The sequence below is a fragment of the Schistocerca americana genome, chromosome 5, assembly GCF_021461395.2.
Source record: "Schistocerca americana isolate TAMUIC-IGC-003095 chromosome 5, iqSchAmer2.1, whole genome shotgun sequence".
NCBI lineage: Eukaryota > Metazoa > Arthropoda > Insecta > Orthoptera > Acrididae > Schistocerca > Schistocerca americana.
The window spans coordinates 482,629,279-483,205,994 of NC_060123.1; the positions used below are offsets into that span (position 1 = coordinate 482,629,279).

The window sequence follows — 576,716 nt, forward strand, 5'->3', positions numbered from 1 at the left end:
TATTAAACTATGTAAAAATATTAAAATTAAGACTAGAAACGTATATGAGAAGCTATGCTTGGACATTTGTTTTTATTTCTAATATTTGTTGTATTTTTTCCCTAAGTTTGGGAAAAAAATCGCTTTGCCAGAAAGCTACAGACCAATTTCACTTTTCAGCGTTTGCTTCAAGAGTCTTGAAAGAATAGCTTATGCGTATGTAACATCCTTTCTAAACAATACCATACCAGTAGAGCAAGCTGGTTTTACGCCGGAAAGAAGCTGTTGCGATCAGGTCCTTTCACGCAGAACTGCATTGAGAAAGAATTCCAACAACTCAAAAATCAGCCGCGTTTTTTGATTTAGATTCAACCTTTGATATAGGTTGGAGAGAAGGACTGCTATTGAAGGTGCTCCAACTTATTTCTTGTAAATCCTTTTTTCATCTACTCAACGAAACATTCAGCGACAGACTTTTACAAGTACTCTTCAGTAGGAAGTCAAGTATTTTCAATAGCCTACAAAATGACCTACCACAAGGATCTATACTAGCTTCTCCAATGGTCAATATATACACATCTCATACCACCAACAACACCTCGCAAATTCTTGTCTGTGGACGATACTGCATCGGTAATCGATGTTCGAGCTTTGCCCAAACTGAGGGTGTACTGACAAAAAAACCTTGACACAATTAATGAATATTTGAAAAAAAAATGGAGTCTGCAGCCAGTGACGCCAATTGTCTGAGGATGACACGGCGGTCGATCGGTGCCGTTGGGCCTTCCGAGGCCGGTTCGGCCGCAGTTAAAAAAATGGGGCATTCAGCCGACACCAAATAAAACTGGAGTTACATTATAGGACACCTTAACAACAAAGAAGCTCAGAGAACTATTGTCGTTCACTATGATGGAGTCACACTGAAACGTAATTCACAGCCTACGAACCGCGGTGTCGATATTATCACCAAAAATAAAAACTAGAACTAATCTGTTTTAGAAGGTGGCCAATACGTCGTGGGCTGCTACTGCCGATATTTTAAAAATTAGCACAATAGCTCTCGTACACTAAACCGCAGAATACTGTGCTCCGGTGTAGTTCAATAAATACCATACCGACCCTGTCTATACACATCTAAACCAGGCAGCATGAACCGTAGCAGGAACTATTAGAACAACTCCGCTCCAGTGGCTACCAATACTGAATAATTTCCAACCTCCCAAAACTAGATATCTGGAGCACTCAAATCATAATCAATAAGTTGCAAAAGTGTCATGTCAACCCATCCCTTCCCAGTCATGCTGATGCAGATTTCCTTAAACGACAGCAATCGAGACTGAAGTCAAGACATCCACCTGTACTAGTCGCCAACGAACTCTATGATTTCAGCTTCAGTGATCACTGGACATAACTTTGAAAAGAACAGAGAGTCAAGAACTCCCACCTCGTGACAGATCCAACTTCGGAGGTACTAGGATGCTCTCTTACCAGAAGACAGCGTTGCAACAGCAACAGGATTCGCACAAATCATGATATCTGCAACGAACCTGACCACGGAAGCAGTGGAATGTCCTGCCCACAACGACCTGCAATTGTGATAAAGATGTGCAGTGGCCAAAATAGATATATGTTCGTTTAGTTTCAGTTTTTAATAGTTTCTGATGTGTTCTACATACTTTAGGATCTCCTCGTTATGAACCTATTGGAACGAAAAGCACATACTCCGAGGGGAGAAAAGCCATGGGAGACCTGATATCGTGTCGGACCTCCTTTTGATCGGCGTAGTGCAGCTACCCGACGTGCCATGGAAGTCATTGGAAGCCCCCTACAATACACCGAGTCACGCTGCCTCTATAGCCGTCCATAATTGCGTAAGTGTTGCCGGTGTAGGATTTTGTGAACGAACTGACATCGCGATTGTCTCCCATAAATGCTCGATGGGATTCATGTCCGGCAATCTGGGTGGCCAAATCAATCGTTCGAACTGTCCACCATGTGGTTCATACCATTCGCGAACAACGGTGACCCGGTGACATCGCTCGTTGTCCTGCACAAAAATTCCATCGGTGTTCGGGACAAGTGCTTGAAAATGATCGACGGTCGAAATTATCTAATAACAGAGACAATAAATAGAACAGAATGAAGAATGCTCCTATCATGGCACAAAAAGACGAATATGCCGTGGGCAGAGTTTGGGATATAAAAGAAGGGAACTAGCATTCCAACTTGTTTGACAGCTTCAAAGACATTTAAATCAAAACATCTTGATGTATTCGCGCTTTTTAACTCGTTAGTATTACTACCCACGTCATGTAACATTATGCATCGTGTCAAGTAAAGTAATATGATACATGATGTTATGTCATATAACATGACACAAGCCATGAGTTTGCCACGCCACATAATATGACACAACGTGTCATTAAAGTTTAGGATGCACACATCCTCACTCTGGGATACTTCCTATTATAGATCCATCCTCGCTCTCAGATATTTCCGATTGTAGATGCGTCCTACTCTCTAGAGGCACATGAATTTACGTCTATTTGTTCTAACACCCTGCAACATACATGTAACAGGGCGTGGGTCGAAAAGAGCTCAATGCGCTGAGCAAGTAGGGTTAACTCGTAAAAAAGTGCGAATAAGTCAAGACGTTTTGATTTTAATGTTTTTGAAGCTGCCAGATAAGTCAACAAGCTAGTTGGCTGGCTCTGAGCACTATGGGACTTAACATCTGTGGTCATCAGTCCCCTAGAACTTAGAACTACTTAAACCTATCTAACCTAATGACATCACACACATCCATGCCCGAGGCAGGATTCGAACCTGCGAGCGTAGCAGTCGCGCGGTTCCGGACTGCGCGCCTAGAACCGCTAGACCACCGCGGCCGGCAACAAGCTAGTTCCTTTCTTTTGCATCCTTAACTTTTCCCAGGACATATTGGCCTTTTTTTGTGCTGCGATAGGAGCATTTTTCATTCTGGTCCTCAGAGTTTTACTCTACCATTATTTTGACATTAGACCGCCATAGCTTGGCAACCGATGTAGATTTTTATTTACTCGGGCGACGACTGATCCGGTATAGGTTTTGTACTGTCTTTCGAACCATGTTGCTTCTAACGCGGCAGCAGATGAAGCTTTCACAAAACAACAGAATGATAATTGATTTCTTGTATTTGTCTACCTTTCTCAAAATTTGTATTGATTCACACAATTTTTAAATACAGAAATGGTAGGCGAAAAAAACCGCACAAAAAAGTATTCTTTGCACGTAAAATCCGAAAGAACCTAGACTTCTGAAGGCGATTTTTCAATTTTATCGTAAGTATGAATTTTTTATTTATTTGATTCACTTTAAACCGTTTCTGTGCATACAACTCACGCAAGAATGAATTTTACGTGCTGTATGTAGGTCGACTTTAAACCATCGTATCTCGACAACGGAGAAAGATTATCGGATAAAAAAATTCTTTCTCACTTCAATTGATTTTTCCATCTTTGTGAAAAGTTTGAAGCGATTTGAACAAGGCATACAAATGATACGCTTCAAAAACTTCCCAGAAGGGCGTTAAACCGTCGTATGTTGACAAAGGATAAAGATTATTGGACAACAAATTCCGTTTTCACTTTATCCATTTATCTATCTTACTGCAAAGTTTGAAACGATTCGTGTAAGTTTAAAATATACAGGTGGTGCACTTCAAAAAGTCCCCCAAAAAATGTGTTTTTTGCACGTAAAAATCGAAACGAAGCAAGATTTTTCAAAATCGTCAAAATTTATCTTAGACTAAAATCCGGTACGCCGGTGAGTCGAATTTGACCCTCAGTCTCACCGCAGTGCGGAGTTACTTAAGGGAGACTTTTTTGCACGTAAGATCGGAATGGTGTATATGCAAATGGTATCACTAGCTGAGAATTAATTTCAGCCCAATTAACATCCGTTGCAAAACGAATTAATCGATTAGCACGTCCTGACTGGGCAAAAGCCCGGTTCGTTGTTCAAACCTTGCTCAATATATTGTAACATGCATACACTGTGGCAGATGTTCGAATAGATATACAAATGGCCGATGGTCCAGGATAAACCAAAAACTTTGTACCACATGTTCCTAGCTCAAATGGGAAGCGAGCACCAAGACCTACCCCCCTCGATCGCCCCCTCCTTCCAGAAAAGTGGTACGTCTTTTCAGATATGTTTGTCCCAGCGCTTCCGTGCTGTAACGATTACAGCCTGCTTAGACCACGTTTTCGTTCTCAAATATATTTAGGCTGTGGACGCCCACAAGGAAAAAACGATAAAAGTATTGCTTGATAGGGATGTTACAGTTATCCACACATTTTAATTGATTAGCCCCTCTGTGCTGGAGACGAGGAAGTAATTTAATCTGTGATGCGTTGGATGACCGTGCCTGAAGTTAAAAGCATGTATCAATGAGTAAAGTTTCTCTCTCTCTCTCTCTCTCTCTCTGTCTCTCTCCGCAAGCGCTCGCGCAGGTGTGTGTGTTAGTGTGTGTGTGTGTGTGTGTGTGTGTGTGTGTGTGTGTGAGTGCGTGCACGGTAGTGTGTACTGTATTTCTGGGCTTTTTGAACGATCACTAATCAGTAACCCATCTGGTGTCTGTTGAATTTATGACGAAAATTTGGGAGGGGGAGGGGGGGGGGGGGGGGGGGGGAAGGTGGTGTAGACCGCAGTTATAAATACGTCTACCAATAAAATATTAAATTCCGTCACTGAAATTTACTTTGACAGCACCTGTTCTGATGGCAGTCATTTGCGCCCATGCATACACTAAATAAAGACGTGTTCTTAAAATTTTAATTATTTTGTCCGGCCGCTGCCTCGTCCAATTACATATCCTAACGTGTGGTAATATTTTAAATACCGGGTGATCAAAAAGTAAGTATAAATTTGAAAACTGAATAAATCACGGAATAATGTAGATAAAGAGGTACAAATTGACACACATGCTTGGAATGACATGGGGTTTTATTAGAACCAAAAAAATACAAACGTTCACAAAATGTCCGACAGATGGTGCTTCATCTGATCATAATAGCAATAATTAGCATAACAAAGTAAGACAAAGCAAAGATGATGTTCTTTACAGGAAATGCTCGATATGTCCACCATCATTCCTCACCAGTAGCTGTAGTCGAGGAATAATGTTGTGAACAACACTGTAAAGCATGTCCGGAGTTATGGTGAGGCATTGGCGTCGGATGTTGTCTTTCAGCGTCCCTAGAGATGTCGGTCGATCACGATACACTTGCCACTTCAGGTAACTCCAAAGCCAATAATCGCACGGACTGAGGTCTGGGGACCTGGGAGGCCAAGCATGACGAAAGTGGCGGCTGAACACACGATCATCACCAAACAACGCGCGCGAGAGATCTTTCACGCGTCTAGCAATAAGGGGTGTCTTTTTTTTGTTGTAATAAAACCCCATGTCATTCCAAGTATGTGTGTCAATTTTTACCTCTCTATCTACATTATTCCATGGTTTTTTAAGTTTTCAAATTTATACTGACTTTTGGATCACCTGGTATTATACTTCGGGTTTATACTCCCGGAAGCCAAGTTCACCAAGGTTCTGTAGACGTAACTGCATCGAAATAATTCTCGAAATGTCTGGAGATTCGATTTCTAGTGAATCATAAATGACAATCTTTCAAATTCAAAGGGCTATGAGCAATATGGGACTTCTGAGGTCATCAGTCCCATACAACTTAGAACTACTTAAACCTAACTAACCTAAGAACATCACACACATCCATGCCAGAGGCAGGATTCGAATCTGCGACCGTAGAAGTCACGTGGATCCCTACAGAAGCGCCTAGAACCGCTTGGACACCGCAGCCGGCCGGACAATCTTTCGTTAAGCTTTTAAAGTCCTGACGACCTCTCTGGGAATAATCTCATAAGTGCTGATGATTTTTCAATACAACATAATAGAAAGTTTCCATCGGTTATTGTTGTTTTCACAAACAATGTAAAACACATAATCCCTCGTGTATATGATTTTAGCTTTTTCGAGCAATTGTGAGCCAAATGTGTTTTGGTCACACAGAAAACATTGTTTTTGTAGAGTACGTCGACAAAACGGATTAACGTTGCAGATAAACCAGTTATTGTTTCCATTATTCGAAAGCTGTTCTGTAACTACTCGTATTTAGAGGGCGTAGCTTTTCCTGTTGTCATTTAACATTCCACCGACATCGAGGTTATCAGACGCAAAGCGTTGGCCGTTTTGGACAAGGATGGGGGAAGCAAATTGTTGTTGTTTTGAAACATGCCAGATGCTTATAAGAGTGTGCCGGAGCGGGAATGGAACCAGAAACCTTTCTTTCCGCAGACAATGTTCTTACTGACTGAGCAATCCAGGTACGTCAAGACCCGCTCTCGTAATTTAAATTCTGTCAGTTTCTCCCCCCCCCCCCCCCCCCTACTTTCTGAACTTCATAGAAGCTGCTATGTATCCAAGCTGTTATATATGCAAGGATATTTAAGAGAAAGGCTTTGTTGAAATGTGTACACAACCTTCCCATTCCGAGGAATGGACCGCAGATTATTCAGGAATTGGAGGCCAGTCTCCGTGGTTCTGAAACTCCTGACGTAGCGCTTGTATTGTAGGTAAGGCACTCTGTGTATGATACACAGTACACGGGGTGTAAGAAAACCAAACTGACAAACAAGAACAAATTGAGGATGGGAACTCACATCTGGGAACATTATCCAACAAAGGCCCAGGGTGTCGACGCCATAAGGGAAAACACCCTCCGTTAGGCAATCCCTTCGGCGTAAATGCCAGTTTCAGTGAAAGCGGAATTTGCCGCAATGGACGAACATCTACATCTACATCTACATCTACATCTACATCTACATCTATACTCCATAAGCCACCTTACGGTATGAGATGGGGGATAGTTCGTGCACCACTGTTTTAAAGAGGTGATTTGTTTGCAGGAAAAACGATTGCTGGTAAGTCTCCTTGTGAGCTCATGGTCTTTTCGCGAGATATACTTTGGAGGCAGCAATGTATTGTATTGTATTGTATTGTATGTATGTATGTATTAAACCAGGGACCTAGAAACGACGGAGAGGCTTCGTCCCGCCACAGTCCTCAGTTGTTCGCAGCCCGACAAGAGGCCACAGCAGTCCACCCACCCCACCGCCGCCCGACACCGAACCCAGGGTTATTGTGCGGTTCGACTCCTAGTGGACTCGCCGCAGAAACGTCTCATACCAGACGAGTGTAACACCAAATGTTTGCGTGGTAGAATAATTATGGTGTTCGCGGACGTGGAAACAGTGTTTGCGCAGCAATCAAATGGTTCAAATGGCTCTAAGCACTATGGGACTTAACATCTGAGGTCATCAGTCCCCTAGACTTAGAACTAAATGGTTCAAATGGCTCTGAGCACTATGGGACTTAACATCTATGGTCATCAGTCCCCTAGAACTTAGAACTACTTAAACCTAACTAACCTAAGGACATCACACACAGCCATGCCCGAGGCAGGATTCGAACCTGCGACCGTAGCAGCAGCACGGTTCCGGACTGAAGCGCCTAGAACCGCTCGGCCACAGCGGCCGGCGCGCAGCAATCGCCGACATAGTGTAACTGAGGCGGAATAAGGGGAACCAGCCCGCATTCGCAGAGGTTGATGGAAAACCGCCTAAAAACCATACACAGGCTGCCTGTACAACAGACCTGGACACTAATCAGACGGGGGGATTCGTGCTGGGGACCGGCACGCCTTCCCGCTCGGGAAGCAGCGCGTTAGACCGCGCGGCTAGCTGGGCGGGCAAGCAATGTTTGGGTTGACTCTCCTAGTGACGTACTAGGTGTAGACGTATGGAACCGGAATTTGGTTGCAATAATTACACGTCTGTTGTTTGAAACTGATAAATAATATTTCATTCAAGATAATCTCCATTGCTTTTTATACATTTCTCCCACCTCTCCGGCAGGTTATGAATGCCACGCCAAAAAAACAGTTCTACTTTTGAAGCGAACCAGTCAGCGAGCCATTTTCGAACATTTTCATACGAACTGAAGCGTTGTTCAGCGAAAGTGTGTCCCATTGTTGCAAATAGATGGTTATCAGACAGAGCCAAATCTGGAGAATAAGCCGAATGCCCCAGTATTTCCCAACTGAACGCCTCGATCGTTTCCCTGACCACTTTTGCTGTGTGTGATGGGGCGTTACCATGGAGCAATATGACTTTGTGTTGCCTTTTTCCACATTCCGGTCGTCTTTCACTTAATGCTCGATTTAAATCGATAATTTGCTATTGGTAGCGATCAGTGTTAACGGTTTCACCAGGTTTTAGCAGCCCATAATAAATGACACCCTTCTGATCCCACCAAACACACAGCATTCTTTCCAAAACGATTTTATCTTCCAGTGGATGTCGATGGTTTGCCTGGATTCACCCATGGTTTACGACGCTTAGGATTCTCAAAACATATCCGTTTTTCATCACCCGGAGAAAAGGTTCAAATGGTTCAAATAGCTTTGAGCACTGTGCGCCTTAACTGCCGAGGTCATCAGTCCCCTAGAACTTAGAACTACTTAAATCTAACTAACCTGCCCGAGGCAGGATTCGAACCTGCGACCGTAGCGGTCGCGCAGTTCCCGACTGTAGCACCTAGAACCGCTCGGCCACAACGGCCGACTGGAGAAAAGGCTCCAGAATGAGATTTTCACTCTACAGCGGAGTGTGCGCTGATATGAAACTTCCTGGCAGATTAAAACTGTGTGTCGGGCCGAGACTCGAACTCGGGACCTTTGCTTTTCGCGGGCAAGTGCTCTACCAACTGAGCCACCCAAGCACGACTCACGGCCCCTCCTCACAGCCCTACTTCTGCCAAGGCTTTCTATTGCATCTGGCGAGCAGCATTTTCCAAGTGGTCTTTTATTCAGTTCATGTGGAAACCATTTTCTCACTTTCTGCTCCTTTCCCATAGCTTTCAACCGAAGGGAAACGGCTTTCTGCTTCCCATTCAATTGTTCCGAGAACTCCTGTTGAGTTTGAGTATCGTCTTCGTCCACTAAGGCCTGCAATTCGTTATCTTCGAACGTTTTCGGTGGTTTCCGGCGCTCGTCGTTTCTCACGTCAAAATCACCACTTTTGAATTTTTTGAACCATTTGAAACACTGTGTTTTACAAAGAGCATGTTCGCCGAAAGCTCCGACAAGTATTCGATGCGATTCTGCATCAGTTTTCTTCAAATGATAACAGACAACCAATCTGTCTGCAAATCGTAGTTCGTAGGCACAAAACTCGACATGTTTACGGGTTTGAAACAAATACCGATGTGTGAAACTTCGGTTACTATGTGTCGACATTTGTCGTCAGATGTTATAGGAAACAGATGGCGCTGCAGACGCGGGACCACCGGCCCTACACTAACGGCTAACACCATCTATAGGGAAATTCCGGTTTCATACTTCTGCACCTGCTACGCTCTCGGAACTTTAACAGTAAACCACACTACAATGCACAACGCCCCTCTTGCAGCATTTGCGGTGGAGTTGGCCAAGCACCTACGTGATTCTTTCACGATTACAAAACGAACCTGTAACGAAACCCGCTGCTCTTCTGTGCATCTCCTCTATTCCCCCTATCAATACTGTCTGGTACGCATCGCAGACTGAGGAGCAATATTCAAGTACTGATCGAACGAGGGTTTTGTAAGCTACCTCCTTTGTGGATGGACTATATTTCCTGACGATTCTTCCAATGACGCTCAGTGTGGTATCTGCCTTATTTACGGTTAGTTTATGTGTTCGATCCACTTCAAATCTCTCAATGCGCACGCTCCTGCATATCTTGTGGATGTTACTGCTTCTAGCGCTTGTTCTGCAATCGTGGAAATCATACAGTAAAGGGTATGCACGTCTCTCAGAACAGCACAGTAGACGGTGGTAAGCACGGTGACGGGAGAGACACTGCAGTCCTTTAGCGATCTAACTGACATTTGCTCCCGAAAGGAAGCATTTTCCACTATGACGTCGACGCATTGTAGCATCGTTAAATGACGTTTCCAGACGAGACCCTCTTCAACGCAACCCGCCCGGACTGCCCGGATAGCCGAGTATGTTAACGTGCCACTTTCAGGATTCGGGGAGGCGAGTCTGCCCTGAATCGTATCTGCCTCGTGGATTAACATCAACGGTTGGTGAACCGCCCAGCCTGGATATGATTTTTAGGCGGTTTATCACATCCAATTTGGTAAATATTGGGCAGGTAGCCATGTCCCGGCTCAGATACACGTGACGCGAACATTTAGAAAACGTTCTCACACTTGAACATGGCCGGCCGAAGTGGCCGAGCGGTTCTAGGCGCTCCAGTCTGGAACCGAGCAACCGCTACGGTCGCAGGTTCGAATCCTGCCTCGGGTATGGATGTGTGTGATGTCCTTAGGTTAGTTAGGTTTAAGTAGTTCTAAGTTATAGGGGACTGATGACCTCCGATGGTAAGTCCCATAGTGCTCAGAGCCATTTGAACCATTTTGGAACTTGAACATGAGCCTTACTCTAAGCGCAGACAGATTGGGTACACAAATTCCGTGCCGAGGAGATTGGTGTCGTTACTAAGTGCATCTGGCCACCGACTGCCACTAACATTCCCAAAACCCATTTAAGTACAACGACACCATAGAGAAACGGGAAAACACAAGGAAGTAAAGGAAGATGTAGAAAATTAAGAAATAGAAGAAAAAGCAGATCTAGAAAACACTCTCTTCAAGCTGTTGTAGTTCATGGGAATCACTTTCTTGCACTCTGTACGTAGAGTGAAGCAGAATACCACCGGACGTATTCGGAAGTTGTTCAGGTGTAAATTTGGAAATTTGTGGTAAGTTCCTTATGAGACCAAACTGCTGAGGTCATCAGTCTAGGCTTACATACTACTTAATCTAACTTTAACGAACTTACGCTAATGACAACACACATACCAGTGCCCGAGGGAGGACTCAAACCTCCGACGGGGGAAGCCGCGGGAACCGTGGTAAGGCGCAATGTTCAGGTGTGTTTTCAGAGTATCTTGGTGCTATGGAGCAGTGGTATCCGGTATATCGTTACAGTGTAGTTACATTTCGTTCGATTTATTACCACAAATGTCAGTCCCGATAGCTGAATGGTCAGCGTGACGGACTGCCGTCCTCAGAGGTCCGGGTTCGATTCCCGGTTGTGTCGGGGATTTTCCTCGCTCAGGGACTGTGTTGTCTTCATCATCATTTCATCCCCATCCGGCGCGCAGGTCGCCCAATATGGCGTCGAATGTAATAAGACCTGCACCAAGGCGGCCGGACCTGCCCCGTAACGGGGCCTCCCGGTCAATGACGCCAAACACTCATTTCCATTACCATTACCACAAATTATGTTCGTATCTGTGTTACAATGAAAATATCTGCACAGCGGTGAAAAGGCCGACGGTATGCGGTGTGTGTCTCGTTAAAGAGCAAACTCGTTCAGCTGACGAATGGTACCTGCTGTTGACAACAGAATGCCCATATTACCCTTCGCCGTCAAATTCGCATTCAGCAGTGCTCAGTTGTGTCTCTGGATTTCCTTTCCGGCAGTGTTAATTGTACATTAACAGTGATCCACAACAATATGGATAGATTTACTGATAAGCACCTCGTCTCTTGGTTCACTGAAAGCAATGGAAGAGCGGCACGATGATGCTATGATGGGCTGTCCCTGCAGTGATGGTAACCACTTCACAGCACTTTTGCACGTGCACAACTGCGCCTCCGAGAAACTGGATCCTTTCGCATTATGGTTACTGTAATTATAGGCTTCTTCGTTTTTGAGGGTATTATCACAGAATAAAGGTAGTTGAGTAACAAGAAATCATAACTGCATTATTACTCTGTAATGGTCCGTCGTGACCATGATTCCCTTACAGCAAAAGAAAATATCCATGAATATCCTACGAAACTGTCAGTAAAGTTCAGTTGCAGCCTTGAAAGCTGTCAGTCAGATTGTACCTTTCAATTGTAATTTGCTGCTCTACAATTCAGTTGTTTTCGCGTGCTAGTTAACATGGGGTAACTGTAAAGATAAAAGCCTATCCGTAGCACTGATTTCACCAAGTTAGGTATCTTTGGAGTTAGTCTGTGAGGCATCCAGGCAGTCATCTCCGATCCTTGAACAATAAGTGTCTCCCCCAAGCCTGAAGTGAATGCTGTCATTCGATTTCCTCATTCTGGTGATTCCCCTTGATTTCATGCAGCATACGGAATATGACAGGAAAGTGCGGCAATGGTGCAGGATTGCTGAAGAAGGACTACAGAAGTTCATGATGCGGGCTGTCAGGGAAGGAAGCAAGTGTCAGCCGATGATATTGTTCAGCGATTGGATCAGAGAATATCATCTACGAATGGCATTTGAGAACAAGTGAAGAGGAATGCTGTCATGAGGCATCGTCCTTCATGATGACATTCCTCAATCGCACACTGTAGGTGCAACAAAGAGTCTGGCCCAACACAACGACAAATGTCCAAGTCGGAATAGTGACTTGTAGAGAAGTCACAATTAATAAAATATTCCGGACTACTATACCGTGGTCGAACTGTTCACTTTAAAACCCGACATTTCGTCCCCATCTGCGAAGGACATTTTCAAGGGGGATCGAAACTTTGTTGTGTGTCCGGTTGGCACCCTTGCTCGCGGCTGTCTACAACCAACTTTCGCTTCAAATGGTTCAAATGGCTATGAGCACTATGCGACTTAACTTCTGAGGTCATCAGTCGCCTAGAACTTAGAACTAATTAAACCTAACTAACCTAAGGACATCACACACATCCATGCCCGAGGAGGGATTCAAACCTGCGACCGTAGCGGTCGCTCGGCTCCAGACTGTAGCTCCTAGAACCGCACGGCCACTCCGGCCGGCCATTTTTCGCTTCCGGGAGCTCCCGCACAGTGGTATGACGTCACATGTTTTGAATATGTGAGCGCAACGGACCGTCGTCGACTGCCGTCGTCCGCTGTTACTATCATCCCATGGTACACATCTTCTATAGTACCGGAATTCAAATTTCATTCAATTTCACGCCCTAGCTGGAACATTACACTGTGTGTAACTAAAACGGATAAATATCAATTTTTGAACACTCAGTATACACCGAGGTGATAAAAGTCAGACAGCCGCTGTGGCCGGCGGTTCTAGGCGCTCCAGTCTGGAACAGCGTGACCTCTGCGGTCGCAGGTTCGAATCCTGCCTCGGGCATGGATGTGTGTGATGTCCTTAGGTTGGTTAGGTTTAAGTAGTTCTAAGTTCTAGGGGACTGATGACCTCAGATGTTAAGTCCCATAGTGCTCAGAGTCATTTGAGCCATTTGACAAAAGTCATACCATACCTGATAATTTTGTGTCGGAATTCCTTTTGTCCGGCGTAGTATACCAGCTCGACATGGCATGGTCTCAACAAGTCATTTGAAATCCCCTGCAGAAATATTGAGCCTTGCACAAAAAATGTTCAAATGTGTGTGAAATCTTATGGGACTTAACCGCTAAGGTCATCAGCCACTAAGCTTACACACTACTTAACCTAAATTATCCTAAGGACAAACACACACACCCATGCCCGAGGAAGGACTCGAACCTCTGCCGGGACCAGCCGCACAGTCCATGACTGCTGCGCCTGAGACCGCTCGGCTAATCCCGCGCGGCTGAGCGTTGCTGTCTCTTTAGCTCTATAGCGAAAGTGTTGCCGATGCAGGATTTTGTTCACCTCTCGATTATAGTCCATAAATATTCCATGGGTTTCAAGTCAGGTGATCTGGGCAGCAAAATCACTCCGTAGAATTGTCCAGAATGTTCTTCAAACCAATCGCAAACAACTGTGGCCTGATGACATGGCATATGTCATCCATAGAAATTCAATCGTTGTTTAGGAACATGACGTTCATGAAAGGGTGCAAACGGTCTCCAAGCAGTCGAACATCCAGAGGACCCACTCTGTTCCATGGAAGGATAGCCTATGCCATTAAGGAGGCGCCACTTGCTTGCACAGTACCTTGTTAAGAAATTGGGTTCATGGCTTCTTGAGGCTGCACTACATGCGAACTCTACTATCAGCTCTTACCAACTGAAATCGTAACTCATCTGACCAGCTCACGATTTTACCGTAACCTAAAGGGTGAAAAGTATTTAAACCGACAAACTCTGGAAGGTTGTAGGGGACATCAAAACAAATATTTTTCCCTAATGTCATTTTTTCGTATGAGGATTATTTAAACCGGTGGAGGCCGAATTACGCTTTTCAGTTGTAGGCAACTGCTGTCCACCAGTGTAGTAGTGAATTGTCTCTGTTTACTAATGGAGCGATACACCTGGAGTGAGTACACTGATATGGTTCGTGCGTACTACGTAGCGCACCACAACGGACGAGCTGCACAGCGGGTTTATCAACAAGAATATCCTAATCGTCGTATCCCTCATCATACGACCTTTGCTGCTGTGTTACAACGTCTGCGTGAGACCGGCTAATTTAGCAGATTACCTGGACAGGTACGCCGTCGCACGGTAAGAACGCTGCAATTTGAGGAAGCTGTCTTGCAGCATGTGGAGCGGAATCCTTCAATCAGCACTCGTGCAATTGCACGTACCATGGCGACGAATCAGACGAATGTAAGAACAGTCCTTCGAGAGCAGTTGTTACGTCCATTTCACTTACAGCTTGTCTACAACCTGGAACCAGTTGATTATCCACCCAGAGCACAGTTTTCGCAGTGGTATTTGGAACAGTGTGAAATGCATCCTACATTTCCATCCTCTGTGTTGTTTACCGATGAAACAACGTTCAGGCGTGATGGAGTCTTCAACATGCACAATTCGCATATTTGCAGTGAGGATAACCCACATGTCACAGTTACTAGCGCTCAAAAGTGCGGTTCTTCTTTAATGTGTGGGTCGGTGTTGTTGAGGGCTGTTTAATTGGGCCGTATCTTCTACGTAGGCCAGTAAATGGCAGGCAGTATTACAATTTGCTCGCCAGAGCCTTGCCAGAATTGCTGGAAGACGTTGTGCTCCCTACAAGACAACGCATGTGGTTCCAACATGACGGGGCGCCGGCACATTTCAGTCGTCGTGTGCGTCGATTCCTGGACCGACGGTTCCCAGATACGTGGATTAGCAGAGGTGGTCCTGTACCAGAGCCTGCTCGATCCTCACGTATGTGCACTCTGGACTTTTTTGTGTGGGGAGAGATGCGCAACCTTGTTTACGCAACTCCTGTTGCATCAGAAGAGGATCTGGTAGCCCGGACAGTAGCAGCAGCAGGAACAATTCAGGATACTCCTGGAGTTTTGGCCGTGTCAGACAGAACATGATCCGACGGTGTAACCTTTGTTTACGTGTCAATGGAGGGATTTTTGAAAATCTACTGTAATTGAAATTGTGTTGTCTCTTGGTCATAAAAAATGGAAAAGTGTTTATTGGTTTAATTAATTTGCCATCAGAGAAATCTTCCTCTACCGGTTTAAAAACTCCGCATAGGAACAAAAGACATTAGGGAAAAATATTTGTTTTGATGTCCCCTACAACCTCCCCGAGTTTGCCGGTTTAAAAACTTTTCACCCAGTATATCATCACGAGCGCAGGAGAGGTGTTGCAGCGATTTAGTGCTGTTAGCAAAGGCACTCGCGTTGGTCGTCTGCTGCCATTGCCCATTAACGCAAACTTTCGCCGCACTGTCGTAGCGGATATGGCCACCGTACGTCCTACATTCATTTCTGCGGTTATTTCACGCTGTGTTGCCTGTCTGTTACCACTGACAAATATACGCAAACGCCCACTGCTTTATCCGTGGTGAGAATAAATGCCTGAAATTTGCTGCTTTCGGCATGCTCTTGACACTATGGATCTCGCAGTACTGAATTCCCTAACGATTTCCGATATGGAATGTCCCATGCGTCTAGCTCCAACTAACATTCCGAGCTGAAAGTCAGTTAATTCACATTGTGCGGCCACAAATACGTCGGACAGCTTTCCACATGAATCACCTGAGTACAGTTGACAGCTCCGGCAATGCACTGCCCTTTCACACCTCGTGTACGCAATACTACCGCCATCTGTATATGAAAACAGCGCTATCCAGTCACCTTCGTCATCTCAGTGTATAAGTAAAATGGCTAAAAAAATTTTCCTGATACTGAGTGTTTATTGAAAGGGGAGGTGGATAATATGGTATTTGGTAATAGAAATGCCGTATGGCTAGGGCCTCCCGTCGGGTAGACCGGTCGCCCGGTGCAAGTCTTTCGAGTTGACGCCACTTCGGTGACTTGCGTGTCGATGGGGATGAAGTGATGCTGATAAGGAGAACACAATGATGGCATTGAAACCGAGGATGACACACGTGTAGCTGAAATACTAAACACCTTTTTCCAAAGCTGTTTCACAGAGGAAGACCGTACTGCAGTTCCTTCTCTAAATCCTCGCACAGCCGAAAAAATGGCTGACATCGATATAAGTGTCCAAGGAATAGAAAAGCAACTGGAATCACTCAACAGAGGAAAGTCCACTGGACCTGACGGGATACCAATTCGATTCTACACAGAGTACGCGAAAGAGCTTGCCCCCTTCTAACAGCAGCGTACCGCAAGTCTCTAGAGGAACGGAAGGTTCCATATGATTGGAAAAGAGCACAGGTAGTCCCAGTCTTCAAGAAGGGTCGTCGAGCAGATGCGCAAAACTATAGACCTATATCTCTGACATCAATCTGTTGTAGAATTTTAGAACATGTTTTTTGCTCGCGTATCATTTCATTTCTGGAAACTCAGAATCTACTCTGTAGGAATCAACATGGATTCCGGAAACAGCGATCGTGTGAGACCCAACTCGCTTTATTTGTTCATGAGACCCAGAAAATATTAGATACAGGCTCCCAGGTTGATGGCATTTTCCTTGACTTCCGGAAGGCGTTCGATACAGTTCCGCACTGTCACCTGATAAACAAAGTAAGAGCCTGCCGACCAGCTGTGTGGCTGGATTGAAGAGTTTTTAGCAAACAGAACACAGCATGTTGTTCTCAATGAAGAGACGTCTACAGACGTTAAAGTAACCTCTGGCGTACCACAGGGGAGTGTTATGGGACCATTGCTTTTCACAATATATATAAATGACCTAGTAGATAGTGTCAGAAGTTCCATGCGGCTTTTCGCGGATGATGCTGTAGTACACAGAGAAGTTGCAGCATTAGAAATTTGCAGCGAAATGCAGGAAGATCTGCAGCGGATAGGCACTTGGTGCAGGGAGTGGCAACTGACCCTTAACATAGACAAATGTAATGTATTGCGAATACATAGAAAGAAGGATCGTTTATCGTATGATTATATGATAGCGGAACAAACACTGGTAGCAGTTACTTCTGTAAAATATCTGGGAGTATGTGTGCGGAACGATTTGAAATGGAATTATCATATAAAATTAATTGATGGTAAGGCAGGTGCCAGGTTGAGATTCATTGGGAGAGTCCTTAGAAAATGTAGTCCATCAACAAAGGAGGTGGCTTACAAAACACTCGTTCGACCTATACTTGAGTATTGCTCATCAGTGTGGAATCCGTACCAGGTCGGGTTGACAGAGGAGATAGAGAAGATCCAAAGAAGAGCGGTGCGTTTCGTCACAGGGTTATTTGGTAAGCGTGATAGCGTTACGGAGATGTTTAGCAAACTCAAGTGAGAGACTCTGCAAGAGAGGCGCTCTGCATCGTGGTGTAGCTCGCTGTTCAGGTTTCGAGAGGGTGCGTTTCTGGATGAGGTGTCGAATATATTGCTTCCCCCTACTTATACCTCCCGAGGAGATCACGAATGTAAAATTAGAGAGATTAGAGCGCGCACGGAGGCTTTCCGGCAGTCGTTCTTCCCGCGAACCATACGCGACTGGAACAGGAAAGGGATGTAATGACAGTGGCACGTAAAGTGCCCTCCGCCCCACACCGCTGGGTGGCTTGCGGCGTATAGATGTAGATGTAGATGTCCCTGAGCGGAGAAAATCTCCGACCCAGCCGGGAATCGAACCCGGGTCGTTAGGCATGACATTCCGTCGCGCTGACCACTCAACTGCCAGGGGCTGAGACGATTTTTGGTTATGATATCAGTACTTGGCACACTAAAAAGTGGTTTTCGTTAGTAAACTGTTTTGAGCGTCGTGCTGTGTAATTGAGAGATGCTCGAAGGAAAGGCGTGACGCCACAGAAGAACAGAGAGGTGCACGCGAGTGAGTAGCGGGCTGGTGACAGGAGCGTGCAGTACCTGGCAGCTCGCAGATGAAGGAGGCGACGGCGGGTCCGCCGCAGGGCAGGCTGTGCCAGCGGAAGTCGGCGGCCGGGTCGGTGGCGGCGCACTGCGGGCCGTCGCCGCGCGACGCCTGCTCCAGCCACGAGCCGCCGCCCGCCGCGCTCGCCGACGGGTCCACCGCGCTGTAGTTCCTGCACACACCACATGGCGCCTAGCACTCAGAAATGGTTCAAATAGCTCTCAGCACTATGGAACGTAACTTCTGAGGTCATCTGTCCCCTAGAACTTAGAACTACACTACTGGCCACTAAAATTGCTACACCACAAAGTTGACGTACTACAGACACGAAATTTAACCGACAGGAAGAAAACGCAGTGATATGCAAATGATTAGCTTTTCAGAGCATTCACACAAGACTGGCGCCGGTGGCGACACCTACAACGTGCTGACATGACCCAAGTTTCCAGTCGATTTCTCATACACGAACAGCCGTTGACCGGCGTTGCCTGGTGAAACGTTGTTGTGACGCCTCGTGTAAGGAGGAGAAATGCGTACCATCACGTTTCCGACTTTGATAAAGGTCGGATTGTAGCCTATCGCGATTGCGGTTTGTCGTATCGCGACATTGCTGCTCGCGTTGGTCGACATCAAATGACTGTTAGCAGAATATGGAATCGGTGGATTCAGCAGGGTAATACGGAACGCCGTGCTGGGTCCCAACGGCCTCGTATCACTAGCAGTCCAGATGACATCCATCTTATCCGCATGGCTGTTCAGTCATGTCTCGATCCCTGAGACAACAGATGGGGACGTTTGCAAGATAACAACCATTTGTACGAACACTTCGACGACGTTTGCAGCAGCATGGACTATCAGCTCGGAGACCATGGCTGCGGCTACCCTTGACGCTGCATCACGGACAGGAGCGCATGCGATGGTGTACTCAACGACGAACCTGGGTGCACGAATGGCAAAACATCATTTTTTCGGATGAATCCTGCTTCTGTTTACTGCATCATGATGGTCGCATCCGTGTTTGGCGCCATCGTGATGAACGCATGTTGGAAGCGTGTATTCGTCATCTCCATACTGGCGTATCACCCGGCGTCATGGTATGGGGTGCCATTGGTTACACGTCTCGGTCACCTCTCGTTTTTATTGCGGCACTTTGAACAGTGGACGTTACATTTCAAATGTGTTATGACCCGTGGCTCTACCCTTCATTCGATCCCTGCGAAACCCTACATTTCAGCAGGATAATGCACGACCGCATGTTGCAGGTCCTGGACGGGCCTTTCTGGATACAGAAAATGTTAGACTGCTGCCCTGGCCAGCACATTCTCAAGATCTCTCACCAATTGAAAACGTCTGGTCAATGGTGGCCGAGCAACTGGCTCGTCACAATACGCCAGTCACAACTCTTGATGAACTGTGGTATCGTGTTGAAGCTGCATGGGCAGCTGCACCTGTACACGCCATCCAAGCACTGTTTGACTCAATGCCCAGGCGTATGAAGTCCGTTATTACTGCCAAAGTATTGTACTTAAACCTAACTAACCTAACGACATTACACATCCATGCTCGAGGCAGGCTTCGAACCTGAAAGAGTAGCGGTCGCGCGGTTCCCGACTGTAGCGCGTAGAACCGCTCGGCCACTCTGGCCGGCCGCTTTACAGTGTCTGCTCTGCTGCATCTGCGTTAATACGAGACTATTCCACACACATCTATGGTCAAAAATACAGGGTGAGGCAGCTACTGGCCATTAAAGCTGCAAAAACATAAACGATCGAATATGCAAATGATTAGCATCTGAGAGCAACAGCACAAACAATGTTGGAGTAACGCCATCTACATTCACTATACAGGATATCTCTCCTAAGAATAATCAGGTGCATTTTCTCTGGTCTTCCGGCAGACTTTTGTATTTCGCTTTTGTAATGTATAGGTCGAATCGTACCAAACAAATACTGCTCGTAGTATGTACTGAAGAGCCAGAGAAACTGGTACACCTGCCTAATAACGTGTAGGACCCACGCGAGCACGCAGAAGTGCCGCAGCGCGACGTGACAAGGACTCGACTAATCCCAGAATGAGATTTTCGCTCTGCAGCGTAGTGTGCGCTGATATGAAACTTCCTGGCAGATTAAAACTGTGTGCCCGACCGAGACTCGAACTTGGGGCCTTTGCCTTTTCCGGATAAGTGCTCTACCATCTGAGCTACCCAAGCACGACTCACGCCCCGTCCTCACAGCTATACTTCCGCCAGTACCTCGTCTCCTACCTTTCAAACTTTACGGAAGCCCCCCTACGAACCTTGCAGAACTAGCTCTCCTGAAAGAAAGGATACTGCGGAGACGTGGCTTAGACACAGCCTGGAGGATGTTTCCAGAATGAGATGTTCACTCTGCAGCGGAGTGTGCACTGATATGAAACTTCCTGGCAGATTAAAACTATATGCCCGACCGAGACTCGAACTCGGGACCTTTGCCTTTCGCGGGCAAGTGCTCTACCATCTGAGCTACCCAAGCACGACTCACGCCCCGTCCTCACTGCTTTACTTCCGCCAGTACCTCGTCTCCTACCTTCCAAACTTTACAGAAGCTCAGATGGTAGAGCACTTGCCCGCAAATGGCAAAGGTCCCGAGTTCGAGTCTCGGTCGGCACACAGTTTTAATCTGCCAGGAAGTTTCATATCAGCGCACACTCCACTGCAGAGTGAAAATCTCATTCCGGAAACATCCCCCAGGCTGTGTCTAAGCCATGTCTCCGCAATATCCTTTCTTTCAGGAGTGCTAGTTCTGCATGGTACGAAGAAGAGCTTCTGTAAAGTTTGGAAGGTAGGAGAGGAGATACTGGCAAAAGTAAAGCTGTGAGGACGGGGCGTGAGTCGTGCTTGGGTAGCTCAGATGTTAGAGCACTTGCCCTGGAAAGGCAAAGGTCTCGAGTTCGAGTCTCGGTCCGGCACACAATTTCAATCTGCCAGGAAGTTTCGACTCGACTAATGTCTGAAATATTGCTGGAGGCAAATGACACCGTGAATCCTGCAGGGCAGTTCATAAATCGGTGAGAGTACGGGAGGGTGAAGATTTCTTTTGAACAGAAAATTGCAAGGCATCCCTTATATGCTTAATAACGTCCATAGTCAGGGAGTTTGGTGGCCAGTGTTGTGTTTAAACGCAGAAGAGTGTTCCTGGAGCCACTCTGTAGCAATTCTGGACGTGTAGGGTATCCTGCTGGAATTGCCCAAGTCAGTCGGAATGCACAATGTACATGAATGGATGCAGGTGATCAGACAGGGATGCTTACGTACGTGTCATCTGTCACAGTCGGATTTTTGACGTATCAGGGTCCCATAACACTCCATCTGCACACGCCCCACACCACTACAGAGCCTCCACCAGCTTGAAAAATCCCTTGCCGACATGCAGGGTCCATGGATTCAAGAGGTTGTCTCTATACCCGTACGTATCCATCCGATCGATACAATCTGAAACGAGACTCGTCCGACCAGCCAACATCTTTCTAGTCAACAGCCCAATGTCGGTGTTGACGGGTCCAAGCGAGACGTAAAGCTTTGTGTCGTGCCATCATAAAGGGTACACGGGTGGGCTTTCCACTCCGAAAGCCCATATCGATTATGTTTCGTTGAGTGGTTCGCACGTTGACACTCTTATTGATGGCCCAGAATTGAAATCTGCAGCAAATTGGGGGGGGGGGGGGGGGTTGCACTTCTGTCACGTTGAACGATTCTCTTCAGTCGTCGATGGACCCGTTCTTGCGGGATGTTATTCCGGCCGCAGCGATGTCAGAGATTTGAGGTTTCACTGGATTCCTGATATTTTCGGTGCACTCGTGCAATGGTAGTACCGGAAAATCCCAACTTCATTGCTACCTCGGAGATGCTGTGTCCCATCGCTCGAGTGCCGAGTATAACACCATGTTCAATCTCACTTAAATCTTGATAACGTGCCATTGTAGCAGCAGTAACCGATCTAACAACTGTACCAGACACTTGTTGTCTTCTATAAGCGTTGCCAACCGCAGTGCCGTATTCTGCCTGTTTACATATCTCTGTATTTGAATACGCATGCCTATACCAGTTTCTTTGGCGCTTCACTGTATATTTTATATGATACCCAGTTTCAACGGAAAACGCTACTTTTTTGCCGTCACAGAAAAAAGATTTTTGAAGCGGAGCTTTACTTGCGTTTTCCATAGAGTGCGCCGGCCGAAGTGGCCGTGCGGTTAAAGGCGCTGCAGTCTGGAACCGCAGGACCGCTACGGTCGCAGGTTCGAATCCTGCCTCGGGCATGGATGTTTGTGATGTCCTTAGGTTAGTTAGGTTTAACTAGTTCTAAGTTCTAGGGGACTAATGACCTCAGCAGTTGAGTCCCATAGTGCTCAGAGCCATTTGAACCATTTGAACCATAGAGTGCTCTGAAATTAGTCTAGTACGACATTCATTTTAGTAACATGTGTTAAGAGTGATAGTAAAAAACGAAGAATAAAGGCCCGGTAACAGATGTCCAGGTATGTCAGAACCGAGCGTCTGGACGAGTGAGGTCTGCGATCCGGCCCGTTCCTCTAGGAACCACACATAAGTGATGCTCGTCCGCTTTTCTATTGTTCCTTGTAGTGGCTCGGAAGTGATGATCCATGTTTCTGTTTTTGAAAGTTGTAAATATGTTCGCTAATTTCGGTAATTAGGTCTTGCAACACTTGCTTTAGAGGAAAAAGAAGCAAGGCAAAAAAAGAGTAAATTTGTGGATCCACCGTGTCTGGAAAACAAGACCAGTACACGCAGAGTTTCGAACATTATTTCCTTATCTCATGAGTGATGATACAAAGTCATATTTTAATATGACACAGCACATATTCTGTCAATTGGAGAATATCAATTTCAGCCAAAGAATGCCTGGCTGTTTTTCCACGGTAGCTTCAAAAGAGAGTAAACAGAAGGTAAACAAGAAGTAAGTTACGAGGAACTTACGAACTTCTTCTATTAGTCTTTCCACATCCATTTTTGGTACACAAAACAGTCTTAGACGTTGCACAGCATACAAAGCAATCTATCGTCACGTCGTCCGTCACGTGAAAAATTGAACGAATTCCACCAAGCACGCTATCGGCTCGCCGACGTTCTGCGAGCATGGCCAGGTAAAGTCTTGACCGCTACATTTGTTTTAATGGTATACTTCGTTCTCCGGGTGACGGCCAATACTGGTACGAGTCTTTGGCACTGGAACGGCTCGGAGATGTGTGAGCGGACCTCCAGCAGCGAATGAGCAACGTAGCTGCATGGCGGCAGCAGTGCGGTGCAAGGCGGCACATGAGACTGGGCAAGTGGCGCAGTGATGGATGCTGGACTACAGGTTATTCTTCGTGTTTTGCTGTCATTCTTAATAAATATAGGCAAAACGAATATCGCACTAGACTAATTTGGGACCGGACTATAGAATGGACAAGTAAAATTAAGTTTCAAATATCATTTTGTTGGAAACGCTTTCCTTTAACACTGGGCATCGCTAGGAAACGTGATGAGCAAGATGTATTTGGGCTGATTCCAGCTAAACATTGCAAAAACTAAACTGCAAATATCTGCCGAAACACCATATAAAATGCGCCTGATGCTTCTTACCAGGAAAGTACTTAGGCTCGAACAAACAGATCTGTATGAACGTTTGGTTACAGGACCATTATGTACCTCTGAATGTCCTGGTGGGTGTCGTTTTTCTGCAAAAATCTGCAGTCATGCTCTAGATATCACTGTAGATGTAATTGTAGACGCCATACGCAATGCAGCAATCTTAACTATAAGTGTAAATGCGGAATGTCAATAAAATGCTCCGAGCAATACGAATGACTGCAAACCACACGGTGAAGAACTGCAAGTTGATCGCATGGCTTATTTGCACATTCTATAATATCGGTGTTGAACGCCACGTCAATGACACTTTTGAAGTTGTTCACTGGTTCACCAATATCGAAGCCAGCGTTCTGCCACGCGTAACGAAGCATTGGTCAGTGTACTCCCGCAGATAACTGATTGTAAATGACACAATGCATATTCATGGTAAAGAATCTGTCGTGCAGTTTCGGCTGCATATTACTGGAACGTCGTTTAATGAAGTCTGTTATTCTCTTGTCATATATTTTATATTGTCTGAAGAAATACACATCCAGAGGTTGTGCATATTTTGTAGTTTTAGGCAGAATGATTTTTAAATCTACATGTTTTCCGCCAGATGCTTCCAGTAGTACTCATTCATCCTTATGTCCAGACCAGGAGTCACAAAGTACTAATGACTTTCTCGACAAATGTGGATTCAAAACTGACAGAAAAAACGTCTTCAGATGTTGTTTCGTCATCTTCCCACTCACACTTGCATCGACGACGACATTTGGAGGGCACCGCGTTTCTATTTCCCTTGACACGCGGGGTCCAAACTTTCCACTGGATTCTTGGAAGCAAATATAGAGTTTGTCTGCCAATCGTCAGTCCATTGATATAGCAACATCGATCGTGTAACTATGTGTTGCACAGTTAACTGGTTGCAACATCGCGACAGTGTATCTCTCCCCTTTCATGGATGATGTTTTGACACAAGAAAGTTCATAGTTGAACTGACTCTGCTCACAGTTCCATACAGAACTAATATCGATGTTTTCTCTCGTGATATGCTCACTGACGTCAGCAACAAACGTTTGAGCTCTTTCAATCAGCTCTTCTTCGTCATCCTTATCTTTTCGTGCTTGGAGCATAGTGATACGGCGTGATGTTATCCTAAACTCCTTTTTCAAATTAGTAATAAATCCTAGTGAAGGTGTAAAGTTTGTACATCCGAGATTTCTGGCTACGTCCAATGCGCAATGTTGTAAATGCCAATAACGAACGGCGGAACCGTATTCTCGCGCTTCATCGAATTTCGCCATTACACGCTCCTTGATGGTCTTGAACAGCAGTATACGATTTACTTTGAAAACTGCATTTCCTTCTCTTTTCTTTGCCACGTAATCCAGTATGTTTATAACTGCTTTTAGACTTGAGTCTAAGGTATCTTTTCAGAAGCTTGTCGTATGTGTCGAAACCTCTTACGTAATAATCATCGTACATGTTCTCCAGTGTGTTGTCATCAAACGCCGTGATGATGCTTGCAACTTTAACCTTCTTCTTGGGAGACGGTTGGTATTCACTGTCACTGCTTCCATCGCTCCTTCCCGCACTTGCCGTAGCACTACCGTTTGCAATGAGTTGTTCGTCATTATCATCCCTATCATCGTCATTATGTGTTAGTGTTACAACAGTATCTGTTTCTAACTTATACTCATATTTCTGCACTATAATAGATACCAGAAAACATGCGAATGATTCGTCTTCTACACCAATACCATCTTCACGAAGAAGGGTTCTTCGTAACTTCATCTCAACGAATAGCAATACATTATCAGGATTGATTAGCAATCGCCGAGCCATCTGACGCTTCAATACACAAATAATGTCACAAAACACAACTTGAGAGGCACACTGCACCGTCCCTATTGGTCCCGACAGGCGTACCGGCAGGTCAGTGTGCAATGCGGCATGGCATACGCAGAGGCCTCTAACGGACGACTGCAGAGTTTTGCAGATGCGGGAGTATCACTAGTCCAATAATAGACCTTTACATTATTTCTCACACAATTTTGGTGTATTTGTGTTTGTTCGAACCCAAGTACTTTCCTGGTTAGTAGAGACAGCCAGTACAGTACACTGCGCATCACCTTTAAAGGGTTAGTTTTAGGAACCCCGTAAGCGTCTCCCATTGCATCGCACAAGTCTGAAATTTGGTACCTAAAATTGTCATTGTAGTGATTGAAAAGGGTGGCGCCCTGCAACGTCACCATCGGGCTCGGTGACGCTTCAAACGGCGTGTCGAGATATACGAACAAAAGGTAGAGCTCAGACGTTCATGTGAGGTTTAGGGTGGGCTAATGAGATCACATTGGCACCAAATTTCCATAATTCAGCGCAATGCCACCATGGACCTCTCACACGATGGGAAGGTCGTCACATCCATTTCATCCTTTACCCACATTAAATCCTTCCTTTTGACGCCTTTCAGATCAGAATCGCGACTCCTCGCGTTGAAGTCACTCGGTTTTCTTGTGAATGATACGAAAAGGCCTCAGCAGGTGGCATAAAGGGCGTTAGTGAAACCATCCCTTCCCTTGAGGCGCTGGTTCCCACGCATGTCGTGGTCGAAAACGACAGTTAGATATGCGATGAGCACCAGAAAGATATCCGCGACAACGCTTGACACTGCTGACATCCCCCAGACGATTCTTCCTTTCTCTAACGACGTCTTGGGGCTGCAACCCCATTGAACGTGATCTGACTCCTTGGGGTTTAGTGAAACCACAATTTTTGCTCTAGTATACGGGCTGGAACCAATAGCGACCGTTCAAAACTATTCGACGAAACTTGAACCTGATCTGAAGGTTTCAAAAAAGGGTTTCAAAAAAGTACCCCTTTAATTATGTTGCACAGTTTAGAAAGTTTACGTGGTGAATGTCTTACTCAGAAATCGTATTTGAAGGTTCGTTTCTTGTGAGAGAATCGTGTTACACGGCGCGATATTGCTACTCGCTTTGGCCGAGTCCCCACGACTGTTCCTATAGCCTTCGACAGCAGCCGTTACAGTTATGATGCGTTAAGCCTGATGGCTATGCCCTGTCATCCAGGTCTCTGTGATGTCTTTCAAGAAGATAACTCTTTCAAGAACATAACGCAAGACCGAAAGTTGACCGTGCTATCCTGACCTAGCTCGATACAGACAGAAAACTGTCCAAGGCTGTCACAATTTGAAAATATGTGACCATAGGTTGTCTCAAGAGTGGCACGACACCACTTGCCAGCAACTACTACCGATTATCTCTGTCATAAAACAGCGTAGAATAAAGTACCCATATTTTTCGTCCAAGCTGAGTTCGACTCAATGTGCAGTCGGATCAGAGCCATCGTCGCTATCAGGTATTTAGTGTCTCTGTACTACATTTTGTATCCCCATATACAACCATATCACCTACAAATTTAACCAACATTCTTCCTGTCGTGCTACGGTCCCACAATAAGTGAAATTTCATTATTTCCTGTCCCTGCCGACGTTGCAATTTTAATAGCCGACAGAGTATATCGAGAACGAGTAAATGCAGAGCTCCCTCAAAGAAAGTTGTACTCGTACGTCACATTTTTGGCAACGTGGAATAAAGAGGTACATCGCGTGAGACAAGCCACCATAGCAACACATGTATTTCTTCCGTTTACAAGTTGGGCTATTTGTAGCTATAAAGTTGATCATCCTGGAAGAACGTTTTATATCAATGGAAATGGCGCACATGCTGATGTGTTTCGCTCCAAAGGGTATTATATCGTTAAATAAAAGCTAGAAAGGTAGAAAGGAATGTAGATCCATTAAACTGGAAGCAGAACGTCGAGAAAAGAAGTTTGAACAGTGAATTTTTTTTTTACAGCTGATCACGACGTGCCTGAAAAACCTACATCAACAGTGGTACATGTACACGTAAAAATTGTACACTAGAATAATTTGCTTGGTATGGCCGTTGTTATGGGAAAAAAACTGGACCATAATACTTTTGTACAACTACTTTGTTTTGGTATGATATTTTAGAGCAGTAGAGTATAAGTTTATTGTTTCAGGGCATAGCTTTCTACCTTTTGACCGTACATTTGCATTAACCGAGAAAAAAGAAGAGTAACGGATGTCGTGATTACCTGTGAACGGTAGTATGTAATATCAAAGGTTGTTTAAGTACGCCTTTCATTACAAAGGAAATGAGGCAGAATTTTTTTGTTGCTATGAATGTTCTTGGAGTAATCACGAAGTCTGACCGAAATTTGAAAATTACATGTTACACGGTTGAATATCAACGCAGATGATCCAAATGCATTATATCTGTGTCTTGGTCATAATGTCATTCACCCATGAATATGCAATTCTCTGCTAAAAACGAAAGAGAAAATCAACCCTTAAGTTAACACCCTTACACCCGTGCAAAGCCTGTACAATTTCCTCAATACGTTGTTAGTATCAGTCGTGGTCAGAAAAGTGTTCTGTTTAGTTGTGAGCGCATTATGTCGGAGCTAAGTGAATTCTATCATTGGAAAATTACGGTGCTCTTATGGAGGGTGTATCCTTTGTTGAATAAAGAGCATCTTCCTCTATCGGCCGGGATGTCAGGGTCTTGATGGATGTATGTGAATAATTTGATGTACAATGCAGGGAGCTTTATGTGAACTTACCTTCTGACTGAGTAGCTCAATTTATTTTTCCTGTGTTTAATTTTCTGCTTTGTTATTGTTTCTCGTCCTATATAGAACCAGTTTTCAGGTTTGGAATTTCATTAAATAAATACATTGTGTTATTTCAGCATATGAGATAACATATTCTGTTAATATGCTCCATTATTTTTGCAGTTGTAACAGAACATCAGTATTGTTTGATATACGACGTTATTTCAAACTGTACTTTTGGAGGATATGCAAACGTTCTTACATAGAAAACTACGTAAAAATTAAGATACAACTTTCTAAAGTTGTAAAACGTGATAATTACACGTTGCTGTCCTATAATATATTATACCACTTGATCAGACGTAATAAAATGTATAAATAAATAGTACCAAATGAAAACAACAGTTATTTTTGCTTCTTGAAAAATCATTAAATTGTGATACACAACCTTCTTTGAGGGAGATGTTCAAATATATTTAGCAGCGGCTTTCGCTGAGCCATAGTGGACACTGTAGCGAATTTCCTGACGTTCCAAGTAATTCATAACGTTTATGGCTGCTGTACTATGAGACCTACGTTTTTCAAAATAGGCCTGTATTTTTTCTCTGGCATTAGAAAGAGCATTCGAAGACGTATTTAACGTTACAGCACATATGGAACATGACCAAATTGTAATAAGATAGCGATCCCACAAACCGCTGTCACTCTATCAAGAGAAGAGGTCCTACACATGTGTATCCTACAGTACCAAATATAAGCAAACGCGCAGCTCAGGTACTGTTCGTCACTTTATTATGACTATCGTATCAAGTGCTCAAAACGTTGACCTTGAGCATCGATACACGCTAAAAAGTGACTCCAGACAGCTGAACAAGACAAACAGAAACAGCACATTACAGATAAATTTTTCGACTATTGACAATATATACTTTCAGGACAAAACGAAAGAAAGAGTCCACGTGGTGTAACGCTTAATTTACTTTACCATCCCCCTACAGACCCGAATAAATTTGTAGGATTTTCAGGTCTATAATCTACTAAATTAAATTGGTAATTTGAGTGAGTTATTAACATAAGTATATTTCTCTAATGGTAGTGTTACGGTTGATATGCTACACTTCCAGAGACAAAAATTTTATCAAACATCAAAATGTGGAACATAAGAAAATAAAAGAGTATAAAAAACGTCATTGTTCAAACGCCAAGAGCTGCTGTGACGTTTTTCAAATATTTACAAACGGGGGCCACCACCTTCACGCAGCACAAAACAAGAAAATAATGAAATATTTAGAATAGAGCGTATTTCAGGAGGAATAGTAAATATTTTAGGAGGCTGTAGTATAGACTAATTCGAATGAACCATTCCGTGAAACACATGTCCAGTTTTTGTTGGATACGGATATACAGCTGTTAGACTGTAACCCAAAGAAATACTCATTGCTATCAAACAAAGATGAATGATTAGCTTAATGTTGATTTTCATTTATTCCACGTCCGACTTCAATCAACTTTCGAACTGTGTTGACAACACCACATGTAACTATTTTGAGATCATTTTCTTGTTCTTTTACTAGGGCTATCACTAATGTGAGCGATCAGTTCGTGTTTACGTTTTCTTTGTGGACTTTGCCTTTAAACCACCCTCACGAACAAAAATCTAAAGTTTTCTTGGAACGTTGGTGACCAAGAAACGTGGCCATTTCTGCCTACCCATCCGAGCCATCATCCAAATCTAACATTCCCCGGAACATGGATCGACAGGAATGGTCACGTTTCCTGGTCATCAATGGCCCCGGACCTTACCCCTTTAGCCGGCCGTTGTGGCCGAGCGGCTCTAGGCGCTTCAGTACGGAATCGAGCTGCTGCTACGGTCACAGGTTCGAATCCTGCCTCGGTCATGGATGTGTGTGATGTTCTTAGGTTAGTTAGGTTTAAGTAGTTCTAAGTCTAGGGGACTGATGACCTCAGATGTTAAGTCCCATAGTACTCAGAGCCATTTGATCCTTACCCCTTTACATTATTGCGTATGGTGATGACTGAAAGAGGGAGTCTGTCAAGAAAGTGTAAACACAAGAGACGAACTGATCGTCTGGCTTATGAATAGTGTTGCTCCAAGAAACAACGTCAAGATGATCTCTGAAGAACTACATGTGGTGTTGTCAAGAGAAATCCAAAATGCACTGAAGTCGGAGGTGAGATTTATGAAAGACATCTGTGAACACAATCACATTTGTCTTTGCTTGACACCTTTTGTGATTATTTGCTTGAGTTACATTCTAACAGCTGTATCTCTGTAACCACAAAAAATTGGACAAACTTTGTATGGAACGTTTAGTTCGGATAAATCTGTAATACCACCTGCTAAAATATTTAATATTCCTCCTGAAATACCTTGTATACTAAGCGACAACAAACACCCTAAGTATCTGAATTTTCAGGATACATCTTCTACATTTTTCGGGTCAACAACTCATTGACGATTTCGAAAGACATTTGGGCAAGATAAAGTGTTTTGCTTCATACGTGACTTACTTAGAATTTTCGTGTAATATTAAGCATTCGTTAGGAACTTATGGATGATGCTGGTACTCACGGCCAGAGGAAAGGCTCGTTGGGTCCGTTCCTCTTGAGGCCGATCCATACGTTGTTGGTGACATCCAGTTCTCGCAGGTAGGCTCGCGTGGCGTCGAACTGAGCGCTCGTCTCCACTGTGGACACAACACAAATGCCCGGTGTAAGTTACACCCCAAACACAGTTAAGATATACTGGACAGGCGCTATAAAAAATTGTTTCTCAATTTTAATGCACAACATGACCATCGTTCGTATACTTTCAGGTTTCATCACGAATAGCTCTTTGCAGGCCGGCCGCGGTGGTCTCGCGGTTCTAGGCGCGCAGTCCGGAACCGTGCGACTGCTACGGTCGCAGGTTCGAATCCTGCCTCGGGCATGGATGTGTGTGATGTCCTTAGGTTAGTTAGGTTTAAGTAGTTCTAAGTTCTAGGGGACTGATGACCACAGCAGTTGAGTCCCATAGTGCTCAGAGCCATTTGAACCATTTAGCTCTTTGCACGTGAGTAGTTCGGCTTAAGCCCAGCACTCCCGCTACTACTGTGAGAGTAATTTGTCTCTTTCCGCTCATCAGTCTCCAACAGAAAAGGAAGCGAACAAACGATAGTGCCACCTGAAGCACAGATCTCTACCGTCTGTAACTGCGGCTCATTAACACACAAAATAAAAAAAAGAGTAAGTGGATCTGTTAAATACGGTTCGGCGTTATGGGCCGAGTTATTCAGTGCGGAATATTCCAGTCCAGGGCTACTTTCAAGATACTGCCAAGATTCACTCTGTATTCCGATAAGATACTATTTTCACGACAGATACTTCGACAGTAATATGAAGCCTAATTAGGTCCCCACCCCTGTGACCCAATCCAAAGCATGCACATAAAATTACGTAGCTTTACACTCTTAAATTTCACTCACCGCAGTTTGTTACTCAGATTACCGCGAAAACACGGCGGAACTTCGTTCAACGCCAGTCAATATCATTTTAAAACATGCCAGCGTTGGTTTTGAAACCTCCTGGCAGATTAAAACTGCGTGTCTCTCTTGTGCTTTCCAATCTTCTCAGCTGTGCAAGGACTCCTGCAAGGAACTACGAACAGGGAAGTGCCTTAGCCACAGGCCTGGGATACTGCCCGAATTAAAAGTGTGAAGATGATTTCTATGTCACGCCTGAAAAGATCGATTGGCAAGAGCATTGTCGATGACAGACTCGGTACTCAATTCGAGTCTCGGTTCGGCGAGGAAGCATGCTCTTTTGCGTACTGAAATACTAACTCTAGAAAGTGTGGCGTAGCGGTATGGATTGATGCTTAGGCAACGACAAAATTTGTTTCGGCGTCTGTGATGCTCTGCCGAACGCGTTCCCATGGTGTCGTTCTGTGCTCGGTTGCTGTTACAGGCCCATATAGGCTTACGCGTTCGCTTTGTAGATCGCCTAAATTAGACACTAACCTACAAATTAATACAGCCAGTTACCATACACCAGTCGATATACAATTTTATACAGCCTTTCAAAATAACAGTAGTCAACTGTTTTAAGTGTCTCAGATCCATATTTGAAGTAATTTAGGAAATGTTTAAAATTACCGAAAAACTAAAATTTATGACTTCTGTAAATACATCAGATGATAGTTTAAAATTAATAATTAATAAGTAATTGACGGTATTAACTATGCCATGGTCTCAACTTCCAAAAAAATAATTATTTTTTCAGTCTGTTTTATAATATTATCTTAGTATATTATGCGTAACAGAGAATGCGGAAGTGAATGCGGTGTGTAGATAAAAATCACTGTAAGTTTGAATAACTAAGTGTGAGTGGGCATGGCAGTCTGATGGTGTAGCCTGTATGTGCGCCACTTACGTGCCAGTAAAGCAGCCAGTATTTCGGCACTGAAGAAAGATAATTTTGCTATTAAATTTACTTATAAATCCCATGTATTTTTTCAAACAGTTTATTATTTGATGAAAAGGCAGTTAGTTCAGTAACAGCTCTGAGTGATTCATGTTAGCCCATGTTTATGAAGAACTCACTTAGGTGAGAACTTTCTACGTCAGTAGGAAGGCAGAACATAAACCGCATCGCAGCAAAAGGAGGGCGAAACGTCCTTCTATGGTGAACTAAAAAATAGCCGCAGCACATATTCACTCTTCACTTCTATTAATAGTGCGTTCCAAATGGATGTCAACGAACAGAACTGAAAGTAATTGGCTCATCTGACGAATCAGAGCCATGGACTTTTTCACAGTAACTGCTGCGGGAGACTTTACTTCCTACGTAGAACAACATTTTGTCTGCAATTTCAGTTACGTTTGTAACTACAAAGTATATTATGCTTAGTTAGATGCTCAGTGGCTGAGTACAAGTCTTCAATGTGAAAACTCCAGATTTGTATCCCAATTCTGACTTGGCATTTGTTTCTGTCATTTTTAGCAATGACAGACCTTTGATCATACATGCAGACTTTCTCAGAGGAATCACAAAAAGAAGCCTCTAAGACACATGTTAAGGAACGCATGAGCAATATTGTCGTCTGGGCAATAAGGATAAATCGGCAGCAGCGTATTATCCACAGGGATGTGCAGAGAGGCCATAAACATTCAAAAGCACAAAAACTACTTTAACAGGAAAGTAGAAGAATTGGAACTAGACAAGTTGTGCGCCTTAGTGCTACATAAAGCAAACAGCGTCAACAATTCCACACTACAAGTTCCATAACACACATCGATGTGATCGTAGGAGGCGATCTGATAAAGCTACAAACTGACCGTTGCGTGGATATGTGTAAACAGTTAGGTTGGGTTGATGTGGAGGAGGAGACCAAACATCGAGGTCATCGGTCTCATCGGATTAGTGGAGGATGGGGAAGGAAGGAAGCCGTGCCCTTTCAAAGGAACCATCACGGCATTTGCCTGAAGCGATTTAGGGAAATCACGGAAAACCTAAATCAGGATGTCCGGACGCGGGATTGAAACTTCGTCCTCCCGAATGCGAGTCCAGTGTAAACAGTTAGGCTCGCTGCTTTTGTTCGAGATTATAACTGCTTATAATTCGTTATAGCGTCTGGTAAAGTCTCTAGCATTGGAAGACGAAACGTTAGGCAGAGAAATATGCCTTGTACCACGGCCAGTGAAATAAAATTCACGAAGGACATAATGATAGGCCAGTTTCTAAATTTGACAATGATTTACTGATGTGAAAGTTGCACCGTGATGCGGAGCCCACATTCAACTGGGTAAGTCAGCTCTAGGGTCGTAAAAACTTTCAGAATGAAACAGTTACAGTTTCTTTATGTCAAAACGGTCAGACGTACAGATGTCGCGCAGAGTATTTTGTCACATGCACAGAAACGCATTCTTTTTCAGCACTGGCTGAGTCCACCCCTTTGTTTTTAATGGGTGGCCTCTTGTCACCCTGTTAGTTTGCTGTCACCTCCTGAGCTTGCGCTTTGTCAGCTAAAAGCGGCCGTCTCAGTTGATTGTGCACTAATTCCCTTAGTCGGTACTCTAGTAAGAGGTCACTGACTTGTCGAGTTGTTGGCCGTGCTGGCGTAACCTTTTAATGCGATCGTTTGCTGACTCGATTGCTGTAGCTTAGAAGTTCTGCTTGTGAGAAGGCTTCAACTGTTCAACACCAGCTGCCCTACGCATGATGACGGCTCTGCCATTGTTCCCTCCCATTGCATGCCGTCTGCGCTGGTACAGACTGAACTATTTTTTTGCACTCTAGCAGTAGTTTTGAAAAAAATACACAAGCAAAAATGTGTTTATCCAGTGTGGAAATGACGACTATTTATGGATCCCTCCAATTTCAATTACAGAAAGTGTTTATTTTTAATACAACTAACCAGACAAGATAACTTTCCTCTTGTTGCTTAGGAAACATATATTGCATTATTCTTATCTTACACTCCTGGAAATGGAAAAAAGAACACATTGACACCGGTGTGTCAGACCCACCATACTGGCTCCGGACACTGCGAGAGGGCTGTACAAGCAATGATCACACGCACGGCACAGCGGACACACCAGGAACCGCGGTGTTGGCCGTCGAATGGCGCTAGCTGCGCAGCATTTGTGCACCGCCGCCGTCAGTGTCAGCCAGTTTGCCGTGGCATACGGAGCTCCATCGCAGTCTTTAACACTGGTAGCATGCCGCGACAGCGTGGACGTGAACCGTATGTGCAGTTGACGCACTTTGAGCGAGGGTGTATAGTGGGCATGCGGGAGGCCGGGTGGACGTACCGCCGAATTGCTCAACACGTGGGGCGTGAGGTCTCCACAGTACATCGATGTTGTCGCCAGTGGTCGGCGGAAGGTGCACGTGCCCGTCGACCTGGGACCGAACCGCAGCGACGCACGGATGCACGCCAAGACCGTAGGATCCTACGCAGTGCCGTAGGGGACCGCACCGCCACATCCCAGCAAATTAGGGACACTGTTGCTCCTGGGGTATCGGCGAGGACCATTCGCAACCGTCTCCATGAAGCTGGGCTACGGTCCCGCACACCGTTAGGCCGTCTTCCGCTCACGCCCCAACATCGTGCAGCCCGCCTCCAGTGGTGTCACGACAGGCGTGAATGGAGGGACGAATGGAGACGTGTCGTCTTCAGCGATGAGAGTCGCTTCTGCCTTGATGCCAATGATTGTCGTATGCGTGTTTGGCGCCGTGCAGGTGAGCGCCACAATCAGGACTGCATACGACCGAGGCACACAGGGCCAACACCCGGCATCATGGTGTGGGGAGCGATCTCCTACACTGGCCGTACACCACTGGTGATCGTCGAGGGGACACTGAATAGTGCACGGTACATCCAAACCGTCATCGAACCCATCGTTCTACCATTCCTAGACCGGCAAGGGAACTTGCTGTTCCAATAGGACAATGCGCGTCCGCATGTATCCCGTGCCATCCAACGTGCTCTAGAAGGTGTAAGTCAACTACCCTGGCCAGCAAGATCTCCGGATCTGTCCCCCATTGAGCATGTTTGGGATTGGATGAAGCGTCGTCTCACGCGGTCTGCACGTCCAATACGAACGCTAGTCCAACTGAGGCGCCAGGTGGAAATGGCATGGCAAGCCGTTCCACAGGACTACATCCAGCATCTCTACGATCGTCTCCATGGGAGAATAGCAGCCTGCATTGCTGCGAAAGGTGGATATACACTGTACTAGTGCCGACATTGTGCATGCTCTGTTGCCTGTGTCTATGTGCCTGTGGTTCTGTCAGTGTGATCATGTGATGTATCTGACCCCAGGAATGTGTCAATAAAGTTTCCCCTTCCTGGGACAATGAATTCACGGTGTTCTTATTTCAATTTCCAGGAGTGTATTTCGCTGTGTCGTACGTCAAAACAAACAATATTCCTGTATTTAATTGCGACCTACAAATGTTTCCATGCACTTCTAAGAGTTTCATCCTCTTTGAAAGGAAAATTCATTTATATCCTACTAATCACAATGCTAGTTGTGAATTTGAATGTACTGTACCCATAGAATCAAAGACGAAATTAAAAAAAAATCTTCTTCGTTGCGGTTCTAATCCATGTGAAACACACGCAAATACGACAATTTCTGGAGACTTTTGCATCCAAATGTCTCAAACAGAAGACAGTTAGCTCAGTCCACCTATCTGAACTTTGAGTGCTCCGATTAGGAGCATGTAAGACTCCGAGTGAAACGCCACGAGGGCTCCGGGACCAGAAAATCCTCTCCGTGAACAGCACTTTTGCTAGAGACCTAGCGGCGTGTTATAGTTTCCCCTGTGGAAGGACTTCCTTAGGCTAAAGGGCTTGCTTCGTTCGGTGGTGGAGGCAAACATCCTTCCTCACCTGGAACAGCTTATAGACTAGACCAGACCAGTGATTCATCTGTCCTGCTCAGAACAGTTTATAGACCACACCGTGATTCATCTGTCCTGTTCATCATACGGCGCATGGCTCCAGCATGATGATGTGTAAAACGGTCAATCCCCTTGACTGCTACAGCCGATTTCCTTCTCGCGCAGTCGTACGCGAGCTTAGTGGTACTGTAACAAAGTTAAGTTACAGCGAACAGTTACGAACCCTTACCAAATACATTTACAGATGATCCGTTTGCTTAGTATACATTTACAGATAACCCTATTGCTTAGCAACATCAGTAGAGTTTACGTGCTACTGTATGATAAATTAAACTTAACTCCTACAAAAAAATCAGCAATACGAAATAGGGAGTAATGAAAGAAAAACTACCCTAAAACGTTTTTCAGGGCAGCAGACAAATCATTAGAAATATCAGTCCGAAACGAGCTCAACGTCGGAAAATATTGCTTCAGGAAAGAGAAAAAAATAGCCTGTAGAAAGTTAGACAAGATCGCCTCGCCAGCTAGGTCACACTCAGATGATACAGTTGCTGAAAGGTTCAAAGAAAACGAGTATCATCTAAAATGAATACCCCACTAATGTCACTATAGTTTGTGGTGACTCCAATCGACCATCGATATGATGGAAAATAGATTTGCAAAGCCGATGGTAGGCATAAAATATCGTCCGAAATTGTATTAAATGCTTTCTCCGAAAATTATTTTCAGCAATTAGTTCAGAAGCCCACTGGAAGTGTAAATGGTTGCGAAAACATGTATAACCTTGTAACACGTATGAGCGAACAGGAAGCGACGTGGCAGATACAGAGACTAGTGACAACAAGGTAGTTGTAGCGAGACTGGATGCCGTGACATCCAAACTCACCCAAAATAAACGCAAAATACATCTATTTAAAAAAGCAGATAAAAAATCGTTTGACACCTCCACGGACAACCTCCAGACGTGGTTTAAATTCAAAGAAATATTATCTACGGCAGTTACGAAATTAAAGTAAAATAAACTAATAAGAAACAGAACTGATCCCCCATGATACACGAAACAGATCAGAACAGTGTCGCTTCTGCAGCTCGTGGTTTGGTGGTTAGCGACGCTGCCTCTGGATCACGAGGTCCCGATTCGATTCCCGGCAGGGTCGCAGATTTTCTCCGCCCGGAGACTTATAGTTTGTGTTCTCCTCATCATTTCATAATTGTCCAGGAAAATGGCGAGACTGGGAAGTGGAAGTATTGGATATTTGTATACGCGCTGATAATCATGTCGCTGAGCGCACCACAAACCAAAATCATCATAATCATCATTAGAACATTGTTGCAGAAGTAACGAAAAACGCATGCCAAATTTAAAAGAACGCAAAATCCCTAAGATTAGAAAAGTATTACAGGAGCAGGAACTTCAATGCAAGATGCTTTTAATAGTTTCCACAGCGAAATTCAGTCTCGAAATCTGGCAGAAATCCAGAGATATTCTCGTCGTATTTAAAGAACACGAATGGCAAGACACAGTCGGTACTTTCACTGCACGATAGCGATGTCAGTGTTACTGATGACAGTGTTATTAAAGTGCAGTTGATAAAAACGGTTTTCCAAAATTCCTTCACCGAAAACGACAAGCAAATATTCCAGAATTCGTATCAATAACAGCTACCAACATGAATAACTTAGAAATAGCTGTCTTCGGAGTAGCGAAGTAGCTTATAAATAACGTGATAAAGGCAAGTCTTCCGGTCCAGATCGTATAACAGTTACCGTAGAAGCTCGATTAACAGTCACCTTTGGGACCAGACGTGGTCGGAACCCTAAAAAGGTCAGATAATCAGAGGAGAATGAAACAAGTCACTTACAGAGCTCAAAAGGATGTGCTACATCAAAATTAAGTAAAAGAATTGCGTTTCTAATAAATAGGAAGGAAAACAGTAATTTTTAGGCACTGAAAATCTATTTTAAGTAGTGTATAAAGCGTTTTTGTTTCAGTTTCGTAAACGACTTCGTGGCTGAATCACGCCACTTATTTGCCCAAAATATGTCCACAGCAAGAGCGGTTGGCTGTTGTTCCAAACATTTGAGGGCAGTCTCGAATGCATCCATTGCTGAGGAGTGGTTAATTTTCTTATCTTCTTACTTTTCTTCATTACCTGATTTCTCTTGCTCAACATTGTAAGCTACAGTTGCAAAACAAGATAGATGATCTGACTGTCTTCAATTTCTTTATTGGTTCTGATAACCGTTCCTCTACATCAGTAGGCTGGCTATCATTCTAAAGAGTTTGCAAATCAGTGACTACATTTGCAGTAGCTGTATATTAGTTTCTGGAAGTTATGGTTTTTGGTTTAGGCTAGGACAAACCTTCTTCCATGTATTTTGTAGAGTTCTATTCTTGAGTTCTTCCTAAGATTGAGCAACTGTGTAAGTGGCATCTTTTTTGTTGAGGCGTTTCATTGCTTCAATAGGATCACAACTCTTTGTTCGGCGAATTGCAGACGGATGGTTGGACACATACTTGTATAATCTGATGAGTCGATTAATCAAAGGCCGCATAATCGAGGTTCTACTGTAGATTCCTGATAAACTGATATAATAGCTCCATACTTAGCAATCATATACGATCTCTCGCTGGACGAAAGATATGTGCCTAAAGACTGGAAAGTTGCACGTCTCAGTACTTAAGACAGTAAACAGGAGTAATAGAAGTAATACATATCACTGACCTCGATTTGCAGTAGGATACTGGAACACATACGGTGTTCGAACATTGTAAAGTACCTCGAAGGAAATGATGAAATGATCTACTAGCAAATAAAACGGATCCAGAAAATATCGTTCACATGCAACAAAAATTGTTTATTCTCATGAAGTAATGAATGCTATCGACAGGATATCGCAACGGTAGAAACGCCACAGATCGTTGTAATTGATGGAAAGCCATCGAGTAAAGCAGAACTGAATCTGGCGTTCCACAATGAAATGTTACAGGCAGTTTGCAATTTCTAATCTACATAAATGATTTAGGAGACAGTCTGAGCAGCTATCTTGCGGATAATGCTGTCTTTTACCGTCTATTAAAGTTATCAGAAGTTTAGTATCCATTACCGTCCGGTGTAACTGGTGAGCTGTATTACTGCTCAAGTTACGTGCTAGAGAAACCACAGCTGCTCAAAGGAGATAGGAAGCTAGGGATCTCTGCTGATGTAGAACCTTGTGGTAGGTATATAATTTTAATTTCAACTAAAGAACAAATTTCAATATTACAGAATTACAGAATCAGAATAACAATATAAAAATTTAATTCGTACCTTTGTCTCTTAAGAACATATACTACTGACCTCAACCGTCTGCCTTTTCTTTTCTTTTCTTTTTTTAAAAAAAGATACAAATGGAATTACCAAAGATCAAGTCTTTAAATTTCGGACGCTTGTCCTTCACCAAACTTAGAAAAACTATGTGATTAGATCACGAATTAATATAACGAATGGCTCAAATGGCTCTGAGCACAATGGGACTTAACTTCTAAGGTCATCAGTCCCCTAGAACTTAGAACTACTTAAACCTAACTAACCTAAGGATATCACACACATCCATGCCCGAGGCAGGATTCGAACCTGCGACCGTAGCGGCCGCGTGGCTCCAGACTGTAGCGCCTAGAACCGCTCGGACACTCCGGCCGGCCTTAATATAACAAACAGTATTTTAAAGATAATAATTAGATCTGATTGCAAAAGGATCATAGACAGTCACCGCCATAAGCACACTATCAAGTTCATTGGTTACGTAATCAAAATTTACACAACACTAATTATTCACCTTGAGTTATTTATGAAAAGATCTCGTCCGTTCCGGCGGACAGGCCGGATATTTTAGTAAAGGATGGAACCGCGGCTTATACACGGTGGTACTAAGAACAAACGAGTAGAAAGCAACCGGCAAGCAATTTCGAAGATGATCAGGCTGCAAGCCAGGGCACAAAAAACGCCAAACACACACACGATCTCAGCCTGCCCGCCAAGGCGACAAACCTCACCTGCCCCAAATACCAGACCATTTATGCAACAGCAAATAATATACGCGGCAGACAAATTCAACTTGTGATTCGCCTTTTTCAAGAGCATGCAAGGCGTACCAACTACGTGACTATCTATAATATAACTGAAAACTCAACTGAGACATTTACCGAATAAAGGAACAATTAAAATAACACTGACTTAACAAAAGCTCTACCCGTCATATTAAAAGAAAGTCTAAAACCAAAACTGGGCGAAGAGCACACTAATTAACATACTACATCAAATTAACACTGCAAGGAACATTTAAAACAAGCAGTAAAACACTATTCCCTTTTGCATTTGACGAAATAATTAGACTCCGTTCCGTGGAAACAACACTTCGAAGCCTTAGACTTCGTAAGTTCCGTATAAACACTCTCTTATTCAAAACCATCCTTAACTGATCTCCGGAAGATACTACATGCCACCATAAGTTTCACAAATCTTCACAGGTTAACAGCAGAATATGAATCGTATGTAACTTCATGCTTCCAGTTACGCGAAGAGATGTCCAGCATGATACTGCGGACTCGCCATCGTTTCGCACGCAAACACGTCGACTAATGAGCACCGTACACCCGGCGCGCGGCATAACGGCAAGGACGGCGGGGTCCAGGCACAGCGGATCGAGACGAGGGCCTGCCTTCAAACCATGTTGCCTCGTTGAGCGCCGATCGGAGAGGGACCCCGGCCACACGCCAAGCCGGAAAACCAAAGGCGGAACAGAGATACGAGACCAGACGAGTGTCGATACCAGCAACGCCAGTTGAACATAACTAGCGCCAGTCGCCACGGCTAAACTGGCATTAGTGGGAAAGATACTTTGCAATAACAACTGTGTATCAGCATGAGTAAAACTACATACAGCTTCTGAGAATCAATGACCACACAACCTGATAACAGAAATGTCTATCCTCGACAGTGCCTAACTGGTGCACACTAGGACGAAATCCATAAACATTGGTGTTGTGAGGAGCGCGGAGGATAAGCAATGACACGGTCCCACGAGACGATGATCTCTTGTGCTGTCACATGCAGGTACTGCGAAGCGGTACCCTCGGGAGCTGCTGACAGAAATGCAGCGTCGTACCGGACTCACGGCGAGGGCGAGATGACACCTTAGCGGGCAGGGGCAGGTGTTTGGTTCGTGTCGGAGATCCGTAGTGGCTTTTGGTCGGTCGGAGCCCGGACTGCAACTGGTACTCAATTCGTCGCTGCTGGAACTTCAGTAAATTCCTCCGAAGGTGATGGAGTTCACAGCAGGGAGCGTTTTCCCTCCCATGCCAGTGAAGAACGTGGTCTTCTGATTTTGATTGTCTTCTGTTGTTTCCAGCTGTTTGGTTTCGTCTATATAGGCTGCTTGCACATGAGATGTGGCCAGTTTGTAGTAACGATACACTGAAGCTTTCGGTCCAGTGTCCGTATCTTCATGTTCCTGGATTGTCGTGTTTTCGAATAAAAGGTACGGGAAATCGTTCGGAAACAGTCTTGCAGGAGTGGGACTTGCGCGATATCGTGGAGTGTGTGACATTACAGCCTTTATCACTGCGATTTTTAACATGTAAAAGTTTTTTTTCCTGTATTTGCGTCAGTATGTGCGAACTTCTAACATATACCAATGAATGTTGTAACCAGATATCTTTGCCGCGCTCCTGAAAAGCTATCACGATAGCTATAAACTGTTATACGCTGTTATCGATCAGTAAAAAAAACCGATGCACCTATGTTTCAAAATAACAATTGCCAGTTTTTACTTCTGCAGGGAGCCGCGTCGCTGTCTAGCTCTTCTGTGAATGTGTTGCGAGTCGGATGCAAAAGTATTGTGCTCCATACTGACATAATCATTTTATTGTAAAGTTAAGAGTTTAAGTGATTAAAAATATATGTAGCCACAAACAAGCGAGAATGTATATCGTAAAAAATTCGCTCCACCGCCACAATGGGTGGCCATGTTAATGTAAGTTTCCGTTTCATATTATAATACTTGATGCCTTGAAGTTTATTTAATTTCAAAGAAAATCTCTCAACCTTATTTTCATTAATTATACTTGTGATAATCCTTCCTGTTTAAAAGATTTATGCAGCTTATGATCCAGCGTGTGTTCTGTCGGAACAGGAGGCTGTCGTGACGACATCGCTATAGTATTTATTCCAAGTTCCTTCAGTTTCGTTTATATGTTCGTACAAATCCAATCAGTTGGTCCCTTAGGTTTCTTTCATGTAACTTCCGTCTGTTTTCTCCGCGCGATCTTCCTCCGAAAAAAAAAAAAAAATTCTGTTCATTTTTTTTAGTAATTTTCGATATCGCGAAGGAGAAAAGACAGCCGCCTCCTTTTCCGAACGGAACACCACGACTTTTCTAACGTCGGAGAGTACCGCACGAATTTTCCACTAAAAGGTAATAGAGTTTCTTAAAGCTGGATCAATTACACATGTTGCTGCTGTTCTCCGACAAATCTGGTGTGATTAATAGTAATTTATTCTGTCACGACAAAAAGAACCAATTTTCTTTTTACCAAAGCAACAAAGCTTTCAATTAAATTACTAAAAAATCATACCAGAAGTGGTCCTAATGGAAAGTCTCTTGGTAGTCGGCGGACCAGGTGAAGAGCGCGATTATGTAGAGATCGGAGCTTCTTCCTGCGTTCTTTGACTGTCTTCCCCCAGACGGCGGTGTATTCAAGGACAGGGCAGGGGAAGCCTTATACAGGCGACATCGAGACGTCGAGGAAGAGTGGAAGTCAGATTTAGCAGGGGTAGAGCTTGCAAAAGCGAATTCGATGCTCGCATTTCACTTCCTGGATTTGCTGGCTCCAGATCCAGAGTGAAGCCGAAATAGCGCACCGTCGGCCTCCAGCGGATAGAGCTGCCGCCGACTTTGAGAGGTATCAGATTTTATGGAATGGCACGAAGTGTGACCATCAGCAACTGCGTCTTCGCGCCGTTGAACTCGAGGCCCACTTCACGGCCCACTCGGTAAGAGTCTCAGTAACGAGATGCAGTCGACGTCGGAGGGTGTTGGTGTTCACGCTCCTGCTGTACAGCGTCTATCGTCAGCTCAGAGAGCTAGCTGGACGCGGTCAATCTTCGGCTTGTCTGGTGTATAAAGCACGCACACGAGCGGTCCTGAAACCGAGCCCTGTGGCACACCTGCTCGGATACGACGAACTGTACGCAGTCCAGACTCTGCTCTCCATGGAAGGTACTTCAGTGTAGGTATGAGCATACGAAGCAAACTCTACTCGAGTAATCTGAACGGGAAGCCGGTGTGTGAGACGCTATCAGACACTCGAGAGACATTCAGGAACACCCCACCGAAGTACTCAGGGCGTTCCATCGCACCGAAGGCCTCTTCAACAAGCTGCAGAAGTTAATGTTCCGGCAAGTGGACTTGGTGGAACCCGAACTGCTCCTCAGGTAAAAGACCTTCTGTGAGAACGTCCTTGTAGTCGCTTGAGGTTGACTCAGTCGAAAACCTTAGTGAGCCCCGGTGGTAACACTGTGTAAAACGAACATCCTCCCCGTCTTCGCGATGGCCACTGTCTCGACGTGTTTCCATGTCAGTGGGAAAAGATCGCTTGAAAATCACCGCCAAGCATCGGTGGCTTCAGGAAGCATCCACCTCATGATGGCGTTGGTTGTATCGTCTGGGCCAGTCGCTTGCCTGGGGTTGAACCACTCAGGATCAGTGAAACTTCGTCAGCTGATGTGCCATGTACCTCTCAAGGTAGCGTGGAAGTCAGTCTGCCACCAGTGCATCGCAGGCAGCGTCCACTGTATCCTCTACTGGCGTCCTCGAGAAAATCAGGTTTTGCGTTACGTTCGCAGTCCAATTTCCATCGTTGAGCGGAAAGGCGCGCTGGGTGCAGCGGAGTAAGCAATTGGTCCTTCACGAGCCTGAAGCGTCGTCGACTGGAGTGTGGAGATCACACACTACCAATTTTGATGTGTTCCAATAGGCACCTTGATGCCCTGTCGGAGACGATTCATCTGCCTATTATTGGCAGGAAGTCACGTATGCTGTCATTTCCAGTACACCAAGTTATTCTCAGTGATCTGCGACAGAATGTCCAATGGCATCTGACCGTGAGTTGTCACGACTTACGCATGGTAGGGATGGCGCAGCTTCTCAGACTGCCGTGAACGTGGCGCTGGTAAAGTGTAGGACAGCTTCAGTGATGTCCGTTTCTGATGGAGTAGGAGAGGTGGCAAGTGTTTCCGCCATGGCGTCGCGAAAGTGGTTCCAGTGGACTCCCAAGAGCAAAATACCGCGCGTGACAGCTGCAGTGGACCCAGATCTATGTTGTAGACAACAGGAACATGGTCAGGGGAGATAGCATTCCACATAGAAGCGGTGATCTGTTGCGAGATGTCCTTAACGACTAAGATGTCAGTGACGTCTGGCGGTATACGGCTGGTGGGAAAGATGGTAGGATTATAAGGTCCTACCACGATGGCTTCATGGCGTTCTGATGCTTGCAGGAAGTGACTGTCGTCGGTAGTAGTGATTCTGGAATGCCAGATGACGTGTTCTGAATTGAAATCGCCCGAAATGAAGATTCTTTCCCACTTAGACTGAGCAGGGTGTCAAGGTCTGTAGGATCCAGGGGGTGAGACAGCGGCTTGTAGATTGCATGAATGTGATGGAGCCCACTGATGTACGCACGACGATGCAAGTGGCATCCAGTTTGACCAGCTGGTGTAGCTGTAATTGGTTATGGCAAATTCTGTTGCAGACATAAACAGCGGTACCACCATCTGCCGTCAGCCTATCTGTCCTGAAACAAGAGAAGTTTGGTACTTTGTGGTCGACTCCAGGTTTAAAGTGCGTTTCGCTTATCAAGTAGATGTCGGTGGTTTCATCGCGGAGGAATTGGCGTAGTTCGTCAGCTTGTGTTTTGGCGCCATTTGAGGTCCACGTGGTGACTGCCAATCCTTTAGCGCTATCCATTATAAGACTATGAAGGTTTGCTACTGGTAACTGCTTCAAGGCACTATTCGGTGCAGCGGGGAGTTGCTGCGAGAACAACACAATCAGCTCATCTACACTGGTCACGAGTGCACAGAGCTGCGTTATGAGGACGCTCAGGTCAGGCTGGGAGGCAGCTGGTGCAACGACGGCGCTGCTACAAGGCGCAGGGACCACCTCTGTGGGCCAGCTCTTGTATCAAGCTCCATCTGTGCTCTCTTCTTTTACTCTCCAGTCTTGCGTCGCGTTGAAGGGAGGAATATCAGAATATGGTAATTCTTAAGGCGCCTCCTACCGTACTGGAGCAGTGGCAGTAGACTCCGAAGTAAGCGTTGCTGGCTGATTTCTTCGTCCGTTGTGGAGCAGCTGGTTGTCCACGTTGGCGGGAAATGGAGCGTTTCCAAACCTCGCAGTATCTGTAGCTTGCAAAATAGCTGCCGCCACGGAGGGCGCATGCTGGGGTGTCCTTTGAGAGGGTAGTCTCGTCTGGTGTTATTTCCGGCACACTTCACGCATTCGTCCAGTATCGAGCAGTGCCGAGTAAAGTGTCTGAGGCCTTGACAGCGGAACAATTGGACTATTGCTCGCTTGGCTCGTAAATCTTCCGTCTGTACCATGACTTCAACAAGGCGTGTGAGCTGGTAAAGTTTCCAGTTTTTCAGTGTTTGTGACTACGATCAGGAAAAGCACATATCTCGCGTGATCGAGGCTGCTTCATCTTCACGACAGTGCGCACGTGGAACCCCACGTCAAGGAGGTCTTCTTGGATGTCTTCATTCTCCATGCTTCAGGACGCGGTGGGGATTGGAGACGTGCTTACAGAAAGGGATCTGCCTATCAGACGTCTCCTGGGTGACTCGCCCGTAGTCATCGGCCGATCGAAGCGTGATCTTGTAAGCTCCCTGCCGCCCACCTCTACAGCTTCTGAAAAGATGTTCGAGTTGACTCTAAGGTTCCTTGAACTGTAGTACAACCGACGGAAGAGAAGGATCCCTCTTGGGCGCAATCCCAGCCTGCGGTAAAGATCGAGCGAAAGCACTGGAGACGTCGGCTAGCAGCGACATGGATATCTGAATTCTGCACCTAGGTCTTCGCGGTTTGACGAAACCCTCAGTGCCGGGAGCGGGCGTCTGCTTCGCCTTCTTCTGTAACGTGAACTTCTGCCACCAATCGGTGCGTGGTTCTGTGGACTGCATGTCTTCTGGGTCCTGAGTGGCGCTGCGATCGCATCCTGAATGATGTCCGTTTCGGTAGTCGTAGCTTGATTCGTGGGCGATCGGAGTGGACGCCGAAAGGCGATCTGCTACACCCTCCGTTCCTTCAAGGCACCGGTCATCATTCATTTGCATCACAATGCGGAATCGATTGATGACGTTGAGTCGACTTAACTGACTCTACCGGTTGTGCTAACAGAATGTCGCGGGACGAGTCCGACGGAAGACTGTATGCGCGGTGTCAAATGGACACTTGACAGAGCGGACGAAAATAAGGGTCAGCGGCTGCTGCATTGTGTACCGCGAGTTGCTCGCCATGTAGTGAGTAACGCAGCTTACGTGCAAAGACGCTATGATGGCTGCAGAAGGCTTGATGATAAACAACTTAGCGGCTCTTCTACTGACACATCCTCTGAGCTTATACGGAGGCGGGACGTGGCCTGCGAAGCGTATTCGTATGTGTGGTGGCCGAGTATGCAGGGGCGTAGCCCTGCATCCACCGCAAGTAGATCAAAACCTATTGCGAAATGGGGTAACTGCCTTGCCGCAGCGGATACACCGGTTCCCGTCAGATCACCGAAGTTAAGCGCTGTCGGGTGTGGCCGGCACTTGGATGGGTGATCATCCGGGCCACCATGCGCTGTTGCCGTTTTTCGAGGTGCACTCAGCCTCGTGATGCCAATTGAGGAGCTACTCGACCGAACAGTAGCGGCTCCGGTCACAGAAAACCATCGTAACGACCGGGAGAGCGGTGTGCTGACCACACGCCCCTGCTATCCGCATCCTCAGTTGAGGATGACACGGCTGTCGGATGGTCACGATGGGCCACTTGTCGCCTGAAGACGGAGTGCTATTGCGAAATGAGTTAGACAAAATATCTGTATGAGGCCAAAACTGGCAATGGACCCTACATAATAAAAAATGTTAGGTCATCCACGTGAGTAACAACTTAAATAGGAAAGATTTCAAAGATAATATTGTGCGGAAAGTAAACCAAACACCACGTTTTATTGGCAGGACACTCAGAAGATGCAACAAATACATCAGAATGCCTACACTACGCTTGTTCCTCCTCTGCTAGAGTATTACTGTGCGAGAATAGACATTGAAAAAGTTCAAAGAATAGGGAGAGAGAGTCACGGATATGCCACGCAAGTTTGGGTTACAATCATTATAAAAAAAAGGCTTTTTCGCTGCGGCGCAATCTTTTCATGAAATTTTAATCTCTAATATTCTCCTCCGAATGCGACATTATTTTGTCGACGCCCTTACAATACAGTAGAAATGACTGTAATAAAATAAGAGAAATCAAGGTCGCACGAGAAGATTCGATTGTTCGTTTTTTCAGTGCACTGTTCGAGAGAGGAACGGTAGAGAAATAGTGTGAAAACTGTTCAATGAAATCTCTGCCACCCACTTAAATGTGAATTGCTGAGTAGGTGAAATCGCAGATCATTATCAAAAAAGAACGGTGTCTTTAAACCTTCTCCTTTACCCTTAAACATTTTCTGTAGTGTATCAGTTACAACTTCCATGCCAACCAGCGAGTGTGCAGTTATGTCAGTGGTTTCTGAATGAGTGTATCGTCAATTTTTCATTTCTTCAGATGATACCAGTCTCATCCTTTGTAGGACTGTAACCTCACAGAACACACGTCATTATTTAACAGAAAACCCTTATCAGCACGACGAAGAGCCTTTGCTTACTGCTGTGAGCAGTATATAGTACCTGGTTTGAGGGTAATTTTGATATCATCCATCCTGTAGAATCATGAATCATGAGAATTACGAAGAGTTTGTTTGGTTACTCACAGACATCTGTCTACAGACACTACGGCCCAATATACTTTTACTTGTAAGAGGCTAATAGTTTCGTCTTAATGATAAAAAAAACAACAGAATTTTATAGACGTTGTCAAGACACGTGGAGCGATATCATGGTAAAGAGACGAAGTTGTATCATGAGTCCGAATAATGGCCATTTAACACTCCACGCCTGATTTTCTTGTGTTTCATCTCTTTGAATTTGCCTACTGTATGTGTCGTAGTCTCTTCTATAATTTTTATCGCTCCCTCGACCCCCGCAAACTGACTAATCATTGCTCCCTTAGGACGTGTCTTATCAAAATATCTGTTGATCAATTTGAGCCTTAGAGCTCTTTTCCCCCTATTTTCCGATCTATGCATCTAATCTTCAGCACTCTTCATGTAACACTACAAATTTCATACGTTTGCTACCCTTGTCTGTACTACTTATCGCCCACGTCGAACTTAACACAAAACGCTATATTGTCTCTTTCCGATACCATGACCTTTCCATTAGTTATACGATAAACCCATCTAACCTGCAGCATTCCTCACGTGACACGACACATTTCAGAGGCATCTCTTCTCTGTTTATCTTGTAACGAACACACAATACCCATTAAAGCCTGTACTATGGTAAGTGAACGGAATTCACCTTATGAGAAAGGATTTTCTTACAGATATCGACCGCGTGTACCTGAATGGTGGCAAATCAGACTTCCACACACTCTGTAATAACAATGATCCGTCAAGCAAGTTCGAAATGCAATTACACGTCAGGATGGACCAAAAGCAACACTGAAGATGCTACCAATTTGATAGGTCGCCAGCCTAATTAGGCATTAACTGAGTTTCTTCCCTGTACAAGTTGGTATATATTCATGCAAACAAGTAGTAACACTGCATAATATAGTAGAATTTTAGAACCAGAAAATCTATTGAACTGATAGTTTCACGTTCTGTACTGATATGGAAAACCCATGAATACGTAACACTACACTACAATGTATACTACAAAACTTTATACTGTCTATTAATCTGATTAAAATCGGGCATAGGTTACCCTAGAAATAGCACTTTCGAGCCACACACAAAGTGTCAGTTTTGATAAAGATAAAACACTGACAAATTTTGGCTTTATATTGACTTTAAATTTTGCTGGTCAAACCAAATGAGAACACTTCAGAATTCAAATGAATAAAAGGGGGGAGGGGGTTCCTGAAACTGTTATGATCACTGTATTAAAAAAATTGATTACTGAATTTATTATGCGTTCAAGATTTCCAGTATATAAGTTACTACTCTTTTCATCTTATTTACTGCTCATTTAAATACCTTTATATCTGTCTTTAAATAATTAAACTTCATTACTATATCAATATTAAAGTTATCTTTCAAGTTCGTTAGACCTTAGTTATTCATTTACTGGTTCATTAACAAAACAGTTCTTTAAACACCATTCTAACACAGCTAGGTCTGCAAGTAATTATTATTAACACAAAATTTAATTTTTCATTTCAGGACACTCGGATTGCACGACATTTGGAAAGGACCCTGTCTAGGTTAGTTGTGAGGATAATTAAATGATGGGAAAGTTCTGGTAAAATTTAGGTTATTATTGAACAGTTCACTCTATGGTCCATACGAATACAGTATTAAAAGTTTCAACCTGCATGTATCGATGCGGCGGTTGGCGGGCGGCGAAATGGCGAGGCACAGAGCACATAAACAACCACAGCTATGGCTCTTGATGTATCGGCACTTTATTTCATCTTAGCGTCGCAATACTTCTCCATTTAGTGCCTATGGAATTTTGCCATGCTGTGTGGGGGTTGGAACAGCATACCCGAGGCTCAGTGAAACTACGTCTTCCAGGAGAGCCTCCTCGCTCCAGAAGGTGTTGCTCAGACCAATGCCAAACTCCAACTACTACTGCTGAGCCCGTTATGCCGTGCAGTGCCCGCATGCATTTTCCCGCGCTCGCCTGCCATCCACCTTTTACTGCTCCCTTACAGACAGGGTATTCACCCGAGGTTTTCCATTCTACATATCCTAACACATTGCCTACGTATGGACCAGACGCACAGTTACAATTTTAAACATCTTACAACAGTCTCCCCCCCCCCCCCCCCCGCCCCCCATGAACCATGGACCTTGCCGTTGGTGGGGAGACTTGCGTGCCTCAGCGATACAGATAGCCGTACCATAGGTGCAACCACAACGGAGGGGTATCTGTTGAGAGGTCAGACAAACGCGTGTTTCCTGAAGAAGGGCAGCAGCCTTTTCAGTAATTGCAGGGGCAACATTTTGTATGATTGACTGATCTGGCCTTGTAACACTAACCAAAACAGCCTCGCTGTGCTGTGCGAATGGTTGAAAGCAAGGGGAAACTACAGCCGTTATTTTTCCCGAGGGCATGCAGCTTTACTGTATGGTTAATGATAATGGCGTCCTCTTGGGTAAAATATTCCGGAGGTAAAATAGTCCTCCATTCGGATCTCCGGGCGGGGACTACTCAAGAGGACGTCGTTATCAGGAGAAAGAAAACTGGCGTTCTACGGATCGGAGCGTGGAATGTCAGATCCCTTAATCGGGCAGGTAGGTTAGAAAATTTAAAAAGGGAAATGGATAGGTTAAATTTAGATATAGTGGGAATTAGTGAAGTTCGGTGGCAGGAGGAACAAGACTTTTGGTCAGGCGAATGCAGGGTTATAAATACAAAGTCAAATAGGGGTAATGCAGGAGTAGGTTTACTAAAGAATAAAAAAATAGGAATGAGGGTAAGCTACTTCAAACAGCATAGTGAACGCACTATTGTGGCTAAGATAGACACGAAGCCCATGCCTACTACAGTAGTACAAGTTTATATGCCAACTAGCTCTGCAGATGACGAAGAAATTGAAGAAATGTATGACGAAATAAAAGAAATTATTCAGATAGTGAAGAGAGCCGAAAATTTAATAGTCATGGGTGACTGGAATTCAGTAGTGGGAAAAGGGAGAGAAGGAAACGTAGTAGGTGAATATGGATTGGGGCTAAGAAATGAAAGAGGAAGCCGTCTGGTAGAATTTTGCGCAGAGCACAACTTAATCATCGCTAACACTTGGTTCAAGAATCATAAAAGAAGGTTGTATACATGGAAGAAGCCTGGAGATACTAACAGATTTCAGATAGATTATATAATGGTAAGACAGAGATTTAGGAACCAGGTTTTAAATTGTAAGACATTTCCAGGGGCAGATGTGGACTCTGACCACAATCTATTGGTTATGAATTGTAGATTAAAACTGAAGAAACTGCAAAAAGGTGGGAATTTAAGGAGATGGGACCTGTATAAACCGACTAAACCAGAGGTTGTACAGAGTTTCAGGGAGAGCGTAAGGGAACAAATGGCAGGAATGAGGGAAACAAATACAGTAGAAGAAGAATGGGTAGCTTTGAGGGATGAAGTAGTGAAGGCAGCAGAGGATAAAGTAGGTAAAAAGACGAGGGCTAGTAGAAATCCTTGGGTAACAGAAGAAATATTGAATTTAATTGATGAAAGGAGAAAATATAAAAATGCACTAAATGAAGCAGGCAAAAAGAAATACAAACGTCTCAAAAATGAGATCGACAGGAAGTGCAAAATGGCTAAGCAGGGATGGCTAGAGGATAAATGTAAGGATGTAGAGGCTTATCTCACTAGGGGTAAGATAGATACTGCCTACAGGAAAATTAAAGAGACCTTTGGAGATGAGAGAACCACTTGTATGAATATTAAGAGCTCAGATGGAAACCCAGTTCTAAGCAAAGAAGGGAAAGCAGAAAGGTGGAAGGAGTATATAGAGGGTCTATACAAGGGCGATGTACTTGAGGACAATATTATGGAAATGGAAGAGGATGTAGAGGAAGATGAAATGGAAGATATGATACTGCGTGAAGAGTTTGACAGAACACTGAAAGACCTAAGTCGAAACAAGGCCCCGGGAGTAGACAACATTCGATTAGAACTACTGACGGCCTTGGGAGAGCCAGTCCTGACAAAACTCTACCATCTGGTGAGGAAGATGTATGAGACAGGCGAAATACCCTCAGAGTTCAAGAAGAATATAATAATTCCAATCCCAAAGAAAGCAGGTGTTGACAGATGTGAAAATTACCGAACTATCAGTTTAATAAGTCACGGCTGCAAAATACTAACGCGAATTCTTTACAGACGAATGGAAAAACTAGTAGAAACCGACCTAGGGGAAGATCAGTTTGGATTCCGTAGAAATATTGGAACACGTGAGGCAATACTGACCCTACGACTTATCTTAGAAAATAGATTAAGGAAAGGCAAACCTACGTTTCTAGCATTTGTAGACTTAGAGAAAGCTTTTGACAATGTTGACTGGAATACTCTCTCTCAAATTCTGAAGGTGGCAGGGGTAAAATACAGGGTGCGAAGGGCTATTTACAATTTGTATAGAAACCAAATGCCAAATATGAGTTGAGGGGCATGAAAGGGAATCAGTGGTTGGGAAGGGAGTGAGACAGGGTTGTAGCCTCTCCCCGAAGTTATTCAATTTGTATATTGAGCAAGCAGTGAAGGAAACAAAAGAAAAATTCGGAGTAGGTATTAAAATCCACAGAGAAGGAATAAAAACTTTGAGGTTCGCCGATGACATTGTAATTCTGTCAGAGACAGCAAAGGACTTGGAAGAGCAGTTGAACGGAATGGACAGTGTCTTGAAAGGAGGATATAAGATGAACATCAACAAAAGCAAAACGAGGATAATGGAATGTAGTCGAATTAAGTCGGGTGATGCTGAGGGAATTAGATTAGGAAATGAGACACTTGAAGAAGAAAAATTTGTTAACATCGAGTATAGATTTGAATGTCAGGAAGTCGTTTCTGACAGTATTTGTATGGAGTGTAGCCATGTATGGAAGTGAAACATGGACGATAAATAGTTTAGACAAGAAGAGAATAGAAGCTTTCGAAATGTGGTGCTATAGAAGAATGCTGAAGATTAGATGGTTACATCACATAACTAATGAGGAGGTATTGATTAGAATTGGGGAGAAGGAGTTTGTGGCACAACTTGACTAGAAGAAGGGATCGGTTGGTAGGACACGTTCTGTGGCATCAAGGGATCACCAATTTAGTATTGGAGGACAGTGTAGAGGGTAAAAATCGTAGAGGGAGACCAAGAGATGAATACACCAAGCAGATTCAGAAGGATGTAGGTTGCAGTAGGTACTGGTAGATGAAGAAGCTTGCACGGGATAGAGTAGCATGGAGAGCTGCATCAAACCAGTCTCAGGACTGAAGACCACAACAACAACAGTCTCAACATTTGTTACATTTCATTTCTATTACAATATTGCTTGACATTTGACATAAACATTAATATCCACATTGAAACATGTTTACAGTTTTCTTAACACAATGGCATGAACCAAGAAAGAAATGAAATCAGAACATTAATTACGCAAGTTTATCGAAAAATCAGATGGAAAAAAAATTTACTTATATGTACAATAGTACAGCGTCGTTGTTGTTACACATTCCCCTGCTTCCAGTAAATTTCACTAAGTGCAAATTTGATGGGAACATTAAACTTTATATTTATACAGGGGTTCTGAATCTTTGTGTGAATGTACCATCATAAAATTTTGTATCACTAAACTTCCTTTCACTCACATTGTAGAGGTCTATACTTTTTAATATATCGAGAACATTTATCTATCGTTTACTTAAGTGCCTTTGGCACAGTCCAACCTCCTATCCCAACATGATTTAGGTAGCAAATTACCCATTATTATTAAATTTCTCAGATAAATAAATTCAAAATGTGGAGCACAAATACTTAACTACAAAGCATATACAAATACCTAAATACACCATAAAACAATTTGTTGCAGCTTGCATTGAATGGCAGTCATTTCCTTATTTACCAATAAACATACAATACTATTTAGAAAAATCACTGCATATATTTGCTGCCTATTATTCAGATTTGGGCAGTCCATTTTGCATAATTTTATCACATCACCTATAACACACTTGCAATTCTCCTTGGACTATTTATCTGCCCTCTTTGGTGTTTGGCAGTCCTTTATATCACTACTCACGTACTGCCCACTTTGATTGTTGGCAGTCCCATCTTTTATCTGGCTTGCAGCATTTGCTTTTTCTTTTCAGCCTTGTTTTCCATACACCTTTATGTTTATAGTACATTTGGTAATCTGAAACTTACGTAAGTACATTAGCACACTGACATTAGTATACATACATTTACAAAGATTTGTTACATTTAGAATAAAATAGTTTCATCGTAAGATACAGCACATTTACTGCAGATTGCTTTCTGAGTGTACTTAGGTCACTCACTCCTAGGAACATACAGTTTCAGGTCCACAACGTTTCTCACACCTAAAGGTCTCTTGGATTTAGGGTAGATCAGGTAGTAAGCATTATTGTGTGGAATGTTCTGTATTATATACGGTCCATTATACATATATTTAAATTTGGAAATTTCATGGTTCAGTTCACTAGATTTTTCGTGGGCTTTTAAAAGAATATAATCCCCAATTTTAAATTTTGAAACTTTCAGGTTTTTATCATGTCTTTTAGATCTAGATTCAGCTTTTTTCTTTGCCCTTTTTCTGACTAATTCTTCCTTTTGACTCAACCCCAAGCTTGTACCAGGTGGAAACTAATTTTTCCTCAGTTAAACTTTTACTTCTGCTGCCTAACAAAATTTCTTCCGGTGGGAACCCGGTAGATTCATGATGTAAGGTGTTCATGACATTCTCAAAGTCCGATATAAACCTGCCCCAGGCTCTATGGTTATGACTCTTCCTGTTTTTTCCACAACGAACCTTGGTCGACTGTTACATTGTCCCAAGATACGTTCCTGACCTGTGAAACATTTATATCTGGTGGCTTTCTCGGTTTCTGGAGTTCAAAGTCTTTGCTTACTTGAACTCTTTGCAAAATAGACCCTGAGTCGTCAGGTGGCTCTTTCTTTCTTTCTTCGTCATCAGTAGGTACAACATCACAAGTAGCTGTATTCCCATTATTTTCACTAGTACAGAAATACTCGTCATCTGAACTATTGTCAGAATCTGAACATTCTGGATCGCTTTCAGGTTGTAACATAAAAGCTTTTCTGAGACAGGCACTAAGTTCTTCCTCTGCATTTTCGTTAGGCTTTAATTTTAACTCAATATCCTCTTCTGGCAAAACGACCTCATCATCAGCTTTACTCACATCCACTGTTACTTCATCTTTATTGTAATGCTCATGGACTTCAGTTACTCTTAGGTAATTAGCTGCCCCTTCTCCACTGTGCCTTTCGGTAACAGCTTGTACCGTTGGCGGATCATTAGCAGAAGTTACTTCCTCGTCAATGCTTAGGATTTCATCCTCCAATTCCTTCCTATCTTTAACCATCGTCCTATTGGCAGCACGCGTACTTTGCGCGGCGCTATTTACTCTCTCATCTTTAAATTAGGGCCACGTCACCTTATCGATGTCCCTACTATCTCCTTTTTCACTAATTAACCTCATTGCCTCATATTCCTTCTTAAAATCCTCTCACTCACGTTGCTTGAGGCCCTTGTAGAGTTCGTCGATCTGCACACGCCAATCAGTTACTTCTGCTAATTCATTCTCGCCATTTACTTCATTGCTAACACTGCTAACCACACCTCTCTGTGTATCCACTGTTCCTCTACTATTTCCTTCGCCACGGAATTACCCCTCGTAATGTATTCACCAGCTCTTACGGCAATGTTTGTACCCAATTTTGCCACCTTGCTAGCGGCTTCTCTCTGAACAGCTGTTCTGCTAGGCTGGGCCGTTGCCTTTTGATGCTCCACTCGCCTGTTAACATGTAGCGCAGTTCGCGGCGAAGATGAGTCATCTGTGTACGCACCTGACGCTTGCTTCGCCACAACACGCTGCGTAGTTCCACGCCTGTCCCTAATGTGTCTCATAACTTCACTGTCAGTCCAGTAATATTTCTTAAATCGGGGCCGGTATGTCCTGTCCGCTTCCGTTCGGCCCGCAACGTTCGCGGAAATCAGTTTCCCATGTCGTAGTTATTTTGCGCGGTGTACCCTCTACCGCGACCTGGATAACTCCCTCTTCCTCTTCCTCTGCCTCTACCTCTCTGTATCATGTTGACGCAAAAACCATCGCCGTCATTCCTCTCGTCATTATTACGATTATTCCTGTTACTAAAATTCTGATAATTTGCACGACTTTCGCGCCAGTGGTCTTCGTCTTCGACCCTTTTGAGAAAAGCTTGGAAGCTACGATGATTGCTTCCCACATATCTCTTCGAATCTTCTGGAAGCTTTTTATATAGCTCCCATACGATTTCAGAATCGGATCGCCTCCCTCTTAAATGTGTCAACTTTCGGTACCAATATTCCCAGAAATCTTTCAAAGAATCCATGCCCCTGTTATCATGAAGTTTGGCCATGATAAACTCGCGCCACAAACGATCCTGTTTTTGTTCGGACCGGTATTCTTCTGTAAACTTTTGTTTAAACTGTTCAAACGTCATTAGTTCGGTATTCAAGTTAATTCCCCAGCGTTTAGCGTCACCTGCTAAGGCGCTAATTACTACGTTTATCTTTTCCTGACCAGACAAGTGTTTAGGAAACATCCTCTCGCAATTTTTGATGAAATCCAACGGATGCCATCCATTATGTTTTTTGCCAGGATAGAAGCATTCCTCACCTTCCAATAGCTTTATAAGTGGCGTGCCATTACAGACCCCGCCATGCCTATCGTTGATTTTACTCTCGAGATTGAACATTTTGCCTTGAATTTTCGATGTATTTTGTTCACACTTTTGTACACATCCGGTAACTTTTTCGTCTAAATTTCTTTCAGTATCTAAAACTGCTTTTTTTAACTGTGAGATTCCATGTTGGCATTCGTTTACGATCTCAGTTTTAAGACCGAAAACTTTTTCGTCTACTTTTGTTTCAACTAGAAGCTCCACTTTCTCTTGGATGTTGAGAATTTCAACATCAAACCTACTGTTAATGTCGTCAATTTCCCCCTGCATATTATTCATATTTTTATTAATTGTGTCAATTTCAGACTTCATAGTATTTACTGCAGAAATTAAATTACCCACTTTTTGTTCTACCTGTTCTATTTGTTTATTAATTTTAATTCCTTGTTCTTCGACCTGTGATTTAAACTGACCAACTTGTGTTTTAAGCTGATCATTCTGTGTTCTGAGCTGATTACTTTGTGTTTTAAGCTGCTCGTCAATGTGTGTTTTAAGCTGATCATTCTGTGTTTCGAGCTGCTCACTCTGCCCTGAAATTTGTTTGGTTAATTGTTCAAATAAGTCGTTCATGCTTAAAATTTTCACACTATTTTGTTCTATGGAATCGGTGTATTCCGATCCTATTTCAAAATTTTCTTTCAGTTCTTTCTTTATCTGTGGTGAGTCAAACATGTCAGTGGATTCGTTCATGTACCCACTATCATCTACAAAGTCATCCTCTACTTCCTGTTTTATTCCTTGCTCATTCGAGGCGATCTCGACATTTCAATCTGTTCGTTAACATGTTCGTGGTATTGTATGTACGCCAATTGTCTACCACTAACGCCATCTGTTATCTGGACGCGTAAACTCCTGTCATTTCCAGCCGCATCTTCCATTACGCTCGGCCCATCTACTGTGTTTACGTTCTTGTCCATACCGAACGCAAATTACACCCCACTACCGCACTTGACGTTCACTGCTATTTACTTTACTGAATAATATTGCAATTCGTGCCACTGAACATCCACTGTTCGGTATTCACATTAATTTGTGACCGACAACAACTGGATGTTCTGTCACGGTCGCCACTTGTAACGTGCGCGTGGGACACACAATACTCATTAAAGCCTGTACTATGGTAAGTGAGCGGAATTCACCTTATGAGAAAGGATTTTCTTACAGATATCGACCGCGTGTACCTGAATGGTGGCAAATCAGACTTCCACACACTCTGTAATAACAATGATCCGTCAAGCAAGTTCGAAATGCAATTACACGTCAGGATAGACCAAAAGCAACACTGAAGATGCTACCAATTTGATAATAATACGGTCGCCAGCCTAATTAGGCGTTAACTGAGTTTCTTCCCTGTACAAGTTGGTATATATTCATGCAAACAAGTAGTAACACTGCATAATATAGTAGAATTTTAGAACCAGAAAATCTATTGAACTGATAGTTTCACGTTCTGTACTGATATGGAAAACCCACGAATACATAACACTACACTACAATGTACACTACAAAACTTTATACTGTCTATTAATCTGATTAAAATCGGGCATAGGTTACCCTAGAAATAGCACTTTCGAGCCACACACAAAATGTCAGTTTTGATAAAGATAAAACACTGATAAATTTTGGCTTTTATATTGACTTTAAATTTTGCTGGTCAAACCAAATGAGAACACTTCAGAATTCAAATAAATGAAAGGGGGGAGGGGGGTTCCTGAAACTGTTATGATCACTGTATTAAAAAAAATTGATTACTGAATTTATTATGCGTTCAAGATTTCCAGTATATAAGTTACTACTCTTTTCATCTTATTTACTGCTCATTTAAATACCTTTATTTCTGTCTCTAAATAATCAAACTTCATTACTATATCAATATTAAAGTTATCTTTCAAGTTCATTAGACCTTCGTTATTCATTTACTGGTTCATTAACAAAACAGTTCTTTAAACACCATTCTAACATAGCTAGGTCTGCAAGTAATTATTATTAACACAAAATTTAATTTTTCATTTCAGGACACTCGGATTGCACAACATTTGGAAAGGACCCTGTCTAGGTTAGTTGTGAGGATAATTAAATGATGGGAAAGTTCTGGTAAAATTTAGGTTATTATTGAACAGTTCACTCTATGGTCCATACGAATACAGTATTAAAAGTTTCAACCTGCATGTATCGATGCGGCGGTTGGCGGGCGGCGAAATGGCGAGGCACAGAGCACATATACAACCATAGCTATGGGTCTTGATGTATCGGCACTTTATTTCTTCTTAGCGTCGCAATACTTTTCCATTTAGTGCCTATGGAATTTTGCCATGCTGTGTGGGGGTTGGAACAGCATACCCGAGGCTCAGTGAAACTACGTCTTCAAGGAGAGCCTCCTCGCTCCAGAAGGTGTTGCTCAGACCAATGCCAAACTCCAACTACTACTGCTGAGCCCGTTATGCCGTGCAGTGCCCGCATGCATTTTCCCGCGCTTGCCTGCCATCCACCTTTTACTGCTCCCTTACAGACAGGGTATTCACCCGAGGTTTTGCATTCTACATATCCCAACACATTGCCTACCTATGGACCAGATGCACAGTTACAATTTTAAACATCTTACAACAGTCTCAACATTTGTTACATTTCAATTTATTTACAATATTGCTTGACATTTAACATAAACATTAATATTCACATTGAAACTTGTTTACAGTTTTCTTAACACAATGGCATGAATCAAAAAAGAAATGAAATCAGAACATTAATTACACAAGTTTATCGAAAAATCAGATGGAAAAAAAAATTACTTATATGTACAATAGTACAGCGTCGTTGTTGTTAGAATCTGTATTGCTCATCGTTCATATTTCACTGCCATACAAGGCTGTACCCCAGACAAACATTTTCAGAGAAGACTTCCTGACAATGACATTAAGATTTCTCTTTTTCAGAAAGTTTTTCTCGCTGCTGCAAGTCCGCAATTCATATCTATTTTCTATTGAGGTCGCCATTTATTTTGCTTATATTTATTACGATCATCTTATAACTTCTTTCAAGACACTCTCCTTTTCATTAAACTGATATTCAAAGTCATTTGCATTCTCTTTAATCTTTTTATTTCTTCTCCAATCACTTTAATTCCTTTTCCAAACATCTCCCTGGTTTCGTTAACTACTTGTTCTATATTCGGCCAGAATACTATGGGGGATAGCCTTCAGCCCTGTCTTACGTGTTTTTCATCTACTTCCTCCATTTCATGTCCTACGACTTGTATAACTACAATTTCTGCCCGAGTTGTAGATGACCTTTGCTGCGTATGTTTTATACCTGATAAACTCTGGAATCTAAAAGAGTGTATGCGAATCAACATTGTCTAAATCTATTTTATAAAGCTAAAAATAGTATAAACAGAGTTTGTTTCAATTTAACCTACCTTATAAGGTAAGCCTTAAGGTTAATATTGCCTCACATCTGTCCGGAAGCCGATCTGCTCGTTCTACAGATTGACCTCTGCCGGTCCCTCCACTCTTCTGTAGAGAATTGGAATTAATGCTCTACAACTGCGATTTACGAAACTTGTCTGTTGCATGGAGTGAGGGAATTCGCTTGTTAGTAAGTGCCTTATTTGAAATTGGGATTATAACGTTCTTCTCGAAGGCCGAGATTATTTCGCTTGTCTGATATAACCTGCATACAAGATAGAAAAATGTTTTCTTGGTTGGTTTCTAAATCTAATTTACATCTACATGTATATATCTATACTCTGCAAACCACCGTGAAGTGCATGGCAAGGGTACGTCCCATTGTACTAGCGATTAGGGTTTCTTACCGTTCCATTCACGTATGGAAAGTGGGAAGACTGATTGATAACATGCTTCCATTGTAAGGCGCACCCAGGAGCAGATATAACTCAGATCAGAATGCAATAGTGATGAAGAATAGGCTGAAGTTAGCCAGGATGAATCAATATGCAAAGAAGTGGGATACGGAAGTACCAAGCAATGGAGAGATAAGCTTGAGTAGTAATGGACATCTCTAAAAAGAGCAACCAAGGAAGCTGGAAAGAAAAACATACGTACGAAGAAGTTAACTGCTAAGAAACCATGGGTATCAGAAAAAAATACTTCAGCTGATCGATGAATGAAGAAAGTACAAAAATGTTCAGCTAAATTCAGGAATACACAAATACAAGTCACTGAGGAATGAAATGCAAAGGAGGTTCAGGGAATCTAAAACTATATGGCTGCATGAAAAATGCAAAGAAATCGAAAAAGAAATCATTATCGGAAGTACTATTTGGAACGGGTCTCACACACATGAGCAATATTCTAGAATGCGTCGCACGACTGACTCGTAAGCAGTTTCCTTTACAGGCTGATTGAATTTCTCTACTATTCTACAAATAAACCGAAGCCTACCACCTACTTCACTCACAACTGAGCGTATGTGTTCATTTCATTTCATGTCCCTGCAAAGTGTTACACACACTCAATTGTACATTTTATATTTCTGAACATTTAAAGCATGTTGCCAATTTCTCCACTACTTTGACATCTTATTAAGATCTGACTGAATATTTATGCAGCTTCTTTCAGGTAGTACTCCATTATAGATTTCTGCATCATCTGCAAAAAGCCTGATATTACTATTAATATTGTCTCCAAGGTCATTAATATACAACATGAACAGTAAAGGTCCCAACTCACTTCCCTGGGGCACACCCGAAGTTACTTCTACATCTGTTCCAAGATAACAAGCTACATCCTCCCTACTAAAAAGTTCTCAGTCCAGTCACGAATTTCACTTTATACTCCATGTGATCATAATTTTGACAGAAAGTGTAGGTGTGGTACTGACTTATATACTTTTCGGAAATCAAGAAGTACTGCATCTACCTGACTGCCATGATCCAAAGCTTTCAATATGTCATGTGAGAAAAGTGTGAGTTGGGTTACACATGATCATTGTTTACGGAACCCATGGTGATTGGCATGGAGGAGGTTATTCTGTTCTCCCAATGGTCATAATAAATCTGGGTGGCTTGTTATGACTTGAGTCATTCAGTGCTCAGCCAAGTTATTTTATCGCAGTATCGAGTCATCCACATCCATCCAAAACATCTCCTTTTTTCACAATACTTTCTTAGGGCATTTTTCGTTTATATAACTGTTCTATAAATCATTTCAAACTTTCATCCTTCTTTGCTTAGCAGTCGCTTTCGATGTGAAGTCTGTATGTAGATACAGCACAGCTTTTATTCTCAAAAGATTTGTTTAAATTTCCTACAAGGGGAATTTTTCTATACTAGATTCATGCAGACTTCTACAATTATACAATTCTGCTGTAGTCATTCCTGCCTTACTACTTTCCAGTGTCATGTTCACATTTTAGAAGTCTGTTTCCTTTTAACTTGTTAATTGACTTTACCTTCTAATTTTTTTTGCCTTACGTCAGTTGTATTTAGTATTTCATGCGCTACCCAAGAATTTCTGTTGAGTCTTGTCCTTTTGTCCAGTTTTTCAACGGTTGTTTTCACTTTTAGTATGGCGAAAGAAATAAAGAGTGACAACGAAAAAAACTCGACCTCAGTGCTAGAGTCCGGCTCTGTGTCGGGCTGACTATGTTTCTCGCGAAGGTGAAGGAATTCCCATACCGCGCCTTTGCGATGATTACAGGGAACGCCCCTTACGTGGTCCAACGTAGGCATCCCGCTGCGCACCTGCCATCCATACCTACACAAATACGGCGACGTTGAGATAGTGAGCACTTATACACTACAGACCATTAAAATTGCTACACCACGATGATGACGAGCTACAGACGCGAAATTTAACCGACAGGAAGACGATGCTGAGATATGCAAATGACTAGCTTTTCTGAGCATTCACACAAGGTTGGCGCCGGTGGCGACACCTACAACGTGCTGACATGAGGAAAGTTTCCAACCGATTTCTCATACACAAACAGCAGTTGACCGGCGTTGCCTGGTGAAACGTTGTTGTGATGCCTCGTGTAAGGGGGGGAAATGCGAACCATCAAGTTTCCGACTTAGATAAAGGTCGGATTGTAGCCCATCGCGATTGCGGTTTATCGTATCGCGACATTGCTGCTCGCGTTGGTCGAAATCCAATGACTGTTAGCAGAATACGGAATCGGTGGGTTCAGGAGGGTAATACGGTACGCCGTGCTGGATCCCAACGGCCTCGCATCACTAGCAGTCGAGATGACAGCCATCTTATCCGCATGGCTGTAACGGATCGTGCAGCCACGTCTCATTTCCTGAGTCAACAGATGGGCACGTTTGCAAGACAACAACCATCTGCACGAACAGTTCGACGACGTTTGCAGCAGCATGGACTATGAGCTCGGAGACCATGGCTGCGGTTACCCTTGACGCTGCATCACAGACAGGAGCGTTGCTATGGTGTACTCAACGACGAACCTGGGTGCACGAGTGGCAAAACATCATTTTTTCGGATGAATCCAGGTTCTGTTTACAGCATCATGATGGTCGCATCCGTGTTTGGTGACATCGCGGTGAACGCACATTGGAAGCGGGTATACGTCATCGCCATACTGGCGTATCACCCGGCGTGATGGTATGGCGTGCCATTGGTTACACGTCTCGGTCACCTCTTGTTCGCATTGACGGCACTTTGAACAGTGGATGTTACATTTCAGATGTGTTACGACCCGTGGCTCTACCCTTCATTCGATCCCTGCGAAACCCTACATTTCAGCAGGATAATGCACGAACGCATGTTGCAGGTCCTGTACGGGCCTTTCTGGATACAGAAAATGTTCGACTGCTGTCCTGGCGAGCACATTCTCCAGATCTTTCACCAATTGAAAACGTCTGGTCAATGGTGGCCGAGCAACTGGCTCATCAGAATACGCCAGTCACTACTCTTGATGAACTGTTGTATAGTTTTGAAGCTGCATGGGCAGCTGTACCTGTACAGGCCATCCAAGCTCTGTTTGACTCAATGCCCAGGCGTATCAAGGCCATTATTATGGCCAGAGGTGGTTGTTCTGGGTACTGATTTCTCAGGATCTATGTGCCTAAAATGTAATCACATGTGAGTTCTAGTATAATATATTTTTCCAATGAATACCCGTTTATCATCTGCATTTCTTCTTGGTGTAGCAATTTTAATGGCCAGTAGTGTATGTTACTAAACGATTGACCCGGTTCATGGCTCGTGGTGCACAGTGATAGTTGCAGGTTACCTATCCGACGGCTTCCAGGGGCATCAAAAATTTAATTTTCAACATTTCATATAATTATTGACCGAATTTAAAAATTTAAAATGCTGTCACAGTCTACTCATTAAAAGGTATAATCTTATGTTACAGGCGTAACACGAGACTGGTATTACAGTCAAAAACTGTGTTTGCCTTGAAGAAGCGTAGCTCATGGCGCCCAAATACCCGGACTGTGTTCATCCAGTATTTGAGAAGGAGGGTACTTAGCGACTTTCAGTATACTAAACACGTAATTTCAAACATTTAAGAAACTTTTTTCCGCTGACGCCTCCCTCCCAGTGATGGAGGGAGAAAATTGTATCGCTTACTACATTTTATCTTTTCAGGTAGTCAAATTTCAAATCAGGCATAACGTTTTAATGTTTTACTTCTTTACTACTATCTGTATTCGCAACGCATTTTGCAGACGATGTACACGTATAACACTGAACGTTCCCTGAATGTACCTGCAAAATTATATCATTCAGGAGATACATCATAAACATTGAGACGCGTGAAAAACTGGAAGTTGCTTACAACGGAACACGAACTACCCAGATTGTATTTATATAGTGTTTGATAAAGAGAGTACTTAGTGGCTTCCAACAAAGTTAGACAAAATTTGAAAGCTCCTCTGAAATTTTTCTCGCTTAATTGGTTAAAATCAAATGTTTAACACATTAACTGATTTATAAAGTGAGAAGACGTTTGAAACTGTTTAATACATGAGAGATCGATTATTTAAATAATCAGGGTTTACTGGTTGTCAGGTAATTTTAATGTTCGGGAAACCACAGATAAAATAGTTGTACATGATTGATTGACAATTCATACAATAAACAGTTGTTTAAATACATGTGTTAAAACTATTAAAATATAAAACTGAATGAAAAGTCCAATATTCCGCTGTAACTGAATTTGTTTTAGTCGATTAGAGACCCACACTACTGGTTTCACAACTTTTAAGGTTTTAAAATGCCCTAGAGTAACAGCTGGCGTGGCTAGGAAAAGTTCTCAGCCCTCCTCAATTGATAAAAACCACCATCAATTATGAATATCATGTCTGTGTTAAAATCAAGGGCTGTCAACACATAGGTAGCACAATTCCTTACTTCATCTACCTCGTGATCGTCAGTTATGATATCAAGTTTCTGCCTGTTCTCATTTCTGCTACTTCTCATTAATTGCGTCTTTCTTCGATTTACTCTCAGTCCACACTCTCTACTCATTAGACTGTTTATTCCATACAACAGGTCCTGTGATTCCCCTTCACTTTCACTGAGGATAGCAATGTCATAAGCGAATCCCAACATTAATAGCCTTTCACCTTGAACCTTAATCCGACTTTTGAATCTTTCTTGTATTTCCGTCATTGCCTCTTCGACGTACATATTGAACAGCAGGGGCGAAAGCCTACATCCCTGTCTTACACCCCTTTTAATCAGTGAACTTTGTCCATGGTCTTCCACTCTTATTGTCCCCTCTTCGTCCTTGTACATATTGTGTATATTTACCGCATTTCCCTGTAGCTTACCTCTATTTTTCTGAGGATTTGAAATGTCTTGCACCATTTTACATTGTAGAACTGTTTTTCCAGTTCGACGGATCCTATGGAAATGTGTTGTTTTTTTCTTCAGTCTTGCTTCAATTATCAACCACAACATCAAAATTGACTCTCTGGTGTCTTTACCTTCCTGAAGTTAAACTGATCGTCATCTAACATATTCACAATTTTCTTTTCCATTCTTCTGTATATTAGTCTTGTTAGCGACTTGGCTGCATGAGCTTTTAACGTAATTGCGCGATAATTCTCGCACTTGTCGGCTCTTGCAACGTTGGGAATTGTGTGGATGATGTTGTTCCGAAAGTTTGATGTGTGGACGATGTTCTTCCGAAAGCTTGATGGCATATCGCCAGTCTGATTCATTCCACACACCAACGTGAGTGATCGTTTTCTGCCACTTTCCTCAATGATTTCACGATATTGCGATGGAACTTTATCCATTCCATCTATCTAATTTGATTTTAAGTCTTCCAGAGCTCTTCTAAATTCTGATTCTAATACTGGATCTCCCTATCACTTCCCTGTCGATTCCTGTTTCTTTGTCCATCACGTCATCGGTTAAGTCATCATAGAGGTCCTCAATGTAGTCCTTCCACCTATCCGATCTCTCTTCTACAATTAGAAAGAGGAAAAGTCGCGGCTCGTCAGACCATACTAGAAGCCTCTAGTCATCTACTCTCTAGCTCCTATCATGCCCACTGAAAAGGATCAGCCTTATGTGCCGTACTGAGCAATGTCCTTCAGCGAGGTACCCGACTCCAGACGTCCATAGCATGAAGTTCCCTTAAAAATTAAATGAAACAACAAGTTTACTGTTACCAGTCACTTTTTATCTCCACGACACGTTTCAAAGGTTTAAACCTCCAGGTGTATTTACATTTGTTAGTATGTTATATATTTATATTTTATTATTTATATTTTATTATATATTTGTTTACAAAATATGACAGTATACATGTGATGTGTTACGGCACTGAAAGGAACCTGTGACCATTGGGGACAGTTCCACAAGTTCTTCCAAAAAATCGTAATACAACACACACACACACACACACACACACACACACACACACACACACACACACACACGTCATACTAACAAATGTAAATCCACCTGATGATGGAGGTTTGAACCTTTGAAACGTTTCGTGGAATTCAATAAACGGTGACTGGTAACAGTAAACTTGTTGCTTCATTTAATGTCAATAACAGTCACGATAAAGCCTAACATAAAATGTTCGCATTCCCTGCAAAATATTCCCTCGGAAGCTGGTTGAGATGGGCCTATATTCATTGACAGCAGCAATTCTTGCTTCTCTAAATCTTTAAAGTCAAATGCGGAATGGTTTTCTTTGATAATGGCACGACCTGCTTTCCTCTCACATTATCCCTCAAATCCGAACCAGTGCTCCGTAGAAATGACTTCGTTGTTGACGGTACGTAAAATCTTAAAAGATCCTTCATAAAAAGTTCGTTTCACTAAAATAATGGCGGTTACATCGGTGTGTTTACTACGTTTATTACTTTGATACAGATATAGTAAGAGTCTTCCGCAGGCGCGGAGGAGTGGACCACATTATTTTACATGCCTGCGTCTCCACAGCTCGAGCACAAAGTTGGTGTCTTTGTCGATGAAGAAAGTCGCCGCCGGCATCTTCTGCATCTGAAAGCGATATAGAAGAAAAACGCGTACAAAAGCCGGTAGATAACACGCGCTTTCCATCCCAAACAGCGCTCGCAAACAGATAAGTAAGAAACAAAAAAAGGCCCACCACTGTTTTCTCATTACACGGAGGTCCGACATCAAAAGGAAACGCATTTTAGGAAAAAACGTGTAAGCAAGTGCGTCTTTCGAGCGAGTGGCAAGCCACCAATGCTCCTGGACGCAGTAAATGGTGATTTAAAACTCAGAAAAGCGGGAACATTCAACATATTTCCGGGCAATGGTACACATTTCAGGAATGGGTAGTATGAACTCTTCGCAGTTAAAATGTACGTAAACATTCCTTTACAGTAGAAGTTGAGTTATTGATATCTGAAATGCACAAAGAAACTCCAAAATAATTGATGGTATCTACATATATACTCCGTAGGCCCCTATCCTTGTGTGACGGAGTGTTCTCTGTGAACGTAACTCTGTGAATCTAATTTTATTTTCACACCCTTTTCGGAGAATATATGTACAAGGAAGCATCATGTTGATTTACTCTTCTAGGAACTTACGCTCTCTGAATTCTACTTGTAAACAACGTTGTGGTACACAACACCTCTCTTGTGGCGTCCGCCATTGCAGTCGTAAGAGCATTTTCGAGATACTTTCGCGCTTACTTAAACAACCTGTGACGAAACGCGCTTCTCTCCTTTGGATCTTCTCCATTTCCTTTATCACTCATACCTGGTAAAGCACCAATACTCACATATCGAACGTACATAAAGAAAATACAATGAATTTATCGAAATTTAGAACAGTTACAGTTTCAAAAGTCCTTCTGCCGACCTCAATAAAATCTATAACTCTCTTTAGAGTATACGTATAACACTAGTAAGTATGTGTTGATGTACTTCTACCAGAAAAGACGGATGATTAAGATATAATAACACGTCGGCAAAGGGATGATGAGAGACGGAACACAGGCTGCAACAGGACAAGGCTAGACAAGGGAAAGTGGCCTTGTACATTTTAAAAGCAGCCATCGCAGCATTCGCCTTTCTCGATTTAGCAAAACCACGTAAGTCTGTAAGGCCTGACGCGGATTTCAGTCCTGTTCCTCCCGAACGAGACTAGGTGCAGTACTTTTTTGAGGAATTTCCGTCAATAGAGATAGAACGACTATAATGTTATAGCGATATTAAAGACAGCAATTTCAGGAAAGAAGAGATTATAGGAATTGCTTTTGTCCTTAGTAGCCAAAATTTTACTATGGCCTAGATGTTTTGGTTTCAAATTTATGGCTGGCCGCTGTGACCGAGTGGTACTAGGCGCTTCAGTCCGAAACCGAGCAACTGCTACGGCCGCAGGTTCGAATCCTGCCTCGGGTACGGATGTGTGTGATGTCCTTAAGTTCGTTAGGTTTAAGTAGTTCTAAGTTCTATATGACTGATGACCTCAGATGTTAAGTTCCATAGTGCTCAGAGCCATTTGAACCATTTCAAATTTATGACTACTCAATTTCTGTAGTGCATCCGCGGGTTACTCGTTACAGGCAAAGTCCGCTTTGTTGGAAGGTTGAAGTTCTTGTCTTTATCCGCATTCGCGCTCAGATACGGAATGAAGCAGCAGTCAGATACTTCGTGAAGATGTTTGTCACATGAAGGGTATTTAACGAAACCTTGATATAATTCGGAATTGATATTCATTATGAAAACCAGTGTGACAGCCAAACGCACGGATACATTCTCGTTTTAGTTGTGGCACACAAGCAAACAGTCTTCGAACATCATCTTGATTTCTTGCTGTTCCTGAAACACCTGCTGTGTCCATTCGTTAAGAAAGCTAACATGAGGCTGGTATCCCATACATATTCTAAGGACGACAAATCACGGAACAGTACATTTCTCAAGGAATATGTGGGTGAAGTGCGATGTGCGGTCTTGCATTATTTTTCTGGAATATGCCACTTGACCTCCAAATAGTTGGGATAAATTTTTAGCAGAGGTACGAGAAGCTTTCAATAATTAATGCATGATATTTTTTCCTGAAAGCAGGTTGATTTTATTCGGGATTCCAGTACACCAAATTATTACCCACTCTTTTGGCTACAAAACTATTTTTTAACGTAATCTCCATTCAATGCGACGGCCTTACACCGCCTCACTGTGAAGGCCTGTCTGCCCGCACGGTACCACTCTACCGGTCGACGTCGGAGACAACGTCTTGCTGCATCAATAACTTCCCTGACTTTCACGTAGTGCTTTCCACGGAGTGCATCCTTCTTAGGCCAAGCAGATGGAATGCGGAAGGTGCAAGATCCTGGCTGTAGAGTGGATGAGGCGGAAGAGACCAATGAAGTTTTGTGAGGTCGTCTCGGGTGCGCAGTCTTGTGTGAGGCCTTGCATTGTCATGGAGCAGGAGAAGTTCGTTTGCATTTCTGTGGGTACGAACACGCTCAAGCCGTTTCTTCAGTTTCCTGACGGCAGTACAGTACATTGCAGGGTTTTTCGTTGCGCTCTGAGGGAGGACGTCAAACAGAATAACCTCTTCAGAGTAACAGAAGACCGTCACCATGACTTTATTGGCTGAAGGTGCGCCTTTGAATCTTTTTTTGGAAGAGTGATGATGTGGCGCCACTCAACAAAAATTGTCACTATCAGCCTCGTAACGCGCAAACAGTTCCGCACAGATGGTTCTTCTTTGCCCTTTACGGTCTTCTGTTAGACGGTGAGGAATCCAGCAGGCAAACACCTTTGTGTGCCCCAACTGGTGGACGAGTGTATCAGCACTACCAACAGAGACGTACAGTTGTTCAACGAGGTGTTTGGTGGTGTTCCATCGATCACCTCGAATGAGAGTGTCCGCTCGTTCCAGTACTGCAGGAGTCACAGCTGTGTGCGGAGATCGACAGGTTTGCGTGACCTTGCCAACGACTCACCGTGCTTATGTTCACTGCCAGATCTCCGGAGACATTCTGCAAACGTCTATGAATATCTGCGACGCTCTAGTTTCTCGCCAAAAGAAACTCAATGACAACTCTCTGTTGGGAACGCACCTTCGTTACAGAGGCCATTTTGGAGGCTACGTATATCGCTGCCACCTATCGGAACTTCTTGAAACTATAGGAGCTAAGGCAGGAATGTTCCACGATGTCCCACAAAAAATTCCGCACTTTATCAAACGAAACTGGCCGAGAAAAAAAAAATATTGCATTACTCATTGAACGCCTCTCGCAAAAAAAATTAGTAGATGGCAGACAAGACTTCGATTTCAAATGATTAAGAAACTTATCTGAGAAATATGTAGCACAAATATACGTAATACGTCAGGAGCAATAGACAGGATCTGTGCTAAGGTCCAAAGGCAAGTAGTCATTATGAAAATATAACTGATTACGTAACTACACATGTAATTACCGTACCACAAATGGAAGATAAAATTAATGAACAAAAGTGCTAGAAAAGTCTAGCATCTAATAGGATTAATGGAGTCGATTAAACACGATGGATTATTGCTTAAGCTCAGAACTTTACGTCTGGTCAATACCTGTTGGCTAAACACTGACTTGGATTACAGAAAAAGTCTTGTCACTGTTAAAAAACGGGGATCGCACCAAAACTTCAAATTATAGTGTTATCAGCATATTAAACATCGGCTACGAAGTATATGCAGATGTATTAAGTAACAGTTTAAAGGTTTTTACAGAGATGTTATTTATAGAAGAACAACGCGACTTCATAAGAAGAAAGTCATGTAGCGATAAATAATCAGAAAAAGAAGAGAATCTAATTTACCAACCTATATGCGTTTCGTAGATTTTAAAAAGCATTTGATATGGTGGAGAAAGGGAACATGTTGTGTCACCGCCAGACACCACACTTGCTAGGTGGTAGCCTTTAAATCGGCCGCGGTCCGTTAGTATACGTCGGACCCGCGTGTCGCCACTATCAGTGATTGCAGACCGAGCGCCGCCACACGGCAGGTCTAGGGAGACTTCCTAGCACTCGCCCGAGTTGTACAGCCGACTTTGCTAGCGGTGGTTCACTGACAAATTACGCTCTCATTTGCCGAGACGATAGTTAGCATAGCCTTCAGCTACGTCATTTGCTACGACCTAGCAAGGCACCATTATCATTTGCTATTTATCTTGTGATGCATGTACCGTCAGACCGATGTTCACCAATTATGAATTAGAGTTAAGTATTCCAGAAGCTACGTACCCTTTTTGGTAGTCTCAATTCCTTGTCATTTTCCAGACCTCATGCCAGCCTGCGTGAGCTTAAACGCGTGCCTTTCGGCTTCCGCGCATAGTGGATTGGCTGTCTTGCCAGTCCACAACAGAACTTACGGGAAAATATGGCAAAACGTGGATACACAAATCAGTCAATAAACTAAGAGTACATCAAGAGTCTGTGCAATGGAACTTACATTATACTTGACGTCTCAAATTATAGAAACGAAAAGATTATAACAAACCGAGGTGTGACGTACGCATGTGCTTTAACGTCTACCCTTGGTAATATTCATACAGCCAATACCATCATAGAATGGAAAGAAAGAGCGCCAGAAGAGACCCATATAAAGAAAGGCAAATGCAGTGAACTAACATTCTATTGTTAGCTGACAACTTTCTATTCGTTAATGGCGAATTCTGAAACTACGAAAATCACTCACGTTTTAAAATTAATAGGAAAAGATTATAATTCCAAGAAGAGATTAAATAAAAGTAAGACAATGGCATTCCATGGCAAATGCCGAGTACGAAAAAAAAATTATAATTGAAGCCACTAGACCTCGAGCTGCGGACGTGCCACATCGAAATGCTGCGCTACGCCGACCAAAAGGAGGTCAGCCATGATATTAGGAGGCCGGCCGGTGTGGCCGAGCGCTTCTAGGCGCTTCGGTCTGCCACCGCGCGACAGCTACGGTCGCAGGTTCGAATCCTGCCTCGGGCTTGGATGTATGTGATGTCCTTAGGTTAGTTAGGTTTAAGTAGTTCTGAGTTCTAGGGGACTGATGACCTCAGATGTTAAGTCCCATAGTGCTCAGAGCCATTAACCATGATATTAGGAGGTATCCCATGACTTTCGTGACTTCAGTGCATGTCCTTCTATTTTGTCATTTACTGCAGCATAATCAGTTCTTTGTGCAATCTTCCCTGCTCGTATAATTTTCATTTCAGGCTCCTGAACATTGCTAGAATCTTCTCTCTTCGTAGCTTAAGTTTCGCTGCCATACAGTAGAACAATAAAGCCACGATATTCAAGAATTTCATTTTTGTCTCTTCGTGTGATGTGTTCTGCTAATAGTGTCCCATATACACCGGTATATCTGTCATTTAATATCTACGTCCCGATCTTCGTTAAAAGTAACATAGCTTCCTAGGTAGTTAAAGTGCTGAACTCGTTCTAGTTCACTGTAAGTATCCGGACACCCCCAAAAACATACGTTTTTCATATTAGGTGCACTGTGCTGCCACCTAACGTCAGGTACTCCATATCAGTGACCTCAGTAGTCATTAGACATCGCGAGAGAGCAGAATGGGACGCTCCGCGGAACTCACGGACCTCGAACGTGGTCAGGTGATTGGTTGTCACTTGTGCATACGTCTGTACGCGAGATTCCACACTCCTAAACACCACTAGGTTCACTGTTACCGATGTGATGGTGAAGTGGAAACGTGAAGGGATACGTACAGCACAAAAGCGTACAAGCCGACCTCTTCTGTTGACTGACAGAGACCGCCGACAGTTGAAGAGCGTCGTAATGTGTAACAGGCAGACATCCATCCAGACCGTCACGCAGGAATTCCAAACTGCAGTAGGATCCAATGCAAGTATTATGACAGTGAGGCGGGAGGTGAGAAAACTTGGATTTCATGGTCGAGCGGCTGCTCTTCCCCACACATCACGCCGATAAATGCCAAACGACGCCTCGCTTGGTGTATAGAGCGTAAACATTGGATGATTGAACAGTGGATAAATGTTGTGTGGGGTGACGAATCACGGTTTATAATGTGCAGCTCCGATGGCAGAGTGTGGGTATGGCGAATGCCCGGTGAACTTCATCTGCCAGCGTGTGTAGTGCCAACAATAAAATTCGGAGGCGGCGGTGTTATGATGTGGTCGTGTTTTTCATGAAGGATCCTTGCACCCCTTGTTGTTTTCTGTGGAACTATCACAGCATAGGCCTACATTGATGTTTTAAGCACCTTCTTGCTTCCCACTGTTGAAGAGCAATTCGGGGATGACGATTGCGTCTTTCAGCTCGATCGAGCACCATAATCCGCGGTCTGTGGCGGAGTGGTTGCACGACAATAACATCCCTGTAATGGACTGGCCTGCAGAGAGTCCTGACCTGAATCCTACAGAACACCTTTGGGATGTTTTGGAACGCCGACTTCGTGCCAGGCTTCACCGACCAACATCGATACCTCTCCGCAAGCAGCAATCCGTGAAGTGTGGCCTGCTATTCCCCAAGAAACCTTCCAGCACCTGCTTAAGAGTATGCCTGCGAGAGTGGAAGCTGTCATCAAGGCTAAGGGTGAGTTCAAATGGTTCAAATGGCTCTAAGCACAATGGGACTTAACATCTGAGGTCACCAGTCCTCTAGACTTAGACCTACTTAAACCTAACGACATCACACACATCCATGCCCTAGGCAGCATTCGAACCTGCGACCGTAGCAGCAGCGCGGTTCCGGACTGAAGCGCCTAGAACCGCTCGGCCACAACGGCCGGCGCTAAGGATGGGCCAACATCAAATTGAATTCCAGCATTACCGATAGTGGGCGCCACAAACTTGTAAGATATTTTCAGCCAGGTGTCCGGGTGCTTTTGATCACATGGTGTAGCTCTTAAGGCGTGCATTTTAGAGCCCATGTTTATTAGACATTTCATTATTATTTTGGTCCATACTGCCAACTCTGAAAGCTGCGTACCATTCAGTCTTAGAAACAACAAACAGTACGGATACATGTATTCCACTGTCAAAGGTATCAGGACAAATTACGCTCATAGCTTTCGACTCTGTCGTTTCCACACTAGGGTCCCTTACCTCAAAAGGATACATTTACTCTTCTCTATCATCCTTGGAAATCTGTAATATCATCACAGAATCACCCTGCGTATGCTGTGCAACGTGGACGAAATAATAAACGAATCGAATTCAAATGGAAAAATGTAACTTACGTCATCCAGTGCCTGGAAGTGTGGGCCAAGACCAAAATGGCGTAATGTCTATAATGGGGCAACATCCAGTATTAGAGAAAAATGGTTCAAATGGCTCTAGGCACTATCGGACTTAACAGCTGAGGTCATCAGTCCCCTAGACTTAGAACTACTTAAACCTAACTAACCTAATGACATCACACACATCCTAGGCAGGATTCGAACCTGCGACCGTAGCAGCAGCGCGATTCCGAACTGAAGCGCCTAGAACCGCTCGGTCACAGAGGCCGGCCCAGTATTAGAGAGTAATTACCACAAGAGCAAAGGAACTATTGGAATCAACATTAATGTTATTATATTTTTGAAATTTAGGTGCAAAAACTAGTGGACGTGACAAACTCGAGATGTCATACTAAATAGAAAGTTTTAGTTTGTGTTGACGGATGTACGTGTGCTGACAGGCGATGCCATACGGACTCACCGCATGCCTTAGTCAACAGTCCGGCTTTCTGGCCGCTAGTCGCGCTGCTGTCTTATGGATAACAGAAGCGAGCATGTCTGTCGCAACTATATGTAGCGGGTGAGAACAGATAAATACACTGAGAAGCCGTAACATTGCATCCATTCTCCACCGAGAGATTTAATGCCGCCAGATGGCTTTATGGTACTTGAGTCCGTAAGGAAACTGCGTAAGTGCAGCAAAGACGAGCGGGGAGCCGCTGTAGCGAAAATAGGAGCCGCAGATGAGGAAATGCAGTGACATAAGCGACATTGACAAAGTGCAGATTGTTGTGGCCCAAGCCCGAGAAAGAGCATCTCGGAAAAGGCTAAACTGGTCGGCTGTTCACTTGTTTCTGTCGTTGCCATCCACGACAAGACTTGAAAGACGGTGAACCCACGGATGTATCCACTTCATCAAAGAAAGTGTAAGTAGGAGGCTTTCCCCGGGCTGTAAAGCAGTGTAACGGCGTTATGTGCCAGATATGACGACAGAGTACAGTGCTGGTACAGGTACAAGCCTTATGCAGCGCACTCTTCGGCACACGTTCTTCAACGTGAGGCCCCGCAGCAAACGCTCTACGTGTTCCCATGTTGACCCGACGAACACGGAATCATCGAGATTGGACGGCAGACCAATGGGAAAGTTTCGCTTGGTCGAATATTACACCATGTGGGTGTTCGCGTGCGAATATGCCGTCATGCTGGCGAACGGATGCTCGAGACATGCTCTGCGACGCGGAAGCCAGCGAGTTGAGACTATATTATTCAGTAGTGGACATTCACCTGGGTTTCAATAGGATCTAAGGTAGCAATAGAAGACACCACGAGAGCTGTAGGCTACGTGAACACGACTGTGGACTACCCGCATTTTTTCATACTTGATATCTTCCCAAAAGGCGTTGGCGTCTTCCAGTAGGATAACTGTCAGTCTCACAAGGCCAGAATTGTGCTGCAGTCGTTTGAGGAACTTCATAGTCAACCCACGTTGCTGTATTGGCTATCAAATTCGCCTGATGTGAACATGATGGAAGATATCTTGGACGCTACTGGGCGCCAGCTATACACCCATTAATCACAAGCCCGTAATTTAGGAGATTTGCGTGACCTGTGACGCATCTGATAATATACAGGGTGGTCCATTGATAGTGACCGGGCCAAATATCTCACGAAATAAGCGTCAATGGAAAAAACTACAGAGAACGAAACTCGTCTAGCTTGAAGGGGGAAACCAGATGGCGCTATGGTTGGCCCGCTAGATGGCGCTGCCATAGGTCAAGCGGATATCAACTGCGTTTTTTTTAAATAGGAACCCCCATTTTTATTACATATTCGTGTAGTACGTAAAGAAATATGAATGTTTTAGTTGGACCACTTTTTTCGCTTTGTGACAGATGGCGCTGTAATAGCCACAAACGTATACGTACGTGGTATCACGTAACATTCCTCCAGTGCGGGCGGTATTTGCTTCGTGATACATTACTCGTGTTAAAATGGACCGTTTACCAATTGCGGAAAAGGTCGATCTCGTGTTGATGTATGGCTATTGTGATCAAAATGCCAAACGGGCGTGTGCTATGTATACTGCTCGGGATCCTGGACGACATCATCCTAGTGTCCGGACCGTTCGTCGGATAGTTACGTTATTTAAGGAAACAGGAAGTGTTCAGCCGCATCTGAAACGTCAACCACGACCTGAAACAAATGATTATGACCAAGTAGGTGTTTTAGCTGCTGTCGCGGCTAATCCGCACATCAGTAGCACACAAATGTCGCGAGAATCGGGAATCTCAAAAATGTTGGTGTTGAGAATGCTACATCTACATCGATTGAACTCGCACCATACTTCTATGCACCAGGAATTGCATGGCGACGACTTTGAACGTCGTGTACAGTTCTGCCACTGGGCACAAGAGAAATTACGGGACGACAGATTTTCTGCACGCGTTCTATTTAGCGACGAAGCGTCATTTACCAACAGCGGTAACGTAAACCGGCATAATATGCACTATTGGGCAACGGAAAATCCACGATGGTTGCGACAAGTGGAACATCAGCGACCTTGGCGGGTTAATGTATGGTGCGGCATTATCGGAGGAAGGATAATTGGCCCCCATTTTTCGATGGCATTGTAAATGATGCATTTTATGCTGATTTCTTACGTAGTTTTCTACCGATGTTACTACAAGATGTTTCACTGCATGACAGAATGGCGATGTAATTCCAATATGATGGATGTCCGGCACATAGCTCGCGTGCAGTTGAAGCGGTATTGAATAGCATATTTCATGACAGGTGGGTTGGTCGTCGAAGCACCATACCATGGCCAGCACGTTCACCGGAACTGACGTCCCCGGATTTCTTTCTGTGGGGAAAGTTGAAGGATATTTGCTATCGTGATCCACCGACAACGTCTGACAACATGCGTCAGCGCATTGTCAATGCATGTGCGAACATTACGGAAGGCGAACTACTCGCTGTTGAGAGGAATGTCGTTTCACGTATTGCCAAATGCATTGAGGTTGACGGACATAGTTTTGAGCATTTATTGCATTAATGTGGTATTTACAGATAATCACGCTGTAACAGCATGCATTCTCAGAAACGATAAGTTCACAAAGGTACATGTATCACATTGGAACAACCGAAATAAAATGTTCAAACGTACCGACGTTCTGTATTTGAAGTAAAAAACCTACCTGTTACCATTTATTCGTCTAAAATTGTGAGCCATATGTTTGTGACTATTACAGCGCCATCTATCACAAAGCGAAAAAAGTGGTCCAACTAAAACATTCAGCCGGCCGCGGTGGTCTCGCGGTTCTAGGCGCGCAGTCCGGAACCGTGCGACTGCTACGGTCGCAGGTTCGAATCCTGCCTTGGGCATGGATGTGTGTGATGTCCTTAGGTTAGTTAGGTTTAAGTAGTTCTAAGTTCTAGGGGACTGATGACCACAGCAGTTGAGTCCCATAGTGCTCAGAGCCATTTGAACCATTTTTAAAACATTCATATTTCTTTACGAACTACACGAATATGTAATAAAATGGGCGTTTCTATTTAAAAAACAAAACGCAGTTGATATCCGTTTGACCTATGGCAGCGTCATCTAGCGGGCCAACCATAGCGCTATCTAGTTTCCCCCTTCAAGCTAGACAAGTTTCGTTCTTTGTAGTTTTTTCGTTTAATGCTTATTTCGTGAGATATTTGGCCCTGTCACTATCAATGGACCACCCTGTATAGCTCCGGAAACCTACCAAGGACTTGTACAACCCATGCGACGAAGAATTGTTGCTGTATTATGTTCCAAAAGTGGAGCACGTCCTATTAAGCACTCAGTCGTAATGTTATGCCTCATCAGTGTAGATCTCCTCTGCAATCCGATTTTCTGGACGAAAAATACGGAGTAGAGTGTAGGTGAGTGTTGTTTGCCGGGCGAGAGTCGGTACGGGCCGCGTCACCTGTCCGTGGCTGAGTTCGCCGTGCCGCCCGGAGCGGTGCAGCGGGCAGCGGGCCGTATTGATGCGGCCAGCATAGCCGGAGGCGGCCTGCAATTGCGCGCCGGCCGCGCGGCAACCAGTGGCTCGCCACGTGCACAGCCTCTCTGCCACAACGCCAGTAACGCTGGCACGGCCTGTGGCCACGCCCCTAATTCTATTGTCCTTCCCACCCTACATCATCTGCGCCACTCTATTACTTAGTGATTCCAGACAACGTGCTGCAAACGGCTTGTAGTAATGGCGATTCCAGTTATTGTACGGTTCACCACGGTAACAAAACTGGGTAGTTACAGCTCAGTGTGCAGTTTCATCGGACACGCACCACGCAGCCAAAAGAGTGCGGACACGCCACTGAATGAACCCTACGTGTTAGCAGGCTACGCGTCCAACGATATGTAATTGCAGAGGCAATGGCTCTGAAACGTTGACCTACAATTGGATTAGTCATTACAGAACGAGCTTTATTCCAAAATTGTCAAAAATGAGATCTCACTCTAGAAATAGTTCTGTTACATATTTGCACATTTCTGTATAGAATGCGTTTCATTCGAGCCATATTAATGGACACAGTGGCCACATCGTTTCATATTTCACTCCTGGAATAAACCTTTTCTATAATCACGTTCCTAGTGTTACTTTCTTCAACCACAGTTTCTCAGAATGGAGGGAATGTCTACTACAAGCAGCTGTGAGTTTTCAGGAGTAAGAAAAAGAAAAAAAGGGTCGAAGAATATTAATAAATGTATGTGTAATGTCATCAAACATGCTCTAGTAAAAGAGTATGAATGCACAATTTATTCTGGAAAAGTTGTAAGCACCAAGAAACTCCGGTAGTCTTTCAAGTATATGTTATAGCCTAACTTCTGTTACTTCAGAAGATGTGGTTTTATCACTCTGAAAAATTTCATAAAGTGAAAAAGTTGTTTCCACCAGCGGTGGTCGTCCATAATTGGTTAGTTTTTTAGTTTTGACATCCGCACAGCGTACGGCGCGGACTTCGCGGTGAGATCCTCTGAATGGGAAGCGGTTTTGGTGGGGAGGGGGGGGGGGGGGGGGGAGGGGCCTTAGAACTAAAGTGCGCGCTCTTTCCCCGGCCAGGTGTGTTGATGGTTCCGAACTTTCCGATCGCCGACGTTACTTTCGCGCATAGTTATTCGCTAGCCCTTGGGCTTTCTCTCGGTCTGTTATTATGTCTTTGCTTGTACGCTGTTGACCACTCTTGGCTTTCAAGTTTTGGACTGCTCTCAGTTTGTCTTTTCGGATTCGTGTTCGGTTTCTGTCATCGCCCAGCCGATCTTTCGGCCATTTGCCGTTTTCTCAGAAACAGACTCTTGACACTCTCGCACCTGGGTTGTGTGTTACTAAAGAATACGTGTTAATGAACATACCTGAACCACATTCGTGTTGCAGATGACATTGTACTAACTAAACTGAGATTTTTGAGACTTAGATTCTGACACGTCTTAAGAGTCAAGGTTATAGTCGATGTACGATCCCAACTTTAACGAGAAAACCACTAAAAACTGAAAATTGTGCTCAGTGAACTATGTAAAGTCACCTGTTTGGAGTTAGCAGGAGAGATAGAAAAACAAATACATGGATTAAGAAAGATATTGGAGTGTAAGACATAATTATGAGTAATATAAAAGACAGTCAGATATAATGAGGTGCTATACGCCAGAGAGACACTGATGTTACACACAAAGGCTGACCTTGAGAAAATTCTCACCCAGGAAAGCAAAATCATTAGGAAAATAATTGGACCAAAACTCACGGACGAAGAATATAGGCATCATTCCAGTGACAGTACAGAGAAGTTCTCCAACACAGCAGCGGACATTAGAAAGAGGCGACTAAAATTTTATGGACACATCAGCAGACTCCCACAGACAAGACTCACCAACAGAATTCTCAGGTACATCCAGGGAATCAAGAGCACTACTTGACACAAGTCAAAATTGATCTGGAAAGAGCTCAGAAAGATTCAGCGGACGTCTTGGACAAAGGCGTCTATAGACACAAGGTATACAAGTGGGAAATGATAGAGAAAACAGCACCGGAAGCCCAAAGGCCAAAGTGGACTGAAGAAAGGAAGAAAGCCTTTAGTGCACGAATGAAGGAGTACTGGAAGAAGAGGAAGAGCAAGTAGTCATGAATGTTTCGTGTGGTCTGATAAAAGGCCTGTAACACGTGTAATAATAATAATAATAATAATAATAAAGGAACAGGGCCGATGAGCCATATAGGTAGGCAGGCAAGGTAGATGGACCAAGCAAGTTGATTGTTAGGTTCTAAGACAACGATACGTCAGTCAGATAATGTCAACTACTTTCTGGCCCATTAGCGAGCTCTCACTTTCCAAAAATGGCTACATTGCGAACACCTTGAGAGGTGGCATGCCACCATTTCACTTTAACAACAGTGTCAGTCAGATTTACTGCAATATTTTAGGTCATGATCTTGGTGCTCCCCAGTACTACGGTTGCTGTGTGTGGTTTACGGCTTTTTTTACATGGGGAAATTGTGGGCAGAAAGTTCTTATAACAGCTTGTGTAACCTGTAGACAACTTGTACCAGAGCGGCCATTGCCAGATAATGTCAACTACTTGATGGCCCAGTAGCGAGTTCTCACTTTTCAAAAAATGGGTACACTGTGCACACGTGGAAGTGATGGAGAACAGGGGGCCATAAAAGCAGAGTGCAGCGACCTGGCCATGTGAGTGATTCTGGAAAGTAGTGCTCAGTGGATTTTAACCTGCAGAGGGACTTCTGGTCGAAGCTCTCTCCTCCTTTCCCTTATGGTTGGACAGAAGGGCACCGCGTCACAAAACATTGTGCCTGGGCCAGGTGACGGTCTGTCATGAAGGCCGCCGGATGGCCGAAAGTGGGTCGAGGAAGCCATTTGAGAGAGACTGCTGTAAAGTGAATTTTTCTGCAAATGGTGGGAAGGTCATAAAGCTGGGACGATATGGACGGCGTGGTTGGTGTACGTGCTTAGTGGAGGCAGGACTGTAACCCCCTCCTGTCGCCAGGAAGTCGCCTTGTTCTTTTAGCGAGCGGCAAAAACATATATTTCATGGGCATGGCTGTCTGGGAAGCTTAACAGCCTTCTTTCAGAAAGTGGAAATTTCTGGCCCAGAAAGATTAGATCACTGTGTACATGAGGGACTGTGGTCCCGTCTAAGTAGATGTTTTCTGCCAAAACACGGCCATGCTTACCGCGAGAACGACGCCTTCCTAGTCTAAAAATCTTCTTTTTTCAGGCAAGAGAGATCTGCAATCGCTGATTAGCTCCTCTCAGGATATGCAAAATAGAGGGGGGGAAGAATTATGGCAAGAGCAGTCGGACAATGATGAAACAGGGCGAAGAACATATGAGTTGCTGCCAAACATCAAAGACCGCTTAAAGTTTACATTCTTTAAACCAACCAGAGGACTGCTGCACTTTCTTACTGGACATGGACCCTACCGACATACCTATGCCGGATCGGGAAGCTGTCTATACCGACGTGTGACTGTAGTGCTGTGTAGGGCACTCCAGACCATGTGGTGTATGAGTGCCCCCTCTTCCACGATGTTGGAGGTCAACTCAGACAACAACTTCCACTCATGACACGCACCATCTGATCAGGCAAGAGGACACTTTTCACATCTTGAACAGACTTTCAGATGAAATATGTAGTAAAGTTCTTAAAGAATTCTTAAGGAACAGTTGACAATGATAAATACCCCCATTAGACTCCGTGCACCTGTCCTGTTCCGCCGGGGAGTGGACTTCGTTCAACTGAATCTGAGCACTATGGGACTTAACTTCTGAGGTCATCAGTCCCCTAGAACTTAGAACTACTTAAACCTAAGTAACCTAAGGACATCACACACATCCATGCCCGAGGCAGGATTGGAACCTGCCACTGTAGCGGTCGCGCGGTTCCAGACTGTAGCCCCTAGAACCACTCGGCCACACCGGCCGGCGAGTGGACTTGGGCAGCCCCTTCACGACTGGGATCCGCCATGTCTCGGATTAGGGGAGAGGGTGTACATTTCCCACCGATCGTGACACACACCGATAATGGCAGTAATATAAGAAATAGGTTAGTTGTAGGATAAGATAGGAAAACTCAACAGAATAGCACTGCAGCGATTCTAATGTCTTTGGCCAGCCCAGAGACAGAGGCACGCAAGTTGGGGTCAGCTCCGTGGGCAAGGCCAACAACATAGGTTTGTAACATGCTGGCACACCTGTAACGCTGCAGGTAGTGTAGATTAGTTTAAGTATAGACAAAGTTGCATATAAATAACACAAAAAACATCTGTAGAGAATTAGTCACAATCAACTAGCAACTAAGAAACGCGTAGAATAGAGTAACAGTAAATCAGAAATGTCTGTAATGGTGAAATAATAGTACCAACATACCTCTAGTATTAGCAATTTAAGCAGCAGTAATTGTAATATGACTGTAAATTTAGGACCCACTAATGTAGTTAGGTAGTGGGTTGATATGTATCATTGTAGTTATCTTTTGAATAAAGACTTTAAAAAAAAGTAGAGGCTTGCTCCCCCCAGTGCGAGAAACCCGGTGTTGTGTCTGGATTGGATTCCAGGCCAACAGTACAGTCAAGAGGAGAGATTGAATGAGTAGAGGATAGTTTGATTGGTTTTTGCAATGTGGGGGCGATTTCGTATTTGCTAATTCGGCTCCCGTACCGAGACTTGGTGGAAAATGGTTGCGATTCTGTGGCTTCTTCGTCTTCTGGTCCTCCCCTCGTGTAGAACTTTAGGTTTCTTCCTAGTGTTGAGAGATGGCCGGGTTGGCCAAGCGGTTCTAGGCGCTTCAGTCTGGAAGCGCGCGACCACTACGGTTGCAGGTTCGAATCCTGCCTCGGGCATGGATGTGTGTGATGTCCTTAGGTTAGGTTTAAGTAGTTCTAAGTTCTAGGGGACTGATGACCTTAGAAGTTAAGTCCCATAGTGCTCAAAGCCATTTGAACCTAGTGTTGAGACTTGTGGGCTGCATCTTGTGATGGACTAAGAACCTGTGGCAGTTTCCAACTGTAACGACATTGGAACTACATATCATCTCGGACGTATCGTGTGTCACGGTGGTAAACTTATTCGTCCTGAGTCGGCCGTCTGACGTTCGACAATTCCAGCAGGCACTGTCATGTATGTGAGTCAAATTAGTTTGGCCAGACCAGTGCACCTCACACTGAAATCTGCCGGCACTTCAGGGCTCTGATAGGGAAGTTTCCCGCGCTGTGATAATCAGAACGCCAGACCGCGTAGTTCGCATGTTTTCGTGGACGCGTCGGAACATTACAGCTGCTGCAGCGACTACCGCTCGCCAAACAGCGCGCCGTTTTCTTCTGCCGCCTGAATCAAGGAGAAAGGGTAAAGCATTGCTGAACCGGCTTAGACTTGTTAAATGATATTCACAGCTCCCTGTTCTCAAGTGAACCATGGTTTGTGGTCAGCTAATTGTAGTTTATTCCATTTCAATAGAGTTGGTCCTCTCAATAGATTCATGTAAACAAAGTCAAATTGCGTTGTAAAAGGGATTAATTCAGCAGAGAATTTGTGTAGCTTCCACCCAAAGGTATGCTCTGCCTATCAAACACCATTCCTTAACTGATTTGTGTTTGTCATTTTTCAGTAACATTTAACAGCTGGTTCATCAGAAAGTTGTAGTTACTAAAGATTTAATAACACTTGTCATTATTTTGTAAACTGAAATACGCCTCTGTTCTCATTCACGCTCCCTCTACTATTCACTATTTTATTTTATTGTGGAGGTATATGGTTACACCAACAATTTAGGATTCAGTCTTATGAAATGAGTTCTGAAAGTGATTATAGGCACAGGACAACAAAAGTACCATGAGTAAATCCACTGCTTCGTATACAAAAATCACGGGTGTAACAAACAATTTGAAGGTTATTGCCAAGATAATATTTTTCTCTATGTAAACATAATAACATTTAGCTTCTGAACTCCTCCCGCACAGGCCATGAAGGCCCAAAGGTACTGACTGGCCGCCGTGTCATCCTCAGCCGACAGGCGTCACTGGATGCGGAAATGGAGGGTCATGTGGTCAGCACACCACTCTCCGGCCGTAGGTCAGTTTCCGAGACCGGAGCCGCTACTTCTCAATCAAGTAGCTCCTCAGTTTGCCTCACCCATCCAAGTGCCTAGCCCGGCCCGATAGCGCTTAACTTCAGTGATCTGACGGGAACCGGTGTTACCACTGCGGCAAGGCCGTTGGAAACGTCTATGAGGTTTCCTATTAGCATTTTTTCCTTCAATTGACCTATTTCCAGACCTGTTTGTTGATTGTTTACCATCAGTTGTGTGGCGTCAAGGCCGGCCGAAGTGGCCGTGCGGTTCTAGGCGCTGCAGTCTGGAACCGCGGGACCACTACGGTCGCAGGTTCGAATCCTGCCTCGGGCATGGATGTGTGTGATGTCCTTAGGTTTAACTAGTTCTAAGTTTTAGGGGACTAATGACCTCAGAAGTTGAGTCCCATAGTGCTCAGAGCCATTTGTGTGGCGTCAAGCTATCACTGAAAGCGCCTGAAAGACAGCGTGTGCCAATTAAATTCATGACCAAATACACGGCACCCAGCGTAGGCCTCGATCGTTTGCATCACTACATAACTGATGCCCAAAGTGGAACGAAATAAAATTGCGTCACCATAAGCCTCGAAAGAAAGTTGATGCCACACAAGGGACCAATAAAGCAAATCACAAAAAGCTGATTACGTTAAGATTACCTGCACAGAATAATATTATGTCTTTGTTATTAAGAATAAGTGTGGAATGAATGAAAAGTTAAGAGTCAAAGTCAGTCCTCTACAGTGAGCCCTGGAACAATAGAAGAATGCAGCATTGTAGTCCTGGATAAGGTTCTAGTGGAAATGGTTTGCCGTCCCGTTCTTCTAACATTTTGCGGCGTGTCAAGAGTTTATTTGTATCGTCTAGATGGCTGTGATGAACGTATAGTGTAGTGCGGTATTTGTATTGTTGTGGATGAGTGTGGACTGAAGGGAAGAAAGCGTGTGAAATGTGCTGCCGGAACATGCTTACTCCTCATGAAGAGTACGACGCGGCAGCTAAGATTAACGTTTTCATCCATCGGACGATCACCATCAACAGCAAGTGACGCATACATTCAGCTAGTAAGACATAGTAAAGATGTTTGTGTTTTATCCCATGGTCCGACTGTCAGTAATTTTACAGCACTACCTCCGTCCTCCTCCAGGAATAGTTGTGATAAAAATTTCTTCCATCATAGGGATTCCCACAGACTATCCTCTGCGTTAATTACCCATCGTGGTTACATCGGTAGTTGTGCAAGGAAAGGAGGTGAGATTTTATGATCGAACATAGTTTTTTTTCAGAGACACCGAAGGACGCGTTAAAGTATTTTGAAATGTTTTAGACACTCGCTTGCCACACCAAACTGTTAGCTTATTTTGTATCGCAAGACGAAACGTTACGCAGAGAAATTATGCCGTAGACCACCGTCTAATGCCTATAAAACGAATATCAAAAACGTTGTTTTGCATCCGTCCACTCCCTGTTTCTCAATAGAACTATCTTTTTAGATAGCGGAAGTAAAGCCAATAAAGCATTTCTTCTGTAAAGTGATGCAATAAGAACGTAATATTGAAAAGGGAAACACTTCCTAATACTCCGCAAAATTTTGCAGGACATTAGGAAGTGTCTTCCGTTTTAATATTATTATTATGTTCTGCCAAGCATAGAGGAGAATTAAAAAAAATGGTTCAAATGGATCTGAGCACTATGGGACTCAACTTCTGAGGTCATTAGTCCCCTAGAACTTAGAACTAGTTAAACCTAACTAACCTAAGGACATCACACACATCCATGCCCGAGGCAGGATTCGAGCCTGCGACCGTAGCGGTCTCGCGGTTCCAGACTGCAGCGCCTAGAACCGCATGGCCACTTGACGCGGCGAGGAGAATTCAGTCCATGTTAATAAGAAGATAGTTTAAAATATATATAAATATACATCTCAAGGGGCTGTTGTAATGAAAAGATATTGTTCTTACAGCCATGGAGTATTTTTTGTGGCTCCATACCTCCGTCGGTAGAAACTGAACCATTATAGGCTTATTTTGTTCCACGTCTGTCTATTTGTCTGTCATACTGTTGAAAACTCCTTTACTCAGGGATGGACAGACATGTCAACTTGAAATTTAAGCCACATAGTAAGGTCTACTGTCCCTTTGCAGCGTAAAAAGCTTTTAAATCAATACAATCAAAAGATACGATCATTTATGTCACATATTTTGATACTTGCAAATTCACCGATAAAAAATATTTGCCTTTTAAATAAAAACCGCCTTTTCTTGGTGCATTGTAATTCATTCCTCCCAGACGCGTTTCTTCTTTTAGAGTGGGATCTAGAACGATACTGTTTTGTATACATATACACACTCTTTTGCTCTCTTTCTCTCTCTCTCTCTCTCTCTCTCTCTCTCTGTCTCTCTCATGTACACACACACACACACACACACACACACACACAGAGAGATATATATATATATATATATATAAACATCATCAATAGACATTATTTTCCAGCATGTACTGCGTTAAACTGGCAACATGCAAGTAAACAAACCAAACAGCATGAGGCACTTAGTATACTCGCAATATTTACGTCAATAAAAGCGCTGTTTTCCAACAAATTTTTGTAACTAGTGGCGGAAGAGTAACAGTGCACCACAAAAATAAGGGTAAACAAGATGAACAGTGTGAAGGAAAAAGTTCGCAGTATAAAAATGTGCATATGTTTCGTAAATGAAGTGGTAGTGCGACCTCCAGACCAGATGAGATGAAACGCAGATGCCAACCAAAAACGCTAAGACCTGTAAGTAATTACTTATTTACATAAAAACGCGACATGAACTGTTTCTAATCTAAAAATAACACATATATTATATATTATATTATATATTATATTTCTAGATCTCACTGATGGCGCCTTGGAGTAAAAGAAGGCGAAACGCGTCTAGAAGAAAAAAATTAAAGTGCACGAAGAAACAGGGATTTTATTTGCAAAACAAATATTTCTCTGCTTGCTGCGAAGAATGGCCACGCAAACAAACTTGTTTGGCACTCATCAAAACTTATAGTGCTCTTCCCTTTGGGATAGAATCATACACTCATAAAACTGTTTTTTTGTAATTAAATCACACAAAAATATTTCTGTTGACATCTATTAATCGACTTCAAACTTAAAACACTCTCGAAAGTGTTGGAATTCCCTGGACCAATATCTTTCCGGTATCGATATCGATAACAGTCAATACTCGTCGAGATTCTAGATTCCTGGGATGGATGAACTATCTACTTACATAATAAAGTTTGTACGGAAACACCCAGAGCGCGAATTCTACTCGCACCTGTTCATTTTTTTTCAGTCCGTAACAAAACTGAATTGTGGAGTAGCGAACGTATGTCACTAAGGATAAGGAAGTGCATTTTTATGGTGAAACTAAGTAGTACATTTTTGCCTTATGTTACCCTCGATTTAAACTACAAAATAATGTGGAATATATGTATTTAACTTCAAACATATACTTCGATATTGTATTTCTGCCACGAAGTAATTGAATAGTACTCGGGGAGAAGTACCATCAGCAAACGAAAGGAAGGATATGTTGGCGATGCCTCTTAGTTGGACAACGGATGAAAGCCCTTTGGAACAGCAACTGCCTTTTACGAAGTGATCGGCATAGGCTTAAATATCGGGTTGTGACATTTTGAACTGTGATACATTCTGTTAACAATCTGCACTATGCGTGTGACAACACTGCAAAACACTTTAAGTGAACTACGGAGGTGCCACATTAATTCTGAAAGAAGACTAAAAAAGATTTGTAGCTGTGGAACGTGGAAAATGTATCATTGTATGACTTTTTTACGCACGATCGATATGCTAAACAGTAAAGACTGTGCATTTTTATCAGTGGACGGTGTGATAACACGAGATTTAGTTTACATCACCACATTCTGAGTTGCGAAGTTAATTCTCACTGGTGGAACAAGGTAAGTAAAAACTGTGCCTAAAATTAAATCTTCAATTTGTATTCGTGTGGAGAGACACACACACACACAGACACACACACACACACACACACACACACACATACACACACACACACACACACAGGAGGTGACAAAAGCCATGGGATACCTTCTAATTTTGTGTCGGATTTCCTTTTTCCCGGCGTAGTGAAGCAACTCGATGTGGCATGGTAACAATAAGTCGCTGGAAGTCCCCTGTAGAAACACTGACCTGTGCTGCCTCTATTGCCGTCCATAAATGCGAAAATATTTCCGGTGCAGGATTTTGTGCACGAATTGACCTTTCGATTATGTCCCACACATGTTCGATGGGATTCATGTCGGGCCATCTGGGTGGACAAATCATTCGCTCGAACTGTCCAAAATGTTCTTCAAACCCATCACAATCAGTTGTGGCTCGGTGACATGGCGCATTGTCATACATAAAAATTCCATCGTTGTTTGGGAAAAAGTAATCCAACATACAGAGGACGCAGTCCATTCCACTCAAACATAGCCCAGACCATTACGGAGCCATCACCAGCTTGCACAGTGCCCTGTTGACAACTTGGGTCCATGCCTTCGTCGAATCTGTGCTCCACTCGTACCCTACCATCAGCTCTTATCAACTGACATCGGGACTCACCTCAGCAGGCCACAGTTTTCCAGTCGTCTAGGGTCCAATCGATATGGTGACGCCCGCATCTCGTGGTCGTGCGGTAGCGTTCTCGCTTCCCACGCCCGGGTTCCCGGGTTCGATTCCCGGCGGGGTCAGGGATTTTCTCTGCCTCGTGATGGCTGGGTATTGTGTGATGTCCTTAGGTTAGTTAGGTTTAAGTACTTCTGAGTTCTAGGGGACTGATGACCTTAGATGTTAAGTCCCATAGTGCTCAGAGCCATTTGAACCATTTGATATGGTGACGAGCCCAGAAGAGGGGCTGCAGGCGATGTCGTGCTGTTAGCAAAGGCGCCGCACTGTCCTAACGAATATGTACGTCGTACGTCCCACGCTGATTTCTGCAGTTATTTCGAGCAGTCTTTGTTGTCTGTTAGCGCTGACAACTCTACGCATGGGCAGCCATAAAGTTTTAGTTATCAACCCACAAAAATAAAGTTAGGTAATTAATGTTTTATTTCTTTTCAGGTACATATTTGCATTCCCGATACACCTTGAAATCCTTGCGTCACAGTATTGCAGCACGCCACTACAAGTGAGAGAAAATTGGCACATCTCAGTACTGTGGGACAATGCATTTCTTTCCTTCGAAGGGGAACAATTCTGGAATAATCCATGCTGCCTTGTAGAAGTCCACGGCAAGATAAGCTAATAGTGATGGGGTTGTACCTGTTCTGTGACAAAGGGTCCTTTGTTCTCCATAAGTTAACAAACCAGCCACTTCGCCTAGCCTAATTTATGATCCTTATGTAGACAAGCAGACCAATTTTGCCCTTATCTGGTACTTATGTAAGTCAAATGTATTATCTTAATTATTATTTTGCTACCCAGCTTATCTTAATAAGTATAATTTGTGACTGAAAATGGCCGCGTTCGCCCCTTCCACTTTCCCTATGTCAACTGGCTTGCAGGAAATCACAAAAAAGTGAAAATCAGTCATAAATCACTTTTCAGTTTCTTCCACGATACTTTGAATATGACAAAGATGATTGCACGCTCATACTAATTTAATAAGCCCTCCGAACTGAAGCAGGAAGTAAAAATGTTGGAGCTGTGGAAGACGAATCCACATTACTTCTTTAGTTACCTAGTCACAATGAGCGAGTGCTGGGTATATTACTATGACCAAGGCAAAGAAAGAAAAAGCAAAGAAAGAAAGCAAGTAGTGGGATACATGTGAATACACCAAAACCCAAACATCATGTGTATTTTGGGAATACAGTGTTTTGATGCTAACTATGCTCGTAAGTGGTAAGTCATTGCAAGGGCTTATTACCGGAGTATCCTGACGAGATTATGGGATGCTGTTGAGATGAGGAGTGGCGGGAATTTATCTAGGGGATGATACGAGAGCAGTCACGTTCCCTCAACAGTCATTTAGGAGACAGTGTTGGTAGCCCCTCGGTTCATCTGCGTGATCAGCTGCTCAGCAGTTGCACGCCCATTTGCCTGTACACATCTCCGCAGCCGTCGATCAGCCGTGTCAACTACGGCCCGTGGTGCGCCACAGTCGCCTCGGCGCCGATTTTGGATACCGCCATTTGCCTTGCACAGTATACCAGGACTTGAACTACGGCGGCACGTGAACGGTTTACAAGCTTAGTCGTTTCGAAAATCCTTCCACGCTTGGCCAGAAAGCCAATGATCATGCTCTTTTGGACGTCAGATAAATCTCTCCGTTTCCACATTACGACATCGACTGCACTGTTTTCTGCATCCCCCCTCCATCCCCCCCTCCAGCGGCACGCTTTATGTACCCTCCAGTGCTGTTGCTGCCACCTACTGTCTGAGAGTGGTTATTGCACACTGAGGCCGAATTTTAGCACCAGCAGATTCCCCCTCGAAAATAATCAACTTTGGATTCTACACATTTTTCCGTGTGAAGCTTATTTTTCGAGTTATTCTGGTTTGTCAACTTAAAATTTACACCCTGTATATTTTAAACAGAATCTGTGACATGCTCCAGCCCTGTCTAACTCCTTCCGATGTTTGGAAAGTCTCACTCAAATTTCTCCCTGATTTAACGTACGATTCTCTGAATTAGGGATATCTGTTATGCTTCTGCACCGATATACTCCATTGCTTCCCATAGTGAGTTGGTGGATACAAAAGCATACGCTTTCTCTAAATCCACAAATATTAAGTGAACTTCCTGACCCTTAGAATAAGCCTTCCCACTTATTTGCCAAAGGCTAAAAATATGATCCATACAAGGCCGTCCCACTGTAAAACCTGCTTGTACCTCTTGCATCTTTATCTCAGTCTCATTCTCCTGCCTGTTTATCAGTGAAACATTAAAAAGTCTGCTGATAGATGCCATAACAGTAATTCCCCTATAATTATTTGGGTGCTTCCTGTCTCCCTTTTCATAGATAGTAGATATGTATAACAAATACTTCTCTCTTGGTATTTCCTCTCCCTCCACCAGTACTGCTTCTGTTGTAGGCTTCTAACACGTGGCCTCTTCTTCATTCTACCAGAAGCTCTTCAAAGTGATTTTTCCACTATCCAATAGGTTGTATTGTGGGTGCAGGATTTCTAGTCATTTTCTTCTTTCTTATTAAACTCCATGCCTCTGCCGATCTCCTGTATCCATGCGAATGCTCTGTTTCCCCACATACTCTTTCCCAGAGCTCTCCCTTACGCTTTCCTGTTAATTGCTTGCCCTCCTTTTGTATATCTTGTACCTATCCCAATCCTCTTCATTCACAAAGCTTAACAAGATGTCATGTAGTTTCTTCTTTTCCTCAACCACTCCTCGGGAAGCAGTGAAGCAGATGTGGAATGCAGGATCCAGCAGGCAAGAAGAGCACTTTAAATGCTAAATGGAGTTCTGTAGAGTCGGGCAATATGAAAAGAAATAAAGAAGAGGATTCTGAAAACAGTAGTGGAAAGTATACTAACGTACGGTGCAGAAGGATGGACCATGGGGGAGCGGCAGAGAAGCAGAGTACGGGCTGTAGAGATGAATGGAATAAGGATACAGCCAGGATATCCAGAGCTGAGCGGAGAAGAAATTAAGAAATTAGGGAGATGATGAATAATGAACACCAATCGTGCAAAGAATTGAGAACAGAGCTCTTCAGTGATATGACCATGTGCGACGAATGGTGCAAGTATGCTGGCCAAAAGCAATTCTGGAATGGTCGCCGCCAGGAAAGAGGAAGCATGGACAGCCGAGGTGAACATGGAGAGCTGAAGTTATTACAATGACGAGGTAGAGATCTGAAAGAGGAAGACTACCCTGATCGTGAAAGTTCGCGAACGGGAATACAGGGCAGCTGCTGAAGAGTAGAGAAGCCCTTAAAAGCAAAAGTAAGTTTATTACACTACTGGCCATTAAAATTGCTACACCACGAAGATGACGTGCTACAGACGCGAAATTTAACCGACAGGAAGAAGATGCTGTGATATGCAAATGATTAGCTATTCAGAGCATTCACATAAGGTTGGCGCCGGTGGCGACACCTACAACGTGCTGACATGAAGAAAGTTGCCAACCGGTTTCTCATACACAAACAGGAGTTGACCGGCGTTGCCTGGTGAAACATTGTTGTGAAGCCTCGTGCAAGGAGGAGAAATGCGTACCATCACGTTTCCGACATTGATAAAGGTCGGATTGCAGCCTATCGCGATTGCGGTTCATCGTATCGCGACATTGTTGCTCGCGTTGGTCGAGATCCAATGACTGTTAGAAGAATATAGAATTGGTGGGTTCAGGAGGGTAATAGGGAACGCCGTGCTGGATCCCAACGGTCTCGTATCACTAGCAGTCGAGATGACAGGCATCTTATCCGCATGGCTGTAACGGATAGGGCAGCCACGTCTCGATCCCTGAGTCAACAGATGGGGACGTTTGCAAGACAACAACCATCTGTACGAACAGTTCGACGACGTTTGCACCAGCATGGACTATCAGCTCGGAGATCACGGCTGCGGTTACCCTCGACGCTGTGTCACAGACAGGAGCGCCTGCGATGGTGTACTCAACGACGAACCTGGATGCACGAACGGCAAAACATCATTTTTTCGGATGAATCCATGTTCTCTTTACAGCATCATGATGGTCGCATCCGTGTTTGGCGACATCACGGCGAACGCACATTGGAAGCGTTATTCGTCATCCCCATACTGGCGTATTACCCGGCGTGATGGTATGGGGTGCCATTGGTTACACGTCGCCGTCACCTCTTCTTCGCGTTGACGGCACTTTGAACAGTGGACGTTACATTTCAGATGTGTTACGACCCGTGGCTCTACCCTTCATTCGATCCCTGTGAAACCCTACATTTCAGCAGGATAATGCACGACCGCATGTTGCAGGTCCTGTACGGGCCTTTCTAAATACAGAAAATGTTCGACTGCTGCCCTGGCCAGCACATTCTCCAGATCTTTCACCAATTGAAAACGTCTGGTCAATGGTGGCCGAGCAACTGGCTCATCAGAATACGCCAGTCACTACTCTTGATGAACTGTGGTATAGTTTTGAAGCTGCATGGGGCGCTGTACCTGAACAGGCCATCCAAGCTCTGTTTGACTCAATGCCCAGGCGTATCAAGGCCGTTATTACGACCAGAGGTGGTTGTTCTGGGTACTGATTTCTCAGGATCTATGCACCCAAATTGCATGAAAATGTAATCACATGTCAGTTCCAATATAATATATTTGTCCAATGAATGCCCGTTTATCATCTGCATTTCTTGTTGGTGTAGCAATTTTAATGGCCAGTAGTACTGTTGTTATGAAAGGTACCTGTGACGAGGTTAGCGTGGTGGAACTGGCAGACTGCGTCCGCCTCGAACCAGGTGATGCGGTCCCGGAAGTAGCGGTAGAAGACTGGGTAGCCCTCCTGCGGCAGGAACCACGCGTTGGAGATGTTCACCTGCACAGCCAAACACACGAACACATCAGCAGCTGATCAAAGAAAACACCGTTCTCTCAGTCAGATGTCACAAGTAGGAAGTAAGCACTGTACTTCCTTGCTGTAAGTAAGAGGAAAAAGGTTGACTTGGACAAATCATTGCCGTTGAAGGACTTACATTTACACAAAACTTCTCAAAAAGTTTTTCACATCCTAATGATTTATATAGTTTTCTCTACCCGAAACCTTTTAATTCTCTTTTGACGATAGGAAATCACTACATACAGTAAAATCGTAATGGAGATAAAATTTAACCTGCAGCAAAGAGCAGCACGCTGTTTCGCGAATCGTGAGCAAGGTAGTGCGGCTGTCCATACTGTCATTATGCCTCGAAGCATAATTTCAAACTTAGGCAGTGCACACAACATCACTTTATGGCCAGAAGACCAGTCAGCGCCGGAACTTGCCCGCCGCATTGCCGTACACCTCAGCGACATTCAAACATTCAGTCACTACCGTCAGGCATAAAACTTGAAAATTTTGACTCGTAGTGGCCGCTAAGGTGATGACCGCTGCCAAAAAGTTTTGGCTCATAGTTACCCTGAGGAAAATGCGGCAGGATTGCACGTTGTCTTTTTGGACGCAACTGGGAGGGTTGCTTCATTTCAGAGAGTATCTAACCGTCAGCAAACAATCAATTTGGGTTCTAACAGTCCATTACGAACATCAGCACAAAACCCATAGCACTGTGGTCAGAGAAAGTAACAGAAGACCTGGAATAGAACCTCGATCAATAGCTTCTCTCTGAACCGCGCGACCGCTACGGTCGCAGGTTTGAATCCTGCCTCGGGCATGGATGTGTGTGATGTCCTTAGGTTAGTTAGGTTTAAGTAGTTCTAAGTCTAGGGGACTGATGACCTCAGATGTTAAGTCCCATTATGCTTAGAGCCATTTGAACCATTTGAATGGCTTCTCTTCACCGACGAGAGCTGTATTTATATGAAACTGATATCATCTAAGGATCATGAATGCCTCTTCTTCTTTTTCTTCTTCTTCCGTTTCAAGGAATAGCTGTTGCCCAGTTCCGAAACCAAGGCACTTTAACAAAACAGTTGTCTCCATCTCTTCATTGACCGTCCAATATGTCTTCGAGTTTGGTTGCAATGTAATGCTTCCCACGGCATTAGCTCACCTGACATCCTTTGCCATGGTCATACAACTTTTTTTGGTTGTGCCTAATGCCTTCTGTCACTGTTGTTTTAACATCTAGTTGTTATCTTATATCTTCATTCCGCAAACTGCCTCTTAGCGTTTGTCCAAGAAGTGACCTCAGAAACTTTTCTTCATCTGCTTCAAGCCTTCGTTCGTGTCATTATCTTAGTATCCAGTTTTCACTACAATACGTAAGAACAGGCTTAACAGCCACGTTGTGGATTCTTGGTAGCATTACATTTCTGTAGAGTTTGAACAACGTCTGAATTGGTTTTGTATATCGATATCTCTGTCCCGAGATATCCAAACAAATTTACCTGTTCTCTTATTTTACTGTTTATCACTACTTTTTCTGCTTGTGTGTTTACCTTCTATCGCCATTTATTTGTTTTATTTATGGATACAATCATTTTATAAGTTTGCAAAACATTATTCAATTTGAACATATTTTCTTGTGAAGCTTTCTCCGTCTGCGAGGAGAACTTGGTCGTCGGAAAATAAAATAGTGTTAGTAAATTTGTTCCAGTCCACCTTTGTTGCCTAGTGGTCAGGGAGACAGAGTATTATGCGAAGTTACTTTAAATCCGTCTTGATATGAATAATAAAAAATTTGCAATCAAGACGGATTTAAAGTAACATTATAAAATCACTGATTGCTGTTATCCCATAAGACACTATGTCTGTTTTTGGAAAATATTATGCGAAGGACCCGAGTTCGATTCTCGGTACTGATAGGGAGGTCTCCTTGGTGGGAGCACTGGACCGTGGCGAATTAGCCTCGTAATGTCATCTGAGGAGCTATCTGACAGAGAGGTGGCAGCTCCAAGGTGTAAATGTCAACAACGGCCGGGTGAGCGGTGTACCGACCCCATGTACACTATCCGCAACAGATGATGAACGGCTGAGGACGACGTGGTGGCCGGGCGACAATCGCGTGGTGTTCAGGTCTTGATCACAGAATTTCCTCTTTTTCCTTGACTTTGTTCCTTCCGAAGTCCATCTTCTTAGGGTTTTTACAACTCCATCCTACTATATCCTTAGTGATATATATACTGACGTGTCAAACGTCATGGGATAGCTATATGCACATATACAGATGGACCGAGCGAGGTGGCGTATTGGTTAGCGCACTGGACTCGCGTTCGGGAGGACGACGGTTCAATCCCGCGTCCGGCCATCCTGATTTAGGTTTTCCGCGATTTCCCTAAATCGCTCCAGGCGAATGCCGGGATGGTTCCTTTGAAAAGGCACGGCCGACTTCCTACCCTGTCCTTCCCTAATCCAATGAGAGCGATGACCTCGCAGTTTGGTCTCTTCCCCCAAAACAACCCAACCCACCCCTATACAGATGGAGATACGATGGCGTACAAAAAAAAAAAAAAAAAGGCAGTGCATTGGCTGAGTTATCGTTTGTACTCAGATGCTTCATGTGGAAAGATTTCCGATGTGATTGTGACTGCACTACGGGAATTAACAGACTTTAATCGCGGAAAGCTGGTTGGGACTACACGCATGGACCATTCCATTTCGAGAATCTTACGGGAATTCAATATTCCGAGATACACAGTGACAAGACTGTGCCGAGAATACAAAATTTCAGTTATTACCTCTCGCCACTAACAACGCAGTGGCCGACGGCCTTCAATTAACAACTGAGAGCAGTGGCGATTCCGTAGAATTGTCAGTGCTAAAAGACAAGCAATACTGATTGAGATAACCACAGAAATCAATGTGGGTATCCGTTAGGACTGTGCGGCGAAATCTGGCGTTAATGGGCTGTGGCAGCAGACGACCAACGCGAGTGTCTTTGCTAATAGCACGACATCGCCTACAGCGCCTCCTCTGGACACGTGACCATACCGGTTCTACCGTAGACGACTGGAAAAGCGTACCCCTGTCAGATGAGACCCGATTTGATGATAGGATTCGTGTGTGGCGCAGGCTCTACGAAGCCATGGTACCAAGTTGTCAACAAGTTACTGTGCAAGTTGGTGGTGCCTCAATAAGGCTGTGGACTGTGTTTATATGGAAAGGATTGTGTCCTCTGGTCAAACTGAACCGATAATTGACCATTTGCAGCCATTCATGGACGTCATGTTCCAAAACAACAACAGAATTTTTATAGATGACAACGTGTCATGTCGCCGGACCACAACTGTTCTCGATCGGTTTGAAGAACAAATGGTTCAAATGGCTCTGAGCACTATGCGACTTAACTTCTGAGGTCATCAGTCGCCTAGAACTTAGAACTAATTAAACCTAACTAACCTAAGGACATCACACACATCCATGCCTGAGGCAGGATTCGAACCTGCGACCGTAGTGGTCGCTCGGCTCCAGACTGTATCGCCTAGAACCGCACGGCCACTCCGACCGGCGTTTGAAGAACATTCTGGACAATTCGAGCGAGTTATGTGGCCACCCAGATTGCCCGACATGAATCCCATCGAACGTTTATGGGACATAAATATAAGGTAGATGTTCAACAGCGCCCTGTAGTAGACACTGCAAGAGAGGCGTTGCATATCATACAGAGGTTTACCGTTGAAATTCCGAATCCATACGCACCAAGGAGAGTCGTGCAACATATTACTTCCTCTGGCATATATTTCATGAAATCACTACGATGAGAAAATCAGAGAAATTAGAGCTCGTACGGAGGTTTATAGACAGTCGTTCTCATTCACCATTTTAGAAAGGAACAGGGATGATAGTGAGTGATAGTGGTATCAGAACGATCGTCTACCAGATATCGTAATGTGGCTTGCGGTGTACCGATCGAGATGTAGATGTAAACACGATGGTCACATGTGAACACTACGACTGCAAATTGAAATTTATTTCAGAATTAGCTGAGTACCCGGTGTTACCGGGTGCGTACTTGTTCCAGCTCTATTAGTCTACCTCCTCCTTCCCTCTCTCTCTCTCTCTCTCTCTCTCTCTCTCTCTCTCTCTCTCTGTTTGTCTCCTCCGCCCCCTCTCTCTTCTCCTCCCCCTGTCTCTGTCCATATCCTCCACCCCAACTCTCTGCCCATTTGCTACTCCTCAGTCTCTCTGTCCATCTGCTCCTCCCCCTTTAAGTCCATCTTCTCCTGCCCCGTCAATCTCCGTCCCATCTCCTCTACCTCTCCCTTTCTCTTTCCTTCTCATTCTCCTTTCTCTCTCAGTCCATCTACTTATCCCCCTCTCTCTGTCTGTCTCGTCTTCCCTTTGTTCGTCCATTTCTTCCTCCCCATGTCTCTGTCCATCCCCCCCCCCCCCCCCCCCGCCTCCTGTCTCAGTCCATCTCCTGCTGCATCCTGTCTCATTCTCAAACATTGGATGAATTCGTGCACCTTGGGCTACAGTTCTTTTTCACACGAACCACCACACCTTTTTTAGGAAGGTCGTTCTTACCCACACACCAATCTTTTTCAGACTGTAAGCGATGTGTGTGCCAAGTTAAACTGAAATGGGACCAGTGGTTTTGGAAGCGGTATGAAACATACATTTTTATGATACGTGTGTATGCCGAGCACCTTTCCTGGTACCGATTGAGCTGCTAATGGGAGAGCAGCAAAGACAAAACCTAAGCCTGACAAGGAAACAGAATACTTGTAAGAAGTGAATAACTTCTTCCTTTCTTTCTGTCGATTCGCAAAGCTGGTCGCCTACAAAATATTCGCCCCACCGATTCTGTAGCGTTTTTCGCCAGTATGGGATATTTACGAAGTTGGTTTACCGAAGGAGGAAATGCACAGAACAGCAACGTAATTCGTCACATATTTGTTTACTCAATTTAGAGCGAATTGGGATTACACAGACGTCTACCAATACTCGTTAGTACCGTGTACTATTCACTATTGCGATATGGAAAGGGGGGTGGGATGGAATATTATTAATACTGAATGTTGGTTGGTCGTCAGTTCCTCAGTCAAAAGATAGATCATCTGGAGCTATTGACGTCAGTCATAAATTTGAGTGAATTATGGTAGTATGTAGGAGTAGTAAAATCGGTGGAAAACAGGAAGGAATAACGCCAAACCGTGATGGTCTCTTTGACAGGAAGGAGCTTATTAGAGAGAGCAGTGGTATCCCAAATGACGTTAAATTTTTGAGTGAGGAGAAACTTATTTGCACCAGCAAATCCTCAAAACAAATGTCGGAAGAGCTCAAAATGCACTGTTTAGTGTTTACAGATGTTTTACCAAATTCTTACAGACAAAGCCTTACAGACAATCGCTCACATCCTGGTGGAATGCCCCCTCGTTCTGGTTCTGGACTCCAAGCTCAGTCTTCCGAATTCCTTGCCTCTAAGACTGGCGGCCGACATGCGGGCAGTTGATCTGGTTCTTCTTTTTTTCCGAGGAAATGGTTTTTATTCTCGGATATAACGTTTTAAACTACTTTTAGGGTTAGGACAGGGCGGAAGACCCTCGATAATACCTCCCCTGGCCGCTGCCTCAGTCATCCCCCTTTTTGTTTTAATTGCTTTTAGATGCTCTTAGCCTTTTCTTCTGACTTACGCAGTTTTACATTTTAGGCATAGCACTCTGATGGGGGTAAACCTGAAGTATTCCTTATCCTTCATGCTAGTTGATTACGAGAGAACAGTCGAACAGGTTTCTATCCTTTTTCCGAGATACTGGGAGCTGTTTCCAGATTTAATAAAATGACCTGATTATTTCTCTCGCCTCATTTTGCTATTGTTGGTTCAACTGAAGCTCATTACGTTTTTAGCCTTCTCACTTTTTCTATTACGAATATCCTAGCTAGAAGCCATTCTTCATTTACACCTACATGACTGCTCTCTACTAATCTTTTGATGTTCCGTCCTACTAACGTATTCATTCATTCTCTGAACAAGTATTCAAATAGTACGTTGTCTAACTCCTCCTATAAACTCAAATGAGTCTATTTCTCTCTTTAGCCCGCATCTCGTGGTCGTGCGGTAGCGTTCTCGCTTCCCACGCCCGGGTTCCCGGGTTCGATTCCCGGCGGGGTCAGGGATTTTCTCTGCCTCGTGATGGCTGGGTGTTGTGTGCTGTCCTTAGGTTAGTTAGGTTTAAGTAGTTCTTAGTTCTAGGGGACTGATGACCATCGATGTTAAGTCCCATAGTGCTCAGAGCCATTTTTTTTTCTATCTTTAATTTTGTATCTGCAAATTTTCTAGTGAAAACTGGCTTATTTTCAGTTAGTAATTTTGGAAAAATTTTATTCCTTGCAAAATTTTTTCAAGAGTCCTCAATAAAGTCAGCCTGTTTCATGAGCTTTACCAAGCACTGAAACTATTTTACGGTTGGACTGGACACTATCTACATCACGCTTTTACATTAGACCAACCAGTTTTTTAAAATTAATTGTTGTGTTTCTTCATACTAATTTTTAGTATGACAACAAAAAGCTGTGTCACAAAATCTTTTTTTAAAAGAAATTAACACTCAGTTTTTAAAGGAATGCAATTTTAGCGATTTTAGTGATGTACTAGTTTAGTTAATAATTATATTCAATTAAAAATGATATTTCCGTAACAGTAATTGCAGTAGCTGCCCTATATCGTAGCTTTTATGACAAGCTATTTGGCTCTTCTACTTTTTGCGAAGGAACCCCGTGGATCCGAAGAGAAATTGTATCACCACTTCTGCACATTAAGATGGGTAAAATAAAACTGTTTGAGGAAAGCTTTACCTATCGATGGAAATGATCCAAGTATCTGTGTCAATAGTTTCCTCACCAATCAGAAGTGAATGTCAAAGACGTTGTATTTATTGGTCTTCACACTCGAAAAATGTTATTCGAGTCCAACTATGAATCAAGAATACCTCTGAGTGGGAGACAAGGATATTGTTCAAGGAGATGTTACTAAGTTCTTGGCCAACAAGAAAGAACTACATTATATTCCTAATGTAGGCAACATGCTGGAAAGGTTCAAGTACTAAGGCTGTTTGATGACGTTCAAGACTCACATTTAGGTGAGTCGCTTTAGTTTTTTCTTAGAAATTTCGTTTATGTGACAAAGGAATAAGCGGAAGATCAAAGTAATTGGAGTGCGGTATCAGGGCCGCTGGAAAACCAATATGATGGGAGATTATTCTTCATTACTTAACTGAGACTTCCAACACGTAATTAATCATACAAATAGCTACACTAAGCGCCTTAAGACGAGGACAGGAAAGAAAAATAAGGCAATGGATAAGTAACTCCTATGTCATAAATAAGTTTGTACTTCAATAAAGCCTTTATTCACATAGAAAAATTAAACTACTTTTCACTTCATTTATATGTGTTTTGCTAATTTTCTTGTTTATAATTAAGTGACATCTTGAGAAAATCGTAAGAAGAAAATACTGAGGTCTGATATGGAATAGGTGCAAAAAATCTATTAAATAATAAAATGTTTAAGAATTTTTTCGCCGTCACATATAATTAACAGACATGTAATTTGAGCTGGTGACGTTGTATTGATCGAGTTTATTGAGAAGCCTTTATACAGGGTGGTCCATTGATAGTGTCCGGGCCAAATATCTCACGAAATAAGCATCAAACGAAAAAACTACAAGCAACGAAACTTGTCTAGCTTGAAGGGGAAACCAGATGGCGCTATGGTTGGCCCGCTAGATGGCGCTGCCATAGGTCAAACGGATATCAACTGCGTTTTTTTAAGTAGCAACCCCCATTTTTTAAATTACATATTCGTGTAGTACGCAAAGAAATATGAATGTTTTAGTTGGACCACTTTTTTCGCTTTGTGATAGATGGCGCTGTAATAGTCACAAACGTATAAGTATTTTCCTAGGTAATTTTCTACCGATGTTACTACAAGATGTTTCACTGCATGACAGAATGGCGATATACTTCCAATATGATGAATGTCCGGCACATAGCTCGCGTGAGGTTGAAGCGGTATTGAATAGCATATTTCATGACAGGTGGATTGGTCGTCGAAGTACCATACCATGGCCCGCACGTTCACCGGATCTGACGTCTCCTAATTTCTTTCTGTGGGGAAAGTTGAAGGATATTTGCTATCGTGATCCACCGACAACGCCTGATAACATGTGTCACCGTATTGTCAATGCATGTGCGAACATTACGGAAGGCGAACTGCTTGCTGTTGAGAGGAATGTCGTTACACGTACTGCCAAATGCATTGAGGTTGACGGACATAATTTTGAGCATTTATTGCATTAATGTGGTATTTACAGATAATCACGCTGTAACAGCATGCATTCTCAGAAACGATAAGTTCACAAAGGTACATGTATCACATTGGAACAACCGAAATAAAATGTTCAAACGTACCGACGTTCTGTATTTGAATTTAAAAAATCTATCTGTTACCAATTGTTCGTCTAAAATTGTGAGCCATATGTTTGTGACTATTACAGCGCCATCTGTCACAAAACGAAAAAAGTGGTCCAAGTAAAACATTCATATTTCTTTACGTACTACACGAATATGTAATAAAAATGGGGCTTCCTATTTGAAAAATCGCAGTTGATATCCGTTTGACCTATGGCAGCGTCATATAGCGGGCCAACAATAGCGCCATCTGGTTTCCCCCTTCAAGCTAGACAAGTTTCGTTCTTTGTAGTTTTTTCGTTTGACACTTATTTCGTGAGATATTTGGCCCGGTCACGATCAATGGACCACCGTGTATTAGTTATGGCGACTTGGTGTGCTCAGACGTATCGGAGCGCAGTAAGTCAGTTGTGTATGACAGCGTGTGCTATGCATGAGCAATTTATAGATTACACTGCATCCACAGGTGGTAATTGACAGTGGACGAGCACGTTACTGCGCGATCAATCAAGTTCCATATTCCAAGATGGATGTACGTGATAGTTAGCAGGACTGGCTCATGGGAACTGAATGTTTTATTAGCAGAAATGAAGTTCTGTGTAATGCGTTGTCAAGAGAAAGGTTGCGTGATGGAGCGTTGTCCCGTCTAATTATTGCAGTTTGTGTTGAACTCGTGAAGAAGAGAACCATTACAGTTGAATAGTTACTCTTCGTGAATTTTGCAGCCCAACAAAAGATGTCAGCTGTACAATGAAGCCTATGCAAGCTGTATTAAAACAACACTGACAACAGCTAGTATGCTATTTAGTAGAAAATTGATTTGGTGAGATAGTAATGTCCAAAATAGATGGTAAAGTCCTACAAAAAGAAAAACAGCAGTCACTGTTGATAATACAAAATGCATTGTATCATCCTTTCTCCATACAGGAACAGGAATAGTAACTGTTATAACTATTAAGCAGTGCAGTGGCTTACAGAATATACAGTATGTGCAGCTGTAAATATTCCGAAGTCCGCCACGTTATGACGCAGTCATTTGGAAGCAGGGATGTTTGTCCCAGTTCTCTTCCATTCAGCAGTATTGTCCGCCTCTGTAAACACCGATTGTCTATGAACGCTTTGTTATTTCTCCGAGTAGCAAAGATTTCTAGGCTTCCTCACTAATTATAAAAATATAACTGTCGAGAGGTCACGGTTTTAGGTAGTTGGTTTCCTGCAACTGTAGATTTGTCTGTTGCATTCCTTGGAAAGCATTCTCTAGCACTGTAGTATCTTCCACTCAGTAAAGGCTATCGCTCTTACAGGATTTCCACTCGCAATCGTCGCTCGGTTTACAAGAACTGAAGGGCTCTGGGAACCGCAGGCCCCTTTGGGGCACTGCAACAGCTGCGGGAGTTGGGGGCATTTATTACCTCTTCCTGCTGTGTGTGTGTGTGTGCAAGGGAGTTGGGGGCATTTATTACCTCTTCCTACTGTGTGTGTGTGTGTGTGTGTGTGTGCACAAGGAAGGGGACGAAGAAGAAATAAGAGAATAAGAGTAGAGGTGTGAACAACGGTAGAACGAGGAGGAGGAAGAGAGGTAACTAGCGACTGTGTTTGTTGCCGTGAAAATTCCGCAGGAAGCAGACGAAAGAGTCCTCTTAGCCTACCTGATAAAATGGTTCAAATGGCTCTGAGCACTATGGGACTTAATATCTGACGTCATCAATCCCCTAGAACTTAGAACTATTTAAACTTAACTAACCAAAGGACATCACACAAATCCATGGCCAAGGCAGGATTCGAACCTGCGACCGTACGATCGCGCGGTTCCAGACGGAAGTGCATAGAACCGCTCGGCCACAGCGGCCGGCGCCTACCTGATAGCGGAACCGATTATTTTTCCCATGCAGTTGGCACACAAGTTTCTTTCCTCATATTTGCGAGTTGTTTTCAGCTAATGCTGCTTCTCGTCTCTCAACCTCCATGATTTACACTCTTCCTATTCACCTTCTATAAGCCTACTAGAGTCCATTGATTCCTTGATAGCCGGCCGGTGTGGCCGTGCGGTTAAAGGCGCTTCAGTCTGGAACCGCGTGACCGCTACGGTCGCGGGTTCGAATCCTGCCTCGGGCATGGATGTGTGTGATGTCCTTAGGTTAGTTAGGTTTAATTAGTTCTAAGTTCTAGGCGACTGATGACCTCAGAAGTTAAGTCGCATAGTGCTCAGAGCCATTTGAACCATTTGAACCATTCCTTGATATCTATCGGCCATCTTCTATGCGGTCGACGTCGTTTCTTTTTCTCTTTTGTTGCCATCTGTTACCACATTCGCTCTAAATGCACATACCGCAGTAAAGTCTTTCTCTCAGTACCTTGCATTATGTTCCCTTCTACTTCCATCATTTTTCTGATTACTTCAATTCTGAATCTTAAGACTCCGACTTTTCTAAATAAACCGTGCAAAGGAATTAGACACTTTTTTAAAACCCTGTCATTTTCCCACATTACAACATGGGAATTTGAAATCTGAAAAGGGCCCGTAACCTCCGCATACAATGGTTCGAAAGCATGGCACCTTGTGACGTCACCATCGGGCTTGGCGATGCTTCCTTCAGTTATGTGTTGGAATGCGAAAAAAAAGCTACAGCTCAGTAGTTCATGTGAGGTGTTAGGTGGCCTAATGAGGTCAAATTGGCAGAAAATTTCACCAAAATTCTTCCCAACGCCACTATGGATGTGTCACGAGGTAGGAAGATCGTCACACTCTCTCTCACCCGCACCCCCTCGCCCAACGTCTCTGCGATGGAGGTCAGAACCGTGGCACACGGCGTTCAAAAAAACTCGGTTTTCTTAGACACGAGAAGATCTCAGGAGGTGGAATAAAAACCGTCTATGAAACCATAACTTCCCTTGAAGCATTCATTTAGACCAGAGGTTACCAAACTTTTGTTTGTCACGCCCCCCTTCTGCCGAAAAGAAAACTTCCGTGCCCCCCCCCCCCCTAAAAAAATAGAGATTTTTATTAATTATCAAGAAACTATTGAAAAATTTGTGATGGTGACGTCATGTAACATGGTGGGCTGTTAATGTATCGAGTCGCAGTTATTACTTCATCAGTCTAGTCTAGTGATTATAGGCCACTGCTAAAGTAAAGAAAGTCCTTGGTAAACAAGGAAAAATATTTGCGACCTTTGCAGATTAGTGGATGCGGGCCATTATTTTAAATTGAGTGTAGCTTATTACTTTCACTCTTTATCAAAAATAGTCACGGTGTTAACGAACATCACTGATTTGTACGCCTATAGCGCTCCCCATTGTCATTGCGCATAGGTTGGCATTTATGTCAACGACGACAGTTACTAAACGGCGACAAACGCCCAGTTCTCAGAACCGGACAAAAAAAATTATTTTTACGAAATAATTTTGCAGACTACAGAGAACTTTAAAAAATATGAATAAAACAGCTTCCTTACCTTGATTACATTCCATTGCTGCACACCATTTCTTCACCAGTATACGATTTTAGGACTAATTTTCGCTTGCCATATCTAGGATAAACTTTCGCTTTGTCTTCATCCAGAAGAAATACTATTGTTGGTTGAAATAACATACCACACGTAACATCAGAATCCACGAGGATCACACGCAGTATTTATATTTAAATCAGATTCACTATGTTTATTTTATATTGTTTCTTCGAAATAGTTTTTTTTATAATTTTACAGTATTACCTACATGAAAGGATAGTTAGGAGAAAAATAACAAGTTCTCTTATGATGTGACGTATTTATTATAAAAATATTATTTCCACACACATATGGCAAGAAACAAACAAATAAATCAATGTGAAGGATAAGCTTGCATATTTTTTACAAGATTTTGAATTCTTGGCTGAATAGTAGAAACTGCGCAACGTAAATCATTGGCAATACCGAGTTTGCTTCTAAGCTTATTTTTTATCGCCACTACCAGTGAAAATGCTCTTTCGCACAAATAAGTGCTTGAAAATGGTAAATACAGTGTCAGTGCTTGTTCTGCTGTGCTGGGACACGCCGTGAGATATTTCACCCGAAATAAAGGCTTAGCCATCTTCTCAAAGTCATACTTCGCTGCAGAATCATTTTTAATTTCCAAGACTTCCTCTTGTAGTCTGTCTGGTAACACATCCACGTCAACGTGAAATGGATCCGTCGCTAACCTATAACAAATTTTATTATCACTACTGTTAGGGAAGTATCGTTCGAATTCATCAATGAGGTGCTGCAAATGGTTCGATATTTTACTCTTAGTATCAGTATCCTTAAAATCGTTGTGAAATCGGGCATCTTCCAGGATTCCAGACAATCTGGGAAAGCAGGAATAACTGCAGACTAAAATTTTACGTTTCCATAGTTGCAACTTATCAGTAAATGCTTTGATGGCATCCCGATGAAAAACTATGTTTGACTCTCCACTTTGTAATTTCAAATTTAATGTGTTTAAAGATTCGAAAATATCTGACAGATAAGCCAATGCAACGTGAACACCGGGCTTTCTAAATTCCACATACAATTCAGTTTGTTTGTTATTTTCCAAAAACTGCATCACTTCGTCTCGAAGTTCAAATAATCTTCCTAGCATATTTCCTTTTGAGAGCCAGCGTACTTCTGTATGAAATAAAAGTGTTTTATACTCTGCTCCCAAGTCTTCACAAAGAGCCGTATATAACCTGGAATTTAACGCACTCTTTTTAATATGATTAACGATTTTGATGCACATTTTGAAGACATCATTGAGTTCCTTTGGAAGTATCTTAGCTGCCAATGCTTGACGGTGTATTACGCAGTGGATAGCAGTATCACTAGGGTTTTTTTTCTGACCATCTGCACGAATCCTGAGCGACATCCAAGCATTGATGGGGCGCCGTCTGTGCATACGCCTATCAGTTTCTGCCATGATAACTCATTTTTACAAAAGAATTCAGAGATGGCTGCCATTATATGAATTGCTTTTGAAGTTGACTTTAACTCTGTAGAAAACAGCAACTCTTCTTTAAATGCTTCATTTTCTATATAGCGAATGAAAGCTAGCAGTTGGCAACAATTCGCAACGTCGGTACTCTCGTCTAACTGCATTGCGAAAAACTGCGATTGTTTGACGGCCGTAACTAATTGATTTTGTATGTCTTCAGCCGACGTTTCACAGTATTGTCAGAAAGCGGTATTTGTGAAAGTTTTTGTTTGCTTTCTGACCCAAGAAAAATATCAGCAGCTTTCAACAAACAGGGTTTGACTAGTGTCTCTCCGATAATATGACTTTTCTTGGTCCTTGAAATAAGTAGCGATAACTCATACGAGGCTTCCAGTACCTTTTCTGATGTCTGAGCGAAGGATCTAGCAGTGACCAACTTCATCCGTTTCAAATTATCACATTTTGCAGCAAAAAATTCCTTCGGCTTCTCTTTCAATGCACCATGCTTTGCCCACTAATGGCGTTCCAGACGAGAAGGTCTCATTGAATCATTGCTCAATACCTCATAGCAAATAACACATTGCGGCTGGTCAACACAATTTTTTTGTATAGAAGTAAAACCTATTTGATATGATCATCATTATGTTTACGTTTTTTCACGACACTCATGGTGAAGTAAAAAGAAAACAAGAAGTTAACAGTATAATTTCGCACTGACACTGATTTTACTGAGGCACAACTGTGAAAGATTCAACGCGATTTCAGCAAAATCCAATACATCAGATGTGTCAACAACTGCAAGCAGCCAACTGAAATAAACGAAAGCTACTGTCGTCTGTCGGCACCTCAGATGACTGCCTGTGAGGAGTGGGGCGAAGAACGGGGAAGCCCAGCCGCAGCGCAGGTAGTCAGTGCACTGTCTGTCTGCGACCTGGTGGACGAGTAGGGCTCTTGCAGGGAGAAACGGGCTTTTCCCGGATTAGGGCGGAAACAGCCCACAGGCACCCTAAGAATTTGCTACCTGTTCTGCGGTGCTGTTCTGAGCAGTGCAGCCTGGGGTTTTATGCGAAAATCGTTTTCGTGCCCCTATCTTTCGTTACTTATAAACGAAACGTTATAAGTTTTGAGATAACATCAATGAATTGGTTGTCAAATTTCACAGTAATTAAGTAAGGTCATGGATACACATCACACATCGCTGGAAACTGTGCACAGTGCCAAGCAGTTATCTCTGTACTCGTCGCAGCAAAGAACGTACACCAATTTCAAACGAAATTATGCCGTATTTCAAAAAGGCAGAAGAAAAATAACTGTTTTGTCAGATAAGTAATCCGAATTACAGAGCTGTAGTACTGACCGTTCCAAAAAAAAAAAAAAAAAAAAAAAAAAAGCCTCACTAATGGACTTCATTGTCTACCTAACTGGGTTATGTTTAATTATTAACACTCACGACGAAGTTTCCAGAACGGCGTGAAGTACTCTGCTCAGAACGAACACTTGTACTAGTTTCGCATTCACGTCGTGTACATTTTTCTGGTGACAAAGGGCATAACCCTGGCGTCCAAATTACGGACCCGCCACTTCATTTGAAGCGTATACAGTCTGTTAAAGTCACTGTAATCGCATCACATGGGGATCCTCAGGTTGACAGGGTAATAAAACGGCATTTTTGCAGTTACGCAGTATAAGTGATTATTACTCTGATGACCATAGCCTACTACAGTTAAAAGTTATAAGATGATTGCGTCAGTTTATGTGTACAAATGTACGGAATAGTTAACACCTGACTTTTCTGTTTTCCAATTGTCAGAAGTAAGTTGTTTACAAATCTGCTATATTAGAATTAACGCATATCGCGTTCGTAATTTTGAGAGTTTCTGTGTGTGACATTCTAAACGTGATCTTCAAAAGCTGTATGTTCTAGGATAGGTTAGTGAGATAGGATTGCGGGAAGTGGGACGCCAAACGATTGCATTTAGGACCATAATCTATCATTAATACCTGCACATTCATTTTTGTTAAAATATCGATATTAAAAAGAAATATTAGGTTTATACCGCTAACTCCACCCGCGCCCCCCTTGCAACATCATCACGCCCCCCCAGGGGGGCGCGCCCACCAGTTTGGGAACCTCTGATTTAGACACATTTCGTGGTCGAAAACAACAGTTTGCAGTGCGATATGCAACAATACGACTTTCTTGACAACCTCTGACACAGCCGACGCCCCATGATAATTCACCCCTTCTCTAAGGACACCGTGGGACTGCAACCCCCCTGAGCGTTGCGCGAACCGATGTTTGCTCTGGTGTACAGTGTAAAACCATTTTTAAAACCACTGTACGAAATTCGAACGTGATCCAAAGCAGCAAAGAGTGTTTAGAAGAGCAGATGGCTGCCTTCTATGACGAGGGGGGGGGGGGGGGGGGGGAGGAGGAGGTTAGTGTTTAATGTCCCGTCGACAACGAGGTCATTAGAGACGGAGCGCAAGCTCGAGTTAGGGAAGGGTGGGGAACGAAATCGGCCGTGCCCTTTCAAAGGAACCATCCCGGCATTTGCCTGAAACGATTTAGGGAAATCACGGAAAACCTAAATCAGGATGGCTGGAGACGGGATTGAACCGTCGTCCTCCCGAATGCGAGTCCAGTGTGCTAACCACTGCGCCACCTCGCTCGGTCTTCTATGACGAGGGTATTGAAAAATTGATACAACATTACGACAGATTTCTAAGTCGGAGAGACGACTATGTAGAAAAGTAGGTGGAATGTATAGTAAATTGTTGTAAATTATCCCTTTTTTTTCACTGTGATTTCCACTTCGCGACCGATAGGACCTTACATTCCGGTTAGCCCTCGTAGTTTATGTCAGTTGAAGCTCACATAAACTGTTCAGTGGCTGCGGTTTCAGCTGACTATCAATAGCCCATAAACACTTGACAGTCGATGACTGCGTGAAGCATGCTACAATTTCATGGGGTTCCCAATAACACTTCGCCTCCAAAAATCCATTTGCAGGGACAGTCGTTGACCTTTTTGTCTGTTCCTTACATTCTAAAAGTCTGACCCACTTATTCATGTTGTTTTGGTTTGTATATAATCTTTTTAGTTTTGTTTGTAATGTTATTATTCCAAGAGATTGAGTTTAATGTTTATAAAAATGTTTCCCTTGTCCAATCTGATTTTTAAATTCTTCTACACTGTTTCCGTTCCAACGTATTGCTAAACCTAGGTGTTTAATAGAAGAAAAATTTTTATTATTAGAATTCCCAGAATATTAATCATGCTGTTCGCCTCAACCCATTATCATATAACTTTTTTGTGTTTATTTTTAAATCTCACTTTCATATTCTTCGTAAAGCGTTCTCAGCACATGGAGTCGTCACTGTCCTTGACAGTTATCACCTGTTCGTCACGTTGAATTCATCACGTAGTGTCAGATGTATTCTAAGTACAAAGTTCAAGATCACGGAAGATACAACGTGTAGGAAAAAGAAATACTAAAAATATCATCTTTAGTAAAATTCAGACTTAGCATTTCTCAGAAAAATCTTCTGCGAGAAAATATTGCCAGTGAACTGAGACTGAAACCAAAGAAAGCCTAAGAAATGCGGGGTCTCCCAGGAGGAATGATCAAGCCAGTGATATGAAAGGAAAGATAGTTAGAAGCAAAAAAGCACACCTTAAGAGCTATGAATACCTCTTAATTTTCGGTACTGTGAAACAAATGTCTTATAATGCTTTGCTTTCAACATTTTAGGAGGAGGTACTTTGGATTAAAACAAGAAAAAAAATTCTAGTAAACATGCGCTCTGAAATGCGTATGTTAAGAGCCCTCTGTGTGCTTCACTTTTTATTGTTAGGCAGTGTAATTTATTTGAAGTTCAGAGCAATATAATCGACGTATGTCATATGTACACTACAAACATTGTAGTCTCATGGCAACATTCCAATCAGCATAGAACGAAAAATGTTTGTATTTGTTGTGTGGCAACATCTGGAGGACGTTTTCGAGTTACTGGATACACGAGTGTCGCTATTTCCGCTGCGCACGGAGGCTGTTGAAATGGCGATCGTTAGGCCGAATGAGGCGGAGCCATTGAATAATTGCACCCTTCGCCGCGGGCCCCTTTTTATTGCGTTCATAGCCGCTGCGTGCTCTTTTTCATTTGTTGTCATAAACAACGTTCGTTACGATTTTAATTGGTTTCTTTTCATCGTGGGAAACGTCTGCCATCGGTACATTCCTGTCGCAGTAGAAAAAAAGTATTGCCCGCACACACACACACTCACATTCACACACGCTCACGCGCGCGCCCGCATCACTAACTTCGCCGACAGATTAAAACCGAAAGCCGAGAGGTTGTCAATCCAATGGTGTGCCATACGCCATTGCCACCAACCCTCCTGTGCGACATGTGTTGTTTTATTATCTTTCATTAACACATTTTTGCAAGGAAAACTAGACTCATAGCACAAAACGAGCAATATTAGCGATAACTTGCAACCACGCATGGATATGTAATTGCATCTCTGGCGAATGTGAATTGTACACTAAAGTCATCAGGGACGGAAGCCATCCTCCACACATGATAGTGGGAATGATAGAAGCAAGAACACTGCTAAAATCTGAATAACCTACTTTATTACCTACTCGTGGCACCAAGCGAGGTGGCGCAGTGGTTAGCACACTGGACTCGATTTCGGAAGGACGACGGTTCAAACCGGCGTCCGGACATCCTGATTCTGGTTTTTCGTGATTTCCCTAAGTCGCCTCAGCCAAATACCGGGATGGTTCCTTTGAAAGGGCAAGGCCGATTTCCTTCTCCATCTTTCCCTAATCCGAGCTTGTGCTGCGTCTCTAATGACCTCGTTGTTGACGGGACGTTAAACACTCATTTCTTCCTCCCCTACCCATGCCTGTGCTTAAATCTGTGTGTGTGCATTCCTGTGGGACCAAACTGCTGAGGTCATCGGTCCCTAGACTTACACACTGCTTAAACGAACTTATGCTAAGAATAAGACACACACCCGTAACCGAGGGAGGACTCGAACCTCCGGCGGGAGGGGCCACGCAATCAGTGACGCGACGCCTCTAATAACCGCGCGACCACTCCGCGCGGGCTCTGCTTACGTATGAGTAGTTTTGATAGGATGAGTAATGGTGAGTAGGTAAGCTACTGTACGTGCAATAACATCAGCTGCCCACAAGTGTCTGCCTGTTTAGGTAAGTACAGCTTGCGTTGTGCGTTCCGCTCTGCCCATTCCCAAACTGTCCCAATGCAGGATGCATCGACATTCGCTGCCGAGCAGAGCGTACAGAGGGGAACGGGCAGGAGAGCATATCTATGCATCATGCTACTGAAGTAGTGAGGAAGCATGAATTAAACACGTTGGAGATTATATAACCATTTTATTAATTACTTTGAAGCGTATCGCATAGAAAATATCAACTAATAACAGCATTTTCACAAGTATGATAAACTTCAGTCGTCAAACGAGTAAATATCTTTTTCAAAGAATAAGTATTTTTCCCTAATTTGCGTAGTATTCAAATGGTTCAAATGGCTCTGTGCACTATGAGGTCATCAGTCCCCTAGAACTCAGAACTACTTGAACCTAATTAACCTAAGGACATCACACACATCCATGCACGAGGCAGGATTCGAACCTGCGACTGTAGCGGTGGCGCGGTTCCAGGCTGTAGCGTCTCGAACCGCTCGGCCACACCGGCCGGCTGCGTATTATTCAACAAATTAATAAGTATCTTGGTATCTTGTACTACACGCTTTCCAAATCAGTCTTTGTTCTTCCTCCGGTTCCAAGGTATCTTCTTACAAAATTTCATCAAGATCGGTCCACCGGGTTAGTAGTAACAAATTTCAGTGTCATGCATGATGCAGCAGTTTTTCACGCATCTCACTGTTTATGACGTCGTATACACTGAAGCTCAAAAGAAACTCGTATAGGCATGTGTAGTCAAATACAGAGATACTTAATCAGGCAGAATATGGCGCTCCGGTCGGCAATGCCGCTATAAGACAAAAAGTGTCTGGCACAGTCGTTAGATCGGTTACTGCTGCTACAATGGCAGGTTATCAAGATTTAACTGAGTTTGATCGTCGTTTTATAGTCGGCGCACGAGGGATGGGACACAGTATCTCTGAGGTAGCAGTTGTGGGGATTTTACCGTACGACAATATCAGGAATTCGGTAAAACGTCAAATCTCCGACATCGCTGCGGCCTGAAAGATATCCTGCAAGAACGGGACCTACGACGACTGAAGAGAACCGTTCAACGGGACAGAAGAGCAACCCTTCCTCAAGCTGCTGGAGGTTTTCAATGCTGGTCCATCAACAAGTGTCAGCGTGCAAACCATTCAATAAAATATCATCGATATGGGCTTTCGGAGACGAAGGCCCGATCGTTTACCCTTGATGACTGCACAACACAATGCTATACTCCTCGTCTAGGCCCGTCAGCCCCGACATTGAATTGTTGATGATTGGAAATATGTTGCTTGGTCGGACGAGTCTCGTTTTAAGTTGTATCGAGCGGATGTACGTGTACGGGTATGGAGACAACCTCATGAACCCACGGATCCTGCATGTCAGCAGGGGACTGTTCAAGCTGGTGAAGGCTCTGTAATGATGTGGGGCGTGTGCAGTTGGAGTGATACGGGGCCCCTGATTCGTTTAGATACGACTCTGAGAGGTGGCACATACGTAAGCATCCTGTCTGATCACCTGCGCCCATTCATGTCCATTGTGCATTCCGAAGGACGTGGGCAATTCCAGCGGGACAATGCGACACCCCACACATCCAGAACTGCTACAGAGTGGTCTCAGGGACACTCTTCTGAGTGTAAACACTTCCGCTGGCCACCAAATTCCCCAGACATGAAAATTATTCAGCATATATTGTATGCCTTGCAACATGCTGTTCAGAAGAGATCTCCACTCCCTCTTACGGATTTATGCAGGATTCATGGTGTCAGTTCCCTCCAGCAGTACCTCAGACATTAGCCGAGTCCATGCCACGTTGTGTTGTGGCATTTCTGCGTGCTCGCGAGGGCCTTACACGATATTAGGCAGGTGTACCAGTTTCTCTGACTCTTCAGTATATATCGGAGTGTGTGTCGTACAATCGTATAATTCTGCAGACATATTGAGTGGTATATGTGAACACTGTATGAAAAATGTATCTGGAATACAGTTAGTAGTAAAGACGTAATAAATAAAAACGTCATGCCTGATGCGAAAATGTACAGCGAAAATACAGTAAGCATAAACTTCTCTCCTTTCATAATTTTGTGGCGGGTGTCAGCGAGAAAAAGTTTGGTGACGGTTTGAAATTATGCCTAAAGTTTTTTGCAAGTCACTAGGCGATGTCGTTCTCAAATACTGAATGATTTAAGTGTGGGTATTTGTACGTCGTAGCCTACACTTAATTTTCTTCTCCGCCTCCATCACTTTGGCAGGCAGGTGGTTCTTAGTCCCTACAGCGATTATTTCCAGACACTGAGTGATATGTGCATCAAGTTTAGTAGAAACTGGTCCGATGGTTTCAGAGGAGATATGGACATACTTATGTACATGTTTAAATGATAACCAAAGCTATACTTAAGATACCAGCGAAAACCCCAAGAATATTCGTCTTCTTACTTTGGAGGTTAGCGTCGTCAAAGACAAACAGCCAGACACGACTGTTGTACAGATTTATTACTAATACAGATATGTTTCTGGTTCCGCTTCCATACCAACTGAGGCTTTTAATGATCTTTCCACAATTAGTGACGTTAACGATGCACAAGAGCTGGAGAAAGCAGTTGCAAACCATACTGCATCGATGTCTTCGGCTATGTTCGTAACACACCAGTTTGACATAGGTTACTTTCTCAGTTCAGTAGCTAGGCTGGTCATGTCGTTGAAAAAGCCGAGCGTTTGGCCACTCAGTTATAGGCCATGACCGCTTGCCTCCTACTAGACAAGATCATCGTTCAGACGAGCAGACATCAGTGCAAACTCACTCCTCTCCACGATCCAAGTACTTGTTGCACAAACGGTTAGCTATCTGGCTTTCAAGATAGGATATTCCATGGAGGTATTAGCAGAAACGCGGTGGTTGAAACAAATGGACGAGAGAAGAAATAATGTGAAGTTACTAAGAACTCCTGTGTCGGCCGGATTGATGCTGGAAGGAAAAGCGATACATCTCTTTGAAACCCCTGTACAACCGATGTTCTGACGTTCAAAATACTTGCCACAGATAACCTCACGTGTCATAGTACCAGTTAATGTATTGGACAGAGAGAGTCACTGTCACCATAGCGAATGGAATAGTTTGGCGTGTCATGTGACTTGGACGTTATCTGATCACGGGTTGCGAAAGAAACATGGTCGTTTCTCTACTACAGAAAATAATGTGACCTTTCTGGAAGTTTGCAGACGCCCTTGCTTCCGACGCCGTCTGTGATACAGGTTGGAGAGCTGCCTTTCTATTTTTGTTGAGCAAACTGGTTGAGACGGTGTCAGATAGGGTTGTAGTGTGAAAGGTTCACATGCTCATAGTGGACGTGGGGGAGGTGGGATCTGTTCAGGTAATCGTGAACACCAGAAGATCCTGAAGAATATCTCAAACGATCGGAACGACAGTCGTGCATAAGAAATTGAAGGGGAGCATGATGCAGCATAACAGTCCAGAAGACTGTTACTTCAGTTTCAGGACGCATGGTATGAACTCCTTTGATCACAGACAGCTCGTGGGTGTCTGACACATGGAACACTCCAAGATCATGCTGTCACTGGGCTTACATTGAGAGGTGGTATGAGCCCCCTCTCATATTTCTATCTTACGATTCTCCGGTGAAAAGTTGCTATTCCTTCACACGCGGACTTCCCACGCAGCGTCTCTCGTCACCCGGGTGGTCCGGTGACAGGCGGGCTCTGCTAAGCCGATGGGTGTGAGGAAGTCGAGTGAATGCTTTGCAGACGCCGACATTGTCAAGAGACACGCCCGCCGGGGCCCGAAGTAGCGGCTGGGCTAGAGGTTCCGTTACTTCGCAGAAACTTAGCGAAAACACTTTCTGGCGGGCTACCAGCGAGGCGTGGGAATGACTTGTGTACCCAGGCAGTTGTGGCGGGAAAATTCCCGCGCTTTCTGCAAAATAGTAACTGTGATTGGCTTGCTCAGGGCATAGCTCCGTGACGCAGCAAAAATCAGCGCAGAAATTGGCTCCAAGAATCTCCATTGGTGGAATGGTAGTGCTCCGGCAATGGAGTGGAATTTTCCGCCGGTTTTCGAGTTGCTGATTGGAACGTTTAACCACGGCCACTGTCGTGGGGGCGGGAATGTTCTGTGTTCGGCATGTACGGGTGCTCTGGGGTAGTCGGCTCTCGCCTTTCGGTCGAGGACGTCGAAGCAACCAGCCCTCGCCTCCGGTACGCCAGATCGTGTTCTGGCAGATAAGAAGACAGTTTGGTAATGTATGTCCGCAGCACCGGCAGATAGGGATTTTCCTAGGTGAAATCAGAGCTCAGCAGAGCGCGCCTGTTCGTCTTTTTTCTAACTTTGTTGTGTCTTGAATAGCAGCAATTAATGTTGGGTTAGCTGTGTGTCCCTCTTAGGATTTGAGTGGCAAGGATTTGGCTCCACATACCACTTCGTCATAAACCTCACAATCTAGTTTAGGGACAACTTCACCTTCACAGCGTTTGTTTGAGTATTCAATTTGAGCCAATTTGATGTATTATAAATGTTGCATGTGTTGTTGTTTATTATTTTGTGCTTAGTCTTAATAAATCATATTGTTATTTTGGACAGAACTTTCATTCTGTTAATCGGTAGAGCAACCCATCATTTCTCACTACGTTAAATGAAACCTTCCTTTATTTAACTTATTTATCAAATTAAATTATTGCAGGTGCCAAACTCTTTTCTACTCCACTTGCAGGGTAGATTACAGTCAGTTCGCGTATATTTTTTTTATCCTCGTGCAACAGCAAAAGTCGGAGTTAGAATAGGGGGGGCTTAGAGCATCATTTCCATATGTAGATTCTAGAATTTAGTGTTAAATACACTGCTAGCCCCGGCGCCTCGCAACATGTGTCACTGTATAAAGAGTATACCACTTATTCCTCACTTCAGGAAAAGCGACCGTCATCAGTCATTTGCTATGGGCAACAATGTGTTGCAGACAGGAGTCGTCGTCGGTTATCACAAATTCTATCAATCACAGACGGGCACATAAGAACCCAAGAAGAACCAGTGGTTGTCATTGTAAAGATAAATGATACATTCTAATCCGACACCAAGTGGTGTGCGGTGGGCGAATGCAGCAACCTACTCTCTGACAACCAGCACCAACCTACCAGGGACGAAGAGTTTGGTGAGACATCTGTTTAGTGGTAAACTTCGAAAGAATGGGGCTCTTAGTAATTTCTGTCCGTCTACGATAATTTACAGAAGTCTAAGAGGGAAATCCACATGACCAATTCACGTGCTGAACATTTACCAGCAAAGCATCATGCTGTTTGAGCTAGTTAATAATCAGTTTTCTGTTACAGAAAGTACTTTGATCTGTCTGGAAGGCTGCAGAATGCTCCCCGCCGTCATGCATGTTGGAGAGCTGCCTTTCCACTTCTGTTCAGAAACTGCTTGCGGCAATGTCACGTAGGGCAATAATGTGAACGGCTAAAGTGTTCAGAATGGGACATGGGGTAGATCAGACATTGTTGGACACATTTTGTCTGGTCCACTTACTGTGACCTGTCTGGCTTGTAAGGTACTACCGTCAGTCTAACACTCAGCTTTAAGTGAACTCACAAATCTCTCCGCCTACACGGTTAGTGCTACAATAAGGCGGCAACAGAAGGAAACATCTGGAATCATAGGATGCATCCAGTTTGCGGATAACTGGAAGAGGACTGTGGTTGCAGTTGTAAGTAGAATGGCTATTGATTGATAAGAAGCTTTGCCAGAGTTGGCATAATGGTATTATGTGGGTTACGAATGACTTGCAGCTCAAGAGAGGACATCAGCCCACTTATTCCTTGCGGAGCTTCCAAGACTATAATTAGAGTTATCTTTGTTGCCCCAATACTAATTAAAGAAAGTTCGGAAATTACTCGGAAACAAATAGATTTTTTACAGTTGCCGCTATGCTGCACCGATATATCTGTAAGAAAATGCAGGTACAGCACAATTACAAGAGGTCTGCCTCACTACCTGTGAGGGTGCTCTATGCTTCTTCATACACACGCACGCACGCACACACACACACGCACACACACACACACACACACGCACACACACACACACACACACACACACACACACACACACACACACCTTTCAAAGTGTTTGAATAAATATTCGTTTCAAGTCTAAATTCAGTGGTCTGCCGATATAAGGGATCCTTTACAATGTATGATTTCTGGCTATGAGCTGAAAGCATACACACTATATGATTTTTGCACACGCTCTGGATGAATCGATTGTCTCATTTTTTAATGTTCAAATATCTAGTGATGCAAAATTCATTTCTGTTGCTCCAACATTCAGTAACTTCATGTGTATGCAAAAGTATTTCACCAAACTTTTGTGGTCAGGCCGCAAGTCCAATTTGTTTTCTGTGGCATAAATAGTTATAAATTACGTCATAGCTTAATAATTTAGGGTTTTATTTAAATGCTCAAGACAGCAGTTAATTTTTATCACGCAATACAAAACTTCAAAATCAGCTTCATTGTATTTTGCGATAATCGATTTCAGGGCTTCCAGCCTCACCTTCATGTGTACGAGGGTTGACCAGAAAGTAATGCACCGCATTTTTTTTCTCAGTCGAAAACAATGCTACGAATGCGAAACGTTACGTATGTATCTTTTGAAGTATCCTGAGTGAGCACGCCAAGTTTCCGTTACTGTCGACAGATAGCGTAGCTGCAGGACAGTTTCAAAATGGCGTCTTTAGGTAATGTACGTTACGAGCAACGTGCCGTCATTAAATTTCTTACTGCAGACAAAGAAACTGTGGGAAATATTCACAAACGCTTGTGCAAAGTCTATGGAGCATCCGCTGTAGACAGAAGTCCAGTTAGTCGCTCGGCACGGAGGATGAGGTCATCAGAAGGCGGTTCGGCAGAACTCCACGATTTGCAGCGGTCGGTGAGACCATCCACGGCTGTCACACATTACATCCCTGACCTAGCCCCTTCGGACTTCCACTTATTTGCGCCATTAAAGGATGCCATTATGGAAGACATTTTGAGGACGATGAGGAGGTGACTGACAAAGTGAAGCGCTAGCTCCGCTACTAGGACAAGGACCGATAGCGACAGGGCATACACGCCCTTGTTTCGCGCTGGAGGAGGGCCATAGAACGGGGTTGAAATTAAGTGGAAAAAATAGGGTGTGTAGATAAAACATCATTCTTTCGTGTGTGTAATTCTCATTATGTTCAATAAAGAATTGTTGAAGAAAAAAATACGGTGCATTACTTTTTGGGCAACCCTCGTATTTGAAACAGATACGTCACCATCACCAATCACGAAGCGATACACTGCAATCAACTACTGAGGGTACATCTTTGTGAATGGTGCTTTGAATTCCTGGTACAACAACACAAGCTTTTATAGGGCAATTGACACCCTCAAAACATAGTCCTACAACGTCTATGCCACAGTTCGATTTGATTGTTTCAGAGACATCTGGTGACCGGGGCGAAAGCCTCGAAATCGATAATCCCAGGGGTATGTTGTTCCTCGACCACAACGCTCCAAATCATCCAGCACACATAAGATATAGTTACACAAACTACTTCTTTGGGTTGTCAAATGTTTTCTATCCATCCCCTACCCTCGTCCCCCTCCCACTTTTCTCATTGTCCTGACGTGACATCCTCTTTACTCATATGATAACACCAAGGCATTTTGCAGAACGACAGAAAGGTGATTTTTGAGGTGCTACTCTTCCTGAACAGTCAAAAAGCAGACTTCTGAAGAAAAGGCCTTCGCCAAGACATTCATCCTTGGGAAAAATAAAGTGCCTGATAAAAGAAATGAAGCAGCCAGAAGGCGAGCAGGAGGATAATGAAACGTCACGGGTTAAAAGGATATGGTCTGTAACAAAATAGAACCAAACTCACAAACAACTTGACAGAATGAGCCTACTTACAGGGTGTCCAGAAAAGGGCTCCATGATTTCAAAATTAAATATCTCGAAAACAAAGATCGATAGAGGAATGGAGTAAACGGTATGTTTATTGTGAAAGCTGTAAGAAGTTTATACAGCAGTTTGAAATAATAGTTACAAAAGCTGCTAACAGATGGCGCTGTGCGCCGTACAGCTCATATCAGCATACATAAGTGAAATAATCGTACGAAAACAATCTTTGCAAACAATCACATCACAATGTTTTCAAAATGTTCACCATTGTCACTACAGAGGTGGTGCAAACGAAGAATGAAATTCGCCATCACATTTCGTAGTGTCTGAACCGAAATGGATTCACATGCCACAGAGATCGCCGATTCAAGCTCGTCTAGCGTGGCGGGATGCTTCGGGTAGACCATGTCTTTCACTGTGCCCCACAAAAAAAGGCACAGGGAGTCAAATCCGGCGAATATTGAGGCCAATCCATGCCTGCACCAGTAAATTTGGGATATTCCAAAGCAATGACTCGATTCCCGAAGTATTCCTCAAGAAAGCGAAACACTTGTTCGGTCCGATGTGGTCGGGCTCCATCTTGCATAAACCATTCAGTACTTGGTCGATCCTCTAACGCTTTCTGTGTGGCGACAAATTGTTCCAAAATTGCAACGTAACGTGCACCAGTGACCGTTTCTCGAATGAAAAAAGGGACAATAGTGCCTCTGCTGCATACTGCAGCCCACACGGTAACTTTAGGAGAATACAGGGGTTTCGCTTCACACCAATATGGCTTTTCGGAACCCCAAAATCGCCAGTTCTGCTTATTCACGTATCCATTCAGGTGGAAGTGTGCTTCATCTGTAAACCAGATGCAGCCAACATCAAATCCTTCACTATCAATCATTGTATCTGATTAGCAAAGGCAACCCTTTGTTGCACAGCTCGTACGGATATGGCCTGGTGCGTTTGAATTTTGAATGGAAACATGTGTAGGCTCTTTCTCAGTATTTTCTGCGTGCTGGAACGCTTCAAACCAGTCTCAGATGCAATTCTACGGACGGATGACATTGGATTTCACTGAATAATTCCAGAAACTGTGGCGATATTTTCAGGCGTAACTGCGGTTTGCTTGCGACCAACATGCCCCACTAGATCATCAGTTACACTGCCTGTTCGTTGAAATTTTGCGAAGAGCGTACGAATGGGTCCTTTTGGAACATTAAATCGTGCTTGAAAATTTCGCCTTGTTGCCGTAGGACTCTCTTCTAACCTGTGGTACTCTAGCACCAGAAAAACGCGTTGTTCAGTGGAGTACATGGTTTTAATCTCTTCCTTCGGTACGCTAACCTCCTTTCACGTTTCAATAGTGGAGCTGATCGCTCTGGGCTTCGGATCACTATTTATACTAGGCATTACGTATGGCGATTACAGTGCCATCTGTTAACAGCTTTTGTAACTATTATTTCAAACTGCTGTATAAACTTCTTACAGCTTTTACAATAAACATACCGTTTACTGCATTCCTCTATCGATCTTTGTTTTCAAGATATTTAATTTTGAAATCAGGGAGTCCTTTTCTGGACACCCTGTATCAGTATTATGCTGCGCCCCTCTGGTCTGGATGCACTCACTAGTTAGGTTGTAAAGGGGTCATAAAGCCGTTGTATCTCTCCTGAGGTAAGCTGACCGCTCAACTGACATTGTGGATATGGGCACTGGAAAAGAGTCGACGTCTGAGCTGGTCCCACACATGTCCCTCTGGAGATGGATCTAGCGATCTTATGGCTATGGGAGTACCACAACGTCACACAGACTGTTGGTAGAGACACATGTCATACATGGACGAGCATAGTCCTGTTAAAAAATGGCACGACGGTACTATCGCACGACAGGTAACACCTGAGGATGCAGCTCGTCCGCGATGTACCACTGTGCCGCTGGAGTACCCCCAACGACTAATGGCCATGACCAGAAGTCTTATCCAACAGCTCCATAGGCCATGACGCTTTGCCTCTCTAGAACTTCGTAATAAATTAACCTCTCACTAATCGGCGCAATACTCGTCGACGACCGCGATCGGAGGTAGTACAGAAGCATCCAATATGACGCGACTTATCAAGAGTCCATGCGTCTCAGTTACGGCACGACTCCAAATGCAGCCGTTGGGGTTGTGGTGTTGAGGGAACCCTGAGCGTGGGACGCTAATTCCCCAGTCTGGTTGCGGCAAGTCATCGACCAGTGATGGGGGATGCTGCAGGATGTTGCCGGAAGTCCAGTACTTGTTCTCAGATGGCAGGATTGTTGCATATACGCCAATCCTTTCTTGGAGTGATCAGGAATGGTCGATCGGAATTTTACCGACGCGTGTGCTGCCGTCACATTTTCATGCAGTCCAACTCTGGGCCACTGTTACATCCGAATATCCTACGAGTCTGGATGTTACACGATTCGACTATACAGGCAAATGGAGACCCATAACGAGGCCCGTTTAAAACTGTTAGGGTCCGATAACGTTGTCTCACTCAAGTACATGGAATTTCTGTGTCCTTAACTGTGATAAATGAACATCTGACTGTTCACGCCCCACGCGGACACGTTCACAGGGTGAACGTTAATAAAACCGACAAACTACAGGGTCGGGTTCCTGACTGGAAATGGAGGAAAAAAGGTCCTATGAACATGTGTCCAGAAATGCATCACTGACACAGTAGAAGGGGCTGACGAGTGACAGTTCCTCTGATTACTTGCCGTGTGTTACTTGTGTGTCGCAGGCTATGTGAGTGACCCGACGTGCTGTAGGGAGCAGAATGGTCCAGTGCTTATGTTGGGAACAAGCCGAGATGATGTTTTTGTGCGGCCAACCTGATGGAAACGGTCGACAGGCAGCACAGCTATACCAAAACAAGTACCCTCACAGACATCAACCACATCACACAGCACTTCAGCTCTTTTGGGTGTTTGTGTGGTCATGGGTCCTTTCAGGCAGACGAATGTGCAGGGAGGCGGCGGACTGTGGGTACACCAGATTTGGATGACCGGATTCTACAGGATATTGAGACAAACCCTAGTACAAGCTCCAGGCAAATGGTCTGCCAACACGGTGTAAGCCAAAGTGCGATTATGTGTATCCTGAATGACAACCGCTACCATCCCTATCACCTACAATCACACAGAGGCCACTCTGAACATCTGTTATGACGTGGCTGTGATGCAGCTCCGTACTGTGTTCAGGTTCAAATGGTTGAAATGGCTCTGAGCACTATGGGATTTAACATCTGAGGTCATCAGTCCCCTGGACTTAGAACTACTTAAACCTAACTAACCTAAGGACATCACACACATCGATGCCCGAGGCAGGATTAGAACTGTGTTCCGGGATGATACGCTGTCGTTGCACGCACACCTTCCATTTCCGGACACTTGTACATAGGATTTTTTTCCTCCATTTCCATTCAGGAATCTGTCGCTGCAGTTCGTCTGATTTGTTAGGGCTCATCTTGTATACCCCGACAGACCTGGTAACAACACGAAACACGATCGCCGCTTATGCATTCTCGTGGTCGTTTTACCTGACACAGAGAATGGAAACTGTAGTCATTGACATAACCGGCGATGGTGTGTACCAAACATCAGACCATGTCTTCTGGGTGCTTCACTTCTTTTATCAGGCCTTGTATGTTACACTCAAGGGTGAACATGCGAAGAAGAACTCAGAGCAAGTTTCCTGATCGCAACATGAGTACTCCTCTTAAGAGCCGGCCGTAATGGCCGAGCAGTTCTAGGCGCTTCAGTCTGGAGCCGCGTGACCGCTACGGTCGCAGGTTCGAATCCTGCTTCGGGCATGGGTGTGTGTGATGTCCTTAGGTTAGTTAGGTTTTAGTAGTTCTAAGTTCTAGGGGACTGATGACCTCAGAGTTAAGTTCCATAGTGCTCAGAGCCATTTGAACCTCTTAAGAACGCGGGTGCTGGCTGCACAATCTAGTAGTAGAATACGAACGTCTACATCTTCACGGTTACTCTGCAATCCACAATTCAGCACGTAGCAGAGAGTTCATCGAACCACCTTCAAGATACTGTATTTCTCTACGCTTTCACTCTCTAACGGCTCGTGAGAAAAACGAGGACTTAAATCTTTTTGTGCTACCTCTGACCAACTGCTATACCCCAAAATACCTGGGAGTAAAGCTAGACCGTTCCCTCACCTTCAAAGTCCACTGCAAGGACGCAAAAATTAGAGTATCATCTAGGAACAACATCATTCGGAAACTGACAGGTAACAATTGGGGCGCACAACCAGATGTTCTTCGCACATCTGCATTGTCCTTACGCTTCTCCGCTGCTGAATATGCAGCACCCATGTGGCAGAACTCCAACCATGCCAAACAAGTGGACGTTGCCCTTAATGAAACAGGACGCACTGTCACTGGCTGCTTGCGGGAAACTCCAGTTAATAAAATATACATCTCATGGGCATAACATCTCCACATAAGAACAGCATCAGAAAAAGAGAAGCGGAAACAGGGGACAGATCCAAGACACCCCTTGTTCGGATGTGAATACCAACATCCAAGATTAAGATCAAGACTTTCCTCCGTTCAACAAACGGTTCAAATGGCTCTGAGCACTATGGGACTTAACTTCTAAGGTCATCAGTCCCCTAGAACTTAGAACTACTTAAACCTAACTAACCTAAGGACATCACACACATACATGCCCGAGGCACGATTCGAACCTGCGACCGTAGCGGTTGCGCGGTACCAGACTGTAGCGCCTAGTACCGCTCCGCCACCACGGCCGGCTCCGTTCAACAGAACCACATTTAACGTCACCTGCAAATCGTCAAATACAGCTTTGGCGTAACTCAGAGAGGTACTGGAACAACCCTAAATAAGAGCTTGCTAAAGGACGTCACGTCTCATGTAAAACATGGAAGGCCCTCCGCAGGCTGAGAACTGGTGTATCCCGATGCAAGGTCAATTTGAAGAAATGGGGTTTCTCTCTAGGAGATGAACTATGCGAATGTGGCGAACAGGAAGATCATCAACACCTGCTCAACTGTAGAAACCTCCCAGCCCCATGCCCGATGGACGATCTGGTTTTCGCCAATGATACAGCAGTTCAAACGGCGGAATTTTGGATATCATATGGAATTTAATCATGTACTTATATTGTTTGTAAATTGCTGTCTGTCGGCTATATATGTATGTTATGTTTTGGACACGAGTAAATAAAAAAATCATGATGATCAGTTCTTGCTATGTACGTGGGAGTCAACTGAATATTTTCGCATTCGGAGGAGAAAGTCGGTGATTGAAATTTCACGAGGACATTCTCTCGCAACGAAAATTGCCTTTGTTTTAATGACTGCCATCCTAATTCACGCGTCATGTCCGTTGCACTCTCCCTCCCCTAGTTCGCGATAATACAAAAAGAGCTGCCCCTATTTAAACTTTTTTGTTGTCCTCCGTCAGTCCCATCTGACGCGGATCCCACACCGCACAATAATACTGCAGAAGAGGCGGACAAGTCTCTTTAGTCGACCTGTTGTATTTTCTAGGCAACGGCGTTGCCGTATTGGATACACCGATTCCCGTGGGATCACCAAAGTTAAGCACTGTCGGGCGTGGCCGGCACTTGGATGGGTAACCACCCAGCCGCCATGTGCTGTTGCCATTTTTCGGGGTGCACTCAGCCTCGTGATGCCAATTGAGGAGCTCCTCCACCGAATAGTAGCGGCTCCGGTCAAAGAAAACCATCATAACGACCGGGAGAGCGGTGTGCTGACCACACGCGCCTCCTATTCGTATCCTCAACTGAGGATGACACGGCGGTCGGATGGTCCCGATGGGCCACTTGTGGCCTGAAGACGGAGTGCTGTATTTTCTAAGTGTTTTACCAATAAATCGTAGTCTTTTGTGTGCTTCACCAACAACATAATCTATGTGATCGTTCCAATTGAAGTTATTCGCAATTTTAACCGCTAAGTATTTAACTGAATTTACAGCCTTTAGATTTGTGTGACTTATTGAGTAGCCGAAATTTAGCGAATTTCTTCTAGTACGCATGTGGGTGATTTCACACTTTTCATTATTTAGAGTCGATTGCCAATTTTTTCACCATGCAAATACCTTGTCTATATTATTTTTCAGTTGGTTTTGGTCATCTGATGACTTTACAGCCGGCCGCTGTGGACGAGCGGTTCTAGGCGCTTCCGTCTGGAACCGCGCGACCGCAACGGTCGCAGGTTCGAATCCTGCCTCGGGCATGGATGTGTGTGATGTCCTTAGGTTAGTTAGGTTTAAGTAGTTCTAAGTTCTAGGGGACTGATGACCTTTGGCCGGTATTACACTATCAAATTTCTTTGTCAAAGATATTTGATGCTGTAATAGGGAACTTTGTCAAATGTTATCCAATATTTGATCAAATCTAGGGCCTCGCTGTAAATTTGATCAAAGAAGTCGCTTGTCTTCTGTTCACTGCAATGTGACATGTTACCACATGGAGCGCTAACATCGCTGCATTCTGTCGTCTGTAGTGTTTTTATAAACATTGCGGGTAAATACAATTGGTGTGTGCAGACAACTACAAAATTAATAGAGATGTATGAAGCTGATGAGGCGCTTTACAACGTGAGGCACGCTGAATACAAAAATAGATTACGAAGATTGAAGACCTGACCTCACCTAACCTAACCTAACCCTTTCCTGTAGCAAGGAATCGGAGTGTTACAGTGAGCCTGTCTTCTGCAGCTGTACCAGTTGTTAAGTGAATATTGTGCTTTGTGATATGAGGATACACTTCATTGAGCACATACAGAAATGTATGCTCAACCATTCTTAAGTAATTGGTGTACAACTTGACGTCCTCCACTATAAGCTCACGTAGCTGGTTTTGTTGAATGCTTTTATCGCGTCGTCGTAAAACCTACGGCTTCACCCAGGTGTGTTTCCTTTTTTTTCCCCGCTTCTCTTCCGCATATGCACACAGTGCAATTGTGGTACATGCAACTGCTGCGGTTAATAACGAGTTGTTGTCAGCCATCTTGAACTTTGACGAAAAATATGACAGTGTAATACCCCTTCTAGCACTACGTCAAAGATCTTTGTCAAATATATTTGACGGAATATTTGATCATATCTTTGATCAAATCTTTGACAAAGAAATTTGATAGTGTAATACTGGCCTTAGATGTTAAGTCTCATAGTGCTCAGAGCCATTTGAACCATTTGATGACTTTACGAAACGGTAAACATAAGAATCAGCCCTCCAAATTGAATGGCAGGGAAGAAGTAGGGAAATGAAGTGCGCCTATTTTTAGATATATGGCGTGGCTGGGATTTCGAAAGGTCGTGCTGATGCCTTTCGCCAGTAGGCGCTGAACAGACTGTGCAGGGCGCGTGTGCATGACGCCACCGTACGGTAATTAGCGTAAACGGTGATCTGTTGAGCCGAGAATCATCATACAAATTGGAGAGGAGCAGTTTCCGCTATTGAGGAAGCGACCAGCCGTGACATAAATCTGAGCTGTGTCCCGCGTAAGCCACGTGAGCCGGCCGTGCATCACAGACAACACTGGGTGTGTAGCCCGGTCGCGCGGCCTCCGCGGTGCGAACCCTCGCCCGGCCCTGCGACCTTTAATTAAGGCGCACACTGTGTGTGGGTGTGTGCGGGTGTGGGTGTGGGTGTGCCCGTTAGCGGCCCGGCGGCGGCCCTTCATCCGCGCGCCCTGCTGGTGTACCGCAGGGATCATTATGTGCGCCACGCAAACAGCGCCCTAAATTATTTCGGACCGGGGAGAGGGAGCCGAGCAGGCATTCGCGGCGCAGCCCTCGACCTTATTCGCTGAGCGTCATTAAGGAGCGACCGTCGAGGCTTCTCCACTCCACTGTGAACTCTCCAGCGCTCTCTTCCCGTTCGTCCTGACACAAAGAGAAAAAAAAAAAAAATATGCGAGGGAAAAAAAAGACAGAGACCAGTGAAGTCGCAAAGCGGGCTGCGTCGCTAGTGGGGCTGAGCTTTGCAGAGGATGACAAAAAGCCCATGCGGGCGTGCGCTTCCTTTCTGTCTGCCATTCACGCGTGTCACATTCCCGTTCGACTCTCTGCCCACAGGATTAATTCGTCAGTCAGCCGCAGAAAGCAACGTTCTGAAAACCTATGGCTGGAGTGTTAAAATTACTGCTTTCCAGTGCATAAGTCTCTTTTCAAACGGGGAGTGTGGTACAATTTGTGCGCCCCACATTGCGTTCCCAGAGCACAGTTGTAGGATGTCTTTTTTGTTCGTTTCGTCTACTATTCTTCCTCCTTCTGTGTGTCTTCAGTGGCAGCACCACAAGCACAAAGCTGTTACGACATCGCATATACTACTGACGTGTATGCACTTCACAAAAGAACTGCATCCGTCGCTTTGAAGACGACAGCCTTTTTAAAGCCACCTTACATCCTTACGAAAGCTAGCAGTGTCGTACAACCATTTTCCTCTTGATGACTTGCTTTGTAGGATATTACCGGCTACAGCTGCAGCGGGAGCTAAAAACTTTGCCATGTGACGTCAGCTCTGAATGAGATATTCCTTCTTCGTGCTCAACGCAGTTAACTTTGTCGAAGGCATATCCCTCCCATATACAGTGATTCACAAAATTATTTGGACAAACATGATGCACAGGGTGTCCGAAAAGTCTTTCCCTGATTACATAAATTGATAACTCAGGCTAGAAGTAAGGTTAAAATATGAAATTGGTGTCTAATTTTTTACAAACTATCAAAGTTTTTTCACACATCAGTAAACTTCCACATGAGCACCCTTGGTAGCACTTAGCACATCTAGGCGACATTCAGTTTCCGTCCACTCATTACCCAACATCACTGGAGGGATCGATTCAACGACTGTGGTTATCCGTTGCCGCAGGGTTTCAAGATCTGGTACACGTGTTCGGTAGACCTCGTCCTTGACATGACCCCGTAAAAAGAAGTCTAATGGGGCTATGTCAGGAGAGCGTGGAGGCCAAACCGTTGGCCCATCACGACCAATCCATCGCCCAGGAAAGGTCATATCGAGATAGGCACGGACGTCCAAACCCCAATGAGGCGGTGCACCGTCTTGCTGAAACAAGACATCGGGGTGATACTGAAGCAGCTGAGGAACAGCATACAGTTGCAACATGTCCAGATACACTGCAGATGTGATGGTAGCCTCAGCGAAGAAGAATGGCCCGATAATTCGATCGTGTAATAGCGCGCCCCAAACATTCACTTTTGGACTGCCTCTGGTGCACTCCATGACCTCGCCAGGGGGTTGTGAACCCCAAATGCGCACATTATGGCGATTAACTACCCCACTGACAAAAAAGATCGCTTCGTCGGAAAAGGCAATTCGTCTGTGATAACCATCATCGTCCTCAATACGTGAAAGCATTTCGACCTCAAAGTCATATCGACGTGTAGTGTCATTGGGCAACAATGGAAGTGGAAGTTTACTGATGTGTGAAAAAAACTTTGATAGTTTGTAAACAATTAGACACCAGTTTCATATTTGTATCTTACTTCTAGCCTGAGTTATCAATTTATGTAATCAGGGAAAGACTTTTCGGACACCCTGTATTATTTCCTTCGTTTTAGTGATTTCAGCAATAATAAAGCACTGGTAAGGAAAGTACAAACTAAATGTCACTCGTAAAGAACACTGCAAATATAAACAGAAGAGTTGACATACACAAAATCAGAAACAAAACCGATATTGCACAAAATTTTCGGACACCGTTCTTTCTGCTTGCAATCCAATAGTTCAGTATCTGGCTTGCATTCCCTTCTTCTTAATGAGTTGTCTGAGGCGTGTTGGAATGCTCTCCATTGACTGCCGGGTGTACTCGAGAGATATTTTCTGCTACTCTTCTTGTAGTCAGTTTTTCGGCTGTTCTCTAAATGTGATTGCTGTTTTCCTTATTTCTTTATCAAGTTTATCCCAAAGATTATCAGTCACATTCAAGTCTGCGACTGAGGGGGTGGATGAAACACCTTTCGACAATTAAACAATAACCACATTCTTATATTCCAGTTATTATGTTTAGGGTCGTTATCTTGGTAAAACTTAAAATGCTCCCCAATCCCCATCTCTTCGGTGCTCTTTTGCAAATTGTCTAAGGTACTGAAACTTGTCCTTTCTACCCTTAATGAAAACCAGTTAACCAATTCAAAAAATGGCTCTGAGCACTATGGGACTTAACATCTGAGGTCATCAGTCCCCTACAACTTAGAACTAATTAAACCTAACTAATCTAAGGACATCACACACATCCATGCCCGAGGCAGGATTCTAACCTGCGACCGTACCGGTTGCGCAGTTCCAACTGGAGCGTCTAGAACCGCTCGGCCAGATCGGCCGGCAATTCACCAATGCCATTCGCTGACAAGCAGCCACACACTTACATGACCACCGTCATACTTCACAGTTGCTTTGATACTTTTCTCTTAAAGATCAGTATTAGGTCGCCGCCAAACCTTTATCCTCCCATTTTACTCTCGTCAGAAAATATAACGTCATTTAAAAGGAGTTTTAAGCTGAGATTTACAACGGGGCCTCGGGAACGTGATGTCCATCGCGTTGCTGAGGTCACCGGAGCAATGTGGAAAAAAAGTAATGACAATGGACAAACTCTATATTGGTTTTCACGCGGTCAGTGTCAGGGATTATCTCGTGGTACCTAGTTATCATAACTGTGGTGACCTGGACCACATTCTCAAGCACTGCACCAGCGGGTCGGCTTGCTCCAAGTGCGGTGAGAAAAGTCACACACGCAAAGACTGCAAGGCAGCAGGAGTGTGTATCCCATGCAAGAAACGAGGTAAAAGATCATGTGGAGTCACTGATCTAAACTGCCCTACTTACAGGATGCTTGAACAAAGGCTCATTGGTCCTGGCGGAGTTTTGAGTCCTCCCTCGGGCACGGGTGTGTGTGTGTGTGTGTGTGTGTGTGTGTATGTCTGTGTGTGTGTGTGTGTTTGTCCTTAGGATAATTTATGTTAAGTAGTGTGTAAGCTTAGGGACTGACGACCTTAGCAGTTAAGTCCCATAAGATTACACACATATTTGAACATTTTTTGAAAGGCTCAGTTCCAGAATAGATTATGGCTGAAAACAGAAATGGGAACAGGATGCCAAAGCGAAAATCCCCTAGCAAAAGGTGGAGGGATGCTATGAGAGCAAGCAAGTTCTGAGAATTATTTAGGTCGCTCTCGGGCATCCATAAAATTGAAATAGTTGACATCGGGATACAGACGGAGCTTCCCACGCTGGTTGTAGCTCCCTCCTCCCAAACTCGGGGATTTAGGCCGATAAAATACCTAGAGCGGTTAGGCATCCTATGGTAGTGGCCCCACCTGTGGCCATGCAAAAAAATGAACTGCGCAGAGCAGAACAATATCCAGTTGAAGAAAATACATTAACAAGCACCAGTGTGCTCCCACCTACACAAGACGCCACTCCTGTCAGACTACCGCCTGCCGGCCCTCTTACAGTGTACCCGAACACAGAACACGCCATGCAATTGACAAGGTTGCAGCAACCAGCTACCCTGACCACTGTGTTGAGGCATGAGGTCCGGTAGGACATAAACATGGCAGAAAGGTCACCTTCTCGTTGATGGAGGCTGTAGACAGAATACAGCTCAAGTCGATGAATCTCCCCACCGACTTCGGAGCCCTGCGGGATCTGGTCAAGAAAGTTTTTGAAAGACGAGGCGAAAAATTCGATCTTGATTAAATCCATACACAATCAGTCTTGGTGAATGGATGCATCGCTTTCGATTGGAGAAAGCACTGGCCAGATGATCGCATACATACTTCCGGTATTGTCAAAAATAACTATTGGTCAATTAAAACACTCGTGATGCTGGAGCTGCGCAAGGTGGTGGAGGAGAAGAGACTAGAAGATGTGCTCTGCCTGCAAGAGCCGTACTCCCAAGCTGGGAAAATAGCTTTTGCAGCCGCAACATGGCAAATTGTCAGCAGCGGGGACGATCCGAGAGCGGTAATAATAATTACAAACAAATTATTGCGGGTAACAATTCTCTTGCAGTACACAAACAGTCACTACAATGTCGTGGAAATGCGATCTCCCGCAGGAGTATTAACTCTCGTAAATATGTACTACTTCCAGTACGGAGATAATATTGAGCGACACTTGGACCACCTTACAAGTGTATCACGTCGTTGCGGGGACGAAAAGTGATTGTAACTGCCGATATTAATGCAAAATCTCCCCTGCGGAACCGTGTCCGAAGAGACGCAAATGGAGGAAAAGCAGAAGAGTCGATTATGGCCTTGCAACTCGTGGTGGCCAACAAGCCTGGCAAGCCTCCCACCTACACAGCGGGAGTGGTACAAGGCACAAATGTTGACGTGATGCTAACCACACCAAACGCCGTCGGCATTATAAGAAATTGGAAGGTTGAAGACAATGCCAACAGAAGTGATTACAATCTTATCACTTTCACAGTAGGCGACAGAGAGTGTCACTTGACCATGGGGTTGGAGGTTCAGATGAACAGGGAACACCTAGCGAGGGAGTGCGACAAGCTGCGTTACCAGCAGGTGACCCACACCAGGTAATTTACAATGTTTACAGATGAGCTACAGACATAGGACATAGACGTGAACAAGTATGCCGAAGAGCTGGTGAGTGCGATTACCTGACTGGGCGGTCGGCAACTAACGCAATCGCCCTGGCGGCCGAGGAATGAGACTCAGCACCGTACAAGTACATAGATGACATCATCGTGGACATCAGTGGCGCCTTCGACCACCTGTGATGGCATTCGCTCTTCTCCTGTTTACGGGAGAAAGAGTGTCCAGGGCCGCTCTAAGGTTGACTGAGGAGCTGTTTCGAGGAACGGGAGGTCTGGCTATCACCCCAAGCGGGAAAGTTGGAAAAATAATAACAAAGGGATGCCCGCAGGTTTCTGTGTTAGGCCCCCTGTTCTGGGACATCCACATGGAGCCATTATTGGATAGCCTACAACAGAGTGAAGAGGTGCTAGAGTTGTTAGCCTACGCAGATGACCTCCTCCTGTTGGTTGGCGGCCATAGCCGCGAAGATATTGAGCGTAAGATAGAAAGGGCTATGGAAAAACTACAACTATGGTGCCGAAATACAAGAATTACAATTCCACCAAATAAGTCAACATATCTTTTACTAAATGTAAAACTTTTAAGTAAACCTACAGTGAGAATTGTGGGCTCTCCAGTTCTTCGGCTACGTGGGGCGCAATGCTTGGGCGTGATCACTGATGAAAGGTGAAACTTTGCAAGACACATCGAAACCGTAACCCAAAGAACCCTACAAGTGCTCAATAACCTCATTTCCATTGTTCATAAAAGATTCCATCTTCCCCCTCATCTAATAAAATTATACCATAAAAACATATTAACATCAATAGTAGGTTACGGCTCGGTAGGCGCACAGGCTCACAAGGGTGGTGCCCACCATGACAGTGAGACGGGAGCAGAGGAAGATTTTATTAAGATCAGTGGGGGCCTATAGGACATCTCTAGGTGGGGCCCTGTTAGTAATAATGGGGCTCTGTCCTCTTGACGTCAAAATCAGAGAGCAAGCAGGTTCTGGGCCAAGAAAGGGGACATTGGGAAAACAGAGGACATTCTGGGCGTTCGGGTTGGGAATAAGAGTGCGATTAGGAGAAGAGGCGAAGAGATGGGGAAGGAGTCATGAGAAGCTGATGACACTGGCCGAAGAATATTCCAACTTTTACCAGACGTTATAGAACGGTTAGGTATGTAATACTTTGAGCCAACTCTGGGACTATTCCATTTTCTCACTGGTCGTGGGCCCTATCCGACTTATCACTGTCGGTTTGGGAGGAGGTAGACGCCTGCGTGTGACGGTGGCACACCGGCGGGTACTCCCGACCATGTGGTCTACGAGCACCCTCTTTACAACGATGTAGCAGCCGCGTTACGACATCAATTACCGAACAACGACACGTATATACTGCTGAGACGAGAAGATACATTTCGAATATTAAACACCCTAGCAAACGAGGTATCACGAAAAGTACTATCGGAATATCTGAGGGACAATCGTGAGCAGTAACAAATAACCAAATTTGTCCCAGTACCCTGATCCCGTACCGCCTGTGCGTTGGAATCCGCCACACGCAGGAATAGGGGGAGCGCGGTGCAGCAATACCGAACTAGACAAGCAATGGAGTTGACGTAGGATAGAATCGTAGTACGTAGGACTTGGAACTAGGAAACAACAAACAGGACCTGCAGCGATATTCAAGTGATCCTCGGTCTGCCTAGTGTCAGGGGCACGCTCATCGGAATTAGCCCGGTGGGCAAGGCCGTGCAGTAGGTTTATAAATTTCACTGACACACGTGCGACGCTGCAGGCAGTGTAGAGGTTTAGCCATTAAGTACACTATTAGAATAAGTAGAGTAATAATAATAGCAAATTAATTGACCATTGAACACTACTGTAGCTCACCTGTAAACAATATAAGTTAGCTGCTAATAATATTGTAACATTTAAGGACCCACTAATTATGTGAGGTAGTGGGTTGTGTATGTATAATATAAACATCAAGAATAAAGAATTTTTTTAAAAAAGCAGCATTCTCTTTCTTTGATTTATTTTACTTATGAAGGGCTTCCGTCTTGCAACACGGCCGTGGAAGTTATATCTTCCGAGCACCCTCTGTGCTATTTCTGGATGCATCTCCTTTCCGATGTCTCTGGCAATCTCAGTAGTTTTCAAACACTTAATTTGGGATGCTTTCTCGTTTTTATGATGATGTAGCACGCTTCTCACCCAGAAAACGTCCTTGGATGTCCCTTATGCGGTAGACTGTCAATTCTGTGTTCCTCCCGGAATCTTATGATTATATCGGAAACTGTACTTTTCATCACTTGTAACATTACAGCAACTTTGCGACAATTTTTGCCTTTAGCACTGTGAAAAATTACTAGCTACTGCTGTTCGAATGTGCTCTCTCTTCCTCTGCTGCCAATCGTTACTTCAGCTGTACACAGCACACTATATCGCTGAATGTCTACGTTCACACTGTCCGTGCCCCCTCTCCACACGACCTCTGCAGGACAACCGAACGAGTGCGAATAGCTTTGTTGGCGCACGTTAACGGCATTCGGAGGTTCCAGGGTCACTTGTTCTCGCCTGTTTCGTAAACGTAAAAATCTTATCGTGGTATCGACTCTGTTGAATAGGGATATTTAGATGTAGTTTGCGTGTACACTGTTTTCTTCGCACCAGAGGGCCTGTTGTGTCGCAAAGGCTATTTATTAATGAGTGTCCGCATTATTTTGTAAGTCACTGTAGATTTACACAAACGTCTACATGAAAGGATTTAAAGATTCGAAAGCCGGCCGCTGTGACCGAGCGGTTCTAGGCGCTTCATTCCGGAACCGCGCTGCTGCTGCGGTCGCAGGTTCGAATCCTGCCTTGGGCATGGATGTGTGTGATGTCCTTGGGTTAGTTAGGTTTAAGTAGTTCTAAGTCTAGGGGACTGATGACCTCAGATGTTAAGTCGGATAGCACTTAGAGCCATTTGAACCATCTGAAAGATTCGAACTATACAAAACGCTCGACTGTTGACAGTTCTACATACGCAGAAAGAGTTTTCAGTCAATAACAAATTTTCACCTTGCATGTTAATGAACGAGATCAAATGGTTCAAATGGCTCTGAGCACTATGGGACTTAACATCTATGGTCATCAGTCCCCTAGAACTTAGAACTACTTAACCCTAATTAACCTAAGGACATCACACACATCAATGCCCGAGGCAGGATTCGAACCTGCGACCGTAGCTGTCACGCGGTTCCAGACTGAAGCGCTTAGAACCGCACGGCCACACCGGCCGGCAATGAACGAGATCCTCACAGGGACGATGGCACTTGCATAAAGAGTTTGTTGGTTACATATGGCCCATTCATGTTAATGTGACCACCTGTCAGATGTCTGAATAACCATCTTCAGCAGCGCGGCCGTGCAGGAAGACAGCCAGTGAGGTTCTGGAAGGTACCAACAGGGATGTGGAGCCATGCCGACTCCAGTGCTGTGGTCAGCTGCGGCAGGATATCCGGTTGAGGATCCATCGTGCGAAAAGCCCAACAGAGGTGGTCCCACAGATTCTCGGATGGATAAGATAAACTCATCGTGGCGCTCTTCGAACCACGCACGTACGCTGCGAGCTGTGGGACTCGTAGATGTGATCGTGCCGAGGAAAAAACCAAACTGCCTATAGGGGTGGACATAGTCCCCAAGGATATGTGCATACTTTTGTTGATCCAGTGTGCCTTCCAGAATGTTGAGAACACCCAGGGAATGCCGGAATGCCACGAAAACATACCGCAGACCATAAAGCTACCTCCTCCGGCCTGGAGCGTTCTGGTCGTACATGCCACCGGCAATCTGTCGGATGGAGCATAGAACGTGCTACATCTGAAAAGGCAACTTGTCGCCACTCAGTGGACGTGCAGTTGCGCTATCGGCGTGCAAATTCCAGCCTGCTTCACCGTGAACAGCAGTCAGTATGGGTGAATGAAACAAGCGCCTGCTGCGGAGGCCCATACGCAGCAACGTTGCCTGAACGGTCATTGAGGAGACACCGTTGATAGTGCCTTCGTTCATCTGGGAGGTCAGGGCTCAATAGTTGCACGTCTAATCGCCAGTACACATCAACGCAGCCGTCGTTCACGCCTGTTATCTATGGGCCGTGGTGAGCCACAGTTGCCTCGGCGCCGATTTGGATACCGCCATTTTGCCATGCACGGTATACGAGGACTTGAACTACGGCGGCAGGTGAACAGTTTACAAACTTAGCTGCTTCGAAATCCTTCCAACCTTGGCCCGAAAGCCAATGATAACGCCTTTATGGCATTCAGGTAAATCGCTCCGTTTCGGTTTTACGACAAGGACTGCACCGTTTTCGCACCCGCCAGACACGCTTTATATGCCAGAATATTTTCGCTCTGCAGCGGAGTGTGCGCTGATATGAAACTTACTGGCAGATTAAAACTGTGTGCCGGACCGAGACTCGAACTCGGGCCTTTGCCTTTCGCGGGCAAGTGCTCTACCATCTGAGCTACCCAAGCACGACTCGCGCCCCGTCCTCACAGCTTTACTTCTGCCAGTACCTCGTCTCGTACCTTCCAAACTTTACAGAAGTTCTTCTGCGACCCATGCTGAGGTACTAGCAGAAGTAAAGCTGTGAAGACGGGCCAAGAGTCGTGCTTGGGTAGCTCAGATGGTAGAGCACTTGCCCGCGAAAGGCAAAGGTTCCGAGTTCGAGTCTCGGTCCGGCACACAGTTATAATCTGTCAGGAAGTTTCACCCTTTATATGCTCTGCAAGGCACATGCTGCCACGTGTCGTCTGTGTCTGGTTATTACATGTTGACGTCGAGCGTAGAAGGTGGTCACATTAAAATGACTTGGGCGGGTAGTGTGTCTGGGCGTGTAGCGTCTGGTTGGTATCCCGCCGCTGTCCGGGCCGCCTCCAGATAGTTCTTCGGTCTGCAACTGGAATGTCATTGATTAGATTAGAATTGTCCCGCGTCGAACTGAACCCCGCAGACCAGTGAAGACGTCATACGGTCCGACAACGAGGACTGTGGGTTGGTATGCCATTCCTTTTCATAGCAGAACCCCTTTGATTGTCACCCGCGTCACGCTTACAGCACGGCGGTACGTCGACGACATTCTACGCCCCGTTTTGTTGCCCCTCGTTGCAAACCATCCTGGACTTATATTTCTGAAAGATAATGATCGCCCGTACCTGCGAGAGTTTCTACTCCTACCTTCGTGCTTACAAAACCCTACCTAGGCCAGAAAGGTCGGCGGATGTCTCGCCAGTTGACGATGTTTCTATCATTGTGCACAGAGCCCTCCAACCAGCTCGGGGTTTTGACGATTGGAGGCGCCAACTGAACAGAATTTGGCACGAAATCCCTCAGGAACAGATCCAACAACTCTCCCAATTAATGCCAACCCGAATAACTGCTTGTACGAATATGTTGTTGTTGTTGTTGTTGTCTTCAGTCGCCGGCCGAAGTGGCCGTGCGGTTAAAGGCGCTGCAGTCTGGAACCGCAAGACCGCTACGGTCGCAGGTTCGAATCCTGCCTCAGGCATGGATGTTTGTGATGTCCTTAGGTTAGTTAGGTTTAACTAGTTCTAAGTTCTAGGGGACTGATGACCTCAGCAGTTGAGTCCCATAGTGCTCAGAGCCATTTGAACCATTTTTTGTCTTCAGTCCTGAGACTGGTTTGATGCAGCACTCCATGCTACTCTATGCTGTGCAAGCTTCTTCATCTCCCAGTTCTTACTGCAGCCTACATCCTTCTGAGTCTGCTTAGTGTATTCATCTCTTGGTCTCCCTCTATGATTTTCACCCTCCACGCTGCCCTGCAATACTAAATTTGTGATCCCTTGATGCCTTAGAACATGACCTACCAACCGATCTCTTCTTCTAGTCAAGTCGTGCCACAAACTCCTCTTCTCCCCAATTCTATTCAATACCTCCTCATTAGTTATGTGATCTACCCATCTAATCTTCAGCATTCTTCTGTAGCACGACATTTCGAAAGCTTCTATTCTCTTTTTGTGTAAACTATTTATCGTGCACGTTTCACTTCCATACATGGCTACACTCCATACAAATACTTTCAGAAACGACTTCCTGACACTTAAATCTAAACTCGATGTTAACAAATTTCTCTTCTTCAGAAACGCTTTCCTTGCCATTGACAGTCTGCATTTTACATCCTCTCTACTTCGACCATCATCAGTTATTTTGCTCCCCAAATAGCAAAACTCCTTAACTACTTTAAGTGTCTCATTTCCTAATCTAATTCCCTCAGCATCAGCCGACTTAATTCGACTACATTCCATTATCCTCGTTTTGCTTTTGTTGATGTTCATCTGCTCTTCCAAGTCCTTTGCTGTCTCTGACAGAATTACAATGTCATCGGCTAACCTCAAAGTTTATATTTCTTCTCCATGGATTTTAATACCTACTCCGAATTTTTCTTTTGTTTCCTTTACTGCTTGCTCAGTGTACCGATTGAACAACATCGGGAAGAGGCTACAACCCTGTCACACTCCCTTCCCAACCACTGCTTCCCTTTCTTGCCCCTCGACTCTTATAACTGCCATCTGGTTTCTGTACAAATTGTTAATAGCCATTCGCTCCCTGTATTTTACCCCTGCCACCTTTAGAATTTGAAAGAAAGTGTTCCAGTCAACATTGTCAAAAGCTTTCTCTAAGTCTACAAATGCTAGAAACGTAGGTTTGCCTTTCCTTAATCTTTCTTCTAAGATAAGTCGTAAGGTCAGTATTGCCTCACGTGTTCCAACGTTTCTTCGGAATCCAAACTGATCTTCCCCGAGGTCGGCTTCTACCAGTTTTTCCATTCAGGGCCAGAGGTGGATCAACACGTTATTAACCTGTTCAATTTCTGAAGTTCTTTCTCTTGAATAAACCATCAATTTTTTTTCTGAAATTGTAGTAATTTGTTTTCCCGTACATGGACATCACATCTACAGATTTCCGTCCCATTCGAATAATTCTTTCGTGGGGCAACGTTTTCTTGTTTTAGAGCATATTTTGCTTACAATTTTTTTCCTAAATTCGAGATCATGAAGAGGTAAGAGTCAGTACTTTCTCGTTAATGACAATGCTTGCAGCGCCACAGACGCTTCCTCTACGAGAGATATTTTGTATCTGAGTAGCTCCGTAAGAATACGTTGTAACGCGGCAGTTCAGGTACCAGGAGCGGGACTGTCTGCGTCGAAGACCGACTGCGGGAAGCTACCCTCACTGCATCGAGCCGGACGGCGACCCGTGTCTTGAAAGATCAATCAGTTATCGTCTAAATACGAAGTTTTAAACCTACATACGAGGAAAAATAGTCAACTGCTTGAAAGGTATCATGCACTTTCCATCCGATCCTTTGTGATGTTAGTACAGATGCAATACCAAATGCATGTAGACATCGGACAACAATGATATTACTTCATCTGAGAGACGACAGAGCAACAACTATGATTCGAGGAACAAAGTAGTATAATCGCGTGCCCCCCACCCCTCCCCACACCCTCACCCCCCTTCACTTCATAAAATATCTAAGAGAGACCACAATATCTCACTCAAATAGAGAAAGAAATAAATAAATTTGACAGAGGCACTCCTGTGCTAAGCGTGAATTGATGAAATTGGACGTAATCCGATAGCAGAGTTACGTTCGGGAGTGAGAAGAGCGGGTGGTCGCACTGTGAGCGCCAGTAGCCACCACAGCTGATTTGTCCTTCAGCGTTAGCCAACATGGCCTTTTATTTCGGCTCTGCGGCACAGCTGTAAGGAAGGAGTAATTACAGCCGATATACTCTCTGAGGTCATGCAGCACTAATGTTTAACTTATTTTAGGTAGCATCATCTTGGGTCCAATAGCCTTCCATTCGGATCACTGGAAGGATACGACTCAGGAGGACGTCGTCAGAAAATAGCAGAGGGCAAGCCTTTGAAAACCTTTGTTACAGAGTAGTGCTGAGGGTTAGATACTTCAACTAATGGAGAGCTACTGAATCGAATGGGGAGAAAAGAGCTTCATCGAAGAACTTCACTAAAAGAAGATACAGGGTGATAGGACACACCCTGAATGATTCAAGAATAACCGGGTAACGGAATAACATAAGGGGGATAATAATTTCAGAGGGACGCCGAGGTTTCAATATGGCAAGCAGGTTGAAAACGAGTAGTATTTAGACAATGGAGAAATGAACTGCAATCGATCGCGAAATCTGTCGTTTTATCATAGCAGATCTAGATTTCTAGTACTATATAGTCATCTTCAGTACTTGTAACAATAAGTGACGTTAGTCCAAAGCGTCACGTAATAAACAATATGGCTTGTTTAGAGCATACAGGAGTCTAACATGAAGTCACTGGGGTCGGCATGGTTCCACCTTCCAGAACCTCCTCCTGGTGGTCATATCAATGCGACAAAAGTTTTTGAACATTAGTGATTTCGAGGAAAAAATGCAGATTGGAGCCAGAAATGTCAGAAATACTCATAAATCAAATTTGGAATAATCTTTTATTGAAACTAAATATAAGCAGTCAAATTTTACTCTCCTCAAAGTGGCCTCCTTTGGGTTTAATCACTGCTCTGAATACGCGAGGCATTGCTGCTACCAGCTTCATCAGGGTTTTCTCCGTGATAAGCCACCATTCCGCTTGTAGTCTGGTTCAGAGATGATGAATGTTGGTGATTTAACTGCTCTAGCCAAGTGATCCCAAAGCAGTTCAGCAGGATTACAGTCGGGGGATTGGGGTGGTCAGATCATGATTTTCCTTTTACTTTCTAAATTTGCCAAATAGGCATTGCACAGTTTTGAAATGTGTTTATGGTCGTTATCTTGCTGTAGGACTAATCCATTGCCAATCAAATGTCTTCCACATGGCTTTGCATGATACTACAGAATGCGGTGACAATCCTCTTTCTTAATTTTTTTCGTTTATTAGTACTAGATCACCAGTCTAAACGCCTCCAAAACATCCCCAGACCATGAAGGAATACCTTCTATACTTTAATGTAACATTCGTTCACCTGGCAACCGGGAACAAACTTGCGTCTCTTTGTACCAAAGACATCAAATTTGAATTCGTCAGTAAAAACTACCTTCTCCCATTAATTTATTGCCCAACTTTCATGTCGTCTTGCCCAGTGTAGCCCCTACTGCCTATTAATAGCCGTCAGTAATGGTTTCTTAGACACCACACGCCTTTTAAGGTTCACTGCCTGAAGACGTCTTTTCACAGTACTTACATTCACTGGATTTTCCCTATTATGGTTGAGTTCTGCTGCTAAAACTGGCGCTGTTTTTAAGGAATCACGTTTACTTGTAACTAGTATATATTTGTCATCACTTTTTGATGTGACTTTTGGCCTACCCTTCCGAGTTCGGTCCATGTTCTGGCCAGTATCCGCATGCATCTCCAAGGTGTGATGGACACATCCGAAGGAACTATGTTTTGAACGTGATATTTGTCTCATAGGAAGACCGGTTGCACATAAAGACACTATTTCAGAACGTTATTCTGTTGAAAGTTCCTTTCTTCGTCCCATTATCGATGTTTACACTGTTTGATATCTCGAGCCTCTTTCTTACTTGTAACCGTGTTTACAGATTTGTTGACGTCCTATGAACGCCGTCTAGTGAGGAAACATTATATTATGCCACCACAATACAAAATTAGCGGTATGCAATGCTTGGAACCTGAACAGCATAATAATGGAAAGTTATGTTTTGAGCGATTTCATTTTTAAAAATATGGAACACTACACTTAAACGTTGTATTGAGCATGAAACTGGGGAAACAATACAGCTAATTCATATTTACGTAAAATGTCTAGTTTTTTTAATCTTACTTTCAGGGCATTCGAATACTTTTGAACGATAGGATGTATATATCTGTGTGTGCGTGTGTGTGTGTGTGTGTGTGTGTGTGTGTGTGTGTGTGTGTATAAATATGTCCGTATATAGATATGTTTGTATGTATATACTACAAAATAGGGCGCAAGGATGGAGTGTATTCTCTAAATGGTGATTAATTATTAAAATAAATTTACAGCAGTCTTCGAGAAAGTTACAGAAATGACTAATAAGCTGCACAGTTCGCTACTAGCCCATAAACGAACGTTGCTACGACTAAAAGTCACGGTCGCAGTAACATAAAAATGACGTTGCTCCTTGGTGGTGGTAAGATCCTACGGGACCAAACTGCTGAGGTCATCACTTCCTCTGCTTACACACTACTTAGTCTAACTTACGCTACGGACAACACACACACCCATGCCCGAGGGAGGAGGACTCGAACCTCCGACGGGGAAGGGCGGGGGTGGGGGGTGGGGGGGGGGGGCGAAATGTGGCAAGGCGTCTCAGACCGCGCAGTGTTACTCTTTACCCTGTTTTTGTTTGACGGAATATATACATTTCCCCGTGGTGGGATAATGAAACATCCAGTTATCTTGTTTGCATAGAACGAACGGTTATGTCTTTCGTCCGAACACTAAACTACAACATCGAACTTTTTCCAGGCATAACTCTTTCTGTTATGGAGCGCATATGTAGCTGTATACACTGCATCACATAATTCTCGCCTTCCCTCCACAGCATCATGAAGCTCAGTTTAGTTAGAGACAATCTGATCACAACAATCAGTTGTATAGCCCTGTCAGTGCTACATTATAAAAGCGAGATCGTGCACTCATCTTTCGCACTAAATCACGACTTCCCTTTACATTCCTGCACACTTTAGTAGAGAGAATGAGTCGACGAGCGCCGCCATTCGCAGACTTGTCATACTCATGGAATTGCAGTGGTAAGGGACGTAACGGAGGCGCCTTGATTATAAGGTATGTAGCCCTCAAATTTAGACAAGTAATTTCTGCGTTCCTTATCTCTACGTACTGACAGCTAAATGTGGGTAGTGTTGTGTTCTTCAGAAGATACGATACACAGCCTGACAAGGAGAGCACGCCACATGGCAAGACCTGCCTCCAAGGAGGTGAAAAAAAAAAAAAAAACCAGACACACACAGGGCGTGAACGCTAAATATACTACATTATGATTCCGCCTTATGTCACTGGCATTCTACGGATCGGAGCGTGGAATGTCAGATCCCTTAATCGGGCAGGTAGGTTAGAAAATTTAAAAAGGGAAATGGATAGGTTAAAGTTAGATATAGTGAAGTTCGGTGGCAGGAGGAGCAAGACTTTTGGTCAGGTGATTACAGGGTTATAAATACAAAATCAAATAGGGGTAATGCAGGAGTAGGTTTAATAATGAATAAAAAAATAGGAGTGCGGGTTAGCTACTACAAACAGCACAGTGAACGCATTATTGTGGCCAAGATAGACACAAAGCCCATGCCTACTACAGTAGTACAAGTTTATATGCCAACTAGCTCTGCAGATGATGAAGAAATTGATGAAATGTATGACGAGATAAAAGAAATTATTCAGGTAGTGAAGGGAGACGAAAATTTAATAGTCATGGGTGACTGGAATTCGTCAGTAGGAAAAGGGAGAGAAGGAAACATAGTAGGTGAATATGGATTGTGGGGAAGAAATGAAAGAGGAAGCCGCCTTGTAGAATTTTGCACAGAGCATAACTTAATCATAGCTAACACTTGGTTCAAGAATCATAAAAGAAGGTTGTATACCTGGAAGAATCCTGGAGATACTAATAGGTATCAGATAGATTATATAATGGTAAGACACAGATTTAGGAACCAGGTTTTAAATTGTAAGACATTTCCAGGGGCAGATGTGGATTCAGACCACAATCTATTGGTTATGAACTGCAGATTGAAACTGAAGAAACTGCAAAAAGGTGGGAATTTAAGGAGATGGGACCTGGATAAACTGAAAGAACCAGAGGTTGTAGAGAGTTTCAGGGAGAGCATAAGGGAACAATTGACAGCAATGGGGGAAAGAAATACAGTAGAAGGAGAATGGGTAGCTCTGAGGGATGAAGTAGTGAAGGCAGCAGAGGATCAAGTAGGTAAAAAGACGAGGGCTAATAGAAATCCTTGGGTAACAGAAGAAATATTGAATTTAATTGATGAAAGGAGAAAATATAAAAATGCAGTAAATGAAGCAGGCAAAAGGGAATACAAACGTCTCAAAAATGAGATCGACAGAAAGTGCAAAATGGCTAAGCAGGGATGGCTAGAGGACAAATGTAAGGATGTAGAGGCTTGTCTCACTAGGGGTAAGATAGATTCTGCCTACAGGAAAATTAAAGAGACCTTTGGAGAGAAGAGAACCACTTGTATGAATATTAAGAGCTCAGATGGCAACCCAGTTCTAAGCAAAGAAGGGAAGGCGGAAAGGTGGAAGGAGTATATAGAGGGTTTATACAAGGGCGATGTACTTGAGGACAGTATTATGGGAATGGAAGAGGATGTAGATGAAGATGAAATGGGCGATAAGATACTGCGTGAAGAGTTTGACAGAGCACTGAAAGACCTGAGTCGAAACAAGGCCCCGGGAGTAGACAACATTCCATTAGAACTACTGATGGCCTTGGGAGACCCAGTCATGACAAAACTCTATCATCTGGTGAGCAAGATGTATGAGACAGGCGAAATACCCACAGACTTCAAGAAGAATACAATAATTCCAATATCAAAGAAAGCAGGTGTTGACAGATGTGAAAATTACCGAACTATCAGTTTAATAAGTCACAGCTGCAAAATACTAACGCGAATTCTTTACAGACGAATGGAAAAACTGGTAGAAGCGGACCTCGGGGAAGATCAGTTTGGATTCCGTAGAAATGTTGGAACACGTGAGGCAATACTAACCTTACGACTTATCTTAGAAGAAAGATTAAGAAAAGGAAAACCTACGTTTCTAGCATTTGTAGACTTAGAGAAAGCTTTTGACAACGTTAACTGGAATACTCTCTTTCAAATTCTGAAGGTGGCAGGGGTAAAATACAGGGAGCGAAAGGCTATTTACAATTTGTACAGAAACCAGATGGCAGTTATAAGAGTCGAGGGGCATGAAAGGGAAGCAGTGGTTGGGAAGGGAGTGAGACAGGGTTGTAGCCTCTCCCCGATGTTATTCAATCTGTATATTGAGCAAGCAGTAAAGGAAACAAAATAAAAATTCGGAGTAGGTATTAAAATTCATGCCGGCCGCGGTGGTCTAGCGGTTCTAGGCGCTCAGTCCGGAACCGCGCGACTGCTACGGTCGCAAGTTCGAATCCTGCCTCGGGCATGGATGTGTGTGATGTCCTTAGGTTAGTTGGGTTTAAGTAGTTCTAAGTTCTAGGGGACTGGTGACCACAGCTGTTAAGTCCCATAGTGCTCAGAGCCATTAAAATTCATGGAGAAGAAGTAAAAACTTTGAGGTTCGCCGATGACATTGGAATTCTGTCAGAGACAGCAAAGGACTTGGAAGAGCAGTTGAACGGAATGGACAGTGTCTTGAAAGGAGGATATAAGATGAACATCAACAAAAGCAAAACGAGGATAATGGAATGTAGTCAAATTAAATCGGGTGATGCTGAGGGGATTAGATTAGGAAATGAGACACTTAAAGCGGTAAAGGTGTTTTGCTATTTAGGGAGTAAAATAACTGATGATGGTCGAAGTAGAGAGGATATAAAATGTAGACTGGCAATGGCAAGGAAATCGTTTCTGAAGAAGAGAAATTTGTTAACATCGAGTATAGATTTAAGTGTCAGGAAGTCGTTTCTGAAAGTATTTGTATGGAGTGTAGCCATGTATGGAAGTGAAACATGGACGATAACCAGTTTGGACAAGCAGAGAATAGAAGCTTTCGAAATGTGGTGCTACAGAAGAATGCTGAAGATAAGGTGGGTAGATCACGTAACTAATGAGAAGTTATTGAACAGGATTGGGGAGAAGAGAAGTTTGTGGCACAACTTGACTAGAAGAAGGGATCGGTTGGTAGGACATGTTTTGAGGCATCAAGGGATCACAAATTTAGCATTGGAGGGCAGTGTGGAGGGTAAAAATCGTAGAGGGAGACCAAGAGATCAGTACACTAAGGAGATTCAGAAGGATGTAGGTTGCAGTAGGTACTGGGAGATGAAGAAGCTTGCACAGGATAGAGTAGCATGGAGAGCTGCATCAAACCAGTCTCAGGACTGAAGACCACAACAACAACAACAATTATGTCACCGAAATATACTGACGAAAAAATCGCAACACCAAAAGTAATTAATGTACAGTAATGAAATTTTGGGAATACATTTGTGCAGATAACATGTTTAAGTGAGTTACATTGTAAGGTCACAGGTTAATGTAAGCGCGGGATAAGCCATAGCAAATGTGAAATGCTGGTACATTTATAACCGGTGTAACCGCCAGAATGTTGAATATTGTGGTCCACTGGTGCCGGATGTCAGTTTGTGGCCAATTGGTCAATACCGGGTTGGTTAATACTGTTTGTGGACGACGCTGAAGTTGTCGTCCAATGATGTCCCTATATGTGCCCGATCGGAAACAGATCTGCTGATCACGCAGGCGAAGGCAACCTGTCGACACTCTGTAGAGCATGTTAGGTTACGACATCGGTATGTGTGCGAGAGTTATCCTGTTGGAAAACACCCTCGGAATGCTGTTCATGCACGGGACAAGAGATCGCGTCGCCAGATTGTCGTGGCCCATTGTGTCTAGCACACAGACTGGTTGGCTGCAAGCCCTCAACTGGCCTGTTTCTAACCAACACACAATCATCACTGCCACCGAGGCAGAACCAGCTTTCATCAGAAAACGCAGCAGACCTCCACCCTGCCTTCTAATGAGTTCTCGCTTCACACCACTGCAGTCGTAGTCGGTCAGTGGGATGCACACTACAGGGCGTCTGGCTCAGAGCTGTCCTTGAAGTAACCGACTAATAACAATTCGCTGTGTCACTGTGGTGCCAGCTGCTGCTCAAACGGCTGTTGCAGAAGCAGCACGATGCGCCAGAACCGTACGCCAAGCATAATGATCTTCCCTTTCGGTAGTGCCACGTGGCCGTCCGGAGCCCGGTCTTCTCGCGACAGTACATTCCCGTGACCACGGCTGCTGGCAGTCATGCCCATTGGCTAAATTGCTTCAAAATCGTTCTGCAGTATCGTGAAAGGAACATGCATCTCTCGTAGCCCTATTACACGACCTCTTTGAAACTCAGTGAGGTGTTGACATTGGCGTCCATGTCGCCTTAAACCCATTCTTGACTATCATCAACCCGGTCGCTGTGGCCGAGCGGTTCTAGGTGCTTCAGTCCGGAACCGCGCTGCTGCTACGGTCGCATGTTCGAATCCTGCCTCGGCCATGGATGTGTGTGGTGTCTTTAGGTTAGTTAGGTTTAAGTAGTTCTAAGTTCTAGGGGACTGATGACCTCAGATGATACGTCCAATAGTGCTTAGAGCCATTTGAACCATTTGACTAACATCAACAATCTGAAAGGTAACTAATGCTCACGACCGTTACAGCGTGTATTTAAAGCAAACCTGATTTGTATCCTCATAGTGGCGCCACTAGCGTCACTGTTATGAGATTGGCGCAATTTTGAACAGACGTCATGTTTCAGATGTTGTAACACGCCTACGAACTTTCATTGATGTCACACAACTCTTTCTTGGTGTTGCTATTTTTTTCCGTCAGTGTATTTGGGGTTGGATCCTACCCAGAGCGCAAGCTACACAGACTACGTAATGCTTCCATTTTACGTCACCGAAATATTTCCCAGATGGAGATCCATCCATCAGACGTGGATACAGGCAGATTCACGGCTCTACTCAGCCAGTTAGTTGGACAGGATCAACATAGTGCCTCAAGACTGCATCAGGACCTTTTCTAGTCGCCGCCAAGAAGAGCACAAGATTAGGAGCCCAACATTCTAGTAATTCTGTTACTCATTCTTCTCTGAATTCAGGACTAGAGATGTGTCCAAAGATTGACTAGTTCAAGTTCACATTTAACTACATTGCCACGTATGATTTTCACACTCAAGTTACGTAATGTGTATTTTCGTTCAATATATTATTGTAAATTGTTACAAGCCTGTGTTGCCTTCAGTTTTGCCGTAGTTAGCCTAAACCTGTTTGACTAACCTGTATAGTCACAGCGCGCAAGCAAGCCACGTCAGTAGCAGCAACTTCTTTCGATGGTAGACGGTTCTCTTTCTAGAATGAGATTTTCACTCTGCAGCGGAGTGTGGGCTGATATGAAACTTCCTGACAGATCAAAACTGTGTGCCGGACCGAGACTCGAACTCGGGAGCTTTGCCTTCCGTGGGAATGTGCTCTACCAACTGAGCTACCCAAGCGCGACTCACGCCCCGTCCTCATAGCTTGAGTTCTGCCAGTACCTCGTCTCCTACCTTCCAGACTTCACAGAAGCTCTTCTGCGAAGAGGTCCTGAGTTCGAGTCTCAGTCCGACACACAGTTTTAATCTGCCAGGAAATTTCGGTTCTATTTCTGTCACATTTACGTTTGACGCCAGACAGACAACAAATCCAGAGTGCTGTTCTTCCGTAGCAATTGTTGTAATGTTCTACTGCGAATAAAGTTTTTGTTCACACATAATAGGCTGTAAAACATGCGCTTCCCGGTTACCGTTTCATAGAAGAGTGAAATACGAGACGTCATAGCCGCCAGATAAGCAGTGTCGGACATCGTGATATTGTATATAGTTGGAACTTCAGGAGGTCTAAAAATTATTCCACCCTGCAGGCACGACTTTATAATCTAACCCAGTCGACCGTTTCACGTCGTTAACTGCACATAAAATTTTACGGGAACATCTTCCTATGGTCTTTTAGTACTATGACGGCTCTTGTAAAGTTTATAGCAAATTGTCCCAGGCGAGCCGTAGTCTTGTGCAGTACGTCTCGCGGCCTGCTGTTGTGAGCACATTGAGCCGTTACAGGTTGCGGTTGCGAGTTAAGACGTGGCTATTCACGTGAGGACAACTTCTCTGCTTCTCAGTGGCTGATCACAGCATGTTCTTATGTGATAGCATAACTTCTGCGGGCCGCTGACTGATCGAAAGCTATGAGAAAGACACTCCACTGCGTCCGCCGAAGTGAGCGTTCGTGAGTGCGAGATCGCGGTTAGCTGTAGTATTTTGAGGAGAAGTGTGTTCCCTGCTTAGAATGGCTATTATTTACCATTATTGTTGATTTAGTGATATTTAAGTGTGATCTAGGTTACAATAATTAAAGAGTTTAAGTTCGTGACTTAGGGATCATTCACTCATCTGAAATGTAGTGTAATATTTCGTGATTGTATTTTGAACAATTTTGAGGCAAGAATTACGACGCTGAATAGATTCATGTCATTCCTTAATAGAATATAGGTGCTCTTTATTGGAAAGAAGACCCGCATTTTTCTCATAACAGTTTCAGTGCCAAATCATAAATAGAAAACTACGATCGTGTGTGATCTTCTGCGAGAACGTCATCAACTATAGAAGACGAAGTCTGAGCGTGCCTGTCGTTGTATATACGCTGAATGCCTCACGTGAACTGTCCGGTTGCTACCACCAACCACTTGCACGGCTTTTATAGTAGGGGCGTTGCACACTATTGAAGTCTAGAAAATAAAGTCGTATCTTACATATCGAGTTTGCAACCAATATTGCGATTGCTACGATACGTAGTCTGCACATCGGGCGAAAGAGAAACACGCTGTTAACACCGTTGCGTCTTGCACGGGAAGGATACACCCAGAGGGTCACCGAATTTACTCATTTTTCTCACAACTACTGAATATACTTATACATAACTGATGCTCCTCTATTATGAAGCTCTTCTTAAGCGTTTTCGAGAGATGGAGATCTAGCGTTTTACGAGCATGTTGAATGCCTTACAAGAGCGGTGGCAAAACATCCGCTACAGGACGTATGTTTGTTAGCGTAGCTGGGGTTTTTATTAGCACATAAGTACGACTCTTTCCTATATTCACCAATTAAAACAGTATAGTTTCCTCTGCTTCTCTGTGGAGACATTTGTGCGAACTGAAAGGCGTATAGACGCTGTGTTCCAGTCGAGCGCTTCCTTAGCATGGATGCGTATACCGTCAAGTCTTGTCTTCCGAACTGTGACGTCAGACGCCGTCAAGGTTCCTTATTGGCCACCGAAGGTAGCATTTAGAGAACCCTACGAGGAAAATAGCGCCGGAACTATAATGCGTGCCTGAAGGGCCGTAGCCTAGCAGTCGACAGAGCCTGCTTCGGAGACGTTGCGTGAAGCAGCAAGTATGATTACGGCGAATTTCAGTCCGTGGGAGGTGGGCTTTAGTAAAACCAGTTAATCCGGGGTGAATCACGTTTTTACTTTTTTTCCCAAATATTTTACCAAACACTTGTATTGCCCACGTTTCTTCAGAACGAAAACAACAACAACAGTAATAATAATAATAATAATAATAATAATAATAATGATTATTATTATTATTTTGGGGCATTAGTGGCGAGTTATAATCAATGTATGGTGAGGAATTATGATGGAATGATCATTTATCTATTATATTGTTGTTGCTGTGGTCTTCAGTCCTGAGACGGGTTAGATGCAGCACTCCATGCTACTCTATCCTGTGCAAGCTTCTTCATCTCCCAGTACCTACTGCGACCTACATCCTTCTGAATCTGTTTAGCGTATTCATCTCTTGGTCTCCCTCTACGATTTTTACCCTCCATGCTGCCCTCCAATACTAAATTGGTGATCCCTTGATGCTTCAGAACATGTCCTACCAACCGATCCCTTCTTCTAGTCAAGCTGTGCCACAAATTTCTCTTCTCCCCAATTCTATTCAATACCTCCTCATTAGTTATGTGATCTACCCATCTAATCTTCAGCATTCTTCTGTAGCACGACATTTCGAAAGCTTCTATTCTCTTTTTGTGTAAACTATTTATCGTGCACGTTTCACTTCCATACATGGCTACACTCCATACAAATACTTTCAGAAATGACTTCCTGACACTTAAATCTAAACTCGATGTTAACAAATTTCTCTTCTTCAGAAACGCTTTCCTTGCCATAGCCAGTCTACATTTTATATCTCCTCTACTCCGACCATCCTCAGTTATTTTGCTCCCCAAATAGCAAAACTCACTCCTGGCAATGAGTGAAGCTCGAAGCTACCACCGGAAAACTAACGTAAAAGAATAAATCGCAGCTTTGGTTGAATACTTCTATATAAATGCGTTGCATACAGTTTATTGAAACTGTGGAATATCATATTTAAAAAAAACAGATACATAAATACTAATTTCTCAAGATTCCTTATTATACCACGCCACGAATGTACCACAATGATTAAGAATGTTGGCTTTCTTCAGGCTTGCCCACACAGTATTAGTGTCAAGCAGACGGTTGACGAGTGTGAAACGTTGCTCCAGTTCGAATTTACATCAGCTTGACAAACTTGTATTACATACAACCACACAGGGTGAAATTCGTAAAACACGAGGACATGCTAACACACAAGGCAAACCTCATGGTATGCACATTTAAGTAATGTGGATGACATACATTACATGATGTATGCTATACATATATGCTACTTTTGGTTTCAAAGTAAGCACTTGAAACTGGCGCATCGCCGAAATCGGACGATGGTGTGAAATAACTGTCATCGCAATACAGGCAATGTGGAAAGTGGAATATCATTTTGAGAAAACTTATGATCATTATTGTTGTTACTACCCAAAGAAACATGATAAATTGTAGTGACAATAGTGCCTGCTAGAAAATTAGGAAAAAATAATGACGGGATTCGAATATACTACGTAAGACTTTTAGTCTGCCACCTTAGCCTGTTCCGCTGAAGCCTCTGCTTTTCGGCAGGCCTTCCCATACGGAAGTCAACGTCTTAACTTTGAGCAGCGATTTATGTAAAACTCTATTCAAGTGCATAGTACTCGGACAGAGTCCGTTACAGCTGAGTGTGTACTACAGTCGTGCAAAATGTGAGCAATATCGGTGGCCAGTTCGGTCCAAGATTCGCTTGAGGGCATTCTACGCCTTATTTAATTTGAAGCATTAAGATCATCTAAGTCTGTTTTGATAGAATAGCTTTCTGGCGATGCAGGAACTCGATGATGCACGCTGCCATTAACAAAACACAAATATTATGGAAATCAAGCACACAGTTCGAAAACCGTTGAGATATATTAGTGATTGCCTTTACGCTTTTTGCTTCCATTTTTGTATACAACGTTTATACGGTACTGTCGTTTTACGAACGCTATCTACTTATTTCCCAATTCTACAGATATATTGACACGCATGAAACATTTCAAAAATGACAGAGCACAAATAAACCTTCTAATATTTCCTTAGGATTTCGCTTTTCTAGTGGCGAGGACACAAAGTCTCTAATCATATCAGCACGGTCATTTGGTGGCTTTAATTAATATGGTAGACTGTCTTAATACAGTTCCTGCGATTTGGATTATTTTACCCCGCGGTAAATCTACTCTGCAAATTATACGTCAGTGCAATATAGATTATCAATCAAGGAAGATATTATTTTGTTTCACACATCGTGGACTCCGCGTGCTGAGCAACGAGGACTCGTATGATGATATCTCACTCACGTCGTTAATCTTTCAGAACTATTCCGTCTTTACGCATTCCCTTTGTAAACGCGCGGCTATCGTTAACAGTTGGAAATAAATCTATAATGGGGTTTCACCTTTGCAGAACCACAATGATTTGAATACTTGATGAAACGTTTGGACGGTAGCCGGATATTGTTTTAGTTTTTCCACTAACATTTCAGACTCGGGCATGGATGCGTGTGATGTCCTTAGGTTGGTTAGGTTTAAGTATTTCTAAGTTCTAGGGGACTGATGACCTCAGATATTAAGTTCCATAGTGCTCAGAGCCATTTCAACCATTTGAACTAACATTTCAACTGTATATCTCGCAGCCGTCTTCCGAACATGTCGAACGGTAGTTGGAATGAAATTAATTCATACCTATGACCGCATATACAACTAAATAAATAAGATTAAGATTAATCTCCCTGAGTAACACTTTATTTTGAAAATACAGTGCTATGTATAAACATACAACTTTCATCACCTGGGAAAATCCAAAGCCACAATACTTAATGAAATATTTCACTCTGCAGTTACCAGAAAAAATTAACAGAGAACGATAAAAAAGTTCGAAGAACGGAGGATCGTTCTGAATGATTACAAAATAAGTGGGAGTTTGTCACGGATATGAAAAGCGAGTTTGGATAGAAATTAAAACAAAAAAGAAAATGTGAAAAGTATTAAACTAAAACTATTTTGTACAATTGTAACCCTCGACAGACAGAACGAAGTCGGGTAGTTTAGAAAGAACTCAACAGTTTCGAAAGGTTCTCTATGCAATTTAGACACTATTAACTAAACCATTAATATAGTCGCTTAGCATCTTTAGCTCTGAAACGTGAAACCAAATTATAGTGCTGTTTCTGGGGGCTGTCAGCGAGTGGATCAACATGACGTTCTGCATTACCGGCCGTAGGTATCGCCCACAGCGCACTGCAACGTAATTTGCAGGATAAATATGTCGCAGTCGAAGATAATCCTAAACGCATACTCCATTTTGGTGGACTAATGACGAGAAATTAATGACATGGATGATGTGCGATTGACATCCGACGCAAGATAGCGCGCGTTTACTTCGTGAGTAGTGTTTCATGTTGACAGCTCTCAAACCATTTCCTGTCGTCGACGCTAATACCAGAACAAATCGACGCTAATCTGTTGCAGCCAATTCTGGAATGGAATCGCGGGTAATGGAACACATGTGCGTTCTATCCGCTGTTGCTGCCAACGCAAATAACGCTTGCGGTTCATCTGCAGCCTCAGTGGAACCGGCTGGAATATCGTGATATGCAAATAGGACTACATCATTGGTTGCCAATTATTAAACATTTTTTGTCTTGTACGTTACCTGTGTTTTTGTTACCGTTATTTGGACAATAGTTCTTATAGGCTATATAAATATATAATGCAGGCACGTTTATTATCTTCTGTGAATTGAAGTACGCATTCAATTGGTACTTTTCTGACGCAAAACATTTAAAATGAGGACTTACTGGGTATTATTTACAGTTAATTTGTATTATCGGTCTTCTGCTTTGATGCGACCCGCCTCTAATTCCTCTTCTGAGCCGCTTCCACATCTCAGGACAGCACGTGCTCCCAAGGTCCCAACATCCTCAGTTATATCGCTCTCCCTTACAGGTTTTACCCTCCACAGCTCCCTAAAGTACACTACTGGCCATTAAAATTGCTACTCCAAGAAGAAATGCAGATGATAAACGGGTATTCATTGGACAAATATATTATACTAGAACTGACTTGTGATTACATTTTCACGCAATTTGGGTGCATAGATCCTGAGAAATCAGTACCCAGAACAACCACCTCTGGCCGTAATAACGGCCATGATACGCCTGGGCATTGAGTCAAACAGAGCTTGGATGGCGTGTACTGGTACAGCTGCCCATGCAACTTCAACACGATACCACAGTTCATCAAGAGTAGTGACTGGCGTGTTGTGATGAGCCTGTTGCTCGGTCACCATTGACCAGACGTTTTCAGTTGGTCAGAGATCTGGAGAATGTGCTGACCAGGGCAGCAGTCGAACATTTTCTGTATCCCGAAAGGCCTGTACGGGACCAGTAACATGCGGTCGTGCATTATCCTGCTGAAATGTAGGGTTTCGCAGGGATCGAATGAAGGGTAGAGCCACGGGTCGTAACACATCTGAACTGTAACATCCACTGTTCAAAGTGCCGTCAATGCAAACAAGAGGTGACCGAGACGTGTAACCAATGGCACCCCATACCATCACGCCAGGTGATACGCCAGTATGGCGATGACGAATACACGCTTCCAATGTGCGTTCACCACGATGTCACCAAACACGGATGCGACCATTATGATGCTGTAAACAGAACCTGGATTCATACGAAAAAATGCCGTTTTGCCATTCGTGCACCCAAGTTCGTCGTTGAGTACACCTGTCTGTGATGCAGCGTCAAGGGTAACCGCAGCCATGGTCTCCGAGCTGATAGTCCATGCTGCTATAAACGTCGTCGAACTGATCGTGCAGATGGTTGTTGTCTTGCAAATGTCCCCATCTGTTGACTCAGGGATCGATCCGTTACAGCCATGCGGATAAGATGCCTGTCATCTCGACTGCTAGTGATACGAGGCCGTTGGGATCCAGCCCGGCGTTCCGTATTACCCTCCTGGACCCACCGATTCCATATTCTGCTAACAATCATTGGATCTCGACCAACGCGAGCAATAAGAGCAGTAATGCCGCGATACGATAAACCGCAATCGCGATGGGCTACAATCCGATCTTTATCAAAGTCGGAAACGTGATGGTATGCATTTCTCCTCCTTACACGAGGCATTACAACAACGTTTCACCAGGCAACGCCGGTCAACTGCTATTTGTGTATGAGAATTCGGTTGGAAACTTTCCTGAAGTCAGTACGTTGTAGGTGTCGCCACCAGCGCTATCCTTGTGTGAATGCTCTGAAAAGCTAATCATTTGCATATCACAGCATCTTCTACCTGTCGGTTAAATTTCGCGTCTGTAGCACATCACCTTCGTGGTGTAGCAATTTTAATGGCCGGTAGTGTACTACGGAAGTTATTCCCGGAAGTCTTAACACAAGTCCGATAATACTGAGCCTTATTCTTCCTTATACTTTGCACATGCTCATCTCCCCACCAGTCCTGCGGGAAATCCTATCATTTCTTATATTCACCTAATTTTCCATATTCTTCTACAGCACCACAGCTAATCGGCTTCGACTTTCTTTTCCGATTTTCCCACACAATTAACGCAGTGTCCGGTAGTACATTCTAAGACGTTTTTTCGAAATCTGTACCTCTACGTTTGTAATATTTTTTTAATATCAAATGCGGCAGATAATACTCTGTGTTGTGCGATAAATTGTGAGGGGCCTTCCAATTGTATTTCCACATGGAGTGTTAGAACTATGTTTTCTTTTAAGTCTAAGTCGGTAGTGAAGTCATGTGTTTCAAACATAAAAAAGCAGCTCCATGGCTCAGCTAAAAACCTAGAATACCTAGTGAACAACGGTTTAAAACATTGTTCGTTTATTGACAGGTTACAGATACTGAAATATCAATGCCATTCATAATATTCTGATTGTGGATTATATCTCCTAAGTCCACAGACATAGAAAGCCTGACGTGTGGTGCGACCAACACTCTTCTTATTGCGTACCGGCAACTTGACAGACAGCAACAATTTCAAACACTTTTGAGTATGAGCACTGAAATAATTTCCTTAAATTTCGATTATAATTTTAATTACACACATTTAAAGATTGTAGATTTTACTAAAAATCGAAGGATCGCAATTACTAACTAAAATTGGAACCATCACACAGGAAATATTGAGAAGTGGACCGAATACTGCGTTTTATTTACAAAACACTTAGAAGATGCAACAAATCTACTTAGGGCTCTCCCTACACTATGCTTCTCCATCTTCTTCTTGAATATTGCTGGATGATATGGGGTCCTTCTCAGATACAATTGACGGAGGACATCGAGAAAGTTCAAAGAATAACATCCGTTGCGGGGAGATTTCGACGAAATTATTATCACCAACTTTCTCCTCCGAATGACAATATCTTTTGTTACTCCAACCTACGTTGGGAGAAGAGACTATGGTAATACAAGAAGAGACATCAGTGCTTGCATGGAAAGATTTAGACGTTTATTGTTGCTTATTCGAAAGTGGAGTGATAGAGAGATAAAGTGGTTCTACGAAAACTTTGCCAAACAATTAAGAGTCAATAAAGGAATAATCATGTAGATGTAGTAGATGTAGATGTCATACGGGATCATAATTTAACGTAATGGTATGAGTGCACTACAAGATCAACTCCGATTCGCATAGCCGGCAAACGGACAGCAGCGACCGTTTTTATGACTGTTAATACTGGTGGCATAGCTCTGTTTTCGAAGTCTCCAAGCCAATGTCTTGAACTTCAGTCGCCTGGACACAGCTGTGTGTTCTTTGACTGCTCTGGGAGATGGTTCACTGGAACTACAACATATGAAATATTAGTTCACTTCACCACGCGAATGAATAAAAAGATTTACTTAACTTGATACAATCCTTTGCTTGAGGGTGCTTGATATTTTACAACTGTCACTGACTACGACAGGATCACTTAATGAACTTATCAACAAACTCTTCTCTTGAAGAACTATGTTCAACATTTACAAAAGTACATTTCCATCCGAGACTTAAATAACTCTTTAGTCCTACTCAACAATGTTGACTTCTTCATCTAAAGTCGTTAACTGGGAGAGCGCTTCCATGCTCGGGTCTATATTGACCTTTGTGGGAGGATGCTGCTGTGCTGAGAGAGGGAGCATGTCTTCTTCAGCCTCTCCCATTCGTCATTGCAAATTGCAACGAGATATTGCTAATGTCTGTGGTATCGATGTAAGTTGCTGAATGTGGTGGGGCACCGCGACCTTTGAACGATAGCGCAAAGACAACGTAAGACCTCATTTTGCCCATGCTACCTCGATGCAGAGGATGTTCAATCTTCAATCGGGCCAGTACTTCCTCCAGGTCTTTCACCCGCTGAAAACATCTAAAACATCTAATCTTTGGTCACCAAGAGATTGATATGCCACCACTCCCCAACCACTATGATTGGCAAAGAGCAGAGTACAATGAGGTACACGTATCTGTTATAACAGGTAGATTCGACACTACGTCCAACCATGTTATGGCCGTAGTTGCTGCCGGAGTACTATTTTTCGCAATCTGTGTACTCCCAAATTGTTGTTGTTGTTGTGGTCTTCAGTCCTGAGACTGGTTTGATGCGGATCTCCATGCTACTCTATCATGTGCAAGCTTCTTCATCTCCCAGTACCTACTGCAATCTACATCCTTCTGAATCTGTTTAGTGTACTCATCCCTTGGCCTCCCTCTACGACTCTTACCCTCCACGCTCCCCTCCAATACTAAAATACTAAATTGGTGATCCCTTGATGCCTCAGAATATGCCCTACCAACCAATCCCTTCTTCTAGTCAAGTTGTGCCACAAATTTCTCTTCTCTCCAATTCTATTCAATACCTCCTCATTAGTTATGTGATCTACCCATCTAATCTTCAGCATTCTTCTGTAGCACCACATTTCGAAAGCTTCTATTCTCTTCTTGTCTAAACTATTTATCGTCCAAATTTCTCTTCTTCAGAAACGCTTTCCTTGCCATTGCCAGTCCACATTATATATCCTCTCTACTTCGACCATCATCAGTTATTTTGCTCCCCAAATAGCAAAACTCCTTTAATACTTTAAGTGCCTCATTTCCTAATCTAATTCTGGCAGCATCACCCATTTCAATTCGACTACTTTCAATTATCCTCGTTTTGCTTTTGTTGATGTTCATCTTATATCCTCCTTTCAAGACACTGTCCATTCCGTTCAACTGCTCTTCCAAGTCCTTTGCGTCAGAGACAGAATTACAATGTCATCGGTGAACCTCAAAGTTTTTATTTCTTCTCCATAGATTTTAATACCTACTCCGTACTTTTCTTTTGTTTCCTTTACTGCTTGCTCAATATACAGATTGAATAACATCGGGGATAGGCTACAACCCTGTCTCACTCCCTTCCCAACCACTGCTTCCCTTTCATGTCTCTCGACTTTTATAACTGCCATCTGGTTTCCGTACAAATTGCAAATAGCCTTTTGCTCCCTGTATTTTACCCCTGCCACCTTCAGAATTTGAAATCACCTAAGCCTATATAGGCACAATAAGTAAAATTTCGTTATTTGCTACATATTCTACTGTTGTAGTTATAATGACCTATAGTGTAGTTACAAAATGTCTCTCGAAAGCTGCACTTGACGAGAAATGGTAGTGCTTCAGAATCTATAACAAGTGAAACCATTTTTGACAGAAAGGAAGCTTTTTTGTGAAGAGTTCTGTAAATATTTTATCCCATGGACGCAACACTGCGGTCCAAAATTTCACAAGATTATACTGCTGAGTTTTACAGTACCAGAATATCATTGTGGCACTGGTTACATTAGCAGTGAAGCTACCAGATTCCCTACAGTTTTTGTTAAATGGTGAGAGTGGTGCAACATTCCAGTTAAACGTTTTTATTTAAATTTGTTTCTAAAACTGTCGTGTGTGTTCATGTAAATGGAATTCCCTCATTCAAAAATGAAGTGTGAATGAATTTAAAGTCGATATATAAGGAAGAGACTATTACTCTGGAGCAGGATGTGTGCTGTTATGGAACTGCCTCACAGATAAAAAATGTGTTATGAACAGGGACTCGAACCTACACTTTGCTTTTCGCGGGCAGTGCCCTTGCCGCCCTCTGAGTTTTACTTCTGTTAGGACCCCTCTGTAACTTCGCAAACTCAAAGTTCACTATCGTATCTTTCAGGAATTGTTCTCCTGGAAGAAAAGATATTGCGGAAAAATGACTTAGTCACAACGTACAGGATTGTTTCCTGAATGAACCAGTCAATTCATTGTATCTTTTCGTGAAGGAGCGGCAGTCATGCAGGGGATGGTGGAGAACCGCAGCATTTGGTAAGTAGGACAGAAGCGCGGACAGAAGTAAAGTTACGAGAAGGGCTCGCGAGTTGTATTTGTATAGTTCAACTGGTAAGAGCATTAGCCGCAAATGGGAGTGCTTCAGGTCCGAGTCCAGGTCCGGTACACGGTTTTAATCTGTCAGGAAGTTTCAAGATTCTGTATGTGTTGGTTTTCACCACTTGTTCAGGTGATTATAATGTGAGTACGATAATAAATGGAAAAACCATTTGATTTAATAATTTGATATTATTGTTCTTTCACTAGCATATAAACTTTAATATTACTTTGATGCTGAATGCGACCAATACTCAAAAAGCTCGTGAGTAATCCCGTCTTAAATTTCTATTGGAAGTTAATGAATTTCTCTTTTACAGAAACTCTTTCCTTGCCACTGACATTCTGTATTTTATATCCTCTATACATCGGCCACCGCAAGCTATTTTGCTGCCCAAATAGTAATACTCATCTATTACTTCCAGTGTTTCATTTCCAACTCCCTCATCATAGCGTCCTTTGATTTACTACGTTACAAAACCCTTATTCTATTTCTGTCGAAAGTAATTTTAGAATTAAACTGATTTTCCAAGTCCTTTGCCGTTTCTGACATAATTACAGTATCATTTGCAAACAGTGAAATTTAGTTCCCTTTCCAAACACCTGTTTCGTTTCTTCTACTTCTTGCTCATTGTATAGATTGAGTAATATCGGGGACAGGCTACAATCCTTTCTCATTGTCTTCTGTACCACTGGTTGCCTTTCATGCCCTTTGACTCTCATAACTGCAGTCTGGTTCTTGCACAATTTGCAAATAACCTTTCGCTGTATGTATTATATTCCTGTTACCGGTCAACATTAGCAAAAGCTTTCTCTAAACCTTCAGTCAACCTCCTAAGATAAGCACTGTCTCTCGTAAGAGAGCACGAAGCGGTAAAAAAGATGTTCTTACTTCCCAAATCTGAACGATGTCAGAGTGGAGTGACACGTAGCGTGACGTCTGTGCTCCGTAAGCCACCATTGGATTTGTGGCGGAGAGTAGTTTGTCTACCAGTGTGAGTTTCCCCATGTCCTGTTCCAGTCCTGAATGGTCCACAAGATGAACATTTAACGGTAACCTTGAGGGTGAACTCGAATCTTTCTAATCTTCACGGCCTTTCCGCGAGATGTATGTAGGAGGAAGCAATATACTGGTTGACTCTTCCAGGAACTTACGCTCCTATTTTAACAGTAAAACACACAGTGAAGCAAAACACGTCTATTGCAGCGTCTCCTACTGTAGTTGGCTGAGCATCTCCGTGACACTTTCGGATTTTCTCAATGGACCTGTAACGAATCTCTGTCAATCCTATCTGGTATGGAGCCCAGACTGTCAAGCATTTTTTATGTATTGGTCGAACAAGGGTTTTATTAGCTGCCTCATTTGTGGGAGGATTCCTCCAGTGACACTCGGTCTAGTATCCGTTTTACATGCGATTTGTTTTATGTGGTCGATCCACATTAAACTGCTCCTTACGTGATCTCCTAGATATTTAATGCATTTGATTGCTTTCAAATATTGATCTGCTATCTTGTAAATGTAAAATAATAGGTCTTTGTATGTATTTATGAGCAATATGTTACATCTGTTTATGGTGAAGATCAGGCGCCAATCCTTGCACTAAGCATCGATCCTATTGAGGGTCATCCTGCATTTCGCTACGAGTTTCTAGTGTTACGACTTTAGCATCATGGAACTACCATCGCCATTCACTCAGTAATTTATGTGTACGGTGATTCCGAGAAGATGATGTTACAATCTTTATGGGATGATGGAGAAGCGTAAATGTGCCACATTCAGGGTTCGGAAACGACCGAAAGCTATAAGCCCTTGAAACCTTTGAAAGTCCGAAAGTGAACATCTTCTTGTACAAGCTCATCGCTTTCCATATTTTTTTGCGGGAGGCAGTATTTAACAAAGGTAGAACACAAATGTCGAGTGAACGTAGGCCCTAAGAGCACACTTCAAGAACTATGAGCACTTTGCTATTGTGAAACACATCTTATCTTCTGAACAAGTGTTCATAGCTCTTAAGATGTGCATTTTACTAGGTATTTTTTCTTGCTCTGTTGCATAACATCTCCTCCCAAAATATGGAAAGCAAAGAGCATCTAGCAGAAGTGGTCCGCTGTCAGATGTCTGGGAACAATTTTCACTTACAACTTTGGACTCGGTCGTTTCGGACCAGGATCCCTTACCTCAAAGTGATACATTTACGTCCTCCATCATCCCTAAAAGTCTGTTACATCATCTCGGAATCAGCCCGTGTACTGTGAAAAATAATGGCCTTGTAAAACTCCCTCGAAGTACACCTTAAGCTACTTTTACGTCTGATAATTTCTCTGTGTTAAGAATGACACGATGTGTTCTGCTTGCTAGAAACCTTCAATCACATATTTGTCTAATATTCCGTACGCTCGTATTCCGTTCACTAAGGAGCAGAATAGAACGCTTTCCGGAAGTCAAAGGACGTAGCACCAACGTATCCAACGATATTTTAACTGGGCACCTGCCAGTTATTTTCACGCCAGTCATCGAAGACTGACGAAGACTATCTTCGTTCCACAATATACAGGGTGAAAAGTATTTAAACTGAAAAATTCTGGGAGGTTGTAGGGGACATCAAAAACCAATATTTTTCCCTAATGTCAATTTTTCCTATGAGAAGTATTTAAACCGATAGAGGAAGATTTCTCTGGTGGCATATTAATTAAACCAACAAACACTTCTCCATTTTTTATGATCAAGAGACAACACATTAACACAACCCAATTTCAATTACAGTAGATTTCCAAAAATGCCTCCATTGACACCCAAAAAAAAGTTACACCGTCGGATCATGTTCTGTCTGACACGGGCAAAAACCCCAGGATTATCCTGCATTGTTCCTGCTGCTACTGCTGCTATCCGGGCAACCAGATCCTCTTCTGATGCAACAGGAGTTGCGTAAACAAGGTTGCGCAGAGCTCCCCACACAAAAAAGCCCAGGGGGGACATATCTAGGGATCGAGAAGGCCATGGTACAGGAGCACCTTTGCCAATCCACGTTTCTGGGAACCATCGGTTCAGGAATCGACGCACATGACGACTGAAATGTGCTGGCGCCCCGTCATGTTGGAACCACATGCGTTGTCTTGTAGGGAGCTGTACGTCTTCCAGCAATCCTGGCAATGCTCTGGCAAGAAAATTGTAATAGTGCCTGCCATTTAATGGCCTAGGTAGCAGATAACGGCCCAATTAAACAGTCCCCAACAACACCGACCCACATATTAACGAAGAACCGCACTTGATAAGCGCTAGTATTTGTGGCCCGTGGGTTATCCTCATTCCAGACATGCCAATTGTGCAAGTTGAAGACTCCATCACGCCCGAACGTTGCTTCATCGGTAAACAACACAAAGGATAGAAATGTAGGATGTATTTCACACTGTTCCAGGTATCACTGCGAAAAATTTGTGCTCTGGGTGGATAATCAACTGGTTCCAGGTTGTGGACACACTGTAAGTGCAATGGACGTAACAATTGCTCTCGAAGGACTGTTCTTACATTCGTCTGATTCGTCCCCATGTTACATGAAATAGCACGAGTGCTGATTGAAGGATCTCGCTCCACATGCTGCAAGACAGCTTCCTGAAATTGCAGCGTTCTTACCGTGCGACGGCGTCCTTGTCCAGGTAATTTGCTAAATGACCCGGTCTCACACAGACGTTGGTACACAGCAGCAGAGATCAGTGTACTCACTCCAGGTGTATCGCTCCATTAGTAAACAGAGACAATGCACTATTACACTGGTGGACAACAGTTGCCTAGAATTGAAGAGCGTAATACGCCCTCTAACAACTGAAGATCGTAATACGGCCTCTAACAACTGAAGAGCGTAATACGGCCTCCACCGGTTTAAATAATCCTCGTAGGAAAAAAATGACATTAGGGAAAAATATTTGTTTTGATGTCCCCTACAACCTCCCAGAGTTTGTCGGTTTAAATACTTTTCATCCTGTATAGCGCGCTGTGAGTATTCCGCACCCTGTCTGTAACAAGGTTGAACAGTAGAACTCAGCTGCCCTCTGCATTAGCGCTTGGCATGACCATTGACGCGCTCTGTCGTCTTCGATTAGAACAAATCGTGGAGATGATGGGTTTCCATGGTCTGTCCAACTGGTAGCCTCTATCACAATTCATCAGTTATTCCGCCAGGTGCATTTCCACGGATTATTTAATAATGGAGTGCCAAAAAGGTATTTCTGTAGTCAGAAGTACAGTTCTATCATGCTGCGTTGAATGTCAAGTTCAATTACAATGTTTGGCAATAGTGGATTTGCCTGGTTATAAAGGCGAATGTGGAGAAAAATTGATATTCCACAAGTGGAGAGCACGCTGGCAAAAGTTTTAGCTTTTCTTGGTTTTGTAGGCAACTTTCGTTTAAAACAGCAAGAATCCTCTGTAAATTTCGGGTGATTTTGATATTTTCCGTCCACCATCTAAGATTAGAGGCCTTCTGTGTCCGCGAAGGACGACTAGTAATTGCGGAAGACGGGAATTTATAAAGTACACAGTCAGTGTGGTATGGCTTACATTGGACGGACCACAAGCACTATAAAGGAATGCAGTCCTGAACATTAACGCTGTAAGCCCGAAATTTGTATGAACTTTCAGTTCTCCGGAAAAAAAAAAATCGGATGAGCGAGCTGTGTTTCACAGAAGCGTTGTGACATTTACATTAAGGACAAAATGTTACGGAAAGGTGTATCTTGAGGAAATAATTTACGTCGGAATAAACGGCGATCTGTTTCTCGACAAGAGAGATTTACTACCGAAGCCAGCGATGTTGTGAGATAGCACCTGTCCCGTGTATCGACCGGCAGAGTCGCTGGCGGCGGCGGCCGCGTCTGGGAAATAAGAAGCGAGTCCGGGCCGGGGCTGGCAAAGCGGATTTCCGAGCGGGCCGACCTTAGCCGCCGCCCCGTGTTCTCGTATTTCCGATCGCGTCTCCCTCCCCAGGGACCGGCGCATCCGCCTGTCACTTAGGCTGCCCTGCGGGTCACCTCCCAGCCGCGGCGCCGCCGCCGCTGCGTATGCTCCCAGCCGTGCTTATGGAACGCAGTGAGCACAGGCGCATAGGTAGCCCTACTGCGGTGAGACTTCAACTTCTACTTAACAAGGCAACAGGCTCTGACGGAATTCCAGATATTGCACTGAATATTAGCTCCTTCCCTAATTTCATCGCTATACCAATACTTTCTGCTCGATTCTTTGCAACTTTTACTCATGAATTTGGAGTAAAATGGAATAACAAGCAGGTTCCTGAAAGGGAAGATCATGCATAAATGTTGTTTTCGCACTGAAACGGACAGTACAAAGAAGACGAGAATTTAATCTGGAAACTCAAGTAACATTTGTGGATTATGAAACAGTATTCGAAAGAATTCAGAGGTAAGCTAAGCGCAATAATGAAACAAAGGAGAATCGCTAAGCGTCTGATACAAGTCGCAAATGGCCTATGTATGAACGCCAGAATCAGAACTGACACGGGTAGAGACAACTCTTGTTATAAGAACAAATCAAGCGGTAAAGTAAGAGTACACATTGCCAGCAACATTATTCAGTATCTGGATAGATGAAGTGAAAAAGATATAGAAACTTTCAGGCATAAATAATGGGAGGAGTAAAGATATTAACCCTATGTTATCCGCAGATGATCAAGTTATTGTCACAAAAGAGCAAAGATGAACCACAAATAGTATCACATAAACTAAATGAGATAATATACAAGGCGCTGCAGTCATTGTGCGGCTGGTCCCGGCGGAGGTTAGAGTCCTCCCTCGGGCATGCGTGTGTGTGTTTGTCTTTAGGATAATTTAGGTTAAGTAGTGTGTAAGCTTAAGGACTGATGACCTTAGCAGCTAAGTCCCATAAGATTTCACACACATTTGAACTTTTTTTTTGAGATAATATATATAGCTGAGGTGAGGACGGCAAATGATCTCTCCAGTGCGTATGCAGACTCGAACTGTTATGGGGATCGGTGAAATGCCACGAGTAATGAGGGGACCCATATTCATAGTATGTGGTTAATATGAGAATTTGGGTCTAACGGGAGACGTGCTAGGGTAGTCCATGCAGATGCAATGACCACTTTGACCGGATGGCGCAGTATTCAGCGCATCTACCTAGTAAGCAAAAGAACTGGGTTCGACTCCCAGTTCGACACAAATTTTGAACTTTCCCCATTGATTTAAATCAACGGCCGCTCGCAGTCAATTTCTGTAATTCTTTGCGTCTAAATGAGATTCGTCAAAGCTATAATTTGACAACATCTGTAAATAAAACTAAAACCATGGCTTTTTCAGGTAATGACCCAGTACCAACAAAAATAGTCCTCAACAAAAATAGTCCTCAACAAAAATAGTCCTCAACAAAAATAGTCCTCAACAACAAGCCCATATAACAAGGAGCCCTATTTAGTTATTTAGGATGTGACATTTAATATGATCTAGATATGGATATACAGAAAAAACTATACTTACCAGTGTACGTGTGGTGCAATAAGGAGAACACTTACGAGTAAAATAAGGAGAGGGACGCAACTGAAGTCTTGTAAAGTTATGTCACTGGAAGACCAAGAATAAACTTTTATTGGAACTAGAAGCATCAGAAATGAAGTTTGTAAGATCTGTGAAAGGCTGCACTAGGGGGAAAAAATTAGAAACGAAGTAATAAGGGAAAAAATAAGGCTGCAACCAGTAACCCAAAAGGCAATCCGATACAAAGAAAAATGGAGAGAACACGTACTTCGTGTGCTGCCGCAAAGACTTCCTAAACTGGCAATGTATTAGAAGCTGTAGAGCAAGATAAGTGCGGAAAGACCGAGGAAGAAATGCTGAGACCGGAACAGGACCGAGGCCTAACTTTGGAGTTTCAGAACAGGAAAACTTTTACCCATATAGCTACTCTGTAGCACATATCTACAGCTACGTCTACATCAGCATGCTTACTTTGCAATGCTTGGCAGAATGTTCATAGAACATTTTCGGGCCATTTCTCGATCGTTCCATTCTCCGGTAGTACTTGAGAACAATGAACACATAAATTTTCCCGTGTGAGCTCTGATTAGTCTTCTGTTATCACAAAAGTCGTTTCTCCCTATGTAGGTGGGATTTTGGCATTTGGAGGAGAATCTTGATAATTGAAATTTCGTCAAAATATTACACTGCCACGAAAAACGCTCTTGTTTTAGTGAATGCCACCCTAATTCGCTTATCATATCAGCGATACTCCGTATTTCCTGATAATACAACAGGGGCTGTCGTTCTTTGAACTTTCTCATTGTCCTCCATCAATCGTATCTGATAAGGATCCCATTACGCGGAGCAGTACTCCAGAAGACGGACAAGCATAGTGTAGGCAGTCTATTTAGTAGATCTGTCGCATCTTGTAAGTGTTATACTGATAAAACGCCAACTTCTTTCACCTTCCCCACAACATTTTCTATGTGACGGTTTCATTTTAAGTTTTTCGTAATTGTAGTCCCTAGGTATTTAGTTGAGTATATAACATTTGTGAGATTTGTCGCGTAATCGAACTTTAACTGAGTCGTTTTAGTACTCGTTTGGAGAAAATCATAATTTTATTGTTTACGGTCAGTTGCCACTTTCTGCAGATATTTTGTCTAAATTACTTGTAATTCAGTTTAATTTTTGACGACTTTATTCGCTGTTAACTACGACACCATCGGCAAACAATATGTGAACGCTACTCCTAAATGGTTTATATAGAAAGAGAAAAGCAGAGAGCTTTTAACACTCATTTTGGAAATACATGATTGGTTGACAATTCATACAGTACAGCAGGTATTTAAACACAGCTGTTAAAACTATTAAAATATGAAACTGAATGAAAAGTCCAATAGTCCGATGTAGCTGTATTTATTAAGTCGTTTCGAGACCCACACAACCGGTTTCGCATATTTCAAGTTGCATCTTCTGGTGTGTATAAGTGCTATGTCAGATGGCTCATGGAGTTGTTACAGAATGCGCAGAGTAACAGCTTTCGTGGTAAGACGAAGAGCTCACCCCTTCTAAATTGATAAAAACCAGTCTGTGTTAAAATCATGGACTGTCATCACTTTACCGATTAAAATATGTTCCTGTGAGTCAATGTCAAGCAACAGGTGATGCCTGTCTGAAATGTTATCCAGAAAAGTATTGGGTCCGAAATCCTATAAGCTTGGGCAACCCCAGATGTCGAATGATCTTAGTGATGATTTATTAAATTTTTATTATTTCAGTCAGAACTCATTTCCAACAATTTAAACAACTGAACGCACGAGCAACAACAGGCCAACAAGTTGACGAGTGGTGTGTGTGTGACAGCGACAGAGTGAGGGTACAAAACATTCCCGGCGCTTCGCCAACGTTGGCGAGGTTTAGTTCGTAGTTCGTTCTACTGGGATGTCCCGTTTCCACGATTTTTGTGTTGTTGTATAAACCAGTTTAAATGGAATCAAGAGGGAGATTGGAACCTAAGAAAAGTATAACTTCATAGTATTTTGATAAAGTGCAGGAAACGGTATATTACTATTGGCGTCATCATAACACATTTCTGAGAAAACAAAAACAAAAAGGGTTGGGGCCGTCGCCTCTCTCGAACCTGCTCCAGCTGACAAATAAAAATGAAATGAGCGTTTGTTTGCCAACACCTGTGCTTGTTCTATGGGCTAATTCATTAGAGTAACGGGAAGACATGAAAGTTTCATTCCTCCAGTTGGATAAACTAGCCGCCGAGTGCCTAACAATTCCAGTGATATCAGGGATAATGCCAAGTTTCAATGACGCCCTTTATGCCACCTCCTGAGGTCTTTTCGCCTCGATTCTGAGTGGCGGCGCGTCTGAAATTTTTTCCTCTCCCATCCGTAAAAAAAAAACTGCGCTACATCAACGGTGGGTATGGCGGTTCTGATCTCCACTGCAGAGGCGTCATGAGAACGGTAACAGGGGGAGTGTCATAATCAACTCATTAAGAGGCATAATCTACCTGAAATTCTCAACACAGTAAGACAAGTATTACAGTAATTAAGAGAGTGTAAGTCTTTAGGCACTCCAACTCACTGCAAGCAAATGCCCAGATTGAATTCATCTAGTATTTTAGAATGAGAACTTTTGGTGACTTGCTACAAACTTTACACATAATTTCAAATCTTCACGAAACTTTTATATCGCTGATACCACTCTTAAAACGATGAAAGGAAATATGTTTCTCGCTTACTACATTTTCGATGTCCATACAGCAAAACTACCACATCAGGCATGACCTTTTAACTTACTTATTCTCTACTACTAACTCTATTTGGAACACATTTTGCAGACAGTGTCCACTCCCCTCAGGGATTCACACCTAGTGATACGTGGCTGGCGACCACGGGGCCCCGAGCTGAGTCCTGTCATTGCTTCCACTTACTTATGCCAGGCTCCTCACTTTTATCTTTCCTATTTGGCCACCCTCGGCCAACTCTTGTTCTTTTCCGACCCTGACGCTATTAGGTTTCGAGGGCTAGGGGTCTTTCATTTTCCAACCTATACTTCTCATGCAGTGTCTGACCCGGAGCGGGCGGCTGCAAAAGGCGTCTGTATCCCATGTTAGGGGCGGCCTCCAGAACTGCGGAAGGCAACGGAATACCACCGCAGATTATCTTCCCTGCATAATGCAGTCTCCATTTTATGCACAAAAAATGGCTTCCTCTCATGTTAAATCAGTGTCCGGAGGTAAAATAGCCCCCATTCGGATCTCGGGGGGGGGGGGGGGGGGGACAACTTGAAAGGAGGCCAAAAAATCAAAACGAGAATTGGTGCCTGGAATGTCAGAACTCTGTTACAAGCAGGAAAATCTTAAAAGTGAGATGGAAAAGAATCATATGGACCTCGTAGGAGTTGCTGAGGTAAGATGGAATGGACATGGAGTGTTGCAGTCAGATGAATATGTATTCTACTATTCAGGAGGAGAAGTAAAAGGAATTAATGGAGTAGGAATGATTATGACAAAGGAATTGGTTAAATGTGTGGAATATGTAGACTATGCAAATGACCGGGTTATTGGTGTAAGGCTGAAAGGAGCGCAAAAAGATTTACTGATTGTCCAGGTGTGTATGCCAACTTCAGAACATGATGACCAAATTGTAGAGGAAACGTACAATATAATAGAGAGAATAATGGACGAAAATAAAAAAATGCTGCAAAATAGTAATGGGAGACTGGAACGCCATTGTGGGAGAAGTGAAAGAGGGAAACATAGTAGGCAGTCATGGTCTTGGAAAGAGAAATGACAGAGGTGAATGGTTAATTGACTTCTGCAGGGAAAGGCAGCTGATAGCGGCAAACACATGGTTCAAGAACCATAAGAGGAGGCTCTACACTTGGAAATCACCAGGGGATAAATATAGAAACTAAATCGATTTTATACTGGTAGAAGAAAGATACAGGAATGGAACCAAGAAGGTGCACACATTACCAGGTGCAGATATTAATAGTGACCACAACTTACTTATGGCAGAAATAGAAATAAGAACGAAAAAACTGAAAAAGGCGACAATGGTGAAAAAGTGGGATCTAGAGAAGATAAGGTCCAACAAAGAACAAATTACAGAAATGCTGTCTCGGGACTTTCTAAACACATTACGAGACAAAGAAGCACCTGATAATGCCAACGAGTACTGGAATATGCTGAAAGAAGGAATCATTAAAGCAGGACAGCAAAATATAGGATATGTAAAAGGGAAAAGGTCAAAAAAACCATGTGTCACACAAGAAATGATTTCCAAGATGGAGGAGAGAAGAAAATTGAAAAACAAGAACACTGAAGATGCAAGAAATATATACCGAAGGTTAAATAACGAACTGCGTAGAGAAACAGAGCAGGCTAGGAAAAAATGGCTACAAGAGGAATGTGATGAAATTGAAGGACTGGACAGGAAGGGAAGATACGACTTACTATACAACAGAGTAAAGACTATGACATGGGAACAAAACAGAGCAGGAAGTGTGAAACACGTATGTGTTCAGTGTATTCAGTACAGCGACGGCGAGGCATGACAGAATATCTGACCAGAGAGTTATTTATCGTTGCTAGTCTGCGCTTAACCGCGCGAGTGGGCAGTTCCGAGTTGGAAGCAGTTGTTGTACGTAGCGAATCGCGAGAGAATGTAGTTCAGTTGCGAGTTGTACTCAGTCTGTACAGTTGTGTGTGAGGAGTCGGCGGGCGTCGACATGGGTCTCTGGTCACGATTCAGGACGAGGTATATTGTTAAATAAGGTAATGAAGCAGCATTGCGCTCAGCTAATAATATATGATAATTGTAATTAATTTGTTCAAGAAATGCCCCAATAATAATTTTTTTATAAAGTAAATGTTCTAAAGAAAAGCAATCATTTCCATTTAAAGAATTTTTCCTGTACATTTCCTCCAAGAATCAGAATTAAATATACGCCAGCATTGCACGGAGCTGTGCCGAAAAACAAGAGCAGATATTGAGGGAGTTTCCTGATGTAAGAATTTTGTTTTGTTTTGTTTTTTTTTTGTTCAGATTTAATAATTGCACAGGGCCGAGGGTCAGCGCAGCTGCCCTTATAAAATTTATCAGGTTCATTTTAGTATTAATTTTGTGGGGACTTAACATTTTTGCATATTTTTATTATCATTGAGTTTTATTACTGTGGGAAGCTAACATTTCGCACTATTTGCAATTTAATTCCATTCTTTTCACTTTCGTATTTTTACGGGGAGGTTACACTTAGCACAATTTCCATTTTTCATTATTTTTCATTTAACAAAATATCATTACTGGAGAGGTTACACTTGGCGACATCCGGTCCAGGATTGTATTTCTTTGAGAATCTTCTGAAAAGTAGCCAGATATCTGCTCTTATTTACTAAAATATAATTAGCATTTGGTGCAACGCTTTTACTAATTTTGTGACTTTCTTTCCTCAGATCATCGGTAATTCGTTGCTCTCTGTTGTATTTTTGTTTGTTGCTTTTTGCATTGTGCTTATTTCATTTGTGAATAATTGTGATTAGTGTAAAAATGCCGCGAAGGACTATTAATAGTGCATAGCGAGGTATTATGAATGAAATAACCTAATTAAATAACTTCACCGATAGTACTTGCGACACGCAATATAATGATGACAATTCACCGTTTACTGACAATCATCCTAATGATGAACAAGCGAACTCAATTGTGTCCTCTGTTAATCTGACGACAATTGATGACGCGGGGCGCTCTGTTGCAATGAGTGCTGCCCAGCTTAACACACCCGGTTTGCAGGATTTAAGTAATGAACAGACAAATTTGTCTAATGAAAATGAACAGTATACTCAAAGTAGGACAGATTTATTTAATTCCGAAATAGTGATTGACAGTGTACATCCGACTGGCAAACCTTTTTGTGAATCACAGAATAACCAAATGGTTACACAAAACGTGACAATTGCAGGTACGTCATCAAACGGCACAGAGAATAGAGTAGGTAATGTTACTGTGGATCAAATTATAGCATTGTCACAACAAATCATAAAAAAACAAGACGACTTTCACAAACAACTTAGTGAACTAATTAATGAAAGTTTCGACAACTATTCCAAACAACTTAATGAAAGTTTAGACAACAATTTCAAACAGTCGAATGATATGCTAGATAACCATTACAAACAACTTAATGAACTAATTGATGAAAGTTTGAAACTGACGAACGAAAAACACGACAACCTTAACGAACAGAACAAACAAGTTAGTGAACAGATTACAACTGTTACCGTGCAGCGTCACGACACGAAAGAACAATTACGTGAGGATACTAAGGCTTGTGCTAATAACAGTAATGAAGAAGTTGGAACTGTTGCACAAGAATTAAGTAGTACACGTGTAGGCACAACAGAATCACGTAGAGACGAAATTAATGCAGTCACTGAACAATGTCCTAAAAACGCAACACAGATACGCGACGAGTTTAATTTAAAGTCACCAGAACTTTCACACACTGTGGATACGGAAGTCGATAAGAAATGTGAACAACAGAAAGCAGAATGACGAACGTATTAAAGTAACAGAAATGAAAAATGTTTCACTCAATAACACAGCACAGCATACGCGCCATTCAGAGCATTTCTCACACTCGTACAGCCAGTGTAACTTAAGCAATTTACAGAGACTACGCGACTTAAAATCTGAAAAGCTACGCTACTTGAAATCCGAAATGACACAGACAAACAGATTCTCACACAAACCTGAACGTGTTCTCAAATTCAGTGACGAAAACGTAGATTACGAGCAATTTTTATCCGTAAGAAAATCTAAGGAACTTTATAATGACAGAGGACAGGTACACGCTTTGAACTGGATACGACAATTTATTTTTGTACTTTCAACAGCATTACCTGTAATGCAGAAACTAGAATTAGCATGGATTCAGCAATTTGCTTCTGAATTTTTACCGCCATTGCCTGTAACGCAAAAGCTAAAATTTATTTGTAGCGCGTAATTGACCTCAGGGGATTCATTACGCTTTAATGAATATGTGCCGTAGCGTGCATAGGGCCCCGAGCTGTAGTAGTGCTGTTTCATCTTTAGTTTTCTGCACTGCTGCCTTCTCTTCTACTATCCTTTAGATCTATCAAAATAGCTCTGTAACTATTGCTCTACGTAGTATTAAGAATGACTAATGAATACCCGATAAGACAAATTTTTACCGAAAGTGACAATTAGGCACTCCAGAACTACTAGCGTAATTTTAATAACTGACAAAATTTTGATCATCAGTATGTACAAAATTTTCAGCAGTCGCAACCACATTTTGGTAACAATAAATGTTTTTCACCACAACAGCATGAAAGTCAGCCGCTTAGCATACGTAACCAACAATGCAGTCTACAAGATCAACCAAGCTTTAATGTTTCGCCGCGTGCACGTATAGTCCCTGGTACAGCAAATAGTAACGCACGGCAGCAAAGAAATAACTACGTACAGAAAACACAATATTTCAGTTCTTATCGCAATGCGACGTATAGAAATGACTATCACGATAGACGTAAAATTAATGAGCACAATTATCAGCGTACGTATAATAACAGTCGGTCTTACCAACAGATAATTATCCACAAGAACATATTCTCATGAATGAACCCGACAGTAGGTATCATCCAGAGGGTAATACGTCTGGAAGAAATAATAGAACAGTTCAAATAGTAGAAATGCCACAACATCATCCAGAAAATAATAACACGTCAGATAGAATCTGACTAGATACTGTACAGGTCGCATCTTCCAGTAACACAAACACTACTTTTGACACGCAGAATGTTGTTCACGAAAATGTAATTATTTTTGACGACATCAGAGACACTCTTTTGCAAGAAAGACCAATTGTTCAGAAAACCATTTCACACCCTGTCATCAAAATTAAAATTGGTTCATCGAAATTTTCAGCAGTAATCGATTCCGGATCACCTATGTCAGTAATAAATGAAGAAACTTTTAATGAGTGTAACAAAGAGAATGCCTATCCTACATTACCATTAGGCAAAACGAAAGTGAAAGGAGCAGTGTCGAGTAAAGGAGTAGATGTTAAATTACAGACACATTTATCATTTTGTATTGCAAGACACACATTTCACTCAAATTTTTGGATTGTTCCTTTATTGACAACAGACGTTATTCTAGGTACGAATTTTCTGGTACAACACGACGCAGTTATTGATTTTCAAAATTCCTATTTAATGTTGAAGGATGAAAATGTACAACTAGCTTTAGAATTTCAGCACTCTTTATCTGCGGAAGAACAAACAATTAATTGTACAGAGATCATTTCCGTATCACGTAACGCCGGCCTGTGTGGCCGTGCGGTTAAAGGCGCTTCAGTCTGGAACTGCGTGACCGCTACGGTGGCAGTTTCGAATCCTGCCTCGGGCGTGGTTTAATTAGTTCTAAGTTCTAGGCGACTGATGACCTCAGAAGTTAAGTCGCATAGTGCTCAGAGCCATTTGAACCATTTGAACCGTATCACGTAACATAGACTGTAATTCCACATTGTTCACAGATACGCACGTACATAACTATAATACTCCAGACGAAGCCGACTATGACGTAATACAGACGATTTCAGATAAAGTTAAATAAAGCAGTGCAAGTACAGACGACGAACGCACGCAACTACACAAAATTCTTTTACAGCAAGCTCCAGTTTATCGACAACAGATACACACATACTCTCATTCCAGGATGTAATTAACTCAATACCGAATGAATCCACTATGCTATCTCCGTCTGTTATACTGAAAAATGTTGAACCACCTAACAAAATTAAAGAATTAGTAAACTTCCCTACATCTCGTCGACTACGACACCATGAAATAATTGACATTGCGCTGAATAACATCAGACGTGCCGCAGAGCGCCGGAGAAGACAACAAAAACAGGTTTGTATACGCCGTGACTTTCACATTGGACAGAAGATATTAGTACGTACACACTATTTATCCAGCAGAATAAAAGGTAAGTGCAGTAAATTTGAACTTATGTACGCAGGTCCATATCGGATTCGCAGCATTCCTCACCCCAATGTAGTACACGTCGAAACTATGAGAACCAGAAAAAGTAAAGGCAACCACCATGTTTCCAATATTAAACCCTTTATTGAATGAAGACACTTTATGATTTAACATGCTATGATGCCACTACTAATTTTTATGATCACTTGTGCAATTATATTCACATGACTAATTACTGATGATTATCATATTTTTTCTTGGCAAGTGCCCAGCAAGGTAAGGTTAGCAGGTCGCTTTTCTTGTCGTTACACATCAGACCGTGTATATTTTTCCAGATGAATTTACACACTTATGACTATTTCTGCAATTATATTTATGTGACTACTTATTGATGATTATCATATTTTTCTTGGCAAGTACTCAGCAAGATAAGGTTAGCAGGTCGCTCTTCTTGTCGTTACATATCAGACTGTGCACATTTTTTTTTCAGAGAAACTTATGTATCTTATGAATAATTATGCAATTTTATCTAGTGACATATTAATTTTATTAAATTCTCTCTCCATTAAAGTCTTTAATTCTCGCCTCTACCAACTACACAACATACAAGGTGAACTTAAAGAAGGTTACAATTCTTGTCATCATTTTTTTAAATGTATGTACGATTGTTTTCATATGCACTGTGAAATAATTAAGATATAACACACACCAGTTGACTTTGACATTTTTGCCCTATGATATCTCAAGATCGTGACTGTTTTACATTTTTTGCTGCTGCATTGTGATATTCTGTGTACATATTTGCATTTGAACACTGTCTATTTTTTTCTCTTTTTTTCATATTACGTTTTCTGTCATGGTATGCTGTATGCTTAATTATGTTATCATAAACCAGTCATTATTTAGTGAGTATATGACGTAAATGCAAGACATTAATCTTTGTTCATCAATTTCAGAAAGAAATGATGCGTAAAAGAAATAAATTAAACAGAAATGGGAATTTCATCTTCGGAATGAACGAAAGAAGATGCAAACCTCGTGATGAAGAGTAACTGGATCAGGATTGACAAGCATTAACAAGAATATACTGTACACATCGTAGAATAGCAGTCTTAACTAATTTTTTCTTTCAGAATACAAGGCGATTGATGCAGGCTGTCAGACAGAACTGCACATCTTAGTTTTAGTGATGAAATATGCTAGAGATAAGGAATAGTTATGTAATGAGTAATGAAGTGATCTTTTTTGTAGATGATAATGAATGCTCATGAATAATGATGAAGAATATGCTACTATGGATAATGAAGTTTTTCTTTACAGGTAATGATAATAATGGAGTTATGATAATGAAGTGATGGATAATGAAGTTTTTTTCTTTACAGATGAGGATATTGTTGAAGTTATGTATTTATGCTATGTAGTTATTTAAGTATTTGTTGCAGTTTGCTTTGACAGCAGGTGTTATATTGCATAGTATAATGACGGAAGGTTTTGGAAAGGACAGCTATGGAACACATTTTTATACACATTTCACTATCTTACTTTTCAGCATAAAATGCATTTCTTCTTTCAGCTTAATAATCCATTTTTATATATTTTCGCAGGAGAAATTATTTATGAGATTAATGTGCTATAAGCAGTTGTTCATTAAATCTATATCATTTATGAATGTGATTACATATACTCTACTTGTTTCATAATCTTGCAACAGCGGACTCATGACGAATGACGTTACACATTTTCATTTACAGCAACAACCTAGATGCAATTTTTTTTCTTGCTTTCCCCTATAATTACCCAAAGCAATGCATTGCTATAAAAAAAAATGTATTACCGGTCCCAAACAATGATACCAGTTTAAGAGAGTTCTGAGTAATGCTGATCAGCTATGAATAATATGTCACTTGAATAATGAATGCTACTGATAACGGTATTTAAATGACCAAGATTAATAATGCTTTGTAACTAAGAAATGAATGCTACTAATTATGCTTTGTAACAAGGAAATGAATGCTACTGATTATGCTTTGTAACTGGGAAATGAACGCTACTGATTACGGTATTGAAATGACCAATGACAATATTGTCTGTAAATCAATTAATGAACATTTTTCTGTAACACTACATACATGGTACAGAAATGTTCAATAACTGGGCTATGAATGCCGCAAACTACTAATGTAATTCCCAATAAAGACTAGCATGTGACTTAATGTCCTTCACTTTCTGACCTGACTACCTTGCCCAATATCCATTTGTCCAGTATATCCTCTTGATCATGGAGCACTATATTTGGTTTTTGCACTAATTCTACGTTGGTGTGCCTTGTAAGAGCGTGGTGTTGACACGACATGCTGTCCACCACCGTGAGCGATGGAAACGTTATTATGGTCCCACTGTTTGGTGTACCTGATGTACTGCCAAAATTATAACATGGAATATTACTACGACATTTCAGTGTCTTGGGTACGCTGATTAATACTCCTGGGAAAAGAACTTCAGATTGTCGCACTTGGTGTTGTACAGGGTGATTCAAAAAGAATACCACAACGTTAGGAATTTAAAACTCTGCAACGACAAAAGGCAGAGCTAAGCACTATCTGTCGGCGAATTAAGGGAGCTATAAAGTTTCATTTAGTTGTACATTTGTTCTCTTGAGGCGCTGTTGACTAGGCGTCAGCGTCAGTTGATGCTAAGATGGCGACCGCTCAACAGAAAGCTTTTTGGGTTATTGAGTAAGGCAGAAGTGAATCGACGACAGTTGTTCAGCGTGCATTTCGAACGAAGTATGGTGTTAAACCTCCTGATAGGTGGTGTATTAAACGTTGGTATAAACAGTTTACAGAGAATGGGTGTTTGTGCAAAGGGAAAACTTCTGGACGGCCGAGAACGAGTGATGAAAATGTAACACGCATCCAGCAAGCATTTGTTCGCAGCCCAGGAAAATCGACTCGCAGAGCTAGCAGAGAGCTGCAAATTCCACAATCAACTGTATGGAGAGTCCTACGAAAAAGGTTAGTTATGAAACCTGAACGTCAACTACCCGAGGCGATGGATCGGCCGCCAGGCAGCCCGTGACAGAGCACTTCATCACTGGCCTCCAAGAAGCCCTGATCTTACCCTCTGCGATTTTTTCTTATGGGGGTATGTTAAGGATATGGTGTTTCGGCCACCTCTCCCAGCCACCATTGATGATTTGAAACGAGAAATAACAGCAGCTATCCAAACTGTTACGCCTGATATGCTACAGAGAGTGTGGAACGAGTTGGAGTATCGGGTTGTTATTGCTCGTGTGTCTGGAGGGGGCCATATTGAACATCTCTGAACTTGTTATTGAGTGAAAAAAAACTTTTTAAATACTCTTTGTAATGATGTATAACAGAAGGTTATATTATGTTTCTTTCATTAAATACACATTTTTAAAGTCGTGGTATTCTTTTTGAATCACCCTGTACTTCTGTGGAAAGATATGGACTTTCAGTGCAGCTGCGTGCAACCTAAAGTGCTACAACCATGATGCAATCCTTCCTTTTCCTATCCTAATTCTTGTAACATAATGAAAATCATTATTTGCTAACATGATTTATATTCATGGCGTATACATTTTTTTTCTCGATTTGCTGATATATTCTGCATTTCAGTGCGTGCGCACTTTTGTAATTTTTCTAACATGATTTCTACTTATTGTATATACATTTGTGATTTGCTGATTTTTCTAACATGATTTCTACTCATTGTATGTGCATTTATGCGCTTTCGTCATTTGTTAGTATGATTTGTACTCAGTCTGTATACATTTTGTGATTTCCTGATATGTTCAATACTTCAGTGCGTATGTGCTTATGTCATTTGTTACTCATTGTATATACATTTTGTCATTTGTTGATATATTCTGTACTACTGTGCGTGTGCACTTTTGCCATTTGTGAACATGTTTTGTACTCATTGTACATATTTTGTCTTTGTCTGATATGTCCTGTACTCAGTGCATGTGCACTATATTTACTATATCGGTATATATTCTGTAATTCTAAAGTTAATTAATTGTGAAAAAATTTGTTGCTCATGGCAAGTCCAAATGACTCACCATCGCTGCCAAATTTTTGCCCCCCCCCCAGTGGAGGGTTATGAAACACGTATGTGTTCAGTGTATTCAGTACAGCGATGGCGAGGCATGACAGAATATCTGACCAGAGAGTTATTTATCGTTGCTAGTCTGCGCTTAACCGCGCGAGTGGGCAGTTCCGAGTTGGAAGCAGTTGTTGTACGTAGCGAGTCGCGAGAGCATGTAGTTCAGTTGCGAGTTGTACTCAGTCTGTACAGTTGTGTGTGAGGAGTCGGCGGGCGTCGACATGGGTCTCTGGTCACGATTCAGGCCGAGGTATATTGTTAAATAAGGCAATGAAGCAGCATTGCGCTCAGCTAATAATGTATGTTAATTGTAATTAATTTTTTCAAGAAATGCCCCAATAATAATTTTTTTATAAAGTAAATCTTCTAAAGAAAAGCAATCATTTCCATTTAAAGAATTTTTCCCATGCATTTCCTCCAAGAATCAGAATTAAATATACGCCAGCATTGCACGGAGCTGTGCCGAAAAACAAGAGCAGATATTGAGGGAGTTTACTGATGTAAGAATTTTGTTTTTTTTTTTCTTCAGATTTAATAATTGCACAGGGCCGAGGGTCAGCGCAGCTGCCCTTATAAAATTTATCAGGTTCATTTTCGCGTTAATTTTGTGGGGACTTAACATTTTTGCATAATTTTATTATCATTGAGTTTTATTACTGTGGGAAGCTAACATTTCGCACTATTCGCAATTCTATTCAATTCTTTTCATTTAACAAAATATCATTACTGGGGAGGTTACAAGTGCTACTATGGAAATTTTGAGTAAAGACGAAGAGGTAGTGTACAAAGATCGTGACGATGTCCTCCAGAGATGGGAAGAATATATAAAAGAGCTGTATGACACAAATAGCAAACCAGAAACTCTCGAACTTGAATCACACAACAGTGTAAGTGATGAAGAGAAAGGAGCGACCATCATAATGGAAGAAGTAAAGTCTGCCATTGCTGCAATGAAAAATGGTAAAGCAGTAGGTACAGATACAATAACGGGAGAAATACTAAAATGCTTGAACCACAATGGAATAAGAGAAATATTGAGGTTATGTAATAAAATATATGACAGTGGTGAATGGCCTGAGGACTTTTTGACAACAGTAATGATTCCATTACCGAAAAAACAAGGAACCAAGAAATGCAGCGAGCACAGGACAATCAGCCTCATTTCACATGCAGCGAAAGTGATGTTAAGAATAATTAATAAAAGACTTGAAAAAGTAATAGAGGAGAATCTCGGCGAGGAGCAGTTTGGCTTTAGACGGAATACGGGCACCAGAGATGCAATAGGGCTCCTACGAATCTTGGGAGAAAGGTTTATTGAAAAAGGAAGAGACCTATATTTGTGCTTCATCGATTTAGAAAAGGCATTTGACAATGTGGTTTGGGACAAGCTGGTGACTGTTATGAGGGAGAAGAGAGTGGACTGGAAAACCAGAAGACTTATAAACTCATTATACCTTAATCAAAAAGTTTCAGTTAAAGTGAGAGGAGAAAGTACAAACTGGATCAGACTAGGGAAAGGAGTAAACAAGGATGCTGTTTATCACCTACTCTTTTCAACCTGTACTTGGAAAATATGATTGACCAATGCTCATTAGATGACAAAGGAGAAGAAATTGGAGGAAGAAGAGTAGGGTGCTTGAGATTTGCTGATGACATGGTCCTTCTAGCCACAGGGGAAAAAGAATTACAGGATTTGGTGGACACCATTGCAACTAACGGAAAAAATATGGAATGAAAATTAACACAGATAAAACAAAAGTATTGGCAATAGGAGGAAATAAGTAATATAAAAATTGTGCTGAATGGAGAAACACTAGAACAGGTGCAAAATTTTAAGTATCTTGGAAGCAGGATAGACACCGACTGGAAGTGCACCACAGAAATTAAAACAAGGATAGCAATGCCAAAAGAGGCGTTTTATAAGAAAAGGAGAATCTTCTGCAGCGGTCTGGACAGAGAACTCAGAAAGAGACTCATAAAATGTCTTGTATGGAGTGTTCTTCTATATGGCGCTGAAACATGGACTATGAGGAAAAAAGACAGAGAAAGGCTGGAGGCTTTTGAGATCTGGACATGGCGGAAGATGGAAAGAATAAGTTGGATGGACAGAGTAAAAAATGAAGAGGTACTGAGAAGAGTGGGAGAGAAAAGACAGTTACTAGATGTAATAAAGAGAAGAAAAAGAAATTGGATTGGGCATATATTAAGAAAGAATGACGGATTGATAAAAACAGTTTTAGAAGGTTATGTAGAAGGGAAAAGGAAGCGAGGAAGGAAGAGATTCCAGATACTGGATGACATGATGGATGGTACAACATACAGCAGCCTTAAGAAGGAAGCAATGGATCGCAGGAAATGGAGAGGCAAATGACCTGCTAATATAGCAGATAACTGATGATGATGTCCACATATAGCACTGAATGTACCTGTAATATTATGTCATTTTACGACACATGGTTCAGGAAACGCCTGAAAAACTAGGTATTGCGCAAAACGGAGCGCAGGTTACCAGTGATACATTTATCTAATGTTCGATAGTGAGAGCACTTCCCGACTTCCAACAAACTTTAAACATAATTTTTCTAGCTGACCTGCTTAACATGAAGTATTAAACACATTGACTAATTTGTAACGAAATCAGAAGTTTGAAGCTGTTTTATAAATGGGAGTTTAGTTCTTTAAAGAATCTGGTTTTACTGGTATTGAACTAAATGTTGCCAACATCAAGAAGAACAGGTAGGAGTTTGGCTGCCGAATTCTCTTCTGTATCCAGTTACTTTAATAGATGGTGCCCCACTTATCTGCTGGGTAGAACATCCATTTTCTCTTAACCCTGACTACATGCGCGAATTCTTCAGGCGAACTATCTGGATTTGAATCTGTATAAGCTCTATAAGCAAGTGTTTTAAGCACAAAACAGTTTACGACGGATGATAACAACTTGACGACCGCCAATAGAAAACTGTTTGAGTGAGCTTGCAGTAAACTGAATGCCCAGGAAGGTATAATTCTTCCAACTGACCAAAACATCTAAACTTCCATAGTGAATCGAATGTTTTAATGGATGGAGTTCAGATGATGTAAAATACAAGGGATATTCGGAAAGTAAGTTCCGATCAGTCAAGAAATGGAAACCACTGCGAAAATCTAATAAAGCTTTGCGCACACGTGTTCGACAGTGTCTGTAGTATGCCTGTCGGTTACATCACTTCACTCTTTTCAGTTCCGATCGCATGGTGAGCACATAAATATGAGCAGAAAATAGTGTCTCCCGCCACGTATGGGGTCCTGGTGAGATATTTCGCCTGATGTTATGCAGCCCGCATTACAGAACTGTCACACGGTTCCTACTTTGTGACAATTCTCGGTTGCAGTCTGCAGGGGCAATGAAAATGCTCCTGCATCGTTTTCGATGGGAAGTGTTTTATCACCCACTCTACAGCGCGTAATTGGCTCCCTCTGTGTTTCATCTCTGCTCACATTAACTACTGGCTACGAAGACGACATTCTCGCACAGACTACGAGCTATAGATGAACGTAGAGAATTGGCGGGAAGCACAAGTGGCTACCTTCTATGACGAGGGTATTGGAAAGTTGGAACAACTCTACGACAAATGTCTATGTCGGAGTGGTGACAATGAAGAGCAGTGGCTGGAAGCAGTAGCTAACTGTTGCAGATAAAATATTTCTGATTTTCAAAGTGGTTTCCATTTCGCGATCAGTCGGAACTTACTTTCCCAATAGCCCTAGTAATATTATCTTTTCTAATAGGCCACATTATGAAAGTATCTTGCACATACCTCCAAATACCTCATTTAAGGGATGCTGATTCCAGCGCTGTCTCCTTAAAGTTCCCCACAAAATAACTGGCCACCAGCAAAGAAAGAGTTCTACCCAGCACGACCCGTTAGTCTGCTCAAAAATTATCGGTTCAGAATAAAATATTTCGAAGGAAGAACATACCGAAACAAAGTAGTGGTGTCCACCTGGAATTTATTGCCAATTGCTGTCAATGACTGCGGCAGAGACCTTTGTAAAAATTGATCTACGTTAAAGCTGAGTAAACCAACTGTCCAAATTGGTAGAAACCATTCACTGCAGCCGGCCGGTGTGGCCGTGCGGTTCTAGGCGCTTCAGTCTGGAACCACGTGACCGCTACGGTCGCAGGTTCGAATCCTGCCTTGGCCATGGATGTGTGTGATGTTCTTAGGTTAGTTAGGTTTAAGTAGTCCTAATTTCTAGGGGACTGATGACCACAGATGTTAAGACCCATAGTGCTCAGAGCCATTTGAACCATTTTTGAACCATTCACTGTAGCCATTTATGAAGATAATCATGTAGGTAATAGTTAGAGGAATGCTACCAGTGAATGAATGTATAGACTGTATGTAATCTCGTATTAGCAATTTGTTAGTCATTTCTGTGATAATTTGCGAAATACTATGAACAGCGAAAAAGTAAAAAAAAAAAAACAGCTTACACCTTTTTAAGGTAGTTCATTTTACGACAGTGCATTTTTTCAGTGAACGGTTTCCATACGTGATGTGCGAATTTTAAAATTCTAGAAGATATATGTCTATAGATGCCACGCATTGGAATCAAAATGTTTCACAGCCCACTCGTACTTTTCATCTAGTTAATAAAACTCGTTTTGTTCAGGAGCACGGTCCTGATGAAGGTTATTTCCCTTTATTTTACAGGCTCTCGTCTTGCGTATTTAGACATCCATTTGGTGGATAAGCTTTGCATAGCATTCACCAGTTTTTGTTTTACTTTATGTGAGGTAATCAACAGTAGGAACCCCTTTTTCATCCCTAGAAACGCAAGCTATAATCTTTCTAGAGGAAATTAAATCGACTTCACCTTTTTTGGTATAAAACCACCGAATTCGCGATCCAAACATTACCAAGAAATTCGTTTTAACATTTGATTTTTTATAAAGATAAAGAAAGTGCGCCATGTCTTTTACAAAGACACTCAAAAATCTGCATGTAAACTGTACCGTACCTGTTCTTTGTCTGCATATGGAACTGTGCGAAATGAGGATGAGATAAACAAGCTGCGGGAATAGAATGCAAATACGTTACAATTAACTAATTAGTTCGTGGACAAACCGTTGGATGTCAGTATCCAACGGGCACAATATTTCGCCAAGCGACTACGATGCCATTATCAAGTGCGCTGATCGTCGCTGGGGCGTCGCATCGTAGAAATTGGCCTGAAACTGAAGCAGAGCGCATTTACTCTGATTTAATTTTCTGTATTTTCTGTAACACACTTGATGGGTATGCGTGTGTGCTTCCTCTAACTGACTGTTAGCCTCTGTTATCATCTATAAGACACTCCTACAGATAATCGCCGTGATCTAAATTTTTAGAGATCAATAATTCGTTAATAATGGATGACAAGGAAAAGCAACTGCCCCCATTAGCCCAGGGCTCCAGCATGCCCATAAAGGATATGCTATATTGAATTTACGATAAGTTGTATCCTCGGTGTGTACTATCTTTTCCACGTGCACAGGCAGTATCTTTAGTAAATGTATTTTCGCGCCAACTGACTTAGCTCCACATGTTGTCAGTGCACCTGAACTTGTATGTGTGATAGATTATTAGAACAATGGTAACATCGACAGTGCAGTATATATTTAACAACATATTACGATGTAATAAGTGTCGTACTCATCGGATCTTGTGGGACTCTCACAATCAAAAGGCTGCATTTTGAGGACGATATGTACTCATGTCTGAGAGTTTTATATTCTGACAGAATGAAGTAATGTACATTTATCTCCAATTTTTATAATTGAGCTACTCTCTTAATGAAATATTTGCTTAATTATATATATACTCCCTGTGCTTCACTTTTGTATTTTTGTGTTTAGGTAACTTTGCAGTATTACTTGAAAATGGCCATAAGGCCGAAATTGCAATAGTAACAACAAATATTTTATACAGTCAACGGCGACTATGACGTCTTTTAAGATATATTGAATAACTCGCTTCGACAGTTTCGATGCAGGGATTCAGCGATGCGTGAGAGACAAACAGATGCTTTCGTTCTGTATTCAGATCTTAATCTTTATTCTGTATAAGTTTTCCAATAAGCAAAGAAGAGGGCTACTCAAGGCTGATAGAAATTCTTTATTGCGTAGGACTTAACGAGATTAATTCTTCAAAGAGTTAGCGTTCAACTGTACCCTCAGAGGAAAAGAAGAACGGGAATCAATATGTTGATTGCATCGTCATTTCAGAGAGACGGAGCTAAGTTTTGAAGCATTCTCATTATCGATTATGGTGGCGCTCATGAAAGAGAATGGATGAATTCCCAAGCTGTCTACAGCAGTGAGGCATCGTATACGAATGTAATTTCGATCGGGGAAATATCGAGACTCACCGAGGCTATTTCTTTGACACTGACTCATTGCATCCATTTTAACCTGTTTAGTAACTATTTTTACAGAATCAGATAGTGATTTTCTATTGAAATGAAATAATTTTTTTAAGCTTCTAGACTCTTACATTTTACAAATTTTTTCTGCTGTAAATTTTTGATAACCTTTGCCATATACTATAGCTTTTATCTGACCCAACAATTTTTCCAGTTTACTTAACGACGCCGTATTCCTGGATGCTATAACAGCTCTCCCCTTTCCGTAGCGAATTTTCCTCGCCTACTTTTTATGAATGTGTAACCCTGGTGAGCACATCATTTTTAAGATTCTTTTATAAGTCCACAGCTCAAATTCTCCCAATTTCTCCTTTTTATGCGCATCACCGTCCATATTTCACTTGCGTACATTTTTACAGTTCAGACGTACTCTTCCCCAGCTGTATAGTAAGAGTGTAAAGCAGTAAAACCACACCTAAAGTACTGGCTCGATTTCAGTCAAACTTGGTACACATATCACTTTGGAAGGAAACGCTGTGGTTGTAAGAACCATCTATCTCTCAAAGGGGTTGCGATGAGTGTGAAAAAGAAGTGTGACGTTACAAGTACAAATACTCAAATTACATTCATCGAGTGTTTGAGAATGAACAAAACATCCATCTGAATAGGGACAGTTACGGACAGCGTGTTACATCCACCCGTAAAACTCTGAACGTTTATAACTCCACGGCAAAAACTGATAAAATCTTATTTAAATTGATGTTTAGACATTTTAAATACATCAGATACATGATAGAAAAAAGATATTCTATCTAAAAATTGTAGCTCATTGCTTTAAATCTCTGGAAAATAGCTAAATGAACTGTGTTCATAATTCCTTATTAAGAGTAACGTTTCTTTCGTTTATCTATCTAAATAAATAGTCTTCTCACTTAATATTTTTGCAAGTTAGAGAGAAAAACAACTTGTCTAAAACACCGAGTATATCACGAGCCGCATATGTAATAAAGTATTTTATTTTAGCAAAAAAAATTTGCATTTAATTTCATCCAAGTCACCCTTAATACTGTTTTGCAATATACCTACATATTGAGAAGGGTCATTGTAATACAATATATGTCACGATAATAAAATGAGTTCTTTTACTCTCTGTGGTGATTATATATGACAACACTGTGTGCGAAACCCGGATCCCTGTCTTTCGCGGAAACTGCACAGTCAGTTACGTCATCATAGCACCGTTAAAAGAGGCATGAAAGCGTTTAGTTGCCTCAGACTTCTACTCTTCATTTCCATACCACCTGAAGCGAGCAAGGTAGAGTATTTGGCAGCGCACTCCCGAGAAACTTGGGATGGAGTCCGGCACGCACCTTCAACTTACCACATACATCAGACAGCTAATATATATATACATATATTAATTTATATTATGTTAAGTCGGCGCCTGTGTACAATTTTCTTAGAACCATCTACAACTCGACGATGTGAACCTAGAAGTATGTGCTTGTGAACGGTTACTGCAGAACACTTCCATGGTAATTGTAACCGCTTCAGGCGGTGTGGAAAGGAAGAGTAGAAGTCTGTGGCAACTAAACGCTTTCAGACCTCTTTCAACGGTGCTATGATGACGTAACTGACTGTGCAGTTTCCGCGAAAGACAGGGATCCGGGTTTGGCACACAGTGTTGTCATATATAATCACCACAGAGAGTAAAAGAACTCATTTTATTATCGTGACATATACTGTATTACAATGACCCTTCTTAATATGTACGTATATTGAAAAACAGTATTAAGGGTAACTTTGATGAAATTAAATGCAAAATCTAGGAAACTTTTAGCTATTTATAAGAAATATAGATGTATTTTTTAGCTATCTGTGAGACAAGGAACACTTAGTAGTTTGTGGGAATTTTAATATCGATTTTTAAACGATATAAAGAGGAAAAATGAACTGAAATCATTATTTGGGTCTTTCAATTTAATTTCAGTAGTCATTTTTCCAACTCATATGCAGCAAGATATTAGCATACTGATTAGAACATTTTCATAGGCAGTGCTCAGGTGGAAACCATTAATTTTTACTCAGTTATTAATGGATTATTCGATCATCCAATAAATGGAAATGAACAATATAGCACCTTACAGCTCTGAGGCATGTCGTTACAAATCAGTGAGGCTTGTCAATGAGAGGAGGATAGCATATTTTGCGAGTAGGTTTAGAGAGGTGGTATGGCACGAGATATATATAGAAAGTGATGCCATAGTAGACATGTGTGAACCCAGAAAGTCCGAGTGTTCTGAAACGGGAGACAGGATAGGCAGTCACTGTACTCCATACCATAACAATTAAACTAAATGATCATGTTGTGACTGATGATTCACAAGTTGAGAGTATTTTTAAAGATCAGATTCTGAATGTAGCAGCAATAATAAAAATAGGTGGTTCAGTTGAAGAAGCAAGAGAATATATTAAAAATGTCTTTCGACAAAACTTTGCGCAATGGAACTGTTCTAACGTAGTAGGTAATATCCTTAGTGATATACATATTTAATCCAACAGTGGCACAGGGAATTTTTGCAGACAAACTAAAATATGCAAAAGTTAAAGCTCTTCATAAGAAAGTTGACAAGAAAGACTTGAATAATTATCGTCCAGTTTCCCTACTCACATCTTTTTCAAAACATTCGAAAAAGTAATGTACTAAAGAGTAGTTTCACATTTAAATGGAAACGATTTACTTGGTTTATTACAGTTTGGATTCCAGCAGAGCTGCTCCAGAAGAGCTGTTCAACTGTGAATGCTGTTCATACATACACTCATTAAATATTACAAGTATTAATTAGTAAAATATAGCCAGTTACCGTTTTTGTGATCTTTTCAAGGATCATATTACGCACAGAAAAAATTAAGTTCAATGGAACTGATGGTTTTACACACAACTGGTATGAATCACACTTTACAAACAGAATGCAGAAAGTTGTGCTGAATAACTCAGCGTTGGAAGGGTAGCAAATTTTAGTGACTAGGGAGAAATCACAAAGGAAATCCCACAGTGTTCAATTATGGTCCCACTTCTATTCCTTATCTGTGTAAATGATCTTCCACTTAAAGTCTAACAAGCAAAACTGATAATTTTTGTAAACGATACTAGTGTTGCAATGAATTCTATTACAGGGAAAGCCACAGAAGATATTGTAACTGATGTTTGTGAAAGAATTATGAAGCGGTTCTCTGTAAATGGACTCTTCCTAAATTTTGAGTAAACACGTATTCAGGTCTGTATAACAAATAGTCATACAAACAACTAATTTAGCATATGATCACGAGTCAGCAGATAGGGTAGAATGCTTCAAAATTTTGGGCAAACGTGTTGATGAAAACTTGAAGTGGAAGAGCCAAATTACTGAGATTCTCAAAGAGTTAAGTTCAGCTTGTTTTGCTCTTCATACAATAGCTAGTGCTGGAGACAAACGAATCAACCTCCTGACATATTTTACATATTTTCGCTCAATAATGTCTTATGAAATAATTTTCTGGGTTAGTCCCCACCGAAAAAGAAAATATTGATTGCACAAAACCGAATAGTAAAAATGGTATATGATGTTCACCTGTGGTCGTCATGTGGGTACGGCTTCAATGAATTAGGCACGCATTTTAACTTCATCATCACAATAAACATATCGCTAACGAAATTCGTCATAAATAATCCATCACAATTTGAAAAGAAGAGTGACGGTCATATCTACACCACCAGAGGGAGAAAATGACTTTAACATACATTATTAAATCTGTCAGTGGCTCAGAAAGAAGTTCATTACACAGAAAATAAATTTTTTTGATCGTTTGCCCAATAACATAAAATGAGTGACACGTCGCAAAGCCAGATTTAAAGTAAACGTAAAATCATTTCTCCTAGACAACTGGTAGCCTGAAAAAAGAAAAAAGCTAAGTATATTTGCGTAATTAGGACTAATTTATTGAGGTATTCGCTACTGTTAAAACTAATCATGTACCAGGTGGGACAATAAAGTAATGAGACTGATGTGAAAAAAAATGTTGCTTACCGTTTTAGCAAGTTTAGTGTTGTCTCCTTAAAAGAAGTTCTGACTGCACACACTTTTTCCAGCCCTTCTGCCATTGATGGTAACATTTCTGGAACCCATATTCTACAATATCCTCCAAGACCCTCGTCACAGCTTTTTGGACATCTTGTGTTGTTTGAAAATGGTGTCCCTTGACCGCCGTTTTGACTCTTGGAAATAGAAAAAAGTCGCACGGAGCAATATCTGGTGAATAAGGTGGTTGTGGTAGTACTGAAATCTGTTTTGCTGTACTGACAGAGCAGTATGCAATTTTGGCACGGACACGAAGAACTCTTTTACGAAGTCTTTCTAAAATTTCTTTGTAGTAATATTGGTCAACTCTTTGTCCAGGAGGCACCCACTCTTTATGAACGATTCCCTTGGAACAAAGAAGCACATAAGCATGCATTTCACTTTTAACATTGATATGCCAGCTTTTTTTGGTCTTGGTGATCCCTTTGAGCACCATTGCGAACTTTGGCGTTTCGTCTCTGGATCGTACTGAAAAAACCAACGTTAATTACCAGTGATAACACGGCTCAACAATTCTGGATTGATTTCCGTTTGCTCTAACAGATCGGCTGCCACATTTTTCAGTGTTTCTCGCTGTTGTGGTGTGAGGTTTTTGGGACCATTTTTGCACAAGTCTTTCGCATACCAAGATCTTGAGTTATTATTAGACGAACCGTTTCTCGATTGAAGTTCAGTTCTTCTGCAATCAATTTCATGGATAATTTTCGATCAGATCGTACGCGTTCACGCAACCTGGCCAAGCTGACATCCGTCCGTGACGTTGATGGTCGTCCACTGCAGTCTTCATCTTCAACATTCGTTCTGCCTTCACTAAATATTTTATACCAACGAAAAACATGATCTCTTGACATAACCTCCTCTCCAAAAGCGTTCTGAAGCTTACCCTAAGTTGTCATCGCGTTTTCACCCAATTTAATGCAAAAAGAAATGGCATACTGTCGCGCAATATTATGCGGTTCCATTTCCGTGACGAGAGAAACAAACACGTGTTAACTTATTACAGCACAACTCACGACTGAGCAGTTGCATCGATGTTCCACTTGGACTAGAAGCAGCTTATAAACGAAGGTCAAAGATATTGTGCCTATGCAAGCCTGCAGGGTTGCCACATCTTGCAAAGAAAACCGGTCTCATTACTTTATTGTCGTACCTCGTATACACGACCGAGCGAGGTGGCGCAGTGGTTAGCAACTGGACTCGCATCAGTGGTTAGCAACTGGACTCGCATTCGGGAGGGCGACGGTTCAATCCCGTCTCCGGCCATCCTGATTTAGGTTTTCCGTGATTTCCCTAAATCGTTTCAGGCAAATGCCGGGATGGTTCCTTTGAAAGGGCACGGCCGATTTCCTTCCCAATCCTTCCCTAACCCGAGCTTGCGCTCCGTCTCTAATGACCTCGTTGTCGACGGGACGTTAAACACTGACCACCACCACCACCTCGTATACACGCCGTGTGAACTAACTCATTCTATATCGCTTCAGTAACAGAATCGTTTAAATGATCTATGGAAAAGGTAACTAATGAAGCCATGAACTTTCGGAACAAATATCATCCACACAATCGCAGAGGTAGTGAGGGCAAGTAGCTGCGAAAGCTATTGCACAGTTAACTTAACGGTGCATGCATCCATTTTGAGAATAATAAACAAAAGAATGGAACATCGTTTCAGTAACAGAATCGTTTAAATGATCTATGGAACAGGTAACTAATGAAGCCATGAACTTTCGAAACAAATATCATCCACACAATCGCAGAGGTAGTGAGGGCAAGTAGCTGCGAATGCTATTGCACAGTTAACTTAACGGTGCATGCATCCATTTTGAGAATAATAAAAGAATGGAAAAGAAAATCGAAGACCTATTAGATAACATTCAGGTTGACATTTGGAAAGGTAAAGTAGCCGAGGTCACAAACTCCGGCCTGTACGCTGGCGCTCCATCTGGAGGTAAGCCGGCTGGAATCCTGGCGCTGGAAAAATTTTCGCTGCCAAGGCCGGCAAAGAAAGGAGAGATTGAGAGATTGGGGGGGGGGGGGGGGGAAAGTTGCTTATCACCAGCCTACTGCCCCTGGATAGCGAGACGAGTATTTGAAATGAATTAACTTTGACATCTGCAATGCTATACGCTTATCTCTTGAAAGATATTCGCTATCCTGTGAATTTAGTGTCTTCTTATACAGAGGAGGGCACCGCTTCTTGAAGTTAATTACATCTTAACGCCTACCATAGTAACCATGAACTTCCCACGGAGTCTTGGCTTTACTACTATGTCAGATTTTTGTTTTGGAAGATAAATTCTGTCGTGCTTTGCAAAAGAATCTTCACAACATGAAATCATGCTCATTGGGGAGAAAAGAATGTCTTGTCAGAGGAAAGAAGTGCTGGATTTTATCAAAATGCTCTGTTTCTACAAGAGTCATCAAAAACCTTACTTCGGTCACCACAGCTATCACTAAAGAGCTACAGATCCTTCACATCCTTCGGAATGCAATTATCTATGTAATGGAGAACAAAAGAAGCTACTTCATTTGGTCCTTTGTTGCCCTGGTTTTCATAATAGATTTTGATTTTGCTCTTGAAATTATTAAATCTCTCTAACAAAATGTCTGATGAAATATATTTAAAAAAAAATATTTTCTTACAGTTGTATTTTTCATCTTTTTTCTGGAATTGTTTTTTCTGCGTGTTTTATGTACTCACTTTCTTGAAGATGAGCTCTTTTAATTACCTCACTCTGGTATTCATCTTCATTCCTCACACCGCTCTTTCGTTTTGTGGAGTTTTTCATTATTACAGAACTTTAAAATGAAACTCCAATCAACATGCACTTTGCAATCACATAAGATAACCAAGAATGTTCTGTTCTGTCTGAAAGACAACCAACTCTTCAACAACGACAAATTATTACTAGAACAAAACAGATCACACAGCACTGCCAACAGAATTAATAGCGCTGCCACGTTAATAATAAAAACGCCAGTATTCTAGGAGTTACGTCGTTTCGAAAACTAACGCAAATTTACCAGACACAAAAACATTCACAGTTAGTTGGAAATTACGTCGTTTCTATACATAACGCTGCGGCTACGGTTAAAGAAGTCCTTAACATACATAGCTAATTTTTCATAAAATGTGGAGTTACGTGGTTTCTAAAATGACCGATTCATACTTACAAGACCCAAGAGAGAATCGGATTAAAAATGATGTAAAAAAGGGATGCAATCTTCAGCCAGTACTGTTAAATCTATACATTTACGAAGCAGTGACGCAAATGATGTATAGGTTCCAGAATAGGTTTAAGTTTCATAGTGAAAGTATAACAATGGTAAGATTGACATATGATATTACTATCCTCAGTGAGAGCGAAAAGTAATACAGGATCTGCTGAATGGAACGAACAGTCTGATGACAATAGAATATGGATTGAGAACATACTGAAGAAAAATGAAAGTAATGAAGAGTAGCAAAAAAGAGATTAGTGATAAAATTAACATATAAACTAGGGACTAGGAAGCAGAGGAGGTTAAAGGTTTCTGACGACTTGGAAGCAAAATTAACATATGACGGCTGCAGCAAAGAAGACATTAAAAGTTGTCCAGCACAGGCAAAGAGAGCATTCCTGTGCAAAAAAAGTCTACTAGCACCAAACATCGGTCTTAATGTGAGGAAAAAAATTCTGAGAATGTACTTTTGAAGCGCTGCGCTGTAAGTTAGTGAATCATGGGTTGTGGGAAAACCGGAAAAGAAGAGACTTTAAGCTTTTTAAATGTGGTACTATTGAAATTTTTGTGGTTGGATAAGATATAGAGGTTCTCCGTAGAACAGGCGAAGATAGAAACATGGAAAAAGCTGACAAGAGGGAGAGACACGGTGATAGAACATGTATGAAGACATCAAGGAATAACTTCGATTGTGCTGGAGGGAACTGTAGAGGTAAAAACTCTGGTGGAAGACAGAAATTTTGAAGACATCCAACAAATAATTGAGAACATAAAGTACAAGTGCTTCTCTGAGATGAAGAGGTTGGTACAAGAGAAGAATTTGTGGCGAATCAAACCAGTCAGAAGACTACTAATTCTAAAAAGAAAACTACACCTCACTTACCGTTCCAAACAATTAGTGCCATTTATGAAACTTCCTGGCAGATTAAAACTGTGTGCCGGGCCGAGACTCGAACTCGGGAACTTTGCCTTTCGCGGGAAAGTGCTCTACCAACTGAGCTACCCAAGCACGACTCACGCCCCCTCCTCACAGCTTCACTTACGCCAGTACCTCGTCTCCTACTTTCCGAACTTCACGGAAGCTCTTCTGTCAGGAAGTTTCATATCAGCGCACACTCCGCTGAAGAGTGAAAATCTCATTCTGGAAACATCCCCGAGGCCGTGGCTAAGCCATGTCTCCGTCATATCCTTTCTTCCAGGAGTGCTAGTTCTGCAAGGTTCGCAGGAGAGCTTCTGTGATGTTTGGAAAGTAGGAGACGAGGTACTGGCGGAAGTGAAACTGTGAGGACGGTGCGTGAGTCGTGCTTGGGTAGCTCAGTTGGTAGAGCACTTGCCCGCGAAAGGCAAAGGTCCCGATTTCGAGTCTCGGTCCGGCACACAGTTTTAATCTGCCAGGAAGTCTCATATCAGCGCACACTCCGCTGGAGAGTGAAAATCTCATTCTGGAGTCTCATTTATGTTTTCTTCTAGTTTTTTCAGAAGGAACAACTGAATGTTTTACTTTCAAGAATAGCACCATCAAGAAAGTGGTTATGATTGAGGGAGGACCATAGCTTACGCTACCACATCGATGTACTTCGACTGAACTGAATTCACTAAATTTAAATCAATGAAACCAGTGTCGGAAGCTTGTGGGCTGTGGTTAGCAGTGCTGCCTCTCGATCTCTGGGCCCCGGGTTCGATCCCTGACTGGGTCCGTCATTTTTTTCCACTCGTGACTGGGTGTACTTGTGTTGTCCTCATCATCATCTCATCACCATCGACGAACAAGTCACCGAAGTGTCATCAAACAAAACGATTTGCAGCAGGCGGTCGAATCCCGCGCAAGGGGGACTCCCGGCCAAAAACGCACTTTTGATTTCATTGGAATCAATGAGGATTTTCAGGGAAATGCAAAGATGCGATATATGATTGAAAGCATGCAATTCTTAGATTTTGCTGCTTTTAATTCAGATGACGCGCCAGATGTACTAACCAACAGGTTTACCACAGCAGAGTGGCCGTGACTGTGAATTTGTGGAGTGCGATATCGACAAGCCGAGTGGTTTGTCGATTCCACCAGTTCTGAGCGCACCAGGAGCCAACGTCCGTGCCGAGCTGAAGCCTGTGCCCACAGCGAATTCTGCGGGAGGCATCACGAATTAATGGAATAAATGACAGTGTCTGGAGCCCTGGAGGAGGCGCCATCAAATATCCAGCAGCGGCGGCAGAAGGCAGTGTGTGGGCGCGTAACGAGAGGTGCCGACAATGGCACCGGCTCGGGCCCAGGTCGATACACCGAGCGGAGCCGTGCTGAACTGGGCTCAGGTGAACCCGAGCCACCTGCTCGCTGCGCAGCGTCGCAGAAAATCCCGTCTCGTAAGAGTCTACGTAACTCTGAGTCGCGCCTATTGTGCGCCATCAGTCTTTTGTTGGCTGCGGGTTTGGAAGGTGCTCACATACTATGAGTAATTACGATACTGGCCATTAAAATTGCTACACCACGAAGATGACGTGCTACAAACGCGAAATTTAACCGACAGGAAGAAGATGCTGTGATATGCAAATGATTAGCTTTTCAGAGCATTCACACAAGGTTGGCTCCGGTGGCGACTCCTACAACGTGCTGACATGAGGAAAGTTTTCAGCCGATTTCTCATACACAAACAGCAGTAGACCGGCGTTGTCTGGTGAAACGTTGTTGTGATGCCTCGTGTAAGGAGGAGAAATGCGTACCGTCACGTTTCCAACTTTGATAAAGGTGGGATTGTAGTGTATCGCGATTCTGGTTTATCGTATCGCGACATTGCTGCTCGCGTTGGTCGAGATACAATAACTGTTAGCAGAATATGGAATCGGTGGGTTCAGGAGGGTAATACGGAACGCCGTGCTGGATCCCAACGGCCTCGTATCACTAGCAGTCGAGATGACAGGCATTTTACCCACCTGGCTGTAACGGATCGTGCAGCCATGTCTCGATCCCTGAGTCAACAGATGGGGACGTTTTCAAGACAACAACCATCTGCACGAACAGTTCGAAGACGTTTGCAGCAGCATGTACTATCAGCTCGGAGACCATGGCTGCAGTTACCCTTGACGCTGCATCACTGACAGGAGCGCCTGCGATGGTGTACTCAACGACGATCCTGGGTGCACGAATGGCAAAGCGTCATTTTTTCGGATGAATCAAGGTTCTGTTTACAGCATCATGATGGTCGTATCTGTGTTTGGCGACATCGCGGTGAACGCACAATGGAAGCGTGCATTCGTCATCGCCATACTGGCGTATCACCCGGCGTGATTGTATGGGGTGCCATTGGTTACACGTCTCGGTCGCCTCTTGTTCGCATTGACGGCGCTTTAAACAGTGGACGTTACATTTCAGATGCGTTACAACCCGTGGCTCTATCCTTCATTCGATCCCTGCGAAGGCCTACATTTCAGCACGATAATGAACGACCGCATGTTGCAGGTCCAGTACGGGCCTTTCCGAATACAGAAAATGTTCGACTGCTGCCCTGGCCAGCACATTCTCCAGACCTCTCACCAATCGAAAACGTCTGGTCAATGGTGGGCGAGCAACTGGCTCGTCACAATACACCAGTCACTACTCTTGATGAACTGTGGTATCGTGTTGAAGCTGCATGGGCAGCTGTACCTGTACACGCCATCCAAGCTCTGTTTCACTCAATGCCCAGGCGTATCAAGGCCTTTATTACGGCCAGAGGTGGATGTTCTGGGTACTGATTTCTCAGGATCTATGCACCCAAATTGCGTGAAAATGTAATCACATGTCAGTTCTAGTATAATATATTTGTCCAATGAATACCCGTTTATCATCTGCATTTCTTCTTGGTGAAGCAATTTTAATGGGCAGTAGTGAATGTCTGAAGTAACACCTCGAAAAAATAGTACTGCGGCCATGAACGTTGGTGTTAGACGATGCTGCTGTTTCACCTCCCTTTCCTTTCCATTTAATAGGACGACATCTAATTTTTGGTGTTTGCCAGTAATCATTGCTCCGTGGTCATCAATGTCGACGTACACTCGTTTCCTAGCTTTGCCCTTATGTGATGGACGATGTCTTTGGAGTTTTTTCTCCAACCAACGACCTTGGGGGGGGGGGGGGGGGCAGGGGTTACTGGCGCACTCACATGTGGAACAGAGTTCTCGGCAACGAGGCTATTGGTATATGAGTGGTGAGCAGTACGGGCTTCGTCCGCAAGTGAAGATAACAAGCTGTTTGGCAGGATCAGTGGTGTTAGCGGAGCCGTAATGGTAAACACGACGGAATGGCGGCTACCATGCATGCCTAGTGGCATATCAGGGGTATATTACTGTAAACTGCTGCGTGTCGGGCCTGTTGATCCGAAAAAAGCGGCAATAAGACTGGCTTCGTAATTCTGTTGCCACTAAATAAAATAAGGAGCTACTGTCGGTTTTGGAGCTAGTGATCTGAGTTGCCGTTTGCGAATTCTCAGAAGCATTTCAAGTTTCCGGAAGATTTTTTCTGGTGGCTCGTTGCAGCACGCTGGTGTGAGGTAAGTTGACTGCTTCACCCTCGTCCCGCGACTACGCCTTCCCCAGGGCCTGTTGGTTATTCGGTATTATTTTTTATGAGGGTTAATCACGGAGTGAGTGAATTACTACGTTATGTCTTCGTGGGCGAACTTAATTTCTTAATGAGAGTTTATTTACGGGTTCTTTCGTTCACCAATTTGAGTTAGGAAATCCTTGTGATTAGTATTAATATACAAACTAAATACGACTTTTATTAACTGTATCAGAAGGTTGTCCCTTATCTGAAAGAATTTGTGGATGATGATATATCTTTCTTATAAGGCGTTTGTATAGGAAGTTGATTGTCAGGCTTAGTTCAAATATAACTGATGCTTGATTTAAATCATGTGAGGTACCTTACAACATTTTCTTATGTTCAGTAAATAGATTGGATTCGAATTCTTTCATTTATGGCCCGATTGATCCTTCTTACTCCTATCTTGGGTTAAGTAGTAATAAAAGCTTCTGGTCTAGTTCAAAATGGTTCAAATGGCTCTAAGCACTATGGGACTTAATATCTGAGGTCATCAGTCCCATAGACTTAGAACTACTTAAACCTAATTAACCTAAGGACATCACGCACATCCATGCCCGAGGCAGCATTCGAACCTGCGACAGTAGCGGCAGCGCGGTTCCGGACTGAGGCGCCTAGAACCGCTCGGCCACAGCGGCCGGCTCTGGTCTGGTATTTGTGTTTTCCAGATGGTTCAAATGGCTCTTAGCACAATGGCACTTAACATCTGAGGTCATCAGTCCCCTAGACTTAGAACTAATTAAACCTAACTAACCTAAGGACATCACACACATCCATCCCGAGGCAGGATTCGAACCTGGGACCGTAGCAGCAGCGCGGTTCCGGACTGAAGCGCCTAGAACCGTTCAGCCACAGCGGCCGGCTATTTGTGTTTGATTGAGTGGAAGTGGCTAAGAGAAGCAACGAATTACCTAAGCACGATATGTATATATATGGCTGTTTTCAACTCACAAATGGGTTTGGGGTTATTGCTGTACACCTTATCTTTAATATAGCCCCGCAAAAAGGAATGACGTATGTTCAGATCCGGAGGACATGGCAGCCAATCAAGTCCCATGCAAGTGGCCTCTGGCTATCCCAGAGCCAAAATGCGGTTCCCAAAGTGCTCCTCCACGACATCACTCTTCTACTTCCGCGGGGTCGAGCTCCGTCTTGCATTAACCACATCTTGTCGGGATCAGGATCACTGTGGATAATGAGGATGAAATCATCTTCCAAAACCTTCACGTACCGTTCGGCAGTCACGGTGTCATCAAGGAATATCGCACCGATAATTCCGTGACTGGACATTGCACACCGTGCAGTCATCTGTTGAGGGTGAAGAGACTTCTCGAAATGAGAATTCTCATCCCTCAAATGTTACAGTTTTGCTTATTGACGAACCCATCCAAATGAAAGTGGGCTTCATCGCTGAACCAAACCATATTCACATCGAAGCCCTGTTAGTCAATTCTGTGGGCAATAGTGCTGGCGAAACACAACCACTGTTGCATGACCCTGGAGCTTAATGGCTGATGGGTTTGAACTTTGTGTTGGAAGAGATGCAGGTCTTCAACAACAATTTGTCGCAGTGTCTCCCAGTTGATTTCCACCTTCTGTGCAGCTCGTCTGATCGATTTTCTGCTGCTCAATTGAAACACGTGTCTTCTCGATTTAGGGGAAAGTACCGGTGAAATTTCACCCTGGTCAAAATAAATAAATAAATAAATAAATAAAATGCAAGGGGCTGAAAATTTATTTCATAAGGTATCTTGACGTACTGAATTCAATGGATAAACCCTATCTGCTGAACATTTTTTTCATCATTTTTACTTTTTAGATTGTTGAGAAAAATCAGTATTTTTTCAAACCCATACGTGGAGTTGTTGGTTATCACGGACTGTATTTACAAAAATGTTTTGAACCAAAAAATTTTAAAATTGACGAAGTAGCAGCATTTTCCCGTTTCGATCTCTTTGATTTTTTCAAAGAAATTGTATAGTTACCATTTAACACTATATACGTACGAAAAATGTAAACCGATTTTAAAAATTCTGTATTCATAGTGCATGACAAGAATTTAGCGTAAAATAGAATTACTACGACCTTGTACAATGTTTGGCCCAGTGTGAAGGACAAATAAATAAAAGATGACCTGATACGTTTGAAAATTGCGTTCTTTATTTTCAACTTACATATTTCATCACAAATTCCTGTCTCCGCACGAGCGGATCGTCGGCCACAGGTATAGCTGCATTCGCGGAATAAAAGTGGGTCTTCTCTGTGTGACAGGCGTCATACTGTTGCCAATCGCCGGGGTCCGCGTCGCTTTAGAGTTAGTAGACTGCAGGGACAGTGACCGCTAGAGTGTATGCATGTATCGTGGTATGAATAAAGTTATGTAAAGTAACTAAATAGTGAAGCTTCCTGGCAGATTAAAACTGTGTGCCGGACCGAGACTCGAATTCAGGACCTTTGCCTTCCGCGGGCAAGTGCTCTACCAACTGAGCTACCCAAGCACGACTCACGCCCCGTCCTCACAGCTTTACTTCTGCCAGTCCCTCGTCCCCTACCTTCCAAACTTTACAGAAGCTCTCCTGCGAACCTTGCAGATATAGCACTCCTGAAAGAAAGGATATTGCGGAGACATGGCAAAGGTCCCGAGTTCGAGTCTCGGTCGGGCACATAGTTTTAATCTGCCAGGAAGTTTCATATCAACGCACACTCCGCTGCAGAGTGAAAGTCTCATTGTGGAAACCTCCCCTAGGCTGTGGCTAGGCCATGTCCCCGCAATATCCTTTCTTTCAGGAGTGCTATATCTGCAAGGTTCGCAGGAGAGCTTCTGTAATGTTTGGAAGGTAGGGGACGAGGGACTGGCAGAAGTAAAGCTGTGAGGACGGGGCGTGAGTCGTGCTTGGGTAGCTTAGTTGCTAGAGCCCGAGGAAGGCAAAGGTCCCAAGTACGAGTCTCGGTCCGGCACACAGTTTTAATCTGCCAGGAAGTTTCATATCAGCGCACACTCCGCTGCAGAGTGAAAATCTCATTCTGGTAACTAAATAGTGTTCGAATGTTGATCTCCTGCTTGCCCTAAGAACCTCACACCCCTCCGCCACACATTCTTGACCATACCTCATTATAAATATTTACTTCCCAGTTCACAACTGAGTCCGCCGCGAACGTAAACCCGCAAGTCTGCAAATTGAGAAAAAATTACTGTTACACGTATTTATTTACTTTCATTTCTGATGAACATATACACGATTAAAGATGTATGTACAGTTTATGCATATACACAGACATATTCACATAAAATTAAATTTTCATTTAAATTTCTGCCCTGTACATATCTATCTAGTGATAGAAAAGTATATATCGAACTTTTTGAAAAAAATATCAAGGTGGCCACAATAAAAAGAGCTATTCGTCCGTTAATATTAAACGTTTTTGGATCACCGTTTTTTGTGAATACATTCCGTTATAAGCAACAGTTTCATGTGTGGATTGGTATAAATAATGATTTTTTTCAAAATTCAAAAATTCGGAAGTGACGAAAAAAATTTTGTTTAGCAAACTGGATTTACCCATTGAATTCAGCGTGATAAGATATGTTATGAATCAGATTTTCAGCCCCCTGCGATTTTTTTACAACTTGGTTGAAATTGTACCAGTACCTCCCCTTAGGAAGGGGAAAATCAAGACTGGCTCAGGCGTGAATTGAGGATTGTGTTAGGGAGGGCATTCGACTTAGATAGTCCACGCTGCTCTGTCAACCAGAATGCCAGGGTAGTGTAGTGGATAGCATGTCTGCCTAGTAAGCAGGAGATAAGGTTCAAGTCCAGGTATTGGCACAAATTTGAATTCATTGCTTCAGCTTCTATCGTTATCGAGGATGTCGCATGGTTAATTTAAGGGATGGCCGGATGCTCTTACTGTCGCCACCTCTTTGCCCCTCCAGACAGAGTATGTGTAACCCATATGTCTGTATTCCTGTGGAAGTGACGGAATGTTTTCTAAATGTTTCACAGTGGTGTAAGTAAAACCCACAACAAGACTGACGTCAAACCAATCCTCATCGTTAATCCATCGGGCGGATTCGATACGACTCTGGCGTACCCCTCCGTCCCAGAAGCGGCGTTTCTACACTCATGGCTATCCAGGCGGGGGACCAGGTAGCGGCATAGCAGATTTTATATTCACCAGCAACTGCTAAACAAAATAAAAACCATATTCCACATTATATTGACGAGGGGTTCCTGTACACCTCAAAAAGCTATGAACGCTTCCTGATTTTTTACAGTTCCTTTCATTACTAATGTAAGTGCAAAACCAGAACTGATTCTCTCGCTCCTTTATCTTTTTCTGAGAAGCTTAATTCCATTGAGGAATAGTTTTTGTCAAACGAGTGACTACAAAACGAAAACGTTAAAAAGAAGGTGAGATCTTCTATGGGGTAGCGTGGTGCGGTTAAGAATTGAAAAAAGCTCACTTGATTTATGAACATTGTCAATGGATGTCGCCCACCCAAATTCACAAGGACAAGGAATATATCACGCACTAGGCTGTACAGGTGCCACATGCCTCCAGAGGTATACCTCTTTACTTCTACTACTACCAACTCTGCAGAAGAATTTGAGAAAGATGATTTATAGGGCGTCATCCCTGATGAGCGTACCATTCTACCAACTCCCACATTCTAGCAAAACACGAATGGTACTATGCACTGTATAATTACTATGTGCAAAGGCGCTGAGGTATGAGGTCTTGCGTTATCTCGCTCCATAATGTTTCCATCTACATCTACATTTATACTACGCAAGCCACCCAACGGTGTATGGCGGAGGGCACTTTACGTGCCACTGTCATTACCTCCGTTTCCTGTTCCAGTCGCGTATGGTTCGCGGGAAAAACGACTACCGGAAAGCCTCCGTGCGCGCTAGAATCTCTCTACTTTTACATTCGTGATCTCCTCGGGAGGTATAAGTAGGGGGAAGCAATATATTCGAGACCTCGTGCAGGAAACGTCGGCAGACAATAGAATTGCATGGACATTTTGGATGAGATTACACGACCAGTTCACGAACACTAGACTCGTTGCACAGTGGAAACTAATAATTGCTCACAATACAACCTCATATAGTGCCTACGTTGCTTACAATATTACCAGTAATGTTACACTGATCAGCTGTGAGAGAAGTTGAAGTCCGTATATGAAATTCCCTATGACTGAAGCCTTCAACGACGCTACTGGCATATTGATCGTGAAAGGCGACCTGTTAAAAGGGTATCGTATTTTAATCTAACGTCATTCACTTGCCATTCAGTGGTTCTCTGGGACGTCGATCGTACTCGTACTGTCCTTAATGACCGCAGAATTGATGAGTGTGTAGAAGTTGAGTGAAGTGCAGCGCGTAATCTAATCGGCTATCTACATGAGCTGAAGTTCTACTGGAGAGTGGGTTGTAATAGCTTTGCTAACGTGATGTACGCCAATAATTAGTGTTGTAGCATGCTATAACATTTTGTTAGTCCGTTTTATAACTCACCTGACGTTTTGTCGAACCCGGTGTCAGTGTAACGCATTAGCTCATGCGTTCTCCAGACAACACTGAGCTGGTTCACTGTAAGATTCTCTTTCAAACGCATCGGTATGTGTATATCCTGAAGCTCATATGCTGACTTCACGCGTGAATGGATAACATTCGCACTACCTCTGGTGCAATATTTTGTCGAGCCTCCTGTTGGTGCAATTGCTTTAACACATGATCCAGTTATTAGATGCTATGATACAAGATTATTACATGTCTCTTTTCATGCAATGGGTACATTTCCCTATTGCGCCGTTGCTAGGCGAATCTTTTTTGTGTCCCGTAATTATCGTCAACACATACAAATGTGCCAGAAAAACAAGTTTCGCCTGAACTTTTTCCTCGGCGATAATCTATTTTTCGCGAACTCCTTTAGTTCTTCGTTATGGCAGTCATTCTTTTAAACCTGTCAGCATTCCAGATCTTCTTCTTCTTCTTCTTCTTCTTCTTCTTCTTCTTCTTCTTCTTTATCCTTCTTTGTCTTTGAGCAATAGTTGTTCTTTGGATTTCTGACCTAGATGGCTTTCCTCTATTTGAAATATTTCAGGAACATTCTTGTTTCCTTTATTGTTCCAAACACTTCACCATTCTTACTTTTTCTACACATTTACTTGTCTCCATTCTTCATAGACCGTTTTAAAGCTCCTTGTTTTTTCTCAATGTCCAAATTTCCGAGTCATATGTAGCTACTCTTAAAATAAAGCATTTTGCAAATTTCTCCCTCAGATAAATTCCTTTCCTTATTTTCAGCTTCTTATTCCTCCAGTACAGCTTCCATCTGCAGCTACCTAAGCAAGTGCAGGAGTTTATTTATTAAAAAAAAAGGTTCAAATGGCTCTGAGCACTATGGGACTTAACTTCTGAGGTCATCAGTCCCCTAGAAATTAGAACTACTTAAACCTAACTAACCTAAGGACATCACACACATCCATGTCGAGGCAGAATTCGAACCTGCGACCTTATGTATTCATTTTCTTTCTTTTCAGTGTTTTATTTACCTCGCTATATGTCTTTACAACTTTCATTACTTTCGTTTTCCGCAGACTAATACATATTCTAAATTTGTCGCCGGTTTTTGTTGTAGATTCTAACACTTTCTAAATATTTTAAGGAAATCTTGCCTCCATATTCCTGTACCTTATATTATTTTTATGAGAAATGGTAGTCACTGTACGGCACCATCTTATAAAATCAGAATTTTGCGTAGTCTGTTATGAGTGCCCATTGCCTTTATTTTCCTGAGATCTGCTATGGCATTCTTAACTTCTCCTTTTGTAATATCTGGACTAGTTACAATGACATTTCTCTAGTCTTTCTAATTCAGTGCACTCATCCATGTAATTTACTGGCGAATAGAACTGCAGTCCCAGGAAGTATTAGCCGGCCGCGGTGGCCGAGCGGTTTTAGGCGCTTCAGTCCGGAACCGCACGACTGCTACGATCGCAGTTTCGAATCCTTCCTCGGGCCTGGGTGTGTGTGATGTCCTTAGGGTGTGTGTGATGTCCTAGTTAGGTTTAAGTCATTCTAAGTTCTAGGGGACTAATGACCTCAGATGTTAAGTCCCATAGTGCTCAGAGCCACTTGAACCATTTGAACCAAGAGGTATTGCAAATAACAAAATTTTATTTATTGTGGCTATATTCGTACAGTATGTAGTTCCAAAACAGAATTAATCAGAATGATGCAAAATTACTACAAAATTGCTGAGAAAACAGGATTACATGTTAATGAAGGAAAGACAGAATACCTGCCCATAAGTAAGAAAACCAGAAAAGATGCACCTTTGACTGTAGATGGATTCAATTTCAAGACTGTTGACAACTTCAAGCACCTAGGAAGTCTTTTTAGTAATAACAACAGAGCGGATATAGAAATAGATGCCCTTTTAGCAGCAGGAAACAAGACAGTTTTTAGTTTCATCAAAATTCTAAGAAAAAGATCTCTTAGCAGTAATTTCAAAATCCGCTTATATTAATCGACCATTATACCTGTGATGTTATATGGATGTGAAACACTAATATTTAGAAAGAAAAATGAAGAAAAACTATTAGTATTCGAAAGAAAAGTACTAAGGAAAATTTTTGGACCAGTATTCGACGAAAATAACATGGAATGGAGAATAAGAAGAAATGAAGAATTAAGAGGGCTGTAGAAATACCGCAACATCGTTGAAGTGCTCAAGAGAAGAAGGTTGAATTGGGCAAGCCATATAGCAAGAATGACAAATACCTAGAATGGCATTCAGCAGAACAATAGACGGAACGAGAGGAAGAATGGTTCAAATAGCTCTGAGCGCTATGGGACTTAACATCTGACATCATCAGTCCCCTAGAACTTAGAAATACTTAAACCTAACTAACCTAACTAACATCACACACATCCATGCCCAAGGCAGGATTCGAACCTGCGACCATAGCGGTCGTGCGGTTCCAGACTGAAGCGCCTAGAACCGCTCGGCCACACCGGCCGGCCGAGAGGAAGAGGAAGACCCAGAATCAGATGGCGGGATAACATTCGGGAGGACACAAGTAGGATGAACAGCAACAGCAACTGGACAAACAGCGCATTGGGCAGACAGAAGTGGAAGAGGGTCACAGAGCAGGCCTATGGTCGATAAGGCCCTTGCTACATGTAAAGTAAAGTAAAGTAAATACTCGTACAGTATAGTAAGAAGAACATATGATTGAATTTGTAGATAATTTGCAGGTGTACAGGGTGCGAATTTTTGTTTTCGTAATATCCCCTTTGAAAATCAGTTATCGGAATTTTTAAGCTGGTTTTCGCGAGATACACAGCGCATATCTGTGAGTGGTTGCCACTTAAGGTTCTTCAGGAATCGCGAATACTCTGCCATTAGCAGAAACATTTGTCCATTTTCACCGCCCTCATTTGTATACGCGCGATGACCTTTGATGCGCGACCTAATATGTATTTCAAATGTATATGGGCCCACATACGTGTTTTGAAAGTGATCTACTTGCAGATTGTTTGCCGGTATCCTAACAATATATGCAAACCAATCATTTATTTGAAGTGCAACAGGGCTTATGTGGTCGTTCCTCATCACACAATGCATCTACCACTTCTAGAACAGAACGTGTGTACGATTGTTGTTTCAGATGGAGGAAGTCTGCTGCACACCTATTATGGTGCCCGAAAAGAAAGTCACAATCATTGATTTCAATATTCAGAATGTGCTATACTGTGACAGCAATAACAGTGGGTCATCACTGGAATCAGTCAACTCGTACCGTGTGTGCTAGTTTGTAGGGATACGAAATGGAATGATCACATCGGCCTGTCGTGGCTGTACAAGTAGGACACTATGAAAATGCAGTTAGTCTACGAAGAAGGTTGGTTACGAAAGACTCGTACATCCCATCCTAGAATACTGTTAAAGTGTATGGAACCCATACCAAATAGGATTAACTGGGAATATTGAAAGTATACTGAGAAGGGTAGCATGAGGGGTTGCGAGTTGGTTTGACCGGAGGTGAGCCTCACGGAGAGACTAAAGAGACTGAAGCGGTAGACATCTGAAGATACGTGCCAACTATCCCTATGAATGCCTACTTACAAAGTTTCAGGAAACAATATTGTGTGAGGAATTTAAGAATATACCTACTATAGTCTGTCTTAAGCTGAAGCCCGAGCAGATCTTGTGGTGGGGATAGTTGTATTTTGTGGAAGAACGCCACAATTGCCGTGCAGTAGAATAATTATTCCTCAAGGCTGTCCTTTCGATGTAACTATTTGAGTAGCATGGTATCATGTACGCCAATAATACTGTAAATACCGTGTAAGTAACGTTACAGGCAGAACAACACTGCAGTGTCTCCCTTCCGTTGAAAAATGATTGTTTGTTTATTTATTTACACGTCAAGTTCCGTAGGACCAGATTGAGGAACAAATCTCCAAGGCGCTGGAACGTGTCAATACATGAAATTACAACATAAAAGTATTAACAGATAAAAATAAAATGTTTATGAACCCGAAAAAAGTAAAGCCATAAGTTTAAGTAAACGCAGTCAACAATAAAACAATCAGCTTAAATTTTCAAGGAACTCCTCGGCAGAATAGAAGCAGTGACCCATGAGGAAACTCATCAGCTTCGATTTGAAAGCGCATGGATTACTGCTAATATTTTTGAATTCTTGTGGTAGCTTATTGAAAATGGATGCAGCAGTGTACTGCACACCTTTCTGCACAAGGAAGTTCGATCCAAATGCAGGTTTGATATCTGCCGAGTATTAACGGAGTGAAAGCTGCTTATACTTGGGAATAACATAATATTGTTAACAAGAAATGACAGTAAGGAATGTATATGTATTGAGAGGCCAATGTCAAAATACTCAGACTCGTGAACAGGGGTCGACAAGTAGTTCGTGAACTTACGCCAGTTATTGCCCGAACCGCCCGTTTCTGAGCCAAAATATCCTTTTAGATCGGGAAGAATTACCCCAAAATAAAATACCATACGACATAAATGAATGAAAATAAGCAAAGTAGACTATTTTTCGTGTCGAACAATCACTTACTTCAGATACCGTCCGAATAGTAAAAATGGCAGCATTAGGTCTTTGAACAAGATCCTGAACGTGGGCCTCCCACGACAGTTTACTATCTATCTGAACACCTAGAAATTTGAACTGTTCAGTTTCACTAATCATGTGCCCATTCTGCGAAATCAAAATGTCAGTATTTGTTGAACTGTGTATTACAAACTGTAAAAATTGAATCTTAGTGTGATTTAGCGTTAGTTTATTTTCTACAAGACATGAACTTATGTCATGAACAGCACTATTTGAAACCGAGCCAATGTTGCACACATCCTTTACTACCAAGCTAGTGTCATCAGCAAACATAAAATATTTTAGAGTTACCCGTAATACTAGAGGGAGTATCATTTATGTAAATTTGGTACCCAAAACACTGCAAAGCCCGCTTAAGTCTCAACATAATACATATATTGTCAACATCGGAAAAATACAACCCACGCTCGTAAAACTAAAATTTCATTGGGATCAGTTTCTTCTGACATATGCATCTAATTAACGAAACTGATGTAGTGGTAGACAACAGTTACAGAAATACTCGAGATAAGAATAAAGCGAGGGTTGAGGAAAAGCGGATTTCGACGTCTCAGTACAGAGTTTCTACAAGTTTCGTGCTCGCGCTAAATACAACTTATGTTCTCTATTCGTGTACCTCTTTAGCCCCAAAACCTGAAGGTAAATATTCACAGGTCATACCGGTGGGCCAATGTCTCTAGCTGGAGATAATACTGACCCCATGTTTGAAAGCACTCTCTCGCGGACTCTGGCGTAGCCACCACTCCAGATTTTCTGAAATAAAGACACGGTCACCACAGGCTCATGAATGCTTGCCCACGACAGAATTTTTCGTGTGCCACAGTCGAGGCTGACTGCGAATCCCAGTAGTCGTCTCCTCGTCGCCGTATACAGTTTCCAGAGGTAAACCGATAAGATACGGGGACATCGCGCACTATTCCAGTTTGTCTCAACTGCGTCTCCCACATGCATTAATGTTCTTCACAGGCTTATACACTCATGCTCATAAATTAAGGATAATTGCAGAATGTGGTGCCACACAACGTGGCACTACACAAAACTGGCACTAACAGCATAGGCACATAGGGAACACGCACGACACAGATCTGTAAGTCCACGGTATTGGTGATAAGTTGAGAAAACCGTCCCGAAACACATGTGCTACAAAACGCCACTGTTTCCTGCGCATGTACCTCGACATCAATATGGAATATGATCACCATGTACAAGTACACAGGCCGCACAACGGGTTGGCATACTCTGAATCAGGTGGTCGAGCAGCTGCTGGGGTGTAGCCTCCCATTCTAGTACCAGTGCCTGTCGGAGCTCCTGAGTGTCCTAGGGGTTTGAAGACGTGCTGCGATAGTCGACCGAGAGCATCCCAGACGTGCTCGAAGGGGTTTATGTCTGGAGAACAGGCAGGCCGCTCCATTCGCATGATATCTTCTGTTTCAAGGTACTCCTCCATGATGGCAGCTCAGTGAGGCCGTGCGTTATCATCCACCAGGAGGAAGGTGAGACCCACTGCATCCTGAAAAGGCGGACATACTGGTGCAAAATGAAGTCCCGATACACCTGACCTGTTACAGTTCCTCTGTCAAAGACATGCAGGGGTGTACGTGCACCAATCATAATCCCACCGCACACCATCAAACCACGACCTCCATACAGGTCCCTTTCAAGGACATTAAGGGGTTGGTATCTGGTTCCTGGTTCACGCCAGATGAAAACCCGGCGAGAATCACTGTTCAGCCTATACCTGGACTCGTACGTGAACATAACCTGGGACCACTGTTCCAGTGACCATGTACTGTGTTCTTGACACCAGGCTTTACGGGTTCTGCTGTGACCAGAGGTCAGTGGAATGCACCTTGCAGGCCTCCGGGCGAATAAACCGTGTCTGTTCAGTCGTCTGTAGACTGTGTGTCTGGAGACAACTGTTCCAGTGACTGCGGTAAGGTCCCGAGCAAGGCTACCTGCAGTACTCCGTGGCCGTCTGCGGGCACTGATGGTGAGATATCGGTCTTCTTGTGGTGTTGTATACTGTGGACGTCCCGTACTGTAGCGCCTGGACACGTTTCCTCTCTACTGGAATCGTTGCCATAATCTTTGTGGCACACGGAGGACCCGTGCTACGACCTGCTGTGTTTGACCAGCCTCCAGTCGCCCTAGTATTCTACCCTTCATAATGTCATCAATATGATTCCCGGCGGGGTCAGGGATTTTCTCTGCCTCGTGATGACTGGGTGTTGTGTGATGTCCTTAGATCAGTTAGATTTAAGTAGTTCTGAGTTCTAGGGGACTGATGACCATAGATGTTAAGTCCCATAGTGCTCAGAGCCATTTGAACCATTTTTTGTCATCAATATGTGCTCTTTGAGCCATTTTCAACACGCAGTCACCATTAGCACGTCTGAAAACGTAAGCACACTTACTCACTGCACCGTACTCTGACATGCACCAACACACCTCTGCGTATGTGGACTGCTGCCAGCGCCACCGTGCTACGACCGCAGGTCAAATGTACCGCATGGTCATACCCCGAGGTGATTTAAACCCGCAAACCGCCAACCAGAGTGTTGTTTCACCATGTATCAGCATTATCCTTAATTTATGAGCATGAGCGTAGATATACTCTCGCAAAATTGTTCTAACAGTTACTACGCAGACAGTTCAAAACATTCATATCACTGCTGATACATCATGGAGAAAGGAAACCTAATAAGTCAATACACAGTGCAAGATACTGGATACATCTTTCCTAGGATCTTCGATAAAATCCCCGACGAAGAATCCGAATGAAGATTTTCCGTTATTTGCTTATCCCCAATTCAGGCGAATCCAGGTGTGCCTTATTCTCTAAAGTTAGCCTCGATATTTTCCTGGCTTGCATATTTTCTTGTGCTGTTGTAGATATTTAAATCATATTTAGAGATGTTATTCTAGGAGAGAGAAATTAACATTTATTGTCAACGTACATCAGGTACATTCTCTTTCTGCTATTTCACGGCCTCAAAACATTTATGCATCCGAGCAATAACAGTTTCTTGCAATTCCCTTCACGTAGCTAATTATTTGTGTTAGTGCTTACTGTCTGTAATAGAAACTGTTTTACTAACATATTTTTAGAAGATGATGCCCCATCGGTCATAACTATTTTAAGAACGTCATGATTTATCATCGAGAGTTGCCGAGAAAACTTCTTTACTGTACAACCGTTTTCAATTCCCTTCACGTAGCTAATTATTTGTGTTAGTGCTTACTGTCTATAATAGACTCTGTTTGACTAACATATTTTCAGAAGATGATGCCCCATCGCTCATAATTATTTTAAAAACGTCATGATTTACCATCGAGAGCTGCCGAGAAAATATCTTTACTGAACAACTGTTTTCGGCCCACGGACCACCATCACGTAAGTAAAAGCATTTACAACCCCATACTAATTGATATAAAATCAGTGGCGTCAGATAACAGAACCCATGACGTTCTTAACTTTTTCAATGTTACAGAATGGTAGCCGTGTTTGTCATCCTATAGGTTATTTTAAACCAGAATTATATATCACAGCTGTGATAATATTATGAAATATTAAAATAAGAGGGAAGGACCAATCGTACGACACTCTATCCCGTCCAGCTATGTTCAAATGGTCTAGAGATTTATCCTGAAGAGTCACATTCTCGCTTGGTTCCTTGAAACATAAGAAAAGTGACACATTTGACAAACAATATCGCGATTTTTACTTAGGTTCAAAGGCTTTGAGTTTCTGAGAAATCTGATGGCATGTCACCAATATCTAAACATATTTTAGTTTACGCGTTTGCTGGAATGGTAGTTTTACTTTACATGGGAGATTGTATGTTAGTTTGTAAGAAACACAACTGCCTGTTGTTTTCTGAAATGTAGTTTTGTTTGTTTAACCCAAAGGTACTTCAATTTTTATTTATAGAACATATTCAGAGGGTAGTCTGAAGTATTACACGTTTATTTATCAATCGAAACTACAGATTACTGTAATCTGTAACATTTATTATTTATACTTTCCACTGTACATTTCGACGGATTATTCCTCCATCGTCGGCTGTATTTGTGTCAATTAATAAGAAGTAATTCCATCAGATGCTGGGGGGTTGGAAATCTAATTTTTTGAAGTTAGTACACTGCCTCTATTTGACTGTATGTTTTTTTATTATTTCCATTATAACAATTCGTCTTTGAGACATTCGTCTCTCCTTGTTTTGTGCGCATGTTTGTTAACATTAATGCAGCGCCGGAGGCAAAGATGTATCTGTCGTGTACCATGTTAAATGTTACTGCCATGAATGATTTTTTCTCATATTTTACGACGAGATGTCTGGTTTATATATGCAGGTACGAATTATAATATTTTGAGGAAGGCTTTACACAGATACGTCCGACACTTACTGATATATTTTCCGGTCACACTTCATGCTGGCTCAAAAACCGAAATCGCACTAGAGGAAATAATGAAAGACACGAAGTCAAATTCCGGTGATATTATCATTTAAAAACTTTCTTAAGAATGCGCTTCCCCGCAGAGGAATGTTCACTGACCTAAACTGATGCATTAAACTTTTCTTTATCCTGAAAATTCTGAACTTTTATACAGCATCCAACATAAGAATGTTCGACATCGTTTGCTAATCCAATGGTCCAGTACTTAAGTTCATTGATTTAGTTGACTAAGACGGCTAACAGCCTTGTGTAAAGCTGAACAACTGCTCATGTTCTGGCGACTTGCGTGGCACATGTCCGAACTGTACATGCGTCGGCACTTGCGACGAGTACGGGTGTGATGAGTTGCGTTTGTGGTGTTGTTACTGTTGATGGTGAGATACCTAAATGTGTGAACTAAAAGTTTGCAAACATAACAAACAGCGCAATGATTCTGAAAGCAACGAACAATGAACACGACATGTGTCTAAATAAGGAAGCAAATTTTTTATTCCAAAAAACAGCACCCCTTTTGAGACCAATGTAAAATACAATTTTCAAATACTATTTAATATAAGTTTCAACTTACTTTTCTCAAAAATTTACGTAAGTGCTGCTTAATGTTTAAAGATACTATTTATATAAGGAATAAAAAGTATTGACAGGAGTATACTGGGGAACACTCGTATGTCGCGTTCCCCCTTCCTGAGCCAGGGGTCCCGGGTTCGATTCCCGGCGGGGTCAGGGATTTTCACCTGCTTCTAGATGACTGAGTATTTGTGCTGTCCTCATCATTTCATCATAATTCCTGAAAGTGGCGAGATTGGACTGAACAAAGGTTGGAAATTTGTACGGGCGCCAGTTGAGCGCCCCGCAAACAAAACATCATCATAACACTTGTATGTAGCACCAGAATAATATAAGAATATTAATAAATTACAATGAAACTAGTGTACTATAAACAGCGTATGTCTCTGGTAGGCTCGATAATGCGGATCGCTGACAGTGCGCGACCACAGTGCCAAAGATACTGTACTGCTTTGCTGGAGTAAGAGAGGGCTGGGCGCTCAGTTGTAGGCAGCTGTCTGTAAGGGAAAGAAGATGGAGTAGGCAATTTTGTGGTGTGCTGTGTGAAACCACCAAGAGTTAGATTAATGGAGGTATGTCAATATTGTTGAACATAGAAGCAGAAGTCTTTAGGCAAATAACGTAAAGATGTTCAATAATTATGATAATTTGTAGTTGTTGAGTAACCCCAGAATGTACGTAAACGGTTTTGATCAAAAGGCTGGTTAGATATTTCATTTTTGTAATGCTTTCAAGATTTGTTAAAAGAGCTATGTGTAGTTTGATGATTTGCATTTATGTTGGATTAATGATGTTAGATAATACTTGCTATTTAAATCTCACTGTTTGTGAATCAGTTGTGTGTAATGTAACTTCATCTGTCAGATGTTTTTGAAAAGCCAAAATTAACTTGCAGTATAATTTTGCTAAAAAAACTGAGTGTTAGTAATTCACCATAATCAGTACCACCTTCCAGTCCAGGTCGTATAGTTTTAAAAAAGTTGAATTTTCTTAATTGTTCTCTTTTATCAGCCAAATGAATTTCACGTGCATTTCAAGTATTATGGCCAGCATTGCACACTGCTGTTATTAGCATATTCATTTTTTTTATTTTTTTTTTGAGAAATCAGAGTATATCGTGTTACTCCCTTGCTGCTCTAAACGTAAGACAGTTTAATTTATTTGTTATGTGCACAGGGACTAAACTTATTAGTGTTGAACAGGGCCTTAGGACTCAGTTCTTAAGGGGTTGAGTGTACTTAGCAGTGACTTTATTTCATTATTGGTTTTGGGAGATGCATTGCCCAATCGTGTAAAGTTTTTGCTGTAAGTAACACAGGGTAAGTACACTACTTGCAGTTACAACAAGCTACACGATAATTCGAGTTCTGTATCCATTCCACAGATCAGACATTCATTTAACGTAATAGTAAAGTTTGTTGTTTCAAATTTTATCTAAAGAACGTTACAATATGACGCATTTAAACAATAAATATACATTTAAACAAGAAAAAGATAATTTGTTAATCATAAATGTACATACAGTGTTACTGTTCATTAATCCAAATTTTCTGTTCCACAAGATTTTTCGTACACTATAATATCATTGCATACACATCTAGCCGAAAGAATACGAAGCATACTAACAAGTATTTCATTTAGATAGATTAACTTCAATTACTTCGGCCACAACATCACATTATATGGTACCAGAAATAAAAAATGTGGCTCAGTTATGGGCGTGACGTCTAACAAGAACGTATCGATGAGTGTATGAGGAGCAACAGAATTGTGTGCCAAGGAGCATCAATCAGTTTCGGAGATTTTCTTAAGGGGGGATGTTGATGAAATTGACCAAAAATGTCAATTTTCGATTTATTTTTGTATTTGTTAGTACAAGTCATGGAAAATAAGTTCCCAAAGTTTCAATGTTGAAATCGCATCCGAAGTGCCTGAAAATTAATTAGAAGTGTGATGCGGCCTCTCTGCCACGCCCACGTTTTGAAGCAACACTTCAATACCAGCTCAGTGAACAATGATTCTGTGTATTACTTTCAACCAAACGTGTGCGGGATATATCTAGAAGGCAGTGATACATACTCTTTGGTTTTATAGATCATCTTTGGCCGAATCTGCACTTCTCAAAAAGTGTGTTCATGCTAAAGCCCAAAATCCAAATGAGTCTCTAAATTCACTCATGTGGAAAAGATGCCCCAAAAACACATTTGAATCTGGTACAGTTATCAGAATTGCAACTTATGATGTAGTTATTGTGTTTAATGATGGGAACGTCGGGAGGATGAAGGTATTAGAAAGAATGGGCTTCAAGATAGGAAATTTGACTCAAGACATCCTCAGAAAACTAGATTAACTGCGAGTCTCAGCAGCTGAAAAGTCGGTTGTAGACCTGGTAAAGGAAAGAAGACAGACAACAAGAAACCAGAAGAGACGCCTTGAAGGGAAAGACGACCCAGAATACAAATGTGGTGCCTTCTGAGGAAGTGACATAAGGAAAAAAGTTAGGTTGAACTTTAAATTGCGTTTCCTGAAAAGTTTGTTTTTTAAAGTTTATGTACGTTTCCCTCTGATTCTATGAAAGCTAAAATTATGAAATTTTGTACACATATTTCTGTAAACCTAATAAACGTTGCCTCAAGAGCAAATTTTGAAATTCTGATTGCAAGCTGAGATATGGACCAAAGTGCTTGGAATTTTGCATGAATTTAAAATTGCATTTGTGGAATTATAATTAAAAAATTATGAAAATTCTCCTATTTGACCTACTCCAAAAATATCATGAGAGAAGCTTACAACATGTAAAGAGACGAAACAGAGAAATTTTTGTAGAAATCTCTCGAATACTTTCTGAAAAAAAGGAACATACATTATCTTTTGAAAATAAAACTTCAAATTTCATTCAAAAAAAGTTGAATATATATAATCAAATGATTTTATATATAAATGTGTTACTTTCATGTAAAGCGTGGTACAAAATTTCATTGCCATATCTCCAAAACTGTGGATTTGGTGCATTTTTGAAATAATGTGTGTTTTTCATCAACGTCCCCCTTAAGCAGATAGACTAATTTTCCTCAGAGGAAACTACATGTGGAGAGACTAGAGTAAGGAACAGGAAGAAGTATTTGCTCCGGAAGAAGACTGAGAGGAAGTAGAAAACGAAGAAACAGAAGAAGGAGAAAGATAAGATTGCTGACGGAAGCTTAAACCAGAAGGAAAAGAACATTGTCAGTAATGACAGGGAGCCGTGTGGCGACGTGAGCGCGATCGATAAGGGCGACACAAGGCGCTGGACGTATCGCGTTGCTACATCTGAGAGCCTGCTTCCTCTCCTGCCCCATTGGGTTATTGACCGACCGAGTATTGCGTGTTTCATGGAGGCCTGAATAAATCGAGGGGACGCTTGCTCCTGGACAGCCAAACAGCTACTGGTACAACTTCAGCCTCGGAACGCGCCGACAAGTTCTCCTTCCACATACGGCGAACTTTCTGCGACTGGTGGAACAAATCGCTCGCGTAGGGTAAAGCGACGGCCAAAGGAGCCAGCTGTTACATATGTAAAAACGCCACTTTTGTTCGCAGTGCAGTCGACACCACTTTGATAGTCACACATAGAATACAAAGAGACAAAGCAGGAGGGACCTGCAAACAACACGGCTGTCGGGAAACTCCGGGAGAAGAGTTAACTGAATGGAAATGAGTTTGGACTGTATTCTGGCAGCTGCTTTGCATGCAACGCAGTTATTATTTCTCTGCAGTGCTGATAGTTTTACAGCATTCTGGTCTGCGGCTTTTCAAATGAAAATGGAATAATTCTTCTGTCCGTTTTGTTATCTTGTTGATTTAATGCCCAATGGGAGATTCGAGACGTAAAAGAGAATCTTCTAACCACAGAAACCTTTACGATTCTATTGAAAAATGCAAAATCGCTTACCAGGATTGGGATCAAAGAATGGAACAACGCGCCGCTCTTTCGTTAAGGCTTCAAAGCGGGAGATTCGCGATTGTCCTCCTCTAAACCTTGAATTATGTGGCGGACCACATCGCTGACTTCTATTTTCAATTTTTGTTCATGCGTTATTTCTAATCTTGAAGAAAGAAAAATCTACATTAGTAGCATTTGTAGATTTAGAGAAACCTTTTCATAATGTTGACTGGAATACTCTCTTCCAAATTCTGAAGGTTGAAGGTCAAATGACCTTCTTTCCAAAAGTTTTTAAAATAAAAAAAAACCGCTTGTACTTTTTAGCTTATAAGTGTTATAATGTACTGTATTTAGATGTTAACGGAAATAATAGTCATTAAAAATTAAATTTGATGAATATTATCATAAAATAAGAACTCTCATTTTCGTTGTTGAGAATACAATGATCGTCGTCTTGCTTGGGTCGCTTTTGTCCTCGGGTTGTTTATTCTTCAGTGAAAACACTATTCTTTAACGGTTCTTTCCAATTTGCTGTACATTTGTCTGATCATAAAAGTAAAACACAACATACAGCTCTAGAGATGGATCGGCAAGACTCTCCAGGAAAGAGAAGATAAGGAACACCGAAATAATAAGGAGAATGGAAATAAAAGAAAAAATATATGACGTAATGGATAGGAAGAAATTACAGTGGTACGGGCATGTACGATGAATGGAGGAAGCCAGAATACCAAACTTGATACTGGAGTGGGAACCGGAGGGGAGAAGAAGAGGGCGACCTATGACCACCTGGCTCCAAAGTGTACAGCACACAATGAGGAGAATGGGCGCAGAGGAAGAGGACACACAAGATCGAAACACCTGGAGGAATAGTTTGAAAATATAGTTTAAGAACGTTCATTCTTTGTATAGTAATTTCTGAGTAAATTATTATGTTGGAGATAAGCCTCTGTCATGAGGAAAAGCTCAAAATAAAAATAAATAAATAAATAAATTGCCATTTTTTATTAAATTAAATTGGGAAAAATAACCAAATCCATGGGGCGTTTGTTATTAATGATGCGGAAAAAATTAATAAAACTACATTTCTTGTAGCTACGAAACGTTTTGATTGTAGCTTTTTGTGAAGTGAGGTCTATAAGATGACCAGTTTTCGTAATGTTATACTTTCACACTGTAATTCGCAAAACTGTTATTATATCAAAAAACAAATTTGGAAAAGAACATAATATCGTAAATACTTCTGGGTATAGCGTTCTTACATTGATCAGGCAGAACTATGACCACCGCTCTATTATCGATATAAACCTGTCCAGACGACAGTAGCGTCACTTGGCGAGAAATGAGTGCTAGTCAGACACACACATGATGCATGTAGTATCAGTAAGCGTGCTGTCCGTATGTAGAATGGGGAAGGCGCGCGATCTGCCTGATACTGACGGAGGAAAGATTGTGATGCCCCAGAGGCTCGGCACGAGCTTTTCTGACACTGCACGACTTACCGAACTTTCGAGGTGTGGCGAAACCGAGGTGAAAACGCGTCTAGGCATCGTGGGGTTGGGCGGCCACACCCTGTTACAGACGTCGGAAGTCATAGGCTGGGCAGACTGGTAAAATAGAACAGGAGGCGGGACTATGGTGGAACTAACATCAGACTTTAATACTGTGTGAGGGAATGGTTAGAAGAACCCAGTGGCGAGCTCCAGTTGATGTGCTGGCCCCAAACACGCCACATCTGAACCTGATCGAACACCTCCGGAATGTGACTGAACATGGTATTCAGAGTTCATCGCCCCTCTTCTCGGAATTTACGGGAATTAGATGACTTGTGTGTGCAGATGTGGTGCCAACTCCCTCCAGCCATGGCCTCATTGCTTCCTTGCCACGACGCGTTGCCACTGTTATCCGTGCCAAATCTGGACGTACCAGCTATTAGGAAGGTGGTCATAATCTTTGGCTAATCAGTGTATATAAAAATCATTAACCCCGTACTTAGAAGTCCAAAATGTGAATAAACGTTACCCCTCCCCGCCCCCGTCCCCCCCCCCCACAAAAAAGAGAGAAGAGAGAGAGAGGGAGAGAGAGAGAGAGAGAGAGAGAGAGAGAGAGAGCGGAGGAATCGTAGTTTTCGATAAACGCAAGATGGTACCGTAAGGTTCGGTTGACCTAAAGCCACTATATCTTGGTTTGGAATAAAGTTACGGAGAGTGCATGGTTATTTACAGTCTTTGCAAAAACCAGACTGCAGTTGCAAGAGTCAATGGACACGAAACTGAGATAGTGGTTGAGTCGGGATTGGGTCAAATTCAAAGCATATCACCCATACTTTGCAGTCTGTTCGTCAAACAAGCCATAAAATAAAACCTAATAATATTGTAAAGGCCGTTAAAGAGCACGGAGAAGAAATAATAAAAAATGCAAGCTTTACCGATGACAACGTAGTTACGTCAGAGGTGGCAAAGGACTCTAAAGATAGCTGAATGGAATGGATATTGCGTTGAAAGGCAGTTATAAGACGAATATGAAGAAAGATGTAACAGGAATAATGGAACGTGGTACAATAAACCTTGTTTCGCAGGTTCCAGTAGCTGAAACGATGTTATAAACAAAGAAATGTATTAAGTAATTTACACGGCGATGCTATGGGAGTTGGATTAGGAAATGGGACACTATGAGGGATACGAGTTTTGGTATTTTGTCGGCAAAATAACTGACGATTATACACTTAAAGAGGGCGTAAAAAGTGGAAACTCAATAGTAAGAAAAGCGTTCATGAAAAAGAAATAATTGTTACCATCGAATATAAATTTCAGTGGTAGGAAGTCCTTTACGAATGGATTTGTTTGGAGCGTAGCCTTATGCGGAAGTGAAAGTGGGCGATAGAAAGTACAGACAATGAGGCAATTGAAGGTTTTGAAATATGATGCTACAGAAGAAACTTGGCGTTTAACCCGGATAACTGTTAGGGAGGTACTGAATCGAATTAGAGAGAAAAGATGATTCTGATCCAGCTTGAAATTAGGAATGAGTCGGTTCAGAGGCATAAAAATTAACTTGGTAATGGAGGGTAAAAAATATTACAGAGAGACCAAGGCTTCGCGTTAGTTGCACAGTTTCAAGGGGATCCAGATTGCGATAGTCAGAGATGAAGAAATTTGCACAGGATAGGTTAGTGTGGAGAGCTGCACCAAAATAGTCATCGGACAGCAGACGACAATAGCTAAAATGTATAATTTTTCTAATTATCATGAACGTTTTTTTGCTGTAGAGCTGTTATCTTTTCTCTTGGCACAAAGGTATATTCACACGGAACTGTCAGCTGAAATACCCCTAGAGAGAGATACAGCCGCCTAATTGAAAGGGTTCATATTCTTTGTGCACGATGGTACCTTTTCGTTCGCGAAGTGTGATGCTCCTGTAGGCTGTTAAGTGTATTTGTGATTGTGATACGTACGTGCGTTGTTTTGGTGTCACGTTGGTGATGGCAGTGTGTGTGTGTGTGAGAGAGAGAGAGAGAGAGGTGAGGGGGATGTGGGAGCTCGGTCCTGGCATGAAGCCTACTCGATTAGCAAAAAGCGCCTTTTGAGCAGAGCTTAACGTCCGCATCCCATTGATGGATCACCATTAACAGCTTCCCACGTCCTCACTTCATCAGACACTACACGAAGGCTTGGAATTCAAGCCAGGAAACTGGTTCAATGTTCAGCGATTAGGAACTTTATGCCACTACCCCTCCTTCTTTAGCCTCCAAAATGCTGGTAATGAATATTTTGATTTTCGTCACCGCAATTCGAGCTCGCTATCTCCGAGTCGAGCGCAATCGCTCAAGCGCGCGTCAGCGATATCGGCTACGAAAGAGGGTAGATTCCGAGTTTTAAAAGCACTATGCTGGTTCATTCGATGCTGCGAATAGCACAAGGGATCCTGGTCTGTATCAGTGACGGGTAGACTACCCAGGGCTTTTCCAAACAGTTGATGGCGAAATCTCACACTGAAGGTAATTTCTGTGTTAGCTGTTGATAACATCTCCCCATCCCTCTTCCGCCCCCTCTTTGTGAGTAAAAATTTCAATATATTACCTTCTACTTCACATATTGTTCCGAAAAATGTCATTAATGTCGAAAACAGGAAAAAGGAGATGAGTGCAGCTGATTATTTGGTGACGATAGGAGGGATCCAAAATTTTTTGAGGACCATGTTTGCAATTTGCACGCTATGTGTTGGTCATTCAGGGCGTATGTTTCAGTTTGGGAATACACATTCAGTTTTATTTTGCAAAGGGAAACTACAGTTCTGAAGGATGATTCCGTGCTGATTTTACATACTTTTAGGTATGACGGAGAACGGTAACTGTATCAGTTCGAGGTAAGGGATCCTGGTCTGTATCATCCTGACACCACTGACAGTGGAAAACATGTTCCGGTACTGTTGTTACTAACATTGTCGGGTATGCAGCTTTCCGAAATGGCACCATGCACCAAAACATGAAAAAAGAGTCTAGGAAGTATACGCTGCAAACTGCAACCCTAAGAGCTATGGGCACTTCCTTATCTTCGATACTGTTAAACAAGTCTCTCCTATTACAAGATCTTTAGTATTTATATTTTTGGAGAAGTTGTATGGACTAAAACAAAAAAAATTCCAATGAATATGCGCTCTAAAATGCGTACCTTAAGATTTATGGGCAATCGTTCAGTAAAAGATGTGTGGTTGACAGTAGTGGAGACGAACGAATGCTCATAGCTCTTAAGGTAGGCATTCTAGAGCACATATTCACTGGACATTATTTCTTGTTTTGGTTCATACTATGTCCTTCAAAAATATGGAAGCCAAAGAGCTTGCAGTAGAAGAGACGTGTTTCACAGTATCGAAGATGAACAAGTGCCCACAGCTCATAAGGTAAGCAAGCATTTTAGAGCCCATATTTACTGGTATTTTTTTTTCTCATTTGGTCCATAGTATCACCTCTGAAAGCTGGCTACCATACAGTCTTGGCAACAACAGTACAGGTACATACATTCTACTGTCAGAGTTGTCAGAGCGATTTTCGCTTATAACTTTCGACTCCATAGTTTCCAGGCCGGAATTACCCTTTTCCATCATCCCTGAACTTGTGTATCATCATCACGGAATCACCATGCATTTCTTGGACAGAAAAGTCAAATTTCTCCAAAATATGTAATTTATTATTGATCACTTTCTCTGGAATACATTGCATTAGCAACAAGTAAATTTATGACATCACTTCGTTTTGCATACGCTAGCATCTACTTCCTAAGAGAAACATCCAAAGGTAGGAAAGAAGTTTCATTTGTGCGTTTTCAGTTTTCAGGGAGCGTAATGGAGTTTTGACATATGGTTTGTAGCTATACACAGAGCGCTGACCACATGCCACTCCATATCCGCATCCAATGACGTCTGTCGGCTGAGGATGACACAGCGGTCGGTCGGTACCGGTGGGCTTTCCAAGGCCCGTGAGGACGGAGAGAGAGAGAGAGAGAGAGAGAGAGAGAGAGAGAGAGAGAGAGAGAGAGAGAAGAGGGAGAGAGAGGGAGAGAGAGGGAGAGAGAGTTGTGCACCCATTTATCTAAGTTTACTGTTATTTTTTGTCGGTATCTTAGTGTCCATGGCTATGCTAATATTACATTGGTATGGCTATACACTTACGTCTCTCAATTTTATTTCTGCGAGTGCATAGCCTCGCGGCGGCATGAATTCAAGATCTCCTACAAAGAAGGTTGTGTATCGCCTTTTTGGCAAAGTTGAGTTTTCACTGCTGGCACATGACATGAGACATAGCAACACATGTCTCTGCTTACAAGTTGAACTGTTTGTAGCTGTAAAGCTGAGCATCCTGGAACAACATTGTATCAATAAAAATTGCTGATCATAGAAAGGAATATAGATCCATCAAATTTGAAGGAGAACGTCAAGAAAAGTAGGAGGAACAGTGGAAAACCTTATAATTCTATAGCTGGTAAAGACCTGCCTGAAACAAAGTACTGGGTGATTATAATTAAAATTAAACTTTGAAACCACTGTAGAGATAACACCACTGGTCATAATAACGTCAAATTGCAACGGAATATTATCGGAGAGGGGGGAAACGTACGGCAGAAGAAAAATAAATAGTTACAAAATTCAGCAATAGATGGTGCTGTAAGCATCATAATTTAATTGTGGTCGACTACAAATGACAAATGAATCACACAACAATGCCTAAGGTTTACGTCTGACGTTAAACAAATGTACTACTCAGTGTGCATGGGTGTACAGGTGTGATAGTTATGTAAACCCATCCACCACGGCAAGGTCACATCACATCTGATGGGAAAAATCGGTTTTCAATTGTCCTGAGACCAAAATCCGCATGAAAAGCATCACTCACACCGGTTTTTAATTGGCATGAGGCCAAAGACTGCATGTTCAGTATGCTGTCCACCGTTTTCTGCAACAAGCTGAAATCGAGAAACAGCATGTTCCACAACTGATCGAAGTGTTTTCGGGGTCACGTTTAGAATGTGCTACGCAATGTGTGCCTTCAGCGCAGCTAATTTTGCAAGCGGAACACAACATCTTTCAGATAGACCCACAGTCAGAAGTCACATGGATTAAGATCAGGTGATCACTAGGACCGTGCTGTAGAGAAATGGCGGCTCATATTTCTAGCATTTTCGAAATGGTGCTTCAGCAGCTGCTTAACTGGATTTGCAATGTGCGGAGGTGCGGCATCTTGCCCATATTCGACAATTCTGTGTATTGACACAACTTGTCAGATGGAAGTGGGCTTCGTCTGTCCACAAAATCTTCCATGGCCAATCATTATCCACTTCCATGCGAGCAAGAAATCCTAAAGCAAAGGTCTCTCTTGCTGGCAGGTCAACAGGAAGCAACTCGGGCGCATGGGTAATTTTAACGGATAGCAAAGAAGGATGTTTCGTGAGATTTTACGCACCGTACTCACGGGTATGTCCAATGTTCGGGCAATTCTTCGTACACTACACTTCTGTACACCACCACTCGTCTCCTCCTGCATTGCTGTGGCCAGTGCTTCCACTGATGTCGAATGAATTCGTTTCCTCCCCTTACCAGGTTGCACAACAGGAGAACCCGTCTTTTCGAATTTCTTAATCATTTTCTCCAGACCCACGGCAGTCATCGGACCAACGTCTTTTCTCAAACCCTTCAGTTCCCGGAACTTCTACAGAGCGACGTGTCCACAGTCATCATTCTTGTAATACAGCTTTACAAGCAGAGTGCGATCCTGCATTGAGACAGTCATGGAAGACTTGAAAGGAGGAAAAGCCGTGCACCCGGCGTGTTTATACCAACTTCAATGGGTCGTGCGCGTGACAGGTGTACTCATTTACGTATTCTGACCCATACAGCACCATCTATTGATCAATTTTCACACTATTTTTTTTCTTCTGCCATCCGTTTTCCCCCTTCTCCGATAATATTCAGTTACAATTTCTGACCAGTGGTGTTATTTCTACAGCGTTTCGAAAGTTTAACTTTAATTATAATCACCCTGTATATCAAAAATGTCGCGTTTAAGAAAGTTCTATCTCATTGTAAAGTAAAAATATAAATAAAAAAAAAAACTGTACAGTGATACTTTTGTACAACTACTTTGTTTTGACAGGATATTTACAACAATGGAGCGTAGATTTATTGTTTCAGGGCATTTCTGTCTGCCTTTTGACTGTTCTTTTGCACTAACTGGGGAAAAGGAAGACTAATGGATGTTATGATTCTCTATGAATGGAAATAAGTAATATCTGAGGCTTGTTTAGTTATGCCTTTCATTACAAAGGAAATGAGGCAGAATGATTTTTTTGCTGTCAGTGTTATTAAAGTAATAATGAAGTCCGACACATACTTGAAAATTACTAATCGCACGGTTTAATATCAATTCAGGTGATCCAAATGCGTTGTAGTCATAAAATCATTCAAGCTTGGGAATGTCATTCTCTGCTAAAAGCTAAAGAGAGAATCAACCTCAAGTTAACATACCTATAGCTGTGCCATGCTTTGACAAAATCCTCAGTATGTCAATAATGTAAACATTTCGATTCGTTTTGTACGAAAAGAACTGCTACTGTGGGTCATTTATGTGAAACTCTTGGTGCGCCAAAAACCTCGTGTTTCTGCTATTTTTGTGACTGGTTTCCTCTGAACGGTTGCAAAATACCGAATGTATAAGCAAAAGTTATGTGAATCAAATGCAATTACGCAGCATCGTTATATTATGATAAACAAATTTACCTTTATTGTAATGATATAATGGCACAGTGGAATAAATATTAACTGTGTTATTTGATAATGAAACAAACGTTGTAATTTGTTAATATTGGAAATTTCTTACACATGACATATATACAATTAACTTATCAAATTAAAATGCTAACGTTTTTCCTAAAAAGGGGAGAGAAACCTGAGTCCGTGCATTCTGAGCGTGATGCGTTCACAACTCCCCGAGACGGTCGGCTTCCAAAACGGTTGTAGACATTAGGACGTATGCATCACAAGAAATTTCTACGTCGTTGTTCTGGTAAACAATAAAGAGTTGAGCCTGAAGTTAAGGTACTATGGTCTCGCTCATTTTTCCTCAGTGACAAGACTCATAACTAGCGACCTCATATTTAAGCAAGATCTGTAAAGGCTATAGCTGATACGGATATACGAACCACTCAACGTCTACTGAAATCCAATGTTGCAGTTATTTTTGCATACTGATAAAGGTGGCAACAGTGGTTCTGTTCTAAATGTTTTCTGAACATAAATTTCATTTTGAGCGAATCGACTAGGGCTCCAGCTATACAGGTTGTTTTAGGAAAAGTACTAAATATATTAGGAGGTGATAGTACAGACAAATTAGAATGAAAGGTTCCACGGCTACAGAGATAAAACTGTTAGAATGTAACCCAGACAAAAACTCACACAAGATGTTAAGCTACGGCATATGATTAACTTCAGAGTTTATTACCTGTAAATCTACTGAGGTCGCCTTTTGTGAGGGCAGTGCTAGTACGATCAGTTCGTCTCCTGTGTTCGTTTTTCTTTGTGGACTTCGCCTTTCAAACTACACACAGGAAAAATATTAAAGGGGTGTGGTCCGAGGAAACGTGACAATATCAGATGAGATATGACTGCTTCACTCTCACACAGATGAGTGAAAACACTACTAAACACTCTTCAATCAGGTGCCCTGGTACCCTGCGGTTGGGAGACTGTCCGCATTATTCTCTACAAGCAACAGAAGCTCCGTTTCCATTACAAAATCCATACACAAAAATGTCATATGCTTAAACGATACAGTAACAAATGACAATCACAGCTGAAAAGAATTATTACGTGATGTGAAACACAGCTTTACAAAATGATCTTCAAAATGTACTACAACTTCCTACACCAGGGATGAACAGACTGGCCAGCGGGCCACATGCGGCGCCATTGATTTGATAATCGGAATACAAAGTTGTCTCACGTCACGTTATTTTTGAACTTGCTGCCTTACGTAGTCACAGTGAGGGATCTGCGGCCCGCGGTACGAGCAAAGCTGTACACCGCTGTCCTAAGCTATTTGCTATCCCTCCTGAAACACCCTGCCTGTAGGACGTTGTTGTTGTTGTTGTTGTTGTTGTTGATGTTGTTGTTTCTGTTGTTGCGGTATTCAGTCCGAAGAATGGGTTGAAGCAGTTCTCCTTTTTAGTCTATCCTGTGCAATCTTTGCATAACTATCGCAGCCTAATTAAATGCACTTGTAACTGAGGCGCAAGCAAAAGTTAGTGGGACGTCTTCTATTCCCTTCTCGTACGTGAACAAAAATCTTCATGGATTTAATAACAAACGTACTCAGCTATATAACAAATATGCCTCCCGAAAAACCGGAAAAGTAAGAAGGAAACCTGCACCTTGGCTAACTGAAGTTCATAAATCAAGACGTTGCACGCCTGAACATCATATTGCTTACAAGCAGAAGCGAAATAGTCAGTCAAGCTGTGAGAAATGCAGAACTCAGACATGCCCACACACTAACCGACAACATAAACAGACCACCTGCCCTATGGAAAAAATCTGTATGATCGTGGTGTGGGCGAAGTAAAGCTGAACCAGATCCAGTTGTCTTGCCCGACGAACTGAAGCGGTATTTCGCTTTACCTACAACAACAGCTGAACCGCAAACGAAATAGAGCTAACTGACTACTCCATGGTGTAAACGATAGACTGTAGTTACGAATAATTCTTTCTAAAGCATGTTACTTGCAATATCGTCAAAAAAGGCATCACGCGTATCAGACCAGCATCTACTCGACACGGTGGCATCACAGTCCAAATGATGCTTACTATTGACTCACTACTCTCCACTATAACATATATTCTTCATATACTCCTTAACCACAAGTGTTTTTCCTGAGGGCTAGAAACATGGACTACTTAAGCCACTACTTAAGCCACTACTTAAGCCACAGCACCCTCTGATTACTGACCCATTTACATTCTTCCTGCACTATACAACGCCTCGGAATCTACAAAATGTAACTGGTGTAAGTGAAGATATTTTTCTTGGTGACTAAGGACAGCGTACTGAACAACATTACATCAGTATTTACTTTATTTGCAGATTAATAATTATAGCTATTAGGAGTAGTGTGTTTTAAGGTTTGTTAGTACTTCCAAGTACTTGTGTCAAGAGCAAGCCATTAATGTTAATGGTGCAGCTACAACCCTGCAGAAAACATGAGGTCATAAAGTTTGTAACATTCCTGTGGGAAGACTGTTCAACCCAGAGAAAAAAACAATCAACACATTAATGTGTGTCCATATTAAGGTAACACATATAAAAATATCTGATCTTATATTCGTTACAGCTTGTCCGAGATCGGCTAACTACTTCCAATTACAAAGAAAGTACTACACGAATACCACTCATGTTTCCGTAAATATCGCAGCACAACATCTTCCTTAATAAAGATAACAGATGACTTGTAGCTTGCCATAGATAGCGGTAGTTCATCTTAGACTTCAGCAAAGCCTTTGATACTGTTTACTTCGACATTTTACTTGCAGAACTTAGCAGCCTAAATTTCTCACCAAGTGTAGTGCAATGGTTCCACTTATACCTGACGTCTCGCCAGCAGTTCGTCGTATTCGGCAAAATAAACTCACAAAAGGCATCACGCATATCAGATCAGCGCCTACTCGACACGGTGGCATCACAGTCCAGATGATGCTTATTATTGACTCACTACTCTCCACTATAACATATATTCTTCAACTACTCTTTAACCACAGGGCTCGATTTTAGGTCATACACTCTTTCCACTGTATATCAAGATGTGTCATCAGTTTTGCACTACTGCAAATACCACATGTACGCTGATGACCTCCAATTTTATTTAAGCGAAAAACCAATAAACGTGAAGTCGGCAATCATGAATCGCAATACTGACCTGTGTGCAATGTCAAAATGGGCGCAGGATATACGTTAAAGCTCAACCCACCCAAAATCTAAGCGCCACTGGTTAGTCATTCTAAACTCATTAATCCGAAATACCGGGAATACCTACCAGCTTTATCCTTAAATGGAACAAATGGCAACCCCCCCCCCCCTCCCAACCAGGGAAGAGTTTGCTAGGAGTAATAACGTATGAAAATCTAAATTGGACTGAGAAAATAACTCCAATGTGCAAGGAGGCATCAGCATCTCTCCATGCCCTACAAAAATATAAAAAGTTCATCCCCATTGGCCTAAAACTGAATCTTGCACAAATACTTATACTTTCAGTTATTAATTACGGCGATGTTATCCTCCTACGTCTTTTTCAGGAAAATTCACGGCGGTGGTAACTGGTTATGAATTCGTGATTTCGTTATTTCAGTGATGTTCAACTCATAGTATGCACCGGTATACTGGCTGCGTGCAGACAAGCGCAGAGGTTTCCGTACCCTTCGTCTTCTCTACTGTCTTATCAACGTAGACTATCCGTCATATCTCTCCTAGAACTTATACTCTTGTCTGAATAGCATGACAGAAATATTCGTTCGTACCACAGCAAACTCGTTTCTGTCCCTCTCGTCGTTCAATCACTCTCTCGAAGTCCTTCTCAGTTGCAGGACACCGACTCTGGGATAACATACCGCATTACATTACAGAACTGAATAACATCTCATGCTTCAGAAGACATATTTTCTAAAGCAACAGTAATGATTATCATTGTCCCTCTACGCACTCGTTACCCACGTGCATCCTTTCCATCTATTTTGTACACCTATAAATTCTTTTTATATCTGCCACTTTTGTTATTATTATTAGTGGCAGCAGCAGAAATAGTAGAACTACTAATGTTATTAACTCTATTAGTTCATAGTCAGTATTATTTACTCACATTGTCGCTATAGACTGTCAGATCATTTTAATATTAATTGTCATATTAAAATTATTGTTTCTTAGGTAAGTTTGATGTAAAGAAGATACTGTATGTGTGAGACACTGGTCCGATGTAAGATAGAGCTTGATGGCCTAATCAGATCAAGTTAAATAAATAGCTAAGTAAAATAAAAATAAATATAGCTGAACCTGCTTGCAGTATTTAAGCCTTTCTCTCTGTCTACAATCTTTACCTCCCACACTTCCTTCCAATATCAAAATGACATTCCTTGTTTTTGATGCCTCTGGATGCGTCCTGTCTATGTGTCCCTCCTTTTAGTCAAGTTGTGCCATTAATTTCCTTTTTTCCCCAGTTCTGTTCAGTTCCTCCTCGTTTATTATTCTATCTGTCCATCTAAACTTTAGCATTCTTCTGCTGCAACGTTTTAGAACTTCTCATCGGCCACGTTTCACTTCCATACAGAGTTACACACTCCAGACAAATATCTTCGAAAATTAGTCGTAACACTTCAGTTTATATTAAGTATAAACAAATTCCTTTTCCTCAGAAATGATTTTCTTGCTATATCCATTCTATTTTACATTCTCTCTACTTCACACATCATCAGTTATTTTGCTGCACAAATAGCAGAACTCATCTAGTACTTCTAGTGTCTCATTTCCTAAACTAATTTCCTCAGCATCGCATGCTGTACTTCGACTTGATTCTATTGCCCTTGTTTCACTTTTCTTGTTGTTCGTCTTATAACTTCTTTTCAAGACACTATCCATTATGTTCAACTGCTCGTCCTTTTCAGTACGGTATCTAACAGAATTACATTGTCATCGGCAAACCTTAAAATGATCTTTTTCTTCTCTCAGAATAATAATTCCCTTTACAAAGTTCGGGTTGGTTTCCTTCAGAGCTTGCTCAACGTACGGATTTAATAACACTGGAGATTTGCAACAACCCTGTCTCTACCTTTTCAACTACGGCTTCCTTTTCATAGGTTTTCTCAGACGTAAACAGCTGAAAGTATACGATAACAAAAGCATAAACTTTCCCGTAAGCCCACTGCGAAATAGTTGCGAATGTGTAGTTACGAGGCACCACTCACTCCAATATCAAATGTTGTGCTACCTACCACAAAATATTTAACATGTAAACTTATCGATTAGATCTTCATTTAATTGGGCTCAATATTCATCCACGATCTGTGTTGGAGAATGTAATATCTGCGTAATGAGCCACAGGCATATTCTGCTGCGGATGTAAGAACTCAGCCGTGGCAATATAATCCAAGATGGGTGTTCGAGCTGGGCCAGGCACATGACATGAGTCGTCTGGATTTTTCCGTGTGGAGGTGACTCAAAAGTGAAACGAATAGCAAATGGTTGGTAATACTGAAGAACTGGAGTAGCGACTTGTACAGACTTGTGAATATTTACTAGATGTTACCGAAGTCTGTGAAGTTACTACAAGTGGATGCAGTACTACATCGAATTTCCTATATATATGAGCTACGACCACTTGTTCAGAAGAAGAGATGTATTTCACGGTAGTGAAGACGAACAAGTGCTCATAGCTGTTAAGATACACCCTCTAGAGCCGATGTTTATTGGGATTTTGTTTCTCGTTTTGGTTCATACTACCACCTCTCAAAATATGGAAAGGAAAGAGCTTGTTGTAGAAGAGATTTGATTCACAGTATCGAAGATGAAGCAGAGCTCATAGGTCTTAAGACCTTAGAGTCTATGTTTACTAAAGTTTTTTTTCTTCGAATAATCGCTCCTTTCATATCCCTGAATACTGACCAGTTCTCCCGGGATACCCTGTATGTAGATGCTTTACCTTGTATCCATAGTGTTTCAGAGCCTTTACTGGCGCTCATGTTTATACACAGAAATTCTGAGAAAACTAGGGATAAGCTATAGGGAAAAGACAGGTAACATATAACATGTACGAAAACCAAGATGGAAAAATAAGACTGGAAGACCAAGAACGAAATGCTCGGATTAAAAAGGGTGTGAGACAGGGATCTAGTCCTTCGCCCTACAGTTCAATCTAAACACTAGCAAAGCAACGACGGAAATAAAAGAAGTGCTCAAGAGCGAGATTTAAATTCAAAGTGAAAAAATATCAAAGATAAGATTTGCTGATGACACTGCTACCCTCAGTGAAAGTGAAGAAGAATTAAAAGATCTGTTGAATGGAGTGAACAATCTAATGAGTGCAATATGAAAATTGGAAGTAAATCGAAGAAAGACGAAAGCGATGAGAAGTAGCAGGAGTGACAACAGCGAGAAACTTAACATCAGAATTGGTAATCACGAAGCAAACATGGTTAAGGAATTCTGTTACTACGGGAGCAAAATAACCCATGATGGACGGAGCAAGGAGGACATAAAAAACAGACTTGCACTGGCAAAGAGAGCATTCCTGACCAAGAGAAGTCTACCGGTATCAAACATAGGCCCTAATTTGAGGAAGAAATTTCTGAGAATGTAATTGGCGGACTCGTAGGGCAAGAAATGAGGTTCTGCAGAGAGTCGGTGAGGAAACTAATATATCGTAAACACTGACAAAAAGAAGGGTCACGGTGATAGGACGTATGTTAAGACATCGGGGAATGACTTCTGTGGTATTAGAGAGAGCTATAGAGAGTAAAAATGGTACGGGAAGACAGAGATTAGAATACGCCCAGCAAATAGTTAAGGAGACAGTTTGCAAGTGTTAATCAGATTAAAAGGTTGGCACGGGAGGGTAATTTGTGTCAGAAGACTGACTACTCAAACAAAAACTGACCAAAATAGTAAAGAATAATAGCTACCGAAGACTGCTGACAATTATTTGAAAATCTTATTAGATCTTTCACTAAAAAATTGGTACAAGCTAATAACATAATTTCGCGGCAGTTGAGAAAATTAAGATTCGACTACCGAAATCAGTATGTTCCTGATGAATTTAAGCTCTAGCTTATGGTTATCTGTAAACTAGTCGTCTCATTTTTAAGTATCTTACAGAGTTAACTAAGATCATGGGCAGCTCATTTCAAACGCCCCGTCTTTTTCGGGCACGTCACAACACACCCGCACCCGAAACGACATGTGGCTGCCAACTTAAGATCGCAGACTCACTCCCCGCTGTCCCTGTAGAAAGATACAGGTTGCCATCTCCCACTATTCGGTTGCTGTATTGGGACTGGATCCCGGCATAGAGAAGGACTGGCTGCTTATGTCACTCCTCCAGGACTTAATCTGATTTGACGAATCTGATTTGATTCACTTTCATTTTACGTCATTTGCTTCATTTTTCGCATTTAGTTTCATCTCATGTTAACTCAGTCTCGGGACATGTACTTTCTGCGGACATAATGTCATGTTAACGTAGTGTTGGACAGCAGTCTGAGGAGTACATAGAAGCGATCGTAGGTACTAAATCAGAATAGTCTGCCATTCACCTCACTCTTGGTCCACTGGACGCTGCTCTCGAGTTTGCACGCCAAGCTTTCACTACCACAGAATCTCGAGGAGGTAATATGACCCCCCGGTTTTTGTGTGTGTTTGTGCGTCTGTGCAAACTTTAGGCAACGACTGAAAACTACTTCACCCCTATATCTGAAGTAAGCTTTTTTCGACACATTCAAGTGCTCCGCCTACATACTTATTATTCCACACTTCATCACTACTCAGTGTTGATGTCCACTGTAACGTAATTGGTAAATATTCAACTTAATTCACAAATAACCTACGGTAGCGAAGTGAGACGTAGTACCTGACCTGTTTTCTTCCAACACTTTATAAACTGGACAGAAATTAAACAATTGAATCAAAAGCAACAAATCGTTAGCTGTCATTATATGATGGTACTGGCGTGGTTTCCCCTGTCTATTGTATCCATATGTAACATCGATTTTGCGGAAGCAAGTAACTTAAACGCGCCAACAGCACGGTCTCCTGCTGATTCGGTTTGCAAAGCCATTGTACAAAACCCAGCATTGATTGATAGGATCAAATTGATAACCCCCTATCTCTAGTACTAAAAATCAGTTCAAGTGGGTTCAAGCAAGTTCTCTCGCTCTCTCAAGAGAGGTATCCACAAAGCAGTACTGGTAATTACACAGAGTACAGACTTCTTTACAAATTTTCGGTTTGAAAATTGATGTCAATTTGTTTGTGCTAAAATACTCAATGCACTACGTAATAGGTTTGCCAATTACTACGATTTATCGAAGTTCTTTTTATCATAGATGAATGTAGGTTCAAGAATAACTGTTCGGTATATGTCTCCACAAATTTTTATTTACGTTGGAGCCGAATGGAGTAACCCACTGAGATAATGCAGTATTTAAAACACTCAATTCGCTTTCTGGAGTAGCAGGGTCTGAATCACCCTCCGGCCATTCAAATTTAGGGGTTGGGTGGTTTCCCCAATTCAACTAAGTCAAATGCCTGCATAGCTTCTTTGATTGGCCGATTTCCTTCCTTATCCTTATCCTGCCCGAGACACAGCTCAGTTTCGAATGATCTCGTTGTCATCGGTATGTTGAACCTTATTCTTCCTTTCTTCGTTTTTCGAATTGGCTTTCTCCATATGCGCTGTGTCATTGTTGGCAAACAGTCTTTAAGCGCTAGGTACACTCCATTCTCTGTTAAACCGTGAACAGAAGTTTGTCTGAATAAGATAATGATAATGTATTGTCTTCCAGACAAAGTTCTATTACCAGGCACGCATTAAATCAGTCACATGTTCTTCATTATTAGTTTTACTTACTCTGCTTCAGCGTGGAATTGTTTTTCAGAAACGACCCTACGATATACGATGTCCGCAGAGGACACATAGAAGGTCGTCTGGCATTGACAACACTATAAGTACGTTCAATAACGACACACATAATGCATTACGACAAAATATTGTTCCATGCTTGGGGCGCAACGGCAAACAAATATTTGGACTGGCCTTCACAAATAGCAGGCGACAGATTGCAGAATTCTATTACTGAAACAAAGAGCATTCGTTATATTTTCAGCAAACAAGCCATTAAACATGAACGACCGAGTCCCGATGTGAGTGTGAATTATTTGTTTGCAGCACTCTGAGTTTCAATGAAAACGACACGCACGACTGCATATCGCTGCGACAACAAGCTGTATGAATTATTCATTACAATTATCGATTGGTGCAGTGCATTAATATCTAAGCTACATTTGTCGGAAACCCAGCCGTATTGTCAGTTGCTAGAAAATACAGATGTTGTCGTGAAACAGCTGTTCAGAACCGTGTCCGTGAGAGGAATTTGTAGGGTGAGGCAACGAAATAAACGGGTCTCATATTTAGCAAACTATTTTCTGTAGGGTCTCATTTTGCACTTCCACACACCACTGGGGTGAATTGTGTTATAACACCCAAACTTACACGCTGGTACTCATATTTAAGTTAGACTTGAAATAAGAGTGGAGTTTACGCTGTTAATATCAATATTTGGGTAAAAAGAAATTTGCGGACTAAACTCTCAAGTTGTGCCTTTTTATTAGTCATTCTCTGACTAAAATCTGTGGAAATTCAATTATTTCCCCCACTAACAGAGCTAACAGACCTTTCGTGGTATCCCACTATTATAGAAATCTGCGAATTGCCGCTATAAAAGGTTCTCAGACTCAATAACGGATCACGGGGTCCCGGGTTCGATTCCCGACCGGATTGGGGGCCGAGGAGTGGGTGTTTGTGTTGTCCTCATCATTTCATCATCAACATCATTCGTGATAGTGGATAGATAGGATTGTGAAAAAACTTGCCTGTGTAAAAATTGGGAATTTGTACGGGTGCTGATGACCGCGCACTGAGCGCCCTGCAAAGCAAACATAATCATCGTCATCAGACTCAATAACATCTTCTTCATCACTCCGGAAACGTTATTCATGAAATGTCTTATTTTTCAGTCGATAACATGGACATTTTTGTTGATTAATATGAAGTATAAATAAGATTTCGTAACTTAGGCTCGAAGTAAGCACTCGAATGTTTTATTGGACCTACTCCCCCAATCCCCCAACATGTCATAAAACCTCTAATTTTTACTTATATATATATATATATATATATATACATATATAATCCTTGGTACTATATCGTCTCTACCGTCCAACTGACCATCACTTAGTTGAACTTAGTTGAATTTTACCGTTGTTAATCTGTTTCTAAGGCGTGTGTGCTTCTAAAAGCGCAGACGTAACTATTTTTCGTATTTTTTTCGACTTGTGCGATACAAAAACTGCAACATCGTTCATTAGTCTTTTAGCGAAGTCACAAACTTTTCTACTGTAAGTAACATCACAAAAATTCATTTATTGCTCAAACAGCGTTATTAATAGTATATCGAAATTAGTTCTAGTATAATTGTTTTTGTAATTATATTAAATTTCACAGTAGTTGTACAGCACGAGGGTTCCGCGAAATGTTATCAACAACGGGCCGCAATGTTCAGCATTTCTATATTCACCATTGACGAACATGGAAGACCGTTTAATACGTTTAGTGATTACCCATAAAAGTATCAGATTTAATGATTTATTTCGTTAAGTAAACGCAAAGAATAATGATTAAGGTTTAATGTCTCGTGAAATGGACAGACGTTTCTGAGAATCTGTGAGAAAACCGGAAAAGGTGAGAATCGAATCGTTTGAAATATAGTGCTATAGAAGGTTGTTAAAAATTAGATGGGCTGAAAAGGAATGAGATGAAGTAGGAAGAAGGGACATTATGATAGGACATGTGTTAAGACGTCAGCGAATAACTAGAGGGAGCTGTAGATGATAAAAGGTGCAGGGGGAGACAGAGATTAGAATACATACAAACAAATAATTGAGGACGTAGGATAAAAGCGCTAGTGTGAGAAGAAGCTGTTGTCCGGTACAAGAGAGGACTTCGTCAAGGGCCGTATCAAACCAGTTAGTACAGAAATGATGAAAAAAAATTGATAAGAGGTCTAAAAAATGGACAACATCATTGTGTTGTTAACACTACCAGTTAGGAGTAATTTTACAGGTAGGAAACGCACTCAGGACTACTCGAGCAGTTCGCCATGTAAAATCTTTCGCTCAGATCCATGATTGACTTCGACTTATGTTTGGGTGTTTCTGCGCCTCTTAGGTAACATCAAAGTTACCATCTGACCAGCGAAAGCTGGTTTATTTCTCAGAGAAGACTGTCAGCTTGTGGAGTATCTGTCAGTTCCGTGTAATGTCACTGAAGGAATTAGTTTTCCTTTTTCAACGTGGTATACAGCCAAGTAATCTCTGAGCACAAGGACAGTATTATCATAAATTTGAGTCACCGATTTCCCTTTCAAACGCAATGATTAATCACAGAAAGAACTCTTATTTATACGCAACTTAAATGCTACCATGGGATTAAAGTGGATCCTCATGCATAAAAAATGAACGGCGTCATTTCACTTTTATGACATGCAATTACGTTCGCATATTCATACTGACACTAGCCAATGATACGAACTTGACACAGGGCCCTCTTAAACCTTAGTCAACATCAGACAGAAAATCACATTACTTTCCTGATGTATGTAGAAAATTGATTTGCGTACATTTCGGGAAATAAAGAGTCGTATACATGAACCATGGACCTTGCCGTTGGTGGGGAGGCTTGCGTGCCTCAGCGATACAGATGGCCGTACCGTAGGTGCAACCACAACGGAGGGGTATCTGTTGAGAGGCCAGACAAACTTGTGGTTCCTGAAGAGGGGCAGCAGCCTTTTCGGTAGTTGCAGGGGCATCAATCTGGATGATTGACTGATCTGGCCTTATAACACTAACCAAAACGGCCTTGCTGTGCTGGTAATGCGAACGGCTGAAAGCAAGGGGAAACTACAGCCGTAATTTTTCCCGAGGGCATGCAGCTATATTGTATGATTTAATGATGATGGCGTCCTCTTGGGTAAAATATTCCGGAGGTAAAATAGTCCTCCATTCGGATCTCCGGGCGGGGACTACTCAAGAGGACGTCGTTATCAGGAGAAAGAAAACTGGCGCTCTACGGATCGGAGCGTGGAATTCAGATCCCTTAATAGGGCAGGTAGGTTAGAAAATTTAAAAAGGGAAATGGATAGGTTAAAGTTAGATATAGTGGGAATTAGTGAAGTTCGGTGGCAGGAGCAACAAGACTTTTGGTCAGGTGAATACAGGGTTATAAATACAAATTCAAATAGGGGTATGCAGGAGTAGGTTTAATAATGAATAAAAAAATAGGAGTGCGGGTAAGCTACTAAAAACAGAATAGTGAACGCATTATTGTGGCCAAGATAGACACTGTAATGTCTCTTGCAGCGGTCTCTCCGCGATATTTTCTGAAATTTTATAAATTATATAACTCAGTAAATATCTCGAAATATCTCTTCTTATCTTACCGATTCCTAAACTTTAATATACGATGATTATCAATGCAAAGTAGTTTCAAGCCCTATTATTCCTTGGAGCGTCCATTTACTCCATGGAATAGCTTCTCTGCTATCTATGTTTTCTCTTATGAAAAGAATGATGGAGATCTTGCCGATTAGCCGTGAAAGAACGAAGATGTAGATGTATGTATTGTTGAGCTAGTCGCCATCTTGATGAGATTCTGTATGAGAAGGAATTTAATACATGAACTAAACTAAAGTAAGCGTGTTCGCGTAGTATTTAACTGATTATTATTGACAGTGTCTGCTTACTACGCTGTGTTGCACGGGATCAGTGGGGAACGTCTGATTTACGCTGGACGAACCTGCCGTTTTGTATGCTCAAGATATCCACTTTATGACTTTCAATAAATAGGCTAACACGGTCTTACCAGCAGATCTCCGGTCTTCCCCATGTGATCACCGAAAGATAATAATTATTACAAATGTTTTCAGGAGATCGACTGACAATTTTTGTCGCACCGAGATTTCGAAATTGCTTCACTGCCTTATGGAATTTAAATTAAGCTCAATTTAATCAGGACAGAGTAGTATTGAACTGTGTGAATGTGATAAGCCTGCTTTGTGAATGAAAATTCCCTTAATATACGCATGCTTTTTTACTATCCTGATCAGTGAAGCTAAAGCAGGCCGGTGTGAGAGAGGCTTTTAAATTTCAGATCCCAACAAAAATATTAAAACACGAAGCCCATGCCTACTACAGTAGTACAAGTTTATATGCCAACTAGCTCTGCAGATGATGAAGAAATTGATGAAATGTATGATGAGATAGAAGAAATTATTCAGGTAGTGAAGGGAGAAGAAAATTTAATAGTCATGGGTGACTGGAATTGGAGAGTAGGAAAAGGGAGAGAAGGAAACATAGTAGATGAATATGGATTGGGGGTAAGAAATGAAAGAGGAAGCCGTCTGGTAGAATTTTGCACAGAGTATAACTTAATCATAGCTAACACTTGGTTCAAGAATCATGAAAGAAGATTGTATACATGGAAGAAGCCTGGAGATACTAGAAGATATCAGATAGATTATATAGTGGTAAGACAGAGATTTAGGAACCAGGTTTTAAATTGTAAGACATTTCCAGGGGCAGATGTGGGCTCTTACCACAATCTATTGGTTATGAACTGCAGATTAAAACTGAAGAAACTGCAAAAAGGTGGGAACTTAAGGAGATGAGACCTGGATAAACTGAAAGAACCAGAGGTTGTACAAAGTTTCAGGGAGAGCATAAGGGAACAATTGACAGGAATGGGGGAATGAAATACAGTAGAAGAAGAATGGGTAGCTCTGAGGGGTGAAGTAGTGAAGGCAGCAGAGGATCAAGTAGGTAAAAAGATGAGGGCTAGTAGAAATCTTTGGGTAACAGAAGAAATATTGAATTTAATTGATGAAAGGAGAAAATATAAAAATGCAGTAAATGAAGCAGGCAAAAAGGAATACAAACGTCTCAAAAATGAGATCGACAGGAAGTGCAAAATGGCTAAGCAGGGATGGCTAGAGGACAAATGTAAGGATGTAGAGACTTATCTCACTAGGGGTAAGATAGATATTGCTACAGGAAAATTAAAGAGACCTTTGGAGAAAAGAGAGCCACTTGTATGAATATCAAGAGTTCAGATGGAAACCCAGTTCTAAGCAAAGAAGGGAAAGCAGAAAGGTGGAAGGTGTATATAGAGGGTCTATACAAGGGCGCTGTACTTAAGGACAATATTATGGAAATGGAAGAGGACGTAGATGAAGATGAAATGGGAGATACTATACTGCGTGAAGAGTTTGACAGAGCTCTGAAAGACCTGAGTCGAAACAAGGCTCCGGGAGTAGACAACATAACATTAGAACTACAGACGGCCTTGGGAGAGCCAGTCCTGACAAAACTCTACCATCTGGTGAGCAAGATGTATGAGACAGACGAAATACCCTCAGACTTCAAGAAGAATATAATAATTTTAATCCCAAAGAAAGCGGGTGTTGACAGATGTGAAAATTACCGAACTATTATTTTAATAAATCACAGCTGCAAAATACTAACGCGAATTCTTTACAGACGAATGGAAAAACTGGTAGAAGCCGACCTCTGGGAAGATCGGTTTGGATTCCGTAGAAATGTTGGAAAACGTGAGGCAATACTGACCTTATGACTTATCTTAGAAGAAAGTTTAAGGAAAGGCAAACCTACGTTTCTAGCATTTGTAGACTTAGAGAAAGCTTTTGACAATGTTGACTGGAATACTCTCTTTCAAATTCTAAAGGTGGCAAGGGTAAAATACAGGGAGCGAAAGGCTATTTACAATTTTTACAGTACCTAGATGGCAGTTATAAGAGTCGAGGGGCGTGAAAGGGAAGCAGTGGTTGGGAAGGGAGTGAGCCAGGGTTGCAGCCTCTCCCCGGTGTTATTCAATCTGTATATTGAGCAAGCAGTAAAGGAAACAAATGAAAAATTCGGAGTAGGTATTAAAATCCATGGAGAAGAAATAAAAACTTTGAGGTTCGCCGATGATATTGTAATTCTGTCAGAGACAGCAAAGGACTTGGAAGAGCAGTTGAACGGAATGGGCAGTGTCTTGAAAGGAGGATATAAGATGAACATCAACAAAAGCAAAACGAGGATAATGGAATGTAGTCGAATTAAGTCGGGTGATGCTGAGGGAATTAGATTAGGAAATGAGACACTTAAAGTAGTGAAGGAGTTTTGCTAATTGGGGAGGAAAATAACTGATGATGGTCGAAGTAGAGAGGATATAAAATGTAGACTGGCAATGGCAAGGAAAGCGTTTCTGTAGAAGAGAAATTTGTTAACATCGAGTATAGTTTTGTGTCAGGAAGTCGTTTCTGAAAGTATTTGTATGGAGTGTATCCATGTATGGAAGTGAAACATGAACGATAAAAAGTTTGGACAGCAAGAGAATAGAAGCTCTCGAAATGTGGTGCTACAGAAGAATGCTGCAGATTAAATGGGTAGATCACATAACTAATGAGGAGATATTGAATAGAATTGAGAAGAAGAGGAGTTTGTGGCACAACATGACAAGAAGTAGGGATCGGTTGGTAGGACATATTCTGAGGCATTAAGGGATCACAAATTTAGCATTGTAGGGCAGCGTGGAGGGTAAAAATCGTAGAGGGAGACCAAGAGATGACTACACCAAGCAGATTCAGAAGGATGTAGGTAGCAGTAAGTACTGGGAGATGAACAAGCTTGCACAGGATAGAGTAGAATGGAGAGCTGCATCAAACCAGTCTCAGGACTGAAGACTGAAGGCCACAACAACAACAATACATACTTACCGCTGTCTCAGTTTGCAAACGATTAGATTACTTTTATCGTATTATGGTGTCGAGGAAAGAGGACAAAGCCGTTGACAGCGCTGTGAGAGGTAGATTTACAGCTAACAATATGTGGAAAAGTCCAGCAAATGAGTCAGGACCACGCAGTACAGATTACCATGTGACACTATTATGACACTGTTATGACAGTCCGCTAATTCCGTATTTGCGACAGTTAACTGCGTATTTGTGACTAAAAAATGTTGTTGTCCGGTAAAAGACTGATTTGATCCTCACGTACTGCCAGCTGAGTTCACTCAACCTGAAGAATAATACATTTTATCCTCAGCCGAAAAACAGCCCTGCCCCTATTAACAGGATAGCATGAAACGCGTAAGGGCACCCACAAATAGATAATTAAGTTTTAAAAATTGTTGTAATCAGGGAATAGCAAGGGGAGGTAATGTCAGTTGTTAGTGTCTTTACGTCTCAAATTTAAGTAACATTGTGGACAAGGAGTTAAATAGTAAAAGTCCAATGTGGTTATGTCTCTCAGTTACTTCGAACACACTAGTCTAGTGGACCCTGAGGATTTTTCTAAACACCATATTCATCTAGAGGTGACTTTCTCAATGAAGCTCAATTTCTGTGTGCCTATTTGCCTGAGCAATAATGTCTCGAACTGAACCTTATGCGAGGAACAATTTCATTAATAGTTATAACTAAATTAGCCTCTGCCTGGAAGACTAATTTATAATTACCTTAATGAATAATCAATTTCGGGATGAAAAACCCCATTTTCAGATGCACCTAACATCTAACCGATGTTAGGTATTTCTTTCGGCATCGCAGCTGACTGTCGTTACGTGTAGGACCCGCGTCCCCAACTTCACAAAAAATAACACCTCAGCGGAGAATTAGGAATTAAAAACCATCCTTTCAGCTGAAAGATAGTTTATTTATGGTTGCAAGTCATAATATGACTGCGTTCCCACCATCCTCTACGACGGAAAATCAAGAGAAACAGTTTCTTGTTGTCGACTATTTGTATCGTAGTTCAAATATTCTTTGAGAATTATGTCTTGGACAAGACACAATTTACTGTTATGCACTATTCCCGTATGTGCTTGAGTGATGTTACACCTTCATCAGTGTGAGTCTCTTCATTTTACTGTAAAACATAAGTAATGTAATGCAAGTTGGTTGAGATTATGGTTGTGAGATGTACAAAACTCTTTCTACAAAAACATTTGGTTCTTCACGTTGTGGCTGCTTTCTGTAGAATAAGAAAATACTACCTTTACTGCAAAACATAGACGGCAGCTGTTGGGGGAGTATTGTACTTAGAGGGTGGTTTACCTAGGAACACATGACGTTTATGCGTCGATACATCAGTCTGGTGACTGATTTTACATAAACAGTTTCCGCCATTTTCTACATTTTTGCTTTTTTTAGAAATGAGGATGAGTTTTGTGCAGCATTTGTAAATATTTCGCTTTCTACACATTTCAGTGCTGTATAACATATTCAAAATATTTCGAAGATATTGTTAGTTCTTCAGCTACAGAATTTTGTGGTGAGTAAAATGTTACATATTTTTAGAACTGTTTATGTAACATGTGGATGGTTAAGTCATACTTTGCCGGTCGTGCATCATCGTGTACCTTCAAGCACAAGGGATTTTACCGTAGAACATACACTGGTCAACCAGAACATTATGACCACCAATCTAACAGCGGGTATGTCCAGCTTTGATACATATAACAGTGGTAGGTCACTGGAGGGAGTTAGGACTACATCTGAAACACAAGTCACCTAATTCCTGTAAATTATGGGAAGGGGGTCGATAAACTCTGAACACCATTTTCAGTCACATCCCGGATGTGTTCGATTGGGTTCAGACCTGGCGAGCTGAGGGGCCAGCACTTCAATTGGAATTCGCCGCTGTGTTCCACCACTCCATTACATTCCGGCCTTGTGACATGGCGCATTATCTCGCTGAAAAATGCCAACAGTCAGGAAACGTGAACGTTATGAAGGGGTGTACGTAGCCTGCAACCAGCGTACAATACTCCATGGCCGTCATGGTGTCTTGCACGAACTCTACTGGACCAATGGATACCCATGTGTATGTTCCCCAGAGCATAATAGAGCCGCCGCCAGCTTGTCTCCGTCCTGCAGTACAGGTGTCAAGGAGCTGTTGTCCTGGAAGACGATGGATTCGCGCCCTCACATCGGCATGATGAAGAAGGTATTGGGATTCATCAGACTATGCCACCCTCTGCCACTGAGCCAACGTCCAATGCCGATGGTAACGTGCCCATTTCAGACGTAGTTGCCAACGTCGTGGTGTTAACATTGCAAAAGCCTGGATCGCCCACTTTGGAGGCCCAACGTTAGGAGTATTAGATGCGCTGTGCATTCGGACACACATGTACTTTTCCCAGCATTAACTCTTGATGTCAGTTCCGCCACAGTTCGTCGCCTGCCCTGTTTTACTAGCCTTCTAGCCTGCCTAGCCTAGGACGTCCGACATCTGTAGTGAGGTGTGGCCGCCAAATCCCACGACCTCTGGATGTGGTTTCACCATGGTTGCGATACGTGTTGAAGACACTCACCACAGCACTCCTCGAACACCTGACAAGTCATGCAGTTTCCGAAATGCTCCTTCCAAGATTCCAGACCATTAGTCAGCCCTAGGTCAAACTCAGATCGATTGCAAGCCTTCCCCAGTCTGAACACGGACAGCATGTCCACTCATACAACATGCACCGTGCGTGTGTCTGACTAGCAGTCATTCCTCGCCAGGTTACGCTGTTATCGCCTTACTGTTTTATATTGATAGTGAGTTAGTAATGTTCTGGCTGATCAGTGTATGATACTTGCAGATCAGCTGAGTTCCTTTAATGTCTTAATAATTTTGCTTGTTTGGAAATGGAAATTGGTTTTAGTTACCAAAAGCTTTTGTTTCAAAACATATTTAACTTGCGACTGGTTTTTGATAATGCTTCCGCTTACTTTGATTTCACTTACTAATTATTGGCCAACTGCAGGTGTCCCTCTGGGCTCCGTCCTCTCCCCCCTCCTTTATCTTCTGTACACTGCCAATATGCCCAAGCCACCCCCTCCTGTCCACATCCTCCCATATGCTGATGACACCGCCTTCCTGGCTCTCTGTCCTACAACTTCAATGGTCCCAGCTCACCCTCGAAACCCACCTTGGCCAGTTCACCACTTGGTGTAAGCAGTGCTTCCTTCACATGAATCCCTCTGAAACCCAGGCAATAATCATATGCCACACCACCCGCTCCTTTGTCGCCATGATTTCTACCTCACCATTTATGATTCTCCCATCCAGCTCACCCTCACCCTGAGATACTTTGGCCTCACCCTTGACCGTTACCTCACCTGGACCCCTCATCTCCTGACCATCCAGCAGAAAGCCCATTCCGGCCTCTGCCTCCTGAAACTGCTGCCTGGCTGAACATGGGGATGCATCCTTCCACCATCCTCCACATCTACAAATATCTGCCACATTCTCTGTTATGCCAGTGTTGCCTGGATCTCCACCTCCCTGCCCCCACTTTTATAAGGCTCTCCAAATCCTCAAATACCATATGCTCTGCCTTGCCTTCTGTATCTGCCTTCCTTCCCCCACACACCTCCTGTATGACCTCATCCCCTTCCCCAACCTCCTCCTTTTCCTCCAACATCTCTGCATCCTATACACTGTCCACAGGCTTGATCCCCTCCACCCCCTGGTTTCCTCCTTCCTCTCCACCCCCTGTCCGTTGTCGCACCTCTATCACTGTATCCCTCCCTGTCTCCATTTCCACAGCCTCCATCTCCTTCATCTGGGCAATTTGCAGCATCTCCCCCTCCCGGATGTTGCACTTTGTCATGACATCTATCCTTCCTACCAATTATAGCCTGGTCTTGTTCCTCCCCCTCCCCGGACCCCCCTTTCCTCTCCCTTCCTTCTCCCAGAGCAGACATTCCTACTTCCACCTGAGTCCCTGCACCCCCTCCTTGGGTGTTTTCCTCTCCCGTCCCTTCCCTCCCCAGCCCTCCTTCGGCGCGCCCCCACCTCATTCCCTTTCTCTCCGCTCCCTCTCGCCTCCTTTTGCCTTCTCCCTGCCCCCTCCCCCTCCCAGGTTTTTATTCATTATCAAGTGTGCTGTGTTTGTGTTGTGTTTGCTGCTGTTATACGGTGTCATCAAGTGATGTGGTTTTAATTGTATGCCTGACCTGCATATAGTCCATGTTTGTTCATGTGTGTTATATACTGTGGCCGACTCTTAACTTGTTTTTGCCTCCAGTGATTTTTAAGCGCACTACATATTGCCAGCTGTGTTCTTTTTAACTTTATGTCAACTTTTTAAACTGTACCTCGGTGCATGTCCCCATATTAGTATGTATTTTACCTCCCATCATCGCCATTTCCAGTATTTTTTATGTCCCCCTTTTTGTGTAACAATCCCCCTTTCTGTATTTTATAAAGCCGTTTGGCTGAAGAGAGGTGGACTGTGCCACTGCCAGTCCCCCCCTTCCTGTGTGGGGCAGGAGAATGAAATTACAATAAAGAAAAAAATACTAAGTATTGGTGTGCAGCAGAGGAATAACATAACAGATAGACGATTAATTACGATAATGCTGGCATGATTTTCTCGACTGCAACGCTTTTAAAACGGAATTATTTAAAACGGAATAAGGAAATATATTAAACTTCTATTACAAGACTGGAGAGATAGTTTTGTGACTGTAAAATTTGTATTTTCAATAAATGGGTAACATTGTCTGCAGCTCGTGGTCGTGCGGTAGCATTCTCGCTTCCCACGCCCGGGTTCCCGGGTTTGATTCCCAACGGGGTCAGGGATTTTCTCTGCCTCGTGATGACTGGGTGTTGTGTGATGTCCTTAGGTTAGTTAGGCTTAAGTAGTTCTAAGTTCTAGGGGACTGATGACCATAGATGTTAAGTCCCATAGTGCTCAGCGCCATTTGAACCATTTTTTTGTAACATCACTGGAACACGTTTGAAAGCTAGTGTACAACAACAAATTGTGTTTTTTTCAAGGTGCAATTTTCAAAATAAAGTTTAAAACTGCAAAAGTCTGTAATTTGCGAATGGTGGTAGAAAAAGAAGTCCGATTCCGATTTGTTTCCCCGGCGATTATGTATAGTCAACTTCACTGATGAGCCAAAACATTATGACCACTGCCCACCAAGAGATGTAATGTCGCACGTTTGCGCTTCGGCCACGTGACGCGCTGAGAAAACGATATAAGCGGAGCAGAGAAGAATGCGGAATTATTCTAGGGACGATACGGGCCGAAAATAGATAAATCCACTGACATAAATGAGATTGACGAAGATCAGATTCTTGCAACTTGGTGATAGGGAACGGCGAAACTGCTCGGTTGTTCGTTGGCCAATGTTGTGAGCATCTATAGACCGTGGTTGAAGGACGGCGATACCACGAAAATACACTCCTGGAAATTGAAATAAGAACACCGTGAATTCATTGTCCCAGGAAGGGGAAACTTTATTGACACATTCCTGGGGTCAGATACATCACATGATCACACTGACAGAACCACAGGCACATAGACACAGGCAACAGAGCATGCACAATGTCGGCACTAGTACAGTGTATATCCACCTTTCGCAGCAATGCAGGCTGCTATTCTCCCATGGAGACGATCGTAGAGATGCTGGATGTAGTCCTGTGGAACGGCTTGCCATGCCATTTCAACCTGGCGCCTCAGTTGGACCAGCGTTCGTGCTGGACGTGCAGACCGCGTGAGACGACGCTTCATCCAGTCCCAAACACGCTCAATGGGGGACAGATCCGGAGATCTTGCTGGCCAGGGTAGTTGACTTACACCTTCTAGAGCACGTTGGGTGGCACGGGATACATGCGGACGTGCATTGTCCTGTTGGAACAGCAAGTTCCCTTGCCGGTCTAGGAATGGTAGAACGATGGGTTCGATGACGGTTTGGATGTACCGTGCACTATTCAGTGTCCCCTCGATGATCACCAGTGGTGTACGGCCAGTGTAGGAGATCGCTCCCCACACCATGATGCCGGGTGTTGGCCCTGGCCCGCATCTCGTGGTCGTGCGGTAGCGTTCTCGCTTCCCACGCCCGGGTTCCCGGGTTCGATTCCCGGCGGGGTCAGGGATTTTCTCTGCCTCGTGATGGCTGGGTGTTGTGTGCTGTCCTTAGGTTAGTTAGGTTTAAGTAGTTCTAAGTTCTAGGGGACTTATGACCACAGCAGTTGAGTCCCATAGTGCTCAGAGCCATTTGAACCATTTTTTGTTGGCCCTGTGTGCCTCGGTCGTATGCAGTCCTGATTGTGGCGCTCACCTGCACGGCGCCAAACACGCATACGACCATCATTGGCACCAAGGCAGAAGCGAATCTCATCGCTGAAGACGACACGTCTCCATTCGTCCCTCCATTCACGCCTGTCGCGACACCACTGGAGGCGGGCTGCACGATGTTGGGGCGTGAGCGGAAGACGGCCTAACGGTGCGCGGGACCGTAGCCCAGGTTCATGGAGACGGTTGCGAATGGTCCTCGCCGATACCCCAGGAGCAACAGTGTCCCTAATTTGCTGGGAAGTGGCGGTGCGGTCCCCTACGGCACTGCGTAGGATCCTACGGTCTTGGCGTGCATCCGTGCGTCGCTGCGGTCCGGTCCCAGGTCGACGGGCACGTGCACCTTCCGCCGACCACTGGCGACAACATCGATGTACTGTGGAGACCTCACGCCCCACGTGTTGAGCAATTCGGCGGTACGTCCACCCGGCCTCCCGCATGCCCACTATACGCCCTCGCTCAAAGTCCGTCAACTGCACATACGGTTCACGTCCACGCTGTCGCGGCATGCTACCAGTGTTGAAGACTGCGATGGAGCTCCGTATGCCACGGCAAACTGGCCGACACTGACGGCGGCGGTGCACAAATGCTGCGCAGCTAGCGCCATTCGACGGCCAACACCGCGGTTCCTGATGTGTCCGCTGTGCCGTGCGTGTGATCATTGCTTGTACAGCCCTCTCGCAGTGTGCGGAGCAAGTATGGTGGGTCTGACACACCGGTGTCAATGTGTTCTTTTTTCCATTTCCAGGAGTGTATGTCCACGCCTCATCGCAGAATGTGGAGGTCGGAGATTTGCCTACTCTGTACAGGAAGGCAAGCGGCGATCTGTTGTCTATCTGACGAAGGAGTACAATTCCGGTGCAAGAACAAGTGTTCTGGAGAACACCGTTCAGTGCACTTTGCTGAACACGCGCCTCCGTAGCAGGCGACCCCTACGTGTTCGCATATTGACCAAACGACATCGTCAATTACGGTTGCAGTGGACACGGAACTGGACTGTGGATCAATAGGAATGTGGCACTTGGTCGGATTAATCACGTTTCTTGTTACACCACGTCGATGATCGTATTGGTGTACGTCATCTGGGGAAACGGATGTTCGAACATGCACCGCGGCATGAGCAAAGTCCGGTGGGTTTGTAGTAATCGCAGGTACCATGACAGCTGTGGACAATGTGAAGACGATTGCGTACTGCCTGCACGCTTTATGCTTGATGTCTGTCCTGGCGATGATGGAACATTCCGTCAGGATAACTTCTCATGTACGCGCCTATGATAGTGCTACAGTAGTTTGAGGGCTACGACAGTGAACTCATGGTGGTGTTCAACACGCTATAAGAAGGTGGTCGTAATGCTTTGTCTCATCAGTGTATATTTTCAAAACACAAGACGCTGATGATTATGCTGAGGAGGAGGAAAGGTAATAAAATAACATGAAGAATGAACATAGTGTCAGCTGCTACACTAAGATTCCTAGTAATCGGCCATCGCCAATTACAAATAAGTGAATTCGTCTTAGGGCGAATGGATGATTTCATCAATTTTTTTCTGATCTAACGCCCGCCAAACAAGATCATTGCAGATTAACCATGAAGTGAACTGGATAAACCACTGACCAAAATATAATCTAGAGAATTACGCCAGCACGCAATAATGGAGGTCAAGCGACGGGGCGTAGTGGTTAGCACACTGGACTCGCATTCTGGAGGACGACGGTTGAAATCCGCGTCTGGCCTTCCAGATTCAGGTTTTCAACAATTTCCCTAAGTCGCTGAATGCAAATGCTGGAATAGTTCGTTCGAAAGGGCACAGGTGATTTCCTTCTCCAGCCTTTAAATATTACGAGGTTGTGTTCCGTTTTTGACATAGTAGTTGACGAGACGTTAACCCCGAACCTTCCTTCCTTCCACCAATAGAGGATCAACAAGTCATGTAAAATGTAAATTTTGCGAGTAATTTTGAAGGAGATTCCTCACAAATCAAAACCATAGTTTATTATACTCCGTACGCCGAAAAAGAACCTTGACAGCTGGCAGCGCTTTCGCCAGCACGAGGCTCGAAAGGTTACCATAAAGATTTGCTGGAAGTCTCAGTCGGTTAGCCGCGCGGGGTAGCAGCGCGGTCTGGGCGTCTTATCACGGTCCGCGCGGCTCCCGCCGTCGGAGGTTCGAGTCCTCCCTAGGGCATGGGTGTGTGTCTCGTCCTTAGAGTAAGTTAGTTTAAGTCAGATTAAATAATGGGTAAGCTTAGCAGTTTGGTCCAATCAGACCTTACCACAAATTTCCAGTTTTTTCTGAGTAGGTTGAAACTGTGGCAACACTGCCTTAGAAACGGAAACGAATCCTCGTTAGGTCGTTGATCGTGGTAGGCGTGTGACGCACTCTCGCCACCGACGTTAACTGTGACGGGTGTCTCCCCGTCGTACTACCTATGGTGGGCCACGTGTTTTTGCAGCAGAAGTTCGATCTGTCGAGTGAGCAAGCACCCCAGACCCGTATCCGGGAGGGCAGTTGACAATTCAGATTCAGATTTACTGTGGTTTCCCTAATTAGTGTAAGGCAAATGTCAGGTTGATTGCTTTCAAAAGGACACTTCCGAATCGCTTCGTCATCTCTTCCTGATCACGAGCTTAGGCACCGATTCTTTAACTAAAGACTAAACGTCCTTCTTTCGTCAGGAGCAACAGCCTGTCGTGACTGCTAGTAAGTTCGCCTGTTATAACCAGCAGTCGGGTTGTGACGTCACGGAATGTGCATGTAGTAATTACTTGAATATTCGAGATGGCGTCACGCAAGTGGAGTCACTCGCGAGCTGTTCACAGTACTTACGAAATGTTGTTGTTGTTGTGGTCTTCATTCCAAAGACTGATTTGATGCAGCTCTCCATGCGACTCTATCCTGTGCACACCCCTTCATCTCCGAATAACTACTACAACCTACATCCTTCTGAATCTGTCTACTGTATCCATCTCTTGCTCTTCCTCTACGATTTTTACCCATGCCCCCCCCCCCCCCCCCCCCCGCTTTCCTCCCGTACCAAATTGGGATCCGCCCTTGATGCCTCAGAAAGTGTCTTACCAACCGAACCCTTCTTCTAGTCAGTAGTCAGGTTGTACCACAAATCTCTTCTCCCCAATTCTGTTCAGAACATCCTCATTAGTTACGTGATCTACCCATCTAATTTTCAGCATTCTTCTGTAGCACCACATTTCGACAGCTTATATTCTCTTCCGGTCTAAACTGTTTATCTCGCATGTTTCACTTCCATACATGGCTACACTTCTTACAAATACTTTCAGAAAGGACTTCCTGACACTTAAATCTATAATGGGATTAACAAGTTTCTCTTCTTCAGAAACGCTTTCCTTGCCATAGCCACTCTACATTTTATATCCTCTCTACTTCGACCTTCATCAGTTAATTTGCTCTCCAAACAGCATAACTCATGTACTACTTTAAGTGTCTCATTTCCTAATCTAGTCCCTGATTTTATTAGACTACATTCCATTATCCTCATTTTGCTTTTGTTGACGTTCATCTTATATCATCCTTACAAGACACTGTCCATTCCCTTCAACTTCTCCTCCAGGTCCTTTTGCAGTTTCTGACAGAACTACAATGTCGTCAGCAAACCTGAAAGTTATTATTTCTTCTCCTCGGATTTTAATTTCTACTCCAAATTTTCTTTTGTTTCCTTTACTGCTACAGTATACTGCTACAATATACAGATTGAATAACATCGACGATAGGCTACAACCCTGTCTCACTCCCTTCTCAACCACTGCTTCCCTTTCGTGCTCCTCGGCTCTTATAACTGCAATATGGCGTCTGTACAAATTGTAAATACTTTTTCGCTCCCTGTAGCTTTCAGAATTTGAAAGAGAGTTTTCCAGCCAACATTGTCAAAAGCTTTCTCTAAGTCTACAAATGCTAGAAACGTAGGTTTGCCTTTCCTTTACCTATCTTCCAAGATAAATCGTAGAATCAGTATTGCTTCGCTTGTTCCTTCATTTCTACGGAATCCAAACTGATCTTCCCCGAGGTCGGCTTCTACCAGTTTTTTCATTCGCCTGTAAAGGATTACGAAATAGCGGGTCTCTAATTCACGTCTGACCATCGAAATGTAGTTTTTCCGCGGTCACTCTAAATGACGTAGCCAGTTGCCGAGATGGTTCCTTTCAAAAAGTTTATGAGCAACTCGATCGCCCAATACTCGCCCAACATGAACATACGCACCTTTTGTAAATGTAGTATCAAAATCATATGCTAATATTTTCCTTCAGTATTATTACAGTTTTTATTTTCTGTGATTAATCTTTGCAATTGAGCAGATGGTAAGACATCGCTGAGATATTTTCATGCTTCTTTTGGTTTTCAATACATTCGGATTTTTAACTTATCTCTGTGCTCTTCCTGGCTGTGGCATTAATTTGAGTAGGACGTATTACCGACTGCTCTGGCTAACTGCACGTATTACATGAATATTACTGCTTTGACGCTCAGAAGTCGTGGTGTTCAACGAAACATTTCATGTAAAACTAGAAGGATACATTAAAAGAACGAGCTAAAGTCCAACGTTAGAGTTATTCATTTGTAACGTATAGTAAACTTATCTCATTGCTAAATGATCAGATCGTTCTGAAAGAGTTCCTTTTGTGTGTTAGCGACAGCTACATAAGTCCATTTTCTAAAATGAAGAAACCGCGCAACATTTGCTTAGTCAACAATGTTTGGTTGTATTCACGACCGGTTTCGGAAGACTTAAATTCCCATCATCTGGTATCTAGAGTCTAGATTGTTAAAAAAACAAGGGAAGATTCATTTACAGTTTGTGACGTTCGCCTGCTTTATTTCTTCGTTGATAGTCCTCCGTGTCGACGTACTGCATTGTTATACTGGCTGAAAAACAGGGGGAGGAAGTTCAACACTGACTATTGTAAATGATGTAGCCGACAGTTGCACAGTTGCATTTCACAGTTCTTTACTTTCACTGTTCACAGCATCTCAATATTACACAGTTATATGGCACGTTCAGTAATGGTAAATGATAAGCCTCGTTAATACCTTGCAAGAAAACATCAGAATACTGCTACAATAGTTTGCTGTTGAACATCTATGAGCAGTAAATACCTAACCACACAGTTAACAGTTCTTTCAGAATAATAAGGTACGTTTGACACAATTTTTCCAGTAAATTAAACAGACACTTTCATTGTTTTAACACACGGCCAATTGGTGTTGCACTAATTCCACTGTTAAGTTAAGGCATTATTGTTACTCTAAATGATACAGACTTTCCGTCTGAAAATCAGCGGTAGATTGACTGTCTCGGGACCAATCGGCCCATTATATATCCCAACAATAATAGGTACTGAAACTATATATTGTTCGATATTTAAGTTACAGAAATTTCAATTAAAACATAACTCATTCAGTTAACTGAATACATCGAAAAAGTCCTTCTTCTTACAATTTCTTCTACCACATAGGCTAGGCCGAATTATTTGTTTAAGTAACGAAATTAACATATATACTTATACAAACTCTACTTTTAACAAACCTTGTAATTATTTTGGCTTTGCTAGTATTTTCCGAATAGAGCCAAATAAATACTTTGTAATTAGTACAGACATTATATTTGTTTAGCCGGCCGAAGTGGCCGAGCGGTTCTAGGCGCTACAGTCTGGAACCGCGAGACCGCTACGGTCGCAGGTTCGAATCCTGCCTCAGGCATGGATGTGTGTGATGTCCTTAGGTTAGTTAGGTTTAAGTAGTTCTAAGTTCTAGGAGACTGATGACCAGACCACAGCAGTTAAGTCCCATAGTGCTCAGAGCCATTTGAACCATATTTGTTTATAAGTCAACAATAGAATCTAAGTCAAGAAACAATTACCGATTTCATCTTATATCGAAAGTTATTAACTAGGAATGGTCAAAATAAATTAGGAAATTAATTAAATACACAAAACTAAGCACAAAATTAGACCTGGTACTACATTCCTTAAGGCTGAGGGCCAACCTTTCTCTTTTGTGGAAATGCAGATTATACTCATCTATGTTAGTGGTAATTAGGCAAAATGAAAATGAAATGAATTAAGGAGGCAGACGGCAAAACATGAGAGGAAGTAAAAAAAATCCCAGCTTGCTTCGTCACAGGTTCTTAAGATTACCAACATCCCACTAGGTACCCACATGGCTACCTTTGACCTCAGCAATATACTTACTAACATATTTACAGACGAAATATATGGCACCGTCTTTGAAAACCTCAGCAGATTTGGCGACAGGCCATAGGACGAAATGAAGGAGGATTTTTTTTAACTTTTGCTAAACTTTAATATTTTAAATTTGGTGACCAAGTGTACAGGCAGCAACAGTGTCATTTCGAGTATGATTTTTTAAAATAAATGTCAGGAGAAGGCCGCTAAGGTGGTACGCTGGAAGCGTTATGTTGAACATATTTTCGTTCCATATGGAGGCAATAAATTCAAGCAGTAGGTTAAGAAACCATGAAGTTTTCAAAAGAGATCCTTTCTCCTATGCCGGAGTGTAACGTACTGAGTGCGATACAAGCCTGTTGTGTAGGAGCAGATACATTAGCCAGGCAGAAAGGAATTTTTATACGAGATTTAAAGAACATTTCATTGATAGCCAGTAGCCAGTATCAGATGCAGTAGGTAAGCGATAACTCTACTGTCACACACACTGCAGAGAAAGATCGGAAACTGAATATCCTGGAAAAAATCGAAATCTTAAGAAGTCTTCATTCCCATCCTCCCGATAAATTAAAGAAAGCGCTGACCTGTGCCAGGAAAATATTTTAGTTAATTATGACCCTTATTCAGGCAGGTTATGGTGTGCCTATAGCGTACTATTCTTCCTGGTTTTTTTAATGTACAGAATCTCTTTCCTTTGATGGTACCGTCTCTTTTCTGCTGTACTTCCCGCGTTTCCAGTTCAAACAGCTCACCAATCCCGTATCTGTTTCACACCGCGCCTGCGCTATGGGTCTTATGTGGCCTCCGCACTCATGGCTAGTGTTTACTACTGCATAGTTTTCCTGTTTGTGTTTCCGGTCACGGAGAACGGCGGACGGCTTTTATGGAACTTATGGAAGTAATTCCACGCAATATGTGATTCCTCTTCCCCTTTTTATTGCGTTTTACGTGTTTCAATATTTTGCTGACTTTTGATGCCGGGTCGTGATGCTGTTTTTTTTTTACTTTTTATAGGTCCCTGTTATCCTTTTGACACGGAAATTTTAGTTCCGTGACAACAGCAGTTTGAGGAAGACCTCAGATGGTTTAGCGATTTTATTTGTAAGGTAATTCCTGTTCTCTCTTTTAATTTGTATTAATTAATCTTAAAAAATGATCTGCAAAGTTCCTTAAGTGACATTTTAGGCTTGAGGATCCCCTACCAGTATCGTACAACACAATACTTTCGTTGTTACAGTTTACGCCAGATGATGGAAGCTTAAGTATCCCGAAGCCGGTCGTGTGTACAATAAAAGTTTGTTCACTAAGCAACTATTGTGCGGTTTCTTTATTTTACAGAATCAGTTCGTTCTGCACAAGTTATTTCATTAAGTAGTGATGTGCAGTCTAAATCACTACACAACTGTGAGAATAATCTGGTAACGTATACGGCTGGAAGTTTACTCACCCGCAGACTGCGTTGTTGGATACTTAAACGTGCTTGAAACATTACACCGTCTTTAATTATTCATTACTCTACTCTTCAACATAGCTGCTTTAAGTATACCTGGAGTAGACCGACCTCCTATAAACTGCTTAAAATTCAATATTTTTCTAAAGACGTTTAACAGCAGATACTTCACAACAACAGTTTTTGTAACTTCGCTATTTTTCTTTAATTGGGGATGCTACGTAAAGGAACCTGAAACCGAACCAGTCTTTCTTCTTTTAACTGGAAGGGTCACTATTTCCACTGCAATGTAAACAGATCGACGTATTTCTGCACAGCCTTATAGCATCAAACATCCGTTCCTTTTCTTCCCTCCCCAATAATCAAGAAATTTTAATACATGGCTGCATGAGACAAAATTTTCATAAAAACCAAATAGAGTTTTAAGACAATTTGTCAGAATATTTTGTGTGATCGCAGATTTATCTATTTAGTATGAGAATCGTTTTAGACACAGTGTTACTGCTGTAACACGAGGTGTATTATACACACATCAAAAAAAGTTTTGCATCACCCTAATTGCCAGAACTCCTGAAGACAGACGTTGACTGTGGATATTGTATCACAGACACAGCCCCTTTGACTGTTCAGAGGTGTCACTAAACGCGCCCAGAGATACAAAAAACCATGCATGAGCAGCGCCTATTAGACGCAGGGGGTCCGACAGCGAATCAGTTCGTCATTCCACCAGGAAGGAGGTACACGGCTCGTGTTGTGTGTGTTCAACTATGCCCAGACGGTCAATACCGAGAATCGATCGCGTTCACATTGCTACTTTGTGCCAGGAAGGGCTCTCAACAAGGGAAGTGTCCAGGCATCTCGGAGTGAACCAAAGCGATGTTGTTAGAACATGGAGGAGATACTGAGAGACAGGAACTCTCGATAACACGCCTCGCTCAGGGCGCCCAAGGGCTACTACTGCAGTGGATGACCGCTACCTGCTGATTATGGCTCGGAAGAACCCTGTCAGCAACTCCACCATGTTGAATAATGCTTCTCGTGCAGCCACAGGACGTCGTGTTACGACTCAAACTGTGCGCACGTCCACCTTTGCAACCACGACACCATGCAGCGCGGTACAGATGGGCCCAACAACATGCCGAATGGATTACTCAGGATTGGCATCATGATCTCTTCACTGATGAGTGTCGCATATGCCTTCAACCAGACAATCGTCGGAGACGTGTTTGGAGGCAACCCGGTCAGGCTGAACGACTCATACACACTGTCCAGCGAGTGCTGCGAGATGGAGATTTCCTGTTGTTTTGTGATGGCATTATGTGGAAGGCGCCGGAAGGGCTGTACGATACCTGAATGCTGTTCTCCGACTGATAGTGCAACCATATCGGCAGCATATTGGCGAGGCATAGACGACAATTCGCACCCCCATCGTACACATCTTGTGAAGGACTTCGTTCAGGATAACGACATCGCTCGACTAGAGTGGCCAGCATGTTCTGCAGACATGAGCCCTATCGAACATGCCGGGGATAGATTGATAAGGGCTGTTTATGGACGACGTGACCCACCAACCACTCTGAGGGATCTACGCCGAATCGCCGTTGAGGAGTGGTACGATCTGGACCAACAGTGCCTTGATGAACTCGTGGATGGTATGCCACGACTAATAGAGGCATGCGTCATTGCAAGAGGATGTGCTACTTTGTATTGGAGGTACCGGTGTGTACAGCAATCTGGACCACCACCTCTGAAGGTCTCGCTGTATGGTGGTACAACATGAAATGTGTGGTTTTCATGAACAATAAAAAGGGCGGAAATGATGTTTATGTTGATCCCTATTCCAATCTCCTGTGAAGGTTCCGGAACTCTCGGAACCGAGGTGATGCAAAACATTTTTTGATGTGGGTCATTCCAGGAACCTTGCAACAAAAACTATGTTTGCATCTCGCAGTATCTCATTAATGTTCTAAGCTGCTCGGAAAATAGTTCTAATCCATTTCCTGAAGACGATGCTGCCTAATTTTCTAATTGTAGCTCACGTAAAGGGCCTTGTAAACAAATCGCTTTGGAAAAGTTCCGCATACTTCAGTTGTTTGGAGAGAGTTATCTTAATGTCTCTAGTGAATCGAAAAAATCATTTTCAGAATAATAAAAATTATTTTGACAATAATGCTCCTAGGCAGCTCCTTAATCGCAGAACATTGAATCGCATTTCACCTGAACTGCGCTATTTTTCTAATGGCGGTAAGTTTAATATTTTGTTTTGAAAGCAGCACGTTGGGTGCATCATTAGGTTTATGCCGAAAGACTTTGTTACAAGTACGATGGGCATTCGAGAGTTAAAAGCCGTATGTTCACATTTAAATATTGGCAGCACACAATGAAAGGGCACGAAATTAGAGGCATGCATTGACTGATTGTGAAGTCATATAAGTCACTGTTTTGATTCGGTAGCTATTTGAGTGAGGATGAAAACAAACTACAATAGCTTCAAACCTCGTTGCTGCCACTAGTTGCGAATTTTGAGCTGCAACTCCTCAGGAGTTGTACCTAGTTTACAGTAATGAGTAAAAGAATGACATGACAGTGGTTCCGAGACTTCAAAAGTGAGCGTAGAAATGTGCGTAATAAAGAGAGGAGTGTCAGGCCCAGTATCCAGACCGACGAAACTATGCAACGCGTCGACCAAAAGCTGCGAGCTGGTCTACGACTGACGATTGGTGTTCTGTCCGGTGAATTTCCTCACGGTGAATGTCATCCGCGTCGCCCGTCTGCATACTGCTGCCCGTACTGAAGATAAGATTCAGCATTTCCGTTGGGAAACTTTCGACCACCCATTCCAAAGACACAACTCCGCAGTAAACTACTATTGCTTGACAACGGTCTGAACATTTCGAACGTTACAAGAAATTCCGAGATGTGAACGGCGATAATACGAAAAGTGAAACAGGTTACTAGAAAAATAGAACTGCCAAGAAAATCCTTTTCCAGTGATATAAACCGTTGGACATAAAAAGTGAAGCCCCCAAAAGTAATGGTCGGTTGGCTATGTAGCTTCGTACATGACCACACCATCGGTATGTGTGTAAGTGAATAGATTTATAATTCTATGCGACAGATAGAACGGTAACCAGAGTGCAATAGTCTTGTTCGTGTTAAGTGTTGTTAACAGGCGCGCATGGGTACAAACACTATGTGATCAAAAGTATCCGGACACCCACAAAAACATACGTTTTTCATATTAGGTGCATTGTGCTGCCTTCTACTGCCAGGGAGTCCATATAAGCGACCTCAGTAGTCATTAGACTTCGTGAGAGAGCACAATGGGGCGCTCTGCGGAACTCACGGACTTCATACGTGGTCAGACGATTGGGTGTCATACGACTGTACGCGAGATTTCCTCATTCCTAAACATCCACAGGTCCACTATTCCGATGCGATAGTCAAGTGCAAACGTCAAGGGACACATGCAGCACAAAAGCGTACAGGCCGACCTCGTCTGTTGACTGACAAGAGACCGCCGACAGTTGAAGAGGGTCGTAAGGTGTAATAGACAGACATCTATCTAGTCTATCACACAGGAATTCCAAACTGTATCAGGATCCACTGCAAGTACTATGACAGTTAGGCAGGAGGTGAGAGAACTTTGATTTCATGGTCGAGCGGCTGCTCATAAGCCACACACCTCGCCGGTAAATGCCAAACGACACCTCGTTTGGTTAAGGAAAGTAAACATTGAACGACTGAACAGTGGAAAAAGTTGTGTGGAGTGACGAATCAAGGTGCACAATGTGGCGATCCTATGGCAGGGTGTGGGTATGGAAAATGCCCGGTAAACGTCATCTGCCAGCGTGTGTAGTTCCAACAGTAAAATTCGGAGGTGGTGGTGTTATGGTGTGGTTGTATTTTTCATGTAGGGAGTTGTACTCCTTGTTGTTTTGCGTGGCACTATCACAGCACAGGCCTACAGTGGTGTTTTAAGCACTTTCTTGCTTCCCCTGTTGAAGAGCAATTCGGGGATGGTGACTGCAACTTTCAACATGATCGAGCACCTATTCATAATGCACGGCATGTGACGGAGTGGTTACCCGACAGTAACATCCCTGTAGTGGGCTGGTGTGCACAGCGTCCTGACCTGAATCCTATAGAACACCTCTGGGATGTTTTGGAGCGCCGACGTCGTGCCAGGCCTCACCGACCGACATCGATACCTCTCCTCGGTGCAGCACTCCATGAAGAATGGGCTGCCATTCCCCAAGAAACTTTCCAGCACCTGATTGAACGTATGCCTGCGAGAGTGGAAGCTGTCATCAAGGCTAAGGTTTGGCGAACACCATATTATTAACGATGGGGGGCGCCACGAACTTGTAAATCATTTTCAGGCGGGTGTCTGGATACTTTTGATCACATAGTGTAAGGAGCCTCAAACAGCGTCAAGTGTTGACTTGTCACTGTGAAGGACACATGTGAGTCAGCATTATCGATCGCCATGTGACTAATTGTGCAATGGGCCTCGTTATAAGTCTCCATTTTTGCGGTTCTTATAATCGTGCGCTCTGCAGATCTATTGGGAATTCTGATATGATAGTGGTCCAATGTTGGACTGTGTTGGAACCTGAAGACAAGCATATTCGTTGTCCATGTTCCAGTCGATCACGTCTGACCATCACATGGGAGGATCACCGTATTGGCACTAAGTACGTCATAACCCCGTCACATCTGCAGCTACATTGAAAAACAAGCTATGGACTCCTTGCCACCTTCTACGTCATACCGTACCATTGTCCGAAGAACTAACAGCAGCCGGAATAGGAAATTACCGTCCCAGGCGTAAGCTGCTGTTAACACAACATAAATGCCCGCGTTTGAAGTGGTGCAGTGACCAAGAATCACAGCCTGCAAAAGAATGGCATCGCATTGAGTTCAGCTATGAATCACTATTCTGCACTACCCTGGATGGCCATCGCCAGCGAGAGTGGGGGTGATCTGAAAGAGGTCCCATCCCTCCAGTGTCTTGGACAGAACAGCAGCGCATGGTTCGCATGTGTTTCCTTTAATGCTACAGCATCGTTGTTTCATTTTCAACAAGATAATCCTCGCAACACACTGCATGTGTCCCTATGAACAGCGTGCGTGATTTTGAGGTATTGTATTGTATGTTAACCGGGGACCTAGAAACGACGGAGAGGCTCCGTCCCCGCCGCAGCCGCATTAGTCCACAACTCCACAACCCCACGACGACTACCGCAGTCCACTTCACCCCTCCGCCGCCCCACACGAAACCCAGGGTTACTGTGCGGTTCGGCCCCCGGTGGACCCCCCGGGGAACGTCTCACACCAGCCGAGTGTAACCCCTATGTTTGCGTGGTAGAGTAATGATGGTGTACGCGTTCGAGGAGAACTTGTTTGCGCAGCAATCGCCGACATAGTGTAACTGAGGCGGAATTCGCCGAGGCAGATGGAAAACCGCCTAAAAACCATCCACAGACTGGTCGGTTCACCGGACCTTGACACGAATCCGCCCGGCGGATTCGTGCTGGGGACCAGGCGCTCCCTGCCCGGAAAGCCGTGCTTTAGACCGCACGGCCAACCGGGCGGGCTGATTTTGTGGTACTCGAGTAGCCAGCAAATCCTCAGATCTTTCCCGAATACTACATGTGTTGGACTAGCTCGGACGTCAAATTCATCGCAGTGCCAGTATCGAGGACCTTTGCAATGGTTGTGATCCAGCTTGCCTCAGTAGAGGATACAACGTCTTCCTTAACGAATCAGTGAATGGATGGAAGTAAGATGGTGAGATCACTTATCCTCTCAACAAAAGTTTCATTTCGCATCTTCCTCCCTTCTGCGTCCCTCACTTCTTTTGCCTATCAGCGTAGTATATTTTTTACAACCACAAAACTATTACATTCCGAATATGCGTCCTAAAATAAAAAAAATTCATTTTTTGTGGGTTTAAATTTACTCGTATGAGACGAGTCACAACATTTTGCGGCAATGCCTCAGCTGGAGCATGCCGGGTGTGACGACCATTAGCCACTGCTGCGCGTGCATTCCTAGGAGAGGTAGGTACATGGTGCGCTGTTGTTACGCGCTGTTTCTTTTACGGGTAATGGCCCCCGGGCTGGCAGCTACTCGGCCCAGATTAAAGCCGTGCCTGCAGCGTGCCTCGCCTTGATGGGCCATCACAAAGCCCACCTGCACAGCCACTCACACAGATTGCTCGCCACGGGCCGGAGAGCTGCCACGTGGATTCATCAGCCTTCGTACATTGGAGAAATGCGACACTATTTAAGGCGTCGTTTGACCGTGCGTACTTTCGTAGAATTATTAGATTCGGAGGGGACTGATCCCGCAACTGAATGTTCAATTAATGAAACAGCGCTCCATCATTTGAAAGAGCACAACGTCCACTCGAAAATGGTCTAATGTGCAGACCGAAACAATCTCGTTAGCAAGTGGAGGACCAATTCGTTAAATGGCCTTTTCTCGAACAATATCCTGTCAGTCATGGATGAAGGGCAACAGAAGGATCCTACATTACAACACTCATGTTCAGCAAAACAGATCACGTTGAAAGACTAGAGAGCCGGCCGCGGTGGTCTCGCGGTTCTAGGCGCGCAGTCCGGAACCGCGCGACTGCTACGGTCACAGGTTCGAATCCTGCCTAGGGCATGGATGTGTGTGATGTCCTTAGGTTAGTTAGGTTTAAGTAGTTCTAAGTTCTAGGGGTCTCATGACCACAGCTGTTAAGTCCCATAGTGCTCAGAGCCATTTGAACCATTTTTTGAACGACTAGAGACAGGACGTTCATATTCACAGTACGTGTACATTAGTATGTTCTGCAGAAGTGATTAGCATTTCAGTCACCTCGGTTCAGCATGTGTCCTGTTGCCTAGTAGGGGAAATACGCGCCATGGGTCCTGATAACTTGTTCCATGCGTGATGGCATCGACGCGTAAAAGACGCGAATGGCGTTCTATGCTGTAGTATAGCCATCCATACTGATTCGCCTGCTTCCAAAGTTCATCTATGGCGGTTGGCACTGGGTCACAGTGCTGCACCCGTCGTTTCACCATATCCCACACATTTTCGATTGGCTACAAGTCTGGTGATCTGGTGGGCCAGTACAAAAGGATGGCAGCCGCTGACACCAAAAAGGCACGTGTTGGTGCAGCAACACGTGGTCGTGCATTGTCTTGCGGAAAAATGGCGTCTGTAGTGTCCTGCAGGAAGGATATGGCTACGGGTCACAGGATGTCATTCACGTATGTCACACTGGTTACAGTTCCCTGAACAAGCACCAACTGTGATTTGTGGTTGTGCCCAATGGCAACCCATACCATATGGCCTTGAGTTGGCGCCGTATGTGTTGTGCGAAAGCAGTCACTGTGATGCCACCCCCTCTGTCTGCTGTGAACCAAAATGCGGCCTTCATTTTCAAACAAACAGGACCTGGTTCGTCCGAAAATACTATTTGATCACATTCCTATTCCCATTGACATCGTTCCATACACCATTGCCGTCTAGCATGTTTCTGCTCATTCGGCAAAGGTAGGCGGAGAAGTGGACGCCGCCCACGTAACCCATGCCGTAATAAAAGGCGATGGGCTGTCACCGCTGACACACTGTCCTGCAATGCCATTCGCATGAGGTTTCGATCTTCTCGGGAAGGGGGGGTGGGGGGTGGGAGGGTGCGGGTGCGACCTCGCCCATCTCGTCGTGTTCTACGACCTTACGTGAAACATTCGACCAACACAGTTGCGCAGCCGACACGCTTCGTTCCACACGAGCAGCAATATCCTGGATGGATGCATCACAGTCTCTCATCCCAACAATGCCCTCTCTTTCAGACTTCCTGATTTGACGGTACGGTTCGCGCTTACGTCTGCGAGACATCCTGCACGTCTGCTCAAGTCACAAATATCCATTACCTTCGATTTTTAGCGACAACGAGACCCGCAGGCACATTTTACCGGTGGGTGGTGTTGCGCCGCGATATCGATGTTGATCTTGAAACCGCTGGCCGACATGGTTCAAAATGCTAATCATTTCTGCAGAACACAATAATGTACATGTCCTGTGAATAGGAGCGTACGGAATGGGTTCCCAGATATGTGAGTAGCTGGAAGACTTCGTAAGTAGCAGAACTGTCCTCGATGGCGAGTGTTCATCAGAGACAAGAGTATCGTCATGAGTGCCTCACAGAAGTGTGATAGGACCGTTCTCATTTTCTATATACGTCATTGGTGTGACGGACAGCCAGCCGTTGTGGCCGGGCGGTTCTAGGCGCTTCAGTCCGGAACGGCGTTGCTGCTACGGTCGCAGGTTCAGAATCCTGCCTCGGGCATGGATGTTTGTGATGTCCTTAGGTTAGTTAGGTTTAAGTACTTCTAAGTCTAGGGGACTGGTGACCTAAGATGTTAAGTCCCATAGTGCTCAGAGCCACTTGAACCATCTAACGGACATGTTGAGCAACAGTCTGCGGGTTTGCTGATGACGCTGTGGTGTACGGGAAGGTTTAATCGTTTAGTGACTGTATGAGGATACAAAATGACGTAGACAAAATTTCTGCTTTGTGTTTGAATGGCAGCTACCTCTAAGAGTTGAAAAATGTAAGTTAATGCAGATGAATAAGAAAAACAACTCCACAACGTTCGAATAAAACGTTAGTAGTGTAGTGCGTGACACGTCACGTCGATTAAATATCTAGACATAATGTTGCAAAGCAATATGAAATGGAACGAGCACGTAAGGCCGTAGTAGAGAAGGCGAATAGTAGTCTTCGGTTTATTGGGAGAATTTTAGCAAAGAATGGTTCACCTATCGAACGCACAAAACACTAGTGCGATCCATTCTTCACTACCGCTCGACTATTTGGGATCCCAACCAGGTCGGATTAAAAGAAGACATCGAAGTAATTCAGAGGTGGGCTGCTAGATTTGTTATCGGTAGGATCGATCAAAGCTGCTTCGTGCAAAGATGCTTCGTGGACTCAAATGGGAACCACTGGAGGGAAGGCTACATACTTTTCGCGAACCGAAACATTATTAAGAAGATTTTAAAGAACCAACATTTGAAGCTGACTGCAGAGCGATTCTATGCCATCAACGTACATTTTGCGGAAGGAATACATTGATGAGATAAGAAAAATTAAAGGTCGAACGGAGGCATATATATTTACGTTTTCCCCTCTCTCTATTTGCGAGTGGAACAAGACATGAATAGTAGCGGTACGAGGTACTCTCGGCCTTGCGCCGTATAATGGCTTGTGGAATATCCATTTAGAGGTAGAATTGGACATTCACTGCTGGATAAAGTACTCCTAGAAACTTTGACGATCTTACTGTAATGCACATACATGCTCTTTCTGTAATGTTTCAAAAGCCAACTACACATCTCCTATTACGTCATTTCTTCCGTCATCGTTATCTCTAGGAACCTGACATAGAGTTTTCTCGGTCCATCAACCATTGTTTCATCGGCCTACACGTTCTGCGCACATCCATTTCATTTACATTGCCTGTACACTGAATGGTCAAAGTCTGAAGATCGGCAGCTGAAGTCTATGGAAGGCGCTGGTCTGCGAGTAGTTCTGAAGCCCGTCTTTCAAACCGGCGTCGTCCTGACTTCCAGTCGATGGTCGGTCGCCCCTTATGACTCTGTGAAGGCGACGTGACGTCTGTTGGTCAGACACTCGTGGTCGTACTTTGCGCCATCGACGGCGGGTGGCGGCAGAGTCTCTGTCGTACTGAAGATTCCCGCAGACAAAGTTGATCTCAGTAACCCGAACTCGTGCTTAATTTCCAGGTTTCTGCGATTTGCGTGTCTTACAGCGATTTTCATTTCACGTTTGTAGTCGATTAACCTGTGACTTGTCTGTAACAGACTCCTGAGACATCTTATCAAAAATTGCCCCATACACTGCTTCTAGCTGCAGAAATGGAGTTCAAACATGGCATATCTTCAAATTGAACAGCCCTTTCCGGAAATTTGAAGACCCGAGTGCTGACGGAGCTACCTACCTGTTTTCATGTAGCTCCAGACAAATTATCGTCATTATGTACATGTAGGCAGTCTAACAAATAAACCACATCGCACTCGGATTTTGGAACTTTTTTTTTATGTTTGTGGTACGTGAATTCCAGATCTCAAATATTAATATACCAGAGTTTATCGATGCAAATCTCAAAAATTTTTGAGAAAATCAACTTCGAAGATCTCCGAGCGTAGTTAATACCTAAATGTTAGGCCGTCTTTTCATCAGGCAGCGTGGCTCTGCGGTAGAACTCTCGTGTGCAACGTGCAGGGCCGGGGATTACCCTGACTACTTCAAAATTTTTAAACAAATGAATTTTTAAGAAAATTTCCGAGAAGCGTAAAATACATAAAAACGAAAAAAAGATTTGTAATGTATTTTTTATCGAACCATCTTTATTAACAATCTTTTATAAAAGGCGGATAACTAAGACCTGAAGAGCTCGTAACAAAAATAACCTTTGTCTGTTTTTCTCTTTCCCGCGTTTTCAGCGCAGTCTTGTAGCCACAACTAAGGCTCACGATTCTTTCTAATCAGATATGGCAGAAACGACCTTTCTCCTGAGTTGTTGAAGCTAGAAAATGTGATCGTTCTAGAAAACCAGCCTTTGTCAAAATAATTTCTGTCAAAAGCAGCCTTTGTCATTTGACAAGGACTATTTCTGTATGAAAGAATACGACAATGCAACCTCAATGTTCACTGTAGCCTTTGTAGAACTTATTGGATTATTTCAGTCTGCTGTTTGGCAAGTGACGGATCAGTGTCTGAGGTTCTGTAATAAATTCGGAAGACAGTGTTCAGGAGCCTAAAAGCCAGAAACGTCAAGAAAGAATAGAGAATGTAATCAAGAAGAAGAAGCCGTTGGGCGAGGAATACATGGATTATGTCGGCAAAAGTCTTTCTGCCAAATGGTATAACGAATTGACCTCTTTATTGTTCCATTACTTGAAAAGTAGGCAACACATGAAGAGAGAATTAGTTTTGATTTCAGAGGGAAGCGCTCGTCAGAATAAATTTTTTGTCATGCTGCGTTTTCTGTATATGCCTGAAAATGTTCAACGGAATAACTTTACATCTTTTCCATGCAAGGTGGTTCTTTTTTGCCCAATGGTCAAGATTTCTCCCTAATTTCACGCAAGAAATAGTATCAGGTCAGTGAAGTAGGTAAGGTTATGGGACGCAGTCATTACTTCTTCTCGAAAACATCCAACACCTCTCCGCATTTGCAAAGTAAACCAGTAAATGATATTCAACATGAAAGAACCTGCTGACCACTAACTCAAACCATCTGAAAGAAAATGTTAAGCTGAGAGAGCAAAGGATGTATAGAATTGAGGCGCGCACGCGCGATATTTTTGTGCGGTACAGTTATGCAGAACCTTGGGGTACGGTTGCACTTCGGAACAACGGAAAGTTCTACATGAGTTTACTTACCGTCAGATTTACAGCAACGTATTGAAGATTAAGAAGTCGAAAATTCAACACATGAAAGTGCTTCTTGCAAGTTTGACGAGTAACAGATAAAACTTTTTCAAAACACTGTCTGCCTGTGGAGAGGAAGAAGATGGGTCGAAATTAGAAATGATTGAATCTGACGAAAGTAGCGGTGAAGACCAGTGAACGTTTATTTGATCAATTCTGTGTATCTTTAATGTAACTTAACCTTTTGGTCTGTAAAAAATTAATATATTATGAGGTTTATGAAATGTAATTAGCGCACTTATCGACTCATTTCTTCATACTCTCACCTACAATTTCTAGCAAAAACAGCTATGCCCGTGACAACTGTAATTTGAAAAAAAAAAAAAAAAACTTACTAGCTACATTGAAAGGTAAATTAGTTCAGCTTCATAAAAATGATTTAGACATTTCCAAGGAGCCAGAGAAATCTTTTGACAGTGTGGACTAGAATACTCTGAATAGAAGCATTTGAAATGTGATGCTACAGAAGAACGCTGAAGATTTGATGAGTAGATCATGTAAATAATGAGGAGGTACTGAATAGAATTGGGGAGAAGAGAGATTAGTGGTACAACCTGACTAGAAGAAGGGATTGGTTGGTAGGACACATTATGAGGCATCAAGGGATCATCAGTTTAGTATTGGAAGAAAGCAAGGAGGGTAAAAGTCGTAGAGGGAGACACTAAACAGATTCAGAAGGATGTAGGTTGCAGTAGTTATTCGGAGATGGAAAATGGGAAGGAGCTTTTGGTGCCATTGGCCGGGAGGCCCCGTTACGGGGCAGGTCCGGCCGCCTTGGTGCAGGTCTTATTACATTCGACGCCACATTGGGCGACCTGCGCGCCGGGTGGGGATGAAATGATGAAGACAACACAACACCCAGTCCCTGAGGGGAGAAAATCCCCGACCCAGCCGATAATCGAACCCGGGCCCGTGAGGACAGCAGTCCGTCACGCTGACCATTTTTTTTTTACCTCATTTTGGTCTATATTGTTCGTTGACTTTGTTCGTGGCGGGCGTCCGTTGGCACTTGTTCAGGTGTTCGTTGATCCGTTCACTCAGTTTTTTTTTTTATTACAGAGGCCAGCTAAACCCTCTGACCGAACACGCTGAGCTACCGTGCCGGCACCATTCAGCTATCTGGGCGGACATTCAGAGACGAAGAGGCTTTAACAGGACAGGGTAGCATGGAGAGCTGTATCAAACCAGCCTTTGGACTGAAGACCACAACAACATGTAATTAGAAATAAGAAATGGTGTACTTTCATAAAAGTGACAATTTTATTTGTGTTAATTAGTGTGTGTTTGATGAATTTTCTATTTATGTGAAGTAGGCATGCGAAATGAATAAAAAAAGTCTGAAATGAGACTCAAACAAATGACCCACCGATTACCACTCACGAGCGCTGCTGACTTTTTCCATATTTACGTTTTTTACGCTATACGAAAATATCGTGGAACATGGAGCTTAGACCAAATTCTGCGGCCAGGAACCGAAATCCAAGACTCCACAAGGCAGGCACGCATTCTATCACACAGCCTTGCTTCCTTTTAATAAACAGCCTTACATAAGGATATTAAAGCATTTGGAATACTTCAAAGTACGCTTTTCCGAGAATTTTTGGTGGTTGCGTGGAATGGCTTAGAGTGTTAGATATTTCAGTTCTGATCGTCACGGACCAAAATAGAGGGTGTAACATAAATTTTCGGCACAAATTGCTGCACACATTCCTCTTTCGTAGACCAAGAAATTATATTATTTGAAAATGAGCCAGGAAACGCTTTGTTTCCATGTTACATCTCATTTTCTCCAACTCATTAATCATGGGAAACATACAGAAACAGAACAATGCGTACCAAGTGGAACTCTTTCTCATATGATATATTCAGTGTTCCCTCCGTGGGATCGACACATACATCACCCCGCAGTCGTAGTGAAACACAGATGCGCTGGCGTAGTATCCCTGGAGTATTACATATGGTTTCGCAGCCTTCCATAATACGGACACGGAGACTATGAACGTCTTGGACTGGGGTTCCATACAAAAGAGCTTTCAAATGTCCCCACAAATAAAAGAGTCCTGTGGGTTTAGCTCCGGAGAGCATGGAGGCCAGGCAGGTGGTCCATGTCTATCTATCCATCTGTCACCGCATGTGTTATTTAGAAACCGACTGACATCAACACCAAGATGAGGAGGTGCTCCATTGTGGATGAAGTACATGTTTTGTTGCGCAGCTAAAGGCACATCTGCTAACAGATCAAGTAGAACATTCTCTATGAAATTATGATAACTTTGTCCGTTGAGCCTGAACGGAAGAAAGTGAGACCCTACAACCAGTCACTAACGATGCCGGCCCAACGCTGCAGAAAATCTTTGTTGATGACTTGCTTCAATAGTTGTGTGAGGATTGACGTTTGTCCATACATGCAGATTGTGAAAATTCACAGTCTTATCTCGCTGAAACGAGGCCTCGTCTGTGAACAGCACCTTTTCACTAAAATTAGAGTTGACACTTTGTTGAATAAACCATTCACAGAAGAGTACTCGCACATCTAAATCTCCGGTACAAGCGTTGAGCGCGAACACCGTTGCCGTCAGATAATCCATACATCAGACTGGCACCTGCCATCTCTGCATTTGTGCGTTGCCATTGTACGAGCCATGTCTGTGATGAACTCAAGGTAGTAACCAGTGTGCTTTTAACGATCGTACTGAAAACTGAAACATTTAATGTTGCCCGTAAACAAGCAATGACATACGTCGCATGACAACAGGGACATGTAAAACAAAACACTGGCGGTGCACAACGTAACCAAACGTCACCAAGAATGCATGTCCCCATGATGTGTTTCCCATGATTAATGAGTTGGAGAAAATGCGGTGTAACATAGAAACAAAGCGTTTGCAGACCCGTGTTCATAACACAATTTTTTCGTCTGCGTGTGAGGAATGCGACCTGCAGTTTGTGCCGTACATTTTTTTTTCAGCCAGTGATGTGTATAAAAAATATACCGTAAATTTTTGTTACACCCGTAAAAAACCGATTGCTGTCTGGTCTCCTTATAAGATTAATTACGATTTTTTCTTCAAAATGTTGTATACTTCAAGTAAAATTGATTCTGTCCTGCTCGTCGCATTGAAGTGTGTTAGATGGCTCTGCACATTCAGCCAAACGAGATAAAGTTCTGTGTTTTATCTTTAGTGCGGCGTAGACGAGAGATCGTCTGCAGTTATACTCGTAGAGGTACAAGAAAGAAAGAAAATGAAGCAGGACTTCGCAACCTGTATTCACATGGTAAAGCCTTCATTAAGGGAAAGACTGACTTTGAACACCGCAGTGCTGCACTAAACATGGTCCAACTGGAGGTTCTTGTGAACTTTGAACTGACTGAGCCAACCAAATATAATGGTACCTGCAACTTGAAGCCGACTGTAAAAAACTGTGCAACTGAACATTTTTCACATGTGAAAATCGTTGACAGAGGTGAAAGAAACTGTAGGCTGCAGAGAAATTCCTTAGAGCGACTAAAAGATTGAACCCTTAATCTATGGATTTTTTTAGTCTCTTACCGACCAAGTTAACGAAGTCTGAGACCATATCGGTTAGGACTGCGCGTTTCTCGTGGATACAACATTTCAGGTTTAGCTGTCCCGTGTACAGCATGCCTTCTTGGCCTATCACGGTGCAGCGTGATGTCCCTTGCGTGCGACTCTGTCACCCTTGTTAGTCACACGCGCAGGAGCTTGTCCGCGATCTCTTTGGATATTGACGCACTATACTTACTGAAGTTTGATGTTGCTCTCTCCAGATGTGTTGAGAAATTCTATCGCTACACTTTGGAATAGTAGAGAGTCACGACGAGCATCGCTGGTGGCTTACCTGAAACAAAAGGAAACATAATTTAGGTAAAGGAAAATTTGTTTGCCTACTAGTCACGAAATCCGCTTAGCACAATAAGTGATGACTGGTGTTCTGTTCCCTACGAGACATTGTCTACTATTGGCCATTAAACCTGCAACATGTAAGGTTTCTAGCTTACTTTTGGAATTCAATGAAAGTGATCGGAGCTCTCTTTTTATTCAGTGTGTCATACTTCATGTCTGTACACTGGATGTTTTTCAAAGAAATGCCTTCAATAGGCGATAGGTTACGCCACAAAGGTTATGACTACAAGCAATGTGATCTCTGGTTGCCAGTACGCAGTAAGCATTTTAAGCACGCTAATGAGAGAGTCGGGTGATGACATGCTACTGAGCGGATGGAAGCAGCTAGCATAACACGGAGACGACAATGCAGAGGATGTTGCATTTTGGAAATATGATTTTGCAAAGGCTGCGGTGAGAAGTGTGAAGATATTCAGGTAATGTTGTCGTACATTGCTTATCCGTGTGTAATTTATCATGAGTTCGAGAAAGGTAAATATTTAGCACTATTTTTTTCTTTTCTTTTTTTTAAACATAGGAATCATATAGCCAGCCCTTTGCAAATGACTGTTCGGCACATTGCAACCGGTTGGCTGTATGATTCCTGTGTTAAAACTTTTATACGGTTGCTGAGAAACAGCCATGTTTAAAATTGCACTATTTTTTCTTTATTGATTCGGGTTGGTTAGTTCCACTGTAGAGACGTGATTAATCAAAGTTATCTGCTCACATAGCTTAGACTCAGAGTTACAGATTTGCCATTTCAATAACTAATTTAATTTAATGGTAGTCATATTTTTTATAATAACTGATTTTTGTTTAGATGGTTATAATTGTTACGGGTCGAGTTTCGGAATATATTTTTTGAATTCCGGTCTCTTTTGAGCCATTCAGTAAGTCTAGTTTCTTCCACAGTCTGCTCGCGAAAATTTTATCTTGTAACTGTGCGCCGCCGAATTGCACTCAAAGTAAAGCATGAAGTGCTCGGCATTGCTGGTTTACTGCGGCGCTGTATTTCAGTATTCACCACTGTCAAGCAGCACTGAGTTTCCGTTTCCACAAGGTAAGTCATGAAAATTTGTTAGGGCCAGTTTAACATCAATTAGAACACAATAAAATGGTTCGCAGTCAAGCTTTCCATTTCAAAATTACAGTCAGGTTCATTCCAGCAAAATTTAGTTAAGATCTCATTTACTTTGTCAATCAATCCTATTCGTTCAATGCAGAGTTGCTCATGTACGTGTATGTGTTATTTGGCGTTCGGGAGTTAACCTAGTCAGTCTGCGTACATAAAATTACATAGGATTTTGATAAAAACATTTTGGACATTTATTCTATCGAAACTGAATTTATAATTTTATGTAGAATTTTTATTCTCTTAGTGTTGTGTTTTGGAGCTGCAAGTCACGTAATGTGACGTGAAGCTTCGTAGAACTGTGTACTGCATTGCACGATACACAATTTTACCGAACAGTTTCTTTAATATACAGACTTATTTTCGGTAAAAATAAATTGCAGTTCAGTGGACTGCTTTCTGATTTACGTAAGCACACCTTTTGCATTGTTGGGATTCACATTACAAGACAGACATACACAAAAATTAATAACAAAACCAGGTCTCACACAGACACACACACACACACACACACACACACACACACACACACACACATACACACACGCAAAGCACGAAGGTTAGAAAAGAATAAAATATTAGTAACTGGGCGAATAGCTTACGGCAGAAGTGGACTCATTAGAATTTTTCCCATAGTTAGTTCCCAGTGCCGCTCCAAGCTTGTCGTACAAGATTAGTCCGGAAAGCATCGTTGCACTTCCAGGAATACATAATTAAATTTCTATGTGATGTGAAGGGAACTGGTACGAAATTTAGCACATATAACTACCACCACTGGTTGCAAGAACGGTTCTAGTACGGCTGGACATCTAAATCTACATCTACATAACGTTTAGGGGACCTCGAAACCAAGCTCAGAGCCAGCCTTAACAAATGAAAAAATGTAAAGGATCCTGTAAACAAGCAAACGCCCTCATCTAGCAACGGATTTGCCAACTAGCCCATACACTTACAAACAAAGTTTGACAAATTAACCTCACTACTTTGAAGCAGACGATGTTCGTGTTCGTGAGTATTTTGACGATGGTGAGAATGATCAAAAATGCACACAAAGCATTTCTGGCATTGAATTTGACGTGGAAACATATAGCCCACATCGTCTGTTGAAGAACCGGAGATCTTCGATGGTTTTTTATATAATCGCGCTCCCGTTTGTATAGTAAGCGTAGAATATTGATCGTTTTTCATAACCGCACCCCCCTTAATACATGACTGGGAAAGATATGACACCTCAACCGTTTTGGCAACTGCCAGTGCTACTTTGTTTTTGTAGTTGATTGTAAGAGGGTTGCCCAGAAAGTAATGCACTGCATGTTTTTTCTTCAACAATTCCTTATTGAACATAATGAGAATTACACACACACGAGAGAATGGTGTTTTATCTACACATCTTATTTTTCCATGTAATCTCCATCCCATTCTAAGGCCTTCCTCCAGCATGAAACAAGGGCATGTACGCCCTGCCGGTACCAAACCTTGTCCTGGTGACAGAGCCAGTGCTTCACTGTCTGGATCGCCGGCCGGTGTGGCCGTGCGTTTCTAGGCGCTTCAGTCTGGAACCGCGTGACCGCTACGGTCGCAGGTTCGAATCCTGCCTCGGGCATGGATGTGTGTGATGTCCTTAGGTTAGTTAGGTTTAAACAGTTCTACGTTCTAGGGGACTGATAACCACAGATGTTAAGTCCCATAGTGCTCAGAGCCATTTGAACCATTTTGAAGCCACTGTCTGGATCACTTCCTCATTGTCCTCAAAATGTCTTCCACGAATGGCATCCTTCAGTGGCCTAAACATCAGCTCGCTGCAACATGTCAGGTGCGACAGCCGTGAATGGTCTCCCCGACCGCTGCAAATCGTTGAGCTCCGCCGAACCGCCTTCTGATGACCTCACCCTCCTTGCCCAAAAACTAACTGTACTTCTGTCGACAACAGATCCTCCACAGACTTTGCACAAGCGTTTGTGAATATTCCCCACCGTTTCTTTCTCTGCAGCGAGAAATTCATTGACGACATGTTGCCTGTAAAGTGCATCTTGTATAGACGCCATTTTGAAACTGTCCTGCAGCAACGCTATCTGGGGGAAGTGAGGGAAACTTGGCGCGTTCACTCAGGAGACTTCAGATAATACATACGTAACATTTCGATTTGAAGCATTGTAACTGGCTGTGAAAAAAAACGCGGTGCATTACTTTCTGGGCAACCCTCGTATTTTCCACATATGTGGAAACTCACAATACAGTGGGATAAATGGTAATAATACGATCTTTTACTAAACACATGCGGCGAAACATCGAAAGAAACAACTCCCGCCATCTTGTCAAACATTCTATCAATCAAAATTTCTAACAAACATGTCAGACACGATTGGTTGGTTTGGTTGGTTTTGGGGAAGGAGACCAAACAGCGAGGTCATCGGTCTCATCGGATTAGGGAAGGACGGGGAAGGAAGTCGGCCGTGCCCTTTGAAAGGAACCATCCCGGCATTTGCCTCGAGCGATTTAGGGAAATCACGGAAAACCTAAATCAGGATGGCCGGACGCGGGATTGAACCGTCGTCTTCCCGAATGCGAGTCCAGTGTCGTCAGACACGATCTACGCTTGATAAACACGTCGAACAGCACCGAACATGGACGAATGTTTGGCAAATATAGTAAAGTTTGACAAACTGTTTGATCGTGTACGCGGGCTTTAAGACTTGTCAAACTTCTGGCTATGGAAGCCAGAGATATTCTGTGCGTAACTCCGCCCCGTACTTCCATGTCAAGATCTGCGCCCATATGGAGATGACTAACGCAACCTGGCAACATTCGTTCTCCTCAGACCCTCCACACATGGATAATAGTATTTGCAGTGTCTGTATTATACGATGTACTGTTCAATGACCTTGAAACGCAGTGACATATGGAAATTTTGGTCGGTCCTGGAGGCGTGCTCGGGTAGTCTAAGCGATTAAGGTGACTGCTCGGGATGAGTGAGAAATCGGTGTTAAGAGTCCCGGTGCAGCACAAATTTTCATTGTCATTAATCCTTTGTGCAGCTGAAGTCTAATCGTATTAGTTGTAGCTGTTTAGCAATTAAGTCCATCGTGATACTATATGCAGAAGTAGGACTTGGCTGAAAGGAAGACGAGTTGCCACTCCTGTGTCCAATGTTGTTATTGCAGCCACCACCGTGGGCCCACCTCCCACTGCTTCCATCACAAAGAAGCTGCAACAGTGGCCGCCATGCTGACAGTCCCTGGTGCTCCACACATTATTGCACTGTGTGTGTGTGTGTGTGTGTGTGTGTGTGTGTGTGTGTGTGTCGTTACCTGTCTTGCTGCAAACTCGCTCATTACAAGATTCGAAATAGGATAAGTGGCTGTACGATCTGGCAAGACCGAGCGAATAGTATGTCTGTCGTTTCTGGCGCTGGTGGCAGGAGGTCGACAAAATTCTGCACAGTTTTAAATACGGCTCACCTGAAGCCATCGAGCCTTATTTCACGTGACAGTCGTTAGACCATGACCAACGCGAGCAGCGATATTGCGGTTCGATAGTCCGTGATCCTGCCATGTGGAATATCGACACACTCTGATACATCAGTTTTTTACACAAGGTATAACACAGTCCTTTGCACCAGACGGCCGAACAACCTCAGATGGGACTCTCTAGATTATAGTCACACACAAAAAAAAATATTGTTAGAAATTCTTAGAAACATAAAAGAACTTTTAACATTTGTGGATGATTTAGATTACTGAAGAAACAAGCAGTCTTGGTTGCAGTGTGCACATTACAACCAAGACTAGTTGTTTCTTCGTATCACATATACTGGTTGCTGTACCAACCCCTTCATAAATGATTTAGATTAGTTGTAAAACAGTATAGAGGTAGCAGAAAACAGGAAAACATTACAAAAGGACGGACCAAAAATCATCAATAGAGGCAAAAAGACAGAGATATTGACAAACAACAAAATCGTATATTCCAAAATTCAGCAGAAAAAAATTTAAAAACAACAGATCAAATTAAAGTACCTAGGAGAAATAATCGTGTCTATTGCTGGGAAAAGGAACCTATGAGGTCAAGATTACGAAGGACGAACTTCATACTACACAAAATATGTTTACAGTTACAGAAATAACTTCTACAAACGAAAAAATTCATCATCACAAAAATTTATTATGGTCAGAATGCAGGTGTGCACCATAAACTCTAATTTTAGGATCAATAATAGAACCTGAAGAAATCAGGAACTGGGAAAGGAATATTGTTTGGAATATATCACATAACAAAGAGGGAAGATAACAAAAAGTAACATAGAAGTATACAAACTTATAAAAGAGGCTACGATGTAACTAAGGAAAGAAGATATGTACTATGGGAACATATAGAGAATGAGTCCCAGCAGATTGATAAGAAACTTGTGCTATATTTTCCAAATTAAAAGGGAAACCCAGTTGGCTTAGGAAAACACATGATGGGGGTTAAGAAGAAACTTACTTAAGGAAACAGAAATCTGGCCAGAACAACACACAAAAAGAAAATTAACAGATGAGGAGATTTCCAAGATATAAGAAGGGAAGAAAATGAACAGCAGAAGGAAGAAAGGAAATCTGAACTGCTGAATCGTTGGAGGAAGCATAAAGCCGACTTATCGACTTAACATGGACTGTACGTGGCCTGAAACGAAACGAGAAAAAGAACACTAACAGCATAATTAAGAATTTGTCAGAATTATGAGAAATAATAATAAATATAGCGTGGTGTAGGATTTTATTGACTAAGAAATCACCATAGTATGCACAAAATAATATGCCCTTGTAACGGAAAATTTCCGAAAATGTTCACAATAAAAAAAATGTGACCTAACAAGATTAAAATTGGAGAAGAGAAATTTTTGTTGCAGAATAAATTGAAAAGAAGCTTACGGTAATAAACAATTTATTTAAGACTAAAATGAAGATGAGAAGCAAGCTAAACTATGGAATTTGGTCTCGTAGAATGCTTTTTATTAACATTATCAGAATGTATCTGATCTATGATTTTCTTGTTTTACATCTTCATTTTTACTTCAATTTATGACCTCTGAGTTGCATTATGCAATTCATACCTTGTGTAAATTTCCAAATTAAGGGATTTCCCACTTTATGCCAACAATGCCTTTTACATCAAAGAATTTCTTTCTTCTCCAACTGACACAAGCGGAGTGCATTTAAAATGGGCAATATCTCTTGAATCTAAATCTAAATGATCACAAGGGAACTTTTCACCCAGCAAAATCATTGAAATGGAACACATTGTGTGATACCCTTCTTTTATTTCTAACTCCTTTTCCATTTTCTTTGACAGTTCTTTTCCCAGTTTACCGCAAACAGTTTCTCATTCTTTCACATTTTTTCTTTTGTTCTATCGGCTTCACAAGTGGTATTTCCGAATGCTCTAAAGCAGTTATGACATTAAAAATAAATCCAAAATTTGGTTTTATGTATGAGAATAGATGTAATTTCAACACTACACATTAATTATTGGGCTACTCCAATGACAGCCGGTTCACTGCTATCGAATAGATCAATGATCCTTTTGACAACGTTGAAGTTTTGGCACCAATAATTGCAGGCATAAACACAGGGCTCCCATCTTGTTAAATTGGGATACGGTGATGAGCAAATGTCTGGAGCTAACAACTTAAATACCTCGAAATGTGAAGGACCTTTCAAAAATTTGTCAACATCAGTGAATTTACAACGAATCTCTTCTGCAGCTCTGTGTAACACATGAACCGAACATATCACAGGCACTATTTTACAGTTTAATTTTTGTAGTGAATTGGCATGTAAGTTGCAGCATCGGTTACGAAGAGTATTACACTATCACGCTTGACGCCTTCAGGCATATGGCACCCTTAGTTTTATTGAACAATTAACTAATGGCGGAAATATACTTTCTATTAGAAACTTTATGCCAGAATCATCTTCTTCCAGTGATCCCACAATAACATTTGCAATATATCCTCCCACTGAGTCAGCTGTTTCATGAATTGATACCCACATTTTTTTTTTATTTGCAACCTCTTGTCTGATTTATTGCGTTGTTTCTTCGTAGCTTCATCTGACGTAGTCCTTACTTAATGTGAAGGATCAGGCAGAGATTTGCTTGGGTAATTTTATATAAATTCGAACAATTTTGGATGGCTCAATTTGCTTAAGGGAATGTCAGCACGAAGGAAATCTGTGGGCTCCTGCAGTATGGGTGACCATACAAAGTATATAAGCACGCGTAAAAGTTTCAAACTTGGTTTTCTCGGAAACGGTTAAGAGTTGCGTCTTCCTTTTTACACGTGTGTTGCACACCTTATCAATATGAATTAAATAGGTGAGGGAAAGTTCCTATGGTACCCTTGTAAGCTGTAATGAGACCAATTTAATAGTTTTTACTTCTGTTTTGACTAGTTGTTTACATGTTTTAAGTTGTTATATTCGTAGAGAATAAGGTTTTGGGAGCACTGGGACTGAGAGAAAGAATAGTATCCTCCGAAACTGCCCACTTCCAAAGAAGACAAAAGAAAAATTGTCTCTAGATGTGAAAATGGCATGAAACCTCCGTTGTTTCTGCAGCATCAAATGCAACTGGTGTAAACCTAGTAACTAATGTTTAAAGACATTCTCGCCGGCCGCGGTGGCCTTGCGGTTCTAGGCACTGCAGTCCGGAACCGCGAGACTGCTACGGTCTCAGGTTCGAATCCTGCCTCGGGCATGGATGTGTGTGATGTCCTTAGGTTAGATAGGTTTAAGTAGTTCTAAGTTCTAGGGTACTGATGACCTCAGATGTTGAGTCCCATAGTGCTCAGAGCCATTTGAACCATTAAAAGACATTTCAGTGGTCGAGGAAACACATCGAGGGCCCTCGACCTTCTTTTCTGATAGAATACAACACGCACGTACATAACACTGATCGAATGGTTCAAAATGTGAATCAGTAAAGGATAAATATCCATAACATGTGCTGGTACTGGGCTCCTTTCGGTTGGTTATTGAATATCACTGTTCTCAAAACCTGGATACTCTGCCACAAAAGTGTAAATGCAATCTTTCAAGCAAATATTGAAAGAGAAAATGTGCAGGTGTTCTTGAGGACGTATGACACCATTGAACGGACATGGACGAACCCTGCACTCCAATACTGCAGCAGATGAGCTCCATATTGAAGGAATGAACCATCTGATTGTGAAAATGCAGCATCTCTAAGAAAGATGATGTGTTGGAATAAACTATATGATTTCAGTCCAAGAAATGTAGTGTGGGGTTGTGTGTTGAATGTTTTGCTGCTTATCATACCAAGTAATTTTTTTATTTTTGTTTATGATTTGTAATTTGTACTCGTGTTTAACACAGATCATTCAATACATAAATGTGCATCTTTTTCATGGAAATCTATGTTTCGCTCTCATTAGATCTTAGCTTACATGTATGGTACGATACATGTTAAATCTAGAAAGGTGAAAATCTCTTTTTCGTTTTCAGTGCTTCTCTTTCGGTGTAAGGAACATGTACTAGTGATAACAGTAAAGAAAATTAACAATAAAATAATTCGGGCACTAATGATCCAAATTAAGAGGCCCTCCAGTTAGTGACTTAAAATTAAATGGAAGACAAAAAGGCTGCGAATAGCGCCACGGACGGGTTTTGCCAGCCGGTGTTCCTCTGCTCGCTAATTGCTTCCGAGGACAAAGGTTTTGCGGTATTACAGCAAGAGGTTGCCGACCCAAGTTCGCCAGAGAAACACGTCTTCTCTCGGCAGAGTGACGCCAGGCGCTAGTACAAAGCGCAGCGACAAAGTCTCCCGGAGGCGACTGGATCGAAGAGTAATAGGCCAGTAACTCGAGGAGCAAACAAAGGCGTCACCGCGACGGCGACGGCTGCAGAGAGGCGACTGGCAATATCGATTGTTGCAAGATGAGAAGCGCGGGAGCAAAGACGTCCGGTGTGCTGTTGACGGTTGAGGCGCGCATGCGTGTAAGCGCTCGCCTCCTTTGACGTCACAGGGCGGGAGCGTTCCATTACGCGCGCAAACACAAACACGGCGGACAGCACCCGCGTCAGGATTACGCCGCCGGCGGAACTGCCTGGCCGTCTTTTGTGACGCCGGAAGTGCTTGGCGCAGGACGCGGCTTTCCGGACACAGCTTGCTGTCTCCCCGAGATTTTTCTTGGAATGCCTCCTTGCTTCTTAGAACCGTCTTTGTCCTCCACCTCCGTACAGTCTTTGTGCCATCCCTCTCACAGAACTACGTCGCACCACGTTTTGCGTGCTGAGCACTAATCTTGATAAAAGCAGAAACGTAAATTTTCGGAATTATGCATAACCTAGCTAGCGAGTTTGTGAAAATTAATTTCATACCAAGAAACGACAATCTAAGTTAAATGATGATTTATAAGTTACAGTATGAATACATGTATCAGGTGGTTATAATTAAAATGCAGCTACTGACTGAGGTCCATTGTGGGTTGTAACTGTCATATGGCAGATAAATTTGGTTGATATGCTAAAGCGTTGATGCGGAACCGATTTTGTATGGAAATAATTAGTTCCAGTTTAGGCCACTAGGTGCAAATCTGGCGCTGTGCAGCATCTCGTTGACTTCTCCGGAGCTCACATTGAACAAACAGTGTAGAGCCACGCAGGATGTGGTGGCCAATGCGCAGTGATCAATTTTCGTCCAAGGCGGTGGCCGAGTTCTTTCGTTCGTTCAAAAGCTAAGGCCGATAGTGTCTGCAATCTCTCGGCCAGTCGGCGACGACAGAATCGAGGAGCACACGTTGCCACCTTTCTCAAACGATTTTATAGAAACATATTTCATAAACGATTTGAGATATCGAAATGAGATTTTGTGAAATGATAGCACTTAAAGAGGAGAGTATTTTGTCACCTGTTTATTATGCAAAAATTCATTAACTACTGTATTCTTCCACTAACTACAGACTTTTAGATGAAAGAATGTTAGTCAGGTGGCATTATGTAAACTCCGCTGTGTTTTGACAAAAGAAACGAATTTTAACATGGCAACAAGAGAACTCTGTGGGTTTTACGCAAAAGTCTCCTCTCATGACGCTTTTCTGTAAGTTACAAATAATTAACGAGCCAGGCAAAAATAAATTGCTGTATTTTCGGCGGAGCTCTTTTTAGATGCTAACCAAAGCATAGGTGACATGTCTTTTTGAATGGTCACCATGCAAGTGTGGGTGTGGATGGTCTCTAATTAATATTTACAAAAAATGTGAGCTTTAGTTTAGAATGGCTCTTTTCCTCCAGCACTTGGCATTTCCTCTACAGCACCTGCTAAACCACCACCAAAACCACTCTCCCCGTGCATGCCCTGCCAACTGCACATCTACTAGCCATGGTATTTTGGGCGGACTCTCAGCAGTGGTGAATAATAAAATCACTTTCTCAATTGTCTCTCCTTTTCTGCCCAAGTCCCATTCATGTCAGATTTGCACCTGGTAGCCAAAATTGGAACTAATATTTTTTCAGTGTAAATCTGTTCTGCATTAACACTTTGGCATACGTACCAAGTTTTGCTAGCATACGATAATTACAGCCCACACTGGACGTTTGTGAGTAGCTGCACTTCGGTAATGACTACCTGGTAGTTCTGATAACAGTGGATTATAATAATATTAAAGCGCAATGTGTTAGTTTGTTCCACTCGTCAGACATACGAGTATAACATACAGAGCCATTACTATAGATGTGAATGATGTCTTCCACAATTTACTTCTCTGTTTGCTTCGTCGTCCACCATTCTAACTGATTTACTTAAACCCTATAACGCAGTACATATCTGTTCTGCTCAGTTAATTTCTAATATTAATTCTGATGTTGTTTAGCTTCGTCTGACTTTGTACATGATCAGTAAACATGGCTGACTGCCAGGCAGAGGACCCAGGTTCGATTCCCGGTACTGCCAGGGACCTTTTGGTTGGTAGGAGGACTGGAATGGGGTGCACTCAGCCTCGTGATCTGATTGAGGAGCTGCTTCACCGAGTAGTAGCAGTTACAGGCTACAAAAACTGACATTGACCGGGAGAGCGTTGTGGTGATTCCATGCTCTCCATGAGGTATCTGATGACGCCATTGGCAGGGGATAACACGGCGGAGGGTAGGTACCGATGGGCCTGTTTAACTTTGCACATGAAGCAAATAGCGGGTGAGTCATAAATGTGAAAAATGTTCCAAGGACTGCATGCTTCTATGAGCAAGTAAAAAAAAAACCGCTGCGTTTATATCCCCCCTGAACTTAACATCACGAAATCAAGGAGAAAAGTTAGCATTCAGCGAGCCGCTGAAGGACTTGAGGATCTGGACATTTTATTCTTTCAGAGGTGTATTAGATGACACACTGAAGTCCTAATTTACAATAGACAGTCCTGGAAAAAGCGTGAGAAACAACTCATCTCGCCGTAGACCTCGACAAACACTCATTGTTGACAGATGTAGGCCATACAATCTTATGCCACGTGATGTTTGTGCAGTGAACAGGAACATCAACCAATGGCTATGGCAAGAATGCTGTTTACTAAGCGGGCAAGTTTTGCAGTCATGGTTGCTAACACAAAGGAAAGATTACCCACTTACTGGATGCCAGCAGGCTACGGCTCAAAATTGGGCGAAAAATATCCACAATAGTATAGATGAAAAAGTACTGCATTAAGTAGTTTAAATGAAGTAGATATAGTTTTAAATAGTTATATAATAAGGTTATTTGTGTGTTTAAATTGCTGTAATCCACAAGTTCGGTTTCTCCTGGGGTTAGGGAAACGCCCCTAGATGGGGAAAAGCCCGTTAGCGGAAGTGCCAGAGGTAGAAGGTGCTGGAGTTAGAATATTGAAGCATTTGTTTGCACATTGACAGGCATAGAAACCGGCCATCATATAGTGCACACAGATTAAGATGGTCAGTAGATGCACAGTCTGTAGGGCATGCATGGAGACAGCAGTAGTGGAGGGGTTTGTGGGCAGGCGCTATAGGGGAAGTGCCGAGCACTGGAGGGGAAGTACCGGTCTAAACTGAAGCCTATGCTGAGATTTTTTATAACGAAGGGAGCACATTCCCACCCACACTTGACTGGTGACCATTCAAAACGATCTATCATCTCTGCTTTGGTTAATATCTAAAAAGAATTACGCTGAAAATGCAACAAAAGCAGCGATTTATTTCCGCCTGCCTTGTTAACCAATTGTAACTTTCAGAAAAGCGTCATGAATGGCGAATTTCGAGTAAAACCTACATTTCTCTTGTTGCCACGTTAAGATTTGCTTCATTTGCCAAAACAAGGAGGAGTTTACACAATGTCAACTGACTAACATGAAGCACAGATGCAATTGCGAGAAAAGTCTGAAACCGTGCATTATTAACTTTGTTAAGTGAGGAACTGAGGAAAAGTAAGGTCAACAGGTTAGGCAAAAGCACAATCTAAGTACAAGAATAAACGTGTAATGCCTTCACATCTGCTGATCTCTTTTTCAGCAGGTATCGATGGCCCTGTAGTTGATGGAACAACCCAACAAAGTTTTCCATAATAACCGTTCGGCAAAATACTGACCACTTTACGTGCTGTCATTTGTCAAAGTGTCATTTCGATATCTCAGACAATTTATGAAACATGAGGAATATTGTGGATATTTCATTCTGGCTTTATCACTTTCTGCGATCGCAAATGTGTGTGTGGCATTAGATAAATTTTCTCCAGTTATGTGACAGATAGACATATCCATCCAAGGCTTAAGAAAATTCAGGATCTTAGCTAGATTTCATACACAGCAACATTTTGTACAATTTGCGGCAAACGCAAAATCATAGCGGCCCCCATTTATCATTGCAACCTTTTTCGACTTTAGCGTAGTGTCTTACTTGCATCACACTAACTATGACCATTAGCGAATGATGGGCATGTCATCATGAAGCTGACATGAAAATCTATAAGCATTTCAAAAAGGAATTTTTTTACTGTATAGTTTCCGTATAATCTTTTCAGAAAGTCCACCCCCCAGTAGCTGAATGATCAGCGCAATAGAATGTCAATCCCAAGGGCCCGGGTTCGATTCCCGGCTGGGGCGGGGATTTTCTCCGCTCAGGGACTGGGAGTTGTGTTGTCCTAATCATCATCATTTCATCCCGCAAGTCGCCGAAGTGGCGTCAAATCGAAAGACTTTCACCAGGCGAACGGTCTACCCGACGGGAGGCCACAGCCACACGACGTTTTAGTTTCAGAAATATTGCAGGGCGTGAGACTCGAATCTGTCACCGGAGAGCATCGCTGACTGGCCAAAAGCAGGCACAAACAATGTTGGTCTCCCCTTCTGAACAAACGAGTGAAGTCGCCCTGCGCTTGGGACAATACTAAATGGTCGCTGTGCATCAGCTACTATATTCCTGCGTGAACTCTTAAGTCACTGCAGCAATTCAGCCTCTTGACAATGTATGCAATCCCGTATGAATCAGTATTTATGGAAAAATAGAAGCTAGATGTAAATATTGCAAGCCTATCATTATGCACTGGCGTTGCGACTGCACCACCATCTCAATGAATCTCAAGGTTATCCATAATCTATTTAACACATGGTTACGTCACAATCTATGACAAGAAAGAAACAGAGGCATTCACAGATAGAGGTTGAAAGGTGTAGTGCTGAGCTACACCTTCCACATCAGTGAGCACGATGTGGTCCGTAGAAGTATCTATATTCTGCAGAAGACCAATAAGTTAAAAGACCTGCTGTGAAACGTAAGAAAGAGTTTACTTGCAAACCTATACACGCAGAAGCAACCATTCTGGGCCCACGGTACAAGGGAGGAAAGTCAAGCAATGGACTAAGTAACAACACTAAGTATTCTGCATAATCTAAATTTCGGAATTGTTGCAGCAAATCTAATGGCGAGGACTGGCCACTAAGCACCCCAAATGTGTGCTTTGACACCTAGGATTTAAAATGTACCACCAACAATGAAGAACAGTGTCGCTAAGAGTATACGTTTGGCGCATATTAGGTTATGCATTTCTGAGTACGAAACATCGAATTATTCCAAAACTTAGGAGATTTTTATGTATCTACAATATCGAGGGACTTGACTGTACATAGTGCTCTTACTTCCGCTCGCCCATGGAAACAATACAGTGAGAGCGAACTGTTCATAATATCTACCACATCTCACAAACTGTTCAGGACAATAAAACGAGCTATTGCAGATGATGACATGGAAACAGGAGAAACACGCAAAACTTTCTTATCTACCGCGATATAATGCAACAATGTAATGTTTTATGGACCATCAATAGCTTGTCAACTGAGAATTTGTGTGGGATGGCCACAACGTGAGTGAAAAAATTACACATTTATTTCTTAGAGAGTGACAATGAACGTTTTCATAACTAACCTTCCTGTTTGTACTCAGGTGCTTGTTTAATAATACAATTTGCTTCCGTGTTTCGTTGTAATTGCAGCTGTATCGTTTCATCATGATATAGGTATGAGTGCACATCACATAGAAAATAAAAATGTTAATAACTGAATTCGTGTAATTTTGTTAGTGATCGGGACGCAGTCATTTACCTGACTGATTATTTATTTGACTAGGGTACTGTACGGTTTCCTGTAACCTTCTGGGAATAATATCTTCGTCGATATGTAATCGAAGAACAGCGAATGTCTTAACGACACTGAAGAGCCAAAGAAGCTTGTACATCTGCCTAACATCGTGTGCGGCACCCGTGAGCACGCAGAAGTGCCGCAACATACGTGGCACGGACTCGACTAATGTCGGAATCCGTGCTGAAGGGAACTGACACCACCAGTTCTGCAGGGCTGTCCATAAATCTAGGCGCCGGTGATCGCTTCTGAACAGCACGCTGCAAGGAATCCCAGATGTGCTCAATAATGTTCATGTCGAGGGAGTTTGGTAGCCATCGGAAGTGTTTAAACTCACAGAGTGGCTCCAGGGAGCCGCTCTGTAGGAATTATGGACGTGTGGGTTGTCGCATTGTCCTGCTGGAATTGCCCAAGGCCGTCGGAATGCACAATGGACATGAATAGATGCCGGTGATCAGACAGGATGCTTATGTACGTATCTAGACCTATCAGGGATTCCATATCACTCCAACTGCACACGCCCCACACTGTTACAGAACCTCCACCAGCTTGAACAGTCCCCTGCTGGCATGCACGGTTCATGGATTCATACCCGTACACGTCCATCTGCTCGATAATATTTGAAACGAGACTCGTCCGGCCAGGCAACATGTTTCCAGTCATCAATATTCCAATGTCAGTGTTGACGGGCCCAGGCGAGGCGTAAAGTTTTTTTATCGTGCTGTAATCAAGGGTACACGAGTGGGCCTTCGGCTCCGAAAGCCCATATTGATGACGTCTCGTTGAATGGTTCTCACTCTGACAGTTGCTGATGGCCCAGCATTGAAGTCTGCAGCAATTTGCGGAAGGGTTGTATTTTTGTCACGTTGAAAGAACCTCTTCAGTCGTTTTTGGTCCCGTTCTTGCAGGATCTTTCCCCCCCCCCCCCCCCCCCCCCCCCCCCCAGGTATGTCGGAGATGTGATTTTTTACCGGATTGCTGATATTCACGGTACACTCGTGAAATGATCGTGCCTGAAAATCCTCACTTCATCGCTACCTCGGAGATGCTCTATCCCATCGTTCTTGTGCCGACTACAACACCACATTCAAACTCACTTAACTCTTGATAACCTGCCATTATAGCGGCAGTAACCGATCTAAGAACTTCGCCAGACACTTGTTGTCTTGTAAAGGCGTTGCCTATCGTAGCGCCGTGTTGTGCCTGTTTACAAATCTCTGTATTTGAATACGCATGACTATACCAGTTGCTTTGGCGCTTCAGTGCACAATGTTCATTAAAAAATGGACATGGCCATTACGACTGAACTTTTAATTCAGTAATCGAGGTATGAAATAGTAATTGGACTTTTTACGAACGATAATCTCACGAAAAATGTTTTGTACTTTTAGAGTTCCACAAATGATAGCAGAAAATTATCATAATTTTAAATATTGTGGTGCAGACACGTTCATTATTAGTGTAACATAGCAATAATAAGTAAATTGTTATATATATTCAGGGTGACTAAGCAGCCCCTATTGATGTCGTTTTATGCAATCCCTTCAAAAATTAAGCGCACGATTTCCATATTCTCTCGCTCGCTGATCGCGAACTATTGGTCATACAGAAAAAATGACCGGACCTATCTACAGGAAATTTAATATAGTTAAACTTTTTAATGCGATACGTTTTCGCTAGAGGCTGTAGCTTTCGAATTATTCAAGAAAAATCTACAAGTAATTGACCTTTAAATACACCCCCAATCCTACACTCAGCCCTCACCAGTCAGGATTTCTGGTACATTGTTCACGGCACTCTCTCCTTTTTTTTTTTTTGGTCATCAGTCTACTGACTGGTTTGATGCGGCCCGCCGCGAATTCCCTTCCTGTGCTAACCTCTTCATCTCAGAATAGCACTTGTAACCTACGTCCTCAATTACACTCCTGGAAATGGAAAAAAGAACACATTGACACCGGTGTGTCAGACCCACCATACTTGCTCCGGACACTGCGAGAGGGCTGTACAAGCAATGATCACACGCACGGCACAGCGGACACACCAGGAACCGCGGTGTTGGCCGTCGAATGGCGCTAGCTGCCCAGCATTTGTGCACCGCCGCCGTCAGTGTCAGCCAGTTTGCCGTGGCATACGGAGCTCCATCGCACTCTTTAACACTGGTAGCATGCCGCGACAGCGTGGACGTGAACCGTATGTGCAGTTGACGGACTTTGAGCGAGGGCGTATAGTGGGCATGCGGGAGGCCGGGTGGACGTACCGCCGAATTGCTCAACACGTGGGGCGTGAGGTCTCCACAGTACATCGATGTTGTCGCCAATGGTCGGCGGAAGGTGCACGTGCCCGTCGACCTGGGACCGGACCGCAGCGACGCACGGATGCACGCCAAGACCGTAGGATCCTACGCAGTGCCGTAGGGGACCGCACCGCCACTTCCCAGCAAATTAGGGACACTGTTGCTCCTGGGGTATCGGCGAGGACCATTCGCAACCGTCTCCATGAAGCTGGGCTACGGTCCCGCACACCGTTAGGCCGTCTTCCGCTCACGCCCCAACATCGTGCAGCCCGCCTCCAGTGGTGTCGCGACAGGCGTGAATGGAGGGACGAATGGAGACGTGTCGTCTTCAGCGATGAGAGTCGCTTCTGCCTTGGTGCCAATGATGGTCGTATGCGTGTTTGGCGCCGTGCAGGTGAGCGCCACAATCAGGACTGCATACGACCGAGGCACACAGGGCCAACACCCGGCATCATGGCGTGGGGAGCGATCTCCTACACTGGCCGTACACCACTGGTGATCGTCGAGGGGACACTGAATAGTGCACGGTACATCCAAACCGTCATCGAACCCATCGTTCTACCATTCCTAGACCGGCAAGGGAACTTGCTGTTCCAACAGGACAATGCACGTCCGCATGTATCCCGTGCCACCCAACGTGCTCTAGAAGGTGTAAGTCAACTACCCTGGCCAGCAAGACCTCCGGATCTGTCCCCCATTGAGCATGTTTGGGACTGAATGAAGCATCGTCTCACGCGGTCTGCACGTCCAGCACGAACGCTGGTCCAACTGAGGCGCCAGGTGGAAATCGCATGGCAAGCCGTTCCACAGGACTACATCCAGCATCTCTACGATCGTCTCCATGGGAGAATAGCAGCCTGCATTGCTGCGAAAGGTGGATATACACTGTACTAGTGCCGACATTGTGCATGCTCTGTTGCCTGTGTCTATGTGCCTGTGGTTCTGTCAGTGTGATCATGTGATGTATCTGACCCCAGGAATGTGTCAATAAAGTTTCCCCTTCCTGGGACAATGAATTCACGGTGTTCTTATTTCAATTTCCAGGAGTGTATTTGCTTCACGTATTCCAATCTCTGTCTACCTCTACAGTTTTTGCCCTCTACAGCTCCCTCTAGTACCATGGAAGTCATTCCCTCATGTCTTAGCAGATGTCCTATCATCCTGTCCCTTCTCCTTATCAGTGTTTTCCACATATTCCTTTCCTCTCCAATTCTGCGTAGAACCTCCTCATTCCTTACCTTATCAGTCCACCTAATTTTCAACATTCGTCTATAGCACCACATCTCAAATGCTTCGATTCTCTTCTGTTCCGGTTTTCCCACAGTCCATGTTTCACTACCATACAATGCTGTACTCCAGACGTACATCCTCAGAAATTTCTTCCTCAAATTAAGGCCGGTATTTGATATTAGTAGACTTCGCTTGGCCAGAAATGCCTTTTTTGCCATAGCGAGTCTGCTTTTGATGTCCTCCTTGCTCCGTCCGTCATTGGTTATTTTACTGCCTAGGTAGCAGAATTCCTTAACTTCATTGACTTCGTGACCATCAATCCTGATTTTAAGTTTTTCGCTGTTCTCATTTCTACTACTTCTCATTACCTTCGTCTTACTCCGATTTACTCTCAAACCATACTGTGTACTCATTAGACTGTTCATTCCGTTCAGAAGATCATTTAATTCTTCTTCATTTTCACTCAGGATAGCAATGTCATCAGCGAATAGTATCATTGATATCCTTTCACCTTGTATTTTAATTCCACTCCTGAACCTTTCTTCTATTTCCATCATTGCTTCCTCGATGTACAGATTGAAGAGTAGGGGCGAAAGGCTACAGCCTTGTCTTACACCCTTCTTAATACGAGCACTTCGTTCATGATCGTCCACTCTTATTACTCCCTCTTGGTTGTTGTACATATTGTATATAACCCGTCTCTCCCTATAGCTTACCCCTACTTTTTTCAGAATTTCGAACAGCTTGCACCATTTTATATTGTCGAACGCTTTTTCCAGGTCGACAAATCCTATGAAAGTGTATAAAGGTTTGCAACTGCACGAATTATTTCCCACATTCGAGTTTCTTTGATCTTGATTGACTGGCCTTATTATGCCACTGGTATTAGTCGAGCGCCTACAAATTGTAACAGTGACGTTTGTGTAAATTTTACCTAACAAATTTGTGGAACTTAACAGCATAAAATAAACAATGATATTGTTGTATTCATTAGGCATAAAGACTACGAAACTACTGTGCTTTTAAGAGTTAAGTTTGGGCCGAATTGTCAACGTAACTAGTTTTAGGGTAACATTTACAAAAGTAGTTTTTCTTTCAGCACCGTTACAGGTTCGTTTAAATTAATGTTAACGAAATAATCGACTATGCTAGTGGCGTAATAGCCCAGCCGATAAAGGCCAAAAAAGGTCGAACATCGGGAATTGTTCTTGCAGTCGGAAATTTGTGTAAAGTAGTAGGAGGGATAGTTACGAACAACATACTAAAAAACCAGATTAGTGAAAGATGAGTGTGCGGTGGAGGTCAGTTTGAAGGTCACTTGTGAACGTTGTTTTTGAATAACTCGAAAACCTTGGCCCCCAGCGAAAACGTATCACAGACAAAATTTAACTGCATAAAATTTCCTACAAACAAGTTTTGTTCACTTTTTCTGTAGGATTACCAATTAGCGTGTAGTGAGCGAGAGAACACGATAATTTCGCACCTGATTTTTGAGGACCAGATATGGAATTGTGGACTGAATAAAACCACATCGGTAGGGACAGGTGTACAAATTTTGTCACTGTCAGTAAAAGAATTATGTCATACCTTCTTCATACCTAACGTTTATAGCACGTCATCCTGACTACTTAAATGTATATAAAATATTAAGTTGTACACCGACGTGACGAAATTAATGGGGTAGCGATATGCACATGCAGGACAACAATTATCGAACAAAAATCAACTACTGAACGGTTTGCGTTAGGGCATTCAAAGTGCACGGTTGGCCGCGGGGCATGATGGGAATTAGCATGCACATGTGAACGCCCCTTGTTGCTGTCGGTATTTTCCACGTGGAAGTATCACGGTACAGTGTGCCTGAGCGTATAAAACTTGTGAAGGTATGCGAGCAATAACAGCCCAACTGAGGATCAAAGAAAGTTTGCGACCGCGTTCAAGCTGAAGACAACCGGTCCAAGTGTGCTCACAATCAAGAATTTGATTCGCAAGACTGAGAGAATTGGTAATGTTCGTGACGACAGTGTTGACAATGGCGGTCGTCCAAAGAGAGTGAAAACGCCTGAAAACATCAAGAAGACGTGCGCTGCATTTCAAACCAACCCCAGGAAATCGATCAGACGAGTTGCACAACCGGAGGGAATCACCCGGGAGACACTGCGACAAATTGTTGTTGAATACCTTCATCTCTTTCCATATGAAATTCAAACCTATGAGCCATTAAGCCCCAGGGCCATGGAACGATTGTGTTTCGCCAGCACCATTGTCCACACAATTGACGAACAGAATTTTTATGTGAATATAGTTTGGCATAGCGACAAAGCCCATTTTCATTGGGGTGGGTTCGTCAATAAGCAAATCCGGCGCATTGGGGAGACTGAGAATCCGCATTTCGAGATCGAGAAGTCCATCCTCAACGGGTGACTGTGTGCTGTGCAGTGCCCAGTCAGGGAATAATCGATGCGATATTCGTTGATGGCGCAATGACTACCGCACGGTTTGTGAAGATGTTGGAAGATGATTTCATCGCCATTATCCAAAGTGACCCTGATTTAGACAAGATGTGGTTCATGCAAGACGGAGCTCGACCCCATCAAAGCAGTAGAGTGTTTGATGCTTTGGAGGAGCACTTTGGGGACCGCATTCGAGCTAACTCTGGGGCACACAGAGGCCACTGACATGAGCCTCGACTGACCGCCATACTCTCCGGATCTGAACACATGTGACTCCTTTTTATGGGACTGTACTCGATGTTCCGACAGTTCAGCGGGTCATGCAGAATTTCGCTATTCATCTGCGCCACATCATCGCCAAGGATGGCAGGCATATCGGTCGTGTCATAACCTAAACCCGACGTTTACGTGTTGAACACGCCTTAGTTTGTAACTAATTTAAGTTTTTTTTCATATAGTTCAATAATTGTCGCCCTGTATGAAGGTGGCGGTTGTACCGTGTACAAAAGGTTAAAAGGGCAGTGCATTGGCAAAGCTGTCATTTGTACTTCTGGTGATTCATGTGAAAGGGTTTCCAAAATGATTATGGCCGCAAGACGGGAATTAACAGACTTTGAACGCTAGACGCATGAGACATTCCATTACGGAAATCGTTAGTGAATTCAATATTCCGAGAGCCACAGTGTTAATATTATGCCGAGAATACCAAACTTTAGGCATTACTTCTCACCATGGACAACGCAGTGGTCGATGGCTTTCACTTAACGACCGACAGCAGCGGCGTTTGTGTAGAGATGTCAGTGCTAACAGACAAGCAACACAGTGTGTAGTAATCGCAGAAACCAATGTGGGACGTACGACGAGCGTATCCGTTAGGAAATTGCTAACAAATTTGACATTAATGCGCTGTGGTAGCAGACAACTAATGTGAGTGCCTTTCCTGACAGCACGACACCGCTTGCAATGCCTCTCCTGGGCACGTGACCATATCGTTTGGATCCTAAGCAACTGGAAAACCGTTTCTTTCTCAGATGAGTCCAGATTTCAATTGATAAGATCTGATGGTAGGGTTCGAGTGTGGCGCAGACCCCACGAAGGCATGGGCCCAAGCTGTTAACAAGGCACTGTGCAAGCTGGTGGTGGGTTGGGTTCATTTGGGGGAAGAGATCAAACTGCGAGGTCATCGGTCTCATCGGATTAGGGAAGGATGGAGAAGGAAGTCGGCCATGCCCAGTCAAAGGAACCATCCCGGCATTTGCCTGAAGCGATTTAGGGAAATCACTGCTGGTGGTGGCTCCATAATAGTGTCGGCCGTTTTTGTATGGATTTGACTGGGTCCTCTGGTTCAGCTGAACCGATCATTAACTGGAAGTGGTTATGTTTGGCTGCTTGGAGACCATTTGTACCCGTTCATGGACTTGATGTTCCCAAATGACGATGGAATTTCTACGAATGACAATACGCCATGTCACTACGCTACAAATGTTCACGATTGGTTTGAAGAACATTCTGGAGAATTCGAGCGAATGATTTGGCGACCCAGATTGCCCGATATGTATCCGGTCGAACATTTTTGGGACATAATCGAAAAGTGAGTTGATGCACAGAATCCTGCAGTGGCAACACTTCCGCAATTATGGACGGTTACAGAGGCAACATGGCCCAATATTTCTGCAGAGGAATTCCAATGACTTGCTGAGTCCATCCCTCGTCGAGTTGCCGCACTACGCCGGGCTAAACAATGTTCAAATGTGTGTGAAATCATATGGGATTTAACTGCTAAGGTCACCAGTCCCTAAGCTTACACACTACTTAACCTAAATTATCCTAAGGACAAACACACACACTCATGCCCGAAGGAGGGCTCGAACCTCCGCCGGGATCAGCCGCATAGTCCATGACTGCAGCGCCCCAGACCGCTCGGCTAATCCCGCGCGGCACGCCGGGCAAAAGGAGATCCGATACGATCTTAGGAGGTATCTCAAGACTTCTGTCACCTCTGGATAGAATCTTGATTGAAAAGAATCTATGATCACTGGAGATGCTAACACTTATATTTCTGTTCATCCACACAACCTAAGATCTCCACAGCGCTTTGAGACTCGTACTAAATCAGTATTTTGATTTGTTATATTTTGTTTGGACTCAGTAAATTCTAGATGCCATCTATGCTTTCTTCAATGTGAACAACCCGTGAGGGCGTGTGTGTTGTAACACGACAGGAAAAGCAACCTGTTACCATTGGACGTATTTTTACTTTTATACTTGTGTTTTCTTTCATCCTTTCATTCTCAATCAGATACCTCTACAAAAGTACGAGCTACGTACTAAAATTGTGTTTTCTGTATCTACATCTATGTGATTACTCTGCTATTCACAAGAAAGTGCCTGGCAGAGGGTTCAATGAACCACCTTCAAGCTGTCTCGCTACCGTTCCACTCTCGATCGGCACGCGGGAAAATCGAGAACTTAAATTTTTCTGTGCGAGCCCTGATTTCTCTTATTTTATCACGATGATCATTTCTCCCTATGTAGGTGGGTGCCAACAGAATGTTTTAGCAATTGGAGGAGAAAACTGGTGATTGAAATTTCATGAGAAGATCCCGTCGCAACGAAAAACGCCATTGCTTTAATGATTGCCAAACCAATTCACGCAGCATGTCTGTGAGACTATCCCCCCTATTTCGTGATAATACAAAACGAGCTGCCCTTCTTTGTACTTTTTAGCTGTCATCCGTCAGTCCCACCTGATGCGGATCCCACACCGCACAGTAATACTCCAGAATATGGCGGACAAGCGTGTTGTAACAGTCTCTTTAGTACACCTTTTGCACATTCTAAGTGTTCTGCCAATGAGTCGGAGTCTTTGGCTTATTATCTATGTGATCGTTCCAATTTAGGTTATTTGTAATTGTAATCCCTAAGCATTTAGTTGAATTTACAGCCTTCAGATTTGTGTGTCTTATCGCGTAATCGAAATTTAGCTGATTTCTTTTTAGTACTCATGTCAATAACTTCACACTTTTCTTTATTCAGGATCAATTGCCACTTTTCGCACCGTACAGATATGTTATCTAAATCATTTTGCAATTCGTTTTGATCATCTGATGACTTTACTAGACGGTCAATTACAGCATCATCTGCAAACTAAGACGGCTACTCAGATTGTTTCCTATGTCGTTAATATAGGTCAGGAACAATAGAGGCGCTATAACAGTTCCTTGGGGAACGCCGGATATCACTTCTGTTTTACTCGATGACTTTTCTTCTATTACTACAAACTGTGACCTTTCTAACAGGAAATCACGAATCCAGTCGCACAACTGAGGCGATACTCCGTAGGGACACAGTTTGGTTAGAAGACGCTTGTGAGGAACGGTGTCGAAAGCCTTCTGGAAATATAAAAATATGGAATCAATATGACATCCCTTGTCGAGAGCACTTATTACTTCATGAATATAAAGAGCTCGTTGTGTTTCACAAGAACGATATTTTCTGAAACCGTGCTATGTGTCAATAAATCGTTTTCTTCGAGGTACTTCATAATGTTCGAATACAGTATATGTTCCAAAACCCTACTGAAAATCGACGTTAGTGATATAGGCCTATAATTCAGCGGATTATTCCTACTTCTCTTTTCGGGTATTGGTGTGACTTGAGCAATTTTCCAGTCTTTAGGTACGGATCTTTCTGTGAGCGAGTGGTTGTTTGTAATTTCTAGATAGGGAGCTATTTTATCAGCATACTCTGAGAGGAACCAGACTGGTATTCAATCTGGACCGGAGGCCTTACCTTTATTTATTGATTTAGGCAGCTTCGTTACTCTGAAGGTATCTACTTCTATGTTTCTCATCTTGGCAGTTGTTCTTGATTGGAATTCAGGAATATTTACGTCGTCTTCTTTGGTGAAGGAGTTTCGGAAAACCGTGTTTAATAACTCTGCTTTAGCGGCACTGTCATCAGTGACTTCACCTTTGTTATCGCGCAGCTTTGTTTTTGTCGTCTTCTACTAAACATTGCGACATGTTGCTCCAGAGTAGTAACACAACACACATATTTCATATTAATTCACATAAATTCACTTGAAGATGGAGGTTAAAACTCTAAAAAGCGTCGTGCAAATAAATACGTTCAAAAAGAAATTATTCTTCCAGGAAAACCGCATGGTCGAGTCAACCGAAGCGGTCCTCTTGTGAAAAGAAACGGCACCTCAGACAATGATTCCCGGTTATCCGGATGTATGGCAGGCAATAGTCCAGTTGGCATCCCACTGCTGTCCAGGGGGCCTCCAAACACGTCTTCACCGGTCATCAGGGCTCCGTTCGAAGCTGGACTCACCACTGAAGACATTTCTCCTCCGGTCAATATTTCAGGCCGAAGACGTGTCTGGAGATGCCCCTGACGTCGATGGGACACCAGCCTGACTGTTGCTCCAACAGCCAGAAACAATGGTCTGGTATGCCATTTCATTTCATAGGAGGTACGTTATACGTGGCTGTTATACGTGGCACCCTTACAGCACATCGGTACGTCAACGATATTCTACGCCCTGTTTTGTTGCCCGTCATTCTGCGCTTACATTTCAGCAAGATAATGCTGAACCATGGACCTTGCCGTTGGTGGGGAGGCTTGCGTGCCTCAGCGATACAGATGGCCGTACCGTAGGTGTAACCACAACGGAGGGGTATCTGTTGAGAGGACAGACAAATGTGTGGTTCCTGAAGAGGGGCAGCAGCCTTTTCAGTAGTTGCAGGGGCAACAGTCTGGATGATTGACTGATCTGGCCTTGTAACATTAACCAAAACGGCTTTGCTGTGCTAGTACTGCTAACGGCTGAAAGCAAGGGGAAACTACAGCCGTAATTTTTCCCGAGGACATGCAGCTTTACTGTATGATTAAATGATGATGGCGTCCTCTTGGGTAAAATATTCCGGAGGTAAAATAGTCCCCCATTCGGATCTCCGGGCGGGGACTACTCAAGATGACGTCGTTATCAGGAGAAAGAAAACTGGCGTTCTACGGATCGGAGCGTGGAATGTCAGATCCTTTAATCGGGCAGGTAGGTTAGAAAATTTAAAAAGGGAAATGGATAGGTTAAAGTTAGATATAGTGGGAATTAGTGAAGTTCGGTGGCAGGAGGAACAAGACTTTTGGTCAGGTGATTACAGGGTTATAAATACAAAATGAAATAGGGGTAATGCAGGAGTAGGTTTAATAATGAATAAAAAAATAGGAGTGCGGGTAAGCTACTACAAACAGCATAGTGAACGCATTATTGCGGCCAAGAAAGACACAAAGCCAATGCCTACTACAGTAGTACAAGTTTATATGCCAACTAGCTCTGCAGATGATGAAGAAATAGATGAAATGTATGACGAGATAAAAGAAATTATACAGGTAGTGAAGGGAGACGAAAATTTAATAGTCATGGGTGACTGGAATTCGTCAGTAGGAAAAGGGAGAGATGGAAACATAGTAGGTGAATATGGATTGGGGGGAAGAAATGAAAGAGGAAGCCGCCTTGTAGAATTTTCCACAGAGCATAACTTAATTATAGCTAACACTTGGTTCGAGAATCATAAAAGAAGGTTGTATACCTGGAAGTATCCTGGAGATACTAAAAGGTATCAGATAGATTATATAATGGTAAGACAGAGATTTAGGAACCAGGTTTTAAATTGTAAGACATTTCCAGGGGCAGATGTGGGTTCTGACCACAATCTATTGGTTATGAACTGCAGATTGAAACTGAAGAAACTGCAAAACGGTGGGAATTTAAGGAGATGGGACCTGGATAAACTGAAAGAACCAGAGGTTGTAGAGAGTTTCAGGGAGAGGATAAGGGAACAATTGACAGGAATGGGGGAAAGAAATACAGTAGAAGAAGAATGGGTAGCTCTGAGGGATGAAGTAGTGAAGGCAGCAGAGGATCAAGTAGGTAAAAAGACGAGGGCTAATAGAACTCCTTGGGTAACAGAAGAAATATTGAATTTAATTGATGAAAGGAGAAAATATAAAAATGCAGTAAATGAAGCAGGCAAAAAGGAATACAAACGTCTCAAAAATGAGATCGACAGGAAGTGCAAAATGGCTAAGCAGGGATGGCTAGAGGACAAATGTAAGGATGTAGAGGCTTGTCTCACTAGGGGTAAGATAGATACTGCCTACAGGAAAATTAAAGAGACCTTTGGAGAGAAGAGAACCACTTGTATGAATATCAAGAGGTCAGATGGCAACCCAGTTCCAAGCAAAGAAGGGAAGGCAGAAAGGTGGAAGGAGTATATAGAGGGTTTATACAAGGGCGATGTACTTGAGGACAATATTATGGAAATGGAAGAGGATGTAGATGAAGACGAAATGGGAGATAAGATACTGCGTGAAGAGTTTGACAGAGCACTGAAAGACCTGAGTCGAAACAAGGCCCCGGGAATAGACAACATTCCGTTAGAACTACTGATGGCCTTGGGAGAGCCAGTCATGACAAAACTCTACCATCTGGTTAGCAAGATGTATGAGACAGGCGAAATACCCTCAGACTTCAAGAAGAATATAATAATTCCAATCCCAAAGAAAGCAGGTGTTGACAGATGTGAAAATTACCGAACTATCAGTTTAATAAGTCACAGCTGCAAAATACTAACGCGAATTCTTTACAGACGAATGGAAAAACTGGTAGAAGCGGACCTCGGGGAAGATCAGTTTGGATTCCGTAGAAATGTTGGAACACGTGAGGCAATACTAACCTTATGACTTATCTTAGAAGAAAGATTAAGAAAAGGCAAACCTACGTTTCTAGCATTTGTAGGCTTAGAGAAAGCTTTTGACAATGTTAACTGGAATACTCTCTTTCAAATTCTGAAGGTGGCAGGGGTAAAATACAGGGAGCGAAAGGTTATTTACAATTTGTACAGAAACCAGATGGCAGTTATAAGAGTCGAGGGGCATGAAAGGGAAGCAGTGGTTGGGAAGGGAGTGAGACAGGGTTGTAGCCTCTCCCCGATGTTATTCAACAGTTCTGCAGGTTCGCGATGGAACGACCCACTAGTTCAGCAGAAAAATGTCGAAGACGGGGTAGTTCGGAGTTCGAAGAGCAAATAAATTAACCAGAAATCCAGAAATTTATCCTAGCTGAATCTAGAGCTAAGAAAATAGGCTATCATAAATATAAATAGCTGGATTTTACAGTCTAACTTTTTATGAGGGAAGGAGGTGACGAGCAGAAGCTGCACAGCGGAACTTGATAGACGGAGGAATCTCGGTCACGTTCGTGGCCGTCGCCTCTGTCGCATTAAGTCCTCCGGGCCAGTCGCCGCCCTGTGTGTGTGTGTATGTGTGTGTGTGTGTGTGTGCGCGCTGTTGTTAGCGCTGATCGCGTTACGGGGCTCAACTTTTCCCATGAATACTGAGTGGCCCCGTGCATCTCTGCCTCCCCAGGGGACCCGGGGCTGTCAACACGTCCGCCGGCGATCACGTCGCGGCTCGCTGGCGGCGCCTCGCTACCCGAGACAGTCTCTGCCGTCTCCTCTCCCTCTCCCTCTCCTCCCTCGTTCTATCGAACCGCTAAACTACTCCTCCCTACCCCTACTACCACCCCTAGTGCTCTCAGTTCCCTTTCTCCATTTTAGTAGATGTTAAAAAAGTTTTTTTTAATAAAATGTCAAATGTTTTTGAAATGATTTATCTAAAAGAAAGAAAACAGATTAGAGAAACATTGGACGTACCTTTGATCGATGCTCGAAATCATTTCAGAATTTGAGGTGCATCAAATCTTTATCTAATCTGTTTCGTTTATTAGTTTTAGACAAGTCATTTCACAAAGAGTTGGAACATATTTTTTATTTTTGGGTTTTGTTCTGAGTGCTGGTAATACCGGGTGATCAAAAAGTCAGTATAAATTTGAAAACTTATTAAACTACTTAATAATGTAGATATAGAAGTAAAAATTGACACACATGCTTGGAATGACATGGGGTTTTATTAGAACAAAAAAGAAAAAACAAAGTTCACAAAATGTCAGACAGATGGCGCTGGACAGCAAAACATCCGTGACTGCGCATGACAGTCGTGTATAAAAGAAGTTGTAATGAGAGAGAGAATCAGATGCGCCAGCAGTCGCAGCATGTTGACGTTATCTGAAAAGGCGCGTTCAGTGAAGCTGTATTATCAGAATGGGGAATGTGCTAGTTCAGCGTTACGATCCTATCGCCATAGGTAGGGGATTCGAGCGGGTATAGGTCCGTTGACAAATGCAGCTATGGCAAGAATGATTTCGAAGTTCGAAGCCACGGGTTGTTTAGACGATAGACCACGTAGTGGCCGACCGAGCACAAGGCGTAATGCTGCTGAGACAGTTCAGGAAGAAATGGAGACTGTAGAGGGTTCGTCTATGCACGGGGAAGTCAGCGCTCGTGCAGTCGCACGTCGCACAGGCATTTCATACACTACTGTTTGGTTGGCAATGAGGCGTACCCTACGATGCTATTCGTACAAAATCCATCGGCGTCATGAACTGTTACCTGGCGATTTAGTGAAGCGGAGGGCATTTGCGGTGTGGGCTTTTCAAAAGATGGCAGAAGATGACGATTGATTGAGCAACGTGTTGTGGACCGACGAAGCTCATTTCACGCTCCGAGGGTCTGTCAACGCTCACAACTGCCGAATTTGGGCTATCGAAAATCCTAGAACTGTCGTGGATACTCCATTGCAAGACGAGAAAGTCACGGTATGGGTTGGATTTACCAAATCTACCGTTATCGGGCCTTTTTTCTTCGAGGAAATGCGAGATTCTGGTTTTGTAACTGCTACCGTGACGGGTGAGAGGTACGCCGATATGTTACAGAATCGCATCATCCCCAGCCTGACTGATAAACACCTGTTGGATCGTACGATGTTTATGCAGGATGGCGCTCCACCCCATATTGCTAGACGCGTGAAAGATCTCCTGCGCGCGTCGTTTGGTGATGATCGTGTGCTCAGCCGCCACTTTCGTCATGCTTGGCCTCCCAGGTCCCCAGACCTCAGTCCGTGCGATTATTGGCTTTGGGGTTACCAGAAGTCGCAAGTGTATCGTGATCGACCGACATCTCTAGGGATGCTGAAAGACAACATCCGACGCCAATGCCTCACCATAACTCCGGACATGCTTTACAGTGCTGTTCACAACATTATTCCTCGACTACAGCTATTGTTGAGGAATGATGGTGGACATATTGAGCATTTCCTGTAAAGAACATCATCTTTGCTTCGTCTTACTTTGTTATGCTAATTATTGCTATTCTGATCAGATGAAGCGCCATCCGTCGGACATTCTTTGAACTTTTGTATTTTTTTTGGTTTTAATAAAACCCCATGTCATTCCAAGCATGTGTCTCAATTTGTACCTCTCTATCTACATTATTCCGTGATTTATTCAGTTTTCAAATTTATACTGACTTTTTGATCACCCGGTATAATACACCGAAGCGACAAAGAAACTGGTATAGGCATGCGTATTCAAATACAGAGATTTGTAAATAGGTAGAATACGACGCTGCGATCGGCAACGCCTACACAAGACAACAAGTGTCTGGCGCAGTTGTTTCATCCGTTACAGCTGCTACAATGGCAGGTTATCAAGATTTAAGTGAGTTTGAACGTGTTGTTATAGTCAGCGCAAGAGCAATTGGACAGAGCATCTCTGAGGTAGCGATGAAGTGGGGATTTTCCCGTACGACCATTTTACGAGAGTACCGTGAATATCAGGAATCAAATGTCCGACACCACCACGGTCGGATAAAGATCCTGCAAGAACAGGACCAACAACGACTGAAGAGAATCGTTCACCATGACAGAAGTGCAATTCTGCCCTGAATTGCTGCAGATTTCAATGCTGGGCCGTAAAGAAGTGTCAGCGAGCGAACCATTCAACGCAACATCATCGATATGGGCTTTCGGAGCCGAAGGCCCACTCATGTACCCTTGATGACTGCACGACACAAAACTTTACGCTTCACCTGGGCCCGCAACATCGACATTGGACTATTGATGACTGGAAACTTGTTGCCCGGTAGGACGAGTCTCGTTACAAATTGTATCGAGCGGATGGACGTGTACGGGTATGGAGACAACCTCACTGAGCCAGGAACCCTGCATGTCAGCAGGAAACTGTTAAAGCTGGTGGAGGTTCTCTAATGTTGTGGATATTGTGCAGTTCGAGTAATATGGGACTCTTATACGTCTAGATACGACTCTGACAGGTAACACGTATGTGAACATCCTATCTGATCACCTGCATCCATTCATATCCATTGTGCATTCAGACGGACTTGGGCATTTGCAGCGGGACAATGCGTCGCCCCACACGTCCAGAATTGTTACAGTGTGGCTCCAGGAACACTCTTCTAATTTCAGACACTTCCGTTGGCCACCAAACTCCCTCGACATGAACATCTGGGATGCCTTGCAACGTGCTGTTCAGAATCGGTCTCCCCCGCTTTGTACTCTTACAGATTTATGGATAGCCCTAGAGGATTGATGGTGTCAATTCCCTCGAGCACTATTTCAGACATTAGTCGAGTCCATGTCACGTCGTGTTCTGGTACTTCTGCGTGCTCGCGGGGCCCTACACGATATTAGGCAGGTGTTCGAGTTTCCTTGGCTCTTCAGTGTATTTTAGCGGAAAACCGCGGCGTTGCCCAGGTATTTATTAATAGCTATGCGTCCACGACCGTACCACAAAGCGTCTGACCTAGTGCTTAATGTTTGTGACGTCATACCGTTTAAGCTGTGTGTCGTAAATTGACGTAATTGTGTAGGTATATTAAGCGGCATGTGTTGATACCGTCTAAAAAGTGTGTTGGGCACGTAGAAACCCAGTGGTTTCTGCGCCCTAAATCAAAACAAAACAAAGAAAGTGTGTTGCGAATGGAGTTCGTAGCAAAAAAGTAACAAATTTAAACGTCGTGCAGGATGCGGGAGTTTTTCAAGCATCTTACTTTTTATGACATCATATCTCCTGAATTGTCAGTCGTACAATAATGTAAGAGCTGTAGGTACATTCAGCGGCGTATGTGGATACCATCTGCGAAATGTGTTGCGAATAGAATTAGTAGCAAAGAAGTAATGAATTAAAAAGTCACGCTTCATGCGGCAGTTTTTCAAGCATCTCATTGCTTGTGACATTACATCTCCTGAACTACGTGTCGTACAATTATATAATTTTGCAGTTATATTCAATGCTATATGTGCATACTGTCTTCAAAATGTTTGGCGATTACAGTTAACAGTAAAGAAGCGGTAAATCACAACGTCATGCCTCGTGCGGTACTTTTAAAGCATGAACAGCGGAACAATACTATTTTTTGGGGTTGTGAACAAGAATAAATTTCGTAAAGGTTTGGAATCAAATACTGGGTGAATACAGTCTAGGATAACACAGCGTGGGCTACGCTTGTTTCTTATCCCCACTCCCACCTCTTTGATACGTAGGTATTTCTCACCTGCACGGCAATTCTTGTCTGGAACTAAGATGTATGTGCACCAAGTTTGACTGATATAGGTCCATTGGTTTAGGAGGAGGTGTGGAACGTACATACATACATATACACATACATCCATTTTATAATGTGTAAGGATTTAAATGCCGGTCGGTATTCTACTGTGTTATTATTAAGAGTATACAGCCAGGTATACAATGCGTCGCAGGAGAAATGGTCAAAATTCAGGGTTATGACAGGAACTGTAAGTTGAAGCAAAAAAATTTCATATGGACTTATGCTCTATTCGGAATGATTTCTGAGGTAGAGCACGTTTAATGTAGATTGCTATTTATTTTCCGTATTATTCGATACACTGTCATGTTTATATACGTATGTATGTACAACTGTTAGTAAACATTACAACATGCGTTTTACGAAGTAACAATTAAAAAGTAAGTATTTTAACACATTCAGGTCTTAGGATTGTCGTACGCGTCATATTACACCTTTGTACAGTTCACAGTAAAGATTCCAAAATCCCGCCATTAACGTCAGTGCATTTGTGTACCCTTGGAAGGACATGTTGTGTTGACTGGCTGAGTGCCTCTGCATTTTCCGCGATGGGATGAAGCAGTTCATCTCGCGTATTCACCTGTCGTTTGTACGCCCCAACCGCATAAAGGAAAATGTAATGGCGTCTGGGGATATTGGTGGCCAGTTGACTGTACTACCATGACCAGTCCAGCGATTAGGTTGAATTCGGTTGAGGTGTTCCCGCACACGTCTGGTAAAATACGGAGGGACTCCATCATACTTGAGGTATGGAGCAGTCTGCGTGGCCAAGGGAACGTCCTCATGGCGTTCAAAAAACGAATTTTCCAAAACATGCAAATAATTCTATCCCGTTGATCTACACCAACGTAACTTTTTATACAGAAAACAGCTAAGCCTTTAAAAGATGAACTTTTCGTCACTTTTTTTACCTGTTCGTGAAGTATTTCAATTTTCTATCAAAACCCTAATTAAGTTTTTCTTAATTACCCTGATTACTTTCAAGCATTAAAGGTTTTTAGCACAATTACACTTCACGTTGGTCAATTTGAGACGCCGTTTTCCCATTCTTCGTTGGAATATGTAATTTCGGAACATAAATCCATTGCATGTTTTTCCTTTTAATGACTAGATATTTGACGAAATCTTCTCGGGTGATCAGCCGAGTGGTGGCATCGTCTTGTCGCATCGTTTCGGTGAATTTCGTACCCATCATCTTCAAGTGAAGTCTCAGGGTTCTGACACTTCGCATGAAGATGATGGGTACGGAACTGATCGAAACGTTACGACAAGAGGACCCCCACCATTCACTTGATCAGTCGAGAAGATTTCATCATTGTAATACGCTGAGAAAGCCCTGCAATCACATTTATCACTTGGTATTTGTTAACTACCCTGATTACTTTCATGCAGTTAACTATTTTTTGCGTAGCTAGACCTCACGCTGGTCAGTTTCATACCCCATCAGTCCATTTCCCACTCTCCGTTTGGCAATGAAAATACAGTCAAAAATCCATTGTATAATCCGTACAGAGCCTTGTTTTCGCTCCGCTCATACATTACACCAAATCTTAAATTGCCCGGAAACAGGATCCTCTCCGAACGCGGGAACGTCTGCGACTAATTGTATAAGATGTTTAAGGAGGAATAGTAGATATTTTAGGAAGTGGTAGTATTGACTAATTCGAGTAAATCATTGCGTATAACGTGTGTGTAATTTTTTACTGGTTGCAGAGATACAACTGTCAGAACGTAACCTAAACAAAAACTGATAGAAGGTGTTAAGGAGAGGGAAATTATTATGTTCGAAGTTGATTTGCATAAATTCCATCTCCGGCTTAAATAAATTTTTCGAATTCTCATAATAACACCATATGCAACTCTTCTGAAGTCGTCTTGGAGTTGTTTTATGCGGGTTGCGCTATCTGTAGTTCGAACAATCTGATCGCCTCGTACGTTTATTGTTTCTTTGTAGATTTTGCCTTTCAACCATCCCCACAGGCAAAAATTTAGGGGAGATAAGCCCCAGGAACTAAAATGACCAAGAAACTGACAGTGTCTGTCGATCCGTCATCCGGGGAAATTTGTTGGTAGATGAAGTGTCACCCAACGACCAGAATGTGAAGGTGCCCCGTCGTTCTGTAAGAACACACCGATTCTTGCAGCAAAACGAACCTTTACCAATACTGTTGGAGTGTCGTTTTCAAGAGCGTGGAGTGTGCGGCGCTAGCTACCTAGGTTGCCGATAGCCACCTAGGTTGGCCAAACTTCCTCCCGACTGTGTTTGCAACCTTTCTAGCTAGGAGTGGTTTGTGTGGCCGAGCGCGCGGCCCCCAAAGTGAAACGAGCACATGGAGAGTGGTGGCTATCGCTGGCCGTCGGGTATTGTCCATCGCGATGAATTGGCAGTCTGTTTTCATATAGTGCCCGTGCGAAGAGAAGGTTAGCTGCCGTACGCCGCATGGTGATAGATAGACGAGAAAATTGTGGGTGAAAATATATCGCACGCGATATACCGGTTGGGTTTAAATAAACTTTCCCTATTTAACACGTTATTGCGATCACCGAAGTTAGGCGCTGTCGGGCGTGGTCGGCACTTGGATGGGTGACTATCCAGGCCACCATTCGCTGTTGCCATTTTTCGTGATGCCAATTGAGGAGCTACTCGACCGAATAGTAGCGGCTTTGGTCAAGAATACCATCATAACGACGGGGAGAGCGGTGTGCTGACCCCACGCCCCTCCTAACCGCATCCTGCACTGAGGATGACACGGCGGTCAGATGGTCCCGGTAGGCCACTCGTGGCCTGAAGACGGAGTGCTTTATTTAACACGTTATAACACGGAAACCAATTACCGTACGAGTACCAAACTTGGTAGCGTTAATGTCAGGAGTATGGGATGCATGGTTTCCATGCGTCACAGGGCCACAGTCTAGTTCAAACTATGGCCATCAGGTGCCGCGATCAGTCGTCGTGATTAATAGTCTCACACACCTGACCAGTCGCAGTGCACTTGTCGACTTGTGGACATGAGCTTAGACAAAAGGAGCACGGCATTATTGGTGAAGCTCTGTTATCAAAACAACAGTAATGCTGCAGCTGCACTTCGAGAATATCGTCGGCTGAAAGGATTACGAAAATGTCCTCTTTCTCCACCTACTGTGCGGAGCATGATGAAGAAGTTCGAATCACCTGGAGAACTGGGCGTCGCTCCGGAAGGAGGCCAACGACCGGTTGCACCACAGGTTGCTATGGCAGACAACGCAGCCCCCAGTTCCCGATCGTCAGGCAGTGCGCGTGCTGTGTGACAACAGTCGAACTTCCCGTGGTCCCAAACGGTATCCGCACAAGATCCACATCGAACAGCAGCTTGCACCACAGGACGGCCTACGGCGTGTTGACTTCGCTCTCCACTTTCTCGTAAGGATTGAAGTTGACGAGGGCTGGCCCTAAAAATGTTGTTCAAATGGCTCTGAGCACTATGGGACTTAACATCTGAGGTCATCAGTCCCTAGAACTTAGAACTACTTTAACCTAACTAGCCTAAGGGCGTCACACACATCCATGCCCGAGGCAGGATTCGAACCTGCGACCATAGCGGTAGCGCGGCTCCAGACTGTAGCGTCTAGAACCGCTCGGCCACCCCGGCCGACAGGGCTGGCCCTGGACAATCCTATGTACAGACGAACTTCATTTTTTATGAGGTGTGAGGTGAACACACAGATATGCCGTCACCGTATGGTGTGGCATTACGGCTACTTTCATCATTGGTCCATCCTATTTTGATCAGTTTGGCGCTCAACGACCAAAGACGTGCAAATGTGGCTCGCCAGCGTTACTGCGATATGCTTCGCCAGCAAGTCAGAGCGCCCTGCAAGACAGAGATGCATTGAACTCAACAGTTTTCGTGCAAGATGACGCCCCATCGCACATCGCTCGGAATTTCACCTGCTTTTCCGAAACACATTTGAAAACTATCGAATTATCAGCCGATCGTTTCCAAATGATTCGCCGGCACGATCGCCTGATCTCACTCTCCGTGATTTCTGGTTGTAGAGCTACCTGAAGGACAGAGGTTACCAGGGAAACATTCACACATGTGCTGATTTGAAGCGCGGCATATCGAGAGAGGTAGCTAGCATACCTACGGACATACTTCGTTCTGCTGGGCAGAATGCAATGCTGCGCTTTCAGACTCTTCTGGACACTGATGGGCGCCATATTGAGCCCCTTTTGTAGCAGTAATGGTATGATGTACTGTAGCAGCGCATTAAAAGTGTTTCAATTGAATTAATTGTGCATTATTTCTTTTCCCCATGTCCTTGACATTAATGCTACCAAGTTTGGTACTCGTACAGTAATTAGTTTCTGTGTTATAACGAAATAAATAGGAAAAGTTTAATTACAATCACCCGATATCCCGCCGGACAGGATATCCGGCGTCGTTATTGCATCTGGATTGTGCAGTGTTATTTAGGTGCTGTGAACGGGTCCGACGTTGCCACGATTGCTGTCTGTCGTTCACCTACAGTGCGGCGCTAATTGATAACTGTTTTGAGCTTTCATATAATACAAATTCGGCGTGTTTACACTGGTTCTGTGGCCTCAGTTCGAAGACAGAGTGTGCTCCTTTGATTAATATGATCCTGGCTTGTTAACCTCTCTATTATGGTGATGCTGCATTTTGAAGCCGTGCTGACTAACTTAGTTTTGAGGGTCGTTATTTGTTCTTGGAAGGGCCTGTTCCAGCATGTTGTGTTTTGCTTGTGTCCTAACACCGGCCTCTTTTGGGTGCGGTCTGAGATGTTGTTATATTCTGTATTTTGAAGGGACCTCTAGGGTGAATGCCAAAAGACTGGATGTGAAGGCGCGCCGCCTGGAATACAAATTGACTGACAAATAAGGGAAGCAACCACTTCTTATAGCCTCTGATATTTGTTGATATGTGCTGAAGTACTGGTTGTGGCCTCCTTATTAAAAATTGCCTGTTGATCATTGTCTGAATACGTGTTAGTCTAAAACTGCAGGCCAGGATTAATTGCTTTACACATCGTACTGCTCTAGTTAAAAGTAATAATTGCCACATTTGCTTTTAAGAAAAAGTTGAAAGTTTTCTGGATATCACGATCTTTCTTTCTCCTAAAAAATCTATGTCATTGCGCAGAGTGAGAGAGAGAGAGAGAGAGAGAGAATGTTTAGAGTGAGGTTATTTATTTTTTTGAAATTTGATAAAACTGCCGACTGGCCAATATTAAGTCTTCTAACTGAAGCGGATTTGAGAACTGTCAAGATTAAATACACTCCTGGAAATTGAAATAAGAACACCGTGAATTCATTGTCCCAGGAAGGGGAAACTTTATTGACACATTCCTGGGGTCAGATACATCACATGTTCACACTGACAGAACCACAGGCACATAGACACAGGCAACAGAGCATGCACAATGTCGGCACTAGTACAGTGTATATCCACCTTTCGCAGCAATGCAGGCTGCTATTCTCCCATGGAGACGATCGTAGAGATGCTGGATGTAGTCCTGTGGAACGGCTTGCCATGCCATTTCCACCTGGCGCCTCAGTTGGACCAGCGTTCGTGCTGGACGTGCAGACCGCGTGAGACGACGCTTCATCCAGTCCCAAACATGCTCAATGGGGGACAGATCCGGAGATCTTGCTGGCCAGGGTAGTTGACTTACACCTTCTAGAGCACGTTGGGTGGCACGGGATACATGCGGACGTGCATTGTCCTGTTGGAACAGCAAGTTCCCTTGCCGGTCTAGGAATGGTAGAACGATGGGTTCGATGACGGTTTGGATGTACCGTGCACTATTCAGTGTCCCCTCGACGATCATCAGTGGTGTACGGCCAGTGTAGGACATCGCTCCCCACACCATGATGCCGGGTGTTGGCCCTGTGTGCCTCGGTCGTATGCAGTCCTGATTGTGGCGCTCACCTGCACGGCGCCAAACACGCATACGACCATCATTGGCACCAAGGCAGAAGCGACTCTCATCGCTGAAGACGACACGTCTCCATTCGTCCCTCCATTCACGCCTGTCGCGACACCACTGGAGGCGGGCTGCACGATGTTGGGGCGTGAGCGGAAGACGGCCTAACGGTGTGCGGGACCGTAGCCCAGCTTCATGGAGACGGTTGCGAATGGTCCTCGCCGATACCCCAGGAGCAACAGTGTCCCTAATTTGCTGGGAAACGGCGGTGCGGTCCCCTACGGCACTGCGTAGGATCCTACGGTCTTGGCGTGCATCCGTGCGTCGCTGCGGTCCGGTCCCAGGTCGACGGGCACGTGCACCTTCCGCCGACCACTGGCGACAACATCGATGTACTGTGGAGACCTCACGCCCCACGTGTTGAGCAATTCGGCGGTACGTCCACCCGGCCTCCCGCATGCCCACTATACGCCCTCGCTCAAAGTCCGTCAACTGCACATACGGTTCACGTCCACGCTGTCGCGGCATGCTACCAGTGTTAAAGACTGCGATGGAGCTCCGTATGCCACGGCAAACTGGCTGACACTGACGGCGGCGGTGCACAAATGCTGCGCAGCTAGCGCCATTCGACGGCCAACACCGCGGTTCCTGGTGTGTCCGCTGTGCCGTGCGTGTGATCATTGCTTGTACAGCCCTCTCGCAGTGCCCGGAGCAAGTATGGTGGGTCTGACACACCGGTGTCAATGTGTTCTTTTTTCCATTTCCAGGAGTGTAACTTGAAGGTAAGACCTCGCTCATGGGGTAGCTTGTCTTTCTTTTTGACTTCTCAGTTTTCTTAAAGATAATCTCAGTGGTCACTCATTTTTGTACTGTTTAAGATATTTCCAAGTGTAGTACCCACTTCTTACGTCAGCCCAATGCGTGAGATTAGAGTCACGTGTTTCTTAAGTTGAAATTTGTTTGGCTGTTGGGCTGATTTGTGCTGTCGGTCATTGTTTTCTGCAAAATGATTGGTTTGCTATCTGTATGATCATGTTTCGAAACGTGTTGTTGTGTGAACCATGTTGTTATATGAAATGGCGTGTATTAAAAGTGAAGTGTCTAAATGTTACTGATCTCAATCAACCACTCCACCCTTATCTACCCTATCGTCGTGTACGAAGAGTCTTGATGACGGGACCTGTAAGGCTATGTGGTAACACAGCAGCCCCAATCAACTGATTGTCTACCATACCACACTACACATTTACTGAGAAGCGTTCTAGAACGTGTAGTAGACACTGGAGTACCGGGAAAATACAGTCAGTCGACAATGAAACTACTTACGGAAACACTCGTGGAACCCATCCTAGAATATTGATCAACTGTTTATGCCCAAACCAAATGTATCTAAAGAGAAAATTGAATGCGTACAAAGAAGGTCACCACGAAGTGTCACTGGCTTTTTAGATTCACGAAAGACCGTCACTGAAATACTAAAATCCCAAACAGGCTGACACTTTAACGTAGACATCGACTAGCCCGCTAAAGCCTACTTGCAAAGTTCCAAGGACCAATATTATATGAGAAGCTAGGCACGTTCTGCTTCTTCCTACGTATCACATCCGTAGGAGCTGTGTGGAAAACATTAAATTAATTACAGCGCGCTCAGAGACATTTAAGCCGTTATTCTTCCCGAGCTCAATACGTGAACCGGAAGAAATCGTAAAATGTAGGATAATGTGCCATGTACTTCAGATATTTGTGAAGTGAGGATATGCATGAATCACCTTCGACATTTCATAATCTCACTCAAGACTAATTTTCGTTTGTTTTCTATAGATAACATGACCAGCAATACTTTCTTTAATACAGAACAACAATTGTAAAGTTTTCGTATGTTTTCTGCTATTGTAAATAATTCAACTTTACTACACTGCGACAAACAGGAATGACCGTAGTGCGCGAGTAGTGAATAAAATCCTTGACTCTGTATGTTTAGTTTTATCTGTTGTTCACTTGCTAGTCAGTCAATTGTGCAGCATTGGGACATTCTCATTTGAGACATAGTAGCGAGCAGTCGAGTTGTTAGAAAAGGAGATTTGATATAAGTGAAGCTGGAAGAAATTATCTGGAATACTCTGTTATAGAGATGAAAACTTATCTGTACACATACATGATTGTTTCTTTCGATGGAGAAGACAAGATAAATAATGTATGCGCATGAATGAAATGTTTGTTTGACAGAGCTATTAATTGAAGGGAATCTTTGTCCCTTAGATTGGCTAACTAGTAACATTTAGGTTTAGTGTTAATTTGAGCTCTTTCTTCTCGTTAAGTCACAAATAACCATCTGGTTGAAATAAGTGTAAATTTCATGCTGAGAGAATTTTGTAATTGTTATAGTCCTCTTGTTCAGTCTCTTGGTCAATAATCAGAATCTGATTTCTCAAGAACGATTTTCTTTAAAGTAATACCCACCTCCACGATTCACAATAAAGTTTTGAGTGTTTCGTCGTGTGTGAATTGCACCACATGAAGTCACAGATTGTTTCTAATCAGCAAAAAGGAAGAAATTAGTTATGAGTGGTTTATTTTCCTCTAGCTGCTGCATCTGCTGATTTGCATTTGCTTTTCAGAACGTCAGTACTCCGTACACAAAAATAGCAAAATAGCATACTGAGCAAGAGCTAAGTCACTTTTATGTCAAGGCAGATTTCACCTTGCATTCCTTAAAAAAAAATAATTAAAAAACCCATTGCGTAGTCGAGATTGTCAGGCGCCGTGCTAGCAAGTATATTAGATTCCAGTAAACAACGCTGGTAATTTCAAACAACAATTTTCTTCTGAGTAGGTCAGTAATTTGTTTTTGTGGATATTCTGAGTCAAACATTACACTTCACATTTCGCAACGTTCATACTGTACTTCGGTTCTGAGTTTTAGTTATACAATTTTCATTGAGCACACAATTACTTTCTTTTGGAACTTAATCGAATTTATCTTCTTTATTTCAAATTTTACATTCCAAGACGTTTAAAGTATTATTTCACGACACTGTTCACATACGCAACACAAGGCCAACCAATAGTTAATTTTACTCATCAATTCAACACGATATCTAAAGTACCCGTTACGTAAGGGGAAAGTTTTTGATATAGATGTATTTAGTTTCCTCGCATACAATCAATTTTTACAGAAGGCTTACACAGTTTCCCTTCTCCACCCTTGCCCAGCAGAGCCAGTGGCCTGTCCCTAATAACCTCAATGTCAGGTCACTGAACTATGGCCGCCTTTCACCCGAAATGAACGATCCAACGGTTCCTCCCTTTGCTGGCAAAATAAAAATGTCGAAAACTTTTTTCATTATCGGCTTTCTTACTCCATATTTCAGTATCGAGTGCCCGAGGATTTAGCGACCTCATTCACGGAGACAGGTAACTGCCCTAGGATACGATAAAAGAAGAATTATTGGCTTTTATGCTGCGGAAATTTTCAAGCCTGTCCCGACACACCCCTTTAATCTCGCCGTAAATCCTATATTATGAGGCTTGGAGTAGTTGACTGCCATATTGCTTTTATAGCAGCTAAGCAAAGATGTTTAAGTTTTTTGTGATAGTTTCATACAACATTGCATCACTTGTCACCATTTCCTCTTTAGTAAATCAAAGTGTTTTCAACCTTCTCATCGTTTTTTAACGAAGTAAATAAATTTTACCTATTAGTCTGCGATAATATTTGTACTCTTTATTCCATTTTCAGTTCAGATCCCACTTTTATGTAACTCCAGTTACAGTACATCTTCCTGCATACAAACATCATCAGACACAAGTTGAAAACAATGTTTAAGGCGTGGTTTCAGGGCAAGACAGTATTACCCGTCTCACAATCTACTTATCCGCTTCCATGTCAGAATAATTTATAAAACGGGTAATACCCAAAATCGGGCTACGTCTGCCATACTTGGTTGTTCACTTACGACACAGTAAAAAGTATTTTGGATCGATCTTGGTTATTCTGCCGTGTAGCATCGTCCAGACTTCACATTTCGAACATTGTGGCAAGCTGACTTGTTGTCATCGTCAGGTTGGGGAAAAAACAAATAGTTTGCTGAAATGTCTCAAATGTTGTAAAATCTAGACAGTGCAAATCCGCAGAACACCAGAGAACTGTTCAAAATCATTATCTACATTTATATCTGTCCTCTGCGAATCGCTGTGAAGTTCGTGGGAGAGGGAAATTTCTATTATACGATATATGAGGCACTGAGAGCACAAGCGGACTAACCCACACGTTTTGTGAATTTGAGGTATTGACATGTTGTGATAACAGTATACGAGTATTATGCAATGCATGTTGATCTGTTTGTTTATCTGAAGGTTTGTCTAATGTAGCAACGTAAACATTGCTGTTGCACTCAACCGCCGATAGATACCGTTGAGAGCAGGAGTGGACTATGCGTCATAGTCCATTTGTGCTCTATGCTCTCCGTCCACTGCCATTGCGCGTGACGCCGGCGAACGAAAGACTTGTGTATTTAGTGTGGAACAACGTATTGGACCAGTGACCACGTGGACGTGTATTTCAGTTGATCAGCATGGCAGCCCCTGCGAAAAGCGTGGAGGAGCAATTGGAAGGTTAGTTTGTATTGTGTTCCATTCCTTTTTTGCGGATAACATTGTCGATTGTACACTAACGCGTTCATATGCAAACACGTCTAGATGTACCGTATCTCGAATGGTGACTTTGTTCAGAAAATGCAGGTTGTTTTCCATACGAAAACAGAATGACATACAAACAATACTTTATGTATTGCTATTTTGTGTAATCAAGTAACGATCACTTGTAATGTTATGTGTACAACAATGTTTTACCGCCCGCCGAGTTGTGTTGAGCAATTGCTTCGCCTGTGGATACCAATGCACACGTTGACCATTACTGTAGTGTAGTTAATATTACATTGAGGGATGGATATTGTTATTACAGAGATGTTTGCGTCCGATGGGGAAGTGCCGGGAGACGCGAGAGCGAGCACGGCTGCAGCAACAACTGTTCCAGAGGACGTGCCAGAGACGAACGACGATGCCGTGGTACGGAGCCGAGGAAAGAAGCGCCTTAGAAACGAAGATAAATGGCTTCGTAACGTTAGGAAAGAACGGAGAGCTCTAGGTCAAGAGTATGTAAACCGTAAGGGTAACCTTGTACCTCGAAAGGAATTGCGGAAAATCAGCGAGTGTACGTGCCGGTATGAGTGCCACAAACACATCAACGAAGAACAGCAGGAACAAGTGTTCAATGAGTTTTATAATTTAGGCAGCCACGATCTGCAGTCGGCTTTCCTGTTTACCATGATTAAAGTCGTTGATAAAGCACGGTCTTACGTAGGTCAGCAACATTCACGTAGGGAGAAGACGAGATTGTATTACTTGCTCAATTCAAATGGGTCTGAAACGAGGGTGTGCAAAAGATTCTTTCAGAATACTTTAGCCGTATCTGCTGGAAGAATCGATAGGGTACTCAAGAATAAAGGGGAAAAAGCCACCCCTCCTCGTGATGGTAGAGGTAAAGGTGAACCTGGTAATAAAACACCTCGCCACAAAGTTGATGTAGTAAAATGTTTCATAGAAAAATTCCCGGCGTATGAAAGCCATTATGCGTATCATAAAAATAACGGTAGAAAGTATTTAGGACCAGATTTAAATTTATCAGTCATGTATTCACTGTACTGTGCAGAGGAGCAAATGCCCGTTTCTCATTTTATTTTCCGCAAAATTTTTTACGAAAACTTCAATTTGTCATTTCATCCACCAGTGTCCGACTCTTGTCGAACATGTGATGCTTTGCAGGTAAAAATAACAGCTGCCGATAATGATAAGGAGAGGACGGAGTTAATTGCAGAACGTGAATTCCATCAGCAAAAAGCTGAGTATGCACGGGCAGGTTTACATAGTGATACATTGCTTAGCAAATCAGATGGTAACGTTACAGTGATAACATTTGATTTGATGAAAACTTTGCCTACACCGATCATCTCAACTGGAGTTTGCTATTACAAACGTCAGTTGTGGACATATTGCTTTGGCATCCACAATATGCACAATGATGATGTATACATGTTTCTGTGGCATGAATCCATTGCGTCGAGAGGGCCACAAGAAATTGGTTCTTGTTTGCTGTACTTCATACGCAATTTTGTCAGGACTGAAAAACTAATTATGTACTCTGATCAGTGCGGAGGCCAGAATAGAAACATAAAGGTTGCTGTACTGTGCCAATACATTGTCAACAGCTCAGAGTTCTCTGTGAAGGAAATAGACCATAAATTTTTAGTTAGCGGACACTCGTACCTGCCCTGTGATCAGGATTTTGGCTTAGTTCAGAAACGAAAAAAGTATTTTCCTAATATTTACCGTCCTAAACACTGGAATGATGTGGTAGTGAGTGCCAGAAAAAGGAATCCATTCAAGGTAATTAATATGAATGCGGAATGTTTCTTTTCAACAAAACAACTCGAAAGAAACATCACGAATCGAAAAATGTCTTCTGGCAATTGTAAAGTACAATGGTTGAACATACAGTGGCTGCGGTATGAAGCAACCAACAGATTCAAAATATTGTATAAATACTCGAACCAAAACCAAGAGCCATTTCAGGAAATTGATGTGGCCAAACGAACATCCACATGCATCAGCAATCTCGAACTGCTTTATCCTAATGGAAATGTAATTACAGAGGCAAAAAAGAAGGATCTGCTAAGTTTGCTTCCGTATGTACCTCCACTTCATCATGATTTCTACAAAACTTTACAAACGTCATCAAATGCTGTAGAAACATTGCCTGTGGATGATTTTGAAATGTAACACAATGCGTAACATTACAGAAACCAATGTAAAATGGTACATGTAATGTGTACAATGTATACTAGTAATGAATACTATTGTCACATGCATCAGCGTACTAACGGACCTGTCATTGAGAATGTTCAACTACTTGGAGCGAAAATGGACTAAGCCACAACAAAACTGCTAATATTCTACTATATAGTACTTTTGTAATTTATCTATGTCAAAATATTGTTCAATAAAACCACAGTTACATCATATGCATGTTACAAGGCTGCAATGTATCACAAACATACATTATTTGTGGGCCCGTATTATGAGACCTGTTTCCTCCATATTGACTTCTCCGGGGTTAGTCCGCTTGTGCTCTCAGTGCCTCATATGAAAGTTTCTTTCCATTCTGTTCAGAGATGGATGGTTAGAAGAACATTTGTTCGCCTCTGTACGACCTGGTATTTGTGAAATGTTATATGCACGATGTCTACGGTATTGATGCATAAGTGTATGGAGGATGTTCATGGTTACTATCGTGAAAGCTCTGAATTTACAACGTTTTGTGTGGAATCTCCATTGCAGACAAATGCAGTATTACAGCGTCCGGCAATTACCAATATTTGTGTATTTATATAGAATTAACAAGATTAGGACATGAACTTGCAACTGTGGCTCGATAGAAACACTTGAACATGCTTTATTGGAATGTAATCAATATACTGAATTTAGACAGGTAGTGGACCAAAGATTAGTCAGTGCATAGGGCACAAAATGGCTCTGAGCACTATGGGACTTAACAGCTATGGTCATCAGTCCCCTAGAACTTAGAACTACTTAAACCTAACTAACCTAAGGACAGCACACAACACCCAGCCATCACGAGGCAGAGAAAATCCCTGACCCCGCCGGGAATCGAACCCGGGAACCCGGGCGTGGGAAGCGAGAACGCTACCGCACGACCACGAGATGCGGGCATAGGGCACAGTTCATAATGAAAGGTAGCTGCTGTTTGATATTCTAGCGAATAAGACAGTCAAAGTTAAGCTACGTGAATTCTAAAATACAAATTGACTCGAGAAAGAACGTGAAGTCACTAGCAGTCAAAACAGATGAAATAGTAATTATAGACCATCAGGCCCTAACGATCACTATAGATGGAGAAACATCACTAGCAGTTAAGATAAGAAACAGTTCATGGCGTAGCCTCCCCAAATATACAAGTAGTCAAGGGTGTACAGGAGTTCAGTAACAACTATGAATAGGAGACAATTTTGTTGGTGAGGCAGAGCTTCCGTTACCGTGTTCTCCCGGGAAATCCCAGAAGAAATGGCTCCTGATTAGTGGGTGTGAGGCGTTGGATGTTGGTACAGTGCCACTGTGACACTGTGACACTAGGAAAACCTTTCTGATGGCACAGCGGCCATCTCACGCTCAGAGAAAGAACACAATCTTGAGTCAGATAGGCTACCATCGGGAGCGTATAGAGCCACCAATGTGATACTAGGAAATCTTCCTGGTGACACCATGATCGTCTCACACCCAGCGAAAGAGAATAACCTCAAATCAGAAAGATTACTTGTGGACTCGATAATGTAACAGTGGACAGAGTAATCCATTAGCTATCGGACTTCACTAATTTAGCGTGCAGTTGTAGACAGCAGTTATACTTTGTTTCTCTTGGGTGGTTAAGTACAGATTCTGAATGCCAGAGCGCAAGTTAGTCCAGGAATACCAGGTCATGATTCGTACCTAAAATGACACTTTAGTTTTAAGGGGTTGGGTTCTTAGAACGGTTATTACAACTGCAGCATGTCTATTCAATATCGAATAATGTCTGTATGAATGTATGCTTTAATTTTGTACAATCATACTTTGGTTTATACTACCAGCATTAGGTAATAATATCGCAGGATCAGTCCGTTAGGAGCACTAAATAAAAGCCGCGCGGGATTAGCCCCCCCAAACGCCGCTTTTGTATTGCATCATGGCAATCTTTATTTGGCAGGGTGTTTAGGACCCCCTGCAATTTCACGTGAGTCTCCTCCACTCTAGCAAATCTTCGACCATTAAACTTGGTTTTTCATCTTTCAGAAGAGGAAGAAGTCACACAGAGCAAATTATGCTGAGTACGAGGAATTGTTACAACTGCCATTTTGTTTTTAGTTAAAAAGTTCTTGAATAATTATAGCCACACGCTGTCGCGCATAAACAGGGAGTGCCCAGTCTTATGTACGCTACTTACCTGGACGTTTTATGCTCATGTCCTCCCTCAGAAAATGTCTCAGAATATCGCAGTAAACTCCTTATCGACCGCCCAACCAGGGATGAGAACTCATTGTCTCTAGTCGTCGTATTCAAGGCGAGAGAATTCTGCAAATGTGTTATAAAAGGATATAAAGCTTTTTTTCTCCGTTTCAGTTACGCCTATTTTACGGCATGATTAATCTACACCATACAAAATGCGCAGCAACCACGGAAAATGAATGACAATTTTTTTAAAGTCGAGCTCTTTATATTTTGAATCAAGAATTTTCTTTGGTTGATGTGAAAAATGGGTCTTCCATTTGGACGACTGCTACTTAGTTTCAGGGCCATAGCCGTAACAACAACAATCGTCAACAGTGACAACACAGCAGATGTTTAAATTTGTTGCAGACTTCCACACGATGGTGCTGTGATTGTCGTGAAGCCGTCGTGGCACAAACTTCAACGCAACTCTTGCTATGATCAATTCTGCTTACAGAAGACGTGCGCGTGTACCATAACGTATTCCCAAAGTTTTGCAGAGGTCTTGGAGTTCCACGTAAAATCTTGCAAAATCAGGTCCCTCACTCTCTGAACATTATCTAGCATGATGCCAGCCGACTGCCGAACGCCACGGTCATCATCAATCGACATTCGAACATTTTTGTGGCGTCTATACTAGACGTCAGTCTGTGGCCGACCAAAAGTGTGGACTCCAAAAGCTTTCTTCAACATTTATTACTTCTAAACTGAAGTGTAATATTGGCAATGATCAGTCTGGGGCACTTCCCACACACCTAGCATCCAAGGCGCTTGCTAAGTGTCACGACGTCAATTCATCGTTTAAAATGTCTACAAAATACGACAGCAATGCAAGAAAGTCCAATATTTAAGTCAAGTACCACGATATTATTTTCCACATTCGAGTACACAAACACATCCGACAAATTGCTACCTGAATTTTTGCTGTGGAGTCTCATGTGTCTCGATGCTGTTTTCGCGCATAAACACATGTTGCTTAATGATAACATGCTAAGCAGACGGTTGATATTACAAGTTAGGCGTAAACGACTGATGTCACAGAACTAATCAGACCAGACTTATGGCTACAGAAAATATTTGTTGGGTAAAATACTAGGCAAATACATAATACATTTTGAATTACTGGAAGAATGCAGTTAAGTAGATCTACCATGCATGTAAGTTACAATACACTCTCAGATTACATCTGAATTGTTGTATGACGGTTGTCAAGCGTCGCATTGCGATCTCCATGTCTGAAATATGTAAAGGGTATTGTCATTTCAATGTGAGGGCATGTTACAGAATGTACTGTCATCATTTTGTGTTTTTCACGTACGTTTAATGAAAATAAAGATAATGCACAAAAATATAATCGATGGTACTGATAGGCAATTATTGTTTTTTTTTACTACAAATGGTTGGGCAAAGTCGAGGTTAAGTACAAAATGTATTGCTGTAGTCTTCACCAATAAGAAGTATATTACAAAGGCTCTCTAAAACGTTTACAGACTGTATTTTCTAAAATCAACTATTGCATAATACCAACATCTAATAAAAATATCACACGCACACGCACAAGTACTATTTTGGAAACGAGGGAAGGAAGAGGATGTCTTTACTATGATGTGGCACATAAACTGCACAACTTCTCTTATGATTACACACAGAACGATCAAAGACTGTGACAGGGATATAACAGCTCCAAGAAGATGATACAGCAGAATTTTTCGTAAAGATATTTATCACCAAGAAACTCATGTATGTTGATTTTCGTAATACACAATCATACTTACAAATCTCGAAGATTCAAACATTGCAACAAACTAAAATTGTAAGATTTAGAACGCAAAACGCACATTGTATACACTACAGAACTTCAAATTAAATATTTTCACATCTAAGTTGTATCTATTACTTATTAAAATATATGCAAGATTTTCTGTACAACATATTAAAATACACAGAGCTCACTTATTGAAACTACTTAAATAAGTTACAGATTGGTAGAAGGGCATAGTTAAATCACTGTACCATGCATTCTGTTCATATAAATATGTAAAAATTGATTGCAACACATACACGCTGGCACTGCTACGGGCCTAACGTACAGCCTAAAGTGCAATGTGAAATAGCAAAGTAAACAATGACAACTTTTTAGGGTGGAAAAAAGCAGTTCATCCATAAATCTTGGAATGACAGCAGTAAGATCAGAAGGCGAACGCTATTTGTTGATACGTAAAACTATTGTTCAAAAGAACCTCTGGAAATGTGGACCTGTTGAAACATGTTTCTTCCCCTAGTATCTTTATTATCTTATCCAGTCTTGGTTCAATTCGGAAGGACCCAGATCAATGGAGCAAGTTCGTCATTATTTATCTAGGTAAGACTAATGTTCCCATATGCCACTTATGATTGATTTTTTCGCTTCTGTTACCAGGAAGAGCTACAGAACTGTAATGTAACTCGTATAGTTATTCTTTTGGAACCAACTAATGTGATAACAATGACCAACACCTAACGGTTATTCTAATAGTGGAATAGAATGTGGACCATGTATGAAAGAAGAAATTTCAGTTACACAATCTGAGAGGTGAATGCTGTAAGCTCCGGTAGGCCCTTAGTGTGTGCATTGTCACCACATGGTTTCGATACAAAAATGATATAATTACTGGAGCCAGCGTACTTAACTATCACATTTTCATCGAGCATGGAGGAGAAGGTGGAATACACTGGTTTAACATGTTTGTTCCTGTAGACATTGAAGGCTATGAGATGCTGTTGGAAATTATACCTTCTCAGTTCCTACCAAAAGTTCTCAAACAGTGGTGTGAAAATTACTTTCAGAAACACGCTGTATAATAGAGCTTCGTTTATTCTTTAAACGCAAACCATTTTTTTTTCCAAATGCTTTCCGGACTGAAACTTCAGTTTGAAACAAGCGAAACAACGAATGTTTCCAAACATATGGGATACACTACATTACTAATGCAAATGGACTTGATAATAACTTTATAGTTAAGCTCATTTAATTTCGAACAAATACCGTCCAGAAATTTTTTCGTAGTATCAAATCTTTATCTGTCTCTATTATATTTCTTCACAAATAAAGATTGGATACTACAAAAAAATTTCTGGACGCTATTTGTTCGAAATTAAATAAGCTTAACTATAAAGATATTATCAAGTCCATTTGCATTAGTAATCTAGTGTATCCCATATGTTTGGAAACATTCGTTATTTATTTATTCGTTATTTATTTATTTATTCTTTATTTGTCTCTATTATATTTCTTCACCTGCCCCCATGAACCAAGGACCTTGCCGTTCGTGGGGAGGTTTACGTGCCTCTGCGATACAGATGGCCGTACCGTAGGTGCAACCACAACGGAGGGGTATCTGCTGAGGGGCCAGACAAACGTGTGGTTCCTGAAGAGGGGCAGCAGCCTTTTCAGTAGTTGCAGGGGCAACAGTCTGGATGATTGACTGATCTGGCCTTGCAACACTAACCAAAACGGCCTTGCTGTGCTGGTACTGCGAACGGCTGAAAGCAAGGGGAAACTACAGCCGTAATTTTTCCCGAGGGCATGCAGCTTTACTGTATGGTTAAATGATGATGACGTCCTCTTGGGTAAAATATTTCGGAGGTAAAATAGTCCCCCATTCGTATCTCCGGGCGGGGACTACTCAAGAGGACGTCGTTATCAGGAGAAAGAAAACTGGCGTTTTACGGATCGGAGCGTGGAATGTCAGATCCCTTAATCGGGCAGGTAGGTTAGAAAATTTAAAAAGGGAAATGGATAGGTTGAAGTTAGATATAGTGGGAATTAGTGAAGTTCGGTGGCAGGAGGAACAAGACTTTTGGTCAGGTGAATACAGGGTTATAAATACAAAATGAAATAAGGGTAATGCAGGAGTAGGTTTAATAATGACTAAAAAAATAGGAGTGCGGGTAAGCTACTACCAACAGCATAGTGAACGCATTATTGTGGCCAAGATAGAAAGGAAGCCCATGCCTGCTACAGTAGTACAAGTTTATATGCCAACTAGCTCTGCAGATGAAGAAATTGATGAAATGTATGATGAGATAAAAGAAATTATTCAGGTAGTGAAGGGAGACGAAAATTTAATAGTCATGGGTGACTGGAAATCGTCAGTAGGAAAAGGGAGAGATGGAAACATAGTAGGTGAATATGGATTGGGGGGAAGAAATGAAAGAGGAAGCCACCTTGTAGAATTTTCCACAGAGCATAACTTAATCATAGCTAACACTTGGTTCAAGAATCATAAAAGAATGTTGTATACCTGGAAGAATGCTGGAGATACTAAAAGGTATCAGATAGATTATATAATGGTAAGACAGAGATTTAGGAACCAGGTTTTAAATTGTAAGACATTCCCAGGGGCAGATGTGGACTGTGACCACAATCCATTGGTTATGAAATGTAGATTAAAACTGAAGAATCTGCAAAAAGGTGGGAATTTAAGGAGATGGGACCTGGATAAACTGACTAAAGCAGAGGATGTACAGAGTTTCAGGGAGAGCATCAGGCAACAATTGACAGGAATGGGGGAAAGAAATACAGTAGAAGAGGAATGGGTAGCTCTGAGGGATGAAGTAGTGAAGGCAGCAGAGGATCAAGTAGGTAAAAAGACGAGGGCTAGTAGAAATCCTTGGGTAACAGAAGAAATATTGAATTTAATTGGTGAAAGGAGAAAATATAAAAATGCAGTAAATGGAGTAGGCAAAAAGGAAAACAAACGTCTCAAAAATGAGATCGACAGGAAGTGCAAAATGGCTAAGCCGGGATGGCTAGAGGACAAATGTAAGGATGTAGAGGCTTACCTCGCTAGGGGTAAGGTAGATACTGCCTACAGGAAAATTAAAGAGACCTTTGGAGAAAAGAGAACCCTTGTATGAATATCAAGAGCATTGATGGAAACCCAGTTCTAAGCAAAGAAGGGAAAGCAGAAAGGTGGAAGGAATATATAGAGGGTCTATACAAGGGCGATGTACTTGAGGACAATATTATGGAAGTGGAAGAGGATGTAGATGAAGATGAAATGGGAGATACGATACTGCGTGAAGACTTTGACAGAGCACTGACAGACCTGAAACAAGGCCCCAGGAGTAGACAACATTCCATTGGAACTACTGACGGCCTTGGAAGAGCCAGTCCTCACGAAACTCTACCATCTGGTGACCAAGATGTATGAGACAGAGGAAATTCCCTCAGACTTCAAGAAGAATATAATAATTCCAATCCCAAAAAAGCAGGTGTTGACAGGTGTGAAAATTAACCGAACTATCAGTTTAATAAGTCACAGCTGCAAAACACTAACGCGAATTCTATACAGACGAATGGAAAAACTGGTAGAAGCCGACCTCGGGGAAGATCAGTTTGGATTCCGTAGAAATGTTGGAACACGTGAGGCAATACTGACCCTACGACTTATCTTAGCAAATAGATTAAGGAAAGGCAAACCTACGTTTCTAACATTTGTAGACTTAGAGAAAGCTTTTGACAATATTGACTGGAATACTCTCTTCCAAATTCTAAAGGTGGCAGGGGTAAAATACAGGGAGCGAAAGGCTATTTACGATTTGTACAGAAACCAGATGGCAGTTATAAGAGTCGAGGGGCATGAAAGGGAAGCAGTGGTTGGGAAGGGAGTGAGACAGGGTTGTAGCCTGTCCCCGATGTTATTCAATCTGTATATTGAACAAGCAGTAAAGGAAACAAAAGAAAAATTCGGAGTAGGTATTAAAGTACATGGAGAAGAAATAAAAGCTTTGAGGTTCGCCGATGACATTCTAATTCTGTCAGAGACAGCAAAGGACTTGGAAGGGCAGCTGAACGGAATGGACAGTGTCTTGAAAGGAGGATATAAGATGAACATCAACAAAAGCAAAACGAGGATAATGGAATGTAGTCGAATTAAGTCGGGTGGTGCTGAGGGAATTAGATTAGGAAATGAGACACTTAAAGTAGTAAAGGAGTTTTGCTATTTGGGGAGCAAAATAACTGATGATGGTCGAAGTAGAGAGGATATAAACTGTAGACTGGCAATGGAAAGGAAAGCGTTTCTGAAGAAGAGTAATTTGTTGACATCGAGTATATTTTTAAGTGTCAGGAAGTCGTTTCTGAAAGCATTTGTATGGAGTGTAGCCATGTATGGAAGTGAAACATGGACGATAAATAGTTTGGACAAGAAGAGAATAGAAGCTTTCGAAATGTGGTGCTACAGAAGAATGCTGAAGATTAGATGGGTAGATCACATAACTAATGAGGAGGTATTGAACAGAATTGGGGAGTAGAGGAGTTTGTGGCACAACTTGACAAGAAGAAGGGATCGGTTGGTAGGACATGTTCTGAGGCATCAAGGGATCACCAATTTAGTACTGGAGGGCAGCGTAGAGGGTAAAAATCGTAGAGGGAGACCAAGAGATGAATACACTGAGCAGATTCAGAAGGATGTAGGCTGCAGAAGGTACTGGGAGATGAAGAAGCTAGCACAGGATAGAGAGTGCTGCATCAAACCAGTCTCAGGACTGAAGGCAACAACAACAACAACAACAACATATTTCTTCACAGGTCTTGGCGCTTCTCTGAAAAATAACTTTACTGGAAAACACTAACGAAAATCGCATTATAAACACTCTGTGTAACAGCGCTTTGTTTATTCTTTGAAAGCACAACTGAGAGATAGTAAATGAAAGTATTGTCCAAAGACATCAATTTCTTTTTGTGAATATCAGTTTGAAACTGTGGTATTAATTTTAAAATGTTCCACACAGAGAGAACATATCGGATTGCCAAAACTTTAGTTTTGTTAATATGCTTTTATCATGCTAGATAATGTTCAACACCCATATTTAAAAAGTATTATGTGGTGGTGGTAGTCGTAATGTATTGATTTGGGTGCACGATAGCACTGAATTCAATGCCCTTATTGAAGTTTTATGGCACGAGTATGAATAAAAATCGTAGGATAATAATACTTTAATAACAACTATATCATAAAAGTTCCCTAAAACACACATCCACACATAGGCACACAGACAGACAGACAGACATAGACACACAAACAAACAAACACACAAACACACACACACAAACACAAACACACAAACACAAACACCCACAAACAAACACACACACAAACACCGCAAGCTACATGTAATGTACTGTTATTTATTTCTGTCACATTTCATAACTAGAGAAGCCTGACATTGTGAGGGAGGAGGAGTCATTAAATATATATATTTTTTAATTTTTAAATTTAAAAACTTCGATGCCTAGACAATTTTTTTCGGAATACAATTTAAGGACGATGATTAATTTCGGTTGCCATTTACAACCATCTTCAGTTCATGATCTCGCAAGACGACGGTAATAAAGAAGGAAAACTTCTTTTATTGATCCATAAGAAATATAAGCAATCGTAGACTTAACAACGTGGTATTGTAAGTAGTTCCCCGTGCAGGCGGTGAGTACCTTTCTTTTATCTATTACCATCAATGTATAATGAACTATCGGTGTCATATAGTCTTTAAGAAGGAACAGATTTCTACTGGCGTTACTCGAAAACTGGTCCACTGATCATTTGGAAGAAAAATTGTTGTAGGCTACTTCTATGCCCCTGGCTGGAATTCAGCCGCGAAGTCCCATGCGTTACAGTCATGTCTTTCAATATTCTGTAACTGTGAAACTGTACTAGGAATAATGATGACATTTTTACTGAACATTCTGATGCACATAACTGGCGGTAAGCTACCGATTGGCAATGGGCACCCGCAAAATATCTATTACTATGTAGAATCTCGTTGGGAACAACATAATGTCTTGGGCTAAGTACTGAAACGAATCGTAACAGCTACAAATTGCTGACTTTATCAAAAATAGAAAACTAAGAATCTTTGGAATTAGTTAAAAGTGAACTTATTTTGGGATACTAGGAGGTTGTTAGAAATCACTGCAGAGCTGCGCGAGCAATTGTTGGACGAGATCAATACACAGTTATTTGAAGCAGTGCAGTCTGTATTGTGTACATCAAACGATGCTGTTTATGACTAATTTAAGTGATGTGTCTGGATGTGGATAACTATAGACCATCGTCAGTATGCAAAGTGATAATTGTTTCCATTTGCGTCAGAATGTTACGCAAGCCCTGCATTGTTCCGTATCAATTTCACATTCCCAAGCTCCGCGACACTGGAGGAACACAGACGGACTAGAAGAGAATTTTTTATTAGATAGTCAATAGTTAAGTAAAGGACATTCTGTTTTCAGTAAAAATCGAATATTGGCGGTCCCTAAGCTGCAACTGGTAGCGGATTCCAGGTTTCTGCTTACTTAGGTACGTGCATAATCCAACTTTTTGATTTCCATTATTCTTACATTCGATACATCGTGGGTACAGTATAATTGTTTCGTAGTCTTCCCTCAGTGTCTGTATCCTGAATTTAGTCAGCAAGGTTTCACAAGAACTTAGACTTCTCCTTCTAAAAACTTTGTTTTCTCAGCTCTTTTGTTAAAGTGAGAGATATGCTGTAGTGACCTGTTATGTTCTTTTCAATGCGTCTGTGCTATCTGCTTGACAGGAGCACATCGTCAGCCACTATAGTGTTTTATATGCTGTATCCATTTCAGATGCTCCACATGCTCCCACCAAATCTGTATCCATTTCAGATGCCCCAGAGCCTCCGAACAAAACTAAGTATGAACACTTAATATAGTGACGGAAAAAAATTGCAACTCTAAAATATAATTAATCTAGAGCAGTGAAATTTTGATAATATATTCGTATATGTAAGATTTGTATAGGTAAGATCACAGGTTACTGTAAATGCAAGATAAGCCATTGCAAATGTGATATGACAGTACATTAATATCCGGTGTAAACGCCAGAATGTTGAATGCGAGCGTGGAAACGTGCATGCGTTGTACTGTACAGGTGCCGGATGTCAATTTGTGGGATGGAACTGCATGCCTGTTGCACTTGGTTGGTCAGTGCATTGACGTTTAATGCTGTTTGTGAATGACGCAGGAGTTGTCGTTCGATGATGTCCTATTTGTGGTTGATTGGAGACAGACCTGGTGATCGATCAGACATCTGTAGACCATGTTGGGTTACAACAGCGGTATGTGGGCGAGCGCTATCCTATTGGAATACACACCCTGGAATGCTGTTCATGAATGGCAGCACAACAGGTTGAATCACCAGACTGACGTACAATTTTGTAGTCAGGGTGTGGGATACTGTAGTACGAAATCGCACCCCAGACTATAACTCCAGGTGTAGGTCCAGTTTCTCTAGCACGCAGACAGGTTGGGTGCAGGTCCTCAACCGCCCTCCTTCTAACGAACGCACGGCTATCACTGGCACCGAGGCAGTATCAGCTTTCATCAGACTCCCTGCCCTCCAATGAGCTCTGGCTTGACATCAGTTAAGTCACAGATGGTGGTGGTTTGTGATCAGTGGAATGCATCGCATATTATCATGAATACCGCTGCTAGTAGTGAGGTACAGTTGCTACATCCCTGCCAAGTTTTCCTGCAATATCACAGAAGGAACATCCAGCGTCGCGTAGCTCTACTACACGACCTCAGCGAGGTCTTGATAATGACGTCTTTGTCTCCTTAAAGACATTCTTAGCAAACCTCAACTCACCGCGTCCGATCTCAAAGGTAACTAACGATCACGACCGTTACAGCGTGTATTTAAAGCAAACCTGATTTTCATCCTCATAGTGGTGCTACTAGCGCCACTCTTGCGTGACTGGTGCGAAATCTGAACAGACATTATCTTTCAGCTGTAGAAAGAGCCCTACCAACTTCGTTTATGTCGTACAACTCTTTAACAGGCGATATCAAAATGAGAAACGTGTAACTAACAATTTTCCGTTATATAATACAATGAAAAGGTTAATTTATGACTCGCCACGTTAAGTTCTAAAGTAGTTTTATAAACAAAAATTGTACAATGTGTCTAAAGAGTCTTCGTATATTGTATCAGTTATTATGCGACGTTTTGGCAATGTTTTTTTTTATCTGGAGAGCGAATTGGCCATGAACACTGTTCTGTCATGTGGGGCTGCATAAAACGACATCGGTAGGGGTGGCTGAATCGTCCCATATAAAAGGCTGCTTACATGAGATAGTCTTCCTTCGAACGTGTAGGTGCAACGATAATGTGCAGGATTTTGGATCGCTGCTATTGGGTTCGAATCCCTCTGCCTTCAGCTGGAAATCACTGATATCCACATGGCAAATCATAGTAATTTTTGCCCGCTTTAGCATGGATACAACTCCCTGTGCAAATCTCGAACAAGCTGCTGAAAGATAGTACGGTGATAAATGGCGCGGCAACGTACTCTGAAGTATTTTGTGTGTATTGGCCTTCTGGTGCATTATTCGTTCGGTCCAAACATACAACGTCTTACAAGGTTAAAAAAACACTTCCAGCACGTAGTGAATGATACAAGAAATCGAGCATACAACGTCTTATACACACACATACAAACACACACACACATATATATATATATATATATATATATATATATATATATATATATATATATATATATATATATATACCAAACCAAAACTTAACAGTTACAAATTATCTCCAACTTCTAAAAAATGCAGCTAATAATTCGCAAATACCTAAATTCTTCATAAAGAAGATAATTGACAAATGAGAACGAAGTGGTTGATGAATACGGACCAGTTCCATAATCAACAAGTCGGATTCCCTTCTGTATCTCCTTGGTTGCATTTCGACCTGAAAAGATACAAACTTTCTCTCTTTCCGTATACCAGGTAAGTTGGAATCAGAGTCCCTTTGAAGAATACCAGTGGGCCTTCGACACATGCGGGTGGAGTCACCTATACCAGCACGTCAATACAATGCTTGTGTGGCAAAACACCTAAATTGCACAAAGAATCACCGCTAAATTCTGATGTATATGGACCAAATGCAGTGTTCCCTCCAGCCGCAGTGAAACGGTACTAACAATACGACCAGATCTCAGATCGATTCCATATTCCTATATTTCCAAAAGGCTTTCGATACTGTTCCTCACAAGTGACTATTATTCGAATTGCTTGCATGTCGAGTATCATCTCAGTTGTGTGACTGAATTCGCGAGTTCCTCTCAGAGAGATCACAGTTCGTAGTGATAGACGGTAAATCATACTGTAGAACAGAAGTGGTATATGGCGTTCTGCAAGGTAGTTTCTATATGGTGCGAAAAGTGGCAATTGGCACTAAACAAACAAAAGTGCGAGGTCATCCACATGGGTACTAAAAGAAATCCGATAAATTTTGGGTATACGATAAATCGCACGAATCTAAGGGCTGTCCATCCGACAAAATACCTAGGAATTACAATTACGAGCAACTTAAATTAGAAATATCACATACATAATACTGTGGGGAAGGCGAAACAAAGACTGCGCTTTGTTGTCAGAACACTTAGAAGATGCGACAAACCCACTAAAGAGAGGGCCTACATTACACTTGTCCGTCCTCTGCTGGAATATTGCTGCACGGTGTGGGATCCTTACCAGGTAGGATTGACGGAGGACATCGAAAAAGTGCAAAGAAGGGCAGCCCATTTCGTATCATCACGCAAAATGGGTGTGAGTGTTAGTGATATGATACGAGAGTTGCGGTGACAGTCACTGAAACTAAGGCGATTTTCTTTGCGGCGAGATCTATTTACGAAATTTCGATCACCAACTTTCTCTTCCGAATGCGAAAATATTTTGTTGGCACTTACCTACGTAGGAAGAAATCATCATCATAATAAAATAAGAGAAATCAGAGCTCGAACGAAAGGATTTAGGTGTTTCTTTTTCTCGCGTGCCATTCGAGAGTGGAATGGTAGGGAAGTCGGTATGTCTGCGTAAGCAGAAAAAACTAACGATCAAGTCCGAAAACAATTTATTGATCTGTTCAATTAACCAAAACAAATTCTCCAAGTATAACACCAACACAAAACAGTGATCCGCCTTCGAATCACAACTACATACAAGAATAATATAGAAAACGACTGAAATAATTTCCTGCTAGTCTCTGGCAGAGACTTCTCCGATATACCAAGCCTAATCCAGAGATCGGCGAGAAGATCCAAGCCGGGCTGCCGCCCCGGCAGCTATCCACGTCTGCTGGCGGTCGATGATCTCGCCGATGTGCGGCCGATCGCCGGCCTTTATAGCGCTTCGGCGGATGAGTACGTCGGAACTATTTTCCATCACGTGGTTTGACTTGTGAAAATAGTTCTGGGATCTGCAGCGGCCTCTTCCTTATGTTTATGTGGACCGGTAGTGGCCCCTGATGGCCGCTGGTGTCTTTGCTGTGTTGTTGTTGTTGTTGTGGCCGTTCATCAATATTGCCTGTCGGTTGTGTAGTGCTTCGGTGTGCCTGCGAAGTGGGCAACCCGCAGCTGCAGGCTGTCAGTTTGGTTGCTGATACTCTAGGCGCCGTGATGTCTGGTGGAGAAGGCCACAGCAGAAGTAGTATTAAAATGTTTCACTGAACCCTCTGCCAGGCACTTAAGTGTGAATTGCATAGAGTAACCATGTAGATGTAGATGTCGCAAAGACGTGGATGATGGATGGTAATGGGGAAGAAAGGCTATCGACATCGACCACAGAGGGCTGTGTCCGGAAACGTGGAAGAGCATCTGGAGGGAAAGAGATTTTCCAACGATGAAAACGTTCACCGACCGTTACTCGAATGGTTCCGTAACCAAAATGCTGATGATCGAACGACTGATTTACTGTTTCCAGACTAAGCGCCTGCAACTCTCGCTTCCCGCGAAGCAGACCGGTACAGCGGGCCCCGGACCGAGTAGGGATCAGCCTGGCCGGTCGTCCCCTAAACACAGACGCTTCCCAGAGACCACCAGGAGGCGTCCACGGCGCCACAAGAGGTCGCTACAGCCGCGCACCCCTTTCCTTCCGCTCGACACGTGACTGCAAATAGAGCCAGCCATATCCATGCGCCAAGCACTATTTAAGCTGTCGCATTTGCCTGGAGAGGCTCCACACCTATAAATCCCTCATCCGCCCTATCCTTTGTTACGCCCATCCGGCCTGGATCTCCGCCCCCTCCCCCCCCCCCCACACCTTTTATAAATCCCTTCAAACCCTTGAACGCCATGCTCTCCGCCTCGCCTATCGCATCCGTCTCCCCTCCCCCACGCAGATCCTGTATGATCTCATTCCGTTCCCCCACCTCCTCCTTTTCCTTAAAAGGATACGGATCCTGTACACCTCTCGCAAACTCGATCCTCCTCACTCGCTTGTCTCGCCCATCCTCTCCCACCCCCGCCCGCTGCCACACCTGTATTTCCACGTCCCACCCGGTCTCCATCTCTCCACCCTCCTTACCCTCTCCCTAGGTGGCTTCCGCCAGCTCCCCCTCCCTGATGATGTCCTCCTCCCCTCCATCTACCCCTCCTATCAACTTTGATCCTCCCCCCCACTTCCTGTGTCCTTTCCTTTAGGCACCCTCCCTCCCTTCGCTCTCCTTTTCCCCCAGCCCTCTTCCTCCATCCCTCTTCCCCCCAGGCTTCCCCTCCCCCTTTCCCCCTATCTCCTCTGCCCATGGCATCTCTGTTCTCCCCTCTCCCTCTCCCCCCCCCCCCTCCTCCTCTCTTGGCAGGTCCCCGGACTCGCACACGCTACGTGGACTTTCGCGCGCTGGAGATCATCGCCATCAGTGTCTCGTGTGTGCTGTCGTGTTTAGTGTTCAGTGTTCACCGTCACACTCCATCGTTCACCTGTGCCATCGACATCTTCAGTGTTTGTGCGTCGTGTCAACAGTTTGTAGTGTGGATTGTCGTCGAGTGTGAACGGCTCCGTGTTTGTCTTTATGTGTCTACTGTTTTATTGGCCACCGTTCTGTAACTTATGTGTATTCTTACTGTTTTTTTTCATTGTGTATTCTATGGCTGAAGAGCAGCGCAGAATGCTGCTGACAGCCTGCCTGTTGTACAGGTTTTAAAATAACAATAAAGTAAAAAAAAAAAAAAAACCTGGAGAGGCGGTTCACGCCGAGCGAGCCCACTGGTGTCATCGTAGCTGCCACGTCATCGTCCACCGCCGCCGGCGTACCGGAGCCATCCTCGCAGGGCCGCTACTCGTCCTCGACTCAGGTGACGGCAACGTGGACTCCACGTCGCTCTTCACGAGACGCCCGGGGCTTGGTTTGGTGAAGTTGAATGGTTAGTACAGACAGTTTATGTTTGGAAGAATCTCTGATTTAGTTATTAGTAGGCTTGGAGCATCAGTCCTACCTCACGAATATTGTTTTGTAAATTTTGAAGAAAGACTTTAGTTTAAATAAAAAACGCTATAACTCACACTCTGAGATTTTCCTATCCGCGAATGGCGGATGTATTATGATTAAACATTCCGACTGTTGTTCACAGAGACACGGTGACTTGGTTCAAAAAAAGTGTCGGTGATCTGTGTATCTTTGAAATTCCGTGTAGCATAATGTATTTAGTGTGCACTGTTTGGTGACACGACCGCGGCTGGTACGTCAGTAAACCGAAAATAGCGTCGATGTGCCGTGCAATTAATATTACATTACTTCCAGCAAATGTGTGATGTAACGTCAGTGTTATAGGTAGCGAAGGCTTGCCGGAGATTAAACGGGCGAGTACGTCGGAAGGGTAAGAAATGGGCTGTCGTGTCGGCCGCAGAACAAGGGAGGTTTTGCTGTGGAGCTCCGGTCCCCAGCGTCGGTCGACGGCCGGCCGCTGTGATTGAGCTGTCCGGCGCGCCGAGTGTCGGTCGACAGGCCATTAGGACCCGGTGCCTGTGGGTGGCGGCCGCGACGCGCGTCACCGCCAGTAACGACGCGGCCGGACCGCGGCGCTCCGTCCGCCCCGCCGGCCGCTGGGCGTCGGAGTTACAGCTACTCCTCACCCTGAAGCACTCAAACAGTTTGGCAAACTTCACTAGTCTGTCAAATTATTTGATACTGCACACCTTTGCTTTGAGGCTTTTGTCAATCATAGACTTTGTTTAACGTGTTTGAGAAATTTTGACTGACCACCGTTTTGATAAGGGGTCGTACGTTTTTTATGTTGGTTTCGCTGCACTTGTTTAGCGAGAAAGCGCTTTTATTACAATTTATCTGTATCGTGAGTTTAACTGAAAGCGAAACAGTGTAAGGATAAACACAAAAGCGCACTGGCCAGTACCAAAATGGTAGACGCGACGCATTTTCCCAGGCATCTATTATTAAGTGTCTCCTAAAATCTGTACCCTCTACTTCTACATCTACATGTTTACTCTGCAATTCACACTTAAGTGCTTGGCAGAGGGTTCATCGAACGATTTTCATACTACTTCTCTACCATTCCACTCTCGAATGGCGCGTGGAAAAAAGGAACATCTAAATCTTTCCGTTCGAGCTCTGATTTCTCTTATTTTATTATGATGATCATTTCTCCCTACGTAGATGAGTGTCAACAAAATATTTTCGCATTCGGAAGAGAAAGTTGGTGATTGAAATTTCGTACATAGATCACCCCGCAAAGAAAACCGTCTTGGTTTCAGTGACTGCCAGCCTAACTCCCGTATCATATCAGTCAAACCCTCACCCCTATTGCGCGATAACACGAAATCCTACCTGGTAAGGATCCCACACCGCTCATCAATATTCCAGCAGAGGAAGGACAAGTGTAATGTGGGCTGTCTCTTTAGTGGGTTTGTCGCATCTTCTAAGTGTTCTGCCAACAAAACGCATTCTTTGTTTCGCCTCCCCACAATATTACGAGTATCTACGTCGTCTTTCCAATTTAAGTTGCTCGTAATTGCAGTTTCTTAGGCTAGCTAAAGAGCTAGCTGTGTTGCACAATAACGATATTTTCTGAATCCGTGTTGGTTATGTATCAGTAAGTGATTTTCTTCAAGGTGATTCATAATGTTCGAGAACAGTATATGCGCCAGAATGATACTGCAAATTGAGGTTAGTGATATGGGTCTGATATACAATGGGTTAATCCTATTTCCTTTCTTTTAGTACCCATTGTGGATGACCTCGCACTTTTTTTTGTTTAGTGCCAATTGCCACTTTTCGCGCCAAACAGAAATTCTCTCTAGATCATTTTGCAATTGCAATTGATCGTCTGATGATTTTACTAGACGGTAAATTACATCGTCATCTGCAAACAATCTAACGGGGCTGTTCAAAATGGCTCTGAGCACTATGGGACTTAACTTCTGAGGTCATCAGTCCCCTCGAACTTAGAACTACTTAAACCTAACTAATCTAAGGACATCACACACATCCATGCCCGAGGCAGGATTCGAACCTGCAACAGTAGCGGTAGCGCGGTTCCAGGCTGTAGCGCCTAGAACCGCTCGGCCACAACGGCCGGCCGGGGCTGTTCAGATTATCACCTAGATCATTTATGTAAATCAGGAACAGCAGAGGGCCTATGACACTACCTTGCAGAACGCCGGATTTCACTTCTGTTCTACTCGATGATTCACTGTCTATCACTACGAACTGTGACCTCTCTGAGAGCAAATCACGAATCGAATCACACTACTGAGACGATACTCCACATGCAAGCAATTTGATTAATAGTCGCTTGTGAGGAATGGTATCAAAAGCGTTCTGGAAATCTAGGAATATGGAATCGATCTGAGATCCGTTGTCGATAGCACTCATTATTTCATGGGAATAAAGAGCTAGCTGTGTTGCACAATAACGATATTTTCTGAATCCGTGTTGGTTATGTATCAGTAAGTGATTTTCTTCAAGGTGATTCATAATGTTCGAGAACAGTATATGCGCCAGAATGATACTGCAAATTGAGGTTAGTGATATGGGTCTGTAATACAATGGGTTAATCCTATTTCCTTTCTTGAATATTGGTGTGACCTGTGCTACTTTCCAGTTTACTTTCGCGTGAAATGAGCAACGTCATCGAAGTAGGACAGTACCTGCGGAGGTGAAGTCTAGCGGAGACTTCGTGGATCAGAAGACGATGTAGTTCTCCCATAAACCCGTTGGTTAAATTTGGAAAACAGCAGTTCAGAGAATACTGTGCTGTCGTTATGCTGACATCACCATGTTATCTCATGTAAGTATCGTGACAGTAAGGCGAGTAGACTAGTGCACTTACAGAGGCATACTTCCCTCTCTCAGTATGCGGAATAAAATAGATAATGCTGGTACAAATTACTCTCCATCAGGTATTTTACAGTGGCTTGAGGGTTACGTAAGTAGATGTAGAGGTTTTTGTGCTGGCCTAAGCTGTCGCCAGCACACTGGTCGGCAAAGATGAAGTGTGAAGGTCGATTGAGCGCGCCTATCACGAGAGAGGCCAGAGACACACCAACAAACAACAAGCCGCCAACAATCTCTCGACGGCGTGTATTTAGGCCGCCGATGCTGATGGAGGGCCCCACTGACTCACTCTTTCAGTTGGCGTCTTTCAGTCCACTCGCAGAGCAGGTATACAGCTTATCACTGTACATAGTGACCAGTTTAGTGCCTATCACGGGACTAGCAGTGAGGCCTAAGTAAGATTGTCAGAACAAGGTTATCGATATTGTCTGCAAGAGGACTAGTATTGATGAACTTGTACCACCATCATGGACTCTATTCAAGTTAAGTAGCAGCTTCATGCAAATAAAAAACCATATTAATCAACATGCGCGCTTGTGTTGTAGAAAGAAGACACCGGCTACCCATAACGACATCCCCTCCCTTACTTCCTTGCGGTACAAGACCCTACAGTGGCGACGAAGATACTACAGTTTTTGCCTAGTTTTATCTTTATTTGCGCATTGTATAAGTTGGACACGGTACTCCCTTGGAGTTTGGACTGTGTGCAGCTGGTTCAAATGGCTCTAAGCACTATGGAACTTAACATCGGAGATCATCAGTCCCCTACTTAAACCTAACTAACCTAGGTACATCATTCACATCCATCCCCGAGGCAGGATTCGAACCTGCGACCGTAGCAGCAGCTCGGTTGCGGACTGAAGCACCTAGAACCGATCGGCAACAGCGGCCGACTGTGTGCAGATCAGCCTTTCAGAAATTACTATCGCAAAAAATAAAAATTCAATAATTTTTGACAGCTGCAAGCGGAAATGGCCATGTTTAATTTTATATTACAGTGTTGGATCCACCATCTGATCACGACCAAACTAGGTTTTTGTGAGCACGGGAGATTATTTTAAACAATTATTTCCTTTCCGGTATTTTTCTTTAAAATAAAACGGCGCGTTGACAGCAGATCATTAGAGCCGGACCCACTGCGGGCGATAAAGGTGTGAGGTATGGACGCTGCGCGTTGATGGGACGACTTCTGGCGTCGCACTTGCCTGCAAGTCGCGTGTTCTCCACCTTCTTTTTTTCTCGTTGCACTGTAGCTCTGAAAATATTTCGGCCTTGGAGTTGGTACGGAAAGGAAACACGCGATAGAACGCTACAGCTGCGATGGGTCAGAGCTGTTTATTCTCCAGACCAGTTCTACAGACACGTTTTTCACTTGGTATGTAAATACTTGGGCGATAGGACGTCCCAGACAACTGAAAAAATTCGCAGGGTATATGAGACTTAACAAACAAAGATAGGATAAATAAAGGCGAGAAATGCCGCACAATCTGTTTTAACAGCTCAAGCATCCAAGTTTCTGACCAGAACAATATACAGAAGTTTGTGATCTCTCAGGCTTTCTCGGCGCGATTGATTAGCTCCGGATGTTCTGCCGAGTTACTGTTTCCACGTTATGTACAATCTATCAAAAACCAACACAGCCATCTTCTTCAGATGCTGCGAGTTTTGCTGTTATGCGTACTCTCAGCACCTGAAGAAGACTGCAGCATTGGTCGGCGAAATATTGTGCGTAAAATGGAAACAACAATTCGGCAGAACATCCGGAAGCTCACTGTTAATACGGAAGACTGGTAAAGAAAATTGAGGATCAGTTCGATGTCACCTGGTGACGATAGGGGTACGTGACACGATTAGGAAACTACTAACTGCAAGACAGTTCCAAAGGAACAGAGACATTGTTGGACAGGAGTAATCACAGGCAGTGATGGACGACATGAAATACAGTACGTATGTAACAGAGGCGGAGAGATACACTTATAACAAAAAATGGTACATAGTGGGAAACCAGGATAACCGACAGAAATGACGTTCATGTTTGATACAGATCAGACGCCCAACATAAAGGTCGATATCGGACTCTCAGTAAAGAATATTCCCTCCTCGGTCACTAATGCATATTCAGCAGCTGTTATTCACGCTGTCTACGAAACTGCTGAGGAGCCCTTGAGGGATATTGTCCCACTCCTCTCTGAAGGCAGCTGGCGCTTCTTGCACGGTTCAGGGAGGGGGTCTTCGTCGACAAACACGTATGCCAAGACCGTCCAAGATATGGTGAGTAGGGTTTAAGTCCGGGGAGGACGCATGCCATTCCATGCGTTCAGTATCTTCACCTACCATTGTGTCCAACACCTCTTCTCTGCGAGGGCATTGTCGTCCATAAAGAGGAACTCCTGCCCTAAGGCACCCAGAACAGACAGAAATGGTCCAGAATGACCTCACTGCAATACCGCTGTGCTGTAACGGTACCTCGTGCCAAGATATGCAGCGGTGTTTGGCCATTACCTGCCCACGCCGTAATGCCTAGGCCCTACCGATGATGTTCATGAACATTCTGTGGTGTGTAAAGCGTTCTTCTCTCCCTCTACATTAACTGGTGGCCAGAATCACCACATTCAAGCACGATTCGTCGGAGAACATCACTTTGGACCCTTGTTGCTGACCTCATACATTCTTGAGTGAAGTGATACGTACGAACAGCAAGGAGAAACGAGTGTATGATGGTGCTAAAACGTTAATAATCCTTTTCTTGGATTAAGTGGTAAGTTTACATTGTTCATCATTTCCACTATTTCGCACATATATTCCGCGTTTGACTTACGAAATTTATAACCTACCATCAAACCTTTTCATGACAGGAATATGCATTTCACCTCATTTAAGAGAAAAATAAAGCATGTATTAAGACAATTTATACCTGATGATGGACCCAAAGGGTCCGAAATGCGTCATGTACTTAATAAAACACGAAACGTTGTGACTGAAGAAGGCATTTTTTAAATTCATACTTCCAGCCTAATGAACTCTTTCTCCACGATGGTGTGGTTGAAGTGGAATACATTTAACAGGCTTCCGAGCATACAAACCAGCCTGATTTAATCATCAGCAAATGGTTCTGCCTGAGACACATGTACCGGTAGCGATTACGAGATCTGCCTAGGGTGAGAAGTCTGTTCACTTTACGCCACTACGGCTACATATCGATGTGGTGGTCCGCCTACGACTACGGGAAAGCTTTCGCGTAGTATTTGCACATTTAGCGGCCTTCCTTAACCGCGAGATAACACGTTTGGACACACCTACTAGTTACCCACAGTGGCGACACTTTGGCCGGCTTCGGAGCATCCAGCTGTTCGTCTACGATCGGAAGCACTCAAGTGATGTCTTGCAGACATGTTGTCGTATCACATTGAACATCGCACTGAACTGTTCCACAACACTCTTCGTCAAATACCGTACTGCATGAAGAGTCGAATGCACACAACGTTTGTACACATGCTTCGACGCTGGTAACACGTGTAGCTACCTACATTTCCTTTTATCGTCGTTCGTCGGGTGTTCCGTAGCAATTGCCGGTTTCGTAGCAACTGGCAGTTGCTCCTTCACAAGTGTCAGTTGTTCGTGAACAATTCTCAAGCAGTGTATTAACAAATGTAAGTACACCTACCACTCAATCTAAAGCAAAATATCTTTTTTACTACACCCGTAGTCGAGCGGGATAGCCGCGCTGTGTGAGTCGCCTTGCCACGGTTCGCGAGGATTCCCCCGTGGGAGGATCAAGTCCTCCCTCTCTCGGCATGAATGTGTGTGTCCTTAGCGTAAGTTAGTTTAAGTTATATTAAGTAGTGTGTAAGCCTAGGGACCGATGACTTCAGCAATTTGGTCCCATAGGAACTTACCACTACCACAACCAGAGCAGAGACAAATGAACATATTGTGTAGAAAACACGGACGGCAAATAGCGAAATCCACTGACATAAGCGACTTCGACAAATGGCCAGGTTGTTACGATCCCGCGCCTGTGAACGAGCGTCTCGGAAACGGCCGAGGAGGTCGGCTGTTCGCGTACTGCTGTCGTGGACATTAAAATTATGAAAGCGACTGAAGGACGGCGAAGCTGTGAACAGGCGACAAGATACTGGAAGTCGACGCCTCATCACAGAATGTGAAGGTCGGTGACTTGCCCAGTCTGTAAAGCAGGATAGGCGGCTGTAGGGGGTAAGAGAAATTAGGAAATTAGGGCTCGTACTGAGGCATATAGACAATTGTTTTTCCCTCGCCTTATTTGCGAATGGATCGGCAAAGGAAATGAGTAAAAAGGATATAAGGTAACCTCCTCCGCGAACCATACGATGGGTTGCGGAGTATGTATGTACGAAGGTTGCCCAGAAAGTAATGCACCGCATTTTTTTCTTCAGCAGTCCTTAATTGAACATAAAGAGAATTACACACACGAAAGAATGGTGTTTTATATTCAAGCCCTACTTTTCCACATACTCTCCATCCCGTTCTATGGCCTTCCTCCAGCGCGAAACAAGGGCGTGCATGCCCACTCGGTAGCAATGCTTGTCCTGGAAGCCAGTGCTTCATTGTGTGAACCTCCTTTGCTGATTGACAGATGCAGCTCCAACTGCCGAGTCGTAATGCGTCTGTCCTCGCGAATGACATCAGCTCGCTGCAACATGTCAGGTGTGACAGCCGTGGATGTGGATGGTCTGCCCGACCGCTGCAAATCGTGGAGCTCCGCCGAACCTGAAACCTTCCCGTCTCCTCTATGTCTCTTTTGTTACGCAACCTTTCATTCTACAATAACCTATGAAACCTTCCTTAGGATTTCTATCTCTTGCTTAATAATAACAAACTAAATCTTCCCTTTGAAATTAATTCTCTTTCTCATTAATAATAAGCACAATCTTCGCATACAAATTTAAATGCTGCTTATTAAAAGTGATTTGCTGATTATTTCGACGAAACATAGAATGTGTCGTCGTCGTGAACCTCAGTCGTTATCTGCAATAACTCAAAACTGTTCCTTACCTTTTTTGCTGTTACTGGATCGCCATCTGGCTGCTACATCGAACTGCGACATGAATATACTTACTCTGTTTACTATACTCTATTAGCTGCTGCCGGGCAGTCATAATAAGTGGCTGTATTTATTACAAAAGCTGACGTTTTTCTTTAATAGCAAAGCTGACGTTATTCTTTAATTAATTTGACTGAAGTTACGTAATTCATAGTTAAACTTTTTCTTGACAACAATTAAATTTTGCAAAGTTTACGTTGATGGTTTTCGGAACGGATTATAATCAGTAATGCAATATTGCTGGCAAAAACTAATTATATTCTGAAAACGATTCTTCAAATATTTACTCTTGGTAATGAAATGTTTTTACAAACGTTCAAATGGGACTTACTATTTACAATATCTTACAACTAGCATTGCACAAATATACCTTCTGTAATCTTGAAATCTCAAAAGACAAAAACAAAAAACAAAACAAAAATCAATAATATTAGTTCTCTTATGATAATAGTTCCCCCCTACCATGGACCTTGCCGTTGGTGGGGAGACTTGCGTGCCTCAGCGATACAGATAGCCGTACCGTAGGTGCAACCACAACGGGGGGTATCTGTTGAGAGGCCAGACAAACGTGTGGTTCCTGAAGAGGGGCAGCAGCCTTTTCAGTAGTTGCAAGGGCAACAGTCTGGATGATTGACTGATCTGGCCTTGTAACAATAACCAAAACGGCCTTGCTGTGCTGGTACTGCGAACGGCTGAAAGCAAGGGGAAACTACAGCCGTAATTTTTCCCGAGGGCATGCAGCTCTACTGTATGATTAAATGATGATGGCGTCCTCTTGGGTAAAATATTCCGGAGGTAAAATAGTCCCCCATTCGGATCTCCGGGCGGGGACTACTCAAGAGGATGTCGTTATCAGGAGAAAGAAAACTGGCATTCTACGGATCGGAGCGTGGAATGTCAGATCCCTTAATCGGGCAGGTAGGCTAGAAAATTTAAAAAGGGAAATGGAGAGGTTAAAGTTAGATATAGTGGGAATTACTGAAGTTCGGTGGCAGGAGGAACAAGACTTCTGGTCAGGTGACTACAGGGTTATAAACACCAAATCAAATAGGGGTAATGCAGGAGTAGGTTTAATAATGAATAGGAAAATATTAATGCGGGTAAGCTACTGCAAACAGCATAGTGAACGCATTATTGTGTTCAAGATAGATACGAAGCCCACACCTACTACAGTAGTACAAGTTTATATGCCAACTAGCTCTGCAGATGACGAAGAAATTGAAGAAATGTATGACGAAATAAAAGAAATTATTCAGATAGTGAAGGGAGACGAAAATTTAATAGTCATGGGTGACTGGAATTCGAGTGTAGGAAAAGGAAGAGAAGGAAACGTAGTAGGTGAATATGGATTGGGGCTAAGAAATGAAAGAGGAAGCCGCCTGGTAGAATTTTGCACAGAGCACAACATAATCATAGCTAACACTTGGTTTAAGAATCATGAAAGAAGGTTGTATACATGGAAGAACCCTGGAGATACTAAAAGGTATCAGATAGATTACATAATGGTAAGACAGAGATTTAGGAACCAGATTTGAAATTGAAAGACATTTCCAGGGGCAGATGTGGACTCTGACCACAATCTATTGGTTATGACCTGTAGATTAAAACTGAAGAAACTGCAAAAAGGTGGGAATTTAAGGAGATGGGACCTGGATAAACTGAAAGAACCAGAGGTTGTACAGAGTTTCAGGGAGAGCATAAGGGAACAATTGACAGGAATGGGGGAAAGAAATACAGTAGAAGAAGAATGGGTAGTTTTGAGGAATGAAGTAGTGAAGGCAGCAGAGGATCAAGTAGGTAAAAAGACGAGGGCTAGTAGAAATCCTTGGGTAACAGAAGAAATATTGAATTTAATTGATGAAAGGAGAAAATATAAAAATGTAGTAAATGAAGCAGACAAAATGGAATACAAACGTCTCAAAAATGAGATCGACAGGAAATGCAAAATGGCTAAGCAGCGATGGCTAGAGGACAAATGTAAGGATGTAGAGGCTTATCTCGCTAGGGGTAAGATAGATACTGCCTACAGGAAAATTAAAGAGACCTTTGGAGAAAAGAGAACCACTTGTATGAATATCAAGAGCTCAGATGGAAACCCAGTTCTAAGCAAAGAAGGGAAAGCAGAAAGGTGGAAGGAGTATATAGAGGGTCTATACAAGGGCGATGTACTTGAGGACAATATTATGGAAATGGAAGAGGATGTAGATGAAGATGAAATGGGAGATACGATACTGCGTGAAGAGTTTGACAGAGCACTGAAAGACCTGAGTCGAAACAAGGCCCCAGGAGTAGACAACATTCCATTGGAACTACTGACAGCCTTGGGAGAGCCAGTCCTGACAAAACTCTACCATCTGGTGAGCAAGATGTATGAAACAGGCGAAATACCCTCAGACTTCAAGAAGAATATAATAATTCCAATCCCAAAGAAAGCAGGTGTTGACAGATGTGAAAATTACCGAACAATCAGTTTAATAAGCCACAGCTGCAAAATGCTAACACGAATTCTTTACAGACGAATGGAAAAAAATAGTAGAAGCTGACCTCGGGGAAGATCAGATTGGATTCCGTAGAAACACTGGAACGCGTGAGGCAATACTGACCTTAGGACTTATCTTAGAAGAAAGATTAAGGAAAGGCAAACCTACGTTTCTAGCATTTGTAGACTTAGAGAAAGCTTTTGACAATATTGACTGGAATACTCTCTTTCAAATTCTGAAGGTGGCAGGGGTAAAATACAGGGAGCGAAAGGCTATTTACAATTTGTTCAGAAACCAGATGGCAGTTATAAGAGTCGAGGGACATGAAAGGGAAGCAGTGGTTGGGAAGGGAGTAAGACAGGATTGTAGCCTCTCCCCGATGTTATTCAATCTGTATATTGAGCAAGCAGCAAAGGAAACAAAAGAAAAATTCGGAGTAGGTATTAAAATCCATGGAGGAGAAATAAAAACTTTGAGGTTCGCCGGTGACATTGTAATTCTGTCAGAGACAGCAAAGGACTTGGAAGAGCAGTTGAATGGAATGGACAGTGTCTTGAAAGGAGGATATAAGATGAACATCAACAAAAGCAAAACGAGGATAATGGAATGTAGTCGAATTAAGTTGGGTGATGCTGAGGGAATTAGATTAGGAAATGAGACACTTAAAGTAGTAAAGGAGTTTTGCTATTTGGGGAGCAAAATAACTGATGATGGTCGAAGTAGAGAGGATATAAAATGTAGACTGGCCATGGCAAGGAAAGCGTTTCTGAAGAAGAGAAATTTGTTAACATCGAGTATAGATTTAAGTGTCAGGAAGTCGTTTCTGAAAGTATTTGTACGGAGTGTAGCCATGTATGGAAGTGAAACATGGACGATAAATAGTTTGGACAAGAAGAGAATAGAAGCTTTCGAAATGTGGTGCTACAGAAGAATGCTGAAGATTAGATGGGTAAATCACATAACTAATGAGGAAGTATTGAATAGGATTGGGGAGAAGAGATGTTTGTGGCACAACTTGACCAGAAGAAGGGATCGGTTGGTAGGACATGTTCTGAGGCATCAAGGGATCACCAATTTAGTATTGGAGGGCAGCGTGGAGGGTAAAAATCGTAGGGGGAGACCAAGAGATGTATACACTAAGCAGATTCAGAAGGATGTAGGTTGCAGTAGGTACTGGGAGATGAAGAGGCTTGCACAGGATAGAGTAGCATGGAAAGCTGCATCAAACCAGTCTCAGGACTGAAGACCACAACAACAACATGATAATAGTTCCAGACCTGCTACCGACTCGCTTCACATTTCGCTTACTACTGACTTCCTACGAACGCTAAAGTTCGGTCTCTCCTGCCAACAATGATTTCTGGTGCAGACAATCCCTGCTACCATTACAAAATATATCAATGCGTGGTCTTTCCCGCTCTTTTCTTAAAATGTATCCATACGCTGTCTCTCCCGCCCTTTTTAAAATTATATCAATGTGCAGTCTCTCCCGCCAAGAATACTTTGGTGAAGACATTCCCTGCTACCACAATTATTTCCAAAATGACAAATATTAATTATTCCTACTTAATCCTATTAATAAAATATAAACATCTTTCATAAATTGTGGTTTGACAATAGACAATAGAAATATACACGTCTTACAAACCGCCTTCTGATTACCTCAGCCCTTTGTGCCCAGCGACTAACTGTACTTCTGTCGACAGCAGATGCTCCATAGACTTTGCACTAGCGTTTTTGATTCCTCACAGTTTCTTCCTGTGCAGTGAGAAATTCAACGACTGCATGTTGGCCGTAACGTACATCATCTATAGACGCCATTTTGAAACTGTTCTGCAGCTACGCTATCTGTCGGAAGTGAGGGAAACTTGGCGCGTTCACTCAGGAGACTTCAAATAATACATACGTAACGTCTTACATTCGTAGCATTGTTTACGGCTGAGAAAAAAAAATGCTGTGCATTACTGTCTGGGCAACCCTCGTTGATATGTGAATATAAATGTAGATGTAGATATGTGGTACGTCTGACGACAGAGTACAGTAGTGGAGCAGGCAATAACGTTTCCCAGCACGCTGTTCGGCACATGTGGTTGAAAATGGGGGCTCCTAAGCAGATGACCTCAAAGTGTCCTCAAGTCGACCCAATGACATCAACAATTAAGATACCAATGGGCACTGGATCATCGAGATGGTCCGTGGCTCAGTGGAAATGTGTCGCCTGTTCCGATGAATCATTCTTCTTGTTACCCCGTGTCGATGGCCACGTCCGGGTATCCTATCACCCAGGCTAACGGCTGGCCGGAGCATGCAGTGCGCCACTGACACAGGCTATGCGGACAGGGTGTGGCAGACATTCACCGCAGCTTCCTTGATACCTGTGGCAGGAATCAATGGCACCATGACAGCCGTGGACTATGTGAACATTATTGCGGACCACGTGCATCCATTCATGCTTGATGTCTTCCCAGATGGGCATGGAATCTTTCAACGGGATAACTGCTCGCGTCACAAAGTCCATGCTACAATGGTTTGAGGAGCATGATAGTGAATTCATGTTGAAAGAGCGCAAGGCAGAGACATTCTCTTTCTTTCAAATGACTCTGAGCTCTATGGGACTTAACATCTGAGATCATGTGTCCCCTCCTCTTTATTTCCTACTGTTCACTCTGTACATCTATGACAGTGACAAAAATAAAATAACCTTCCAGGAGTGGTACCAACATTCAAGGTGAAAGGACATCAGTGGTGAGAACCGCTGATGGCATTGCTATCACTTGTGAAAGTGAGGAATTATAACATGATCTGCTGAATTCAGTCAACAGTCTAATGCGCACACATTATGGAATGAATGTGAAACAAACAAAGATGAAATCCATGAGGAACCGCAGCAATGAAATTCAGGACACAAGATTAAAATTGGGGCCAGTGTAGTGGGTGAAGTGAAGAATTACTGTGGAAGCGAGGTAAAGCGTGACGGACGGAACAAGGATAATGTAAGAAGCAGGCTAGCACAGGAGAAAAGTCAGCATACATGCATCAAACATAGGCTTTAACTTGAGACGGAAATTTCTTGGAATGCAAGTCTGGAGTAGAGCACTAACCTTGGTTTCATTCACGGAACGCAGAACCCTGTAAACAGAAGCGAAGAAGTGTTTTTCTTGCTTATGTCTTCACTCTCTTACCTAATAAACAAAATATAGCTGACAGTTATATGACTGAGGTGTAAACACCTGATCAACAGAACTCAGTACCTCATTCTGAACGGGGAGTCACCGACACAAGTAACGTTGATCGTGGTAGAACCGTTACCTTTTAATATACATAAATTGCCTGATGGATAACATCATTAACTTTTTGATACTGACTGCGAACAATTTCGTTCTCTACAAAGAGTGCGCATAATTCGAAAATTTATATAAAGCTCTTGAAGGCCTGTACATACTTAATGCCTGATACAAAACCTGCGAAATAACCTTCAGCGAAAAAAGATTAATGTCATTCACATAAACGTAGAAAAAGACCCAACTTCGCTTCATTTCATTAACACAAAGCAATCACTAGAATCAGTCAGAGCTATCAAATATCTTGGCTAATCATATGGAAAGGTGTTAGGCGAACTATCACAAAAACATAGTTCTGGAGTGAGCGGTTGTCAAACCTACACACTTGGAAGAGACTTTAAAAAGAGTGGTTCATAGTACGAACTATATACGCGAAGGAGGTCGCATTACAAAACACTTGTTAGATCGATTATTTAGTGCTGTTCTTCCATTATCAAGTTATATTAGTGGATGAGGAAGAGAAGACTTCAAACAAAAGCAGTGCGATATGTCACGTGCTTAGTTAGTAAGAGCGACTGCATCACGTAAGCGTTAATCAGCTTTAGTGGGACATGCAGCACGGAAGATATAGCGCATCACGTAATAACTCTATATTAAAATTAACAGAGTGTAATAGTATAAGACCAGACTATGAATACGTTAGTGTTTGAAGATTACAAGCACGTAAGAATCGTTAGGGTAGAATGAAAGAAATTTGGGATTATTTGTACCCGCCAATCTTCCTACTCACTATATTGATCCTACACTATGTACCCTCTCATTAACCGTACGTTGCATTGTGAAGTACTAATACCGTTTCCGCAGTGAGTGTGTGCAACTGTCTACGTATGACCAAAATAGGCGTAACGAAAGATTGAGCCTTGCTCACAATAAAACAGTATGACAAGAGTGCGAAGAAGGTAAATCAATTATTTTAAATTTTGCTTTGTACATTTTGTTAGAAACCCAGACCAATACGACAGAAATAATGCCACGGTAATGCGAGTATATGTCACGAGTATATGTCTCCAAACTTGTCCGGATTCTGAGAAGGGATGTTAACGAAGGAAGACTGGGGAATAAAAAAGTCAAATGAGCTCTGACAGATGGGCGCAATGACGGTGCTCGTAAGGAATGGAAAAATTATTTTGTGAGTGTACGTAGGAGAGGGTGGGGTGGATGGGGGGGGGGGGGGGGGGAGAAGACAGTGAAATTTGGACTGGATTACGCAATAATTGTACTCTTAGACAAGTATGTACATTTAAGAATATCAAAGAGATAAGGGTCACTGCAAATAGTTCAGGAAATGATAGTCATTCAATCTTAGGAATGCCATCGGTGAAAGACTCATACCGTCCAACACGACAAAGCGGTGGTCAAAAAGAAGGTGCCAGTAGAGCCAGTAGTTCTCGCGTTATGAAGGGAACGACTGTGGTGGAACTAAGAAAGTAGAGAATCTTGAAGATGGGTCCCATTTAAAGTTAAAGGTTCTTTGACAAACTTGGGGTGCAGGAAATGAAAACAGTACCAACCGGTAGATACGAAAATAAATCTTTAGCAGTCTAGGAAACAAACTGGTAATGGCGGAACCGATTTTCACATTTCTTGAATAAGTCCTTCGATTCATCATGCAGAGAATCCAAAGGTCCCGTGGATGATCAAGCAGTTTGTCGCAATTAACATGGGCTAATTGGTTTGACGTGTTTGAGAGAAATTTTGATTGATGGCTAATTTGAGAAACAAGTTTGGCCGTCTAGGCATGCATCTGTCAATCAATAACCCGTGGATTGCGGGACTATTATATGTAACTTTGAGGTATCTGGCAACTCGAGCAGATTTCAGTGATCCTGCAGTGCACCTCGTGTATTACCCACTTCGTATCACGATGCGCACAACGTGTAAGCTGCTTCAAACCTGGGGCTAAATTTGAAGAAGTGCCATGATGATCTCTCCATTGGCAAAAGATTCCGGAATAGTCCCCCATTCGGATCTCCGGGAGGGGACTGCCAAGGGGGAGATTACCATGAGAAAAAGATTGAATAATCAACGAAAGGATAACGTTCTACGAGTCGGGGCGTGGAATGTCAGAAGCTTGAACGTGGTAGGGAAACTACAAAATCTGAAAAGGGAAATGCAAAGACTCAATCTAGATATAGTAGGGGTCAGTGAAGTGAAGTGGAAGGAAGACAAGGATTTCTGGTCAGATGAGTATCGGGTAATATCAACAGCAGCAGAAAATGGTATAACAGGTGTAGGATTCGTTATGAATAGGAAGGTAGGGCAGAGGGTGTGTTACTGTGAACAGTTCAGTGACCGGGTTGTTCTAATCAGAATCGACAGCAGACCAACACCGACAACGATAATTCAGGTATACATGCCGACGTCGCAAGCTGAAGATCAACAGATAGAGAAAGTGTATGAGGATATTGAAAGGGTAATGCAGTGTGTAAAGGGGGACGAAAATCTAATAGTCATGGGCGACTGGAATGCAGTTGTAGGGGAGGGAGTAGAAGAAAAGGTTACAGGAGAATATGGGCTTGGGACAAGGAATGAAAGAGGAGAAAGACTAATTGAGTTCTGTAACAAGTTTCAGCTAGTAATAGCGAATACCCTGTTCAAGAATCACAAGAGGAGGCGGTATACTTGGAAAAGGCCGGGAGATACGGGAAGATTTCAATTAGATTACATCATGGTCAGACAGAGATTCCGAAATCAGATACTGGATTGTAAGGCGTACCCAGGAGCAGATATAGACTCAGATCATAATATAGTAGTGATGAAGAGTAGGCTGAAGTTCAAGACATTATTCAGGAAGAATCAATACGCAAAGAAGCGGGATACGGAAGTACTGAGGAATGACGAGATACGTTTGAAGTTCGCTAACGCTATAGATACAGCAATAAGGAATAGCGTAGTAGGCAGTACAGTTGAAGAGTAATAGACATCTCTAAAAAGGGCCATCACAGAAGGTGGGAAGGAAAACATAGGTACAAAGAAGGTAGCTGGGAAGAAACCATGGGTAACAGAAGAAATACTTCAGTTGATTGATGAAAGGAGGAAGTACAAACATGTTCCGGGAAAATCAGGAATACAGAAATACAAGTCGCTGAGGAATGAAATAAATAGGAAGTGCAGGGAAGCTAAGACGAAATGGCTGCAGGAAAAATGTGAAGACATCGAAAAAGATATGATTGTCGGAAGGACAGACTCAGCATACAGGAAAGTCAAAACAACCTTTGGTGACATTAAAAGCAACGGTGGTAACATCAAGAGTGCAACGGGAATTCCACTGTTAAATGCAGAGGAGAGAGCAGAAAGGTGGAAAGAATACATTGAAAGCCTCTATGAGGGTAAAGATTTGTCTGATGTGATAGAAGAAGAAACAGGAGTCGATTTAGAAGAGATAGGGGATCCAGTATTAGAATCGGAATTTAAAAGAGCTTTGGAGGACTTACGGTCAAATAAGGCAGAAGGGATAGATAACATTCCATCAGAATTTCTAAAATCATTGGGGGAAGTGGCAACAAAACGACTATTCACGTTGGTGTGTAGAATATATGAGTCTGGCGATATACCATCTGACTTTCGGAAAAGCATCATCCACACAATTCCGAAGACGGCAAGAGCTGACAAGTGCGAGAATTATCGCACAATCAGCTTAACAGCTCATGCATCGAAGCTGCTTACAAGAATAATATACAGAAGAATGGAAAAGAAAATTGAGAATGCGCTATGTGACGATCAGTTTGGATTTAGGAAAAGTAAAGGGACGAGAGAGGCAATTCTGACGTGGCTGCTAATTATGGAAGCAAGACCAAAGAAAAATCAAGACACTTTCATAGGATTTGTCGACCTGGAAAAAGCGTCCGACAATATAAAATGGTGCAAGCTGTTCGAGATTCTGAAAAAAGTAGGGGTAAGCTATAGGGAGAGACGGGTCATATACAATATGTACAACAACCAACAGGGAATAATAAGAGTGGACGATCAAGAACGAAGTGCTCGTATTAAGAAGGGTGTAAGACAAGGCTGTAGCCTTTCGCCCCTACTCTTCAATCTGTACATCGAGGAAGCAATGATGGAAATAAAAGAAAGGTTCAGGAGTGGAATTAAAATACAAGGTGAAAGGATATCAATGATACGATTCGCTGATGGCATTGCTGTCCTGAGTGAAAGTGAAGAAGAATTAAATGATCTGCTGAACGGAATGAACAGACTATCGAGTACACAGTATGGTTTGAGAGTAAATCGGAGAAAGACGAAGGTAATGAGAAGTAGTAGAAATGAGAACAGCTAGAAACTTAACATCAGGATTGATGGTCACGAAGTCAATGAAGTTAAGGAATTCTGCTACCTAGGCAGCAAAATAACCAATGACGGACGGAGCAAGGAGGACATCAAAAGCAGACTCGCTATGGCAAAAAAGGCATTTCTGGCCAAGAGAAGTCTACTAATATCAAATACCGGCCTAAATTTGAGGAAGAAATTTCTGAGGATGTACGTCTGGAGTACAGCATTGTATGGTAGTAAAACATGGACTGTGGGAAAACCGGAACAGAAGAGAATCGATGCATTTGAGATGTGGTGCTATAGACGAATTTTGAAAATTAGGTGGACTGATAAGGTAAGGAATGAGGAGGTTCTACGCAGAATCGGAGAGGAAAGGAATATGTGGAAAACGCTGATAAGGAGAAGGAACAGGTTGATAGGACATCAGCTAAGACATGAGGGAATGACTTCCATGGTACTAGAGGGAGCTGTAGATGGCAAAAACTGTAGAGGAAGACAGAGATTGGAATACGTCAAGCAAATAATTGAGGACGTAGGTTGCAAGTGCTACTCTGAGATGAAGAGGTTAGCACAGGAAAGGAATTCGTGGCGGGCCGCATCAAACCAGTCAGTAGACTGATGACCAAAAAAAAAAAAAAAAAAAAAAAAAAAAAAAAAAAAAAAAAAAAAAAGGCCCAGATAATTATGATCAGGTAATGTAGGTCTAAATACTGGATTAACGTAACTTAGAAATACTCAACATGTAATCAGCTGGAGATAAATACAGTAGACGGAAACTAGGAGCAGAACTGGTGATTAGAAACAGACATGACTCTAGTGAGACCCGCGTTATTTGCCCGCGATGCTTAGCTCTCGTCTCCGCGCCTGAGGTTCCCTACTGCTGTGATTGGAAGTGTGCTCCGGATCGCTGATTGGTGCCGCCTGGGATCCATTCCGGACGTCTGCCGTCCAAACGGCACGAGATGAACCGCGTTTCATTGTTTCACATCGGAGTGGGTGGGGGACGGATGGGCCGAAACAAAACGATGCGACGGGTGGAGGGGCAGAACTGCTCATGGGTCCCCCTTCCGCCTGGGGCGCGCGATCCGCAGGCATCGCTGACGCCGGCGTAATTATTCAATAACGGGAAGCAGAAGCGATAGCGGCGCAGAGGGGCGCGCCAAATTGCTGCCCCCAGGCCCCCTGCCCCCCACCTCCATCCGTGCCTCTCGGGACAGACACACCGCATTACGCCGCGCGGCCCCTGCGGGGATGCGCTGCTCCGCTAACAGCGCCGCCAATACCCGCCGCTGTACCTGCGCGGCTAGGATTGTGTATACGGGGCGTTGGAGCGCCGCATCCCAGAGACCTGCTGAATTAGTTTGCCACGGCAGCGGTGTCGAATCGTCACCGGTGTCAAGTTTATACAGTCACCCTAGTCACTGTTTGCCCACGCTAAGGTGTGAACGTTTACATCCACAATCACTATGTTACCAAAACTATCCGGCCATCTGGCTGAAAATGACTTACAAGTTCGTGGCGCCTCCATTGGTAATTCAATATGATGTTGGCCCACCCTTAGCCTTGATGACAGCTCCCACTCTCGCAGGTGTACGTTCAATCAGGTGCTGAAAGTTTCTTGGGGAATGGCAGCCTACTCTTCACGGAATGCTGCACTGAGGAGAGGTATCGATGTCGGTCTGTCAGGCCTGGCACGAAGCCGGCGTTCCAAAACATCCCAAAGATGTTCTACAGAATTCAGGTCAGGACTCTGTGCACGCCCGTCCATTACAGGGATGTTATTGTCGTGTAACCATTCCACCACAGGCCGTGCATTATGAACAGGTGCTCGATCGAATTCAAAGAAGCAATCGGCTTCCCCCAATTGCTCTTCAACAGCGGGAAGCAAGAAGGTGCTTAAAACATTAATGTAGGCCTGTGCTGTGATAGTGCCATGCAAAACAACAATGGGTGCAAGCCCCTTCCAAGAAAAACACGACCACACCATAACACCACCGCCTCTGAATTTTACTATTGGCACTACACACGCTGGCAGATGACGTTCACCGAGCATTCGCCATACCCACACCCTGCCATCGCGTCACCACATTGTGTACCGTGATTCGTCACTCCACACAACGTTTTTCCACCCTTCAATCGTCCAATGTTTACGCTCCTTACATCAAGCAAGGCATCGGTTGGCATTTACGGAGTGATGTGTGGCTTATGAGTAGCCGCTCGAGCATGAAATCCAAGTTTTCTCACCTCCCACCTGTTATAGTACTTGCAGTGGATCTTGATGCAGTTTCGAATTTCTGTGTGATAGTCTGGATAGATGTCTGCCTATTACACATTACGACCCTCTTCAACTGTCGGCGGTCTCTGTCAGTCAACAGACGAGGACGGCCTGTACGCTTTCGTGCTGTACGTGTCCCTTCACGTTTCCACTTCATTATCACATCGGAAACAGTAGACCTAGGGATGTTTAGGAGTGTGGAAATCTCGCGTACAGCCGTATGACACAAGTGACACCCAGTCACCTGACCACGTTCGAAGTCCGTGAGTTCCGGGGAGAGGCCCATTCTGCTCTCTCACGATGTCTAATGACTACTGAGGTCGCTGATACGGAGCACCTGGCAGTGGGTGACAACACAATGCACCTAATATGAAAAACGTATGTTTCTGGAGGTGTCCGGATACTTTTGATCAGATAGTGTATGTTTTCCACGTGCCACTTCAAGGTGTGTGGTGGAGGGTACTCCGTTTTCCTCGTCTCTGTGTCTCACAAATGGCGCGTGCGAAGTTAACCTCCTTATGAACTCTAAAGCCCTGGAAGAATTTACCATCTACTATAAAGAAAATCATCTGAATCCGAATCCTGGGCCGGCCGGGGTGGCCGAGCGGTTCTAGGCGCTACAGTCTGGAACCGCGCGACCACTACGGTCGCAGGTTCGAATCCTGCCTCGGGCATGGGTGTGTGTGATGTCCTTAGGTTAGTTAGGTTTAAGTAGTTCTAAGTTCTAGGGGACTGATGACCTCAGAAGTTAAGTCCCATAGTGCTCAGAGCCATTTGAACCATCCGAATCCTGCCAGAACTCAGATTTGTGCATTCCGCCTCAGGAGCAAACAACCCTTCAAATCACCTGGGAAGGAATTTCTCTTGAACACAGTCCGACTCCGAAATATTTGGGAGTGACTTTGAACCGTACACTTACAAATAAATGCAACAGGTAAATTCTACATTACTAAATTTCCCAAAAGCATGGGACACGGTGACCCACTACAGACGTATTAACGAAGGTACGAGCATATGGAATAGGTTACAATATGCGTGAATGACTTGAAGACGTAATAGAATTCATTATGTTGTCCAGGACGGCGAGTGGTCTTTAGAGACAAGAGCATCGTCCGAAGTGCCTCGGGGAAGTATGATAGGACCCCCCATTATTTTCTATATACATAAATGATCTGGCCGCCAGTTGCTTGCTGATGACGTTGTGGTGTACAGTAATGTGTCGAAGTTGAGTGACTGTAGTTTGTACTTGGTGTGATGAAAGGTAGCTAGCACTAAACACAAAAAACGTAAGTTAATGAAGATGAGCAGGAAAAAGCAACCTGTAATGTCCGAATACAGCGCTTGTAGTGTCCTGCCTCACACAGTCACGTCGCTTAAACATCTGGGCGTCACGCTGCAAAGCGATGTGGAATGGAAGGAGCATGTCAGGATTGTGGTAGGCAAGGCGAATGATCGACTTCTGGTTATTGGGAGAATTTTTGGGAAATGTGGTTCATCTCTAAATAAGACGGCTTGCAGGACGCTAATACGACCTGTCCTTGATTACTGCTCGAGCGTGTGTGATCCGTACCAGGTCGGAGTAAAGGAAGGCATCGAAATAATTCATAGACGAGCTGCTAGATTTCGTTACCTGTAGGTACGAACAACCTGCAAGTGTTACAGTCATGCTTTGGGAACTCAAATGGGAATCCCTGGAGGGAAAGCGACGTTCTTTTCGAGGAGCACTATTGACAAAATTTAGAGAACCGACATCTGAAGCTGACTGCTGTTCCTGTTTTAAAGGCTTTGTTAAAGGAAGGCTCACATCCATTATTATTTGAAAGTAAGTTTTGAAATTTGTAGTGTACATTATTGGATATTGCGTATTCACGTTATCCAGGGGAATTTGGGTATTGGTAATCCATCAGTTCTAAGTTATTAATGTTAAAGCTGTTAATATTGTATTAAAAATGCGTGTAAATTTTTTTTTTACGGAAAGTAACTTGTTACTTGGCATAATTAATCTGTTTGTTACAGCGTATTTCTCACCTTCTATTAAATTTTATGACAAATTTTCCGCAATTTTTAACGAAGACTGGTTCATAAATTATGTGTATGTATTAAACCAATGAATGAAGCATCTGAAATTGCTTAGGCCCAGTCCTTCCGTAAAATCTTGTGGCCGCTTAAGAGGTCGAAATTTCCCATTACAGAAGTTGCAGAAATCGAGCCTTTCTGTGGAGTTCGTTTTTGCAAGTGTGGTGCTGTACAGAGTAATAACCATCTACTACATTGTTCTTCATCTCCAATCACACGCAGCATGAGAGATCTGATGAGGGTGACAGAGAATGCACTCGACGTTGTCAGTTTCTGGTCAGCCAATGTATAAATTCATGTCGACTATCGATTTCCTTTTGCTGATTATATAATTTATACTTCTTACAAAATAATAAATAAATAAAACTCTAATTTCTCTAACATCCTCGTTGTGGTCATTTCACGAGACCCATATGGGAGGAGTAATATACTGCTGTTTGTGAAAACTGCAACACCCACAGGGATTGGTCGGAATCACTCCATAGTCGTAGGATGTGTAGAACAGTGGATCCATAATTAGTGATTAAGGCTGCAGAGAGATGGTGTGCACAGAGCCCCATCAGCGCCCTCTTATTTGTATCCGGGAAGGTCAGTGTTACAGGAAGGTCAGTGCAGAATTGTCAAGCGAAGCAGAAACTTGCAAGCAAGTGCTGGTGCGGTTCGTCGACATCGAAGGATGCAATGCGCGGTCTCTCCCGTCGGAGGTTCGAGTGCTCCCTCGGGCATGGGTGTGTGTGTTGTTCGTACCATAAATTAGTTTAAGTAGTGTGTAAGTCTAGGGACCGATGACCTCAGCAGTTTGGTCCCTTAGAAGTTCACACACTTTTGGACATTTTTGAAGGATGCAATATCAGAAGACGGCAGTATTATGTCATGGAACTTAGCCTATCAGCATGACACGGCTTGACTACACCCAATAGCGCAGGAGCCACGACAACGCAAGCACGAAAGTGTGTACATACGGCAATCACAATCACAAGCCCAGTTATGGAAAAATATTCCAGATGCCTTCACTGCGACTCTGTGCATTTACCTCTCCGGCAGACGGTTGCGGCATTGCTCCTAGGAAGCGTAGCTAGCTAACATGGATCTATTTGTTTCTGCTACGTCACTAGCCACTGTCAATGTTTCTTTATTTTAAAAGTTGTACAACAAAGTCTTACTAAATGTCAGCTGGATCCAGTGGTACTTGTGTTTTATTTTTAAAGTTTTATGACAAAGCCATACTAAATGTCAGCTGTATCCAATGGCACTTAATGTTTTATCTGAAAAGTATTATAATAAATCCGTACTAAATGCCAGCTGGATTTAACGGCACTTGTGTTTCATTTCAAAAGTTTTACGTCAAAGTCATCAAAATGGTTCAAATGGCTCTGAGTACTATGGAACTTAACATCTGAGGTCCTGTGTCCCCTAGACTTAGAACTACTCGAACCTAACTAACCTAAGGACAGCACACACATCCACACCCGAGGCAGGATTCGAACCTGTGACCGTAGCAGCAGCGCGGTTCCGGACTGAAGCGCCTAGAACCGCTCGGCCACAACGGCCGGCGACAAAGCCATCCTATATGCCAGTGGATCCAATGGCACTTGTGTTTTATTTGAAAACTTTTACGACAAACCCATACTAAATGTCAGCTAGATTCAATGGTATTTTGTTTTATTTTGTAAGTTTTACGACAAAGCCATACTAAATATGAGTTGGATCCAATGGCACTTGTGTTTTATTTGAAAAATTTTATGACGAAGCCGTGCAGCATTGGGCTCCTAACTTCAATATTGCATTTTAACTGTTGATATTTCTACTTTATTTGCACACTGAAGTAGACAAGTGCCTTTTGGATGCAGCATCCGCTTTTGTCAATATATGATTCTTCGAGTCCATTTCCTTTCTGAGGAAGACAAATTTATATGTGTCGAAGCCATGGTAAAGGGTTAATAAACCTATAATTCTGCAACTGGTTGGCTGCTATTTTCCAATCCTATCAATTTACATTTTCATCGCTACAGCAGTTGTAAACGTGAATGGGATGAAACGGCTCCCGCACGTCTTTCAATCCGAGACAGAAGGCTGTCAGTCATTTATGCATTTTTGAGAATATCTCTTATTTTTGTTAAAATTGTTTAAAGAATAAAGGTCGACTTCGTGTCTGTTTGAGATATAATCCGGTTGTACAAATTGCTTGAAAAATGTCGTGATGTTTGCTGGATACCGTAGATAACACTATTTAAATACTTGGCATCCTACACGGTGTTTTCTGGATCACTTCTAAGTCCCGGACTGAGCCCACACAAAGCACAATGAAACCAGTAATTCACTATCCTGGCAAGAACGCCATTCTTCCTACCAGACGCTAGGCTGTCTCTGACATGATAAATTGATGTTGCTCGGCGCACAAGATGTAATGAAATGTATACGGCTCTCGTTTTGTTGTTCTCGTATATCACAGGAGTTTGCACGTATTTCGCAAGACAGCAGAGTTCAAAAAAGGATCTTTAAACTTGAGTATTATATCAAGACCTCGTTTTTAACAGATAGGACGTTTTACTTCCCATTGACACGTCTCAGGTCGAGAAGTGAGCAAGCTTGTGTTTAACATAAAAGCTGCGTCACCATTAAGGGAACAGGAACAAAAGACCAACTCCATTCTAAAACATTGTTGATACCAGATCTGAAATTGGCGTAAATATCACCTGCTTGTACGTAACTGTCTCACTACGAGCAACTTACAACTAACACTTCTAACTGGAGACTATGTACAGTTTTAGAATCTACAGTAAACTGTAAGTGGGCAAATAAGTAGAAGATGTGATGTGTCATACAGAGTCCTGCAGTACACACAGCTAACTGTCCCTTCTATCTCACGTGATGTCCCCCTGCTCGCCTCCTACGCGCCCTTTCCGACTCCTTCCCCCCCCCCCGCCCCCCCCCCCCCCCTCCCTCGTTTTATGCTCATACCACATTCGCACTGATCGTTCCTGCAGTGGCCGTCGGTACAGGTAAATTGGATAAGTTATAAAAATAATGTTTTATTTCCGTGTTGATCCAGTCTGAGCAGTCTGATATTACTGAAAGAAAAAAATCACAACATCAAAAAGGAGTTGTGTGGCATAAACGAAAGATGGCAGGCGTGTTTCTACATCTGAAAGCTACACTACTGGCCATTAAAATTGCTACACCACGTAGATGACGTGCTATAGAAATTTAGCCGACAGGAAGAAGATGCTGTGATATGCAAATGATTACTTTTCAGAGCATTCACACAAGGTTGGCGCCGGTGGCAACACCAACAATGTGCTGACATGAGGAAAGTTCCCAACCGATTTCTCAAACACAAACAGCAGTTGACCGGCGTTATCTGCTGAAACGTTGCTGTGATTCCTCGTGTAAGAAGGAGAAATGCGTACCATCACGTTTCCGACTTTGATAAAGGTCGGATTGTAGCCTATCGCGATTGCGGTTTATCGTATCGCGACATTGCTGCTCGCGTTGGTCGACATCCAACGACTGTTAGCAGAATATGGAATCCATGGGTTCAGGAGGGTAATACGGAACGCCGTGCTGGATCCCAACGGCCTCGTATCACTAGCAGTCGAGATGACAGGCATCTTATCCGCATGGCTGTAACGGATCGTGCAGCCACGTCTCCATCCCTGAGTCAAGAGATGGGGACGTTTGCAAGACAACAACCGTCTGCACGAACAGTTCGACAACGTTTGCAGCAGGACGGACTATCAGCGCGGTGACCATGGCTGCGGTTACCCTTGACGCTGCATCACAGACAGGAGCGCCTGCGATGGTGTACTCAACGACGAACCTGGGTGCACGAATGGCAAAACGTCATTTTTTCGGATGAATCTAGGTTCTGTTTACAGCATCATGTTGGTCGCATCCCTATTTGGCGATATAGCGGTGAACGCACTTTGGAAGCGTGTATTCGTCATCGCCATAATGGCGTATCACCTGGCGTGATGGTATGGGGTGCCATTGGTTACACGTCTGGGTCACCTCTTGTTCGCATTGACGGCACTTTGAACAGTGGACGTTACAGTTCAGATGTGTTACGACCCGTGGCTCTACCCTTCATTCGATCGCCGGCCGAAGTGACCGTGCGGTTAAAGGCGCTGCAGCCAGGAACCGCAAGACCGCTACGGTCGCAGGTTCGAATCCTGCCTCGGGCATGGATGTTTGTGATGTCCTTAGGTTAGTTAGGTTTAACTAGTTCTAAGTTCTAGGGGACTAATGACCTCAGCAGTTGAGTCCCATAGTGCTCAGAGCCATTTTCATTCGATCCCTGCGAAACCCTACATTTCAGCAGGATAATGCACGACCGCATGTTGCAGGTCCTGTACGGGCCTTTCTGGATACAGAAAATGTTCGACTGCTGCCCTGGCGATAACATTCTCCAGATCTCTCACCAATTGAAAACGTCTGGTCAGTGGTGGCCGAGCTACTGGCTCGTCACAATGCGCCAGTCACTACTCTTGATGGACTGTGGTATCGTGTTGAAGCTGCATGGGCAGCTGTACCTGTACACGCCATCCAAGCTCTGTTTGACTCAATGCCCAGGCGTATCAAGGCCGTTATTACGACCAGAGGTGGTTGTTCTGGGTCCTGATTTCTCAGGATCAATGCACCCAAATTGCGTGAAAATGTAATCACATGTCAGTTCTAGTATAATATATATGTTCAATGAATAGACGTTCATCATCTGCATTTCTTCTTGGTGTAGCAATTCTAATGGCCAGTAGTGTATTAAAACTTCGCACCCGTCGCTTAAGGACGGAAATCAGGTTCGCTGCGCTGTAACGATCGTGAGTGTCAGTTACCTTTGAGATCTGACGTGGTCAGTTGATGCACTCAAGAAAGCCTTCAACGCCACAAAGCGTCTCGTAGAGTTTGAACGAGGTCGTGTAATAGGACTACTAAAAGATGGATGTTCCTTCTGTAATATTGCAGATAGACTTGTCAGGAATGTAGCGATTGCACATGATTGTTGGCCTCGGCGGCCACTAGAATGTACGGTCGCAAGATGACTGGCTTCCGATACGCCACGTGGCGCTGTCGAGAGGAAAGACCATTGTGTTCGGCATATGGCTCTGGTGCATCGTACTGCATCAGCAGCAGCAGTTTGAGCAGTAGTTGGCATGGCAGTAACAGAAAGAACTATTACAAATCGGATATTTCAAGGACAGTTCAGAGCCAGACGCCCTGTAACATGCATGCCACTGATCCCAAACCACCGCTATTTGCGAGAACTTACTGGAGGACAGGGTGGAGGCCTGTTGTGTTTTCTGGTGAAAGCTGGTTCTGCCTCGGTGCCACTGATGGCTAGAAGGAGGCCAGTTAAGGGCCTGCAACTAACCTGTCTGAGTGCTAGACACACTGGGCCTACACCTGGAGTTATGGTCTGGGGAGCGATTTCGTATGACAGCAAGAGCGCAATCGTGGTTATCCCCCGCACCCTGACTGCAAATTTGTGTGTCAGTCTGGTGATTTGACCTGTTATGCTGCCATTCATGAACAGCGTTCTAGGGGGTATTTTCCAACAGGGTAATGCTCCCCTACATACCGCCGTTGCAACCAAACATGCTGTACAGGGCGTCGACCTGTTGCCTTGGCCTGCTCGATCACAAGATCTGTCTCCAATCGGGCTCATGTCCGAGATCATTCGACGACAACTTCAGCGTCATCCACAAATAGCATTAACCGTCCCTGTGCTAACTGATCAAGTGCAATAGGTATGGAACTGCGCTCCACAAACTGACACCCGGCATCTGTGTGACACAATACATGCACGTTTACATGTTTGCAATCAACATTCTGGCAGCTACACCGGTTTTAATGCACCAAAATTTCACACTTACAATAGCTTATCTCGCGCTTACATTAACCTATGCTCTTGCAATGTTAATCACTTAAATATGTTACCTAGACAATTATATTTCCGAAATTTCACTACTCTACATTAATTATTTTTTGATGTTGTGATTTTTTCGTCAGTGTATTTTCAACGCCATGTACTTCATTATTCGCAGTTAATTTTTACGCCTTTGAAATAAAGTCCGTGTTTGAATATTTTCGAGTAAATCCAGAGAATCTGCGATTATTTCCCAGATATCGGCTAACTAACGATTTATTTGAGGCCTGGATTGCAGTACACAGAGACTCCGCACTGCTCTGAGTTTTTGCACTCACAGATCATATATGCATGTATATTCTTAATCATTTGTGCTTTGTCATGTACCAAATTTACAGTACAAGGATAAATGGCTGCGCAATTTTCAGAAACGTTAATGTAATTAACTAGCCACTTTACTCCTTTGTTGAAGTTGAGCAGCAACCCTAGTATTGTACAAAATTTTATTACTACCATTTGCCTGATGAGAGACGAAGACGAATTGTTATAGAATAATCATCTGATTCTGCTCGAAAACTTCTCTGCAGAGCTTCAGGAAGTCATTGCACCGTATGCGAACATTAAACTTATCCATCCCTTTGATGATGCTGTTCAAGAGGAATATGCTATATTCCAGCACGTTCTCTCACCTTCTTTCTTTTCACTATGATCGTAACAAGATGGAACCCATCGATATAGTGAGTAGATCAAAAGAGACTACCATAAAAACTGAACAAATTCAGCCCGAAAGTGAAATGATAACCTGGTACAGTAATTAAGAACCGGGGTCTTAACGGACATGAAATGGCCACATTGAAAAGCAATTTCCACAACATATACAAAACAGTACAACGCACAAGTGTTCATCACAGTCATTCAAAGAAGACAGGTTGATATTTGACACACATTCATTCGTTTCTCAGTATTTTAGTATGTTGCACGATATTCTTGACGAAGGGTCGAGTTCGAACTGTAACACAAGCAGGCGTTTGTGATGCGCCTTTAACTTGCTAGCCAAGTCTCCCACCATTACGGAAATCAACTCTAGATACACCTCGTAAATTCACTATCAGCAAATAAAATATATTAATCTAAACACCCAAACTGTCTTCAGAGCGTATTACGATTCAAAGAAAAAGACAAATGTTTTCGATTGTGCTTTTTGATTTTGTTTGTTGATATCCCAGTGGGGAAAAATATTCATCCCTAAACACTTTCCGATTCAAGCAGATTACTGTTTATACTACAAAATGAAAAAGCTTTTTCCCCTGTTTAATTGTAAGTTTCTGGGAACAACCAATAAGTACGAATTCGCTACAAGCAGTAAGCCGGTAAAAAGAGTACCATGTGATGACAGATCAAAAGAATTTACTTCATTCTACCGTGGAAATCAATGAAAGCTGCTGGAAACATTGATTCACTCATTTCAAAACGTGCTCGTATTTATATATATAGGATGATGTTACAAACTTTCAGGGATGATGGAGAAGTGTAAATGTAGCAATCTGAGCTACGGAACCCTGTTCCGGAAACGACAGAGTCGAAAATTATAAGCGAAAAGGGTTGTGATAACCTGACAGTGGCATATCTGTAGTGGTACTGTTGTTGATAAGACTGTAGGGTAGGTAACATTCAGAGGTGATAGTGTGGACGAAAACAAGAAAAAAAGTCAGGAAAACATGGACTCTAAATTGTATACCTAAAGAGCACTTGTTCATCTTCCTTACTGTGAAACACATATCTTGTACTGAACAAATGCCCATAGCTTTTAAAGTATGCATTTTAGAGACCTTATGTACCTGACTTTTTTTCTCGGTTTGGTCTACACGACCACTTCTGAAAGTTGCTTACCCTACAATCATAGCAACAACAACACCAGTACGTGTGTTCCACTGTCAGAGGTGTCAGGATTTTCGCTTACAACTTTCGACTAGGCCGTTTCTGGACCAGTGTCCTTTACCACATTTTGATACATTTACATTACTCCATCTTTCCTGAAAGTTTTTAACGTAATCACAGGTTCACCCTGTGTACTAGAAATTAACGATCGCACGCCGGTGCCGGCTTCAGAGTCAGTATTTTTATTTTCTTAAAAACTCGAATGAAGAGGCGAGTTCTGTAAAGGTATCTTTTTTTTATTTTGTGAAATGGAACCCATGAGTAGCTGCTATAAAATTTATAAAAAGAATTAAAATTTATAGCGTTGTGTTTGCAGATTTTAGGTTTTCTGTGTGTTTTATATTGAGGACATCTGTCAATATGAACAAGTATCCAATATACACGTTGTTTAACGGGAGTTACTATTGCATGTAATTATCTCAAGAACCAGCTCCATGCAAGAGAAATGAAAGCAGAAAGGAAGGCTGGAGTTTAAGTTTCCATCGATGTCGAAGTCATGCCCAAAATCGATCATTTCTTGTTTAAGAAATCATCATGGTTTGTGTCTCAAATAATTTAAGGAAACCAATGAAAATCTGAATATGGATGATATGGTGGGGATTTGAAATCCACCCCTCAGGAAAGAGAATTAAGTGTCTCAACCACTGCAGTACTTTGCCTGGCGCTTCTTAGCCTAACCAGGAAACAGATTTAGCTGGAGTTTCCACTTAATACAGCTACAATTTAGACGATGTATGAGAAAATGCGCAAAAGAAATCTCTTCTCTTGATGTGTTAAGTCCGGTGTGGCGTTACGAATAATGCAATAGTCGGCGATGAGAATTGAATTACAGTTTCTGTCGTCAGTCAATATCCCGCTGAGTTGGTTAACGTTACTAATGTGGACGCACTTGTCAGAAACAACCCTTCCGTTCTCCTTGCCTGAGTCACATTACGGTCATAATGAGGTTACTTCGCTAATCAAACTCAACGAAATGATTGACCTTCACTAACTGTGAAAATACCACTCCACTGAAATAAACATAAATAAATTCCATAAACAAAATTTTATAATTTGTAGATCAGCAATATTTTTGTTGGTAATGCACCATCTCCCTTCACAATTCTGTGTTTTATTGTTCGAATCCAACTCAGGAGTTACAACTCCATTTTCAAGAACTACGCTGACGTAACGTCACATTATTTGAAATGTGTACGTATTACTAACAAAAATATTCCTAATCTAGAAGGTAGAACGGCTGAGCAGATACCTGTAGTATTGTTTGTGATTTGTGCTGCGCGCATAATATTTAGTGATGGTCGTATATATGTAAAGGGAAGACGTTATTTGACTTTTGATGCCCTGGTAACGGCTTGGGAGTACAGTGTATGACATACGAGTGCGTCCATCTCGTTAGTACCCTTACTGCTGTCCAGAAATAAAAGTCCACGTGTGCTTCTCCTGTAGACAAAGGCGCCATGCCCGTACAGAAGAGTCACCAGATGTCGCCAGTTACGTTCCCAGGCTAGCATATAGACAATTTTGTTACGCTGCGTCCACTTACGTCGGACATGTTCTGCCCTTTGTAGAAGAACAACTAGAGAACATTTTCTTGTGTGTGTGTGTGTGTGTGTGTGTGTGTGTGTGTGTGTGTGTGTTTGTGATGAAGTTAGAGAGAGACCTCGTAGCAAGATCACTTCAAAAGACCAATTGTCAAAAATTACGTGAAAGCTGCAACGATGGGTAAGAGAAAGAGATCATCCAATATGAGAATTAACAAGGGAGTAACTCTTAGCCGGCTGCAGTGGCCGAGCGGTTCTAGGCGCTTCAATCTGGAACCGTTTGACCGCTACGGTCGCAGGTTCAAATCTTGCCTCGGGCACGGATGTGTGTGATGTCCTTAGGTTAGTTAGGTTTAAGTAGTTCTAAGTTCTAGGGGACTGATGATCTCAGGTAAGTCCCATAGTGCTCAGAGCGATTTGAACCATTTGAAATAACTGTTACTTTAAGTACGAGGAAAAAATATGGTATAAGGAATACGTAATGGAGCAGTAAGGAGAAAAGGGGGGCTATGTTCACATAACGAGAGCTGATGTTATAAACAAAATGCCGCTCTGGAGAACTACACTGCCCTCTGCGGTAATTATTGATGTAGCAGCTCGAGAATGAATGGAACTGATCGGAATCTAAGAAGGTAGCCGGAGATCTGCCCACAGCTTGTAACTCTAAATTAATCAGAATAGTATAGTACCGCATGAGGGTAGGAACAATAAAATAAAAAGGACGCTAACCAGATGATTCTGGATGAAAGAGATAACGCTCTGAAGATAGGAATCAGGAAAGCGTGGTTCTGATGGCTGGCATCTAGTGACTGATACGTGCCATCCAAAGCCGCCTCAATATGACCAGGTACCCTCTTTCACAATCAGTGCTTCCAGCATATTATTGAAGACTTTTACCATGGTGGATAGTTACAGTCAAAAATATGAGGCAGTAGCTAGAGACCCGGCACAGTTCACCTCAACAGATATGGGGTGGAGCAAATACAAGTGGCCCGGACTAGTGGATACTATTGGACGTTAATGTATACATATAACCACACCAATTTACGTCCAACAAGATGGAGCAACTGCCCATACAACCGGCCGAACCTTGGATCACGTTTACACAAAATTCACGCTTGACAAAGTTGTTAGTAGAGACCAGTCTGGTCGCGGCCCCAGCTGGCGATCCAGGTCATCTGATCTGTCAGTGTGCGATTACTTTGGGTGGGGAGCCCTCAAGTCTATGGAGTATCGCAACAATTCTCACAGTCTTCAAGAACTGTAGCAAAATATTTCGGATGAGAGTGCAGCAGTTCCAACAGTCCATCTTCGATCCGCCTCCAGCAACTAGCTAACCAGAGCCCAAAATTGCCAAATAATGAATGGCAGTCAGTTTAGTAGTGTATTTCCGTTCCTCTACTGTATATCTCTGTACCCTGGTATTCTGTTCTTGAGGCAACTTCTCTTTGCCCTACCCTGTAGTATCTAGGTACGTTGCTGTATTTATCTGGGTGTCAGAAATGTTAGCCCGTGGTTGGCATGCATAAATAACTGATCAAGCGATACAAAACAGTGTACCAAGCAAACCAGTGGGTTTCAATCATCAGTACTTTCAGATACTTAAGAGCAAAAAATGAAGCATTATCTATCAAAATTAAATTTACATTAACTTTTGCAAATGCAGTAAACCAATCAAATGTTCTTAGCGATAAAACGGTACAACGTTATCTCAATTAGTATTTCCCATTTACATTGGTGGGCATCAATGCTTTACGCAATTGAATAAGTATGCCTGTGACATACTGATAATCAAAGATGAAGAGATGCAGAGCTGCTAAAGGTAGCGGATGCACCTGTAGGTGACGTGTTGGATCCGCACAATACGACCAATGCACCTCTGGAGGTTCATGGCGAGCAGTCCTTCAACTAGCATTATCTCAATAGAAGTCAGACGTCGAGAACAGATGGGTCACATGTGTATGCACCGCTGTGTAGTTTATGTGCCGTAAGGACTACTCCAGCTTGTTATTATTTTGCATGGTACCAAACTTTAGACGTATCTGGAGTAACTATTTGTATTGTTGACCATTACAGGCTGAGAAGGGGGGCTAAGTGTTTGTAACGTACTGCCAGTATTTGATTTTCTTTAGAATGACCCTTCGCAACTTCATGTATCTCCATTTAGGGGAAGTGTCTTTGTATTTGTGTTTTGTATTGTTCGAAGTAGCCTGCTTTGGAGCCATGTCCAAGCAGTTCCTGCCTGAAGTCAATCAACAGCAGGATGTGTCATCACATAGCGACAAAAAGAAAAGTATTTCTTTCTCCTCACGTATTCATGAATTCTAAAACGTTCAGAAAGAACAGCTGTAATGCTTACTGAACAAGTATCATGAGAAAATAACTGACCAATGAATGGTGAGATATTTACAGCATAAATAAAACTTTATAAATGTACCACTGTAGACAGATAACTAAGGAGTGGCCAGTTCTCTGGCCCGAATGTTGATATGACTGAAACGCTTTTCGGTTTTATCTGTCAGGACATCTAAAATAATTAGGTTATCCATCGACCAATCCAGATGCAAAACCACCACATGAATATTTAGTAAAAACTGTGAAAAACACTGACTTACTATGAGATTCTTTGAAGTAGAGTGGCAGTTAATGTTCCGACTAGTTGATGTATGTGGATAACGACGTTTTACGTACGTTATAGTGAGCTGATGACATTGCAAACAATTCCTATGAGCTGACCGTTGTGTAGCGCATGATTTGCTTGGGAATAGTGTTTGACTGGGTTCTGCAAGCTTGGGATTTTAATCAAGCTTAGACTTATTAAGTACCAGTTTACAACACCAGAGCACTAGCATAAATAAACACGGCAAACCGTTGCGCTTTACCTCTTAAGATAATTTACATCAGATAAACAATGTTACCAGATATCAAAATAGTTACTCGCCCCACAGTAATAAAATAACCAGAACTTAAATAGAAACTTATCGTAAAATATTTATTTACTTGATAAAAATCAACATTAGTTCTGCCCACGATTTAGCTTTACTGAAAGGGCACGGAAATGATATAACAACAAGCACACTAGCTCACTAAACGTATCTACTGCCAACTACCACCAACAACTGAACTACATCCCAGACGGACAACATGTATAAACAACACCACTACACGAGCACCCAAGCTACTAGGCGATCTGTAAAAAATGTGCATAAACTAGGAGTAGAATTACAAGACTTCTCATCAATACACAGTGATATGACAATGGTCTCGCAGGGTTTTCGAATTAGAGAGCAACTGAGGACCGGTTTCACAAAAGTCAATATCTACAAGAAAGAACATTTTCAGGAACACATTTTATTCAATTACTTGAACAGTATACATTGCCGATGTCACACAAAATTGCATTTCACAAATAAGCAATACATACATAACACAATGGTGGAAAAACATCTGTATAAGCTATCAGACGCAAATAAAAAAATTTGTAAAAATCATAATTTTTTCCAAAACTGAACATCTACAGATGAATTCCTTTGTAGTAGTAATGTTCTAATTTAATAAAACTTGTTCATTAAGGTACTGCATATTTTAATTGTCATGTTCATCGCAACACTCTAGGGTCCTCCCATACAACTCTCAAGCTTCTTCTGGTGATACAGCAGAAAATCTCTTTAGTTACTTTACATCAGCAGTTTTGTTGGTAGTCACATGGATTTATTACAGGGGCGGTTCATTATCCTTTAAACTATGTCAGTTTTTTTCACTTCAGTAAACATCAGAGAGAAAAAGTATGTTGTCTCAACTTCGCAGAAGGCAATACCTTGGCTTGTATATACATAATCTTAAACATGGCGTATATATACAAGAACTCTGGCTTCACACATTTTTGAATGGTAGTTTCTGTTTTATTAAACTGTTAGCAGTGGTCCTGAAATCGTACACATGCCAGTCATTGCCCAGATCCATACAGGTACCATGGTTGCTTGGAATCTCATGATAGTGTGAGGGTAAGGTTATCGTTTCAAGTTCTCTGAATTCCTTTTTTTATTCATAAAATACCCTATTAGAAGAAATGTAGCTGTGACCTCTGATTGGGAAGTACGGTAGTGAGCTACTTTGTCGAAAGCTAATAATAAATATCTACTCCAAGCAGTAGAAGTTCACATTTGGCAAAACTCGTTTTTTTTTTACTGCGTCTATGGAAAAATTTCACAGTTTTGTGTGCAAGATCAAGAATGTAAAAATAAAGTTTTCATATAATCCGTGTACTGTAATGGATTCGTCTCATTTAGAAGTATACGAAAACGTATATAATTCATTTTTACAAATTTTGTAGTTGTTGAGTCTTATAAAACCGGTTCACAAATATGAAACAACCAGATCGCAGCCGGCCGGAGTGGCCGAGCGGTTCTAGGCGCTACAGTCTGGAACCGCGCGACCGCTACGGTCGCAGGTTCGAATCCTGCCTCGGGCGTGGATGTGTGTGATGTCCTTAGGTTAGTTAGGTTTTAAGTAGTTCTAAGTTCTAGGGGACTGATGACCTCAGAAGTTAAGTCCCATAGTGCTCAGAACCATTTTTGTTCTATTGATTTTTGTTAATTTGTATGCAATTTTCGCCTTATTGGGCCATCTTCAGGATACAAATGACTAGCGTCCGCAAGGGACACTAGTTATTAGGTAACCAAACATTATGAGCACAGATGCAGTCCACTTCCAGAGAATGTTGTGCACCAAACGTGTTTTTAACGTTGTAAATTACACTTTATCCAATGGGCAATATTAAACGCAATAAATAGTCAATAATTCGATTATTGGTTTTAATATTGGGTCAAGTGTAATTTACAACGTTAAAAGACACTTTTTATACACAACAATCTGTGCAAGCTGCTTATAATCTTTGGTGAGCCAAGAAGTAGCGTCCCCTGCAGACGCCGAAAACTAGTCAGAAATCATTAGAACAAAAACATTTTCTATATTATTCAACCTTAAATATGGAATTTTTCTTCCAAGAAGTGACGGAAGAACAAAAAAAAAATGTTCAAATGTGTGTGAAATCTTATGGGACTTAACTGCTAGGGTCATCAGTCCCTAAGCTTACACACTACTTAACCTAAGTTTTCCGAAGGACAAACACACACACCCATGCCCGAGGGAAGACTCGAACCTCCGCCGGGACCAGCCGCACAGTCCATGACTGCAGCGCCCTAGACCGCTCGGCTAATCCCGCGCGACACGGAAGAATGCATGAATAAGATAACATAAGACCTATTTCCAGACATGGAGTCACACGTCATATTTCCTTTGTTTTCTATGTGAATCTGATCCCAAAGTCGTTGCATCTATTTCTGATACGCTTCGTACAGTGGGCTACTTCTCAGGCGTATTTGTGTGCAGGCATGCCTACAAGTCATTAACGTTGTGTGGAGACCAAGTAGGACACCTAGCGGCAAAGACTTCACTTCATTCCGAGTTCTGGTTGATAGTTTGCAATTTAGATGCTACTCATGTACCGTGGTTGGCACTGTTCCAGAGCGTGACGTATGTGGTAATACTTCCACCGACTGTATTTTACGAGATCGCTGCCGGAAAGAGTGTTTGTCTGTGGGCCAAGAAGAAGGAAGTGGACTGTGACAGTACGGAGCGGGAGGAGGAAGCGGACAATTGCGACGGCTTTCTTCTCATTCAGACGCCCGCAGCTGGTTTGGTGTGTGCCCTTAAGTTTATGCTCTGAGAGATCGTATATCGGACGTCTGTATCCTCCTGTGCCTGTATGATGGAAGAATGTGTATCTGAGGTGCTTCCAGCGAGAAGCCGGCCGGTGTGGCCGTGCGGTTCTAGGCGCTTCAGTCTGGAACCGCGGGACCGCTACGGTCGCATGTTCGAATCCTGCCTCGGGCATGCAGATGGGGTTTAAGTTTGGAGGACGGGCAGACCAGCCCATTCGCCGAATGTTCTGCCCTTCCGAGACCTCCTCCACTTGCGCTCTTCGATGCGATCGCACGCTGTCATTCGTACAAATAAAATCAGGGCCGAATGCAACCCTGAAAAGACGCGCATGGGGAAGGACTGCTGTGTCGTAATAACGCTGACCAGCGAGTGTGCAGTGTTCAGACATTTGGAGACCTGTATACATCACGCCTTCATATACCATAACAATGCTGGACGTTCTCCCCTGCGGTGAGAGGAAGGAACACGTATTGCACCTATGAACATTGTCGAATAATACCCCGTCTTGTTATTTAAATTTCTTTATGCTTGTGTTTGATTTCTCATACACAATTATGGAAATACGGTTCTGCTTTGAGAGAGCACAAATTCTTGTTTAACACCCAAAAAAGTTTTGGTGAAGTTTCATCGTCGTCAGTGGCTTCATTTATATTTGTCATCTGCAATTGATAAGCATTTGGCCGCGCGGGATTAGCCGAGCAGTCTCAGGCGCTGCAGTCACGGACTGCGCGGCTGGTCCCGGCGGAGGTTCGAGTCCTCCCTTGGGCATTGGGTGTGTGTTTGCCCTTAGGATAATTTAGGTTAAGCAGTGTGTAAGCTTAGAGACTGATGACCTTAGCAGTTAAGTCCCACGAGATTTCACACACATTTGAACATTTGATAAGCATTTTTCAGCATTTTATTATGTAAATTTAAGAAAATATTGGACCGAAAATGATACTATTGCTTTTTTCCGGTTTGATACTGTTAAATTATAGTGTTATCATCATATTACATTCTCTAACTACACTGAGTTGTTGTTTTATTCTTTAATTATTGTTTGTTGTGTTATAAAAATAGCGTCAGTAAGCGTTGTGGTGTCTGTTGATTATGAATGAGCTTTGTAAATTGGTGAACGTAAGGGGGGCTGTGTATGTAACTTAAGTGTACTTACTCTTTGTTTATTCCGCTTTTTCATGCCTCTACACGGTATGGAAACTGCGCTGTGTAACACGCACTGTCACACTGTTTATTATATATTCCATATTCCGACTCCTTATTTCAGTTGTTCTAGGCGGGAATTCCGTAATGACAGCAGGTTTTTGTGTGTGTGTGTGTGTGTGTGTGTGTGTGTGTGTGTGTGTGTCTGTATGAGCTCGCGCGCATTATGCGCCTTGTTCTTTTGATAGTTCTCTTTGAGCTAAGAACACATTTCCACTGCAGAGTCCTGTGCATTCATTTATTGTTTCTTTTCCTTATATTATAACGTTCTGTACAAAACAACTTTTTCTTTAAATTTCTGTGGATACTATTTTTGCATTTAAGAATTTTTAGGTCTGTGTTTATGTCTGATTTGTGCTTCATGTCCATAAGCTGATCTGCAAATGTAGGTTCAAAATGGTTCAAATGGCTCTGAGCACTATGGGACTCAACATCTTAGGTCATAAGTCCCCTAGAACTTAGAACTACTTAAACCTAACTAACCTAAGGACATCACACACAACCATGCCCGAGGCAGGATTCGAACCTGCGACCGTAGCAGTCCCGCGGTTCCGGACTGCAGCGCCAGAACCGCTAGACCACCGCGGCCGGCTGCAAATGTAGGACGACTGCTTTTACTCTTAAGTGTCCTTATGAGTTCAGTGTATATAATGCTGAAATTTACATCTGTTTCTCCCATATGTACTGGCATGTGAACTCATGGATCCCAGATTTGTTGTGTTTGTCAGTGTTAGTGTTGGTTGCCCTCAGTTCCTTTTGTGTAAGGTGCCTGTTGTGGAAGCTATTTTCCTTTTTTGAGTATGTTGCCAATCATGGGAGTTGCTTTCTTGTTGTATGTGACTGTGTGCATTTGTATGTTGTTGTGGATTTTATTTAGATGTGTTGTGCGTGTCTGAATTCTGTGTGTCTGTTCTGCATATCTGTGTTTCTATATTGGTGTTAATCTATTTTCTTTTAGCAGTCCTTATTGAAGTTCTATTCAACATGTGTAGCAGGTATCAGAAACTGGCTTGTTTGTGTGTTATAGGCAGGTTTGAATTTTTGCGTATGGTAGCGCTGGTGGTGGTAGATTCGTTGTATATGGAAAATTGATGGGAGCTATTGGATCTGTTTATTGTGATGTATAAGAAATATAACTTTTTGTCATTTATGTGGTGAATTTTATATGTATTAATGCCATTGTGGAGTTGATGTATGCAAATGGTTGTTTGATCTAGAAGAGATTTGATGTTATGTACATAACGTTGCCTGTACATTATTATGCTTCGTTTTTGTTTCAGTATGGTTTCAAATATTTTGTTCGCAAAGTGAGGTGTTTCAAACAACAAACTTATTTTAAGTTATGGCTGTAATGTACTACAAGTTTAATTTATATTTTTCTGGCATATGAACGAACTTAGGATGTTTAATGGAAAATAAACAATTCAAACATTATGCTTCCACATCCACGACAATCTAGCATTTGACACGTTTGGTGCGAAAGCTAGCTCTTCACCGAAAATATCTGACGGTTTTTTCCATGTTCAGCCGACTGTCGTGAGATATAGAACGGCACAACCTAACACGAAGAAAAGGCTTTTCGATTGCTCTATTTTCGTGTCGGCTGCATTATAGCAGGGGCGTGTTAAGTGGAGGAGATAGAGAGCTGTTAGGCGTAGCTCACCGAGCTGCCGGCCACACGCCAGCAGAGATGGACAGATGCGCACGAAGCCGCAGATTTCCGCACGGCCGAGCAATCTGCAGAGCTAATCCATTAAGGCAGATCCCATCAGCAGCGGCGCGCTCCGGCTCACGTGCTGACAGCTTCTGCCCTCACTCAACGGACTACTGGCATAACAGCTACTTTTCGCGTCGCATAATCGTTTTCCCTAAGTTACAGCCAGCAGCAAAGAAAAGTAGCAGCGCTTAGTGGCCGCGTGGTTTGAGGCACCATGTCGCGGATTACTCGTCCCCTGCCGCCGGAGTTTCGAGTCCTCCCTCGGATATGGGTGTGTGTGTTGTTCTTAGCATAAGTTAGTTTAAGTAGTGTGAAACTTTAGGGACCAATGGCGTCAGCAGTTTGGTCCCTTAGGAATTCACACTTTTTTAAAGGAAGGTAAGATCTGGACTCCCGACTATTATGCTTTCAGCTGTTCAGTTTTTAGAAACATTCGTAAAATATCCAAAATTTCTCTACGGTCTTTTGTCGAATATTACGAGCCATACTCTACCTAAATACCTGAGGCTTTTGGAGTATGGTAGTATGAAAATTAAATCATCAATTTATCATTTCCTCAGGAAAGAGTATGGTGATATATTTTTATGACTAAGATTTTTATGAGAGCTTCTCGTACTACAGAAGGCGAAACAAGATGTCGCAGTCCCAGACGAAGTGGAGAATCGTGGGATAATTCGTTTTCTGCGTTTGAAGGGGAACAACACTGCAACAATCCGGGATGAGTTAGTGCAAATGTACGGCACGTGAGGTAACGTAACAATGTGCAGCGTGGTAACGGATCCATGTAGTGCTGTACCTGGGAGGGAGGGGGCGGGGGGGGGGGGGAGGGTGGTACCCAAAATGGATCGGAATAACTTTGGCGCGTGGGCGGAGCTTCTGTAGTGGGCATTTCTACCGCTATGCGTGTATAGCGAAACAAATCCCAGTTGAGTGCCGCCTGTGTTGTCAACCTGCCTTGTTCTGCTCATCTGCAGTGATTGTTTTTTGCTAGCGCTCGTTTCGTTCTTGTTTCATTTTTTATGGTGGTAGGTTTAAGTGAACAACGTGTAGCTGCTGAAATTTTGTTTTCTGAAACTGTTTTAATGTTGAAAAACTCAAATGTACGAGTGATTTGCTCCATTTAAAAATGGAGACGTGTCAATTGATGACAAACCTCGCTCTCGATGTCCATCAGCACTCCGAACTGACGAAAATATTGAAAAAATTCGAGGGCCTGCGCTCACAGGTCGTTGACAGACAATTCATCAATTGTCAGAGATTAGAGGGTTTTCTTGGAGCTCGGTTCAGCGAACTGGTGGCAGACAGAAGTGTAACAGAGCATTAAGTGCAAAGGCTGGGGGTGAGGAGGTAATACAACAGTTCTAACCATAATTTTATTGTAACTAACCATCCAGTAAAATCCACTGATACTCTTAAACACAAACTTTTAAAATCAACACGAAATAGTTGATTTAAAACATTATGACAAAAAAAATTTCCAATGAAATGTTTAATTTAATGTGGTACCTTGGCCAAGAAAAACTTTACAACCAGAAGGGAATATAACATATTCGCTCATCCTATAAAAATTACTGCAGTTCCTTATTCGTCTATCTTTGCTCAATGCAAACAGTTACAAAAGAAAACACAACTAACCGGCCGCGGTGGCCGAGTGGTTCTAGGCGCTTCAGTCCGGAACCGTGCGACTGCTACCGTCGCAGGTTCGAATCCTGCCTCGGGCACGGATGTGTGTGGTGTCCTTAGGTCAGTTAGGTTTAAGTAGTTCTAAGTTCTAGGGGACTGATGACCTCAGATGTTAAGTCCCATAGTGCTCAGAGACATTTGAACCATTTGAAAACACAACTATCAGAATTTGTCTCTGGAAGAGACACGAAAATAACCATCTGAATACAGTACATATGAGTAGCATGACAAGTTTCCGGACTCTCCTTCCCGCAGAGTTCTCTTAGTTAAATATACGCCACAGCTGGGCCACGTAGAACACGCTGGTATTCGGTCCCCTGGGCGACGACCGTTCCAATTACCACAGCTCACTATAACTCAAAAAGGTTAATGATCGGTTCTATCCACGATGTCATCGATACCGACCAAATGCATCTTCTGCCCGGAACACGTCGAGTAGCAGGTTGACGCAATCCAGGTCTGCGCTGTGCTGTCTCCCTCCCTGGTTGCAACCGTTCTCCAGGTAGCTGGCTCCGGCCATCCCTCATGACAGTCGGCAGAGGACGACACCTGAGTGACACACTCTAGTACCGTCGCAGGAAGTTTGCACGTGACATTCAGAGGCTTCGGACATGTGGCGATGATACCATCGGCACAAGGAGACTGGTAATTCCACCACGACAACGCACATGCACACACAGCCATCTCTGATAGTCAGTTTATGGCTAAAAATGGCATGGTTCCGCTCCCTCACGCACCTTACTCGCCTGACCTGGCTGTGTGCGACTTTTCTTATTTCCAAGCATGAAAAGGGGCATGAGAGGGCACCGATTTGACAACATTGAAGAAGTCAAGAAGAAACAGGAGGGATGAGCTATCAGCCATTTCTAAAGATAACTACAAATATGTTTCGAGCTGTGGAAGCACTGGTGGAACAAATGTGAGCCATGGTTGGCTCGTGTTATGCTTTGCATTAAACCTTGGTTGCTATTCTATGATTAGTCTCCCGCAGTTATCGCGATTATTCTGTTATCCTCTCTCTCTGCTGTTCGCAGCAGCAGCGTGTATCGATATTCGCACCCTTGTACTATCTTTGTCCTCGCGCTTATATTTTCCGGCTGTGCCGTGTGCTGGCAGTTCGTTGGTTGGTGTGGAGCAGCGAGAAGTCTCCGTGGCACGTGTCTGGACGGCCCGCTGGCGGCGTCGGAGTGTGAGGGGCTGTTCCCATTGCTACGAGGTCCGTGGCTCACCGACCCCGGACACGAAAGCTGAGTCTACTTAATCTACCAGCCAGCTCCAACTGTTCAAATTGCGTAGTTTGAATTTCGTTGTGGGCTGTTGGGACATTTCCGCAAGCAACAAGGTGTGTTTTCAAGTTGACGAAATTCTAGCCGCCCTCCCGTGGAGTTTAACTTAACTTGATTATTTTGAATTGAAGTGCACCAGCGGAATCTTTTGCCTTGTAGCCGTTAACGTTCCGGTTACCTGCTCTGACCGTTGACGTAAATTCAGGCAGTGCAGTTTCCTCGTCGTGTTGCGGCTGTCCAGCACGGCGTGTAGTTTGACAGCTGAATGTGTAATTCGTTGTGGGCGCCGATACCTTCTGCGTTGTTCCATTGAACTCCCTGTTGTGTGCTGGGTGGGTGGAGTGGAAGTTATCCCGTCTCTTGGTGCATTGACTGTCTGTCGGTTGGGTTGCTGTCGGATTGAGAATTTGTTGGGCCGACTGCCTGTCTCACCAAACCGAGTGTTAGTGTTTGAATTCCAGGCTGACCCTTGGAAATATCTGAGCGCCGTTTGATGTGCTACCTTTTCTTATTTGTCCTTATTGTTTGTTTATGTGTGGTTTCTAGCAGATTTTAGATTAAAATTGTTTTGCCCTTAAGGCGTGAGTTTGTTTGGGCCTTCAGGCTAAGTTTGAGAAATGTTTTAAGATGAGGCCTTCTGCCTTTTAAAATTCAAATTCTTGTTTTTGAGTCTTAAGTTATTGGCCTTCAGCAAGTTTTAAATTAAAGTTGTTTTGGCCTTGAGGGGTGAGATTGAAAGGCGCATTTAGCCGGGAATTAAGTTCTAAAATTAATGTTTGGCTTGCTCTGTTTTTAATGTTTTCTTTACTCTTACAACGTTTGTCAAATGAATAAAGTGGTATGTTAGAGTGCAACTGACAGCCACTCATTTTGGCCCCTTTCCACAAATTAAACTATCTGTCCTGTCCTGCGGGCATAGCAGAGTATCTCAAAATATATTAGTTGTAATGGAGAGTATTTTGAAGGGGATTAGGTTGTTTTGTAAACAATTGGAAAATATATATAGCTTTTAAAAAATTATTCCTGTTTTTTCGGGTACTCCCTCGTAGATATACACAGCAACAGCTTAAGAACTCGCTCCTGCGTGGTTAACACGGAGTTTGCGTCGGTCATCTGTTGCACGGTTGCACATTTAACAGTTAACTTGTTACTGGTCTGACAGGAACATTGGTGTCAGATTTGAGGACGTGCCCCAGTCATAATCGGTTAAGAAACATTTTATTTATTCTTTACGTATCACCAGAAAATTGCAAGGGTGTGAAGCTGAAGTAAAGGACAGAGAGAGATCTGAAGTATGAAGGGGATGGCTATATTAGGTACTGGGAAAGGACACTCCGCTTCAGGAGTCGGTGACTGAGTTATTATCAAATTGTATTTATTTGACACACTTTTTATGATACGATCATAAGAGATTTTGGCGCATGGTCCCAAAACAGTAGTGATTGGTCAAAACAAGCGTGTAAAATATATATATATATATATATAAGAATAGGTCCTGCTTGAAAGTCATTGTCCACATTCGGAAACTGGACTAGCATGTATTAGCAAATAATATAGTATATAAAAATGCTATCAAAACCACTGATCATTTGCGTAAATTATTAATTGCTTTGGAGAAGCTTTATCGGCTCTATGTTACATTAATGAATAAATTCTAGTGCAGTTCTATCATCAAAACGTGGAAACCCATGTAGAAAGTATGCGAATGTTTCGTCACTGTACCAGAAATTTGTCAGAGTGGGCAAAGGGGTTTAAAACTAAAATTGATACCGTTAACAAAAATTGTTTGTTTCCTACTTGCCCCAAATATATGCTTGAAATTGTCTATCATTTAATAATTAGTTTAAAGGTTTGCTTTTCACGTTTTTCAATGTTGTTAATAATTCTTTATTTGGTTGTATTGAGTTTGCTGGTCTCTTTTCAGCTTGAATTATACTTCTACAGGGTGAACATTTTTGAAACTGACGAACTGCAGGGGCGGATTCCTGACTGGAAGTGGAGGAAGAGCAGGTTCTATGAAGATGTGTCCGGAAATGGGCGGTGTGTCCGCAACGACAACAAACCGTCCCAGGACACAGTACGGAGCTGCATCGCGTCCACGTCACAAGTGTTCAAGGTGGCCTCCACGCGACTGCAGGTGATAGGGATAGTTGTGGGTGTCATGCAGAGCAAACATATTAATACTTTGGCTTACACCGTGTTGGCCGGTCACTTGCCTGGAGCTTGTAACAGACTTCGTCTCACTGTCTTGCAGAACGCGGTCCTCCAAATCTGGTGTACGCACAGTCTGCCTTGTCCCCGCGCTTTCGTCTGTCTGAAAGGACCCATGATATCATAATCGCCGTAAAATAGCTTGAAATGTTATGTGGTTGGTGTCTATAAGGGTACTTTTCTTCTGTATAGCCATGCTGCCTCTGACCATTTCCATCTGCATGGCCGCACACAAACACCATCTCGGCTTGTTCCCGACGTGAATACCGCACCATTTTGCTGCTTACAGAACGTTTTTTCACTCTCACAGCCTGCAACGCACAAGGAACACACGGCACGTGGTCAGAGGAACTGTCATTCGCCAGCGCCATCTACCGTGGAAACGATGCATGTCGTAGGACCTTTTTTCTTCAATTTCCAGTCAAGAATCCGTTCCTGCAGTTCGTCGATTTTATTAATTTTCACCTTATACAAGGTGGTCCATTGATAGTGACCGGTCCAAATATCTCACGAAATAAGCATAAAACAAAAAAACTACAAAGAACGAAACTCGTCTAGTTTGAAGGGGGAAACCAGATGACGCTATGGATGGCCCACTAGATGGCGCTGCCATAGGTCAAACGGATATCAACTGCGTTTTTTAAAAATAGGAACCCCCATTTTTTATTAAATATTCGTGTAGTACATAAAGAAATATGAATGTTTTAGTTGGACCATTTTTTTCACTTTCTGATAGATGGCGCTGTAATAGTCACAAACGTATAAGTACGTGGTATCACGTAACATTCCGCCAGTGTGGACGGTGTTTGCTTCGTGTTAAAACGGACCGTTTACCAATTGCGGAAAAAGTCGATATCGTGTTGATGTATTCTATTGTGATCAAAATGCCCAACGGGCGTGACCTATGTATGCTGCTCGGTATCCTGGACGACATCATCCAAGTGTCCGGACCGTTCGCCGGATAGTTACTTTAGTTAAGGAAACAGGAAGTGTTCAGCAACATGTAAAACGTCAACCGCGACCTGCAACAAATGATGATGCCCAAGTAGGTATTTTAGCTGCTGTGGCGGCTAATCCGCACATCAGTAGCAGACAAATTGCTTGAGAATCGGGAATCTCAAAAACGTCGGTGTTGAGAATGCTACATCAACATCGATTGCACCCGTACCACATTTCTATGCACCAGGAATTGCATGGCGACGACCTTTAACGTCGTTTACAGTTCTGCCACTGGGCACAAGAGAAATTACGGGACGATGACAGATTTTTTGCACGCATTCTATTTAGCGACGAAGCGTCATTCACCAACAGCGGTAACATAAATATGCATAATATGCACTATTGGGCAAGGGAAAATCCACCATGGCTGCGACAAGTGGAACATCAGCGACCTTGGCGGGTTAATGTATGGTGCGGCATTATGCGAAGAAGGATAATTGGCCCTCATTTTTATCGATGGCAATCTAAATGTTGCAATGTATGCTGATTTCCTATGTAATGTTCTACCGATGTTACTACAAGATGTTTCACTGCATGACAGAATGGCGATGTACTTCCAACATGATGGATGTCGGGCACATAGTTCGCGTGCGGGTGAAACGATATTGAATAGCATATTTCATGACAGGTGGATTGGTCGTCGAAGTACCAGACCATGGGCCGCACGTTAACCGGATTTGACGTTCCCGGATTTCTTTCTGTGGGGAATGTTGAAGAATATTTGCTATCGTGATCTACCGACAACACCTGACAACATGAGGCAGCGCATTGTCAATGCATGTGCGAACATTACGGAAGGCGAACTACTCACTGTTTAGAGTAATGTCGTTACACGTACTGCCAAATGCATTGAGGTTGACGGACTTCATTTTGAGCATTTATTGCATTAATGTGGTATTTACAGGTAATCACGATGTAAAAGCATGCGTTCTCAGAAATGATAAGTTCACAAAGGTACATGTATCACATTGTAACAACCGAAATAAAATGTTCAAACGTACCTACGTTCTGTATTTTAATTTAAAAACCTACCTGTACCAACTGTTCGTCTAAAATTGTGAGCCATATGTTTGCGACTATTACAGCGCCATCTATCACAAAGCGAAAAAAGTGGTTCAACTAAAACATTCATATTTCTTTACGTACTACCCGAATATGTAATAAAAATGGGGATTCCTATTTTTAAAAAAACGCATTTGACCTATGGCAGCGCCATCTAGCGGGCCAACCATAGCGCCATCTGGTTTCCCCCTTCAACATAGAGAAGTTTCGTTCTTTGTAGTTTTTTTTTCTTTTGACGCTTATTTCGTGAGTTATTTGGCCCGGTCAAGATCAATGGACCACCCTGTATATGTTCCCGATGGGCTCTCATCTACCACATTAGATGGTTCTTTTTAACACGAAAAAGCCAAATTGTTCAAATATTAGTTCATGATTTCTAGTTTGCAAACAAGTAGAAGCGTTATTAAGCCTCAGAATACGTCTGAAACAGCAGTATATGCATCCACGTAGTCTTCGTGTTGTACATATAAAACAAAAGAGAAACCTAGTTTCTCAGAATAAATTTTTTGAATAGCATTTTCATTCAAGATTCTTAAGTAGCATAGCTTTAATAATTATATTTAACACTCCAGAATGTGGTTACATTTTACACATTAAAACACAATTTTAGTTCACCGAATTCAATCACAGCAATATTCTACATTTCAATTGGGGAAAACTGCTTCCACTCGAGCAGTATATCGATTTTATACAACTGTTAGTCTGTAAAATGCACGTCACTATCACGGAATTATGATAAATGATTAAGGAATAAGAATATACAGTTGTTCTAAGTTTCGTGCTGATAAAAATCTAAATCTGCACATATTTAAGACTTTTATCACTATTTGTTACATAGTGCGGCAGAAACAATGATCTGTTTTAAATTGGGCGTCATTGCTGAACAAACCAATATCTGACAAATGTGGTGAGCCCAGATCTCCGGCAAACACTGCTGTCCGCATATCTCCGTGTCCACATTTCGTTTCTGTATGGTGGGTCGCTGATAACCTTGCCGTTGAGCGCCCATAGGCTCCTCAGTATGGTAGTCGAGGAGGGCCGGTTTCCAGCGGCTGGGTGAAGGGAGTTTTGTTCGGCCTGGAGAGGATGGGCTAGATTTTCTCCAACCCTTCTAAACGGTTGGTTTAACAGAGAGAGAGAAAGAGAGAGAAAGAGAGAGAAAGAGAGAGAAAGAGAGAGAAAGAGAGGAATTTTACCATGACGTCCGTTAAAGAAAGGGAGACGCAAACAGGAAGCTTGCAATCATATTATATTATTGGAACAGTAGTGCAGATAACTCAGAAAGAGACTCATAAAATGTCTTGTATGGAGTGTTCTTCTATATGGCGCTGAAACATGGACTATGAGGAAAAAAGACAGAGAAAGGCTGGAGGCTTTTGAGATCTGGACATGGCGGAAGATGGAAGGAATAAGTTGGATGGACAGACTAAAAAATGAAGAGGTACTGAGAAGAGTGGGAGAGAAAAGGCAGTTACTAGATGTAATAAAGAGAAGAAAAAGAAATTGGATTGGGCCTATATTAAGAAAGAATGACGGACTGATAAAAACAGTTTTAGAAGGTTATGTAGAAGGGAAAAGAAAGCGAGGAAGGAAGAGATTCCAGATACTGGATGACATGATGGACGGTACAACATACAGCAGCCTTAAGAAGGAAGCAATGGATCGCAGAAAATGGAGAGGCAAAGGACCTGCTAATATAGCAGATAACTGATGATGATGATGAGTGCAAGTTGTACTTGACTTATTCAGCATTTGTATAGTACAGTTCCATTTACAGAAAGAGTTCTAAACATCATTTTTCAGGTGACAGAATCTTTCAAGATCGCTGTTAAACGAGCAGGGTAATGGCTAATGACAATGCTTAATTTTTGCTCGTGTTTTCTGATTATCGGAAAAGCCTACATTTAAAAACAGTTTGTAATAGCGGTGAGGAGCTCACGAAATCAATGTAGTCAGCCGTCTGCCCTTTTGGAATTGAGGTGGAAAGTCGTGGGCCCTCTGGGCAGAATTTGTATTCCAATGTAGATATTATTTCGAAGCTGTGAAGTGAGTCGTCTTCCATGATCAACGGAGTTACGTTTCCGGCAGAGAAAGCCGACAAAGTATTCAAAAGTGCGTTCCTGAGTGCATTTTCCTGTTCTTTGAGGGTATTGCGGAATAGTGACAGTTGACTTTTTCGATGAGTTGAGAGGTCAGAGGAAACGCGGAGCTAGCAGCTAGCTGGGCAGTAAGATCTTTGTGAACTAGACGAACTTGGCTGGGCTTAATTCTGGCAAATAAATTTCATAGTTTTCTGTACAAATCTGAGAGTGACGCTTTTTATGTCGCCTTTTCTCTGTTGATACTGAATTGTGTTCCCGTTTGGTTGTTGGGGTAATTATCAATAACAACTGCTGCTAGAAAGTTGAAAGTGATTTATTGAACTGTTAGACGAAGATCTTTCCAATCTAGTGGTTGGATCTAGGAACCTTACCTGAAGGCATTCACGTAGCAACAAGGCTTTTAATTATTGACTGTGAAGATGACAGAAGAATAATCCTGTCTTGCATGACAAAGTGAGGCTGGCGACTTTTATTTAATCTGATTGGATGGTGTGGCACAATAAACAGTCAACCTGTGTCTTTCAAAAAAAGTTGTGATGACGTTGGTATGTGACAGGACGCTAAGCAATAATGTGTATAACCATTTTATGTTGTATTCTCGTAAACATTCTGAATGGAAAAGCAGGGTCTGTGAATTCTATTAGCTCGTGGTTTCCTCAATTCGTGGAATGTGGCGAGACGTGGTACCGCGTATCCTTGGCAGTTGGTTGACAACAGCGAAAGCCCGATAAGTTTCTCAGGAGAAGTTCTAATGGGCAGCGAAAGTGCGAGTAAGCTGTTTTGAGCGTCTTAAATTAATTTTCAATTAATTATGCAGCGTGGAACTCCAGTATTTTCTCTTATTTAAACCCCCCTGTTCGTTAACGTGAAGTTTAAGTATTCTGCGTAACTTTGTTTCCGCGCCGTTAGATGGCCCCACGTTGCGAAGCACAACGTTACTTTCGATAATTGATATATTTGTTAATTTTCGTGTAACATTTCTTATAACAGGTACCATTGCCTATTCTAAATACCACGTATTCCATTTCTGCTGCTGCTTGAAGAGACGCTGCACTTGTTCCTAACGATGTGTCTATGTTCAGAGTTTCATATCTAGCTGTTGTGATCTCCTTTGCATCGCAGCTGACTGGAATCACCCTCGATCGCCACCTTTCCTGGACCCCCGATCTCCTGACAGTCCAAGCCAAGCCATGTATCCGACTCCCCCTCCTTAAGCTCCTGTCTGGTCGTACTTGGAGTCTGAACCCCTCCACCACCCTCCACACTTACAAATCCCTCATCTACCCCATCCTTTGATATGTCCACCCCATCTGGATTTAAGCCCCTCCCACCTACTAAATGTCCCTCCAAATCCTGGAACGCCATGCGCTCCACCTCGCCTATTGCATCTGTCTCCCATCCCCCACGCGGTTCGTATATGACTTGATTCCCTTCCTGCACCTCCTTGAACAGATATGAATCCTTTACACCTCCTGCAAGCTTGATCCTCCCCCCCCCCCCCCCTGTCTTGTCTCCCCAGTCCTCTCCCACCCCACCCCACTGCTGCACCTGTACCATTGTATCCCATCTGTTCTCCATCTTCACACTCTCCATACCCTTGCCCAATGTGGCTTTCGCCAACTCCCCCTCCTACCAGATCTAATCGTCCCCTTCCTCTCCCCCTCCCCCCTCTCCCCGAGGCCTCCCTCTCTCTTCTTTCTCACCATCATTTCTTCCTCTCCCCTCCCCTCTCCCATTTTTTCCACTTCCTACCCCGCCCTCTCCTGGGCTTCCACACCTAACCCTACCCTGTCGCCTCCCCTCCCCCTTCTTTACTCCCACTGGCTTGTTCCCCCTTCCTTCCCCCACCTCATCTGTCCCCTACACCCAGTAGCAGCCCCCCCCCCCCTCATCAAATGTGTTCAGTGTTTTCTGTGCCAACGATTGTCACCAGTTTGTAGTGCAATGGTGTTTTCTTCATTTCTGTGTGTCAGTGTTATCTTCGGTATGCTCCTTCGTTCAAGTGTAAAACTGATTACCTTCGTTTGTGTGCACTGTGGACCTTGTTTATAAAACCAGTGCCTTCTGACAAACGCCTTCATTACTATTCTTGTGTGTGTCTTCTGTTTTTAACATTCATATATTAGTGTTTCTGTCTGCATGTTCGCTATATGTTTTTTCTGTTGGCCAAAGAGCGGCATCTGTACGCTGCTGCTGGCCCACTTTCTTATAAAGGGAAAAATACAATAAATAAAAACAAACTGGAAATCGGGTTCCTAATAAACGTTAACTACAATGACTGGCAATAAAAGTGAAGCAACCAGAACACATAGCCGAATGTCATTGTAAGTTCTTCGGCTGATAAGTAAATGTTTACAGATTTGCAATTCTCTGTGACAGGAAAAACGCATTAGTGTTGATGTTACCTGGCCTGGTAAGGTATATAAGGTGAATCAACAGCGTCAGATGTTGAGTGATCGTTCTGAAGGACACGGAAATACGGCGGACTCATGTGAGATAGCGTTATCTGCACCTAACACAATGTGAAATGGGACCTCGTTGTAGGTTTCCATGTGGCCGCCTAGTCGAATTGTGCAGTTTCACGTTTTTGGGGCACTTGGCTATGGCAATGCTCCAATGTTGGATTGAATGGGAATGTGACGACAACCATATTCATCGTCAAGGATCTGGTAGAGCACATCTGACCACAACAAAGGAGGAACGCCACATTGTCCACCAGATGCATCCTAACCCATTCATCTCAACGCCTGCCATCCATGAACAGACTACAGCATTCTGCGTCATCCAGCATCATTGGTCGGAGACTAGTAGATGCCGGATAAGGGGAGTTTTTGTCCCAAACGTACGCAGCCGTTAACACTACGATATAAATGGCTGTATTTTGAGTGGTATCGTGATCAGGAAGTATGGGCTGCTGATAACTGGCGTTGCATTGTGTTCAGGCTTAAAATGTTGTTCTGCACTACCCCAGATGACCATCGTAAGCGACTGTGGCGGTAACATGGTAAGTGGTCCAAATCTTCCATTGTTTTAGAGAGACATACCGCTGTTAGCACTGGCATTATAGTGTGAGGACCCATTGGGTATGAAGTCAGGACACGTATGGTGGTGGCGAGGGAACTCGGACGGCACAACGGTATGTCACGGACATTCTGCGCCCTCGTGTGTTACTTTTCATATGACAGTATCGTGCTGCCATTTTTCAACAGAACTATGCTCAACCACACAAGCACGTATCTCTATGAACTATCTGCTTGATGCTGAGGTACTTCTGTGGCCAGTACGTTTCCTACACCTCTACCTGGTAGAACATGTATGGGATCATCTCGGACGTCAACTGTGTGACAGTACGGGTATCCAGTCTATCAAGGGCCAGTTACGATGGTTGTGGATCAGATTGTCTCGGAAGGTAACGCAATTGTTATGATACCTTTCCCAATCTGTCTCTACCGAATCACACTAATAAGCGGTCTTATTATGCCAAGTTCTTTGTAAATCTGATTCAATTTTGGAATCACAAACTTTCTCATCCTCTGAAACTTCATTTCATTCCCTCCTCCTCTTCAGAATGCTTCACTTTCGTTTGTCGAACAGGAATATTAGAGATGAATTTTGGTTTACTTGTGTTCTATTTGTCGATTTGACTATTAGATTGGTAATTGCCTGGCTAATTATAAGGCATAGTTTCTTCAAAATCAGAACATGTTGCGTTTCACTAACACTAGTAAACGAAATTTCAAAAAGAGCGGATACTTTTCCAACTTCACAGTGTAATGAAATTTTACCTTATTATACAAGTAACTGCAATAGAAATGAGTTTCAGTTTGTAAATACGTTTCTTTGCAAGTTCCTGGTATTCTTCACACAGCAGCAGATGCGATTCATTAAATTCAATTATCAGAACGCAGAGGAACTGCGTGGTTGCGCGTTCTTTAGTTGTTAATGAATGAATGAAAGGACTTAACGAATTCAATTAATCTGGACAGTTTTAGAGCAAATATAGGAACACCATGTTGGATAGTGAGCTGTCTCTTACATTTTTATAAAAAACATCGAAAGGTAGGGATATTGACGTAGAAATGGTTACATTGTCGTTTGGGAACGTGAAGCCATGAATGGCTGCAAATGGTCTGCAAATATGCGAACATGACCATTTGTAGTGAAAGATCGGTTCAGTTGGACTACATGACTTAGTCCATTCCATGCAAGCACAACCCACACCACAGTGGAGCCATCACTAGCTTGCATAGTGCCTTGTTGACAACTTGAGTCCCTAGCCTCGTGTGGTCTGCGCCACACTGGAGCCCGACCATCAGCTCTTACCAACTGAAGCAGGGGACTCGTCTGAGCAGGCCACGGTTTCCCAGTAGTGTCCAATCGATATGGTCACTAGCCCAGGAGAGGCGCTGCAGGCGATGTCACGCTGTTAGCAAAGGCACACGTGTTCTTCGTCTGCTGCCACAGCCCATTAATGCCAAATTTCACCACATTGTCCCAACGGACACGTTCATCGTACGTCCCACATTGATTTCTGCGGTTATTTCGCGTTGTGTTGCTTGTCTGTTAGCACTGAAACTCTACGCAAACTCCGCTGCTCTCTGTCGTTAAGTGAAGTCCGTCGGCCAGTGCGTTGTCTGCGGTGAGAGGTGGTGCCTGAAATTTGCTATTCTTGGCACAGACTTGACATTGTGGACCATGTCCTGAATTCCCTAACGATTTCCGAAAACGAATGTCCCATACTTCTATCTTCAACTGCCATTTCGCGTTCAGAGTCTGTCAATTCCTGTCGTGTGGCCATAATCACGTCGGAAACCTTTTCTCATGAATCACCCAAACACGAAGGACAAATCCGTTAATGCACTGCCCTGTTGTGTACAAGATACTGCCGCTATTTGTATATGTGAATATCGCTATATCATGACTTTTGTTACCTCAATGTACTAGGTAATCGCGTTAAGCATTGTGTTATCCGGACATAGTGTTTATCGTAAATGTACGGACTTCCTTGGCACGCTCCCCAGCCGACTCACATTCCCACGTAGCACCATCTATCCTCAGTCCTCTTCCATGTTCTCCATACTCGTTAATTTTTTTATGACCGCTGAAGGTCGAACGTAAATGTGCATTCATACTGAGGGTTGTGGATTCATTGGCCATCGAGGCGAATCAGTTACATGAACGCGTGGTCTCTGTTCTTTCGGACATTTCCGAAAAAACAGACAGCACGCATTCATATAAGAGTATACAGAGCTCATTTGTGATCTCTAGCTGATACACGCACACAGCGACACTTGGCGGATGCTGTCTGTGCGGATGGTGCGACACTGACTGTGGAGCCGTGTGTCTGCTTAATCTGCGATTGGTGGCCGAATGTTTTTTGAGAAACGGTTTGTATTACGCAATGCGGAAGGATGACGGGGCCAACGAGAAGTATGGGCCTCGCAACTATCTTGTGGCCTCACAATGGTTGCCTTGTCCGCCATAAGTCGCGAGTGATCGGCTCCGTCCAGGGCCAATGGGAAATCAGGGTGTCAGTGAGAATGTACTCACTAAACGTCTTCTTCATTTGTTATCGAAAGCTTGCATGTATTTAAACGCACAACGCTTGTGGATTTATGGACAGCCCTGCTGGATTTATGGTGTCACTTCCCTCCAACACTACTTAGGACATTAGTCGAGTCCATGCCGCGTCGCGTTGCGACACTTCTGCGTGCTCGCGGGAGCCCTAAACGACATTAGGCAGATGTACCAGCTTCTTTGGCTCTTCAGTGTATGATGTGTTTGCGTGTATGTACATTTATAAACAGAGTGTGCCTCCTAAAAGTCGTCAGGCACATTTTCTCTAGTGTTTCAGCAGGTATTTGCAGTTTCGTTTTTGCCGTGTGTAGCTGGAGTTAGCCCAAACAAATATTGCTCATCACATCTTAGCTGCGACGTCCAGTATCTGGGGAAAGCTTTGGTTTGTTTCACGTTACAAACAAAATTATTTTTAAAGCGTAATTTTACTTCCCCATTCGATAGAGTGGTCCAAAATTAGACTATTGCGATTTTCGGAAATAGTATCACGCTTCCCCTGGAGACGCTCGCTGGAATGCGTAAGACTTTGTGTCAGGTGCTGTGACGCACGCCACAGGGCTCGTATATATCGTTGGCCCAGGAACATGATATAGTTCGTGTTTTGTGCACCATCTATGGCATCTCACAATAACTATGTTTATCCACATTGGAGACCCTGCCCTGTGTTTTGCTATGTACCGTTTCTTCCGGCGGACGCAACAGAAAACTGTCACGTCAGTTTTCCATTTCTTTCACAACATTTCTTCTTTAAAGCCTCTTTGTAAACAAGCTACTCACCTAGCTTCCGAGATGGCAGTCTGTTAACAATAACAAATGACAGATTTTACCATAAAACTATAATAATATCAGTAGTACCACCTATTGGTAGCACATAAAAATTTAATTTAGAGTTAGAACATATCTCATTGGAGCAAAGTCTGCTGGTTTAGGTAACTGCAAACTACGGTGGATGGTTCCCAGGTTTCAGCCTGCTGCACTTCGTACCTGCCCCAACTTGTAACTTCGCGTTTCCACATCTCCACTATCAATATTAACACGCCGGCGTAGTCGAGTTGGAGTAACTCATGAGACGTTCCTGCTGTTTGCTTATCTCATTACCGGCGCAACACGAATTCAGTAGTGGCTTCGTACTACGTGATTCTGTGGCATGTCTACCATATTCAGTGTCACAGACGCGTACTCTGCCAAAATTACCTGTGTCAACAGATGTTTTATTCTCTGTTTGCGCAAAACTGAGATCTGCTTATGCTCTCTACTGGAAGCAACTGACAGTTCAGTGAAGTAACTGAGCTTTACAGAAGCGAATGCATGCTCCCCGGTTGAGTCAAATAGAAAATTTTTGAGAAATTATCGTAAAATTTTGTACCATGAACTTTTTTGAATCGACAACGAGGCTATCATCGTGCCTCTACGGTAGGCGATTCTGGCCCTCTGAAGAATTACGTGCGACTCCCACCGGATCTTTCAATCCGGATCTTCTCGCAGAATTTTGTTGAATACGTGAAGTTATTAAAATTGTGTTTAACCGACTTCGTGGTGAGTTTAGATGTTTATGTCTACATGTTTCGGCATTTATATTCTGTTAATAAATAAACCAGAACGCATTTAGAATAATTCTCCACTGATGGATACAGCACATTTGATTAATTTCCAGAACGTTCGTGCATTTTAGTAAAAGTTTTTCTACGACCTAAGTTACAGACTTAGCACGCTTTCAGACAATTCATTACTAAGATTTATTCGAATTAAGGAAATGAGATTGTTTTGCGCATTTTGGGTCCATAGCCACAATGAAAGTTTTTGATGCAACGATATATCCTGGGTATTTTAAAAGCAGATTAACTTTCGTTCGAAAAATACAATTTGATGAATTAATTTCATTCAGTTTCAGACTTTGGAATTTAATGCACCTACAGACTTTGATACCATATCAAAAATTATCAAAAAACCAAAATACGGGCAAGACATTAGAATCTTTTATCAAGAAACTAACTGAAATTTTTGGCTTTTACAGACAATAATGGCAAGTAATTGTGCTGTTTGTAAAGATATAATTAGCAATTAAGGTGAACAGTTAGTGACGGAGTAATGAAGTAAGTAATCAACACTTTTCAAATCAGGATCTACTCATAACGGAATTTAGATAAGAGAAACAGGATCAAGGTTTCTTGTCGCGAAGAAGACAGAGCAACGGAAACTAGGTTTTTATCGCTTGAAGTTTTTTTCCTTGCAAAATATCTGTACGTTTATATTTTTTGTTATATACACTCCTGGAAATGGAAAAAAGAACACATTGACACCGGTGTGTCAGACCCACCACACTTGCTCCGGACAATGCGAGAGGGCTGTACAAGCAATGATCACACGCACGGCACAGCGGACACACCAGGAACCGCGGTGTTGGCCGTCGAATGGCGCTAGCTGCGCAGCATTTGTGCACCGCCGCCGTCAGTGTCAGCCAGTTTGCCGTGGCATACGGAGCTCCATCGCAGTCTTTAACACTGGTAGCATACCGCGACAGCGTGGACGTGAACCGTATGTGCAGTTGACGGACTTTGAGCGAGGGCGTATAGTGGGCATGCGGGAGGCCGGGTGGACGTACCGCCGAATTGCTCAACACGTGGGGCGTGAGGTCTCCACAGTACATCGATGTTGTCGCCAGTGGTCGGCGGAAGGTGCACGTGCCCGTCGACCTGGGACCGGACCGCAGCGACGCACGGATGCACGCCAAGACCGTAGGATCCTACGCAGTGCCGTAGGGGACCGCACCGCCACTTCCCAGCAAATTAGGGACACTGTTGCTCCTGGGGTATCGGCGAGGACCATTCGCAACCGTCTCCATGAAGCTGGGCTACGGTCCCGCACACCGTTAGGCCGTCTTCCGCTCACGCCCCAACATCGTGCAGCCCGCCTCCAGTGGTGTCGCGACAGGCGTGAATGGAGGGACGAATGGAGACGTGTCGTCTTCAGCGATGAGAGTCGCTTCTGCCTTGGTGCCAATGATGGTCGTATGCATGTTTGGCGCCGTGCAGGTGAGCGCCACAATCAGGACTGCATACGACCGAGGCACACAGGGCCAACACCCGGCATCATGGTGTGGGGAGCGATCTCCTACACTGGCCGTACACCACTGGTGATCGTCGAGGGGACACTAAATAGTGCACGGTACATCCAAACCGTCATCGAACCCATCGTTCTACCATTCCTAGACCGGCAAGGGAACTTGCTGTTCCAACAGGACAATGCACGTCCGCATGTATCCCGTGCCACCCAACGTGCTCTAGAAGGTGTAAGTCAACTACCCTGGCCAGCATGATCTCCGGATCTGTCCCCCATTGAGCATGTTTGGGACTGGATGAAGCGTCGTCTCACGCGGTCTGCACGTCCAGCACGAACGCTGGTCCAACTGAGGCGCCAGGTGGAAATGGCATGGCAAGCCGTTCCACAGGACTACATCCAGCATCTCTACGATCGTCTCCATGGGAGAATAGCAGCCTGCATTGCTGCGAAAGGTGGATATACACTGTACTAGTGCCGACATTGTGCATGCTCTGTTGCCTGTGTCTATGTGCCTGTGGTTCTGTCGGTGTGATCATGTGATGTATCTGACCCCAGGAATGTGTCAATAAAGTTTCCCCTTCCTGGGACAATGAATTCACGGTGTTCTTATTTCAATTTCCAGGAGTGTATTTTTGACTACAGCACGTAAAACTTGTATGAAGATTTAACAATATTAATGAAATTTAAATACTTGTAAGTTAAGACTATGTGTTATTAGCGTGGCTTTTTGTAATACAAGTAGCCTATATGAAATACCAGAATGCGGCTCTTATTGATATCACGCGCGCCCTTTGCTGCTATGTGAGCTGTGCAGTGTGAACATGAAATTAATATTTTTAATTAAATCCTCCGTAAACGTAGACGCACAGGTCGAGCTTCGAGAGATTCCAAGACGCTGCTACGGTAGTATTTACTTCTTGCCACCTTGCTCAAAAAAAAAAAAAAAAAAAAAAAAGTTAAAAAGCGTACAACGCTTTAGAAAATAACTGTATCACCTACTCGATTAAGATAGACGATATGATAGTAAAATTACACCTTTAAATTTTGTGTAGGTGCTACTAAAACTCAAAGCGCTGCTGAATTACTAATCGTGGTAACCGAGTTTGGGCTCCATAGCTAGGAGTTAAATAAGTTGAAGAAATATAGCAACCAGCCGCTTTTTGTATTTATTAATGTTAAGATGCTTATCACGTTCTTAGCCATCTTCAGTTACCGTAATAGAGTTACATATTCATCATTATTAGCCTTTGTCGACTGTAGTTTTAACGCTGCGACTGCCATTTTTCCGTACCTTTTAACTCCTTGTTTTAATTAAAATGATAACACGGCCCTTTTCAGATTTACTTTCGCAGTCCTAAATCACAGTTGTCGTCTGATATTTTTACGTATTACCGAGCTGAGTTTCTGCGCCAACGGTATCGTTTCATGGGTCACGTCTCATCATTTCTTTGCACAGCTTCTGCATCACTCTTAAATTTGGCGGGACCAATATACAAATACTAACAACCATAAAAGATTCATTCAGGTGTGTCTAATCATAACAGCCTATGGAAAAATCCTTTTTTTTTCTTGTTATATCATCCCCTCTTGCCCCGTACGGGCGGGGGCTATCAACCAAGAGTGCTCATAAAAAGAGAGCAAAGGTGAAAGAAAAATATGAGGACTGTTTACATTTTAAATTAAAAAGATTATTGACAGATACCTAAAAGGACGGAAAATTTATACAATTTAAAAACGCATTTGCGATGAGGTGAAATTCTTCTGTGAAAAAACCCTGGAGCACTGCACTTTCAGTTAATGTTTGAAGGTCCTGCACTGAGAAAAGAAGTATTCTGGGAGGAGAGGTTTGGGGATGGGGGTGGGGCTAAGGAGATAAGGGTCTGTTAGATAGAGAAATTATGGAGATGATACATAGGAGGTGAAGCAGATGTTGGGAATACAGACATTGGGCATGACAGAGGGTGAGGAGGAGTAATGGCGTATGGAGAGGGTAATTGCACAAGGAGAACAGGGTATGAGTGAGTGTAGGGGGAAAATGAGAGAGGAGTCCTCATGTGTAGTGGGATACGTGGGGTAGGGCGAAAATTGGTAGGAGGGACAAGTACTGGGGCGGATCTTATTGTCTAGCAGAGGTAGTTGGCTGATGTTGCGTTGGGATGGGATATGGATCGTGTGGAGGTGTGGGGACGCAGGAATGTGTTTGTGTAGGTGTAGCAACATACCAGCATTGGTGATCAGAGGGGGGCAATGGGTTGTTGAAAACTAGTTTGCAGACAATATAGGAGACGCATAGGTGTTCGATGTGGGTGAGTAGGCGTGGGAATTTGATGAGATAGTAGGTGACACAGGGGGGGGGGGGGGGGGGGGAAGGTAAACAGATGCAGAAAGTGAGACAGAGTGGATGGGGCTCAAGGACTTGGACGAGGCATTGATGATTTTCGGTGGGGCAGAGATGCATGCAAGATTTACATAACAGAGGATCAGGGTTTTGTAGTTGTGGAGAATAGTGGAAGGGTGTAATCCCAAGTTCAACCTGTTAATAGTTTTAGAAGTTTTAGTCTACTGTGGGCTTTCTGTTGGATGGTTAGTAGATGAGGGTTGCCAGTCGAGGTTTAGTCCAAGATATTTTAGTATGTCAGTTAGCTGGGTAGAACAGTTATAAATGGTAAAGTAGAAGTCATGGAGATGTAAGTGTGGGTAGTTCGTCCTATAATTATTGCCTGGGTTTTAGAGGGGTTGATCTCGAGGAGCCATTGGTAAAGGTAAACTGGTTGAGGTGAATTTGGAGGGATTGTTGGGATTTCTGGAGTGTAGGATAGAGGGCGAGGAAAGCGGGCGTCATCAGCATACTGAAGAAGGTGGACTGGTGGGAGTGGTTTTGGCAGTCCAGCGGCGTAGAAGAGATAAAGGAGACGAGAAAGGACAGAGCCTTGGGGCACTCCTGCAGTAGGATGGAAGGTACTGGAATAGGTGTTGTTAATAGAGACAAAGGATGGGGATTAGACAGGAAGGATGTAATAAGGGAGACATAGTTAACTGGAAGTGCATATGTTTGGAGACTGGAAAGGAGACTGGAATGCCATACTCGCTCGTAGGCTTTTTGTAGGTCGAGTGAGGCAAAAAAAGCGGATCTATGGGAGTTGTGTTGGTGGGACATGAGATGTGCGAGGTCCAGGAGCTGGTCATCAGAGCAGAAATTGGGATGGAAGAAGATGGTGTTGGTTCAAGTGCTGATGGATGCGCCAGGAGAGGATGAATTCGAAGACCTTTCTAAATACTGAGGTGAGGCAGGTGAGATTGTAGAAGGAGGTATCAGCAGGAGGTTGGAAAACCCTAATAAATATTCTTATCCACTAACGCTCGACTTCTTCGTGGTGGCTAGTTCCTCGCGTCCTTCTTGGATGTTAGAAAATAGTACTCACCCCTCACTGAAAGAACTAACGAGGGGTGTACAATAAGTAATACAATACATTTTTTCCTCGGCGAACTTCGGTCGAAAAATTATGGAATTTGTTTTGGGACATCGTGGAGTATTTCCACTTCAGTTCCTTTAGTTTCATGAAGTTCCAATAGGTGACGGCGCTATACGTATCCTTCAAAATGGAGTCTGTAACGGAAGTTCGTTCCAAGCTCAGAACTGTCATTGACTTTCTTTTGGCGGAAAACCAGAGCATCACAGATACTAATAGGCGCTTGCAGTGAGACCCGGCAGTGAACAAGAGCAGTGTGAGTCGTTGGGAGAGGCGACTGCCATCATCGCGATAATGTCGCACAAACCAGTCCGATCTCCTGTGTGCTGGCCAGCCGCACACAGCAGTTAGTCCTGCAATGTTGGAACGTGCGGACACTCTCATTCGAGGTGATCGACAGATCAAAATCGAACACCTTGTAGCACGACTAGACATCTGTTGGTAGTGCTGAGACACTAGTCCACCAGTTGGGGTACTCGAAGGTGCGTGTGTATCCGCTGGGCTCATCGCTGCCTAGGAGAAGACCATAAAAACAACAAAGAACCATCTCTGTAGAATAGCTTGCGCGTTACGCGCACCGAGCGAGGTGGTCCAGTGGTTAGCACACTGGACTCGCATTCGGGAGGACGACGGTTCAATCCCGTCTCCGGCCATCCTGATTTAGGTTTTCCGTGATTTCCCTAAATCGTTTCAGGCAAATGCCGGAATGGTTCCTTTGAAAGGGCACGGCCGATTTCCTTCCGAATCCTTCCCTAACCCGAGCTTGCCCTCCGTCTCTAATGACCTCGTTGTCGACGGGTCGTTAAACAATAACCACCACGACCACCGTTACGCGCTGATAGTGTCAATTTTTGTCGAACATTGTCACTAGCGATGAAACATGGGTTCATCGCTTCGAACCGGCAATCCATGTAGTGGCGTCACATCAGCTCTTCTCGGAAGAAAAAGTTCAAAGCCGCTGAAGTCAAGGCGACGGTCTTCTGGGACTCTGAAGGAGTTATTCTGTTTTATGTCCTCCCCGATGGTGCAATGAGGAACTCGGAAAGAAATTTGAGAAACGACTTTGGCGTGTTCGTCGCCACTAAAATGCAAACGAACTTGTCCTTCACCGTGACAGCGCAAGGTCTTGACAAGTCTGCGCACCCGAGAGCAGCTCAAGAAACTTAACTGGAGTGTTCTTCCTCATCCACCCTACAGCCCGGATCTCGCAACTTCCAGTTTCCACCTGATTGGCCCAATGAAGGACACATTTCGCGAGAAACGGTACATGGATGATGAGGAGGTTATTGGTGCAGCAAACTTGACTGGGACATCGACTAGTAGAGTGATACCGTACTGACATACAGGCTCTTCTAGTAACGTGTCGTAAGGCATTGAACTGAGACTATGTTGGGAAATAGGGCTTTGTAGCCAAAAGAGTGGGGAATAATGTGATGTATAGAAATCTTGTGTTGCTTGTATTTGTCTCAGATTTGTTAATATGTAACATACATCCCTATCGGAGCGGGAAGGACCGCCTGGTCCCCGGCACGAATCCGCCCGGCGGACTTGTGTCGAGGTCCGGTGAGCCGGCCAGTCTGTGGATGGTTTTTAGGCGGTTTTCCATCTGCTTTGGTGAATGTGGGTTGGTTCCCCTTATTCCCCTCAGCTACACTATGTCGGCGATTGCTGCGCAAACAAGTTTTCCACGTACACCACCATTACTCTACCACGCAAACATAGGGGTTAGACTCGTCTGGTGTGAGACGTGAGACGTTCCCTTGAGGGGGGGGGGGTCCACGGGGGGCCGAACCGCACAACCACCCTGGGTTCGGTGTGGGCGGCGGAGGGGTGAAGTGGACTGCGGTAGTCATCGTGGGGTTGTGGACCACTGCGGCTGCGGCGGGGACGGAGCCTCTCCGTTGTTTATAGGTCTCCGGTTAACATACAACATGCATCTCTATGCCAATGGAAATGAAACTATAATATAGGCTCAGTTACAGGTAAATGCCAGATTGCGGTTCATTGGTGGAATATTTCGGTAATGCAATCAGTTTACAAAGGAGTTTGCATACAAAACATTCTAGCGTCAAATCCTCGGATTTTTCTCAAGTGTATGGGACCGACATCAGTTAGAACTGACAGGGTATATTGGACGTGTACAAAGAGGGGCATTAAGGATGGTCACAGGTTTGCGTGTCCAATGGGAGTCACAGAGATGCTGAGAGAAATCAACTGGTAAACACTACAAGATAGATGCAAACTATCCCGTGGAAGTCCGCCCCTAGCTGAGTGGTCAGTGCGACAGACTGTCAGTCCTAAGGGCCCGGGTTCGATTCCCGATTCCTGGCTGGGTCGGAGATTTTCTCAGCTCAGAGACTGGGTGTTGTGTTGTCCTAATCATCATCATTTCATCCCCATCGACGCGCAAGTCGCCAAAGTGGCGTCAAATCGAAAAGACCTGCACTCGGCGACGGTCTACCCTTCGGGAGGCCCTAGTCACACGACACTTATTTATCCCGTGGAAGCCTGCTTATAACGGTTCAAGAATCAACTTTAAGTGCTGAAACTAAGAATATACTAAAACCCCCATGAGCCGCTTTCTTAGAAATCGCGAAGACAAGATAAGAGTAGCCACAGCACTCACAGAGGCATTTAAACACTCATTTTTACCTCTTTCCTTACGTAAGTATAACGATAAAAAAGCCGTACTAGCTGTGAAATACTTGCTTGGGAAATGCCCAAACATGGTGAACTTTTTTTTTACTTTGTTGTGATTAAAGCAGATTGAAGCTGGTTCGGTTAAGTATATCTACAGATAAAAAAAATACGGTTGCGTCGTTCGTCGAAATTAGTTTCACGCTATTCTCCACCATAGTGGCTAAATGAAAAGTGAAAATTACGGGTTTTAATTTGATACATTGTAATGTATTTCATGCATGTTAGCCAATTATCAGCAGCGCGGGGTAACCGTGCGGTCTCAGGCGCCTTGTCACTGTTCGCGCGGCTCCCCCCGTCGGAGATTCGAGTCCTCCCTCGGGCATGGATGTGTGTGTGTAGCTCTTAGCGTAAGCTAGATTAAGTAGTGGGTAAGCCTAGGGACCGATGACCTCAGCAGTGTGGTCCCACAGTCCTTACCACAAATTTCAAAAAAAAAAAATTGCCAACTAGCTGCCACATCTGTAGGAAGAATACATGTTGTAAAAAAAATCTTATTTCATTATTAAATGAATAACTATGTAATTATGGAATTTAAACTAAATTCCCATTCCGATGAAGTCGTGGTTCTTCTGGGAAGTTCACTAGTTTCAGATGGTGCTGTCGTTGTTGTTGTTGCTGTTGTGTTTGGCACTGCACACTTGTACTTTTTTTTACTGCTGCTTATAGATATTTTCGTCAGCACATTATGGTGGACATACTGTTTTCAGTCGGGCTACAGACTATGGATTCTTTCTGGCACAGACAAGTATCAGACAAGTAGTAATCCATTTATCACTAACGCAACTGAGATCTATTTTACAATAATTGAACTGAGACCACTAAAAAACTGAGCTTTTAAGTTATTACCTCATTGGGAATACTATCTCCATTTAGAGCAATAACTAAGAATATTTCCATTTCTTTTATGATAATTGTGCTTCCCCTTGTTTATACTATCGAAGAGCAGTCTAGATCTTAATCGTATTCCACTGCTGCTGATTTGCGGTATTCCTCCAATTCTTAGCAGTCCGTGTCTTTAAATTGCTTAACAATGTTACAACAGCTAAGAAATACATTTAATGAAGATGGTTGGTTGGTTGGTTGTTTGAGGTTAAAGGGACCAAACAGCAAGGTCATCAGTCCCTCGTTTCAAATAGACTCCATTCTGCTAACGGGACATCTCAGTATAGTCAGAAAAATAAAACGGATAAAGGGGAAACGTAAAAGGGCAGTCACGTTGTCATTCGTAAAAACAAATGAGGGAAGTTGGCAAGAGAACGAACCCAACACTATGCTGAAACAGCATAGGCAAGACCACCTGTGACTTAAAAGGTACAACTGCTATAATGCAGAAAGTACGTATGGGAATAGAAAAACTAACCAAGCCTTAAAAAGAAGGGGTGAAAACAGAGTAAATGGGAAAGAAAAGAGGATTCCAGTCAGGGAGGTGAATCGGGAATCTCTGAACACTGCCTATAGTGGGAGACACCCAAACACTCACCGCCCTGCCCCAACACCAGAGGGAGATTAAAAACATTAAAACTGAGAATAAAAACCACTCTCCCGGAGGAAACCGAGAACCAGAGAGACCATCCGGGAATCGTCAGCCAACATCAAAGGTAAAGTGTGGGGGAGTCTGTACTTAGCACGCAGAGCCAAAAGAAGGGGGCATTCAACCAAAATGTGGGCCACTGACTGGAAGGCTCCACAACCACATAGCGGGGGTGGCTCATCACGCAAAAGGAAACCATGGGTCAGCCTGGTATGGCCAATGCGGAGACGACACAGTGTGGTCGAGTCCTTGCGGGAGAGGCTAAAGGAAGAACGCCATGGGCCTGTATTCACCTTAATGGCACGAAGTTTATTAGACAGTGGAGTAGCCTCCCAAGAATTGGCCCATGACTGTGCAAAGTGGGATTTGATGTGAAGCCGTAAATCCGCTGCAGGAGGGGTTACAGAAAACGGGGGGTAAGTAACTGCTCCCCCAGCCAAACGATCAGCGAGCTCATTACCCGGGATACCCACATGGCCCGGGACCCATAGGAAGTCAATGGAACAAGCAGCACGGTGAAGATCAGCGAGATGGTCATGGATGGCAGAGACCAAGGGATGGCGCGAAAAACACCGGTCAATAGCAAGAAGGCCACTCATCGAGTCCGTACATAACAAAACGCGGTTGTGTTGGGATTGTTTAATAAAGGTAAGGGCCCGGGAAATTGCCATCAATTCCGCAGTAAACACCCCACATGAGGGTGGCAGTAGATGATTTTCCGTTCCAACAAAGGACGTGAAGGCATACCCAACATGATCAGCAGATTTAGAACCATCAGTGTAAAAAACAACAGCATCCCGAAACTCCCATAAAATTTGGCGGAAAAAGGAACGGAACACCACCGGCGGGATGGAATCTTTCGGACCGCGGCGGAGATCCATCCGAATTCGAGGCCGAGGAACTAACCAAGGAGGGGTGGAGGGGAGGGAGCGAGGAAGACAGGACAAAGAAGGAAGCCGAAAATCACGGGTAAGAGACGCAAGGCGCAGCCCAACCGGTAAACCCGCCCGAGGGCGGGAGTCAGGCGGGCGACGCCCATGGTCTGGGAATAGGATAGAATAGGAAGGATGAGCGGGAGAAGAACGGATAGTAAGGGCATAAGACACCAGAAGCTGGGACCGCCGAACAGAAAGGGGGGGGGGATCCCAGCTTCAACCAGGAGACTATCAACAGGGCTAGTAGGGAAGGCACCGGTGGCCAAACGGATACCACGATGGTGGACTGGATCCAGCACGTGCAGCGTGGAAGGAGCAGCTGAACCATAAACTTGACAACCATAGTCCAAACGTGACAGAACTAGAGCACGATAAAGACGGAGGAGGAGGGAACGGTCCGCACCCCAGGAGGAGTGGGCAAGGAAGCGAAGGACATTGAGTTTACGGAAACATCCTACCTTCAGGAGTCTGATATGGGGCAGCCAAGTGAGCTTGTTGTCGAAAAGAAGACCTAGGAAACGAAACTGTGGAACCACAGGCAATCTTTGTGCAGCGAGATAGAGCTCTGGATCAGGGTGGACCGTAGTACGGCGACAGAAGTGGACCACCCGCGATTTTAAAGGAGAGAATTGAAACCCGTGGGAGAGGGTCCATGCAGAGGCACGCCGTATAGCCACCTGGAGCTGCCGTTCTGCAGATGGCATCGAGGAGGAACTAACCCAAATGCAGAAATCATCCACATACAGGGCAGGGGCGACCAAGGGACCGACAGAGGCCACAAGTCCATCGATAGCAATGAGGAAAAGAAGGACACTCAAGACAGAACCCTGTGGGATGCCCGTCTCCTGGGTCCGTGGAGAACTAAAAGCAGTACCAACTCGAACTCTGAATGACCGATGGATCAGGAACTGGCGGATAAAAATCGGGAGTGGGCCCCGAAGACCCCACTGATGAAGGGTTAGTAAGATGTGATGGCGCCAGGCCGTGTCATAGGCCTTGCGAAGGTCAAAAAACACTGCAACCAAATGGCGGCGCTGGGAAAAAGCCTGCCGAACTGCGGATTCCAAGCGAAGCAAATGATCGATTGGAGATCGTCCCTCTCGAAAGCCACACTGGTAAGGGGACAATAGATCCCGAGATTCGAGGACCCAAGTGAGCCGACGCGCTACCAGCCGTTCAAGTAACTTACAACCAACATTGGTCAAACTAATTGGCCGATAGCTGTCAACAGATAGGGGGTTCTGACCAGGCTTAAGGACAGGAACCACAATGCTATCCCTCCACTGAGAAGGGAAGTCACCCTGGAGCCAGATACGGTTAAACACCCGAAGAAGATGGTGCTGTTGTGGAGCACTGAGATGTTGAAGCAGCTGGTTATGAATGGAATCTGGGCCAGGAGCCGTATCATGAGAAGCAGATAGAGCAGAAAGAAATTCCCATTCAGTGAAAGGTTCGTTGTAAGATTCTGACTCACAAGTGGTGAAACATAAGGTGACAGCTTGAGCCTGCTGTTTTTGATGAAGGAAAGCAGCTGGATAGGAGGCCGACGCTGATGCCACTGCAAAATGGGTCGCAAGATGTTCTGCGAGAACTAATGGGTCCGTACAAATGCCATCTGGGAGGTGAAGGCCTGGGAGGGTGGACTGCCGATGGCAACCTTGGAGAGAGCGAAGTGTAGCCCATACCCGTGACAGAGGGACAGTGGAACCAAGGGAAGAAACGAATCGTTCCCAACATATCCGCTTGCTCTGTTTGATTAAATAACGGGCTTTAGCGCGAAGGCGCTTAAAGGTAGAAAGGCTGGCTACAGATGGGTGCCTCTTAAAGTGTTGCAAAGCTCGACGGCGATCACGGATGGCAATGGCAATGGCCGTACTCCACCACGGGACTTGCCGACGACGAAATTGTCCAGATGAGCGCGGGACAGCAAGGTTAGCAGCGCGAACAATCGCGTCAGACACGTCACGTAGGACGTCATCAATACAACCCGACAAAGAGGGAGAAAACTCGACCTGTGCAGTATATAGAGGCCAATCGGCGCGGTGGAAAGACCAACGAGGTAACCTGTCCATCGGGGAGCGGGAAGGGAGCGTGATAATCAACGGGAAATGGTCACTATCACAAAGGTCGTCGTGTGGCGACCAGTGTAATGAAGGGAGGAGAGAGGGAGAAGAAAGAGAAAGATCAATGGCAGAAAAGGTACCATGACCAGCACTGAAATGAGTAGGGGAGCCATCATTAAGAAGGCACAGGTCGTGGTCTGCAATAAATTGGTCGATAAGAAGACCTCGTCTAGATGGAAAGGCACTGCCCCACAAAGGATGATGAGCATTAAAATCCCCAAGGAGGAGGAAGGGAGGAGGAAGTTGCTGAAGAAGGGTGGTTAAGGCAGCAGGTGTAAGAGTCCTGTCAGGAGGGAGATAAAGATTGCATACTGTGACTGCAGAGTCTAAGTGGACCCTAACAGCAACTGCTTCCAATGTAGTTTGGAGAGGAATCCACGTGCTAGCAATGTCTGTACGGACCAACGTACAAACGCCACCAGAAGCCCGCAAGGGTCCGACCCGATTTCGACAGAAAACACGGAACCCACGGAGGGTCGGTGAGTGAGCATCAGTAAAATGAGATTCCTGGAGAACCACACAAGCTGCTGAGTAGGACGAAAGAAGGGATTTCAATTCCGGAAGGTGACGATAGTAGCCATTACAATTCCATTGGAGAACCACAGAACGATGGTTTAAATGAGGGCTGAACACGCTAAATCCAATCATACCGCCGGGTCCCCACCTGTCACCGACAAGGAGGGGGCGACATCCATAAACGACAGGTCAGAATCCGGTTGTGAAGCCGGGGAAGGGACCTCCGGTGACACCAGAGGCTCTTTGTCCCGGGACTTATGTTTCTTCTTCTTTTCAGGCTGAGATCGAGGAGGGCTGTGTGGCATAATGGAGCCAGCTGCAGCAAGTTCAGGAACAGAAAGAGACCGGGCGACCTGGGGACCGATAGACCGCGGCTCTCGCGGTCGCCGCGCTGCAGCAGACCTTTGACCTGGAAGGTGCCGGGAAGGGGCATCCCGGGAGAGGCGCCCTTGACTGGCAGACGCCGAAGGAGTGGGACACTTCTCCGGCTGGGGAGGGGGAGCGGCGCCCAGAGGAGAAGGTGTGGGAGCCGCAGGGGAGGGGGGAAGGAGAGGGGTCCGGGACGGGGGTAAGGAAGGGGGAGGAAGGGATGAAGATGTAACCAAGGCGTAACTAGATGTCATGGACACAGGGTGCAATCGTGCATATTTCTTACGGGCCTCTGTGTAGCTTAAACGATCAAGAGACTTATACTCCTGTATCTTTTTTTCTTTCTTATAGACTGGGCAATCTGCTGAACGTGGAGAATGACTACCATGACAATTTACACATACAGGAGGGGGAACACAGGGACTCCCCTCATGGAGTGGACGTCCACAGTCACCACAGAGAGGGTCCTGGGTACAGCGAGAAGACATGTGGCCAAAACGCAAGCACTTAAAACACCGCATAGGAGGTGGGATGTACGGCTTCACATCACAGCGATAGACCATAATCTTAACTTTCTCAGGAAGGGTATCCCCTTCAAAGGCCAGGATAAAGGCACCAGTATCAATACGATTATCTTTAGGACCCTTCTGAACACGCCGAACAAAGTGAACACCCCGCCGTCCGAGATTGTCCCGAAGTTCCTCATCAGTTTGAAGGATGAGGTCTCTGTGAAAAATCACACCTTGTACCATATTTAGAGACTGGTGAGGGGTAATGGACACGGGAATTGTGCCAAGATGGGTACAGGCACGAAGGGCCGCAGATTGGGCAGCCGAAGCAGTTTTTATCAGTAATGAACCCGACCGCATCTTGCTCAGGGAGTCCACTTCGCCGAACTTGTCTTCAATGTGTTCCACAAAGAATAAAGGTTTGACACCGGTGAAAGTATCTCCATCAGTCCTGGTGCAAACTAGATAACAGGGGAAAGGTTTTGCCCCTAGACGACGGGCCTGACCCTCCTCCCAGGGGGTAGCCACGGAAGGGAAGGCCGAAGGGGCAAGAGAAGCAGCACTTGAGGAATCAGTACCACGCAGAGAGACGGCCGCAGAAGAGCGGCCAGAGGTTTGGACCCTTATGCGTTTCATCTGCATAGCGTCCGCCCTGATACCACCCACTCCAATCAGGGGCTCTCCTCACGGGCGCCACCCAGCCACAGCAAGGGCCGTCTGGCACGGCGGCCATTGCCGGGAGTTCCGATGCTCCAGGATGACGAGCAACCACTCCAAGGCATGCATGAGGAGGTCACAGCTCAGGTATCAGAAGTGTGATCCCTGTGTGTTCAGGGGGCTCAACCAAAAGGGTACATAGCGACCCCACCACACGGGCTGGCTACCGTGCTGGCTATGCACCCTAGCATCAGACAACGACGTAGAAGAAAAGGTGGAATATACTAGGAGGGCACACGTCGGAGACACTAGGTAAGGTGCTCTTCCCCAAATGGCTCACACTACGGAAAGAGAAATTTTGGAATGGAGGTCAAACCCCGGAGGGGGACCAAGGAATGCCAAAAGGAGGAGATGATTACGCAACAAAGCCAGAGTGTAAAACCAACAGAACCAGGAGGATAGCGGGGGCCAACATAAGCAAGGACACCAATAGAGGGAGAGGAGAGGAGAGGGCGAGGGGAAAGGGGTATGGAGGGGAAAGGAGGGGAAGGGAAAGGAAATGCAGCCCGGGAGAGAAAGAAGGCTGCAATGGCTCGGGGCCCCGTGCTCGCCACGCACGTATCCACGAAAGAGTTGTGGACCCCCTGGGGGGCATTTAATGAAGAAATATAAACTACATTGACATCTAATAATTATCTATCAGTTACAAATGTAAAATTAGCATAAACCGTTGTAATATTCTATAACTGGCTGGATTATTCGTAACTAAATTAATAAAAAATAATTTTAGCAACGCCGAAAACGCAAGTAGAAGTACTGTCCATGATATGAAATTCACAGTCGTGCATTTGGACACATCTGGCTCTTACAGCAACGAATTGTATGCAGACCACACCACACTGGACTGGAAGAAATCTCAGGACTTAATTCACGGAACAAATGAACTATTACAGATTGGACAAATGAAACAAATCAGCAGTCGCCGCACGTCTTAAAGTTAGAGGCAGTTATTAACAGTCGAATAGAACATCCTGGTAGCATTAATATACGTAAAACATGAAATTGGAGATGTACGAAAGAATATTTATTGAATTTAACATGCGAACATTCATCTGAAAATTTTCGCCGGGATGAGAACGTGAACAAGGACTTCCTACTTTTAGCAAGCAGTCGTTTTATTATGAAGTTATACGAGCACATTTCCTGACGCGTTCCAAATTCTGGATTCCACTTGATGTTCGTCCCCCATACGCCGTATTCATATCGGGAGAGTTTCTCCCTTCAAGGGAATAGCATCACTCCAAGGGAACAGAGGCGGACGGCATTAATTAACTTACTCAACGAGGAGCAGTTTTGAATTACTACTTCAGATACAAATTGACACAGAAATCCGTCGCAAAGCTGAAAAAAGTAAAAGGATGCGAGAAACAGAAGTACCTACCTATAATACAATGAATGTAAATAATTACACATTTCGAAACTTATTCCCTCACTGTGAATTCCTTGACATCATTATACTAGGTAATGAATGAGGTATAAATGTAGTGCTGCTTGCGAAAAGTAGGAAGTCCTTGTTCACGTCCTCATCCTGGTGAAAACTTTCAGATGAATGTTCACATGTTAAATTCAATAAATATTCTTTCGTACATCTCCAATTTCATGTTTCATATGTACGTATAACAATGCTACCAGGATGGTCTGTTGGACTGTTCAGTACTGCGTCTAACTGTAAGACGTGCGGCGACGACTGATCAGTGATACATGAAAATTTCTGCCGGAGCGGGAGTCGAAGAAAAATTTCCACCGACCCAAATCTGGCTATGTGACAGTGTCTACATTCATATGCCATAGTCCACTGTATTCATCACCTAAGCTCGCCAGCATTATCAGTTGGATTCCCGAGCCAAGGAGAATGAGACTTGGAGGAATCGAGACAAATGCTATTATTGTCGCATGCCGATCTAGACTTATAATACTTACTTGGGTTCAGGAAGAACAGATGTTGTTGACGATCTACAGCTGTAACGAAATAGTTCGAAACCTATTCCCTGTTCTTTCAGGTGTGCAAATAAAAATTACTCATTTGTTCTACAGAGAGGCTGTTCTACAATACACTGAGTCACTGCCTAGCCCGAGACAAAAAGCTCCCTGGTGGTGATGTGGTCTCGTGAAGCGGAACAGAGGAACAGAGGAGAATGTGGAACCCCTTCACCTACGATACGGGCCGCAAAGGGGGAAATCCACTGACGTAAGCGACTCTGACAAAGGGCAGCCTGTTGTGGTCTGACGACTGGGAATGAGCATATCGGAGAAGCCGGTCGGCAGCCCGCGTGCTACTGTCGTCATCATCTATGGAAAGTGGTTGAAGGTGAGTGAAAGCATGAATAGGAGTCTTGGACGCCTGAGGACAGAGGCTTGATCGCCATAGAAAGCAGGACAGGTGGAGATTTATGGGTTATCTGACGACAGAGGATAACACTCTACATCTACATCTACGTGGTTACTCTGCAATTCACACTTACGTGCATGGTAGAGGGTTCATCGAACCATTTTCATACTACTTCTCTACCATTCCACTCTCGAATGGCGCGTGGGAAAAAGGAAATCTTTCCGTTCGATCTCTGCTGTCTCTTATTTTAGTATGATGATCATTTCTCCCTACGTAGGTGGGTGTCAACAAAATATCTTCGCATTCGGACGAGAAAGTTGGTGATTGAAATTTTGTAAATTGATCTCGCCGCAAAGAAAACCGCCTTGGCTTCAGTGACTGCCACCCCAACTCGCGTATCATATCAGTCTCACTCTTACCCCTATTGCGCGATAACACGAAACAAGTTGCCCTTCTTTGCACTTTTTCGATGTCCTCCGTCAATCCTACCTGGTAAGGATCCCACACCGTGCAGCAATATTCCAGCAGAGGATGGAGAAATGTAATGTAGGCTGTCTCTTTAGTGGGTGTGTCCCATCTTCTAAGTGTTCTGCCAACAAAGCGCAGTCTTTGTTTCGCCTTCCCCACAATATTATCTATGTGGTCTTTGCAATCTAAGTTTCTCGTAATTGTAATTCATAGGTATTTAGGCGAATTGACGGCTTTTAGCTTTGTGCGATTTAACGTATACCCAAAATTTATCGGATTTCTTTTAGTACCCATGTGGATGACCTCGCACTTTTCTTTGTTTAGTGCCAATTGCCACTTTTCGCGCCATACAGAAATTCTCTCTAGATCATTTTGTAATTGGAATTGATCGTCTGATTATTTTACTAGACGGCGTCATCTGCAAACAATCCCCTGCAATGATCCCCTAGATCATTTATGTAAATCAGGAACAGCAGAGGGCCTATGACACTACCTTGCGGGACGCCAGATATCACTTCTGTTCTATTCGATGATTTACCGTCTATCACTACGAACTGTGATCTCTCAGAGAGGAAATCACGAATCCAGTCACACAACTGAGACGATACTCCATGTGCATCCAGTCTGATTAATAGTCGCTTGTACGGAACGGTATCAAAAGTCTCCTGGGAATCTAGGAATATGGAATCGATCTGAGATCCCTTGTAGACAGCACTCATTACTTCATGGGAATAAAGAACTAGTTATGGTGCACAAGAACGATATTTCCTGAATCCGGTTTGGTTATGTATCAATAAGTCATTTTCTTCAATGTGATTCATAATGTCCGAGTACAGTATATGCTACAAAATCCTACTGCAAATTGATGTCAGTGATATGGGTCAGTAATTCAATGGGTTACTCCTATTCCCTTTCTTGAATATTGGTGTGACCTGTGCTACTTTCCAGTCTTTAAGAACAGACCTTTCGTCAAGTGAGCGGTTGTATATGATTGCTAAAAAAGGCGCTATTGTTTCTGCATACTCTGAAAGGAACCTGATTGGTATACCATCTGGACCGGAAGACTTGCCTTTCAGACAAAAGTGTTTCGGAGCACGCAGTGCAGCGCACGTCATTCAAAATGTGGCCCTGCTGCAGACTACCCCTACAATTTGATCCAAGGATATCGTCAATTACGATTGCAATGGACACGTGATCATCGAGACTGTCAATGGAAACGTGGCGGTTGGTCAGCTTAATCACATTTATTTTTATTCCATGTCGACAGTTCTGTCCGGGAACGGCTGCTGGAGACATGCACTGCGCCTCGCACGTAGGCCGGTGGGAACATTATTATGCCGTGGGGAACATGGGTACGTGGCAATTGAAGAAGCGATAACTGGTGCGGACTACGTGAACAATACTGTGAACCGGCAGACGGCGGTGACATATTATAGGGGGATAACTGTTCTTGTCAGAACGTCAGAATCGTGCTGCAATAGTTTAAGGAGCGTGATAGTTACCGCTGGTTAATGTCATGGCTACCAAATTCGCTTGATCTTAACCCGATGGAACACATCAGGGGCTCTGTTGGGCGCCAGCTCCGCGTCCACCGGTCTGTAGTTTATGGGCCTGTGTGACCTGCGCCTTGTGACATCTAGTGCCGCGTACCTGGAGAGAGCTAGCAGGAAATTATCTAATCCAAAGTGAAACAACATTATTGTGAGCACCTGTCAAAAACCTGAACAACTACTTTTTGCAGTGCTGACCTCTGCGGGACGCGCAGGAAGAGAGTAAACGAGGCTCTAGAAGGTACCGACAGACATGTGGATCCAGGCTGAGTTCAGTGCCTTGGCCGGCCGTTCCAGCTTTCTCGGTTGAGGATCCATGGTTCGAACAGCACGGTCGTGGTGCTCCCTTACATTCTCGAATGACTTTCAATCCGAGGAGTTTGGCGGCCAGGGGAGTTCGGTAAACTCTGTGCTCTTCGACCCACGCACATACACTGCGAGTTGTACGACACGTTACATTATCCTGCTGGTAGACGGCATCGTGCAGAGGAAAAACAAACTGCATGTAAGGATGGACATTCTCCCCAAGGATGAATGCATACTTGAGTCGACCCATTGTGCTTTCTAGAATAACGGGATCGCCCAGAGAATGACACGGAAACATTTCGCAGGCCATAACTGCTGCAGGGTGTTTGTTTTATGCTGTACACGCGAACGGCCATCTGTCCGATGGTACATAAAACGTGATTCAGCTGAAAAGGCCACCTGTCGCCATTCAGTGGACGTATAGTTGCAGTAGTGGCACACATATTGCAGCATTCGTCCTATGCGCTCACGAACCAGGCGCCTGCTGCGAAGGCCCAACACTGCATCATTCGCTGAACAGTCCCTGAGGAGACACTGTTGGTAGCCTCTAGATTCATCTTATCCGTCAATTGCTCAAGAGTTGCACGTCTCTTCCCCTGCACATGTCTCCGCAGCCGTCGTTGATCTGTAATATATTGCTTATTCCTTGCTACTGTAGTGTTATCTTGAAGCTGTGAGAAAGGAGGACAGGCGTTCCAAGGCGCGGAAGCAGAGACGATGATGAGGGCAGACGAAACTAGGAGAGATACTGTTGCATGAAGTAAACCGTAAGGGGAGAGCCTTGAGAAAATGCAGACGCCCCCAGACGCGGTCCCAGGGCGTTAGTTACTCTTCAAGGAATTAACATACAACTTCTTATGTCGTCTAGAAGCTGTGGTAGGTTGCCACCGTAGAACTTTGTAACCAACAGGCACGTACTAGCGTATAACGCCAGCTTCATACCAGCCCTGAGAACAGCAACGTCAGTAGGCTCACAAGGGTTAGAAAGAGAGCGAAAACGCCACAAACTGTTAACCCAGCAGTCCCTACTCCGGGGAGCCCGAGAGGCGGGGCTAAATGACGTATGACAATAATGTTACAATCCCTTTTTGGCAGAGCAGTTACGTTTAGCTTTCAGCTGAAGAATGTTGATACCAAATACGTACTTAGTGCAACTGCTTTAACATCCCCGCCTTAGGAGCAGTAGAGCAGACCTAACTAAACCGTGATTAACCCCGCCGCCCGGTTAGCCAAGCGGTCTAACGCACGGCTTTCCGGACAGGGAAGGAGCGCCTGGTCCCCGGTACGAATCTGCCCGGCTGACTTGTGTCGAGGTGCGGTGAACCGGCCAGTCTGTGGATGGTTTTTAGGCGGTTTTCCATCTGCCTCGGCGAATGCGGACTGGTTCCCCTTATTCCGCCTCAGCTATGTCGGCGATTGCTGCGCAAACAAGATCTCCACGTACGCGTACACCACCATAACTCTACCATGCAAACATAGGGTTACACTCGTCTGGTGTGAGACGTTCCCTGATAGGAGGAGGGGGGGGGGGGGGGGGGAGCTCCACCGAGGCCCCGAATCGCACAATAACCCTAGGTTCGGTATGGGGCGGCGGAGGAGTGAAGTGGACTGCGGAAGTCGTCGTGGGGTTGTGGACCACTGCGGATGCGGCGGGAACGGAGCGTCTCCGTAGTTTCTAGGTCCCCGCTTAACATACAACATACAAACCGTGATTGGCAGGCGCCTGCAAGAGACCTGTAGGATTGGCTGGGTGGCTTTAAGTGGAAAAAGCAGTGCCCTTACGCAATTCTTTAAAACCCCTAGATTCCACATTTTGGCGGAGTTCTCAGTCAGATGATCTGGGCGCCGAATCCGCGTCCGTCGACTCCAGCCTCGGTCCAGCTCCGCGTAAGTCTGCTCTCTCACTTGGAGTGCCTCAGTGAACAGTATCACATTCGGTATGTTTAGTTTTGCAAGTAAGTTGTTGCCTTAAGATGCTGCTAGTGTTTGGTACTGTGGTTAGCATCCACTCCTGGGATTCCGCACTGGCTTCTGTTGTAACAGTGTTATTCATGCTTTTTCGAAACCGAGAACTAGCCTCCAGTGCATTAGTTAGTCCTGTCTGGAATAAAAAACTATTTCAAAACCCTGTTTGTCCAAGAGTCTCCACAACGAGTTCCCTATCGAGCCTCACCACCTGCATTTCTAGTAAATGCCTGTACCAGTGTTGGCCCAGATAGAGGAAAACAGTCAAATGCCTTCACTGTGAATTGTCTTCTGCCTTCTGCTTTGTACCGCTCGGGAGCGCAGACTGAACAGAAACCCCTTTTTTCCCTCTCCCACGTATGTCAGGACACGACAGACCCCCATCATCTATGGCCCGTGGTGCACCACAGCTGCTACGGCGGCGGTTTTTGATTGCGTCATTTTGCCATGCACGGCATAGTTTAACCAAGGCGGCACGCGAACACTTTAGAGTTGGCCCTTTCGGAAAGCCAATGATCATGCCCTTTTGGACGTCAGATAATTCGTACCATTTCCGCATTATGACAACGACTCGATTATTTTCCGCGTCTCCCCGACACGTTTTATATAACCCCCGCTGCTAGTGCTGCCATCTGCCGTCTGTGAGAGATTACCGCACGTTGACGTCGAATATAAGCTGTAGCCACATTAATGTGACTGGATCGTGTATAAATATCAGACATGCTGGAATGAGATGTTCATTCTGCAGCGAAGTGTGCGCTGATATGAAACTTCCTGGCAGATTAAAACTGTGTGCCGGACAGGGACTCGAACTAGGGACCTTCGCCTTTCGCAGGCAAGTGCTCTACCATTGAGCTACCCAAGCACGACTCACGCCCCGTCCTCACAGCTTTACTTCCGCCAGTACCTCGTCTCCTACCTTGTACTTGGCCGCGAAAGGCAAAGGTCCCGAGTTCGAGTCTCGGTCCGGCACACAGTTTTAATCTCCCAGGAAGTTACATATCAGCGCACACTCCGCTGCAGAGTGAAAATCTTATTCTGGAAACATCCCCCAGGCTGTCTCCGCAATATCCTTTCTACCAGGAGTGCTAGCTCTCCGAGGTTCGCAGGAGAGCTTCTGTGAAGCTTGGAAGGTAGGAGACGAGGTACTGGCGGAAGTTAAACTGTGAGGACGGGGCGTGAGTTGTGCTTGGGTAGCTCAGTCGGTAGAGCACTTACCCACGAAAGGCAAAGGTCCCCAGTTCGAGTCTCGGTCCGGCACACAGTTTTAATCTGCCAGGAAGTTTCATATCACAACTGTTGTTACTACCACAATATCCCTCGCTTTTATTACTATTATGTCTACTTTCACCATCGTAATTGCTAATGCTATTATGACCTTTTAAGAAAGAGAAATTGTTATGTCAAAGATATCTTGTCACTCCGTGGTACCTCAGTCCGTAATGCACGCTGACGGCCCTGCCTCTTCCATCCCCTCTCTAAAAACGTGGAGGGAATTCTGAGACAATCTGCCTCTGTCCTGCTAGGATCCCTGGCTACAGAGGACGTGCTCCATTTCCGAGGGTGCGTTGCCGTATCCAATAAGCACAGTCGCTGCATGGCAACACATCTCATTCCGGTCGCTTGGATTCCTTCGGGGCGCAAACTGATAATTCAGCGACACTGCTGTTCTGGTAGCACAGGGTAATGGGGTGATTCAGACGATGTGCCTCCCAGGCCTTTTTCGACATTGTTTCAGCAATGTTATCGAGGACGTGGTATGCTGGTCAATGGTGAATAATCATCTTAACATCTGATATTCCACACGGAATCAGTTGTTGTTAGCAGCCACTAGTCATATCTGAATGCAGACAGTGGCACCAGATAGTGCTCGACAGGACGTTAAATCCTCGTCTTCCTATCTTCCTTTATCTCAGACAGCTTGTTGTTGAGTGCATTCTTCTTCATAGTAACATTCTCATCTTTATTTCCTTCTGATACTGTGCAAGTACGTGGCTTACGAGGTGTGTATGCTGTATCGGTCCGACTCGTGTGATTTTTTTCGTTGTCGTGTTGGTAAACATGTCTGAAAATTATACATTGTGTTCACTATATCGGATATTAGTCTGTCATCCCCTGTCAATAATGGTTAAAATGGCTCTGAGCACTATGCGACTTAACTTCTGAGGTCATCAGTCGCCTAGAACTTAGAACTAATTAAACCTAACTAACCTAAGGACATCCATGCCTGAGGCAGGATTAGAACCTGCGACCGTAGCGGTCGCTCGGCTCCAGACTGTAGCGCCTAGAACCGCACGGCCACTCCGGCCGGCAACTGTCAAAAAGGTCACATTTGCCTTGGTAACATCAATGTTTATTTATTCATAAATGTAAATGTAAATGTTCGTTTGTTCAAATACGCGTATCTCCGAAAGTTCTCTACCGATTGCTATTTATATACAACATGGCGTTTCCATAGGTATGTAAAAACAAGTGAAACGTTGTCTCAAAATTTCACAGAAATCCATGAAGTACTTTCGGACATTTAAGACTGATTCTGAATGAACGAACATGATTTTTTGCCATATATATAAAGATCTTAGGCAAACGAACATTTACATCTAAATAGTCATAAATCTGTGAAAGTTCTTCAACGATTGCTTCGAAATTTTGACACAACGTTGCATTCGAATACGCGCCTGTTTTTATATAGCTGTTTTTAATACATACAATATATTGTATATGGGCAGGGAAGGGGGAAGAACGTTGTTGCGCCCGGCTTAGGACGACAGTGTACAGGAGGTCGAGGATTCAGGACTTGAGAGGGCAACCAAGGCTGCCGTTAAATGACAGAACAGAAAATTAGGTGAAATAATGAGAATACGTTTCAATATACGGTATACGAAGGGCGCGCTTAGGGTCTGGAGTTATCAGGTTCAGACCAGTCTAGGAAGTCGAACAATTAATTGAAATGGACAGCGGATGGAGAGGCGGCTCGTGCTAATTCGTGTCGGTGGCCAGTCATGGAAAGCAGAGCCAGAGGCGCTGCCTCCCCAGAAAGACGTCTGTTCTGCTCGAAGTCTGGATCACAAGGGAGAGAAGTAACTGTGTTGTGCGCTGCAGAATCCTCCAGAGTCCACACACGTGGCCTCTATCCCACGCACGCTATTGGCTAAAACCGGTGGCGTGAATTCGCAAGCAGTTTCAGCAGAGGGCTCAAGGCGTCTCTTGCCAGCAGCTTCAAGTGGACAGAACTGCCTCTGTTCTGAAAGGCAGGCAACTTGTGTCACGTAGGCACAGCGGAAGTTGCTCTGGGAGAGAACTGACTGGGACCTTCGAAATAAATTTTTTCAACCAATTCCCTAAAATATTCATTGACTGGCTGTCACCATATACAATATAAATAAATACGTAAGATACAAAGAGGAAAGGTTATTGCAAGAAATCTCGAAAATTTATTGACCGATTTACTTTAAATTTTTTCACAGTACTGTAATGAACATTAGGACGGACATAGGCTACATGGATATATATAATATAAAAATATACGTTTAATGTACAATGGGGAAACATCGTTAGCAAAAATCTTAAAAAGTACTCGACCGTTTTACTTCAAATTCTTTCACGCTGCTGTAATAAACATTTGGATACAGTAGGATACGTATTTTTAAAATATTTAATATATGAATTTATATAAAATATATAGTGGCAAAACGTTATTAGCAAACAGGAAAGTTGTATTTATGGCTTATCGGCTTACGGATAGGGTACTATCGCAGAATCTGAATTGGCTGTAAGAATAAACACGGCTCAAGGTCATAGAGAGGGGAGAAGAGGAGATGGAGAGAGGGCTGGGAGGAAATGGACATAGAAGGCAGAAAGCAGGAGATGGACAGAAAAAGGAAGGGGGGAAGTGTGTGGCGAGAGAATGGGGAAAGGAGTAAATGGGTAAAGAGGCTGGGAGGAGGAGATGGGCAGAGACAGGGGGGGGGGGGAGAAGGAAATAAGCACATATATTAGATTCTCATACATATTATAAACGTGTGCTTTCTCTTTTCTTTCTCTTCCATTTAACCAGGCTGACCAGCTGTTTGATATGAAAGTAGATCAGAGAATTTGCGTTAATTTGCCGAGAGTTATAATCGTAAGAAGACTGTGACCACGTTGAGGATAAGGAGCGCCTGGGACGCTCCAGCATAGCGACCGATGAAATCATGAAAAAAGTGACAGACATGATTGTGAACGATCACCAAGTCACAGTTAGAAAAGTCTCGATGATGTCGGCATATCAGTTGCCTGACGTCATAAAATTTTTCGGCTGTTTTGAGTAAGAAACGTGTGACTGCCGAAATTCTACAAAAATTGGTGAATTTCTAACAAAACAGGGGCGAATGCAAGTTATTTAGTCGCGAAATGTAGTTAACGAAGTAATGGGTCAGTCGTCAGCCGTCATTGGGTGAGGGGGGGGGGGGGGGGGAAGGGGGTCATAAGCTGCAAACTGATCTTTTGATCTTGGGGCTTTTTCGGCTGTCGCAGAGCTTCTTTCAGAGAAACAGGGCCCGATTTCTCGTGTTCAGTCAGTGACAGTGACCTGCACTACTATGAGATTCTGGACTTGAACTCGCCTCGAAGCAGTGTATTACTGCTGTTAAGTCAAGTGGATTTATTCCACTTGAAGTACCTCTACCGTTACGTTGCCGAAAGATCCTGGTAGCCTGAGATGTACTATTTGTTGTACCACGTTTACTGCTTGTGTTATTGTTGTCAGTAGCAGCCTATGGACCCAGACCATTACATAATAAAGCCCTCACCCCATACTGCAATCGTGTCTGGCCAAGCTTATTAACGTTTACATTGTTTTTCTTTTTAAACTTTCCCGCTTCCGTCTGAATGCTCAAATTGCATCGCTTGCTCATCTCTAAAGACAGCATCATCAGCGAAATAACAATGTTTAAGAGACCGAAGGCTTTTAATAGCCTCAAGGAAACCATAGAACTACAGATCTAAGACGCACCAGTGAGTAACGAGGAATTCAGGTGTTATTTTCCTGTAAATCGACGTCACAACATCAAAAATGTCTCTGAGCACTATGGGACTCAACTGCTGAGGTCATTAGTCCCCTAGAACTTAGAACTAGTTAAACCTAACTAACCTAAGGGCATCACAAACATCCATGCCCGAGGCAGGATTCGAACCTGCGACCGTAGCGGTCTTGCGGTTCCGGACTGCAGCGCCTTTAACCGCACGGCCACTTCGGCCGGCTCGACGTCACAGGAATCGATCATCGACAACCTGCCTGCAAATTGCATATTCACTACGTTGAGCTTACGTTGACAGTGTTATGTGCAGGTGTGAAACAAAATAATGACGTATGCGCTAATTGTTACAACATAATATTGCACAACAAAGTATTGTTGTGTTACCGGGCGAAAGAAGAATTGCGACACTAAATTGCGTTGTGCAAGGTTACATGCCTATTGCACACAACGACACAGTAGCTGATACCAGTGAACTACCGTACACTTTCCTTCTTTATTTCCCCCAACGTCCATCATTCATCTCAACAATAGACCGTGTTTATGGTGCTTAGTATTGTAGTTAGTTCAAGTCTATTTAAGTAACTAGTAATTTCGTATAACGTGCATACTGTCCTCGGACATTTCTCAGTGTTCAAAGCGTGCTCAAAACGTGTACCACGTATAACATTAAAACGCCACGCAAATGTAATGCGAATGGTGTCAGTTACAACAAACGAATAAAAAAAAGTTTCATGGCATGAAAATTAGAGTAGGATGCTAAACAGAAATGCCGTTCGCCGCTGAATAAACTAGGCAAGTTTCATTGTTATTTTGAATAAGAACAGAAGAACTGTTTAATTGTATGAAGACAAAGCTCGCATTTGATTCAAGGATAGGAGTATATAGAAGCGACATGTTGTAGCGTGACTATATCTGCGGTAACCTCCGATGCCACCTTCCCTTTCATTCAGCGACAAACAATTAAACGAGGTATATGTGAAGTAACATGTTAATGAACCCTGAACTCAAACCCTAGAGCATGCAGCAGTTCAGTTACAAGAAAGCGGCACTCGGAGAACGAAATCACTGAGAAAGTACTGCATTCATCGTTCACTCATATGAAGGGATATGCAGGAATAAGCGCACATCGTCACAAACGTCGTAGGGTTCCTGGCCCATGGCGACTTCAAACGAAGCAGTTGTGGTCGAAGAGGTGTCGCGGACAGTTGGGGAGAGCTGAGACATGAGTAACAGACAATTTTGTGCTGGATGTGAGAGCAGACGATGGCGAATGAGATAATGAACAGTTTGCGAACAGAATACTGAGGGAGGAAAGTAGCACTAAACTGAATATAAAAGTGTTCGAACAAGTTTATTTTGACAAAGTACAACTTTCTGAAAACGTGTGCAATAGGTATTAATACTGTGTGGTAACAGCTAGCATCGTAATAAAACAGTGTAAATTTTTGTGATAATGTAAAACGAATGAGGGAGGGAGTGTCTTATTTCAAGAAATCTTTGGGCTACAAATTTACCTATAGCAACGATTGGCACACTCCATAGAAACTCAACTCATTTTAAAGTAACAAAGAACAGATTTTTATTGCAGCTTAATTCTTCAGAGGAAAAAACGATTTGGGAATGCCAGTGTAGTTTGCATGTCGCAGAATCGGTAATTAAATGCCCATGCAGTCATATCCCATTCATAAACACACTCAGATTCAATGATATTTACAGATACATAAATGCCGTTGCACATAAACAATAACAGTAGACATCCTACACGTGCCTTACCGTACCAGAATAAACAGCTACAACGAAAGGCCATCCTCTACCTACTAAGATAAGAAAGAGCACACTCGAAATGGCATTTTACATGCAAAGAGGATTATCACACTGCTCAAAGACATAAGCTGTTGAATATAGTAGCTCTTAGCGGCCTTATTTAGTAGTGATACACTCCGTAGTTGTGAAAAGTCACTTACCTTCAACTTCGCAAAGTAGCATCGCTCTGAAGTGCGGTACTTTTGAAAGCGTGTGAGGCATAAGTGGTTGAGATGAAGCACATTTTTATGTGCTGGAAGGTGGCTGTGTCGTAAAAGAGCAAATAACCAGCTGAGCTTAGCAACCTGCAACGGCTGGCCCGCGCAGACATCCCCTTGCAACGCTTTAGTTTCCGTGTTTTATGGCTTCCGCACAGGAAAGAAAGGAGAAAACAAATTCCGACTGCGAATAAAACCAGAACAAAAGGATTTTACAGAATAGAAGAAAAATATCTGCTGCGTCCAGGTCCTATTATGTCGACTGAGGAAACAAAGAGCCATTTCCGAAACAAGTGCAGGGCTTATTTTACTGTCCCCGAGGGGTTTTCATTTACTGGCGACAAACGCTAGAGCTCTGTAAGTTATGGCTACACGGTTTCGATACCAGTACCGCACACTTAGTGTCTGAGAATTTAACTTGGAAAGGAAACGTTCAACCATCTACGTTCTCCCTTCTCGCCATAATCAGAAAAAATTTAAAACAAAAGTGCTGCATTTTGTAATGCCGCGGGGTTCGGTGCTATAAGGCATGCATCACGGCCTTCTGGGATGAATCTGTACAACGAGCGAGAGGTTCTGCTATATTGACGAACTTCTATTCGAGGGTAATCTTGTTTGAATCTGTAGAAATAAGATTTCCTCCGATTCCTACCCTTTCCCATGTGCACTGCGTGACGGATTGTTAGATTGAGCTGTAATTAAGTTCTTTCTCGCTGTTCGTTAAATCAAGGGGTATTTCTCCGTCAGTTTGCTGCCTGTGTAAAAGCAAAGTTTGGCAGGTTAGAGGGTGTTTGACATAACTTTATAAACTGTTAATTACATGCTTCGCAATGTAGCTGTAAGAACTCGCTTCTTCTTCCGACAGAAAGGGGAATTTGTTGAGAAACTCTTCAAAAACTCTATCCCAGCTGCCAGATTCCTTGCAAGGGTTTCAAAGTTCTCCTAAGTCCTAGAGAATCAATTAAATGTATGTAAGTAATAAACTCTAGCGGAGGAAAAAGTACACGATTGTTTCCTAGAAATGTGACTACGGTGGTTAGAATAATTCATATAAAATACTTTCACCTTTAACTCCTTCCTCTGAAGGGGAGGTGGAAAGCCACGTTATGGAACGTAGTTCATGTCAGTCAAATACCCCAATACCCTGAGAGTGGGACACAGCAGTTTCCAGAGCGGAGTATTTGGAAGAGGTTTTACACATCCAGCCATCGCCTGACGGTCAAAGGAAACCGTCGGAAAACCTTAGTGGGAACCAGGGTCTTAGCATTATTTTGATTTATTTCTGGATCAGTATTATCCATTAACTCCGACTTATAAAGAGCCCTAATAGTATTTAATACGTTTTGGCTATATATTTACAAATAAAAAGGACATTACCTTTGAAGCCGTTCTTATTCTGTGAGGGCCGATTTTCAGACGAACTGTAGTGTTAATAGTTAATTTTTATAGTTATGTACGAGAGCTATTCGGAAAGTAAGGAACGTTAGGTCTCGAAATGGAAACCACAGTGAAAATAGAAACTGTTTTATTTGCAACAGTTAGGTACGACTTCCAGCTACTTATCTCCATAGTCGCCGATCCGACTTAGACATTTGTCGTAGCGTTGTTCCAACTTCCCAATACCCTCGTTATAGAAGGCAGCCGCCATTGCTTTCTGCGACTTCTCTACTCTGGCCTACAGCTCCTTGTCTGTGCCAAACTGTTGTCTTCATAGCCAGCGGTTCATGTGAGCAGAGATGAAACTCAGAGGGAGACAATCACTGGCTGTATTGAGGGTAATCAAACATTTCGAACTGAAAAAGATGCAGTAGCATCTTCATTGCCCCTGCAGAATGGGGCTGAGAATTGTCTTGAAGAAGAAACCGTACGACAGTTATGTAGTGTTGGCTGCATAGATTCAGGAGAAATTTCTCATCAAGCCCTCGTACTTGCTGGGAGAGACTATTGTTCTAGGTATCTTTATGTGCTCCCTGTGTGCTCAGAACTAAAAAGAACGATGGGTATACTAGAGCCACAGCCCATCACACCTGTGCATAATGTCATCGGATTTTCTCTGTGGTTTCCATTTCGCGACCGATCGTTCCTTACTTTCCGAATAATCCCCGTATATCATCGAACTAATAAAAGCAATTGATTTTGCACGGAGAGGAGATAATAAATTAAGAGAGGAATATACGTTTCAACCGATAACCCAGGCTGTGTTTGATATTCAAGCTCCTCTGCCCATAAAGAAGAAAAGAAATGATAGTTACAGAAACTGAAATTAATGTAGGCGATGTGGAAAACGTTTGCGAAATGGTTTGTATAATTCAGTAAATAACGGATCTTTCGACAACGCTATCATGATAAATGTTAAAAACACCAAACAAAGAATACCTGTTATCGCAACTGTATGCAATTTCAAAATGAAAGGGTGCGAAAAATTCATGAACTTGGCAGTAGTCTTTCAAAAGAGGCATGTATGGGAAGAGACATTTAAAATTTGACAACATGTGTGAATAATAGGTATCGACTGCGCTGAGTGCATGGATATAATAATATATATTTTTCAGCTAATGGATCAAGGCAAAGCAAATTCTCAAAAAATTACTGTCGATAGTGTCTGCTTACCCACTTAATTCGACACAACTCTTTCTCAAATCTGTTATAGTACAGTAGATTTTTCGCCATAATCTCTGTTTGCAACATGATGTTTAAAAGGAAGTGAGCTACATTTGCGACATGGAATGTACTTTCTTATCTAAAGCATAGAAGAAAATCGATAAATCGCTGCTAACACCGTGAGTAGGTGCAAGGTGCACATGGAACGATATTTTTCTGTGCCACTCATCTTTGTTCCATAAGGAAAAAAAACCGTAAGACTAGGATTTAACGCCACGTCAACATCGTGATCATTAGAGTCGGAGCAGAAGCTCGGAATGTTTCAAGGTTCAAAGCTGGGAGAGAAAACCGGTCGTGCCCTTTCAATGGAACTATCCCGTCATTTGCCTGGAGCGTTGTAGGGAAATCACAAAAAACATAAACCTGAATGGCTGAACGCGGATATGAACTCCAGAATACGAGTCAAGTATGCTAACCACTATGCTACCTCGCTCGCTCTTTATTCCGTCGCTTGACCAGCGTCATCTGCATAGTGTTCACATGTAAAGTGAACAGAGAGTAGAACTCCGGAAACTGCGCTTGCCGGGGTATCTGGTTTGTCCAGGCCTGTGGTTGTAGATACTCGTTGTGCGAGAGGCTGCCTGAATTTTAACGTCCTATCTTTCACCTTATCTCTACTTTTATAAGAGTCATTCCTCTTAAATCCTCGGATATTAGGATCGCTGACCTATGACTATTACGCTTGACTGATGTGCTGAGATGCGAACTGTGTACTATCTTGGTCTTGAACGCTATTGATCTCTACATGTATACACCACGCTCTATTAGCTCATCGATGAAATATTAGCCCCTCCGCCCCTTAAAAGAGCGCTGTAAATGATCTAGAACTGGTAAGGCACCAGGTCATATAACCCTCCATCGTATATGTTAGTCCTGACAGTGGTGTGTTGTGTGTCGTTGTTGTTGTTGTTGTTTTGTTGTTGTTGTTGTGTGTGTGTGTGTGTGTGTGTGTGTGTGTGTGTGTGTGTGCGCGCGCGCACTCTCGCCACTCGGTTGTATCGAATTAGCGTAGAAAAATGGATCTACGTGGAACGTGACAGAATGACTTTTGATGTTTCGAGGTGCGGATTAACACAATGCGGATGAAGTTGACCGATTTGTGGTTGTATTTACGCGTGTTGTGTAAAGTGTCTACAAGTAATGGTATACTACTGGCAGCCAAGTAACACGACGTAAGGACAGTGGTCGTGAAAGGGCCCTATCTAAAAGCGAGCGGAATCGAGTATCACTACTTGCCAACGACAGTCTGTTTCAGATTCAACTGTAACTGCTACTCTCATTGAATGCAGGTGGACTTCAACCAGTTTTCAAATTAATATAGCGAGGGGAACTTCGTTCAGTGAACATTCGGAGTCGGGTACCTCGCAAAAGGCTGATTCTCGCAGCAGAGCATAAAACTGCACTTCTTTAGTGGGACAAGCAAGACAGAAACTATCAAGTGACTGAAGGCATGAAGATATTTGTCATACCAGTGAAGATGACTCCAGTAAGTACAGGGTGGGGCAAATAAAAGTGGCCCAGAGAACGGAGTTCCAGGGTGCAAAGAAACACGGCAGAGGAAAGGAAATACGGGACTAACCTGACAATAGCAAATGTTAAAAGTGGACACTATTCACCTATTGGTACTTCTGGATCCTGTTCAGCAAGTTATTGAAGGCGGATCAGGGCTGAATTGCTGCTATCTTATCCGAAATGTTCTGCTGCAGTTCTTGAAGACTATGGGCGCTATTGCGATACACCTTAGACTTGAGGGCTGCCCACACAAAGTAATCGCACACTGACAGATCAGGTGACTGGGCGGCCAGCTAGGGCCGCGACCAGTCTGCCTTCTGCTAACAACTCTGTCAGGCGGGAAGACTGGGTAAATGTGCTCCAAGGTTCGGCCGGCTGTACGGGCAGTTGCTCCACCCTGTTGAAAGCAACTGTAGGTCTTTTTCTCCTTCATTAATGCTGCCACAAATGGTTTCAAAATGTTGGCAATGTAACGCTCAGAAATCAGCATCTGATGAAAGAAGATGGGGCCAATAATGCGGCGTACTGATTCTGCACACCAAACTCCAACCTTCTGATTAAGCAATGGTGTTTCGTGAAAGTCGTGCGGATTCTCCGCTGTCCAGAAACTGTGATTCTGCGAGTTGACATAGCCACTCAGGTGAAACCAGGCTTCATCAGACATAAAGAACAGATGCATGTCGAAGCCAGTCATTGTTATCTCAATGAACAGCTACTCACAAAACTGGAAGCGATGAGGAGCATCTGCTGGTTTTAATACTTGGACAACAGACACTCGGTAAGAATGCATGTGTAGATCCGGGTGGAGTATTCGTCCACATGATCGAATTGATATGCTTTTCTCGTGCGGGTTGATTTGGTTGGGCTATGAAGCATTTTCTGGTGAACTGCAACCACATTTACTGGTGTGCGTGCACGTTTACGAATGTTTTTTGACTTGTTGAAAACACATTCTGCCCGACATCATTTTCGGACTAAGCGTTGGATGGCACTCTCAGCAAGAAACTGATGATACAGTTTCTCTGACTTCTTTGTTACGCAGTTTCCCATAAAGAACACACGCTGCTCCATTGTGAATACGATCGCCCCCTTTGAACTGCTCTACTAACACTGACACTACGCTCTGAACCGGAGTGGATCACGTGGCGGGCTTCCATGTGGTGTGCGCGTCACAGGGTGTGGTTATATGCATACATTCACGCCCAATCGTATCCACTTGTCCGGGCCACTTATTTGTCCCAACCTGTACTTTTAACTCATTATCATTTAAGTAAAATTATTTTTGTTTGAGCATAATTATAGGGGTATTACAAGTTTATGTACCGATGAGGCACACAGCCGGAATAACAATGGAACACATTAAGGATAAGGTTATTTTATTGACAAGTGATGTGAGAGGTGGATTGTATGGTAGATAACAGTCAGGTCAAATGAAATGCGCAAGTTACAGTAAGGATACCAAAACAATGACATCGATACCTCCTCCTGGCAGCTCTAACATGCAAACGACCTTAAAGGTACCGAATGACATCCTGCAATAAATTGCCCCAAGCGTCTTGCACTCTTGTAGCAATTAGACAATGGTTCTTTCAGGCTCTGGAGGACGTGTAAGTGCCCACTTCACCATCTCTCAAACGTGTTCTGGTGCTCTTTCTTGCCAGAAAAGCTCTTTTACATCGCGAAGAGCACGTTGCTTGGCAGCAGCCGTATGTGAAGAGGCAATGTCCTACTGAAACAGCATATCACGTTCCCGTCGAAGAAACTGATGTATTAGGAGCAGGAAAGAATTGTAAGGTGCTGGGCCGAAATTAGAGTGCACAATTCGCATGAAACAATTTATCATACAGAAATTAAAACTTATATATTAAAACCCAGAAGTTTTGTTATAACTTCCACAGAATGAATAACACATACTCAGTACTTCTTATTACAATTTCTGATGACGTCATGCTACAGCAAATAACAGTTTAACGGCCTGATGGTGATCGACATGAAACCAAGATGTAGCCACAAATCTTACACACTGGGTATGGCTGAGGAAAAGAGAAGGCGTCAAAACTCAGCTCAAATAAATCGGAAGGTGTCACGCAATGCAAATTTTGTAAAATGTTGCTAATCACTCATTTAAGAACCTCGAATATGTTACGATATGTGGGAAAATTTGACCAGCCGTTTCCTCACGCCATTTTGAAAGAGGACAAAGACTCAGCGGCTGACAGGTGTGTGGAAATGTGTGCTAAGGACTTTAGGACATTTAGCAGTTTATAGTCTTTCTAAACTTAGGTCAAACATTGTCTGAAATAGGAAAGAAATATCGCTTAGTGGAATTTTGAAAACTACATTCTGGTGGTGTGCAACGCAAGTGTGAATAAAGCTCAGTATGAAAGAAAAGCTGCTTCTTTAAGACATGTCCTTTTTAGATTATCGTGATATGGAAAACGAACTTCGCGTTCATTAGTGCATTTGGGGAATTCAGAAAGTACTATTGTGGCCACTTGGAATGAATTCAGCGAATCCACAATACACATCCCGGAAAAAGTATTTGAAATTCGTGACAATTCTCATGCCAGTAGCCTTACATAGTTATGTATGAACGTGATAGGACTTTTTGCAGAGTGAAGACGATCGCCTTGTATCATATGCAAGATAGAAATCTATAGCCATATTGGCCATTTTACGACAGCGACGTTTTGCTAAAATTAGTACATATGTTTTACTGTAATTTCTACCATTCAAAGTTAGTTGATACCTCGCTTATATATTTATTAATACTAATAGTTGATACCTTGCTTATATATTTATTAATACCAATAGTTGATACCTCGCTTATATATTTATTAATACTAATAGTTTCGAGAAGGAAAACTGCACTATCAGCCAGTTATGGCAATAAAAACTCATTTTTTTTTCTCTGACACCGTCCTGATGTATGGTAAGGAACGCTATCTACATATTGGTATGTCTTATATTATCGATCAGAGGTACACTCTCTTAAGTGGAATAAATCTAACGTTTTTCTACAGAAATCGTTTTTACAGTTTACTGTACCTTATGAGCCACTGGCAGAAAACAGCAGTAAGCGTTCACGTTTCAGGCCCGTGTCACTAAGACCGATTCTCCTAAGTCTGCACCAGTGAGGCAATTATCTTCCTTCCGATGAGGGCCGTAATGAGTGTGATCCTGCCAATGGACACCTTTTAGTTACTTATGATGAGAGTATGACTCTAGTTACAAGCTCTCAGGTCTACAGCGCTCGCAGCTAAGGAGATCGCCTGCTGTTATTCTCGACGTGTGTTACGCCAGTGGACCGTTTCCGTCAGCGGAAGGTGGCGTGGTTGTTCAGGTCATGCTCCATTAATACCTTTGCTGCAGGCAGTAACTGTGTCAACAATACTTACAGTACTGAAAATTTCGTCTAGATGCAATTCTTAGGATGTTTGTAATTCTGTAACCGAGATCATTTGTACATTGTCATATTATGTACTTCATTTCCTGTTTGAGGTCTTCAAAGTGGTTCAAAGATTGGCAACTGGTTTTAAATGTTCAGAGATGTAAAACTTTTTACTTCACAAAACTAAAAAACGTAGTATCCCGTGACTGTAATATCAGTGTGATACAGTTGGAATCGCTTAACTCATGCAAGTACCTGGGATATATAGTTTGTAGAAATATGAAATGGAATCATCAAATAGGCTCAACCATGGATAAAGCAGATGGTGTACTTTGATTTATTGGTAGAATACTACGGAAATGCAATCTGTTAAAAGGAGATTGCCTACAAATCACTCGTGTGACCAGTCCTAGAATGTTGCTCAAGTGTGTGGGACCCATACTAAATATACTAATGGGCAAAAAATAGCAAAAGTAATAAAGAGTTGTGCGACATGAACGAAAGTTGGTAGGCGTGTTTCTACACCTGAAAGATGTCTATTCAGACCTAGCGCTAGTCTCATAAGAGTGGCGCTAGTAGTGCCTTGGGTTACGAGAAGCTGGATGTACGTCCGGTGATATTGCCGGCAGCGGTGGTCACGGGAGCGTAAGGCTCAAGAAAACCGGGCACTGGGCGTCCACATGTCATTATCGAGAGCGAAGACCATCCTGTTCAGCGTATGACTCTGTCGCATAGTATTGCATCTGCAGCAGTAATCTGATCAGCAGCTGGCACTACAGTGACACAACGAACTTTTACAAATCGATTACTTCAAGGACAGCTCAACCCAGACGCACTGTAGCATGCATACCACTGACTCCATACCACCATCGTTTACGACTTCAGTGGATTCAAGTGAGTTCACTGGAGGGCAGGATGGAGATCTGTCGTGTATTCTGGTGAAAGCTGGTTCTGCCTCTGTGCTAGTGACGGCCATGTATTGATAGGAGGAGGCGAGTTGGGGGCCTGCAACCAACATGTTTGCGGCCTAGACACACTGGAACTACACATGGAGTTACTGCCTGCGGTGCAAATTCGTGTGGCAGCAGGAGCACTCTTGTGGTTCTCCCATGCACCTGACTGTGAACCTGTTCATCAGTCTGGTGGCTCAACCTGTTGTGCTGCCAGCCATGAACAGCTTCCACGGGGTGTGTTTTTCAACAGGATAACTCTCGCCCATATACCTCCGTTCTAACGCAACATGTTCTACAGAGATTAGAATTATATTAATACCTTCAGCTACTAACGGGCGTTGATATATATCAACGGGGACAGATGTAAATGTGTGCCCCGACTGGGACTCGAACCCGGGATGTCCTGCTTATACGGTAGACGCTCTGTCCATCTGAGCCACCGAGGGCACAGAGGATAGCGCGACTGCAGGGACTATCTCGCGCACGCCTCCCGCGACACCCACATTCTCACCTTGTATGTCCACACACTATATTCGTAGTGTCCCACCCCAACACAATCATTACTCGTGGAAGACATTCTTACGAAGTCCCGTAAGAATTCGGGGAATAAGTGTGCATCCGCACAGAAGGAGGTCATGGCCGGTGTCGCCAGAACTGTATACTTATATGGATATGGTGTCCGTTCTTTCGGACATGTCTCCAATCGAACACATATGGGACATCATCGGTCAACAACTCCAACGTCATCCACGAACAGCATTAATCGTCCCTGTATTAACCGACCAAATGCAAAAAGCATGGAACTCCATCCCACGCAACAAAATGCTTGCACGTTTGCATGCTTTCATTCAACAGTTTGGGGGTTACATTGGTTATTAATGTACCGGCGTTTCACATTTGCAACAGCTAATTTTGAGCTTACATTAACCTGTGGTGTCGCAATGTCATTCACTGAAATGTGTTACCCAGTCAAATGTATTCTCGAAATTCCCTTCTCTACATTAATTATTTTTTAGTGTTTAGACTTTTTCCGTATAAATGGTTCAAATGACTCTGAGCACTATGGGACACAACTTCTGAGGTCATCAGTCCCGTAGAACTTAGAACTACTTAGACCTAACCTAAGGACATCACACACATCCATGCCCGGGGCAGGATTCGAACCTGCGACCGTAGCGGTCACGCGGTTCCAGACTGAAGTGCCTAGAACTACTCGGCCACACCGGCCGGCTTGTTCCGTATACTGAACGTATACAGAGAAGAGTAGCACGAATGGTCACAGGTTTGTTTGATCCATAGGAGAGTGCCACAGAACTGCTGAAGAAACTGAACTGGTAGACTCTCGAAGACAGATGTAAACTACCCCGAGGAAGCCTACTTACAAAGTTTCAAGGACTGTCTTTAAATGAAGATTCTAGGGATATACTACAGCCCTCTACACACCGCTCCCATAGGGACTGTGACGACAATACTATATAAATTATAGCGCTCACGGAGGCATTTAAACAATCATTTTTCCCACCCTGCATGCGCGAGTGCTACAATGAGACAGTCCCTCCGCCATGCACTTCACAGTGGTTTGTAGAGTGTAGATGTAGATTGCTTCCCCCTAAGTGACCATAATGCACTGCTCTCCAAAGTAGACCTGCCACCTTTCCCTGACATTTAAGAGACGAACAGTGGCTCATTGGCTCAGGATGTGCAACAGAGCACCTGTCTCCGAATACTATTCAGAGTGTGGAAGTGAAAAGAGATACGAAGAGACTTGACTCGTGATGCAAGCCTAAGTTTATAGCGTTATCTTTTTTTTTTTAAATAAGAATGTTGGGAAATCTAATATGAAACAATGCAAATATAAGTTTAGCTAAGGGTTTGGTTACAGCACTTAACTGATTAAGATCTCGCTGGCCATCTCTTCCGTCGGAGATAAAACCGTGGAAGTGACACGTGTTTTCTGCAACGGCGGCTCGATTGCCGGAAGACAAACTAGAAACGAAAGGGCGTGGTCAGCAGCGGGAATCGAACTTGGGTATAAAGAGCGGCGCGTTTCCAGCAATACCTAATATACTCAAAAGGGGAAGGCCTCAGATGTTTACGCCCTCTCATGTTTGAGAAAACCACCGCTAAAGTTCATGACGCACAATCGACTCACAACCGACGGAATCGACAGATAACTGAAAATCGAGCGGTCTTCAACATCAAATATTGGGTCCACAAACGCACATTTTCGTAGAAATCGAGGAAAACTTTTGCGACTGCCGCTTATGCATTCGTACGATAAGCGCCAATCATCATAAGCGGCGCTGCCATAGTTATCAAGGCATCTGGCTGCAGAGTGGAGAACCTGTGTTCGATTCCTGCAGGGACTCTGAATTTGTTTTCATATGTATTTTTTCCCGTTACGAAATTGGTAATAACACGAGGTATGTAAATCAATAAGGAATAACAAACAGGTAGGCAAATATCTGAAACGACATGCACTAGTGAATAATTAAAACTTTAATGATGGTTACTTTACAATGGCTCCTTCACTCACTGTTACATGTCCTTAGTTTCCTTCGCACAACTAAATGGATGATACTGATCATACAAACTTTCGAAGAAAATACACTCTCAGAACCTATTGAATGCAATCTTCGCGCAACTACATCGTTCCTTCCGAAGATTAGGAGGAAAGCAGACTTTGTTTACGTATAAAAAAAATACTTATTTTTCGAGAATTAATTTAGATGCGTAAGACGCATGTGATAACATGAAAAATCGATGTTGAAAGTTGATAATGAATTACGCTCTGAGTCGTTAGTGCATCTTTACGGTTGTGCAATCCCGCTGCGTATCCACAAACAGACTGCAATTTAGAACCTTCGAAATAAAATTTTACTTGGCGGTAAAAATAAACATCACATGGCTGGCACACAGGTGTGCAGTTTTGCTGTATTACTTCTACCGTGTATGTCGCCTGATCTTCAACTATAAACACGCTATCATTGCTGACGGCATTAGTTCGTCCACTACAGGAACACAACACTAGAGACAACTTTTTATTAGAAACTTATAGATATACAATGTTCTCAAGACATGTTCTGTAAATTGAATTTGTCAGTTTCCGGGATTTGGACAAAGTGACGTAAACATTTTTTAACAAGTCAAATATAGGAGTGCCCTCTTCTGTAAGCCGTGGACCAAATTAATCACTAGTTTCTTATGAACACTGGGAAACTTCAGGCTACAATTTTCCAGATGCTACGATGGAATATTGCGCTATGTACGAATGCCTTATCTTAATTACGAACGGCGACAAGTGTTCGTTTTTCTAGCTCATGAGATAACGTGTACAGACTCCTCTTCTTCGCAGCAGTCTCACATGTAGTTGTTTTCATGCAACGAGGTTAAAATTTCAATTCCTTACTAATCCAAGTCGCTTGAGAAATTTATTTGTCTATTTTGTTATTATTTCTTGCTGAGTTATTTAATTTATTAACCTTACCATTACTACCAAATTCGACGCGGAAAAAAACCAGAAATGCAAAAAAGTGCTGAATACATCAGGGTATCGACCCAATATATGGCAACGAAAATGCTCAGTTTTCAATAATTACTTATCAATTTTGGCATTTCTGACTCGATTACGCGTTATGAACATTAGGGGTGGTTTTCTCAAAAACAGAGGGGTGTTGAGACAAAATGTCTTAGAGACTCTCATTTTAGGTTGTACCGAATAGGAGCAGAATCAGTTAGGCGTGTTAAGGCCTTCGCCTTGTTAGTGAAGTCTGGAAGTGGGAAGACCTAAGACTACCTCGCTCGTGGCACTGCACGATCGCGACTACATCAATTGCCGAAAAGTGTGCAGAAATCTGGAATGGTCAAACTCCTGGACACTCGTAAATGTTTCTTTAGGGAAACTATATATTTTGTGGTGCCACCCTGTGTAGCAGTTAGGTCTTCTTTACTTGCACCAGTTTAATAAGACAGATATTTCGATTGTCTGCAGTCAGTTGTTGACGGCTTCTGGCCGACAATCATGATTTCGTTGGCGAGCTAACTGAAACCTATGATTTGCTGTCTGTGATATCTCAAGCTAGCAGGAACTGCAGGAAATAAACAGCGTATGCTACGTACATGAGGATAAGCCCTTCTCTTTCCATTCGACGTGTGATCGAGCTATGTTCTTGAGATACAGTCGTAGGACGTGTCCTAGGACACCACACCATCATGCTTGCAGTTAGTTCAGTATAGTGTTCCGTATCAGCATAGGAACGGTCTGTTAAATGTATGTAGTAGTCACTAGATTATCGAGACATTCATACGTCGCACTGTTCCACCAACACATTAGATCTTGACTGTATTCCTCTTCCGGTTGTTGCCTACAATCACTACCCTGGGGCAGCCTACATATCCGGAATTCATAGACTTTATCTGTCACTCTTGTACTGCTAAACTGGGACAAGATATCAGTGAACCCCTAAACGGCCAAGATATACAGACTACAGCAAAATAAGCACAAGCAGCAACTTGTTTGTGGTTAAGGGTGTAGCGCTTTTGAAGTTCGGGCAATATTGCTATCACTTCTTCCTGGTAATTAATATCAGTGAAATGGATTCTAGGCTCAAAGAAGTCTGACTAGAAATAGATCAGAAATATCTTACATCAAAGGTGCACATTTTTTCTATTACCTATTTGAAGTTTCCTGGCGGCTTATCATCAAATGGCCCAGTTCCTAGTGATACTTCATAGCGTGGTGGTGGTCGTACAGAGTTATTTGATCCCATAGCTTTATTGCGAGAGTACAAATCATTTTAGAAAACATTGTTTACGTTGGTTAGTTACGTTGAAAGGGTAGAATAGTTCTCATTTCATTTTAATGAATACTGATACGGCCTGGAGGTCATTAAGTTATTTAGTTCATCTTTTATATACATTCGAACAGAAGTACCGGAGACGTTTGGAGGATGGCTAGATGATATTGATGCTTTATTTACGGTTGCACTTCCCTACCATTTCCTTTAGTGTTCATATTCAGTTCCTTCATTATTTAGTTATTTTGTATTACACTGGTAATGACACCTAGATGCTAAGGTGTTTCTTAATTTGTCTGTTTTATGTTCAAGATATTTTATGCTTCGCACGCTTGTTTCCCATAATAATTTATTAGTTAGTGTGGCTTCGTCCTCTTATTATAATATTTGAATGTAAATTTTCATGCCCGGACGTTGTAGCTATTTCTCAGGTTTGTCCATTTGTAGGACTTCTTCCCATCACAATTTGTTTATAATTTACGTTTGCTCTAAGTAATTTTGAAACAGCTTGTTTCTAGCGCTAGTGCATGCGCTTGGCCGCTGGCCGAGCCTCGCCGCGGACCCGCTCGCGACGCCTAGTTTCCTTGTTGCTTACGTGTGACCCTTATTCATGGCCCGGCCTAGCTCCGTCTAAGTTTGTCTTAATGTTTTAAGTTTTGACAGACATAATCTTGTGACTATGCGTCTTCATTCTGTTTTAATTATATTCTGTGACATGGCCAACGTTTGGCCCTCTAAATAATTTAATTTTTATAAGAACCACGATTTTCTTTATCATGAAATTATTTGGTTGATGATGTATTTGAATGTGTAACATATGTCCGTATGGGTAAATTTACAGGTTCTGAAGAAGATATCATTATTGGCATCGAAACCTTAAACTAATAAAATTTTACCTAGCAACTGAAGGCTGAATTTCTTAATTTCTGAACAATTCACGGTTGCTGAAGCGCTGCACTATGTTAAAATTTGTTAATTCCTGATGTCTTCGCAAGATTGATGTATGGCATGGTATGAATCGCCTGCTTGGATGTTGTAAGCTATCAAAGATGTTACGTGAATAGTCTCAGGAAGCTGCCAGCCTGAAATTTTTGTCCTTAGAGGCAAAGAGAGCAGTCTAGGAAAAGCTGCGAAAGAGGCAAAGAGTGGTAGGTCATGGTTGGCCACTGTCGAAAGTCCGATGTCCCTCCTCCACAAACCGCAAAAACGAATAGTCGCTGGAGCCGTCATGTTTAGACACTTGGACACGCCGGCCGCTGTGGCCGTGCGGTTCTAGGCGCTTCAGTCCGAAACCGCGCTGCAGCTGCGATCGCAGATTCGAATCCTGCCTCGGGCATGGATGTGTGTGATGTCCTTAGGTTATTTCGGCTTAAGTAGTTCTAAGTTCTAGGGGACTGGTGACCTCAGATGTTAAGTCCCATAGTGCTCAGAGCCATTTGAACCATTTGAACTTGGACACGGGATGCGGTACTGAACGGCTGCACTTACAGTGTGCCCTGTAAATTTGGGCGACATCAGACGTATAAAGTGTGAACTAATTAACCAGGATATTTGATTAATCCGTTCTTTTTAGGAAATTTTTTACGTCGTGGGGAAATTTATATTCATTTCAGTGGGTAAATTCATTAGGGGGAGCTTAACCGTTCAGGCTTGCTTTGCCCTGATCGCTGGATACGTTTCTTGGGCAAGTGTCTAGGCTACTGTTGTGCGTGTGTGTGCATTAAGCTGAAATACAGGGAGCGTGTTATAGATTAAGTTGAAATACATTATGTGCATGAAGTTTATTATTGATCATTCTCGGTAATTGGGTGAGTAATTTTGTCTTCGTGGACCCCGAGGCTCATGGCTGCACGGACAATGTGCCAACGTCGTGGTTGATTCAGTCCCATGAGAAGTATCGCGTGTGTATTCATAAAACTGAAGTCCTGTTCGAATGAAGATATGAACTGCTCAAGAATGTTAGTAATGATGAGTGAATTGTATGGTCATTGTCTCCTTGTCCTACGTGGCAGGACTTGACCGATGATTAACCAAATTGTTCTTTAGGTTATTCATAATAGGATACAGCATGTGCTAGAATTAATTAAAATGTTATCTTTACGTCTCAACTAATTAAAGCACAGGAACGACACATAGTGTGTACAAATTGCCACTGATCTTCCGGTCCCACGTGGACCGATTGCACAAGGCAATGAGCCAGAGCGTTCCTGGTGAAATATTAAGCTAGGAAATGCGCATATGTACCTTTCGATCATTAGCTTATCGTGTGAAGTTTGGTCATTCAAGGCGACCCCATGGTTATAGTTATTGCATCAGGGATTGAGGTGCAGGTAATGATAATAACCACGGCCTCGGCTGATTTTAATGGTAAGATGACTGCGTGTGAATGGGAGAAGTCCATCTAGGTGGGGACAGTATCAGAGCTGATGTGCCAATTTTTGCACGTATGGCAGGAGATATCCTTCATATCCACCACGACTGGAGTTAATGATTTTACACCTTTTGAATGGGACCCTTTCCTGCTCTGCGTATCCAGATTAAGTTAGTTACAGTTAATTAGAATGCTTTATGGTAGTTTAAGGGCGATGTGAATGAAAGAGAATTAATGCGAGATTGCATAGAAGCTACCATTCCGATGGTCAATAAATGACACTTCCTTTCCCCCGTCCAGCGTGCACATTCATTATTAAGAAGCTTTATTAATTCATGATTTGTAAGAGAAGAACTGCATTGTTGGTATCACTCGCCACATGCAATATTCAGGTGGGAGAAAAAGGCTCTCTCAATTTATCTTTTCCGCCAAGAGTGGGATATTCAGAATAATAAATGTCCAAAGAGTTTAAATATGGGCGGCTGGTCCCGGCGGAGGTTCGAGTCCTCCCTCGGGCATGGGTGTGTGTGTTTGTCCTTAGGATAATTTAGCTTAAGTAGTGTGTAAACTTAGGGACTGATGACGTCAGCAGTTAATTCCCATAAGATTTCACAAGCATTTTTTTTAAATATGGAGCTTAAGTTTTTTTTATCCTAGACTCCAATCCAACTCGTACCCATCATAATTTGATGTGTTATCTAGTCGCTGTAGATATTGGAAGCTGTGATGAAAATATCGTTGAAGAGAGATGAGGAACGAGTGGGACGAAATACACTCCTGGAAATTGAAATAAGAACACCGTGAATTCATTGTCCCAGGAAGGGGAAACTTTATTGACACATTCCTGGGGTCAGATACATCACATGATCACACTGACAGAACCACAGGCACATAGACACAGGCAACAGAGCATGCACAATGTCGGCACTAGTACAGTGTATATCCACCTTTCGCAGCAATGCAGGCTGCTATTCTCCCATGGAGACGATCGTAGAGATGCTGGATGTAGTCCTGTGGAACGGCTTGCCATGCCATTTCCACCTGGCGCCTCAGTTGGACCAGCGTTCGTGCTGAACGTGCAGACCGAGTGAGACGACGCTTCATCCAGTCCCAAACATGCTCAGTGGGGGGACAGATCCGGAGATCTTGCTGGCCAGGGTAGTTGACTTACACCTTCTAGAGCACGTTGGGTGGCACGGGATACATGCGGACGTGCATTGTCCTGTTGGAACAGCAAGTTCCCTTGCCGGTCTAGGAATGGTAGAACGATGGGTTCGATGACGGTTTGGATGTACCGTGCACTATTCAGTGTCCCTTCGACGATCACCAGTGGTGTACGGCCAGTGTAGGAGATTGCTCCTCTCACCATGATGCCGGGTGTTGGCCCTGTGTGCCTCGGTCGTAGGCAGTCCTGATTGTGGCGCTCACCTGCACGGCGCCAAACACGCATACGACCATCATTGGCACCAAGGCAGAAGCGACTCTCATCGCTGAAGACGACACGTCTCCATTCGTCCCTCCATTCACGCCTGTCGCGACACCACTGGAGGCGGGCTGCACGATGTTGGGGCGTGAGCGGAAGACGGCCTAACGGTGTGCGGGACCGTAGCCCAGCTTCATGGAGACGGTTGCGAATGGTCCTCGCCGATACCCCAGGAGCAACAGTGTCCCTAATTTGCTAGGAAGTGGCGGTGCGGTCCCCTACGGCACTGCGTAGGATCCTACGGTCTTGGCGTGCATCCGTGCGTCGCTGCGGTCCGGTCCCAGGTCGACGGGCACGTGCACCTACCGCCGACCACTGGCGACAACTTCGATGTACTGTGGAGACCTCACGCCCCACGTGTTGAGCAATTCGGCGGTACGTCCACCCGGCCTCCCGCATGCCCACTATACGCCCTCGCTCAAAGTCCGTCAACTGCACATACGGTTCACGTCCACGCTGTCGCGGCATGCTACCAGTGTTAAAGACTGCGATGGAGCTCCGTATGCCACGGCAAACTGGCTGACACTGACGGCGGCGGTGCACAAATGCTGCGCAGCTAGCGCCATTCGACGGCCAACACCGCGGTTCCTGGTGTGTCCGCTGTGCCGTGCGTGTGATCATTGCTTGTACAGCCCTCTCGCAGTGTCCGGAGCAAGTATGGTGGGTCTGACACACTGGTGTCAATGTGTTCTTTTTTCCATTTCCAGGAGTGTAGAAAGAGTGGTTCGCTGTGTTTTGTCTTCCCAGACAGCAGAGATTATATAATGCGTAATCCGTTGTACAATATATTTAAAAGTTACGACCTACAGCTGGATGTGTTACTCCCAGTAGTTCAGCGAGAAAGTGGTAATGTGGGAACCTCTGCAGCTGACACCCCCCCCCCCCCCCCACTCGTCCGATGCTCCTATCTAAGGGATCCGATTTAGATAACTGATGTGTAGGGAAAGATATCTAAGAAACAGACAATGACATTTTTATTGAATCGGCGCCTCCCTCTCACAATGTTAGTTAGAAATGACTACATAAACTTTTCTACAGTAACAGTCTACGTACTTTCCTTGAATCCTATGGAATAAATTCTAGAGAACGACCCCCACAGGACCATGAACTGTTACTAAGAGGTGTACCATATGATGTGGAGTCGTTAGAGGACTTCAAACAGGAGACGAAAAAAATAAAAAGTCTACCATCACCAAGGATGACTGGTTGCAGGTATTTCTCGGAATCTTAATTTGCCACAGCCATTATAGACCACCATACTGGATAAGAGCTTAAATACGTTAAATGACCCCTGTGCGTATGTCCTGATGTTGGGAATATTTTTAGTTTCGCCTCAGCTTAATTTCAGAAATTATCGATTTTGTACCTATTTATTTATTTATTTATTTAATCGTGTCCAAGCCATAGACTTTTGTACCTATGATGTATTGATATGTAAGTTTGACCATTATACTATCAACTTGACGCTCTTTTGATGGAGCGAGAGGAGATTTTTGACAGCATCCATAAAGAAATTTTGTAATAGTTCCGTATTCGGTACTGGAAATACTACACACGTTAAATTTAAATTTTGAGTTTAAACCAAGAAAGAGCTCTGGATAATCAGATGTTCAAGCAGGCGACATAGAACGTACAACTTGGTTAAAAAATTATATACGCCGTTGATTATTAAAACTCCAACACCTCGAAACTGCCATGCAGGAAATGTCAAATGGCATGTAGTGAACAAATGCAAGAAAAGTTTAGCATTCCATTGTGGAATTCGACAGCATCACAATCGAGACATTACTTTATCGTGCAGCGGTGTTGATGCTTCCTACTCAGAGGACAGATATATTGTTCACTCACCCGTGCATAAATGGTAACAGCCACGTCAGAAAATAGAGGTGTTTGCAGCATGACAAATATCCTCACGGACAGTGCAATGACGTTTGCAACATCAGGCAGAGGCGCGCGTCGACAATAGAGCGCCCTACAGCACTGGACGACACACCGTCTTTCCAGTCGGGTCTCCGTTCCGCGTACAGTAGCACCATGGACGTGTCCGTGAATGGAGGCTTAGAGAACGAACGTTGCCATATTGCATACATCATGAGAGCCAGACACCTGGCGTAATGGTATGGGATACTGTTGGAGACACAGCACGATTGTCTTTTGTTCGCATAGCCCCTAATTCGGAAAACAGCCTTCTCATATCTGTCGGGTTGAGGCCGCTGGTTGTGCATGGTCTTCGAGATCTCCGTCATGTTTCCTTCAACAAGATTTCCTTTTGATTTATTTCTATTTTATATTGATCAACTACGATCAGGAAAATGCTTCAATTTCTCTCCTTTGCTTGTTCTTTCCTGTTTTTCCCATGTTGTCTTTCCCTTTTTTCTGACTTGAAAGCTTCTTTAATCTATGTTGTAACAGAAGGTTTCACTTTTCAAAATTGATTAATGGTGGTGGGATATTTTGCAAAATTTAAAATTATTACAAAAGTTTATAATACAGTTTTCAAGAACATTAATTACCTACAACTTTTACATGAAAAACATTTTTTATATATAATCGTTTCGAAGATATTTCTGTAAACCTAAAATGCCAAGTTATCTTTCGGAGTGTGTTTTACCCCTTAAAAGTGAAACTGAGCACACATACAAAAAATTACATATTGCACAATTTAACCCCCTCTACATCCCACCAAGTTTCATCGAGATCGTTTGACACTTACGAGTGTTCCTTGTTAGTGGTGCAGTTACGACCGTGCAGAAAACATCAATTAGCAAATTATGTGACGTGTTTGCATGAAGACTGTTAGACGCAGGGGAAAAACAGCTATCAAACTGGAATTTGGAAGCTGAGTGCGTGAAGATCACATTTAAAGAAAGGCAAACGCGACGATAGGAGACAAAGGGTCGGAGTTGGTGCAGATGGCCAAATCTTATTTCTTCTGTTAAAGGCAGTCCATGTTTGGTAAATGCTGTCTCTGCATTTAGACACTTAACTATCCATGAAGGCCATGCATTGAATGTAAAATTTACTTGATAACTTTTGACGTCTAATTCGCGAAGGCATTTCCCCTGCCTCCATCAGACTATTTAATTCGGTGAGATAAATCTCAGGTGCCGTGTGATACAGTTTACAGCTATAGTCTAGACGAGATTGAATAATTCCTCGAATTCGGCAAGAGGATGACCACAATAAGGGTACTGTGAAGGCGTTGAGTTAATCCCACACTCGAACTCGGAAATTCTGTACGCTGGTAGCAGGACGGTCCGACACTAGGTATGAGTCAACGTGAGTGGTGTTCCTAGCCTTTATCTACTTCGTCAGTCCTGCGAAAGACAGATCACTCACATCTGTGCAGAATCACATAGTGCTTCATTGTGTATTTCAGGTTAGTCATCGAAACGACAAATATGGTGGAAAGTCACTTTTGGATAGCTATTTTTAGTGACCGTGGTAATGCACATTTAACCTGCGACGGTAATAAATTCAGAGCTTACATATGAGTTCTTTGAACTGAAGGGCGTGGATGACGAACTTGTGATACAAATTTGCGGTGTTCTCTTAAATTACTTAAAGTAGGCAGCGAAAACTTTTCTTCGCGTTTTGAAAGACGCTCATGACCACACACCAGTTCCAGAATACAGGAGACTGTTATCGAATTCTGTTAAAACAAAAGGCGAAGCTTCGGATGACAGACCATCAAAGCTCATACTCAAAGACGTAGATGACAATCTTACAACCGCGAACACATTAACGAGGAATTATGAAAGGTATATTCGCGACAATATTACTCACGCTCGTTTGAAGAATATGCTGAAACTGTCAGCGTCCACGAGGGAAATTCAGGTTGCCTTACCGCATGTGGAGGTGATAACCTTAATAATGATATGGAAAATGGTCACGTTGTTTTTCCAACACACTCCAGTCTACACTACCTACGTCATAAGGAAACTAATCTGATGGATAGGCAGCGAAACACTTTCGCCAGTTATTCTAGAGCCACAGTTACTCTGGAAGTTCTTACATGCTATTAGTGTTCAGTTGTATAAAATATAAGAAAAAGGAAACATATTTGAAGATATGCAATGTTTTCAAGATGAATGTGGCTGAAGGCAACTGTCGTTTAGTCCCAAAACCGTGGTAACTGACTCAGAACAGTCCATCCATGAGATTACCAAGGTTGCCTTCCCATCAGTCAAGATTGCTGATTGTCGATTTCACAAGGCTCAGGATTCGTAAGTACTGCTGTAGGCCTAATCGTTATTTTAAAAAAACCGTATTACTGCTGAACGATAAACGGTCATAATTAGTATAGAATATTATTTATCGTTTTTTAAAACGGTAGAATTCAGTTGCTCCTAAAATTACGTTGTTCCCGAAATTATCTATGGGCATTCACTCTACCAAGGTTGTGTACATTGCTTTAGTCGCGGACCTTAAACTTTTGTCTTTTAAGTTTCGACAAACACTATTTTTTTCTACACATTTCAAGTAACGAAGAACAGAAACATTTGGTCTGGCTTAGAGACACAAAGACCAGAACTGTGAAAAAGACCTGTGGCTGCACTACACTTTTGGGCTTGATTACTTAAATCCTTAAAATGTTCCTGGTGTTTTGCTGACCTGGTCAGCATAAAGCCACAAGACCTAAAACTCACCAAATTACATTGATGACAAAGAAGTTGCGCTATTCGCTTCTCACATCTGGGTATCAGATTGCGTTTACTTAAGGAAAACGTATAATGATTGTGGAAACTTTTATTCCTGTTTCAGTGCTTCGCGTGAATATCCTCATCCAAACAGTTTCAGACTTGTGAAAAATCTGAATCAAGAACAAGTTGATGAATACGTAAGAAATGGCCCTGAATTTCCATCATGTACCATGGGGATGAGAAATGAAAGACAGAAGCTGCCAGACTTTAATCAATCAACGATGGAACCCCTGCTATGGTTTCTTCCTTTTCCCGTAGACGTTCAGCAACTGATGTCACACTTTGGTCCTCCTGTTATGCTGAAGTCCGCAGCTCGTGGTCGTGCGGTAGCGTTCTCGCTTCCCACGCTCGGGTTCCCGGGTTCGATTCCCGGCGGGGTCAGGGATTTTCTCTGCCTCGTGATGACTAGGTGTGTGATGTCCTTAGGTTAGTTAGGTTTAAGTAGTTCTAAGTCCTAGGGGACTGATGACCATAGATGTTAAGTCCCATAGTGCTCAGAGCCATTTGAATCATTTGTTATGCTGAAACTTCTAATTGGCACTTTAAAACAAATTCAGTGGGATCCGATCGTCACCCGCTGGGGTTCTAAGTTAAAGCAAACTTTAATACTACAAAAATATATTATGCCAATAGTAACTGGAAAATTGCGGAAACCGATTACGACAAAAGTACGGACGCAGTTAGACGAGAACTCGAGGATTGACCTACGGGTTCAAATGGTTCAAATGGTTCTGAGCACTATGGGACTTAACTTCTGGGGTCATCAGTCCCCTAGAACTTAGAATTACTTAAACCTAACTAACCTAAGGACATCACACACATCCATGCCCCAGGCAGGATTCAAACCTGCGACCGGAGCGGTCACGCGGTTCCAGACTGTAGCGCCTAGAACCGCTGACCCACGGGAAAAAGACGCGTAAAACTCTTTAACCAACGATATGGAGATAGCTGCGAGTGACAGCATTGCGAAGAAAAAAGAGTTTACTCTTGTGGAGAAACATTCCTCTTTTTGGTGGAGTAGCGAAAGCTCTACAAAAGTTTCAAAAAGGCTGACTTGCTTTGAAAACTTATCGCCAAAATTCTAACTTGGATAATTTTTTGAAAGTGCTAAAAGTACATGCACGTGTTAAATTCCTGAAAAAGCAAAAAAGAGTAGTGTGATTAAATTTTGTCTCCTGTCAACGAGGCAAAGAGTGTGAGTCTCATTTGGAATGAAACAAAGGTATTTCGAAACAGCCGACTGCCTTCCCCCTCTTCCCGCTACCACTGCCTGGATAGAAGAATCTATTGACACACTCGTACCTTACGCAGTCCCGTTTCAAAATCATCCATTTCTTGTTGACGACGATTTTCTTCACGTTCTGCTTCGTCTCTTCTTTAAAAAAGAACTAAATGATGAGATTAAATCATCAAGTGACAGTTGTCCTTGTATGAATTTCATTGATTATTCTACTCTTGGGAATCTGCTCATCAGCGTGAAAGATTTCCTTCTGTTCATCTGTAATCAGTATTTAATGCAACAGGACCACATGGAAACATGGAAGATGCAGTTTATAATTCCAGATCTGAAAAATGGTAAGGATCCAGATACGGCCCCTAATTATCGACCGATCCCGTTGTCGTCATGTCTATCAAAAACGACGGAGCTAATGGTAAAAAGGAGACTGGAAAGATTGATTGAAAATAATAATTTGATGCCACGGAGTCAATATGGTTTCTGGAAAGGCAAAAGGTCCTAAGACAATCTGATTAGCTTGCAATGGACATCACTTCAGCCTTTAAAACGAAAAAAGCAGTTGTCTCCGTTTATCTTGACGTTAAGGGAGCTTAAAGATCAAGTTCAGATACCGGTTCTGCTGGAAAGCTGACGGAAGTCGGAATACGTTCGAGGCGAATTTATAGTATCAACATCTTCGTCGCTCAAAGAACAGTCTGTCAGATTTAAAGGCAACATGCTCTGACCTCTTCTTGTCTCTGAGGGCTTGCCATAGCGTGCGGTTTTTAGCTCCTTCTCGTATTCTCTCTATACTCTTCATTTGGAACGAAAAATTACTCTCCATACAAAAGTGTTCACTCAAATGCAGAGTCACATCTTCAGACCAAAACAGCATTACTTTCTACCAACGAACACGTCTGTGAGAGGCTGTCTGCCAGCGGTTTGGACCGTTCGGCTGAGAAACCGACGGTCAGCTCGTTTTGCAAATCGAACGCTGCACGCAATGACGGTCACGCCACATGTGGAAATTATACTTTCCAGAGAGCCTCTCACGCTCGATTACTAGGCATGATAGGTGACTCACGGTTAAGCTGGATGCTTCACATCCAATCTACTGTTAGTAAGTGCAGCATGATTTAAATGCGGCTCGGCCGAACTCGGAACTTCTACCTGCTGGTGGAAAACGAAACACTCGAATTCCGCAACTCTTGCCAAAGCGTCTCCTGAGCGGCACACACGAGTTCGGCAACTTCTACCCTCTCATGGCAGACCAGCTGCACAAACTCGGCGAACTCTTCCAAATCTGAACGGAGAAAGTGCACGACCTTCGCCCCTTTTTACAACATTCTTTAAGAATATTACAAATACTGGAAAAGATAACACAGAAAACAAATTATATGGAAACACAAAGGTTTCATTGTAAATTTCACATACAATATTTCCTGACGTCAACTGTATTTTTTTTTATTTTACGTTCTGCTCACGACTGCTTTGTACGAAACGCACTTTACAATTTTGCCAATTTCACCATTTCTGAGTAAATCTAATATCTGTTGTACGAAAGCTTGCCTCTTCCTGGATTTTGGGTCCGTTTTTCTATAACATTCATCAAAGTCTGGTCGCTTCTGTCTTTTATTTCTCCTCTCCACAGTACATCATGGAAATTCAGGCCTCCGTCTGTTATGAAGGAAGGAAGACCGAAGCTGTCTTATTAAGCGTCTCCACTCATCTTCCGCTATACTACAAGGGTTGGAACTTAAATAGTGGCAACAATTTATTCACAATTGATACAAAAGAGTTACATGTTTGCACCTGTTACTGTCCTTCAAAGTAGTCACCAGCTTTGTGTAGAACCGTTGCCAGCGATGTGGAAGGCGTAGTATACCGTTAGCAGAGCCTGTTCTGTTGATAGTGCCTGTCGAATCTCTGGAACAGTTCTGAAGCGAATGCCACGAATCATCTTCATATTCATCTTCCGAATCGAATCAGTCACAAGGATTTAAGTCCGCGGAGTATTGTGGGTGGTACAGTACTTTTCAGTCCCATCGACCGAACAGAGCAGCCACGGCTTGCGCTGTATGAGCCCGCGCATTTTCGTGCAAAATGATGGGTGGGTTGCGCAGAAAGTGTCACCGCTTCTTTCTCAAAGCTGGCCGCAGGTGATGCTCCAAAACCGAACAGTAATACTGTGCTTGGACGGTCTGCCGCGTAGGAACGTAATGCGTTAGGATAACACCACCACAGTCGTACGCGAGAATCACCATAACATTCACCATACTGGGGCTCTGATGCACTTTCGACTTTCGCGGCGACCCATAATGACGGCATTCGTTGGATTGGCGGTTGAGTTTTGGGTTCGTGGCATTCGCTTCAGAACTGTTCCAGAGATTCGACAGGCAGTAGACCGCCCCATTCGCACCATCAACAGAACAGGCTCTGCTAACGGTATACTACGCCTTCCACATCGCTGGCAACGGGTTCTACGCAACGCTGGTGACTACTTTGAAGGACAGTAACAGGTGCAAACATGTAACTCTTTTGTATCGGTTGTGAACAAATAGTTACCATTATTTAAGTTCCAACTCTCGTATACTGGAGAGCTCTTGTGCACGGAGTCAACTGTTAAGGTATTGTGCGCAGATCGACAACGATTAGGAGTATGTCCGTTAGCAAATGACTGTCGCCAGTCCATCGTGTTGTCCAGTGTAGTTCCTGAAGGAGCTGTGAGGGGGATTGCTTTTTGATCAAGCCGCTGGGTAGCTGTTGCAAATGGTGACTTGCAGGGGCTTTGACGCTTCCACCTCCTTCTTCGCTATAGACTCGACCATACATGACGGAGCTTGTCGTCACCAAGAGAGAAGTCAAACGCTACAATTTGCTACATGTAACCATACCAAACGTAAAACCAGTATTCACGCTGTATAAGGAAAGCTCAAGCGTCACACGGATGTGCGACCTCGGAGCACGTCAACAATTCCGCGTCCCTGAGCGAACTATGAGCAAGATAACGCAAGACCACATGTTGCTTATGTTACCCTGGCTTCCCACGATACAGAGGCCATTGGACTGTTGCGATGGCCTACACCTCCTCCAGCTGTCTCACACATTGTGAACATCTTGTTAGGGGTTGCCAAGAGATAGGCACCCGATCACTCGCCACCACACAGCCATTCAAGAACTCTGGCAAAGAGTTGAAACGGATCGTCTGTCACTCAAGGCTATCTATACTCGAACTAACGGTTTTTTACCGAGTAGTTGCTCTAACTAGCAGCCACACGGGAAAACCAACTGCGAATTTATCTGATGTTGCTCGCCCCGTAGGTAGTTGGGCTATGCATGGATCTGTTTAAAAGAGGTAATTCGATGTAGTTACGGAGTTGAGCCACGCATGTCTTTTTTCATGCCCAGCAGCTAACTCGCTGCAAATAATAATCTTTAGAAGCGATCTTACAGTCAGACAATCTATTCATTGGCTAGAATTTCGAATTAATAAAATACGCAGGAATATTAAATAAAAGATAAATTAATAGTTTAATAAAAGGATTCAATTGTAACATCTGTAAGACAGAACATTACTTTCAGTGATGTTTATTAACTAAAGTATATCTCAGCTAAACGGAAATGGTCCAACGACAATTAAATATAATACAGACAGAAAACAACCATATCAAATACCGTAAAGTTGCGTTGAAACCGTTACGAGAATTGTAGCAGAAACCCCAGTCTAAGTAGTAATCCAAGACGCGCGTAAACTATGTCCATTTCGTGATCATAATACACGAAATATTCACCAGCTCAACAGGATGATTTACAAATTAAACACTTGACATAGCAAGTATAAACTCATGCTCTGCCTATTCCCAATTCCGTAATGCAACCGGAGAAAGTAAGAGTATCGTAGTGGCCGTTCACCGCCCAGAATCAACCACCTACACGACCGTATAGCTCCCGTTACTTTCAGGTAGGAACCCGACATAAAGGGTCCAGAATCCTCTCTTGAGCACACCATTCCGAAAGTGTACGTCACTACCTGACTTCAGCAGTGTTCCGCCACTGTCTGCTTCTCCATTGGTTGAACGCCGTCCCCTCCAAAAATACATCAAAAACATGAACTATATTCACAGATGCGAATATAGACATCCATCAGCTGCATAACTGAATGACGAGAGTAAAAGTTTGTGCCGGACCGGACTCGAATCCGGGTTTCCCACTTATCGCGAGCTGTCGCCTTACCATTAGGCTATCCGTGCACGCTTCACGACCAGACCCAAACTCCCATATGTCGTCAACTACGTGTTTACAACCTGCACTTTTTCGTTCACGGGACACATTTTAATTGAAAGTAGCTGCCTGGTGTCGACGGATAAATACTATATTTCACTGCTTGTGTTGTTCAGAAGTACGATGCAGATTTCTTAGAACATACATCAATCTAAAAGTAGGGAAAATGAGGTGGGGGTTTAAGCCCTGCTCTTACCAAACTTGCAGTAACGAGCTTAATGTAGACGGGCCGCTAGACTGCAACCTCTCTGGTTCCTTCTTCCAAAAATTTCTCCATGGTGAATGTCCAGAAGTAAAAATTAAGCGGATATGTCTTTTGGAGCGACATTCGTTGTCACAAAGTAAGGTAGTGCTTATAGAGAAAAAAGCATCTAACCTTTGATCTCATAGATTACTAAAAGAAGCGGCAAGCCTGGAATTACCGAACACATAGGTTTTTTAACTCTTGGAAGGCAGATAATCTGAGTAACAGGCTTAGTAAACATGGTCGTTCCACAAGGAGTGTCCACTCTTCCGATATCCTCTGCGCACTCCTGAGATTGCTCTGGGGCTCCTGTCGGATCGAATTGTCGCTGTGTCACTGCACAGCCTGTTCAGAGGAGCCTGGGGCCAATTCCCGACAGCCGCCACTGCCGTATAGCGCAGCTAACCTGCAGCCGTTTGCCTTCTTTTTTCTCGTTTTCTTTTCCTGGACTTGACAGTGCCGCACTGCAAAACAACAAACAAATACTGATATTTGCGATGTCCAAGTAAAATACGTGAAGTGATACGTCACCCACATGGAATGTTATTTAGCGGAGCATCCTTATATACACTTCATGTTTTTCACAATGTACTATTACTTTATTTCACGCTGGCGCACAAAAATTATTTGCTGACATTTTACGGTTAGACACTTTATAACTTCAGCATCGTTGAAAACGTCGACAGTTCGGCGAAACGCTTGTCTGAAATTAAAAGAAGCAGAGAAACTATTTATAAAATAAATTCACAATAAATTCCTAACTGAAATTTCTGTAGTCCGAAAAAAATGCCTCGAAATTAATCGCTGAAGACATATTCTTTTCTAGCTAATATCTACGTGCTAGCATTACGTAGAGAGGTTAGAGCTAACTTACGAACAAATTCTCGTCTATGAACGAATCAACGTGGAATCAACCCGGTGTTAGTATGCCCGATTCCCTACAGGCATTAATTTACCAAACATTTTCCACCAATTTATAACTTTTAAATAAGTATAGACCAAACTGATAAAGAAATTTCATATTATTAGACTGTAAAATTATTGAAGTGCGCGTAAGGCAATACCAAACGATGAATAGCATTTTTATCACAGAAATACTTTCATCAGTTTCTTTCTTGTAATTTTTAGCAAGTAACTTTGATGAGAATCTCTACTAACGTTAGTATATAACACCAGTAAACCCTCATCCCCGATTCTTTACTAAATCGGACTTCAATATCTGAAACAACTTCAAACGTCTGATAACTTACATATGAGATAGTGTGTTAAATATTTGATACGAAGTATATAAGTGACATAAAATCTAGAAAAGGTTTGAAATTATCTTTAAAATTTTTTGAAGTAGAAAAGTGTTCTCGTTATCAAACACTGGATGAGTATCGTACGGATAACTTGCGCTTCGTTTTAACCAGAAGCTAGTTTTTCACGCTCCTCTGTGAATAGGACTCATATTTACTGAATTATGAGTCGTAAAATGAATAATTTCTCAGGTACTTTCAGTGATCCATGTGGATATTGTCTGCAGAATGTGTCGGGAATAGAGCAATTAGTAAATGAGTAATGAATTAAAACGTTATGCCTGATGCTGAAGTTTTACTGTATGAACAGCGAAAATGTAGTAGGCGATGAATTTTCTTCCTTTCTTCATTTTGTGGATGGTGTCAGAGGGAGAAAGGTTTCGCTAATATTTGAAATCACGTTTAAAGCTAGTTGGAAGTCGATAACTGATCTCATTCTCAAATACTGGATAAATAAAATCTGGATAATTTGCACGAAGTGAGTTACAGTACCTCAAGGCATATATATAGTTTATAACTACAATACTTATCCCACAGCGTTAAAAATTTAACATAAGATTATAGCTCTTAAAGAGTAGATTACGACAACATTTTAAATTTTTAAATTCTGTCAATAACTATATGAAATTTTGAAAATTAAATCTTTGTCGTCCCTGGAAACGGTCAGGTAGGCAACCTTGAAAACTGGGAAGGGGTTACCGTGTCTCTGGTTATCAGTTTGTTTATACTGATACCGTATGTGCTGTCCCACTATCAGTAGACCCCCCCCCCCAGTGGTTGTATTAGGTGAACTTCATATAGCTGCCAAAAGGCGTTGTTCTGGAATTGCTGATGTCTGTTCACAGCTTTCTAACACATGTGTTCTTGAGGATGACGTCATACTAGATGTATTACGACGCGTTTTAGTTCATCCTTTATCGTAATCGAAAGTGTGAAGAACTTGTATAATACAATATTTTACAGAGACGTAATACTTTCTGTGAACAAACTCTCTGTAGGTTTGAGTGTTAGGATCAACAACAAAAACATCAAATGTTCATCTCGTACTCTCCTTAAATTGATTTATAGATTCCTTCGAACGTTTCCCCCGTCAGTTACAAACGTGTAGATCCTTAACTAACACGTTCTCACTCCAAAATAAAAACAAACAATATTCCCCTACACTCCTACACAAATTAGATTGAAGAGAACGAACGAAAAGTGTTCAGGGAATTCGTTACTCAGACCAGCTTGGTAAAACATCGCCATGACTCAATCATTGATGTAAGTGCAATCTATTTTAAATGAAATGCATGTATTAGCTGAAACGAAAGCAAACTTATTGGAAATTTCAGAAAATACGTTTACATACAAAAAATAAAGTGATATAAAGACTAAATATTAAAAGTGCACAAAATCACAAAAAACATGAAATTTACATTTACGTCTTAATATTCCGTCCCGCGCTCAGACTAACTACTGTTAGCGTCTGTACAAATTATTGCTTGACTGACAGATAATGCCATAAAGGTGCAGACAAATATAAGTGATTTTTCACTTTATTGTTTTGTGACACACAGGAGGCCCAAAGGCAGTGTGGAGTAACGATATACAAAAACTGAGATGTAAAGTTATCAGAAACCAATAGGAGTCGGAGAATGTATTAGACAAATAGGGACTTATTGGAGTTCCAAACAGAAATACAAATAATTACTGAAGTAACATGAAATAGAAAGATGGGAATACTTGAAGAGAACACCTGAATATCAAAGTTTGGCAAAGGCAAAATAAACTATTGACAAAAAAGGTAGAGTCCCCAGTGGTCCCTATGGTTCAAATGGCTCTGAGCACTATGGGACTTAACATCTGAGGTCATCAGTCCCCTAGAACTTAGAACTACTTAAACCTAACCAACCTAAGGACATCACACAACACCCAGTCATCACGAGTGGTCCCTATGAGAAAGCATATACGATTCAATATTTCTTTTAACGCGAACGTTGTCTCCAGATGACAACCGCAAAAATGAGGTACGACAGGAGTAGCGAAGAGAAGCTAAAACGACTCTTTCGGAGGAGGTGACTGATTATCCTGAACAAGAGAAATGTTGCAGAGGTTAATGGAATGAAGGTGATATCTATAGGCACTGAGACATCGAAACTTTAAAGAAAAACATACGCGTTGGTGCTTAGAAACTCTTATGATTTAAGAGATGCGAATAATTAAGAAATAATTCATTGTGAATGTCTAGACATCCGTAGAAATCTTGCAGGCGTAAACCCAAATCAGCTTGAATTTTAACAGAGAAAAATCAACGACGAACTTGAAGAATAGCTCCTATCATTAGAATGTACACCGTGGGGATTTTGGTGCACATTACGTTTAGTTTTGATATCCGATGACCTCAATATTGAGGGAAATCAGTTCCCCTAAAATCCTTTACAAGAGTATATGAGATCACTAATGCAGACGAAGACTGTAACATTAAGTCCCATAGTGCTCAGAGCCAAGGCCGTAACACACTTCGTCCGAAACTTGTCACTTGAAGTATTTAACGAAACGATGCCTACAAATATCGGTCTGTGGCTTAGTCTTTCGGGATAATGCCTTTGACTTGTGGCTGAGAAAGCTAGAAGGTTGTATAGCATACTGGGTGTAGAATAAGATTCAAAATGTAGACTGCTCTCATTTGCCAAAGAAGTTGCAACAGTGGTATCTACGAAGTAATCACCAACTGACGGAACAGATAGTTTACTTAGAGCTTTAAGATAAACTGTTACGAGTTACAAACCCTCAAAAAGTGTATCAAAGCCAGCTAAAAGAAAGAAACATTTGGAAATGTCTGAGACTGCTAGAAGACAAAACTTCTCGGGTGTTCGATTCTTCTGCAATAAAGGACTCTACATAATGGGAACAAATCAACAAACGTGAAAAAAGAGCGTTTAGGATTCCACTTACATATTATCGGAATACGGGGCGACTCAAACGACTATGGCAAAGTTACAGGGTGACAATTATTGAACTGTATGAAATAAAATCGTCATAACTTCTGAACGGTTTGCGTTACGACTTTCAAATTGCACGGTTAGCCACGGGACATGATGGCAATAATTCGCGAATGCATGGTTCGGTTTAGCGACGGAGTCCACTTTCATTCGGATGGGTTCGTCGATAAGCAAAATTGGCACATTTGGGAGACCGAACATCCGCATTTCGCGATCGAGAAGCCTCGTCACCCTTAGCGGGTGACTGTGCAGTGTGCAATGTCCAGTCACGGAATAATCGGTGTGATGTTCCGTGACGGCACGGTGACTACGGAACGGTGCGTGAAGGTTTTGTAAGGTAAGTTCATTCCCATTATCTAAAGTGTCCCTGATTTCGACAGGATATGGTTCATGCAAGACGGAGCTCGGACCCAATCGAAGCAGGAGAGCCGTTTGAGCCCTGGAGGACCACTTGGGGGCCGCATTTTGGCTTCGGGGTACCCAGAGACCACTGGCATGGGCCTCGATTGGCCGCCATATCCTCCGGAACTCAACATATGCGATTCCTTTTTGTGAGGCTACATTTAAAGACAAGGTGTACAGCAAAAGCCCCAAAGCCATTGCTGAGTTGAAAACAGCCATTGAGGAGGTCATCGACAGCATAGATATTCCAACAACTCAGCTGGTCATGCAGAATTCCGCTATTCGTTTGCGCCTGACCATCGCCAATGGTGGCAGGCATATCGAACATGTCATAACCTAATTTCGAATATCTGTAGTAACCTTTACATGTTTAATAAAGAGGGTGCACGCCGTAATTTGTAACTAATTTACGTTTTTTTTCATATAGTTCAATAATTGTCACCCTGTGCTTAATAATGCTTGCAAATGCTGTGTCGGGGCACTAAACTCTCCAGCATAAAAGCGCTGTGCCACGGATGGCCGATGCCAAAAGTCGCAGGGGCTACAACGGCGAACAGCACCACTGCAGTTCAGGGTGCGCGCCTCAGTGACTTCAGGCAACAGGGTTGCTTCAAGAGGACGCAGTCAGCGTGCATCCAGTCACTTTCGCACGATCACATGCTGGAAAAGAAATCTGCATTTCACTGTCTATCTGGGCTTTAGTTTCTCTGCGTCGAACGCGTCATGGGCCACTTTCATTGACGATGAGGTTTTCTGTGGACTCACTCTGCACGCTTGTGCTACATCCCGGGTAGGCGATGCTTCTTCCTGTGTTTTTTCCTGTTCGTGGTGGCCGAAGCTTTCTCTTTGTTCCACTACGTCCACCTCTATGAACATCACTGCTTCTACAAAAAATGGCAAGCTCAGGAGCTGATGTTAGAGCATATGGCTGCCATCACCTACACGCCACCGCAATCTCCACACGGTTGTCTTGCATCGCCTCATTTCCTGAAAGCACCCTCGTCGTTGAAGGCGTTTGACAATAAGGTGGAGCCATGGACCAGTTACGGCTATAGAAAATTTCAGTACCTACCTTGTGCTCTATCGAAATGGGCACAGAATTTAGGATGAATATAACTGTAACACAAGCAGTCGTGATTGATCATACTAGACTCATTAAACCCAAATATCACAAATTCCTACCAAGTTGAATGTTAAATGGTACAAATATCACCTTCTTTCCCTCAGAAAAGGGTCTAAGAACTATAACGGATGATAAGCCAGATTGGGCTATGCACACAATGGGAATGTACAAGAAGGCATCAGTATCTCTCCATGTCCCACAAAAATACACTCCTGGAAATGGAAAAAAGAACACATTGACACCGGTGTGTCAGACCCACCATACTTGCTCCGGACACTGCGAGAGGGCTGTACAAGCAATGATCACACGCACGGCACAGCGGACACACCAGGAACCGCGGTGTTGGCCGTCGAATGGCGCTAGCTGCGCAGCATTTGTGCACCGCCGCCGTCAGTGTCAGCCTGTTTGCCGTGGCATACGGAGCTCCATCGCAGTCTTTAACACTGGTAGCATGCCGCGACAGCGTGGACGTGAACCGTATGTGCAGTTGACGGACTTTGAGCGAGGGCGTATAGTGGGCATGCGGGAGGCCGGGTGGACGTACCGCCGAATTGCTCAACACGTGGGGCGTGAGGTCTCCACAGTACATCGATGTTGTCGCCAGTGGTCGGCGGAAGGTGCACGTGCCCGTCGACCTGGGACCGGACCGCAGCGACGCACGGATGCACGCCAAGACCGTAGGATCCTACGCAGTGCCGTAGGGGACCGCACCGCCACTTCCCAGCAAATTAGGGACACTGTTGCTCCTGGGGTATCGGCGAGGACCATTCGCAACCGTCTCCATGAAGCTGGGCTACGGTCCCGCACACCGTTAGGCCGTCTTCCGCTCACGCCCCAACATCGTGCAGCCCGCCTCCAGTGGTGTCGCGACAGGCGTGAATGGAGGGACGAATGGAGACGTGTCGTCTTCAGCGATGGGAGTCGCTTCTGCCTTGGTGCCAATGATGGTCGTATGCGTGTTTGGCGCCGTGCAGGTGAGCGCCACAATCAGGACTGCATACGACCGAGGCACACAGGGCCAACACCCGGCGTCATGGTGTGGGGAGCGATCTCCTACACTGGTCGTACACCACTGGTGATCGTCGAGGGGACACTGAATAGTGCACGGTACATCCAAACCTTCATCGAACCCATCGTTCTACCATTCCTAGACCGGCAAGGGAACTTGCTGTTCCAACAGGACAATGCACGTCCGCATGTATCCCGTGCCACCCAACGTGCTCTAGAAGGTGTAAGTCAACTACCCTGGCCAGCAAGATCTCCGGATCTGTCCCCCATTGAGCATGTTTGGGACTGGATGAAGCGTCGTCTCACGCGGTCTGCACGTCCAGCACGAACGCTGGTCCAACTGAGGCGCCAGGTGGAAATGGCATGGCAAGCCGTTCCACAGGACTACATCCAGCATCTCTACGATCGTCTCCATGGGAGAATAGCAGCCTGCATTGCTGCGAAAGGTGGATATACACTGTACTAGTGCCGACATTGTGCATGCTCTGTTGCCTGTGTCTATGTGCCTGTGGTTCTGTCAGTGTGATCATGTGATGTATCTGACCCCATGAATGTGTCAATAGTTTCCCCTTCCTGGGACAATGAATTCACGGTGTTCTTATTTCAATTTCCAGGAGTGTATAAAAGCTCTTCCCTTCCCACCTGAAAGAAATTTTTACACGCTCTTATACTTCCAATTGTTCATTAGAGCGATGTTATACTGCAAGGTCTTTCTCTGGAAAGCTCATGTCACCTGGAGCTGGTGATGAACGTTTGCGATCGATCGTATTTCACCGTCTCATACGCAACTATCCTGGCTACGTGCAGACAAGTGCAGCGGTTTCCATACCCTCTGTTTCCTGCACTGTCTTACCCAAGTACACTGCCAAACATATCGCTCCTCGATCTTAACCTCTTCTCTAAACAACATAGCAGAAATTCTCGTTCCTGTCATAACAAAATCGTTTCTGTCCCACTCCATCACTCACCTGTTTTCTCGAAGTTCTTTTCAGTAACAGCAACCAGGTTTTCGAATGACCTCCCTCTTTATGTTAGAAAACTAAATAATATCTCCACTTCAAACGCAATGGGGATTATCAAAATGGCTTCTGCAAAAACAAATCCACCACCAACAACATATTTGCAATCATATCAATAAATGAAAAAGTTTGTAAATGTAAACAAAAAATGCATTATCTGTTTATCGATTTCATGAAAGCTTATAACCCCACCCATAGGCAAAGCTTGTGGAATGTAATGACTGAATTTGGTTACCCAATTAAATTGATAAATGGATGAAAATACAAGCTTGGTTTTACTAAATGGATTAAAGTCTGACTATTTTAAAAATAAAAGTGGCTTAAAACAAGAAGATTCTTTGTCCCTCATTCTCTCCAATATAGCTTTAAAAAGAGTTGTGAGGAAACTCAAACTGGTACCTGCTGGGATCCTCCAAGAAAGTAAAATCAACGTGTTAGTATACGCAGATGACATAGTGCTCATTGGAGACAGTGAAATAGGGATTAGGCAATTATTTGTGGAGCTTGCAACAGGAACATGAAGACTTGTTCTGAAAGTAAATGACGAGAAAACGAAATACATGATAGTTCAAAGATGTAGAGATCAATGGGATAACCAATCACATCTAATAGTTGGTCAACAAAAATTCGAGTGTGTTGAACAGTACAAATTTCTGGGCTCAGTGACAGACGAACAAAATCAGAGACAGGTAGAAATAAAAGCGAGACTGCAAAATGCTAACCGACTCTATTATGCAATACAAAATCTCTTAGGATCCAAATTGCTGACTAGTATAACTAAAATAAAGTTATATAATAAAATCATCAGACCATTTCTAATCTATAGGAAAGAAACATGGAGCCTAACGAAAACAGAAAACCACTATTTACAAGTGTATGAGAATAAACTTCACGGAAAAATCTTTGGTCCAGATTATGAAAATGAATCACAATGCTGGAAGAGAAGACAGAACATAGAAATCCACGAGATATCACAAAAACCAACGATAGTAAACATAATAAATGCTAGATGACTGCAACGGGCTGGACATCTGATGAGAATGAAAGAAGATCAAATTGTGTTAAGAATATTCAGAGAGAAGCCATATGGCAAAAGACCAAGGGGGATACCCAGAAATTGATTGGATATGCGAAAGATTGGGACTAAATAACTGGTAAGAGGGAGCACAAGACAGGAGCATCTGGAGGAATCATGTGAGATCGGCACGGGAGCTTCGAGCCCCTTAGAAGCCTATTACTACTGCTACTACTTCAAAGGCCATCTACTGAATAACAATAATGTCTACCTTTGTCTTAGTATGCAATCATTACTCGTTTGATTACTCTTTCCAATCAGATCTTCCTCACTTCCCGCTTCTCTTAGCTGGTGCTGTCTACCTAAATTTGCTTCCCTTAGAACTGGCGATATCAGAAATAACCTTTTGTACACCCTTAAGTATATTTTGTATCCGTCAATGTCACTATTATTATTATGACTGTAATTACAGCAGTAGCAGGAGAAGCAGAATCCATATGGATCTTAAGTGATATCCCACAGCGAGCAATTTTTTTTTTATTTTTTTATTTTGCGGAATCAGAAACCTATCACTTCTTGCAGCAGCTCAGTCCTGTGGTCGAACCTCATAAAGTGCCTTACGAAGTTTGAAATCCTGTTTTTTGGACTATTTTGATGCCCAAGTGCACATGGCAGTCATGAACCACAAGGTTTTTAGCTGCCGACAGCCGTACACGAAGTGAATAGCGATTTTGTGAGGCCTTTCGAGCGATTGCCGTTGAAAGGGTACAGTACCGCCCGACATTGAAAATAGGTACAACATACTTCATTATTTTTGTCAGAACAACACATTTTTTTCTAATAATAACTCAATTTCAATTAATACAGTGAAGCCAGATACCAGTGTGGGAAAGAATGACAATTTATTTATTTAATTGATCACATGTGCACTCCCACAAAATAAATCCCTACATCCAGTTTGGTGAGATCTGTGAAATGAATGAATGCTAACCGCAGATAGTGAATGTGAATATATGATCATCTTTGAGACGATCCTTTGGCCACCTTTGGTGGAACCAAAGAGAGGAAACTTACCGGAGCTTTGAGCGCCTGAAATGTGGCTGACCAATACGGTAGCATGGTCTTCCCCCACCTCGACAGAGGTGCGAGATGCCCTGAAGACCGGCCATGTTTCAGCACTCTGCCGCTGGATCTTGTGCTGTTAAGACCTGTCTTAGTTGTGCTCCGTAGAGACAAAAGAGTGGAGACATGGTATGCATGTGGAATATTTAAGAGTAGTTTGAAATAATAATTTCTCTATTTCAGGAACTTTTGTGGGGAGAATTAAATGTCAGGCAGGTAATATTAATGGGATTGTAGTAATCTTCGGAAGTGACCAACGGTCACAATGAAACCACGTGTAGCAATAAGTTGAAATACTTCCGTGTGCTTAAGTTAAGCTGAATTACTAGCGTGTGTACAATAAGTAGAAATATTTAAGAAATAGCGTGTGTACCATAAGTTGAAATATTTAAGAAATGGCGTGTGCAGGACTTGAAATTAGAGACGAGTACTTCCACGTGGTGAGTACTGTGTGAGTCTCAATCTGTGTATGAGACAAAGGATAAAGAGAAGTACTCGTCCATGGTATCAGTTGAGGACTCGCGTGTGTGATGAATATGTTCTTAATATTACTTTGCGTGATATGATTCCGTGTGACGCTAGATTCAAACTCTGAGAGAGAAGCAAGGTGAGTCGGCCGTCTATCCAGCAACGCCACTTGGCTTGCATTGCACAGGAAGACGTGCATATATCTCCAGAGTTCATAGTAGGAAAGTAGAATTACAAAGTGGGGCAGTGTCGTGTGAAACTGGGATAAATACTAATTGAAGTTGGAAAGCTGAAAGTGATAGTGTTGTGACTATTTAGTGTATTGTATTCCATGTTGAAGTGTGATGTATCTCATGTAATTTGGGTATGTGTGGTTTGCATGGGAGAGTAGCAAGGTAGTTTCAAAAGATTAGTGGGTTATGCTTGTTCCTTCTGTACCGCTCGATGGAGGAAAGTTTCATGATGATGATTGTGAGAGTCGAAGTGTGAGATATAACAAAAGATCCACCATCCTATCCAGAAAGTGCACTGTAGCGTTAAATAATTACGAGACCATAAGGTAGAGAATCACCAATGTAAAGCTATGCCCACTGGGCGGAATTTCTCATGAGTTATTGTTGTAGGTTATAGAATTTGTGTGTTAGGTTATAGAATTTATCGGAATAAATAAGATAGTGAAAAGAAAAAGATTGGTGGACTTTTCCTTCGAATTGCATGTTGTCATGATGTCCCGAATTTATAATGTGTGCGCCATTCATATTCAGTGTGGTGGCCACGTGTTGATAAAAGCCGTTACATAAAAGACAAAAAAAGAAAAATGTGGTATTGCCAGTGCGTAGTCAACAGTCAGAGTTCTGTAAATCACTGATAGTTAGATGTGCGTTTCCGTTGCGTATTATTCATACAGGAGGATAATTTGTAACTTATTTGTGAGTACGAGAGTTCATGTTACTCGATAAATAAGAATGAATCCACTCGCTTGGCAGACCACTCATCTTGCAGGCCTGACTGCTTGATGCCACAGTATGAGGAAGGCATGTGGGTGCCTCTCATACTATTATTATTATGACTGTAATTACAGCAGTAGCAGGAGAAGCAGAATCCATATGGATCTTAAGTGATATCTCACAGCGAGCAATTTTTTTTTTTTTTTTGCGGAATCAGAAACCTATCACTTCTTGCAGCAGCTCAGTCCTGTGGTCGAACCTCATAAAGTGCCTTACGAAGTTTGAAATCCTGTTTTTTGGACTATTTTGATGCCCAAGTGCACGTGGCAGTCATGAACCACAAGATTTTTAGCTGCCGTAAGCAAAACCGACAGTCGTACACGAAGTGAATAGCCATTTTGTGAGGCCTTTCGAGAGATTGCCGTTCCCAGTGCTCTGATCCTCAGCACAAACAATTTTATGCAGAATCGCTCTATGAGGATTTGATCCTGGTTCACGTTCCAGATGAAGAACTCTGGAACGACCTCTTGAAACTAAATGACTCATCGTTAGCTACATGCCTTCCCATCATTTGAGCGTTTCAACAGTCAAAAATGGTTCTGAGCACTATGGGACTTAACATCTAAGGTCATCAGTCCCCTAGAACTTGGAACTACTTAAACCTAACTAACCTAAGCACATCACACACATCCATGCCCGAGGCAGGATTCGAACCTGCGACTGTAGAGGTCACGCGGTTCCAGACTGAAGCGCCTAGAACCGCTCGGCCACACCGGCCGGCCGTTTCAACAGTCCATTAGGTTCTCGGCAGCTCTGCAGGTCTTACCATAGGTGTTTGTTGCTTGTCCTATTCCTAAATTGGAGAATAATATGGCACGCCTAGCCAGAGACAAAGGTGTTGTAAAAGTGGACCTATCGACACTTACTTTCAGCTCCCTTGGACGAAGCCTCCAAAAGCATTCTGGTCATCAACACGCCATTTGGTCTTTTTCGATGTAATCGCCCGTTCTTCTGCATCTCCAGTGCACTAGCCATATTCCAGTACTATTTTGGACATCTTTCACGAGACACACCAGGGACAGCAAATATTTGTTCGATATTATTGTCACTGGCAAGAATGTACGGGATTAAGCAACCAGTTTGGACTCCTCGTTCAGCTTGATCCAACGGCTAACTTGAAATACAATCAGAAAAAATGCTGCTTCTTTGTGCCGCAAGTGGGACATGTTTTCAGTACATCATGAATAATCACCGTTCCGCATCAGATCGAGGCCATATAAAACCTTCCAGCCTCCGAGATATCAAACACATCAAATCCATATAAAACCTTCCAGCCTCCGAGATATCAAACACATCAAATCCATGCTAGGTCAAAAATTCATTCCTCAGGCAGCGATCGCCAAACCACTAAATTAGCTCCTTCACAAAAATATTAACTCCCAATGGTCCTCCGCTTGTGACAATGTGCTTCATGGCATACGACCTCTCCACGTCCCTTGGCATATAACTATTCTCTAATTCGCGGACGCTGTATTTGAACGTTGCACAACAGTTCACTTTGCTGTTCGTAAACATCCGGGTGAAGGCTATCGTCAGTATTTTTGCGTGATATTTTTGTAGCATGTTTCATTTTTTTTTCTTAACAAGATTGGGAACGCTACCGTTTTATTTCATTTTTTACTCGTAAAAATATACCCGCCAGGAAATGAAAGCAAACCATTTTAATTAAAGTTTCAGCTATGGCACAAATGAGAAAACACTGCGTTCTGATGGGCTGATTCAATCGCTTTTCAAATGACATTAACTTACTCGGTTCCATGGGCAGTTTGAAATCTTTTACTGTTTTTCATTGTCGATTTCCAACTGTACTGATTTGTTTCAGCCAATATAACTATAATGGGATACTAATGAGCGTTGTCAGACTGTAGAAGGGGGCCAAGACTTGAGTGCAGCAAGCAGGTTCAAATGGGCGTAAGCTGTAGTACCTATGCACAGATCAAGAGGCCTCCGCAGTATAGGATAGCGCGGAGAGCTGCATCAAACCGGTCATCCACCTGAAGATCACAGCTACAATAGGGCCATAATCCTCGCTCAAAAAGACTGCAAATTTCAAAATTCTTATATCATGGCTTGATTAAGAATGATGATCATATGTATGTATCTGTTCCATTCCACTAACGAATTGTGTGAAATAAATTGTCTACGCGATTCCAAATGTAAAGTGATATTCCTGTTATAGCGATAGTGACCTTTGAACGTTACGTGGTGTCGGGAGGGGTCGAGTTCAATGGTGGAGTTCATTGATTGTGTTGTAATGCTCTCACGCTTCCATACTGCATGAGCGTAAATAAACTAATGTATTGCGCATGAAATGGCGATGCTTTAGTGGCGTCAATCACTGAAAACTGTAACTACCGTAGAATATCTACGAATAACCACCTGGTATTTTAAGGTAGTTACAGTAAAATACCTTCGAATAACCATCTGGAGCAAATGAAGCAAGCGAAAGCGTAAAAACGTTTAAAAATGAGATAGACAAGAAGTGCAAAATCTAAGGATTCAGAAGCATGTTTCAATAGGGAAAATGTAGATACTGCCTACAGGAAAACCAAAGAGTTGTTTGGGCAAAAGAGAAGCAGCTGTATGAATAACAAGAGCTCAGATGGACAACCAGTTCTAAGCAAAGAAGGGAAAGCTGAAAAGAGTATGTAAAGTGTCTATACAAGAGGGATGAACTTGAAGACAATAATATAGAAATAGAAGAGAACGTAGATGAAGATGAGATATGATACTGCGAGAAGAATTTGACAGAGCACTGAAAGACCTAAGTAGAAAGAATGCCCCGGAAGAAGATGACATTCCGTAAGAACTACTGATAGCTTTGGGAGAGCCAGCCATGACAAAACTCTTGCATCTGGAGTGCGAGATATATGAGAGAGGCGACATACCCTCAGACTTGTAGAAGAATGCAACAATTCCAATTCCAAAGAAACAAGATTCTGACAATGTGAAAATTACGGAACATCAGTTTAAAAAAGTCATGACTGCAGAGTACTGACACGAATTCTTTACGAAAAAATGGAAAAACTGGTAGAAGCCGACTCCGGGGAAGATCAGTTTGGGTTTTGGGGAGTCAGTACTGATCCTACGAATTACCTTAGAAGATATATTAAGGAAAAGTAAACCTACATCTATAGCATTTGTAGACTTAGGAAGGGCTTTTGACGATGTTGTCTGGAATACTCTCTTTGAAATTCTGAAGGTATCAGGGGTAAAATACAGGGAGTGAAAGGCTACCTACAATATGTACGGAAACCAAACGGCAGTTATTATGTTATTCAATCCGCACACTGAAGAAGCAGTAAAGGAAACCAAAGAAAAATTCGGACTGTGCATTAAAGTCAGAGGAGAGGAAATAAAAACTTTCAGGTTTGCCGATGACATTGTAATTCTGTCACAAGCAGCAAAGAACTTTAAATAGCAGTTGAAGGGAATGGATAGTGTTTTGAAACAAGGATGTAAGGTGAAAATCAACAAAAGCAAAATAAGGATAATGGAATGTAGTCGAATTAAGTCAGACGATGGTGAGGAAATTAGATTAAGAAACAAGACACTTACAGTAGCAGATGAGTTTTGCTATTTGGGCAGCAAAATACACTCCTGGAAATTGAAATAAGAACACCGTGAATTCATTGTCCCAGGAAGGGGAAACTTTATTGACACATTCCTGGGGTCAGATACATCACATGATCACACTGACAGAACCACAGGCACATAGACACAGGCAACAGAGCATGCACAATGTCGGCACTAGTACAGTGTATATCCACCTTTCGCAGCAATGCAGGCTGCTATTCTCCCATGGAGACGATCGTAGAGATGCTGGATGTAGTCCTGTGGAACGGCTTGCCATGCCATTTCCACCTGGCGCCTCAGTTGGACCAGCGTTCGTGCTGGACGTGCAGACCGCGTGAGACGACGCTTCATCCAGTCCCAAACATGCTCAATGGGGGACAGATCCGGAGATCTTGCTGGCCAGGGTAGTTGACTTACACCTTCTAGAGCACGTTGGGTGGCACGGGATACATGCGGACGTGCATTGTCCTGTTGGAACAGCAAGTTCCCTTGCCGGTCTAGGAATGGTAGAACGATGGGTTCGATGACGGTTTGGATGTACCGTGCACTATTCAGTGTCCCCTCGACGATCACCAGTGGTGTACGGCCAGTGTAGGAGATCGCTCCCCACACCATGATGCCGGGTGTTGGCCCTGTGTGCCTCGGTCGTATGCAGTCCTGATTGTGGCGCTCACCTGCACGGCGCCAAACACGCATACGACCATCATTGGCACCAAGGCAGAAGCGACTCTCATCGCTGAAGACGACACGTCTCCATTCGTCCCTCCATTCACGCCTGTCGCGACACCACTGGAGGCGGGCTGCACGATGTTGGGGCGTGAGCGGAAGACGGCCTAACGGTGTGCGGGACCGTAGCCCAGCTTCATGTAGACGGTTGCGAATGGTCCTCGCCGATACCCCAGGAGCAACAGTGTCCCTACTTTGCTGGGAAGTGGCGGTGCGGTCCCCTACGGCACTACGGTCTTGGCGTGCATCCGTGCGTCGCTGCGGTCCGGTCCCAGGTCGACGGGCACGTGCACCTTCCGCCGACCACTGGCGACAACATCGATGTACTGTGGAGACCTCACGCCCCACGTGTTGAGCAATTCGGCGGTACGTCCAGCCGGCCTCCCGCGTGCCCACTATACGCCCTCGCTCAAAGTCCGTCAACTGCACATACGGTTCACGTCCACGCTGTCGCGGCATGCTACCAGTGTTAAAGACTGCGATGGAGCTCCGTATGCCACGGCAAACTGGCTGACACTGACGGCGGCGGTGCACAAATGCTGCGCAGCTAGCGCCATTCGACGGCCAACAACGCGGTTCCTGGTGTGTCCGCTGTGCCGTGCGTGTGATCATTGCTTGTACAGCCCTCTCGCAGTGTCCGGAGCAAGTATGGTGGGTCTGACACACCGGTGTCAATGTATCCTTTTTTCCATTTCCAGGAGTGTAACTGATGACGGCCGAAGCAGAGAGGATATAATATGTAGACTGGCAATAGCAAGAAAATCGTTTTTGAAGAAGAGTAATTTGTTAACACTGAATATGCCGGCCAGTGTGGCCGAGCGGTTCTAGGCGCTTCAGTCTGGAACCGCGCGACCGCTACGGTCGCAGGTTCGAATCCTGCCTCGGGCATGGATGTGTGTGATGTCCTTAGGTTACTTAGGTTTAAGTAGTTCTAAGTTCTAGGGGACTGATGACCTCAGATGTGCTCAGAGCCATTTGAACCATTTTGGACATCCTCCAGAATTTTTTGGCGAAGAGAAACGTGTGGGCAAATTTGTCCCACACTCCTTGACTACCAATAAAAACTACGAAGTATGGATACCTGCAGTGCCTTGATGAGAACAAAAAAGGTGGACCGTTCTTTTCTGGAAGAAATTGTCAAGGGTGACAAGAGATGGTGTTATCGATCCACAACAGAAGTACAAAGTGCGGAACAGATCTCTGATGGATCGCCAAGTCCAACGAAGGTGCGACTGTGACGGCGAGTCAGCAACATTCCAGAGAATGACTTTTCTAAGTCTCGCTTGGATGTGTGGAAGTTCTGTGCGTTGTACTCAATTGGGGGAGGCTATGCAGAAGAAATGAAGCATTACAACCACCATATTAACTTATCTCTATTATTTATTAATCCAGTATCCAATATTTTGGATTAAAGGGCTGTATTTGTCGGCAAAGAGTAATTTAGTATGAGGCTCACGAAAATGTTGATACCTAGCATGTTCCGACGCAGACGCCGCCAAAGAAGTATTTATGAGCTATAGAGCATGAGTAGCCAGTCCACACCGTTCTTGCCATTGAAGAATTTATGCGAAGATTTGACTGGAATAAGCTTTATTGCTTCACGTAGTAATTCAATCTGACACAACTTACTCTAATAATTTTCCATTGTTCTTGAGTTTGTCTATATGTTCAAATGGCTCTGAGCACTATGGGACTTAACTTCTGAGGTCATCAGACCCCTAGAACTTAGAACTACTTAATCCTAACTAACCTAAGGACATCACACTCATCCATGTCAGAGGCAGTCGCGCGGTTCCAGACTGTAGCGCCTAGAGCCGCTCGGCCACCCCGGCCGGCGTGTCTATATGTCTTTTTAATTTGTTAGCATACATTGGGGATAAGAAGAAATTCAGTAGACCAGGTGTTGCTGTGGTATTAAATGTACCTGCGTATTGTAACAGGGTATTAGGAAGAATTATAATACACATACAACTGAATCATTCAGAATAGTTCCAAGGAGCTGCAGAAATCGTTTACTAAATAAATTATGTATCGAAGGAGGTTCAAGTAATGTGGAAGCCATAAAGTTTTACTAGCGTTTCCAAGCATCGAACAGCAGGCCGGAGTGGCCGAGCGGTTCTAGGCGTTACAGTCTGGAACCGCAAGACCGCTACGGTCGCAGGTTCGAATCCTGCATCGGGCATGGATGTGTTTGATGTCCTTAGGTTAGTTAGGTTTAAGTAATTCTAAGTTCTAGGGGACTTATGACCTCAGCAGTTCCACAGTGCTCAGAGACATTTGAAGGTTTTTGAATCAAGCATCGAAGAAGTGTTTACAAAAGTTTTAGCCTTCAATCAGCATACTTTTTGTGTATAAAAATATTATTATAATTTTTGTCTAACAGCATAACGAAGGAAACGTTCTTTTTTTTTTTAATGGAACGATGTACTTAATACCATTAGAAAGGTTGTTGAAGTTAAGTGTAGCGTCATGATAATTTCCAGCAAATGAACACATAAAATGGCCCATAAATATGGTAAACTAAAGAATAATATTCTCGGAGCGATGCAGTTTCTGCTCCGTTATCCGTTGCTTGCATGACCCCGGAAGGTCACCGTGTGTTGTGCCGCAAATCATGACCTTGACCGTTACCACACCTCCTGTCTTTTCATGGGAAAAATTTCAGCGCAACTACCATCAATAGTAATATTAGTATATATGCCTCTGTAAGAGTTCTCGAATGGCAAAGTAAGGAGGAACATCGTTCCATTTAACAAAAACTATAGCTAATTCAGTATTATGTGCAGATGGATCAGCTAACGAGATTAAGCAGACAGTAAGACATTAGTCCCCAATAGAAGATCTTGTTTCAAATACTTAACCGGTTCGTGGAAATGTTTTAGAGTCCTTGTTAGTTGGGAATCCTGGATTGACACTCCATACAAATCCAAAGAAACTAACTGACGTAACAATCTGTTATTTTGCTCATTGCTAAAGTCACCTGAAAGATAATTTTGGGTAGCATGATATCGAGGAAGCAGTGCGTAGGAAATGTGGAGAACGGGGTGCCTGTGGAGGCTTGCTCCAGGTCTGCACATTTCTTGAGCTGCTACCACGTTTTGATGCTTGGCTATGTGATAGATAAAAAGAAATTTTTATGTCGTAACGATCGCGATGGAAAGATGATGCGTTGTTTCAGTACTATATTTATAACTGTGATAAGAAATGGACAAGTCAGACTACGAGACGAATTTTAGTGTTGTTAGTATCAGATGTTATAAGAATTCTTGCGTGTCGGGGGACCAGTGACAGGCGATTCGTTTAGGTGGAACAGTTCATTGTGATTCCTCAGGACTACGCATCCGAGTCTGCTGATACCAGGATGTGTTAGAGGTAACAAGAGTATTTAATAATTACAAAATCAGGTGTAATTATAATTTAATTTAATACAAACAACAAATTGCGTGTATCTTGAAACAGGTCAGTAGTACACCATGCTGAAACTTACGTAAAAGTAGAGACGTTATTTTGAAATTATAATCCAGCTTTCTAGCTTTCTTTTTTCTGTAGTAATTATGACGGACTGCCATAGCCAGTAGACAGCAAACTTTACATATGATAGCAGATAAATAAAATATTCTGGCTTGAGAATAAAAATGGTACCAGTACATTTCCCTGAGGAACACTAGAAGTTAGACGATGTTACAGCTTCCCCTACCTCAAACACAGCTACATACTGGGTTTTCTGTGAAGCGTTATGGGGTTACTAGTCGTTTTACTAGCAATTCGCAAGGCTGTAAGTGTTGTCTGCTTCAGCCACCTTTTGTTTACCAAAATGTTGCGGCATCACGGTGCCATCTTCGGATGCTCTGAGCGTTTACGGACGTGAGGCATGTGGGCAGCAGAAGACGGCATCGTGGCGGGGACACAAGTATCACCAAAATATTTTGATATACAGTGAATGCAGTAGAAAATTTGCCATAGCGAGCAGACGGAAAACTTTACATGTGATAGCAGATAAATAAAATATTCTGGCTTGAGAATAAAAATGGTACCAGTACATTTCCCTGAGGAACACTAGAAGTTAGACGATGTTACAGCTTCCCTACCTCAGACACGGCTACACACTGGGTTTCCTGTGTAGCGTTATGGGGTTACTAGTCGTTTTACTAGCAATTCGCAAGGCTGTAATGTTGTCTGCTTCAGCCACCTTTTGTTTACCAAAATGTTGCAGCATCACGGTGCCATCTTCGGGTGCTCTGAGCGTTTAAAGACATGAGACGTGTGGGGAGCAGAAGACGGCAGCGTGGCGGGGACAGAAGAAGCACCAAAATATTTTGATATACAGTGAATGCAGTAGAAAATTTGTCTACATACATAGTGAATTTCATAAAGTATTTTAATTTAATTTCGTGCAAACAATTTACTGTGCATAACCTGAAGTAGCTCAGTAACACACTGTCATCGCTTACAAGACCTGGTATTGTGGAATAGATGCTAAGACCCAATCTAGACCTAGTTATGTATGTAGTAATATGCCTTTTACATTGTATACAGGCTCCTGTCGTAAAGTTAGTAATGATGCAAAAATACATGTATGGATGAAAGGACTTGGTGTACTTGCTGAGAATGTAACTGTAACCGGTGATGTAACCCTGTACTAAAATTATTAATAAAGTGTGATCTGTAGCGTCAGCCGCCAATCGCTAGACGTACATCTGGTGAACGGGGGCTCAAGGATGCAACAATTTGAAAAAAAATATAAAACATAGTGCCGCGTTGGCCGATGAGCGCCTGCGAGGCTATATGATGCAACCCGCTTGGGCCGGCCAGCCCGCGGGTACGCGTGCTGCTAAAGAGACTGAGTTTTGAAATTATAATACGCGTTTCTTTTTTCTGCAGTAGTTATCTATGGTAGTTGTCAGGGTTTGCCATAGACACTAGATTGCAAATCTTACATGTGATGGAAAGTAAATAAAATACCGTGGCTTGAGAAACACCAGAAGTTAGACGATGTTTCAGCTTCCTCTACCTCAGTCAGAGATACACATTGAGCTTTCTGTATAGCGTAATAGGGTTACCAGTCGTTCTACTAGCAATTGGCAGTGCTACAAGTGTTGTCTGCTTGAGCTACCTTTTGTTTAGCGAAATGTTGCAGCATCACGCAGCGGTCTTCGGCTGATCTGAACATGTGATTACGTAAGACATGTGGGCATCAGAAGGCGGCAGTATGCCGGCAGTACAAGTAGCGCCAAAATATTTTGATGTATAGTAAATGTAGTGGAATATGTGTCTACACGTTGTGATTTTTGTAAGATATTTCCGGCGTCAGGTAACTCTGCTTGTAATAAAGATGCGTTTAGCATTTTTCTGGCGCGGGTTGGGGAGTGAGCTGTCGGTGCGGGACTCACCGTCCGGGCAGATGCGGCGGCGAGCAGCGCCAAGAGCGCGAGTGCCGCTGCGCGCGTGCGAGCCATGCCGCTGCTGGTCTGCTGCTCTGCTGGCGGGGGCGGCGACGTCTGCGCTGGCGGTGGCGTGCTGCGGCCGGCGTGCTGGCGGGCGCGCTACTGCCCCAGCGGCCGCCCCCGCCGCCGCCGCCGCCAGAGATCGATATTCGCGCAGAGCGGCTGCTCTGTCTCTCTCGGGCGCTCCTCACCTGCCCGGAGCACCCCTCCGCCTCCAACCGTGCCCCCGCCCCCGCCCCGCGCCGCCTCCGTATCGACTGGCGACCGCCGTCCGCAAACAACGCTCCCCGTGCTGGTAAACAACGCGTGCCGTCCGCTGCCGCCGTCGCTTCCTTGGTGACGGAAAACGTTACGGGCTGCAGCGGGCACTCTGCGTATAACGAGCGGATACGACCCAATTAGAATTTCTCCAGGGTCTTGGAGCTCATCCTTTATGTGGCACTAACAAAATAACGGAGGAGGAGACGGCAGTCCCGACCTCCGATATTTCCTCTCAAGTAACAACACGACATTAGTTGGCTACTGCGCCGTGAGGGGAATAGTTATGGATAGATATACGGGCCTAATGTTCGTATTGGTTGGTCTCCGCGCCATTGATGTTGTCACTGAGGAAATCAGCCATGAGTAAATGGTAAACAGGCTAACCGTAACTTACCATTGGATGGTCTCGCTGAGAAGGACAGTCTGTACGTGAGGCTTACTCATTTACTAAGAGAGGACGGGAAAGGGGCCAATCTTCACAAGCCATTGATTGGTCACTGCACTATCATTGCCATTACTGAGTTCATGTATAGATGGGCAGTGGGACAGTGTTCAACTGTCACTGTTGCGCCGTGGGTGCAAAAACTGGAAATTTGTGGCAAATACCTATGGGACCAAACTGCTAAGGTCATCGGTCCCTAGGCTCACACACTCCTTAATCTAACTTAAACTAACTTACCCATGCCCGAAAAATGGTTCAAATGGCTCTGAGCACTATGGGAGTTAACTTCTGAGGTCATCAGTCCCCTATAACTTAGAAAACTTAAACCTAACAAACCTAAAGATATCACACATCCATGCCCGAGGCAGGATTCGAACCTGCGACCGTAGTGGCCGTGCGGTTCCAGACTGTAGCGCCTAGAACAGCTCGGCCGCTTCGACTGACCCCATGCCCGAGGGAGGACTCGAACCTCCGACGGGGAGAGCCTGGCGAACCGCGGGAAGGCGCCTCAGACCGTGGGTACCTTACCTGAGGACAGTCAAGGAGAGATCCGAAAGGAGCAGTTCTTCCCCCTCTATTAGTTGGTCTCCGCGTCATTGCTGAGGAAGACAATCGTGTATAGGAAGTGAAATAAAGAGTTAAGAAGGGTGTGAGGCAAGTTTGATGCTGTGAAGCTATTAAACTTGTACGCCGAAGAAGCAATAAAGGAAAACGGAAATACCATTCATGGATTAGGCCTTAGGTCTGTTCCAACTGGCCAACTGCAGCCTACAAGGCTGTACGAGGAGTGTTCAATGATTTTGGCTGGTCCCGGCGGAGGTTCGAGTCCTCCCTTGGGCATGGGTGTGTGTGTTTGTCCTTAGGATAATTTAGGTTAAGTAGTGTGTAAGCTTAGGGACTGATGACCATAGCAGTTAAGTCCCATAAGATTTCACACACATTTGAACATTTGTACAATGATTTTGGGACATGTAATCAGCATGTCGGCAATCCCTCTAGCCGTTCTCGTCAGTAGATGAATCCTGAAAATTTTGGTGCTTATTTACTCAAGCAGTTCGCCATCTGGTATCACGACGATGAGTGGACCAGATATCTCTACCTCAGAAAAATCCGGGGAGGTACCACGAATCGAAGCCGCTCCCTTCCGCACTGAAGGCAGCGACAATAATCATTGGGATACGGAGGTCGTCTAGCGATAAAGGAAATGAAAGAAAATATCGCAAGGGGCATAATTGTTCACTGTCAAAGTTCACACACGACGCACCCCTTCCGGTCGGATGTCTGAAAGACGCAGAAGACGTGGTGTAAAGAAAGGAAAACATACTCAGCACAGAACATGACTTAATGCTAAACAGAGCAAAGACGAAAGTGATGAAGACTAGTATATAATAGAATACAGAGGGTGGCCGAAGCAGGGAATATCAACAGATTTCCACACCCGAGAAGAGATTCCTTCTTTAAAAAAAAGCTCTGCAATTGAGACGATAATAAGGAAATGCGTAGTATGTTCCTGATAATATAGGTCTGCAGCACAGCATTGTATGAAATTGAAACGCTGGGTATCAAAAAACTGGAAAAGAATAGGAGCATACGAAACATGGTGTTATTACAGAATGTTAAAAATTAAGTGGACAGATCTAGTAAAAAAGGTAGAAGGATTAATATATAGATGAGGATTGGAGGTTATCCAAAGCCCATCTCTGAAGAAGCGAAAGATATTTACGAACAGCTAACCTGTCACCGGTAGCGGCGGAAGGAGGAGAAAACAGTACGTCAGATCATTACCAGAACAAGCAAAACGGATCGAAGATGTTGAGCGTAATAGTTATGGTATGGGGCGTCGGGTGGAATAGTTTATATATATATAATGTTCATCGTCTTTCACGAGAACCTGGAAACTATTTTTGTCGTCAGCCAGAAAGGGATGAACAACATAGTGACGATAATTTCCAGTCTGCGAGTCCACAATCTTCTCGTGCTCTCTGAAAGAAAATTGCAGAGGAACTTTACGCTAACACAGGAAAGGTTCAGTTAGTTAAAGGACTAGGCCACAATTCTCAAATATGATTGACTTTATTACAATATAGCTGTATGAGCAAGTTTCATTCCTGGGTACCTATTAAAAAAAACACAGAGCATAAATTTTAAGACAGTTTCTCATAAAACATTACTCTAATTAAATATAGAAATCTCTAAAACAAAGCCGGCCGAAGTGGCCGTGCGGTTAAAGGCGCTGCAGTCTGGAACCGCAAGACCACTACGGTCGCAGGTTCGAATCCTGCCTCGGGCATGGATGTTTGTGCTGTCCTTAGGTTAGTTAGGTTTAACTAGTTCTAAGTTCTAGGGGACTAATGACCTCAGCAGTTGAGTCCCATAGTGCTCAGAGCCATTTGAACCATTTTTTTTCTAAAACAAATTCAAGCTGACATGTAAATGACTTTAGAGTTAACTTCTGCAATAGTTCAACACAGGATCATTAAGCAACATTAAACAAACTAGTGGTTTTAAAATTGAGCCATCACTCACACAACTGCAAATGCATCAAGAGATAATGGTTATACTTGGAGGCGTATACTTAAAGCAAGATTACAGAGCTTTCCTTTCATTACACATGAACTGCCGCTCTTGGTACGAGCCCTTTTACTCTCCAACAATCAACAGGCCCAGCTCGCCCGCCTCCTCAGGCAGGTCGTTGTACACACGGGAGAGAACACAAAGTAACAAGACAAGCTTCTAAAACACACAAACAGATGGTGTTAATCCAACAAGCCTCAAAAACATGTTCATACGTGCTTCAGCGAATACAGGACAGACAAAAATAACAATTTAAACTATGGCCTGGAACACTTCAAGCAACCAATTGGTCCAGTAAATAAAATAAAAAATTTAAACACACTTGATAAATACGGGCATTTCACTACTAAGGAAATCGTTCAGGACTGGCAGTTGGCAATACCCATAGCACAGTTTGAAGTAGCTGACGAGAATTCCGAATGAGGCAACAAATGGCAGCAATACATTAAATCACATTGTTACCACAGTTCATGGGCTGAAATTTTGCTCACCCTAAAAAAAAACCTATGCAAGGTTCCAATGCTGTGGTGAGCAGAAACAAGGCTGTCCATTCGGCGTCCCTTCAACCAATGAACGTCAGAATCACCAACGCCAGTACTAACAGTCTCAGTTACACGCGTTGCCAGCTTATACTGCCGCCCAACCTGTTTCCAAACACAGTGCATGCGCGACTCACGCCTCCTAGCGGCTCCGTGTCCACTCTCTCGTCACGTGCGTCGCCTCAGGCGCACGCTTTGTAGGCAAACTTTACGCCAGACGGGATCGATAACCGCTAGGTCGATGTGCACACATCAAAAATGTTTCTTTCTCTCTATTTACTCAGTGGGATCAGGAACTATGATTATAAACAAAAGTTTTCAGTTCTAACTGATTAATGTATTTAGTAAAAGTTCACATGCACAAACATAGTAATATTCCTGATAATTATAATAATTACGTCTATCATAAACAGCACTGTCCGCCCCCGGTAGCTGAGTGGTCAGCGCGACAGACTGTCAAGGGCCCGGGTTCGATTCCCCGCTGTGTCGGAGATTTTCTCCGCTCAGGGACTGGGTGTTGTGTTGTCCTAATCATCATCATTTCATCCCCATCGACTCGCAAGTCGCCGAAGTACCGTCAAATCGAAAGACATGCACCAGGCGAGTGGTCTAGCCGACGTGAGGCCCTCGTCACACGCCATTTCATTTCATAAACAGCACTATGATCAGCTCAGAGGCGACGTCTACTGTAAGTTCCCATTAAAATGTTGTTTCGCCCTGACTTCTAGGCATCTAAGTTATTTGCTCCCCACAAAAGTGGAAAATAATCTCACCAGTTGCCACTCGGTTTTGTTAACATTAGGGGCGGCACACAAACAGTTTCTTCCGCGAAATCTAAGCGATCCAGGACGGTGTACAGTCCTCGCGAGTTCACTTGCTATTTGAACCGAAAACATGCGTTTAGCTGCCGCCTGGTTGTGAGGTCACCCGAGGCAGTGAGTAAGCCGACGTTAGACTGCGGCACGACTGATAGCTGGGTGCGAAGTGTGTGTTCAAAAATCTAAACGATCCAGGTCTCGCGAGTTCACTTTGTATTATTGCTGAGAACATGCATTTAACAACAGCCTGCCTGTGACGTCCGAGGCAGCGCGTAACCCGGCGTTTGACTGACGCGGACAGAGTGATAGCTCGGTGCGAAGCGTGTCGTTTGTGAAATTTAAACGATCCAGGACGGTGTGCAGTCCTCGCGATTTGACTTTCTATTCTTACCCAACACGCGTTTAGTAGCAGCCTGGCTGTGACGTCATCCGAGGCAGCGTGTAAGCCGGCTTTTGACTGACGCGCACCGTATGATAGCGGGGTGCGAAGTGTGTGTCTCACCATCTCTCAGGCCGTATTTATACATGGGTGCAACGGACGGTCGAAGGGAACACCTGCAGCCATCTACTGTATGCCGATATAGCGACATCTGAATGGCCACTTTCTCGGACAGATATTATTTAACAACTCCGTCATCAATCAATTTACAATCTTCGTAATTTTTATACGAACTGGGTAAGGTTGGATCTAATTACAGAAAAAGTCTTAGCTCGCCTGAATTTAAACTTTGACGGCTAGAATTTTTAGAACAGAACCGATAGTAGAAAATGACCTCTGAACTATAACTTCAAGAGACTTTGTATTGATTGGTATTTGCATCAAAGTTTTGCATCAAAGTCTTGAAACTTGTTATAGCTTTATTATTTAATGGATGTAATCAATTGCTGTAATCATAACTTTCGATCATTAATATAACTGATACTTAATCTACTACAAATAGGTGCGATCTTGTTCCAAATTTAGTTTTTAATCAATTACTTGAAAACTATGAGAGGTAGGTTAATGGGGTAACATAGTTAATGTTTTTATATCAAACTGAACCTTCATATGAATTTTCATATTTCTGAGTCTAATATTTAGCGCCTTCAGTTTTTCGTAAAAACGTCGATTTTGACCAAAATGTTGTTCCTATCAAATTGAAATTTGTAACAGTTTTTTGTGTCATACATATGCACATTCTTAACAGTTTTCTAGCTTTATCATTTAGCGTCACTTATTTTTTTCTGAAAACTATATATTAAGGGAAACATATTCATCTGATCAGTCTGAGATTTAACAATTTCAACATTAATATACTGAAGCATATATTGATTAATTTAGGAAAAACAAGTTTAATTTTTTATTTCATCCTTAGATTATGGCACAATACTTTTTATGCTGCAAACAGGTGTGTTACGATGATGTGGCGCTAGTAGCAGTGAACTGGGGTAAGTACGGGCACACTTGCTCGCCTCTGTATCTCAAGTGATGCATCGCTTGTTTCGCCACAATGGGAAATGATAGCGTTAGCACAGGGTAGAGAAATATGGAGGTCAACATCAAACAAGTCAAAAAACTGATGAACTCTTAAGAAAGAGAAAGTTGCTTGTTAAACGGCACTTTAAAGTTTGCTACTGTTTTGTTTCTTTAATTCAGTAAACTAATCTTTGCAAGTTTTTTGCAAAGACGTTATATATTCAGTATCGATTTTTAGTGCAGAATATTTGAGTTACGTCTCTTTGAGAAACCGCTATGCGAACATGTGTATTTCTGGCGAGTTACGTACTTCTCCAGCCAATCAGAGCATTGGGTGATAACAGGCTAAGCTGGTGAGATGGTTTAAAAGTATATTTTGTTTCTGATCGTCGTAGCGAGGAGCGGTAAGAGTTCTAAGGTGGCGGCTGCAGTTTGGAGATTTAGTGAGACCGTTCAGTCGTTTTCAGCGTTTGTTAACAGGCAACGTTTCCAGTCATTACCGTCGTGTAATATACGTATTTGTATCAATATTTTGCAACAATTTCGCCTGCTGAACTTGTGAAGAATTGTGAACGCGATCTGCTATTTAGGCACGAGATGCTACAGAGCATCAGCAATCGCTTCTTTTTCATATGTTGGAACCTGCTTATAGAACTTTGTTGTAGTCATCAGTCTGAAGTACTACGCTCTCGATTTTATCATCCTCTTCTGCAGCCTTAGACTTTTCAATGCTTTGCTGGAACTCATGTATAGAAATACTTACATTTCTGTGATTACTAGAAATTTGACTTATATTTCACTTGTATGTGAATCTCATATGAGTTATGTTCGCTGAGTATCAATTCAAATTTGCTGTTATCCATTTCTGCTTTCCTGCATCTTATCTTGAGCTTCAGTGACGCCAGCTTGTCAACATTGGTTATAAGCCGCCCCTTGTGTCTAGTCAATTATTGCCCATGGTGGAGGCAATGAAAATTTCCTGCACCATGTATAATAGCTCAGTCCGTATACAACACTTCCACGTCAGTAGTGTTAAATATCTAGCTCCCTCGCATGCAAAATTTTCAGGTTTTAAAGGTTGTTTTTGTCGTTGGTTCCAGAAGTGCAGTGCTGCTGTTGCAGATTTTCTGCAGTCTACGTGTGTTCTTATCTCTACCAAACAACCTGCACAAAGCATGTTAGCAATGGCAGTAGCAGTCCTAAGTACTAGACGCAGAGATTCTCTTTTGAACCATATCGCTATTCAGTTGCTTTGGTCAGTTAGAATAGTTGAAAGGGTACAGTACCGTCCGACATAGAAAATATGTACAACAACATACTTCGTTGTTCTTGTCAGAACAGCATTTTTTGTATAATAACACCATTTTTTATTTAATACACCAAAGCCAGATTTCAATGTAGGAAAGAAGGACAACTTATGTATGTAATTATTCAGATGTGCACTTCCTGAAAATAGATCCCTATAGCCAGTTTGGTAACGTTTGTGAATTGAATGAATGGCTGGTCGTCTGCTGACCACAGATAGTGAAGGTAGATTCTGTAATCATCTTTGCCGGCCGTTGTAGTCGAGCGGTTCTAGGCGCTTCAGTCTTGAACCGCGCGATCGCTACGGTCGCAAGTTTGAATCCTGCCTCGGGCATGGATGTGTGTCATGTCCTTAGGTTAGTTAGGTTTAAGTAGTTATAAGTTCTAGGCGACTGATGACCTCAGAAGTTAAGTCCCATAGTGCTCAGAGACATTTGAACCATTTGTTATCATCTTTGAGAAAGTCCTCTTGTCACCTTTGGCCGAACCAAAGAGAGGAAGTATACCAGAGCACTAGAGGGCCTGGGATGTGGCTGACCAATGCAGTGGCAAGGTCCTCCCCCCACTTCTGCGGAAGCGCGGGATGAATTGATGAACGGCCATGTTTCAGCACTCTGTCGCTGGTTTCTGAGGTGTGAAGATGTGTTTTATGTGTGCTCCATAAAAAAAATTTAAATGAAAATGGTTTGCATATGGAATATTTAAGAGCAGGTAAAAAAATAATGATTTCTCTTTTGAGAAGCTTTTGGTGGGAGGCTCATGTGAATTGTTTGGAAAAAGATAGCCAGGTAAAATTCATGGGAAACATAGGATTCTCCGGAAGTGACCAACGGTCACAATGAAAGCACGTGTTGTAATTATAAGATGAAATATTTGCGTGTGGTAATATTAAGACGAAATACTTGATTGTGTAAATCTAAGTTGAAAATATTTAAGAACTGCGTGTGCAGAACTTGAATTAAGGACAAGCACTTCCACGTGGTGAGTACAGTGTGGGTCTCAACCTGACTATGAGACAATAGAAAAATAGAAGTGCTTGTCCAAGCTTTCTAGTTGAGGATCCATGTGTGAGATAACTAAGATACGAAAAATTTCCGTTATGAGATACATTCGTTTGACGCTAGCTTGAGATTCTGATACTCTGCGAGTGAATTAAGGTGAGTCAGCCATCTATCCGGCAACACCATGTGAGTTGCATTGCACATGATGTGCATAAATCCTCCAGAGTTTGTGGTCGAGAAATTTGTTACGTAGGTCAGTGACGTTTTAATATGGGATGACTATTGATTGATGTGGGAAAGCAGAACGAGAAGATAACCAAACATTTGGTTTTTGAGATGTGTTTTATACTGCCAATGTGATTTATTTTGTATATTTAATCTGTGTGATTTGCATGAGACAGTAGCGAATTAGTTTCAAATACGGTGGTTCAAGCATGATTTTCCTTAGTACAGCCCAATAGTCAGTAAATTCGTTATGTTGCTAATGAATGAGCTTATGAGAAGGAGGGGGGTGGGACTGGGCACACCACGTTATAGTGGTGGAGGCGGCGGAAGGGGAAGTGTAGAGAGTGGGAGAGGATGAAGTAGCGAAAGATTCCTTACCAATCCAGAAAGTGCACAGTAGCAACAAACAGAAACATTACGAGACCATAGAATAGTAAAATGCTTATGTAATGTCATGCCCATTGGGTGGAGAATCTCTTGTTTAACTATTGTGTTTAAGTGTAATGCAAGAAATTATGCAACATTATTGTGAAAGAATTTATTACAATGCAAAAAACTATGCAACATTATTGTGAAAGAATTTATTACAATTAAAGAGGAGATATATGAAACAAATGGTGGTCTTCATTATTGAGTTATGGGTAGCCATTTTGTTGAGGCATTATGCCATAAGCTTCATTTTTTGCTAGTATGCCCACAGTAACCACCCATTTTTCAGATTGGGGCATTGTGGCTACAAGTCAGGGGGTACTATCCCATTGCTCTGTGGTTCACTACACGCTGGTACTCATACACTCTGTAGTTTTGATAGAATGTTCACACTCTAAATTATACAAGCTATAGCTGCTAGTTAGAAGATGTGCGGATTACTTTAATTGTGATCTGCTGTAATTAATTAATTTTTATTGTCGAAATGAGACTACATTAACAAATTCACTATTGAGTCAAGAAAATATACTGGTCAACACAATTAAACGCCCTCTTTACAAATCCCGAAATCGTCTTCCTTTGCGAAACAGGTCTGAAATTCGGCTCAAGGGTGTCTACAACTTTCTTCTATAATGGTAGAAATGTGTGGTGTCCTGCAACGTCACCCTCTGGTGCGGGGACACTTCAGACTGCAAGGTGTCGACACATGCGAGAAAAAGTCAGAAAGCTCAGAAGTTCATGAGAGTTGTAAGGTGGGTTAATGACGCTACATTGGCACCACATATCATCACAATTCTGCCCACTGCCCTGTGGACATGTCACAATATGAGAAGGTCGTCATATCCTTCATACCCACGTTTCACCCCTTCTTTTGAAGCGTTGCGTTTGCAATGGAAGTCAGAGCCGCGACGCCCAGCATTGAAATTACGATTTTTTTTCTTTTTTTGGGGGGAGGGGGGGGGGGCGTGGCCGAGGAATACATTTCAGACACACCGGCGCAGTATTTACGCGAAAATTCATCGGGGGTGGTATAAAGGACGTCAATGGTAATACCCCTTCCCTTGGGGCGTTGATTCCCACACATTTCGCGGCCTGAAACAACGGTAACAACGGTTCACTGTGCAATGAGCGACAGGCCGACGTTTTGACCCCGCCCCCCTACCCCCCGGGTGACTCAACCCTTCTCAAAGGAGCACCAAAGGGTTTTATGATTTTTCAGTCCTTTGTTTCGCACCGTCCTGTGGCGTGCGCAACTGACACATGTGTGAAGAAAATACAGAAGAGCTGCTTTAGTAAATAGATTTCCAACCACGGATCTTCAAATCCCACAGGTATGGAGAAAATCCGTCAAGTCCCATTATGAGAGAGAAAATAAATAAAGGATCAACAGTAGAGTCGCGCTCTACCAGAACTACGGTTCGGTAGTTTCGTTGCAATATATAAATGACGTAGTGATATGAGTACTAGCAGCATTGGTAGCACTGATATGGAAAGAAACATAAATGGATTTTGCGATAGTAACTGCGAGCCAACGACTTCTCTGTTTTTTGTTTGTTTTACATGTAACTGGAACCACAAATGGTTCAATGTTAGTCCATGGGGTATTTTGTACCCATTCAAAATATAAAATGCATTTTGTAAGTAATAAAAAATTAGATGATCGCGTAACTCCGCGCTTTTAAGTAACCGAAACAATTACTTTTGTGGCAAATACAGTTTAAAAGCTCAAATGTAAAAAAATATAATTCTCTTTGTTATTTTGTACTCAATAGAACGTGCTTTCTTATTATTACTGATAAGTGCGAAAGTTTTTGTGAGTAATAGAAACATGTTTCCAGAATCAGATTTTCGCTCTCAGTTTCAGAAACATGTTTTATGTAAGCCGAACGAAGTATTGAAGCCGGCCGAAGTGGCCGCGCGGTTCTGGCGCTGCAGTCTGGAACCGCGAGACTGCTACGGTCGCAGGTTCGAATCCTGCCTCGGGCGTGGATGTGTGTGATGTCCTTAGGTTAGTTAGGTTTAACTAGTTCTAAGTTCTAGGGGACTAATGACCTCAGCAGTTGAGTCCCATAGTGCTCAGAGCCATTTGAACCATTTTGAAGTATTGAAGCGATGTTTGACATGTTTCTGTTCTGCGCTTTTTTTTTTTGCCATATTGAAGAAATTGAGTCTTTTTAGTGCTGCATGCTAAATCTGCATTTTTTTAAAAAATCTTTTGTACTACAAACCGTCGTTTCACGTTAGAAATGAGCAGACTTCGAATAGAACCACAGATTTCGAATAAAACCTGTATTAAACATTGAAAATTTAAATTTTGCTATAAATGCTGTTTATTTTTAAGTAACAGGCATGATGATAACTGTGTAGAAGAAAAATGTGGCATAGGTCATGTGGCATTTTATATATCGTCCCTCAGTTTTTAAACGGTTCACCACATCCGGTTCCTAGGGGAATCTACTAAGACACTGCTTGCATACGCAAGCAAAGCGATCGACTTGAGGTAACTCACGATGGTTATGCAACACACTTAATGTGCAGGTAATGCGGTTACGACCCTAACTGACCAATGCTACGCAGTGGTTGCGCTGGGGAGAACAATATTTATTCGTATGGAACTTCGAACAGTGCAGTTTATGATTTTCAAAAGGCATACGTAAAACTGTACAGAAAAACATTTCATTCAACGTAATTGTATTTAGAAACAATATCGATTTATTATATGTGTGCATTATTCTTCGTTCTGTGTTAAAATATTAGTAAATTTGAAATAGATGAACGATTTAATGTAATTATCTACTCTGGTCATGATCTTGGTTGAGGATAGACACGCGAGACATTGTAAGTGCACTTATGTTGGCATTTTGGTTAAATACACTCCTGGAAATGGAAAAAAGAACACATTGACACCGGTGTGTCAGACCCACCATACTTGCTCCGGACACTGCGAGAGGGCTGTACAAGCAATGATCACACGCACGGCACAGCGGACACACCAGGAACCGCGGTGTTGGCCGTCGAATGGCGCTAGCTACGCAACATTTGTGCACCGCCGCCGTCAGTGTCAGCCAGTTTGCCGTGGCATACGGAGCTCCATCGCAGTCTTTAACACTGGTAGCATGCCGCGACAGCGTGGACGTGAACCGTATGTGCAGTTGACGGACTTTGAGCGAGGGCGTATAGTGGGCATGCGGGAGGCCGGGTGGACGTACCGCCGAATTGCTCAACACGTGGGGCGTGAGGTCTCCACAGTACATCGATGTTGTCGCCAGTGGTCGGCGGAAGGTGCAAGTGCCCGTCGACCTGGGACCGGACCGCAGCGTCGCACGCATGCACGCCAAGACCGTAGGATCCTACGCAGTACCGTAGGGGACCGCACCGCCACTTCCCAGCAAATTAGGGACACTGTTGCTCCTGGGGTATCGGCGAGGACCATTCGCAACCGTCTCCATGAAGCTGGGCTACGGTCCCGCACACCGTTAGGCCGTCTTCCGCTCACGCCCCAACATCGTGCAGCCCGCCTCCAGTGGCGTCGCGACAGGCGTGAATGGAGGGACGAATGGAGACGTGTCGTCTTCAGCGATGAGAGTCGCTTCTGCCTTGGTGCCAATGATGGTCGTATGCGTGTTTGGCGCCGTGCAGGTGAGCGCCACAATTAGGACTGCATACGACCGAGGCACACAGGGCCAACACCCGGCATCATGGTGTGGGGAGCGATCTCCTACACTGGCCGTACACCACTGGTGATCGTCGAGGGGACACTGAATAGTGCACGGTACATCCAAACCGTCATCGAACCCATCGTTCTACCATTCCTAGACCGGCAAGGGAACTTGCTGTTCCAACAGGACAATGCACGTCCGCATGTATCCCGTGCCACCCAACGTGCTCTAGAAGGTGTAAGTCAACTACCCTGGCCAGCATGATCTCCGGATCTGTCCCCCATTGAGCATGTTTGGGACTGGATGAAGCGTCGTCTCACGCGGTCTGCACGTCCAGCACGAACGCTGGTCCAACTGAGGCGCCAGGTGGAAATGGCATGGCAAGCCGTTCCACAGGACTACATCCAGCATCTCTACGATCGTCTCCATGGGAGAATAGCAGCCTGCATTGCTGCGAAAGGTGGATATACACTGTACTAGTGCCGACATTGTGCATGCTCTGTTGCCTGTGTCTATGTGCCTGTGGTTCTGTCAGTGTGATCATGTGATGTATCTGACCCCAGGAATGTGTCAATAAAGTTTCCCCTTCCTGGGACAATGAATTCACGGTGTTCTTATTTCAATTTCCAGGAGTGTATATGGGTTTATTTGCTCTTAAAACGTTTATCTATGTACCTTTAGCATACATGCATATTAAGAAACTAATAATTTATTTTTTAGCAATATCAAAACGCGCAATACAGTGCGAGCCTATGACTGATTATTATCGGCTATTTGCACAGCCACAGTGTTTTATTTGAATATTGTCAATGTTAATTGGCACAGAGCCGCTAAAATGACCTACAAAGTTTGCATTTTAATTACGTTATTTGACTTCAGCGCCATTTTAATTTATTTGCAAAGATTAGTAGCAGTTTTCATCAAATTCTTGTGGTTTCCGCATAACGGCTATCTTTTACCTCATCTATGTAAAATCACAGAAATTAACTTACTCCATAATGATCGGTGATAAACGTGCCACACAATAATATTTTTCTACGTACACCCATGAATTAAAGCTGTATTAATATCAACGAAATTGCAATGCAAAGTGAACCTGAAATATTTTGTTAACATATGAGCTAGTGCTGTGCTTCACACCGCTGTTTATGTGTTTCATATTGCGGGCATTAAACCTTCAAATAGTATTTCCATAAAAAAAGACTGTGTAATTTGCCCATGATAAGTTGTGTTGTCACTTCAGTGCGTGTGACATCATTTGATGTGTAACTATACGTATATGTGGCTACAAATCATACGGTTTAATGAACTGCACATGTACACAATGAAGGCACACCACTTGACGTACAGAACAGAAGACAAACACACTGGCACTCAACGTGGGACCAGATATATTTGTGTGATTAGGTTGTATAATATTTTTACTTTGTTGTAACGCGTACTGTATTTTCTTTTAGGTACCAGATCGACTACAACAATGAGATAAATACTTATTGACAAGAATTCTGTAAGAGAGAGGAGCCATTGCTAATCCAGAAAATTCCGAGAAAATTTACAATACGACAGAACATTTGTGTAAGGAGACGGTTGTATGGCCACCAAGCTTCAGGGATACTTGCAACTAGTGCCTTGAGGGCATGCAATAAGTGTTTTGTGCTTGTACAATTTTCTAAAAGTATTTCTTGTTGCTGCACATAATGCATTGCTGTTGGAGATAGTTTCATTCACTGATTTGTTTCAGTAGATACTTAGAGAGTAGTTTTAGTAAATGAGGAAAAATTTTTTATTCAGTTTATTGCAACTTTTAAGTGTCATACTATTTTTTGTGTTATGTGTTATATTTGTGTATGTCTAGTGTGTACTTTCTCCTTAGTCATCAGAGATGGGTGGGTCAAAGAGAAAGGATAGAGAGGAAGGTGACGATATTATAGATTCAGAGGTGACGGAGAATATCAGGGAGTTTCCATGTACTGATTAAAATGATATTAGCCCGGAATTCCAAGCTTTGAAAACCGAATTAGGGAATTAAATGTCTGGTTCTAATGCAGAGACGTCAGAACCACAAACAGGCGAGGTCAATAGCGAACACGCAGTAGCGGCAGGAAATGTGATACCGCTTAAGGTCCTAGGAATGAATTTCTCTACATTAATCCATTGTGTAAATATATGCTAGCTGATACGGAGGTAGAATGCGAGGAGAAAGAGAAGGCGAAATAAAGGGGAACAGAAGAGAGGGGAAGGAATAAGGAGTTAGAACGCGAGGAGAAAGAAAAGATGAAATAAAGGGGAGCAGAAGAGAGGAAAAGGATTCAGGAGCCAGAACACGAGGAGAAAGGGAAGACAAAAGACGGGGAAAGAGAAGAGGGAAAGGATTAAGGAGATAAAACGTAAGGAGAGGGAGCAAGCTAAAGAAAACAAAGGCTAAGAGAAACCTAAAGAGACAAGAGGTTAGCAGAACAGCTCAATACGGGCCTTGATGCGCGAGATAAGCGGATCGTTGATCATATTATAGATGATGCGCACCAAGCTCAAAGAACTTGTTACGTAAAACACAGATTTGTCTAAAAAGTGCGCTTGAAGAACAGGTTAAAAAGATTGTGACGACTGTAGACGATTTGTCTGTCAACTTAGATAATAAAAACTGAAACCGAAATAGCCGTGACTGTGTAGCGTATGAATCTTGCGGAGAGTTGAGAGGAAAACGAACATAGTACGCGACTGCCACAGGATGGGCATGGAGTACTGCAGCTTACACCAGGAGCAGAGCGTGAGAACAATGACAGTAGGTATCGACAAATTACTGAGACTCCACATACAAGCTGTCAGTATGGAAATAGTCCAGTCAATGGTACGCGGTGCGAGAATTTGAATCGTAGTGCTGCTGTTAGGTACCATTTGTGTTGCGAAGGATGCATTGATGCTGTGACGAGCGCTGGAGCTGCGGTGCCAACATAGGCTTATATAAAACATGAGGAATCTTCAATAAAACGTCACCAGTTCCAGATCTTCTCGGAAGAGAAGAAAACTGTGCTTCTCGTGATATTAATTGAGAGTTTCCAGAGTGTACTACCCACGTCATAGACTGAAACACAAAAGATCCTGTTCGTGATCCATTTATAACTGGCGAAGCAGCTCTATGGGCGATGGAGATCGCTGATAGCTGCCAAACATCTTTCAAATTTGAGAAGGCGTTGTTGGGTCGCTTCTGGTCGCAGTGTGCACAAGAACGCTTAAGAAAACAAGTTTATAATCCTGAGACGTGCAATTCAAACCAGTTTGAGAAGTGCTTGAACAAAAGGCGACGTGTTAAGAATTTTAAAAGGTAGATAACCGATCGCTACACGCGAGAAACTATTCCACGTCCCTGACACGGACGTGGTATTGTTCATGGCCACAGTTGACTCGCTCTGTCTTTTCCAAGAGGATGCAAAGCAGAGCGAAGCAGTGAACAGAGGTCACAACAACTACAATAATAACAAAAACCACAATGTCAACAATCTACGTAAGAACGGCCAGAAGACGTGTAATGATTACTGTACATGATATAACGGTAATCAACCAATGGACTTGTAAATCAGCCTAATTATAACAACGATCATTAACTGAGCTGATGGTAAACTGTTTCGCAGTGGTAATGTTAACGGTAATATTAACAGGAAAAGGCAGAATGAAGATGGTTATAAGGCTCGATTCCAGTCTAGAGACATGTGTGAGATGAATTACCCTGGACAAACATAAGGTCCAGTTAACTGACAGTCGAGTCTACCATGGGACAGAATCCATCCTGTAAATAATGCCAGTGTAATGCCAATGCCACCTCATAACCAGCAACAACAGTGGATACCGCGACAGAACGAGATGCCGCCGCCCCTGCAGCAGCAACCTCATAGCGTTAGGATTGTTGCGGCTGCTGACGAATCTCAACCCAGCACATCACAAACGTCAAACTCCACACGACTCACGTAAGCTCTCTGCATATGGTCGTGAGAGTACAAAGGGAGTGGGGGACAATTGTCAAATAAATGTGTCCATTCTCAGGTACAACGAGGTGTTGGACCTGAAGAAGGAACTGATACACGCCAATATGATCAGTGGAACACTGAATTGGTGCAAGTTGCGATTAAGGGAACTGTCCATGGATGGCCCGTGAATATCATTATCCAAGCTGGTGCAAGTGTATCCGTGGTTTATTATTACTTACTCTGGTGCATAAACCAGCTGCGTAAGTTAACCTCGTTGCCGGTGCAAAACTGCAGAATTGTCAGACCCATACGTGGACGAATGCTACGAATCCAAAACCAGGTGCAGGCCGCTATGTAAATGGAAAACGAAACAATTAAATGCTCATTCCTAGTTGCAAGGAATTTGGCGGTTCCCTGTATCCTAGGGTGGGAATTTATGAGAGAGAAGGACGCAAAAATAGATCTTTCTCGGACTGTCTGTTCACTAGGGAACGAAGGCAGAATTGTAGAACTGGAAATGATAAAGACAACCGCCCTGCACTGGCAGTATTGTAGGGGGTTAAAGGTTACTTACAACCGGCCGAAGTTATTGCACGCCGCCTGTGAGAATACGCGGGAAGACTACCCACGTATGTGCAGGAGCTGTGAGGATGAGAAAGACATCGTAAGGAAGGACATCGGCACTAAAGTCAGAGAGTCGAATTATCTCGACGAAAGTCAGCAGCACCAACTCGCACAACTACTAAAACATTATGCAGCGGTATTTTCGGAGAAACCGGGCATAAAAAAGGATACATTCATGCCACGCAAGTTAAACCGCGTGAGACATTTTGTCGAGCTATGTACTCTGTCCCTTGGACAAGACAGAGGTGATATCGAAAGAGATACAACTGATGAAAAGTGGTGGAGAATCAGACCACTTTATCTCTTTATAGCAGCTCATTGGCCGCAATCCCAAAGCCGGACGGTAATATTCGTCTTGTGCTCGATGCGCGTAAGATAAACAAGATAATAGTTCCTCTGGAAACACGACTCGAAAATGTGGAGGAACAAATACAGAAGTTCCAGGGAGTGAGATACCTTACGAGCTTGGAAATACCAAGACAGGTGACGTCAGAGGAAAAGATTGAGCAAGCTTTAGCATCTGCAGGCAAACGGCGCAAATCAGTAGTCGCCAACATAACAGACAATGGACGGCTATTGATGAGTACCGAGAGGGCAATCAGGTCTTGCTGAGGACTCACCCAAAACACTCTAGTCAAAAAAGAGACAGTGAAAAGTGGCAGTGTTATACACAAGGCCACACTTGTTTGGAAATATACCGCATGAGGGTTGCTACCTTCTTGCAAGGCCAAGAACTTTAACGGTATACCCACACCGTGATTTGAAACCTTTCACACTGCAGAATAAATTAACATTAATTTTCCATGTCGTATGACAGAAGAAACAAAATTTTTACACTTGTAAATAGTAGTGTCTGTATAATTTCTGTGTTTTATTAATTGATATCTATGTATGTATGTCAGCAATTTTAAGTTTTTTCTGTTTTTGTGTAATTGTGAGTATAACGTTTTGTTTGACTTTGAGGTGGTAACTAAAGCCACAGCCATTTCAATTTTTTTACGTAGGAGTCACAACGGTATGGGAGCCGCGTTAACAATTGTAAGTCAAAATGAGCCCTCAGTAAGCAACTATCGGACGTTCCGGGAGAACATTTTGCTATTATGATTTCGACTTACTAATCAGTCGTTTTGGGTTTCACTTTGCTCATAATTATGTCTCATCCAGCACGAGACTTGTCCTGGTTGTGAACATTTGTACGATTTATGCGTATGTTCTTAACTGTTCATTTACGTGCTAAAGTTTTCTAAACATCATATCGAAGCTCCACAAGATGCAACCGTGTGCTGTGTGTTACAGAATTTTTCACAATAAATCATTACGTATGACTGTAAAACCACCAGAATTACTCCAGAATGACCAAAGGTTAAGTTTTCGGTGTGAAGGGACGCTACGTTACTTCTGATGTGATCATAAGTAACGAATGATCAAAGCATTGTAAATGAAAAAATGTAACATGTAAATGTATGCCACATTTTGTGTAAATACTGATGAGCTGCAGTAACTTATACACTTAGTGTTTCTTTTTCGTCATATACAATGTACGGACTGAATGATGTGAAAGACATTCTAACTACGAATTTGTGAATATGAATTGTGCTTCAAGTGTAAAAACGCTTAATTGGAGAGCTAAACTGTGTGTGATGCAAACAAACAAAAACTGCATAATCACATGAATCACGAGACTGATATAATTATCAGTGAGTTCGATTATTCAGTTAAGTATTTACACTGGTGTCCAAAATTAAAGCAACAAACTGCTGTTTCCCCGACCTGTGTCTAATTCACGATATTCATACAAACTGTCAACAGATGTCGTTACGATTGTGTTCTCTGCGAAGATGGCATTCCGATCAACGGACAACCACGCCATCAATGCATCAGGGCGTCCATCAAGCGGGGTAGTGTTTTCAGGGTAGTCCCACCTCCACAATCGCTGTGTACACAGTCACAGACTGTACAACATGGCACAGAGAAGATCGCTACAGACTTTCTGCTCCTGAGGGCTATAGGAAGAATGGAAGTAGGAGAGAGTCACAAATTGATGTGGTCCGATGCCTTAAAGTGATATGTTCTGTTGTTTCTCGGATGAGACGACAGTTTTTAAAGACCGAAACAGTATCCTTGAGACCAGGACAGGGCCGATCACGTGTGACTTCAGGAGGAGTGGACCGTTATTTGGCTGTAAGGGTACGAAGGCATCGTCTTAGAACTGCACTGCAACTGGCATCTGACATTGCAGCATCCCCTGGACATGTTGTACGGATGCAAACACTGTACAGAAGGCTGCTGTCTGTTAACCTCTGGCATGTCTTCTCAGACGGGGACGCCTGAAGCGGAGCCATCAATATGACACGTGGACGGTCGAACGGTGGGCTGATGTTCTTTTCACAGATGAGTCCCGATTTCATCTGGAGAGTGATTGTTGACCGATTCGCATCTGGAAGGCACGTGGATCACGATTTTAGAACACAAACATTGTATAAAGAGACCGTTATCGAGGTGTATCCCTCATCGTGTGGGCAGGGATTATGTTGACCACTCGAACACCTCTTCATCAAATTGTACGGGTGAATCAGCAAGATTAAACTGCTGTCAGCTACCGTGAAGAGATCTTGCGATCCATGCTCAGTTGTTGCGAGGTGCTGTAGGCCCAGACTTTGTATTGATGGACGATAATGCTCGACCTTATAAAGCACGGGTGGTTGATGTCTTTTTGAAAACGGAAGATATCGCATGCATCGCATGGTCTGCTAGCTATCCCGATTTTAATTCCATAGAGCATGTCTGGAATGCACTAGCCAGGCGGGTTGTATCACGTCAGCATTCACCAACCACTCTCCAAGACTTCTGAGCAGCTCTGCAGGAAGCACGGGCGTTATTGCCTCAACATGAGATTGATGCATCATTCACAGCATCTCCCGTCGTTGTCAGGCTTGTTTTGGTGCCAGTGGTGGTTAAATCCCTTACTGAGCGCAGTAATCAGTTACCACAATGTGTGTGCAAATCCGTTAAGTTGAAAAAAAACTAAGAATATTTTTGTCTACCGTTACGCATGTTGCAGTTGATTACGTTCTGTATTGATTACATTGTTTCTACTTTACTATCACCTGTTTATACTGTTTTGTGGCAAAATAAACACAACCCTGCAAAATTTCCGTCTGTTGCTTTAATTTTGGACAAAAATGTAGTTGAGTAATACTTCACCTCACATGTCTATAACTTTAGAATTGTGCATTACGAAAAAGAGGCTGGAGCTGTGTCACGCAATGGGAAAGCAGCTGCGTTTACTCGCGTGGCGGACAGTGTCGCTTAGAAATGACGCATCTGAACACTGCAGCTCCACGTGCACCAACCACGCAAACTAAAAGCACTACAACCCTACGAGCCTGTTACGAATGCTCACCACAGTGTCTACAGATGATGCGGGATGTTAGAAGTGCCGTGCCAAAAGAGAAAGCGATGCTTCGTATAGATTCTTGAAAACGAGTTTCTACGGCCCAAACGTGGAAGAAACATTTGTTCACACACAAGAGTAACTGTGGAATGAATGCAATCTAGCAAAACTTCTTTACAGCTAAACTACCATTGCTGATAAGACATTAATCCTACGTTCGGTGACATTTCATGCGCTCGGGGCAACAATCACGGCAACAAACTGGGCGTTCGGAACCAGACCAGCTTATCGCCTCTCGGGCGGAGCCGGCCGCAACAGCTGGTCGCCGAGGGTGGCGTGTTCCTGACCTTGAGGCGTCGCACAGCACCGGCCAACCACACGTCGATCCATGGACTTCTGTTCCAGTGCGCCGCACCCACGCCGGCACCACCAACACAACTGACGAAGAATTACTTGTGTATTCACGAACTATTATTGTAAAAACTTCGTACTTCCGCCAACATTATCAGTATGAACTGTTTACCAAACCTTACTCGGCGAATACTTTCGAATTCATTTATGTTTCTGATATACAAAAGACAATCTTGCAAACGAATGTTGTAATATTCTTTATATAACATGTTTTTGTAAATTTCGTAACCATAAATAAATAATTTTGATTTCTTACCGCATTTTAATAATTCGCGTAATGTAACCTGTAAAGGACTTGGTAATTATTACATAAAGTTCAGTCTGAAGACTACGGGCACTGTTTGTAGTAGTACCCGGTTTTTTGTGTTGCCTGTATCACGAATGGGGGAGTCAGTCAATATCTTTCCGGGGAATGTAAACTTTCCACACTGTTTTCGGTCATTGTTATGTATAAGGCGGCCAAAAGTCAAGAATATAGCGCCGATATACACCCAAAGAATTACGCGAAGAATGTATATAATCAATAATATCCAATGTCGTCTGATATCTAAAAACTTTTAAAAACTTTGAACAGTCTATTAATGCAATCATTTTTTAAATAATCATGGACGTTCTGAAAAGGAGATGAACACTCCGTAATGATGAACTCAAACAAACGTAAAGTGTCTCTTTTACAAGTGACAATAAAGTGATCAACTGTGACAGTGCAGAACGAGTGAACGAGTGCTAGTGGAATTACTGTCCACATAAACGATGCGAATATGTGGTACAATAATCCCAGGGGACCGCTGTACTGGTTCCCCTGGGGAGAACAATATTTATTCATACGGAATTACGAACAGTACAACGAATTAAGACTTTTATGATTCTTGAAAGTAACAATGTAAAGAAAAAACATTTGCAATTCAACTTAATTGTATTTAAAAACAATATCTATTTATTATGTATGTTATTCTTTGTTAAAAATATTGATAATTGTGAAATAGTTGAATGATTTCTTGTAATTATCTACTCCGGTCATGATCTTGGATAAGGACAGACGTTAGAAGTATTGTAAGTGTAACTATGTTGCATTTTGCTTAAATAGATATGTTTATTTGCTCTTGTAATCTTTATTTATGTATCTTCAGCATTCCTACACGTTAAGAAATTAATAATTTTTTTCATAGTATCAGAACGCGCAATACAGCGCGAGCCTCTGACTAACTGTGGTCGGCCATTTGCACGGCTGCAACATTTTATTTGAATATTCCCAATATTAATTGACACAGAGAATCTAGAATAACGTACAAAGTTTGTATTTTAATTATTTTATTTAACTTCAGTGTAATTTTAATTTATTTTCAAAGATTAATAGCAGTTCTCATCAGATTCTTGTGGTTCCCGCATAACGGCCATCTTTTATATCAGCTACGTAAATTCACAGAAATTAACTTACTCCGAAATGATGAGTGATAAACATGCCATACAATAATATTTCTCTACGCAGACCCATGACATTAAAGCAGTATTAATTTCAATGAATCTGCAGTGCAAAATGAACCCGAAATATTTTGTTTACATACAAGTCAGTACGGTGCTTCACACCGCCCTTTACGTTGCGGGCATTAAATCGTAATAATATTTCCATAAAAAAAGACTGAGTAATACCCCCGTGATAAGTTGTGTTGCCACTTTAGTGTGTGTGTGTGGCGTCATTTGATGTGTAACTATACGTGTATGTGCCTACAAAACATACAGTTTAACGAACTGCACAAGTGCACACGATGAAAGCCCACCACTTGATATACAGAACAGAACACACAACATACATACTATGAACAACATAGCTACTAGAAAAACTACCGTAGTCTACGGCTATTTATGATTCTCTGCGATAGCCTACGGTAGTTTTACAACTCTAATAAACTGTGATTGGGTATTTATTATTTTTTTTTATTGCTGTACATCTGCCTTGAGCGACTTGTGATTCTAAGAAGAGTCGTTACGCTTTGCACATTTCAGTTTGACAGTGAATACACAATATTGAAATCTACAACTAAATTATATTGCTGTATTAACAGAAAAAAGTAGAAATGAAAGAAAGTAGGAAGCGGCAAGTAAAAATTAAACAAATACCCACCACTACGTGATCCTCTGTGCCCAAACCGCTGAAAGGTGGCAGTCAGCCCACCTTCCAGATAATTTTGTGGGTTTATAATTCAGTAGTTTTATCAAGTTGGGCAGAGTGTCTTTTCTGGTATTTTCCATGTCAGTCAGGAAGATCGCGAGGGAAACTGAAACTGAATGCGTTCCGTTCTCCTTTTTATTACATGAGATATCATGTTTCTAAAACTACCTGTCTTAAATATGGATGATTGCTGGATTGAATGAATGTTGGTGTAATTGCAGGGGCATGAGAATGGGTGTCTTCAGGTGGAATTACTTGCTTTAGCTTGGCGGCAGGGACCCGGAAACAGCAGTGGAGTTCAACTTCCAAGTTGGCTTGCGTCGACACTCATACTCTGTGCCGGGACGTTGCCGCGGGCTTCCATGACAGTCGCCAGTGGGATTCGCGCTCTTAGAGCCACCCGCGAGGGACGCTTTCCTTCAAACTTAAGACGCTGAACCGATGGAAAATATTTGAGTGAGAACGAGTAAACAAGCGTCGTCTTTCCTGTCTTGTGGTTGGAGAAGATGCCATCTACCACGAAAGAATTCGTCTTCTTGTTTGGTCTGCCCGACTCTTTCCAGGTATTACGGTCACTGTGGTTGGAGGTGAGGCAGATTTGATTTTGAGCATAAGTAACGGGGTCACGGTGGAGTAGAGTGGCAGACGAATCGCTGTGCTGTCGTTTGTATGTGCGGCAATTTTGGGTGGGAACTAGTTCAGAGTCTTCTAGCAAGGAACTTTGTGTAACTTTAAAGTCATTTGTTACAAGTACCATGGGGTTCTTGTGAATGATAATTTTGGTATCATTCAACGACATTCTGACGGGGAAGAACTTGCTCTTTACCTGGTCACGATTCTCTTTAGATCATGTTTCTAATTGCGTTTCAAGTTTTCTTTCTGCTACGACGCACAAGCGAGATTTGATGACTCAACATTGGCGAGTAATACGTGAATATTATCTTCGGTAATTCCGTAAATGTCTGAGACTCTATGTATGAGCCTAAGTGTATCCACGTTGCGCCCTCTAATCCAGCCAATCCTCCTGAATAATAACACAGTTTTTTCTTACGGAACCATAGAGTTATGATTTTGTGTGTGTACCATGTTTAAGGCAGTTCAGGAGTATGCTCTAATCAGTTGAATAAAGCTCTCTCTGTTTCATTCTACTAGGGGCCTACAATAAATTATGCAAAAAAAAATTTCTCAGCCAGTTTCGATTGAAAAAATGCGGAATTTGTTGCGCGACACCGTGGAATGTTCCCGCTTCAGCCCCTTTAGTTTCATGAAGCTACGGCACGCGGCGGCGCTACAACTGACCTTCAAAACGGCGTTTGTAACGGAGGTGCATCCCAAGCAGGTAGCTGTCGCTTAGTTTCTTTGGGTGGAGAAACAGAGCATCGCAGATATTTCTACGGGCTTGCACAATGTCTACGGAGACTTGGCAGTTAACAAAAGCACGGAGAGTCGTTGGTCGAGGCGTATGTCATCGTCGCAACAACGTCGCGAAAACCTCCCACGAGCCGGCCGGCCGCACGCGGCAGTGTTGGAACGTGCTTGTTCGTAGTAATAAAAACACAAACGAACGTCTTCTTCTTCTCAATGACAACGCAAGGCCTCACACAAGGCTGCGCACCCGGCAGCTACATTGTCCTGTTCTTCCTCATTCAACCTACAGCCCGGATTTCGCACCTTCCGACTTCCATCTGTTTGGCCAAATGAATGACGCACTGCGAGAGAAGCAGTACTTGGATGATGGGAAGGTTATTGATGCAGCAAGAAGTAGGGTCCGACGTTGACGGTCAGAGTGATACTAAGCGGGCGTACAGGTCATCCCAGTAAGTTAGCGTAAGACCGTCGCATTGAAGCGATTATGTTGAAAAACAGGGTTTAGTAGCCAAAGGAGTGGGGAATAATATGGTGTATTGGACTCTTGAATTAAACCCACCTGTTTTCAGAAAAAGTTATTGCATTTCTTACTGAACGTCCGCAGCTCGTGGTCTTGTGGTAGCGTTCTCGCTTCCCGCGCACGGGGTCCCGTGTTCGATTCCCGGCGGGGTCAGGGATTTTTCCTGCCTCGAGATGATTGGGTGTTGTTGCGTCGTCTTCGTCATCATCATTCATTCCCATTACGGTCGGAGGAAGCAATGACAAACCACCTGCACTAGGACCTCGCCTAGTACGGCGGTGCGGGTCTCCCGCATCGTCCCCTACGCTCCTCGGAGTATGGGACCTCATCATCTTACTGAACGTTACTATTGATGAGCTGACGTTTCCCCAATGTGTTTACCGACATGCCGCCCTTCCTTCTGTGATAGCTGACCTGATTATTAAAGAGCATTTAGTGATATTCAATTGGTGACAGGAAGGGCATCTGACCACTTCTTAAATTAACCTTGCCAAATCAAACATAACCATGCCGACCCTGCGGCGGTGAGAGACAGAGGCACAAGAAAAGAGAGAGTGTTAGTGAAATTCAATCCCTGATCGGTCGATATGAAGTGCGCTAGATTTTCGTTGTTTTTTTTCCCTTGTGATAGGAGCTAGGTCTACAGGCAGTACTTCCGGGACTTCGAACAACTTTACACTCAGGGCAAGGCCGAAAATGTTAAGCACTGTACTTCTTCCATAGGAGGTTCGTGGCTACGGAACATCCCTGTTATAGGGCGAAGTTCATTCAGCCAAAAAATTAACAACCAGTATTTAGAAGTTTTGAATAGCCAGGGAACAGTGGGCATCTTTTACGTTACTATGGTAATCACCAGTCTTGGTGTTGCTGAAGACTGCTGACCATTCAATCCGTTACATCTAAGTTTATCCCAATAATAAACTACTGCCAATTGACCTTGCGCAGCACGGTAGAACTCGAGCCTTCTCATTACTATTTTGGTTCCTATGTTTCGTATGTAATTTAAACAACTGTGCAGTCTAAATAAACATATTACATCATCGATTAACCTATTTATAACCATCGAATTCCTACTCATCATCACCTGCTACCGAACTTACAATCGCCGAAAGCTTTCCACTTCACTGTTCCATTGCTGAACTACTTCTCGATGTTGTTCTGCTGCTCCTTTTCCTGACTGGCTCTACAGAGTGTCGACATGTTGCCTTGGCCTGCTTGATCACCAGATCTACGAGTGTCACTCCAAAAGAAATGCACACTATTTTTGAAAAAATACCGTTTTCATTCTGCATATGTGAAAGTTTTACAGTGTGTCGATACATCCTTCCCGCTTGTTTTCAAACTTAGTTCAACCTGTTCCCGTGAGTGGCGCCGTCACAGCATGTCTTCAAGATGGCTGCTGCACTTGACTTCGTCAGAAGCAACGTGCTTGCATAGAATTCCAGTGCTATGAAAACGAGACAGTGAGAAACATCCACAAGAGGTTGAAAAAGGTGTATGGAGATGCTGCTGTCGATCGCAGTACAGTTAGTCGGTGGGCAAGCAGGTTACGGGATGAAAGCGGGCAGGGCAATATTGAGGATTGTCCCCGCAGCGGCAGGCCTCGTACTGCACACACTCCAGACAATGTGCAGAGAGTTAACGAACTGGTGACTGCTGACAGACGCATCACAGTGAACGAATTGTCACGCCACGTTGGGATAGGGGAAGGAAGTGTTTGCAGAATACTGAAAGTGTTGGCGTTAAAAAAGGTTTGTGCCAGGTGGGTTCCAAGGATGTTGACAGAGGCTCACAAAGAAACAAGAAAAACGGTATGCAGCGAACTTTTGGAACATTACGAGAATGCTTTGGATTAATTTCTTTGAAGAATTGTGACAGGTGGCGAAAAATGGCTCCATCATTTTTCACCAGAGACGAAGGGGCAATCAATGGAGTGGCATCATGCAAATTCACCCAAGAAAAAAAATTCAAAACCACACCTTCTGCTGGAAAAGTTATGGCTACGGTGTTTTTAGATTGCGAAGGACTCTTGCTTGTGGACATCATGCCAAGTGGAACCACCATAAATTCTGATGCACTTGTGACGACACTGAAGAAACTTCAAACTCGACTGAGTCGTGTTCGACCACATTGGCAAAAGCAGGATATTTTGCTGTTGCACGACAATGCACGGCCACATGTCAGTCGAGAAACCATGGAAGCGAACACAAAACTCGGATGGACAACACTGAAACACACGCCTTACAGTCCTGACCTGGCTCCATGTGAGTATCATCTCTTTGGGAAACTGAAAGAGTCTCTTCGTGGAACAAGGTTTGAAGATGACGACTGCCTTGTGCACGCTGCCAAACAGTGGATCCAACAGGTTGGTCCAGAATTTTACTGTGCGGATATACAGGCGCTGGTTCCAAGATGGCGTAAGGCAGTTGAGAGGGATGGAAATTATGTGGAGAAATGGAAATATTGTTCCTAAAGGATGTATCTACACGCTGTAAAATTTTCAAACGTGTAGAATAAAAGATGGATTTAAAAAAATAGTGTGCATTTCTTTTGGAGTGACCCACGTATCTCCAGTGGAGCACATATGGGACGTCAGCGTCATGCACAGCCGACATTAACCGTCCCTGGAACTCCATCTCACGAACTGACATCCGGCACGTGTGAAACCTAATGCATACATATCTGCATGTTTGCATTCGACATTCTGGCAGTTACACTGGTTGTTAATGCACCAGAATTTCACTTTTGCAATAGCTTGTCTCATGTGTAGTTTAACCTGTGATATTGCAATGTCAATCGCTAAATATGTTACCCATACAAACGTATTCCAGAAATTTCATTTCTCTATATTAATTATTTTTTGGTGTTGACAATTTTTAGCCCCATTTCTCCGCTTCTTCGCAATCACTCAGAGCTGTTTCCCGCCTCTCTATTGTAAGAACCTTGTCCAGTGAGGAAATGCACCATTCACTTAGTTGGGTACGTGAATCAGCGCGAAGAATATCACCGTAGTTCTAGAGTCTGCTAGGTTTTGCATCACAGCTTGACATCAGTAGGGAGCCCGCAAATTATTCGCACACTACCGAGGGCGCTGTCGTAAGCAAGACTCTCCTCTCACCGCAGCTCGTCTCGTGAATAACCCATCTGGCAGTGATTTGTGCGTAGGTGGCAGACTCTGCAGTTCACAGCTAGTCTTGTGTTTATTGTGAATGGCGTCTGTACCTTCGTGCTACTCCATACCACTTGCTGACTTTTGGACTGGTGTTACTGACCGGTACTGTATGGAGCCCTCTTACATCAAATTTCCCTCGCCGTTGACGAGTTTGTTCTCCAGTCTTACCATTCCTTCGGACCTTTTACTGTACAAGTCCAGTAAACTGACATTATTTAAAAACGTAAGTAGGTATTTGAGTTGCCCGTCAAGTACTGCGGTGCCGCATCCACACGATCTTCAAAGACAATGTGATGATCAGTATGCTAGCTGGAAAGAACCATTGTGTTTCATCACTGACAAAAAAGACTCTATCGCAGATCTCATCTGAATATGTTACATCTGAAGAAGAAGACAGAAAATGAAAATTTAAACAAAGTTTCTTGTGGCACTTTTGGGACAGCAAGCACAGCGTAGCTGTTGTCTTGAAAACATTTTTACTTTACATATGTTCACAGCATTGAAAGTATTTCTTACTTTCGGTATGTTCACGCGTTTCATTCACGGTGTATCAGTACTGAATCTTGAGTTTATCTGACTGTGATCCGTGCAATTAGACAACGTTGTAAGTGTACTGCTGGTGACGATAGGAGAGTGTTAATATAAGTAGTGTCGAGACTCCATACTCCAACCCAATACACATGTGTTACACCAGACTGCGGTGAGACATCGCCCTAACTCTACCCGACCACCTCCAGGCTTTGAGTTATAGCACTGGTGTGTCTTACAGACTTCAGTTGCAGAGAACAGAAAATACAGAACGAGGCAGTTTAGGTGATGGATGATTTCACAGGAAAATAGTCGTCTTCTGATATAATGTACTCAGGTAAATCAATGACTCGTGGAAATCAAAAATTACAGAATAAGTGAAAGGCCTGAGTGCATTTCAGAATCGACAATCATTTCAGGATGTGAGGGAATTGCCAGAGAACATTTGGAAATGGTGTGCTTGAAAACAGTTCACAAACTGCAAAACGATTTAGAAAAAATATCTGAATGGTGCAAAAACTGGCACTTGACCCTAAATAACGAAAAGTGTGAGGTCATCTACATGAGTGCTAGAAGTAACTCGTTAAACTTCGGTTACACGATAAATCAGTCTAATCTAAAAGCCGTAAATTCAGCTAAATATGTAGGTATTACAGTTACGAACAACTTAAATTGGAAAGAACACATAGAAAATGTTGTGGGGAAGGCTAACCAAAGGCTGCGTTTTATTGGTAGGACACTTAGAAAATGTGACAGACCTACTACACTACGCTTGTCCGTCCTCTTTTAGAATACTGCTGCACGGTGTGGGATCCTTACCAGATAGGACTGACGGAGTGCATCGAAAAACATCAAAGAGAGGCAGCACGTTTTGTATTACCGCGAAATATGGCAGAGAGTGTCACAGAAATACAGGATTTGGGATGGAAATCATTAAAAGAAAGGCGTTTTTCGTTGCGACGGAATCTTCTCACGAAATTCCAATCAGCAACTTTCTCCTCCGAATGCGAAAATATTTTGTTGACGCCGACCTACATAGGGAGGAACGATCACAACGATAAAATAAGGGAAATCAGAGCTCGTACGGAAAGATATAGATGTTCATTCTTTCCGAGTGCTATACGAGATTGGAAAAATAGAGAATTCTGAAGGTGGTTCAATGAACCCTCTGCCAGGCATTCAAATGTGACTTGCAGAGTATCGATGTAGATGCAGAAAGGTGATGCCGCCATACGTGACCTTCAAAATGTAGCCAATAATGGAGTTGCGTTACAACCACAGACAGACATTGAGTTTCTTTTGGCGGAATACCAGAGCATCGCAATATTCATAGCTGCTTGCAGAATGTCTACGGACACCTGAAGGTAAACAAAAGCATTGTGTCGTAGTTCTTCACGACTGTCATCATCAGAACAAGGTCACACAAAACTGTCCGATTCCCCGCGTGCCGGCAGGTCGCACACAACTGTGACTCCTGCAATGTAGAAAAGTGCGGGCACTCTGATTCGAGGTGATCTACAGATCACAATCCAACACCTCGCTGTTCAACTGGCTGTCTCGGTTGGTAGTGCTGCCACAGTCGTCCGCCAGCTGAGGTACGTGAAGATGTGTGCCTGCTGGGTTCATCGCGGTCCAACACAAGACCGTCAAGAGCAACGAAGGATCACCTGTACCGAATTGCTTGCGCTTTATGAGGCTGATCGTGACAAATTTTTATGGAGCATCGTCAGAGGTGATCAGATACACACTACTGGCCTTTAAAATTGCTACACCAAGAAGATATGCACATGAAAAACGGGTATTCATTGGACAAATATATTATAACGGCCTTGATACGCCTGGGCATTGAGTCAAACAGAGCTTGGATGGCGTGTATATATACAGCTGCCCATGCACCTTCAACACGATACCACAGTTCATCAAGAGCAGTGACTGGCGTATTGTGACGAGCCAGTTGCTCGGCCACCATTGACCAGACGTTTTCAATTGGTGAGAGATCTGGAGAATGTGCTGGCCAGGGCAGCAGTCGAACATTTTCTGTACCCAGAAAGGCCCGTACACGACCTGCAACATGCGGTCGTGCATTATCCTGCTGAAATGTAGGGTTTCGCAGGGATCGAATGAAGGGTAAAGCCACGAGTCGTAACACATCTGAAATGTAACGTCCACTGTTCAAAGTGCCGTCAATGCGAACAAGAGGTGACCGAGACGTGTAACCAATGGCAACCCATACCAACACACCAGGTGATACGCCAGTATGGCGATGACGAATACACGCTTCTAATGTGCGTTCACCGCGATGTTCCCAAACACGGATGCGACCATCATGATGCTGTAAACAGATCCTGGGTTTATCCGAAAATATGACGTTTTGCCATTCGTACACCAAACAGTGAGGTTATCGGTCCCATCGGATTATGGAAGGAAGTCGGCCGTGGCCTTTCAAAGGAGCCATCCCGGCATTTGCCTGAATAGCTGGTAAATAAGCTCGTATCTGCTTCGTCCCGAATGAAGTGACTTCAACAGAAACAAGCGTAGCTTCAGGTGTGCCCCAGGGCAGCGTAATAGGTCCGCTGCTTTTTACAGTTTACATAAACGATCTGGTTGATGGTATTGACAGCGGCATTAGACTGTTTGCCGATGATGCTCTAGTCCACAGGAAAGTAGGATCACACGAAATTTGTGAACAGATCAATGAGGATTTGCAAAAAATTAATGCGTGGTGTAATGACTGGCAGTTATCTCTCAATATTAGTAAGTGTAACCTACTGCGTATAATAAGGCGAAAATCCCCATTAACGTACGAATGCAAAATAAATGCCCAGTCTTTGGAAGTGATAACATCCGTCAAGTATCTGGGCGTGACTATTCGAAATTATGATGATGAGGTCCCATACTCCGAGGAGCGTAGGGGACGATGCGGGAGATCCGCACCGCTGTACTAGTCAAGGTCCTAGCGGAGGTGGTTTGCCATTGCCTTCTTCCGGCCGTAATGGGGATGAATGATGACGATGAAGACGACACAACAACACCCAGTCATCTGGAACAGGAAAAATCCTTGACCCGCCGGGAATCGGACCCGGGACCCCGTGCGCGGCAGGCGAGAACGCTACCGCAAGACCACGGCCTGCGGACATTCGAAATGATCTCAAATGGAAAGATCAGATTACACAAGTAAGGGGCAAGGCGAACTCTAGATTGCGGTTTGTTGGTAGACTCCTGAAGCGATGCAGTCCTTCAACAAAGGAAATTGCTTACAATACGTTAGCTCGTCCAGTCTTAGAGTATTCTTCGTCTTTATGGGACCCTTACCAGTTGGGTCTGATTCAAGAGATTGAAAAGGACCAAAGAAGAGCGGCAAGGTTCGTGACTGGTACTTTTAGCCATCGCGAGAGCGTTACAAATCTCATAGAAAGTTTGAAGTGGGACACACTTGCAGATAAATGGTTCAAATGGCTCTGAACACTATGGGACTTAACTTCTGAAGTCATCAGTCCCCTAACTAACCTAAGGACATCACACAAATCCATGCCCGAGGCAGGATTCGAACCTGCTACCGTAGCGGTCGAGCGGTTCCAGACTATAGCGCCTAGAACCGCTGGCCACCCGGCCGGCACACTTGCAGATAGACGGCGCGCTAAACGGAAGGGGCTGCTCACTAAATTCCGAAATCTAATCTTCGCCGAGGATGTAGAGCATATATTATTACCACCATTCAAAGATAAGGGAAATTGGAGCTCGTACTGAGGCGCTCAGACAGTCGTTTTCCCCTCGCGCGATCCGCGAGTGGAACAGAAAGGGGGGGGGGGGAGGGGGGGGAGGGGGGGAGGGAGAAATATGACTTTTGGCTAGCGGAGTGTATATGTAGATGTAGATGTAGAGTTGATTTATGGAAATAACGGAAAACCTAAATCAGGATTGCTGGACGCGGGTTTAAACCGTCGTCCTCCCGAATGCGAGTCCAGTGTGGTAACCACTGCTCCACCTCGCTCGGTACCAGTAGAATGGTACCATGCAGGCATACAGGCCCTCGCAGTAAGACAGCGGAACAGGGTAGCATTGGAAGGAGATTATGTTGAAAAGTAGGGTTTTGTAGCCAAAAGAGTGGAGAATAATGTTGTGCACTGGAATCCTGAATAAAACTAACCAGCCGGCAGAAAAGAAATGCGTCGCATTACTCATTGAACGCCCTTAGTTTTTGACGCTTGTGACTTATTTTGATGTGTATCAAACATAGTTATTAAGAAAACGTAAACAACACCCTAGGAACCGCACAATGTTTCGGTGTTATTGATGCTTAGTGAAACCTTGTGGCGTTGATAAATGCGGTATTTCCTGCGCAAATGCGTACATCCAACAGCTGTACTTCTCTGACAGCACTGGAGTATTCGCAGAGTCCATTTGTCGCGGAAAGTTGGGGCTTCACGCAGCACGCTGTGCGGCAGCTAATGCCTCGTCTAAGTGATGGTGATGGCGGCCCTGCACCGGCGCACATTACAGAGCTTCCGCTAAGCGCAGCCGCCATTCTCCGGCCGCTCATTTGCATAGGAAACGGCAGTCGGTCGGCGCGCCTCCCGCCCCCACCTCCACACACCGTGCAAGCGGGGACGCGTGCGGCTTTCAGCGGGCTAAACGCCAACTGAAAGGGAATGGGGCCGCTATTACAGAGATTCCTGAGAGGTCCTCACGCAAACGGCTGGCTTAATACGTGATACACACATTCTGTTTCGTGCGGTTTCCCTATACAGCTCCTGGTAATAGCACTGACAGTTCCTTCAATGAGTGGACGGCCGGTATTTTCCCTGTCTTTCTCTAATCGATCTAATGCTCTTTCCATAATCATCTCGACTCTAATCTTCCTTCCAGCCTCTTCCACGCTGTGGAAAATAGCTGGGTAGTTAGTTAATTCATTTTCGCGTTTTATATCCCATGACATGGCTTGAATCAGTGTACGTTGAGGTGATAAAAGCCATGGGATACCACCTAACATCGTGTCGCACCTTCTTTTGCACAGCCTAGTGCAACAACTCGACGTAGCTTGGACTTAACAACTCTGCATTCAACATTGTAGGTAGGCCAACCACAGTTATGGGTAGTCATGTTGAATATTAATAAACCACTTCAGCCTTATTTAGTCTTTTATTACTGTGATTCAATAATAAAGGACTCAATACAGCTGAAGGTTTATTAATACTCATGGTACTTAACAAGCCTGCAGAAATGCTGAGCCATGCTGCCTCTACAGCTATTCATAATTGCAGGTGCAGGGTTTTGAGCGCGAATTGACCTCTCAATTATGTCCCAAAAATATGGGATGTGACTCATGTCGGGCGATCTGGGTGGCCAAATCATTCCCACGATTTGCTGAGAATGTCCTTCAAACCGGTGCCATTGCGCATGGTCATCCATAAAAGTTCCATCGTTGTTTGGGAACATGAATCCCATGAATGGCTTCAAATGGTCTCCAGGTCGCCGACATAATCATTTCTAGTCAATGATCGGTTTAGTTGCACCATAGGACCTATTCCATACCATGTAACAGCCCACACCATTATGGCGCCACCACCAGCTTACATACTGCCTTGATAACTACTTGGGTCTATGGCTTCGTGGGGTGTGCGCCACACTCACACCCTATTGTTAGCTCTCAGCAACCTAAATCGGAACTCATCTGACCAGGCCAATGTTTTCCAGTCGTCTAGGTCCAACCGATATGGTCACGAGCCCAGAAGAGGCGCTCCTGGCCATGTCGTACTATTACCAAAGACACTCGCGTCCGTCGTCTGCTGCCATAACCCGTTAACGCCAATTTTCGTCGCACTGTCCCAACGGATACGTTCGTCCGACATCCCACATTGATTTCTACGATTATTTCAAGCAGTGTTGCTTGACTGTTAGCTCTGACAACTCCACGCGAACGCCGCTGTTCTAGGTCGTTAAGTGAAGGCTGACGGCTGCTACGTTGTCTATAGTGAGATATAATGCCTGAAATTTGCTATTCTACTTCACTCTTGACACTATGGATCCTGGAATAATGAATTTCCTAACGGTTTCCAAAATGTAATGTCCCATGCCTCTACCTCCAACTATCATTCCGTGTTCCAAGACTGTAATTCCCGCCTTGTGGCCATCATTGCGTCGGAAACTTCTTCACATGAATTACTTGAATGCAAATGACAGCTCCGACACTGTAACGTCCTTTTATGCCTTCTGAAGACGATACTGGCGCCATCTGTCGGTTGGTTGACTTGAGCGAGGGGACGAAACATTGATGTCATCGGTCCCATCGGATTAGGGAAGGATGGGGAAGAAAGTCGGCCGTGCCATTTCAAATGAACCGTCCCGGTACATGCCTGAAGCGATTTAGGGAACTCACGGAAAACCTAAATCAGGATGGCCGGACGCGGGTATGAACTGTCGTCCTCCCAATGCGAGTCCAGTGTGCTAGCCACTTCGCCATCTCGATTGGTCCACCATCTCTATACGTGTTTATTGCAATCCCACGACTTTCGTCGCCGCAGTGTATACGGGTTGTAGATCGCAATTTTGTAGTTAGTTCTACTATATGCAATAATGAACATTTTGTTGCGTTCCACTTTGGTCGCCATTTTTGTTTTTTATTAAATGCATTTCGAGAAGGTTGTTAATACTAATTGCATTTGTTACTTAAAACAAATACACTTGGGTATCACATTTATAATCAATAAAAATTAACTGCACCAGCTTAAGAAGTGTAACTGAAGTACCGCAGAATCGCTTGTATTCAGCAACAGTACTAAATTAATTACATTTACTTTTCAATAATTATTCTGAAATAATCAGCAGAGCGGGCTGTAATGGGGATCGGGTGGAACTTCTCCGGCATCTACTGGCAATTGCTTTCACTGGTAGCAGACCATTTCCTACACAAAGAATCAATCCTGAGTGACTTTCCACCAGACGTCAAAGTGCCTCACTGCCTGTAAAGCAGTGCGAGGATCACTCTGCTTCGCCGGTCGGGGTGGCCGAGCGGTTCTAGGCGCTGCAGTCTGGAACCGCTCGGCCGCTACGGTCGCAGGTTCGAATCCTGCCTCGGGCATGGATGTGTGTGATGTCCTTAGGTTAGTTAGGTTTAAGTAGTTCTAAGTTCTAGGGGACTGATGACCTCAGAAGTTAAGTCCCATAGTGCTCAGAGCCATTTGAACCGTTTGAACTCTGCTTCCTTTCTCTCCTGTTGTACAAAAGTCGCCCTTGACGTTTCTTTTCACTTTAGTGGGGAACTGTAGAGCTGTTTGTTAGCAACTTTCGTTCCTGTTGTGTAGCAGCCATACAATGGTGTCAACAGCTTTCGTCTGATTGACAGTCCAGAATGTATGATATGTCTCTCAGAATCATCATAATCCATGCCCTGTTCGGTCGTAAAACTTGTAAGATCCCTAGGACGATCGAGTCCGAGCTAGAGAAAAACCAGCGACTGGTGATCAACGCATCCCTCCCACCATCACAATACCGTTTAGATCGCTGGTAAAGACACTGCCTTGAGGAATGCTGCCTCTGGCTGTCTGCATGGCAGCCTCGTGTTCACGGTTTGTATTTAGCACTTCAGCACTTTGCATGTGCTGTGGCAGCAGCAGTTCAAAAAATGGTTCAAATGGCTCTGAGCACTATGGGACTCCACTGCTGAGGTCATTAGTCCCCTAGAACTTAGAACTAGTTAAACCTAACTAACCTAAGGACATCACAAACATCCATGCCCGAGGCAGGATTCGAACCTGCGACCGTAGCGGTCTTGCGGTTCCAGACTGCAGCGCCTTTAACCGCACGGCCACGTCGGCCGGCCAGCAGCAGTTCATCACCACTGTTGTAACTAACAAGAAAAGTGCGATAATAGGAGAGATACGTGTCGTATTAAAGTTTCGATATTACTGAAAAACGTAAACAATAGCGTCGCTACTTCACGAGACTGTAGTGGTTTGATGCTGGCCACATGCATTAAAAGCCATGCTCACTACGTAGGTTTTCCTACATTATCAGACACGCTCTTCCCCTTTTTAACTATAACCTTTGTTAATGTTTTGTGATCATTAAGAAATTTTGGAACAAAAGGTAATGTTCATAAGAAAATTAGACCCTTGGAGCAGAATGTAATGTTCATGAATGAAGCGAAAGTGCGGCGTAAAACACCTAGGTGTTAGGAAGTACTTCCCTGTTGTGATGTAATTATATGTCGTAAATAATTCTCTCCGTGATACTGTTGTATTGTAGTTCTGAAAAATCTATAGCTCGCTTCGCGATGTCTCAGTTCACGTTTAAGAATGGAAGCACTAATACTGGAACAGCATTTGTTGATCATAAATATGTTTTATTCAAATTTTGGACATATTGTTGTGGTGAGATATCCACTTAACAACACATTTGATCCAAGAACAGCGCCATCCGAAATGACCATTTGTAAATTTCTGATCTTAAGGGACCAAACTGCTTAGGTAATCGGTCCCTGATCTTACACACTACTTAAACTAACGTAAACTAACTTACCCCATGGACACACACACACCCATGCCCGAGGGAGGACTCGAACCTCCGACGGGGGGAGCCGCACGCACCGTAACAAGACGCCTTAGACCGTGCGGCTACCCCACAAGGCTAATGACCATTTCTCGGTGAGATTACTGCATAGTACTGAAGTCAAATTGTTACGACAAATTTTAGCATCGTCTCATGTAGATTTTGTCATGCCCTCCATGCTTTTTGACATGTTGATGAAATGTTTTGAAAACCCCGGATCCCTACATGATTCCAGAAAGGGGCAGTGAGGACAACCAGCCTCAGCTGTAACCCTGGAGAATGTCGAACAAGTGCGAACCTTATTCAGTGAGGAGCCCACTACATCAACAAGACATTCAGCACAGCAACTCAGTATGTCACGATGGACTCTTCAGTAGCTTACGAAAGAGAAAGTTATCTTTTACCACACAAAATTCGACGGTGCCCACGTCTGAAGGAGAGGGATATGGAGCGGCAATATTCTTTTGGAACTGAGATGTCTGTCATGAGAGACCTGTTAGAGCAGGCAAATATAGCCGCGTACTGGAATGTGAATTTATACCGGCTGGACAACGCAGCCTAATGCTCCGAAACCACTGGTTCATGCAAAATAGGGCACCTCCACACCACACTACGGATGTCATCGATTTCTTTCAACATACGATCAGAGATCAGGTCGTAGCTATGGACACCTTAGCGTTCACTGGACATATTTTGGATTTGACCCCTTTTGGTACCGATCTCAACCTGTGTGATTATTTCTTACGGAGTTATTTAAAGAGCAGAGTCTTAAAAAAAGAACCTAAAACACCCCAGGATATTTTTACTGTAATTTCCAGAATGATTCGAACAGTATAAAATGACGTTCTTCACAAAGTTATCAAGAAATTAAGTTCAAGGCTCTACACACTTATTGCCGCAGAAGGAAAGCAATTTGAAAATCTTCCTTATTAAATTTTAGATAGCCTGCTACAGCATAAACATGATATCAAGAATCTTTCACCTGTACTGCTTGCCCTGGAGAGAACAACATTAATTCATATGGAATTACGAACAATGCAATGAATTAAGACTTTTAAGATTCTTGAAAGACTTACCTAAAAATGCACAGAAAAAACCTTTAACATTCAACGTAATTGTTTTTAAAAATATCTTTGTTCTATATTAAAAATATTAATAACTGTAAAACAGCCGAATGATTTTGTGTAATTATCTACTCTGGTCTTGATCTTGGATGAGGATAGACTTAAGAGACTTCGTAAGTGTACTTATGTTACATTTTGCTTAAATATATGTTTATTTACTCTTAAAACATTTGTTTCTATCTTTAGTGTCTCTACATGATAGGAAACTAATAACTGAATTTTTCACAGTGTCACAACGCTCAGTACAGCGCCATTTCCACAGCCGCAATATTTTATTTCAGTATTGCCAATATTAAATAGCACAGAGACGCTAAAAACTTACAAGGTTTGTATTTTAGTTATATTATTTAACTCCAGTGTCATTTTTATGTATTTGCAAAGATTAAAAGCAGTTTTTATCACATTCTTGTGGTTCCCGCATAACGGCTGTCTATTATCTCAGCTACGTAAATTCAAAGATATTAACTTACTCCGAAGTGGTCAGTGATAAATATGCCACACACTAGTAATGGTCTGCGTGAACCAATGACATTAAAGCAGTATTAATTTCAATGAAATTGCAATGCAAAAGAACCTGAGAGATTTTGTTACCAGGGAGTTAATGCGGTGCTTCAACCGCTCTTTACGCGTTTCATATTGAGGGCGTTAAACCTTCAAATTAATATTTCCACAAAAAAAATTACTGTGTAATTTGCTAGTGATTAGTTGTGTTGTCACTTTAGCGTGTGTGGCGTCCTTTGAAGTATAACTATACGTATGTGTGCCTAAAAATCATACAGTTTAAGGAACTGCACATGTACACACAGGTAAAGCACACCACTTGACGCTCAGAACAGAACACAACAACGTAAATATGAAAAACAACACACACTCCGAATTATGTAGTAAGAGGTAAAAACTGACAGCTATTTTCCGTCACCATGTATGTGTAAACACAGTCTGTGGTTGGATGTTTTGGAACTTCGTACTCACACATATCATGGGCAGGTATGTACATGATTAGAGTTACAATTCTCTATTGCAGGTAGAAAGGCCACCAGAGTGCATTAGCATTTCTCGGGTTTAGTTTCGTTGCCGGACATGGTAGGGTATGCACGGTGCGTGAACGTCGTACGCTGAGAGATCACTGTGAAGGACACGGATGTGGTACTCGTGAGAGACAGCGCTATCAGCAGTGACAGAGTTTCAAAGGGGCCTCATTGTGGGCCTCCGTTTTGCCGCCTGATCGAATTCTGCAATATCCAAATTTTTGTAGCATTCGGATGTGACACTGGCCTAATGTTGACTGCATGGGAACGAGAGAGCAGGCACACCCGTCGTCAGCGCTCTGGTCGACCACGGATTGTATTGTAGCCCACAAAGTAAAATGGAAAGAGAAATTATGTGACTTTGAATATTAATTATCGAGTAGTGGGACACACCACATCAAGAACAAGATGATGATAATAAATAATAATAATAATAATAATAATAATAATAATAATATGGAGCTGTTGAATTAAAAATAAAAATGAAAATCCTCTTATGAAGCTTAATGTTTAAATACATGGCAGCTTTAATAATTGAAATGGACAGGTGCCGAAGTCGTTGTTGGATAGTGGTAAAGCTTGGTGACACGGGATTATGATGATATTAATTTTCAGTGCAACAAATTATTTGTATGATAATAATAGAGATAACTGGAATTTTCAAAAAAATATATTCTGCAGGTTCGACTTCTGAAAACGTAAATGTAAATACAATAGCGCCCAGACGACGTGCGATAGTTGCATCACCAATCCGACCACTTGCAATTGGCTTAATCAGCTCAGATCTTATAAAAAGTTTACAATCAGAAGAGTAGGATATTCAGTGACGGCTCAAGAGCATACATTCTGGGTGTTCACAAATTTTTAGATTCCGATAAATTCGGGAGTGTGAAATTAATAACATCTGCTGTATAACAGTTATGCCTCTCAACAAGTTTATACAACTACAGCCACTGCCAAAAATAACAGCAGTAATAGTAGTAATAATAATAATAATAATAATGACAAGATGATGAAGAAGAAGAGGAAGAATAAGACGAAAGTGTTTAACTTATCTGACAAAAAGAAACAATGGTTTTTGTGCAATTTTGTTTTGTTCATAATTAAGTACCTTTTAGGGCAATAACGAAATAATGTGTAAGCTTTCGCAATTCTCCGTCTCGCATTTTTATGTAAACAGGAGTTTTCGTGCTTTCCATTTTTTCAGACAAATGGACAAGATCCCTTACAGATGTATTAGTTCACGAATTTACTTCCGGGCTGAAAATCAGATATTCTTACAGTGCATCCACACAACATCTTGTGCTAACTGTACACTTCCGTTGTTAAATATTCGCTTGTAGTGACGCTTATTTGAATTCGCCACTCTCTCAATCAAAGAATCTGTTCTCAGAGGCCCTAGTTCCTCTGCTGCTAACTTTCCTGATACTTTATTTTTGTTGTACCCAGAATGAGATTTTTCACCCTGCAGCAGTGTGTCCGCTGATATGAAACTTCCTGGCAGATTAAAGCTGTGTCGGACCGGGACTCGAACTCGGGACCTTTGCCTTTCGCGAGCAAGTACTCTACCGACTGATCTATGCAAGCACGACTCACAGCTTTACTTTTCTGTTTGCATTTAAAATAAATTCAACGTAGCTCATGTTTACACTGCACACAAAAGCCGATTCCCGCACAGTAAACAACCAACTCCAAACACAAAATGTTGTTTGTGGAAATGATTAAACTCAAGTAGTAATGTCTACCAACATGGTCAGTTGTAAAGAGGGACTGAGATCCATAAGGGCCTAAGGCACACCGCCGTCACCCCACGTTTAAGTGAATATCTGAGAAACCAGTGATACAGCTTTTCGTGAATTTTCATGTATACAATGTGAGCCTACAGCACAGATAAACCACTCACCATAAGATCAAAAGATTTCAGAACCACGAATACATGCTACAATCTCACAATCGCCGGTGATGTGCTTTAGGCTCTTATGATCCTCACCGCTTCAAATGGATTACTCATTCAGAAACCCACAAAATAGGTTTAGTGTCAGTACACCTTTAACGTATACTGACGTCCGATCTAATTTTACAATATAGTGAGTGAATTAGCGTATCTGAGGAGTCTGCTATCATGTAGCAGGATTTATGCGGGGATAAAAGTCTGTCGCAGTGTGCTGCCACCTTGTGGCACTGACGTAAACTTCTAGTTGAGTGGCAAGGGCTAGCTGTGCACATCATGAGCTATGCACGTTGTTTCCAAATCCGTATGTATTTGGCCCATAAAGCAATTATGTCACCCGAGTTGCGCGTGCGCAAAATCTCCTCAAAACGTGCTCACGACCCTGATGCCAAGTTCCACAGAGTCTACAGGAGCAGTAACGAGGTAGATTTAAATGCTGTATCTTTCAAATTACAGCATCTATGTTACGTTTAACAGCATTCAAATAACAATAATCAATAAATCCACAAGGCGTCGAAGGGTAGGGTGTTCACGTCCTCTTGTGCTCTTACACAGCAGCCGCCACTCAGGATATCAGTTAATTTTCTACTAAATGAAACATGATGCATTTTTCAATATTTTATGAATATTTCGCTACCATCTGTATTGACAAAGCAGTACATGACGTTCTAATCCGGAGGCCGATAGGAGAGGGATAACAATCAATCAATACAAGAGTTGAAGCAAGAGTAAGTCGTACATCAATTTTGTTAAACGGTTGATTCATGTAATTCATGCAGATAGTAATACAAGGGCTAAAGATGAAATCTCTGCAGGATAATTACGTCTTTATCATTATAATGTTTTCTTACACGAGGGGCCTTCAGTAAGTAATGCAAAATATTTTTATTTCTGAAGCAGGTTGGTTTAATCGTGATTCCAATGCACCATATTATTCCCCACAGTTTTGGCTACAAAACCCTATTTTCCAAAATAAATGAAACCTTATAGTCAAGGGAAGTCAGGATTCGGTTACGATTGTGAATGGGTCCGTAATCAGTTACTACTGGTTGCCTTTTACAGTTACACACATTTATTTTTTAAAACAATAATTCCAGACTCAACAATAAATAAAAAGACACCACACATTATTAATGAAGGAATAATCACTGTGTAAATAATAGTGTTTTTCAGTGCGTTACAATTTAGCAGATCACCATAAAATACAGATACAAATAATGTTTTAAAAATAAAACAAGCCACTGTGATCACGGATGAAGGCGTTACACTCCAAGAATGGCAATAAATTAAGAATGTTTAAGAACTCGCTGCAATTTGCAACTTCCAGGTATTGAAATATTAAAAAGTAAGTGGCCACAAACACAGCAGAAGGTATCAGTCGCCAGGAATGGTAGTAAATAAGGTTTTAAGGCTTACTGCTAAAATACAAATACTATTTTTTTTTTTTTTCAAATCAAATGACCACAATCACGGCTGAATGCCTTATACGCCAGGAAAGGCAAATATATTACAAATTCAAAAACCTGCTGTAAAACAGCAAATACAATCAAAGGTTAATTAAAAGAAACAAGCAACTGGCCACCACACGGGTGAAATAAGATGATGGTAACCTTGTAACACAACCCTTACACTGCTAGATATATTCCAGAAGGTGACCGGAACTATTAACTAGACATACATGACCTTTAATGTAGGCATTACAAGGTATGTTAATAAATAATACAATAATAAAACACAAGGACCAGTCACAGATGGTGCCCCAGGAATCGACCTCTGAGAACATCCAGCAACAAACACTTTCGCGAGCGATGAGGTAGGCAGCCAAGAGCTGCATTCACTTCACAAGATGGTAACTCAGACTAGTGGCAGTCTAACGAATGACTAATGATAATCTTACTGAAGCTACTTGGCGTCCAGTAAACCAAATGCAAGAATGGAACAACACGTCAAAGCCGGAACCGGCGAACTGCACTACGCCCCCAGAATATTGTGCTTAGAGCGCCCGGAACGAGAAAGGAATCACTACTACCAGAGTAGAAGAATCACAAACGGCCTACAATCAAGAAAGCTGTGAAAACTACACGCCTTACTGGACAGCAGCGGCAAGGCGAGAAAACGTACACTGCCGTTACATACACTAACCCCCAGGCAGGCAACTGGGGCGTTAGCGCCCACCAGGCAGGAAAAATATCGCTGGTTGAATTTAACTAATCCTAACAAGGTGAACGCAGTAATTAGAAATAAGAAGTCGAGGAATGTTAATTAGATCCGCTTTCCCCAAGCACTCCAATCGCTGCTCTTCGTCTCGGCGACACTACGAGCAGCGACATGAACCCAAGTCACTGGTGAATAGCGAGATGTCAGAGTGGTGGAGGTTTCTCTACTTGAATGGAAATGCAATCATCTTAAACCCTGCAGGATCTGGTTTACGACGAGGTTGTGCACCCTCGTGACCACAGCCCTTCGATCCGGCAGTCCACGCGCGCCACCAGTGGTCCCGGCATGTTCCCACACTGAGTGGACCTGGCGCCGCCTGAGCCCCAACCGAGCTGCCGCACTCACACGACACGGAAAAACAACGACGTCGCCCCAAAGGGCAACACTTTACTACATATCGATAACCGCCGCTGCTGCCACTAGCGGACTGGCAACGCTTGCGAAACGAGTGGCGCCAGTCGAGATGAGAAGAAGACAAAAAAACGCAACCATGCCGACTAAAAGATACGGTCTGGCCTCCAACAGAGGGCGGAAACCTACAAACAGCACCAATGCGAGCCGCAGCACAGTTCAATAAACTCCGCTCAACGCGACGGCCTTACGTCACTTTATTGGGAGGGCCTTTATGCAAAAATGGTACCACTCCACCGGTCGACGCCAGCGTCAACGTCTTGCTGCATCAGCAGCCATCCCACCATCTACTTACTGCTTCCTACCGAGTGCATCATTCATTGTAGCAAAAACAGGGAAGTCGTAGCGTATGAGATCCGGGCAGTGGGGTGGATGACCAAGAACATTTCAATGAAGCTGTGTGAGCTACTCTCGGGTGCGTGGACTTGTGTGAGGCCTTGGGTTGTCATGCACAAGGGGAACTTTGTCTGCACTTTCATGGTGTCGAACATGCTACAGTCATTTCTTCAGTTTCCTGGCCGTAGCACAGTACACTTCAGAACTGATCGTTGCTCTATGACGGAGAACATGAAGCAGAATCATCCCTTCAGAGACCTGGAAGACCGCTATGACTTAACCGGCTGATGGTGCGGCTTTCAACTTTTTCTTCGGAAGAGAGATGGTGTGGCGCCATTCCATGCATTACGGTTTTGTTTCTGGTTCGAAGTGATGAACCTACCTGTATGTTTCATCGCCTGTGACGAAGTCCGTCAAAAAATTGACACGATCAGTCTCGTAACGCGCAAGCAATTCTGCACAGATGGTCCTTTGTTGCTCTGTATGGTCTTCTGTTAGGAGGCGAGGAATACCTTTGAGTATCTCAACTGGTGGACGAGTGTGTCAGCACTATCGACAGAGACGTCAAGCCGAGCAGCGAGGAGCTGCGTTGGGATCCGTCGATCACCTCGAATGAGTGTGTCCGCAAGAACGAGCATTGCAGAGTCACACCCGTGTGCGGCCTATAGGCACGCGGGAAGCTGGACAAGTTTGTGCAATCTCGTTGCGATGATGACAGGTGCCTCGAACTATACCGCCCTCTTGCTCACTTCCAGGTCTCCGTAGACATCTTGCACGCGCCTATGAATATCAGCAATTTTCTTGTTTTCCGCCCAAAGAAATATCAATGCCAGCCCTCTGCTTGGAACGCACCACCATCACAGACGCCATTTTGAAGGCTACATACAGAGTCGCCACCTATCGCAGTTTGATGAAATGATAGGGGCTGAAGCAGGAATATCCCACGAGGTCCCTCAAAAAATTCCACATATTTTCAGCCGTAATTGCCCGAGGAAACAAATGTGTGGAATTACTTACCGAACGTCCTTTGGGGTAGGCCTGCACAAGCGAGGATCGCCGTGTAGTTCGCCTAGCGCATTGTAACTGTTTCACATCTGCGCCCGAAATCCGAGAACAGGTAATTGACTCCCTGTATCATTCAGTGTCATCCCGATGCGCTGTTTGGATGCCAGCAACAGCTGGACAAGGTAATTACCGTCCCACGCGGGTGTTGCTTGACGTCACAACACAAACGGCTGTGTTTGGTGTCCTGCCGTGATTGGGACGCATGCACTGCTTATGCATGGTATCGCATTATATTCAACAATGAGCCACTACCTGAATGGCCATCGTACGCAAGAACGGCGGCGACCTTGAGGAGGTCCCATTCTTCAAATATTTTGGGAAGGCACAGCGGTGCTGTTCCTGGCGTTAAGGTATGTGTATCAATCGAGTGTGACTTTGAAATTTCTTTATGTAAATGTGTGTGTCTGTACTTAAATTGCTGTATTACCGAGAAGATGAAACTTCTACGTTATTTGATTCTGAAACAGCTGAGTAAAACTGAACGTACTGAGCCTACTTTTTCTTTGCTTTTTCTTATCATGTCAACGCTAACTCACAATATTCTAGTGCAACGCAATCTGACTGCTCAAAAAAAAATTACAACCTGACTTCAAATAATTAATACAAATGAATGGCCCTGAATAAAAAGCAATCCTGACAATAACCTATACATTTCATTAAGCACTTACCTCACAAAAATCTTCATTACGCGAACTACCGCAATACAGCGAGTGTCAATACTGCCAGCTAAATAAAAGATTCTAACTAATAAAGCCACTAACTACTAATAGGCATGTGGTTAGCAAAGGAAATATTTTGTTGTAAACCAAATAATGTATTTTTTCCTTAATAATTTGATACCCAGTTCAAACACGAATATAAATCGTCATTGACATCCAGTACAAAGATATATAATCATGAATAATTTTCAATCTCCAAGTCGGATACTTCCAGATCGTTGGCCTACGCTAAGACTTCAGACACCTACCCACCTACCTTCTCACATTTAACATCCATCACTGCTGGCTGTTCACCCCCAACTGCACAACAGTACTTCCATCACTGCTGGCGACTAACTTCCAACTGCCCAACACTACTGGCGATTAACTTCCAACAACGAGTCCAAACAGCCACAGAGTCTCTTACAAAGAAAGCGCAGTCAGAGATCCAATGCAAAACGCTACACAGCGCTGCCAATACAGAAGCAGCCCATTTACAACTTCAGGTCGCGGTTGGTAGTGACTGAAGGGCTTCAGACGGCACTTCGATACGTCATGGACATCTTGGGTCCTCATGTGTTACCTCTTATGCAGTAGTGTCGTGGTGGCATTTTGCAACATGACAGTGGTCGTGAACTCATGGTTCATACCTCTATGAACCGTGTACATGATGCTGAGACGCTCCTGTGCCCAGCAACATCCACATGCCCGTCCCTGATAGAACGTATGTGGAAGTCAACGCCGTCCCAGTGCTAATATCCAGAATATCAAGGGACATTTTCAACAGTTGTGGGCCAGCTTGCCTGAGGAGAGGACACAACGCCTGTATGACATCCTTTCCAACTGAAATGGTAAGTTCATCAAGGCCAGAGACAGTGTGCACCATCATAATGATAAGTGAGTTTCTGCTGATAAGATTTATGTAAACCTGACTCGATACAGTAATTACTGAATTAACATCACATATTCTCTCAACCCGTGTTCCTTTACCTCCTCCCTTGCTGCTTCATTCGCTCTCTCTCTCTCTCTCTCTCTCTCTCTCTCTCTCTCTCTCTCTCTCTCTTATGGGCTGTGTAAACCAACGAAAATGACGTTGGCTGTATTTTAGGTCAAAAACATACTTTCAATTTTCTGTGTACAGATTTCGGTGTTGTTTTACACTCTAAGACAATAAAAACGACGCACCACGAAGGAATTATACTGAAGGGGTACAAATCATTCGATGTGATGCACATGTACAGACAAGCAAATGATTACAACCTCAGAAAAAATGGAAGATTTAATCGAGAGAAAGAACTTCATAAACTGAGCAAGTCAGTAACACGTTGGTCAACCTCTGCCTCCTTAATCAAACAGTTATTAGGCTTGTCATTAATTTATGGAGTTGTTGGATGTCCTCCTGAGGGACAAAGTGCCAAATTCAGTCCAGTTGGTGCGTTAGATCGTCAAAGTCCCGAGCTGATTGCAGGGCCCGCCCATGATGCTACAAACGTTCTGAGGTGAGGATCCTGCAACCTTGTTGGCCAACATACAATTTGGCAAGGACCAAGACAAGCAGTAGAAAATCTTGTCTTATGCAGGAGGGCATTATCTTGCTGAAATGTAAGCCCAGAATGGCTTGCCACGAAAGGAAACAAAACGGAGCGTAGAAAATCGTCACGTACCGCTGTACTGTAAGGGTGCAGCAGATGACAACCTAAGGGATCCTGCTACAAAATGAAACAGCACCCCAGATCGTCACCCCTCGTCGCCTGGCCCTGTGGCCTGCGACAGGTATCTGGAGAGCCTCCAGACTCGTCTTCGGCCAGAAATCTCATTAACAAGAGTAAAATTGTCTTCAGTGATGAGTCCGGCTTTGAATGAGCCCGAATGACCAGCAAAGACGTGTCTGAAGACGCCTCAGAGTGGTGGGATACCAGCCTGACACACGCCCCGACAACCAAGACATGTGGCCTAACATGCCATTTCATTTCATTGTAGGACGCCTTTGGTCGTTATCGGGGCACCATTACAGCACAGTGGCACGTCGACGACATTCTACTCCCCATTTCCTTGCGTTTATATTTCAGCAAGATAATGCCCGCCAGCACGAGGATACCTTCTACTGCTTATTTTCGTGCTTTCCAAACCCTACCTTGGCTAGCAAGGTCCCCGGATCTCTCCTCAATTGAGAAGACTTGGTGCATTATGGGATTTTGACGATCTAAAGCGCCAATGGGACAGAATATGGCACGATATCGCTCAGGAGGACATCCAACTCTATGAATCAATGCCAAACCGATAACTGCTTACACGCGGTCCCGATAGCGACTCAATGCAAACTTGGTATTAGTTTACTATTCACCCGTCCAAGGGGAGCCGCAAGCCAAATCGTCATAAGCCGGAAGTTTTCTCGGACTCTCTGAACTGGTGTAAAAAGGATGGGCAAGCCCCAGCTCGGAACAAAGGCTTCTGCTGAGATGCTGTTTGCAGCCGCGACCTGCTTGGTTGCTGCTGTGCTTTCTACAGCCACCTCAAGACTCCCAAGAATATTGGAAACCAGGCGCATATGAGGATCACTTCAAAAGAAATGCACACTATTTTTTTACAAAAAATCATCTTTTATTCTTCATGTTTGAAAGTTTTACAGTGTGTAGCTACATCCTTTAGGAACAATACTTTCATTTCTCCACATAATTTCCATCCCTCTCAACTGCCTTACGCCATCTTGTAACCAGCGCCTGTATACGCGCACGGTAAAATTCTGGACCAACCTGTTGGAGTCACTGTTTGGCAGCGTGCACAAGGGAGTCCTCATCTTCAAACCTTGTTTCACGAAGAGAGTCTTTCAGTTTCCCAAAGAGGTGATAGTCACATGGAGCCAGGTCAGGACGGTAAGACGGGTGTTTCAGTGTTGTCCATCCAAGTTTTGTGATCGCTTCCATGGTTTTTTGACTGACATGTGCCCGTGCATTGTCGTGCAACAGCAAAACATTATGCTTTGGCCGAAGTGGTCGAACACTACTCAGTCGAGCTTCAAGTTTCTTCAGTGTCGTCACATGTGCATCAGAATTTATGGTGGTTCCACTTGGCATGATGTCCACAAGTAGGAGTCCTTGGGAATCTAAAAACACTGTAGCCATAACTTTCCAGCAGAAGGTGTGGTTTTCAATTTTTTTTCTTGGGTGAATCTGCATGATGCCACTCCATTGATTGCCTCTTCGTCTCTGGTGAAAAATGATGGAGCCATGTTTCATCACCAGTCACAATTCTTCCAAGAAACTCATCTCCACCATTCACGTACTGTTCCAAAAGTTCGCTGCATAACGGTTTTCTTGTTTCTTTGTGAGCCACTGTCAACATCCTGGGAACCCACCCGTCACAAACCTTTTTTAACGCCAACACTTTCAGCATTGTGCAAACACTTCCTTCCCCTATCCCAACGTAGCGTGACACTTCGTTCACTGTGATGCGTCTGTCAGCAGTCACCAATTCGTCAACTCTCTGCACATTGTCTGGAATGTGTGCAGTACGAGGCCTGCCGCTGCGAGTACAGTCCTCAATATTGCGTGCCCGCATTCATCACGCAACCTGCTTGCCCACCGACTAACTGTACTGCGATCGACAGCAGAATCTCCGTACACCTTTTTCAACCTCTTGTGGATGTTTCCCACTGTCTCGTTTTCGCAGCACAGGAATTCTATGAGAGCACGTTGCTTCTGTCGAACGTCAAGTGTAGCAGCCATCTTGAAGACATGCTGTGACGGCGCCACTCACGTGAACAGGTTGAACTAAGTTTGAAAACAAGCGGGAAGGATTTATCTACACACTGTAAAAGTTTCACATATGCAGAATGAAAACTGTATTTTTTTCAAAAATAGTGTGCATTTCCTTTGGAGTGACCCTCATATTTATCAGTGTAACTACAACTAAATATTAGGATTGCTGCCGCAGTCTGACACCCATCAATGTACCGGAAACGTCTCCTCTTGACGACTGTGGTTCTGGAATGAATCTCAATATCAACAGCACACACAATTTTCCACGTAAAAAAAAAAAGGTCTTTCATTCCCCTTATGGCTATCGATGTGCTGAACCTATACCTCCCTCAGGACAAGACACATAGTAGTGGCCAACAGACACTCGTAGATATACTGCGAAGATGTCGTGTACATAGTTCCGCGTAGTCAGCGCGTACACAACTTTGCCGCTAGAGCGCGCCCCGCTAAGCACAACGCAGCCAATGAGATTGCTACTAACTTAGCTAACTTAGAACCTTTTCTCCTCGCGGATCACACTCGCGCAGTGATACCTGAACGCTCGAGGTATTATAACGAGTGTACAGACCTCCGATTAGTTAGTCTACATTTGTCTGTAGTCAAGTTTCAGTCTGCGCCTAATAAGATTATCATATTCCTGTACCTAGCCATGAAGAGAAATGTACAGACATTTTGTCAAGTATCAGAGATATGTGAGAATAAGATTAACGTCCCAAGTCAAAGGAACTTCAGATTGTCAATTGTAATTAACATCAAGAACCAAGTTAAGTTATTTTTATGCTTGTTATCATTTTAATAAATGTGTGTGTAAATTAATCAAGTTCTGTTTAAAGTTGGTCACCGTCAATCTGCTACTCTAATCGTGCAATTGGCATTTCTATCGTCTGACCTAACAGCAGAAGATAAACACGCCACGATAAGACCACGAGACATATTACTGACACTCGCCTACTTCGTTAGAGCGACAAGTCAAACAATCTGATGGTGTTTGTACCGAAGGTCTTACAGTACGCACACCACAGAAGACTACTGTACAAAGGCTGGGTCCCACCAACAGTGTACACGTCGCGGAAAGGCCACTTTCGCTGCGTGTGTTTCGAGCGTTTCTGGCCGAAGCGACTGGAAAAAATCGCTTCACTGCAGGCCAGCGATCACAAGGATAGAGCTGAACACGGGGTGTGGTGCATTTTCCACATGGCAGGGACGAATGAAAAAATAAAAATAGAACCCGGGCCCGGGGCCGTGTCGGCTCAGTCTGCCCGCCTGTCATTCTCCGTTACATCCCGTCGCTGCACCACGACCCCCCTCCAAGCCCCTCCCACTCTCCCACGGGGCACAACACGTGCCGGAATTCCGGGTGCCGCTCGAAAACTCCGCCAAAACAGCGAAAATTGTTTTGCTATGCGGGTGTCACGCAACAGGAGAACGAGCAGTGCGCAGCGCCGCTGCGAGTTGATTCTTTTCACGGCTGTCTCGCAGATTTTAAAAATGCAGGTCCGGCCAGTCGCTGAACAACAACCGCTACCGCCGGCATACGACTATACCAGCCGTTGACAGATGTTGTAGGGCGGCAGCTGCTATTGAAAACCGATGAACGGACCAAAAATCGTACACCCGAGCACACTTATTTTCACCTTTCGTCGGTAGCATGCCAAACCAGTGACGCATTGACATACGGGCCTAGGGGCGGCACCGTAAGGGGGGGGAGGGGGGGGGGGCGTTTTTGCTCTGCACTAATTTTAAGTTTTTACGTTTTAAAATAACTACGCTTACAAACGACAAAAATTTTTGATGTTAAACAACTCGCTAGTTTAAGTAAGCTTTAAGAACGAAATTTGACAATACAAGCTTGGAAATATACGTAGTTTACTTGGTACTGAATGGAAATTTAGCATTGGGTTTCTGTCTGATGTCATCTCCATGATTGTACAAAATACACTACTGGCCATTAAAATTGCTGCACCACGAAGATGACGTGCTACAGACGCGAAATTCAACCGACAGGAAGAAGATGCTGTGATATACAAATAATTAGCTTTTCAGAGCATTTACACAAGGTTGGCGCCGGTGGCGACACCTACAACGTACTGATATGAGGAAAGTTTCCCACCGATTTCTCATACACAAACAGCAGTTGACCGGCGTTGCCTGGTGAAACGTAGCTGTGATGCCTCGTGTAAGGAGGAGAAATGCGTACCATCACGTTTCCGACTTTGATAAAGGTCGGATTGAGGTTCATCGTATTGCGACATTGCTGCTCGCGTTTGTCGAGATCCAATGACTGTTAGCAGAATATGGAATCGGTGGGTTCGGGAGGGTAATACGGAACGCCGTGCTGGATCCCAACGGCCTCGTATCAATAGCAGTCGAGATGACTGGCATCTTATCCGCATGGCTGTAACGGATCGTGCAGCCACGTCTCGATCCCTGAGTCAACAAATGGGGACGTTTGCAAGACAATAACCATCTGCACGAACAGATCGACGACGTTTGCAGCAGCATGGACTATCAGCTCGGAGACCATGGCTGCGGTTACCCTTGATGCTGCATCACAGACAGGAGCGCCTGCGATGGTGTACTCAACGACGAACCTGGGTGCACGAATGACAAAACGTCATTTTGTCGGGAAGCGTGTATTCGTCATCGCCATACTGGCGTATCACCCGGCGTGATGGTATGGGGTGCCACTTGGTACACGTCCCGGTCACCTATGTTCGCATTGACGGAACTGTGGACAGTGGACGTTACATTTCAGATGTGTTACGACTCGTGACACTACCCCTCATTCGATCCCTGCGAAACCTTACATTTCAGCAGGATAATGCACGACCGCATGTTGCAGGTCCTGTACGGGCCTTTCTGGATACACGACTGCTGCCCTGGCCAGTACATTCTCCAGATCTCTCACCAATTGAAAACGTCTGGTCAATGGTGGCCGAGCAATTGGCTCGTCACAATACGCCAGTCACTACTGTTGATGAGCCGTGGTATCGTGTTGAAGCTGGATGGCCAGCTGTACCTGTACACGCCATCCAAGCTCTGTTTTACTCAATGCCCAGGCGTATCAAGGCCTTTATTACGGCCAGAGGTGGTTGTTTTGGGTACTGATTTCTCAGGGTCTATGCACCCAAACTGCGTGAAAATGTATCACATGTCAGTTCTAGTATAATATATTTGTCCAATGATTATCCGTTTATCATCTGCATTTCTTCTTGGTGTAGCAATTTTAATGGCCAGTAGTGTATTTTGAAGTAAGCTGTCAGGACGGCAATCTACAATACAATGTTTGAAACGTTATTATTCTACTTAACCCTACCATATTTTCCCAGTGAAAATACCGGGACCCCTGAAAAGCTTTAATAAACTAATCAGCAGTTTCTTAAATATTGTAACACGTGTGGGCCTCAGTATGTAAAACCCGACTCTACTTAAACTTCTTTTAGAAATTACGGGGAGGTATCAAGTCAACCCTCCGTTGCCGTAATTAATGTGAAAGCTCTGTGGTCTTCAATATCTGAGCTTTGATTTAATGACACCTGTTTAACAAAACATGTTGATACTGGGAATGTTTTACATATTTAAGCTCTTGTTTATACGAAAAGAACGTAAGCAGAATATCTAATAATATGGGAAATACACTTCACAACAGTTTAAACACTTTATTTTTTTACTTAGTCACTGTTTTTGGCGAAAAAAGAAGAAGAAACCAATTTTCGTTTGTCTCATTTATTGTGTTGCAGCCTGCTCGATATCACAGTTCCCACTCTGTGCAACCGAATAGTACGTGGCATTGCAAATTTATATTAAACTTCGTAACTAAGCTTTTTTTTCTTCGAGGAAAGGTTATTTTTATTTTATGTTGGAACAAAAGGTGCGTTTGTGAGTAGACATAACAGCAGTGTTCACACAAATGACGACACACCACATCAACTGCCAACAAGACTACTTCAGCTTTGTAGTCCGTCTTCTCTGCCCACAGAAACCGCTAAAATGTTATAAGTGGGATAAGAGGCGATCCAGCACACCTCACTGCAAGAAACTGCAAATATTATTTGCTTTTTAAATTAGAAAGACAGTGTCAAGGATATTCAGAACATATTTGCGTCCCAGCTAAAATTCCGGAGACGCGGGAAACAGTAGCCAAAAAAGGTACTGTCCCGTTTTCTTTTCGAGACGAATTCCAGCCGGCAGGTGTGCTTCTACTGTTCACTGACAACAGAGAAACAAGCGACAATGAAATTAAATTATTCTACATTGTCGTTCTTTCATAGCAGAGTCACGTCGAATAATCCGAGTTGGTCAGTTCATCGCTATGTGTTTAAAGGAAAAATCTTGATAGCCGTGTGCCGTGTTTAAAGTAAAAAGCTTTGTGCCCATGTGCGTTGTAGTACGATTTTAACTGGATACAGTCATTTTTTCTTTCCTTTTACAATTTTTTTTCATTTGTTTTGACTCCTGGTTGACAATTTTGTAAGTGCATTAACGTGAAAAACAGTGCAAAAAGCAAACGTGCACAATTAAGTGGGGCGGCATTTCGGAAATTATCGAAGGAAAGGCGAGAACGAGAAGCCAATGTTCTAAAAACGCTTTTTTTCGCAAAAAATGTTGTTGGTTCGACTTCGAGTTCAAGTAGTACGGATGATATTTCTGCACTGCAGCTGTTGTAAAAGAACTAAATACAGACGAAACAAAAGTTACAAAATGACGAAAAGCAAATTGTTCCTGATTTCGTGTTTCACGAAAACGAAGTGTTGAGTCAGACATTAGAAAAAGAAATAACCTCGTTAGTGATGATCCTGCAGAATGGGGTGTCAATGAATCAACAATCGACATTCTCTTACAACGTGACATTAATCAGAATTGTAACGGTGATTTTTCTAATTCAAGGAGATCGATAGGCGATAAAACCAAATATTTGAACAAAAATGTATTTTACCGCAAACTTTTAAATGGTGAATCAACTTTGCATGATTTTATAGTATACTCCTGTAGCGCCGGTGCTGTTTTTTGTGCACCATGTAAATTGATCAGATTGCTACTAATGGTATTGTAGAGTGGAAAAATATTTCTAATATTTTATCTTATCATGAGAATTCACTTGAACACAAAAATTCTGTGTTATCACTCTTAACTAGAAAAAAGTCACTTGGAACAATAGATAAACATTTCGATTCATATGTTGAGACAGAAAAAATGTACTGGCGCAGTGTGTTGAAAAGGGTGTTTGCAGTAGTGAAGAAGCTAACAAGTCATGGACTTCCCGTATGTGGACTCGTTGAAAGATTCCATTCGTTACATATTGGTCAATTTATGATGTCTCTTGAACTTATAGCCGAGTTTGATCCTTTTCTCGTAGAGCACATTGAACGATATGGAAATCCAGGACAGGGACACACAAGTTATCTTTCTTCAACAATATGTAATGAAATAATAGAGCTTCTTTCTGAACGAATAAAAAGAAATATCGTAAGTGAAATAAAACAGGCCAAATATTTCTCTATGATAGTATATTCTATTGCGGACATTTCACATATTGATCAATTATCGCCGCGCGGGATTAGGCGAGCGGTCTAAGGGCGCTGCAGTCATGGAGTGTGCGGCTGGTCCCGGCGGAGGTTCGTGTCCTCCCTCGTGCATGGGTGTGTGTGTTTGTCCTTAGGATAATTTAGGTTAAGTAGTGTGTAAGCTTAGAAACTGATGACCTTAGCAGTTAAGTCCCATAAGATTTCACACACATTTGAACATTTGATCAATTATCCTTGATATGATATGTGAACGAGAATGGTGAATCTGGTGAACGACTCTTTCTGTTTTTGCCAAACTCGGCACACAAGTCCGTAAACCTAGCTGAGGCCGTACTAAAAGTCCTATTTACAAATTCCATTGATATTACTGACTGTAGAGACCAGTCGTATGGCAACCCAAGCAATATGTCAGGAACCTACACTGGTTTCCAGGCACGCATTAAAGAACGAACTCTGATAGCGCATTATGTGCCTTGTGCAGCTCATTCTTTGAATTTAGTTAGCAGTAGTGCTGCAAGCTGTTGTTGGGAAGCATGTCCATTTTTCAGTGTAGTGCAAAACCTTTATAATTTTTCTCTGCTCCTACGCAGCGCTGGGATAAACAATTTTCTTTCATGAAACCAGGAAGCAAAACGGTAAAAAGTTTTATAGAAGCTCTCCTGCGAACCCTGCCATGTCTCCGCAATATCCTTTCTCATTCTGGAAACATCCCCCAGGCTGTGGCTAAGCCATGTCTCCGCAATATCCTTTCTTTCAGGAGTGCTAGTTCTGCAGGGTTCGCAGGAGAGCTTCTGTAAAGTTTGGAAGGTAGGCGACGAGATACTGGCAGAAGTAAAGCTCTGAGGACGGGGCCTGAGTCGTGCTTGGGTAGCTCAGTTGGTAGAGCACTTGCCCGCGAAAGGCAAAGGTCCCGAGTTCGAGTCTCGGTCCGGCACACAGTTTTAATCTGCCAGGAAGTTTCATATCAGCGCACACTCCGCTGCAGAGTGAAAATCTCATTCTGATCGGGTAATGTTAATTATTTAAAACATCTTTTTTGAGGGGAGGGGGGCGCATATAGTAAGGTGTATCTAGGGGCGCAAAATTTTTAAATCCGCCACTGTGCCTAACCAGAGCAAATGCTTGCAATATCTATCAAGTATAGTACGAGGGTGTACTGAAAAGTAATGCGTCCAAATTTATAATGTGAAAACTCTTAAAGTTTTTAAAAAATAAAACAGACGGTTTTAACTTTCTATATGTTTGTTCTTCACTAACTTTACCCGACCACGATTTGCTGTGGTTCAGTCTGTATCTCCCCTTCTCTGCCCATCTCTCTCTCCCCCTTTCTTTGTCCATCTCCTCCTCCTTCCCCCTCTCGCTTTCCGCAACCTTGTTCCCCTTTCTCTGTCATCTTCTCCTCCCCCTGTCTTTCCATCTCCTCCTGCATCCTCTCTCTAGTCATCTCCTCCTCCCCGTTTTCTATCTTCATTTCCTCCCACCCTCCCCTGCCCATATCCTTTTCTCCCTCTCTCTGAACTTGAGCCTTGTTCATTGTTATTGGAAATTCAGGTTCTGTAGTAATCTTAAACCAATAAGTCAAAAATGCAACTTTCTTGTTTGCTAATAACGTTTCACTGTTATGTATGTATTCAAAAAGTAAGTAGCGCAAAAACTTATAAAAATTTGAAGTAAATCAGAAATGTACGGTTTGAGATATTTGGTAGCAATGTTTTCTCTTTATGCAATAAATATATTTTTATACTTTATATGTATTAAAAAATATGCACATATTAAAGAAAAACACACTCGTATTTGAATTCAACATACGTGTCAACATTTCAAACCAACCAGTCAAGAACTTCGGAGATTAATGAACAAACCAACATTTTAATATTTTCTTTTTTATAATGTTACTCCTTTTATTACATATATGTATATATGATGTCAACGTATGTTCTTATATAGAAACTGTAAATATCACAAGTATTCGATAGTTTTTGACCAAATGGTTTGAACTTTTAACACAATGCTGCACTGGAAAACGCGTGTGTTTTTCGACCTATTTTTTAATATATTTAATATGCGTTTTTAATGAATTTAATGATGGGAAAGATTGTTACAAAAAAATCTCAAAAATAAAAGGAATAGATACGTAAAAACAGATCTGTATTAGAATGCTACGTTGTGTCAAAATTTCAAAGCAATCGCTCAAAAACTTTCACATTTTTATTTTTATGGAAGCCTACCTATTTGCAGACCTCCGCCGCTAGAAGGCTCCTAATTGCAGAATGTAATAGTGCGGTGTATAACGTAAATATGTCGGTGAGTGAGAAACAGACGCCTTGGGTTCACTGTCATAGATCATCCTCCATACAGTCCCCTCTTGACTCCATCTGAATTTCATACGTTTCCAATACTTAAACACCTTCGAAGAGTTCACTTTCGTAGTGATGAAACGGTGCAAGAAGAGATGAAGATGTGGCTCCGTGAACACAGTCAAACATTCTACAGTGACGGTATCAACAAACTGGTGTCTTGTTGCGAGAAATGTGTTCGTAGACAGGGTTGAAAAATAAATATGTAGACATGAAGAATAAAGGTGTAGTATGTTAGTAACATTTGTTTTAATTAAAATGCTTTATGAGATTTCAAATAAAGAATTCGTAGGTGTCAGTTTTCAACACGCCCTCGTATAACAAATGGGACTGTAACGATCAGTGCTTTCTGCAGTATTTGTCGCCTGAGTCAAAGCTTCAAGAATTGAAAACTAGGAAATATGGTGCTGTGTTGCGCATACCAGTAACAGAAACTCGTCAAAAAGGATTGTACTGTCACTGAAAATTACGTTTAACATAATGTTCTTACGTTTTTAAAGCTATAACGCTCAGTTCTCAGAAATAAATATACTGTTCAGAAAAATTTGTTGTGGTGTCTAGAATTTTTTGTCAGAGTGAATTATGATATCGTTCTTCTAACCTCCTGTCATTTGAAATACTTGTTTGATATAAAATTTATAAAAGCTAAGGCATGACTGAAAGGAATCTGCCAGCAAAGTGGAACTGGACAGTTTTATTTTCATATTTTCTTTGTAGCTAAAACTACCGCGGCTAAATTTTATCATGTAGGCAATCAATAGACAAAATTCTGCTTTCTGTAGAACGGCCGAGTATTCATAAAACTTTAACTACTACCTGGAAAAATTCACCTGGGACCTTGAAACGTGGTGACAGAGTTAATCATTCTCTGCTTATTCACCACTGAATGCTTCAAAGACACTCTTTACCGATGCTGGAGAACTTGGAGAAGACATTGTTTGTGGAAGTCTGCATTTCGTCCATTCTGGAAACTTTCCACCTCGGAAATCACTTCCTCATCATTCTGGAAATGTCCACCACGGAATGGTTTCTTCATCTGAAGAAATAGGAAGAAGCCATTGGATGAGACGTCAGGAGAATAGGGGAGTTCAGACACAGCCTGATAGCCCAAAAAAGCAGTATGTGTGACTCTGCACTGTGCAAAATGAGTTGGGGCGTTGGCCCAGAGCAAAACTCCCCCTTGGACATCTGGCGACGCATCGTCTTGACAGCAACACCTTGCCTAGTGGTGGTTGGGTCTCCACATTGTTCGGTTCTGTTGAATCCATAAGTCTCCACTGTTTGCTTCGTTCCTTTATCTCGGGGTCGTAGTGAGACACCCACCAATCGTTCAAGGTGACGAGGCTGCTACAGAAGTCGTCTGGATTGGCCTGACACAGGTACAACATTTCTGCTGCTGTGTCGGCTCGGAGGGCTATTTGAATGGGTGTAAGTAGTCGCAGCTCACAGCAGTCATGTTTAAAAGTCATGCAAGGAGTTGAAAACGGGTCCATGACTGATTTTTATTTTTCCCTGTCGTCTCGGTTGTGACCCACCGATCTTCTATCATCAATATCTCCTGCAGTTCTCGGTTCTGCACAGAGAAGTTATTCAGACTTGTTTGACATTACCGGAAGCACCTGCATCACCTAACAACCACTGCGTCATATTCTAAACAACACGCGTGTGAGAATGTGAAATCGAAATTCATCTTAAATTAATGAAGAATTTGGCTCACTCTTGAGATCCAGCGCTGAACTTAATATGCGCCAAGTAATTATTAACGTTTAAATTTGTCGGCCCTAGAGGTGAATCTGAATGTGGGAAATTGAAATGGTACTTATCATTTGAACGAAATGGTTGTGATAATGCACACGGGATTCAACTAACTCTATCGTTTATTATAAAAGACACATGAATAATAATGCCACAAAAGATAGTTACATGGACAAGATCTTTTCAGAGATCCACTAAACTGTGAAAACTGGAAACTAAAGCTCTAATTTGGAAAAGCTACTGAGAGAGATGAGGTTGCATAAAATCTCGGATGTAATTATGGGAAATACGTGCAGTTACCTGTCTACGACGATCACAGTGACTGCTTGTCTGGTCCCAACACCCAACAACGCTAAGCATCTGAGGAAGCTCTCGCGAGTATGAACCAATGATAGCAATTTTGCAATTGAACTACAGTACTCTCACTGGTCCTAATAGGCTGGAGCTATAAGCAATTTTTACCATAATCTTCAGTGTACTGTGGGCCGAGTGCAGACACAGTGATTGCATGACTTGAGAGAGCACAGCTGCAACTTAGCCCCCATCAACTGTCCGTGACTTCTGCTCTGGAAGTTCTTCAGCTTCCAAGACCCTTCACCCTCCGTGACTGGATATCTGGATCCATATGTTTTTCCAGTCCCCTCCCATTAGCTTGCTCCTGTCTTCCCACCAGTCAAACTCAACCACTAATCCTCTTCCAAGTTGCTAGAGCCCACCAATGGCACAATCGTTTGTTTGATGTTTTGTGGCCAAAAATGGCGAAAGATGCCAATGAATCGAATTTCTTCCCCTCTTTTCTAAAAAGCTTCCCACCAAATGTTATATCCTCATCACATCAGTACTACCAATCCAACTGGTGCTCATTCATCCGCTAGCTAGTCTCACATTACACATCCATCGAAATGTTAAAAAGTTTGCACTAAGGCCAGTAGCCAACTTTGTTCCAGTGTCCATCTGATAAGTAGAAGAGTGCTGTCCTGCCCGGTTATTAGGAAAGCCAGGAGGAGTTTATCTGCCCAAGTATATCACTTAACAAGCTCCTAGCGCCTACCATCTGCTGACAGAATTCTGTCTGCTGGAATGAACGCCTTTTTTATCCCAGCCACCTGACGACTCTCCTAGGAATGGACAGCGGCTGTCTGCATTCTCTTCATATGACAAAATGACTACCATTCCCTGAAAATGGGGTGGGCGTACTACATGCATTTGCTTCTCACACTGTTTCTGCCAAAGCCAGTTCGTGTTCGAGTGTGGGTCCACTGCGCCTTATATAGAGACCGATGTTGGGATCCGGATCCACAACATGCCACTTTTGGGATATGGTTTGAAGGTGGAGCCACCATGCACAATGTTCGGAGCGATGTAGTGATGCAGATCCACAATATATCACGTCCGAGTTAGTGTTCGAGTGTGGATATGCCATGAATTATACAAGGTAAATCACTAACTATTGCCACCAAGAATAGCTCCGAAAGTGTGATAGTAGCTGAAAATTTTGTGGGACAAATGTTGCATGGGACAATGGGGGTCATAATATGACATTGGTTTTTTGTTGGTAGGTGGGGTCGCGTCAGTGATATGAAGGTCAACTTTGTTTTTATAAATGTTATGCTATAGTTTGGTACTTATTTTCTGATAGTGGCTATCGAGAAGAATCCAATGATGTGTAACAGTAAGGTCTTTGAAGGTCAATGAAAGTCAAAAAGTTGGCACAAACGGCCATTTACAGAAGGTGTTCGAAGTGATGACCATTGGTATCAATGCAGTGCTGCAATCTTCTTATCAAGGATTGAGTGGTGTGTATTCCTTATCACATTGGCACTTATCGAAGGACGTGCTGTCACAGTTTTCTCTTGTATATCGTGCAAATAGTAAATATTCACCAAACGCAGCGTCTCCATCTAATGTGCCATTGAAATGTAAACACCATTCGACAGTTTCGCAATACAACTCTAATATTAACGGTAAGACTAGTATCGTCGAATTAAGCGAATGACAATGATGTGTTCCTTCGGAGAATAGGTTGATGTGGTTCTCATTTATGGAGAATGCCAACAAAATTCAGTCAGAGCTATAGACTTATGGGCGGAAAGATATCCTCAACGTACTCACCCTACACGTCGTAAATTTAAATATGTGTATGATAAATTGAGAACAACTGGATCTTTAACGCACTGGAAACATATCCAGCAAAGGAAAGTTACTGACGAGGAAACGGAAATTGATACTCTCGCCACTGTGGTTCGAGGTCCTCAGTTCACATCAAATTGCAACGGAACCTGGCATGAGCCAGAGTAGAGTTGTTCATGTTGTGCAGCGTGATGAATATCATCCATTCCATATCAGTCTCCACCCCGAATTAACAGGTACGGATTGAATGCGTCGTATTGAATTCTGCCGGTGGGCTCAACTTCAGATTCAGAGGGATGACACATTTATAAATTTGATTTTCTTTATGACGAGGTTACATTCTCGAACCATGGAAATGTTAATTAACACATAACATGCATTATTGGGCAACTGAAAATCCGTGTTGGATGCGGCAAGTTGCACACCAAAAACCGTGGTCGGTGAATGTATGGTGTGGGATTCTGTAGGACAGAATTACAGGCCCCTATTTCATCGAAGTAAATCTTAATGGTATGAAGTACACCACATTCCTGCAAGAAGCATTAGGCCTGTTATTGGGAGAAATACATTTAGGAACAAGGAACAGAATGTTGTATCAATACGATGGGTGTCCAGAACATTTTTCGCTGATGGCTAGAAATTCCCAAATCGTTGGATTGGACCCGAAGAAGATGTGTCGTGGCCGGCTCGTTCGCCAGACTTGATGCCTCTGGATTTTTCCTTGTGGGGATTTGTAAAAGACATTGTTTATAAGACATTCCAACTACACCTGAAGATATGCCAGAGAGAAATGTCAGAGCATGTGCTTCGGTAAGTGCCAATGTGATAAGGAATACCACTCAACCCACGATAAGAAGATTGCAGTACTGCATTAATACCAATGGTCACCACTTCGAACACCTTCTGTGAATGGACGTTCATGCCATATTTGTGACCTTCATTGATCTTCAAAGACCTGTTGCACATCATTGGATTCGTCTCAATAGCCCCTAGCAGAAAATAAGTACCAAACTATAGCATCCCATAAAAAAAACAAGTTAACCTTCACATTTCTGAAGCGACCCCACCTACCAACAAAACACCAACGTCATATTATGGCCCTGTTGTTCCATGCAACTTTTGTCCCACAAACTTTTCAGCTCCTATCATACTTTCAGAGTTATTCTTGGTGGCAATAGTTAGTGACTCAGCCTTGTGGTATATTGTGGATCTGCATCACTACATCGCTCCGGACATTGTGCGTGGTGGGTCCACCTTCAAACCATATCCCAAACGTGGCATATTGTGGATCCGGATCCCAACATCGGTCTCTATATAAGGCGCAGTGGATCCACACTCGAACACGAACTCGGGTCTACTGCAGGTCCTCGGAGCCCTCCGTGACACATGCACATACACAGTCATACAGAAAACAGAGCAAGTGCACTGCAAATGTAGAATATGTGGCTGGAGGGGACTGGATGCAATCGAGTACTGCCTGAACAGAAAAAACAGTGCATTTGCGCTAGGTGTTGGCAGCTGTACTACATTTTCAAGAAATTTTAGAACACGGAACGGGACGACATGTCATGATCGTATGGATAGAAGTGACATAAAATCGATAAAGTTACGAAAACTGACGCAAAGTACGTAGAAATTGAGGGAAAATACACCGAAATGCGGGGAAATTGAGGATGTACTTGCGTGTCTTCTGGTTAGTGCAGAAGAATTCTTGTTCTTGGGAACGAGTATGTGACAGCAAGAGGGATACGAGAAAAAGTTGACATGGAAGCATCGGGAACCATGGACACAGTCATTTTTTTGGTCGAGGCAGCATTATACTATATGTCTATTGAGGTAATAGTGATTAACTTGAGTTGACTGCTGTCTCTGATGCTTTCCTGGAAAAACAGAGAACCATCTGCCTCTAAACTTACATGCATATGCGTTAAAGGATGACAGAGAGTGGATGGAGTGGTCGGCTGAGATGGAGTTGTAACGAGGTACGATTTAGTGGCAGACTGATGATGCATTCTGGAGAGAGATGGAGATGTTGCTGCAGATCAGTTGACCATTTTTTCAGATGTTCTGTCAGGATGCATCAGTTGTGTGACATAACCTGCGTTCGAATCGTATACAGTCACGTGTTCTATAGGTGACTTAGAGCACTATCTACTTGCGATGGTTAAAAGCAAACCTCTCGGTCATCAGAGGACTTCCATCTCATGTGTGATGAAACGTGACCATCCTGTTTCGACACATTCCTCTAAACGAACGAAGATTTATGCGACATACTCTATTCCCCTGTGGTATCTTGGGTATAAAATGGAAACTGCAGTTTCATAAGTAAGATGATTGTAAGTTTGTGATAGGTGTTTGTGAGACACTGCAATCCCCTTGTGTATACGTCTGCTTGACAGATGTGCTGTTTACAGAGTTAGTGGCGGCATGATGTGTAATTTCACATGTCAAATACCGCCGCTATGCGTTTATCTGTTTCCTTGTAAGAGGTATTCTCCGTCACAAACGATCATTTTATATAGGATTGATGTGGGCATAGTATAATTTCCGAACATTGATCGGATGTGAACACTGGAAGGTATACATCTCTGGAAAGCTATACTGTGCACGTATCATCGGAACCGATGTTTTAAGGAAGTAGTTTTTTTCATTTTATAGTTTGTTACCATAGTTTATTATAGAGAAAGCTGCGCTGGAAATATATTTCTTACCTTAGAATATTAACAGCCCTGCATTCCATACGAATAATAGGTCGGAAACTGAAGCAATCTAACACTATAGCCTGTTGTCAGTGCGGAACCGTGCAGCCTTAGGAGTGCGTGTGTTTATGTTGTCTCTTAGCAATACCTTCCCCATACTGATCCCAGACACTAGAAAAATACTTTAGAGTTGACAGTGTGGTTGATTTACGTAATAATGCTTCGAACTCCATCTGTCTGGATCTGCATCATACACAAAAATCACCCGTTTCTTGTTCTTCTTAACCATCTGCTATTACATCGCAACACTTTCAAACCTACTACTATACTCCAATAAGGTGTGCTAACCTCCTCGACATACGCGCATCTAGAGAAAACTTGTGCACTTGGATGGACGAGGACTCGGCAAGCTCCTCTCATTCACGAAACGCAGAATGTAGCGGTCTTATTCTGGTCAGATTCAGATTAAATCGGTATCGGTGCTGCAGGGCTGGTTGGTCAAAGACAGTGTGAGGGGTCTTTCAGTCTGTAACTTTATCCTAAGAATGCGAGAATGCTCTGTAGCTCCCATCCGTATAGAGTAAGATCGTAAATTATGCACTATTCTCGAGGTCTTAGAAATATGTATTCTTTGATGATGTGTATATTCGAGAATCAACAATGAATGGACGTACTGTGCACTCATCTGTCTACATGCGCAAAGGTACCCGCAAAGTATAGAAGGGGTGGTTTAGCGATGACACTGAAATCGGGAAACATGCTGTCACATCAGTGTCGATGTTGAAATTACTGTAAAACGCTAACATCTTGCATTATTACAGTATATTGACAGTGTCTTTTCCATTCCATCCATCCACTGGTATGCTGTTGGTTACCACATAATGATTGACTCACATCGCTTGTTTGAGATGGAGAAAGAGTTTTGGCTGAGGGGCAACATCTTCTGGGGATGGCTAGCACTGAACCAGTGATCGCGTAGATGACTGCAGGCTGAGGAATCAGTCAAAATGGAACACAGAGTCATCAGCTATTCCGTCACTGTGACAGATGAGTTTAAATGTAGAGCTTGTCAGTCACCTTCAGACAACAGTTTGAAAACGCTCCACAATCCTGAAAAACGCTTCCAGTTTCCTTATGTTGTGACTGTCGTGTGTGTGTGTGTGTGTTATGGTAGCAGCAGCAACAACATGATTTACACTGTGAGATGTCTAGTTTTCTGTGAGAGGCAAAGGATCAGAACGTGTTAATATCAGTTTAGAGCCTAACACAGACCTCGAAGTTGTGGTGAAAAAAAATGTATGGCTGTGTACAAACCGTGTTACAGCAGAAAAAAAAAACAGTGTTTCAAACAAAGACACAGGGAGCCTCTCTTGCAACTGACAGTGAAGTTTGTGCGATATGGTGATCCTCCTACGGTACATGCGTTGACACTTTACACTGGTCTGTGCAATGGATCAATAACTGTATATTTAAAAGGATCACCACATGTTCACGATGCCTGCAGGCAGGCGGCATTTGTTTTAGATGTAAGAGAGGAGAGAGATGTGGTAAAAATATTATCAAGTTCTCTATCGGATGAAGTTAGTGGAGCTTTTATAGTTCGTAGTTTTTCTGTGTTCGATGGTACCGAATAATGATGACAGAATGTTAGGGTGATGGACGTGAATGGACTATGAGGACCCGGATCTGCTTCAGACTGTAGTACCTGTATGTAGTTTGGAGATGCACCACAATGCAGTAGCAAAACCCTCGTTCTTCTCCCAGTTCCTGTACTGTCTTTTATAGTACCTCATGTTGCAGGAGTAGGTTTCCTTTGGCGCTGACCTTACACATCGTATACTGTTGGCGGAGCTATGACAACATGTTCCCACCTCTGTCAAATGATCAAAACACGGTTCTGTTGCACTAACTCAGCTTAGCCTGTTTCTACACGGGTGGTAGATATAGCTCTCTCCGACTTCAGCTCAGTTGCGACTTAAATTGGAATGATTACATGTGCAAAGCTGCACGACGGCAGTGCAGAGTCTGAGGGGTGGTTGCAAGATACATAGGGATTGTCTAAAGTTTTACTGTAGCAGGTAGGTTCAAAGAAGGTGACTCGTTTCAAGATATGAGAGTGCCAGAAGTATGATTCACCAGTGGTTGTAATGATTAAAAGACTTCTCCATAGGATCCAAAACTGGTATGTGGTTGAATGGAAAGACTTGATTCCAAATCGCTGGCATCATTTCTATCGGGAAGTGTAGCACTAGAGGTCTGTAAAGCTAGTGTATATTTCTTACGACCTCAATCACCACACCATCTACTGTTTGTGATCATTCTCAATGAACCGTCACCTATAATCCAGTGGATATAACACTGAATGTCTGACGTGGCATCGAGACAGAATGCATTACATATACTGGAGAAATATATAGCGCCAGCATGAGGGAGTTGCAAATACCGACTTCATACCACGTTTCTTAGCCGAATCACCTTCTGACGTGGTAATTTTATTACGAGGTTGCACCGTCGGCGACGTGTAACCGCACTGTTGGTCTGCGATCACCGTCTATAATCATTGTCACGGTATTTGTCTAGAAAAATCACTTCATTCGGAGGTAATGCCATAGCTTGATTTATAAAGCCAGTATAGCTTTTAACATGGATATTTGTGGGCACCTATAGAACCAAGACGTCTTGTGATAGTAACATATAGTAGTTCTTACGATCATGTTTTTTAACATCTGGCGGTTTGTAAGACGATTACTACTCGCAATAAAAACTTATGAAACGTGTCCACCCATCGCTGATTTTAGTCAGTATTATTTCGTATCTTAGCAATCAGTTATTGGCAAAGTATTATACTTAGTAGTAGGGGATGCGTGATAGATTCACCTTAAGATTCAGGCTTATAATGTGTGTGTGTGTGTGTGTGTGTGTGTGTGTGTGTGTGTGTGTGTGTGTGTGTGTTCCGATATGTGCAAAGAAATCACTAAGGTCGGTGTGGATTTGATGTGGAATACTGTGACATCAAAAGGGAAAGCATGACAAGTCATAAGAATGGTACAGATATTTCTATTTCCAGAGCCACAGCCGTCAGCAGTGCGCATTTCTGATTCTTCACTCATTGGATAATGTCGTCCAATTAAGGCAACAATAGTAAAACTTAACTGTACGTACAGTGATAAAATATATAAGTGGCTAGTTTCCTAGGATGATTCTGTCTGGGGTGTGTGGCGAGCTGCGCCAATGGCCTGTGGCGGGAACGATTTGCGTTTCCAGCTAATGGTAGGAGCTGTATGAATGGAGAGGCAGGAATGCAGGGACGAAGGAATGTGGCTGACTTAACCGTGTCGTCCTCTAGGCGGCCGAATAGCGAACTAATTCTTAATACGTGTTAGACAGCTTTCGTGATCGCGTGGAAATTTGAGAATATTCAATATGGACCTGTGTTTGCGCTGGACCATTATTCCCTCCCATGTAAATTATCCGGTTGACTGCTTCTGCACATTTCGCGCCTTTATTTAGTTGAGAGAATATCGATCGTGGTGTGTGCATTTAGCAGGTGAGAGACAGGTGGAAGACACGTTTGCTGCTTCTATAGACATGAGGAACACCCTAGTTGATTTTTTAAATGATGAGAGGTCTTCCCAGATGGGATAAATTTCTAGTTACTCAGTGGTTTACAGCATGCTGCACCTCACTAAAGTTTCGGGTTTCTAGAGAAATAATTTCCAGTCTATATCTTCGGAATTATACTGTGCAAGCGATCGGTAGCATACTGCTAAATGCTTGATATCGAGAAGTGTCGCGTAAATGGTGTAATATTCTGGCAAAGCATGTGAAAATACATGTGTTCTTGTAACCCCAGAGTCTGGAGATGGGTGTAGAAAGCAAGCAAGCAAGCAGGAAGAGGTTAGAAACAGTGACACCTTTGTGCCGAGGGGAACCGACACAGAGTTTGTACAACAGTCTTCGCAGTATATGTACGAGTGTCTGGTGATCTTTATTGTGCGTCCTATCACGAGGGAGGTACGGATTCAGCACATCCATACCAATAAGGGCAATGAAAGATTTTTTTACGTGGAAAAATTATGTGTGCTACAGATACTGAGATTCGTTCTAGAACCACAGTCTTCAAGAGGAGACATTTCCAGTATATTGCTCAGTATGGGACTGTGGCAGCAATTCTAATATTTAGTTGTAGTTCCACTGTAGTTACGTATGGGTGAACAGTGAATTAATACCGTGTTTGCATTGAGTCGCCATCGGGACTCATTGAGTAGCGTGTATAGTCTGTGGAAATTTGAGAAGATTCTATACGACAAGTGTTTACGCTGGCAGTATTGACAGTGTTCAGATTCCCACCACTCAAGTCGTCCTGAGTGTGGAGTTGTCCACGGCCGGCTGGCCTCTCTCTGGCTGACACACGTTTCTGCAGCAGCGGCCAAGGGCCACGTTTACGGCCACAGTTTCCTCCGTCAGCGCGGCACGGCGGCACGCTGCCTATGTGGGATGTGTTTGACGATCTGAAGACTACTTTTGCAGGGTTTAACTGTCAGTGCAATATAGCGATTTGTACAAAATAGTTTTGCTGCTGAAAGTCTCGTCTGCAGAAAAAAATGGTAGACAGTGCTCCCACATTGGCAGCATCAGCAGTTTCGTGGGTAAATTCAGTAAGATTCAATCACACTACTCCATTCATTCACAAGACGTCCTTTGTGCTTGGGCTACAAAATGGTTAAAACAAGATAGAGGCAGGGTGTCTAGGGAAAGTTCTGAGAAAGCACGTGTTCAAAGGCAAGGTGAAGCAGACCAACCGTCTCTGGCGGGGATGCCATCACTCATTCGCTACTGTGGCAATAGGACATCTCCAGACCAATAGCTATATGACACTGAAAGCTCTCGCCATTTTTCTCTTCTGTAGGACAGTGGTTCGAATTCTGTTTGCATCATTGTTCTGATTTTCCCATCTGTGCTTAGAAAGTGCTCTCTTTCCAATTCTTTTATGATTAACGGTGTTTTCGCGTGCGTGGACAGATGTGATGAAGGCCTTTAGCGGTGAGAATGTTTACCGTTTCTGAGATGTATGCTGAAAGCAGGACGTCACGATTTCCAGGAAGGGAAGACATGAAGTCTCTTTAGTACCATCAGGAAGAACGCAATCGGTTTTATTCTGGGCTATTTTCGTAAGCAGGTCCTGTTACGACAAGAATTTCCATGTAGACAAATTGAGATATCACGAAAGCTTCGTCAGCTACTTCTGTGACACTTTAAAATTTCCAATAGGAAGACTCGGCTCTTATTTACATAGACATGTGACTTGCTGGACCCCAGGTACAAAGCTATGCGTCATCACGCAACCAGGAATGCCTAGGTGAACACGTGTTTCGATAGGTATTTCTCAGGTGTCAAACGTGAAAGGGATGCTTCCACCTCATCTTTGGTGGACCTGAACTGACACCTGTGTGTGGTTCGGCATCTGATGGCCACGTCGTCACTCTGCGTGGGCCACCGGTGCATCCCGACTCCTGGCAGCATGTGCAGTAGAGTTCCGTGTGGTCCAGAGAACAGGGGACAGCGGGCAGTGCGTGCTTTGCGATCGAAAGATTTTTAACTGTGCAATTGTGTGTGATGTGTGTTTCATGACGGTATTCCTCGGGCGGTCAAAGTAAAAAGAAGGGTGATCGATTTAATTACTTCTTACAAGACCTGCATCTTTCCAAACAGCAGAGAATAACGAGCAAGAGAAATCCAACTCCCGCAAACTGACTTCTTTTATAAATAAACAATATACCCTTGAATTTGCCTTCATGAAATCCTTCCTCTGCACCGTAAAGCCGCAAATTTCCAGGTAAAGTGGGAAGGGGAATAGGGTATAGAGAAAGGGGAGGATGGGGTGGTACGGATGGTGGATCGATTTCTTGAAAAATTTTTTAATGAATATATAAAATATATTCTATACACTGCCTTGAATCCCATAAATTGTTTAAATAAACAATATTCCACACATTGTCTAAATTGTATAAACAATATTCCATAAGCTGAAATTGATTTCCTCACAAATTTTTAACTAAATAAATAAACCATATTCCATACATTGCCATAAATAATCAAAGAATATTCCATACATTGTATAAATTGTTTAACAACATTCCACACACTGCAATCGAATTCCCTCCAAATGACCGATCACCTGAGTCTTTTCCCGCCAATTTATGGGAGGGGGGGTTACCAGAGGGGTAGGGGTTAATTACTTGATCAATTTACTTACGTAGTCAATCAAACTGATAAAAGTGAGAGGGGCTATTGCAATAACTCAGACCCGAAAGAGAACCTGTACCACTGAGGGGGAGGGGATGAATTGGAGGTTTCCTGAGGGATGGTGATGTGGTGAGGGGGAGGGGGATGCGGGAACATTTTGTGAAGGACCTGTCAATCAATAGGAAGGATCCTTTTAGCAAAACTGGCCGAGCGGTTCTAAGCGCTTCAGTCTAGAACCGCGCGACCGCTCCGGTCGCAGGTTCGAATCCTGCCTCGGGCATGGATGTGTGTGATATCCTTAGGTTAGTTAGGTTTAAGTAGTTCTAAGTTTTAGGGGACTGATGACCTCAGATGTTAAGTCCCATAGTGCTCAGAGGCATTTGAACCATTTTTTTAGCAGAACAGTAGGTTAAGACTCTGTCAATCAAAGGAGAACAATAGATTAATGACCTGTCAGTCAAAGGAGAGCAATAGGTTTGCTCCTCAGTTGCATACCTGCCCCTGATGTAGGCAACCCACGCTAACGAAATGCACCCAAAATGGCCTTGTCCTCTTACTATCGTCCTGGGCTGCGTTCCCTCGCTATATCCACCAGCAGGGATATAAGCATGGTGCCCAGTGGAAGATAACGATCAGCACCACATGTGGACATTAATTGTTTATTTTAGCATTTATCGATTGCTGTTTTTACATACGATCTGCACCCTATATGCAACTGAAGGCTGTGTTTCACACTGTAATTGATTGTTACACACTGTATTAATAAAACTGATACCTACTTTTACAAATATTAGTATCGTCAGTTACGATATTTTATTTCAGAATGAAACAAAATAATCAAATTATTAATCAAAAGTATTAATGATTTATTCAAAATAAAAAATTATTACTGAAACCCTGAAATAACAATATACATGATCAAAATACACTGACGAAAAAAACCGCAATATCAAATCATAATTAATTGTAGAGTAATGAAGTTTCGGGAATAAATTTTTCTGGGTAACATATTTAAATAATTAACATTGCAAGATCACAGGTTAATGTAAGCGCAATATAATCCATTGCAAAATGTGGAATGCTAATACTCTAATAACCGGTGCAACCCCCAGAATGTTGAATGCGAGCTTGCAAAACGTGCATGCATTGTATTGTACAGGTGCCGGACGTGAGTTTGTGGGATGGAGTTTCATGCCTGTTGCACTTGGACGCTCAATACAGGGACAGCTAATGGTGTTTGTGGATGATGCTTGAGCTATCGTCCGATGATGTCCCACGAGTCCTCGATTGGATGCACATCTGCCGATCCAGCAGGCCAAGGCAACGTGTCGACACTCTGCAGAGCATGTTGGGTTACAACAGCGGTATGTGGGCGACCGTCATCCTATTAGAAAACACCCCCTGGAATGCTGTTCGTGAATGGCAGCACAACAGGTGGAATCACTAGAATGACGTACACATTTGCAGTCATGGTGCCTGTGATAAACACGCGAGGGGTTCTGCTGTCATACGATATGGCACCTCAGGTGTAGGACCAGTAGATGTAGCAAGCAGACACGCTGGATGCAGGCTCGGAACTGGCCTCTTTCTAACCGACACAGGGCTATGACTGGCCCCGAGGCAGAACCAGCTTTCATCAGAAAACACAACAGACCTCCAACCCGTTCTCCAGTGACCTCTCACTTGACACCATTGAAGTCGCAAACGCAACTGGTTTGGGGTAAATGGAATGAACGATACAGTGCGTCTGGCTCGGAGCTGTCCTAGAAGTAATCGTTTTGTAACAGTTCGTTGCGTCACTCAGGTGCCAACTGTTACTCATATAGTTGTTGTAGTATGATGCGCCACAGCCATACGCCGAACTCAATGACCTTACCTCTCGGTAGTGCCAAGCGGCCGTCTCGAGCCCAGTCTTTTTGCGACTGTACGTTTTTATGATTACTGCCGGCAGCAACCATGTACAGTGGCTTCTGACAAATATTTGTGCAGTATCGTATAAAGAGGCGTCTTTGTCGCCTTAAAGGCATTCTTGATTAACATCAACTCGTCATGAAGCTTAAAGTAACTAACAGTCACGACTGTTACAATGTGTATTTTTATCCTCACACAGGTACTACTAGCGCTTCTCTTATGCAACTGTCACGAAATTTGAATGAAAATGATCCTTTAGATGTAGAAACACTCCTACCAACTTTCGTTTAATGTCGCACGTCTCCTTTTTAGTGTTGCGATTTTTTCCATCAGTGCAGTTAACTGTACAGCCCCAAACCTCAACACCACATTATGCTATCGTAAAATGAAGAAAAATCGTTATGAAACATAGTTGGAATAGAGGAGGAGAAAAGATAGAAGGGAATCAGAGAATGAAAATGCGAAAGCAAGTTTCTGTTTAACCATGCTAGTGTGCAAAACTTTTGGGCGACAGTAACTTTCGCGTGATGTGTCACTGCCAATTTACATAGTTCGATGAAACTTGGATGACACATAGAAAGAACCGCTACAGTATATGGAAGATAACTGAAAGAAATTCGCAGAGAGACGAACAGAAAAGACACTTTAATTCAGAGATAATAATTGCACCAACGCTTTATAATGGTGTACGATAACCATGGACAGCAAAGCATTTCCTGTGACATGCACCCACGCAGAGCACAAAGCCTCATTGCTCCACCAGCGTGGTTGAGAAGTGCTGGTTGGTCGTTGGTGCATGTGAATGTGCTGCGTATGGTTGCCCAAAGCATTCCACATGTGCTCGATGGGTTTTAAGTCGAGGGAATGCGCAAGCCAGTCCATACCACAAATATCCACTCGTTTTCAATTATGTCATCCATGAAAGTGAAATCAGGACCGAATGCTTCCCCAAAAAAACACACGTGGGGAAGAAATACAGTGTCACAATAAGGTTGATCGGCGAGTGTGCCGTGTTCAAAGATTTGGGGATCTTTACACTCATGCGACTTTATACCTTCCACGCCGTAAAACCTGGACCGTCTAAACGATTATGCTTGACACTGTTGATTATGTTCGGCACTGTTCCTGGGTGCATTACGTGTTCCCACCACTCGCCTTAAGGGGGAATGTCTAGCTTTATCGAATTTGAGTAGGGCAGCAGCGGTGCAGGATATCTGGGGCGAGTACTCCACCAGAGGCTGACATCCCTTGCAAGTAACTTGGCAGTCTTCAGCGCCGCGGGGTCCGATCGCATGCGATCAAGTCCCATTGACGGGGTGGTACACTGCTGCTTGTAGAAACCCGAGACTCAGAGCAGAGGGTGGAGCAGAGGAAGCCGCTCAGCGCGGAAACGGGAGAACATCGCACAAACCGTCTCCTGCCGAGTAATTTGTTAGATCAGACCCCACTCCTGGACAGCCTGGAACTATTACTGCAAGTGACCTTCCGCCGTTTACGATCGCCCGCTTAGGAGAAGACTCCAATACCTTGCCAAGTATGGCCACGACAAGAGGCTTAGGCGTGACGCACTAACATCACACCCTCCGCAGCTGTCATTGCATGAAAACAGTATTTAACCATCACCGTTCCAGCCCATCAAGTTTAGCCATCTCGGCAGGAAGTGACGCCTAGTTTGTGTCCGTCTGCGCCGTTGCCGTAACTCTGCCGCCGCCGGGCCGCGAAGGAGAGGAGAGACATCTGCCCTGGCATCAAACACCGCTGCAGCTACCACCTGCTCAGGATAAGGATGGGAAAAACCGTCCGGCTGAAACAGATACCGGTATTTTAGTTCTGAATAACCGCTATTTTTCGGTATCTGTGCGGTCTCGACTATAACAGGCGCTATTTTTTATTTTTCATTAATAACCGCGTAAAAAACGGAAATATCAACCAACCATAGCAGCAGTGCTAAAATTTTTCGTTTTTAAGCAAACATTTTTTGAAAGAATGCCTGTTGTTCGTAAAATTTTTATTGGTTTGAAATATTGCGTTGTTATATAAAATGAGAAAAGGCAGCAGTGCTATTTTAATAACAATGTCGACAGAAAAGAGCAGCAAGCAAATGGCATAAGAATCGTTACAGCATTGCTCAGACAGTGATAGCCTTGTTGCCGTGTGTACTGGCAGTGAGCAAGACCTGCTCCCACCCGGCCTCTAGGGTAGTTTCTCGCTTTGACCGCCAGACGTTCTTTGTATTGCAGAACGACGCCAACAGTAACCTGGAAATATTTTTACGAAGTGATGTAACAGAGTGCTACAACATTTCTTTTGCTTTAAAAGATTAAAGAGTTGAGTGCCATTTCTATGAAGTTATGAAAGAGGAAGGAAATCATGGTAACAGTAATAAATTAAAAACTTAACAACAATTGATTCATAGTATATAATAAAAATAGAAAGTAGCTAATATGCTGTCTCCATCTACTTAATATCCCAAGTCTGCTTGCAGTCCTTGAAAACGGACAAATTAACACGAAAAGTAGAGTTCCTCAGCCTCAGTTGCCGCGCGGGATTAGCCGAGCGGTCTAAGGGCGCTGCAGTCATGGAATGTGTGGTTCGAGTCCTCCGTCGGGCATGGGTGTGTGTGTTTGTCCTTAGGATAATTTAGGTTAAGTAGTGTGTAAGCTTAGGGACTGATGACCTTAGCAGTTAAGTCCCATAAGATTTCACACACATTTTTTCAGCCTCAGTTTTCAACCTTTAGCACTGATTATTCGTAATGCCCAAACAGCGGTATTATCCCCGACTATAACATGATTTTTGAGTAGAGATTTTCAAAAAATTAGGATCAGTAGAAGAATACTGGTGATTTTTTTGTAATACCCGACCACCTACAAATTTTCGTGAAAAGCAGGGAGCGGTGCACGGACTAACTTTCCTTTCATTTGCTTATTCAATTTACTATTTTGATTCTATGTATCTCGAAGCTGAGAGAGTCATAATTTTTCAGTCTTTGTTCAGTTCCTAACTTTCTTACAGGAAATAACGAAAATAAAAAACCAAAAATCGGGTATTGCAGAAACTTATTTTGAGCGATTTTAATGGTCAGGTTGAAAAAAATGGTGTAATAGAAAAACCGTTTATTTCATCGACAACGTGAATCCGTAGCTCAGGACCGGTTGCCATCGCCAGAGTGCACCCTGCAGTTCGGAATCAGATTCTGGGCAGCACCGCGCTGCAGCCGAGCCAAGTGCGGCGTCCGCACCGTCGCCGAGCCCTTGCGTCGTGTCAGCGCTCCACTGTGTAAGCGGCTCGCATGTCTGCGCCGCTGATGGTGACTACGAATGCCACTCACTCCAAAACCTCCACATGTCAGACACTCAGACCCCTACCAAAGGTTGTATGTCGACAGAGTAGCGACCGAAACTACGATTTGGTTCGTGCTATGTGCTGTCGTCCAGCAGAAGGGGCGTAAACGTTAATTAAAAGTAACACCGAAAATGCCAGTGCACAGGAAAAGTGTATCTATGTGGTGTTAACACTAGTGGCGTAACTGGGTGAGTTGGTAGAGCAACTGATCGTCGTTTAAAGGGTCCCACGCCCGAACGCGATAACAACAATTTTTTTTTTTTTAACTGTTTGCGCGTGTAACAGTAACGTGGGAGAACATTTTCCTGACATGTAAAAAGACTTTTCGGAGTTTGTAGAAATGTTCTTTTGGCCGTCTGCCTTCGCTTCGTAGTTCAAAGTAGCAAACGCAATAAGTACATTCGTGTAGATACGTGCGGTGTTCTCTCGGACATGTGCGACAGAACGGACATCACTCGTGATGTTGCATGACGACTATTGTGTACATACAACAGAAATAACTGAAGATGAAAGTATCCAGCATTTCTATTGGACGTCACAGAAGAGGAAATATTATATGTCGACGAGGACTAGAGTCGACGTCTTCGATATCGTCGCCAGAAGGGTCCTCAAGCGATGGAAATGATGAAACACCACAGAAGGAGAAAAGGATAGTGTCTTACTCAAGAAACGAGAAAATCATAGTGCTCAAATACTAGCTTAACGTCAAAACACAACCGAAGCCAGCCCAAACATTTGCACATCGCAAGATGTCTGCAATGAGAAATAGATTGGGCACTCGATGTCCTGACCGGTGTATGTTGTATGTAGTGGAAATGGCGGTAGGAAAGTGGACAGTTAACTATTTTCAAAGAAACAAAGCGAAAGCAGTCTGCCAAAGGGACATTACTGTAAACTCTAAACAGTCCTTTTACATGTCGTAAACGTGTTGTTCCCTATAACACTGTCACGCATAATACAGTCTAAAAACAGTACCGCCATTGATTTTTGAACCCGGGACTTATGGTACAACAACCTAACGCTATACGAACTCACCCACGGAGCCACAAGCTTTAACACCACATACACACATCAAAAAACGTTTTGCATCATCCCGGTTCCCAGAACTCCTGAAGATAGACGTTGACTCTGGATATTGTATCACAGACACAGTCCCTTTGACTGTTCAGAGATGCCACTAAACCCGCCCAAATATGTAAACAACCATGCATGAGCAGCGCCTTTTAGACGGAGGGAGTCCACCAGCCGATCACTTCCAGTCATTCCACCAGGAAGGAGGTACACGGCTGCAGTTCAGCCATGCCTAGTAGGTCACTATCGCGGACGATCGCGTCCGCATTATAACTTTGTGCCGGAAGGGCTCTCAACAAGGGAAGTGTCTAGGCGTCTCGGAGTGAACCAAAACGATGTTGTCCGGACATGGAGGAGATCCAGAGAGACAGGAACTATTGATGACATGCCTCGCTCAGGCCGCGCAAGGGCTACTACTACAGTGGATGGCCACTACCTATTATTATGGCTCGGAGGAACCCTGACAGCAACGCCACCATTTTGAATAATGCTTTTCTTGCAGCCACAGGACGTCGTGTTACGATTCAAACTGTGCGCAATAGGCTGCATGATGCGCAGCTTCACTCCCGACGTCCAAGGTGAGGTCCATCTTTGAAACCACGACACCATGCAGTACGGTAGAGATGGGCCCAACAACATGCCAAATGGACCACTCAGGATTGGCATCATGTTTTCTTCACCGATGAGTATCGCGTATGCCTTGAACCAGACAATCGTCGGATGCGATCAGGCTGAACGCATTAGACACACTGTCCAGCGAGTGCAGCAAAGTGAAAGTTCCTCTACTGTTTTGGGGTGGCATTATGTGGGTGTCATGGAAGGCGCTCTAACGGCTGTACGATACGTGAATGTCATCCTCCGACCGATAGTGCAGCCATATCGGCAACATGTTGACGACGCATTCATCTACATGGACGACAGTTCGCGCCCCCATCGTGCACATCTTGTGAATGACTTCCTTCAGGATAACGACATCAACCCACCAGAGTGGCCAGTATGTTCTCCATACAACAACCCTAGCGAACTAGCCTGGGATAGTACTGAAAACGGCTGTTTATGGACGACGTGACCCACCGACCACTCTGAGAGATCTACGCCGAATCGCCGTTGAGGAGTTGGACAATCTGAACTAACAGTGCCTTGATGAACTTGTGGATAGTAAGCCACGGCGAATACAGGCATGCATCAGTGCAAGAGGACGTGCTACTGGGTATTAATGGTACCGGAGTGTGCAGCAGTCTGGACAACCACCTCTGAAGGTCTCGCTTTATGGTGGTACAACATGCAATGTGTGGTTTTCATGAGCAATAAAAAGGGCGGAAATGATGTTTATATTGATCTCTATTCAAACTTTCTGTACAGGTTCCGGAACTCTCGGAACCGAGGTGATGCATAACTTTTTTTGATGTGTGTAGATACACTTTTTCTGAGCTCTGGTAGTTCTGGTGTTACTTTTACTTAACGTTTATGCCCCTTCTGCTGGATGACCCCCATAGTAAGAACTATATCGTAGGTTTTGTTGATACTCTATAGACATATAACATTTGGTACGGATCTGAGTGTCTGACATCTGGGGGTTTGAGTGTCAGCAGGGATTATTCCGTGAGGAAGAAATCGATTAAGACTTGTTCATGTTCATGGAGGAATCAGGTTGATGCCCACTACTGGCCTGTCTGCCACTTCTGCATACGCCTGTCCTGTCTCCCAACCCATTTACCGATCTTATCAAGGCTACAGGAAAACTCTAAACCGTCCTGACATGCAAAAACTGATCATGTTGTACTCCAGCTTTCCCGCAGTTATCCCCAGCGCTGAAGCATGCTTAAGCTACTGGAGAGAGAAATACTGTGCACTAACATCAGAATAGGCCGCCACCTTCACCAAGACGCTATCAATGTAGTCAAACGGCCACTGATAAAGTGTTTTGACTTTTGATGATGATCGACTAAGCTACCATCGGCCTGTTCCTATGACACAAACCTATGCGGATGTGGTCCTACATCCTCGGACCGCTTTATTATTGTTCGCCAATTTTATGCTAACGTCTGTTGAATATTTGCATGGACATGTACTTCGAAGACTTTATTTGTTCTTTTATTACATACCACTGTCTGCTGAAATTGTTGTGTGTTTGTCCCTGAGAGTACGAGCACAGTTATCGTAGGGTATATTGCTGCTGAGAATACTGTTTCTATAAACTTAAATTTTCCTTTAGTTTGTCGGGCTGTGGGTTTATAATCGCAGTTTAGAAGTGTGATGGGCTGAGGACTTTCAATTTCGTTCTTATTAGGCTAAGCTTAAGCTGTGCTTAACTTTCCCATACTGTGAACAGTGCAGGATGAGATCTTTTAATGTGTGGAGCGATATGACAAATAGTGGCATATATGATCGGCACCTTTGTTTCACTGAGCATTTGACAGGAAATGTGTCGGTTGTTTCTCCGTTGACAATCGCTCGAGGATTGGAAATTGTAGCAGGTTAATGATTGCAGCACTAAATTTATTTTCAAAACCTAGAGCGTCAATAACTGTCAGGAGACACTCATGGCGAATCATGTCGACAGGCTTTTTGAAATCGATTGATATTATTGCAGTGGCGTTGTGGGTGGCTGTTGCGTGTTCAATACAGTAGTGGTAAATCACAACTTCGTAGAATATTGATCTGTCCGGTACGGCACAAGTTTGGCACGTACTAGTAATTATGTTTGGGGACATCTTGAGGCGTCAGGCAAAGCATCGGGATATGATTTTATAATCGCAGTTTAGAAGACTGATGGGCTGAACATTTTCAATTTCATTCTTATTTCGACTTTTTGGGATTAGGAAAATTTGAACTTCGAGGAAGTGTGCTCAGACATATGTCCCATTTGCGATTTCGTTAGTCATTGGTAGAAAGGTATCTTTTCAGAGTGTTCCAGAATTCTAGATACAATTCCACTGGCAGGCCGTCAGTTCTGGAAAAATTTCACGTAGGAGTGGCCTTCAGTACGTCGTGAATGTCGTCAGTGAAACGTTCGTTCAGTTAGAGTCTGCCCGTGCTCGTAAGGATTCGTAACACGTCGCACAAGAGAAATGTAGTCACTTTCTTTTCGCAGATTTTACTCTGGAAGAGTTCTGTAAAATATTGCTGTGTCTTATATTTAATGCCTCCTTTATTCACTCTGATCTTTGTGCTTTTCTTAGTAGTGTGTCACCCAGCGGATGTGACTTCGTTCCTGGTCTGAAGATATTTACTTGTGTATTTATTTATTTACCTATTTACTGCTGCTTTTAGATCTACTGTCTATATTTATGTAATGGATCGTATTTTCCACACTTTCTTAACTTGTTGCATGTTGTAATTGAGTTGAAAATTTTGTTTCAGAATAGCATTAATAATAACAGTAATAATTATAATAGTAACGATTACATAATTGTAAAAAAAATATTTGTCAGAAACCATGTTCATTGACAGAATAATTATTCATAGCGTACATGTTACGTGAGCTGACTCGAAAGTTTCTCGTATGTACTGAACAACCTAACCCGCAACCAAAAATTCTCTCTCGTGCAGCGTATGTTTTCCCAAGTGTATGTACGGGAACGCCACCTGCAGGTCGGAGTAAGTCGGCCGCTTTCCGCGTCGTCTGCTGCAGCTCAATACGCCGGCTCTGTGAGGAATATTGATGCCCACGAATACCTCTGCTGCTGTTCGCTGAACGATGCAATATAGTCACAGAAAGCGCTGGTGTTTGCTTCACTAGCTCCTGACAGTGCAACAAACATCACCTAAAACAAGTAAAAATTCGATTAGAAGGCAAATTGAGAAATGCACATTCACACAGAATAGACACAACCGGGGCTAAAAATACAACAGCTTATACATCAGTCTTACCAGATAACAGTTACTACTTGCGCGGCAATATAAGAACACTTTAATAGTTATTAACAAATTGCTATATCTTCTCGACCAGATAGTTGCAATGTTTGAGCGGTTGAACCATAGCTTAGAACTGGTAACAAGTGGTCAGACTGATGACCTTTTGGTCTCCAGCCCCAAATAACCCTACCCACAAATGGTCATGCGACCCTCTGCGCTGTGGTAAGTCGTGGCAGTGAAGTAGTGTTTGCGTGCCGGTCGGTTGTTTGGAATCTGCGCAGATTTAAATAAATTTCACAGTGCCGTGAGATGGGTCGGCGTGGATATGTGTCACACGGCACGTAGAAGCTACCTTATTTGGAAGTGCCCTGACCACACCGTGAATGAAGTTGCCCGATTCGCTGGTGGATCAATGTGGATTGTCCAACATGTTCACGTGGTATGGTGTACCATTGACAGCCATGTGTCAGGACCTAAAAGTGTGATCCCTAGAAACATCCTAACCCACAGAATCGAAGACGAGAGTCACGCTTTTAACCCGACGAGAATTGCTGTTGCCAGTGAGTATAGGTCCATCTAACTAATCCACGAGCGAACATTGGGAAGAGAGCTGCAAGCAGTTGACGTCTGGAATCGAATATTTCGTAATCGCGGTAGATTCGCGTACACCAGATATAAAAGGGCAGTGTGGTGGTGGAGCTGTCATTTGTACTTAGGTGAGTCATGTTAAAAGGTTTCTGCAGTGATTATGACCGCACGACGGTAATTAATAGACTCTGAACGTAGCTGGAGCTAGACGAATGGGAAATTCCACTTCGGAAATCGTAAGCCAATTTCGTGTTCCGAGATTAATAGTGTCAAGCGTGTGCTGAGAATACCACATTTCAGGCATTAGCTCTCACCATGGACAACGCAGTGGCCAATGGCCTTCACTTACGACGGCATTTGCGTAGAGTTGTCAGTGCTAACAGACAAGCAACACTGTATGAAATAATCGCAGAAATCAATGAACGCATCCGTTAAGAAAGTGCGGCAAAATTTGCCGTTAATGGGCTACGGCAACAGACGACCGACGACATGGCCTGCAGCGCCTTTCCTGGGCTCGTAACCACATTGGTTGGACCCTAGACGACTGGATAACCGGATGAGTCCAGATTTTTGTTGATAGGATCTGATGGTAGGATTTGAGTGTGGCTTCCACTCAACGAGGCCTTGGATCCAAGTTGTCAACAGCGAACTGTACAAGCTGGTGGTGACTCCATAATAGTGTGGGCAGTGTTTACACGTATTGGACTGCGTCCTCTGATTCAACTGAACCGATCATTGAGTGTAAATGGTTGTGCACGGCTACTAGGAGACCATTTGCAGCCGTTCATGGACTTCATGTTCCAGAACAACGATGGAATTTTCATGCACGACAGTACACAATGTCAGAATATTCTGGACAGTTCTAGCGAATGATTTGGCCAGCCAGATCACCCGATATCAATCCCACCGACTATTTATGGTACATAATTGAATGGTCAGTTTGTGCACAAAATCCTGCACCGGCCACACATTCGCAATTATGGACGGCTATAGAGGCAGTATGCCTCAATATTTCTTCAGAGTTCTCCCAACGATTTGTAGAGTCTATGGCACATCGAGTTGCTGTACCACTCCGAGCAAAAGGTGTTCCGACCCGATATTATGAGGTATCCCACGAGTTTTGTCACATCAGTGTATAAAACTGCGTTTCAGTGGACCAAACAACACAACCGAATGGAGGCGTGGGACGACTCGTGATGTTGTGTCTTTTCGAGTGATGCAAGGCTTCGACTGCACGGACAGCCCTATGAGGCGTTTATCTGTCAGTGTGTGGATGGTGTCGACCTGGCTGTGTAGTGGATCTATGCTGCTTTGGAGAAGGCTTTTCATACCACGACTTGAGCATGTTACCGCGAATCAGAAGGAGGAAGATTATTGCCACATTCTCGGTGACCATGCGCTGCCCTTTTTTTACTTGACGATAAATGTGTTGTAGACGCTCCCTTCGGAGGTGACAGCAACAGTATTTATAGGACTACACCAATATGTTCCTTTTTTAATGAGTACTTAGGCACTGTATCACACCTCAAATGGCTGCGAAATCACCCGATCTCATTCACTTAGAGAATGTTTCGTACTATTTCGAAGAGTGTGTGAAATATAGCTCTACAAGATCATCAATGAGTGGATTCCGCTGGTTGTGGCAAGTCTGAAGAAACTCATTCTCGCTGAACTGAATCTATTGTCAAGGCTGGAGGCGATGCTGCGTGATATTAGACTGATCTCTCTTGGAAGGTTACTAGTGTTTTGTCTGTGGGCTTACACACTGTGCAGTCACATTAATGTGAGCACGTGTCAGACAACCACGTTTCGCAGCGAAAAGTGCTGCGAGACATGCAGGAAGACAGTCCATGTCGTTCTGGAAGGTACCGACAGGGATGTGGAGATATGCCGATTCCAGTGTCGTATCCAGTTACGCTCATTCTCTGTTGAGAATCCATAGCGCAGACAGCCCGATAGAGATGGTCCCACAGCGAAACCTTCAGAGGTGGTGGTCCAGATTGCTGTTGACACCAGTACCTCTAATACCCAGTAGCACGTCCTTTTGCACTGATGCATGCCTGTTTTCGTCGTGGCATACTATCCACCAGTTCATCAAGCCACTGTTAGTTCAGATTGTTCCACTCCCCAACGGCTATTCGGCGTAGATCCTTCAGAGAGGTTGGTGGGTCACGTCGTCCATAAACAGCCGTTTTCAATCTATCCCAGGCATGTTCGTTGGGGTCATGTCTTGAGAACATGCTGGCCACTCTAGTCGAGCGATGTCGTTATCCTGAAGGAAATCATTCACAAGATGAGCACGATAGGGGCGCGAATTGGCGTCCATGAGGACGAATGCCTAGCCAATATGCTGCCGATATGGTTTCACTATCGGTCGGAGGATGGCATTCACGTATCGTACAGCCATTACGGCGCCTTCCATGACCGCCAGCGGCGTACATCAGCCCCACATAATGCCACCCCAAAACAACAGGGAACCTCCATCTTGCGGCACTTGCTGGACCGTGTGTCTAAAGCGTTGAGCCTGACTGTGTTGCCTCCAAACACGTCTCCGACGATTGTCTGGTTGAACGTATATGCGACACTCACCGGTGAAGAGAACGTAATGCCAATCCTGAGCAATCCATTTGGCATGTTGTTGGGCCCATCTGTACCGCGCTGCATGGTGTCGTGGACCTCGCCATGGACGTCGGAAGTGACGTTGCACATCATGCAGCCTACTACGCACAGTTTGAGTCATAACACGTCGTCCTGTGGCTGCACGAAAAGCATTATTCAACCTTGTGGCGTTGCTGTCAGTGTTCCTCAGAGCCCTAATCCGTAGGTAGCTATCATCCACTGCAGTAGTAGCGCTTGGTCGGCCTGAGCGAGACACGTCATCGACAGTTCCTCTCTCTCTGTATCTCCTCCATGTCCGAATACATTGCTTCGGTTCACTCCGAGACGCCTGGACACCTCCCTCGTTGAGAGCTCTTCCTGGCACAAAGTAACAATGCGGACGCGATCGTACCGCGGTGTTGACCGTCTAGGCATGTTTGAACTATAGACAACACGAGTCGTGTGGCTCCTTCCTGGTGGAATGACTGTCTAATAGGCGCTACTCACGCATGGTTGTTTACATCTTTCGGCGGGTTTAGTGACATCTGTGAACAGTCAAAGGGACTGTGTCTGTGATACAATATCCACAGTTAACGGCTATCTTCAGGAGTTCTGGGAACCTGGGTAATGTAAAACTATTTTTGATGTGTGGATTACAAGAATGTGTCGAAAAGGCTAAGGATTACGTGCAAACATGTAGAAACTGTCAAACAAATGAAAAAAGTATTACATTATTGTAACAAGAAAGTGTTTGGAGGAAAACGACCTGCTCGTTGAAGCTACTGCAGACGGTAAACATATACCACGTGGCAGTAAAGCTGTCGAGGAAGTTCTTACTTGCCAGCTCAGCCGATCATTCAAGACCTTGTTCGTCTCCTTTTGCTTGCGCCTTTGTCCCACAGTTTTCGCGAGGTCGGCGTGATTACAATGGATTTGGCATGGTTAATGAGAAGGGGTGGCTGGATGCCCTTCCTGCCACTATCCCATACCCCCCCCCCCCCCCCCCGCCCCCCCCCAAGACCCCCCAGGATGGAATCATTGTACCCCAGCTGTCTGCATCTAATGTAAATCGTTAAATAGTGCGAACGTGTTTCAGATGTCTGCGAGCCGTGTAACTGAGGCGGGACGTGGGAACTAGTCCGGTATTCACCTAGTAGGATGTGGAAAACCGCCTAAAACCACATCCAGGCTGACTGGCACATCGGTCCTCGTCGTTAATCCTCTGGGCGAATTCTATCCGGGGCCAGCGCACCTAACCTAGTCCAGGAAGCAGCGCGTTAGCGCACTCGGCTAATCTGGCTGGTGGCTGGTCAGCTGATCATTCAAGATGTTATCAACAAAATTTTCAGATATGTGTGAATTCCAAAGGAACCAAGCTGCTGATGTCATCGGTCCCTAGACTAACAAACTATTTAAACTAACTTATGCCAAGAACAACAACAACAACAACACACACACACACACACATACACACACACACACACACATACACACACACACATGCCTGATGGACGACTCGAACCTCCGGCGGAAGGGGCCACGCAATCCGTGACGTCGCCTCTAACCGCGCGGCCACTCCACGCGGCAGATCTTAGCATCTCTTTAAGCTAAATGTTTGAATATTTCAAGCTCTTCTAACAAATCTAATTGCACCCTTTTAAAATTTATATAGAATTATTGTTTCTTCCAGTTTCCTTGAAAAATGGCTAGAAATAAGCGAGTGTTTTGAAAAAGAATAATTATATACTCTGCCATCTTTCTTTCCCAGCAGTTACTCCTTATATTTTATTTGAATATCCCTTCCATTCTGTCCTATATAATAAATAGGACAACTACTACATAACATTTTGTAGACGCCTGAGTTTGAAAAATATCTTCTTCAGTTTTAGCGTGTGTATTAAATTTACCCTAAAAACTGTTTTGGTGGACAAAGTAACATTACAACCGTATCTGTAAGACAACAGGCGGCTAATGCTGTAAGCCGCATTGCCCTAAAATGGTACAGAAATGGACCTGACATCTTTGTATTCGGAATATGGTCGACCATATCTTGCTCGTAACTATTATTGCTTGCGGAATGTGAAGAGAAAGTGGGCTTTTTAAGGGTGATTTATTGCGTAAAGAAGAAAGGATACTTTATGAGCCTGTGAGTGAGAGAGGTCTGCTGGAATAAAATTGTAAGAATAAGTTGGCTTACAATGAATATCAAAAGTTAATCCTGTTATTCTGTATGGATGGTTTCAAATCTAGAAAATGTAACGCCACGTTCCCATTTTGAACTTCTTTAAAAATGTGACTTCTCATGAAAGTTGGAAAGGGTATAAGACAACAGTTCCAGTTCTTGATCAGGCCAATCGAACGGAAAAATTGAGTCATCAGTAAATCGGACGTAAAACGTATCCTACTCTTTAACTCTGATCTGGTTTCGAAAATTTCATCTTCTAGGCAGCTAATAAAAATATCAGCTAAGATTCATTCTGACTCATGGTCAGGTCAAAGGACTGAACATAAAACCTGCCGTTAAAGGCAAAATAATTGTACTTACGCACTCTCTTTAATAAGCACATAAGATCGGTGTCTTGCTCTTCTGTTAGTTTTTATACAACAACAGATTCTTTTCAATAATCTTAAGTGTCAAATCGATAGGAACGGTCGTGTACGCTTTCTTAATATCGAAAGAGACCAGCCTAGTGTGAGATGCACATTCAAGCATTTCCATTTTATCAACCAACTAGACTATTTTTAACAAAAAAATTGCGTTAAAGGTAAAAAGTTCTCTAATTTTCCAATGGAAGTTCCTAGCTAATTTGTGATGAGCACTCCCAATACGTCCACAGTTGGGTGGATCAGATGGTCGTCCTTATATATCTTTAACTGGCTTCTCAAACCAGGCGGCTTGGGATTCATGTTCACTAACCATTTGTTTTGAAACTTCTACCATTCTCTTCTTGAAAATTAACGGTTGGATCTGTATTCACCTCGGTGATGTCATGCCATCCTCCGACCGATAGTGCAACCATATCGGCAGCATATTTTCGAGGCATTGGTCTTCATGGACGACAATTCGCACCCCCCATCGTACATATCTTGTGAATGACTTCCTTCAGGATAACGACATCACTCGACTAGAGTGGCCAGCATGTTCTGCAGACATGAACCCTATCGAACAAGCCTGGGATAGACTGAAAAGCACTGTTCATGGACGGCGTGACCCACCAACTACTCTGAGGGATCTACGCCGAATCGCCGTTGAGGAGTGGGACAATCTGGACCAGCAGTGCCTTGATGAACTTGTGGATAGTATGCCACGACGAATACAGGCGTGCATCAATGTAAGAGGACGTGCTACTGGGTATTAGGGGTACCGGTGTGAACAGCAATATGGACCACCACCTCTGAAGGTCTCGCTGTATGGTGGTACAACATGCAATGTGCGGTTTTCATGAGCATTAAAAAGGGCGGAATGATGTTTATGCTGATCACTATTCCAATTTTCTGCACAAGTTCCGGAACTCTCTGAACTGAGGTGATGCAAAACTGTTTTTGATGTGTGTAGTTTTATTCTTATATCTGAATTTGGAATTTGTTGCCTGCTGTGCTGTATCTGAAGTTTGTAAACATCTGTAGTACTAAGAACAAGTTTCTCCATTTTAGAGATTAACTTTTCACAAAAATTCATAGTACCCCTTATTTACAGTACGTATTACTTTTAAAAGCGGTATTTAATAAATGTTCACCGGAATGTCGTTGCTGTGGTGCTTTGTTACAAGCTACTGTTTGCAAGTTTCTCTAACGCTAAGTAGAAGTTTATTTCAGCAATTATCTTTTAATAATTTTTAGTTCATGGTACGCTCTTTCCCTTCTTTTACAGTATTTATTATTTTCCATAGGACTATTCACTACATACATGGCGGAATCGTTGTTGCAATGTTACCCCGTTATCTGCCACTGTTTGTTAATTTCTTATGCTATAGGTAGATCACTATAGTCGTAAGTCATGGCTTCTGATCATTTTTTCTTTTCTTAAGATGGAAGTGAAATATAACGAGATCCGTTTGGCTTTATTCAGAGTACTTAATCTTCATGTGATGAAACTATTGAGTTCCCTCATTATACAAAATTTTGGTTACAGTTGTTACTTTTCTCTGTTTAAAATATTTTTGTAACCACTAGTGTAATTTTTTGGATCCATGATACCTTCTGCTGATTTAAAATCGTCGAAACCTACGTCAGGAGTTCCAATTAACCTTTATTTGCAACTGGCTGGCAGATTTGTTTCAATCTCACCGAGTTTACATTTTCAGTTGTCACTATAGGTCTATTATAGTGCATTTTCAGCGTATCGGAACGGTTTGCACGGACGTCATTTCAGCTCTTGCAAGAGGTATTAAAAAAGTTAGACTTGCTCAGCGATTAATGAAGGTATGCGCGTTTGCCTAAGACAGCTGGGAAAACAAAGAAGGATTAGAGAACAGATAAGTTGGAAGATGTAATATTGACTGCGATGGAAATGAAATGAGGTGAACGTGACACGAAGGTAATCGACTGAAAGGTAAATGGACCAATGAGACTCTTTGCTGTATAAAACGATATCCTAATGGAAAGTGGCCGGACAACATTAGAAAACTTTTAGTAATAACGTACATGCGTATAACTGAAGACAGGAAGAGTCTAGAGGAACCATTTATCCAAGTGGCTGCTGACGACGAAATAATATCCTGAGGCACATTGTTATTTCAGGAAATGCCGGGTTGTAACTGATGAGCATGTGATTTTTTTTTTTTTTTGCGTGAAAGTAAGATTTTGAAATTTATCTGTAATTTAATTCGCACTTCGTGGACAATTTCTTTTTCATTTCATAACAAATTCAAAAGTCCTTTTTATGTTGTAACCTTCAATAGCAAAACTCAAAACCAACGTAATGAGGGTGAGCTTTTAACTGTTCAGGACAGTCCAGTGCTGACGAATAGATTTATGTCATAAAATTCTGATTTTCTTGTTACTCGTTCTTAGTTTGTACCCCTTTCAGATTTCATTTCTTCCACACAGTGCCGTAGGGTCAACGATTTCTTCAATATGTCGTGTCTGTTAATCTAATGACTTTTGTTAATACTCTACAAACTGTCAGCACACAGAGAACACAGGACGTAAACCCTCGTAAAAGAGAAGAAGAAGAAATGTTTTATTCCAAATGCAAGTAAATCGAGATGATGAATTTTACCGTCCTTTACTTCGATATAATAACTGTCGTGATTGATGATTAATCTGCGACTGGGACTCTAAAAATAGCTGCTGCTAAAGCTTTAGGAATGTGAGGTCGTGGTCCAAATCGGCAAGACTGAGCGGAGGAGCGCCTCTGAGGATGTCTAGAACAGTCCTGGACGAAACGTCAGAAAGAGAAGAGTTTCTTGGACCACGAGCTCACATCCCGGTAGCTTTACCAGTAGCTGTGTCATCCAGTCGTGAAAGCCTTCATTCTATGACTCTAAAAATAATTATGGAGACTAGGTGATATAACCTCTACTTGTGAATGCTCTGATAAATCTGATACTGCGTGACTTCTTCTAAGCTGTTACTTCTACGCGTGTTGTAAATCTATACCTTATGGATGCATTCACTGTATAATACAGCCCATCACACTTGCATTCGAATACAACGTTACGCACACGGTCTGACTTTTTGTCCGTAGAGAAATCAGATGATTAGAAGGAATAAGGCATTCCCTCTTCAAGTGTCCTCTCAGTATGGACCGATATGTTAAACGGCGTACTGAATATGCTGATGCGTGTACGCTCTGCAAGAGCAGGGAATTGGGCCTTCTGTCGTACATTTTACTCTAGAATAAACATGCATGTGCCACCATATACCGCGTAAGTAGTTTGCGTCCTGAAAATTTTCCGTCTTCGTATTCAAAGCGTAAACAGAAATGGAAAGCCTCTTTCTAACAAGCCTGTCACATATCTCTATCCTCCCTTTAACGTTTCCAGCAAAAACGAGGTCGTCTGGGTTCGTTGTCTGGGAGACCTATAATGTTACGCTGAGTTGCCTAATTAGAAAGTTTTTCTTGCTTCTCTCACGGCGCGAGCACCTTCGCATTAGCGTGCCCAAGTGACCTCGATTACAGAGGCGGGCGCTCACCTGTGAAATTGGCGCAGCTGCGTTTTCAGCAAGTTGAAGTAAATGAACTGCCGGACCAATGCCAAGTCGACCACCAGTGGCGTATTGCTATTCCTGCGAAATAATGGTTATCAGTGGGGAAACCTGTGGCTCAAATTCCGAAGCGGTCATCCTCATCGTCATCTTAAAACAAATAACGTTACTCTCAAATGTACAATGTGTCGTGACTAATAAATCTGTTGTGAAACGACGACTGATCAGAGTGAAGAAAACGCATATGGAGTGCTTCCACAGTAAGACACAGCTGTGGGACCACGTGAGTGTAGCGTATTTTTGTGTAACGGGAAATCGTACGGGTTACGCAGAGACACGTAATCTCTCACTTCTATTCTGTGCTGGAACCGAAGTTACATACAAATGAAACTCACGGAATCAGAAATTGAAATTATCTCCCACAGAATGTCATACACTGGGCTGCTGTAATGAAGTAGTGTAACCGAGAGGAGGTTTGGTGTGATCAGACTCATTCTGGCGAAAAATCTTCGCTTAGGTTTAAGTAGTATCTTCAGCAAAATGTTCTGGTGTGACAGTTGGGCTTTTTATTATGGTTGCTACTCATGGTCAGTTCACAAAATCATGTGGATACATATGGTATGAATTTTTCAGTGTGGTACTTTGAGAAAAGTCTCACTATCCAGATGCATAGTGAGAGTCATATTATTAGGTGCTAAATGTTATGAGTCGCGATGTGAAAGTAATAGTAGCATAAATTCACACTTTTAAATCTGGAATAACTTGGTGAGGTTTTAGTTTTATCTCGATTCCTAAACTCACTTCAAATGAATGTTGAGATGGTGTCTTATTAAACCCGTTTCCTTCTTCCGTCGATTTCCAGCCGAAAATGGTCCTTTACCAATGAATGGGCTATGGCTTTAAACTGCATAATATCAATGGTAGACCGTGCCGGCCACGCTGCTGAGATTTGATGAGACTCATAATGGTTTTCGTTCCATTTTCTCACACATGTTTTGACAATATATAAAACGAAACGTGTTTCACATGTCACTATGAAGTGTTAGAATAAAATATTTAAACGTAAGTAAAAAAAGGAGCTTTTTCACTCACAGCAAAATGATCTAGAAAACTAGGAACTGTAAGAAATAAAGTCAGTTGTTTCTGTATTAAACCAAACCCTGTTGTACGATTTAATGCAGGAATATGTGGATGATTCTGAAGAAACGAAGTTACCTTTACATTACGTAGCAGTAATTGAAAATTATGTTCATAGATACAGAAGTAGCCACTGGATCGTAACGAACAAGATTATGGCCAGTCATATCCCATATGTGGTGCATGGTTGTCTTGTAAGGTGAATATACAGGCCAGGGAAATAGAAGTCGCCGACGTTCTTCAAGTAATGCATGAACATACTTCGGTACGAGAAAATATCTTGAGGAAATGTTGCCAGAGAAATGGTCTGGATGGTGCAGTCCTTAAAACCTCCCTGAGGCGACTGTTACTGGTCAGGTATGCTTCTACACGCAGAAATCAATATCTCATCTTGCATCAAAGGCACATCAGATCAAGAAAACTTCGCATTTATTCCAATTTCCTCTCAACAATGTAAGGTTCAAAGAAACTGATACAGGCATGCGTATTGAAATACAAAGATATGTGAAGGGGCAGAATACGGCACTACGCTCGACAACGCCTATATAAGACAACAAGTGTCTGGCGCAATTGTTAGATCGGTTACTGCTGCTACAGTGGCAGGTTATTAACCTTTATGTGAGTTCGAACGTGGTGTTATAGTCGGCGCACGAGCGGTGGGACACGGCATCTCCGAGTTATCGATGAAGTGGGGAATTTTCCCGTACGACCATTTCACGAGTGTACTGTGTATATCAGGAATCCGGTAATACATCAAATCTCCGATATCGATGCGGCCGGAAAACAGATCCTGCAAGAACGGGACCAACGACGACTGAAGGGAGTCGTTCAACATGACGTAAGTGCAAGACTGCCGCAAATTGTTGCAGATTTCAGTGCTGAGCCATCAACACGTGTCAGTGTGGGAACTATTCAACGAAACGTCATCGATATGGACTTTCGGAGCCGAGGGCCTACTCGTGTACCTTTGATGGCAGCGCGGCGCAAAGCTTTACGCCTCCCCTGGGCCTGTTAATACCGACATTGCACTGTTGATGACTGGAAACGTGTTTCCTGGTCGGACGAGTTTCCTTTCAAATTGTACCGAGCGCATATACGTGTACGGGTATGAAGACCACCTCAAGAATCAATGGACCCTGCATGTCAGCAGGGGACTGTTAAAGCTGGTGGAGACTCTGTAATGATGTGAGGCGTGTGCAGTTGGAGTGATACGGGAGCCCTGATACGTCTAGATACGACTCTGAAGGTGGTAGGTACCTACGTATCGTGTCTGATCACCTGCATCCATTCGCGTCCATTGTGCATTCCGACGGACTTGGGAAATTCCAGCATGACAATGCGACACCCTACACGTCCAGAATTACTATACAGTGGCTCCAGGAACACTCTCCTGAGTTTAAACACTTCCGCTGGCCACCAAACTACCCAGACACGTATTGAGCATCTCCCTGATCTTGAAACGTGCTGTTGAGAAGAGATCTCCACCCCCTCGTACACTTACAGATTCATGGAGAGCCCTGCAAGATTGATTGGTGTCAGTTCCCTCCACCACTACTTCAGAGATTAGTCGAGCCCATCCCACATCGTGTTGCGACACTTCCGCGCGATAACGTGGGCCCTACACGGTATTAGGCAGGTGTACCAGTTTCTTTGACTCTTCAGTGTATCATTGCAGCACAGGCTGAAGTGTAACTAACAGGAAAATATTTCTTTTTCTCGCTCATTTGGTCAGCGATACGTTCACGAGCCCAGGGTAGTCTGGGGCATTTGTGGCTTTTGGAGAATAGAAGCCGAAGCAATGGCAGTCCAGCATGCCGCAGACGGCCGGCGCAACTGACAACTCAAAAAGTGTAACGTGCTCCAGCGTCGAACCCGGTCAGGACAAGAGCACTGTAAGCACGTGACAGATTCGCGTGGTGTTCACGCGGCTACTGGTTGCGACAGAGAATGTGAATGTACTTCACATATTTTGGCGGAAGTTTCCGCAGACTAATGATGCCTAGTGAGAGGTAAGTGAGCTTTTCGATGCGGCTACGCGAATGGCACTGCCACGTCAGCACTTGAGCAAGGACACGCGGATGTCCGGCAGGTACTTCACTAGCCATGGGTTTCAAATTCCCATGTGCACATGCTTGATGCACTTCGAATAGTACCGAAATTGGGCGAAATGTATCCGAATGACGAATAACGAATACGGATAAAAATTATTGTTTGTTATTCGTGAATAAAAATGGTGCAAATGGCTCTAAGCACAATGGGACTTAACATCTGAGGTCATCAGTCACCTAGACTTAGAACTACTTAAAGCTAACCAACCTAAGGACATCACACACATCCATGCCCGAGGCAGGATTCGAACCTGCGACCGTAGCAGCCGCGGGGTTCCGGACTGAAGAACCTAGAACCGCTCGGCCACAGCGACCGGCCATTCGTGAATAACGATCACTTCTCGAAACTTTAGTCACTTATGCCGATAAAAATGTTTATTCGTCATCTGTGCATATAAACTGTTACGAATAACAGATAAATCTTACATCCAGTAACATTCATTGTTCCAGTTCTTTGACATTTATTAAATGATAGTACTTTTTGCTGCTTTTAGATTTTTGAAGATTTATTACTATCACACTAACGCATTCACAGAGCATATCGGTGTATTGTATCTCCTGAGCCGTCTTCATTTTATGATAACTGCCACGCGGAGTGGCCACGCGGTTTGAGGCGCTATGTCACGGACTGCGCGGCCCCTCCCGCCGGAGCTTCGAGTCCTCCCTCGGGCATGGGTGTGTGTGTTGCTTTTAGCATAAGTTATTTTAAGTAGTGTGTAAGTCTAGGGACCGATAACCTCAGCAGTTTGCTCACTTAGGAATTCACATACATTTGAACATTTTTTATCATAACAATATACGTGTTTCAGCACACAGTTTCCTTCAGCAAAAATTGAGAATCAACAAATCCGCTGTAGTTTTAACAAATAATGCGTTAACTTTTCTTCCCAAACCGCATTCAAAACAAAATTTTCTTTTTGCATTATAACATCATTCTAAACATGTGACCAGATTTCTTCGACATTTCATTGCCTATTATATGGGTGTAGTTTGTTGAGTGGCCCCCTTGGTCACATACAGCAATAGAGATGAACTGCTTGTTTTTTCAAATCATGGGTAAGACATTGCTGCAAGAATTGCAGTTGTTGTAGAAAAGCGAAAACGTATTCCAATGGTCTCTTCAAACTTTCTCGATAAAAAGGTGGCCAGTTTGCTTCAGTATTATGAACTCTTTTATGCCTTCACACCCAGCGTGTCTTCGAAAATTTTTAAATCTCAAAGCGCTATGTAAATGCGTATCGAGAAACTACTCCACATTCAAACGGAAAGCTTACTCAGAGTGAATCCTAGAACACTTTTGGATGGCTTTTGGACGATCAGCACCATTCCACAAACGACTTAGTTCTTTAGATTAAAAATCTGTTGATGTTAGTCGCTAGCAATTGAGTTCTCCTTTGTTCATTCATTTTGTAGAACTACAAAAACGAGCGGATTGCGAAGTTATATAAACGAGACACCCACATCCGATACGTTAGCAATCTTGGTACATGGAGGAATGTACTGCAGATTAACAGTTGGCTATATTCTCATCAGTAGTTACTTGCGTAAAGTACTTCCGCATGTTAGTAGTGGGAAGTACTAGCAAGTGCAGAGTTAGCTTAACTCTGCACTTCGGTAGAGTAGCTGCCAAGACTTTAAGCTTATAAAGCATTTTTATGTGGAATTTGTTACGCTGTAAAACAAATAAAGCTGTGCTCAAGCCGAAGGTTAGTTTGAAGACAGCAGTGCTTAACTAGGCATGGTGGTGTGCCCTTAACTTCCTCCCACCTCTGGACCAGCTTACATGATCATTCAGAAGCGGAGCTACAGTTTGACATTTTCTCCAAAATACGGTACAACTTCACTTGGCCATATTTCTCGTTGTCAGAGATTAAAGAAGCGTTACGTAATAGAAAAAATCGTAGAACCAATGGGGGACCGAATCCAAAATCTTTGGGCTTGGGGTCCAGAACGTAACCCATTGATTCACGGAGGGAAATCTGTATATGATCCATTAACAATTTATTTATCAAACAAACTACACTGAGACAAGGGTACAAAGTCTAGTCACAGAATTCAGTGCAAGACGTAAACAAAGAAAATACAGTGGCAACCTACGTTATTCGTTAGTTACAAACAATTTATTCATGAATAAAGTTGTTTGAATGATGTACATATTGGAATAATTACTCAGATAGTAATTTATTCGAACAATGCCCAACTCCGCCGAGCACTTCACCTTGTGCTTCCTTCCTTCTATCCGTTCACTGCAGTTAATATTATCAACTGAAGCGACTCCTATTGGTTCATTTGCTCGATTTACGCACGGGAGCCAACAGTTTAGATGGATTGCAGTTTTCGTTAATTATAAGCAAAGCTGATAATTATAATCTCTTGTCATGCTCCTCAACATAAACCTTTTTCATTTGTTCTGACCAAAATAAGTCTCAATGTCGGTGCGATTTTAGCAGGAGACTGAATGCGAGCATTGTTTTATCAGCTATTCCTCCACGCAAATTTACTGTTTCACAACTAAATCAGTGACCTTCATTAACATTTAGTATTGGATTATAACTTTAATTTTCTTTGTACGTGGTTCTTATAATCAAATTATCGCTGCTTGAGGCAGTGTAAACTCAAAACTATTTACCATATGGGTACCCAACTTTATGGGAATGATGTTCAGTCTGTGCACTCCAGGATTTGCGTGTTTAGTAGTGTTAGTGTCGTGACTTGCCCTTAGGTGCCGGTACGGGTACGGCGAAGAAGGGTTTGAACACAAGTATTAGTGTGTATTACAACCGCAGACTGTCAGCATGGGTCTGGACAACATGAACAGAACTTTACTAGTAAAGCTGTTTTTATCAAAACAACAGCAACAGTGCTGCTGCTCTTCGTGAGTATCGACGAATTAGAAGAATACGATTCGGAAGTTCATTGGCAATTTTGGAATTGCTCTAGGGAGAGGCCGATGACCAAGTGTGCCACAAATTGGTGAATAAGTTCCCGCTCTAGGGAGAGGCCGATGACCAAGTGTGCCACAAATTGGTGAAGAAGTTACTGTTACTGTAGCTCAGACTTCCAGCAGTGCACGAGCTTGTCCGGACAGCTGAACATTCTAAACATTCCGTGATCCACCGTTCGAAAAGAATTGCAAACAATTATGAAATTGTTTTTAACTTAATAAACCGCAATTTGACTGGGTATTAGTGTATTTATCATCTGTATTATCTAGAATTCGTCTTTTACGCCATTATCAAATACAGTGCTAAAATGCTAAGAACTTACAGCATTCTTCTTGTTAATGGCATAAAAGCCGAAATGAAGATAATACAGAAGATACACTAATGGCCATTAAAATTGCTACACCAAGAAGAAATGCAGATGATAAAGGGGTATTCATTGGACGAATATATTAAACTAGAACTGCTATGTGATTACATCTTCACGCAATTTGGGTGCATAGATCCTGAGAAATCAGTACCCAGAACAACCACCTCTGGCCCCAGTAACGGCCTTGATACTCCTGGGCATTGAATCAACCAGACCTTGGATGGCGTGTACAGGTACAGCTGCCCATGCAGCTTCAACACGATACCACAGTTCATCAAGACTAGTGACTGGCGTATTGTGGCGAGCCAGTTGCTTGCCACCATTGACCAGACGTTCTGAATTGGTGAGAGATCTGGAGAATGTGCTGGCCAGGGCAGTAGTCGCACATTTTTTGTATCCAGAAAGGCCCGTACAGGACCTGCTACATGTGGTCGTGCATTATCCTGCTGAAATGTAGGGTTTCGCAGGGATCGAGTGAAGGGTAGAGCCACTGGTCGTAACACATCTGAAATGTAACGTCCACTGTTCAAAGTGCCGTCAGTGCGAACAAGAGGTGACCGAGACATGTAACCAATGGAACCCCATACCATCACGCCGGCTGATACGCCAGTATGGCGATGAATACACGCTTCCAGTGTGCGTTCACCACGATGTCGCCAAACACGGATGCGACCATCATGATGCTATGAACAGAACCTGGATTCATCCGAAAAAATGACGTTTTGCAATTCGTGTACCCAGGTTCGTCGTTGAGAACACCGTCGCAAGCGCTCGTGTCTGTGATCCAGCGTCAAGGGTGACCGCAGCCATGGTCTCCGAGCTGATAGTCCAGGCTGCTGCAAACGCCGTCAAACTGGTCGTGCAGATGGTTGTTGTCTTGCAATCGTCCCCATCTGTTGACTCAGGGATCGAGACGTGGCTGCATGATCCGTTACAGCCATGGGGATAAGATGCCTGTCATCTCGACTTCTAGTCATAAGAGGCCGTTGGGATCTAGCACGGCCTTCCATATCACCCTCCTGAACCCACCGATTCCATATTCTGCTAACAGTCATTGGACCTCGACCAGCGTGAGCAGCAATGGAGAGTAAGTTTGTGATTATTGTAGTCAGGTTTTTAACATCTTCTTATTGTAGTAGCGGAACTTAAAAAAAGTAAAATTTTACCATAAGTGAGAAGTGTGGGCTTTGCTGTAGGTTCGTGAGTAGTGGATTGCGGTGTGAAACCTGTTCGAATTATTTTCACTGGGGGGGGGGGGGGGGGGGGGGTGCAGTAGGGAAGCCAGTGGGCATTCTGGTGTGAGTTCCTCTCCTGGAACTGCAGGTTATGTAGCAAGAGTAAGTTGATAGAGGAGTAGGTGAGTAAGATCTGTGCCCTTCAGGTGCAGTTGAAAAACGCACAGGAGGAGCTAGGTAGGATGAGGAGGGAGATGGGGGTTGGGGAATGGGAGCTGGCTGTTGGCAAGAGATCTGCTAGGAGAAGAAGATTTTCAGATAGTTTTACTATTGGTGTTTACAATAGATATGACCAACTGTCAGAGTCTAGTGGAGAGGAATCTCTAGTAGCTGTAGGTGTAGGAAGTATGAAGCAGACCTCAGTAGTTACGGTGGCTAGAGCAGTTGCAAAGTCGAAGAGGAAGAAGAAGGTTCTGCTGTTAGGTAGTTCTCATGGCAGAGGTGTAGGCCAGCAGTTGCAGGAAGTGCTGGGGAGTGAGCACCAGGTTACCAGCATTGTGAAGCGTAATGCAGGATTGGCTCAGGTGACTGTTAACACAGGGGGGTTATGTAGGGATTTTACTAAAGAGGATCAGGTAGTGATTGTGGGTGAGGCTGGTAATAGTATTGATAGGGATGGGGAGTATGACATAGATGGTGACCTGGAAATGATAGCCACTCAGACTGGCAACACGAATGTGCATTTCGTGGAACTGTTTCAGCGTCACGATCGGCCTCATCTTAATACAGCCGTCAGGCGTAATAACATGAGACTTGGGGGTGCGCTGATGACAGAAAGCATGGGTACTATTTCAGTGGTGTCGGTGGAGTCTATCAGCAGGACGGGTTTCACTAGACATGACCTGCACTTCAACAGGTATGGGAAGGGGAAGTTGGCAAAGCTTATAGGTGACAGCATAGGTGGGGTTGGTGGGATCACTCATGGAAAAATTCCTGCAGTAGTGGGTGTTAGAACTGCACCTTTTTTAGATTGAAGTCAGCTGATAGGTATTCCTGCTTAAGGGAAGTCTCTCTAACAAAGGAACCACTTTTGACAAAGCTTAGGTATCCGACTAATGACGGAATTAGTATACTTCATCAAAATATACAAGGTATTAGAGATAAAGTTAGTGAGCTGCTTATAGATGTTGACTCTGAAATTATTGGTATATCTGAACACTTCTTAAATAAGGAGATAAAATAGAGGCTTCCTTTACCAGCATACAGGTTGGCTGGCAGCTTTTCGAGGAGCTCTTTGCGGTGTGGGGGAGTAGCCATGTATGTGAAAAACGGCATCCCATTTGAGTCAATTGATGTTTCAAAGTACTGCACTGAAAAGGTGTTTGAATGTTTTACAGGTGTGGTTAAATTTAGTGGAGCTAAACTACTAACTGTTGTTATTTATAGATCCCCAGACTCCGATTTCACAACAATTTTGCTAAAGCTAGAGGAGGTTCTTGGATCACTTTATAGGAAATACAAAAAGTTAGTTACATGTGGTGACTTCAATAATAATTGTATAAGTGATGTACAAGGAAGAGGATGCTGGTAGACCTCCTTAATTCATATAATCTTATGCAAACCGTATTCTTTCCAACGAGAGTGCAAGGGAACAGTAGAACAACCATAGACAACATTTTTGTTCATTCCTCATTATTAGAAGGGCATTTGTTAGCAAAAAGGTGAATGGCCTTTCAGATCATGATGCACAAATTTTAACTCTAAAAGATTTTTGTGGTGCAACACGTGTTAAATATAGTCATCAGCTGTTTAGGAAAGCTGATCCAGTTGCTGTAGAGACCTTTGTAAACCTTATCAAGTAACAAGAGTGGCAAGATGTTTATAGCGCTGATACAGTAGACGATAAATATAATGCTTTTCTCAAGACTTTTTTCGTGCTCTTTCAAAGTTGCTTTCCGTTAGAACGTTCAAAACAGGGTACTAGCACAAACAGGCAGCCTGGGTGGCTGACTAGAGGGATAAGAATATCTTGTAGAACAAAGTGGAAATTATATCAAAACGTTAGAAACAGTCAAAATCTAAATGCAGCAGCCCATTACAAACGGTATTGTAAGGTGCTTAAAAATGTTATTAGGAAGGCAAAAAGTATGTGGTATGCAGATAGAATAGCTAAGTCTCAGGATAAAATTAAAACCATATGGTCAGTCGTAAAGGAAGTGGCTGGTCTGCAGAGACAGGTCGAGGATATAGAATCAGTGCGTAGTGGGAATGTCCGTGTTACTGATAAGTAGCATATATGTACAGTGTTTAATAATCACTTTCTCAATATAGCAAGTGAACTAAATAGAAACCTAGTCCCAACAGGGAATTATATAGCGCTCTTAGAAAAAAGGGTTCCGAGACTGTTACTTGAAATGCTCCTCCATGTTACTGACAAGAGGGAGAATCACCAAAGACAAGAACTCTCATAGATATGACGGGGTATCTAGCAGAATACTGAAGTATTGTTCTATGAATGTTAGCCCAGTACTTAGCCATATCTGTAACTTTTCCTTTAGGAGTGGTCGGTTTCCTGACCGATTAAAGTACTCGGTAGTGAAGCCACTTTATAAAAAGCGAGACAGGGATAATGTTGACAATTTTAGACCTATTTCTATGCAATCGGTGTTTGCTAAAGTTATCGAGAAGGTTGTATATACAAGGTTACTGGAGCATTTAAATTCACATAATTTGCTGTCAAATGTGCAGTTTGGTTTTAGAAATGGTTCAACAACTGAAAATGCTATATTCTCTTTTCTCTGTGAGGTTTTGGACGGATTAAATAAAAGGTTGCGAACGCTAGGTGTTTTCTTTGATTTAACGAAGGCTTTTGACTGTGTTGATTACAAAATATTACTGCAGTAGTTGGACCATTATGGAGTAAGAGGAGTAGCTCACAATTGATTCGCCTCTTACTTTAGGAGCAGAAAGCAGAAGGTAATTCTCCGCAATATTGAGAGTGGTAGTGATGTTCAGTCCCAATGGGGCACTGTTAAGTGGGGCGTTCCCCAAGGGTCGGTGCTGGGGCCACTGCTGTTTCTTATTTATATAAATAATATGCCTTCTAGTATTACAGGTGATTCAAAAATATTTCTGCTTGCTGATGACACCAGCTTGATAGTGAAGGATCTTGTGTGTAATATTGAAACAGTATCAAATAATGTAGTTCATGAAATAAGTACGTGGCTTGTGGAAAATAATTTGATGCTAAATCACAGTAAGACTCAGTTTTTTAAGTTTCTAACTCACAATTCAACAAGAACCGATATTTTGATCAGACAGAATGGGCATATTATATGCGAGACGGAACAGTTCAAGTTCCTAGGCGTTCGGATAGATAGTAAGCTATTGTGGAAAGCCCATGTCCAGGATCTTGTTCAGAAACTAAATGCTGCTTTATTTACCATTAGAATAGTATTAGAAATAAGTGACACCTCAACACGAAAAGTAGTCTACTTCGCATATTTTCATAGGCTTATGTCGTATGGTATTATTTTTTGGGGTAATTCTTCTGATTCAAAAAGGGTATTTTTGGCTCAAAAACGGGCTGTTCGAGTTATATGTGATGTAAGTTCGAGAACCTCTTATCGACCCCTATTCAATAGTCTGGGAATTCTGACATTGCCCTCACAGTATATATTTTCTTTAATGTCGTTTGTTGTTAGCAATATTAGCCTATTCCCAAGAGTTAGCAGCTTTCTCAGTTAATACTAGGCAGAAATCAAATCTGCATGTGGAATGCACTTCGTTGACTCTTGTGCAGAGAGGAGTGCAGTATTCTGCTGCATCCATTTTCAATAAGCTACCACAAGAACTCAAAAATCTTAGCAGTAGCCCAAACTCTTGTAAGTCTAAACTGAAGAGTTTCCTAATGGCTCACTCCTTCTATTCTGTCGAGGAGCTCCTGGAAGAGTGAAAAAATTAAGCAAATTCCAGTGTTCCATTATTGATTTTCTTTATTTAAACTTACGACGTGTCACCTGAATGTTTTTTTATATTTCATATTATCTGTTTCTAATATCGTGTTATATTTTCATGTATTGACTCGTTCCATGACCATGGAGACTTCTCCTTAATTTGGTCCCACGGAACAATAAATAAATAAATAAATACGATAAACCGCAATCGCGATAGGCTACAATCCGACCTTTATCAAAGTCGGAAACGTGATGATACGCATTTCTCCTCCTTACACGAGGCATCACAACGTTTCACCAGGCAACGCCTGTCAACTGCTGTTTGTGAATGAGAAATCGGTTGGAAACTTTCCTCACGCCAGCACGTTGTAGGCGTCGCCACCGGCGCCAACCTTGTGTGAATGCTCTGAAAAGCTAATCATTTGCATATCACAGCATCTTCTTCCTGTCGGTTAAATTTCGCGTCTGTAGCACGTCATCTTCGTGGTGTAGCAATTTTAATTGTCAGTAGTGTGTTAGCTAACCTTAAAACATACTGCTCGTAATAGCAATAATTATTAGTCTCCAAATGAAGAAAGTTCTGATGTAACGATGTTCAGTACATTGTCCTCAGTCACCATCAAAAATATCTTCATTTATAGCCATAAAATTATGTACAGTAACAAGGCGATTCACCGTAAAGATGACACTGAGGTGAGAACAACTGCAGCTACTGAAAACCGCTGTAGCGTTTCACAGAACAGCAACGATTAACAATGAGCTGAGTGTTCTGTAGCTCCTGCCCACCACAAGCTGGCTCGCGAAAGGCGACTCATCGCCTTCTGTGTCTCACCAGACAGCAAATTATGGTTTTCGGAAAGCGCAGGAATTCGTAAGAGTGGGACACGGTGACTGCAGCATGGGCAGATCCACAGCCTTTACTGTAAGGTTGCTGGAGTCCAGTGGTATCAGGCGATGTGCTGGGTGCGATCAGAGTTATCAAGGTAGGAGCAGCAACATGTGTAAATTTGTAACTCCTATTTGTGATATCAGTTCACCAGAAGTATTCTCAGCTGTCCTAGGAGGAGCTTTCAGATTCTTAAACTAAGAAGAAGAAGGAGGAATAAGTGTATATTTATGGAAAATATCTGAACCATCTCCCTTTTGGTTATGATTTTGTACTATTTTCCTCTCGTAAGGGTTGTACAACAAGCAATGGAGATTTGCATGTTGGGAATTATTACGAGACACTGGACACCCAGTGAAGGTAGCGTGGAACAAACGTGCATGGAAACCGTAATTTATAGTGAATGTAAGTAATGTATGTTCGACTATGGAACATGTTTACGACGAACAAAATAATTGTGTCAGTACATGGCACCAGGAATATTAATATGGTGTCCTTTTACGGTGATGAGCGTCACTATATACTACAATCAAGTGCCAAACAAACTGGTACACCTGCCTAATATCGTGTAAGGCCCCCGCGACCGCGCAGAAGTGTCGCAACACGATGTGGGATGGACTCGACTAATGTCTAAAGTAGTGCTGGGGGGGAACTGACACCATGAGTCCTGGAGGGCCGTCCATAAATCCGTAAGAGTACGAGAGAATGGAGATCTCTTCTGATCAGAACGTTGCAAGGCATCCCTGATATGGTCAATAATGTGGCCAAAGGAAGTATTTAAACTCAGAAGAGTGTTCCTGGAGTCACTCTGTAGCAATTCTGGACGTGTAGGGTGTCGTATTGTCCTTCTGGAATTGCGCAAGTCCGTCGGAATGCACAATGGACATGAATGGATGCAGGTGATCAGACAGGATACCTACATACCTATCACTTGTCAGAGTCGTATCTTGACGTAACAGGGATCCCATATCACTCCAACTGCATACGCCCCACACCATTAGAGAGTCTCCACCAGCTTGAACAGTTCCCTGCTGACATGCAGGGTCTATGGATTCTTAAGGTTGTCTCCATACACGTACACGTGCAGGTGATCAGACAGTATACCTACATACCTATCACTTGTCAGAGTCGTATCTTGACGTAACAGGGATCCCATATCACTCCAACTGCATACGCCCCACACCATTAGAGAGTCTCCACCAGCTTGAACAGTTCCCTGCTGACATGCAGGGTCTATGGATTCTTAAGGTTGTCTCCATACACGTACACGTATATACGCTCGGTACAATTTGAAACGAGACTCGTCCGACTAGGTGACATGTTACCAGTGATCAACAGTACAATGCCGGTGATGAAGGGTCCAGGCGAGGCGTAAAGCTTTGTATCGTCCAGTCATCAAGGGTACACGGGTAGGCCTTCGGCTCCGAAAGCCCATATAGATGATGTTTCCTTGAATCGTTCGCACGCTGACACTTGTTTATGGCCCAGCATTGGAATCTGCAGCAATTTGCGGAAAGGGTGCACTTCCGTCATTGCATTTCTGTGACGTTGAGCGATTCTCTTCAGTCGTTGTTGGTCCCGTTCTTGCAACGGTACACTCGTGAAATGGTCGTACGAAAAAATCCCCACTTAATCGCTACGTCGGAGATTCTGTGTCCCATCGCTAGTGCGCCAACTATAACACCACGTTCAAACTCACTTAAATCTTGATAACCAGCTATTGTAATAGCCGTTACCATACTAACAACTGCGTCAGACACTTGTTGTCGTATACAGGCTCTCTGCATATCTCTGTATTTGAATACTCATGCATATACCAGATTTTTTGGTGCTTCAGTGTATACAGGGTGTTCCATTGATCGTAACCGGGCCAAATATCTCACGAAATAAGAGTCAAACGAAAAAACTAGAAGGAACGAAACTTGTCTAGGTTGAAGGGGGAAACGAGATGGCGCTATGGCTGGCCCGCTTGATGGCGCTGCCATAGGTCAAACGGATATCAATTGCGTTTTTTAAAATAGGAATCCCCATTTTTATTACATATTCGTGTAGTACGTAAAGAAATATGAATTTTTTAGTTGGACCACTTTTTTCGCTTTGTGACAGATGGCGCTGTAATAGTCACAAACATACGGCTCACAATTTGAGACGAACAGTTAGTAACAAGTAGGGTTTTTAAATTAAAATACAGAACGTAGGTGCGTTTGAACATTTTATTTCGGTTGTTCCAATGTGATAGATGTACCTTTGAGAAGTTATCATATCTGAGAACGCATGCTGTTACAGCTTGATTACCTGTAAATACTCAAAATAATGTCCGTCAACCTCAATGCATTTGGCAATACGTGTAACGACAATCCTCTCAACAGCGAGTAGTTCGCCTTCTGTAATGTTCGCACATGCATTGACAATGCGCTGACGCATGTTGTCAGGCGTTGTCGGTGGATCACGATAGCAAATATCCTTCAACTTTCCCCACATAAAGAAATCCGGGGACGTCAGATCTGGTGAATGTGCGGGCCATGCTATGGTACTGCATCGACCAATCCACTTCTCATGAAATATGCTATTCAATACCGCTTCAACCGCACGCGAGCTGTGCCGGACATCCATCATGTTGGAAGTACATCGCCATTCTGTCATGCAGTGAAACATCTTGTAGTAACATCGGCAGCATACAATGCACCATTTAGATTGCCATCGATAAAATGGGGGCCAATTATCCTTCCTCCCATAATGCCGCACCAGACATTAACCCGCCAAGGTCGCTGATGTTCCACTTGTTGCAGCCGTCGTGGATTTTCCGTTGCCCAATAATGCGTATTATGCCGGTTTACGTTACCGCTATTGGTAATTGACGCTTCGTCGCTAAATAGAACGGGTGCAAAAAATCTGTCATCGTCTCGTAATTTCTCTTGTGCCCAGTGGCAGAACTGTACACGACGTTCAAAGCTGTCGCCATGCAATTCCTGGTGCGGGTGCAATCGAGGTTGATGTAGCATTCTCAACACCGACGTTTTTGAGATTCCCTATTCTCGCGCAATTTGTTTGCTGCTGATGTGCGGATTAGCCGCGACAGCAGCTTAAAACACCTACTTGGGCATCATCATTTGTTGCAGGTCGCGGTTGACGTTTCACATGTGGCTGAACACTTCCTGTAACATTAAATAACGTAACTATCCGGCGAACGGTCCGGACACTTGGATGATGTCCAGGATACCGAGCAGCATACAGCACACTCCCGTTGGGCATTTTGATCACAATAGCCATACATCAACACGATATCGACATTTTCCGCAATTGGTAAACGGTTGATTTTAACACGGGTAATGTATCACGAAGCAAATACCGTCCGCTCTGGCGGGATGTTACGTGATACCACGTATTTATACGTTTGTGACTGTTACAGCGCCATCTATCACAAAGCGAAAAAAGTGTTCTAACTAAAACATTCATATTTCTTTACGTACTACACGAATACGTAATAAAAAATGGGGGTTCTTGTTTAAAAAAAACGCAGTTGATACCCGTTTGATCTATGGCAGCGCCATCTAGCTGGCCAACCATAGGGCCGTCTGGCTTTCCCCTTCAAGCTAGACGAGTTTCGTTCTTTGTAGTTATTTCGTCTGATACTTATTTCGTGAGATATTTGGCCCCGTCACTATCAATGGATCACCCTGTATACGGTGTTTCAGAATAATACTGACAAATTTGGGGAAGATATAGAAGGTGTCTTGAGGAACAAAGCGAGAATAGGAGCCCGTATCCGGAAACGTCACTCAACGACGCTACAGAGCGTTAAAGTTACAGGCGCTGGCCCGTGTATAATGTAAGAGACTCCCAGAGACGATGGAGATGGGTAAATCTATCAATTTCAGGCATGGGACACCGGTTCGGAAACTAATTGTCGAGGGTTATAAGCGTTCTGATACCTCTGACTGTGGAATACATGTACCGGTACTGTTGTTGGTAAGATTGCAGAGTACGTAACTTTCAGAGATAATAGTATGGACCAAAAATAGAGAGAAATTCCTGAAAACATGGGCTTGAAAGCGCATACCTAAGGAGCTGTGAGCACTTCTTCATCTTAGCTAGTGTGAAACACATCTGCTCTGTTGAACAAGTGCTCATAGGTCTTAAACTACACAGTTTAGAGCGTATCTTTACTAGATATTTCTTTTCCTTTAGCCCATACAACCACCCCCCAAGGTGTGGAAAGCCGAAAACTTGCTGTACAAGAGATGTACAAGTGTCGGCTGCTACAACTTCGATGCTCTGTAGCGTCGCTGGATGACATTACCGGACACGGGTTCCTACCCTCATTTTGTTCCTCAAGACACCTTCTACATCCCCTCGAAGTTTATCGATGTAACTATGAAACACATAATCACTACACACACACACACATATATATATATATATATATATATATACGCGCGCGTGCACGCACGCAAACACACACACACACATATACACTCCTGGAAATTGAAATAAGAACACCGTGAATTCATTGTCCCAGGAAGGGGAAACTTTATTGACACATTCCTGGGGTCAGATACATCACATGATCACACTGACAGAACCACAGGCACATAGACACAGGCAACAGAGCATGCACAATGTCGGCACTAGTACAGTGTATATCCACCTTTCGCAGCAATGCAGGCTGCTATTCTCCCATGGAGACGATCGTAGAGATGCTGGATGTAGTCCTGTGGAACGGCTTGCCATGCCATTTCCGCCTGGCGCCTCAGTTGGGCCAGCGTTCGCGCTGGACGTGCAGACCGCGTGAGACGACGCTTCATCCAGTCCCAAACATGCTCAATGGGGGACAGATCCGGAGATCTTGCTGGCCAGGGTAGTTGACTTACACCTTCTAGAGCACGTTGGGTGGCACGGGATACATGCGGACGTGCATTGTCCTGTTGGAACAGCAAGTTCCCTTGTCGGTCTGGGAATGGTAGAACGATGGGTTCGATGACGGTTTGGATGTACCGTGCACTATTCAGTGTCCCCTCGACGATCACCAGTGGTGTACGGCCAGTGTAGGAGATCGCTCCCCACACCATGATGCCGGGCGTTGGCCCTGTGTGCCTCGGTCGTATGCAGTCCTGATTGTGGCGCTCACCTGCACGGCGCCAAACACGCATACGACCATCATTGGCACCAAGGCAGAAGCGACTCTCATCGCTGAAGACGACACGTCTCCATTTGTCCCTCCATTCACGCCTGTCGCGACACCACTGGAGGCGGGCTGCACGATGTTGGGGCGTGAGCGGAAGACGGCCTAACGGTGTGCGGGACCGTAGCCCAGCTTCATGGACACGGTTGCGAATGGTCCTCGCCGATACCCCAGGAGCAACAGTGTCCCTAATTTGCTGGGAAGTGGCGGTGCGGTCCCCTAAGGCACTGCGTAGGATCCTACGGTCTTGGCGTGCATCCGTGCGTCGCTGCGGTCCGGTCCCAGGTCGACGGGCACGTGCACCTTCCGCCGACCACTGGCGACAACATCGATGTGCTGTGGAGACCTCACGCCCCACGTGTTGAGCAATTCGGCGGTACGTCCGCCCGGCCTCCCGCATGCCCACTATACGCCCTCGCTCAAAGTCCGTCAACTGCACATACGGTTCACGTCCACGCTGTCGCGGCATGCTACCAGTGTTAAAGACTGCGATGGAGCTCCGTATGCCACGGCAAACTGGCTGACACTGACGGCGGCGGTGCACAAATGCTGCGCAGCTAGCGCCATTCGACGGCCAACACCGCGGTTTCTGGTGTGTCCGCTGTGCCGTGCGTGTGATCATTGCTTGTACAGCCCTCTCGCAGTGTCCGCAGCAAGTATGGTGGGTCTGACACACCGGTGTCAATGTGTTCTTTTTTCGATTTCCAGGAGTGTATATATGCAGTGAAGAGCCAAATGTCGTATCTAGACGTATCTGGGGTCTCCTTTCGCTCGAACTGCACACGCCCCACACCATTACAGTCTCCACCAGCTTGAACATTCCCCTGCTGACATGAGGGTTCATGGATCCATGAAGTTGTCTCCATACCCGTACACGTATATGCGCTCAGTACAATTTGAAACGAGACTCGTCCGATCAGGCAACATGTTTCCAGTCATCAACAGTCTAATGTCGGTGTTGACAGGCCCAGGCGAGGCATAAAGCTTTATGTCGTGCTCCGAAAGCCCATATGATGATGT

At 43.2% G+C, this 576,716-nt stretch overlaps 1 protein-coding gene, 1 non-coding gene and 1 pseudogene across 2 annotated transcripts; 1 reads left to right on the top strand and 2 right to left on the bottom strand.

The window, feature by feature from the left end:
* Positions 1–8,740: 8,740 nt before the first annotated feature.
* On the bottom strand, positions 8,741–8,815 carry Trnar-gcg. The gene has a single exon. It is a non-coding gene; the product is annotated as a tRNA-Arg (tRNA).
* A 22,301-nt stretch (positions 8,816–31,116) lies between these two features.
* Positions 31,117–467,743, bottom strand: LOC124616462. The gene is made up of 3 exons (XM_047144770.1): positions 467,661–467,743; positions 94,892–95,021; positions 31,117–31,235 (listed from the first exon to the last, which is right to left on the bottom strand). Exons 1-3 carry the CDS (start codon positions 467,724–467,726, stop codon positions 31,117–31,119), a joined length of 315 nt encoding a protein of 104 aa, XP_047000726.1. The 5' UTR covers positions 467,727–467,743.
* LOC124617262 lies at positions 47,709–47,826 on the top strand (annotated as a pseudogene).
* Positions 467,744–576,716: the final 108,973 nt, after the last annotated feature.

Bases quoted from the DNA above. Each gene is read 5' to 3' on its own strand.
- LOC124616462 (XM_047144770.1), bottom strand. From the start codon at position 467,726: ATGGCTCGCACGCGCGCAGCGGCACTCGCGCTCTTGGCGCTGCTCGCC. The intron at 95,022-467,660 runs GTGAGTCCCGCA...TTGGCTGTGCAG, and splicing joins CCGCCGCATCTGCCCGGACG to GTGAACATCTCCAACGCGTG. The intron at 31,236-94,891 runs GTACCTTTCATA...TTGTGTCCACAG, and splicing joins CCACGCTAACCTCGTCACAG to TGGAGACGAGCGCTCAGTTC.